General features: G+C 37.0%; 4 protein-coding genes, 1 long non-coding RNA gene and 1 pseudogene across 37 annotated transcripts, besides 1 other annotated feature; 4 read left to right on the forward strand and 2 right to left on the reverse strand.

The window, feature by feature from the left end:
• Nucleotides 1-65,818: 65,818 nt before the first annotated feature.
• Nucleotides 65,819-66,558, forward strand: UBE2DNL (ubiquitin conjugating enzyme E2 D N-terminal like (pseudogene); annotated as a pseudogene). Its single transcript, NR_024062.1, has one exon. The product of NR_024062.1 is annotated as a ubiquitin conjugating enzyme E2 D N-terminal like (pseudogene) (transcript).
• Nucleotides 135,545-224,983, forward strand: APOOL (apolipoprotein O like). Of its 2 annotated transcripts, none has more exons than XM_017029272.2 (9): nucleotides 135,545-135,595; nucleotides 178,114-178,218; nucleotides 183,057-183,176; nucleotides 186,012-186,066; nucleotides 187,495-187,593; nucleotides 198,795-198,886; nucleotides 205,666-205,779; nucleotides 205,942-206,068; nucleotides 219,258-224,983. In XM_017029272.2, the coding sequence occupies exons 1-9, from the start codon at nucleotides 135,581-135,583 to the stop codon at nucleotides 219,344-219,346; spliced, it is 816 nt and encodes a 271-aa protein (XP_016884761.1). In that variant the 5' UTR covers nucleotides 135,545-135,580; the 3' UTR covers nucleotides 219,347-224,983. The 2 variants fall into 2 exon arrangements, with proteins under 2 accessions (XP_016884761.1, NP_940852.3); NM_198450.6 differs by having other exon boundaries at nucleotides 205,942-206,059.
• SATL1 (spermidine/spermine N1-acetyl transferase like 1) lies at nucleotides 223,952-375,447 on the reverse strand. 4 transcript variants are annotated; one of them, NM_001367858.2, is made up of 12 exons: nucleotides 375,256-375,447; nucleotides 355,873-355,994; nucleotides 274,509-274,686; nucleotides 250,006-250,123; nucleotides 249,159-249,216; nucleotides 247,776-247,882; nucleotides 238,996-240,948; nucleotides 235,532-235,583; nucleotides 226,584-226,664; nucleotides 225,796-225,897; nucleotides 224,853-224,893; nucleotides 223,952-224,172 (listed from the first exon to the last, which is right to left on the reverse strand). In NM_001367858.2, the coding sequence occupies exons 7-12, from the start codon at nucleotides 240,634-240,636 to the stop codon at nucleotides 224,059-224,061; spliced, it is 2,031 nt and encodes a 676-aa protein (NP_001354787.1). In that variant the 5' UTR covers nucleotides 240,637-240,948; nucleotides 247,776-247,882; nucleotides 249,159-249,216; nucleotides 250,006-250,123; nucleotides 274,509-274,686; nucleotides 355,873-355,994; nucleotides 375,256-375,447; the 3' UTR covers nucleotides 223,952-224,058. The 4 variants fall into 4 exon arrangements, with proteins under 4 accessions (NP_001354787.1, NP_001354786.1, NP_001012998.2 ...); NM_001367857.2 differs by lacking the exons at nucleotides 247,776-247,882; nucleotides 249,159-249,216; nucleotides 250,006-250,123; nucleotides 274,509-274,686 and having other exon boundaries at nucleotides 223,952-224,229; XM_047442081.1 differs by lacking the exons at nucleotides 249,159-249,216; nucleotides 250,006-250,123; nucleotides 274,509-274,686; nucleotides 355,873-355,994; nucleotides 375,256-375,447 and having other exon boundaries at nucleotides 224,059-224,229; nucleotides 247,776-247,859.
• Nucleotides 342,374-350,957, forward strand: LOC101928128 (uncharacterized). Its single transcript, NR_110651.1, has 4 exons — nucleotides 342,374-342,579; nucleotides 343,679-343,761; nucleotides 344,350-344,546; nucleotides 350,718-350,957. It is a non-coding gene; the product is annotated as an uncharacterized LOC101928128 (long non-coding RNA).
• On the forward strand, nucleotides 375,659-405,025 carry ZNF711 (zinc finger protein 711). Of its 26 annotated transcripts, none has more exons than XM_011531021.2 (11): nucleotides 375,659-375,859; nucleotides 377,571-377,690; nucleotides 378,598-378,856; nucleotides 379,215-379,319; nucleotides 386,915-387,469; nucleotides 395,943-396,098; nucleotides 396,786-396,923; nucleotides 398,946-399,083; nucleotides 399,962-400,009; nucleotides 401,671-401,814; nucleotides 402,319-405,025. In XM_011531021.2, exons 4-11 carry the CDS (start codon nucleotides 379,241-379,243, stop codon nucleotides 403,494-403,496), a joined length of 2,436 nt encoding a protein of 811 aa, XP_011529323.1. In that variant the 5' UTR covers nucleotides 375,659-375,859; nucleotides 377,571-377,690; nucleotides 378,598-378,856; nucleotides 379,215-379,240; the 3' UTR covers nucleotides 403,497-405,025. The 26 variants fall into 26 exon arrangements, with proteins under 26 accessions (XP_011529323.1, NP_001317503.1, XP_011529322.1 ...); NM_001330574.2 differs by having other exon boundaries at nucleotides 386,927-387,469; XM_011531020.2 differs by having other exon boundaries at nucleotides 378,598-378,851.
• On the reverse strand, nucleotides 409,064-511,333 carry POF1B (POF1B actin binding protein). Of its 3 annotated transcripts, none has more exons than XM_005262203.5 (17): nucleotides 511,307-511,333; nucleotides 510,841-511,163; nucleotides 499,360-499,434; nucleotides 491,218-491,298; nucleotides 483,018-483,119; nucleotides 477,528-477,665; nucleotides 462,617-462,747; nucleotides 447,375-447,402; nucleotides 446,100-446,174; nucleotides 439,792-439,884; nucleotides 438,831-438,944; nucleotides 437,849-438,001; nucleotides 437,459-437,578; nucleotides 436,011-436,139; nucleotides 435,074-435,156; nucleotides 413,871-413,985; nucleotides 409,064-411,094 (listed from the first exon to the last, which is right to left on the reverse strand). In XM_005262203.5, exons 2-17 carry the CDS (start codon nucleotides 511,120-511,122, stop codon nucleotides 411,089-411,091), a joined length of 1,725 nt encoding a protein of 574 aa, XP_005262260.1. In that variant the 5' UTR covers nucleotides 511,123-511,163; nucleotides 511,307-511,333; the 3' UTR covers nucleotides 409,064-411,088. The 3 variants fall into 3 exon arrangements, with proteins under 3 accessions (XP_005262260.1, NP_079197.3, NP_001294869.1); NM_024921.4 differs by having other exon boundaries at nucleotides 477,528-477,710; NM_001307940.2 differs by lacking the exon at nucleotides 409,064-411,094 and having other exon boundaries at nucleotides 413,783-413,985; nucleotides 477,528-477,710.
• Nucleotides 558,681-559,233: an enhancer, noted in NCBI's record as "NANOG-H3K27ac-H3K4me1 hESC enhancer chrX:84682018-84682570 (GRCh37/hg19 assembly coordinates)". NCBI's record gives its function as "activates a minimal SCP1, AML or CMV promoter by ChIP-STARR-seq in naive H9 embryonic stem cells {active_cell/tissue: H9 hESC(naive)}" and the evidence as "EXISTENCE:reporter gene assay evidence [ECO:0000049][PMID:30033119]".

The following is a 576,716-nucleotide window of genomic DNA, read 5'->3' on the forward strand; positions in this document are numbered from 1 at the left end:
CTTTCACATTTAAGTCTGTGGTCCACTTTAAATAATTTTTATATAAAGGTTGTGGTTTTTGACAAGGTTCATATTTTTTGTTTATAGATGTGCAATTGTTCCAGCACTATTTGTTGAAAGGCTTTAATTCCTCTATTGAATTGCTCTTGGATATGTTTGTATGGGTCTTTTTATGGATTTTTTTATGGGCTTGATATTAAGTACTGAAGTGGGAGAGTTCCCTGACCCCCTCACAGGACTTGTGTCAGAGGTGTGGCTCACTTGCTTGGTTGCCTCAGGTTCAAACCTTTCATGGGAGGGGAAGCACACGGATGGGCAGATGCAGGAGCCAGGGAAAGTGTGTTTGGGTCTTGGCAGAAGCAAACTCCATGAAGGCCCCATGGCAGCATCTGGGGGCGGAGGTTGCCTGGAACTCCCAAAGACCCAGTGGGCATGTTACAGTGCTCTTTTAGCTCTGCTGTCTGTGAATGGCTGAGTGTTAAACCAGCTCAGTGGAGAGTCAGTGTGGCAGCTTTTTTATTCTCTGCCCTTTTGGTACCCAGGTTCTTCTCTGGCATCCAGGAAGAATCAGGTCACTTGGACATGAAGAATGCTGAATGTGGGGATTTTATTGAGTGATGGAAATGGCTCTCAGTGGGAGAAAGAACAAAGCTGGAGGCATCACGCTACCTGACTTCAAACTATACTACAAGGCCACAGTAACCAAAACAGCATGGTACTGATACCAAAACAGAGATATAGACCAATGGAACAGAACATAGCTCTCAGAAATAATACCACTGCTCTACAATCATCTGATCTTTGACAAACCTGACAAAAACAAGCAATAGAGAAAGGATTCCCTATGAATAAATGGTGCTGGGAAAACTGGCTAGCCATATGTAGAAAGCTGAAACTGGATCCCTTCCTTACACCATATACAAAACTAATTCAAGATGGATTAAAGATTTAAATGTTAGACCTAAAACTATAAAAACCCTAGAAGAAAACCTAGGCAATACCATTCAGGACATAGGCATGGTCAAGGACTTCATTACTAAAACACCAAAAGCAATGGCAACAAAAAGCCAAAATTGACAAATGGGATCTAATTAAACTAAAGAGCTTCTGCACAGTAAAAGAAACTACCATCAGAGTGACACATGCACACGTATGTTTATTGTGGCACTTTTCACAATAGCAAAGACTTGGAACCAACCCAAATGTCCATCAATGATAGATTGGATTAAGAAAATGTGGCACATATACACCATGGAATACTATGCAGCCATAAAAAAGGATGAGTTCATGTCCTTTGTAGGGACATGGATGAAGCTGGAAACCATCATTCTCAGCAAACTATCGCAAGGACAGAAAACCAAACACTGCGTGTTCTCACTCATAGGTGGGAATTGAACAATGAGAACACCTGGACACAGGGTGGGGAGCATCACATACTGGGGCCTGTCGTGGGGTGGGCGGAGGGGGAGAGATACCATTAGGAGATACACCTAACGTAAATGATGAGTTAATGGGTGCAGCACACCAACGTGGCACATGTATACATATGTAACAAACCTGCATGTTGTGTACATGTACCATAGAACATAAAGTATAATAAAAAAATAAAATAAATAACAATATATCCAAAAAAAGGAAACTAGGTTTTTCCTCTAGTTAAAAAACTAGTTAAGGGTTGCTTTAAAATAAAGAAAAAATTAGACAAAAGCAAACAAAACAAATAAACAACAACAACAAAGAAAAAAACTAAGCCAGGACAACAACAGTTAATTCTGAGCTCTGTGATTACCAAGAAAATAGTTGATATGGGGAAAGGGTAAAACCCATTAACCATTAAAAACCAGAGGGTATAATGTAATGGGGAAAGGATTCCCTATTTAATAAATGGTGCTGGGAAAACTGGCTAGCCATATGTAGAAAGCTGAAACTGGATTCCTTCCTTATACCTTATACAAAGATTAATTCAAGATGGATTAAAGACTTAAATGTTAGACCTAAAACCATAAAAACCCTAGAAGAAAACCTAGGCAATACCATTCAGCACATAGGCATGGGCAAGAACTTCATGACTAAAACACCAAAAGCAATGGCAACAAAAGCCAAAATAGACAAATGGGATCTAATTAAACTAAAATGTGGCACATATACACCATGGAATACTATGCAGCCATAAAAAAGGATGAGGTCATGTCCTTTGTAGGGACATGGATGAAGCTGGAAACCATCATTCTCAGCAAACTGTCCCAAGGACAGAAAACCAAACACCACATGTTCTCCCTCATAGGTGGGAATTGAACATTGAGAACACTTGGACACAGGGTGGGGAACATCACACGCTGGGGCCTGTCACAGGGTGGGGGTAGGGGGTAGAGATAGCATTAGGAGATATACCTAATGTAAATGACGAGTTAATGGGTGCAGCACAACAACATGGCACATGTATTCATATGTAACAAACCTGCATGTTGTGCACTTGTACTCTAGAACTAAAAGTATAATTTAAAAAAAACCCAGATGATATAATGTAAAGGAATTGTTCTGTTTCACAGACTGGTATCCTAAGAGAATGATCAGCCAAGTAAACTGGATAAATGCCACTGTAAGGTCCATTTGCCCTGAGAAGGGGACTGCCCAACTCTCCCTATGAAATAACAACTGAAGCACACCAGATGAAGCAGTTAATATGCTACATATGCAAGCCAGATCAGACTGCCTTTGTGATAACTGGAATATCCTCCCACCAAATATGCCTGTTACCCAGGTCATAGTACATTTGGGGGCTAAGGGGGCCCCTTTCAGAGGAGTGCCCCTCCTACAGAATCATAGGACTGTTTAAGAAGCCTTACCAAATTTGCTGTCCCTCATAGGTTTTACAGATGCAACTCCCTACTGGGACCCCAAACCCTTTCACCAGAAAAGGTAAAATGATCTGGGGGTAAGAAAGGGTCCCTGGGACCAGAACATATAAACATACAGGTTAATAGAATTATAAAATGTAAGATGTTGAAACAAGCTTTATGTAAGCTAGTTTTAACTCCTTTACTTAAATATCTTATGAAAAGAGCTACTGCATCTGACTGGGGATATTTCCTCTTTCTAGTACTATGAAACTGAGGGCATGTAATTCTGCTCTTTTAGGAAATGTTAATTGGACATGCTAAATGGGAACTAGTAAAATCGCCTCAGCCCACAAAGTATAGGGTAGAAGCTGGAGTGCTAATCAGGACAGATCCTCCACTGCACAGTCCTTTGTGTGGAGCATTTATCAGGGATAATGGCAAAAAAACGGTGAGTACTTTTCAATGACAATGACTGAACTAGAGAACTTCCACTACAAGGAGCATTTACTGCCTTGTGATGGAATGTGAACGGAAGCTACCCCTAGGCTAATGAAATAATGTTTCCCAAAAGAGTTTCATGATAAAATAAAAATGGTTTACATAAAATCTTGCTACCTGATAAGCAGAGAGCCTCTTTTCTAGGACTAATTATGAGGAGCTTCTAAATTCTACAGTACCTGATAGTGCTCATGAGCTGTTTAGTTTGTAAATGGTATTTCCAAGGTAAACAAACATCTTGTTTAATAGCCGCTGGTCTGGTTAAAGAAGGGTCAAGAATATCTTTTTCTTTTAAGTTTTTTTGCGTAAAGCATGTATTTGTAAGCAAATTTGCCTTTCTGAGTTCTCCAAAATTCAGACAGTAATTTTTTGACAATATAACTGTTTGCATAAGTTCAATAAGAGTTTTAAAACAAACAATTGGAGGCCCTAGTTGCTTTAACAAGACTTAATCTAAAATAGTGTATTTTTAGGTAAAGTTCCAGCAAGGTCAACTTAAAAGGAGTCTGTGTGGCCAATCAATTCTTGCTGCATTTTATGCAAATAATCAGACTTGCCGTAATTTCTCTTTAATGGAAAAAAAGCAGCTAGAGAGATTGTTTCAAAGGAAAAGTGTGACACTTAATACTAGATTTCAGCCCTAACTTGTTTTGTATGAGTGCAGATTGAATCATTATTTCTTGGCTACAATAATCCTCCAGAGAGTACCAGATCATATTTTTCTTCATATTTTTAGTTGATGCTCTGATGGAATAGGTTTCTTTTTCTGTTCTGACACAAAAATTCCTCTTATAATTGCCAAATAATTGTCAAACATTTGTTATTTATCTCTCCTTGTTTCACTTCCAAGGAAACAAAAATCATGGCATTTTGAAGACCAGAGATATGAATCTCCGTCATCTGGCGTCCCACTGGGCTGGAATCCTTTTCACTGAGAAAGCTCTGCTTCTAAAACTATACAAGCACCCTCCCTCTAGGTTCAGGGACTGTTGCAGAGAAGGTGGGCCCATAAGATAATAAGGACCAGTTACGAGCGATAAAATTAGGTCAAGATCAAACCTCCAAATCAAGAAGGGGTACAAAGATGCCTAAACAACTGGTAAAGCACCTTTAGTTGCCTTCTAAATGATTATGTGTCACTTTTGCATCCACCCCAACTATAGAGTGTTTTCTGCTTACTGTAGAATTAAAGGAAAATATTTACTAACAGAATATAGATACCTTGTAACAAAGCCTCCTGGATATAATACTCCCAGTCATGAGTTGTGAAGATAAATATAGATATACAGAGATATATACACATATTTTAAATTATTTTTAGAGCAATGCTTTTGTTTTGTACAGCTAATTGCTATAAGTCTGTAACAAAAACCAAGCTTACAGCATCTCAACACATAGAAGTTAAAAATAAATCAGTCTTATAAATTTGCCTTTTTGTTTTGTTTGTTGGCTTTTTACTTAAAATAATAACTTGAAGAGGTAATGAATGCCTGTCCACATCTATTCCTATATGGCACAGAATAATTAATTGGCTATAAGTGTTTTGCCTCTTAAGGCCCTATGCCTCAGGGAGCCCCACCAAGGGACAGGATAGACCCAGGGCAAGCAGCTGTGCCACCCTGGCAATGCTATGAGACAAAACAAAAATTTGCTTGCCTTTGATGTTGTCTCTGGCAAATCTTGGCCAGAAAGGGGAAGACGTAAACCAAAAATAAAATTCTAAGCGCCCGCCCCCACCCCCAACCATGTTGATGGACTTCCTCCTCAGCCAGGGCTCTTAAAATTTGATCTGAGGGACTGTTTTAGGCCATCATGGGAAGTGGGAGTCAAACATGCCTCATTATGCCTCTCTGGCATGAAGATCAACACAGACTTTAAGTCTGATAAGAATTACTTTACAGCCTATTCTCTCTGAAGCCTGGTACCTGGAGGCTTCATCTGCAAGACAAAACTTTGGTCTCCACAAACCTTTTATTTTAACCTAGACATTTTCTTTTTATTGATACCAGGTCTTTAGGCAAACTCAGCCAATTGTCAACCAAAAAATGTTTAAATTTATCTATAGCCTGGAAGGCCCCCTGATTTGAGCTGCCCTGCCTTTCTGGACCAAACCAATGTATTTCTTAAATGTACTTGATTGATTTCTCGTGCCTCCCTAAAATATATAAAACCAAGCTTCACCCTGACCACCTAAGGCGTGTGTTCTCAGGACCTCCTGAGGGCTGTGTCATGGGCCATGGTCACTCATATTTGGTTCAGAATAAATCTCTTCAAATACTTTACACTTTGACTCTTTTCATCCACACAAGTGACAATAAAGCAATATAAGCATAAAAATGTTAAATACAACATAGATTAAGAATATTTCAATAACTGGAACATAAACAAAGGAGAATAGAAAATTTTAAATGCTAGGAACATTGGTGTCCAATTCTGAGTCATATAGAAGCATTCAAGCCTTATAAAGTGAAATCAATATTTTCTCAAATTGCTCTAACACGCAAAAACAATGTCCGGTTTCTTTAAGATCAATCTCCAGCCTATAAGCTGAATATGAGTTGAAAAGAATCTTGAGTAAATTTTTATTTTTTAATTATAAACATAAGTGTTAGAATTACTGAATATGAGCGAGAAAGAGTCTATGTTTGCAGGGTCAGAGATAATCTGAGCAAGGCCTGAAACTTCTTCAAATTTCTATAGATTCCTAGATAATGCTGTGGTTTTTTAAATTTTCTCTACTTGAACCCAAATAGTGCACTAAATTAGTATTCAGAATACCTTCACAAACAATACTCTGTCCAGTGCTTTCAGGATTATGAGAAAACTTGATTAACCAGTGAATATTTTAATTTTTATCTGCTATTGCTACTCTTAATCTGTTTTTTCAAGAGATGAAAGTCTTCGATTAGTTTGTATCTCAGAAAGCAAATATACATATGTTTATACATATATGTATATATGTATATATATATTTATATATTAAATATATATGTTATATAATATATAAATATATATGTTATATATATTTATATATTAAATATATATATTTCTATATATTTATATATTTATATATTTATATATATTTATATATAAATGTATATATTTATATATATTTATATATAAATGTATGTATTTATATATATTTATATATAAATGTATATATTTATATATATTTATATATAAATGTATATATTTATATATATTTATATATAAATGTATATATTTATATATAAATATATATAAATGTATATATTTATATATAAATATATATATTTATATATATTTATATATAAATGTATATATTTATATATAAATATATATATTTATATATTAAAATATATATTTATATATATTAAATATATATATTTATACACATATGTGTATATATGTGTGTGTGTGTGTATATATATATATAGAGAGAGAGAGAGAATGGAAGAAATTGTGTAGATTTCAACTGCAAACACAAAAGAAACTAAATGGAAGGGAAAAGCCCTCCAAAATGTTACATTTTGGAGATATTAAATAAGATGCAATGAGTAATTTTATGTAAGTGAAAAGTATTTGAGTGTTTCCATGGATAACGTGGTATTTCAAAAAGCTTTTTAGACTCCAAAATAGTCATAGAATAGATCATATTTATATATTAGAGTCTCACTGTAAACATTGTTTACTGGTATTCTCTATATTCTAGGCCATCAGGAATGCCATTTTGAGGAATGTAGGTAATAAAGTTATCAAAAGGACCTTATTATGAAGTAGTGTCCTCTATTTTTGTCAACTGAGGGCATGGATTCTAAGGACAGTAAAGCTCTAGTGGATTTGATTTTACATATGCTTTTAAAATGTCAGATGGTACCTTTAATCCGTGGTTTTGAATAGTCACATGCCTTCTTTATAATTTATAATTTTAAAAATACCAAAATAAAAATTTTACAAATATGTTAAAATATTTGCATATTTTCTCACTAGTTTGATCCATACCTGGATGACTGATATACCTCAAGCACTCCTAATTATTTATCAGCCTATCTAGAAATTGCATAGGAATATTTAAGGTATTTAAAAAGTATTCTAAATCCAAGATAATGTGGCATATTCCTTTCTCTCAAGGAGATTATAAAATGTAATTTCAATATGTTGGAAAGACTTATTTTAGAGCTGGAAAACTATGCACTTTTTCTTCCCAGTACCCCACACCCCTCTGGTGTTTACCCTTTATCACAGTTAATGTCCTCTTTGTCTCCAAGATATTTGCATTCAGGAAGCAATTAGAACTTTCTCTTCTGGCACAGAATTAGCACTATTTTTAAACTCCCAATTTCTTCAGTTCCATCCCTAATATACCACACCATTCATATCCCTACCATGACTTGGGCAACAAACACCATCCCTTACACTTTCATTCTAGCATTCGCACTGCACACTCAGACATTGTGTCAATTTCCTCTTTCTATATTTTCAATGGAAGTGTATGACATCATTGAAGTGAAAAAAAATATTACTTGTTTGGCCGGGCGCGGTGGCTCTCGCCTGTAATCCCAGCACTTTGGAAGGCCGAGGAGGGTGGATCACGAGGTCAGGAGATCGAGACCATCCTGGCTAACACGGTGAAACCCCGTCTCTACTAAAAATACAACAAATTCTCCGGGCGTGGTGGCGGGCGCCTGTTGTCCCAGCTACTCCGGAGGCTGAGGCAGGAGAATGTCGTGAACCCGGGAGGCGGAGCTTGCAGCGAGCCGAGATCGCAACACTGCACTCCAGCCTGGGTGACAGAGCGAGACTCCGTCTCAAAAAAAAAAAAAACATTACTTGTTTGCCTGAAGTTTCTTCCAAAACTTTCCTTAGTTGTGGATATTTTCAGTCTTAGTTTCAGGAAATGAAGTGATTTGTGAGAGACAATAAACCACTCAATCATTTATTAAAATTATTTTTATGCTTTACCATCTGTAAATTTGCCTAATTCCATTAAAAACAAATGAAGACAAAGCTGGGAAGCAAAAACAGAGGAAAAGAGTTTTCGTATACAAGTATATGTCGTAGATACACTAGGTTATTTGTGGACTTGCCTTGCTGGCAAAATAAAACTATCATTGTTTTATTCACATTGACTTTTGGCTCTTCCTGTGCCGCATTAACTTGAATAACCCAGGTAGTCTTCAAAGGAGGGATAGTTAGGTAAACTATACACTATTAGCGATTAGAGTAATACATCTTTAATATTTGCAAGCACTCCCTCTAATATTGCTTAGAAATTTTGAATTTTACACATTAGGGAAATTGATAGCTGGGAATACTTCTGAAAGTGCCTTTTGTTCTCAGCTATTTCTGTTCTGAATACAACACAAAACCCAATATGTTTTCTTGGTGATATCACATTCTACTTAATGCAAAACATCTGCCCTGCCAAAAGAACAACCTTGCCAGTGTTTGTCATAAGCCAGCAAATCACTGATCACTTTTCTACATTTATAAGAGGATCAGAATGGCTCTCCCAAACCAGTGTTATATTGGTCTTATATTTGAGGGCAATCAACTTTCTTCTGGTAAAGTGACTCTTTTATGTGCATTGTGCTAACATTGTTTCTTCAGCATCTATGGATTTCAGTTAACAGTTTATGAGAAATGCTAAAGGGATCCATTTCAAAGAATATCGAAAATATTTAAAAAACAAATGACTTCTGGTGGAGGAGCATTTAATTTTATCTGTTAGAACAAGTTTGAAACTAGTCCTGATGTTTTCTAGGCAAGAGATTGGAGTTGGGAGGTTTGAAAACTAATATAGGCATTTTTGTTTGTTTGTTTGTTTGTTTTGCTATCATCAATGCAGTTGGACTTGAGTGATGCTTGGTCATCTGTCCTTTTTTGTTTGTTTGTTTTGTTTTTTTGCACAGGGGTGGCTGGTGATGGGATGGAGTCTCACTCTGTCACCCAGGCTGGAGTGCAGTGACACGGTTTTGGCTCACTGCAACCTTCGCCGCCAGGGTTCAAGCAATTCTCCTGTCTCAGCCTCCAGAGTAACTGGGATTACAAACGTGCCACCATGCCTGGCTAATTTTTGTATTTTTAGTAGAGACGGGGTTTCGCCATTTTGGCCAGGCTGGTCTGGAACTGCTGACTTCAGGTGATCCACTGGCCTCGGCCTCCCAAAGTTCTGGGATTGCAGACATGAGCCACCATGGCCTGGCCTGTCATCTGCACTTTCTAAGCTTCTTAGTCGACTATATTTACATAACCAGTTAAAAATCTTGGCTCTAAAATATCTATGTAACAGGATTGTAGAAAGAAATGAAGACCACTGAAATGACAAGCCAAGGTTATTTTTATTCAGAGCTTGCTATAGCAAGGGAGTGAGCCACTGTCACTTACATTTGGAAGAGAGGCAGGAGAGTAGAAAGGCTCTATAGTGAAAAAGTGGAGCGACAAAGTATGCTATGATCATAGGTTGAAGGCATGGGGAAGCTAGAGGCAGGCTAGCTAGAAGCAGAACATTCTGTGTGATTGGTTTGAGAAACATATTTGGCTCTCTAAGGTTCGTTCTGAGTTGGAAAGGGGGACAAAAATTAGAGAAGTTGGCAGTTATTGACTAAGTCCTGACTCATCTGGACTGATTGCTGCAGAAGATGTGATTTTTCTTCCTGGACAGGTTGCTGCAGAGGTTGTGGATCAGAGTTCTGTTTTCATATATTGCCTGGCCATTGTTCATTGGCATATTAAGTCTTTCATGTTTCCAAACTAAAAATGACTGACTTTATATAGAGGACCCCCAAAATAACTTCCATATCGGTTTATTGATGCCAAGCTTCTGATTTTGAATTCAAAATTCATTCCTTTGGTTTGAAATTTTGTCTTTCAAGGAAATGCAAATCTAACTGGCAAATGGAATATATTAAATTTTGCCAGTTATGTGTGGTAAACCTATAATATTTACTCCTCGGATCTGGTTTTAATCGGTGCAAGAATGTATCATGAGTACTCTCGGTGTACATAAAGATGGTGAGAGATAAAGTTTCATCAAGGAATAAAATATTCCAATGCTTAAATATTAAATATAACCTTACTAACTTCCAAATTTCACTGAGAAAGGACCTGTATCAGAAAAAGCCAATGGTTTTCTCTTTAGTAAAACTTCTTCATTTTATTGGTAATTTTTCTTTTTTTTTTTTACTTTTATTTTAGGTTCGAGGTACATGCGAAGGTTTGTTACATAGGTAAAATCATGTCACAAGGAATTGTCATACAGATTATTTCATCACCCAGGAATTAAACCCAATAGTTACCTATTCTGTTCCTCTCCCTCTCATCCTCCACCTTCAAGCAGATGCCAATGTATGTTGTTTTCCTTCTTTGTGTTCATAAGTTCTTATCATTTAGCTCCCACTTATAAGTGAGAACATGCAGCATTTAGTGTCCTGTTTCTTGTTAGTTTGCTGAGGAAAATAGCCTCAAGCTCCATCCATGTTCCTGCAAAAGACATTATGTTGTTCTTTTTTTATGACTGTATAGTATTCCATGGTGAATATGTACCACATTTTCTTTATCCAATCTGTCATTGATGGGCATTTAGGTCCATTCCATGACCTACTATACTCCTTGAGAATAGTGCTGCAGTGAACATTCACGTGCATGTGTCTTTATGGTAGAAACATTTATATTCCTCTAGGTATATACCCAGTAATGCAAACGCTGGGTCAAATGGTAGTTCTGATTTTAGCTTTTTGAGGACTCTCCATACTGCTTTTCTCAATGGTTGAACTAATTTACACTTCCACCAAGGGTGTATAAGTGTTCCCTTTCCTCCACAACCTCACCAGCATCTGTTATTTTTTGACTTTTTAATAATAACCATTTGGACAGGTGTGAGATATTATCTCTCTGTGGTTTTGATTTGCATTTCTCTAATTATCAGGGATACTGAGTTTTTTCTCAAATGCTTGTTGGTCACTTGAATGTCTTCTTTAGAAAAGTTTCTGTTCATGTCTTTCATCCACTTTTTTATAGGGTCGCTTGTTTTTTCTTATAAATTTGTATAAGTTCCTTATAGATGTTGGAAATTAGACTTTTATCAGATGCATTGTTTGCAAAAACCTTCTCTCATTCTATAGGTTGTCAGTTTATTCTGTTGACAGTTTCCTTTGCTTTAGAGAGCTCTTACTTTTAATTAGATCCCACTTGTCAATTTTTGCTTTTGTTGTGATTGCTTTTGTTGTCTTTGTCATGAATAATTTGCCTGTTCCTATGTCCAGGATGGTATTGCCTAGGTTTTCTTTTAGGGTTTTTATGTAAGTGTTTGGTTTTACACTTAAGTCTTTCATCCATCTTGAGTTGATTTTTGTGTATGGTGTAAGGAAGGGGTCCAACTTCATTCTTCTGCATATGGTTAGCCAGTGATCCCAGCACCATTTATTCAATAGGGAGTCTTTTCCTCATTGCTTGATTTTGTCAGCCTTGTCAAAGATTAGGTGGTTGTAGGTGTGCAGCCTTATTTCTGGGCTCTCTATTCTGTTCTGTTGGTCTATGTGCCTGCTTTTGTGCTAGTGCCATGCTGTCTGCATTACTGTAGCCTTGTAGTATAGTTTGAAGTCAGGTACTATGATGCCTCCAGCTTTGTTTTCCTTTTCTTCCGATTGCCTTGGCTATTTGGGCTCTTTTTGGTTCCATATGAATTTTAAAATAGTTTTTTCTAGTTCTGTGAAGAATGTCATTGATAGTTTGATGGGAATAGCATTGAATCTTTAATTTCCTTTGGGCAGTATGGCCATTTCTTTGGGCAGTGTTTTGTAATTCTCTTTGTAGTGATCATTCACCTCCTTGGTTAGCTGTATTGTTAAGTATTTTATTCTTTTTGTGGCAATTGTGAATAGGATTTCCCTTCTAATTTGGCCCTTGACTTGGTTGTTGTTGGTGTATAGGACTGCTAGTGATTTTGGTACATTGATTTTGTGTTCTAGAAACTTTGCTGAAGTTGCTTATCAGCTGGAGAAGCTTTTGGGCCAAGACTTTGGGGTTTTCTAGATGTAGAATCATGTCATCTGCAAACAGAGACAGTTTGACTTCCTCCCTTCCTATTTGGATAACCATTATTTCTTTCTCCTGCCTGATTGCTCTGTCTAGGACTTCCAATACTATGCTGAAAAGGAGTGGCAATAGAAGACTTCCTTGTCTATTGGTAATGTATCATTCTAACAGACTTTTACTAGTTTTTCAAATATTATCCAACAGATGGCTCAAATTCTGCTCCTATTTTAACCTCTTTCAAGAAAAACTCCACACAAATAATCATCTTTAAATTCATTTGATGTAAAAGAAAAAATCCTCAACCTAATGAGTTTAATATTAGCAGAAATATTAGGTAATTCGCTTTTTAAACAAAAAAACCCCACAAAATCAAAATAAATACAGTTGCTTTGAAGTCAATTGTGTTGGATGTGTTTGACTGTCCATAAGCTGTTTTCACATTAGCCTATTCACTTTCCCTCTCAGCAGTAAATGGCCCTACAGTGATAGGCCAGAAAGCCTAAGGAAGAATGAAGTCAGTCAATATTTAAAGAAATTTCAAAAGCCAGAAATGAATTATAAACTTTAGAAACTAAATACTTGGTATTTTCCTCTCAAGTATAGAAAACCATCTACTTATGCAAAATTTTACTAATGTCTCTAGAAAATTTAGTCTTATTTTGACTAAATGGTCTGACTTCATTTTTCTTAAAACCTGATTGAATTTGTAAGTATAATGCAACAAAAATAAACTGCAATATATGAAGCTATTGTGAGTTAGAAAATGGTTGTTCTCTTTATATCAATTATCACCTTGATACCTAGGAAACTTAAGAAGCATCGTAGACAACTGGAAAACATTTAAATATTTTCATTTTTAATTATTAGGAATACATAATAGTTGCATACATTCATGAGGCTGACAAAAGATGGAAGTATATGTAGAATATTTTTCAAGAGTATAGTTGCATAAAAACTGACAAACTTTTTTTTTTTTTTCAGGGGAAAACATGCATGGATTTATTTTTAAGAATTCCCAATAATGGGGGGAAAATTCAACATCTTTAAAAATGTGTTTATTTTTTAAAAAATCACTTGTGTACAAAAGTGTTTCGTAGTTTTTAATTCTCAAGACAAATACCCCAACCCACAGCCCACGTTGCTTCAGTGGTATTTCTGATAACCCACCCATTTTCCCCTTACAGGAAGTTAACGGCTCAGAATAGACCCTCCTACAGAATTTATCATTACTGACAGATTGTTTAGAATAGAGATCTAGAGAAGGTACCAGGCAAGGTTCCCTATAATGGCAGTAGACTTCCAGCAGACACCACAACAAAGCACCATGAATTGCTGAAACCTAAAAAATAGATATTATTTTCAATAATATTTCATTTTCTATTGGAAAAGTTTTTAAAATTACATTAAATAAGTTTCTTTTCCCCCAAAGAAATAGTCTAGCTTTTATTATGATGCCTTTAAAAAGTAGGTAACAGCAAGCAGACAAGGATCGTTAACAGCACAGTGTAATGATTTCTATCCACTCACACCTGGAATCAAACTGACAAACTGTGCCACACCTGATTATATATAGCAGCATGGTTGAAATAACCAAGCAAAAGGTGACATATTCAAAACTTCCATTTAGGTGATCACAAGTTCATGAGGGTAGATTAGTCCAATAAAGCAGTAACAGAACAAATGGGACAAGGGAGACAGTAACATTCCCCTATCCCTATGCCACAAGATTTTTGATCTATATTGCAGCAGTGCCAATAGAACGTGTGACATAATATGTAGACACTGAAGAAAAGTCACACTTGAGAATAAAGGCAATTTAAAAAGCTGACAAACTTTCTAGATGACAGACCATAGGCCTCATATATTAACTGAGACATTATTCTGAACAAAAATGAAGGGTAGAAACCAGAAATAGTAAGTCAGTCATGTCTCCATCTTTCATGTTTACCCAACAGCCCCTGAGTAAGTGGTTTTTAAGGTGTGGATTTTGTATGTGCTCAAAGGTGAGCAAGAGATAAAATGAGGGATGAGGGAAAGGAGAGAGAAGGGACTTGCAGTATTTACTTATTTAGTGTTAAGACGCTAGATACTTTAAAATGTAATTCTGGAAGAGGTAACATACAAAGCCATTACTCATCATCAATAATGGAGTGTGAATTAGTAGATTATATTTTCTTTGTGCAATTGTGAGAGCAGAATTTGGAAAACTAGCTGCACATGGTACTTCTGATGGAATAGCATTTTGATTGTTGGTTATGAAAGAGTGAAGATACCACAGATAGTTTTAATAAGAGTATTCCTTACCATTAGAAAGTTCCTTACCATTTTCAATTTGAAGGCTATTAGCACCAGAGTGTCTAATTTAGGAAGCAGATCATCAGATTTAAAAAGTTAGCACACATCACTCCCTGAAATCATGTATTTATTTACATGCTTATTTTATCTTTATCTTTATATCTTTATCGTTATATCTTTATATATAAGTACTTGCTTATTGTGTCTTTCCTCCTTTAAAACAAATCTGAGAGCATAAGATCAGGGACTTTGCCTTGTTTGCCACTGCGTTCCCAGCACCTAGAGGAGTGTCTGCTACAGATATGAATTTGAAAAATATTTTTTGAGTGAATGAATTAAGTTAAATTATGGATCGATTACTCTTTTAATGCAAACTGCTTATAATGATATGGACAATGAAATCCAGGCTGAGTGGTCTCAGATGGAGAAGAGCAACTTGGTAACTGGAGCAAAGGTGACTCTCATTATGTTTTAGCAAAGAGACTGGCAGCATTTTGCCCTTGCCCAAAAGATTTCTGGAACTTTGTACTTGAGAGAGATTATTTAGGATATCTGTGGGAAGAAACTTCAAAGCATCAAAGCATTCAAGAGAAGACTTGAGTGCTGTTAAAGGGATTCCATTTTAAAAGGGAAACAGAGCATAAAAGTTTGGAAAATTTGCAGCCTGACAATGCTATAGAAAAGAAAATCCCATTTTCTGAGGAGAAATTCAAGTGGGCTACAGAAATCTGCATAAGTAACAAGGAGCCAAATGTTAATCCTCAAGACAATGTGGAAAATGTCTCCAGGGCATGTCAGAGGTCTTCACAGCAGCCCCTCCCATTACAGGCCTGGAGGCCTAGGAAGAAAAAGTGGTCTCCTGGGCTGGGCCCAGGGTCTCCCTGCTTGTGCAGCCTAGGGACTTGGTGCTGTGCATCACAGCTGCTCCAGCTGTGCCTGAAAGGAGCAAATGTAGAGCTTGGGTCATGGCTTCAGAGGGTGCAAGCCCCAAGCCTTGGCAGCTTCCATGTGGTGTAGAGCCTGCGAGTGCACAGAAGTCAAGAATTGTGGTTTGGGAACTTCTGTCTAGATTTCACAAGATGTATGGAAATGCCTGGCTGCCCAGGCAGAAGATTGCTGCAGGGGCAGGGCCCTCATGGAGAACCTCTGCTCTGACAGTGCGGAAGGGAAATGTGGGGTTGGAGTCCCCATACAGAGTCCCTACTGGAGTACTGCCTAGTGGAGCTGTGAGAAGAGGACCACCATCCTCCAGACCCCAGAATGGTAGATCCACTGACAGCTTGCACCATGTACCTGGAAGAGCCACAGACACTCAACGCCAGCCATGAAGGCAGCCAGAGGGAGGCTGTACCTTGCAAGGCCATGTGGGCAGAGATGCCCAAAACCATGGGAACCCACCTCTTGCATCAGCCTGAGAATGGACTAATACAATAATAATAATAATTTGTAAATGTAAGATAGCAGGTACTTACATAAGTAATCCAATTTTTACATGTATAAAATAAAGTATTAAAATTAGAAGACAATAAGAACTAAACAAGCAATTATCCCTTTAAAAAAAAAACTTCTTAGCAATAGAGATGGAATGAAAGCAAATCCAAATAACGATTCTGAGCCCAGATCACATTTAGGAGCTCTTAGAATTCTTGTTCTTTTGAGTGAAACCCACTCTGTCCACACAGAAGCTGCTCTGTATTTTGTTTTAATAATGCATAAAAGATATAATTTGACACCTTAAATGAGGCATTGTTTGACTTCCCTCAAGAATACTAATAATTTCTTTTAAAATTCATGCATACAATAATCATCGTTGTCCTTTTAGTGTTACTCTCTTGGGTAAGTAGTTACAATGTGCCAGTTCTAAAGCAGTCTTTCAAATAACTCACATGTATTTCTGAAATCTTAAATGGTCATTTCATTTTATAAATAAGAAATTCCAGTAATATGAAGCGCAGATCTTTTTAATGATTATCTCTCTTTCATCCAATCATTCAAGCTTCATAAAGCTTCCCCAATATCATATATTTTTTAGCAGAGATATAACTATGATGAATTTGAATAGTTATCAGATGAGGTTTTCTGAAAGCAGTTCTAACTTGCCTATCTAGATGCTAATTATTCTGTCAACTGATAAGACTCAAAGTCCGTTAAGATATCCCCTGAAAAAATTTATTAAAGGCTGGGTGCAGTGGCTCACTCCTGTAATCCCAGAACTTTGGGAGGCTGAGGTGGAAGGATCTCTTGGACCAGGAGTTCAAGACCAGCCTGGGCAAGATGACAAGACCCCATCTCTACAACAATTTTCATTTTTTAATTGGCCAAATGTTGTGGTGGCTTGCACCTGTGGTCCCAGCTACTGAGGAGGCTGAGGTGGGAAGATCACCTGCGCCTCAGGAGGTCGAGGCTGCAGTGAGCTATGATTGTGCCACTCCACTCCAGCCTTGGTGACAGAGTGAGACTCTCTCAAAAAGAAAAGGTATTAAAGACTTAAAGATGTGATGAAACTGAGGTGATACAGTGATAAATGTTATAAATAAAAAGTGATCTTAGTGATGATATCCCTAACAAATTTTTCACCATGCTCTGTCCACAATCACTAAATGTGCTGCTTCCCATTAGGTTTGTCAATGTGACTTTGATGAAGATGTACAAAAGAGATGAAAAACAGACATGAAAACACAGAGTATAACTTTGTATTTTCTCTTCTCAACCATGGTGGTCTTTTGTACTGTTCAAATTTAGGTGTTTTACAAATACCACTTATTTTAAATTATTAAACTAAAGATATCTTACTCTGTGGAGACATTTTTCCATAGACTGGGAGGAGGTAGAACATTGCGGGTGGAGTCAGACACATTCATATATTTTACAAAAATCCTGCATAAGCCCTCTTATAAACCCTCCTATAAATTTTTGCTCAAGTAAGCTACTGAATGACAGCTTGATACTTAATCTCAAGATAGGTCTTTAGATAAGGTGCAAAATATCTGGGGAAAATATGTCAGAGATACATGTCTACTTTTTTGTATCTAAGCCTAATATCAGGCAATAGCATGTAAGAGAAAGAAGACTGGCCAGGATTCAGGGTCACTGGTTCTAGACCTGGTTTTGTTGCTAACAATGTGTATTACCTTGGACACAGTATTGAATCTCTCTGAACCTCAATTTGCAAATAAATGAAATGAGGTGATAAAACTAAATTGTCTTAATTGTCTTAGACTTCCAAACATCTCAGACTTGGTGAATCTCAGTATAGTTATTGGTCAGATATTTTACAAGCCTTATAAGAGTCGGGACTCTGCCTTATTGGTCTTTGTAACCATTATAGTACTTGGCTATAGACAACCAATAACTATTAGTTGACAACTATTGAAGTGATCCCTTTTCTCAGACTGAGAAATTAACACTATTTTCTTTTTAAATTGATACATAATAATTGTACATATTTATGGGGTACATGGGGTACTTTAATACATGCATAAAATGTATACTGATCAAATCAGGGTACTTAGGATACCTATCACCTCAAACACACATCATTCCTTTGTAACACAATCTAGCCTTTCATGACTATGAATCCTCTCTCAAATAAATTCAATGCAAGAAACTTTGAGTGCCTACTATGTGCATTGAGAAAAAAATGTGTTTACTAGACTCTCCACGGGAGAGCCATTAGTGGAGGACAGGAGTGGAGATTGTCAATAAACCACTAATCTATGTTTAAAATCACACTAATCTTGTTTATATGAAATGGAATCCTATTAAATATCTATTTATTTAGGTAACAGAGCCATAAACTAGGTACTGCCATCTACTTATGGGCATAACAGAAAGAAACCTTCTCCAGGAGTTATATACTTAGAAATCCAGGCCTAGGCTGGGCGTGGTGGCTCACGCCTGTTATCCCAGCACTTTGGGAGGCTGAGGCAGGCGGATCACCTGAGGTCGGGAGTTCGAGACCAGCCTGACCAACATGGAGAAACCCCATCTCTACTAAAAATACAAAATTAGCTGGGCGTGGTGGCGCATGCCTGTTATCCCAGCTACTCGGGAGGCTGAGGCAGGAGAATCGCTTAAACCCGGGAGGCGGAGGTTGTGGTGAGCTGAGATTGCACCATTGCGCTCCAGCCTGGGCGACAAGAGTGAAACTCCATCTCAAAAAAAAAAAAAAAGAAGAGAAAAGAAATCCAGGCCTAAGGTGAAAGTGGATGCTACAGATAGCCATATAGATCCGATGCTGAAAAGGGCAAAAAGCAAACAAAAAAAAAACTGCTTTAATTGATTGGGGTAAGAAGTAATGGCTAGAAGGTTGACTCACTGCATTATAATCAGGGATCTCAGGAGGCACAGAGGTAGAAAAAAGCATGATATAATAGTGTTGGTGACAATAAGTAAACTCATGTGATGAGGCAGCTGGTTTTCCAAAGGGATTTAAAGGAAGCCAGGATTGGCTGGAGAAGGGCAAGATTATAGACTCTTAAGTATGACAGACCAAGGAAAATGGAGACATAATAAAAATTTTAGATACTATAGCATTTAACTTTTTCAAAAGCACTTTAAAATCAATTGAATCTCATTCTTATTGCCATGTCCAATCTATGAAGTAAAAAAAAAAATTAATTATCCTTAAAGCAGGTGTCTGTTTATGTAGTAGAATTCTAGTGGTGCCAAGAAGTCATCATGCCCTGACCTTAAAATACTACCACCAGAATTTGGGGGTTGCTGAAATTTCACAACTGGGGTTTGCAAAATGTCCCAACGTCTACCCCCAACTCAAGAATAGGGTTTAGAAAAGAGATGACTCCTAGGTCAGACGTAATTGAGTCATGTTAACTTTGAAAAAATGCCAGGGGAAACTATTACTCTGTGAGAAAGAACATGGATCAAAGGCACAGTGGCACTACAAACATGATGATGACATTTGAAGACATAGAAAAATAAAGATGTGGGACGATCAACAATGCAAATACAAGAAAGCGTGCTTGAAAGTGGAAGGGAAGCAAAGAATGGAAAGCTACTTCATGTTTTACATAGAACTAACCCTGAAAGTACATAAAGCTACTGTTTTCTGTCCTATTTTAGCAATTTTTCTACAACATTGCTTCAACAAACAATCTACTTCATCAGACATAATTCTAGGTATAGATACGATGATAAATAGAACTCACTCCTACAAATGAGCAACTTGCATGCAGCCTAAGAAGGTGATTAGATATACTGAAGCTCACACAGCAAGTTAGAAATAGTACTAGTACTAAAACCAGGATCTCCTAATTACTGGTGAAGCATAGTTTCTAAACTGCTGCTCTTAATATTACTAAATTAGCAACATTCAAAATATTATTTCTTACTTCTTTGAAGCCTGGGCTTTTATGGTACTGATGATTTTAGTCACAGAACCTACAAATCTTCATTAAATTATTTCTTTTTTATCATAATTGAGATTGTTGTAGAAATGTCATATATTTGATGAAGGATGAATATCCAAAGTGAAAATTTGAATGAAATTCTGTGTCTCTCGGCTCTAAAATGATAGTTCTTTAGTTTTTCACTGCCTTAGCATAATATATCTAGCCAGTTATATTATAATTTTTAAAACTATAGAGAAATGTGAATATAACTCCTAAAGTAACTTAATTAAATAATTTTTTTGACCAGGTTCATCTCAAACTCCCGAGCTTGAGCCATCCTCCCACCTTGGCCTCCCACAGTGCTGGGATTACAGGCCTGAGTCACCACACCTGGCCTAAATCATGTTTTGGTTAAAACTTTTTAAAAACATGTTTATAAAATGTCAGTGCTTTCCATTTTAATTTTTAACTGTAAATTAAAACTCTCTGGCTATCTTCTGAGGAAATTATTTTAAAATAAATAAAATATTTTGATAAAATAAATGGCTTACAGCTGTAAATGAGATTTCTCCATATTTTCTTTTTTTCTGTAATATTTCAATAGGAATTTCTGCATTCTAAATGTAGAAACTAAGATCAGTATTTCAGTCTTGCCTCTGAGGTATTTTGTCATTTCTCAGTTCTTTCCTGTATCTATAAGATGTCAAAACAGTCAACTCATATAATAAAAAATTCAATCAACCAATTGTTTTGATATCTCTTAGACACAGTCTACAATTTTGAGAGAGAAATATCCATGATACTTTTTAGTCAAGTAAACTCTACACATTCAAAACAGACTGATAGATTAAAATAGAGTACTGGACTTCTCACAGAATAGGGAGAAGAAATAAATGTCTTTATTTTAAACTAATTTTAAAATCGAAAGTGGCTATCATTTAGGGTTTGGGTATAGTTTGGCAGCTCTACCAATTCTGTTTTTTTCCTTGACAGTGCTTGACTGTTAGATTTTTCAACCTCAGCACTATTGCACATTTCAGACCTGATAATTATTTTTTGTAGGAGGGGCTGTCCTGTGCATTGTAGAGTGTCTTAGCTGCATCCTTGAACTTCACCTATGTGCCAGTAAGTATATCCCCAAATTATGATAACCAACCATGTCTCCAGACATTGCCAAATGTCTCCTGGGTGGGCAAAATTACCCCCACTGAGAACTGCCGGACTAGAGAATCTCGATGTACAGAAAAGAAAACTCAAGTGTGAAAAAAAAGGCACTATTTCATTAATAATGGGCAAGTCCTTAAAACATCTCCAGCTTCATATCTCTATTCTCCCTGGTAAACTGTGCTGGAGTTCTTGGCTTACGAAAGGAGGCCTAAACAAGGTTTTTCAGTTCCCTCTTCATGAAATGCTTACTGCACTGGAAGCAGAGGACAAAAGAGGTAAGTTGTAAACTTGCCGAGGTCTAGGACTTCTTTCAGCACCAATTTGACGGTAAAGAGGACGTAGAAGAAAGGAAAGACAGCATGGGTGTGTAACTTTAAATCTTTTCAATTGTTCAGCAATCATGATTTTTTATTTCCAAGAGTTCTTTCTTGATCCCTGGTTGTTTATTCCATAACAGGAAAAAAAATTGTTTAATGTTCTATGTTCCCTGAATATCGCTCTTTTCTCTGAGTCAATTTTTCTATTTATCTTGTTCTGTCTCTTCCATGTCATTTGTTTTGGCAGGTTTGCCTTCTCCTAAAAATAAAAAAAAGAGGCGGGGAAAAAAGCACGGGCATTTTCTATTTAAGACCAAGAAAATATGAATATTTACTTCGACTGTTTTGTCAATGGGTGGTTCTTGATAACTGGCAGGCTTTGTTTCAGGGCAAGAGTTCACAAACTGGGGTCCACAGATGCTCAAACATGCCATCATGAATAGAATTCAGGGGATCCCATGACCTTGGACAGTTAAAAAATACATCTTATATTCTTTTATATCTACCTGAAATTTAGTGTTTCTTTCCATTGTGAATGGATAAAGCAATAAACCAAAATAATACAATACTTGTGACTTTTTCTTACCAAAGTTACAAATATTTTCATATTATATTACAGTTACTGAAAACGCTTTAAAATATCATTTAGATTCACAGCTATTTCAAAATTACACTTATTAGGCTTGCTGGTAGATTTTGTTATTGGATTGCAATTTTTTTTAGTATTTTGATAACTATTTCAAGATAAATGATTTCCTTTGTAATCCCATGTATTTTATTTCATGCATTTAAAAATATTATTCTGAAAATGGGTTCATAAATTTTGCCAGACTGTGTGAAGAGTTCCATGGCCCAAAAACCTTGATTTAAGGCATTCAGGGAGAGATGAGGAGCTTCAACATAGTTTGGGAGCTCTCAAAATATCAGAATAATGGCATAATGAAATATTACATGTATATTGTTTAAAAACTTAATCATTTGAAGGATATATTATATCTTTCTAATCATTTGAAATATAAATTATATCATTGGGTTTTCCATCTTGATATATTTCTGTTTTGGCTTCTTTTTTTAACATTATCAACTGCTATAATTTTGAGTAATAATATTACTTGACATTATTTATTGAGTACCTGCTATGTGCCAGGCATAATATTAAGTGCATTATGAATATTGTTTCCCTTACTATGTTAACATGGAAAAATTACTGGACTAGGGATCAAAAAATATTGATAGGATAGCTTTTTCTGTTCTGCCACTAACTGTGATTTTAATTATTAATTAATTAATTTAATTAATTAATATAGTCTATGAAACAATGTAAAACAAACTAGTAATGTAATGTAAAAATCTAGTAATATAAAACAAACTAGTAATGGCCACTGAGCTGAATATCAATTGCTGTAAATGTTTAATGGTGGTTCATATAATTTTTAATCACCAGCTTGTCCATATATATGTGTGTATATATATATATATATATATATATATGTGTGTGTATATATATATATATATATGTGTGTATATATGAATATATAAACATGCACAAACACACTACTAGGAAGCAACCCAGAAATTTTATTGTAGTTATTATATGACACTGGAAAAAGTGTCTCATCATCCTCAAGTTGTTAAAATTTGTCATAGATTTGGTCTCTTTAATAATTCCATATTTCTTTTTTTGTGTGTGATGGAGTCTCACTCTATCACCCAGGCTGGAGTGCAATGGCGTGATCTTGGCTCACTGCAACCTCTGCCTCCTGGGTTCAAGCCATTCTCCTACCTCAGCCTCCCAAGTATCTGGGACTACAGGCATGTGCCAGCATGCCTTGCTAATTTTTGCATTTTTAGTAAAGACAGGACTTCATCATGTTGGCCAGGCTGGTCTTGAACGCCTGACCTTAAGTGATCTGCCTGCCTCAGCCTCCCAAAGTGCTGGGAGTACAGGCATGAGTCACTGTGCCCTGCCTATAATTCCATATTTCTTGAAGGTTTTATTTATTCTGTTTCATTCTTTTTTTCTATTCTTGTCTGCCTGTCTTATTTCAGAAAGTCAGTCTTCAAGCTCTGAGATTCTTTCCTCTGCTTGGTCTACTCGCTATTAATACTTGTGAATTTATTATGATATTCTTTTATTCTGTTTTACAGCTCTATCAGGTTGACTACATTCTTCTTTATACTGACTGTTTTTTCTGTCGGTTCCTGCAATGCTTTTTCATAACTTTTTGCTTCCTTGAATTGTGTTACAATGTGCTCCTTTAGCTGAGTGAACTTTGTTCCTGTCCATATTCTGAATTCTTCTTCTGTCTTGTCAACCATTTCCACTTCAGCCCAGTTCCAAGCTCTTGCTGGAGAGGTTATTTGGTCATTTCAAGGAAAAAGGGACCCATGGCTTTTTGAGATTTTAGCATTCTTGAGCTGATTATTTCTCATTTTTGTGGGCTTATCTACCTTCAATCTTTGAGGTTGCTGGTATATAAATCTTTATTTTTTTCTTTTAACATTCTGGCCGATTTTCTGTAGTGCTGCTACAGTATGTTGGGAGTCCACTCCAGTCCTTAGTTGCCTCATATTTCCCAGTACCTGTAGGTATCACCAATGAAGGCTGTTAAACAGCAAAGATGGCAGTGTGCCCTTCCTCTGGAAGCTCTGTCCCAAAGTGGTTATGGACCAGTTTCTGGCCTGAATGCCCCTGTAGGAGGTGGCTGGGTGTTGTGGGAAATCAGGGACCCTGAATGGAGAGACCTGCTGAAGCCCACAGCAGAAGAACATAAATTGTGAAGATTTCATGCACATTTATCACTTCTCCAATCAATACTCTTATTTATAATTTCCTATGCCTGTCTTTACTTTAATCTCTTAATCCTGTCATCTTCGTAAGCTGAGGATGTATGTCCCCTCAGGACCCTGTGATGATTGCATTATCTGTACAAATTGTTTGTAAAACATGTGTATTTGAATAATAGGAAATCTGGGCATCCTAAAAGAACAGGATAACAGCAATTTTCAGGGAACAAGGGAGATAACCATAAGGTCTGACTGCCTGCGGGGCCGGACAGAACAGAGTCATATTTCTCTTCTTACAAAAGCGAATAGGAGAAATATCACTGAATTCTTTTTCTCAGCAAGGAGTAGCCCTGGGAAAAGAATGCATTCCCAGGGGAAGTTCTCTAAAATGGCTGCTCTGGAAGTTTCTGCCTTATGCAGTTGAAAATAAGGGATGAAATACACCCTGGTCTCCTGCAGCACCCTCAGGCTTGCTAGGATTAGGAAATTCCAGCCTGGCGAATTCTAGTCAGATGGGTTCTCTGCTCTTGAATGCTGTTTCCTGTTAAGATGTTTATCAATGACAACGCATGCACAGTGAGACATGGAACCTCATTAGTAATTCTAATTTCACCCTGGCCTGTGATCTTGCTCTGCCCTTCTGCCTTGTGATCTTTTATTGACCTATGAAGCATATGATCTCTGTAACCCACTCCCTATTCATACACCCCTCCCCTTTTGAAATCGCTAATAAAAACTTGCCGGTTTTGCAGCTCAGGTGGGCATCATGGAACCTGCCAATATGTGATGTCACCCCCGGAGGCCCAGCTGTAAAATTTCTCTCTTTTGTACTCTTTCTCTTTATTTCTCAGACCGGCTGACACTTAGGGTAAAGAGAAAAGAACCTACGTTGAAATATTGGGGGCTGGTTCCCCTAATAGCTGGGGACCCAGGATGGGATTTCTCATCCAGTTAGGAGAACTGGAATCAGGGACCTGCTTAAAAAAGCAGTCTGGCCACGTTTTCCTAGAGCAGCTGTGCTGTGCTAGTAGTCTACTTCAGCTCCTGATTGCCTCAGATACTCCAAAGCCCAAAGGCTGGAACGGCTAAGTTTTCCAAACAGCAAAGATGGTGGCCCACCCCTCTTCCTGGGAGCTCTGTCCCAAAGAGCCCCAAAACCTCTTTCAGCCAGAGAACACCAGTGGGGTAGCCAGAAACCCTGGTTTGGAGGCACTACCTGGTGATGAGGAATAGGGTTGGGTACTAACTTGCAAAAGCAGTCTGGCCATGTTTTCATGGGGCTGCTGTGCTGTGTGGGATACTGTTTCCACCCCTGGTCCACTTGGGCTCTCCAAAGCCTGAAGGAAGGCTGGAACTGCTAAGTCACCAAAATGGCAAAGATGATGGCTTGCCCCTCCCTCTGGGAGTTCCATCCTAGAGAGTTTTTGAATATCTGTAGACAGTACAATACTGTTGGGTGTGGCTAGAGGCCCCAGTTGGGAGATTCCACTCAGTGAAGAGGAACGGGGGTGAGAGACCTGTGTAAAAATACAGTGTGTCCATGCATGCTTTCACAGAGTAGCTGTGCTCTGCTGGGGTACTGCTTCCACCTCAGTTGGTTTGGGCTCTTCAAAGCCCACCAGCTGGAAAGGCTAAGTCACCCAAACAGCAAAAATGGTGGCCTGCCCCTCCCTCTCGGGAGCTATGTTCCTGGGAGTTTTCAAATGGCTGTCTTCTGGAGAACATTGGCAGGGGTGAATGGAAGCCCCAGTTGGGAGGTTTCACCCAGAGAGGTGGAATAGGAGTGGGGAGCAGCTTAAAGAAGAAGTCTGGCCAGGCTTTAATATAGCAGCTGTGCTGTGCTGGTATACCTCTTCTGCTTCAGTCAGCTTGGGTTCTCCAAAACCTGCAGGCTGGAATGGCTAATTTACCCAAACAGGAAATATGGCAGCCCATCCCTCCCTTTGGAAGCTCTGTCACAGGGAGTTTTCAAATTACTGTTGGCCAGAAAACATTGGTGGCAGTGGTTGGAGGCCCCACTTGGGAGGTTCAGCCCAGTGAGGAGGAATGGATTGGGGACTCACTTAAAGAACCAGTCTGGCAAAATTTTGGTAGAGTAGCTGTGCTGTGCCTGGGGATCCCTTCCTCCCCCGGTCAATTTGGACTCTCCAAAGCCCACAGACTGGAATAGCTAAGTTGCCCAAACAGCAAAGATGGCAGTTCACCCCTCCCCGTAGGAGCTCTGTGCCAGGGAAGTGCAGCACTTCTACTGGTGGCTGGCTGGAATTCCAAGCCTGTGGGTGTTATCCTGTGAGGTGCCATGAAATTGGGGCCCTTAGACCATCAGTGCTTGACTTCTGGGTTCAGCCTTTTTCCTAGGGGCAGGTACATGAATTTAATCTCCCACTGTTGTATTCTCAACGCACCAAGATGTAGCAGTCTCTCACTGTCTGAGATAACACCCGGAGTTCTTTGCCTCACGTCCAAGATAATATAGGAGCACAGAGACAAGGCTGATTTAGTAAGCAAAAGCAGAAAGCTCTCTGCCAGCAGAGAGGGGAGCCCGAATGAGTTGCCCCCTATGAGGCTAGGGTCCATTGTTTTACGGATAGGGAAAAGGAAAGAATGTGCTTAGTTTGCAGGCTGTCTTGGAGAATACATGACTCGCCTTGGCCTGGGACCAATTAGAAAACTTGGCATGGGGCTTGACGGAGCAGCTCACGCCTGCAATCCCAGCACTTTGGGAGGCCAAGGCAGATCACAAGGTCAAGAGATTGAGACCATCCTGGCCAACATGGTGAAACCCCATCTCTACTAAAAATACAAAAATTAGCTGGGCATGGTGGCACACGCCTGTAGTCCCAGCTATTCAGGAGGCTGAGGCAGAGGTTGCAGTGAGCCGTTATCACGCCACTGCACTCCAGCCTGGTGACAGAGCAAGACTCTGTCTCAGGAAATAAAGAAAACTTGGCCCGGGACCAATCAAGGGCTGAAGGGATTATTCACAGAGGCTGCCCAGCTTGGCCCGGGACCTATCAGGAGCTGAAGTGAAAGCTTTGCCCGGGACCTTGACCCAGGACCAATCAGGAGCTGAAGTGATGATCCATAGAGGCTGGGCTCACAATCCAAAAAGGAAAGGAAAGTACCCACCAGAACCCAATGGAGCCCACTGTGTTCATGCCCACAAAAGGAGAAAAAACATTTTCCTGTAAGCCCACTGATTATACAAAGGACAAAGGCATTTCTATGTCAGGTCTTGTTCCCTTATGTGAGTGAGCTGGAGGTTGGTGCAAGTTTTTACCTGAATGGGCTGGAGGTTCTCCTATCTGTGCAGCTGTGAGCATGTTTCCAGGCACAACTCCTTGTGCTAGTTCTCTTATTAGTGCCTGCAGCTTGATTTTTTTCTCAGGCTGCTTTTTATGTTATGTGGGGATGAGGCACTGACCCATGAGTCAGGGGCTCTCCAGAGACCCTTGCCTTGTCTATCTAAGGCAAGCTAGCTAACTCCTGTCACCACTTTGCCAGAGTTGCAGTTACTTTTGCTGGGATGCCCAGAAAGCTAGAGAATCTAAAGCTCCCAGGATTCCATATGTGCCTGAGCAGCTGCTTGTCTGAGACGCTAGGTAGCTCTGTGTGTCAGACTGAAGGCCCTGGTGGAGTGGGTTCACAGGGTTATCTCTTGACCTTAGGCTTGCAAAGATCCATAGAAGAAGCATGGTTTCCCAAGGCTGCACATTTATTCACCACTTCACTGGGTTGTGGAGGTTCCATTAACTCCATGTCACTCCCAGGTGGGCCATCATCCTGCCTTGCTTTTATCTGTTCTGGTTGGGTTGAGTTGTTTCCTTGATTAGTACCAATGTGAGTACCTGGATGTTCCTGTTGAAGGTGTGTATTTACTCACCCCTTCCATTCCTCTCTGTGGAGAGCCATGCACCCCAGCTACTTCTATTTGGCCATCTTTACCACTCACCTTCCAGTAGTGTATTACAAGAACAAGACAGCATGCCTAAGTAGGATTTACTCCAGAAACTCAAGGTTAATTTAGAAGAAGCCTTATTAGTCTAATTCATTTAAGACTAAAAAAGGAAATCCATGTATTAACAACTCAATAGATACAGAAAAGTTATTCAATACTTTTAATAACAATTCTTGATATAAATAAAAATCTCTTCTATGCACTGTTTATTTTTTTACTGTGCTTATACATTACTTCTATAATTTCAAATGAAAGTTAAAGTACTATTGCCTAGTCTAACAGGAGAGCTAAAGCAAAACATTGACATTTGACTCTCCATCTCAAAAATGTTACAGAATATTTTAAGAGTGGTCAGGTAACCAGGTAGTTATTTATATGTGTATATGTCAAACGAAAATTTTCTGATAGCCATGGTTAATCCAAAGGAGTGCACACACTAGGGGTCTAAGAATTGAATATGACTCAAAACTTTACTTGAGTGTATATATTTTCCTTTTATCAGTCATTTTTAAAACTACCCCAGTTTCATAATGTAATTTTATTGGAATTAAAGTTGAACACTTTAAAATTGTATAAGCAGTTACTACCAGCTACAGCTATTAATCTATCCATATCTGCTATTATGTTTTTTTCCTAGGTTTAACCATCTATAGTGATAGCATGAGATAGATGGTTGGGCTTTACTGTTCTATGAATTCACGTGTGCCAGCTAATCAGATTATAAATTTGGGTAAATTATGTGAGACAGTAAATTAGGTTTTAAAAAATAAAGATGGGTAAAAATAATGTGACTGCTATTTAGTTTTGAAAGTCATCAAGTAGGGGAAGCATAAAAGATCTAACAGCTATATGTTAAATACTCAGGTATTTTTGTCATGATCTATTATTTTTCATCTTCCAGAAAACACAGAGGAATTGTTCACAAATAGAGACTCCACTTCATTTTCTCTTATTTAATTAAAAAGCGACCTTTTTTCAGATACTTGGGGATTTTTTTAACATCGTGATGGGATCATTTCTATAAGAAGCCCACCTTTGATGATTTCTAATATGTGCATAGATTTTCACTGTCATGATTTTACCCAATCTATTCTCAGTGAACAAGACCCACATTTCAAAATTGATGTTTTAATAAACCCTTATAACATTCATCCTTAATATAAAGCCAGTACAGATTCTTAAAATACAGGGATCCTAAGCAATTTCACCAGGGATTAATGGGCAAAGATAGGCAGGTGCTATAATTGGAGAACTGCGTTCTAGATCAAACTCTATCACCAACTAACAATAACATGACAAATATTACTTGGCCTTATTTCTCTATCTATAAAGCAAAGGATTGAGCTAGACGATCTTTAAAGTCTCTTCTAGCTCAACAATTCTGTGGTTCTAATGTGCTGAAAAAGAGTATATCTGGAAAAGCCCCCTTCTACAGTAGAAGGAAGTGGTAGTGGCCATAGTTTGAAGAAAAAATTTTGAAAAATTATTGCAATCTCAGATATCTCATCCTCCTCACACATTTATATATGTGTGAACTCACACAAAGTGACATACTGCATAAGCAATAGCATGGTTTTAGAAATCTAAGTTAAACTGTTATCTTCAGTAACAGGCTCTTAAAAGGTAGGAAAAATGTATAATTTGGTTTGGCTTTGTGAAGAGACCCATTCTCTGTGCATAAACTCTCCAAATTATAGTGACTTCAGTATTCAACTGAAACTTAAGGGAGAACTTTCTCATACTAGTATAACTGTGTGAGAGTCCAGAATAAAGCAACAGTAATTTGATAATTAGTATAACAGTTGTAAGCTGGACCCTGGAGTGATGAGATTTTTTTTGTTTGTTTTTTGTTTTGTTTTGTTTTGTTTTGTTTCGTTTTTGAGATGGAGTTTCGCTCATGCTGCCCAGGCTGGAGTACAATGGCATGATCTCGGCTCACTGCAACCTCCACCTCCTGGGTTCAAGTGATTCTCCTGCCTCACCCTCCTGAGTAGCTGGGATTACAGGCATGCACCATTACGCCCGGCTAATTTTGTATTTTTAGTAGAGACAGGGTTTCTCCATGTTGGTCTGGCTGGTTTCAAACTCCTCAGGTGATTCCCACCTCGGCCTCCCAAAGTGCTGGGATTACAGCCGTGAGCCACTGCGTCTGGCCAGAGTGATGAGTTTTTAAAAGTGCAACCACAAGTTACAATGGCATATAGTTGTAACAAAATTTTAATTAATATAATAATATACACTTAATTTTAAAAATAAAATAACTAATTTTATGAATAAATTTGCCTTGGGATTTCTAGGAAAAGCAATACATGCATTTAAGGAATTCAAATATGTTTTTCTTTCTTTCTTTTTTTTTTAAAAATTTTACTTTAAATTCCAGGATACACGTGCAGAACGTGCAGGTTTGTTACATAAGTATATGTGTGCCATGGTGGTTTGCTGCACCTATTGACCTGTCCTGTAAGTTCCCTCCCTTTGCCCCCCACCACCCAAAGAGGCCCTGGTGTGTGTTGTTTCCATCCCCGTGTCCATGTGTTCTCAATGTTCAACTCTCACTTATGAGTGAGAACATGTGATGTTTGGTTTTCTGACCCTCTGTTAGTTTGCTGAGGATGGTGGCTTCCAGCTTAATCCATATCCCTGCAAAGGACATGATCTCATTCCTTTTTATGGCTGCATAGTATTACACAGTGTATATGTACCAAATTTTCTTTATCCAGTCTATCACTGATGGGTATTTGGGTTGGTTCCATGGCTTTGCTATTGTACATGGTGCTGCAAAAAACACACGTGTGCATGTGTCTTTATACTAGAATACTTCATATGGGATTGCTGGGTCAAGTCGTATTTCTGGTTCTAGATCCTTGAGGAGTTGCCATACTGTCTTCCACAATGGTTGAACAAATTTACATTCCCACTAACAGTGTGAAAGTGTTTCTATTTCTCCACAGCCTCACCAGCATCTATTGTTTCTTGACTTTTTAATAATCACCGTTCTGACTGGCGTGAGATGATATCTCATTGTGGTCTTGATTTGCATTTCACTAACGATCAGTGATGTTGAGTTTTTTTTCATATGTTTGTTGGCTGCGTAAATGTCTTCTTCGGAGAAGTGTCTGTTCATATCCTTTGCCCACTTTTTGATGAGGTTGTTTGTTTTTTGTCCTGTAAATTTGTTTAAGTTCCTTATACATTCTGGATATTAGATGTTTCTCAGAGGGGTAGATTGCAAAAATGTTCTCCCTTTCTGTAGGTTGCCTGTTCACTCTGATGATAGTTTCTTTTGCTGTGCAGAAGCTCTTTAGTTTAATTAGATCCCATTTGTAATTTTGGCTTTTGTTGCAATTGCTTTTGGCATTTTTGTCATGAAGTCTTTGCCCATGCCTATGTCCTGAATGGTGTTGCCTAGGTTTTCTTCTAGGGTTTTTATGGTTTTGGTTTTTACATTTAAGTCTTTAATTCATCTTGAGTTAATTTTTGTATAAGGTATAAGGAAGGGGTCCAGTTTCAGTTTTCTGCATATGGCTAGCCAGTTTTCCCAGCACCTCTTATTAAATAGGAGATTCTTTCCAATTGCTTGTTTTTGTCAGGTTTGTTGACAATCAGATGGTTGCAGGTGTGTGGTGTTATTTCTGAGGCTGAGACTAAATTTTCATGTCTATTACACTGAGATGCTCTGAAGAGATAAAAGAGCCAACGTCTGATTTCAATCATGTTCTTAATGTTGTTTACCTTGGCCATAGGAAATGCAAGAGATGGCTCTGGAAGAAAAGACAGTCTAGAAGAATCCCCTTTTTTAAATGGAAAATATACTGGCTTATTGTGAAACAGTCAACTCTCTACTGGTTGCTTCACAATGTAAGTGTACCAGGAAGGAAAGTAAGTCTATCTATTATCACTGAATTACAGTGAAAAACAGTTAAGTGTTTATTTGTGCCAAATAACAGTTATTTTTGCTTAAACCATAACTTATTTAAATTTTAGTTAGAGCTGTACAGTTTTAGGCTCTCTATCTACACATAGAAAATGAGATCACAAATTGTTGGAATTACACCATTTGTGGCATCCATTATGTAACAATAAAATGATAGCCCGGAAATATACTTTTTTCCTAAAATTGCAACAAAAATGATAAAATACACAAGAATAAACAATATAAAATGTGTAAGATGTGTGAGAATAAAATGTAAAATTTTCATAGAGGAAATGATAGATAAATGTTGAGTTATATGGCCACATTTCTGGCTTAGAACAGTCAATATAGTAAATACGACAAATCTCAAATATTTCAAATTAACTTTAAATGTAATGCTACTTTAATCAAAATTTTGATGGGATTTTTTCAGAGGTTGACTCTAACTCTAAAAGTTCATCTGGGAGAATAAAAACTGTGAGAGAAATCCCAGATAAAAATACTAAGTTTAATTAGAAGGTAATCTACCCCAAAAAATTCTAAAATATACTCTAAATGTATAATAATTAATATACTGGCAAAAATAAAAATATATAAGTATTCTAGTGAAATGAATAAGAAAATCCAGAGACAGGATAAATATGTGAAAAATATGTGAAAAATATACTAAAGGCAATATTTCTTTTATTATTATTATTATACTTTCAGTTCTATGGTAAATGTGCACAATGTGCAGGTTTGTTATGTATGTATACATGTGCCATGTTAGTGTGCTACACCCATTAACTCGTCATTTACATTAGGTATATCTCCTAATGCTATCCCTCCCCCATCCTGCCACCCCATGACAGGCCCCAGTGTGTGATGTTCCCCTTCCTGTGTCCAAGTGTTCTCATTGTTCAATTCCCAACTATCAGTGAGAACATGTGGTGTTTGGTATTTTGTCCTTGTGATAGTTTGCTGAGAATGATGGTTTCCAGCTTCATCCATGTCCCTACAAAGGACATGAGCTCATCTTTTTTATGGCTGCATAGTATTCCGTGGTGTATATGTGCCACATTTTCTTAATCCAGTCTATCATTGACGGACATTTGGGTTGGTTCCAAGTCTTTGCTATTGTGAATAGTGCCACAATAAACATATGTGTGTATGTGTCTTTATAGCAGCATGATTTATCATCCTTTGGGTACATATCCAGTAATGGGATGGCTGGGTCAAATGGTATTTCTAGTTCTAGATCCTTGAGGAATGGCCACACTGTCTTCCACAATGGTTGAACTAGTTTACAGTCCCACCAACAGTGTAAAAGTGTTCCTATTTCTCCACATCCTCTCCAGCACCTGTTGTTTCCTGACTTTTTAATGATCACCATTCTAACTGGTATCAGATGGTATCTCATTGTGGTTTTGATTTGCGTTTCTCTAACAGCCAGTGATTATGCACATTTTTTCATGTGTCTGTTGGCTGCATAAATGTCTTCTTTTGGAAAGTGTCTATTCATATCCTTCGCCCACTTTTTGATGGGGTTGTTTGTTTTTTTCTTGTAAATTTGTTTGAGTTCATTATAGATTCTGGATATTAGCCCTTTGTCAGATGAGTAGATTGCAAAAATTTTCTCCCATTCTGTAGGTTGCCTGTTCACTCTGATGGTAGTTTCTTTTGCTGTGCAGAAGCTTTTTAGTTGAATTAGATCTCATTTGTCAATTTTGGCTTTTGTTGCCATTGCTTTTAGTGTTTTAGACATGAAGTCCTTGCCCATGCCTATGTCCTGAATGGTATTGCCTAAGTTTTCTTCTAGGGTTTTTATGGTTTTAGGTCTAACATGTAAGTCTTTAAGCCATCTTGAGTTAATTTTTGTATAAGGTGTAAGGAAGGGATCCAGTTTCAGCTTTCTACATATGGCTAGCCAGTTTTCCCAGCACCATTTATTAAATAGGGAATCCTTTCCCCATTGCTTGTTTTTCTCAGATTTGTCAAAGATCAGATGGTTGTAGATGTGTGGTGTTATTTCTGAGGCCTCTATTCTGTTCCGTTGGTCTATATCTCTGCTTTGGTACCAGTACCATGCTGTTTTGGTTACCGTAGCCTTGTAGTATAGTTTGAAGTCAGGTAGCATGATGCCTCCAGCTTCGTTCTTTTGGCTTAGGATTGTCTTGGCAATGCAGGCTCCTTTTTGGTTCCATATGAACTTTAAGCAGTTTTTTCGAATTCTGTGAAGAAAGTCATTGGTAGCTTGATGGGGATGGCATTGAATCTATAAATTACCTTGGGCAGTATAGCCATTTTCACAATATTGATTCTTCCTATCCATGAGCATGGAATGTTCTTCCATTTGTTTGTATCCTCTTTTATTTCATTGAGTAGTGGTTTGTAGTTCTTGAAGAGGTCCTTCACCTCCCTTGTAAGTTGGATTCCTAGGTATTTTATTCTCTTTGTAGCAATTGTGAATGGGAGTTCACTCATGATTTGGCTCTCTGTTTGTCTGTTATTGGTGTATAAGAATGCTTGTGATTTTTGCACATTGATTTTGTATCCTGTGACTTTGTTGAAGTTGCTTATCAGCTTAAGGGGACTTTGGGCTGAGACGATGGGGTTTTCTAAATATACAATCATGTCATCTGCAAACAGGGACAATTTGACTTCCTCTTTTCCTAATTGAATACCCTTTATTTCCTCCTCCTGCCTGATTGCCCTGGCCAGAACTTCCAACACTATGTTGAATAGGAGTGGTGAGAGAGGGCATCCCTCTCTTGTGCCAGTTTTCAAAGGGGATGCTTCCAGGTTTTGCCCATTCAGTATGATATTGGCTGTGGGTTTGTCATATCAATGGGGCAAAGATGGATTATTCAATGGATAGTTTTGGGTAACTTTCAAAAAATTTGGAAAAGAGAAATATACCTGGATCACTATATTATATAAATGGTATGGTTTGGCTGTGTCTCCATCCAAAATCTCATCTTGCATTGTCATAATCACCAAGTGTCAAGGGTGGGACCTGGTGGAGATAACTAAATCATAGGGGTGGTTTCCCCCATACTGTTCTTATGATAGTGAGTTTTCATGAGATCTAATGTTTTTTGTTTGTTTTTTGAGATGGAGTCTCACTCTGTTGCCCAGACTGGTCTCAAACTCCTGGCCTCAAGCTGTCTTTCCAGCTCCACCTCCCAAAGCACTAAAATTACAGGCCTGAGCCACTGTGCCCAGCCTGAACCCTTTCAATAGCCTCTGACCTGTCTCCCCATGTTCACTTTGGCCCCCCTCTAATCTGTTCTACCATTCTAATCAGAGAAACATTTTCTTAAAATATAAATGTGATCATATCACCACTCCTTCTCCTCACTCCACTTTTCCATCCATCCCCTTTATTTAAAGCTATCAATAACTTTTCATTATTTTTAGACTAAAAAAAATCCGTAAAAAGAATTACCAGGCATTGCATGGATTCTATACCTCTCGAGTCACATCTTATACCATGCACCACTGTGGTTTTTACATTCCAGCCATGTTGGCCTTCTTTTAGTTTCTCTAATGTGTTAAGTTCCATCCACCTACAGAACCTCTGCATATGTTTTCCATTTTTCCTATAATACTCCATGACCTGGGTAACTCCTAGTCTTCCTTGAGAGCTCACTTTAATATATGATTCTTTTAGGAAAGCCTTCCCTAATCCCTCCCTGCCCACCAACTTGATCACTTATTAGCTCTCATAGCATTATGTACCTCTACTTCACAGCATTTAGCACACTCGTAATTTTACTTTTGTTTTGTGACTCTTGTACCAATGTCTGTCTTCTGCTTTCACAAGTACTACCTCTCTGTTCCCAGAACTTCTAACCCCAACAGTTCACATGCCTCAATATGTGGCACAATGTATGTTGCTCAATTGATATTAACTAAATTAATGAACAGTTGTGATGATTCAATGAATTAATGCATGTAAATTACCTTTGCATAGCGTCTATCACATAATAAGTCATCAGTAAATATCACTCCTCATCATATTATTCTATTCCCTCTTCTCCAACCAATGTGAAAAATCTTCTATTTCAAATGTGAAAATTTTTAAGACCAGTTATGAAATATCAAATCATTTTATATTGTATTAATAACCTGATGAATATCATTCATCTTATTCTTTTCCAAATTAAACAGAAAAAATACTAAATTGTATTCACCATGTTTTCATTTCACTGACAGAACATTCTTACAATTAATTATCTTAATACAAGCTAAATCAAAGTTCCAGTGCCTTTTTTAATGGATCGGCTTTGTGAGCATTTTTTTCCATGTGGCCTTTTGTCAGATTATTATTAAATGTATGAGATTTTGATTTTTTAATTCAGTGATTGCTAGGTTTATATTTTTATATAACTTTAATAGAATCTTTCCCTTGGGAATTGTAATGCATGTTACAAACATCACAGCATATCAATAGTTGGTTCCCCTTTTTTATTCTTGAAGAAATTGTGACTCAAAAAGAATAAGTGACTTGGTAAGCATTGGTATAATTATAACAACCAGATCTTAGTAACCTCTATAAATAAGTTGAGTGATGTCCAACCTTTTGCCATTTCATGACAATTTCTTAGAAAAATTATGGGTTGCTTGTAATACCAGAGAGAGGGAGAGAAAATGGTATATTAAAAAGACCACATTTCAAATACTGCTCTGTGATGCCCATATGCTAAACAATTTCATGCTTGGCAACTTCATTTTTAGATATTTTTAAAGAGTTTTCAAAATAAAAATAATTGATGTATGTAATAACCATCCTATATTAGGAAACTTAAGGTTTAGAAATACGTTAAATGTTACTATCACCACCCTTTTCTGGCCTTTTGGGATATATTTTTTCTTCTGTATGTATCTACATGTATGTATTTCTTCTGTTCATGCCCTATTGATGTTGAGAACTATTTGTGTATTTTGAAGTAATTCTGTGTAGTCATTAACTTAAGAGTATGCTGTTACCATAGCTGGTTTACTAAATTCATGGTCCATTCACTTTGCAGAAAGCTATTAATATTAGGTTGATGCAAAAGTAATAGTGGTTTTTGCCATTACTTTTTCACCAACCTAATATCTCAAATGCATGGTAAGCAAACTGCATTCTTTCTTTAATAAACAGTCTACAAAACTGTTGTTCATTATCACTCTGGTGACCTGGCTCTTGGCTCTTCATTTCAATGGCTAACACACTCTATTCAGTTTTTTCTTTACATCCTTTTTTTCTTTCCCTTTTCCATTTCTTTTGTAGAATATCAAGGCTGAGATGATTTTATATATCCACCTGAATTCCAAATTGACTTGGCTCCATGTTGCAGAAGAAACCAACAAATACATCCTTAAGTTCAAAGTCCAGATCAGCACTGTACAATAGAAATATAATGTAAGGTACATATATAATTTTAAATTTTCAAATAGTTTGTCCAGAATACCGGTGTTCCAGCATTATGCTGTGACTGGAATTTATGAATAATAGATTCTATAAGATTAACACAATAGTTCTATTACTTTCAAATTAGCTTACCACTTTAGTTCATTTTTCACCTTTCTTCATTTTATCTGCAAAATATTAAAATTACCAGTTACCTTTCTTTGGGGGAAGAGTCATAGGATTTATATATTTTTATCAAGTCTTTTTCTAACTTACTATATTACAATACCTACTAATTTACAATGTTCTTCAAATGATATGCTGCCCATCCTATAGCCAGATTCCTATAATTAAAGAATGTGTGCATAAAATCATCAGCAAGCTTGGGAGAAGAATCAATCAGCATCAAATTGTTCTTTTCCCTTTTGTTGACTTAATAAAACCACATACATTAACTTAGTTCTACAACCAAGGACCTATAGGAAATCAGGCAATGGATCAAAAAGAAATAGAATGACTTCTGCTTCTGCTCTGGGCTAATATTCTAGAATATGTATGATAAATTATGTTAATGGTTGTAACAAATTTTGAAGAAACTCAGTCGAAGAACTTGGAAAAAATCTACCACCATCAAAATAGCAGAAAAAAGCTTTGGAAGCCAAAGTCATCCATTTAGTTTATTATATAAGTGCTAAAATTAAGATGTTTGGAGAATACCAGTATAGTACTAGGAGATATTGAAGAGATAAGTATCTATAAGTTACTAGATGTCATACTTTCTCTATTAGGTTATATTCTTACTATTATATATCTTAGTATATAATATATAATTATATATAATATATAAGAAATACAATAATATATGATATACATTACATATAAGTCATAGCATATAGTTTATATAGCTTCAGAACAGATGAAATGAAACTTGGGATGATTCAGGGAAGAGAAATAAATCCTAATCACAGGGATATAAAAATAGATTCCATGAAGAAAAGTTAAATAAATCAGTGTGTTTTAGTGGTAGAGTTACATAATTATTACAACTTAGTATTTTTAAAAAATTATACAAAAAGGCAGTTGAAAATTAAAAATAAAATTGCAAAAATACGTGTTTAAGTTGAAGCTGGAGAGCTTGAATTATCTATAAAATAAAATATATGACCAGAATTGGCTATTGAGGAAAGTGATATAGTTTCCACCTTTTAATATCTTAAACTGTGTCCTGGAGGCTTAAGTATTCAAGCCTGAAGTAAGAAGTAGAAACAAATTGCTTTTTTTAAGTAGCTTTCCAACTATAAGATTGCATAATTTTTCATTAATGTGGACTAGAGAGTATGTCTAGACAGTACTTACCTGTGTGTAAGATATTGCCCTGAAAGAGCTTGTAACTTTTACATTTGTCCCGTGATGTGGAGGAGTGATTTATCTACCAGTGAAGGAGATGAGGAAGGGCAAAAGAAACCCATTCTTATTTTCAAAGTGGAAGAGATTTAGCTACTCAAAAGCCCAGGTCATTTGACACTAGGGGTAATTCACTAAATGGTAAAAAGAATAAACAGTCGTATTAATCACATCTCTAACAATTTACCCTCAAATTCATGTATATTGTTAACAGATAGCTCCCTGGACTGAAAACTTTGGGTATTCTAGAATGGAAATTCCTAGGAATAAAAGTTGGCCCCTGCCATCTAGTGGACACCATAAGATTATTTTCTTTCTAATATTTACCTATATTTTGGTTTTGGAAAACAGAAACCAAATTAATACAGGACTTGGTGAATCATTGTCAGTACTATATTTCTTTATTTTGCTCAGAACTATACCTTTCCTTTTTAATCAGTGTTTCATATGTTGGTCACGCCACAGAGGTGGAATGAATCCCCCACCCTCAACCTCAACTTTGGTTAAGAGGTCAAGACACCACATACACACCAGGACACTATGAAAATGTTTATTATTTGCATAATGATGCTTTCCGGGGAGAGCAAGACAGGCATTCCTGCCGATCCAAAAATAACTTGAGGTCAGGGTGTGGTGGCTCAGGCCTGTAATCCCAGCACTTCGGGAGGCTCAGACAGGAGGATCTCTTGACCCCAGGAGTTCAAGACCAGTCTGCACAACATAAGGAAAACCTGTCTGCATAAAAAACTAAAAAATTAGTAGGGCATGGTGGCAGGCATCTGTGGTCCCAGCTACTTGGTAGGCTGAGGTAGGAGGATCGCTTGAGCCCAGGAGGTCGAAGCTTCAGTAAGCCATGATTGCACCACTGCACTCCAGCCTGGGTGACAGAGTGAGACTCTGTCTCAAAAAAAAAAAAAAAAAAAAAAAAAAAAAGCTTAGTTTTTCTAATATTTAGGAGCTGAGGCTGGGATTAAGTTTCTAGCATATGAGGGAGAGGGAGGAGGGTAGAGCTTGAAAACTATCAGCAATCAAATATCTAAAGTGGAGTCAGATTATTTATTACCCTTCTTAAGGGATATTTTGCCCTATTAGACTAAATTTAAGTCTATATAAGGAAAATGAACTACATAATTTACATTGACTATCCTAGTAGACTAAGTGGGTTATTCTGCTAGATTATATAAAGATACTATTGCTGATTCTGTGATACCAATATTATGGAATTGCAGAGAAGAAATATTTCTATTCAAGTTTATAATGTTTTCTAATGTATAAATACTTAACAGACTGAAAATTTCAATTTTAAAGCAGATAAATTAATAATTGATAACTCACATTATAAAATAATCACATTACAAAGTAACCTTTACTTAATAACTGACTTTTTTTAAAGTAGTGAGATTTTTTTAGACTAATGATACTTTGCCTATAAGGTAACCATTTTTCAGTGAGAATATATGATTTAGAAACAAATAGGAATGACACGCATCTCTTGTGAATACATTTATTGCAAGGATCATGGTATATTTTTAGTTTACTACTTGCACAAACAATGAGGAATATCCCCATTTTTTATTGTTGCTGCTATTATGTTCGACTTCAATTCCTTTTTAGGTATAACCTACACTTTTAACCTAGACTATGTTGAATTATTTATTTTTTAACATCATAATTCCCTTTGCCTTTTGGAAACAACCTAAGTGCCTTAAGCTATAAGAGTAACTTTGAATTTCCACTGCTGGATTATCACTCAATTGCTGAATTTCTTAATTTTAATAAGAATTGTGTTTGGATAAACCTTTTGTCAATTGCAGTAGATTTATACTTACTATAAAAAACAACAACAGCACAGAAATATAGTGGCTTTAAAATACTTAAAATTAGGGAACAGGAACACTGACACATTGAAGGATCTGACTATGAAAAATGTTGAAACATTGATATATAGAGAAAGAACATTCACTGAATTTGATTTAAATACAGAGTAAAAACAAAAGACTTGAAGTCTGAGCAGGGCATATCCTTACTTGAGTTTGACTATTTTAGTTTCAGTAGTAGTATACTCAAACAGAATCATACCAAGGATAATGGATATTGTGCATCAAATGTTGACTTACTGGCAGAGATTGCATAAGAAGAAAATTAATGAGTAATAAAGGTCAGCTGTTGTTGATGCAGCAAACTTTTTTTAAAAAAAATTCCAGATCTAGGTAAATTATGGGAGAAAGTGTTCATGTAGTGACCCAATATACGAGAAGCAAGATTGTTAAGGACATTATTGTTTAATTGTACATTTGCACATAAGATAGCCTTTTACAGTATTAATGATATTGTTTTGTTCTATATAAATCTTTTTGTGTTTTATGCTGTTTTTAATGGATATCACACAGCCTTAATTGAAAGTGTTTGGTCCTTAGGATAAGGCACATTTTAGAAAAGAAAATTTTAAGTTGTGGGAAATGGGCACTTATTTATTTTTCTTCTCATTTGGATTAAGCACGTACATAAGAGCCTGTTAGAGGCTAGAATGGTGGGAATGAAACAAAACAAGTGGATATATACAAGATACCTTTAGGAAGTAAAATCAACAACTTGGCTACAGGAATTGAGGGAGATAATGTGTCAAGGATGACTTCTAGGCTTCTGGCTTATATAACAAGATGGATTTCATTGTAATTTTCAATGAGATATGGAACACTGGAAGAGGACCAGAATTTTAAGGACGAGACTAAGAGTTTGGTCTGTGGACGTGTAGAGTTAGAGGTATCTGTGAGACATCCTAGGGAGTTTCACATAGTTTCCTCTTAGCCTGGAGCTCAGAGAAGAGGACTAAACTGGAGATAATTTGTGAGTTATCTGCATTGAAATGGTGTTTGAAGCCATAGGCATAGATAGGTGAGAACAGCTAGGACAGTGGTTCTCAAACATGAACATCCATCAAAATAAACTGGAGGGATTATTAAAACACAGATTGCTGGGGCCCATTCCTGAAGTTTCTGACTCAGTAAGTCTAGTGTGCGGGCTGAGAATTCACCTATCTAACAAGCTCCTGGGTAATGACCACGCTGGTGATCCCAGGTCTCTGAGAACCACTGGCCTAAGGAAAGAGTTTAAAAGTGATAAGAAGACCCTGCAGAAAACCAACATTTAATGGCTGAGTAGATCCTGCAAAGTAAACTGAAAGAATGTCCATAAAGGTGAGCAGAATTGCACTAACACTATAGCATCATTATTTAATATGTTCCTAGGATTCTATAGCAGAGATCTATAAGCACAGACAACACGCAGTACTTTGTTCTTAAGGAGCAAAAGCTGTTGAACTTTCTAAATCAGGGGTTGTTGTTACACATACAATTTAGCTGTATATAAGGTGTTTGCTTCAGAGATAAGAATATTTGTAGAGGTAAGAATATGTGTTGACTAATGTCATCAATGAAACTTTGACTATAACAGGTTCTTATGTTCATGTTTAATCTAAATGAGAAGAAAAATAAGTAATTGCCCATTTCCCAAAACTTAAAATTTTCTTTTATAAAATGTGCCTTATCCTAAGGACCAAACAATTTTTTTTTTTTTTTTTTTTTTTGAGGCAGAGTCTCACTCTGTCACCCAAGCTGGATTGCAGTGGTGCGATCTCGGCTCACTGCAACCTCCGCCTCCTGGGTTCAAGCAATTCTCCTGCCTCAGCCTCCCGAGTAGCTGGGACTACAGGCGCGTGCCACCACGCCAGGCTAATTTTTTGTATTTTTAGTACAGATGGGGTTTCACCATGTTGGCCAGGCTGCTCTCTATCTCCTGACCTCGTGATCCATCCGCCTCGGCATCCCAAACTGCTGAGATTACAGGCGTGAGCCACCGCGCCCAGCCATGGACCAAACACTTTCAATTAAGGCTGTGTGATATCCATTTTGTTGTGTTTCTCAATGTAAAACTAAGAACTGGGATAACTTTGAAACCTGACACAATGAATCTACTCAGCATTCATCAATAGCCACTATGCTTTCACTGATATTTAAGATTATAGAATGAACAAGAAGATATTCTATTTACCAGTGTTCTGTGTTGTTGGAAAGCATTAGGAAATCATTGAAACTAACTGCCTTGATTGAAGTGAATGGTAAACTGCTTTGTACAGGCTGATATTGCTTACCATAATGATTGAACATATTTTTTTTGTTAGTTTTATGTACATTTACTTGAATTTTAAAAGAATGTGCAATAAAACTTACAAATTGTTTCTTGCTTATCTTGATTATTCTACGGTCTATAAGCTGACTACAGCACAGTGCCACAAGTTAGTTTAAAGCTTATCATTCTTTCAAATAGATCATGCTTGATCTGCTTGTATATTAAGCATGATCCCTATGGAAGTCGATAGATGGAGTTCTCCTTTTGTAACAAAAATACCCCATGTGAGTAAAATATGCCCTATAAGGCATTAATTCCAATTAGGGAAAACAATACATTATTGATATTTTAAACTACATCCTACAGATTTTAAAGTGTGTTGACTAATGTCATCAATGAACCTTTGACTATAACAGGCTATTACATTCATGTTTAAGCTAAATGAGAAGAAAAATAAATTATCTATAATTTCAAAAGGGAAGTTGTTTACATTTGTAGTAAACATGCGAGAAGGAAGGGTTGTTCTTCCCTTAGTGAGTTTATTCAGCCCACTCTCAATTTTAATCATGCTGAATTTAATCCTGTCACATTGCTAGTGGCTATAATTTATGCCTCTGAGACCCAAGCACAACAACATTCTGTCTTGAGAAAAAAAATAATTTCTGTCTTGACAACACTTAAGTAATAACTCATTATAAAAAGAAAAAAATCTGACAATATCAGAGAGGCTGTCAGATTATTCCCAGAAAAGGGCATAGTGATAAGTGTAGCTAAAAGTCCCCTGGAAAGACTCTGAAGAATATCCTGACATAGAAACAATAAATGTTTTCTATTCTGTCAAGAAGTGTAGTAGGAAGATTGTTTGGCATCTGGGAGAAAAATCAAGATTAAAGGTAGAGTATTGTTTTAAATAAAGAAAAATATATGAAATGTGTTTATATCCTAAAAGGAAAGAATCAATTTAAAAAGGACGAGATGAAAGATACGTCACTAAAAGAAATGGCTGAGGAAGCAAATGAGGAAAGAGAGGATGAGATCAAAGACATATATGGGGAATTAGGTTGTGAAAATGAATAAATAACTGAGGATAGGTAGGTATGCAGGCAAGGTTGAAATATGTCATTACACACAAAGTAAATAATACACTAAGCCTGAGACATTTGACTGTTTGTATTAAATAACATCAAAACAGTGTGAATGTTTTAAAGCAAAAGTGATTTAGCCCAGACTTTTCATAGAGATACCTCCTTCTTAACTTTCAAATTGTCAGCAAACCCTAAGGGAATGCATTCCATAGTCAGCAAAGCAGTAGCAAAACTATGATAGATTCAAAGAATCTTGATGTCTGCTTTGTTCTCTCCATCAACATTATTTTTTAATCAGAGAAATGTTAGAATTTTTCTATGATAAACCTTTGTTGGTTGAACTTGAAATATTTAAGTTATTATATTAAAATATAAATGAAGACCTAAAACATTTCTTATTACCCTTTTCCAGTAATTTTATGTAATTTAAAAATTTATCAGGTATCATCTAGTTAGAAACAGGTAGCTATAGTCTGTCATTCTTTTTCTCTGAAAAAGTTGCATGTCTGGTGATGATTTTATTAGAAAAATGAAAGAAGAGGAATATATAATTGTTTTAACTAAAATAAATCTTTGTCTACATAGAAATATCATAATTGATTATAAATATACAACTAGAAATGAAAATAAAATCATTGAGAATAGATTGGTTTGTGTTACATGATGTTACATGCTGTTTTTTCTTTTGAAAGTGAGTGAAGGATATTGAATAATTTGAAAACAGTAATAATTGATAAATAAAACTATAGTAAGTTTAAAAGATTATGACTAAAATGTCATCTAAATGCAGTTTCTATGATCTAAGTGGTTATGAAATAATATCTAATAGGAAAATGCTCATAAAGTAAATTTGATTTTACTTTAATTTTAAATTACATACAATATAATTTTCTCTTAAAGAAAATTTAACATATATTCAGATAAAACTTTTCAAAGACTATGCTCCTCTTTATTTTAATAAATGTGAAATCTGAGACACTGATTGAATTCAATTTTGTGCCCCAGATCTGGAAATATCTATTAGAATAGTTAAGACTTTGTATAACCCTGATTCTCCACTCTATGTATAAAAGTATTTCTTAATAAAGCGATGCATAATATTTTGGCAAAATATTGTTTTTTACTTTATACCTTATGTAATCCAAAATTATTTCTCTTATCAACATATTTATACAAGGCCATTTACTCTTAAACTGAAGAATCAATGCTCTGCATAGAGTTGACAGGGTTGTAGGTTTGTTTGTGTTTTAATTCCATTAGCTATATGGAAGAGAAAAGAGATCCACACATATAACAACATGGATTGTCATGTTCATATGTTAATGGTTAGGATGTCTGAAGAAACTTTGTTATTTATCTCACAAATCTAAGTAAATGTTGCATGAAAAGAGAGCAACAGAATTATGTTGTATAATCAAATCAGAAGTACTTGATCTTCTGTATAGCTTTACTTATAAAGACTCAGCAATTGTAGCAGCCCAGTTCAGTCATTACAGAAAGTATGCACGCCCTTTGTGTCTGTTTGAAAAGTCAATCATCATTTTCCTCTCAGTAAAATAGAAAATAGAAAGATACGGAACTCCAGATACAAGCTACTTTCACCTGTGAGCAAAGTTTGTTTGGCCAGTGAGATACCCTAAAAACAACTCAGAAAATTCTTCTTACAGGTTTATAAGAAAGAAAGTGGAAGATAATAGAATCTTCTTTGATTTTTGGTTTTTAATACAGGATTATAAATATTCTGGGCAATAAAATAAAAAGCCAGATATGGTAGAGCACAATAGTTTAAAATTAAAGTATTTGCTTCACCTACTAACTAGAATATAAAACAGAGTGCCAAAGTTAAGGAGACAGAGTACCTCAAGGTACAAAATCACAAAATAAACACCATAGATATTTGTCTAAAGAAAAACATGAATGCACAGCCACTAAAATTTATGTTTCAGAATTAAATAAAATCTTTGATACACTAAGTATGTCTGTCTTAGAACCAAAAATATTTATATTGGTCTCTATCAATATGTTGTCCAATTTATTTAAATGCACATATCTATTCAAAGTTTATCTGTATGTATTTATATTTCTTAAGTAGGCCTCATTCAACTGTAATCCTTATGAACCTCAACAACTTGACTTTCTAGTGAGTTTAAAATTTCAGTTCCTATATTTATATAGAAACTTTTCAAGTTTAGCCTATTTTGATCTCATTTTACATCCTATCTCCACAAGTATTATATCTGTAACTAAAGCAATATGAACAATTTCAAAGATATTTTTGCTTGATTTCTATATAAAAAGCAAATAGATATAAATTTCACTTCTAACTAATATAGAATAATAAATATGATTTACCATCTTAAAATATTTTAAAATCTGAACAACATATATAAAAAAAGGATTTTCAAGACATTGAAGATCAATCAATGAAGGACAGTAGTCCCAGAGAATCTGGAAATAAAGGAGTTGGATCATTACGCCTACTTATATTTTTCAGCACACAGAAAAGGGAAGGAGAACCTAGGTGGAACAAGGCAGACTCCCTGAGTTGAGGAAACAAAGTTAAGCATCTGCAGAGACCAAGGGGGCTAAAGTTTATAGAGAAAAATCCCAGAGAGTGGAAGACTATGCAAAGAGTGAGCTCTGTAGATCTGTACAGGTTCCCATCCAGTATTCAGTAGAGCACTGTTTAGGTCATGTCTGGAAGAAAAGTCCTCAATGCTGGTAAAAGAACCACATGAAATGATTAGAGAAAATATATCCAGAGCTCACAATAAGCTTGAAATAGTTCCTATTCCCAGAAACCATACTGAAAAACTGTGTAATTTATGGAGCATTGATAAGAGGGTCTTGCTTCTGTAGAAGGTAATAATTTAGAAAATATTATTCTTCATTTTTTGAGACAGAGTCACACTCTGTTGCCCAAGCTGAAGTGCAGTGGCAGGCAGGATCTCCCTTTTTTGCCCAGGCTGGTCTCAAATTCCTGGACCCAAGCAATCTTCCCACCACAGCCTCCCAATGCGCTGGGATTACAGGAATGAGACACCATGCTCAACCAACAAATATTATTCTGATTTCACCTAACATATTTTTTAAAAGACCCCAAAAGATCAAGCCATTTCAAAGTAACTTAATTGTGTCCCACAAAAAGCTCAAGAATATTTATAGAAAACAAAATATCTACCACCCAAATGAAGTAAAATGCACAATATCTGCCAACCCATCAAAAATTACAAAGCATGCAAAGAAACAGTAAAATGTGATTTTTACTAAAGACAAAAATCAATCAAACCCAACCCAGAATTCACACACTAGTATTAGTAGATCTAAATATACACTGCCTATGAGAAATTCCCTTTAAAGATAAAGACACACTTGGTTTAAACATAAATAAAAGGAGTAAGACATCATGCTCAAAAAATTAAAATAAAGTTCACATGGTCAATTTGTGGAAAATGGTCAATTCATAAGAAGGACATAACAGTCCCAAACCCTTATGACATTAATAACAAAACTTCAAAACACACAATATATACATTTTTTTCATGAGCACAAGGAACTTTTACAAAGATAGATGATATGTTGTGCAACAAAACTAATCTCAATAAATTTAAAAGAATTCAACTCAGACAAATGTTTGCTCACGATGGAATTAAATTAGAAATCAGTAACAAAGAGATATCTGGAAAATATCCAAATATTCAAAAACTGAATAACTTACTTCTAAATAGCCCATAGGCCAAAGGAAAAAAAAAGAAATTGGAAAGTATTTTGAAATAAATGAAATAAAAACAACATATCAAAATTTATAAGATGCCACTAAAGCAGTACTTAGGCAGAAACTGATAAATTCTTATATTGGAAAAGAAGAAATGTCTCAAATCAAAAACTTCAGCTTCCACAAAAAAAAGAAAAACTAAAAAGGAAAGAGCAAATGAAAACCCAAATTATGCAGAAGAGAGAAAATAATAAAGATAAGAAGAAAAAACAATGAAATAAAAACCAAAACAAAACAAAAACATACAATCAATGAAACAAAAACCTGGATCTTTGAGAAGATCAGCAAAATTAATCATCTTCTACACCAAATGATCAGGAAAAAAAACAGTGATGAAATCTCCCAAGATTGAATCAGGAAGAATTAAAACTTTGAACAGACCAATATCTAGTTATGAAATTGAATCAATAATTAACCTACCAACCAAAAAAAATCCCCTAACAAGATAAATTCACAGTTGAATTCTACCAGATATACGAAGAGCTGGTACCAACACTACTGAAACCATTGCAAAAAATCAAGGAGGGACTCCTCCCTAATTCATTCTATGAAAGCAACATCACCCTGATACCAAAACCTAAAAAAGAGACAATGGAAAAAAAGAAACTGGCCAATATCCCTGATGAACAAAGACACAAAAATCCTCATCAAAATACTAGCAAACCAAATCCAACAGCATATCAAAAAGTTAATTCATCACTTCAAGTAGGCTTTATTCCTGGGATGCAGGGTTGGTTCAACATATGCACATCAATAAATGTGATTCACCACATAAACAGAATTAAAAACAAAAACCATATGATTATCTAAATAGGTGCAGAAAAAAAACTTTCAATAAATCCAACACCCCTCATTTAAAACTCTCAACAAACTAGGCATTGAAGAAACATACCTCAAAATAATAAAAGTCATCTATGACAAACCCACAGAAAACATCACAGTGAATGAGCAAAAGCTGGAAGCATTCCCCTTGATAACTGGAATACAATAAGGATGCCCACTCTCATCATTACTATTCAACGTAATACTGGAAGTCCTAGCCAGAGCAATCAGACAAGAAAAATAAATAAAAGGCAATCAAATAGAAAAAGAAGTCAAACTGTCTCTCTTCACTGACAATATTATTCTATACTTAGAAAACCCTAAAGATCCCACCAAAAGCCAACTGGAATGGATAAATGACTTCAGTAAAGTTTCAAGATACAAAATCAATGTACAAAAATCAGTAGCATTTCTATACACCAATAATGTTCAAGCTGAAAGACAAATCAAGAATGAAATCTCATTTAAAATAACTACAAAAAAGTAAAAGTCCTACAAATACAGTAAACCAAGGAGGTGTAAGATCTCTACAGAAAAAAAACTACAGGCCAGGTGCAGTGGCTCACACATGTAATCCCAGCACTTTGGGAGGCCGAGGTGGGTGTATGACCTGAGGTCAGGAGTTCAAGACCAGCCTGGCCAACACAGTGAAACCCTGTCTCTACCAAAAATACAAAAAAATAGCTGGGCGTGGTGGCACATGCCTATAATTCTAGCTACTTGGGAGGCTGAGGCAGGAGAATTGCTTGAATCCAGGAGACGGAGGTTTCAGTGAACCACAATCACACCATTGCACTCCAGCCTGGGCAACAAGAGTGAAACTTTGTCTCAAAAAAAAGAAAAGAAAAGAAAAGAAAAGAAAAGAAAAGAAAAACTACAAAATACTGCTAACAGAAGTCACAGATGACACAACAAAATAGAAAAACATTCCATGCTCATGGATTGGAAGAATCAATATCACTAAATGGCTATACTGCCCAAACCAATCTACAGATTTAACACTATTCATATAAAACTACCAGCATCATTTTTCACAGAATTGGACAAAAGTATTCTACCATTCACATGGAACCAAAAAAGAGCCTGAATAGCCAAAGCAATTTTAAACAAAAAGAACAAAGCTGGAGACATTACATTACCGGACTTCAAACTATACTGCAAGGCTACACATTAACCAAAACAACATGTACCGGTACAAAAGCACACACATAGACCAAAGGAAGGGAATAGAGAACCCAAAAATAAAACTGCATACCTACAACCACGTGTTCTTTGAAAAAGTTGAAAAAAAATAGCAATAGAGGAAAGGATTCCTTATTCAATAAGTGGTGCTGGGATAGCTGTCTAGCCATATGCAGAAGAATAAAACTAGACTCCTACCTTTCACCATATAAAAAAATTAACTGAAGATGAATTAGAGATTAAAATGTAAAACCTCAAACTGTAAGAATCCTAGAAGAAAACCTAGAATAACCATTCTGGACATTGGCCTTAAGAAAAAATATATGACTAAGTCTTCAAAAGTAATTGCAACCAAAAAAAAATTGACAAGTAGGACTTAGATAAACAAAAGAGCTTCCGCACAGAAAAAAAAAAAACTATCAACAAAGTAAAGACAACCAAAAGAGAAAATATTTGTCAAATATGCATCTGCCAAAGGTCTAATTTGCAGAATCCTTGAGGAACTTAATTGAATAAGCAAAACTGAATTACCCCATTAAAAATGGGCAAAAAACATGAACAGACGTTTCTCAAAAGATGACATACAAGTATCCTACCAACATATGAAAAAATGCTCAATATCACTAATATTCAGAGGAATGAAAATCAAAATCACAATGAGATACCATCTCACACCAGTCGAAATGGTGATTATTAAAAAGAAAAAAAAAGATGCTGGTGAGGCTTCAGAGAAAAAGGAACACTTATACACTGATGGTGAAAAAGTAAATTAGCTCAGCCACTGTGGAAAGCAGTTCAGTGATTTCTCAAAGAACTACCATTTGATCCAGCAGTTTCTTTACTGGGTATATATCCAAAGGAAAATAAATCGTTCTACTAAAAAGACACATGCACTTGTATGTTTATTGCTGTGCTATTCACAATAACAAAGATATGGAATCATCATGGTGCCCATCAATGGTGGATTGGATAACGGAAATTTGGTTTATATATATCATGGAACACTATGCAGCCACAAAAAGAGTAAAATCATATCCTTTGCAGCAACGTAGATGCAGCTGAAAGCCATTATTCTAAGCAAATTTATGCAGGAAGAGAAAACCAAATATTGCATGTTCTCACTTATAAATGGGAGCTCAGCATTGAGCTGAGCATTGAGTACACATGAACATAAAGACAGCAACAACAGAGACTGGGGACTACTAGAAGAGGGAGGGAGGTGCAAATGTCAAAAAACTAACTGTTGTGTACTATGTTTAGTACCTGGGTTATGGGATCAATAATACTCCAAACTTCAGCATTACTCAGTATACTCAGGTAACAAACCTGCACATGTACCCCCGAATCTAAAATAAATGTCAAAGTTAAAAAATAAAAACTGAGATGGCACTAATTACCAATATCAAAAATGAAGGTTGATGCATGTTCTAAAGATATTTAGAACCTAATAATCGATATTTAAAACAACTTATGCTCATAAATTTGAAAACTTAAATGAAATGAAACACTTATTTGAAATATACAAACTACCAAAGGTAATTCAAGAAGAAAGAGAAAATCTGAATAAACTTACACCTGTTAAAGAATTGGAATTTGTAGCAAAAACCTTTACCACAATCAAGACTGCAAGTTTAGGTGGCTTCACTAGTGACTTCTACCAAACACTTAAATTAAAAAAAAAAAAAAGTACCCATTCTAAAGAAACTCGTCAAGAAAATGTTATGAGGTCAATATTTGCTTGATACCAAAACCACACAAAGTCATTACAAAAATTAAAACAACAGACCCATATTCATTATTAATAAAGATGCCAAAATTCTTTTTTAACTTTTATTTTAAGGTCAGTGGTACATGTGCAGGTTTGTTATATAGGTAAACATGTGTCATGGGGGTTTGTTGTACTGATTATTTCATCACCCAGGCATTAAGCCTAGTATCCATTATTATTTTTCCTGATCGTCTCCCTCCTCCCACCCTCCACCCTTCAATAGGCCACAGTGTGTATTGTTCCCTGACATGTGTCCATGTGTTCTAATCATTCAGCTCCCACTTATAAGTGAGAATATGCGGTATTTAGTTTTCTGTTCCTGCATTAGTTTACTAAGGATAATGCCCTCCTTCTCTATCCATTTCCCTGCAAAGGATATGATGTTTGTATTATTCCATTTTCACACTGCTACAGAGACTGGGTAATTTATAAACAAAGGTTTAATTGACTCAGTTCCATATGGCTGTGGAGGCCTCAGGAAACTCACAATCATGATGGAAAGCAAAGAAGAAGCAAGCATGTTTTACATGGCAGGCAGCAAGAGAGTGAAGAAAGCAAAGGTGGAAGAGCCCCTTATAAAACCATCAGATCTCCTGAGAACTCACTCACTATTATGAAACAGCATGGGGGCAACAGCCTTCATGATCCAATCACCTCCTACCAGGTCTCTCCCTCAACACCTGAGGATTACAATTGAAGATGAGATTTAGGTGAGGACACAAAGCCCAACCATATCAATGTCATTCTGTGTGTGTGTGTGTGTGTGTGTGTGTGTGTGTGTGTGTGTGTGTGTGTGTGTGTGTAGAGAGATGGAGTCTCACTCTTGTTGCGCAGGCTGGAGGGCAATGGCGTGATCTCAGTTCACTGCAACCTCCATCTCCCAGGTTCAAGCTATTCTCCTGCCTCAGCCTCCCAAGTAACTGGGATTACAGGGATGCACCACCGCACCCAGCTAATTTTGTATTTTTAGTAGAGAAGGGGTTTCTCCATGTTGCCCAGGCTGGTCTTGAACTCCTGACCTCAGGTGATCCACCTGCCTTGGCCTCCCAAAGTGCTGGGATAACAGGGGTGAGCCACCACACCCGGCCAATATCATTTTTTTTAATGGTTGCATAGTATCCCATGATGTATATGTATCACATTTTCTTTATGCAGTCTAAGTCTATCACTGATGGTCATTTGGGTAGATTCCATGTCTTTGCTATTGTGAATAGTGCTGCAATGAACATATGCATCTTTATAATAGAATGATTTATATTCCTTTTGGTATATCAGCAGTAGTGGGATTGCTGTGTCAAATGGGATTTCTGTTTTTAGGTCTTCGAAGAATTGCCACAGTCTTCCACAATGATTGAACTAATGTACATTCCCACCAACAGTGTATAAGTGTTCCTTTCTCTCCACAACTTCACCAGCATCTGTTATTTTATGACTTTAATAATAGCCATTCTGACTAGTGTGAGTTGGTATCTCATTGTGGTTTTGATTTGCATTTCTCTAATGATCAGTGATGTTGAGCTTTTTTTCGTATGCTTATTGGCTGCATATATGTCTCCTTCTGAGAAGTGTCCATTCATATCCTTTGGTTACTTTTTTATGGGGTTGTTTTTTCTTATAAATTTGTTTAAGTTCCTTATAGAGGTTGGATATCAGACCTTTGTCAGATGCATAGTTTGCAAAAATTTTCTCCCATTCTGTGAGTTGTCTGTGTAATCTGCTGATAGTTTATTTTGTTGTGCAGAAGCTCTTTAGTTTAATTAGATCCAACTTGTCAATTTTTGCTTTTGTTGCAATTGCTTTTGCATCTTCATCATGAAATCATTGCCCATTACTTAGTTCAGAATGGTATTGCGTAGGTTGTCTTCCGGGGATTTCATAGGTTCAGATTTTACATTTAAGTCTTTATCTTGAGTTAATTTTTGTGTATGGTCTAAGGAAGGGGTTCTACTTGTACCTTCTGCATATAGCTAACCAGTTATCCCAGGACCGTTTATTGAATAGGGAGTCTTTTCCCCATTGTTGTTTTGTCAGCTTTGTTGAAGATCAGATGGTCACAGATGTGTGGTCTTATTTCTGGGCTTTCTGTTTTATTTCATTGGTCTATGTGCCTGTTTTTGTACCACTACCATGCTGTTTGGGTTACTGTAGCCACGTAGTATAGTTTGAAGTTGAGTAAAGTGATGCTTCCAGCTTTGTTCTTTTTGCTTAGAATTGCCTTGGCTATTCAAGCTACTTTTTGGTTTCACATAAATTTTAAAATAGTTCATAATAGTTCTGTGAAGAATGTCATTGATATAATAGTTGGATAGAAATAGCATTGAATCTGTAAATTGCTTTGGGCAGTATAACCATTTCAGTGCTGTTGATTCTTCCTATCCGTAAGCATTGGATGTTTTTCCATTTGTTTGTTTCTTCTCTGATTTCTTTGAGCAATATTTTGTAGTTCTAATTTTAGAGATCTTACACCTGTATTGCTGGGTATTTTATTCTTTTGTAGCAATTGTGAATGAAATTGCCTTTCTGATTTGGCTCTCAGTTTGGCTGTTGTTGGTGTATAGGAAGGCTAATGATTTTTGTATATTGATTTTGTATCCTGCAACTTTGCTGAAGTTGTTTATCTGCTGGAGGAACTTTTAGGCACAAACCACGGTTTTTTGTAAATATAGAATCATGTCATCTGCAAACAGGGAGAGTTTGACTTTCTCTCTTCCTATTTGGATGTTCTTTATTTCTCTTGCCTGATTATACTGTCTAGAACTTCCAATACTATGTTGAATAGAAATGGTGATAGAGGGCATCCTCAGCTTGTGCTGGTTTTCAAGGGGAATGCATCCAGCTTTTGCCTATTTAGTATATAATGTTGGTTGTGAGTTTTTTATATATGGCTCATTATTTTGAGGTATATTCCTTCACCACCTACTTTTTTGAGAGTTTTTAACATGCAACACTGTTCAACATTATCAAAAGCCTTTTCTGCATCTATTGAGATAATTATGTGGTTTTTGTCTTTAGTTCTGTTAATGTGATGAATCACATTTATAGATTTGCCTACGTTGAACCATCCTTGCATCTTGAGGATGAAGCCTACTTAATCATGGCAGATTAACTTTTTGATGTGCTGCTGGATTTGATTGGCAAGTATTTTGTTAAGGATTTTTGTATCATTGTTCATCAAGAATATTGACCTGAAGTTTTCTTTTTTTGTTGTACCTCTGCCAGGTTTTTGTATCAAGATTACTCTGACCTCATAGAATGAGTCAGGGAGGAGACTCTCTGCCTCAGTTTCTTGGAATAGTTTATGTAGGAATGGTACCAGCTCTTCTTTGCATATCTGGAGGAGTTCGGCATGAGTCCATCATGTCCCAAGCCTTGTTTTGTTTCATAGGCTATTTATTACTGATTCAATCTCAGAGCTCATTATGGGTCTGTTCAGGGAATCAATTTCTTTCTGGCTTACTCTTGGGAAGGTGTATGTTTCCAAGAATTTATCCTCTTTTCTAGGTTTTCTAGCTTGTGTGCATAGTAGTGTTTTTAGTAGTTTCTGATGGTTGTTTTTTTCTATGGGGTCAGTGGTAACATTCCCGTCAGCATTTTTAATTGTGTTTATTAGGATCTTCTCTCTTTTATTCATTAGTCTAGGTAGTGGCCTATTTTATTAATTTTTTGTGGGAAAAAAAAGCTCCTGGATTCATTGATCTTTTGAAGGATTTTTCATGTATGAATTTCCTTCAGTTCAGCTCTGATTTTTGTTATTTCTCATCTTCTGCTAGATTTGGGGTCGATTTGTTCTTGCTTATTTAATTCTTTCAGCTGTGAAGTTAGGGTGTTAACTTGAGGTCTTTCTAAGTTTTTGATGTGGGTATTTAGTGCTATAATTTTTTTTTTTTTTTTTGAGAGGGAGTTTTGCTCTTGTCACCCAGGCTGGAGTGCAATGGCGCAATCTTGGCTCACTGCAACCTCGTCTCCTGGGTTCAAGCGATTCTCCTGCCTCAGCCTCCCAAGTAGCTGGAACTACAGGCACACATCACCATGCCTGGCTAATGTTTGTATTTTTACCTCCTGACCTCAAGTGATCTGCCCGCCTCAGCCTCCCAAAGTGCTGCGATAACAGGCATGAGCCATCATGCCCAGCCTGAATTTTCCTCTTAACACTGCCTTAGCTCTGTCTCAGAGATTCTGGTATGTTGTATCTTTGTTTTCATTAGTTTTAAAGAACTTCTTGATGTCTGTCTTAATTTCGTAATTTACCCCAAAGTCATTCAGGAGCATGTTGTTTAATTTCCATGTAATTGCATGGTCTTAGGCAATTTTCATAATCTTGACTTCTGTTTTTATTATGCTGTGGTTGAAAGTGTGTTTGGTATGATTTTGGTTCTTTTACATTTGTTGGGCATTGTTTTATGTCTAATTATGTGGTCAATGTTGGAGTATGTGCCATATGGCAATGAAAAGAATGTATATTCTGTTGTTTGGGTGTGCAGAATTCTATAAAGGTCTAAAATCCATTCGGTCCAATGTTGAGATTAGGCTTAAAATATTTTTGATAATTTTATTCTGCTTGATGATCTTTTCAATACTGTCAGTGGGGTGTTGAAGTCTCCCACTATTATTGTGTTGGAGTCTATGTCTCTTCATAGATCTCTAAGAACTTGATTAGTGAATCTGGGTGCTCCTGTATTGGGTGCATATATATCTAGGATAGTTAGGTGTTCTTGTTTAATTGAACCTTTTTCCATTAGGTAATGCCCTTCTTTGTCTCTTTTGATCTCTGTTTGCTTGAAATCTGTTCTGTCTGAAATTAGAATTGCAACACATGCTTTTTTGCTTTCCATTTGCTTAGTAGATTTTCCTCTGTCCTTTTATTTTGAGCCCATGATTGTCATTATGTGTGAGATGGGTCTCTCAAAGACAGTATACCACTGGGTCTTGCTTTTATTATCCAGCTTGCCACTCTGCACCTTTTAAGTGAGGCATTTAGCCCATTTACATTCAAGGTTACTTTGATACGTGTGGATTTGATCCTGTCATTGTGATGTTAGCTGGTTATAATGTTGGCTTGTTCTCATAGTTGCTTTACAGTGACACTGGTCTGTGTGTTAGTGTGTTTTTGTATTAGCTGGTAGCAGTCTTTCCTTTTGATATTTAGTGCTCCTTTCAAGATCTCTTGCAAGGCGGGTCTGGTGGTAAGAAATTTCCTCAACATTTGCCTATCTTAAAGTATCTTATTTTTCCTTCACTTAGGAAGTTTAGTTTGCCTGGATATAAAATTATTGGTTGAAGAGTTTTTTCTCTAAGAATGTTGAATATAGGTCCCCAATCTCTTCTGGCTTGTAGCGTTTTAGCTAAGAGGTGTGCCGTTAGCCTGATGGTGTTCCCTTTGCAATTAACCTGCCCTTTCTCTCTAGCTGCCTTTAACATTCTTTCTTTTTTGACCCTACGAATCAGACAATTATGTGTCTTGAGGATGATCTTCTTGTGTAGAATCTTGTAGGAGTGCTGTCTATTTCCTGAATTTGACTATTGGCCTCTCTAGCAAAGTTGGGGAAGTTTTCACAGATGATATCCTGAAATATATTTTCCAAGTTGTGTGCTTTCTCCGCCTCCATTTCAGGGATGCCAATGATTTGTAGATTTGGCCTCTTCACATAATCTCATACTTTTCAGAGGTTTTGTCCATTCCTTTTTATACTTTGTTCTTTATTTTTGTCTGTGTTATTTCAGAGAACCAGTCTTCAAGTTCTGAAATTATTTCCTTAGCATGGTTTATTCTGCTGTTAATACCTGTGACTGCATTGTGAAATTCTTGTGTTGTGTAATTCAGCTCTGTCAGATCTGTTAGGTTTTTTTTGTTTTGTTTTGTTTTTTTAACTTGCTATTTCAACCTTCAGTTCCAGTATTACTTTATTGTGATTCTTATTTTCCTTGGATTGGGTTTTGCCATCCTCCTGAATCTCAATGATCTTTCTTTCTAGCCATATTCTGAATTCTATTATGTCATTCCAGCCAGATCAGCCTTGTTAAGAACTCTTGTTTGAGAACTGGTGCAGTTGTTTGGATAACATAAGACAATCTGGCCATTCGAGTTACCAGATTTTTTGTGTTGGTTTTTCTCATCTATGCATGTGGGTGTTCCATTAACTGCATTGTAGATTGAGTACATTCAATAGACTTCTTTCCTGGATGTTTTCACCAGGCCAAGGCATTGTGTAGGGTCTTTACTTGAGGCTGACTTCTCATCTCTGGTTTTAGATGGGTGTATATTAGTGAAATATTTTTGGTGTTCACTCTATGCTGTGTGATCCAGCAGGTGGCACTTAGGCTTATTGGTCAATTGGTAGACTCTTGAATGGCTTTGTGGCTTCCTTATGTGTCCACACAGTTGCAGCTCTGTTCCCTTTCAATGCTCTGAAAGTGTGGGTTCATCTCCTGCTTGAGTGCTGGCTACAGATCTTGACTTGGTACTCCTGGGCTACCCATTGCAGCTCTGGGGCAATCTCATTGTTTATGTTTCTTCTCCAACTTGGAGGCAGCAGAGGAAGGGATCTTAGTAGTCATTGTGGCCAAGGGTCACTTATTTGTCTTCTGAGGGCTCCACCCCAGAGAGATGCAGATCAGCAATTGCTCAGTGCAATCATCCCAGGATGGAGAATCTATGCTGTGGGCCCAAGCCAAGGGTTCCCTGTCTGATGTGTGTGGGATCCATGGGAGATGGACTGGCCTCTTTATGGGTCAGCTGTAGCTTCTTGGAGGTACTTAGGGTCTTCGCTCCTTTGTTAGTCTGATGATGGCAAGGGCAGTTCCACTGCAGAGGCAGTGGCAGAGAGGCCTTCAGTTGCTCCTGGAGGCTCTGCACAGGGAGTTACCTGTGTCTTGATGGTTCTGGTGGAGGATGGCTGGAATCTGAAGCCTGGAGCACCTGCCTGGTGAGGAGATATGGGAATGGGCACCCACATAATAGTGTGACCACTTGTCCATAGGGCTGCTGTGGTATGGTTGGGGCCCACTCTAGTCCTCAGTTGCCTTGGATTTTCCAATACCTAGAGGTATCAGCCATGAAGGCTATAAAACAGCAAAGATGCCAACCTGTTCCTCCCTCTGGAAGCTTCATCTCAAGGAGTTACAGGCCTATTTCCAGCCAAAAGTCACCTGTAGAAGGTGTCTGGAGACTCTGGTTTGGAGGTCCCACCCAGTGAAGAGGAACTGTATCAGGGACATGCTTAAAAAATCAACCTGGCCATGTTTTGGTAGAGCAGCTGTGCTGTGGTGGGGGTCCACTTTAGCCCCTCGTTGCCTCAGACACTCCAAAGCCTGAAGGCTGAAATGGCTAAGTGGCCCAAACAGCAAAGATGGTGGCCTGCCCCTCCCTTTAGGAGCTCTGTCCCAGGGAGCTCTCTGTCCCAGGGAGCTCTCTGTCCCAGGGAGCTCTTACAAATCTCTGTTGGCCAAAGAACATGGACAGGGGTGGTTGGAAGCCCAGTTTGGGAGGTCACACCCAGTGAGTAGGAATGGGAATGGGGACCCACTTAAAGTAGTCTGGCCATGTTTTGGTAGGGTGGTTCTGCTGTGCTGGGAGATCCTTTCCACCCCAGTCGGCTCAGACTCTCCAATGCCCAAAGGCTGAAACAGCTAAGTTGCCCAAACAGCAAAGATGGTGGCCCACCCCTTCTTCTGGGAGCACCATCCCAGGGAGAATTCAACTCTCTGTTGGCTGGAGAACACCAGTGGTGGTGGCTGCAGCACCTGGTTGGGAGGTCCCACCCAGTGAAGAGGAGTGGGATCAGCGACCTACTTAAAGAAGTAGTCTGTCTGAAGGCTCTACTTCCACAGCACCTCATAAGATAAGACCCACTGGCTTGCTTAAAGAAGTAGTCTGGCTATGTTTTAGTAGAGCATCTGTGCTGTGCTGAGGGATCCCTTCCACCCCTGGTCAGCTCAGACTCTCCAAAGCCTAAAGGCTGGATCAGCTAAGTTGCCCAAACAGCAAAGATGGTGGCCCACCCCTCCCTCTAGGAGCACTGACGAAGGGGGGAATTCAAATCTCTGTCAGCTGCAGGATATGGGTGGAGGTGGCTAGAGGCCCCATTTGGGAGGTCCTGCCCAGTGAAGAAGAATGGAATCAGGCACCTGCTCAAAGAAGTCTGGCCATGTTTTGGTAGAGCAACTGTGCTGTGGCGCAGGATCCTTTATGCCCCCAGTCAGCTTGGACTCTCCAAAGCCTGAAGGGTGGAATGGTTAAGGTGCCCAAACAGCAAAGATGGTGGCCCACCCTTCCCCCTAGGAAGCTCCTTCTTAGGGAAGGGCAATGCCACTACCAGTGGCTGGCTGGAATTCCAAGCCAGTGGGTCTTATCTTGTGAGGTGCCACGGAAGTAGAGCCTTCAGGCTGTCACTGCTCAGCCCCCTGGATTCAGCCTCTTTCCTGGGGGTATGTATGGGGGTCTAACCTCCTATTTTGCTGGAGCTGCAGCTACTTTTGCCAGAAATCCCCAGTATCTAAGGTTCCAGGGTTTCCACGCATGCCTGAGCAGCTGCTCTGCCAAGACTCCACATAGCTCTGTGTGTCAGACTGAAGGCCCTAGCGGAGTGAGTTCACAAGGATATCTCCTGACCCAAGGGTTGCAAAGGTCCATGGGATAAGCATAGTTTTTCACTGTGGCACATTCACTCACTGCTTACCCAGGCAGGGAAGTTCCCCTGGCTCTGTGTGGCTCCTGGGTGCATCATTGTTCTGTCTTGCTTTTCTTCATTCTTCATGGGTCAAGTTGTTTCCTTGATTAGCCCCAATGTGAGTACCTGAAGGTTTCAGTTGAAGGTGTATTTACTCACCCCTTCCATTCCTCTCCTTGAGAGCCATGCATGCTAGCTGCTTCTAGTCAGCCATCTTGGCCACTCCCCCCATATACAAATGTTAACTCAAAATGGATCACAGACCAAAATTTAAAACCTAAAAGTAAAAAACTCCTAAAACAAAATATAGGAGAAACTCTTTGTGACCTTAGGTTAAGCAAAGATTTAATAGGTAAGATACCAAAATCCCAATCCACAAAAGAAAATATCAATAAATTGGGACTTCATCAAAATAAAATTTTCTGTTCTTTGAATGATAATGTTAAGAGAATGAAAAGGCAAGCAACAGAGGAGGAAAAAATATTTGCATGTCATATATATGATAATGGACTTGTATTCATAATAAAGAACTCTCGAAATTGAATAATTAAAAAAAGACAGTCCCAAAAATCTTTTTGACACAACAATCTCATTAAACTGATATTGGTTTTTTATTACTTTTGTGATAGAAACCAAAGAAAACTCCATAATTGTGTCAACTCCTGTTAAGGGCAAAGAGAGGAATATCAGCCATGGGAGAATAAAGAATCAGCTGCTGAGCTTCTATTTGTCTTAGATAACTAGAAGGGACATTTTAGCTACACAGGGTGATGGAAGATGAAAAACAGTTGATAGTTAATAATCTATTCCACCCCACACATTTTAAGTGAAATGCTAAAGTTTTGGCCAGGCCCGGTGGCTCATGCCTGTAATCCCAGCATTTTGGGAGGCCAAGGCAGGTGGATCACTTGAGGACAGGAGTTCGAGACCACCCTGGCCAACATGATGAAACCCCATCTCTACTAAAAATACAAAAATTAGCTGGGCTAATCCCAGCTACTCGGGAGGCTGAGGCAGGAGAATTGCTTGAACCCGGGAGGCAGAGGTTGAAGTGAGCCGGGATCGCACCACTGCACTCCAGCCTGGGTGACAGAGTGAGACTCCAACTCAAAAAAAAAAAAAAAAAAAGAAAAGAGAAAGAAATGCTGAAGTTTTGACTGACCTCTGATGAGTATGAACTGTGAAAAAGATAGTATGGAGCCAGCTTTGCCTTGACAGCCTTTGCCTTGGGCAATGAAATAAGGCTGACTCTTTGTGGAATTAAATATATGTTTCATTAAGATACCATATTGAAAAGATACTTATATCATTTTTATTCCTAAATTTTCACAGTTGATTATCTATAATAAAAGAGTAATAGTGACTGTATCTGAAGAAAGCAGTATTTCATTTTGGTTTAACTCTAAGCAGAGCAGTATATTATGCAGATAAAAGTTAAAGAGGGCTGGGCATGGTGGCTCACGCCTGTAATCCCAACACTTAGGGAGGCAGAGGCGGGTGAATCACCTGAGGCCAGGAGTTCGAGACCAACCTGGCCAACATGGTGAAACCCCGTCTCTACTCAAAATATAAAAATTAGCCAGGTGTGGTGGCACATGCCTCTAATTCCAGCTACTCGTGAGGCTGAGGCAGGAGAATGGCTTAAACCTGGGAGGCAGAGGTTGCAGTGAGCCGAGATTGTGCCACTGCACTCTAGCCTGGGTGACAGAGCAAGACCCTGTCTCAAAAAAAAAAAAAAAGAAAAAGTTAAAGTGGCTTTGAACTGTCGTTCAGGGCTTGTCAAATGAAGAACAATACAATGTATTCCCATTATATTGCTTTTTATTTTTATTGTGGTATAATATCTTGTGGCCTGTAATGTTTCTGACTTAAATTTTAGGTTAGGTGGAGAAATTTTATATCAATGACTGTGTATAAATTATATCATTCATCTCTTTTTTTTTTTTTTTTGAGACAGAGTCTTGCTCTGTCGCCGAGGCTGGAGTGCAATGGCACAATCTCGGCTCATTTCAACCTCTCCCTCCCAGGTTCAAGCAATTCTCCTGCCTCAGCCTCCCGAGTAGCTGGGACTACAGGCACATGCCACCACGCCTGGCTAATGTTTGTGTCTTTAGTAGAGATGGGGTTTCACCATGTTGGCCAGGCTGGTCTCAAACTCCTGACCTCAGGTGATCTGGCCGCCTCGGCCTCCCAAAGTACTGGGATTACAGGCTTGAGCCACTGCGCCCAGCCATCATTCATCTTTAATGAATGCATGCACTTATCCAGAAAGTATTGAGTACCTAATATATACTGGGCAGTAAGATACAAAAATGATCAAGGCCAATTTTCACATCAAAGAGCTATCAGACTGATTAAGAGGATGAACATTTAAAAAGATAGTGACAATGCAGTATAATACATGCTGTATTAGAGACACATAAAAGATTCTGTGTAGCTGAACAGAGAGAAGTTTAATTCTCCCTGGGGATGACTTAATTGGGCAGCCCTGAAATTTAGAATTTACCCTTCAGGTGATGGATGGCTATTGAAAGCTTTAAGTATGGATTATGATAGGAATTAATTTATGCTTTAGGGAGATAATTCTACATGGCAGTGCTGAAGGTGGATTTGAGAGTGGCAAGATTAACAGCACAGACACTTATTAAAAATATATTATTGTAGTCTGGTGACAAATGATTACATCCTAAATTAAGACAGCCACATTGAAGATTAAGTGCAGATGAATGTAAAAGGTATATTCCACAGGATTTTATCACAGAACAGATGTGGGGATCATGACTACACTTTTTCCCAACAGAGAACTTACACAAGATTACATGATCCTTATTCCCAACTCAATCAAAAAGGTTGGTGTTAATGGCATCCGGTCTTGCAAAATAATTTTCAAATCTCATCACAATGGAAAAAGAAAACTCTGGAAGCTTACTATATAACATTTTGCAATAATATGCTTCCTAAACAAATAGCTAAGCCTTGGTTTTCTTTTTGAATTTTCTGACAAAATGTTATTTTAATTGAAGGCTTTAAAGTTCGATATTTCATAATCAGCAGAGTAAACAGATAACCGACAGAATGGGAGAAAATATTTGCACACTAAGCATCCAGCAAAGGACTAGTATCCAGAATCTACAAGTAACTCAAATCACCAAAAAAAATATAATAATCACATTAGAAAGTGGGCAAAGGACATGAATAGACATTTCTCTAAAGAAGATATGCAAGGCCAGGCACGGTAGCTCACTCCTGTAATCCCAGGACGCTGAGGCAGGAGAACTGGTTGAACCCGGAGATGGAGGTTGCAGTGAGCGGAGATCGCGCCACTGCACTCCAGCCTGGGGACAGTGTGAGATTCTGTCTCAAAAAAAAGAAAAGAAAAAGATATACAAATGGCCAATAAACATATGAAAAGATGCTCAACATCACTAATCATCAGGGATATGCAAATTAAAACCATAATGAGGTATCACCTTACCCCAGCCAGGATGGCCATTATTTAAAAAGTCAAAAAACAGTAGTTTTTGGCATGGATGTGGAGAGAAGGGAACCCTTATGCACTACTAGTAGGAATGTAAATTAGTACAACCTCTATGGAAACCATCATGGAGATTCCTTAAAGAGCTGAAAGTAGAGCTATTCAATCCAGCAATCACACTACTGGGTATCTACCCAAAGGAAAATAAGTCACATCAAAAAGATACCTGCACTTGCATGTTTATTCCACCATAATTTGCAATTACAAAGATGTGGAATAAACCTAAGTGCCCATCAATTAATCAGTGGATAAAGAAAATGTGGCTTATATACACCATGGAATACTATCAGCCATTAAAAGGAATGAAATAATGCATTTTGCAGCAACTTGGATAGAGCTGGAGACCACTATTCTAAGTGACTTAACACAGGATTGGAAAACCAAAAACCATATGTTCTCACTTATAAGTAGGAGCTAAGATATGAATATGCAAAGATATACAGAGTGATATAATAAACTTTTGAGGTTCAAAAGTGGGAAGATGAGAGAGGGCCTAGGGCTAAAAAACTACACATCAGGTACAATGTACATGACTCAGGTGATGGATGCACTAAAATCTCAGAATTCACTACTATATAATTCTTCCAAGTGACAAAATACCACTTGTACTCCAAAAGCTATTGAAATAAAAAATATAAACTAAAACTACTGAAAATGTAATTTAAAATACTAGCACACATGTAGTTGCAGAGATTTGTTTTTAATTGATCTCTATCCCTTGTTATTCTCATTGGTCTCCCAGGAAGAATAAACTGTTGCACAAGAAAAATAAATAAACAAAAAGAAAATTTGGTATTTCACCACAGTAACAGGAATAACTCATTTGTTCAGAAGCACACAAACCCTGTTCTTCTGTGGTAATAGATAACCCAACAGATTTGGGAAAGTTCCTTTCAATTAGTTAGACATTTTAACCTACTGTTAGAAGATTCACTCTTCTATATCTACATTCTCACCTTTGTAAAGTACTGTCAAATAATTATCTTGCCTTCACAAGTTGGTTGAATAGGTATGTTAGTTAACTAATTTTGCAGCAAGAAATTTTCATAACTGAAGGATATCCAGTATCTTATAAATAAAACTATGACCTAGTTTATATACTGTAATTTCTTACCAAAACTTAAGAACTCCTTATTGAATTCTTACTTAATTCATGGAAAGGAATTGATATGGCTGACAGGCCAACCTATTTTAAAGGTACTTATTTGGCTTTACATTCCCACATATAAGCAAGTGAAGGTTTCATGTGAATCAGTATTAGTACTGCAAAGCCTCAAGAATGAGACATTCTGTTCCGCAGTTATGCTTGTTATTGGAACCATTATTTTTTTTTTAAAAAAAAGATCATTTTTATAAACAACAATAACTGAAGTGTTCATACATGCCAGAGGGACTACTGGTTTCCTTTCTTCCTGCCCTCCCTTTCTTCTTATTGTCAGGAGTCCCTCAACGATTGAAGTTGTTTTAGCTCCAAATTGAATTTTTTGAAGGCCTTAAACCTTGATTAAAAATAAATTTACCAAAACATTGTCAAAAGTTACTTTAAAAAGTATTATATTGATAGTAAATCTACTAAACTTATTTATACAAGAGAATGTCTCTGGAAATACACAAGTGGTGAGAGAAGGGGAGGGGAGGAGAAGGCCTCTGAGGTAAACTGTGAAGGGAAGTTGACTGTGGGTAAGGGGCAGAGAGGCATTCATTGAACTGCTATTTCTTGAGGTCACTCTGGGCGAAGGGCAGTGCCTGGGGTCCTACTTGCCGGCCCAGGCACAGGCACGGAGTCAGAACATCCTGCCCCGCCCCTTCCCCCCAACCTTTCACCTTCCTTTCCAGCCCCACCCCGCTCCCATGGCCCCGGACCTTGGCAACGCTGCGCAGCGCGTCAGTCAACGTCACAGGGCGTGGGGGTGGCTAGAGGCCCCAGTGGCCTCTGATCTCACAGAGCAGATCAGCGCGGGTGTCCAGCGCCCCGATGTGGGCAGTCGGGGCTAGCCGCTGGGGCAGGCTGCCCCCAGCAAGAGGAGCGGCCGCTCCAAACCACAAAATCTCCAACGCCGGACAGCGCGGCCTCGGTCACCATACGCTACAGGCATCCTGCAGGCCATCGCGTGTGGTGGAGCGTCCGGCGCTTATCGTGGTCAGTCCCCCTCTACGCCACCGTCCGATTCCCCCGACGCCCCCGCCGACCCCGGAGCTTGCCCTCAGCCCCTTCATCTGCCGAGGCATACCCTTGCTGCCCATCCCACCCAGGGATCGCCACCTCTGCCCTCTACCAGGCTCCGGGCCCGGTGCCGAGGACTGGCCGCCAAGGGTTGCGGACTATGGCCCTAAAGCTCATCCACAAGGAGTTCCTCGAACTGGCCCGCGACCCCCAGCCCCACTGCTCAGCAGGGCCAGTGTGGGACGATATGCTCCACTGGCAGGCCACCATAACGAGGCCCAACGACAGCTCCTACCTGGGAGGGGTCTTCTTCCTAAAGTTTCCCTCCGACTACCTATTCAAACCACCCAAGATCAAATTTACCAACGGAATTTACCATCAACGTTAACGGAAATACGCGACAGGAGGGAGTATGGCAGAATAGCTAAAGACTGGACTCAGTAGTGTACCATGTAATTTCAAAATATAATTCCATCGCCTTAATAATAAAGATGCAGAAAGTGGCAGTTCACTTAATTGGTTATGTTTTGATTACTTTCTATGAAGGGTAGTCTCCTCATTCTTCTGGGCACGCCTTACGCGCTTTTCTTAGCAGGCAATGAGTGGAGGCCATAGAAGTGGTGAGGTTCTGGGGGTTGGGGACAGGGGCCTGCACGGTTGGTGGAGGGTGTGGCCGAGTGGGAAGTGAGGGTGTGTGGGGAGTGTAAGACAAACAGGTCAGTTTTCATTTAGTTTTGACAAAAAGATTTATTTGTTGATTTAGGATTGTGAAACAAAGCAAGAACAAGGGGGTGGTGGCTTTAAGATTGAGAACAGTTCCACTGACTAGTGGGAATTTTATTTATTTATGTATTTATTTATTTGAGACTGGAGTCTCGCCCTGTAGCCCAGGCTGGAGTGCAATGGCATGATCTTGGCTCACTGCAACCTCCACCTCCCGGGATCAAACGATTCTCCTGCCTCAGCCTCCCGAGTAGCTGGGATTACAGGCGTGAGCCACCAGGCCCTGCTAATTTTTGTGTTTTTAGTAGAGACGGGGTTTCACCATGTTGACCAGGCTGGTGTTGAACTCCTGACCTCGTGATCCGCCTGCCTCAGCCTCCCAAAGTGCTGGGATTACAGGAGTGAGCCACGACCCTGGCTGGGAAAGTTTTTGATGTGCAGTCTGTTTTGAACTGACATCAGTTGGGAAAAGCAAGATGAAGATTAATAAAGCTCGTATTCATTTTATTCTGAAGAACCTGTGTCTTAAGTTGTTTTGATTTTGACCATGAATAATATTACCCATCCTCTACTTTGAGATTCAGATTTAACTGGCCCAAAATGAAATGGATTAGTTGTTACAATATAAAATGTATTTTGTTCCCAGTTTCCGACAGCCCCCACACCTTCATCTTCCACCTTTTTGCCCACTCTGCCTCTCTCCCACGCCCAGAGTTGGGTTGTTTGTGACTTCTCAGGACATACCTACTAGCTCTTACTTGTCATGTTTTCTCGAGAACCATGTAAGGTCTGAGATTCTACCCAGCCTGCAAGCTACAAGTTAGCTTGTCACAGTTTGGTGGAGGCTGGCAAAATGACAGAGAGTCCTGGGTTAGAGGCAGGAGTCATAGCACAGCAGGCAGCATGAGCTTCACTGACATCAGTTTCCCTTGCTCCCTCAAGTCCCAAGGAGGAGAGGTAGATCAGACCAGGTGAGTGGTGCACACACAGTGGGTTTGGGTCACAGTTGAGAGAACTTAAGTTTAGGAACCCCCAGTCTTTGAAAGGGGACTGCTAGCAAACCTGCCCACCCTTTGCCTAGAGAGAGAGGTTCTTATTAAGCTCATCAGGAAACAGGCAAATCTACCCTCTCCCCTGGAGGGACCTCTAACTTCCAAGGCTGTTGTATACAAGCATATGTCAATAAAACTATTTGAAAAGAAAAAAAAATACTTTCAATATGAAACTGAGTTTTCAATAATCCCCTTTTATTCACTTAAACGCAATTTTTACATTTTTTAGTTTTTGTTTACATTTTTACAAGGAAAATCAACTATTAAAGATTAGTATATCTGTAAGAAAATTTATATTTTTCTAAATATAAAAATATATATATTTGAAAGGACAGTCCAGGACAAATGTTGTCACAGGATGACTAGAATTATCATGAAGAATTGCACCCTGACAGTTTTAACTGGACTATCTGGTTGTACAGGTAAAAATTAATTTTATGAAAATACTTGTGTGTAAGGAAAAGCCCAATTCCTCCATTAGAACTTGTACATTCAGGGATGACCAATCAGTGTAATAAGCAGATTACTACCATCATCACATTTAATACGTTTTGTAATTTAATCAATTATCTAATCTTAGTAGGCTAAAAAAGTTTTAATTTTCTGAAGGTAAGTTTAATCCTTAACACTTCAAATAAAAGAGAACAAAAACTACTCAGCAGGAAAAATATATGCTTAGTGTTTTACTTTCATGCACGTTTAAAATAATTTATTTGGATGCTAACAATGTTATTGACATTACATTTTCAATACATGCCAAATTTTCTCTTACCTGGAGCACAGAAGAAAAAGAGACATAGAGAAACTTCTTCAGGCCTGGCACAGTTGCTCATGCCTCTAATCCCAGCACATTGGGAGGCCAAGGAGGGCAGATTGCTTGAGTTTAGGAGTTCGAGACCAGTTTTGGCAATATGGCAAAACCCCATCTCAACAAAAACAAAATTAAAAAAAAAAAAAAGCCAGACATAATGGTGCACACCTGTAGTCTCAGCTACTTAGGAGACTGAGGTGGGAGGATCCCTTGAGCCCGGGGAGGGGGGCTGGGTGTTGAGGCTGTGGCGAGCTGTGACTGAGCCACTGCAATTCGGCCTGGGTGTCAGAGTAAGACCGTGTCTCAAAAAAAAAAAAAAAGTCTTTGCATTTAAATATGTTAATTTGTAAATTACACTAAATCTCACTTGAGAAGACTTTATAAACTCTTTTTTGAAGTGTAAAAGTTAACTTTAGTATATTACCTATGATCTACTCTTGTTAAAGGGGAGATGGAGGGATGAAGGCAATACTGTCTAATAAAACTTTCTGCAATGGCGGAAACATCCTATATCTACACAATCCAAATACAGTAGCCGCTAGCCATGCGTGGCTATTGAACATCTGAAACAGAAAGAGAGGGAGAATTTTGTTTTTACCTAGTTTTTAGTAAAAGCTTTATTGCATGGTTTGCAAACCACTTTTTAACCTTTGTATTTTAGATTTTACATGCCTCCAAGAGATCTTTACAAAATGTTTACATTATGATATGTAACTATAAAAAAAAGAATAAAATTTCTGTCCATGTCACTAGAGATCATTGATTTAGTAGAGAGCTATGCTATGAATATGTTTGATATTTGTAGATTGTTGAAACATTACCACTTAAGAAATTTCTAATCAAGAAATTCAATATTATAGTCTGTTCCTAAGAAGCAAATAGAAACTTTTATGGTAGAGATTATGTATGTAGGTCATCAATAGTGATAGCTGGAATTTTCAGAATATTAATACAGTGATCTCACACTATTATGAGCTTTTCCTATTATGGTCCAATTCACAGTTACTAATTATATTGCCTTTATTATTTTGCTTCAAATATATTTTCACCATCAAAATCAAACCCACATAATAGTAAATATTTGGGGATAAACAATAAAATCTAAGCAGGACATTATGAGACAGTCAAAATGGCCATAGTAGGATGGCAATTCTATTTCTGATTAGAATATTTAAGGTTCTTTTTTATTCAAAATGGTTACTCCCATCTTGCTCTGTTAGTCCCTACCTACCAGTTCCTCGATTTCAGTGAAATCAATTATGAAATGTTAAAATTTGTATTTGGATTAGGGAGGGAAAGATGATTGTATTCTATTGTCAGTATTTTCAGAAGCAGAATAACTGAGCTGATTTGGGGAAAAGGTTCTATCCTAGGTATCAAAAAACATAGCTTTTGCCTCGTAAAACTGCTAACACATACCCTACACGTAAAATTGAGTACTTTCAGCTTACTAAATGTTTGGCATGATTTTTAATATCGTGTTTTATGTGTATTGGGGTAAGATATTATGACTTTGTCTTGCCTCTATAGATACCATCAGGGCAAGTCTAATTCAGCTTGAAAGTTAGGCCATGAACAAGGATAATCTGGCATATATTATTAGCATTTATAAAAATATTTAGCTAAAAATATTTAGCTTTCTCATGTTAGGTATATGAAAAGCATAGCAAATATCCAACCATCCATGGTACAGCTTTCTTTCATCTCATGATGAGAAAAAAGATTCTTATATAATTTATACTGGCCTCAAATCATGATCTTCACTTGTTTTGGGTTTATACTGTCAACAAAAAGAGTCAAACTCTGTAGAATATTTGAAGAGATTTGTTCTGAGCCAAATATGAGTGACCATGGCCCGTGACACAGCCCTTAGGAAGCTGGTCCTGAGAACATGTGTCCCAGGTGGTCAAGGTGCAGCTTGGTTTCATACATTTTTATAGAGCCATGAGATATCAATCAAATACATTTAAGAAACACATTGGTTTGGTTCAGAAAGGTGGGACAATTCAAAGTGGGGGCTTCCAGGCAATAGGTAAATTTAAACATTTTCTGGTTGACAATTTGTCCAGTTTGTCTAAAGACCTGGGATCAATAGAAAGGAAATGTTCCTGATAAAATAAAACATTGTGGAGACCAAGGTTCTTTTAAAATTTTACAGTGGCTGCCCTTAGAGACAATAGATGACAAATGTTTCCTATTCCAATTTTTAATGGTGGTAGACTCTTGCTTAATCTCTTTAGGATTGGAAGGGCCTGGAAGAAAAAGATCTAGCTATGTTAATAGAGATTGTTTACAGATGCAGATTTTCCACCGCAAAGGACAGCTTTGCAGGGCCATTTCAAGATATGGCAAAGAAACATGTTTTGAGGTAAAATATTTTGACTTTCTTATTTGTCACATAATGTTATGCCAGAGTCAGACTGGAAAGTAAGTCACAACATATAGGGTTAAATAAAACCCATCTGATGAGAATTTGTGGTTTTCAGGGCATGACTCTCCAGACCCCTCAGATAGGAATTTGGGCATGATAAAAAAAAAAAAAAAATCAGAGCTTAGTCCTCAGTGCCCCCCCTTGGACAAATGTTCAGGCCAACAAACAGCAGCAGGTCCCACAGTGCTAGGAAGGCTCATTCCTAGAGTTGTCTGGTTTGGCCATCTGGCAAGGTTTCCTGGCACTAGGAAGGCTCGTTCCTAGAGCTCTCTGATTTGATGGTAATACTTTTAAATATTAAGCTGGGTGTGGTGGCTTACACCTGTAATCCCAGTACTTTGGGAGGCCAAGGCATGTGGATCACAAGTTCAGGAGTTCAAGACCAGCCTGGCCAAGACAGTGAAACCCCGTCTCTAAAAAAAAAAAAAAAAAAAAAAAAGACAAAAAAATTAGCAGAGCGTGGTGGCATGCACCGGTAATCCCAGCTACTCGGGAGGCTGAGGCAGGAGAATCACTTGAACCTGGGAGGCGGAGGTTGCAGTGAGCCGAGATCGTGCCACTGCACTCCAGCCTGGGCAACAGATTGAGACTCTGTATGAAAAAATAGATAAGTAAATAAATAAATAAATAAATATTAGCTATTTGGATCACGGGGGAGGACATGGTCTGAACCAATATAATAGCCATTTGTTTAAGGGGTGAGATGGAGTCAGGCCTAGGGTTTAGTAAAAATAAACAAAAAAAATTCCCGGGCCAGATGTATTTTGCGAGCTATCATGATCCGGGTCCTTAATTGTACCTTTTCCTTTTGCTGTATCTGGCATAACATTTACAAGAGTTGTATAATGCTAATATAGTAAGAAATATAATAAAGATAGTGAAGATTGAGTGTCCAAGGTTATAGGTAGAATCAGAGGGCAGTAAACAACCCAATCTGCCAGAAAATCCCCTGTATGCATTATTATATTCTTGGATCAAACTCACAATGTGTTCAACCCCCTTGTTAAGGGTTATTTGAACTTTATGATAAATCTTATTTGAGGATAGTAGGAGTGACATTAAATCAGAATCCAATAAATTTAGTGTCTCTTCTAGCCAATTTATCTCTATAGGTATAACAACCTGAGGAGGGTATTAATCAATTGCAAGAAACACCCGGTCCTCAGTGTCTAAATTGTTATAGACTTGCTAACAGTAGAAAAATCTATTTTTCCCACCACTTTTGTATTGCACCATATACTGGTATTTGGGAGAGAAAAGAAGGCTTTGTCACAGGAGAAGTCATTCTACAGTGTCATTTCTTTTTGTCCCTCGGCAGGACTCCCTATGGCTGAGAGCCTTAAGAGTCAAAAGACTTATAGCCAATTAATTGTTCTAGGCCAGCTAGGAATGGATGTGGACAGGCATTTGTTACTTCTTAAAATTATTATTTTAAGTAAAAAAGCCAACAACAAAACCAAAAGGCAAAGTTACAAGACACTTATTTTTAACTTCTATGTGTTGAACTACTATAAGCTTGGTTTTTGTTACAGACTTTTAGCAATTAGCTATATAAAACATTAGCATTGTTCTGAAAAATAATTAAACATATCTATATCTATAGCTATATAGATATAGATATATTTATCTTCACAACTCATAATTGGGAGTGTTATACCCAGGAGGCTTTGTTACAAGGTATTTTTATCCGGTTATTTTACTAGTTAGTAAATATTTCCTTCTAATTCTATAGTAAGCAGAAAATTTTTATGGTCGTGGTGGATGCAAAAGTGACACATGATAGTTTAGAAGGCAATTAAACTTGTTTTACCAGATATTTAGGCATTTTTGTACCCCCTTTTAGATTTGGAGGGTTTGACCTTGACTTAGTCCCTCAAAACTGACCCTTACAATATTATGCACCCATCTCTTCCACGATAGTCCCTGGGCCTACAGCGAGGCAGCTTGTAAGGTTTTAGTAGCAGAGCATTAGCAGTGAAACAGATCTGGGCCCAGGGGGATGCCAAATGAGGGAGATTCATATCTCTGGTCTTTAGAATACCATGGCTTTGGTTTCCTTGGAAGTAAAACAAGGAGAGATAGATAACATTTATAGTTTGACAATTATAAGAGTCATTGAGGCCTGGCACCTGTAATCCCAGCACTTTGGGAGGCCGAGGCGGGTGGATCCCCTGAGGTCAGGAGTTCTGGACCAGCCTGGCCAACATGGTGAAGCCCCGTCTCTACTAAAAATACAAAAATTAGCCGGAAGTGGTGGCAGGCGCCTGTAATCCCAGTTACTCAGGGGGGCCGAGGCAGGAGAATTGCTTGAACCTGGAAGGTGGAGGTTGCAGTGAGCCGAGATCCTACCATCACACTCCAGCCTGGAGGACAAGAGCGAGGCTTCATCTCAAAAAAAAAAAAAAAAAAGAATAATTGCTATGTGAGAACAGAAAAGGAAACCTATTCAATTAGGGCACCAAATAAAAATATGAAGAAAAATTATAACGATTTAATCTGTACTCGAAAAAGTTAGGGCTGAAATCCAGTATTAAGTGTTACGTTTTTCCCTTGAAAGTATTTTTTTAGCTGCCTTTATTTAGTAAAGATAAAATTATAGCAAGGCCAATTTGTGTGCAAGGTAAGTTTTAGGCTTATTATGCTTGCCTGATTATTTGCATAAAATACATTGAGAATTGATTGACCATATAGACTCGTTTTAAGTTGGCTTTGCTGGAACTTTGCTTAAAAAGAGGCTATTTTAGTTTAAGTCTTGGTAAAATAACCAGTGTCTCCAATTGTTTTTTTTAGATAGAGTCTCGCACTGTCGCCCAGGCTGGAGTGCAGTGGTGCCATATCGGCTGACTGCAACCTCCATCTCCCGGGTTCAAGAGATTCTCCTGCCTCAGCCTCCTGAATAGCTGGGATTACAGGCGCATGCCACCACGCCCTGCTAATTTTTTGTATTTTTAGTAGAGACAGGGTTTCACTGTGTTAGCCAGGATGGTCTCGATCTCCTGACCTCGTGATCTGCCCGCCTCGGCCTCCCAAAGTGCTGGGATTACAGGCGTGAGCCACGTGCTCAGCCTGTGTTTGTGGTTTTTTTTGTTTTTTGCTTGTTTGTTTTTACTATTATTGAACTAATGCAGACAACTATAATGTCATAAAATTTCAATCTAAATTTTGGAGAGCTCAGAAAGGTAAATTTTCTTACAAAGACATACTGTACCCAAATAACTTAAAAGAAAAAGATTCTCTTGAGCTTTCTTTAACCAGAGTAGCAGCTTTTAAAACAAGATGTTTGTATACCTTTGAAATGCCATTTACAAACCAAACAGCTCCTGAGAGCTATTAGGCACTGTAGAATTTAGCAGCTCCTCACAATTAGTCCTAGGAAAGAGGCTCTCTGCTTATTAGGTAGCAAGATTTTATATAAACCATTTTTATTCTATCATGGCACTCTTTTGGGAAACATTATTTTCATTAGCATAGGGATAGCTTCAGTTAATATTTCATAGCAAGGCAGTAAATGCCCCATTAAGTAGAAATTCTCCAGTTCAGTCATTGTCATTGAAAGGTACTCACAGTTTTTGCCAACAGCCCTGATAAAAGCTCCACATAAAGGGCTATGCAGTGGAGGATTTGTCCCAACTAGCACTCCAGCTCTTACCCTATATTCTGTGCACTTAGGCACCTTACTAGTTTCCATTTAGCATGTGCAATTAAACATTTCTTAAAAGAACAGATTTATATGCCTTTAGTTTACACTGCTAGATGGGGAAACATCTAACCGTGTAAGTTTGATATAGTATCCATTTTTATAAGACTTTCAGTAAAGGGGTTACAACTACCTTATATAAAGCTTGTTTAAACATTTTAATTTTATAATTCTATGAGCCTGTATGTTTTTATGTTCCGGTCTCAGTAACCCTTTTTTTACCCCCAGACCATTTTACATTTTCTGGTGAAAAGGATTTCGGTTCCCACAGGGAGTTGCATTTGTAAGACTGATGAGGGACAGCATATTTGATAAGGCTTCTTAAACAGTCCTATTATTCTGTGGGAGGAGCTCCCATGTAAAATGGGCTCCCTTAACCCCAAAATTTACCATGACCTGGGTAATAGGCACATTTGGTGGGAAGATATCCCACTTATCATAAAGTTAGTCCAACATGGCTTGCATATGAAGCATATCAACTGCTTAATCTGGGGTGCTTCACTTAGTATTTTATAGGGAGAGTTGGGCAGTCCCCTTCTCAAGGCAAACAGACCTTACAATGGCATTATCTGGCCCACTAGGCTGATCACTTTCTTAGGAATAAACCCCTGTTAATTTGGAACAAATATACTCAGTGATGGTTAAGTGATGAGCTGTGGGTCCTGCATTAATCTAAACAAGGTCTTATATTCTGTAGCATTTAAAATTAAGAATTTTGTTCTTAAAGTGGTTATTTTTACAATCCACTATAGTAAAGATTTTTTTTAAAGAAGCTGGATGATACCAATCTACAAGATGGAACAATTCCTTTACATTACATACTTGGGTTTTAAATAGTTACTTTGTTTTACCCTTTCCCCATATGGACTATTGTCTTGGTAACCACAGGGCTCAGAGTTTTGTTGCCCTGGCTTTTTTTTTTTTTATTTATTTTGTTTTATCTGTATAATTTCCTTCATTATAAAGCAACTCTTAGTTTTTTTGTTTTTTTTTTTTTTGAGACGAAGTCTCGCTCTGTTGCCCAGGCTGGAGTGCAATGGTATGATCTCAGCTCACTGCAACCTCCACCTGGTTCAAGCAATTCCCCTGCCTCAGCCTCCCAAGTAGCTGGGATTACAGGCGCATGCCACCACGTCCAGCTAACTTTTTTGTATTTTTAGTGGAGATGGGGTTTCACCATGCTGGCCAAACTGGTCTTGACCTCCTGACCTCAGGCAATCCGCCCAACTCGGCCTCCCAAAGTACTGGGATTACAGGTGTGAGCCACCATGCCCGGCCTAACTCTTAGTTTCTTAACTGAAACAAAACTAACTTTTTTTGAAAATTGACATCCTTGTATTTATAAAATTTTTACCAAAGGCATATTTTATGCTTCTACTATTTTAACTTTTTAGTAACCCAAATTTCCAGTGGGAAAAAATCCTGAGGGTTTAATATGACTCAAAGACTTTTAAATTACAGGAGAGTTTTAGGATTAAATTTACCAAATTAATTTTACCAAAGATTACCAAGGTTATGTGAATTAAAAGGCACCTGAGCTAACTTCTACCAATATGATAAGCACTTACTTTTTTAAAAGTTACTTGATTGTAAGGGAGGAGACCACCCCTCATATTGTCTTATGCCCAATTTCTGCCTCCAAAGAAAGAAGAAGTAAAAACTAAAAGGTAGAAATGAAATCCACAGGCAGACAGCCCGGCACCGCACCCTGGGCCTGGTTAAAGATCCACCCCTGACTTAATCGGTTATGTTATCTATAGATTACAGACATTATATAGAAAGGCACTGTGAAAATCTCCATCCTGTTCTGTTCTGTTCTAATTACTGGTGCATGCAGCCCCCAGTCATGTACCCCTGCTTGCTCAATCAATCATGACCCTCTCACACGGACTCCCTTAGAGTTGTGAGCCCTTAAAAGGGACAGGAATTGCTCACTCGGGGAGCTCGGTTGTTGGAGACGTGAGTCTTGCCGAAGCTCCCGGGCAAATAAAGCACTTCCTTCTTTAACTCGGTGTCTGAGGGGTTTTGTCTGTGGCTTGTCCTGCTGCATTTCTTGGTTCCCTGACCAGGAAGTGAGGTGATTAATGGAAGGTCGAGGCAGCCTCTTAGGCAGCTTAGGCCTGCCCTGTGGAGCATCGCTGCAGGGGCCAGCTTGAGCAACACGGATCCTGAGAGTGCTCCCAGGTAGGCAATTGCCCCGGTGGAACGCCTCGCCACAGCAGCGCGTGGCAGGCCCCCGTGGAGGATCAACGCAGTGGCTGAACACCGGGAAGGAACTGGCACTTGGAGTCCAGACATCTGAAACTTGGTAAGACTAGTCTTTGGAACCTGCCCACTCCATTTGAGTGGAAGCGTGGCCTGATCACCCATGGTGTGCCTGTACCGGCACTTTGGTTTTTGTTTTTGACTTGACTTGGTTTGCTTGATACTTTGGTTTTGGTTTTGACCTGGCTTGGATTTCTGGATACTCTGATTTTGGTTTTGGTTTTTGTTTGATGTAAACTGTAAAAGTGTGTGTGTGCCCTTCTCACCCGTTCTTTGTTTTGTGGCATGCATGTGGTTGTGAGCCTGGTGTTTTGTCTCGAAGAAGCATGGGTCAGGCACAAAGTAAGCCCACTCCACTAGGAACTATGTTGAAAAATTTCAAGAAAGGATTTAAGGGAGATTATGATGTTACTATGACACCAGGAAAATTTAGAACTTTGTGTGAAATAGACTGGCCGGCATTAGAGGTGGGTTGGCCATCAGAAGGAAGGCTGGACAGGTCCCTTGTTTCAAAGGTATGGCACAAGGTAACCCATAAGCCAGGGTACCCAGACCAGTTCCCATACATAGACACTTGGTTACAGCTAGTTTTAGAACCCCCACACACACAGTGGTTGAGAGAACAGCAGCATCAGCGGCTGGCAGAGGCAAAGAAAGACCAGCAGAGAGACAGAGAGAGGAAAGAGACAGAGAGAAAAGGAGGCAAAGACAGAGAGGAAAAGACAGAGAGGAAGAGACAGAGAGACAAAGAGGGAGTCAAGAAGAGAGAGAGAGAGAGGCAGAGAGAGAGGAAGAGACAGAGGCAAAAGGAAAGTCAGAGAGAGACAGAAAGTCAAAGAGAGAAAGAAAGAGAGAAATATACAAGTAGTTAAGAAAAAAAACAGTGTACCCTATTCCTTTAAAAGCCAAGGTAAATTTAAAACCTATAATTGATAATTAGAGGTATTCTCCATAACCCTGTAACACTCTAATACCACTTTGTTGTCAGTGTAAACAAGGGCATATCCGAAAGCACTGAGACCTTCCTATCAAAAATCTTTAACCCAGTAACCTGCGGATGGCCCAGATGCATTCAATCTGTAGCGCCAACAGCTTTGCTAACAGAAGAAAGTAAAAAAAATAACTTTTAGAGGAAACCTCATTGTGAGCACACCTCACCAGTTCAGAAGTATCCTAAAAAAGAAAAGAAAAGAAAAGAAAAGGATGATTTAACATTAACCACTGAAAATTCTTTTAACCCAGCAGTTTTCCTAACAGGGGATCTAAATCTTAATTACCATACAAAGGTCCGACCAGACCTAGGAGGAACTCACTTCAGGACAGGATGATCTATGGTTCCTCCCGGGTAATTGAAGGGGGAAAAAAAGCCATCTATACCAATTCTAAGTTAATTTGGACTAAACAAGTTCTTATTAATAGCAAAGGATAATTGAAATCCCAAACTTACAAGTTTTCAACAAAAGTAAAGTTTGCTAAAAGTTAACAGTGTAACAAGTATTATAGTAACTTCTAATCTTGTGGCCTTAGACAGCCTAGTCCACAGACATAAAGGAAGTTCGCTTTGGAAAAGAATGGTTATCATCTTCGAAAAAAAAAGAGGGGGAAGAGGGGGTAGAATTTATGTAAAAAGAGTGTTATATGGTAAATTCTTGTCCTGAAATAAATTAACTGGTTGTTTAAAGAAAGAAATGTTTGTAATAAGTCAGAAAGTTAAGGTATGTCGAAGAATTGTCTGCGAAAGTCGTGAAAGAGAAAAAAGTTATAAAAAAAGTATGCAAGAAATGTTGTATAATTTAAAAGTAATAAGGCCTCCTGAGTAATATTGAAGAAACAGTTTATGTGCAAAGTGTATAAGGAAAGTAAAATATACCTTTGGTAAAAGGATTATAAGGAGGCATAAGAATGTGGATTTTTATCTACATTAAAAGGTTAAAAAATATTGTTTTGAAGGTTTAAGCAAGTTTTAAAATGTTAATTATAAAGGAAATTCTGTGTGTAAACATATTAGCTAAAGTTAAAGCAGTATCATCCAGTTTTTCTGTGAACTGGACATGAAAGTAAAAACACAACAGGTTTTTCTTAAAGCACTAACCTGCTCTTTAAAAAAGATTATAAAAGGTTAAAAAGAGTCTATAAAAATCTTACCTTATGGTCCAACATTAAAAATTGAATAAATATGTATACAAATTTTTTTAAAACTAAGTTTAACATTAATAGCACAGTAATATAAAGGTAAAATTTAGCTTATCTGGTATAAAAATCATACAAGAAGCATTGTCAAATATAAAATGGTGTTTGGCTTCTTTGGTCCAAAAACTAATAAAAAATAGGTGCTAAAGGAAATTTCTCAGTAGAAAGGCACCAAGGACTATAAAGTCCACTGCTGATGCTCCCACACTTAAAACAGAAAGTCAATTTCTTAAAAATTATATACTTGGTTTATCTTCCACTTTCCTTTCCCTCAAAACTAAAAGTCCTTTAGCACGTGTACCACCTCTAGAATTTCCAGTAAACCAGCACCAGCCTGAAGATCATGTTCTCATCAGAGGGTGAAAAGAAAGGAAACTCGAGCCAGCCTAGGAAGGACCCTACCTTGTGCTACTAAAGAGACTGCTGTTTGTACAGTGAAAAAAGGATAGACTCATCACAACCGAGTCAAGAAAGCACCATCCCCTCCAGTGTCCTGGGCCATAGTCCCAGGGGAAAACCGTACCAAACTAAAGCTAAGAAAAATTTAACTCTTTCATCTATTCTATTACTCTTTCTTCTCTCCTCGCTCTATTGCTGACCATCTAGTTATTAACATAATGAAGTCAATTTTGCCTCAAACTATTGCATTTAATGCTTGCCTGTTACACCCTGTGGGGACTTGCCAAGTCAAAGACAGCTCTCTACTTCAAAAAAGTACCTCTGTCCCTCCTGACTCTCCTCAGACTGGGCATTAGTAAATTAGGACCATTTAATCTGGGGAAATTTTGATAAAGACTCCAGTGTCAACCAGGAGTGAGTCTTGCCCCCCAATGTAGAGCTTTTATGCCATAGTTGGTCCAACGTTCTGTGGAGCACTAAAGAGCAAGGTTGGACTGCCCTAACTGGTTTTTATAATTTCCTAAAATCATACATTCATTTTACTGGAGGATCATAGAAGTTAAAGACTTAAAACAAACTTTGACAATAAAGAGAAGATGCCAAGTTTCAAATGCCTGGTTGGAATGGATCAAATATTCCATCCACACATTAAACAAAAGGAGCTGTTATGCTTGTGCGCACAGCAGGCTAGAGGCCTAGATTGTCCCCTTTCCACTAGGGTGGTCCTCCAGTTGACCAGGCGTGGGCTGCGTGGTAGCTCTTTTCCAGGATTCTACAGCCTGGAGTAACAAGTCATGCCAAGCTCTCTCTCTGCTATATCCCGAAGTCCAGCATCCTGTGGGTCAGCCCCCAAGGGCCATCCAGCTTCCGTCTCCCAACACTAAGTTCACTTCATGTCTCTCATGACAGGGAGGAAACTTAGAGTTCCTTGGAGACCTGAGGTCACGCAGTGAGCTTAAGAATTTTCTAGAGCTTATCAATCAGTCAGCCCCTGTTCATCCCCGAGTGGATGTGTGGTGGTATTGTGGTGGACCTTTACTGGACACTCTGCTGAATAACTGGAGTGGCACTTATACTTTAGTCCAATTGGCTATCTCTTTTACCCTGGCATTTCATCAACCAGAGGGAGGAAAAATAAGACATCATAAAGCGAGAGAAGCCCCTTATGGATCTTTTGACTCTCACGTCCACTTAGACACAATTGGAGTCCCATGGAGAATACCAGATCAATTTAAAGCTTGAAATCAAATAGCAGCAGGATTTTAGTCAATATTTTGGTGGGTGACAGTTAATAAAAATATAGACTGGATAATACATCTATTACAACCAACAGCAACAAGCTTTTCATGAGTTAAAAGAAAAACTCATGTTGGCCCCAGCCCTGGGGCTACCCGACCTGACAAAACCCTTTACACCCTATGTGTCAGAAAGAAAGAAAATGACAGTTGGAGTTTTAACCCAGACTGTGAGGCCCTGGCCAAGGCCAGTGGCCTATCTCTCAAAACAACTAGATGGGGTTTCCAAAGCCTGGCCCCCATGTCTAAGGGCCCTGGCAGCAAAGGCCCTGTTAGCACAAGAAGCAGATAAACTAACCCTTGGGCAAGACCTGAATATAAAGGCCTCCTATGCTGTGGTAATTTCAATGATTACCAAAGGACATCATTGGTTAACAAATGCTAGATTAACCAAGTACCAAAGCTTGCTATGTGAAAATCCCTGCATAACCATTGAAGTTTGCAACACCCTAAACCCTGCCACCTTGCTGCTGGTATCAGAGAGTCCAGTTGAACATAACTGTGTAGAGGTGTTGGACTCAGTTTATTCTAGCAGGCCCAACCTCCGAGACCATCGTTGAACTCAGTAGACTGTGAGCAGTACATGGACGGGAGCAGCTTCGCCAACCTCTGCAAAGTGACTCTGAAGAAGACAACAAGCCCTGCTCCAGTCACACCCAGAAGCTGATTGGTCCACGCATGGCCAAAGCATGAGAAAACTCATCACGGGACTCATTTTCCTTAAAATTTGAACTTTTTCAGTAAGGACTTCAACTGACCTTCTTCAGACTGAGGACTATTCCCAGTGTATACATCAAGTCACTGAGGTGGGACAAAAAGTTGCTATAGTCCTATTATTTTATGGTTATTATAAGTGTACTGGAACTCTAAAAAAAACTTGTTTGTATAATTTTATTCTATACAAGGTATGTAGCCCAGGAAATGACCAACCTGATGTGTGTTATGGCCTATCTGAGCCTCCCATGACCACAGTTTTTAAAATAAGATTAAGGACTGAGGACTGCTGGGGGCTCATAAATGATACGTGTAAAGTGTTAGCCAAAACAGAAGAAAAAGGGGTGCCCAAACCAGTCATCTTGAAATTTGATGCCTGTGCTGTTATTAATAGTAATAAGTTAGAAATAGGATATGGTTTTCTTAATTAAAAAAGAGGCTATATGGCAGAAAATAAGTACATTTGTCATGAATTAGGACTGTGTGGAAATAAATGTGGATACTGGTCTTGTGTCATTTAGGCTACTTGGATAAAAAATGAAAAGAATCCTGTCCACCTTCAGAAAGGGAAAAGTGGCCCTTCCTGTACCAGTGCTCAGTGTAACCCCTTAGAACTAGTAATAACCAACCCCCTTGATCCTCTCTGGAAAAAAGGGGAGCATGTAACCCTAGGAATCGATGGGGCTGGACTGGATCCTCGAGTAAATATCATGGTTTGAGGAGAAGTTTATAAATGCTCTCCTGAGCCAGTATTTCAAATCTTCTATGATAAACTGAATGTGCCAGTACCAGAAATTCCAGGAAACAAGAAATTTGTTTTTGCAATTAGCTGAGCATGTAGCCCAGTCTCTCAATGTCACTTCATGTTATGTATGTAGAGGAACTGTAATGGGAGATCAATGGCCATGGGAAGCCCAAAAATTAGTACCTACAGACCCAGTTCCTGGTGAATTCCTGGCTCAAAAGAATCACCCTGATTCTTTTGAGAATCTGGGTCCTAAAAGCCTCCATCATTAGACAATACTGTATAGCAAGAGTGGGAAAGGATTTCACCCTTCCTGTGGGAAGACTCACATGCCTTGGGCAAAAAACTGTATAATAATATTACAAAAACAGCCACCTAGTGGAGTTCAAACCATACTAAAAAAAATCCATTTAGTAAATTCCCAAAGTTGCAAACCATGTGGACCCACCCAGAGTCCCACCAGGACTGGACAGCCCCCACTGGATTGTACTGGATATGTGGGCATAGACCTTATGCCAAATTGCCCAACCAGTGGGCAGGTAGTTGTGTTATTGGCACTATTAAACCATCTTTCTTGCTACTGCCCATAAAGACAGGCGAACCCCTGGGCTTCCCTGTATGTGATTCCCATGAAAAGAGAAGCATAGCTACAAAAAATAGGAAAGATAATAAATGGCCCCCTGAGAGAATCATACAATATTATGGGCCTGCTACTTGGGCACAAGATGGCTCGTGGGGATACCCGACCCCCATTTACATGCTCAACCGAATCATATGGTTACAAGCTGTGTTAGAAATAATCACTAATAAGACCAGCAGAGCCTTGACTATTCTGGCCTGGTAAGAAACTCAGATGAGAAATGCTATCTATCAAAATAGATTGGCTCTTGACTACTTGCCAGCAGCTGAAGGAGGAGGTCTGTAGAAAATTTAACCTTACTAATTGCTGTCTACACATAGATGATCAAGGGCAAGTAGTTGAAGACATAGTTAGAAATATGACAAAACTGGCACATGTGCCCGTGCAAGTGCGGCATGGATTTGATCCTGGGGCCATGTTTTGAAAATGGTTCCCAGTGCTAAAAAGATTTAAAACTCTTATAATAGGAGTTATAATAGTAATAGAAACCTGCTTACTGCTCCCTTGTTTGCTACCTGTACTTCTTCAAATGATAAAAAGCTTCCCTACCTTAGTTCACCAAAATGCTTCAGCACAAGTGTACTGTATGACTCACTATCGATCTGTCTTGCAAGAAGACTTGGGTAGTAAGAATGAAAGTGAGAGCTCCCACAATTGAGTGAGATTCTCAAAGGTGGGGAATAAGGGAGGTGACCACCCCTCATACTGTCTTATGCCCAATTTCTGCCTCCAAAGAAAGAAGAAATAAAAACTAAAAGGCAGAAATGAAATCCACTATGACAAACCCACAGCCAATATCATACTGAATGGGCAAAAACTGGAAGCATTCCCTTTGAAAACTGGCACAAGACAGGGATGCCCTCTCTCACTACTCCTATTCAACATAGTGTTGGAAGTTTTGGCCAGGGCAATCAGGCAGGAGAAGGAAATAAAGGGCATTCAATTAGGAAAAGAGGAAGTCAAATTGTCCCTGTTTGCAGATGACATGATTGTATATTTAGAAAACCCCATCATCTCAGCCCAAAATCTCCTTAAGCTGATTAGCAACTTCAGCAAAGTCTCAGGATACAAAATCGATGTACAAAAATCACAAGCATTCTTATACATCAATAACAGACAAACAGAGAGCCAAATCATGAGTGAACTCCCATTCACAATTGCTACAAAGAGAATAAAATACCTAGGAATCCAACTTACAAGGGATGTGAAGGACCTCTTCAAGGAGAACTACAAACCACTGCTCAAGGAAATAAAAGAGGACACAAACAAATGGAAGAACATTCCATGCTCATGGGTAGGAAGAATCAATATCGTGAAAATGGCCATACTGCCCAAGGTAATTTATAGATTTAATGCCATCCCCATCAAGCTACCAATGACTTTCTTCACAGAATTGGAAAAAACTACTTTAAAGTTCATATGGAACCAAAAAAGAGCCCACATTGCCAAGTCAATCCTAAGCCAATAGAACAAAGCCAGAGGCATCATGCTACCTGACTTCAGACTATACTACAAGGCTACAGTAACCAAAACAGCATGATACTGGTACCAAAACAGAGATATAGACTAATGGAACAGAACAGAGCCCTCAGAAATAATGCCACATATCTACAACTATCTGATCTTTGACAAACCTGACAAAAACAAGCAATGGGGAAAGGATTCCCTATTTAATAAATGGTGCTGGGAAAACTGGCTAGCCATATGGAGAAAGCTGAAACTGGATCCCTTCCTTACACCTTATACAAAAATTAATTCAAGATGGATTAAAGACTTACATGTTAGACCTAAAACCATAAAAACCCTAGAAGAAAACCTAGGCAATACCATTCAGGACATAGGCATGGGCAAGGACTTCATGTCTCAAACACCAAAAGCAATGGCAACAAAAGCCAAAATTGACAAATGGGATCTAATTAAACTAAAGAGCTTCTGCACAGCAAAAGAAACTACCAACAGAGTAAACAGGCAACCTACAGAATGGGAGTAAATTTTTGCAACCTACTCATCTGACAAAGGGCTAATATCCAGAATCTACAATGAACTCAAACAAATTCACATGAAAAAAACAAACAGCCCCATCAAAAAGTGGGCAAAGGATATGAACAGACACTTCTCAAAAGAAATCATTTATGCAGCCAAAAAACACATAAAAAATGCTCATCATCACTGGCCATCAGAGAAATGCAAATCAAAACCACAATGAGATACCATCTCACACCAGTTAGAATGGCGATCATTAAAAAGTCAGGAAACAACAGGTGCTGGAGAGGATGTGGAGAAATAGGAACACTTTTACACTGTTGGTGGGACTGTAAACTAGTTCAACCATTGTGGAAGTCAGTGTGGCAATTCCTCAAGGATCTAGAACTAGAAATGCCATTTGACCCAGCCATCACATTACTGGGTATATACCCAAAGGATTATAGATCATGCTGCTATAAAGACACATGCACACATATGTTTATTGCAGCACTATTCATAATAGCAAAGTCTTGGAACCAACCCAAATGTCCAACAATGATAGACCAGATTAAGAAAATGTGGCACATATACACCATGGAATACTATGCAGCCATAAAAAATGATGAGTTCATGTCCTTTGTAGGGACATGGATGAAGCTGGAAACGATCATTCTCAGCAAACTATCGCAAGGACAACAAACCAAACACCGCATGTTCTTACTCATAGTTGGGAATTGAAAAATGAGAACACATGGACACAGGAAGGGGAACATCACACACCGGGGCCTGTTGTGGGGTGGGGTGGGAGGCATAGCATTAGGAGATATACCTAATGCTAAATGACGAGTTAATGGGTGCAGCACACCAACATGGCCCATGTATACATATATAACAAACCTGCACATTGTGCACATGTACCCTAAAACTTAAAGTATAATAATAATAAAATTAAATAATAATAATAATAACAAAAAAAAGAAATCCACAGGCAGACAGCCGGGCACCACACCCTGGGCCTGGTTAAAGATCCACCACTGTCCTAATTGGTTATGTTATCTATAGATTACAGACATTGTATAGAAAAGCACTGTGAAAATCCCTGTCCTGTTCTGTTCCATTCTAATTACTGGTGCATGCAGCCCCCAGTCACGTACCCCTGCTTGCTCAATCAATCACAACCCTCTCACGTGGACCCAGTTAGAATTGTGAGCCCTTAAAAGGGACAGGAATTGCTTACTCAGGGAGCTCGGTTGTTGGAGACATGAGTCTTGCCGAAGTTCCCGGCCAAATAAAGCCCTTCCTTCTTTAACTCTGTGTCTGAGGGGTTTTATCTGCAGCTTGTCCTGCTACAATTAGAGCTCTTTCATGTATTTTGGTAGTGAAATATCACATCCACAGGACACATGTAAAGATAGAGCTGTAAAAGGCATGTAGAATAAAAGCCATGTTCAAAAGATACTTTGCCTGTTTTCAAAAAAATGTTTCTCCCTTACTTTAGATAATTAGTAAAACTTATAGAAGCCAACAAAATTGAAGGAGAGAGCCATCATTCAAGGCCTTTTTAAAAGAGAAAGAGTGGCACTTTTAAGATATCAATCTGGACCAGGTGCGGTGGCTCTTGCTTGTAATCCCAGTAGTTTGGGAGGCCGAGACGGCCAGATCACCTGAGGTCAGGAGTTTGAGACCTGCCTGGCCAACTGGTGAAACCCCATCTCTACTAAAAATACAAAAAATTAGTCAGCCATGATGGTGCGTGCCTGTAATCCCAGCTACTTGGGAGTCTGAGGCAGAAGGATTGCTTGAACCTGAGAGGCAGAGGTTACAGTGAGCTGAGATAGTGCCATTGCACTCCAGCCTGGGCAACAGAGCAAGACTCCGTCTCAAAAAAAAAAAAAAAAAAATCAATCTGAAGAATGTTGAAGAGATAGATTAGAGAAGTTAAAAATTTAAAAATGTCTTGCATTAAAAGTAAGTCAATATTTGTAATAAAATCTTGTTTTAACCAATTATTTAGTTCTGTATTGGTGCATATTTTAATATTAAAGACCCATCTCTAGAAAGATTATTGTAATTTCCCTTTAATTATATCCAACTGAGTTATATAATCCCTTTAAAAATTCACTTTTATTAACCTTATTACAACTTTCATAGACCACTTATAACATAGTTAAACTTTCTGCTTTACCCTAAACATTACTCTTTCTTGAACAACCCAGTCATTGATTTCAGGGCAGAAATTCACCACACATGATTCTTTCTTATATAAAATCACTTTCCTTTTTACTTTCTTTACCAAAAATACCTCTTTATATCTTTAACTTTCTTTACATCTCTTATTTCCTGATTCCTTTACCTTGTTTTATAAATACCCTTAAATAAGATTTGAATTAGACAAAGATATTTCACCTTTAATAAGAACATTAAAAAAATTTTTCCTATAATTCTGAAATTGGAAATTACCAAGATAGTTAATATCAAATAATAACCTTAAATCCTAAATTATGACAAGTCTGTTTACAAGCATTTATTTCATTTCATTTATCTGATTAATAGTTTACGTATATTATTTACAAAAACCATGATAGTCAAATATTCAAAGTTATTTTTCTATTAATCATTTTTATACCTGTGAATTTCAGGTATTTACCTAAGTAATAAAATGTATGGTTAATTTTAAAGCTATTTATACCGATAACTTAGGATTTAGCTGTTTTCACTAGGCCAAAAATATTTCATAAGCATACACAAGCAAAGATTATCCTGTCTTGGGCTGGGTCTTACAGTTATAACCCTTATGGCAAATTTTATAGTATTCTGCAGGAATAAACGTGAAACAATTTGATTGAAAAAAATGCTAACAAAATGCTTACAATGTTTAAGACATTGCTAGTACTATTTTACCAATAATTTTAAAACCACCTTATTTATTAAAAATTATACTTAAGTGATGGGAACCTGAAAAAGCATTTAGTCTTTTAATTATCTGATTTAAGTGTTCTTATATATTTTCAATCCAATTAACTAGAGCTCTTTATATATTTTTAGTAGTAAAACTTTGCATACACAACACATAAATACACAGACGTATTTAGGCATGCTGATAAAAGTACATTTTATAGATTCAAACAGACTTCCTTTTTCCTTTTTTATTTTTTTTTTTCTATTTTAGACTTTCAAATTCTTGATAACATGTTGCATCACCCTAGGGAGTTGTCAGCTAACTAGCCCTAAATTTGCATATTAAAGGAAACAACTCAATTTGTAAGGATCAGATAGTAAAATTTACATCATATGGGGAGAAAAGTTTGGTGTGTTAGGGAAATTAAAATGAATTTAACTGCTAATAAAACATAAAATTATAGAATTTATAAAGGCCTTTTAAATATACACACACAAAGATCTATAGCATTACTTTAGTACTTTAGCCATGAGATAAGTTTAAATTCACCAGCTTACAAACAAAACATGTTAGCTCCAAATGGTGGTTTTTATCTCGGTAGAAAAGTGACAGCAGATTTCAAGCAGGAAGAAAAGAAAATTGTTAAAGAGAACTTAGGAACTCTATAGTTTCCAAGTCGACTTTAGGGCTCTTTTTCCTCAATGTAAATATGCACAAAGACCATAATTACTTCAATTTTCCATAAACTCTGGCAATTAAATGTGCCATAAAACTTACAGAGTGCTTGAAAGGGGGTCATTCTCCTTGTTTTCTCTTTATTCTTGATTGTTTCTTTCCCACATTTTCTTTTCTTAAAAGGAGGAACTGAGCTGTGGCCTAAGGTTTCTGTGTGGTGGATTGATATGTTTCCTGTATTAGCTATTCTTAAAATTAATTTTTGCTGGGAATTTCCCTGCAGGGCTGCTGCACGTAATGGGGGTCAACTCCCCAGGCACTCCTATGAGGCACCCCCTGTCACCCAGGAGCACTTTTTGGCTGAGAGGAGCAAATGCCCTTTCTCTTCAGAGCTGAAAAAAAAAATACTCAGTCTCTTATTTATCTATGAAAATGACAGCTCAGTTCCTCACGAAAATGCACACAGACAATCCAAATTGAAATTAATTCTGAGAGGAAAAGCAATAGAGAAAACCCTTTAGAATGCATCTCTGAACTAGAATTAGGACCCTTAAACAACAACTTCCTAGGAAAAAAAACCAGCTCAGAATAAATCAAAGACCTTCAACCAAAACAGGAGGTCCAGGGCTCAGGAGAACTTACCATTTTCACTGGAGGAGAATCTCGAACTCAGTCAGGCTTCAATGGACCCCAGCTGGTACCATAGCTCTGGTTTCAGGCAATTCCTTCTGGGTCCTGAGTCTTCTCTGAAGCCCTACGTTTTTGGGGCACCAAATTATTGTCAAGAAAAAGAGTCAAACTCTGTAAATATTTGAAGAGATTTATTCTGAGCCAAATATGAGTGACCATGGCCCATGACACAGCCCTCAGGAGGTCCTGAGAACACATGCCCAAGGTGGTCAGGGTGTGGCTTGGTTTTATACATTTTAGAGAAGCATGAGACATCAATCAAATACATTTAAGAAATACATTGGTTTGATCCAGAAAGGTGGGACAACTCAAAGTGGGGGCTTCCAGGCTACATTTAAACATTTTCTGGTTGACAGTTGGTTGAGTTTGTCTAAAGACCTGGGATCAATAGAAAGGAAATGTTCAGGTTAAGATAAAACATTGTGGAGAACAAGGTTCTTTGGAAGTCTTATGGTGGCTGACCTTAGAGACAATAGATGACAAATGTTTTCTATTCAGATCTTTAAAAGGTGGTAGGCTCTTAGTTAATCTCTTAAAAAGAAAAAGATCTAGCTATGTTAATAGAGATTTTTTACAGATGCAAATTTTCTCCCACAAAGGACAGCTTTGTGGGGCCATTTCAAGATATGGCAAAGAAACATGTTTTGAGGTAAAATATTTTGACTTTCTTCTTTGTCACATAATGTCATTCCACAGTCAGACTGGAGAGTAAGTCATGATATATAAGGTTAAATAAAACCTATTTGTCACACGTGTCCATGTGAAGAGACCATCAAACAGGCTTTGTGTGAGCAATAAAGGTTTTTAGTCACCTGGGTGCAGGCGGGCTGACTCCGAAAAGAGAGTCAGCGAAGGGAGATGGGGTGGGGCCATTTTATAGGATTTGGGTAGGTAGTGGAAAATTACAGTCAAAGGGGGTTGTTCTCTGGTGGGCAGGGGTGGGAGTCACAAGGTGTTCAGTGGGGGAGCTTCTGAGCCAGGAGAAGGAATTTCACAAGGTAATGTCATCAATTAAGGCAGGAACTGGCCATTTTCACTTCTTTTGTGATTCTTCACTTGCTTGAGGCCATCTGGATGTATATGTGCAGGCCTGCGCTCAGAGGCCTGACACTATCTGATGAGAATTTATGGTTTGTAGGGCCTGACTCTCTAGACCCCTTAGATAGGAATTTGGGCAAAATAAAATTTAAAAAAGAAAATCAGAGCTTAGTCCTCAAAACCATTACTCTTTTTTTTTTTTCTTTTAAGTTCACCGGTATGAGTGCAGGTTTGTTACATATGTAAATTTTTGTCATGGGGGTTTCTTGTACAGATTATTTCATCACCCAGGCATTAAGCTAATACCCGTTAGTTATTTTTTCTGATCCTCTCCCTCCTCTTCTCCTCCATCCTCCAAAGGCCCCAGTGTGTGTCTTTCCCATATATGTGTCCATGTGTTCTCATCATTTAGCTCCCACTTATAAGTAAGAACACATGAATTTGGTTTTTTGTTTCTGTGTTAATTTGCTAAGGATAATGGCCTCCACCTCCATCCATGTCCCTGCAAAGGACCTGATCTCATTTTTTTTATGGCTGCATAGTATTTTATGGTGTGTATTTACCACAGTTTCTTTATGTAAAAAGTAAAGTAGAGGTTCCTCTTCAAAGACTTTCCTCCCCATCTAAGTAGGAATAAATAGTAACTTCTCTTAGAAGCAAAATTTATTCAAAGACATGTGCTAACATTCTTAAATAACTGCCAGCCTTAATAAAGAAATCAATGTACGTTATGTTCTTAGCTCCCAAAATTTAGCCTAAATATTTGCCCTGGCAAACACTTATACTTGTCCAAGCAAGCATTAGGTCATAGCCTGTTCCTCTTCCTTATGTGAATGTATTTTTACCTTTCTCAGCATTCCACAAGTTACTTCCACCTTACTTTGTTCTCCTCTTCCTTTTCCTCTTTTAAAAAGTTCTAAGTTGCTAGCCAGTTGGGACAAATACAAAATGTGAGGTCCTGTTCCATCCAATGGAAATCAGACACAGCAGTAGGGTGGATTCCTAAGGTTATAAATGACCCTGTCTCCTTTGTTCGGTGTACTCTCATGACAAAACTGCTGGCGAGTGTACCCTTTCTGCAGAAAGTAAAAAAAAAAAAAAAAAAAAAAAAAAAAAAAAGGCCTTGCTGAGGAAATTAAATTTATGTTCAAGTGCTATTTCTTTATGGCACCAGGGAACAAGCATTTCAAACATTTATGTAGTCTATCACTGATGGGCATTTAGGTTGATTCCATGTCTTCGCTATTGTGAATAGTGCTTCAATGAACATATGTGTGCATGTGTGCTTGGATAACTGGCTAGCTATACGCAGAAGATGAAACTAGACCCCTTCTTTACACATATACAAAAATTAACTCAAGATGGATTAAAGATTTAAATGTAAAACACAAAACTATAAAAATCCTGGAAGACAACCTAGGCACTACCATTCTGGACACAGGCATGGGCAAAGATTTCATAATAAGATGACAAAAGCAATGGCAGCAAAAGCAAAAATTGACAAATGGGATCTAATTAAACTAAAGAGCTTCTGAACAGCAAAAGAAACTAACAGGTTAAACAGACAACCTACAGTACGGGAGAAAATTTTTACAAACTATGCGTCTGACAAAGGTCTAATATCAGCATTTATAAGGAATGTAAACAAATTTATAAAAGAAAAACAAACAACCTTATAAAAAAGTGGGCAAAGGACATAAAGAGACACTTTTCTTTTTTCTTTTCTTTCTTTTTTTTTTTTTTGAGACAGAGTTTCCTCTTGTCTCCCAGGCTGGAGTGCAGTAGTGCGATCTTGGCTCGCTGCAACCTCCACCTCCCAGGTTCAAGTGATTCTTCCACCTCAGCTTCCAAAGTAGCTGGGATTACAGGCATCTGCCATCATTCTCGGCTAATTTTTGTACTTTTGTAGAGACCGGGTTTCACCATGTTGGCCAGGCTGGTCTCCAACTCCTGACATCAGGTGATCCGCCCACCTTGGCCTCCCAAAGTGCTGGGGTTATAGGCATGAGTCACCGTGCCCAGCCGAAGAGACTCTTTTTAAAAGAAAACATATACGTGGCCAATGAGCATGTGACAAAAGCTCAATATCACTGATCGTCAGAGAAATGCAAATCAAAATGAGACACCATCTCACACCAGTCAGAATGTCAGAATGGCTATTTTTAAAAAGTCAAAAAACAGATACGGGTAAGGTTGTGGAGAAAAAGAAATGTTTATGCACCATTGGTGGTAGTATAAATTAGTTCAGCCATTGTGGGAGGCAGTGTGGTGATTCCTCAAAGACATAAAGACAGAAATACCATTCAATCCAGCAATCCCATTACTGGATATAAACCCAAAGGAGTATAAATCATTCTATTACTCTATTGTTAATTAAAAATTTCTCACCAAATAAAATTGTTTATGCAACTCTGTTGCATTTGTTATCAAGGTTACATTCGTTTTAATTTTAAGGTATCTCTAATGATAGCTAGAAGCCATATGTTATAGAGGTGAATATTGTGGGTTTAAGAGCACCAGTGCTTACTAGCTGTGTGAACTCAAGCATATTATTTAACATCTTGGAACCTTAGTTTTCTCATTGTTTATTAGGAATAATAATAGTTTATACCTCTTATGGTTGACAAGAGTATTCAGTGAGAAAGTCAATGATTATTGGCTGTTATTATTAACTGTTGCACTTTTTCTCCTTGGTACTTTTTTCAGTTGGGTTAGGCAAATGTTACAATTAGGATATGGTTTTTTCTTTGGAGATGCAGCTGCTAATGCAGGTATGGACTTCAAACTTCCAAAGATTTGTGCAGTTTTAAAAACCCAAAAACACGATTTAAATATAAGCTCATCATTAACACATGTTTCCATTGATGGTATCATTTAAACAGCACCAGAAGCTTTACTATAATGCATCTGATAAATACAAGATAATTACTTTTCAAATATACATTTCAGAATTCTTGAATTACATCAAAAGTGTTTAATTGGATTGAAACAGATATAGAAGTAAACTATTTTTATGTAATCTTTTGGAGAGATTGTTGATTTGTTACATGAGGAAGTATGTACTTTACAGATGCAGTACCCTTTTGTATGCTTATCACTTTGCTTCTTGACTCTCTCACCAGGTAACTCAAAACACAGACAATTTTCTGGCCTATTGATTAGAGACTACACAATCCTCAATATAGTAGATCGTATATCTATCTGCCCTTTTGTAATTCTGCATACAATAAATGTATTCTGTCTAGGTAGCAAATTCCTGAAGGGTAAAAGTCAGGATTAGCTTAGCCTAATTTAATCCCTAGAATTACTCAGTACCTTTAAAAAGCAACAAATATCAGTTGATCACTTCCAGTGATGGAACTATCATTTACAAAGTGATTTTGAAGCCAAGTAAACAAAAGTTTACTTGTCAAGAACATTCTCACGGATTCATTATTATTACCAATCATTTAAAAATCTTGCACATAAGCTGATCTAGAAAGTAAAAAAAAGACAATAAAGAATTTAAAAGCTTATGCAGAAATATTACATATAAATTTTTACTAATTTGCAAATTCATCAAAAAGCAAGCACACTTATAATTACCAAACTCCGATATTTACTTGTAAAATGTCGCAGTACAACAGCGAGCATACTTATAATTACCAAACTCCAACATTTACTTATAAAATGTCACAGTACAACTTTATTGCAGAGTTGGAGTATGTTACTGGGTATGAATAAATAAATTAATAAACAAAATTACTTAAAAGGAGCTATTCCCGGTAGCTAATTATTTACTGAAATATTCCTTAAACACACAGAGGCATACACATATGCAATATGAAGAGTGGGAAAGTGTAGTCTGTGAATACTACACTAGCCATTATTTCCTTAGTTGAGCTCAATTTCAATGATCTTAAAATTGGTAATTGATTAAATTTCTTTGACAGCAATATCTATATATGTTTGTTTAGTGAAATCCTAGATGCAGCAGTAGCACTAGCCACATAACCAAAATTTCCAGACTAGTGGAAAATGTGGCTACTGTCATCACTGTTATGTGTTAGAAGGGAAGAAAGGGCTAAAAAAGGTTTCCCTTGTTTCTCTCATTTTCCCTTTGTTGAAGCTTTGGAATACATTTCAGGCTATCACGAAGTTTTCCAACCTACAAGTTAACCTTGGGTAGACTCTTCAAACATAGATCCCTATATTTTCTTACAGAATACAGATGTATAGATGCAATGATTTATGCAATGTCTTTTGACCCTGAAGAGACAGTTTCCTGCAATTTGGTGTAACAACTGCTATGAAATGACTATTATAAATACTGTCATAATTTCAACATTGGTCAGCAGCAGCCAAATGTATGATACAAAACTCAAATTTTCCATTGTTTAAAAGTGTATTCATGTCACAATGCAGTTTCTGTATGAAAACTCTTAGTGTAAAATATGGATACCATTTTCAGATGACAGAATAGTAGAATCCATAAAGAAAAGCAACAGAAGGAGGAGGATAGTAATTTTCCTTCCTTTCCATTTGCTGCTCTGCTGAAGAAGTGATCAAGACTGGTATGACAGGTAGACATTTAACACATGCAGATTTTTCCTTCTTTGAACATTGACAGGGTGATATCAACATAAATTGGACTGAAAAAATGTAATTTCAAGAAATGAAATTATTATTTATATACTTTAATTTGTAAAATCATCTCAGGAACTTATTTACAGCTTCAGGGAGGTTTTTAAAGTTCCCTCTATATTTTTAAAGGGCATAAAATATAGATTTTTTAAAAAAGCTATAGTAAAATTCAAAACATCTGCTAAGTATTGCTAGCACTTAATCTTAAAGACTACTGTTTTTAATATTTTTTCTCTAGTTTTTATTATATTAACCTTATATAACCAGAACCAAAGAAAGCATTACTAAAGCAACAGCATCGCATTGAAAACTTCGGGCTAATATTTACCCATTACTTGCTGTTTTATCAAGTGGAAGATGAGTTTAGATCCTCACAAAACCATCTTCCAACTTTTTTGTTAGACATTTTTAGGAGACAAAGTGTGCTATTCAGTAGTACCCTATTTTTATTTTTTTATTTTTGGAATGACAATGTGAGGAGGAGGTCCTTGTCTATTTGATTAGAATAGACTTTGCCACAGAATGTTCCCATAAAATGTTCATAAGTGGTCTTATAAAAATTGCTATATTAAACTACATTTAAAAAAAGTAAGTTAAATACAATTTTTAAAGACTTATCAGGAATGTAAAATGGTACAACTGCTTTGGGAAATTGTCTGGCAATTCCTCAAATGGTTAATTATAGACTTACAATAGGACCCAGTAGTTCCATTCTGAGGCACATACCCAAGAGAAATGTAAACATATATTCACATGAATCAACCTAAATACTCATCAACAGTAGACTGGATAAAGAAAATTTGGTACTTATACACCATGGAATACTACACAGCCATAAAAAATAACAAGGTCATGTGCTTTGCAGGAACATGGTTGGAGCTAAGGGACATTATCCTAAGCAAACTAAAACAAGAACAGGAAATCATATACCACATATTCTCACTTACACATGGGAGCTAAGCATTGGAAACACATGGACACAAGAAGGGCAACAAAAGACACTAGGACCTACTTGAGGGTGGAGAATGGGAGGAGGGAGAGGATTAAAAAACTGCTATTGAGCACTATGCTTATTACCTGGGTAAGGAAATAATTTGTACACCTAACCCCTATGACACACAGTTTACATAAAACAAACCTGCACATGTACCCTTGAACCTAAAATAAAAATTTTAAAAAAGAAAACATATGTCCATACAAAGACTTAGACATGAATGTTCAGAGTGACACTATTGCTAAGAGCAAAAACGTGGAAACAACCTAAATGTCCTCAACCAATGAATAGATAAGCAAAATGTGACATACGCATACACTGGAATATTATTTGATCATAAGGAGGAATGAAGTAGCAATACAAGCTATAATATGGATGAATCTTTAAAACATTATGCCAAGTGAAAGAAACTAGGTAATGTATTGTACAATTTTATTTACATGAAGTGTCCAGAACAGGCAAATCCATTGAGACAGAAATTAGATTAGTGTTTGCCAGATAAGCCAATTAATGACAGTTCTGTGGGAATGAGTCTTTGAAGGACCTCCAACCCTGTTCTGCCTCCTCTGATGTCTGTCAGGTCCCTGGTCATCCCGGTGATTGCAGGATGTTGGTTTTCAAGGCTACTGTGGAAGTTCATAGGGGGATAATGGAAATAGGGCATATTAAATTGCAACAAAGCTCACTGTTCTCTCCAATATTCAGTTGATTTTCTTGAATAAGTGGCCACAAATTGCAGCAAGCATGTGGTTAATTGCTAGAGTTTTTGTTTGTTTGTTTTTTGTTTTGTTTTGTTTTTGGAGATAGAGTCCCACTCTGTCACCCTGGCTGGAGTGCAGTGGTGCAATCTCAGCTTACTGCAATCTCCGCCTCTCAAGTTCAAGCGATTCTCCTGCCTCAACCTCCCAAGTGGCTGGGATTACAGGCGACCACCACCACACCCAACAAATTTTTTGTATTTTTAGTAGAGATGGGGTTTCATTATATTGGCCAGGCTGGTCTCAAACTCCTGACCTCAGGCAATCCACCTGCCTCGGCCTCCTAAAGTGCTGGGATTACAGGCGTGAACCACCACGCCCGGCCTACAGTTTTTAAAATGGTTGATTCTGACACTTACTGCTAGTTTTCTCGTTGCTTTTATGGAGGAAATAATTTTTTTTTCTTCATTTCTTCTAACAAACAAAAAACGGGATACATGTGCAAAACGTTCAGGTTTGTTACATAGGTATACGTGTGCAATGGTGGTTTGCTGCACCTGTTGACCCATCTGCTAATTTCCCTCCCCTCACCCCTACCCCTCAACAGGCCCTGGTGTGTGTTTTTCCCCTCTCTGTGTCCATGGGTTCTCATTGTTCAACTCCCACTTATGAGTGAGAACATGCAGTATTTCGTTTTCTGTTCCTGTGTTAGTTTGCTGAGGATGATGGCTTCCAGCTTCAACCATGTCCTTGCAAAGGACATGATCTCATTCCTTTTTATGGCTGCATGGTATTCCATGGTGTATATGTACCACTTTCTTTATCCACTATGTCATTGATGGGAATTTGGGTTGGTTCCATGTCTTTGCTATTGTAAATAGTGCTGCAATAAACATACATGTGCATGTGTCTTTATATTAGAATGATTTATATTCCTTTCGGTATATACCCAGTAATGGGGTTGCTGGGTCAAATGGTATTTCTGGTTCTATATCCTTGAGGAATCACCATACTGTCTTTCACAATGGTTGAACTAATTACATTCGCACCAACAGTGTGAAAGCATTCCTATTTCTCCACAGCCTTGCCAGCAACTATTGTAACCTGACTTTTTAATAATCACCTTTCTGACTGGCATGAGATGGTATCTCATTGTGGTTTTGATTTGTGTTTCTCTGATGATCAGTGATGTTGAGCTTTTTTTCATATGTTTCTTGGCCACATAAATGTCTTCTTTTGAGAAGTGTCTGGTCATATCCTTTGCCCACTTTTAAATGGGGTTGTTTGTCTTTTTCTTGTAAATGTGTTTAAGTTCCTTGTAAATTCTGGATATTAGACGTTTGTCAGGTGGGTAGATTGCAAAAATTTTCTCCCATTCTGTAGGTTGCCTGTTCACTCTGATGATAGTTTTTTGTTTGTTTGTTTGTTTGTTTCTGTGCAGAAGCTCTTTAGTTTAATTTGGATCCCATTTGTCAATTTTGGTTTTTGTTGCAATTGCTTTTGGCATTTTCATCATGAAGTCTTTGCCATGCCTATATCCTGAATGGTATTGCCTAGGTTTTCTTCTAGGGTTTTTATGGTTTTGGTTTTACATTTAGGTCTTTAATCCATCTTGAGTTAATTTTTGTATAAGGTGTAAGGAAGGGGTCCAGTTTCAGTTGTCTGCAAATGGCTAGCCAGTTTTTCCAACACCATTTACTGAGTAGGAGATCCTTTCCCCATTCCTTGTTTTCGTTAGATTTGTCAAAGATCAGATGGTTGTAGATGTGTCATCCTATTTCTGAGGTCTCTGCTCTGCTCCATTGGTCTATATGTCTGTTTTAGTAGCAGCATCATGATGTTTTGGTTACTGTAGTCTTGTAGTATTTTTTGAAGTCAGGTAGCGTGATGCCTCCAGTTTTGTTGTTTTTGCTTAGGATTATCTTGGCTATACGGGGTCTTCTTTGATTCCATATGAAATTTAAAATAGTTTTTTTCTATTTCTGTGAAGAATGTCAATGGTAGTTTGATGGGAATAGCATTGAATCTATAAATTACTTTGGGCAGTATGGCCATTTTCACGATATTAATTCTTTCTATCCATGAGGATGGAATGTTTTTTCCATTTGTTTGTTTCCTCTCTGATTTCTTTGAGGAGTGGTTTGTAGTTCTCCTTGAAGAGGTCTCTCACATTCCTTGTTAGCTGTATTCCTAGGTATTTTATTCTCTTTGTAGCAGTTGTGAACGGGTGTTCCTTCATGATTTGACTCTTTGCTTGCCTATTGTTGCTGTAAAAAAATGCTTGTGATTTTTGCACATTGGTTTTGTATCCTGAGACTTTGCTGAAGTTGCTCATCAGTTCAAGGAGTTTTGGGACTGAGATGATGGGGTTTTCTAAATATAAGATCATGTCTCTGCAAACAGACAACTTAACTTCCTCTCTTCCTATTGGAATACCCTTTATTTCTTTCTCTTGCCTCATTGCCCTGGCCAGAACTTCCAATACTATGTTGAATAAGAGTGATGAGAGAGGGCATCCTTGTCTTGTACCAGTTTTCAAAGGGAATGCTTCCAGCTTTTGCCCATTCAGTATGATATTGGCTGTGGATTTGTCATAAATAGCTCTTACTATTTTGAGATACCTTCCATCAATACCTAGTTAATTGAGAGTTTTTAACATGAAGAGATGTTGAATTTTATTGAAGGCCTTTTCTGCATCTATTGAGGTAATCAGGTGGTTTTTTTCTTTGGTTCTGTTTATGTGATGGATTACGTTTATTGATTTGCATATGTTGAACCAGCCTTGCATCCCAGGGATGAAGCCCACTTGATCATGGTGGATAAGCTTTTTGATGTGCTGCTGGATTCAGTTTGCCAGTATTTTATTGAGGATTTTTGCATCAATGTTCATCAGGGATATTGGCCTGAAGTTTTCTTTTTCTGTTGTATCTGTGCCAGGTTTTGGTGTCAGCATGACGCTAGCTTCATAAAATGAGTTAGGGAGGAGTCCCTCCTTTTCAATTATTTGGAATAGTTTCAGAGGAAATGGTACCAGCTTTTCTTTGTATTTCTAGTAGAATTCGACTGTGAATTTGTCTGTCCTGGGCTTTTTTGGTTGGTAGGCTATTAACTACTACCTCAATTTCAGAGCTTGTTATTGGTCTATTCAGGGATTCTTCTTCCTGGTGTACTCTTAGTAGGGTGTATGCATCCAGGAATTCATCCATGTCTTCTAGATTTTCTAGTTTGTTTGCATAGAGGTGTTTATAGTATTCTCTGATGGTAATTTGTATTTCTTCGGGGTCGGTGGTGATATCTCCTTTATCACTTTTTATTGCATCTATTTTATTTTTCTCTCTCTTCTTCTTTATTAGTCTAGCTAGTGGTCTATCTATTTTGTTAAGTTTTTCCAAAAAAAACAGCTCTTGGATTTGTTGATTTTTTGGAGGGTTTTTCATGTCTCTATCTCCTTCAGTTCTTCTCTGATCTTAGTTATTTATTTTCTTCTGCTAGCTTTTGGATTAGTTTTCTCTCGCCCCACTAGCTCTTTTAATTGTGATGTTAGGGTGTTAATTTGAGATCATTCTAGCTATCTGATGTGGACATTTAGTGCTATAAATTTCCCTCTTAACACTGCTTTAGCCATGTCCCAGAGATTCTGGTATGTTGTCTCTTTGTTCTCATTGTTTTCAAAGAACTTCTTTATTTCTGCCTTAATTTCCTTATTTACCCATGAGTCATTAAGGAGCAGATTGTTCAACTTCATAAAATTGTGTGGTTTTAAGTTAGTTTCTTAATTCTGAGTTCTAATGTGATTGCACAGTGGTCTGAGAGACTGTTATGATTCAGTTCTTTTGCATTTGCTGAAGAGTGTTTTACTTCCAATTATATGGTCTATTTTAGAATAAGTGCCATGTGGCACTGAGAAGAATGTATCTTCTGTTGATTTGAGATCGAGAGTTCCTTTTTTTTTTTTTTTTGAGATGGAGTCTCACTCTGTCGCCCAGGCTGGTGTTGATCTCGGCTCACTGCAACCTCTGCCTCCCAGGTTAGAGAAATTCTCCTGCCTCAGCCTCCATAGTAGCTGGGATTACAGGCATGCACCCACATGCCCAGCTACTTTTTGTATTTTTAGTAGAGACAGGGTTTCACAATGTTGGTCAGACTGGTCTTGAACTCCTGACCTTGTGATCTGCCTGCCTCAGCCTCCCAAAGTGCTGGGATTACAGGCATGAGCCACTGTGCCTCGCTGGTAGAGAGTTCTTTAGACATCTCCTAGGCCACTTGCTCCAGAGCTGAGTTCAAGTCCTGAATATCCTTGTTAATTTTCTGTTTGTTGATCTGTCTAATACTGACAGTGGGGTGTTAAAGTCTCCCACTATTATTGTGTGGGAGTCTAAGTGTCTTTGTAAGTCTCTAAGAACTTGTTTTATGAATCTGGGTACTCCTAAATTGGGTTCATGTATATTCAAAGTAGTTAGCTCTTCTTGTTGAATTGTTTCTTTTATCATTATGTAATGCCCTTCTTTGTCTTTTGTTGGTTTAAACTCTGTTTTATCAGAGACTAGGATTGCAACCCCTGCTTTTTTTCACTTTCCATTTGCTTGGCACATTTTTCTCCATCCCTTTATTTTGAGTCTGTGTGTGTCTTTGCAGGTAAGATGGGTCTCCTGAATACAGCACACCAATGGTTCTTGACTCCTTATCCAATTTGCTAGTCTCTGTCTTTTAATTGGGGCATTTAACCCATTTACATTTAATGTTAGTATTGTTATGTGTGAATTTGATCCTGTTATCATGACACTATTTGGTTATCTTGCACACTTGTTTATGCAGTTTCTTTGTAGTGTCATTGGTCTTTATATTTTGGTGTGTTTTTGCAGCAGCTGGTACTAGTTTTTCCTTTCTATACTTAGTGCTTCTTTCAGGAGCCCTTGCAGGGCAGGCCTGCTGGTAAGTGAAATCCCTTAGCATTTGCTTGTCTGGAAAGGATTTTATTTCTCCTTCACTTATGAAGCTTAGTTTGGCTGGATATGAAATTCTGGATTGAAAATTCTTTTCTTTAAGAATGTTGAGTATTTGCCCCCAGTCTCTTCTGGCTTGTAGAGTTTCTGCTGAGAGGTCTGCTGTCAGTGTGATATGCTTCCCTTTGTAGTTTACCTGGCCTTTCTCTCTGGCTGCCCTTAACAGTTTTTCCTTCATTGCAACCTTGGAGAATCTGAGGATTATGTGTCTTGAGGTTGATCTTCTCGTGGAGTATCTTAATGGTGTTCTCTGCATTTCCTGAATTTGCATGTTGCCCTGTCTTGCTAGGTTGGGGAAGTTCTCCTGGATAATATCCTGAATTGTGTTTTCCAGCTTGTTTCCATTCTCCTCATCTCTTTCTGGTACTTCAATCAATCATAGGTTCTGTCTTTTTATGAAGTCCCATATTTCTAGGAGGCTTTGTTCATTCCTTTTTATTCTTTTTTCTCTATTCTTGTCTGCATGTCTTATTTCAGTAAGGTGGTCTTCAAACTCTGATATCCTTTCTTCTGCTTTGTCAATTCAGCTGTTGAACTTCATGAAGTTCTTGTTCTGTGCTTTTCAGCTCCATCAGGTTGTTTATGTTCCTCTCTAAACTGGATATTCTAGTTAGCAATTCCTCTAACATTTCTTCAAGGTTCTTAGCTTCTTTGCATTGGGTTAGAAAATGCTCCTTTAGCTCACTGTAGTTTTTTATTACCCATCTTCTGAAGCCTACTTCTGTCAATTCATCCATCTGATCCTCTGTCCAGTTCTGCGCCCTTGATGGAGAGATGTTGTGATCATTTGGAGGACAAGAGGCACTCTGGCCTTTTGGGTTTTCATCATTTTTTCATTGATTCTTTCTCATCTTCGTGAGTTTGTTTAGTTTCGGTCTTTGAGTATGATGACCCTTGGATGGGGTTTTTGTGGGGGCTTTTTCATTGTTGTTGTTGTTTGTGCTGTTGTTGCTTTCCTCTTGATTTTCTTTCAATAATTTGGTCCCTCTTCTGTAGGGCTGCTGCAGTTTGCTGGGGGTTCACTTCAGGCCCTATTCATCTGATTCGCTCCTGTGCCTGGAGATGTTATTCAAGGAGGCTGGAGAGCAGCAAAGCTGGGCGCCTGCTCCTTTTTCTGGGACCCCTGACCTCAAGGGGCACCAACCCGTTGCCAGCAGGATTGTTTCTTTATACGGTGTCTGACAACCCCTGTCAGAGGGTCTCACCCAGTTGGGTGGCATGGGGAGCAAGACCCGTTTAATGAAGCACTTTGTCCCTTGGTAGAGAGGGTGTGTTTCACTGGGCGTGGGGGGGAACCCACTGGTCTAGGCTGCCTGGATTCCTCAGAACTACCAGGAGGAGAGGCTAAGTCTGCTGGTCTGCAGAGACTATGGCCACCCTTCCCCATAGGGGCTCAGACCCAGGGAGATCTGAATTCTCTCCCTGAGCCTCTGGCTAGAGTTATTGGAGATCCTGCAGGGAAGCCCTGCCCACTGAGGAAGGATGGGTTGGGGTTAAGCCTGAAGAGGCACTCTGGCTGCAGACTGCCACAGCTGGTGTGTTGGGCTGTGTGGACAAGTCTTGGGACCAAGCCGTCCAGCCTCCCTGGCTCCAGCAGGGAAAAAGCATGGCTTGGAGCTATAGAAATTGGTGCCACCCTTCCCCTGCCCAGGGAGCTTAGCATGTTAGGTAATTGAGAGTCCCAATGCTGGCTGTTGACCCTCCCCCAAGGAGCTCAAGTGGCTTAGACAGCAGGCTGCTTCAGCAGGTGCTGGTCACCCCTCCTGCCAGGAGTTTGGTAGGCTTAGGCAGATTCCTGCTGGGAGGCTGTAAGCATCTGTGTGTTCTGGGGTTGGGATGCTAGGCCCTGGTGATGTGGGTTCATGAGTGGGATCTTCCGATCCATGGGTTGCACAGTTCTGTGGAAAAAGCACAGTTTCCTTGGCTGGGTAGTGCACTCACTCACCACCTCCCTTGGCTGGGAAGTAGGGGTTCCCCTTCCCCATGTGGCTCTCAGTTGGGCCCCACACCACACTGCTCTTCCTTCTCCCCGTGGGTCATACCAGCCTTGTAGTCAATTTTGATGAGAGAACCTGGATACCTTGGTTGCCCATGAAGGATTCACACGCTTATTATGGGTTTTTTTTTGGTGGGAGCCTCCAAACGCAGCTGCTTCTAGTTGGCCACCTTGGCCCCCTTCCATCAGGAAATAATTTTCATGGATCCTTACTGTGCTATTTTTGCTGGTGTCCTTGGACTTCTTTTTGGGGTGATGAAAATCTTCTGGAGTTAGATAGTAGTGATGGTTGTCAAACTCTGTAAATATGCTTAAAAATACTGAAGTACACATTTTAAAAGGATGACTATGGTATGTGAATGTTTTAATAAGTTTTATTATTTGTATTTGCTATTTATATATTATTATATATGTTAAGGCTAACAGACCAGGAGATGACTGCTATTGAGAAAAGTTTGTTGTTCACAGATCCAAATAGGAATGGGCATGCCATGTTACTGGAGGATAGAGTGTGGTACATGGAAAGCACCAAGGTCTTCGGATCTTCGTATGAGGCAGGGCAAACAAGTTTTGGATTGGTTAGTCAGAATAATTTCAATGGGCTCTAGGGTTTAGGGGCTGTACCTAGTTGTCTGGTACCTGGTCCTATGGTGATTATGGCAGGCAGACAGTGGTCTGAAGTGTCAGAGCCCAATAAAGGAAGTGGTTCGGATATTGGCTGTCGATTGGTTGATTTGCATTTGGAAGGTGCACTCACAGGCAAATTGTTTGCTATCTCTAGGAATTGTCTAACCCTAGGAGGGGTAGTGCCTCGAAGATTAGCAAGGTCCGAGATGTCAAAATATTAGAATACAGAAAATAAAAGACATGGTTAATATAGTTAATTGTATAGTTAATAATAGCTAATAATATAGTTAATTATATAGCAATAAATAAGACTTCTCAGAGCCTTTAATAGTATCCTATACTATGAAGCTCTAAGTAATAATTATATGTTATTTTCTCAATTATTGGCCATGGAATCATGTGTGTGAGGAGCGGGTGGAGCCTTTCATGAGACTAAGATCCTAGGAAATACACTTTGAGAAACACTAGACTAGAATATTCTGTCCCTTGAAGAAAGAAAGTAATTCTTTTGGGGATTCTTTACATTTATCAATGATTTGGAGGAATCTGAATATGTCTATAGTGTCTATTATAGTGCTATCCTAGACCTACAGATCTAAGATAGAATGTGTCAAACAGAAGGCAAGGGAATTAAGTGTGTTGATGTAATGTGATGAACAGTATCTCTGAACTTAAATTTTCTTTCAGATTGTTTCTGTGACTCCAAACTTTCAATACAAACATGCTCAAGATGTTTCTGAGGATTTCATCTATTTCTGCCCTATTGATGTGGAAGTTCAGGATAAGTCCAGAAGACAAAAACAACAGAAACCAAGTATGGCCCCCTGACAACACACTGAAGAATGTATCCATTAGAGGGCCTTGGGGATTATCAGTCCAGTGGTAATGGTTACCACCTCCCCACTAACTAAGGAGTTAGAAGGAATAGCCCTTATAAAACCAAAAACATTTTAGGGTTTCTTCACCTAGAGAAAATGACAGTTAAATCTCCAAGGATCCTAGAATCCCAACACATAGATGTTACAGAAATTGACAGTCCAGAGCAAAGGGGAAAGGATGCCACAATATTGTTGCTCTTGTACCTGGAAAGGAAGAGCTAGATAATACAGAAATTCCAACTTTGAAATTCACTGGGCTTATACACCTGGAAGCTTTAACAAATAATTGTTCAGTATCCTCTGGATAGAGTCACCCACAAACTCCAAAAAATCTGGAATCTCCAGAAAATGCAGAGTCCCCAGGAAGTGATGAACTGGAAGTAGCAAGAAGCATGTATTCTCTTTTTTTTTTTTTTTTTTTTTTTTTTAGATGGAGTCTCGCTCTGTCACTCAGGCTGGAGTGCAGTGGTGCGATCTTGGCTCACTGCAAGCTCCGCCTCCTGGGTTCACACCATTGTCCTTCCTTAGCCTCCTCAGTAGCTGGGACTACAGGTGCCCGCCACCACGTCTGACTAATTTTTTTCTGTATTTTTACTAGAGATGGGTTTCACCATGTTAGTCAGGATGGTCTCAATCACCTGACCTTGTGATCCCCCTGCCTCAGCCTCCCAAAGTGCTGGGATTACAGGCGTGAGCCACGTGCCCGGCGGAAGCATGTATTCTCTTAGAGAAAGACCATCTTTCGGCAGTTCCTGGGCAGAGCTCCTGGAAGCACTGCTGATTGGTGAAGGGATCCACATTCTCCAAACTATTCTGACAGAAGAGGAGAGAGAGATTGGCTACCTCCAGCTACCACCAGAAGAGGAGAATCAAGCAACTACCATACTCAAGGGTGACCATCTCCATGCTTTGGAAGGCCCTTTTCCATTGCTGCCCCCAGCATCTTAAGTTTCATTGGTGGCACAGTCACAGACTGCCAGGATACAGCGATGTCAGGAGCTGAAAACTAAATGCACCAAAGTTAAATGCAACAGAGTTAACATCCAGAAGAGAAATGCTTCTTCTTCTCAAATGATCATAATTTGTTCACAGAAGGTAAGATTTTCAAACTCGCTTCAACTACTTTTGTAAATTATGTATAATTTTCCAGACAAGCAGATTTTCATCAGTGAATTCATTTTCAAACTTACCACCTGGAAATCTGTTTCTTTATATCCCATAAGGTATCAGCTTTTTCTAAGAGAATTGGGGAGTTCCCTACAATTGTAAGCCTAATATTTGGTGATTACAGTATTGAGAGGTGACAATGTGCTAGCAGCCCTTGCTCACTCTCAGTGCCTCCTTGGCCTCGGCGTCCACTCTGGCCATGCTTCAAGAGCACTTCAGCCCGTGGCTGCACTGTGGGAGCCCCTCTCTGGGCTGGCCGAGGCCAGAGCCAGCTCCCTCTGCTTGCCGGGAGGTGTGGAGGGAGAGGCGAGGCGGGAACCGGGGCTGCACGTGGTGCTTGCGGGCCAGGGCAAGTTCCAGGTGGGCGTGGGCTCGGCAGGCCCTGCACTCTTGGAGTGGCCCTGGGCTGTGAGGGGCTTAGCACCTGGGCCAGCAGCTGCAGAGCGTGCATCAGGTCCCCCAGCACTGCCGGCCCGCCTGCACCTTGCTTGAATTCTCGCCGGGCCTCAGCCGCCTCCCCACGGGGCAGGGATCAAGACCTGTAGCCTGCCATGCCCAAGCCCCCCCCCCCCACCACCGTGGCCTCCCACTTGGCCCGAGCCTCCCTGATAGGTGCCACCCCCTGCTCCGCTAAAGAGTGCAGGCCCGTGGAGTGGGACTGGCGGGCAGCTCCACCTGTGGCCTCAGCGAGGGATCCATAAGGCAAAGCCAGCTGGGCTCCTGAGTAGGGTGGGGTCTTGGAGAATTTTTATGTCTGGCTGGAGGATTGTAAATGCACCAATCAGCACTCTGTGTCTAGCTCAGGTTTTGTGGATGCACCAATCAGCACTCTGTATCTAGCTAGTCTGGTGGGGACTTGGAGAACTTTTATGTCTAGCTAGAGGATTGTAACTGCACCAATCAGCACTTTGTGTCTAGCTCAAGGTTTGTAAAGGTACCAGTCAAAATGGACCAATCAGCTCTCTGTAAAATGGACCAATCAGCAGGATGTGGGTGGGGTCAGATAAGGGAATAAAAGCAGGCTGCCTGAGCCAGCAGCTGCAACCCCCTTGGGTCCTTTTCCACGCTGTGGAAGCTTTGTTCTTTCACTCTTCGTAATATATCTTGCTGCTGCTCACTCTGGGTCTGCGAAGTCTTTAAGAGCTGTAACACTCACCCTGAAGGTCTGCAGCTTCACTCCTGAAGCCAGCGAGACCATGAACCCACCGGTAGGTACGAACAACTCCAGATGTGCTGCCTTTATGAGCTGTAACACTCACCATGAAGGTCTGTGGCTTCACTCCTGAAGCCAGCGAGACCACGAACCCACCAGAAGGAAGAAACTCCAGACACGTCTGAACATCAGAAGGAACAAACTCCGGACACACCATCTTTAAGAACTGTAACACTCACCATGAGGGTCCACAGCTTCATTCTTGAAGTCAGTGAGACCAAGAACCCACCAATTCTGGACACAGTATGACTTTAAGTTGGATACTTTCAATGAGACCCCAGTTAATAATTATGAGAAAATAAACTCTTAAAATATACAAACTAGTTATGACTTTGGAAATTTGGAATAAATTTTCTCTTTTAAAAATAACTTTCAGTTAAGTGGGTAATCTTGAGAAAATGACTAGTCCTCATTCTATCACAGATTTTAACTGACAGAATGGCAACATTTACCCTCTAACACACCCATCCACCCAGTAACAACCCTGTTGGTTAAAACAGAAACACTCCACTCCATTTCCTCCTGCATGTGAGCACCATAGTGGCTAAAAAGTATTAATTGACAAATAAATGATTAATATTATAGCCTATACCTGAAGTAATATTAACAGAACTACTTATGATGTATTTATAATGTACATTAAAATCCTAGGCTGAAATCTGCACTTAACTGTAAGGTAACATTTTTGTTTTTATCATTAGAGCTATTTAAACATATATGAAAATAATACTATGAATACCAAATAGTACTAGGAATTTTTAATTCTAACTCATGTTAGAAACCGACCCCCATAACTTCATGAAAATGGTGTCATCAACTAGAAATCTTTCTTAGAAATAGCCCCACCAAACTACAGAAGGTAGTTCCAGAGAAGAATCTGGAATCTAACACAAACTTTGTATGCAAATCATAATTTGGTCATTCTGTAATTTGTTTCTTTTTCTACACACATTCAAGACTGATAAATTATTTATCAGGCACTAAAATTTAAGTATTCAAAATCAGCTTAGATCACTTTATCATTTGAAATGTTTATAAAATTGGCTCAACCCCAAAATCACATCCAACACCCTCCTCAAAATTCCTGCAAATTCCTAGAGGCTTCCGTTTTCATGGTTACCCCTCTCTCTGATTTCATAGTTCCACTGAACTCTTCATCTCATCCTTCATTTATCACCCCTCTGCAGCTCCTCTCTCATCACAATATTGTTCTTCCTCTCTCGGTTGTTCCTCCATTTTTCTACTTTCCACTGTCCACAAATTCCTGGTCATTGTGTGAAACCATTAACCACAACTTTGGATTTTTTTCTGTTCACCTTTTATACCCAAAACAGATATTAAGATATTTTGCTAAACAGAAGGTTACATACCGTGATGATAGTGCCATGTGATTTGGAACTGTTAGATGATTGGATTGGTATCAAATTTGGATATACTTATCTGTCATTCTTACAGTTTCTTCTCAAAACAGTAGTCAATCTTCCATCTTTTAAAAACAACTTCTGATTATGTGTTTTAGAAAATGCAAATGAAAGAGACAGCATTAAAGAAGCTTGGCAAAAGGCCATTTTGTCAGGTTCTGCAGACTATTTTCCTATCAATTCAAGCTTTTAGAATTCTTCTGAAATTTGGGGTAAAATTAGAATTCCTGAAGATAGTACTGGACTTCCCAGGAACAATGTTAGAATTCCCAGAAATAATGTCAGTATTCCTATGGTTAATGTTGGAATTCCCATGGATAATCCTGAAGTTCATGGAGGCAATGCTGAAGTTCCTCATAAGTTTAATATTGAGGTTCCTACAAATAATGCTGGGGTTCCCAGAGGCAATGCTGGAGCATTGCTGGAACTTCAATGTAATCTTGAAGTTCCTAGAGGCAATGGTAGTGTTCCCAAGGGCAGTGGTGTTGGGGTTCCCATGGGTAATGTTGAAACTCTCAGGCGCAATGTTGGAACTTCCAGCAGACATACTGTATCCTCTCCACCTCTTGAGCTCTCAGAGATAGGTGATCTCCAATTATAAAAGCTGACATCTTACAAAGTAGTCCTAATAGTTAAATAAACACATCACAACACTTAACATCTAAACAGCTACGTACCAAGTCTTACAACTCAAAATAGTAAATGTAATATTTAAATTCAAAATGAATAAATAAATATATAAATACACTGATGATTGTCTTTTTTGGCATTGGATTGGGTTTATTTGCTAGTTTATTCTGAATGGGAACCATCAATTATCTATGAGATAATTTGGTTAGGGGTTGAGTTGTGAAGGAGTAAGATGCTTAATTCCTTAAGCCTAGATTTCTACTTGCTAAAGAGATACAGTGTCTATATCACTAAACAAAATAGCAACTAACCTTCAAATAATATTGTGTATCTCATATTCCCAACAATGGCAGGTCTTCTTGGATATTTTGATGGGCAAATGAAAGCAATCTCATAGTTATTAACAGTTATCTATATGAGTCTAGCTTAATATCCAAGAAATTTATTGACTGAAAGCTAAGGAAACAGGAAATTTGGCAAAAGATTATTGAATACAGTGCTTCTCTGAAATGTCCAGATAGAACCTCTGCAGAAAGCTCATTAACAAGAGTACTTAAATATGTGTATTTATTTTTGTGAAACACATCTGAGAAAAGTATAAACACTTACTGGAATTCTTTCTCTTTTTTTTTTTTTTTTTTTGAGACGGAGTCTTGCTCTGTCACCCAGGCTGGAGTGCAATGGCAGGATCTCGGCTCACTGCAACCTCTGCCTCCCGGATTCAAGCGACTCTCCTGCCTCAGCCTCCTGAGTAGCTGGGATTATAGGCACCCGCCACCACGCCCAGCTAATTTTTGTATTTTTAGTAGAGACGGGGTTTCACCATGTTGGTCGGGCTGGTCTCGAACTCCTGACCTCGTGATCTGCCCTCCTCGATCTCCTAAAGTGCTGGGATTCCAGGCGTGAGCCACCGCGCCCGGCCCATTTACTGGAATTCTTAAAAATATTAGAAGAAAAACAACTGTAGAACTGTAAATATTATATGTAGTGTTAATGTAAATAATATAAATAAGACAACACTAACAACACTACAGGATGCCTAAAATATTGCATGTTAATACTTTTGTTTTGAAAATTAATTTAGTTTATTCCTCTCAACTACCAAATTAGTTTGGCATAAAAAGACACAGGGCATAAGGGGGAAATTATTGAAATATTTTACCAAATCACTGAGTAGAATGCCCTTCTCAGAGAGAAGAGGACCACTTTTTAATGGCCAGATGATCATCATGGTATTCAAATTACACAATCATAGTTACCTGTAAAATTTGGTTTTAAAAAACATTTATTTCAGCCAGGCGTCCCAGCACTTTGGGAGGCTGAGGCGGGTGGATCACCTGAGGTTGGGAGTTCGAGACCAGCCTGACCAATGTGGAGAAACCCTGTCTCTAATAAAAATACAAAGAATTAGCCGGGCATAGTGGCGTATACCTGTAAACCCAGCTACTCGGGAGGCTGAGGCAGGAGAATTGCTTGAACCCAGGAGGCGGAGGTTGCGGTGACCAAGATCGTGCCATTGTGCTCCAGCCTGGGCAACAAGAGCGAAACTCTCTCTCAAAACAAAAACAAAAACAAAAACAAAAACAAAAACAAAAAAAAACAAAACAAAAAAGCAAAAAAAAAAATTTATTTCACAAAAACCTTTAAGATAGGTAAGATATGACTGGAAGGTAATGAGGCTAGCTCATAAACTACAGGGGGGAAATAATCTCATTATATTCAAACATAATATATTTTTTTCCAAAGTTTCGGGGTGTATGGGCCATTATTCAATTTGTACATTTAAATTTTCAACTATGCTGAATAATGGTAGCTGTTGTTTTTACAAAACCAAGGGTAATTTAAATTTTAGGTTACCACCTAACCCCTAATTGTGTGTCTTACCACATAATGCAAGTGGTGGTAATCTGTAGTCTAATGGCAAACTCCTGCCCACTCACAGGATCCATTTGGTCTTTGAGGAAGAAGGTAAAGAGGATAGCCCTCTCTTCACTACCCCCTGGTTCAGTGTGTGCTTACTGAACCATGGCTTTGGCATCAGAAGAAAAGGACAAGTAGTGAGATTTCTTTCCCCTATTTCTTACCAGCCCAGAAGATAGCATACCATTTCAGACTTGAGTAACCTGAATTTCGTATAGGGTAGCAAGACCACAGAAGTAATGGAAGGATACAGGATGCCATACTTCAGTGACTGTCAATGCCTGACTCAGAAAAAAACAAACTGACAATTCACCTTGTTTAACAGAGAGTCTATATATACACGATGTTGTCACACTGACTTTGTGAAATAGAACTATTACATTTCTGATCTTCAAAGGGAACCACCTTATGGGTGCAAAAACAGTAAAATAAGATGGAAACTGAGAAATGGCTCACTAAGAACTAACATTTACTACAAAGCAAGTGAAAAAAAAGACAAACAAAATTGTGCTCAACCATATATAATACTGACATATAATTGAAAATGGTCACTAAAACACTACCACCATCAACAACAGCAGCAAAACCCTGCTATATCAGTGTTATTTCTCATCCTTTATGATTAATATATTTTTGGGGTACTGTATTTAGTGACTTTAAACATAAAAAATTATATGTGAAGTGGCCAGGTGCTTCTTTGCAAAATTTTAAGAAACTGAATGAAACTAAGGTAAAGAATCAAATGTGAAGATGGTCTAAGAAGATAATTCTGAATCTCGTAAAGAAAATTACTTCCAAATATTGTTAGTTCAGAACTGAGCAATGCAAAAGTTTCAATGACACATCACTATTTATCTTCCAAGATTGTCCCATGTCTTCTTAGGGCTCTCTACGTCAAGTAAATTATCTAAAGTCATTCAATAATCATCATAATTCTAGAGGAAAGAGAGAGTAAAGAACATGGAATATACGGAATAAGAAATTTTCCTCACAAATTTCACATAAATTGAACCTGAGGCCTTCATGGAAAAAAAAAATGTTAAAATTGAAAATCTAAAGGCATAGGATTGAAGAAGGAAAATGATGAGCCATTTCTAATTCTCTTACTTTTTCCAAATAAATGACAGATTAAAATTACCTACATGTAATATTTCTATATTTTAATATGCTCCTATAAAATAAGAAGAAAATTACTTGCTAAAATTGATGATAGCGTAGGATGGGAGAAAGAACTCTGAAAGTGTCCTGCATATTTTACTATGCAAGAAAGAACAGTTAATCAGAAAACAACAATAAATAGTTATTGGTTAACCACCATAATTAGCCATATTGTTTCCTTCTAAGGCTCTAGAAAAATGTAAAGTGTGCACTGCTCAGTGTGAGTAACAGATGAATTCTTCTAATTTTACAGATGTTTTACATACATTCCCCTAATTATACTAAAATAATTTTAATTTGTAAATTAAATTGTACAATGTGCATTCAGATAAGTTGAAATAATTTTTAATTCACAAGTTACTTAGCAGAAGAATGAAAGAGTTTTCTTTACTAAATAATATTTCTTTTATGTCTGTTTAAGTCTTCAAAAATTAAGCAAATGAAAAAATATTTTCCTCAAAGGTTAATATGATGGAACTAAGGAGAAAAATATTTGACACAAAAACACTTATCTAAGAACCAACAAAATGTAGTATTCAAATATCATAACTGCTACTTTCATTTCAATAAACACAGCGTTAGAAAAATATTTCTCAAACCATTTAATTCAATTCAAAATATTTTTGAAGCATTCTGAATAGGGAAATCATTCATACATAACCATGACCTGTACATTAGAACAAAGGGACTTCAACAGTTTGTAACATTAAAAAATATATATTTCAGATGGTCTGTTTGTCTATAATTAGAAGGTAAAATGAAGAATTGAGGCTTTACACATGTAGTGAAGCCTTAATTTATTTCAGAAAACCACAATATCAAGAATCATTATAAAATTACAACACACAACTATGAAGAAAATTTATCCAAAAAATCAAGCAAGGGCATTAATTTTGAACATTAAACTCATGGTAACTGAATGCACAACAGTATTTCTTTTTAAGAATGAGACAGTATAGACGGTGTGTATAATTTATATTAAAATCCATTAACTAGCAAGAAAGCTTCATTTATTGCATGTGGCGTTTCCATCTAATGATTAAGTATGTTTTAGAAGTGAAAACTCAAAATATTGCAAATTGCTTTTAGTAGATCATAGGGTATAAAGTGCATATGACTGTTCAATAAATCTTTTAAGAGCAAAGAGCCTCATTGATGTGTGATAATCTTGTAGAAAGTGGGGGGATAAAAGAAGAGCAAAACAGAAATTAGAATAAAACTGTAGCAAACCACCATGGCACACATTTACCTATATAACAAACCTACACGTCCTGAATATGTACCCCTGAACCTAAAACTTGAAAATCAAAAAAGAAACTTAGAAATTAATGATAAAATATTGTGAGCAGTCCCAGATCATATTTTAGCATTCTTTTGCCAAGTGAATGGAATGATTATGAAACAGATATCTCATTTGCCATTAGAAAAGGAATTAGTTGCATAATAATAGACGATTATATTGTTTGTCTCACTGTCTTCCCACTTTTCATGTGGGCAGCATCTCATTTTTTTTTTTTTTTTGTATCCTTTGCTGGTGTGCAAAATAGATTGATACATTAGTTTTAAAAAAGGAAAAAAATAAAATGATGTATTTTGAAGGTTTTTACGAACTTTTTTGCACGTTTGAACTTGTCATTTTACTTTTTATTAATATGAACAAATAAGCCTTACAATAATTAAACTTTAGCACTAACATCCCTAAAGTTTATGCTACCACTGGCCGGGTGCAGGGGCTCACACCTATAATTCCAGCACTTTGGGAGGCTGAGATGGGTGGATCATGAGGTCAAGAGATGGAGATCATCCTGGCCAACATGCTGAAACTCAGTATCTATTAAAAATACAAAAATTAGCCAGGAGTGGTGATGTGCGCCTGTAGTCCCAGCTACACAGGAGGCTGGGGCAGGAGAATCGCTTGAACCCGGGAGGCAGAGGTGCAGTGAGCCGAGATCATGCCACTGTACTCCAGCCTGGGTGACAGAGCAAGACTCCATCTCAAAAAAAAAAAAAAAAAAAAGTTTATGCTACCACCGATTTCCTAATTCTTATGATATACATCATCAATTTATGAATTTGCCTACAGCATATTTTTGCTATTAAAAAGTAATATTTAAGAGTTTATTTTTAAAGCTGACTTACCTCCAGTAGATTTGATTATCTTATGCGACTAGTATTTACCTACAAACTACATTTTCTATTCTTATACTAGAGTAAAATAAGAGATCATCTTCAAAATAAAACTTTAGAAATGCAGTGACATTCAAAATTATAGGTAATATAATATTAAATTGTGTTAGAATTATTAACAGTTAATATTGCTGATTTTCCCCAAAGCCCAACAATACTGAAGATCATCATGAAAATACTAATTTTCATAATTCTTCCATAAGTGTATCTAGTCATTCAAAAATAAATACACATACATTTCAGAATTTTAAAGCTGCAGAATAATAATGGACAAAGTTCATTCCTGAAACTTAACATTTCAATGCTATGTAACAAGTGCTAATGGCAACACATGTGCAGTACTCAGACGGATTAAAAAGTCTGTGAAGAAGAAAAGATCACAAAGATGTCGTATTGACTTGGAAATATCCATTATTGTCAAAATTCAGTAATAACACCTCTACACATTACACCTTCTCAAACCTTTAAGCCTGTCAAATTCTCAAACCAAGTGTTTGTTTGTTGTATCTGTGTGCAGTATGTTTCAAGTAAGTGACTTTATATTTCTTTTTCTACATTTATCACCAGTGACTAGAGAACAAATCTGTTTTAACTTAAAAAACAAAAAACAAACAAACAAACAAAACCCTTTCCTGATTCAAGAAAATGAGCAAGAGCTGATGCAGTGCTTAAAATTTTACTATTCATTATGAATTTAAATTTTCTACCTTTCGGAAATGAAAGATACAACTTGAATTTATTTTCAAAGAAAAGGACAGTGAGTAAAGTACACTGGTATTATGAAACACCTTCCATTTTTACACTGATACTGTATTCAATTTTTTAAAATGTGTATTGCCATTAATTGCTGGCCATTGTTGACTTCTGTCTTATGTATGAAGTGTCTACTTGGATAGGTTTAAACAGTGTAGCATTCAAGGTGATATTTTAATATATATGTGGCATGTATACCTTGGCCTCTATCGTATCTTTAAATAAAATGTGGTATAGATTGATGTGATAGGTTTTTTTTTTTTAATTCTGGGGTTGAATTATCACAACACCGGGATATTAAACTGTTGGTGCTCAATCTGTACAATTATCCTAATCTTGCAAAGCTTACAACAGGTATTTTAATATCTTACTAAGTTAAAATTCTAATAAAGAATATTGCAGAGGGGTTAAAACAATTTAAATGCAAAATTTTTACTAGATTAATCTTATTTTTGCAGCAAAATGTACCAATCATTTATTAGGATTGTTTGCAAAAATATACAAATAGGCTGGGTCCGGTGGCTCACATCTGTACTCCCAGCACTTTGGGAGGCCAAGGTGGGAGGATTGCTTGAAGCCCAGGAGTTCAAGACCAGCCTAGGCAACAAAGTGAGACCACCCCACCCCCTGCCATCTCTACAAAAAATAAAAAAAATTAGCCAGGCACGCTTGCAGTCCCTGATACTAGGGAAGCTGAGACAGGAGGATCACTTGAGTCCAGGAGTTCGAGGTTACAGGAAGCCATGATCATGTCACTGCACTCCAGCCAGGATGACAGAGTGAGACCCTGTCTCAAAAAATAAAATAAAATCGAAATCACTTCTACACCTACTGATGCAGCTGCTACCATGGTCTTTTGTCCAAGTGTCGTGGTATGATGTAGGCACTATCTTTTTTTATCTTTCTCTGTGAGTGTGTGTGTGCATGAATGCACATATATGTGAAACACACAGAAAGGAGGCTTGGAAATAAATATATACACCATCGTTTGCACTTGTGTTTAATCATTGATAGTTTTAACACAGTTACTTTCTTAAGCACCTTAAGATTATTTTATATTTTACTGTAGAAAGATTCCAATATCACTTCATTTGTACTGGTAACATACACCTGTGGTTCTTATACTTTGCCTTGCTAAGCTGGCAAGTAGAGAAATAGATATTTCAAATGTTACCTTTTGTGTCCGAAATTAGTAATTAAATATCATAAAAAAGTAGAAAAAATGTTATGATTAATTCTATGTAATAAAAAGAAGAGCTAACCTACTGACTTACACACTGAAAATCTTGGTTGGTTCTATGTTTCACATGTTTCATTTATATACAAAATCTCATTAAAAATTCAGTTTTCCTTTATTCAGAAAGTGAACTATTTTGTGAAATGCAAAAGATTAAGAAACATGAACTAAAACACTAGAAATGTTTGATGCTACAGGAATTAAAATTAACTCACTTCTGTCTTATATCTTAAAACTAAATTTCAACTCGTGGATAATGTTGTTTCTCTTAAATATTTTAAATTTTGTATTTGTAACATGCTGAGACTTGTACTCTAAGTTATGTAACCTATAAGTGTTAGCTGTTTATTTTCCTTCTTCTCATCAAGTAAATTATGAAACTTATTGTAATTGATGCCATTTTGCTATCAGATTTCTGCCAGATACCTTGTTAATATTTAGTGTGTGGTAAAATTTATTGATGGTGAGTGTCACTGTGCAGTCCTTATTAGGCATGTATTTTCCAATACATTACAATGATATGCAAGGTCCACTGCAAACATGTTTTAAAATGGTCTTTTTTCTAACATATTGATCTGCTGCAAATAATATATATTTGGCACAATAGTGAAAGGAACACATTTCTTCCTAAATTCAATTTTTTCCCCCTTTTTAATTTTTTTATTTTTTATTTACTTTAAGTTCTGGGATATATGTGCTGAACGTGCAGGTTTGTTACATAGGTATACATGTGCCATGGTGGTTTGCTACACCTATCAACCTGTCATTTAGGTTTTAAGCCCCGCATACATTAGGTATTTGTCCTAATGCTCTCCCTCTCCTTTCCCCCCGACCCCCCGACAGTCCCTGGTGTGTGATGTTCCCCTCCCTGTATCCATGTGTTCTCGTTGTTCAACTCCAACTTATGAGTGAGAATATGCAGTGTTTGGTTTTCTGTTCCTGTGTTAGTTTGCTGAGGATGATGGCTTCCAGTTTCATCTATGTCCCTGCGAAGGACATGATCTCATTCCCTTTTATCTCTGAATAGTATTCCATGGTGTATATGTACCACATTTTCTTTATCCAGTCTATCATTGATGGGCATTTGGGTTGGTTCCAAGTCTTTGCTTTTGTAAAGAGCGCTGCAAAAAGCATATATGTGCATGTGTCTTTATAGGAGAATGATTTATAATCCTTTGGGTATATACCCAGTAATGGGATTGCTGGGTCAAATGGTATTTCTGGTTCTAGATCCTTGAGGAATTGCCACTCCACAATGGTTGAACTAATTTACACTCCCACCAACAGTGTAAAAGTGTTTCTATTTCTCCACAGCCTTGCCAGCATCTGTTGTTTCCAGAGTTTTTAATGAATGCCATTCTAACTGATGTGAGATGGTATCTCATTGTGGTTTTGATTTGCATTTCTCTAATGACCTGTGATGATGAGCTTTTTCAAGAAAAAAAAATCCCATCAAAAAGTGGGTGAAGGATATGAACAGACACTTCTCAAAAGAAGACATTTATGTGCCCTAAATTCAAATTTATCTTTCGCTTAAAAACTTCATTTACAAATTTAGATTTCAATAAATGGTGTCACCTGCTCTCAAGTATTATATTTTTTCTTTTTATTTCTTTCAGATACAGTTTGCTTAGTGTTACAGTCATCCCTTGGTATTTGTGTGGGATTGGTTCCAGGACCCCTTCAGATAACAAAATCCACAGATACTTAAGATTTCTATATAAAATAGCGTAGTGTTTGTATATAACCTACACACATCCTCTCATATACTTTAAATCATCTCTAGATCACTTATAATACCTAATACGATGTAAATGCTATGTAGACAGTTGTTATACTGTATTGTTTAGGGAATAGTGACAAAAAAATCTGTGCATGTTTAGTACAGACACAATCACCCATTTTTTTCCCCAAATATTTTTGATCCACAGATAATTGAATCCATGGATGTGGAATCTGTGGATATGGAGGGCCAACTGTACAAACATCCCTAATTCAGATATGTTGAATCTCAATCAAATAATAATAGAGCTAATTATTTGAATGCTTGAAACCTCAAGCCATACCCCATAAAACAGTCCAGTAATTTAAAAAGCATTTGATGGTGCTACTTTAAATCTTGAGTGACTTATGGTTGAACCCAGTTGTGTGTAAACAAAACCTATTAAGCAATGTTAGAATTTGTGAGAAACACAAGCTTCCATCACATCCCAGGATTCTGACACACATGGGTCTCCACCTAGAACTTTGCTAAAGGCTTCTCTTCTCAGTTCACCAATCTCTCAATAATGTTACTGATGTGCCCCAGGTGTAGATGGGGTGACTTTTCACTTTGGGGACTTCAAGCATTTCAGGGGTCCGAATATGCTGAACATAACTTCAGAAGACACTATTACTCCTTTCCACTATATAGATGTGAGAAAATATGATATGTTTAATGAGTATATATATTCATTAATATATATGTATATGCTAATATGTATTGCACACATTAGAGTTTATTCTAACTACATTACATTGATGAGACAAAGATAATGAATAAGGCCAAACCAAATCAGCTATCGTTCTTTATTACCTGGTCCCAATTTTAATTTCTGGCTATTTTTATAACTTAAAAAGCTGGGGCTGGGCACGGTGGCTCACGCCTGTAATCCCAGCACTTTGGGAGGCCAAGGCGAGTAGATCACCCGAGGCCAGGAGTTTGAGACCAGCCTGGCCAACATGGCAAGACCCTGTCTCTGCTAAAAATACAAAGATCAGCTGGGCATTGTGGAGGGTGCCTGTAATCCCAGCTACTCAGGAGGCTGAGGCAGGAGAATCGCTTGAACCTGGGAGGCAGAGGTTGCAGTGAGCCGAGATCATGCCACTGCACTCCAGTCTGGGTGACAGAGTGGGACTCTGTCTCAGAAAAAAAAAATGAACATTTTATGTGGGATAAAATATTCTAACCAATGAATGAATGAACATCAGTATGCTAATAACAGTATTTCATTGAGAAGAGAATTACTGCAGAAAACTTGAGAAGAGAGAGCCATGGCATCCATTACTTTTATTCAACATACAGTTGAGCACCAACCCTATAACCTGTACTGAGCTAGGCACTAGGGAATATAATGTTGGAAAAAACAACCTCATTCATACATACACTCTGGAAACATACAAGCTCATTGGGGATACAGAGTAAATAATTAAGGTGGTCATAAAAGGCCACTTTGGCAACAACTGGTAATTACTTTCACTTCATTTTTATAGGAAATAACTCTTAAAACCAGCTACAAATAAAGTATTCATACAGACAAAAAGATGTGCTTCAGTCCTTACCACGTTTTTATAACATAAAATAGCCTTGGACAAATATTGAGTGGTATCCTATAAGAATTCCAGAAAAGTATTCTCTCTCTAAAAGTCAGCAAAGTCTTGGGCATGAAATCCTATAATAAGTCAACACAACCACAGCAAAGAAATCAACTCACAATTGTTACTCCTGTTTATCTTGTTGATAAGTTTTCTCCAATGCAATGACTCAGATTTGATGTGCATTGAAATGTCTTGGAGACGTAGTTACAAAGACCAATTTTGAAGCCAGATCTTAATACTAAATAAGAATCTTTGAAGATAGGACATAGGAACCTATATTTTTATTTTTGTTTTGAAACAATTGCATACTTAGAATAAAAGTATAAGTGCAGTAGAAAACATTTTTATTTCGGGACTGTTTCAGACTAAGTTGCTTACCTGATGCACCTCCACCCTCAAATAATTTAGCGTGTATTTCTACAAGTAAGGACACCATCTATGTAACCACAATATAATCATCAAAACAAGACAATTAACAGACCCTACTGGAATTTTACCAAGAGTCTCAATAATGTACATTATGGCAAAAGAATCCAGTTCAGTATCACATGTTGTATTTAGATGCCACGATTCTTTAGTCTCCTTCAACCTGGAGCAGTCCCTCAGTCTCTCCCAGAGTTTCATGACCTTGACTTTTTTTGAGGATTACAAGCTAGTAAGTTTTTGTGCATTTATTTGTTTGTTTGTTTAGAATGTTTATGAATTGGGTTTGTCTCATGCTTCGTCATCACTAGATTTAGGTTATGTATCTTCAGCAGGAATATCACAGTATGTTGTGATCTTATTGTGTCCTATTGGATGGCACACAATTTCAATTTGTCTTATTTAGCTATTCTGTTCTCCATCAAACTTTTGTCATTCATTTATTTATATCTGCAAGGACACACTAGTTTCTGATTTACTCAATGATTTATAATCTACTATTAATATTATTTTTATGCCCCAAATATCCTCCATTTAGTCAGTAGGATTTCCTTAAGACCTGACTTCTTATCCTTTCAACATGTCACCATTGTTCTTTTGTACTTCCTGGCTCTATGGCACAAGATGTCCCAGGTTCATCTAGTATTTTTCCTGTACCAGCCCAGGAATCACCATTTCTCCAAAGAACCATCATTCCTTTTAGTGGATATTGGTATTTAGAGGCCTAAATCTAGGTATTAAGTGTTCAATACTATAGGGGTGTGGTGGCTTTTAGGGTTCATGGTTAAACGAAAACCACAATGTGTATTCTCATTTTCTCCTTTTCCAAATTTGTAATGTCCTTCTCTGGCAGAGAAACCTGGCTTTAATTATACTTAATATACTTACTTCTTTGATTAAGAAACCAATCTCCCATTTATGCATCCACAACCCTCCCCCTTGCAGATACTGTCTTATCTCTGTTCTCACTCTGAGTCCCCATTCTGAGCCAAACATATCCCCCAGCCTACATGAATGCCCTCCTCATGCTACTTAAGATATGACTTCTTGAGCCAGGCCACCCCTCTGTAGATATGCCATCCTTACCTTGCTAAGGCTTGGACTCAATATCTTTAGAACTGAATTGTTCAGGAATAGAATAAAAGAGAAGAGAAAGGAAAAGAAGGGAAGGGAAGGGAAGGGGAAGGGGAAGGGGAAGGGGAAGGGGAAAGAGTGCCAGTCTGGGACCTCTGAGGAGTAAACCCTAAGATGCAGTTAAATGTACAAGATTTTTATTAGGGGAGACACCAGTGACAGAAAATGGGAAGGGAGCTGGGAAAGACTGCAAAAGTCATCAGACCTAAAATGAAGGAGTGAGGGAAGGAAAGTTGGGTAGAAGTGTTCTAGGCTACCTTGTGATTTCAGGAAGGTTTGTCAAGACTGTGGTGGAGTGCTCAAACCCATGACATTTGTCCAGAGGAGTTCCATGTCTCTTAGGAATTTGCCTGCCTTAATTTGCCTGCCATGCTCAATCATATGGCAGGAACAGTCCATGGGAGGCATGATTTTAGTCCAAATACAACAGTGAATTTTGGAGTACTGCACCTGAGGCCCTTGGTGAATTACACTTACTGTAGTTGGAAGCCTATAAGGAACTTTCTCAACGCGTCTACCTGAGAGAGAAAGGAAGGGATTAAAAAAGTAGAGAAGTGTACCCAACAGAGCATCTGGAAGTCATTGTGCTGTTTGTTGAATATTATAAAAAAGTATTTATGGGAGGAAAAGGACTTCCTGGAGGTGGAGCAAGATGGCAGAATAGAAGGCTTAACCGATCATAAAGGACACCAATTTAACAACTGTCTACATGAAAAAATAAAAAAAAAAAAAACACCTTCATAAGAACTGAAAATCAGGTGAGCCTTTGTAGTACCTGGTTTTAACTCTGTATCATTGAAAGAGGCACTGAAGAGATAGAAAAATCATGCCCTTGGAAATATGAAAAGAGTATGTAGAGATTTACATTGTGAACTTCTATCTAAGAAGGAACATAGGAGCTCAGGATAAAAGCAAAAGAAACTTTGGATCCTCTGAAAAATATGATAGATGGCAGACTGCATGGTGGGTGCAGCAGAAGACTGTGAGCAAAGCCTCAGTTCATGAGAGAGGTAGAGAAGGTTTCTATGATATACATTCCCACTGGGGAGTCAAGCAATCAAGGCTACCTGGGGGCTCCTTGAGCCCACCAAACACCGGATCTGATGTGGGGAGCAGTGGGGAGACCCTGGGAAGAAGTGTCAGCAGAAATTGCCCCATGCATGCTCCCAGTCCCTGGCAACAATAGAGGGAGGAGCAGTCACTGTTTTAAAGAGTGATTGCTGTCCATGATGTCACCAGAGTGGCCAGAGACACAGTTTCCTGACTGTGGATGGCGATCTATTCTCAAGTGGAGTGGTGAGTGTGGCATGTGTTCCAGCCACTGGCCTGGGAGTTGGGCACCCCCTCACTTTGCAAGACCAGACTGGAAAAGGTATGGCCTGGGAGCCATGGTTTTTCACCTAGGCAGAGTTCCTTAACCTAGGATAGGTTTGCAGTCTGAGGACAGACTGCTTGTAACGTGGCTGGCTGTTCTCGCTTGCTGTGGCCAGCTGTGGGCCACAGGAGGGAGTCCCAGTGGGCCAAGATCACAGGAGTGAGGTGGGTACCACTGCAGCCTGCTAGTCTGTGGAGCCTTAGCCACCCCTCTTTCTTCATGCTGGCTCTTTGGTGTGGCAGTGGTTGCTCCACTCCTCCCTGGAGAACTGGCCCAGTGACCTGAGAACTGTCTTCTGACCCCCATCAGGGTAAGCCCTTGTGTTAGCTCTTAGGGATCCCAAGCATGGGCTTTCCTGGCTCAGCCCTGCTTGGCTTGCCCCCTACACCTGTCTCAGAAGCAGAGCATGGGACAAGGACCTCTGGGAGTTCCACAGTCAAATTCATTGCCTAAGACATCTGACATCTCCTGGTTAAAAAAGTTGAAGCATACATGGAATACTATGCAGCCATAAAAAAGGATGAGTTCACGTCCTTTGTAGGGACATGGATGAAGCTGGAATCCATTATTCTGAGCAAACTATCGGAAGGACAGAAAACCAAACACCGCATGTTCTCACTCATAGGTGGGAATTGAACAATGAGAACACATGGACACAGGGTGGGAAACATCACACACCAGGGCTTGTCATGGGGTGCGGGGAGGGATAGCATTAGGAGATACGCCTAATGTAAATGACGAGTTAACGGGTGCAGCACACCACCATGGCACGTGTATACATATGTACAACCTGCACATTGTGCACGTGTACCATACAACTTTAACTATAATAAAAAAAAAAAGTTGAAGCATAAACTCTACTGTCACCACTGTGGCTGGCACTCACATGAAAGTACCACCTACTAGCTGGGAGGTCAACCTGCACAGACCATTACAGCATCTGCTGATACAATTGCACAGTGCTTAGGAAGGAGACAAATTTGTGTAACTGCTGCTACCACCATTGTGCACACCACCCTGGCTACTCAGAAGGCCCTGAGTCCATTCACTTGCCCAATACATTACTACTACAGCTGGCATTTGAGAAAGCCACCGCATTTAGGCTATTTATGACCCAGGAAATCATACAGAGACTATGCCACTGAATGCACCCATAATCAAAGCCAAATGACCCTACAAACCATACATCATAAACACATCTTGAAGAAAAAAAGACCTGCCCTAATAAAAGTAAACTCAAAAATGAGAAATGATTGTTACTTCAGATGCAAAGGAATAAGTGCAATAATACTAGAAGTTTAAAAAAGAGCCAAGACGCAATGACACCCTTGAAGGAACACAGTAATTCTCTAGCAATGGATCCTAAACAAAGAGAAATCTTCAAAATAGCAGATAACGAATTAAAAATACAGATTGTAAAGGTCAATGAGATACAAGAGAAATCTGAAAACCAATAAAAAAAATCAGAAAATCAACTCAGGATATGAATGAGAAATATATCAAAGAGATAGATTTTTTTTAAAGCCAACAGAACTTCTAGAAATGAAAAATTCATTGAAATAATTAAACATATAGTTGAAAGTTTCAACAATACACTTGACAAAGCAGAAGAAATCCTCTTGGAACTTGAAAACAGGTCTTTCAAATTAATCTGGTCAGACAAAAAGAAAAAAGAATTTAAAAAAATGAACAAAGCCTTTGAGAAGTATAGAATTATGCAAAATGACTGAACCTATGAATTAAAGATATTCACACAGAAGAAGAAAGAGCAAGAGCAAAAAGTTTGGAAAATTAATTTCAGGAAATAACTGAGGAAAGCTTCCTAGTCTAGCAAAAGATATAGATACCCTGATACAAGAAGCTCAGTAAATACATTGCAAGAAGGACCTCACCATGACATAGAGGCATCAGACTAAGATCATCAAGGAAAAAACCTAAAATCAGCAAAAGTGTCTAGTCATCTATAAATGATACCCCACTAGACTAATAGCAGACTTCTTAGCAGAAACTCTATGAGCCAGAATGGAGTGGGATTCTTTTATCAAAAGTGGTTAAATTAAAAAAAAAATGCCAAACTCAAATTTTGTATTCTCTGAGAAGATGGATAAATTCCTCGACACATACACTCTCCCAAGACTAAACCAGGAAGAAGTTGAATCTCTGAATAGACCAATAACAGGAGCTGAAATTGTGGCAATAATCAATAGCTTACCAACCAAAAAGAGTCCAGGACCAGATGGATTCACAGCCGAATTCTACCAGAGGTACAAGGAGGAAGTGGTACCATTCCTTCTGAAACTATTCCAATCAATAGAAAAAGGGGGAATCCTCCCTAACTCATTTTATGAGGCCAGCATCATCCTGATACCCAAGCCGGGCAGAGACACAACCAAAAAAGAGAATTTTAGACCAATATCCTTGATGAAGATTGATGCAAAAATCCTCAATAAAATACTGGCAAACCGAATCCAGCAGCACATCAAAAAGATTATCCACCATGACCAAGTGGGCTTCATCCCTGGGATGCAAGGCTGGTTCAATATACGCAAATCAATAAATGTAATCCGGCATATAAACAGAACCAAAGACAAAAACCACATGATTATCTCAATAGATGCAGAAAAGGCCTTTGACAAAATTCAACAACCCTTCATGCTAAAAACTCTCAATAAATTAGGTATTGATGGGACGTATCTCAAAATAATAAGAGCTATCTATGACAAACCCACAGCCAATATCATACTGAATGGACAAAAACTGGAAGCATTCCCTTTGAAAACTGGCACAAGACAGGGATGCCCTCTCTCACCACTCCTATTCAACATAGTGTTGGAAGTTCTGGCCAGGGCAATTAGGCAGGAGAAGGAAATAAAGGGTATTCAGTTAGGAAAAGAGGAAGTCAAATTGTCCCTGCTTGCAGACGACCTGATTGTATATCTAGAAAACCCCATTGTCTCAGCCCAAAATCTCCTTAAGCTGATAAGCAACTTCAGCAAAGTCTCAGGATACAAAATCAATGTACAAAAATCACAAGCATTCTTATACACCAATAACAGACAAACAGAGAGCCAAATCATGAGTGAACTCCCATTCACAATTGCTTCAAAGAGAATAAAATACCTAGGAATCCAACTTACAAGGGATGTGAAGGACCTCTTCAAGGAGAACTACAAACCACTGCTCAATGAAATAAAAGAGGATACAAAGAAATGGAAGGACATTCCACGCTCATGGGTAGGAAGAATCAATATCGTGAAAATGGTCATACTGCCCAAGGTAATTTACAGATTCAATGCCATCCCCATCAAGCTACCAATGACTTTCTTCACAGAATTGGAAAAAACTAAAGTTCATATGGAACGAAAAAAGAGCCAGCATTGCCAAGTCAATCCTAAGCCAAAAGAACAAAGCTGGAGGCATCACACTACCTGACTTCAAACTATACTACAAGGCTACAGTAACCAAAACAGCATGGTACTGGTACCAAAACAGAGATATAGATCAATGGAACAGAACAGAGCCCTCAGAAATAATGCCACATAGCTACAACTATCTGATCTTTGACAAACCTGAGCTTCATAAATTAAGGAAAAATAAAGTCTTTCTCAGTCAAGCAAACACTGACAGAATTTGACACCTTTAGACTGGTCCTAACAAAAATAGGCAAAGGAGTTCTAAACATGGAAACAAACGATCGATACTCACTATCCTAAAATCCCATGAACGTATAAAACTCACAGATTTTATAAAACAATCACAGAAATAAGAATGAGAAAGAAAGAAAATGGCAGCATGACAGAACTCCACCAAATCACAAAAAGACAGAGAAAAAAAGAAACAAAGAATCTACAAAGCAACTAGATAACAATATTATGACAGGAACAAAACCTCACATATCAATATTAACTTTTAAGAGAAATGGATTAAATGCTCCATTCAAATGATACAGATTTGCAGAATGGATAAAAAACACAGATTAACTATATGCTACTTACAAGAAACTCACTTTTAAAGACACATAGACTGAAGGTAAAAGGGTGGAAAAATGATATTCCATGGAAACAGAAACCATACAGCAAACAGGAGTCCAGGTGTGGTGGCTCATGCCTGTAATTCCAGCACTTTGGGAGGATGAGGCAGGTGGATCACTTAAGGTCAGGAGTTTGAGCCCAGCCTGGCCAACGTGGTGAAACCCTGTCTCTACTAAAAATACAAAAAAAAAAAAAATTATCCAGGCATGGTGGCACGTGCCTGTAATCCCAGCTACTCGGGAGGCTGAGGCAGGAGAATTACTTGAACCTGGGAGGTGAAGGTTGAGGTGAGCCAAGATTGTGCCACTGCACTCCAGCCTGGGTGACAGAGTGAGACTTCTTCTCCAAAGAAAAACAAAACACATACACACAAACAAGAGTAGCTATACTTATCTAAGATAAAATAGAATTTAAATCAACAGTAAAAAAAGTCAAAGAAAAGTGATTATATAATGATAAATGGATTCAACTAATAGGAAGATATAAAAATCCTGCATCTATCTGCACCCAATCCTGGAGCAGCCAGATTCATAACACAAATATTACTAGACCTACCAAAAAGACGGAAAGCAATATAAGAATAATGGGGGAATTGAACACTCCACTGACAGCACTATACAGATTATCAAGACAAGAAAACACTACTTAAATTGGACTTTAGACCAAATTGATCTAATAGATATTTATAAAACCTTCTAACCAATAACAACAGAATATACATTATTATCATCAGCACATAGACTGTGCTCCAAGACAAACCATGTATTAGGCCACAAAAGAAGTCTGAATACATTTTTAAAAACTGAAATCATATCAAGTATCTTCTTGGACAAAAGTAGAATAAAACTACAAATCAATTCCAAGAGGAACTCTTGAAAAAATACATAGAAATTAAACAACACACTACTGAATAATATTTGGATCAATGATGAAATTAAGATAAAAACTTTAAACATTTTGGAAACAAATGAAAATGGAGACACAACACACTAAAACCCCTAGGATACAATAAAAACACTGCTAAGAGGAAAGTTTGTCGTGCTAAATGCCTACATCAAAAAACTCAGAACACAAATTAACAACCTAATGTCACACCTCAAGGAACTAGAAAAGTAAGAACCAAACATAAAGCTAGCAAAAGAAAAGAAATAACAAAGATCTCAGAAGACCTAAATGAAATTGAGGTCAAAAAAATACAAAGAATCAATTAAACAAAAAATTGATTATTTCAAAAGGTAAACAAAATTGGAAAAATTTTGCAATCTATCCATCTGACAAAGGGCTAATATACAGGATCTACAAATAACTTAAACAAATTTACAAGAAAAAAAACAATCCCATCAAAAAGTGGGCAAAATATATGAACAGACACCTATGAAAAGAAGACATTTATGCAGCCAACAAACACATGAAAAAATGCTCATCATCACTGGTCATTACAGAAATGCAAATCAAAACCACAATGTGATACCACCTCACACCAGTTAGAATGGCAATCATTAAAAAGTCAGGAAACAACAGATGCTGGAGAGGATGTGAAAAAATAGGAACGCTTTTACAATGTTGGTGGGAGTGTAAATTAGTTCAACCATTGTGAAAGACAGTGTGGTGATTCCTCAAGGATCTGGAACTAGAAATACCATTTGATCCAGCAATCCCATTTCTGGGTATATACCCAATGGATTACAAATCGTTCTACTATAAAGACTCATGCACATGTATGTTTACTGTGGCACTGTTCACAATAGCAAAGACTTGGAACCAACCCAAGTGCCCATCAATGATAGACTGGATTAAGAAAATGTGGCACATATACACCATGGAATACTATGCAGCCATAAAAAAGGATGAGTTCATGTCCTTTGCAGGGACATGGATGAAGCGGGAAATCATCATTCTCAGCAAACTAACACAAGAACGGAAAACCAAACTCTGCAGGTTCTCACTCATAAGTGGGAGTTGAACAATGAGAACACATGGATACAGGGAGGGGAACATCACACACAGGGGCCTGTCAGGGGCTGGGGGACTAGGGGAGGGATAGCATTAGGAGAAATACCTAATGTTGATGATAGGTTGATGGGTGCAGCAAACCACCATGGCACATGTATACCTATGTAACAAACCTGTACATTCTGCACATGTACTCCAGAACTTAAAGTATAATACAAAATAAAAATAAAAAATAAAATAAAATAAAAGGCTGTTTATAAAAAAATACAAAGACTCTATTAAACAAAAAGTTTTTTATTTCAAAAGATAAAAAAAATTGAGGCCAAGTGCAGTGGCTCATGCTTATAATCCCAGCACTTTGGGAAGCTGAGGTGGGCAGATACTAATGATATTAATCATCCATAAAAAAGAACAAAATCATATCTTTTGCAGTAACATGGATGGAAGTGGAGGCTATTATCTTAAATGAAATAACTTAGAAAGTCAAATATCACATGATCTCACTTATAAATAGGAGCTAAATAATGTTTATACATGGACATAGAGTGTGGAATAATAAACATTGGAGACTCAGAGGTGTGGGAGGTGGGAGGGGTGTGAGGGATGAGAAAATGCTTAATGGATACAATGTATACTATTTGGGTGATAGTTATACCAAAAGCTCAGACTTCACCACTACACAATATATCCATGTATAAAAAATGCACTTGTACCCCTAAATTTATACAAATAAAAAATAATAAAATAACATAGCCACGATAGGGAAGAGGAGAATTAGCTGCCTAAGGTTAGGTATATTTATCCTGAATGTAGGGGTTTTTTCGAAGAGTAAAATGAAACTTTTCCAGTGAGACTGGGTAGATGAGTTTATTGGCAAAAAAGTGGTTGAAGAGATGTACCACAAGGTCTAGGCTGGTTAGAAAATAAAATGAGGCCAGAAGGGACTAACAGATAGTGAAAAAGGTGATGTGATGGTGGCTTTAAAATATGTATTTAAAGTCTTTGGTATTCCTCCATTTAAAGCTAGAGCCTACTAACTCTATGAGCTCTATGAGGACACTCAGTCAACCTTATGGAGTGATTCACATGGCATATCTGAAGGCTCCTATCAACAACCACCAAAGCAAATGAGCCATTTTGGAAGTGGATCCTTAAACCCCAATCAAGCCTTCTGATAACTGCAGCTCTGGCTGATATCTTGAGTACAACCTCATGAGAGATGAGTAGAATCATCCATCTAAACCACTTCAGAACTCTTGACCCACAGAAACTGTGAGACAATACATGCTTGTTTTTTATATTGCTAAATTTGGGGTAAAGTGTTGTGCATCCAAAGATAGCTAATATAGACATTAAGATCTAGAGAGCCCAAGGAAAACAATAAAATGTGTGGGTCAAAGAGCTCAAGGGAAAATAGTTGAAGTCTGAAAAAATAATGTTTGAATTTAAAATTTCAGAGGTAATGTAGTTTTCTTAGTGATAACAGAGTCAAAACTATGGCCATTTTTGCGGATAGCTGAGGTGAAGTGAAAATAAAAGTCAGTGGAGAGGAGGATTTCATGTGTCCACAAGAATACTTTGTTGCCCAGGATCACCAAATACCATTAAATAAGAGCCCTTACATGATCCTAGGGTGTCAGAGCTAGAAATAACATACCATTGTTAAATTATGTAGTCCGTATAAGTGGACTTGATTTGTTTCTCAATATGTGGCCCAAGGAATATCCATATTAGAAACACCTGGGGTACTCTTCAGACATGCCCCTACATCAGAACAAATAAATACCAATATCCAAGGGTGGGATCCAGGAATTCTCATTTTATCAAATTATGCAGGTGATTCCCAAATACACTAACTTTTGGAACATCTGGTCTGGCTCAGCTCCTTCAAGATTCTGCCTTTAGAGGCCAAGATTTTATTTTGATGCTAATACTTTCCATTATACAAAGCTGCCTTTTGTGCCCAAAGCAATTAGTGGCAATTGATAAACTTACAATAATAAATCAAGGAATATTTAAGAATAAATAACCTAAAAGAAAATCCAAATTCTTTATATAGATCTGGTTCCTGCCAGACTCTTCTATCACTTTCTGCCTTACTTATGGTGCTCCAGTAAGTTTATTCTCACCTCACGGTCTTTGCATTAGTTGTTCCTTCTGCTTGGAGTGCTCAAACATTAACATGAGTAGACTCACGTTTTACTCAAGACTGCTGAAACATCTGCTCCTTCAAGAGGTATTCCCAATCTAAAGTAACTTTCACCCCAAACCAGAGACTAAATACTATAGTCACTCTCTGTAGTATTTATCAGCATTTAAAATAATCTTAATTTATTTACTGTCTTAGTCAAAATATACTTAAGCTCCCTGGGACCAGGGATTGTGTCTGTGTTGTTCATTGCCTCAAGCCCAGTATATATTTTTTCTGACTTTTTAAATATTTCTGCCACTAATTGGGACATCACATAGACATATTCTGAGAATTACACTTCTTTTTATTCTCATACACAATAGTTCCATGTCCTATAGATCATTCTTACGTAAAGTCAAAGCATTTAGTTGACAAAAACATGCCAGTCATAAGCTTCCATATTTGTGGATAAGGTCATAAAAGCATTGAATGCATTCCATTGATTTATTCTTGATTGTTCATATAGGAAAAGATGAGTGTAAGGAAATTATGAATTTTTTTCTATTTTTGGATTGAAAAAGTTAATATTGTTTTTATTTATTTACTTTTTTAAAAACTTTTATTTTAGGTTCTTGGGTACATGTGCAGGTTTGTTATATAGGTAAAATTGTGTTATAGGGGTTTGTTGTACAGATTATTTCATCACCCAGGTACTAAGCCTAGCACCAAATAGTTATTTTTTCTGACCCTCTCCCTCCTCCCACCCTCTACCCTCAAGTGGGCCCCAATGTCTGTTGTTCCCCTCTTTATGTTCACATGCTCTCATCATTTGGCTCCCGCTTATAAGTGAGAGCATGTGATATTTGGTTTTCTGTTCCTGCATTAGTTTAAAATAAAGGCCTCCAGCTCCATCTATGTTGCTTCAAAGGACATGATATCATTCTTTTTTTGGCTGTGTAGTATTTCATGGCATATATGTACCACATTTTCTTTACCCAGTCTATAGTGATTGGGCATTTACGTTGATTCCATGTCTGTTATTGGGAATAGTGCTGCAATAAACATATGTGTGTATGTGTCTTCATGATAGAACCATTTACATTCTTTTGTGTATTTACTCGGTAATGGGATTGCTCAGTTGAATGGTATTTCTGTTTCTAGCTCTTTGAGGAATTGCCACACTGCTTTCTATAATCGTTGAACTAATTTACACTCCCACCAACAGTGTATTAGTGTTCCCTTTTCTCTGCAACCTCACCAGCATCTGTTATTTTTTTGACTTTTTAATAATAGCCATTCTGACTGGTGTGAGATGGTATCTCATTGTGATTTTGATTTACATTTCTCTAATGATCACTGATATTTAACTTTTTTTCATATGCTTGTTGGCCGCATGTATATCTCCTTTTGAGAAGTGTCTGTTCATGTCCTTTGCCCACTTTTTAATGGGGTTGTTTGATTTTCTTGTAAATTTGTTTAAATTCCTTACAGAAGCTGGATATTATTTTCTCCCATTCTGTAGGCTATCTGTTTATTGATGGTTTCTTTTGCTGTGCAGAAGCTCTTTAGTTTAATTAGATCCCATTTGTCAGTTTTTGCTTTTGTTGCAATGATTTTGGTGTCTTTGTCATGAAATCTTTGCTAGTTCCTGTGTCCAGAATGGCATTGCCTAGGTTGTCTTTCAGGGTTTTTATAGTTTTGAGTTTTACATTTAAGTCTTTAATCTATCTTGAGTTAATTTTTTATTATAGTATAAGGAAGGGGTCCAGTTTCAGTCTTCTGCCTATGGCTCACCAGTTTTCCCAGCACCATTTATTGAATAGGGAGTCCATTATTGGGTATATACCCAAAGGAATATAAGTCATTCTACTATAAAGACACATGCATGGGTCTGCTCATTACAGCACTATTCTCACTAGCAAAGACATTGACTCAACCTAAATGCCCATCAACAGTAGACTGGATAAAGAAAATGTGATACATATATACCATGGAATACTATGCAGCCATCAAAAACATAAAAAAGAATAAGATCATATCCTTGGCAGCACCATGGGTGGAGCTGGAAGCCATTATCCTCAGTGAACTAGTGCAGGAACAGAAAACCAAATACTGCAGGTTCTGACTTATAAGTGGGAACTAAATGGTGAGTATGCATAGACATAAAGATGGAAACAATAGACACTGGGGCCTACTTGACGGTGGAAGGTGGAAGGAATGTGAGGATTGAAAAACTACCTATCAAGTGCTATGCTTATTACCTGGGTGAGGAAATAATCTGTATGTCAAACCCACTTGACATGCAATTTTCCTGTATAACAAACCGGCACATGTACCCAAACCCAAAATAAAAGTTAAAGTTGGAAAAGAAGCAACAACAACAACTACAACAACAAAACATGGGTGTTATTGAAATTCCTGAAATTTTTGGGAAATAAGATTGTTATAAATTTATTCTAAGCTTATTCACAATTTTAAGACTTTTCTTATTTGCCTGTTGATTATTGTGAAATAAACCTGACTGATATTAAAATCAATAAAAAGTGTGCATCAATCAGTTATGAACAAAGTTAGCTTGACAAATCTAGGTATACCATTTATTTAATATGCAGAAATGTTAAATTTGGATGAAATTATTGACAAATACACAGAGGTTAAGGCTCAAAAACAGAAACTGTAATATTATTATTCATTCCTGTGGCAGACCACTATGTAGATATAAGTATTTTTCCTTTGAAAAATACATTAATGCAATTAAAACACCTTGATCCATTTTTTTCCTTTTTTGGTTCTGTACTATTTATTTTGCATTTTATTTTTATATTGGCATATATATGTATGTATATGTTTATATTAAGTTCAATAAAAGAAAATAGTCACTCAATGTTTCTTTTGTAGCCAGTATTATTAGTTTCATTTCATCATTATTTCTTAAAATAATTTTGTCATTTACAGGACAGTTCTGTTAAAAAGGATCTGTTTTGGGTATGAAATGTGATAGGTATCAACTAATGCCTAGTATATAGTTTGCACATAATAAATATTTGTTGATTGAATGAATGAATACATGAATTAATATTGGGACTGTTAATGGGCATATTATGAGCATCTTCTTTCCTCAGAATCCTTCAGGGAGGCCTACAGCAGACCTTGCTCCTGTTGTGAATATTGCAATATACCCTTAGTATATTCTCCTGATAGCACCAAAATCATCCTTTAAAAATGTAAATTAGATCACATCACACCTTTGCTCAAAATCCTCCAATGATTTCCCATCTTATTCAGCATAAAATCCAAATTTATTTTGGCGGCACGAAAGCCCCTACACTGTGTTACTTCGCTACCTCTGAAATTATTGCTCCAGCCTCACTGGACTTTTTCATTGCTGTTCCTTCCGTATGCAACCCTCTTCTCTAAATTCCTCCAGGACTTTTATCAAATGAGCTTATCAGAGTCTTTCTCTCATTGATATAAACCAGTAAACTCCCACCTCATTCCCATACTGTTTTATTTTCCTTCATAGCATTTGTCTCTTTTTTAAAATTTATTATTTATTTTTATTTATTTATTTATTTTTTTGAGACGGAGTCTCGCTCTGTCGCCCAGGCTGAAGTGCAGTGGCGCGATCTCCGCTTACTGCAAGCTCCGCCTCCCGGGTTCACGCCAGTCTCCTGCCTCAGCCTCCCGAGTAGCTGGGACTGCAGGCGCCCGCTACTACGCCCGGCTAATTTTTTTTGTACTTTTAGTAGAGACGGAGTTTCACCGTGTTAGCCAGGATGGTCTCGATCTCCTGACCTCGTGATCCGCCCGTCTCGGCCTCCCAAAGTGCCAGGATTACAGGCGTGAGCCACCGCGCCGGCCTCATTTGTCTCTTTTACTCCTGTAATCATAAGCTCTGTGAGGAAGCCACTATGTTTTGTCTATGCCCCGAACAACTGCCCGGCACAGAGTATGCTCTCCGTGACTTAGTTTTAGAATGAATGAACTTACCCATGTTTCGCAGAGGTAATAAGTTGTTTTTCTTACTATATAATTAATTATTAAAGCAGCTACATTTGGGTATTAAGTCCTTATCTGGACATATCACATATGCCCGAAACAAAATAATTAAAAGTTCTGCACCCAGGAAAATAACTCCCAACTGGACTATTGATAATGTTCTGGAAGGCTTTATCTGGGACCGGGAGGGTCAACCACAGGGGTGAACAGTTTCTCCAGAAGACAGCTGACCGAAACCGCAGCAGTTGCCAAGGCGGCTGGAGGAGGGCGGAGAAAAGGCGGTAACTGGCAGGCAAGGGGCGTAACGGGGTGGGGCTGTCCTAAGGGAAGCCTAGTCGAACTGATTTGTCCCTCTCTGCTCTCCGTCTGAAAACCTTGGCCGAAAGGGTTGTAGACATGGCGGCCATCAGGGTAAGCGAAAACCAACTTGCTTAATTTCTGTGGGTGCCGATAGCATCCCGGTAACTGTAAAAGGGATCCTACTAACTTCTGAAGGAGCCCTGAAACAAGGGGCAGGGTGGAGGTGGGTTTTGAGATAATTGCAATCTTTATCGTTTGAAGCCTCAAGACACCTGCCTTTCCCCATTAGGGTTTTATCAGCCTGGGACGCTGCTCCCTCAATCCCCTGTGGTTGTCGATTTACACAGTGGCACAGTACAAAACTGGGAAACGGCTGGGTGAAAATGGCTGGCCAGGCGACGAGCCGCAGTAGACGTTTCGGTCTTCAGCTGCAATAAAGAGAAAAATATATATATAAACTTGGCATTTGTCTCGGCGCACAGGGCAAGGCCACATGACCCTATGGAAGGACTTTGTTGAAACATTTGGGGTGAAACTGACCAGGATAGAGAGGTCCCATAGTCTTTCAGCAGTGCGCTGGTTTACACATAGTGTTGTTGCTTTCTGTGCTCGAATAACCTGTTCCTTTCGAGTTTTACGCTTGGGAAAGGTGCCTTTACTTGGGAGTCCGTGTACAGTGAGTGACTCAGCTGGCAGCTTGCTGCAGTTCCCTAAGTAGTGTTTAATAATGGTAGTCTACAGATATTTACGTAGCGGGTTTTAATTGTAAAATATTCTGTTAGGCTTGCAGGAGATACAGTATGAATAATTCAGTTCCGCTGAAGTTTTAAGTCGGCAGCGTCTACAGTTCTGGTTCTCATACTTCATCTGAGTTATTTGAACAACCTCCTACCTGAACTTGCCACCTCAAGCCTGGCTCTCATGTAATCTGTTTTCCTCTGTGTTGCCAGAGTACATCTACCAAAATGCAAATTTGATTTTTGCCTCCCCCCGCATTTAAAAAATTTTATGGGCATGTCATCATCTCCCCTCTGGGGTCAGGCCATACTCTTATGTCTAGAACATCTGATTTTACCTAGACTTTCCAGCCTCATCTCTTGTCACTCAGGAACCCTCCTCCTGTCGATACTGAGCTGCTTGCTTGACCCCGCCATGCTTTTTTACGTGCTCTTTCTCTGGGCCTAAAGTGCCTTTTCCCATGCTTATCTAGTTGTATTTATAGTTCATTCATTCATTCAGCAGCTATTTGTGTACAGCCTCCCCATATGCAAAACACAAAAATGCCTTGTTTAATAGTGTCCTTGATCTCCCCAGTCTATTTTATTTTATTTTATTTTTTATTTTTGAGACGGAGTCTCTCTCTGTCTCCCAGGCTTGAGTGCAGTGGCGCGATCTCAGCTCACTGCAACCTCCACCTCCCGGGTTCAGGCGATTCTCCTGCCTCAGTCTCCTGAGTAGCTGGGACTACAGGCGCATGCCAACCATGCCCGGCTAAATTTTTTTATTTTTATTTTTTAGTAGAGACGGGGTTTCACCATGTTGGTCACGCTGGTCTCGAACTCCTGACCTCGTGATTCACCCCCCCCCCCCCCCGGGCCTCCCAAAGTACTGGGATTACAGGCGTGAGCCACCACGCCCGGTCCTCGCCAGTCTATTTTAATAACTCTTGTTTGTGCTCCCAGAGGACTCTGGGCACACTCTTAACCAAGCATTTATTCCACTGCACATATAGACTACTTACTTGTCTGTTCTAGCTACCTAAACTATAAGCTCCTTGAAGACAGTAATTATATTAACCTTTGTATCCGTAGTACCTAGCACAGGTCTGATGTATATTAGGTAGTCAACATGTTCTACATGAATAAAGTGCCAGGCAATGAGGACAGAAGAGATTAAGTGGTGGAGATATAACACATATAACACAAATGACTGTGATTCAGAGTAAGGGGAGTTTCTTACCTGAAGAGAAGTACAAAGTGCTCTGACGCTCAAAAGGAGAGAGCTCACACTTGGTTTGAAGAGAGTAAAAAGAGGCTTCATGGAGAAGGTGCAGAGACAGAAGGAATGGTCAGTGGCAAAAAGCAAACCAGAATAGTGTGTTTTCATTGAGAAGAAGAGAGTTGAACAGTCCTTTGATTTCACCATTAATAAGTTGCTGCTGTTATCATTTATTAAGTGCTTACTCCAGGCCAGGCACTATGCTAAAACACGTTACATGTGTTAATTCACTAATTCTCAAGACAACTTTATGTGGTGGGTATTATTACCATTTTACACATGAAAATTAAGGTTTAGAGAAGTCAGATTATTCAAAACCATGCTAATAAGAGCTGAAGTGAGCTAAAGAGATAAATAGAGTGGTAGAGGAACAACCAAGATTGTATGGGGTTAAGAAAAGAATAAGGGATGGAGAACTGGCATTCATTTAGCACCCACTTTGGCCAGATGATTTACATATATTATTTTAGTTTAATCCTCTTGATGACCCTAAGAAATGGGTAATATATCCATTTTACAGATGGAAAAACGGAGGCTTAGAAAAACTGCTTGCTCCAGGTCATACAACCACTAAGTGGAAGAACTAGGTTCAAACAGTATATTTATCTCCAAAGTCTTTCCACTCCTCCTTGCTTCCTCTGGAAAGGAGTTATACATTACTCTTTAGAGAAGTTTGGTGGTGAAAAGAAGGAACAAAATCTTGGAATGAGGGTAGCAAATTCCAGAAAAGGTGTCTTTTAATTAAAAAAAAAAAAAACTAAAAACAAAACAGGAGACAGAAGACTTGAGCTACTTTGGAGACAAGGGAAAATGTACCAGGAGGTATCTAGAGGGAAAGATAATAGTATTTACAGCTATTGTGTTATTGAATATTGACTACGTGCTAGGAATTTTGCTAAGCACTTTATGTGGATTCTCTCATTTATGTTTCACATTGGCCCTATGAGTAGGAATTTATATTAATCACTTTTTACAGGTAGGGAAACAGAAGCTTAAAAAGGTCAAGTAACTCCAAGGTCACACAGGAGTAAAGTGGTAGAGCTGGATCTGAAATCACATGGTATGAGTCCTGAACCTGGACTCTTAACCATACTTTGTAAGAAAGTGGTAAAATCAAGAGAACAAGTGGAGGGATTAACCTTGCAAAGAGGAGACACACTTTGCTTCAAAGGCCAGAGTTGGTCGAGATAGAAGGTGAAGATACCAAGTGATTTTGAAGAACGGAGGAGGTAGAGGAGGGAGCTCACATTGGAGGTCTGTATCTTCTGGGTGGAAGGTCATCTGCTGAGAGGAAAATATGCCTTTAGGAGTTTAAGAATGGGATAGGCTTGGAAAAGGTGCTTTAGGAAATTCAGTAAAGTATCAGTAGACATTGAATAAAATATTAATAATTGCTGAGAAGTGAGGGCCTGGCTAATGTTGGCTCTAGTAGTGACTTTCTCCAGCAGTGCTCACAGCATAGGAGGGGAAGAGGAGACAGTGGGGTTGCTCCAATGCTGAGTGTTGTCAAAGTGAGAATGATAGAAGATCTAGGGAATTTATCCAAATAGTCATCCACTGTGGATAAGGAGACAAAGAAGAAGATTGAAGTGATGGACTAGGGTACTAGAAGATTTATGGCCATAGTGAGAAAGAAGAACTAGTTCAAAAAGAGTAGGAGAGTTGAAAGAGCATTCTATTTTAATGAGGGAAATTTCAAGCATTTAGGATCTTGAAGGTGAAACGATTTCTAATAATTGCAAAGTAGGGTAACTGTGTTAGAAATGGCTAAGATTTGTGGAGATCATGGTGCTTGAGAAGCAAGGACTGTGCTGATCTCTCGGGTCTTCTGGAATCGGGGAATTCCTGGGGGTCTGGCCTTCAATTAAGTGGATTGGGAGGAATGTATAATAGTAGTGTCAAATAAAAGCCAAGTTTCATTTAATGCCAGAGGTTGAGAGTGAGTTTGAAGACAATTTGGGTATTGGCAGATAATTTGTTTTTAATGCATACTTAAAATCAAAATTTGTCTATGATTTATTGAGGACTTACTGTGTATCAGGTACTGCGCTAAGCTGTTGATACTCATTATTTCATTTAATTCTCACTAAAAGTCTTCTAAGGTAGGTAACTTTACCTGTAAGAACTGAAATAGATCAGTAAGGAAATCGAAACTGTAATGATAGGAGGTTGCACTCAGAGAAAAACTTGCTGAATTTATGATTTTAGCTATTAAGACGTTCTAGGGAATGGTAAATTCAAGATGTCCCCAGGGAATAGGTAGCTATAAGACCCTCTGGGTTTATGTATTTTTTTTTCTTTTTTTCCCCAGCTTTATTGAGGTATAACTGATAAATAAAATGGTTTGATTTTAAGGTGTGCAGTGTGATGATTTGATATACATATATTTTGTGGAATGATTACCAGAATCAAATTAGTTTATATGTATCACTTCACCATGCTGTGTATTATATCCCTTGAACTTACCTGTCATTGAAAGTTTGTGCCCTTTGGCCAACCTCCCAACCTCTCGCCTTTCCTTTACCTTTGCCTGTGGGAACCAGCATTCTATTCTCTAGTTCAGTGAGTTCAACTTCTCAAAATTCCACGTACAAATAAAATCAGGCAGTTTGTCTTTCTCTGTCTGACTTACTTCACTCAGCATAATACCCTTGAGGGTTATCCATGTTGTTGTAAATGACAGGATTTCTTTCTTTTTTTTATGGTTGAATGATAACCCGTTGTGTGTGTGTGTGTGTGTGTGTGTGTGTGTGTGTGTGTATACCACAGTTTCTTCATCCGTTGATCTGTTGGCAGACACTTCGATTAGACACTTAGGTTGTTTTCATGTTTTGGCTGTTGTGAATAATACTGCAGTGAATATGGGAGTGCAGATATCTTTGCAATTGCTGATTTCATTTGCTTTGGTTGTACACCTACTTTGGCTATTCAGAGTCTTTTGTGATTCCATACAAATTTTGCAATTGTTTATTTTTTCTATGTCTGTGAAAAATGCCACTAGAATTGAATCTGTGGATTGCTTTGGGTAGTATGGATATTTTAACAACATTAATTCTTCCAATTCATGAACATAGGATATCTTGCCATTCATTTGTATCTTCAATTTTTTCCATTATGGTTTGATAGTTTTCAATATACAGCTCTTTGACCTCTTGGGTTAAGTTTATTCTTAAGTGTTTTATTCTTTCTGATGCTATTTTAAATGGGATTGCTTTCTTTCTTTCTTTTTTGGGTAGATCATCTTCGATAGTGTATAGAAATGTAACTGCTTTTTTGTATGTTGACTTTGTATGCTGCAGTTCCCTGAGTTTATTTATTAGTTCTAACAGTTTTTTGGTGGCGTATTTAAGATCTTCTATGTATAATATCATGTAATCTGGGAGAAGAGACAATTTTACTTCTTCTTTTCCAATTTGTATGTCTTTCATTTCTTTCTCTTGCCTGATTGCTTTGACTAGAACTTCCAGTGCTATGTTAAATAAAAGTGGCAAGAGACTTGTTCCTGATCTTAGAGGAAAAGCTTTTAGCTTTTCACCATTGGGTATGATATTAGTTGTGGCCTTATCATATATGGCTTTTATTATGTTGAGGTACATATCTTGGATAATTAATTTGTTGAGAGTTTTTATCACAAAAGGATGTTGAATTTTGCCAAATGCTTTTTCCACATTCATTGAAATGATCATGTTGTTTTTGTCTTTCATTCTATTAATGTGGTGTATCATGTTTATTGATTTGGATATGTTGAACCATCCTTGCATCTCTGGGATAAAACTTACTGATCATGGTGAATGAGCCTTTTACTTTTATTTATTTATTTACTTTTTTTTTCAACTTCTATTTTAGGTTCAGGTGTACATGTGAAGATTTGTTACACAGGTAAACTCGTATCATGGGCATTTGTTGTGCAGATTATTTCATCACCCAGCTGTTAAGCTCATTACCCAGTAGTTGTCTTTTCTGCTCCTCTCCTTGCTCCCACCCATTACCCTCAGGTGTCTGTGGTTTCCTTCTTTGTGTTTGTAAGTTCTCATCATTTAAGTTCTCATCATTTAGCTCCCACTTATAAGTAAGAACATGTGGTATTTGGTTTTCTGTTCCTGCGTTTACTTGCTAAGGATAATAGCCTACAGCTCCATCCATGTTCATGCAAAAGACATGATCTCATTTCTTTTTATGGCTGCATAGTATTCCATGGTGTATATGTACCAATTTTTTTAATCCAATCTGTTATTGGTGAACATTTGGGTTGATTCCATATCTTTGCTATTGTGAATAGTGCTGTCAAGCTACCCTTCTAAGTGGCTGTATCATTTTGCATTCCTACTAGCAATGAATGAGACTTCCTGTTTCTCCATGTTCTCCCCAGCATTTACCGTCGTCAATGTTTCAGATTTTCACCCTGCTAGTAGGTATACAGTGGTATATCATTGTTGTTTTAATTTGTAATTCTCCAATGATATGCTGTTAAGCATCTTTTCATACGCTTATTTGTCATCTGTGTATCTTTGATGAAGTATCTGTTCAGATATTTTGCCCATTTAAAAAAAATTTTAATAGATTTTCAGGAACAGGTGGTTTTAGGTTAAATGGGTGAGTTCTTTAGTGGTGATTTCTGAGATTTTGGTGCACCTGTCACCTGAGCAGTTTACACTGTCTCCAGTGTGCAGTATTTTGTCCCTTACCCCCTCCCAGTATTCCCAAGTCCCCAAAGTGCATTATCTTAATTTTATGCCTTTGCATCCTGATAGCTTAGCCCCCACTTATTAGTGAAAACATGATAGTTGGTTTTCAATACCTGAGTTACTTCACTTGGAATAATGTTCTCCAACTTCATCTGGGTTGCTGCAAATGCCATTATTTTCTTCCTTTTTATGTCTGAGTACTATTCCATGTTGTATACATACCACATTTTCTTGATCCACTCATTGGTTGATGGGCATTTGGGTTGGTTACATATTTTCACAATTGTAAATTGTGCTGCTGTAAACATGCATGTGCAAGTGACTTTTTTATATAATGACTTTTTTTCTTTGGGTAAATACCCAGTAGTGGGGTTGCTGGATCAAATAGTAGTTCTACTTTTAGTTCTTTAATGAATCTCCATACTGTTTTCCATAGTGGTTGTACTAGCTTACATTCTCACCAGCAGTGTAAAAGTGTTCCCTTTTCACCACATCCACACCAACATCTATTATTTTTTTATTTTTAATTATGGCCATTCTTGCAGGAGTGAGATGGTATCGTATTGTGGTTTTAATTTCCATTTCCCAGATAATTAGTGATGTTAAGCATTTTTTCATATGTTTGTTGGACATTTGCATATTTTGAGAATTGTCTATTCATGACCTTCACCTACTTTTTGATGCAAATTATTTGTTCTTTTCTTGATTTGTTTGAGTTCCTTGTAGATACTGGATATTAGTCCTTTGTCAGATGCATAGTTTATGAGTATTTTCTCCCACTCTGTTGGTTGTCTGTTTTCTCTGCTATTTTGTTTGCTGTGTAGAAACTTTTTAGTTTAATTAAGTCCCATCTATTTATTTTTGTTTTTGTTGAATTTGCTTTTGGGTTCTTGGTCATGAACTACTCTTTGCCTAAGCCAATGTCTAGAAGAGTTTTTCTGATGTTATCTTCTGGAATTTTTATGGTTTCAGGTCTTAGATTTAAGTCTTTGATCCATGTTGAGTTGATTTTTGTATAAGGTGAGAGATAAGGATCCAGTTTAATTCTTCTACATGTGGCTTGCCAGTTATTCCAACATGATTTGTTGAACAGGGTGTGTGTGCTTTTCCCACTCTGTTTTTATTTGCTTTGCCTAAGATCAATTGGCTGTAAGTATTTGGCTTTATTTCTTGGTTCTCTACTGTGTTCCATTGGTCTACGTGCCTACTTTTATACCAGTACCATGTTTTGGTAACTGTAGCCTAGTTTGTAGTATAGTTTGAAGTTGGGTAATACGATGCCTTCAGATTTGTTCTTTTTGCTTAGTATTACTTCAGCTATGTGGGCTCTTTTTTGGTTCCATATGAATTTAAGGATTGTTTTCTTCTAGTTCTGTGGAGAATGATGATGATATTTTGATGTGAATTGTATTGAATCCGTAGATCACTTTTGGCAGTATGGTCATTTTCACAATATTGATTGTACCCATCCATGAGCATGGGATATGATTCCATTTGTTTGTGTCATCTATAATTTCTTTCAGTAGTGTTTTATAGTTTTCTTGTAGAGATCTTCCACCTCCTGAAGTTTTTTTGTTTGTTTATTTTTTTGTTTCTGTTTTGCAGCTGTCGTAAAAGGGATTGAATTATTGATTTGATTCTCAGCTTGATCGTTGTTGGTGTATAGCAGTCCTACTGATTTGTGTACATTGATTTTGTAACCTGAGACTTTACTGAATCATTTGTTAGATCTAGGAGCTTTTTGGATGAGTTCTTAGACTTTTCTAGGTATACTATCATATCATTGGTGAACAGCAGTGGTTTGACTTCCTCTTTTCTGATTTGGGTGCCCTTTATTTCTTTCTCTTGTCTGATTTCTTTGGCTAGGACTTCCAGTATCATGTTGAATAGAAGTGGTGACAGTGGTTATCCTTGTGTTGTTTCAGGTCTCATTGGAATGCTTTCAGTTTTTCCCCATTTAGTATGGTATTGGCTGTGGGTTTGTCATAAATGGCTTTTATTACCTTGAGATCTGTCCCTTCTATGCCAGTTTTGCAGAAGGTTTTTATCATGAAGGGAGCCAGGAGTTTTTCAAATGCTTTTTCTGCTTCTGTTGAGGTGATCTTATGATCTTATGATTTTTAGTTTTAATTCCGTTTATGTGATGTATCACGTTTATTGACCTGTGTATGTTAAACCATCCCTGCCTCCCTGGTATGAAACCCACTTGCTCATCTTTTTGATATGCTGTTTGGATTCAGTTAGCTAGTATTTTGTTGAGGATTTTTGCATCTGTGTTCATCAGGGATATTGGTCTGTAGTTTTCTTTTTTTTGTATGTCCTTTCCTGGTTTTGGTATTTGGGTAATACTGGCTTCATAGAATGATCTAGGGAGGACTCCCTCTTTCTTTATTTTTTGTAATAGTTTCAGTAGGATTGGTACCAATTCTTCTTTGAGTGTCTGATACAGCTTAGCTGTGAATCCATCTGGTCCTGGAATCTGTTTTTGTTGGCAATTTTTAAATTACTGTTTCGATTTCGCTATTGGTCTGTTCAGTTTCTGTTTCTTCCTTATTTAATCTAGGAGGATTGTGTATTTCTGGGAATGTATCCATCTATGCTAGGTTTTCTAGTTTGTGTGCACAAAGGTGTTCTTAGTAGCCTTCAATGATCTTTTGCATTTCTATGGTATCAGTTGTAATATCTCCCTTTTCATTTCTACGTGAGCTGATTTGGATATTCTCTCTTCTTTAATCTCTCTAATGGTCAATCAGTTTTCTTAATCGTTTCAAATAAACAGATCCTTGTTTTATTTATCTCTTGTATTTTTTTGTTTCAATTTTATTTGGTCCTGCTCTGATTTTGTTATTTCTTTTCTTCTAGCTTTAGGTTTAGTTTGACCTTGTTTCTCCAGTTCCTAGAGGTGTGATATTTGATTGTCAATATTTGGGCTCTTTCACACTTCTTGATGTAGGCATTTAATACCATGAACTTTCCTCTTAGCACTACTTTTGCTGTATCCCAGAGGTTTTGATAAGTTGTGTTACTGTTATTCAGGTCAAAGACTTTTTAAATTTCCATCTTAATTTCATTGTTGGCCCAAAGATCATTCATTAGTAGATTATTTAATTTACATGTATTTGTATAGTTTTGAGGGTTCCCTTTGGAGTTATTTCAGTTTTATTCTACAGTGGTCTGAAAAGATGCTTAATATGATTTTGATTTTCTTAAATTTATTCAGAAGTGTTTTGTGTCCTATCATGTGGTCTGTCTTGGAGAATGTTCCATGTCCTGATGAAAAGAATGTATATTCTGCAGTTTTGGGGTAATAAGTTCTATAAATATCTAAGTCCATTTGTTCTAGGATGTAGTTTAAATCCATTGTTTCTTTGTTGACTTTCTGTCTTGATGACCTGTCTAGTGCTGTCAGTGTAGTATTGAAGTCCCCTACCCTACTATTATTGTGTTGCTGTCTATCTCATTTCTTAGGTCTAGTAGGAATTGTTTTATGAATTTTGGAGCTCCCGTGTTAGGTACATATGTGTTTAAGACTGTGATATTTTCCTGTTGGGGTAGTCCTCTTATCACTATATAATATCCCTCTTTGTCTTTTTAAACTGTTGTTATTTTAAAGTGTGTTTTGTCTGATATAAGAGTAGCTACTCCTGCTCACTTTTGGTGTCCATCTGCATGGACTATCTTTTTCTACCCCTTTACCTTAAGTATATGTGAGTCCTTATGTGTTAAGTGAGTCTCAGCAATTACTTGGTTGGTGGATTTTTATTCATTCTGCCATTCTTTATGTTTTAAGTGGAGCATTTAGGCCATTTACTATCAGCGTTAGTATTGAGATGTGAGGTACTGTTCTATTTATCATGCTAGTTGTTGCCTGAATACCTTTTTTTTAAATTGCATTATTGTTTTATAGGCCTTGTGAGATTTATGCTTTTAGTTGGTTGTATTTTGGTGTATTTTGAGGTTTTCTTTCAAGATTTAGAACTGCTTTTAGCAGTTCTTGTAGTGCTGGCTTGGTAGTGGCAAATTCTCAGCATTTTTTTTTTTTTGTCTGAAAACGACTTTATCTCTCCTTTATTTATGAAGTTTAGGTTTGCTGGAAACAAAATTACTGGCTGACAATTATTTTATTTAAGGAGGTTAAAGATAGGACCCCAATTCCTTCTGGCTGTAAAGTTTCTGCTAGGAAATTTGCTGTTAGTCTGATAGGTTTTTCTTTATAGTTTACCTGATGCTTTTGTCTCACAGCTCTTAAGATTCTTTCCTTCACCTTGAGTTTAGATAACCCGATGACTGTGTGTCTCGGTGATGATCTTTTTTGTGATGAATTTCCCAGAAGTTCTTTGAGCTTCTTTTAGTTGGATGTTTAGATCTCTAGCAAGACCAGGGAATTTTTTCTCAATTATTCCTTCAAACGAGTTTTCCAAACTTTGAGATTTCTCTTCTTCCTCAGGAACACCAATTATTATTAGATTTGACCATTTAACATAATCCTCAGTTTATTGGAAGCTTTGTTCATTTTTTTAGATTGCTTTTTCCTTGTCTTTTTCTGATTGGGTTAATTCGAAAGCCTTGTCTTCGAGCTCTGAAATTCTTTCTTCTACTGGTTCTAGTCTATTTTTGAAAATTTCCACTGCATTTTATATTTCACTAAGCATGTCTTTCATTTCCAGAAGTTGTGATTGGTTTTTCTTTATGATACCTATTTCTATGGAAAAGGTTTCATTCATATCCTGTATTTTTTAAAAAAATTATCTAAGGTCTTTTTCACCTTTCTGTGGTATCTCCTTGAGTAGTTTAATAATCAGCCTTCTAAATTCTTTATCTGGCAATTCAGAGATTTCTTCTTGGTTTGGATCCACTGCTTGGGGAGCTCGTGTGATTATTTGGGGGTGTTATAGAACCCTGTATTGTCATTACCAGAATTACTTTTCTGGTTTCTTCTCATTTGTGTAGACTATTTCTTAAAATTGTTCTTGAATCTTTTTTTGATTGGACTTCTTTTTTATTTTAAATTTCTTTTTTTCCTTCTTAAGGATCGGACTTTAATATTTATTTATTTATTTATTTATTTATTTATTTATTTATTTATGAGATGGGATTTCACTCTTGTGGCCCAGGCTGGAGTGCAATGGCGTGATCTCTGTTCACTGCAACCTCCGCCTCCCGGGTGTAAGTGATTCTCCTGCCTCAGCCTCCCGAGTACCTGGGATTATAGGTGTGTGCCACCACGCACGGCTAATTTTGTATTTTTATTAGAGATGGGGTTTCACCATGTTGGCCAGGCTGGTCTCAAACTCCTGACCTCAGGTGATCCACCCGCCTCGGCCTCCCAAAGTGCTGGGATTACCGGCATGAGCCACCATGCCCGGCCCAGACTTTAATATTTATTTTAGCCTAATTTGGTTCTTTGTGCTTGTAGGGGTGAAGACTCTGTATGAGATCCTTAGTTATAAAGAGAGCCTTTGTGTGCTGGCTTTCCCTGATGCTGGTTGTGGTAGTTATATTTGTGGTGTGTGGGTGAGTTCACTGTCTCCTATGGAGTTGGAATGGCAGGGATCTTTTGAAGGTTATCTCATTCTCTCATGGCATACAATTTATTTATTTACTTTATTTTTTCCATTGTTTTATTTACTAAATTGATGATTCAGTCTTCAGTCTAATAAGGAAAGTATCCCTGGATAGTCACCAGTTGTGGCTAAGATAGGGTTGGTACAAAAGGAATTGAGGTTTTTGCCATTGATGGCAAAAACCTCAATTCCTTTTGTACCAACCTAATAATGCCCAACTGTGGGCCAAGGTCCCAACCTTGATGAGGGTTGCTGGGGGAGCTCTCAGTGAGATCTGCTGAGGTTTTATCAGAGTGAAGAGTGGGAGCTACCTCAGCTCCCCTGCCAGGTCAGCAGGAAAGTTATTCACGTCATAGCCTCACTCCTGTCTTTGTGTTTCAGCTACTTGGATCATACAGGCACATCTTTTCATGTATAGGAATGTTGATCTTCCAGGTAGCGGGGAATTGTGACTCTGCCTCTCATGCTGGCCTGAACCTGGAGTGTACTCCTCTTACGGGGATACACTCACCCTGGATTGTTCCAGCAAGCCTGTCTATACATTCCTCTAGGCTGCGTTCCTGTTGGGGAAGCCCCTGCTGTGTCTTCAGTGGAGTGCCGGGGGGTACAAGGTCCCCTTCTCCAAGACGTTTTATGATCACAGAGGCTGCCTGCCTGTTGGGGTATAGGTGTAGACTTTCTCTACTGTGCCCAGCATTGCAATTGTGTCTCTGCTGTGAGAAACTACCCACCAGCAGAAAGATCCAGAACTCAAGTCCTGCTGTTCAGATTCTTTTATCCCATGGGGCAATCACCTGACGTGGTGCTCTCCCTCTTCTTAGGAGCAGGGTTATTCTGTCATGAGTTGCTGTAATGGCCTGAGATAATTGGCCTCCAGTCAGGAGGTAACACATTCAAGATAACACCAGCTGTGGTAGCAGTAGTGGGATATAAGCTTGCCCTAAGTTTGCCAGAGGAAGTATTCTGTTTTCTCAGGTAATGGGCAGGGCCATAAAGCTCCCAAGAGTTCACGTCTTTTGTACTTGGTTACCAGGGCAGGTTGGAAAATACCACCACGTGGGGGCAGGGTTATTAAGTGGATCTGAGCTTAGACTCTTCTTGCACGGGGCTTGCATAGGCCTGTGTGGGGGTTGAGGGAGGTGGTTCTCAGGCCAATGGGGTTATGTTCCAGAGGGGATTATGGCTGCCTCTGCTGTGCAGTATAGTTCTCCAGGGATTTGGAGTATAGCCAGTAGTGAAAGGACTCACCCAGCTCCCATGCATTTGGCGAGGCCGATCTTGATTCTGCAGTGCCCTGCTAACAGTTTAGATCCAGGCAGCCTGTGCACAGAGCTCAGACCTGCCCTGGGCCATAAGTTGCCTTGCTAAGAACACAAGCGCGGCTTTCAGGCCCTCTTCCCTCTCTGTGTGCTCACAGTGTCAGTGATTCCTATGCTCGTATTTGCAGCAGTTCCCGTTCACACCCCCTATATTCTGCTCAAGAATGTTTGTGCCCAGTCAAAATTATTACAAAATTCAGTTGGAAGTTTCTTTCACCCTTTGACCGCTCCCTAATTCTGCTGGCTGTCTTCTCTGAGGGCCCCTGTGAGATATAGTTAGGGATGGCTTCCCTGGGCTTGAGCTGGAGACTCTGAGTGCCTACGAGGTCCTTCCCCACTGCTGCTTTTAACTTTATATTTCATGCGGCTCCTGAAATCTATTCCAGCTCTAGGCAAGGTTAAATCCTTCTCCCATGATCTGGATTTTTAGATTCCCCAGTGGAATGTGTGTTTGGAGGCAGGTTTTCACCCTCTCTCACTTTGGGAACTCACCCATCTCATGGAATTTGCAGCAGCGCTCCACTACCATCAAAGGATCTGTGAATTCTTTTGGTTTTCCTGGTATGTTCCTGCAGTGGTTCTTGGAACAAAAGTTCATGGTATGAGTCTCCACACACTGTTCTGTCTGTCCAAGTGGGAGATGCTTGTTAGCCCTGCTTCCTATTTGCTATTTTCCTCCCATCCATGAATGAGTCTTTTAATGTGCTGTTGAATTTAGATTGCTAGTATTTTGTTGAGGACTTTAGCATCTATGTTGCATTAGACCATTTTTGCATTGCTATAAAGGAATACCTGAAGCTAGCTAATTTGTGAAAAGAGGTTTTATTTTTGGCTTACAGTACTGCAGGCTGTACAGGAAGCATGGTGCTGACATGTTTATGGTGAGAGCCTCAGGAAGCTAACTATCATGCCAGAAGACAATGAGGAGCCAGTATGTCATATGGTGAGAGTGGCAGCAAGAAAGTAAGTGGGGAGGTGCTACAAAATTTTAAACAACCAGATCTTGCAAAAACTCACTCACTATTATGAGGACAGCACCAAGTTATTTATGAGGGACTGCTCCCATGATCCAGTAACCTCCCACCGGGCCCCACCTTCAAATTTGAGATGACATTTCAACATGAGATTTGGAGGGGACAAACATCCAAATGTGATCGGTGATTCAGTTGATGGGTTTTCTTCACTATTTTTCATTCTTTTTTTTTTTATCTTCTCAATGGATAATTTCATAAGATCTGCCTTCAAGTTTGCAGATTCTTTCTTCTGTTTGATCATGTCTGCTGTTTGAAGCTCTCTTTTACATTTTTATTTCATTCATTATATTCTTCAGTTCTAAAATTTTTGTTTGCTTCTTTTTGATAATTTCTGTTTCTTTGTTGAACTTGTTTTGTTTATTACTCTCCTGAGTTCATTGAGCTGTATGTGTTCTCTTGTATCTCACTGATCTTCCTTAAAATAATTATTTTTAATTCTTTTTCAGATAACATAGATCTCTGTTTCTTTGAGATCACTTACTGCATAGTTACTGTGTTTCTTTAGTGGTATCATATTTCCTTGATGTTTTCATTTTTCTGGCAGCCTTACGTTTATATGTGTGCAGTCTGTGGTGGCTATAGTGGCTAGGGCTCTTGTGGTCTTTGGTCGTGGTGGCTGCTGGGTTCCTCCTGCACTCCTTTTCTCTCATGGGGGGATATTCTAGCCAAGGTTATTCCTCTTGGCACTGGTTGTGGCATGCTGGCATTCACACAACCGCAGCTGTGGTGATGCTGGGATTGGGGCAGATGCATGATCAGTGGCTGCTATGGTTTGAATGTGGGTGTTCCCTTCAATTTTATATGTTGGAAACTAATACCGTATGTGACAGTTTTAATAAGTGAGGCCTATCTGAAAGATATTGAGTCATGAGGGCTCTGCCCTCACAAATGGGATTAGTGCCCCCATAATAGAGATTGAAGGGAATGTACTTACTTCTTCTGCCATGTAAGGATGCTGGAAGAAGTTACCATCTTTGAAACACAGAGCCAGCCCTCATTAGAGACTGTTAATCTTCTGTTGCCTTGATATGTGACTTTCCAGCCTCCAGAACTGTAAGCAATACATTTCTATAATTTATAAATAATCCAGCTTAAGTCATTTTGTTATAGCAGCCCAAAGAGGCTAAGACAGTGATGGTGGTACCAGTGCTTAAGGCACAGGTATTTGGAGTAGCAGCTGACGTGAGGATCTGTGGTTAGGTGTGCACGGAACTGCTGTGGCATTTGGGGACTGGGGCACAGACGTACTTGCTGGGGTAGTAGTGCCAGTGATTAAGACATGGTCTTGTGCAGATCATCTACAGAGTTCAGGGTGGGTCTCTAGGACATTCCACAATGACTTGACCTCATGGGGAAGGGATATAACAGTAACACAGATCCAGCAGTGACAGGACCAAGAAGAGGACTGGGCTGTGGGTCTGTGGTGCAACTAGTGTGGCCCAAGGGGTAGCTGGTTGTAGCCAAAATTCAGGCCCCAGGGAGTGGGGCAAACAGCAGTGATAGCTGTGACTTAAGCCCCAGAGTGTAGAGTCTAGAGCAGTGGCAGCATAACCCCAGTGATGGTTATCAAAGCCCTGGCTCAAGACCCATGGGCTAGGGCACAGAATAGTGGGAATGCATCCTCAGTAAGGACATGTGAAAGCCCTGATTCAAGACCTATGGGTGGGGTGCTGAACAGAGGCATTGTCAGCAGGATCGGTGATGATGATATGACTGGTCAAAACCCTGACTCAGAGAAAAGCATCAGCAAGATGGCAGAGTAGGATGCTCCAGCAGTCATTCCCTTGCAGAAACATCAATTCGAAGATCCCTCCATATACGAAATGACCTTTATAGGAGCTAAGGAAACCAAGTGAGAAATTACAGCTCCTGAGTGTAGCACAGAATTATGAAAAGATGCATTGATGAGGGCAGGAGGGACGGTCAGTTTTACATTGCCTATGTCACCCCTCCCCCAACACCAGGCAGTGTAGTGTGGAGAGAAAGAGGGCAATGGACACTGGACTTTGCCTTGGACACCAGCAACAGGCTTGTCTCAGTAAAACACAATGCAGGGTAGGCCCCCACAGCTCCAGACTCCAGGTCAGTATCTATGGACTAAGCCTCTAAGCCCACCTGTTCTAGCACCAGGCTGCATCCCACAGACCCGGGCTCCAGACTTATGCAGCAGACTTGGTCTCCAGGCTGCTTTACTGTCAGGACAACCTCAGGACCCTCAGGTTCTGGACTGTCCTCAATGTTGAGCTGACCTCAGTGGTCTTAAGCTCTCGGCTACCCCCAGCACCAGGCTGGCTCTTGCAGCCTTAGTCATCAGGCTACCATGTGTGGATACAGGTTCCAGGTCTGCTCAGTACCAGGCTAGCCCCTTTACCCCAGGTTCAAGTTAATACCTGCAGATACAGCCTGAAAGCCCACCCTGGTATCAGGCAGGACCCTCTAGCCCCAAGCTCCAGGCCTCCCTAGTGCTAGGCCAACATCAGTAGCTCCAGGCTCTAGACTATCCCCAGCCCCAGACAGGTCCTTGCAGTTTTAGGCTCCAGAGCCACCCCAGGGCAAGGCCACCCCTAGTGACACTAGGATCAGGATTGTCCCCAGCAATGGGCCAGTTCTCATGGCCATAGGCTTGGGGTCCACTCCTTAGCACCCTTAGCCTTTGACACTAGGCAGGAACTCAGAGACACAGGCTCTAGGCCTGCCCAGTGTTAGGCCAGTCCCTGTGGCCCCATGCCCCAGCAGACCCAGGGTCCAGGCCTGTCCCAGTAGACACCGCTAGTGGATTGACCTCAATGGACCCAGGCTCCAGGAACACCCATGTATACCCAGGACCCAGGCTGGCCCCAGAACCCAGGCCAGTCCTTTCAGACTTAGCCTCTAGACAAGCACCTATATAGTCAGCCTCCAGCCAACACCAGCAGACACAGGCTCCAGGCCTGTCTCCACAGCGCTAGGATCCTGGCCATTTCCAGTGGCTTCAGGTAACAGGCCAGTGCCATAATCCTAGGCTTCAGACCAGCCCCTACAGCACCAAGCTCCATGCTGGCCCCAGGCTCTAGAGAACCCGGAGTTCAGGCCCACTCCAGCAGACCCAGGGTCCATTCTCACCCCAATACTGGGACAGAGCCTATGGACTGAGATGCTAAGACAACCCAGACCCAGGTTCCAGGCCCATCCCAGTGGTCCCAGGTGCCAAGCCTCTCTCAGCACCAGGCCAGTTCCTGTGGATTTAGGCTCCAGGTTCCAAATATAAAACCTAATGTTACACCTCAAGAAGCTAGGAAAAACAAACAAACAAACAAAAACTAAGCCCAAAGTTAGCAGAAAGAAGGAAATAATAAAGATCAGAGCACAAATAAATGAAATAGAAACCAGAAAAACAATATAAAAGATCAGTGAAAGTAAGAGTTGATTTTTGCGAAAAGATAACATAGATAAACCTTTAGCTAGACTCAGTTCTAAAAAAGAGAGAAGACAAATCAGAAATGAGGGAAGAGACATTACGAATGATACCACAGAAATACTAAAATTCGTGAGACTACTGTGAACAATTATATGCCAACAAACTGGATAACCTAGAAAAAAACTGATAAATTGCTAGACACATACAACTTACCAAGACTGAATTACAAAGAAATAGAAAATCTGAACAGAGCGCTAATGAATAAGGAGATTGAGTCACTTGTAAAAAGTCTGTCAAAGAAAAGCCGAGGACACGATGGCTTCACTGCTGAATTCTACCAAACATTTAAAAAAGGAGTAATACCAGTTCTTCTCAAACTCTTCAAAAACTGAACAGCAGACAATACTTTCAAATGTATTTTACAAGGCCAGCATTACCATGATACAAAAGCCAGACAAGGATACAACAAGAAAAGAAAATTACAGGTCAGTATTCCTGATGAACTTAGATGCAAAAGTCTTCAACAAAATACTAGTAAACTGAACTCAACAGCACATTAAAATAATCGTTTACCCTGATCAGTGGGATTTATCCAAGGGATGGAAGGATGGTTCAAAATATGCAGATCAATAAATGTGACATATGACATTAACAAAAGGAAGGACAAAAGCCATATGATCATGTCAATAGATGCAGAAAAGGCATTTGACAAAATTCAACATCCTTTCATGATAAAAACTTCAAGAAATTAGTTATACAAGGAATATACCTAAACATGGTAAAGGCCATGTATAAGAATCCTACATTTAACATCATACTCAATGGTGAAAAGCTAAAGCTAAAAGCTTTTCCTCTAAGACCAAGCACAAGACAAGGATGCCCACTCTTGCCATTTCTATTTAATATAGTACTGGAAGTCCTACCTAGAGCAATTAGGCAAGAGAAAGAAATAAAAGATATCTCAATTGAGAAGGAAGAAGTTCAATTGTCCTTATGCTATAATCTGGATGTATTTTTCCCCAAACCTCATATTGAAATTTGTTTCCCAATGTTGGAGGTGGGTCCTCATGGTAGATGTTTGGGTCACAGGGCCAGATCCCCCATGAATGGTTTGGTGCAGTCCTTACTATAATGAGTGAGTTTACACTCCATATTTCCTGCAAGAGTTGGTGGTTACAAAGAGCCTGGCACCTCCACTCTCTCTCTTGCTTCCTCTCTTGCCATGTATCTAGCCTTCCAGCCAGCTGAATCATGAGCCAAATAAACCTTTTTTCTTTATAAATTACCCAGTCTCAGATATTCCTTCATAACAACACAAAAGGACTAAGACCCTGTTTGAAACAACATGATCTTTATATACAGAAAACCCTAGACTACACAAAAATCTTTTAAAAGTAATAAATAAATTTAGTAAAGTTGAAGAATACAAAACCAGCATACAAAATCAGTGTTTCTATACACTAACAGTGAACTATCCAAAAAAATCAAGAAAATTATTTCTTTTAAAATAGCTACTATAAAAAATACTTAGAAATAAATTTAGCCAAGTAAGTGAAAGATCTTCACACTGAAAACTTTAAAACAGGGATGAAATGGAAGACAGAAATTGAAAGCTATCCCATGGTTATGAATTGAGAGAATTCATATTATTAAAATGTCCGTACTACCCAAAACAGTCTACATATTCAGTGCAATCCCTATCAAAATTTCAATGACACTTTCCCCAGAAACAGAAAAACAATCCTAAAATCCATATGCAACCAGAAGAGACTCCGAACAGCCAGAACAATATTGGCAAAAAGAAGAAAGCCAGAGGCATCACATTGCATGATTTGAAAATCTATTCCAACGCTATAATAATAAAAAAGCTTGGCACTGGCATTAATACATACACACAGATTAAGGCAACAGAGTAGAGTCCAGAGTAAGTCCACCAGACAAAATAGCTTTCAAGACAGAAATATAAGAAGAAAGAGAATATCACTGCATCCATCTGGATTTTCTCTAAGATAATTTCTATTGGGTCAAAACTTCCCGTTTATTTGCATGTTTTATATTTTTGTGTTGTAAATGGGACATTTTAGATAATATATTGTAGCAACTCTGGTTTCCAATAGCACCCTTCATCCCACCCCAGGCTTCTTGTTGTTGTTGTTTGTTCCCTTATTTGTTTAGTGACTTTCTTGGACTTACTCGGTGAAGTCTATTTGTAACATGGTATGAAGTCTCAGATATCCCTGCCTAGATACTTTTTTTCTGTTTTTATCTTTAGGCCTAGATTTCTAGGGATTGCCTCTGTGTCAGCATGCTTAGTGATCAGTGGTTGGCCAGAGGTTGTGATTAAGCATTTTAAACCAGCAAGGTGTTTACCCTTTACTGTTGATTCTGTTGGTAGCTTGGAGAGTGCTTTCACAGTTCAAGGAGCTTGAGGTTGCCTCATATTCAGCCAAGAACTAGATAATCATTTTTCTCTTCAAGCATTCCTCGGAGTATGCAGCCTTGGGTATGTGCCTAGTATTCTGGGCCACTAGTGATGACTAGTATTTGTGGAGTTCTCTTTGTCTCTTTTTCTGATCTCCCCAATAACGGCTCTTGGCTTCTATTTATATCATACCAAACTTTTAGTCTCCACTGATTGCTGTTAGTTCTGTTGTTTTTGATAACAATCCGGAGCATAAATTGCCCTGCAGTTTTATCCAGATAAAGTCTAGTTGCTTGGCAAAGTTAGAGTGTTGCCAGTTTTCACGCTTGATCCAGTTTTCCCCTGGGAAGAACCCCTGCCATATCTAACTGGGATACCACTTTTGCACCATAAAGTTGAGAGATATGCAAGATTCCACATGGGTGTTTTAACTCCTAGACCAGCTCTTCAGTCACACAGAGCTATGAGGGACTAGGGAACTGGACTTTTCGCCAGCAGCCGTCTTTTCTGAATCCTCTCTATGGGGCAGAAGCTTTGGCTGAGAAAGCAGCATATTTCCCAGTTTTCACCATCTGCCAAATCCATCTGGAATATCTCTTTTAGCTCGGGGAATTGGGAAAGATGAGAGTTGCCAGTCTGCTGGTGAGCTCTTTGAAATAGCTCTTTCAAAACAGAGCTCTGAATGGGTATGGGTACAGACCATTGTTGTAAACTGAACTGTGTTAGGCCATTTGTGCATTGCTATAAAGAAATACCTGAGACTGGGTAATTTATAAGCAAAAGAGGTTTAATTGGCTCACGATTGTTTAGGCTTTACAGGAAGCATGGTGGCATCTGCTTCTGGGGAGGCCTCACAAAGCCTCCAATCATGGCAGACTACAAAAGGAGGAGCAGGCATCTCCCATGACAAGAGAAAGGGCAAGAGAGAGAGACAGAGAGTATGTGGGGAGGGGAGGTTCCACACAGTTTTAAATGACCAGGTCTCGCAACAGCTCACTCACTGTCATGAAGACAACACCAAGCCATAAGGGATCTGCCCCCATAATGCAAACACCTCCCACTAGGTCTCGCATTCAGCATTGGGGATTGTGATTCAACATGAGATTTGGGCAGGGACAAATATCCAAATTACATCATTCCACCTCTGGCGCCTCCTAAATCTCATGTCCTTCCCACATTGCAAAATACAATCGTACTTTCCCAACAGTCCCCAAAAGTCTTAACTCCTTCCAGTGTTAACTCAAAATTGCAAAGTCCAAAGTCTTATCTGAGACAAGGCAAGTCCCTTCCACCTATAAGCCTGTCAAATAAAAGACAGGTTTTTTATTTGTTGGGTATAGGCATTAGGTAAACATTCTCTTTCCAAAAGGGAGAAATCAGCTAAAATAAATGGGCTACATGCCCCATGTACATTCAACACCCAGCAGGGCAGTCATTAAATCTTAAAGCTCCAAAATAATCTCTTTTGACTCTACGTTCCATATCCAGGGCACACTGCTGCAAAGGGTGGGCTTCCAAGGCCTTGGGCAGCTCCACCCCTGTGTCTTTGCAGGATTCATCCCCCAGGGCTGCTCTTATGGATTGGATTTGAATGACTGTAGCGTTTCTAGGTGCAGGGTGCAAGCAGCTGGTGAATCTACCATTCTGGGGTCTGGAGGTTGGTATCCCCTTTCTCACAGCTCCACTAGGCAGTGCTCTATTGGGGACCAACCCTTGGCACTGCCATAGTGTGTGGGGGCTCCAACCCTTGGCACTGCCATAGTAGAGGTTCTCTGTGAGGGCTCCACCTCTGCAGTAGGCTCCTGCCTCAGTACAGAGGCTTTCTCATATATCCTCAGTATCCTCATATATCCTCAGGGAAGAGGCTGCCAAGTATTTATCACTGCTGGATTCTGCACCTGTACAGGCTGAACACTACAGAGAAGCTACCAAGACTTATGTCTTGCATTCTCCAGAGTGGTAGCCTGAACTCAACCAGGGCCCCTTTGGGCCATGGCTGGAGCTAGAGTGGCTGGTATATGGGAAACAGTGTTCTGAGGCTGTGCAGGGCTATGGGGCCCTGAGCCTGGCCTACAAAACCCTTTATTCTCCTGGGCCCCTGGGCCTGTGATGGGAGGGGCTGCTGCAAAAGTGTCTGAAATACCTTCAAGGCCTTTTCCCCATTGTCTTGGATATTAGCCCTTGGCTCCCTTTTAGTTATATGACTATCTCTAGCAGGTGGTTGCTCAGCAGCCTGTTTGAAAAAGCTTTTTCTTTGTCTGCCACATGGCCAGGCTGCAAATATTTCAAGCTTTTATGCTCTGCCTTCTGTTTAAATGTAATTTCTAACTTTAAGTCATTTATTAGTTCTTGCATCTCAGTGTAGGCTGTTACAAGCAGCCACATCACTTCTTGAATGCTTTGCTACTTAGAATTTTTTTTTCTACCAGATAGGCTAGGTCATCAGATCCCTAGGACATGGACACAATGTAGCCAAGTTCTTTACTAAGGCATAGCAAGGCTGACCTTCGCTCCAGTTCCCAAAATACCCTCATTTCCATCTCAGACCTCAGCAGCCTAGAGTTCATTGTCCATATCACTGTCAGCATTTTGGTCAAAACCATTTAACCAGTCTCTAAGAAGTTCCAGACTTCCCCTCATCTTCCTATTTTCTGAGCCCTCCACACTTTTCCAACCTCTGTCCATTACCCAGTTGCAGAGTCACTTTCAAATTTTCAGGTATCTTTATAGCAATGCCCCACTCCTGATACCAATTTTCTGTGTTAGGCATTCTGGCACTGCTATAAGGAAATACCTGACACTGGGTAATTTATAAAGAAAAGAGGTTTAATTGGCTCACAGTTTTGCAGGCTTTACAGGAAGCATGGTAGCATCTGCTTCTGTGAAGATTCTCAGGAAGCTTCGAATTATGGTGGAAAGTGAAGCTGGAACAAGCATCTTACATGGCAGAAGCAAGAGAAGTCGGGGGAGGGAAGGAGAAAGGGAGAAGGGAAGGTACCACAGACTTTTAAACAACAAGATTTCACGAACTCACTGTCGTGAAGACAGCACCAAGCCATGAGGGATCTGCTGCCATGACCCAAACACCTCCCACTGCCAGCCCCCACTTCCTATATTGGGGATTAATATTCAACATGTGATTTGGGAAGGGATAAATATCCAAACTATATAACGGACGTTTTAGATAATATATTGGAGCAACTCTGGTTTCTGATAACACTTCACAACCCCACTTCACGCTTGTTATTGGTGTTGCATGTTTGTTCACTTATTTGTTTGGTGGCTTTCCTGGACTAACTGTGATGTCTCTTTCCCATATAGCATGAAGTCTCAGCTATCTGATATATATTCCGGATACTAATGCTCTGTTAGATGAATAGTTTGGGTCAGTATTTTTCATCCACTCTGCCAATATCTGCCTTAATTAGTATATTTAAACAATTTACATGTAATTCAGTTATTGATATGTTAGGGTTTAAGTCGCCATGAATGCCATTGCCTCCCACGCTTCTTACCAAGTTCTATAGATTTTGTTGAATAAATGCATATCAATTTGTTGTAAGTGATTTGATCAATATTCAGAGAATTTGCTAATTTTTACTAGTTTGATAGGTGTCTCACTGAGGGAGAAGTTTCATCAAGCTTTTCATACTGCCATTCAAGAACCAAGTGAATGTTTCCAGTTTGGGCTGTTGCAAATAAAGCTGCTACAAACAATTGTGTACAGGATTTTTTGTGGATATAAATTTCATTTTACTGGTATAAATGCCCAGCAGTATGATTGCTGAGTCCTATGGTAATTACGTTTAGTTGTTTTAAAAAATGATTCTTGGTGGTTTGACACTTCTATTAAGTTTTTATAGCTGCTGTAACAGATTACCACAGCCTCAGTGGCCAAAAACAACAAAAATTTGTTTCCTCACAGTTCTGGAGGTCATAAGTCTAAAACAAGGTGTTGGCAGGCATGTGTTCCTTCTGGGAGTTTTAGGGGAGAATCCATTTCTTTGCCTTTTGTATTTGCTAGAGACCATCAGCATTCCTAGTCTCATGATGACTTCTTCCATTTTGAAAGCCAATAATGGCTATGCAAATCCTACACATTCTGCCTCACTATGATACTCTTCTGTAATCAAATCTCTCTCTTTTATTTTCATGTTTTTTAAAAGTTTTGTAGGTACATAGTACATGTATATATTTATGGGACACATGAGATATTTTGACGTAGGCATGCAATGTGAAATAAGTACATTATGGAGAATGGGGTATCCATTCCCTCAAGCATTTATCCTCTGAGTTACAAGGAGTCCAGTTGCACTCCTTAAGTTCTTTTAAAATGAACAATTAAGTTATTATTGACTCTAGTCGCACTATTGTGCTACCAAATAGTAGGTCTGATTGATTTTTTTTTTTTTTGTAATAACTAACCATTCCCACATCTCCCCTTACCCCTATCACTATCCTTCCCAGCCTCTGGTAATCATCCTTCTACTCCCTATGTCCATGAATTCAATGGTTTTGATTTTTAGATCTCACAAGTAAGTGAGAACATACGATCTTTGTCTTTCTGTGCCTGACTTATTTCACTTAACATAATGACCTCCAGTTTCATCCTTGTTGAAAATACTGGATCTCACACTTTTTTGTGGCTGAATAGTACTTAATCTTGTATAGATACCCCATTTTCTTTATTCATTGATCTGTTGGTGGACACTTAGGTTGTTTCCAAATCTTAGCTATTGTGAACATTGCTGCAACAAACAGAGTGCAGATATCTGTTGGCTATACTGATTTCCTTTCTTCTGGGTATATATCCAGCAGTGGGATTGCTGGATTATATGGTAGCTCAATTTTTAGTTTTTTTGAGGAACCTCCAAAGTGTTCTCCATAGTAATTGTACTAACTTACATTCCCAGAAACAATATACAAGGGTTCCCTTTTCTTCACATCCTTGCCAGCATTTATTACTGCCTGTCTTTTGGATATAAGCCATTTTAACTGGACTCACATGAGAATTTCCCTGCCCTATCATATAAAAGCTATATAACTTTGGGCAGATCACATAAATGATCTAAGTGTGTTTTCTTATCTGAGTAATTAAAATAAGAATTGTACTTGTTTCCCAGGGTTTTTATACTGGAAAATACTAAATTGGTAATAGGTAATGTGCACAACACTATGCTAGGGCTATTTCAAATGTTCAATAATTGCTAGCTTCTGCTGTTATTTTGTTTTAGAAGAATTCTTTTTTTTCCCAGTACCTAGTGTAGTGCAATATTTCTTCTGATCTTCAGATCTCAGTTTAATTCTCACTTTCTTCATGCCAGTGGACTAATAACCTGTTTCTCGTCACAGTGAACATCAAAAGTCTCAAGCAATTATAATGGAAATTTGTTGTGTAGTATTATCAAACAGAATCTATAAGGAACTCAAATCACCAAGAAAAACAAATAATCCCATCAAAAAGTGGGCAAAGAACATAAATAGACATTTCTCAAAAGATGTACAGTCATCAAACATATTACAAAATTCTCAACATCACTAATCATCAGGGAAATACAAATTAAATCCACAATGAGCTACCACTTACTTCTGCAAGAATGGCCATAATTAAAAAGCCAAAAAGCAGTAGCTGTTCATGTGGATGTGGTGAAAAGGGAACACTTTTACACTGCTGGAGTGTAAATTAGTACAACCACTATGGAAAACAGTATGGGGATTCCTTAAATAACTAAAAGTATGTCTACCACTTGATCCAGCAGTCCCACTACTGGGTGTCTACCCAAAGGAGAAGAAGTCATGATATGAAAAAGACATGCACATGCATGTTTATAGCAGCACAACTCACAATTGCAAAAACATGGAACCAACCTAAATGCCCATCAACCAATGAATAGATCAAGAAAATGTGGTATATATACAGCATGGAATACTACTCAGCCATTAAAAGAAATGAAATAATGTCTTTTGTGGCATCTTGGATGGAGCTGGCAGTCATTATTCTAAGTGAAGTAACACAGGAGTGGAAAACCAAAAACCATATGTTCTCACTTATAAGTAGGAGCTAAGCTATGAGTACACAGAGGCATGCAGAGTGATATAATGGACTTTAGAGAGTCAGAATGGGTATACTGGGAGGTGGGTCAGGGATTAAAAAAAAACACTACACCTTAGGTATAATGTTCACTGCTCAGGTGACAGGTGCACTAAAATTTCTACTACATAATTCATCCATGTGACCAAAAACCACTTGTACCCCAAAAGCTATTGAATTAAAAATAAATAAGTAGATAAATAAATACAATGTAGTGTTGTGTATACACCACGGAATACTACTCATCCACAAATAACAGTGAAAGAATGTCTTTTGTAGCAACTTGGATGGGACTGGCAGCCATTCTTCTAAATGAAGTAACTCAGGAATGGAAAGCCAAATACCCTCTGTTCTCACTTATAAGTGGGAGTTAAGCTATAGGTATGCAAAGACTTACAGAGTAGTGTAATGGAATTTGGAGACTCCGAAGGGGCAGAGTGGAAGGAGGACTCAAGATGAAAAAGTACATATTAGGTTAAAATGTATACTGTTTGGGTTATGGGTGCACTAAAATCTCATAGTTTACCTCTATACAATTCACCCATGTACACAAAAACCACTTGTACTCCAAAAACTATTGAAATAGTAGATACATAGAAATTAAAAATAATAAAATAATTTTTCAGAGTTCACCAGAATTGTATTTGATTCTTAGAGCAATCCTGAGGGAATTTTGTATCTGCATATCAGGATAAAATGTACTTGTGATAAATTTCATTTGTGTTGGAGCCAGATTGATTGGGTCCTCAAATGCCTCAGAGTGTGTTGGCCTGCAAGCATATGCAAAAATTTCAGAGTAAGTACATGTTGAGCTAAGATAGTTAATAACTTTCATTAGATTTTCAAAAAGTTAAGATTGCTGAATCAGTCTTACAATTTCAGTTTCGCTTTAGGGCCTTTAGTTGTTTGCCTCCACAAATGCTTGGTATATAGGCATCTCATAAATGTTATTACGTAAAATGACTTAGATTCTCTGTGTGTACTGCCCTATTTAAACCTGCGTATCATTTTATTATTTAGTTTTAAGGTCCTTAGTCGTGCAAAGTCTTTTGGATATGAGAGGTCTAAGACTACTCACAGGAGTCTATATTTAATAGAAAAATAGGCTGCATATATTTCAAAAAGATAAATAATAATATAATGTTATATTTGTTAAACACCGGATTAGTGCCTCACAAAAATATGAACTGTATGAATTCAGAGAGATGTCTTTGAGTGAACTAGTGGGAATTGAGCCAGTCCTTCAGTGAAGGGCAGGGTTTTGGTAAGTGTATTCATTCAATAATTATTTTTTTGAGTACCTGCTGTGTGCCAAGTACTGTTAGGTACAGGAGAGGAGAGGGCATTCTAGTACAACACATGCAGCATGTGAAGGCACTGAGGGAGGAATGTGCTTGACATGTTTGGGGCCTAGGAAGATTAATTTGGCTAGGGCCAGAGGAAGGCGGTAAAGGTTGTTTGTAGAGCTGAGAGAACAAACAGTATTTTAGAAAGATCAGTTCAGCATTTCTGTATAGCTTATTTAATCCTGTTTTGAAATTTTGTAACGTCTGAATTCTAAACTGACAACAACTTTAAAATCATCTTTTATTGGAGTGCTACAATCTTTTCAAGTAAATAGAATGCTCTCAATATTCCTCTCCCACGTTTCCACCAGGGAGATACAGCCTAATTTTTTTCCCCAGATATAGCATATGTGTATATATGTGTGTGTCAAAGGAGGCTGTTAGGTGTTTTTCAAAATCTGATTACTGAGTTTGGCAATATTCGGTATTTGTCAATGTACTGATTAAAATGTCTAAAAAAATACTCATAAAATACTTTAGCCTGATTAACAAACTGGCTAAAGTGGAATTTTGCTGATCTGTTGTGCCATTTCTGGAGGATTTTTAAGATGTTTAGTTGTGGCTGGGCGCGGTGGCTCATGCCTGTAATCCCAGCACTTTGGGAGGCCAAGGCGGGCCGATCAACTGAGGTCGGGAGTTCAAGACTAGCCTGACCAACATGGAGAAACCCGGTCTCTACTAAAAATACAAAATTAGCCGGGCGTGGTGGCACATGCCTGTAATCCCAGCTACCTGGGAGGCTGAGGCAGGAGAATCACTTGAACCTGGGTGGCGGAGGTTGCAGTGAGCCGAGATCGCGCCATTGCACTCCAGCCTGGGCAACAAGAGTGGAATTCCTTCTCAAAAAAAAAAAAAAAGTTTTAAAAAAGATGTTTAATTGTGTAAATATACTCCCTGTGTATGTTTTTATTTTTAATTTTCTAGTTAGATTTTTATTGATCTAAGATAAAATTTTGATACTTTCAAATATTACCCAGTAATAATTGCACCACAATTATTGAATGATTAATATGTTCAGAAATTTCAGAATAATTCTTTCATACATCATAATTAAAGTAACTTAGTTCTTGAAATGCTTTACCATTAATATTGTATAATTTCATAATACAACCACACTGATCTAGACACTTATTTGTTGTAGGAAACTTAAGATTGGTCTTTTAAGTGCTAGAGCTCTAATTTTGATGAACGTTATATCTTGAATGTACTACGTAACTCCCACCTATGTTAAACCCGACAGTTGAACCCTTTCTTCGTAACTCAGTATCTTTAGTTTTTAACTTTGCCAATTGTAATATGTTGTGTTTGTTATCTAAGTGAAGGTATAGATAGTGGACCTGAATGGGTATTGAGCCCGGAAATAGTCTTAGAAAGTGCTATATTGAAAAAGTTGCTGGTGTCATTTGCTTTTTCTTCCATAATTGTGAATTGAAATATATACAACTTCTTGGCTTTGTGGGCAGGGTGACATGCTCAGTGAATCAAAGGCAGCCTTTTTCCAAGTGTTTTTCTGTTCTCCAAAGGCCACTGCTGGTATTTGTGTTCTTTACTTGTATCCAAATACTTTCTGGTGCATAGTAGGCGTTCAGCAAATGTTAATTACCCCTTTTCCATTGCTATTATATTAGACCACAGGTGTTATTTTGTCAGCACATTCATCTTCAGAGTATTTGACTTTTAGAGCTGTGTTACAGGTCACTCCTTTCTCTTAGTATTCTTAATATTTAGTTTTCAAGAAAACACCAGATGCTATGCATCATTTTAAATGGCACTTTGATGTGGGCAACAGCGAAAAATGGAAGAACCTGGATTCTCAGTAAGCTAGTGAATTAACCAATCCTTATGTCTGCCTGCTCCTAGACTTTGTTATATGGAGAATAAGTTTTTTTCATTGTTGAAGCCAGTTTAAGTTGGAGATTCCAGAATTTTAGCCAAAAGCATCTTAAATAAGACCCACTATATTGGATTATTGTGAAGATTAAAAAGACTAGATCTGTATAAAGCACCTGGCACATAGTATGCACTCCTTAAATACAGAACAAACACATTGTCATCAGAGATCTCTTTTCTTTTCAGGGACATTATAATGAGGTGTGGCACAGGTACCATAACACTACCAGACTGTAGAGCTTTTCCATCATGCATTTGTAGCTTTGTTGCTGGTTCTTTTCCTTTGCCAGCCATACTGTGCCTCTGGTACTTTTATTCTCTTTTTATTATTTCTTAACTCTTCTATTCCTTGTTACTTCTCCCATTTTGTGACTTTTGGTATGTATAATCTTAACTTTTATAATCAGAAGTGGCCAACTGGAGTAACCTTACCTCTAACACTCAGCTCTTGGTTTTTCTCCCTTTGTGTTGGTCACTGGATGTTCCAGGACAGGTTTTTGGCCACAAGAGATTTTGAAAATGTCTTGTTTCTTTTCCCCCTTTGCTGGTTGAGGAACTCCTCTAGAAGCTGAAAAGTTCTAGATAGCTGAGTCACACAATATATATTTTCTAAATAAAAAAAAAATACCATTAGTCAAGATAGGTGTTATTGGGGAAAAGTATATTTTCTTGCAGAATGACTTTTTTTCTCCTCTTTTATTTTAGAATCAGGTTGTATTTGATCATGTTTCCCCATAATGTTGTTAGACTAGAAGTAATAAAACCGATTATTGAAATGTTTTATAAATATTATTTTACAAAAATGCTACATGATAGAGAATAATTATAGAAATCAGCCTTATGTTTTTAGTAAAAATAATAGGCTTCATAATTAAATTCTAGTTGGCACCTGTTTGTTTTTTTTTTAATAATTTCAACTTTTATTCTAGGTTTAGGGGTACATGTGCAGGTTTGTTACAAGAGTATATTGAATGATGCTGATGTATGGGGTTTGATCCCATCACCCAGGTAGTGAGCATATTACCCAATAGTTTTTCAATTCTTTTCTCCCTCCCTCCCCCATCTACTAGTCCTCGGTGTCTGTTGTTCCCATCTATATGTCCGTGTGTACCAAATGTTTAGTTTCCACTTATAAGTGAGAACATGCAGTATTTGATTTTCTGTTCCTGCATTAATTCAGTTAGGATAATGACTTCCAGCTGCATCCATGTTGCTGTAAAGGACATGCTTTCTTCTTTTTTATGGATGCATAGTATTCCATGGTGTATATGTATCTCATTTTCTATATTCAGTACAACACTGATGGGCACCTAGGTTTATTCCATGTATTTGGTATCGTGAATAGTGCTGTGATGAACACATGAGTGCATGTATATATGGTAAAATAATTTATATTCCTTTGGATATATACCCAGTAGTGGGATTGCTGAGTCAAATGATAGTTCTGTTTTAATTTCTCTGAGAAATATCCAAACTGCTTTCCACAGTGGCTGAACTAATCTGTATTCCCACCATCAGTGTATAATGTTCCCTTTTCTCAGCAGCCTCACCAGCATCTGCTGTTTTTTGATTTTTTATAATAGCCATTCTGACTGGTGTGAGATGGTATCTCACTGTGGTTTTGATTTGCATTTCTCTGATAATTAGTGCTGTTGAGCTTATTTTCATGTATTTGTTGGCCACTTGTATGTTATCTTTTGTCAAGTGTCTGTTCAGATCTTTTCCCCATTTTTTAATGGGGTAAATTGTTTTCTGCTTGTTCGATTGTCTAAGTTTTGCGTAGATTCTGGATATGAGACCTTTTTAGATGCATAGTTTGTGAATATTTCCTCATATTCAGTAAGTTATCTGTTTAATAGTTTCTTTTGCTGTGCACATGTTCTTTAGTTTAATTAGGTTCCATTTGTCAATTTTTGCTTTTGTTGGAATTGCTTTTGGTGTCTTTGCTGGGAAACCTTTGCCAGGGCTGATGTCCAGAATGGTATTTTCTAGCTTTTCTTCAGGGTTTTTATTTTTTTAGGCTTTACATTTAAGTCTTTAATCCATCTTGAGTTGATTTTCGTGTATGGTGAAAGGCAGAAGTTTAGTTTTAATCTTCTGCATAGGGCCCACCAGTTATCCCAGCACCACTTGTTGAATAGGGAATTCTTTACCCATTACTTGTTTTTGTTGAGTTTGTCAGAGATCAGATGGTTACAGTTGTGTGGCTTTATTTCTGGGTTCTCCAACATCTGACCTGGGTTCTCTAACCTCTAACCTGTTACATTGGTCTATGTGTCTGTTTTTGTACCAGTACTATGCTGTGTTGGTTACTATAGCCTTGTACTGTAGTTTGAAGTCAGGAAGTGTGATGACACCAGCTTTGTTCTTTTTACTTAGAATAGTTTTGGCTATTTGGGCTTGTTTTTGATTCCATATTAATTTTAGAATAGTTGTTTCTACTTCTGTGACAAATGTCGTTGGTAGTTTGATAGGAATAACTTGAATCTGTAAATTGCTTTGGGCAGTGTGACCATTTAAAAAATATTGATTCTTCCTATCCATGAGCATGGAATGTTTTCCCATTTGTTTGTGTCATCTCTGATTTCTTTCAGCAGTGTTTTATAGTTCTGATTGTAGAGATCTTTCACCTCTGTGGTTAGCTGTATTCCCAGGTATTTTATTCTATTCATGGCTATTGTGAATGGGATTGTATTCTTAAGTTGGCTCTCTACCTGGATGTTGATAATTTATAGAAATGCTCCTGATTTTTCAAATATTTATTTTGTATCCCAAAACTTCGCTGGAGTTGTTTATTAGAACCACAACCTATTGGACAGAGACTATGGGGTTTTCTAGGTATAAGATCATATCTTCTTTGAAGAGACTTTGTCTTTTCATATTTGGATCAATTTTATATATTTCTTTTGCCTGACTCCTGGCTAGGACTTCCAGTACTATATTGACTAGGCATGAAAAGAGTGCACATCCTTGTCTTATTATAGTTGTCAAAGGGAATGCTTCCAGATTTTGCCCATTCAGTTAGATGTTGGCTATGAGTTTGTCATAGATGGCTATTATTATTTTGAGGTATGTTCCTTTGATGCCTAATTTGTTGAGGGTTTTTTAAATGAAGGGTTGTTGAATTTTATTTTATTTTTAAAATTTTATTTCAATAGTTTTGGGGGAGCAAGTGGTTTTTGGTTACATGGATAAGTTCTTTAGTAGTGATTTCTGAGATTTGGTGTACACGTCACCTGAGCAGTGTACACTGTACCCAGTATGTAGTCTTTTTTCCCTTGCATCCCTCTCATCCTTCCCCTGGAGTCCCCAAAGCCCATTATATTGTTATTATGTCTTGCATCCTCATGTATTAGCTCTCCTCAAGCTTAGCTCTCATGTATAAGTGAAAACATACAATATTTGGTTTTCCATTCCTTAGTTACATCACTTAGACTAATGGCCTCCAACTCCATCCAAGTTGCTGCAGAGGCCATTATTTCATTCTGTTTTATGGCTGAGTAGTATTCTATGGTGTATATATCACACATTTTCTTTATCCACTCCTTGGATGATGGTTATTTTGGTTGGATCCATATTTTTGCAATTGCAAAAGATGCTGCTATAAACGTGTGTGTATGTGTCTTTTTCAAATCTGGAGGCATCACATTACCTGATGATATGGGTTGGCTGTGTTCCCACCCAAATCTCATCTTGAATTGTAGCTCCCATAATTTGCTCATGTTGTGGGAGATAATTGAGTCATCAGGGCGGTTTCCCCCATACTGTTCTCTTTGTAGTGAGTAAGTCTCATGAGATCTGATGGTTTTATAAGGAGAAACCCCTTTTGCTTTGCTGTCATTCTTCTCTTGTCTGCTGCCATATGAGACGTGCCTTTCACCTTCTGCCATGATTTTGAGGCCTCCCTAGCCATGTGGAACTGTGAGTCCATTAAACCTCTTTCTTTGGTAAATTGCCCAGTCTTGGATATGTCTTTATCAGCAGTGTGAAAACAGACTAGTACACCTGACTTCAAACTGTACTATAAGGCTATAGTTACCAAAGCAGCATGGTACTGGTGTAAAACTAGGCACATAGACCAATGGAACAGAATAGAGAACCCAGAAATAAAGCCAAATACAGCCAACTGATCTTCGACAAAGCATACAAAAACATAAAGTAGGGAAAGGATACCCTATTGAACAAGTGGTGCTGGGATAACTGGTAAGCCGCACATAGAAGAATGAAAATGGATCCCTATCTGTCACCATATACAAACGTCAACTCAAGATTGATCAAAGCCTTAAATATAAGGCTTGAAACTATAAAAATTCTAGAAGACAACATTGTAAAAACTCTTGTAGACATCAGTCTAGGCAAAGAATTCATGACTAAGACCCCCAAAACAAATACAACAAAAACAAAAATAAACAAATGGCACCTAATTAAACTAAAAAGCTTCTGCACAGCAAAAGAAATCATCAGCAGACAAAACACAACCTACAGAGTGGGAGAAAATATTCGCAAACTATGCATTTGACAAAGGTTGTTGAATTTTACTGAAATCCTTTTTTGCGTCTATTAAGAGGATCATAGGGTCTTGTTTTTAGTTCTGTTTATGTGATTAATTACATTTCTTAATTTGCATCCATTAAACCACCCTTGCATCCCAGGTTTAAAGCCTTCTTGGTCGTGGTGTTTTCCTAGATTTGGCTTTCTAGTATTTCCTAGATGTTTTCCTAGATTTGGCTTTCTAGTATTTTGTTTAGAATTTTTACATCTATGTTTATCAGAGTATTGGCCAGAAGTTTTCCTCTTTTGTTGTGTTTCTGTGGGGTTTTGGTATTACAATGATGCTAGCCTCATAGAATGAGTTAGGGAGGAGTCCCTCCTCCTCAATTTTTGGAATACTTTTAGTAGGATTGGTACCAGCTCTTCTTTATACATCTGGTAGAACTAAGCTGTGAATCTATCTGGTACAAGTTTTTTTTTTTTTTTTTTTTTTTTTTCTGGTTGGTAGGCTTTTTATTACTGATTAAATTTCTGAACTCATTATTTCTGTGTTCCGAGTTTTAATTTCTTCATGGTTCAATCTTGGGTGGTATATATTTCTAGGAATTTATTTGTTTCTTCCAGGTTTTCTAGCTTGTGTTCATAGAGGATTTCATAATAGTTTCTGGGGGTTGTTTGTATTTCCATGTAGTTGGTGGTAATGTTCCATTTGTCATTTCTGATTGTGTTTATTTGGATCTTCTTTTTTTCACTATTAGTCTAGCTAGTTGTCTCTCAGTCTTATTTATTTCTTCAAAAAACCAACTTTTTTTTATCTTTTGTGTCGTTTTTCACATCTCTATTATATTGAGTTGCTCTATGATTTTGGTTATTATTTTTCTTCTGCTACCTTTTTGGTTGGTTGGTTCTTGTTTTTCAAATTCCTCTAGGTGTGATGTTAGGTGATGTTAATTTGAGATCTGTCAAGCTTTTTGATGTGGATTTTCAGTGCTATAAACTTTCCTCTTAATAGTGCTTTAGCTGTGTCCCAGGGGTTCTGGTATGTTGTATCTTTGTTTTCATTAGTTTCAAATCATTTTTTGGTTTCTGCCCTAATTTCATTGTGTACCCAAAAGTAATTCAGGAGCATATTGTTTAATTTCCATGTAATTGTATGGTTTTGAGAGATTTTGGTATCGACTTTTTTTTTTTTAATTGCACGTGGTCTGAGAATGTGATTGGCATGATTTCAGTTTTTTTTGTGTGTGTATTTTTTGAGAACTGCTTTAGGGCTGATTGTGTGGTCAATTTTAGAGTATGTGCCATGTGCAGATGAGATTAATGTATATTCTGTTTTTGTTGGGTGGAGTGTTATGTAGATGTCTGTTAGATCCATATGGTCATGTGTCAAGTTCAGGTCCTGGTATCTTTGTTAGTTTTCTGTGTTGATATTTCTAGTACTGCCAGTGGGGTGTTGAGGTTTCCCACTGTTATTGTCTATTTATGTAAATCTCCTTGTAGGTATCTAAGAACTAGAACTTACTTTATGAATCTGGGCACTCCAGTATTGGGTGCATATATATTTAGTATTGTTAAGTCTTCTTGAACTCCTTATTATATAATGTCCTTCTTTGTCCTTTTTTGATCATTGGTTTAAAGTCTTTTTTGTGTGAAATTAGATTAGCATCCCCTGCCCTTTTTCATATTGTGTTTCCTTGGTGAATTTTTCTCCATCCATTTAATTTGAGCCTGTGGATGTCACTGCATGTGAGATGGGTCTCTTGAAGGCAGCATACAATTGGTTTTTACTTCTTTATCTAACTTGCCACTGCATGCCTTTCAAATGGGGCATTTAGCCTGTTTACATTCAAGTTTAACATTGATATGTGCAGATTTGGTCCTGTCATCATGTTGTTAGCGGGTTAATATGCAGATTTGATTGTGTGGTTGCTTTGTAGTATCAGTAGTCTATGTACTTAAGGGGATTTTTGTGGTGCCACTGACAGTCTTTCATTTCCATGTTTAGCCCTCCTTTAAGGACCTCTCGTAAGGCAGATCTGGTGGTAACAAATTTCCTTAGCATTTGTTTGTCTGACAAGAATCTTATTTCTCATTAGCTTATGAAGCATATTTTGGCTGGATATGATATTCTTGCTTGGAATTTGTTTTATTTAAGAATGCTGCATATAGGCCCCAAATCTCTTCTGGCTTATAGCATTTCTGCTGGAAGGCCACTCTTAGCCTGATGGAACTCCCTTTACAGATGACCTTCTTCTTCTCTCTAGCTGCCTTTAATATTTTTTCACATTGACCCTGAAGAATATGATGAGTATGTGTCTTGGGGATGGTCATCTTATATACTGTCTCACATGGCTTCTATTCATTTCTTGAATTTGAATGTTGACCTTTCTAGTGAGGTTGGGGACGTTTTCATGGACAATATTCTCAAATATGTTTTCCAAGTTACTGTATCTTTCTCTCTGTGTTTTAGGGATGCCAGTGAGTCATTGGTTTGGTCTCTTTACATAATTCCACATTTCCAGAGGTTTTGTTCCTTTTTTATTCTCTTTGTTTTTGTCTAACTGAGTTGATTGGAAGAACTGATCTTCAAGCTCAGATTCTTCCCTCAGGTTGGTCTTTTCTGCTGTTAGTACTTCTGATTATATTATGAAATTTTTACAGTACATTTTTTCGGTTCTTTCTATTGGTTTTGGTTCTTAAAATAGCAATTTTATCTTTCAACTCTTGTATTGTTTTATTTAATTCTTTAAATACTTTGGATTTGGTTCAACTTTCTTCTGAATCTTGATGTTCTTCATTCCTATCTATATTCTAAACCTTTTGTCTTTCATTTCCACCACTTTAGTCTGGTTGAGTACCATTGCTGTGGAGGTAGTGCTGTTGTTTGGAGGTAAGAAGACACTGGCTTTTCCAGTTGCCCGAGTTCTTGCACTCATTCTTTTTCATGTGTGGGCTGACGTTCCTTTAATGTTTGATGTTGCTGTCCTTTAGATTTGTTGTTGTTTTGTTTTGCTGCAGTAATTGTAAAAGTGGTGTGTCTCTTGATTACTTCTGGGAGCTCCATCTCAGGGAAATGCAGAGCTGCTGCCAGCCCAAGTGCTCAGGTTGGGGTAGGGTGGCTGTACTGGGGACCCTGGTAGGGAAGCTCTGCTCAGTGAGGAGTAGCACTGGCAGAGACCTGCATGGAAAATAATCTGGCCACTTTTCTGTAAGGCTGCTGCAGTGTGCTGGAGGCCAGCAATATTTTGGGCTCTTCTCTCCCTTCTCAGCCTGAGTGTAGTAGAGGTGGGGGCTGAGGCATTGGCAAAAATGTCAGTCCTGTCAGTTACTTCTGGGAGGTTTATCCCAGAAGAATTGCAGAGCTGCTATTGGCCTGAATTCTTAGGTGGGGTTGGTGTGGTTGTGTTAGGATCCCAGGCCAGTGGGCTTTGCCTAGACAGGTATAGCAGAGGCAAAGCCTGCAGTCCGTCCATTCCTCAGCACCATGAATATGGTCCCTATCCTGGGGGCATGTGAGAGAGTCTGGCCTCCCTTGTTGGTGGAGCTATGTAGCTGGTGCAAGAGTGCTCAGGAGTCCAAGGCCCTTGGGCATCCTTATGTGCCTGAGTGGCAACTCTGCCCACCCAGAAAACTCCAGGCAACCTGTGTCAGTCTGGAGGCCTTGGGAATAGAGGGTCTATGGGGATCTCCTGTGTCCAGGACTGCAAAGGTTCATGGCATAAGTGTGAGTGTCTGGGGGCTTTTGCTGACTTACCATTTCCCTGTGGTGAGGAGCCCCCCCTTGTCTTCCTGCCAGTCCTGGGTGGGCAGCTGTCCTGTCTTGCACTTTTCTGCTCTCTGTGGGTCATGGTGCTCCCTTGATGAATTCCAGCATGTCCTCCTGGATGATTCAGTGGAAGAGCTTGTGTTCACTGGCTACTGTGTATCTTCTCCTTGAGAGCAGCATACACTGGCTGCTTCTAATCAGCCATCTTCACACCTCCCAAAACAAAAATTCTTAATAGCAAGAGCTAACCAAATACAAAATCAGTAGAAGAAAAGAAATAATAAAGATCAGAACAGAAATAAATGAAATTGAAATGAAGAAAATAATACAAAAGATCAATGAAACAAAACGTTGGTTGTTTTAAAAGATGAAATTTACAAACCTTTAGCTAGACTAACAAAACAAAAGAGAGAGAACACCCAAATAAATAAAATCAGAGATGAAAAAGGAGACATTCAACCAATACTGCAGACATTCAAAGGATCATTAGTGGCTGCTGTGATCAACTATATGCCAATAAGTTGGAAAATCTAGAAGAAATGGATAAATTCCCAGACACACACAACCTACCAACATTGAACCATGAAGAAATCCAAAATCTGAACAGACAGATAACAATGAGATGGAAGATGTAGTAAAAATCTCCCCAGAAGGAAAAGCCTGGGACTTGATGGCTTCACTGCTGGATTTTACCAAATATTTAAAGAAGAAATACCAGTTCTACTGAAACTATTCTGAAAAACAGAGAAGAGGGGAATACTTCCAAACTCATTCTACAAGGCTAATATTACCCTGATATTACAGCACATCAATAAAGAAAACTATAGACCAATATCCCTGATGAATATTGATGCAAAAATCCTCAACAAAATACCAGCAAATCAAATTCCAAAACACATTCAAAAGATCATTCATCATGACCAAGTAGGATTTATCCTAGCGATGCAAGGATGGTTCAGCATATGCAGATCAGTTAGTGTGGTACATCATATCAACAGAATGAAGGATTAAAATCATAATAATCATTTCAACTGATGGTGAAAAAGCATTTGATAAAATTCAACATCAGTTCATGATAAAAAACCTTCAAAAAACTTGCTATCACAGGAAGCTCGCCCTGTATTTTTCCCTGGAGAAATGGTACAGTATTCTGTAAATCAGTATTCACAGCTACTTTATAGAATATAACTGCTGGAAATAACAAGAATCAGCTATATTTTTATTGCAGGCACAGTTGGAGGGGGTGAGTCTTACGGGTAAGTTACCTCATGCTCATATTTTAGCCCTGCTGTTTGTAAATTTCCATGTGAGAGATATCTGTTTTAGGACCTGTTATATTTTGTAGAGAGCCAGTATTTAATCTCTCATTGATTTTAAATAAGTCGTAATTTTGACTTGACGAGTTATTATTTCGAGTTACAAATAGTTTTAAGTTAAGGTCTTTCCTCTCGTGAAAACTCGATTATCTCTGCTCACTTTTAATGCTGTTTGATTAATGACAGCCTCATGAGGCTGTAAGTTTTTTATAACACCCCAAACTCTAATAACTTTTTGAATATCTTATTTGGTTTTCTAAATTGGAGGCTGGCAATTTTTTTTTTTTTTGTAAATGGCCACATGGTAAATGTTTTAGGCTTTGCAGCATGCATAAGATTTCTTGTCATATATTCTTCTTTGTTTTTACAAATCTTTAAATATGTTTTTTAAAAACATTTTAAACTTAGAGTCCAGGCCAGATTTAGCCCAGAGTTGTAGCTTGCCAGTCTTTTTTCAGAAATTTTCAATGTGCTGTACCATTAGCTTTCCCTCTTTAAGATAGTGACATGTACTTCACCAGTATAACTTAGACTTGTAGATACCCTAGTGTGCCAGTCTTCCTGATTTCTTTTGACAAAAATTGCAACCTTTTTTTGTTTGGAGGTAATAAATATGTTGGATAGATTTTATTGTTATCACTGTTCTCACTAGAGCCTGATTAGCATGAAATACATGTGCAAAGAAAAATGAGGAATAAGCAGAGCCACTTAATTTTTTTATTCAGCAAACAGAAGGAATGGGAAACTAAACTTAATTGCCTATGTACCAAGTGTAAGCCATTTTAATATAACTCCTTATTTAATCCTTGTGATAATCAACAGGATGGCATACACATTTTTTCAGATATTTAACCTAATAATAGTTAACCTAATTAAGACATTTTCTAGAATTTTCTGCAATGATGGGCTTGTTTTATATCTGTGCTCTACATTATGGCTGTTGAGCACTTGAAATGGAACTAATGTGACTGAAGTTTTTATTTATTAATAATTTTAATTTCAATTTAAATAACCACATGTGGCTAGTAGTAACCATACTGGGCAGCACAACTTGAAGAGCTTCAATAATTGATTCAAGTTTAGACAGTAAGTTCCGTGTAACTCCTAAGCTCATATTTATGTGTGTGTGTGTGTGTATATATATATATATGTATTTTTTTGTTGAGACAGAGTTTTGCTCTTGTTGCCCAGGCTGGAGTGCAGTGGTGCTATTTCGGCTCGCTGCAACCTCCACCTCCTGGGTTCAAGTGATTCTCCTGCCTCAGCCTCTCAAGTAGCTGGGATTACAGGCATGCACCACCACACTCAGCTAATTTTGTATTTTCAGTAGAGACAGGGTTTCACCATGTTGGTCAGGCTGGTCTTGAACTCCTGACCTCAGGTGATCCACCCGCCTCGGCCTTCCAAAGTGCTGGGATTACAGGCATGAGCCACCACTCCCGGCCCTAAGCTCATATTTTTTTTCCATTGTGCCATACTGCCTCCTCAATAAAAGTCAAGGAATCTATGAAGACAGTAGGAAAGAATGGGTGGACCTTTATTACCTTACAGAGTAAAAAATGTGGAGAAAGTACTTAGGCAATTTTCAAGGTATATTAACTTTTAGGCCATGAGCTCAATTAGTAAATCCATAATCTGGAATATTAGATCATAATTATCAGCAATATCTATGAAATTCTTTTATAGTCTACATATTATTATTACATTATATGAAGTAACATGAGTATACTCTGTGATCATTAGTGTGTTGAAAAAATTCAGCATACTTTGAAAGTATTTGTCTTATATCCAGGGAGTAGTCTCTTAAGAAGAAGTAAAGTCTAGTCAGGTATTTCAAAAAAAGCTTTTCAATGTTATAAAATTTTACATCCTTCCTATAATATAGAGATTTTATTAACAAAATTTCCCTGGTTCATGGGGACCATACTTGCTGGCATCAGTTTTAATATACATTTAAATTATACCTAACATAGGTATGGTGTGGAAATCTTGTTATTTCATTAATGAATACCAACTGGGTATAAGAAATAAAAAAATTGATGTCTTTAAGGGATGCATGTGCAGATAAATCATTCTGTGATGCTGTTTCCTGTACTAGAAGGAGGCATGGGGGAGGAGAATAAAAAAAAATTTATCTTCTTAGTGTTGACTCTTAATTTTACCCTGTATTTTTACAGCCCCAATCTAAATCAGAGTCCTGCCCAGTTTAAACAGGAAATTACTTAACTGATTGATGCCTGAGTAGCTTCCCTTGCTCTTCTCAGAAAATATTAAAAACAGTGTCAGAAATGAAGTATAGGTACTATCACTGTCATTGGAGAACATTTAGAATCCTTTAGCCAGTGATTCTTCCAGGTGTTGCACAATTTTATTTGTGTGTAAAACAAGGAGACTGCTTCCCTCATAATGTCCTTTGTCAAATTCAGGAAGCTTCTTTCCCATCTAAAGAATCAGAGTGTTAAAATATTTGTACCTTGGAAAGCTTTACAGTTGGCCTTGTTGAATGGATAATCTTTGGGAATTATTTTGGTACCTGAATAACACTAGAAGACTTTATTCTTAGAGCCAGTACTTTTCCTCATTCTTAATTCAAATCAAGTTATAGCTAAAACAAAGATCACTTTTTGCTTTAGATTTAGCAAGAAACAGGTAAAAGGGAATGCATTGGGAAAATCAGGGGCAAAGGATTTATAATAGAAAGAATTCATTTTTTATGGATAATGTTAATATAAATTGTATTTCAAGATGCAGCCTGCATCACTCAGTACTCCAGACCACTCTTATCCTTTACTTTCTCCAGAGCATTTATCAACTTATAATATAACATATAGTTTATTGTGTTTATTGCCTGCCTCCTCTCTACTGGAATGTCATTTGTATGAGAACAGGAATCTTTGTTTTGTTCACTGATATATTCTAAGCACTAAGACCAGAGTCTGGCACATAGTAGGTGTTCAATTGATGTTTGTGGACTGAATGAATATCAAGACCAATCCCACTCCATTCCTCAGATTTTAGTAATTATTACATTGCTATATTATTACATAATAATATTCCAGATAAATATTATATTGCTATATTTCTTATGAAGTAGTTAACAAACAGGTAAAAATAGTGCTCTGCCATCCAGTATGAGAAGATAATTTTATGAACTATGTCTTAAAAATGTCTGAGGTAATTTGGAGTGTTTGAGTATTTAATATATTAAAGTGAAACCAATAGATTTCCTGAGATTCCTCCAGTATTTATTAGGAAATGGAAGATGGAAAGCTTTTCAACTAAAAAGATGTTTTTGATATATCTTTCTTAGATGGGAAAACTGACAACCATGCCTGCAGGTCTGATATATGCATCTGTAAGTGTACATGCAGCCAAACAAGAGGAATCCAAAAAGCAGCTAGTGAAACCAGAGCAGGTAATTTGCCTACAAAGGTTTATGAACTTTGTATAATATCAAGATGACACAAAAGCTATATTTTTTAAAATTATCTTTGCCCATCAAAAATGTCTTAGAAGTCTTTGTTAGGTAGATATTAAAAGTTGAGAGAAATAGTTATGAAGTATCTCAAAAGACAATATGTAACTCAAACATCTAAAATTCTAACTCCAGTGAAAAACAACTAGTGATTTTTCTTAATGAATAATCAATAAGTAGTGGAGGGTGTTAGACGTTCTAGGCAGTCTGATTTTTCTTTCTTGAAAAACTTACACAGGTACATTCAGTATTAGGAAACTTCAGTTTAACAAATTCATTAAGATCTCAGTTTTGGAAGTGACCTTAGATGTTTTCTAGATCAACCTTCTGTATGGTACTGTAATTCCCTCTATAGTAGGCACATTTAGTGGCCATATATCTTCTACATGAATAAAACTCTAGGTAAAGGAGCCTAAGGAGCCCATTCCGTTTTCTAAATCCTCTCATTTAACTTAAGGTCCTTTCTTATATCAGACAGAAATTTGTCTCATAATAACTTCTACCTGTTGGTACTGTATCTCTTGCATTGGTGCCATACAGAAAACTCTCTTTCAAAAAACAAGCCTTTAAATATCAGTTATACTTTAAGTAATTTTGCTTCCAGGATAAACATTTTAAAGCGTTTAGTAGCTTCAACTATTTCTCATACATCACAGCTTTGAGTTCCTCACTATCATGATCAGCCTCTGCCAAGCATGTTCAGGATAGTGTTTTCTTCAGGTGTAAGTAGTTTGTTTTTCTTTTTAAAAAACATTTTGGTTTTTGGTGCCATGACTTGGATGTATGAACCACGGTGTTTTGACTGCTACAGGATAGAGTCAGTCTCTGACTTTTCCTCTTCTAGATGTTATATTTCTATTAATGCTGCCTAAGATCACATTAGTTTTTATATTTGAGTGCTCAAAATCAACCATGCTCATAAGCAGCCTTTGACCATGACATAGTAAGCATGTGGTTCTCTAAAATTCATTAAGCCTTTTTACATGGACTACTGGTAAGGTATGCCTCATCCCAGTCTGTACTTAGGCATTTGAACTTTTTGGACTCTGTTGAAGGTATGTTTATACCTGTTTAAATTTTACCTTGTTGATCTGGCTTATCATGCCAGCCTGTTGAGCTGTAATTGTGGTTACTAATTCTATTCATCATTGTGCTTTTTATCTCTTCCCGCTTTAAGTCAACCTTAAGATTTATCCACACACTTAATAATATGTTTTTGAATCAGGCCTGAATTTGAATCCTGATTCCACGACTGACTAGTTAGATGACATTGGCCAGAATTCTTAATGGTGTCATAAGTATTCTGCTGTATGAATGTACTACCATCAAATAAATGTAAAATTTTCATAAATTTTTGGAAATGTAGACTATTTCCAGCTATTGCTATTGTAATCAGTACTTGTTGAACCACTTTGTATTGAATCTATATATACATCTATAACCATTTCCTTAGAATGAATTTCTATAAGCCGAAGTGTAGGTCAAAAGGCATAAAACATTGATAATATTGCCAAACTAACATGCATAAAGGTAATATTCATAAATTCAACCAAAAATATTTTCTAAGCTCCTCTTATATATTTGTGAGGCACTGTTCTAATTACTAGATAAAGTTTATTTTCATTAATGGTCTGGGGTAGACTCATTTCCCTACCCGCTAACTGATTCTAAGTATTTTTTTATTTTTTCTGTTTATTAATCTTAGGAGGATGTTGATTTTAAGGCTTCCTTGACACTCCCATATCTGGACAGCTCAAATCTAGGTAGGAAGATAAATCCCTAATGGCTGAATTTAATTTTTGAAATTTTAAAATAAAGTAGTGCTGCTTATTATGGAATATGCAGTATTCCTTGGTATTTATTGTATTCCCCAAGTACATTTTAAATATCATTTAATTGAATTACTTATCAAACAAAGTTTGTTGCCAGCTATGTGCTAGGAACTATACACAAAGTCAGGATCTAGTCCTTGAGGAATGTAGAATTTCTGAAGGGATTAAAATGTGATTTATGCGCAACATTTCTAGCTACTTTTATTGTGTAAAGTGAGCTATACTTCTGTTTAAATCTGTAATAACACTTCTACTAAACCAGAATACTTTATGAATGAAGTGTTCTGGTTATTTGGTTGTTTGAATCTTTTGGTAAACTTGCAGCTAAACAGAAAATCTGTTTTAGTTCAACTCTTCTCACTAAACATCTTTTTAAATATTCTCAATATATTCCTGCCTTATATGCCATCTAGTGAACATAATTAAATCTCCCTTTAATAGAAAACTCTGTAGCACCATGAGACAATCATTTTTTTTAACCATGAAATCTGTAGTATTCAGATCAGTAAAATGACTGGCAATTGGAATGCATGTATACAGCCAGCCCTAGACATCCCTGGACATTTCTTTTTAAAATCCCTCTATGAGATGAATTATACTTATTTTCTTGCCATTTGCTTGTTGTCACTGAGAAATAACAGAAAAATACTGATTTGAGAGTTTTAGTTACTTTGGTTCAATTTAATTTTAAATGTGGTTTTATAGCTTACTCAATGTAATCATAATTTCTAAATGAGAACATACAAGTTCTATCTATACAATAAGTGGCATTTAAGCCCCAAGGTCTCTAAAATTTGTAGTGAGAATGCTTTTCTCAATGGAGGCTATAGTAACATGCTACTGGCTAGCTCTTAAAATTCTTAAAGTAGAGCTGAAATCCTATCATCATAAACGTTTCAACTATGCCTATGCCTTAGAAGGAAAATACTTTAAAACACTGGTTCTTAACCATTCTGACCCCTTTGAGAGTCTGATAAAAACTTTGAATGCTCTTCCTAGAAAACTACATATACAAAATTTTGTTTATAATAGGCAACAAACAGATAAAGAACCTGAACCCGTGAGGCGCAGTGCCTCATGCTTGTAATCCCAGCACTTTAGGATGCCAAGGCGGGCGGATTGCTTGAGCTCAAGAATTGGAGACCAGTCTGGGCAACAGGGTGAAACCCCATCTCTACAAAAAAAATACAAAAATTAGCCGGGTTTGTTGGGGGTGTGCCTGTAGTCCCAGCTACTCGGGATGCTGAGGTGAGAGGATTGCTTGAGCCCGGGAGGTTGAGGCTACAGTGAGCTGTGTTCATGCCACTGTACTCTAGACTGGATGACAAAACAAGACCGTCTCAAAAAACAAACAAACAAACAAAAAACAACTTAATCAGCAGGTTTTGATGGGGACAGAGGAGAGAGAATAAGAACAATGAGTGTAATAAAGTTTGGAATTGGGATGTGTAAATAATAAAGAGGATAGAAACATGATGGACAAACATGTAAGTAAATAACGTTGCCCACTCTGACACCAGTACATCCACATATACCTCTCCTTTCTAGGGGAGAGAGGAAACTTGCCTATTTGCAGTGCACCTGCTTTTTATATATAAAACGCATCTTTAATAAGATATGCATCTCTCACCTTCCTAATTATACATAGTTGCCAATGTGGTGAATTTAAGCATTAGTCCAGAAAGATAAAACACTAACTCTTTAATCCTGGTATGGGTAGTAAAGAGTCATTTAATGGTAAAACAAGACTTTTCTGACTTACTACTGGAAAAGCTTTACCAAACTCACACTGTCTTATGTTTTATTTATTTTTTAACTTTAGATAAAAAAACTGACATAAAATTGTATGCATTTACCTTGTACAGCATGATGCTTTGAAGTATATATACATTGTGGAATGACTAAATCTGTCTAATTTACATATGTATTACCTTGAATAGTTATCATTTTTGTGTTGAGGACATTTTATACCCACTCTTAGCATTTTTCAAGAAAACAATATAGTGTTAACTATAGTTTCATGTTTGTTGTTGGTAGAGGAGCAAATCCAAAGTCATTAATCATCTAGTTCCCTTGATGTTGATTTGTAAACTTGATTCTTCCCAGTTCTATCTTCCTCAAACACCAGGCTTCATAGGAGGATTTATACCCTAAATATAAAAGCAAAAAAAAAAAAAAAATTTTTTTTTAAAGGAAGTAAGTCCCTACCTGGTTAAGTTTTTCATTGTTCTTTTGTGTATGTTTGTTTTTATTAAATACTAATTAGAATCAAAAGGCTGTTCAAAATATGAAAGGTATGAATAATAATATGATGATGATAATGATGTACAACCGTATACCTAGCACCCAATTTAAAGGAAAACAAAATCCTCTGTGTTTCCATTTCATTCCATTCAGAGGTTACCATTACCCTGAATTTTTACTATTATTCCCCTCCTTTACTTTTTAATTTTACCTTATATGTCTGTATTGCTAAGCAATGTTTTTTTTAAGTAACCTTATATTCCTGAAATTCATCCAAATTTTTCCATGTTGCTGTAATTTTTATATTTACCCCCTAATTTCTAATATTTCTTTGTACGAATATACCCCAAAGGATCCATTTTACTGTGGATGGACATTGGGTTGGTTGTAATTAAAATGTTGCTGTGAACGTTATTATACTAACTCTGGGTGTGCAAAGACAGTAGTTTCTCTAAATATACATAGGAGTAGAACCATTGGATTATATTATATTTGGCATCTTTTAATTTCTGGGTTTTAAACGGTCTTTATAAACAGTTTACCACATCATTCCTGTATTTAAGATGGTTTTTTAAAAGTATTTTATCAGCATTTTTAGTTGTTTTTAGAAAGAAGGCTGATGAGGATTCCTGTTCTGCCATACCGCTGTTATGGACAGTCCAGCTATTTTATGTTTTTGACATGAACATTTTTTGCCTGTAGCTCCCCATATATACTGCACCACCGCTCCAGTCTAAATATGTTGAAGAGCAGCCTGGTCATTTACAAATGGGCTTTGCTTCCATCCGCACTGCAACTGGTTGTTACATTGGCTGGTGCAAGGTAAGTCAATTCTGATAGTGGTTTAATATCAGAGATTTCTGATTAATTGTTCCAGTTACCTACTGATGTGTAGAAAACTAATCCAAAACTTAATGGCTTAAAACCACAACCATTATATTACATCTTATGATTTTGTAAGTCATGAATTTGATCTGAGTTCAGACAGGTGATTTGTCTGTTGCATGTGGCATTGACAGAGGTGGCCCAGTGGGGTTCATCTGGCAAATGAGCTGATCTAGACAGTCCAAGACAGCTTTATTTGCATCTCTGGCACCTTGTTAAGGATGGCTGGATGACTGGGTTCAGCTGGGATTATTGACTAGAACACCTACACGTGGCCTCTCAAGCATGGTGATCTCAAATAGGTCAGATATAACTTACTTGGGTAATTCAGGGCTCCTAAAGACAATGTTACAAGTGGCCCTAGGCAGAATTTGCCAGGCTTTTTGCCTATCATCAGATATCCAAGAAAGTCACTTCTACAGCATTCTATTGTTAAGTCACTAAGGCCAGCTCAGTTTTAAAGGGAAGGGAATTAGATGCCAACTCTCAGTAGAAGTAGCAGCAAATAATTTGTGGCTATATTGAACCTACTCTACCACTACTGCATAGATTAAAGTAGTTCAGCAAGGATTTATGTCACCTAGCATGTACACAGTGTCACTCACTTTTTATGTGAAGTTCTGAGATTACTTCTGAATATTTTCTTCTTTGGCTAAGTAAAGTGTTATTTACTTGTTGGCGTTAGCTCATAAGACCATTCTAACTACAGTAAGCTATTGGGCAAAGTAGAATACACGTGACTTTAATGCTTAGCCTTCAATCAGCAATATCCATCAGCAGAGTGGTGGAGTAAGCTGATGCAACACTAATGTTTCATTATCATCACATAAACATCATTGTGTTAGCATCTCCAGTGTCAGTATCTTAATGTTGGTACCAGTGTTTTCATCATTCTAACCTAGTAACCATGCGACTTTTCCCCAAATATAGCCTGATGGTGAATCATTGTTCTTTTTAGTTTCTATCCATTATCTTTAAAAAGAAATCTAATGAACTTATGAAAAATAATTTGTGCTTAGGTGAAATACCAAATCAATGAACTCTGGTAATTCCAGATAATATTTCAAATATCTGATAAGTACATGATGTTATTTTTGAAAACTTGTGTTTGTCATACAATTCTTATGGTACTAGTTGTACTACACACTATTAATAGTTTGATCTAAGAGGGAAATACCTTAACCAATTATGGTCTGAATCATGCCCCTATGACTATGTGCCAATAGCTAGATGATTCAGACTTAAGCCTCCTGAGATGTAATTTTCCATAATGTTCTGAAATTTTTCTTCAGTGAGATAAAATGTTCCTGAGAGGTCTTTAAATTGCTATTGTAACTGTCATCCAATTTAAGATTCAAAAGAATGTTTTATTCCATTAATATGCTCAAACAAATAGGTTGAAGAAAGGCAATTTCCAGTGCATTTTGTCCTAAATGTAAACAATTTTTTTTCCTAATTTTCCCCTAAAAATGTAATCCATTCTTTAAAAATTATGTCTGACTCAAATTCGTTCCACATTAAAGCTTGAATCATGTAGAGCAAATTCAATTTCTACTCCTGCTAGCTTAGTGTTTTGAAATTTAGGTAGCACTGACCCCATGTGGTAAAAATGAATTCCTTAGCAGAGCTAAGAAAAATTTTTTTTGAAAGATGACTAATTTTCTTCCTTAATGGTTAAATGATTCCCAATCGACTGGTCAATAGGTATTTTAACTTTGAAGGTGAAATATTCTCAAGACAGTCCCTACAGAAAAGTAGTTCAATAGCAGTTAGCGTTTATGCTGATTTGTACAATTTTAAACCAAGATGAACCTCTGCATCTCTCTGATAACCATTAAAATATGTAAGACAAAATTACAAAACCAAGCTATCTCTATAACAAAAACTTATTTCTTCCCTGTCCAATATAATAATATCTGTTTTCTCTGCTTTGAAAGTCTCTTTTGTTCTTGTTTTTATCCCATGGTTTCATAGCAGCTAGTTCAGAGAAGGATTGTGTTTTCTGGTTCCATCAACAGAGTACAATATGACCACGAGTAAATCATTTTGTGACTTCCTTTTTTTTCTTATCTAAGTGAGGTAATACCTAGCACTCAATAAATATATTTAACACTCTTTTGCACTAAAATAAATCAGTTAGAAACAGGTAAAGTTAAAGATTTGCTTTAAAACTTTAATTCCTCTGATGTATTAACATAGTTTTGATTTCTAGAGAATTTATGTTCCGATTTAAAAACAGGATAAACACTGGTCTATGTAGGATGATTTCTGTCCTGAGGTAATTTAGATTTTTTTCTCATTCTAATGCACACTAAGAAAAGGGAGGAAGATGAAGCCCTTTGCTTTAGGCTTTTTGCTCTTTTTTTCCCTCCACAAATCATTATGTTGTTGCTATTGCAACTTTATTAATCAGATGTTGCTTCTAAACTGAAATATACCTCCCTTCTTCTTTATTTAAATTCCATTTATTTTTCTAGGTCATTATAAAATAAGATGATAAATATTTTTTTCAGTATCATTTCTGCTCTGATTATTTCATAGGCACATTATCCATTTATATGAGAAAAATGATATAAATGTTATCCATGTTAAATAGAATGAAAAGCAGGAAATGAAAACAAGCTGGTAGTGAATACATAGGAAAGCTGGATTTAGATTTGGGCATAATGTTAAGTCAACCTTTTAATATAATCTCAGAGATGCAGGCAATTTTATCTCATTATCAACAGCTTCAAAAATGCAGATGTCTTCCCCCCCTTTTTTTTTGCTTAGGGTGTTTATGTCTTTGTGAAAAATGGGATAATGGATACAGTACAATTTGGAAAAGGTAGGTGAGTAGATAATTAGAAATGTTTTATTGTGTTTTTAAATTGCATTGTTTAAATGTGAGAAAAATAAACTTGGTATGTTACCCATTATCATGCATTTACCAACTCAGAAGGTACTCTCTATAGCAATTTATTGATTAATTTATTGATTATTTGTTGATTATTGATTAATAGCAAAGCAGTAATATTCATTATTCAGCAGTTATTATTGGCTAAGGTGTTGTACTTAGCATTTTACATAATTTTTGTCACAATTATGTTAGTATTGGTATTATAATTATTCCCATTTTACAGATGAGGGCAACTGAGGTTTAGGAAGGTTAAGTAGGTTATCGAGCTTACGTAACTGTAAGTGGTAGTGCCAGGATACAAACTGAGGTCTGTTTTAACTACAAAGTCTATATTATATATCATAAAGCATAAATTAAAAACATGTCTCCATTGTTGCTAATTAGTTTAAGTGCTACTTGCTGTTAAAATACATTGTATTTTGCTGTCAATTGCTAGGAAATGTTATAGCAATCACTAACCCTGGAATATTTAAGCTAATGGTTAAAAAGCAATTATACTTGACTCTTTAGCTTGTTAATGGTGTTTGGCAACAGATATAGCTTTGTAATATTCTTGGCTTATGCCAGTTGTCATAATAAATATGTATAGGAGATAGAAAGATGAGCTAAAATGTTGAATGTTTCCATGAAGTTGATGACCTGTATTTGAATTGTCATTATTTAATGTATTAGGAATAAATTCAAAATTATATTCCTCATCAATCATGAGGAATAGGATTAAATATGTGATTGCCATTAAATAATTAACTATGATAGAAAAGTGTACTTTTGGAACCAGAAACAAATTCAACATATAGAAAGCCAAGAACTACTCTTCATCTACTTTTTGTCTAGGCTCACTGATGATTGACTTTAACCAACAGCAGTGGCTGTCCTGAGGTTATTAGGGAGTAGTGGCAAGCAAGGTCTAGTAGCTGTGTATATCCTTAAACTATTATTCAAAACTCCTTAATAAAGTATCTATTTCATTTCTTATTGGAGGCTACCAGTGTTTGAACAGATAAGGGCAGAAGTTCATCATAGAGATATAATACATACGCAGTCAGAAATTTACCTTATAGTAACCCATATTAAGATGTGCCCTCTAGCATTACATTTCTTTATAGTAATAACCGTCAGTATCATTAGGAAAAGAAATATTAAATCAGCTACGGAAGGAAAATTTTATTTTGTAACAAGTAAATATATCTAGTTTTTTAGCTTGCTACTCATATTGTCATTATATGTAGCTCTTTTGAAGAATATTTAAACCTCATTATTATCTTAGCAAATCTCTTTAACCTTCCTGCATTATAACTGTATAGAATATCCAGTAGAATTCAGTTATTCATGTTAATTTTTAACTGATTTCTTGAGATGCTTATGTCTATCTGAAGAATCCTCCTCGAGATTTTCTTCCGAAAATGGGAGTTATTACAGTTTCAGGATTGGCGGGCTTGGTTTCAGCGAGAAAAGGTAGGGTTTTAAAAAATATATTCTCTCTTAATGCCATGATATTAGTTTCTGAATTTTGTGGTCATGAGAAAACCTCATATGCTTTATTGAATATTATCTGGATAGGCTACTGTAAAGATTTTTAGATTCTGTATTACAGCATGCTTACTTTTATAAGGACTTTGTGTTTTCAAAACTATAGCTATTCCAAAGGCTGTTCAACGTCATTAGTCATTAGGGAAATGCAGATGAAAACTAGAATGAGATACCATGTCAGTCCCAACAACATTCTTTAGGATGAGACCAAGAGAAAATCAAATTTTGTCTCATATATCAGTATCTCTGTCTCAAATCTTTAAAGTAGCTGCCAGAATATGGGGGTCATGACTGAGAAAAGTAGTTTGAGTGATTAGTATATATTTTTACATTAAGATAAAACTCTCAAGAAATTTTTTCAGTAGTTAGTGACTCTTAAGATCTTAAAAAAAAGTTACCTAGAAAACAAAATGACAAATTATAATTTTAATAGAAATAGCTATATGTTTAAAAAAATTTTTGGCCGGGCACAGTGGCTCACGCCTATAATCCCAGCACTTTGGGAGGCTGAGGTGGGTGGATCACCTGAGGTCGGGAGTTTGAGACCAGCCTGACCAACATGGAGAAACCCTGTCTCTACTAAAAATACAAAATTAGCCGGGCTTGGTGGCACATGCCTGTAATCCCAGCTACTCGGGAGGCTGAGGCAGGAGAATCACTTGAACCCGGGAGGCAGAGGTTGTGATGAGCCAAGATCATGCCATTACACTTCAGCCTGGGCAACAAGAGCGAAACTCCATCTCAAAAAAAAAATATTTTAAAATTATCACACAGTAAATTCATACAATTCTATCAGTTTTAATATATACATAGAGTCATGTAACCATCACCACAACCAGGATACAGAACAGTTATATCATTCCCAAAAAGTACCTCATGCTGTCTGTCTGCAGTCAGACCTTCTTCCCACTTCTAACTCCCAGAAACACTGATCTGTTCTCTGTCACTATAGCTCTGTCTTTTTGAGAATGCCATCTAAATGGAATCATACATAGACTGGCTTCTTTCACTTAGATTATCAAGATTGTTGCATGTGTCAATAGCTTGTTCCTTTTTGTTACTAAGTAGTATTCCTTCATATGGATGTGCCACGGTTTACTTTATCACTTAACCTGTTGGACATTTGGGTTGTTTCCAGCTTTTGGTGATTAGGAATAGAGCTACTATGAAAATTTATATACAGATTTTTCATTTCTCCAAGCCCTTACTAAGCTGGTGTAGTTCTGTAGTCACTAGCCATTTTGGTCACCTTTCATCCATCCTTTGTCCACATTCCAGTTGCCAGACATTGTCCCCAAACTAAATTACTTATATTGGAAGGCACAGCTCTGAGCCGGTCTGGAATCTGATGTCAGGTACTTTGTAGTTTGTTTTTCCAGCTATAGTCCTAAAAGCCTCAAATCAAGGCATAATTAGGTACAAAACTGCTGTGCAATTATAAGAACATTCTAGTATCCTAACTCATATATATATATAAAACATATATATAATATAGATATATAACATATATATAATATATATATATGAGAGGATGCTAGAATGTTCTTATTGTGTATATATATATATCTCATCTGAATGGATGATATATATATATGTCATCTGAATGGATGATATACATATATCTCATCTGAATGGATGATATATATCTCATCTGAATGGATGATATATATATCTCATCTGAATGGATGATATATATATATATCTCCCTATAGCTAATATTAATGCTTCCCTATATCCTATTTCTTATTATAGTAGGTAAGCAACTTCTAATTGAATAAGTATTATAAATTATTCAGTAAGAAATAATTACAAACCAAGATCACCATATAAAACAATAAGACTCAAAGAATTAAATTTTGAAGGAAATTGTCCAAAACATATTACTCAATTTCTCAGTAAAAAACTTATACCATTCTTGTAAGAGAAAATGTTCCTTAGGTCATTCACCGTGTTTTCAAATGTCAGAGCTAGAATAATCTAAGCCAGTGTTTTTCAAATTGGAGATCTTAACCTATTAGTAGGTAGTGACATAAATATAATGAATCTCAGGAGACATTTTACCTTTTTTTAAAAAATTATATTTTAAGTTCCAGGGTACATGTACAGCATGTTTAGATTTGTTACATAGGTAAATGTGTGCCATGATGGTTTTGTGCACCTATCAACTCATCACCTAGGTATAAGCCCAACATGCATCAGCTATTTTTCCTGATGTTCTTCCGCCCCCACCCTCCCACAACAGGCCCCAGTGTGTGTTGTTCCCCTCCCTGTGTCCATGTCTTCTCATTGTTGAGCTCCCACTTATAAGTGAGAATGTGCAGTGTTTGGTTTTCTGTTCCTGTGTTGGTTTGCTGAGGATAATGGCTTTCCAGCTTCATCCATGTCCCTGCAAAGGACATGATCTCATTCCTTTTTATGGCTACATAGTATTCCATGGTGTATATGTACCACATTTTCTTTATCCAGTCTATCATTGATGGACATTTGGGTTGATTTCAAGTCTTTGCTATTGTGAATAGTGCTGCAATGAACATATGCACGCATGTATCTTTATAATAGAATGATTTATGTTCCTTTGGGTATATACCTAGTAATGGGATTGCTGGGTCAAATGGTATTTCCGGTTCTAAATCTTTGAGGAATCGCCACATTATCTTCCACAATGGTTGAACTAATTTACATCCCCACCAACAGTGTAAAAGTGTTCGTTTCTCTCCACAACTTCACCAACATCTGTTATTTTATGACTTTAGTAATAGCCGTTCTGACTGGTGTGAGAGATTATCTCATTGTGGTTTTGATTTGCATTTCTCTGATGATCAGTGATGTTGAGCTTTTTTTCATGTTTATTGGCCACATGTATGTCTTCTTTTTTTTAATTTTATTATTATTATACTTTAAGTTTTAGGATACATGTGCACAACGTGCAGGTTTGTTACATATGTATACATGTGCCATGTTGGTGTGCTGCACCCATTAACTCGTCATTTAGCATTAGCTATATCTCCTAATGCTATCCCTCCCCCCGCCCCCCACCCCACAACAGTCCCCAGAGTTTGATGTTCCCCTTCCTGTGTCCATGTGTTCTCATTGTTCAATTCCCACCTATGAGTGAGAACATGCGGTGTTTGGTTTTTTGTCCTTGTGATAGTTTGCTGAGAATGACGGTTTCCAGTTTCATCCATGTCCCTACAAAGGACATGAACTCATCATTTTTTATGGCTGCATATTATTCCATGGTATGTATGTGCCACATTTTCTTAATCCAGTCTATCGTTGTTGGACATTTAGGTTGGTTCCAAGTCTTTGCTATTGTGAATAGTGCCGCAATAAACATACGTGTGCATGTGTCTTTATAGCAGCATGATTTATAATCCTTTGGGTATATACCCAGTAATGGGATGGCTGGGTCAAATGGTATTTCTAGTTCTGTATCCCTGAGGAATCGCCACACTGACTTCCACAATCGTTGAACTAGTTTACAGTCCCACCAACAGTGTAAAAGTGTTCCTATTTCTCCACATCCTCTCCAGCACCTGTTGTTTCCTGACTTTTTAATGATTGCCATTCTAACTGGTGTGAGATGGTATCTCATCGTGGTTTTGATTTGCATTTCTCTGATGGCCAGTGATGATGAGCATTTTTTCATGTGTTTTTTGGCTGCATAAATGTCTTCTTTTGAGAAGTGTCTGTTCATATCCTTTGCCCACTTTTTGATGGGGTTGTTTGTTTTTTTCTTGTAAATTTGTTTGAGTTCATTGTAGAGTCTGGATATTAGCCCTTTGTCAGATGAGTAGGTTACAAAATTTTCTCCCATTCTGTAGGTTGCCTGTTCACTTTGATGGTAGTTTCTTTTGCTGTGCAGAAGCTCTTTAGTTTAATTAGATCCCATTTGTCAATTTTGGCTTTTGTTGCCATTGCTTTTGGTGTTTGAGACATGAAGTCCTTGCCCATGCCTATGTCCTGAATGGTATTGCCTAGGTTTTCTTCTAGGGTTTTTATGGTTTTAGGTCTAACATTTAAGTCTTTAATCCATCTTGAATTAATTTTTGTATAAGGTGTAAGAAAGGGATCCAGTTTCAGCTTTCTACATATGACTAGCCAGTTTTCCCAGCACCATTTATTAAATAGGGAATCCTTTCCCCATTGCTTGTTTTTCTCAGGTTTGTCAAAGATCAGATAGTTGTAGATATGTGGCATTATTTCTGAGGGCTCTGTTCTGTTCCATTGATCTATATCTCTGTTTTGGTACCAGTACCATGCTGTTTTGGTTACTGTAGCCTTGTAGTATAGTTTGAAGTCAGGTAGCGTGATGCCTCCAGCTTTGTTCTTTTGGCTTAGGATTGACTTGGCGATGCGGGCTCTTTTTTGGTTCCATATGAACTTTAAAGTAGTTTTTTTCCAATTCTGTGAAGAAAGTCATTGGTAGCTTGATGGGGATGGCATTGAATCTATAAACTACCTTGGGCAGTATGGCCATTTTCATGATATTGACTCTTCCTACCCATGAGCATGGAATGTTCTTCCATTTGTTTGTATCCTCTTTTATTTCATTGAGCAGTGGTTTGTAGTTTTCCTTGAAGAGGTCCTTCACATCCCTTGTAAGTTGGATTCCTAGGTATTTTATTCTCTTTGTAGCAACTGTGAATGGGAGTTCACTCATGATTTGGCTCTCTGTTTGTCTGTTATTGGTGTATAAGAATGCTTGTGATTTTTGTACATTGATTTTTCTATCCTGAGACTTTGCTGAAGTTGCGTATCAGCTTTAGGAGATTTTGGGCTGAGACGATGGGGTTTTCTAGATATACAATCATGTCATCTGTGAACAGGGACAATTTGACTTCCTCTTTTCCTAATTGAATACCCTTTATTTCCTTCTCCTGCCTGATTGCCCTGGCCGGAACTTCCAACACTGTGTTGAACAGGAGTGGTGAGAGGGGGCTTCCCTGTCTTGTGCCAGTTTTCAAAGGGAATGCTTCCAGTTTTTGCCCATTCAGTATGATACTGGCTGTGGGTTTGTCATAGATAGCTCTTATTATTTTGAGATACGTCCCATCAATACCTAATTTATTGAGAGTTTTTAGCATGAAGATTTGTTGAATTTTGTCAAAGGCCTTTTCTGCATCTATTGAGATAATCATGTGGTTTTTGTCTTTGGTTCTGTTTGTATGCCGGATTACATTTATTGATTTGGGTATGTTGAACCAGCCTTGCATCCCAGGGATGAAGCCCACTTGATCATGGTGGGTAAGCATTTTGATGTGCTGCTGGATTTGGTTTGCCAGTATTTTATTGAGGATTTTTGCATCAATGTTCATCAAGGATATTGGTCTAAAATTCTTGTTTTCCATTGTGTCTCTGCCCGGCTTTGGTATCAGGATGATGCTGGCCTCAGAAAATGAGTTAGGGAGGACTCCCTCTTTTTCTATTGATCGGAATAGTTTCAGAAGGAATGGTACCAGCTCCTCTTTGTACCTCTGGTAGAATTCGGCTGTGAATCCATCTGGTCCTGTACTTTTTTTGGTTGGTAGGCTATTGATTATTGCCTCAATTTCAGAGCCTATTATTGGTCTATTCAGAGATTCAGCTTCTTCCTGGTTTAGTCTTGGGAAGATGTATGGGTCGAGGAATTTATCCATTTCTCCTAGATTTTCTAGTTTATTTGCATAGAGGTGTTTATAGTATTCTCTGATGGTAGTTTGTATTTCTGTGGGATTGGTGGTGATATCCCCTTTATCATTTTTTATTGTGTCTATTTGATTCTTCTCTCTTTTCTTCTTTATTAGTCTTGCTAGCGGTCTATCAATTTTGTTGATCTTTTCAAAAAACCAGCTCCCGGATTCATTGATTTTTTGAAGGGTTTTTTGTATCTATTTCCTTCAGTTCTGCTCTGATCTTAGTTATTTCGTGCCTTCTGCTAGCTTTTGAATGTGTTTGCTCTTGCTTTTCTAGTTCTTTTAATTGTGATGTTAAGATGTCAATTTTAGATCTTTCCTGCTTTCTCTTGTGGGCATTTAGTACTATAAATTTCCATCTACACACTGCTTTGAATGTGTCCCAGAGATTCTGGTATGTTGTGTCTTTGTTCTCGTTGGTTTCAAAGAACATCTTTATTTCTGCCTTCATTTCATTATTTACCCAGTAATCATTCAGGAGCAGGTCTTCTTTTGAGAAGTGTTTGTTCATGTCCTTTGCCTATTTTTAAATGGGGTTCTTAGTTTTTTTTCTTATAAATCTGCTTAAATTCCTTGTAGATTCTGGATATTAGACCTTTGTCAGATGGATAGATTGCAAAAATTTTCTCCCATTCTGTACGTTGTCTGTTCACTCTGATGATGGTTCCTTTTGCTATGCAGAAGCTCTTTAGTTTAATTAGATCTCATTTGTCAATTTTTGCTTTTGTTGTGATTGGTTTTGGTGATTTCATGATAAAATCTTTGCCCATGCCTATGTCTGAATGGTATTGCCTATATTTTCTTCTAGGGTTTTTATAGTTTTGGGTTTTACATTTAAGTCATTAATCCATCATGAGTTACTTTTTGTATAAGGTGTAAGGAAGGGATCAAATTTCAGTTTTCCTGCATATGGCTAGCCAGTTTTCCCAGCACCATTTATTAAATAGTGAATCCTTTCCCCATTGCTTGTTTTTGTCAGGTTTGTCAAAGATCAGATGGTTGTAGATGTGCGGTTTTAGTTCTCTATTCTGCTCCATTGGTCTGTGTGCCCGTTTTTGTACCAATACCTTGCTGTTTTGGCTACTGTAGCCTTGTGGTATAGTTTGAAGTCAGGTAGCATGATGGCTCCAACTTTGTTCTTTTTTGCTTAGGGTTGTCCTGGCTATATGAGCTCTTTGTTGGTTCCATGTGAATTTTAAAATAGTTTTTTCTAATTCTGTGAAGAATGTCAATGATAACTGAATGGGAATAGCATTGAATCTTTAAATTCCATTGGGCAACATGGCCATTTTCACGATATTGTTTCTTCCTATCCATGAGCATGGAAAGTTTTTCCATTTGTTTGTGTCTTCTCTGATTTCCTCGAGCAATGGTTTGTAGTTCTCCTTGAAGAAGTCCGTAACTTCCCGTTAGCTGTATTCCTAGGTATTTTATTCTTTTGTGGCAATTGTGAATGGGAGTTCATTTATGATTTGGCTCTCTGCTTGCCTGTTGTTGGTGTATAGAAATGCTAGCAAATTTTGCACTTTGATTTTTGTATCTTGAGGCTTAGCTGAAGTTGCTTATCAGCTTAAGAAGCTTTTGGGCTGAGTTGAGGGGGTTTTCTAGATATAGGGATCATATCATCGGCAAACAAAGACTATTTGACTTCCTCTCTTGCTCTTTCAATACCCTTTATTTTTTTTATCTTGCCTAATTGCCCTGGCAAGAACTTCCAATACTATGTTTAATAAGAGTGGTGAGAGAGGGCATCCTTGTCTTGTGCCAGTTTTCAAGAGGAATGCTTCCAGCCTTTGCCCATTCATTATGATATTGGCTGTGGGTTTGTCATAAATGGCTCTTATTATTTTGAGACATGTTCCTTCGATACCTAGTTTATTGAGAGTTTTTAACATGAAGGGATGTTGAATTTTATCAAAGGCCTTTTCTGCGTCTATTCAGATAATCATGTGGTTTTTGTCTTTAGTTCTTTTTACGTGATGAATTACATTTATTGATTTTGCATATGTTGAACCAGCCTTTCATCCCAGGGATGAAGCCAACTTGATCATGGTGGATAAGATTTTTGATGTGCTTCTGGATTTGGTTTGCCAGTATTTTACTGAGGATTTTTGCATCGATGTTCATCAGGAATATTGGCCTGAAGTTTTCTTTTCTTTTCTTTTTTTGTTGTATCTCTGCCAGGCTTTGGTATCAGGATGATGCTGGCCTCATACAATGAGTTAGGGAGGAGTCACTCCTTTTCAGTTGTTTGGAGTAGTTTCAGAAGAAATGGTACCAGCTCCTCTTTCTATCTCTGGTAGAATTCAGCTGTAAATGCATCTGGTCCTGAGCTTTTTTTGGATAGTAGGCTATTCATTACTGCCTCAATTTCAGAATGTTTTTCTGGCCTATTCAGGGATTCAACTTCTTCCTGGTTCAGTCTTGGGAGGGTGTATGTGTCCAGAAATTTATTCATTTTTAGATTCTATAGTATATTTGCATAGAAGTGTTTATAGTATTCTCTGATGGTGTTTTGTATTTCTATGGGATCAGTCATGGTATCTTCCTTATCATTTCAGATTGTGTTTATTTGAATCTTCTCTCTTTTTTTCTTTATTAGTGTAGCTAGCAGTCTATTTTATTGTTGTTGTTTTTTGTTTTTTTCAAAAAAACAGCTCCTGGATTTTTTTTTTTTTTTTGAGGGGATTTTTGTGCCTTTGTCACCTTCAGCTCTGAAGCTTGGTTATTTCTTGTCTTCTGCTAGGTCTGCGGTTTGTTGGCTCTTGGTTCTCTAGTTATTTTAGTTGTCATGTTAGGATGTCAATGTGAGATCTTTCTAGCTTTTCGATGTGGGCATTTAGTGCTATAAATTTCCCTCTTAACGCCACTTTAGCTGTGTCGCAGAGATTCTGGCATGTTGTCTCTTTGTTCTCATTAGTTTCAAAGAACATCTTGATCTCTGCCTTAATTTCATTATTTACCCAGAAGTCATTCAAGAACAGCTTGTACAATTTCCATGTAGTCATGTGGTTTTGAGTGAATTTCTTAATCTTGAGTTTAATTTGGTTGTGCTGTGGTCTGAGAGACTATTATGATTTCAGTTTTTTTACATTTGCTGAGGAGTGTTTTCCTTCCAATTATGTGATCAATTTTAGAGTAAGTGCCACATGGCACTGAGAAAAATGTATATTCTGGTTTTTTTTGGAGGGGTGGAGAGTTCTATAGATATCTATCAGGTCCACTTGATCTAGAGCTGAGTTCAAGTCTGAGTATCTTTGGTAATTTTCTGTCTTGATGATCTTTCTGATATTGACAGTGGGATATTAAAGTCTCCCACTATTATTATGTGGAGGTGTGTGTCTCTTGGTAGGTCTTTAGTACTTGCTTTATGAATCTGGGTGTTCCTGTATTGAGTACATATATATTTAGGATAGTTAGCTCTTCTTGTTGAATTGAGCCCTTTACCATTATGTAATGACCTTCTTTGTGTTTTTTGACATCTGTTGGTTTAAAGTCTATTTTGTCAGACACTAGGATTGCAACCTCTGTTTTTTTCTGCTTTCCATTTGCTTGGTAAATTTTCCTCCATCCCTTTATTTTGAGCCTATGTGTGTCTTTGCACATGCGATGTGTCTCTTGAATACAGCACACCAATGGGTCTTGTCTTTTTGTCCAGCTTACCATCCTGTGTCTTTAATTAGGGCATTTAGTCCATTTTCATTTAAGGTTAATATTGTTATGTGTGAATTTGATCCTGTCATAATGATGCTGGCTAGTTAATTTGCAGACTTGTTAATGTAGTTGCTTCATAGTGTCATTGGTCTGTGTACTTTGGTGTGTTTTTGTAGTGGCTGGTAATGGTTTTTCCTTTCCATGTTTAGTGCACAGCGCAGGCGTGGTGGTGATGAAATCCCTCAGTATTTGCTTGTCAGGATGCATTTTGTTTAAAAATAGAGGAGAATAGCAAGTATCAGAGTAGTTTGTTCTTGCAGACTGGCCTTTCTTATCAGGTAAAGAGAGGATGACTATAAGTCTTTCTAATCTTTAAAATGACACATAAGGAAAAACTGCCACCTACTATGTTTAGGAGCAGCACAATTAGGGGAATTTGGTTAAGTCAAGGGAACTTACCTCAAGAGATACTAGGATTATAAAATAAGAAATTTAACTGTAGATAATGGAATAATAGCAAGCAGGGCTAGAGTAAAGGAGCAACTTAGGACATTTTAATATACTTAAACCCTCTTTCTGCATACCACAAAAGTCTAAATCTAAAGAAAAGCTAAACTAGTTTGAATCAGCCTGGCCACCCACCACCCGCCACCTCAGTCCATTCTAGACATGACTATAGAAAGCTCTCTTAATAATAGTTAAACCAGACCGAGATAGACCTCTTGTTTTTCCCTTCCCTAAACTGCAAATTTGCCTGCAAACATTCATTTTCATTTGTATAATATACCAGATAGGCTGTTCCCTTTTTAGATTAGGGATTGTATAAGCTGCTTCAGATCATAAAAGTACTTATCCCAATTAAAAAACCCATCATCCAGTTACCTGGATCATATATACAGTATAAGATACTCAGACAAGCGTTTAACTTACATATTATTTTGAACCAACAATCTGTTGGAACTAAGCTATGGCTTAAAGTGGTGGATTTCAAACTATTCTGTAGAACCCTTAGTTTCATGGAAGTGTTTAGTGGTGCTATCAGGATAAAGGAAAAGCCACACAGCTAGGGTTTGATACAGAGCTTCCCACCCCCAAGTTAGAGCAGCATCAAGTTTATAGGTTTTATATATTGAAGTTCCTAGGGAGATTCTATTTGAAAGATATTTTGAAAGGATTTTGTTATCAAAAAAAGATACGAAAATAACTCTTAAATGATGCATAGTTAAGGCACTTATTGATATGCATTACTTATGTCAGGTTACTTGCAATTATTATTCAGTATTCTAAGTCAGTGACATGAAGGAGTTATGTACCTGTTAAAGTCCTTAGTTGATGATTTAGTTGAGTCATTCACCTTTCCAAATACTTAATCAAAAAAGGACATGTAAGAGAGAGTCCATTTCACTTTTACATGGTGTCACACAGTAGTTAACTAATTATCTATATTATCATGCTTTATTAGATACTTGCAAAATTGTGGTTATAAATTTGGGTTTCGTAGGACATGAAAAATACCTAGCTTTCAAGCAGAAGAAAATCATCAATTCCTTTTGTGTAGGTAATTGTGAGTATTAGATTGAGAATACTTTTGTTAAATTGGACATGACAGCTAAGGGGCTATTGGCTTGAGATCCTTAAGGGCATTTTAGCTTCCATCTTGATTGGTATAATTACCTAAAAAGTAATTTAACAGAGGGTGATGGCTTACCAGGAGAGCAAAGAAAGCATTACGGTATAAGAACATCAAGTCTCTGGTGGTATATATTTGGAGTTTAATAATATATTTGCATTTTATAGGTTCCAAGTTTAAGAAAATTACTTATCCTCTGGGACTGGCCACTTTAGGAGCAACTGTTTGCTACCCAGTTCAGTCCGTAATAATTGCTAAGGTAAGTTCTTTTTAAATAATAGCAACATTTCAGTATTTGTTTAAACTCTCAATGTGACAATATTTAAATGTTACACAGCACCTGCAACATTTAATTTTAAGAGACATAGTTGGTATCAACTCTTATGTTGGCCAAATCACATTAGCATCTCAGTATGGTAAATGCCATTGTTAATAAGATGAATTTGTGTAAATATAATTCAACAATGTAAAGGCAGATTTGAGGATTACGTTCAGAGACACTGAATTAGAATTTATGGGGAGAAATACTGCTCCATTGTTGAGATATATAAACTTCAATTTTTATTTAAAAGAAGATTAAAATGCTAGCAGCTGTTTGGTTCAGCAGATTAACCTGACATAAGAAACAACCAGTTGATAGATTGGTTTCAGTGGTTTCTGAAGGTAAAACACACACACACACACACACACACACACACACACACACACGCACAGGAACTCAATATGGAAACCACTTAGAATTAAGAAACACCTGTATAAATGCTTGTTATAGTTCTGTCTTTTTCTTGTGAGCTTAAGTACAAATCCAGATTCTCTTAATGATTTGAACAGTTTTTTTCAGTGTTTTATTTTTAACACATGTTCAGATGGAGAAGGAAAACTTTGGGTTATGCATTTTTTCCCCTCTTTTCCTTCTCCTCTTAATTACCAACAGTTAGCATTTCCCCCTCATGCTTGAAACAATGTGTAGTGTTACCAGAAGGACTTTCTGTACTTGTATTCCCATTACTTCATCCCTTTAACTATTGATATAGAGAAAGTTGCCTATCAATATTTTGAGAATGTCGAGGATATGGTGTACTATGTAGTTTGTAATGTGATCAAACTATAAAAGCTCATAACAAAGGAAGAGAGCATTATTCATTAAGTCTACTTATACCTGAAATAATTGATAACATGGTAAACTTATTTTTAAAACTCTTTCTTAATAATTTACATAGGAATTAACCACTTAAATTAATAAAATGCTAGTATTGAAAGAAACTGTTAAGCTCATTTAATTCAACTTTGATCTTTTCTCATTTATCTATAGGGAAACAGTAGCTCAGAGGAGTTTCACAGTGACTGACTTGCCCAGCATCATACTGACCTTCAGATATTTTGGCCTCCATGTTCATTACTCCTCCCAGTGGATGATGCTTCCACTGATTCTTCTTCTTTTTTTTTTTTTTTCTTTTTTTTTTTGAGATGGGGTCTTTCTCTGTCACCCAGGCTGGAGTGCAATGGCCCAATCTTGGCTCACTGTAGCCTCTGCCTCCTGGGTTCAAGTGATTCTCCTGCCTCAGCCTCCTGAGTAGCTGGGATTACAGGCTCCCACCACCACGTCCAGCTAATTTTTGTATTTTTAGTAGAGATGGGGTTTCACCAGGCTGGCCAGGCTGGTCTCGAACTCCTGACCTCAGGTGATCCATCCGCCTCGGCCTCCCAAAGTGCTGGGATTACAGGCGTGAGCCACCGTGCCCGGCCCTGATTCTTCTTTTTTCTAAGAGTAATGACATCATGGTTGCTTTTAAAAATTATACCTGCTTATCTTTAGATAATCTAAATATTTCAGAAAAGTTTAGGAAAAAAACAACAACCCAAAATGCATCTATCCATACAAATATCCATGTCCACATTTGGATAGAATGTTCTTCTAGACATCTTCACATGCATACACAGAGATAGAAAAACTGATTATGAATAGGCAGATAAGAATGAGATCATAGTATGTGTCTTATTTTTATTTTTTAAAATAAAGTATTAAACTGAATTTTACTTTACAAAAGGAAAAACAAAATAATTGCTGAACTTCAAATAAAAATTTTTCTAATATAAGAGATTAATTTTTAAATGTTCTTCTAGGGTAAATAATAATTGTTACTTTAATTCTTAGAGTTGAAATCCTTGCTTTTCTTTTGACTATAATAATATCAAGTAATATTTTACAAATTCAAATATATGATTTTTTTTTAACCTGAGATCCATGATGGACTTTAGAGAGTCTATAGCACACCCTCCTATCCAAAACTTTATGAAAAGTCACGTATGTACAAGAAAAACCTTCTTATTTGACATAATCAGGACCAGTAGTTAACAATTAATCAAAAATGTTAAAGCAGCGAGTTGTAAAAATATATATAAAAATGTATACCCACAATTTTACTTGAAATTAAAACATAAATGTCTTTCTTCGGCATGACCAATGTGTTGAAACCCCGTCTCTAGTAAAAATACAAAAATTAGCCAGGCCTGGTGGCAGGCGCCTGCAATTCCATCTACTCAGGAGGCTGAGGCACGAGAATCACATGAACCCAGGTGGCGGAGATTGCAGTGAGCCGAGATTGCACCACTGCACTCCAGCCTGGGTGACAGAGTGAGACGCCATCTCTAAAAAAAAAAAAAAAAAAAAAAAAAAATCTTTCCTTTTTCTCTATTTTGAAGTAGGGCTTTTCTTTGAGTATTGGTCTCCTGGTTAAAGATCTATAACATCTTTCCAACAGTAAGCCATATCTGTAGTATGTCTTCTACAATTTCCAGATTAGGTTCTTTTAAAATAGAATGAACAGTTAAAAACATTAAAAAAAATTGAGTGCAGAATCCTTTTAGATGTTTATTTCTCCCAGCTGTTATAATTGTCTTGCTCACCTCTAATTTCATAGCAGTTATTTTTTTAGCCATTCACATTTGAGTCTTTACGAAGCATTTAACTTAATTTTCCTAGAAACAATAATTCTTTTTAAACTCATATTTTATCATATTAAGTTACATTTAGACTGTTTAATTATAAGTAAAACTGATGCAGCAACTTGGGGAAAAAAGGAACTTAATAAGCATACTAATCAACTTGTGAAAGATAGTACCTTAGCATATTGGAGAGCACCTGATAGGGATGAATATTCAACATTCTACAAACATCATTTATAATAAATTAAAAAAACATTTTATTAATCAGTCAAGTCTCCTAAAAGAATGTCAGGTGAGAGCTTTTTAGTGTATCTGTGTTTTTCTGAAGGAAAGGGCCTATAGCTTTTAAGAGCTTCTCCAAGGTATCTGTGATATTAAAAAGTTTAAGAAATGATAAGTCTAGAAGGTCCTTTGAAAAACAAAAGACTCACTCCAGTTACTCATCATTTTGAAAATAGACTTCAAGATGGAATTACTCTTCGCTTTTTATAATTTTCCTCACAATATTTTTATTATTAACTTATGTAAAGAGTAGCAAGTAGTCTGTCTTTGAAAGCTATGAAATATCTAGGAATAGACTTACCAAATAATGTTTTAACGCCTGTTTAAAAGAAAAATAAACTATCAAACTTTACTGAAGGGTATTTTTAAATTTTCACAATATTTAATTGATGAATAAAGATTGAATATATTCAAGGTGTACAACATGATGATTTGACATACATATACATTGTGTAATGATTATTACAATCAAATTAACATATCCATCACCACCCATGCAGCACATTATATACCCAGAACTTGTTCATCTTATGACTGAAAGTTTGTACCCTTTGACCAACATCTCATTTACCTCACTGCTATCCCCTGGCAACCTCCATTCTACTCTCTGCTTCTATTCTGCGTATATGTCCAAAAAAAAAAAAAATGAAATCAGTATCTTGAAGAGATATATGCACCTCCATGTTCATTGCAGCATTATTCACAATAGTCAAGATTAGAAACAACCTAAGTGTCTCTCAGTAGATAAAGGGATAAAGATAATTTGGTACATATATACTACAACAGACTGCTATTTAACCATTAAAAACGGAAATTCTGCCATTTGCAATGGCATGGATAACCCAGAGGACATTATACTCAGTGAAATAAGATAGACACAGAAAGACAAATACTGTTTGATCTCACTTATATGTGAAGGATATTTAACAAAAAATCTTGAATGTCTTTGGGCATATATCCTGTTTCTCGATGAAAGACTAAATGTTGAAATACGGCGAGTATTTCAAAGTCTAGAAATTTAATTCAGTTCTTACAAAAGCTCTGGATTTGAATGGAGTGTGACATTCATTCATCTAGTATTTGTTGTCTGTCTACTGTGTATTGGTTACTATAGTATACACAATAAAATAGATCAAGAGGACAAAAGAGAATATCCAAACAATTATATTGAGTATATTTTTGTACACATGAGGGTAGGGGATTGATACGTGGTACAGGTGGCATTTCAGATCAGTGTGTAATGGAAAGGATGGATTTTTTTTTTCCAAGAAATATGTTGGGATAATTGGCTGTTTGTAGAATTACTCAGACCTTTACCAACTATCATGGGAAAACTAATTCTAGGTGGAATACAGATCTAATCATAAACTAGAATACTATAAAAGGTATGAGAAGAAATAAGAGGAATACCTGTTTAATCTTGAGATAGGAACAGCTTTCTTAAGCAAAATACAATCTAGAAGCCATTAAAGAAAAAGTTGACATATTTGACTACATCAAAATTAATACATTTCTGTAGATTACAATATACCATACACAAAGTTAATGGATACATGAAAAACTTGGAAAACTATTTGTAACATATATGACAAAGTACTAATATCCTTCATGTATTAAGAACTCCTGGCCAGGCGTGGTGGCTCATGCCTGTAATCCCAGCACTTTGGGAAGCCGAGGCAGACGGATCACGAGGTCAGGAGATCGAGACCATCCTGGCTAACACGGTGAAACCCCGTCTCTACTAAAAATACAAAAAATTAGCCGGGCATGGTGGCGTGGGTATGGTGGCGTGCGCCTGTAGTCCCAGCTACTCGGGAAGCTGAGACAGGAGAATGGGCATGAATCTGGGAGGCGGAGCTTGCAGTGAGCTGAGATCACGCCACTGTACTCCAGCCTGGGTGACAGAGAGAGACTCCGTCTCAAAAAAAACAAACAAAAAAAAGAACTCCTATAAATCAATGAGCAAAAGATGAATGTGCCCTCTGGGAAAATGAAAAAAGCAGTCTACAAAATAAGAAACATAAATGGCCTAATATATGTAAGATACTTGATTTCATCAACAAATAAATGCAAATTTGAAAAATCATTTAGATATTGGTTTTTAGCCTTTAAATTTGACAAAGATTTAAAAGACTTATAATATCACTGCTGGTAAATAGGGTAGGAAAACAGACATATACTCTTGGTGGTAGTGTAAATTGCTGCAGTATATTGCTGACTTTCTGGAGAGCAACATGGTAATACTGTCAAAAATTAATATGTGTATACGCTTCAGTGCAGAAATTTCAGCTCTAGGAATTTATCCTGAGGAAATACTATAAGGGTTATGGTCCCAGTTGTATGTATAAGGATGCTAATTTCATCATTGCTTATACTTGCCATCTCCCTACCCCCAAAAAGGAAAACAGCCCATATGCTCACCAACGGGATTTGTTAAATCATCGTGCCTCAATAGGGAATTTGTTAAACAAATTGTGGTGCATACATTATAGAATGCTAAACTAAGCAGCAAATTTAAAAAGTAGATCTACGGTATATAAAGTAATATAGAACCGTGCCTTTGAAATACTGTCAAGCTTTTAAAAAAATCATATCTCAGAATAATATGTGTACTGTGATCTCAAGTATTTGAAAAGGAAAACAAACTAAATACATATGTAATTTATTTTAAAATTTAATTGAAAACATAATTGAGATTGTATTGTATAATCTATTCTGTAACTTTTTCAAATTAGTGGTTCATCATGGACTTCCATTCATGCCAGTACATATAGATCTACTTCATCTTTTTTGAAAGATCTGTAAATATTAATATTACATTTGTTTTAAAATTTGTGTATATATAATGTATAGATGAGTAAAAATTGAGGAAGGATATATGTATAACTGTTAACAAAGGTTATATTTGGGGAGGAAGAGGAATTTCTTTATATTAGTATATTACTTAACTTTTCAACTGTAGGTATATACTTAGTAAAAACAATAAAAATATTTCTATTTGAGGATGGAAACATAATTTTTAAAAAATTTATGTTTGTAGAAATTATAATCCTGAAAAATACCTCAAAACATCTTCAAAACTTGAAAAATCAATGGCTGTTGAAATTACTTTAACTAAAATGAACAAAAGCATTGGAGAAGAATAGGAAAAAGAAGAAATCAGAAGTAGATTTTCAAAGAGAAATAGAGATGAATGAAAATAACGGTAACTTTAGGAATTCAGCCAGCATCCTGGCCTCTGCTTGAGTATATTTATCAGTCATTGTTTATTTTACCTTTCTACCAAAAAAGAATATTATTCTTTGGAGGAATTAGTTGATGCCTTTTATTTCTTTATGAATGGAGAAAGCACCATCAAATTTTAAGCAAAAGCATTAACTTTGTAGCATGTTAAAAATCTCATTTTCTCAGTCAGCAGTTTATTATCTCAAACTATATTCCCCAAACTCCTGTTAATAGACACAGTTTTCACTTATATCAAATCACCGTGTTATATACCTTAAATAGATACAATTTTATATATGTCAATCTAATCTCACTAAAGCTGAAAAAAATTAAAAAAATAGACATAGTTTTAAATTTATGTTACAATGTGAATGCAGATTATACATTTCTTATAACCTTTGCATGACACAAAAAATTTTTCATATAAGATTTTAGAAATGGTGCTTTGTGTTATATGATTTAGAGATTTATATCTTTATTGATTCTGACTTGAGTGTTCATATAAAATACCTGACAAATCTAAAATACATTTTTAATTTTAACTTTTAAAAATATGTTATTTGACTTACTTTTTGTTTTAATTAGGTAACAGCAAAAAAGGTATATGCTACAAGCCAGCAAATTTTTGGAGCAGTTAAATCATTGTGGACAAAAAGCAGCAAAGAAGAGTCACTCCCTAAACCTAAAGAAAAAACTAAGGTAGAGTTTACATGGAGCAAGACGGTCAACATTGAGTTTTGTTTGGGTGGGTGTTGGCTTGTAATGAGGGTACTGGACAGAGGTCGAGGATAAAATGAGAAAGTAGATGAAGGAAATAGTAAAATGATTTACTTATGAAGGAAAAATCTGTTTGGTAAACAGCTAGGATCCTCTTCCGAAATAGAAGTACCTGCAAAAACAACTCACGTCTTGAAACACTCAGTGCCCTTGCCAACAGAACTCAGCTCTGAAGCAAAGACCAAATCAGAATCCACTTCAGGTTTGTTGGGTATAAGTCAATTTTGTTTTCATTCTTTTCTTAAATAATTTGATAGCATTATCATTAGTGGTTTGAACTTAAGATGTGTTCTCCCCATAAATATTTTGTCTTTCTCATATCTGTGGTTTCTGTTTCTTTTTAGGTTATGAGGTACTTAAGTATCTGCAATTGCTTTAAATTATCACATAGTTCATAATATAGATCTTTTAATGTGAGTATATAGAGTAACACTGACAGGTTGATTAGGTGAAGCATTTAATATAACTTTATAAATTTGAGCTATTAGGTGGGGGAAAATGGGCCTTTCTAGATTCTGTAATTTTAAAGGGATGAGTCACACCTACATAAAGAAATGTCAGCTTCCATTTTTTGTGCTATTTACCTATCAGTCTCCCTGTCAATCTTAAGACTTTTATTTTTATTAAGTTTAGTTTTACTAAGTTTAGGCACCAAAAGAACTTTCAGCATCAAATATTAGAAATATTATCCATTATAATACTTATAACATTGCTAGTATTCCATACTGGCAATAAACACTTTGTGGGACCAAGCAGTGACAATTATACTTTCTAAACAAATACTGCTGTGATTTTACTGTGATCAAAAAGAAGGTGACAAAGTGTTTAATACCATTTTGACAATGTATTCATATTGATTTGCATAGGTTTATCTATATAGATACCTATATAGATATCTATATAATTACAATGTGAATTATAAAACCCGCTAAGTTGTCTTATTGCAAAGGAAGGTGGCTAATTCAGCGGTTGGGGAATAATAATAATATGCACCCTTTATCGAGCACATACTGTGATGCAGAGAGCTAGAAGTATATTATGTTATTCAGCCCTTACCCACAAAGCAAAACAAAAACCTCTGCTGGATCGGTAATTATTCCCATTTTATGATGAAGAGACTGAGACTCAGGGAGCTAAAATAAGTTGCCCCAAATCATATAGCTTGTGAGTAGCAGAGTTCTGTTTATGGCCTAGATCTTCTTGACATCAAAGTCTAAGTTCTTTCCATTGTCTATAGATTATCTAATTTAAAACTGGAAGTTAGTCTCTAATTTCAGCCTCCTCCTCTCACTTAATCTTCATAAAAACTGTCATTGAATAACAAACATGATATGAGTTTTACTATTTTCCTCTGTCCTCTCTCTTTTCTAATCAAGAGGAGCTATACAGTTTTTAGACTCTGAATAATCTACCAGTGACCATATTCTCACAAGAATATAATGTATGGTCATTTTTCCACATGCCTTTTAATTCCAGAGTATCTTTATGAAGATGAAACATACTACAGCTTAACAGTGGGACCAAAACCTTTCCAAGCTAATGTCTTTTCCTCACACATCTAGATTCTGGAACCCTTTATTTGCCTGTCTTGGGTGATGTGGTATATGAAAAGCATTCTATGGAGACAATGCAGAGGGAGAAAGAGATGCCAGTGCTACTTACTCATTCTTATCATAGATGTCTTGGTCAGTTTGAGCTGCTGTAAAAAATACCATAGACTGGGTGGCTTATAAACAACAGAAATTTATTTCTCACAGTTCTAGAGACTGAAATTCTGAGATCAGGGTGCCAACATGGTCAGGTTCTGGTGAAGACCCTCTTCTGGCTTGTAGACAGCCTACTTCTCATTGTATTCTCACATGGCAGAGAAGAGAGGGAAGCAGGCTCTCTCAAGATTCATAAGGGCACTACTGATCCCATTCACAAAGGCTGTACCCTCATCACTTCCTCTAATTCTAACCACTTCCTAAAGCTCTCCATCTCCTAATACCATCACAATGGGGGAGATAGGGTCTCAACATGTGAATTTTGGGGGGACACCAACACGCAGTACATAACAATATATCATTTGGCGTTTATTATACAGTATAACCTTGGGATTCACCATTTCCACGTTTCATATGTAGAATAAAACATTTTTTTTTTTTTGGCCATGAGAAACAGTAGTGATTGTGAGCACAGGTTATAGAATAAGACTTGAATCGAAATCCCAGATCCAGCATTTACTAGTTCTGTTACCTGGGGCAAGTTATCAAACACCTCAAGCCTCAGTCTCCTCATTCAACAAAAAGGGGACAATAATAGTTCTCACATGGTTGTGAGGATTAAGTGAGATATTGCATGTAAAGCACTAACTGTAATGCCAGGGACATACTAAGGGGTATCAGTGGATATTAAAATATATCATTATTATTATTTGCCTAGAGCAGTTAGCCATTTTGATGAGAAACAGATTTTCATTGAGCATACTTAAAGAGCAAGTCACTTACCTAGTGAGCCTAGCCATGGCTATAACTTATCACCATACAGAACAGGTAGGGTGTACTGTCCAACTATATGTTGTGGCTCTGAATATGAGTTTGGTTGTTCTCTACCATCTCATGTACATTAATGGAGAAAATTGCTATTTTGGGAATCACAAATTTAGAATTTGGTGTCATAGACCTCTTCAAGAATCTGATGAAAGCAGAATGAAATCTCTCACAGTCTTGCAAGATTAATGTCCCTCTAAAGCAGAAGTTGACAAACTATGGCCTGTATGCCAACTCTGACTATGTTTTTTTTTAGGTGATAAATTTGCTAAACTTATATATATATATATATATATACGTATATATATGTATGTATATATATACGTATATGTATATACACGTATATATATATATACATATATATATATATATACACACACATATATATATATTTTTTTAATTATACTTTAAGTTCTAGGGTACATGTGCACAACATGCAGGTTTGTTACATAGGTATACATGTGCCATTGTTGGTTTGCTGCACCCATTAACTCATCATTTACGTGAGGTATTTCTCCTAATGCTATCCCTCCTCCTGCCCCCCACCCCACAACAGGCCCCTGTGTATGATGTTCCCCACCCTGTGTACAAGTGTTCTCATTGTTCAATTCCCACCTATGAGTGAGGATATACGGTGTTTGGTTTTCTGTCCTTTTGATAGTCTGCTCAGAATGATGGTTTCCAGCTTCATCCATGTCCCTGCAAAGGACATGAACTCATCCTTTTTTATGGCTGCATAGTATTCCATGGTGTATATGTGCCACATTTTCTTAATCCAGTCTATCATTGATGGACATTTGGGTTGGTTCCATGTTTTTGCTATTGTGAATAGTGCCACAATAAACATATGTGTACATGTGTGTTTATAGTAGCATGATTTATAATCCTTTGGGTATATACCCAGTAATGGGATGGCTGGGTCAAATGGTATTTCTAGCTCTAGATCCTTGAGGAATCGCCACACTCTCTTCCAGAATGGTTGAACTAATTTACACTCCCACCAACAGTGTAAAAGCATTCCTATTTCTCCACATCCTCTCCAGCATCTGTTTTTTCTTGACTTTTTAATGATCACCATTCTAACTGGTGTGAGATGGTATCTCATTGTGGTTTTGATTTGCAGTGATGATGAGCATTTTTTCATGTGTCTGTTGACTGCATAAATGTCTTCTTTTGAGAAGTGTCTGTTCATATCCTTTACCCACTTTTTGATGGGGTTGTTTTTTTCTTGTAAATTTGTTTAAGTTCTTTGTAGATTCTGGATATTAACCCTTTGTCAGATGGGTAGATTGCAAAAATTTTCTCCCATTCTGTAGGTTGCCTGTTCACTCTGATGGTAGTTTCTTTTGCTGTGAAGAAGCTCTTTAGTTTAATTAGATCCCATTTGTCAATTTTGGCTTTTGTTGCCATTGCTTTTGGTGTTTTAGTCATGAAGTCCTTGCCCATGCCTATGTCCTGAATGGTATTGCCTAAGTTTTATTCTAGGGTTTTTATGGTTTTAAGTCTAACATTTAAGTCTTTAATCCATCTTGAATTAATTTTTGTATAAGGTGTAAGGAAGGGATCCAGTTTCAGCTTTCTACATATGACTAGCCAGTTTTCCCAGCACCATTTATTAAATAGGGAATCCTTTCCCCATTTCTTGTTTTTGTCAGGTTTGTCAAAGATCAGATGGTTGTAGATGTGTGGTGTTACTTCTGAGGTGTCTGTTCTGTTCCATTGGTCTATCTCTCTGTTTTGGTACCAGTACCATGCTGTTTTGGTTAGTGTAGCCTTGTAGTATAGTTTGAAGTCAGGTAGCGTGATGCCTCCAGCTTTGTTCTTTTGGCTTAGGATTGACTTGGCGATGCGGGCTCTTTTTTGGTTCCATATGAACTTTAAAGTAGTTTTTTTCCAATTCTGTGAAGAAAGTCATTGGTAGCTTGATGGGGATGGCATTGAATCTATAAATTACCTTGGGCAGTATGGCCATTTTCACAATATTGATTGTTCCTATCCATGATCATGGACTGTTCTTCCATTTATTTGTGTCCTCTTTTATTTTGTTGAGCAGTGGTTTATAGTTCTGTTGAAGAGGTCCTTCACATCCCTTGTAAGTTGAATTCCTAGGTATTTTATTCTCTTTGTAGCAATTGTGAATGGGAATTCACTCATGATTTGGCTCTCTGTTTGTCTGTTAATGGTGTATAAGAATGCTTGTGATTTTTGCACATTGATTTTGTATCCTGAGACTTTGCTGAAATTGCTTCTCAGCTTAAGGAGATTTTGGGCCGAGACGATGGGGTTTTCTAAATATACAATCATGTCATCTGCAAACAGGGACAATTTGACTTCCTCTTTTCCTAATTGAATACCCTTTATTTCTTTCTCTTGCCTGATTGCCCTGGCCAGAACTTCCAACACCATGTTGAATGGGAGTGGTGAGAGAGGGCACCCCTGTCTTGTGCCTGTTTTCAAAGGGAATGCTTCCAGTTTTTGCCCATTCAGTATGACACTGGCTGTGGGTTTGTCATAAATAGCTTTTATTATATTTAGATATGTTCCATCAATGTCTAGTTTATTGAGAGTTTTTAACAGGAAGGGCAGTTGAATTTTGTCGAAGGGTTTTCTGCATCTATTGAGATAATCATGTGGTTTTTGTCGTTGGTTCTGTTTATATGCTGGATTACATTTATTGATTTGTGTATGTTGAACCAGCCTTGCATCCCAGGGAGGAAGCCGACTTAATTGTGGTGGATAAGCTTTTTGATGTGCTTGTTGATTCGGTTTGCCAGTATTTTATTGAGGATTTTCACATCGATGTTCATCAGGAATATTGGTCTAAAATTCTCTTTTTTTGTTGTGTCTCTGCCAGGGTTTGGTATCAGGATGATGCTGGCCTCAGAAAATGAGTTAGTGAGAATTCCCTCTTTTTCTATTGATTGGAATAGTTTCAGAAGGAATGGTACCAGCTCCTCTTTGTATCTCTGGTAGATTTCGGCTGTGAAACTGTCTGGTCCTGTACTTTTTTTGGTTGGTAGGCTATTAATTATTGCCTCAATTTCAGAGCCTGTTATTGGTCTCTTCAGAGATTCAGCTTCTTCCTGGTTTAGTCTTGGGAGGGTGTATGTGTCCAGGAATTTATCCATTTCTTCTAGATTTTCTAGTTTATTTGCGTAGAGGTGTTCATAGTATTCTCTGATGGTAGTTTGTATTTCTGTGGGATTGGTGGTGATATCCCCTTTATCATTTTTTATTGCATCTATTTGATTCTTCTCTCTTTTCTTCTTTATTAGTCTTGCCAGCAGTCTATCAATTTTGTTGATCTTTTCAAATAATCAGCTCCTGGATTCATTGATTTTTTGAAGGGTTTTTTGTGTCTCTATCTTTTTCAGTTTTGCTCTGATCTTAGTTATTTCTTGCCTTCTGCTAGCTTTTGAATGTGTTTGCTCTTGCTTCTCTAGTTCTTTTAATTGTGATGTTAGGGTGTCAATTTTAGATCTTTCCTGCTTTCTCTTGTGGGCATTTAGTGCTATAAATTTCCTTCTACACACTGCTTTAAATGTGTCCCAGAGATTCTGGTACGTTGTGTCTTTGTTTTCGTTGGTTTGAAAGAACATCTTTATTTCTGCCTTCATTTCGTTATGTACCCAGTAGTCATTCAGGAGCAGGTTATTCAGTTTCCATGTAGTTGTGCGGTTTTGAGTGAGTTTCTTAATCCTGAGTTCTAATTTGATTGCACTGTGGTCTGAGAGACAGTTTGTTGTGATTTCTGTTCTTTTACATTTGCTGAGGAGTGCTTTACTTCCAACTCTGTGGTCAATTTTGGAATAAGTATAATGTGGTGCTGAGAAGAATGTATATTCTGTTGATTTGGGGTGGAGAGTTCTGTAGATGTCTATTAGATCTGCTTGGTGCAGAGCTGAGTTCAAGTCCTGGATATCCTTGTTAACCTTCTGTGTCATTGATCTGTCTAATATTGACAGTGGGGTGTTAAAGTCTCCCATTATTATTGTGTGGGAGTCTAAAGTCTCTTTGTAGGTCATTAAGGACTTGCTTTATGAATCTGGGTGCTCCTGTATTGGGTGCATATATATTTAGGATAGTTAGCACTTCTTGTTGAATTGTTCCCTTTACCATTATGTAATGGCCTTCTTTGTCTCTTTTGATGTTTGTTGGTTAAAAGTCTGTTTTATTGGAGACTAGGATTGCAACCCCTGCTTTTTTTTGCTTTCCATCTGCTTGTTAGATCTTCCACCTTCCCTTTATTTTGAGCCTATGTGTGTCTCTGCATGTGAGATCAGTCTCCTGAATCCAGCACACTGATGGGTCTTGACTCTTTATCCAATTTGCCAGTCTGTGTCTTTTAATTGGGGCATTTAGCCCATTTACATTTAAGGTTAATATTGTTATGTGTGAATTTGATCCTGTCGTTATGATGTTAGCTGGTTATTTTGCCCATTAGTTGATGCAGTTTTTTCCTAGCATCGATGGTCTTTACAATTTGGCATGTTTTTGCAGTGGTACCGGTTGTTCCTTTCCATGTTTAGTGCTTCCTTCAGGAGCTCTTTTAAGACAGGCCTGATGTTGACAAAATCTCTCAGCATTTGCTTGTTTGTAAAGGATTTTATTTCTCCTTCACTTATAAAGCTTAGTTTGGCTGGATATGAAATTCTGGGTTGGAAATTCTTTTCTTTAAGAATGTTGAATATCGGCCCCCACTCTCTTCTGGCTTGTAGAGTTTCTGCTGAGAAATCCGCTGTTAGTCTGATAGGCTTCCCTTTGTGGGTAACCTGACCTTTCTCTCTGGCTGCCCTTAACATTTTTTCCTTCATTTCAACTTAGGTGAATCTGACAGTTATGTGTCTTGGGGTTGCTATTCTCGATTAGTATCTTTGTGGTGTTCTCTGTATTTCCTGAATTTGAATGTTGGCCTGCCTTGCTAGGTTGGGGAAGTTCTCCTAGATAATATCCTGCAGAGTGTTTTCCAACTTGGTTCCATTCTCCCCGTCACTTTCAGGTACACCCATCAAACGTAGATTTGGTCTTTTCTCATAGTCCCATATTTCTTGGAGGCTTTCTTCATTTCTTTTTACTCTTTTGTCTCTAAACTTCTCTTCTCACTTTATTTCATTAATTTTTCATTAATTCAGTCACTGATACCCTTTCTTCACTTGATCAAATCAACTGTTGAAGCTTGTGCATGAGTCATGTAGCTCTCGTGCCATGATTTTCAGCTCCATCAGGTCATTTAAGGTCTTCTCTACACTGTTCTAGTTAGCCATTCATCTAATCTGTTTTCAAGGTTTTTAACTTCCTTGCGGTGGGTTCGAACATTCTCCTTTAGCTTGGAGAAGTTTGTTATTACCGACCTTCTGAAGCCTACTTCTGTCAGTTCGTCAAAGTCATTCTCCATCCAGCTTTGTTCCATTGATGGCGAGGAGCTGTGATCCTTTGGAGGAGAAGAGGTGCTCTGGTTTTTAGAATTTTCAGATTTTCTACTCTGGTTTCTCCCCATCTTTGTGGTTTTATCTACCTTTGGTCTTTGATGCTGGTGATCTAGAGATGGGGTTTTGGTGTGGATGTCGTTTTTGTTGATGTTGATGCTATTCCTTTCTGTTTGTTAGTTTTCCTTCTAACACTCAGGACCCTCAGCTGCAGGTATGTTGGAATTTGCTAAAGGTCCACTCCAGACCGTGTTTGCTTGGGTATACCGAGCGGAGGCTGCAGAACAGCAAATATTGCAGAACAGAAAATATTGCTGCCTGATCCTTCTTCTGGAAGCTTTGTCCCAGAGGGGCACCCACATGTATGAGGTGTCCTGACTCACTATTTTTGTATATTCTGCAAGCTAACAGTGACGGTTGAAAAAAAATCAAAGGGATAATATTTCATAGCAAGTGAAAATGACATGAAATTCAGATCTCAATGTCCAGAAATAATGTTTTATTAGAACATACCCACACACATTGATCTATGTATTGTCTACGGCTGCTTTTAAACTACAATGGCAGAGTCGAGCACTTGTGACAGAGACCATATGGTTCACCAAGTCAAAAATATTTACTACTGACCTTTTGCAGAAAAGTTTGCCAATTCCTCTTCTAGAGAGAGGGCATGTGCCACATATGCATGATTCATGTCCCCCTCATGGTAGTTGCCAGATTTTTTGTGGATTCGGAGACTAAATAGCCAAACTCAAAACCTCTTAAGGGCAAAATCGAATTTCCTACAGTTTTTTGGTGCTGTGGAGAGAGAAACTAGTCAGTCTGTCAGTCAGAAGCTTGGGAGTGCCATAGGTGAACTGGGAGGAACCAGAGGTTAACTGACTCTTACTAAAATTAGAACGCAGCCCAGACCCAGCTCAATGCCTGACTAGATTGAGATGATAAGTGTTTCACCCTTTGTAAAGAGAGCAAGGGCACCCCTGTCTGGTGCCCTTTATCTTCTGGAGCTTCTACCTTTCTTTTATACATAATGTCCAGTATACAAACAAACAAAATACTAGTTATGCAAAAAGGCAGGAAGATGTGACTGACAGTCAAAAGAAAAAATACATAAATATAACAATAACAGCAGACCCACAGATGACCTAAATATTGAAGTTAACTGAAAAGGACTTTACAATAACTATAATTAATATATTAAATAGAAAAAAAGATGGACAAAATGGATGAAAAGATGGAGAATGTCACAGGGACTTGGACTCTGTTAAAAAATTCTAGTGGATATTCTAGAAGTGAAAAATACAGTACCCGAAATTAAGAACTCATTGTATGGGTTTAACAGCAGACTATTTACCAGAAAGCACAGAATTAATGAATTCAAAGACAAGTCAATAAAAAATAGCCAAACTGAAGCACACAGAGAAAAAAGGAATGGAAAAGTTTGAGAAAGTACTTTATAGTGACTAGTGTCTTTAAGTATTTGAGTTGCTAAGAAGCTGAATGCTGAATGTCATCCTGATTTTATATACAAGAAACCAAAAGAAAATTTGTAACAATCCTAACTTCACTCAGCAATTTATTAGTTATCTGTCCTTTTTTTTGTAACTAACTTGCTTAAAATATCAATGAGATAACATGTGAACTAAATTATCAGTTATGTGATATTATCAGATATCACATAAGGGCTATTTGAGACTATAATTCATTGCTGTCTTATAACTTTAAACATATTTCTTTCCTATTTGTAATAACACCAACTTTTTGAATAGTCTGCTAAAAAGCTTTAAGCAGAAAATGTTCTTATTAGAGAGCAAACGTATAAAATTGCAAAGGAATGCATCATGATGATTAGGGCATTCAGATTCAAGAAGAGTTTTATGACAGCTTATTCTTTGGGAGTGTAAGAGAGCCCTTAATCCATTCAAGAGATGAAGAAATTTCTTAGAAAGATATAATTCTTAGTTGCTTATAAGAGCATGAGATGAAGCTTTTTTTTTTTTTTTTTTTGAGATGGAGTCTCGCTCTGTCACCCAGGCTGGAGTGCAGTGGTGCGATCTTGGCTCACTGTAACCTCTGCCTCCCGGGTTCAAGCGATTCTCCTGTCTCAGCCTCCCAAGTAACTGAGACTACAGGCACCTGCCACCAAACCCAGCTAATTTTTTGTATTTTTGGTAGAGACGGGCTTTCACTGTGTTAGCCAGGATGGTCTTGATCTCCTAACCTTGTGATCCTCCCACCTCGGCCTCCCAAAGTGCTGGGATTACATGCTTGAGCTACCACGCCTGGCCTTTGAGATGAAGCTTTTCAAAAAGATGAATCAAATGACAGGCTAAGTGGTTCTAAACCAGAGAGATCCATATCACAATTACTTGAGGGTTTTTTTTTTTCTCAAAATCCATAGGTCCAGACTCTACCAAGAATTATAAATCTGAATCTCCAGAGCTGAGGCCTCTAAGCAGGTGGATTTTAGGAAGAGCTTTACAGGGGATTCTGATACATATTACTCTTGCTAATAATCTCTGTTTTAAGTTGTGAATAAATTAAAATCTTGAAGACTTTTAAGAAATTTTGAGGGGTGATCTAAAGGCAAAAGATTCTTTCTAATTCAGGAAATTGGGGTAAGCTGAATCTTTCACCAAACTTTGAACAAGAATATAAATTAAGGAAGTATTTAGAAGTGCTAGAGAACTTAGTCAGTTGATGGACATTGTTAAGCAAATTTGACACACTGAGATTTACGTAAAATAATTATTTGTCACATGCCTACTATATAGTGTTTTCTGCTTGATAAAACTTGTTGCACACTTTTCACTTGTACTGAGCAATGGTTCCCACCAGATGGCAGTAGAGATACAGCAGAACCACCAGTGGATTCCTAACCATTTTTTGTGCTACAGCCTCTTCTCAGAATAATGTTTTCAAATGCAGAAAATAAAATACATAGTAATGTATGAACTTCCTTAAGTGTATTAAACAACAATATCTAACAATAGGTCTAATAACTTTTAATTTTTAAGTAGTGGCGAGTGTGAATATTTTGAGATAATCTGCAACTATAATGTAATAAGATATCTGTGATTTCTGTTGGTGACAAAGAAATCTAAGGTACTGCTGATACTACTGTGTTTTGTTGCCTGTATACATTATTGAAGACAATGTCCATTTAAGTCAGAGGTAAGTGAAAATAATGACAAATTTTCCTCATCCAAGTTAATAGATCACATGAGTTCTATAACATACCCCCAGAGACACGAAGTTAAGAATTTATTCTATGGAGAGCTGCATTACCTGTACCATCATGAATACTAATTACTTATGAATCTGGTTGTTTTGTTAATATATGTGGTGATGAAGTTACACATAGGTGTGTCACACTGTAAAATACGTTTCAGAAAAGATAGGTATAAGATAAATCATTGTATTCCAATTTCTCTCCTTTGTTTTCATTATAAAACTGGAAATTAAATTCTTTTATGCAGAAAAGGTATGGTTCCCAAATGTAATAAAATTAATTTTAAAATGAATCCGATTTTGAACATATTTAAAATAAAAACAAATTTCTGAAAAAATGTTTGTAGTATTATGTCACAAAGTAAATATAAAATAGTTGTCTCTTGCCTACTTACCATGCACAAGGTATTTATATGCATCAGTTTGTGTGCATTATCATGTTTAGTACTAAAACTAGTTGTATGAGATTTTTACTGCTATAAATATCATTTTAAAGAAGAGCCTGGGTTGTTATGTTGTGGTCAGACAAATGTGGATTCATTCCTGGCTCCACCACTTACCAGCTGAATGACTTTGGTCAAGTTAGTTAACCTCTCCAAATTAAAATTTTCTTATCTGTAAAATAAGGACAATGTAAAAATAGTATCTGCTTCATGGTGGGATTATGAGATAATGCATGAAAATAACTTAGCTACTTGCTGGGGACACAGGAAGCTTGTCAAGATCACCAGTGATCCACACATTGCCAAATCCAGGAGTTGATTCTCAATCTCCATCTTATGCAATCCATCAGTAACCTTTGACACAGGTTAAATTCCTTCCTCCTTCAATCTCTTCACTTGGCCTGTGGGATATCTCTTGCTCTTGGTTCTCTTACCTCATTCACTGGCTTTCCACCTTAATCTTCTTTCCTACATTCTCCTAACCCTCTTAACATCTTCTAATCTTAACCCAAAAGACTCATTTGTACTCAGATGTTTAGTAAGCAATTCAAATTTAACACATCCAACACTTAATGATTCGTTTGTTTTCCCCTAAACCTGCTTCTCCCACATTTTCCCCTATCTCAATAAATGTCACCTCCATTCTTCCAGTTTCTCAAGTTGAAGAGTCTCTCTCACAAGACATAGTCAGTCCATTTAGGAAATCTTGTCTATTCTACCTTCAACATTATCCAGAATCTGGTACCTTTTCACCACTTCTACTTCCACCATCCTAACTAAAGCCCTCAGCATGTCTTCTGGAGTATTGTAATTGCTTTCTAACTGGTCTCCCTGCTTCTATCCCTTGTTTCCCTATAGTTTCTTTTCCCCATAGCCAAGAGTGATTTTTTTTTTTTTGAGACGGAGTCTCGCTGTGTCTCCCAGGTTGGAGTGCAGTGGCGCGATCTCGGCTCACTGCAAGCTCCGCTTCCCGGGTTCACGCCATTCTCCTGCCTCAGCCTCCCAAGTAGCTGGGACTACAGGCGCCCGCCAACACGCCCGGCTAATTTTTTGTATTTTTAGTAGAAACGGGGTTTCACCGTGTTAGCCAAGATGGTCTTGATCTCCTGACCTCGTGATCCGCCCGTCTCGGCCTCCCAAAGTGCTAGGATTACAGGCGTGAGCCACCGCGCCCGGCCGAGTGATCTTTTTAAAAACATAGCATCATTCACTCCTCTACTCAAAATTGTCCAGTAGCTTCTCATCTCACTTAAAGCCAAAATCTTTACCATGGCCCTGTGTGACCTAGCTTTCCATTGTCTTTTTGATCACATCTCCTATCATCTCACTGCCTTGCCGCCACCCCTACATACACCACATTTGTCTACTGTGTTTCAACCATATTGGTTCCTCAGACATACCTCAGGTCCATTACACTTGCCGTCTGCTCATCCTGGAAGGCATTGCCTGCTGGTATCTATAGGGTGCACACCCTCACCTCCTTCAGTTCTCGGCTCATGTATCACCTTTCCAGAAGGCTTTCCCTGGCTGCCCTATTTAAAATTACAAATCACCTAAGCACTCCATATATCCTTCCTTGTTTCATTTTTTCACATAGCACTTAACCACCATCTGATATATATTTAATTAGTTTGTCTGTCTCACCTAACTCAAATGTTAGGTCTGTGTCACTAGAGATTTTTATCTGGTTTGTTCGCTGCTGTCTTCCCAGTATCAAAAATAAATTTGTTAAGTGACTAATTTTTCTTTTCATTTTAATACTTTATCAGGTGCAACCCAGTTTATGCCTGACCCCAAGCTCATGGATCACGGGCAGTCCCACCCAGAAGATATAGATATGTACAGCACTAGAAGCTGAAGTAGACTGCATGCAGAGACTACACAGAAAACTACAAGATGTGTGGCGTTGCAAATAATGATGAAAATAAATCATGTAATGGGTAACTGATACATAGAGTATTACCTAAACCAAGTTTCTCCCTTACATTTCCAAATATGCCATTTGATAAATTACATAAGTGGTTAACACACAAACTGTGAATGCAGTGTAAACAATATTAAATGATTGATGAGGAGACTTAGGTAGAAGTATTAGCTTGCATTTGATGACCTTTAAGGGCACTTAAAAAAAAATGAAGACATGAATTCTAGTGAGATTAAAATCTAAAAATACATATATATATATGTATGTATAAATACATACATATTTATACATGTATAAATACGTATTTATACATATATGTATAAATACATATACATATATGTATAAATACATATACATATTTATACATATATGTATAAATACATACATATTTATACATATATGTATAAATACATACATATTTATACATATATGTATAAATACATACATATTTATACATATATATGTATAAATACATACATATTTATACATATAAACATATATTTCTGCTCTAGCTTTCCCAGATTAATGCTAGTTAAATTAGAATGGTGTATGGAAAGGTGTGTTTCCCTCTGTTTTTTTTTTTTTTTTTTTTTTTTTTTTTCCCATTTCCTAGAGCTGGAATAAAATATCCATGTTTTATGGGACTTGAGCTTGGCTTTGTCCCTTGGTTTTGTTAATGTTAATTCCTCTTAAATATCTAAAAACATCTCTACCTATTTGAGAGGGCCATATGCTACACAGGCTTCCTAATACTGCTTAGCAATCCTTCTACTGGTTCCTAAGTGGTTTACTATTGTGTTCCCTGGAAGAGGTATTACAAACGTTTTATTCTTCTCAAGCCTCTTAGAACTGTCAAAGTTGACTGTGCCTCCTATTTCATAGAGAAAAAACTAAATTATTAGATATGACCATTCCCAAAACTTCTTCCCATCTACCTTCAAGACTTACCTCTTTTCAGCCATGCATCCCCCTTTTCTAAGACATGCTTCTCTTTGTGTTCTTGACCTCATTCCTTCCCATCTAAGACCATATTCCACCCTGTTTAATTTCTAGTCTTCGGTTTCTCTTTTTACAGTGAGCAAATTAGAAGAATAGGTTAGAAGAATAGGGTAGTAGATACTGTAGTTTCTTTCCTCCACCTCTACATAGCTGCAGGTCTTCTCTGTCTTAAATCAACAATAACAAAACAAGACAAAAACCTTTCCTTAACTTGGCCTCTTCCCTTGAACTATTTTTTCTCTCTCCTTCCTATAATTGTTATACTTCTTTAAAAAGTAATTGTTACTTTTTGACAAAAGTAAATATTGTCCCTTTTTTCCCTACTTTCAAGTCCTCTCTGTCTTGTGACATTCTGGCCTCCATACCTGCTTAATTTTTTTTGAGATGGGGTCTTGCTCTGTTGCCCAGGCTGGAGTGCAGTGGCACAAACACAGCTCACTGCAACCTCCACCTCCCAGGATCAAGCAATCCTCCCATCTCACCCTCCCAAGTAGCTGGGACTATAGGCACCCGCCACCATGCCTAATTTTTTGTATTTTTGGTAGTGACAGGGTTTCACCATGTTGTCCAGGCTGGTCTCGAACTCCTGAGCTCAAGCATCTGTCCGACTCAGCCTACCACAGTGTTGGGATTACAGGCGTGAGCCACCGCACCCAGCCCCTACTTGAATTTTTATGTCATTATTGACTCTTCACCACTCTCTCCTTGAGACTCACTTATCCCTTTGCTCTCTATTTTTCCTGCTTTTGTTATTCTTCATTTTTCTTCTCTTGCTCTGAATCCCTTAAATGCTGAGGCTGCTCAAGTTTCATCCCTAGTCCTATTTTCTCATTCTATATGCACACTCATTTTTCATTTAACAGACTTCACTGGCTTCAGGCACCATTTGTTTTATTATTCATATTTTCAACCCCCATATCTCTCTAGTGCTGTAGACCTTTATTTCTACTTACTAGTTATATTCACCTAACATCCCATAGATATGCCAATGTCAATGTGCCTAAAACAAAATTGTCTCTACCTCCCGCTCCTTCAAATCTATTCTGTCTTCTCTAATCCTATAATTACTCTCCCTCAAGTCATCATCATCACTTTTCTGGGTTACTGTAATAGCCTTCAGGCTAATTTGCTCACTGTCAATCTTGCTGTCTCTCATTTCAGAATATGTTCTGCTTGCAGGTGACAGTAAACTAGTTAAACAAATATTTAATATTAGCTTAAGCAAAAAAAAAAAAAAAGGCCTATCCTATTTATAGCCTAGAATTAGGCAGTATAGGGTTGGGACAGTGGCTCATTGGTGCTATCAAGGACGTAGACTTTTTCTCTTTCCACTCTGTCCTCTACAGCATGCTGGTTTGTCACCTCATGGTCACAAGATGTCTGCTGTACCTCCAGGGAGCAGATACACATTCAAAGTAGGAAATAGCAGATAAAAATGTACACAAGATGCGTCTGACTCCCTTTTACCAGAAAAGTAAATGCTTTCTTAGAATCTCCTCAGAAGACCTCTGTGTATATCTCAACCAGTACTTGTCATATAGCCACACACTTAGCTCAAGGAAGATAGGGAATAGGGAAATCATGTTTCTTTTCCCCTGTGGTGAGGAAGGCAAGGGGTAAGGGGTTGGGAACAGGTGCTGAATTAAAGCTAACATACAGTATCTACTACCCTATTCTTCTAACCCATTTGTCTATTATGATATAGTTGTCTTGACAACTATAATGAATAGCTGTCTTTCTGAAATCTTTAGTGGCTCATCATTGCCTGCAGAATCAAAACTCCTTAGTCTGATATACAAGGCCCTTCATATCTGATTCCAGCTTACCTTCTAATCCTATCTTCCCTCTCCTTACCCACCCTACTGCTAATGTGTATTATATTGTCTTTATGACATACCATTTGTTTCTTGAACATGCTTTGCTCATTATTGCCTCTTTCTCTGCCTGTGCTAGTGTGTCCTCTTAGAATGTTCTTCCATCTTATCCTGCTCTACATTCTAACTTCTACCCATCCTACAAGTCCAATTCCAGTGTCATGTTCCCTTTCTCAATCCTCCAGGGTAGAATTTAGATGTTCTGTCTTTTAGAGATAGGTATTGCTATGTTGCCCAGGCTGGTCTCAAACTCATGGCCTCAAGCGATCCTCCCACCTCAGCCAACCAGACATGAGTGACTGTGCTCAGCCTTTTTTAAAAAAATGAAGGTATTTGGTATGGCCGGGTATGGTGGCTCACACCTATAATCCCAGCACTTTGGGAGGCCAAGGTGGGTGAATCACCTGAGGTCAGGAGTTTGAGACCAGCCTGACCAACATAGTGAAACCCTGTCTCTACTAAAAACACGCAAAAAGTGCAAAATTAGCTAGGCGTGGTGGCTCATGCCTGTAATTCCAGCTACTTGGGAGGCTGAGGCAGGAGAATCACTTGAATCCGGGAGGTGGAGGCTGCAGTGAGCCGAGATCGTGCCATTGCACTTCAGCCTGGGCACAAGAACAAAACTCAGTCTCAAAAAATAAATAATAAAAAATAAAGGTATATAATATGTCTTAGATTTGATGAAATATGAGTGTGTTTGAGATCTGATCCAAGGTTTTAAAAAATTCATTTCAAATCCTGGAGATAAATTCTGAGGAGCTTACTTATGAAAAACTAGCAAGTGATAGCTGGTATTTACAGATATGGTACTTTACACAATTTATGTAATTAATATTTTCTCACAGACAAGGTTCCTTGTGGATATCACTGAATAATTTTTGTGTAGTTTCTATGCCCATGAAGTGCCTGGTAGGTAGTAGGAACTCACACGTTCTGCTATGCTGGTTGCAGCACAGGACACAAAAGTTAGAATTATTTCAAAGGACTTATACTCTACTAGGAAAGAGAGAAACATAGAAATATAGTGTTGTATGTGGTATCTTCCCTAAGATAAGTACAACCAAAGAGCTATGGATGTTCAGAGATAGAATGTAGTACTGGGATGATGTCAAGGAGGCAGTGGTACTTAAGCTGCTCAAGGTAGGGAAGCAGTTTACTTGCTAGTTTTTCATAAGTAAGCTCTTCAGAATTTATCTCCAGTATTTGAAATGAATTTTTTTAAACCTCAGATCTGAATATATTCAAACACCCATATTTCATCAAATCTAAGGCATATCATATACCTTTAATTTAAAAAAAAATGCTGAGCAGAGTTGCTTATGTCTGGGAGGCTGAAGTGGGAGGATTGCTTGAGGCCAAAAGTTTGAGACCAGCCTGAGCAACATAGCAAGATCCTGCCTCTAAAAACAAACAAACAAAAAATGCTGCCAGTTGATCATTACATTTATCCCGACATCAGATATGTCAAATTGTGAAAAGCACCTTAATTTTGATGAAATATGATAGGTAAAAAATAGCGCAAAGCTAAGTATAAGTGACTTTTAAATTATCTGCTCTTTTGGATTATCACTACTGCTACTAGCCGTTAGAATATTGGTTTGGATAATGGAAAGTTGACTAGAGCTACAAAATCTGTTTCAAAATAAAAGATCTGCTCAAACAAGAATGTGATGATCACTTGCTGTATTGTACAACAAAGTCAAACTGCTGTTAGACTCAGGTGACAGTCAAATGTTGGAGGCTGTGTTGGGATGAGTTGTTACAAAGCCTCTTTCATTCTTCCCATGCCATGTCCAGGAGTTCTTCTCTGTTAAACCTGAAGAGATGCCAGCCCTCCTCAGAGGAAAGGTCTAAAGCCCCTCGACTAGTATAGTAGTTGATAGAAGCCTGGTTCCAAATGACGACAAGAAAGTGCATGCAGTTACATTGAGTTGTGATGGCTATCTGTTTAAAAACAAACAAGCAAATATTACTTTCATTTGAAAGTATAATCTTCGTTAACACATATATTTTATTGAAGGTCTACTCTATGCAAGACACTATGTGTGAATAATACTTCCAAATATAGTAGTTACCTTTTGAACTTTTCTATAGCTGTAAAAAGAAAAAAGTCTCACTGTTCTGAGCTTTAAAGCCCTCTTTAAAATCTCAAAACTGATTTGCAAAGCCTTTATCATACAGAAAAGGTGTACCTAAAAGAACACATGTTCTCATATGTTTCCAAAATACAAGAAGATCTTGCTTTTATAGTCTTGTAATATTCATACTGTGAGCCTGTGTTTTTGAATAAAAATGCTTTCTAATCTCCCTCCTTCTTACTTTCCCTTGATAGCAAAAAGGGTGTATAGTGTGGTTGTGGATTATATATAAATCAATTTTAATTGACTATAATTCATATACTGTATATGATCATCTGATTTGAAAATCCAGTTTAATTTGGGTAGAAATTTGAAGTATATGTTGGGGTTATGTTCAAATGGTGAGATTAATGATTTAATTTATGCCCTGTGAATATTTATTAAGAAAAGGTTAATGTATAGAATATCAATACTAATTGTAATACATACCTGACTTAGCCTCTTCAGCATTTCAGCTCCAATACCTAGGCCTTTTAAATAGACAATGCAAAGTGAAAACTGCAAATTTCACTTAACTTGTTATTTGCTTTAGTTTAAAATAAATAATATCTAAAACTCTGTATCTGTTTTTTGTATATTATTAATAGCTTCTGGAAACACAACTCGTGAATGCTTTCATATCCCTTTTTCCTAATTGGAATGACGTACCAAAGGTCATAGAAGAGTTTGGGTTTATTTTAAAGATCAGTGAAGAAGTGAGTCTCTGCCACTATTGTCTTATAACGGTATATTTCTTAGCTGTTTTTACTGAAAACCACCTAAAATGTGAAAGCATTTTTTAAAGATAAAAGTATAGCTGTGTGGCCTATACTCACACGATGGCTCACACATGTGATGGCACGATGGCTCACACCTGTAATCCCAGCACTTTGGGAGGCCAAGGCAGGAGGATCACTTGAGCCCAGGAGTTTGAGACCAGCCTGGGCAACACAGACCCTGTTTCTCCAAAAAATAAAGAATTAGCTGGGTGCTGTGGCACATGCCTGTAGCCCCAGCTACTTGGGAGGCTGAGGTGGGAGGATTGCTTGAGTGTAGGAGGTTGAGGTTACAATGAGTCGTGATCACACCACTGCATTCTAGCCTGGGTGACAGAAAACCCTGTCTCAAAAACAAAATAAAAAAATATATAGCCATGTGATAGCTTGGCTTATTCAAACCTTGAGAGGAACTAATAAAATGTTTTTCTAATCTGTGACTGAGTCTTCACAATCACAGATTAGATCAAACTCATTAGGATAGTGATCAAACTCATTAAGTAGCAATAAGTTACATTAACTAAAACACCGTATGTATAGTAAAGCCCTATCTCCTTAAAATATGTCACTTTAATTTTTAAAGTATTTAAAAGTAATATCATAAATTTTAGTTTTACCTTGGTAAGCTTGTGTGACATAAAAGTCCTCTAGGTAAAGTACCTTGCCAGTCCATGAGTCGTATGTAAAGTAGTACATGGCAAATCCAACAGTCAGTTTGCCTAGGAAGGGAGAAGAAAGGGTGTAGAAAGGTTGGTTGAATCTTAGCCAGTTCTTTACCCCCAAATTGAATGTCTTTTGGCGTTTGTTTAACTATTAAAGTAATAAATGCTCACTGGAAAAAAATAACAATACAAAAACATATAGTGTAGAGGACTTAAGTCCCTTAAAATACAACCTTTAAGATATAAGCCCTCCTTTTATAGTGTGGTGTACGATCTTCCAAAAAATTTTAGCTGGGCGCAGTGGCTCATGGCTGTAATCCCTGTGCTTTGGGAGGCCAAGGCGGGAGGGTCGCTTGAGCTCAGGAGTTTGAGACCAGTCTGGGCAACATAGTGACACCCTGTCTCTACAAAAAATAATTTTAAATTAGTTGGACATAGTGGCACATGTCTGTAGTCCCAGCTACTTGGGAGGCTGAGACACTTGAGCACAGGAGTTTAGTTGGAGGCTGCAGTGAGTCATGATCATGCCACTGCACTCCAGCCTGGGTGACAGAGCGAGACCCTGTCTCTTAATAATAATGTTTATACAAACATAAGTACATACCATGCATTTTCTTTAAAAAAACTGGGTTTATACACATTCTCTTCTGCTTAATAGTAATTATATGCTACAAAACTGTACTATTTTTCAGCATGGAAAAAATATACTCCAGATTGAACTGGAGAAGAAAGGTTTACTCTACCTGATGGTTTTTGTTGATCGTTTACTTCTGCAATCAGGCAGTAGAAAAGGGGATTGTCCCCAAAGCCATCTCTGAGTAAATCTGAAATATCAATTCATATATAGGATGTCAGAAAGTTTATAGCAGAGAGAAGGAGATGGTGGATAGGAAGCACTAGGAATTTCTCTCTCCACCTGGATAGCAATTGTATTGGCGGAAACTGAAGTGAATATTTTGGAACTCTGGAGTTTATCTGAACATTTGCAACTTACAGGAGACAGCCTGGCTGGTCAACTGCAGTTAATTTGGATCAAATTCAGCCATCAGTGAGGTGGCAGCTACCCAACACTCAGCACCCTCTACTCCATGGGAACAGCAACCTGTATTTCTGTAGCAGCTTGCTGGAGCAAGGGTGACCAATAAACCTCTTGTCCTCAAAATACTGAAGTTCTGTGTTTTGACTGTGTGTTGTTACTCTGATCACTGAGGTGACGACTTGGAGGTTAACTGCCATTGTTCCAACCCCCACGAGCTGAAGTGGCTTCCAGGAGATTTAAAGGAGCTGCCCTGTTTTGTGAGACATTTGGGAATTAAAAACATATATACAGGGGAATTTAGAAAGTTACCATGTGTGACTAGATAAAGATGGAGGCCGGGCGCGGTGGCTCACGCCTGTAATCCCAGCACTTTGGGAGGCCGAGGCGGGCGGATCACGAGGTCAGGAGATCGAGACCATCCCGGCTAAAACGGTGAAACCCCGTCTCTACTAAAAATACAAAAAATTAGCCGGGCGTAGTGGCGCGCGCCTGTAGTCCCAGCTACTTGGGAGGCTGAGGCAGGAGAATGGCGTGAACCCGGGAGGCGGAGCTTGCAGTGAGCCGAGATCCCGCCACTGCACTCCAGCCTGGGCGACAGAGCGAGACTCCGTCTCAAAAAAAAAAAAAAAAAAAAAAAAAAAAGATGGAGAGGGGACCTGAGAACACATTAAGCTTTCAACTCAGGCTGATCCCTGACACAGAGAACGCCCTGTAATGCTTTAAAACAAACTCCCATCAAATCCTGGGGAAAAAGGAGAATCTGATTTCCAGAGTTACCATAGTATAAGTTTCAAATGTCTAGCTTTCAACAAAAATCACAAGAAATGATGGTCATTCAAAGGAATAAAATACATTAACAAAAAACATAGCTGATGAAAGCCAGATGTTTGACTTACTAAACAACTTAAAACATCTGTCTTAAAGATGCCCAGAGAGATAAGACATGCACAAATACAGGAAAAATATATGTAAACAAAATAATATAGATATAAATTTTAAAAAATCCTCCCCCTAACATTCTGAAGCTTAAAAGTTCAATAACTGAAATGAAAAAAAAATGCACTGTACTGGAGGGGTTCAAAGGCACATTTGAATAAGTTGAAGAAAGAGTCTGTGAACTTGAAACTAGGCCAGGTGAAATTATTGAGTCTGAGAAACAGAAAAGGGATGAGGAAAAGTGAACAAAGCCAAAAGTGTCTGTGGAACATCATCATCATCAGGTGGAACAGGATATATCTTGTGGGACTTAACAGGAGAGAGGGAGAGAGAGAATTTGAAAAAATAGCTGCTGAAAACCAAATTTGACATAAAACATGAATCTACAAATACAAGAAGCTCAACAAACTCTAACTAGGATACACCCAAAGAAATCCACACCAAGACACATTATAATGAAAGTCTCAAAACCAAAGACACAGAATCTTACACAGCAAGAGAAGCAATTTGTCATATATGAGGGATCCTCAATTAGATTACCATCTGCTTTCCCATCAGAAACCTTGGAAGCCAAAAAGCAGTGGATTGATATTTAAAGTCTGGGGGGCAGGGGGAGCAGGGACTGTCAACTAAGAATTTTATATCCACCAAAACTGTCCTTCAAAATGAGGGATAAATTAAGACATTCCCAAACACCCCCCACCCCAGCCCCCTCAAAAAAAAAAAAGAAAGAAACTGAAGGAATTCATTACCATTAGACCTGCCCAGCAAGAAATGCCAAAAGGAGTCTTTCAGGTTGAAATGAAAGTAATCTAAACAGTAACTCAAAGTTGTATGAATAAAGATTTCTGGTAAAGACAGATACATGAGCAATTATAAGAGGTAGTATTGTAATTATGTTTATACAGTCGACCCTTGAACAACATGGGGTGGAACTGTGCAAGTACACTTACACGTGGATTTTTTTCAAACACAGATCAAAAACGATATTCATTGGAGGAGAAACCCACATATACAGAGGACTGACTTTTCATATATGTGAGTTCAGTAAGACTCGCTGTGGGACTTGAGTAGGCATGGATTTGGGTATATGCAGTGGGTCCTGGAACCAATCTCCTGCATATACTGAGAGATGACCCTAACTCCACGTTTTGTTTTCTACATTGTCTAAAAGACAAATGGATAAAAATAATTATTACTTTTTATTTTTTTGAGACAGAGTCTTGCTCACCCAGGTTGGAGTGCAGTGGCATGATCTTAGCTCACTGCAACCTCTGCCTCCTGGGTTCAGGTAGTTCTCATGCCTCAGCCTCCCATGTAGCTGGGACTACAGGCACCTGCCATCATGCCCAGCTAATTTTTTAAGGTATTTTTAGTAGAGATGGGGTTTTGCCATGTTGGCCAGGCTAGTCTCGAACTCCTGGCCTCAAGTGATCCACCCACCTCAGCCTTCCAAAGTGCTGGGGTTACAGGCGTGAGCCACCATGCCCAGCCTAATGTACGTTATTGGGCACACAATGTATAAAGATGTAATCCCTGACATCAATAACAGAAGAGGGGGACAGAGATATATATATAAGAAGAATTTTGTATGCTATTGAAGTTAAGTTGGTTTAAATCAAAATTAGATTGTTATAACCATCAAATATAATCCCCATGGTAAACACAAAATATCTATAAAATACACACATAAGGAAATGAGAAGGAATCAAAATGTTTCACTACAAAAATAAAACACACGAAAAGGACTAATGGAGGAAAGTAGGAACAACCAAAAGCTTTAAGGCGTATGGAAGACAGTTAAATAGTACAGGTGAGTCCTTCCTCATCAGTAATTAAATGTAAATGGATTAAAGACTCCTGCCAAAACACAGAGATAGGCAGAATAGATTAAGGAAAACAAACAAAAACATGATCCAAGTATATACTGTCTACAAGAGACATACTGTAGATCCAGTCACAAATATGTTGAAAATGAAATGATGGAAAAAGGTATTTCATGCAAATAGTAACTGAAAGAGAGCTAGGGTGGCTATACTAGTATCAGACAAAATAGACTTTAAGTCAAAAACACTTACAAGAAACAAAGTACATTATGAAATGATAAAGGGGTTAATTCACCAAGAACATAGCATTTATAAATATACATGCATTGAACATCACAGCTCCAAAATATATGAAGCAAACACTGACAGAACTGAGAGAACTACACAGCAAGACAATAATAGGAGATTCAGTACCCCACTTTCAGTAATATATAGGACAACCAGACAGAAAAGTAGATGACTTGAACACTGTAGACCAATTGTATCTAACAGACATATACAGAAACCTCTATCCAACTACAACAGAATACACATTTTTTTCCCTCAAGTACACATGGAACTTTCTTTAGGATAGATACATTAGGTCACATACCAAGTCTTAATAAATTTTAAAATATGAAAATCACACACAGTATTTTTTCTAATGACAATACAATGATACTAGAAATCAGTGGGAAAAAAACTTGAGAAATTTACAAATATGTGGAAATTAAACAACGCACCGTACACAACCAATGGGTCAAAGAGGAAAGTATAAGGGAAATAGGAAAACACTTAGAGATATGAACGAAAATGAAAACACAACAAACAAAAGCTTACAAGATGAAGTGAAAGTAGTGCTCAGAGGGAAAATTATAGCTGTAAATGCCATTTAAAAAATTATCTAAAACAATAATCTAACTTTATGCCTTAAGGAACTAGAAAAAGAAGAGCAAACTAAGCCCAGAGCTTGCAGAAGTAAGGTAATAATAAAAATTGGATAGAGATAAAATAGAGGATAGAAAAACATGGAGAAAATCAATGAAGGTTGATTATTTGAAAAGATCAACAAAATTGACAGCTAGACTGACAAAGAGGATGCAAATAATTAAAATCAGAAATGAAAATAAGGACATTACTGCCAACACTACAACATTAAAAGGGGGTATAGAAATATTATGATTTATATAACAACAAATTAGATAACCTAGAAGAAATGGACACATTCCTTCAAACATGCAAATTACCTAAACCTACTTAAGAAACAGAAAATCTCAACAGACCTGCAAAAGTTTGAATCAGTAATCAAAGATCTCCCAACAAAAAAAAGGAAGGAACCAAATGGCCTCATCACTGGTGAATTCTACCAAACATTTACAGAAGAATTAATACCAGTCGTTCTCTAACTCTTCCCAAAAAATGAAGAGACGGGAACACTTTGTAATTAATTCCGTGAGGTCAGCATTACTCTGATTCCAAAGGCAGTCAAAGATATTAGAAGAAAGTTACAGGCCAATATTCCTTAATAATATAGGTTAAAAAATTCTCCACAAAATTGGAAATTGAACTCAACAGCATATTAAAGGGATTATTCACCATAATCAAGTGTGATTTATCCTAGGAACGTAAGGGTGCACCAACATAAGAATATCAATTTAATACATCATATTAATGAAACAAAGGGGGAAAAACCCACATAATCAAATCAATGAATGCCGAAAAAGGTGTTTGACTAAAGCACAACACTTTCATGATAAAAGCTTTTATAAAACTAGGAATAGAGGGACATTCCTCAACATGATACAGCGTACTTATGAAAACGACATTATACTCAATGGTGAATGACTGAAAACATTCCCCTAAGATTAGGAAGAAGACAAAGATTCCCACTTTCACCACTGGTATTCAACATTGTACTGGAAGTTATGGCCAGAGCTATTAGACAAGAAAAATAAATAAAAACCATCCATAGGCCAGGCCCAGTGTCTTACGCCTGTAATCCCAACACTTTGGGAGGCCAAGGCAGGTGGATCACCTGACGTCAGGAGTTTGTGACCAGTCTGGCCAACATGGTGAAACCCCATCTCTACTAAAAATACAAAAATTAGCCAGGTGTGGTGGCATGTGCCTGTAATCCCAGCTACTCGGGAGGCAGAGGCAGGAGAATTGCTTTAACCTGGGACATGGAGGTTGCAGTGAGCCAAGATCGTGCCAATGCACAACAGAGCAAGACTCTGTCTCAAAACAAAACAAAACGAAACAAAAAAACAAAAAAAATCCATAGTAGAAAGGAAAAGGTAAAACTATCTATTTGCAGATCACACAATTCTATATAGAGAAAATTCCAAAGAATCTAAGAGAAAGCTTCTAGAGCTGTAAACAAATTCAGCAAAGTTGCAGGGTACAAGATCAACAAACAAAAATAAGTTGTGTTTCTATATAGCAGCAAAAAACAAACCAAAAAATAAATTAAGAAAGCAGTACCACTTACAATAACCCCTAAAATAATTGAATACCTAGGAATAAATCTAATCAAGGAGGTTAAAAACTTGTATACTGAAAGCTATAAAACATTGCTCAAAGAAACTGGAAAATATCCAAAGAAATTAAAAAAGAAAAACAACAACAACCCTGTGTATGCATAGGAATACAACATCGGTAGGATGCCAATACTATTCAAAATGATCTACATATTTAATGCAGTCCCTATTAGAATTCCAACAGCCTTTTTCACAGAAATAGAAAAGCTGATCCTCACATTCATATGGAATTCCAAGGGGCCCCAAATAGCCAAAACAATCTTGAAAACAAAGAATAATATTGGAGGACTCACACTTCCTGACTTTGAAACTTATTAGAAAGCTACAGCAGTTAATACTGTAGGGTAGTGACAAAAGGACAGACATATAGACCAAGGGAACAGAATAGAGACCTCAGAAACAAACCCTCACATATCTGACCCATTGATACAAGGGTTCTATGACCATTCATGGGGAAAAGGACCGTCTTTTCAACAAACAGTACTAGGGAAACTGAATATCCATATGCAAAATAATGAAGTTGGACCCTTAACTTCACATCATGTACAAAATGTAACTCAAAATAGATCAAATACCTCAACATAAGTGCTAAACCTATAAAACTCTTAGAAGAAACATGGGAAATCTTCAAGACATTGAATTTGGCAATGATTTCTTGGATATAACACCAAAAGCACAAGTGACAAAAGAATGAATAAATTGGACTTTATCAAAAATAAAATCTTTTGTATGTGAAAGGGCAATATCAAGAGTAAAAAGGCAACCCATGGAATGGGAGAAAGTATTTGGAAATAACATCTGATAAGGGATTAATATCCAGACTATATAAAGGACTCCTACAACTCAACAACAAAAAACCAACTCAATTCCAAAATGTGTAAATATCATAAATAGACACTTCTCAAAGAAGATATACAATGGGTCAATAAGCACATGAAAAGGTGTTCAACATCACTAATCATTAGTGCAATGCACATCAAAACACAATGAGATATCACTTCATACCGACTAGGATGGGTATTACAAAAAAACAAAAATAAGTGTTGGTGAGGATGTGGAGAAATTAGAACCCTTGTGCTTTGCTAATGAGAATGTAAAATGATGCAGCTGTTGTGGAAAACAGTATGGAAGCTCCTCAGAAAAACCCCCAAATTATCATATGATCCAGCTATTCCACTTTTAGGTACGTGCCCAAAATAATGAAAGCAGCAACTCAGACAGATACTTGTACACCAATGTTTCACAGCAGCATTATTCACAATAGCCAAAATTTGGAAACAGTCAAAATAAACAAAATGATATATATATCTCACATTATATATATACACAATGGAATGTTATTCAGCTTTGAAAAGGAAAGAAATTCAGATACAGGCTACAACTTGGATGAAACTTGAAACATTATGCTAAGTGAAATAAGGCAGACACACAAGGACAAATATATATTTCCAGTCATATGAGGTACCTAGAATAGACAAATTTGTAGAGATAGAAAGTAGAATAGTAGTTATGAGAGCCTAGGGGGAGGGAGGTCGGCAATGGGGATTTATTTTTTTTAATTTATTTTTTTAATTTTTAAATTTTATTTATTTATTTTCTTATTATTATACTTTAAGTTTTAGGGTACATGTGCACAATGTGCAGGTTTGTTACATATGTACACATGTGCCATGTTGGTGTACTGCACCCATTAACTCGTCATTTAGCATTAGGCATATCTCCTAATGCTATCCTTCCCCCCTCCCCCCACCCCACAACAGTCCCCGGAGTGTGATGTTCCCCTTCCTGTGTCCATGTGTTCTCATTGTTCAATTCCCACCTATGGATTTATTGTTTAATGATTACAGAGTTTCAGCTGGGTGATGAAAATGTCTGGAGATGGATAGTGGTGCTGGTTGCACAACAATGGATGTATTGAATGTCACTGAATTATACAGTTACAAATAGTTAAAATGATATGTGTATTTAATCACATTTTTTAAAAGTTTGTGACAATAGGTAAGAGTAAACAAAAATCAAATATCTCACCGGCCTCTATACAAGTACATAAGGACATTTTAAGATAAAAACAGGACTGAGGACATTATGAAATTACTGCAATTTAAATATATACTGAAATCCTAAGGCAGGATGCTGGAGTATACAAAGTATTTTGTTGTTTGTTGTTTATGATTGTTACATATTATCCTGAGCAGTATTTTTCTAACTACAATGAAATAGTGTAGGGGCATTATCTCAACATAGTACAGATTGAGTATCTCTTATCCAAAATTCTTGGGACAAGAAGTGTTTTGAATGTCTGATTTTTTTTGATTTTTAAAATATGTCATTATATACTCAACAGTTGAGCATCCCTAATCTGAAATCTGAAATGTTCCAATGAACATTTCCTTTGAGTGTAATGCCAGTGCTCAAAAAGTTTCTGATTTTGGAGCATTTCAGATTTCAGATTATCAGGTTAGGGATGCTCATTTTGTTATGCTGTTTCAGTTTGAGTACTGCTTTCATAGAGTGTACATTACTTTCAACTTTGTATTTCTTACTATTTCTTTTAAGCCAACAAAATTACTATTTAGTTAACATTCTAGTGGTGTTAATTACCAAGTATAAGAACATAAGTATCATCACATAAGACAACTGATCCATGATCTATGCAGTTCAGAATTCTATTTCTGACCAAGGCACTAAGACTAGTTTGTTAGGGCATGGCGCAAAAGACTCCACAAAACATCCCATAACTTCCTTCTGAATCTGTCACCCAGTATTATAGTGAAACCATTTATCTCCTTGGTAGAATGTTCTCAGTTTATTACATGCATTCTGAAGTATTCAACTTCAAGGAGTTATCCTTCATCAATTCTTCTAGATTTTGATAACTGTCTTCACCTAGTCTTTGCCATTTGTAATTTTATATACATCAATAATCTTTTCATCTTCATATTTACTGCCTAAAATGTTCCAATTCAGAAATCACTAGCCTATCCTATTAATCTTGATGACTATCAAAATGTAGTAAATACTTTGAAAATATTTTAAATCATTTTGCTTTTATCAATTTCCTTGTATCAAGTTACTACCAACATACTGGGTGTTAAATTATACTTTTTTGACCAGTAACACTCCTCATTTTACATTCTGAAAACCAGCTGAAGTCTATTGGAGCTGTAAAGGTGTAAGAGCTCTTAAGTATCATTTTTGTACTAAAAATAAGGAAAATAAAATAGTGGAGCACTGACAAAGCTATCAAATTTATGTCCTGCACATGTTAGTAATGGTGTCATCTTTATGTACCAAGAACAATAGCTTCCACATATCTAAGTAGTACTGTGTGTTTCTTTTTCTTGCTCTGAAAATACCACAAAACACCTTACCAGCTGCTGTTAACTCCATTGCATCTAGCATGTTTTCACAGGCAGCCAATTCCTGTCAAAGTAGATAAAACCTTCAGTTTATGATTTAGCAATAAATTATTAAGATGATAATCATCATAAAATTTGTATTAAACATTTATTGACATGTGACGTCCTGGGCAGTGTTAAAAGTGAGTCAGACTTAATCCCAGTCATCTAGAAACAAAATCTACAACAGTAATGCAACGAAAGGATGTATAAATATTATTAAAGAGAGAGATTAACTATGTTTATACCTCACACATATGAATGTTAATTATCCAGATTAGTAACCTTGAATGCAGCCAGAAACTGAGAAGTAAGGCAAAAAAAGTTACTGAGCATTCAAGGCAGCTGTCATAAAGTTTATGTATTATGAAGCTCATAGGCTTTACAGAGAAGTCTCTCAGGTGTTTGCCTATGAAATGTTTTTGCCAGTTTAACCTGAGGCTTTTTTATTGTGGCTTTTTACTATATCATTTTATTTTACATACTCAGGTTCTTTCCTTCATGGTTTATATCTCAAGCTTGAAAAGCAAAAAATATTCACTCGTTTTCTTTTTAAGATCATAATATTAATAATTGATTTGTTCAACTTTTTTTGGTGTAAGAAGTTAGGTACAATTTCACCTTTATCTTTTCCTCCCAATAGTCCCAACAGCACTTACTGAATAACCCATCTTGGCTGACTTGACATGTCCCTTTTATCATATACTACATCCTCATTTACAGTCATCCCTTTGTATCCATGGGAGATTAGTTTCAGGACCTGCTCCCTCAGCCCCAGGATACCAAAATCTGAGAGTGTTCAAGCCCCTTATATAGCAGAGTATTTGCATGTACCCTATGTACATCCTCTCATATATTTTAAATCATCTCTGGATTACTTACAATATCTAATACAATGTAAATATTATGTAAATAGTTATACTGTATTGTATAGGGAATAATGACAAGAAAAAAGTCTGTACATGTTCAGTACGGTTGCAATTTTTACAAATATTTTCAATCCATGGTTGTTTGAATCTACAGATGCAGAAGCCATGGATACAGAAGGCTGACTGCATACTTAAGAGAACTTCTGGACTCTCCATTCTGTCCCATTGATCTATCTTTCCACTAGTTACCATAGTATTTTAATTACTTACAGTTTTATAATATCTGGTATAGATCATCTCCCCTCATTACTCTTCTTTTTTGAATTTTTAAAATGTTTCTATGTGAAAATTTGGAGATTTTGACTGGAATTGCATTAAACTTTTAATGGAAAAAAGCTTTTAAAATACAGGAGAACCCCAAGGGCCAGATTACATAGAGCATTAGTAAGAAGTTTGGATTTTATTCTCAAGGCAACCAGAAGCTCAATGGAGTTTTAAGCATTTTGGCTGCTGTGTAGAGAATGGATTGGTCAGGGAGGACAATATTTATGTCGATACCTCCTCTAAGACACTGTAAGCTCCTTGAGGGTAGAGAGAGACTGTAATCCAAGAATCCTTATATCTTTTATACTACTTGGTATATAATCTTCCCCTAATATGCATTCAATGTTTGTATAATGAACAAAAATAAAATATTAATATGACCCAGCACCATCTGTGGTTCACCAATGGTCCAAAACCACACTTTAAGGACCACCACAATAAAAAGCTTTAGAAATTCTGGTAAGCAAGAAGTATGGCTGCCTGGCAATGAAATGACTAGGCTCCCAAATAATGCTGTGATGTGCTGATTGAGAATAGTATAAAATGAGTTCATACAGAGGATACTTGGAATGGGACAGTCAATAAAACCTGTAATATATTCAGCTAAGCAATTACTGTGATTGCAAACTCTAATAAACTCCTCTGCAAGGAGAGAATGTTTTGCAAACTTAGCAATGAACAGGAGTTAGGACAAATGGACATAAAATATTAAGAAGAACATAAAACTCAAAGCCAATTAGTCACTATATACATGTATGTGAGAGAGTAATTTAGCTTTTCTATTATTTTTCCACAATGAATACTCATTAAAATTACTCCCAATAAACATCTTATGTATTATCAGATACATGTGGCAAATTAAAAAGTAAATGTGGCCAGAAACCCTTCAGATAGTTTCATTGAAATGGGGTAATCTAGTGATGTATTATTCCCTTGGTGATGACAATGGGCATTGCTTGGAAAGCTAGGAAAAGTGCATTTGTCCAGGTAAAGAGATTAATTGTCATTCAACAATAAATTTATTAATTGCCGACCGAGTGTCAGATGCTAGAACTACAAAAAACTCTTTAAAAAATGTTTTCTACCACCTGGAAGAATGTGGATCTGTAATAATCTCTTGGGCATAGTATTTTGATAGGTTATCTAATCATTCAGATTAATGCCAGTTAGAGAAATGATGTGAGAATTTGTGGAAATGGAATAGAATGTAAGCCATAAAAGGATAGGTAACCCAATTCTTACAGATCTGTAACCAGGCCTAGAATCACTTCAACAGGTGGATTTCACTAGAAAACTATGGGTATTTTATTTTGGCCATTAAAACACACTCTCCAAAGGGAACACAAACTTGGCCTGATTTAGATAAGATTTAAATATATTAGTGAGGATATTATTAAAACATTTTCATTACAAAACACTTATGAGGGCTGCGTATCTACAATCTATGCCTTGCTCCAGCCACATATTTACTCCATAAAGAACATGGTTTACAGCTTTATATGGAATTCTGTAGGTTGTCCATCACATAAATGAGTGCTTTCAGCACCACAGAACTTCAGCACAGTAACTGTGACTACTAGATAGCTTGTCCCTTTAATTAACTGGAATGATTTCCAAGGGAGCCATTAAAATAAACATTTAAATGAGAAATATGTAACCCAGCTCCTTGGCTCCTGGGGGCTGTCTGTGGATGGGCTTCAGTGATCAATGAACTGTCTGAAAATGTATGGAAAATTTGTTGCATGTGAATATTGTTTTTTAGGTAGCTGATCATCAGTTTCTACAAGTAGGTGTGGCCTTAGAAGCAATGCGACTCCCTACCGCAAAATCCTAGCCACTAAAATATGAAATTCTATCATCGGTGGGTCATTTGTTTAAGGTAAGCATTTCTTTTCTCTAAGACACTCTTTTAAAGTTAAAATTTCCCCAGGAAAGAGAACACATTCAGTCCCTAAAATTTCCAGGAATTGGTTCCCCTATAACTTTTTGAGCCCCTTACTATATGCCAAGCAATTTATATGTAATCATTTTATGTTATTGTTTCATAACAACAATCTTTTGAGATATATATTGTTATAATCTTGATTTTAGATGCAGAAAATGAAGAGTAAAGAGGTTAAGTAACTACCAGAGGTTATGAACACATAACTAGCAGAGGCAGAATTCGAACCCCAACTATGCCTCCCTTACTCTTTCAGCCCTACACCAATGCCATGAGGCTCCATGTAATAAAAATAGGCTTACTTTAATCAGTCGCAAAATTTCTGGGCAGTCTCCAGCCTCTGCATGTCTTATTTGAAAGTAATCCATGCTTGTTTGCCTCATGCCCATTTGGCTCACACTTGGTTGGCTCCTGCCTGGTTGACTCAGGCCTGGTTGGCTCAGCACTAATTGGTTCAGGTCTTGTTGGCTCAGGCCTGGCTGACTCGGCCCCGGTTCCCATATGCCTGGTTGGCCCCTGCCTGGATGGCTCATGCCTGTTTGGTTCTTACTTGATTGGCTAGTGCCTGGTTGTCTCATGCCTAGTTGGCTGGGGACTTGCTGGCTCATGCCTGGTTGCCACATGCCTCGTTGCCACATGCCTGGTGGACTCTTGTTTGGTTGCCTCGGGACTGGTTGGCTCAGGCCTGTTTGCCATGTGCCTGGTTGGCTCATGCCTATTTGGCTTGTGCCTGATTGGCTGGTGCCTACTTGTCTCATGCTTGGTTGGCTCCCACCTGACTGTCTCATGTCTAGTTGCCACATCACTGGTTGGCTTATACCTGATTGGTTTGTGCCTGCTTGGCTCGTGCTTGATTGTCTGGGGCCTGATTGGCTTGGGGCTCGTTGCGGTGGACCTGGTTGGCTTATGCTTGCTTCACTCAGGACTAGTTCGCTCAGGCTTTGTGGCCACATGCCTGGTTGGCTCCTACCTAATTGCCATGTGCCTGGTTGTTTCATGCCAGGTTGGTTTATGTCTGGTAGGTTTGTACCTGATTGCCTCATGCCAGCTTGGCTCATGCTTGGTTGTTTCATGTCCACTTGGTTCATTTCATATAGGCTTGCACTCCATTGGTTCATGTCCATTTGGTTCATACCAAGTAAGCTTGGGCTTGGCTGGATTATACCTGTTTGGTTGGAATCTGATAAACTTGATTGGTTTGCGTCTGGTTGGCTCATGTCTGTTTGGTTCTTACATGATTGGCTAGTGTCTGGTTGCCTTATGCCTGGTTGGCTGGGGACTTGCTGGCTCATGCCTGGTTGACTCATGTCTGGGTGGCTTGGGACTTGCTGGCTGATGCCTGGTTGTTGCACGCCTGGTTGCCACATGCCTGGTGGACTCATGTTTGGTTGCCTCAGGACTGGTTGGCTCAGTCCTGTTTGCCATGTGCCTGGTTGGCTCATGCCTATTTGGCTTGTGCCTAATTGGCTGGTGCCTACTTGTCTCATGCTTGGTTGGCTCCCACCTGACTGGCTGTCTAGTTGCTGCATCACTGGTTGGCTCATACCTGATTGGTTCGTGCCTATTTGCCTCATGCGTGATTGGCTGGGGCCTGATTGGCTTGGGCCTGGTTGCGATGGGTCTGGTTGGCTTATGCCTGCTTTGCTCAGGACTAGTTGGCTCAGTTCTTGTTGCAGCATGCCTGGTTGGCTCCTACCTAATTGCCATGTGTCTGGTTGTTTCATGTCGGGTTGGTTTATGTCTGGTAGGTTTGTACCTGATTGCCTCATGCCAGCTTGGCTCATGCTTGGTTGTTTCATGTCCACTTGGTTCATTTCATATAGGCTTGCACTCCCTTGGTTCATGTCCATTTGGTTCATACCAAGTGAGTTTGTGCTTGGCTGGTTTATGCCTGCTTGGTTCGAGTCTGATAAACTTGATTGGTTCGTGCCTGATTGGTTCATGCCCAGTTGATTCCTGCTTTGTTGACTAAGGATGGGGTGGCAGATGATGGGTTGGCAGACAACTGATTGGCTGATGGCTGTCTTGATGGAACAGAATCCCTTAACTGTGCTGTGGTGGGAGGTTGTTGGCTGTTCCCAGTTCTTCTCAATTTGATTCGCCCACTTTGAGATACCCCTCTATCAAGGTGGGAATTGGAAAAAGAGAGGAGCACCTCAGGAAGATTATTAATGCCTCCGGTTTGCTGGAGTTGACTTCACCAGCGACCACAGCTGCAAGCTTGGCTGAGTTTCAGGTTGTCATCTGGCCTTTCCCTGCCAAAAGGGGGGAAGTAAAGGGAAGACGAAAATGATCCTGGAGGAGTATAACCACCAGCCCGCCCCTGCATGGTCACTGCATCATAATGGCGGTCACAATGCAGGTATCAAAGTGCCTACGTGCTCCCCCGTGTGGTGAGGGTGGGGCAAAGCAGGGCTCGCTTGACCACTTTATTTCATCCTCTCTTAAGAGCTTAAAATGGTGAAGCAAGAGGCTATAATGAGTCTCAGAGCTTATGCTTGGCACTCCCAAGAGTCCCTGCTGTTTTAGCCAATTCAAAGAAACTTGCCGCAACTCCCCTCCCTTTCCCTTCATCCCATTATTCAAATAATTCAATTCCTATTTCCGTCCTCATTTTTCACTTACACTGGAAACTAGTTGTCCCGATGAAGTGCTCAAGTCTCGAATGCAGATACTACGTCTTTAAAAATAATAATAGCTGCGCTGGACGTGGTGACTCACGCCTGTAATCCCAGCACTTTGGAAAGCCGTGGCGGGTGGATGGCCTGGGGTCAGGAGTTCGAGACCAGCCTGGCCAATATAATGAAACCTCATGTCTACTAAAAATACAAAAAATTAGCTGGGCATGGTGGTGGGCACCTGTAATCCCAGCTACTCGGGAGGCTGAGGCAGGAGAATCGCTTGAACCCAGGAGGTGGAGGTTGCAGTGAGCTGAGATCGCACTATTGCACTCCAGCCTGGGCAACAAGAGTGAAACTCCGTCTCAAAAATAATAGTAATTATAATAGCTACAGCCAACATTTACTGAGTTCCTTTATGGCCTAGGCTCAGTGGAATGTACGTTTCATTTTCTTATTCAATCCACATCAACACTATTATCCCCAATTCTGAGAAAACTGACTCAAAAGATTTGGTTACCTCCCCAAGGCTTCGTAAAAGTTGGTGGAGAGCCTGAATTCAGACCCAGATCTATCTTTCCAGGCTTTTTATTATTATTCGGTCCAGCCTCTTAAACACATTCCACTCGTTCTCCATCCTCATATCTGTGAGGTCAGGCATTTTGTCCTTTTACCTCTCCCCTCTGCAGGATTCATTCTCCCATCATTTTAACTGCTGGCTTACTTCCTCAACAATGTATATTATATAACTGGTTCTAATATTGTTTCAGATGGAATATTATTTATTTTTTAAATATACCAGAGAACTTTGGATGAGGCTGTTCTAAGTCTCACGCTGTGATAAGGGCTTTACATATGTATTATCTCACTTAATCATCAAAATAACCCTGTGATGCATGTACCGTTGTTCCCCATTTTATCAATAAACTGGAAGTCAAGTTAACTCAGTTCCCCAAGTGTAGTAAACGGAGGAATGGGGATGGGTATCCAAGGCCCATCCCATAGATAGAAGCTTTCAATTTAAATTAGAGACCCCAATCACTATTAGGCCTATGCTAGCTCTAAATTGTACCTAGAGAGCCCATCTTAGCATGACAAGCAAATCAAGTCACATCGCGGAACTATGTCAAGCCTAATACAAATTAGATGTATGTGTGTTGCTGCTTTCCATCTACCTTATAATAAAAACAAGAGCTAATATTTAGTGAATTATTTCTGTGGTGTCAGGCATGGTTCTAAGGAACACTTGTATTAACCCAATCCTCATAACAATCCAATGAGGTAGGAGATAGTCTTATCCCCATTTTTCAAGTAAAGAAACAGATTGAGAGAGGTTAAGTAACTTGACATAGGTCACACAGCTAAAAGTCCAGACAAAACAAGGAAAACCCAGTTATTTTGTTTTCTTCTGAAATGCAGGCAAAGAGATGAGATAATTTTGCTGTTTACTTTACAAAATCAAACAATTTGCATAATTTGTTGTGAGAATGGATGAAGTTTGTCTTTTACTTTCTTAGAGGAAGAGGCAAGTAATAGGTTTCTGGTTGATGTCTTTAATAAGTAAAGTTAGAAAAATGCAGTTTCATAATCTAGAATTGGTTAATGAGTTTATTTTGCATTTTCTTTACATGAGTTGAAGACTATTTAGATATTTGTTTTTTGTTATTTTTAAATAATATTGGGTTTGAACATAATGCATTTGTGTTTTTAACGGAACATACAAAAAATACATTTTTGCTTAAAGTTACTTATTAGAACAATTTGTCTCATCTTGGAAACTCAGAATAAGACTGGCTCCATCAAACATTCAAAAATCCACTTTAATTGGTACACCATCAGGGAAAACATAGTTTTTAATAGACTATTTTTTAAAAAGCTTCAGTAGTCAGTCTTTGCCACAAGGCGGCAGTGTTATCCAGTTTAGGAACCAAAAATCTAAGAAATATTGTAAGCTTGTTTATTTTAATTTGAAGTTTTCTTTTATTCCAGGTATTAACAGAAAATTTATAAAAGCCTAATTTTAGTTTTAACATACTATTTTATTAAAGATCTAGTTTAGGTAGTGAGGTTTGTAGGCCAAGACTTCCCAAATTCTTTTTCTAAAACTTCAAAATGTACATGCATTGTCTGCTCTACCAAAATGTTTTGAATTAATGTAACATATGAAGCCACCCCTCAGAGATCTATAATACATACAATCCCCTTTTTCTGTAGGTGCTAAGTAAAATCCAGACACTTTTAGTAGCAGAATGTATCCAAATCATGAGACAACGAAGTATGTTACCTGCAGCAAATTTGTAAGGGTCTGTAGCAACCTCAATTCTGGCTTCCCCAGAAGAAAGAATTAGACTGAGGGGCATAAGGTGGAAGAAGAGACCAAGGCAAGTTTTAGAGCAGGAGTGGAAGTTTATTAAAAAGTTTTAGAGGCCAGGTGTGGTGGCTCAGGCCTGTAATCCCAGCACTTTGGGAGGCTGAAGTGCGTGGATCAGTTGAGGTCAGGAGTTTGAGACCAGCTTGGCCAACATGGTGAAACCCTGTCTGTATTAAAAATACAAAAAATTAGCCAGGCTTGGTGGTGGGTGCCTGTAATCCCAGCTACTCAGGAGGCTGAGGCAAGAGAATCGCTTAAACCTGGGAGGTGGAGGTTGCAGTGAGCTGAGATCGTGCCACTGCACTCCAGCCTGGGTAACAGAATCAGACTCTGTCTCAAAAAAACAGCTTTAGAGCAGGAAGAAAAGGAAGTAAAGTACACTTGGAAGAGCGCCAAGCAGGTGACTTGCGGGATGAAGCGCACGGTTTGACCTTTGACTTAGGTCTATATATGTTGACTTACTTCCGGGGTCTTATGTTCCTTTTCCACCAATTCTTCCCTTGGGCGGGGCTGTCTACATGCACAGTGGCCTGCTACCGCTTGGGAGGGGCTGCATGTGCAGTGTGTTTACTGGAGTTGTATGCATGCTCACTTGAGGCATTCTTCCCTTACCAGACGAATAATCCTAGAGGGTCATATACCAGTTAGACTCAGACTCTGCCATTTTGCCTTTTAATGCGCATGCTTGAGTCCACTCACCCAACTCCTGAGATCTTATTGGGAAGATGCTGACCACCAGTTTCAGGTTTTTATATCTATAGGGAGACTGCCTTTCCTGGTGCCAGCTGTGACCAATTATTATGTTAGCAAAACAGTTAACAACTGCCTGACCATCACCTGATGGTCGCCTGACATTCCTGGTCAGGAGGGCTCTCCTGCCCTGCTCATGTCTGCCTGACTAACTACTGTAACATTTTCCCCATCAAGAGTTCAAGACCCTAATTCTTTGGGGAAAATGAATGAAAGTAAGTCTTCTGTAACTGCTTCCTTTTTCCTTCTGACAGCGCGGGGCTGGTGGTGGTGGTTCTGTGGGTCTTGGACTCTTGCTACCTGTCAGGGCAGGGTGGCTCCATGGGTTAGTGAAAGTGGTATCTAGCTAGGTCCAAGGGAGTCAGGGGCAGAATTATGCCTCTGTTGTGTCCCACTGATGGGTAGTCTAGGGTTTCTTTGTAAAAGGGTGACTCTTGAATATTGAGAGGATGATATCCCTCACTGAGGATCATTTGGAGCGTGATGGCGTGAAGGCAAGAGGAGACAAATCAGGTTATTTTTTAGAAGAATGTCAAACCAGAATAATAGGCTGCAGATAGCTCAAAAAAATCCTGAGGCTACCGACATGCTGCAGTAATGCCTGCTAAGAGTTAGGTGCATGGGGTTGCTAGCTGATTTCAATATGTGCCCAGAATTAGAGTGTTGATCCACATTTTTGCATTATCCAACCCTTTTGTTTCCTCTGAGCTGCAGGGAGAGATCACTAGTTGGTTCAGAGGAAAAAGCAGGGTTAGTCTACATTGCAGACAAAAACTCAGAAACAACTGATGAGTCTAGAGCCTAATAACACGTATACTATATTTTTTAAACATAATTTTTCTGTCTCCAGTCCTCATTTGTATTAAAAACAAATCATGATAAGACTGACTTGTTTTGCAAAATAAGCTTTAGTTTTATTATACTTGGCTTGATTATTTGCATAAAGCACAGCAAGAATAATTATTTGCCATATAAGCTCCTTTTAAAATTGGCTTTGATGGAACTTTGTTCCATAAGAAATCTCAGATAAGACTTTTTAAAACCTTAAGCCCAGCCATAGGTGGGTGCCATCAAATACCATATGAGTTGTGTAAATTCCTCTCCTCTTGAGATCCTAAGATAACTTGGGATCCCTGGGCCCGTCAGAAAGTGACATTCTTTACTTACCACAGGTTAGTAACCATGTACAGGGACTGTGTATACAGGGTATGAGGCCGGTTTTCACAAGAGACTTTTATTGGCTCTCTAAGTTACATTTGATTCCTTAAAAGAAAGTATGCTGTTCCAGTCAAAGATTTGGTAAAATTACTAGTGGCTCTAATTTTGTCCCATTACAAAAGAAAACAGATTTTTATTGCACTTATAAAAATAACTGTATTGTTATAAGTTAAGAATATTCACAAACAGTTTCCAAATTACTGAGAAACCAGGTAGAGAGGAACCAATATGCTCCAAATTTTATTTATAAGAGTATACTGTACTCAATTGTTAAAAGCTCTAAATAGCTCAAAAGAAATGTTTTCTTGACTCTGAAAAAAAGGATCAGCAACATTTTAAGCAAAAAGTCATTAAAGGATTATTTCAGTCCTCTATTTGTTCACTGCATGCAGTCCTGCTCTGCTTGATATTCATGAACGTTTTAGCTCTCCATGAGAGTTCTGAAAGCGTTTTCCTCTATTCTAATGTCACAATCTCCAAAGTTATCAGAAACCTGCTTTTGAGAGCAACCGTTAAAGTTCTATAGCTGATTATAAAACCACATTTTTAAGAGGATTAAAACAAGACAACAATTGTCTGTGGATAACAAAAAGTCTTAGGGCAGTGAGAGTCAAAGACAAAATTGAAAAGGAAATGTGTTACCTCTGTGGGACACAATAATTTAACACAACATATACTAAGTTATATCAGAATTACAGAAGGTTTGCATAACTTTGAAACGCATACCAATAACACATTTATAGAAATACAGTCTAAAGAAAGCCAGATTTTACCTTTGCGTTAGTGTACTATTGATGTCAAACCCAGTTCTTAATAAAATCTTATAGACAAATCTATACAATCTTAATCAGTTTGACCATAAGGTAGGATTCTTATAAAACTTTTATAACCCTTTACAATTTTCTGTCAAAGAGCAGAATTATCTCTTTTGTCTGATTCCCATATCTTATGATCTTTAAGGAGATGAGTAGCCTATTTTTTAAATAACTGCCACAAGGGGGCTGGACTTCCTTCCCTTTGAATATGAACTTGAAGGTCTTGATGCATACTGGGAAGGGGTTGGAAGTGATTAGAGAAATGGAGGCTACAGGAGGAAGTGGAAGGAAGTGAGAGGAATATTCATGGAAAGCCTTCAAATGCTTGAAAAAACAGCAGCCCTTGGATTCCAGAGGGTAAAGTTTATTTGCCCTCTTGACCTAATGGAGGGAAATTTGCAGTACTTGGGGCTTGAGGTAAGAACTTGCAAATGGCAAAGGAAGGATTTCTCCTCCTCCCAAAGGAGGGCTAACTCAAAAAAAGCAAATAGGTGAGTTCCTCAAAGGGCAACAGAGTGAGGCCCTATGCAGGCAGACAAACTGCTTCAAAAGCCACTGGAATACTTGGCCCTGTGGCATAACAGGAATGAAAAGTATATGGTAAGTCATAAACAGCTGGGACAGCTGGGGTTCCAATTAGTGTCTGTCCTGGCAATGTGCCAGAAGACAGGAGAAGGGTTGGAGGTCATCTGAGCTGGTAGGTTAAAAACAGGTATAAATCTCAGGGGATATCCACAGAGGAGCCCATGTTTTTGCTGCCAAGAAAACGTGGCAAGAGCTCTGGGTGCAAAAATAACAGGGAATGTGTGTTTAAGAAGTCACATGGCATGTGAAGTGTAACTAGAGAAAAGGCAGACTTGCCCCCAAGGTGTACATTCTGGCAGGTGCACAAGGCCATTTCAAAACACACACAGAGAGAACAGGAAAATAGGCAGCGTGGGTTCTTTGGAAAGAGCCGATTTTAGTTGAACAAGCTGAAGAAACCCCAGACATTGCACAGTTTTAGGCTTTCGCTCTGCCACTCTCATGAGCGTCCTGTCCAGGAGGGCCATTAATGTTTCAGTTCTAATCAGTGTGGACCCCAGGATCCTTCCCACCACCCCTGAAAGCCACACATCAGGGTGAGCTGAGATCAGCCAGGGGGAGCAGAGCCATTTGTGGCTGAGAGGAATCATTCTAGTGGTTGGTTAGTAGGCAGGAGAGTGAATAGGGAGAAGAAAACTGCATATGGGGGTTGAACACCTCTAGCCAAAGAATGAAAAGTATAGAGGTTACATGCCTCTATAAAGTGAAGTGGAGAGGTGTCTTACCACTGGGAAATGTATCCAAGTCACATGACACCAAAGTATGTTAGCAGCAGATTATATCCCAGTCGCATGGCATCAACGTATGCTACTGGTGGTGAATCCATGTGGGTCTGCAGAACAAAGAATTGAGAGGCATAAGGCAGAAGGAGAGACTGAGGCAAATTTTAGAGCAGCAATGAAAGTTTATTAAAAAGCTTTAGCACAGGAACAAAAGGAATTAATGTACACTTGGAAGAGGGCCAAGCAGGCAACTTGAGAGATCAAGTACAGGGTTTGACTTTTGACTTGGGGTTTTATATGTTGGCATACTTCTGAGGTCTTGTGACCCTTCTCCCATGACTCTTCCCTTAGGGTGGGCTCTCTGCATGTGCAGTGGCCTTTTAGCACTCGGGAGGGGCTGCATGTGCAGTGGAATCCTATGCATGCTCACTTGAGCCATTTCTTCCCTTACCAGCCAAATGTTACTAGAAGGTCATATACCAGTTAGACTCCACCATTTTGCCTTATAATGTGTATGCTTGAGCCCACTCACTCAACTTCTGAGAGACAGGAGAGACAGTATTTCAGAGAAACAGTTAACAACCAACTGACCATCACCTGATGGTCGCCTGACATTCCTGGAGGGCTGGGGGGTCTCTACTGCCCTGCTCATGTCTGTCTACCTACCTACTCCAATAATAGGTAGTCTCTAAAACAATAATTGGTCACAGCCAGCACCAGGGAAAGGCAGTCTCCCAATAGATAGAAAAACCCAAAACTGATGATCAGCAGCTTCCCAATAAGATCTCAGGAGTTGGGCATGTGGGCTCAAGCATGTGCACTAAGAGGCAAAATAGTAGTGTCTAACTGGCATATGACCTTCCAGGAACATTTGGTTGGTAAGGGAAGAATGCCTCAAGTGAGCATGCGTATAACTCTAGTAAACATACTGCATGTGCTCCCTTCCCAACCGCTAGTAGGCCACTGCACATGCGGGCAGCCCAGCCCATGGGAAGAATCAGGGGATAAGGGACACAAGGCCCCAGAAGTATGCCAACATATAAAACCCTAAGTCAAAGGTCAAACCGTGTGCTTTATCTTTCAAGTTGCCCACTTGGCCATCTTCCAGGTGTACTTTACTTTCTTTCATTCTCACGTTAAAGCTTTATAATAAACTTTCCCTCCTGTTCTAAAACTTGCCTCAGTCTCTCCTTCTGCCTTATTTCCCTCAGTCAAATTATTTCTTCTGAGGAGGCAAGAATTGAGGTTGTTGCAGACCCACATGTATTTGCCACTGGTAACAACTCCGGCTTGGTTTCATCTAAATAAATACTTGTGATTAAGAAAGGCATTTGTAGAATCTTCATCTAGAGCAAGCAGAGTTTAAATTTGTAAGAATCTTCTTACCTCAGAGCCAATATTGTTTTTTCTCTCCCTTTTAAGTTCATAGGCTTTTTTGGTACCCCTGTAAGATTCAAACAGGAAGGAAGAGAGAGAGAAAGGGAGAGAAAAGGAAAGGTTAGGGGAAGGAGACCTTAAAGCAAGGAGCCAGACTGGAACAGAGCTGACAAGTGGGATAGGTTCTGAAATAAGAACTTGAAGTGCTTTAGAGATATTCATCCATAAGCAACAATTACTTTTTAAAGTAATATTTACTGTATTATATTTTATTAAAGAATGCATGTTCATTGTAGAAAATATCTATGACAGGTAGACAGAAAATTACCTCTAGAGTTTGTTGTAATTGGAAAAAAGCACACTCAAGAATTTGAATTTTCTTCTTTTCCAGATATCATCAGCAAATTTTCAATTAAGGGAAAATCTCTCTCTTTGTTTTTGCTGTCTCTTTGCTTAGCTAAGGGTGGAGATCAGGGACAAAAGACTTTTTTTGTTTATAAAAGTTATCCAGCAGTAACCTTTTGTGAAACGCAAGATGGATCTGGGGGCTAGTCTGGGATAGGGGCTGATAATGAAACTGTTTTGCAAATAAAAAAAGAACTTAGCTTTTTTTTTTTTTTTTCCAGAGTGCAGTCTAGAGAAAGAGGCTGAGAAGAGGGGTTAAATGTAAGGTCAGAGCTCTTGGCATGAGGAGCAGAACCTGGCAAAACGGGTAGTAGGCTGAGGCCTAGGGCACAAAACAGCCAGTAAAAGGTTATCTTTAAGATGTCAATATTCAGTTTTAAATGTTTTCCTATTTGGTGCTATCTGGAAATATGTCTACCTTTTCCCCAATACTTTAGTTAAAGTTGCTTACCACACACCAGTCTTGTATTTGCGGTAGTGCATTTGGGGGCATGAAAGTGAAGGGATGAGGAGCCTGGACTGAGTCATGAACAGGTTTATAAGAAGAAGGTAACCCTGGAGAAGGAAGGCTGAGTAAAGAGAATAAATCTTGTTACCTGGGATGGAAACTCAAGACATTTTGTTATTACAAAAATAAGTGACTCCAGAAGATTGGAAGACATTTAGGTCACTTACAAAACACATAAAATAGAAATGAAAAATTGCTTAGAATCCTATCTGGAGATAACCACTAGTTACATTTCAGTGACTATCCTTCTACTCTTTTCTTTTTAAATACATAGAATGAATTTTTAAATAAAATTGAAGTCATAGTTGCTTTTTTTCACTGAAAAATATATTGTATTCTTGAAAATCACTGGGAGTAGATTTTAAGTGTTCTTATCACAAAAATGATAAGTATCTGAGGTAATACATATGTTAATTAGCTTGATTTAGCCATTTCACAATGGATACATACTTCAACACAGCATGTTGTACACGATAAATATATACAAGTTTTGTCAACTAAAGTTAATTAAATACATTTTTATAAGCAAACAAATATTGGCATATATATATCATTAGTCTTCCACAGATCCATAGCATTACATATAATATTTCAAAAAATTATTATCATTCAACAAATACTTATTAAACATTAAGTATGTGCCAAGCTGTTTGAGGCAATGCCAAACATTAATCAAGTGCCAGGTACTATGGCAAATGCTTTTTATACATAATCCCATTTATTCATCACAATGAGTTAGGCATAAGGACCCCAATTTCACAGATAAATAAACTGAGGCTTAGAGAAGCTACAGTCCCTGGGTTCAGCTCCTGTCACTGTTGTCCTCTTTCAGCACCTCTGCTCACATGTGATCCTCATCCCTTCACTTTCATGCCCCCAAATGCACTACCGCAAATACAAGACTGGTGTGTGGTAAGCAACTTTAACTAAAGTATTGCGGAAAAAGTAGACATCATGTGCCCACGATTATAAACCTTTAAAATGATTGAGCCAGGTTCCAGATTCAGAGCTAGTATGACTCCAGAGCCCACTGCTCTCCATCAGATGCTGTCACTTCACCGCTTAAGTATATGTTTTCATTTATTTAACCAATCTCATATTTGATGTGCATTTTAATTGTTTCCCATTTTGTGGCATTAAACAATGTTCCAGGAAACATATTTGTATAATACATTTTAAAATAAATATCGCTTTAAATATTTCTTGGAAACTCTGGAGGCTTTTTGTAAAAATATCAGTTGACAATGCCTAGAAAAAGGCCCTATTTAAGATGCTTAAATACCTTGCATTTGATATGTAAGTCAGGGAATGCCAAGTTAGAGCCTACTTTTTATGTTAAAAAAATCTGGTTTTACTTTAGCTCCTCAAATACTTTAAGGAGAATCAGAGGAAATTGGTGGAGAAAAACTATCCTTAAGAGGGATTTTGGATACCATTAGTAACAATTAATGATACTTAAAATATCTAGGTATTTTTATTTTAATAACCAAGAATAAAATGAAGTTTAGTGTCTTCTTAAATTAAGCGAATAAAAGGCTAAAATAAAAAAATGTTCAAGTACTAGAATAGGATAATTCAGCATATATTTATGAAGTAACTTGTTCTCACTTTGAGTCTTAATTATGAAGAACTTTAATTTAAATCCCGCTTTTTCTCCTTCAAATAGTCCTCCTTTTAAACTGCCTAGTAACCCAACAAAATATTACTGTAATCTTGTTGTTTTAGTCTCTTCAAATATCCCTGTTCCTGTGCTAGTACTTTGAGAAAGCTTGTCTCTCCACAGTATGGTTGAGGTGAAATGGGGCAGATACTACAGCTGTGACCCCAGAGAAATTTTTATATTCCCTTTATTTGTACTCACAAATCTTACTAACCTTTGACTATTTACTTACTGTCTTTCTGGAATGTCCCCGGTTTAGAAGGAAATCCCAGCTCCAAAAGAGGAAAAATACCAGTCTTTCTGTACTTCCAATGAAGAAGTGATATTTGTGGAAAAATTGAGAGGTAAATTTAAAAACTGTTCAGAGGAACGTAATTTTGGGATGAAAGGGACCAAAAAGAGCTAACAAGTTTGATGAAATTGAGAAATTGGTTTACTTTGGGATTATTGGGAAACATCCAACATAGCAGGAAACAAAGTTAGAGGAACTGCATTTCCAGAAATTGAGTTTATGTTAATGGTGGTTGATGAGAGAATCCTGCTTCATTTAAACTTTGGAACTTGAAAAATCATAGCCATAAACTATCTTATGTAATATCTTGAAACATTATCAAAAAGGTTTTTACAAGAAATATTGTGCTTAGTTAATAAGTACTCATTAGATGCTAGTGATTTAGCAACGTATACTTGAAGACATTTCTTTTCATCTATGAGCCTTTCTATTACAAAAAATATTTAGAGTTGTCTGTCATAGCAAGGCGTGAAAGACAAATGGGGTCCTGCTTAAATTGACCTGAGACCTTTTGAATCATCACCTATGGTGATGATACTCCCAACATTGTAATGGCCTTCAGTTGGCTGGAGTATATAAAATCTTGGAGGATAATCTCAGAATACAAGATGCCGTCAAATATGGAAAGAGGTAGTAGAAGAACAATGAACTGGGCAAAAGCAAAATAAAAAGCAAAACATAACAAACATAAAAAATTGTAAAGAATTAGCTCTGTGCTTCTTAGTAACTTTGAGACCTTAAGAACCTTAACCTCCATGAGCTCAGATGTTTTATCTGTAAAATGGAAATGATAACACTTGCCCAACCTACCTCATAGATTTTTTGTGGGGATCCATTCAGATGAAAAAATGTATAAGAAAGTGCAAATGTAAGGGATTGTTATATGATTTATTTTATTTTTATTTTTTGTGGGTACACAGTAGATGAATTATTATATTTAGAGAGAGAATAATATGTATATATAAATATATGTATGTATATAAATATATAAATATATACTATATAAAAATATATGTATGTATATAAATATATAAATATATACTATATATAAATATATATATTTCTTGTTATTAGCTATTTCTTGTTAGTATATAGTATATATATAAATATATATGCTATATTTATATAGTATATCTATTTCTTGTTAGTATATAGTATATATACTAACAAGAAATAGCTAATGGACCAAGAATATGACAGAAAATGATTGAATGGTCCTTCTTAATCTTCTTGACCTCCTTCTCCTCCACACCTCCCTTAAGTCTTATTGATCCCTATGGTACCAGTGTTGGTTACCATCTTGAACTATCCTCTTCATGGGGGGTGTCTTGTCGACCACTCTCCTGCCCCCTACCCACCTTAAATTCTATGTGGGGGTGGGGAATGGGGAGTTGTTTAAAGGGTAAAAAGTTTTGGTTAGACAGGAGGAATAAGTTCTGGTGATCTAATGTACAGCATACTAACTATAAATAATAATAATGTATAATATACTTGAAAATTGCTAAGAGAGTAGATTTTAAATGTCCTCACCACAAAAAATAAGAAGGATATAAGATGCTGGATATGTTAATTAGCATGATTTAATCATTCCAATGTATACATATATCAGAACATCGTGTTGTACACCATAGATACATACAAATTGTCATTTGTCAGTTTAAAAATAACTAAATAGGTAAAAAAAAAAAAACCCTCAACTCTTTAGACATATTGAACTTCTTTCACTTTCTTAGTGCAGGCATTCTCTCTCGCTCTCATATTCAGGCAAGTCTTTCTTCTTGTTATGCTCTTATTTACCTCCCAACCCCCAACTTTCAACTGTCTAGTTAATTCTTACTCATTGTTCATCTCAATTTAGATGTAACTTTTTGCAGACGTCTTCCCTGACATCCTTTAAACAAAGCTGCCCACCATACACTTTCCTTTGCACCCTTGTTCTTCTATAAACTGCCAAAAGAAAACATCCAAATTAGAACCACCTATGGAGCTTATTAAAATGTAGATTCCTGGGATCCACCCTCCAGGTATTCTGATTCAATGGATTTGGTGTAGGGCCAGTCTGCAAATTTAACATGCATCCCAACACTCTGAAGTTTAAGAATCACATTCTGTCATACTACTTATCACCATGAGTTAAAATTGTATACTTCTGTCTTCCCTCTAACCTATAATGAGAGCTGGGACCCTGCCTGTGTTGCTTACCACTGTATTCCCAGAGCCTGGCATATTGTAAGCACTCGATTCATATTGGAACAAATAAATAAGTGTACAAAAAAAAAGAAAAGAAGAAGAAATAAACTTTTCTTTTTCCTTACAACTTTTATTTTAGGTTTGTGGGAGTACCTGTGCAGGTTTGTTACATGGGTAAGCTGTATGTTCAGGAGTTGGGTGTACAAACTATTTTGTCACCCAGGTGATAAGCATAGTACTTGATAGGTAGTTTTTTAATCCTCACCCACTCCCCACACTTTGCCCTCAAGTAGGCCCCAGTGTCTATTGTTTTCTTGTTTGTGCTTGTTTGTATTCAATGTTTAGCCCCCACTGATAAGTGAGAACATGAGGTATTTGGTTTTCTGTTCCTGCATTAATTTGCTTAGGATAATGGCCTCCAGCTACATCCATGTTGCTGTAGAGGGCATGATTCCATTGTTTTTTATGACTGCACAGAATTCTGTGATGCGTATATATCACATTTTCTTTATCCAGTCCACCATTGATGGGCATTTAGGTTGATTCCATGCCTTTGCTATTGTGAATAGTGCTACAATGAACATATGTGTGCACATGTCTTTATAGTAGAATAATTTATATTATTATTTTTTGGGTATATACCCAATAATGGGATTGCTGGATCAAATAGAAATTCTGTTTTAAAATCTTTGAGAAATCTCAAAACTGCTTTCTACAGTGGCTAAGCTAACTTACATTCCCACCAGGAATGTGTGTTTCCTTTCCCCCACAACCTCACCAGTGTCTGTTATTTTTTGATTTTTTAATTATAGCCATTCTGACTGGTGTGAGATGGTATCTCATTTTGGTTTTGATTTGTATTTTTCTAATGATCAGTGATATCAAGCATGTTTTCATATGCTTGTTGCCCATATGTATGTCTTCTTTTGAAAAGTGTCTGTTCATGTCCTTTGCCCACTTTTTAACGGGGGTGTTGTTTGTTTTTTAGTTGTTAATTTGTTTAAGTTCCTTATGGATTCTGGATGTTAGACCTTTGCTGGATGCATAGTTTGCAAATATTTTCTCCCATTCTGTAGGTTGTCTGTTTACTCTGTTGATAATTTCTTTTGCTGTGCAGAAACTCTTTAAGAAACAGTCTTCTAAAGTTGGAAGGACCACATGAACTCTGCATGACCCTTTGAACCCTGAATATCAATGATTACAAAGAAACATCCTCTAAGAACACAAACACTAAACGAAAACATTTACCTACTCCTGGTTTCCCTGTCATAGTAATTGCCAACTATGATTTCATATCAGTCTTTTAATAAAAACAGCTGATGATTTTTCAGAAACAATAAAAGCATGGACACAACACAGCAAACTGTTAACTCTGGTTACCACTGAAGAGTAGGATGGTGGGAGGGTAAATGATTTGGGGTTTTACTTTATATACTTCTGTATTTTTTAAGTTGGAAGTATATATTACATTAAATTTTTTTAATTATGAAAAATAAAATAATTGTTTTAAAAAGTCAAGGACTGTGTTATTGACTCCATGATTTATAAATATGCTAGCCTACAAAATACATTTGGATAGTTGTTTACAATCCAACTTTGTGATAATTAGATATTAGAAATTGATGTGGAGCTATTTAGCTTTGAATATTTGCTTCATTCCTTTGTTTTGTCACTTTTTAATATTACCCCCAGGCATATCTTTTACATTATAGATTCAATGGAGAAGTTACATTAAGCAGATATTGAAACTATGGAGTAGAGTGAAGAGCATTAGCTTTGAAGTCAAACAGTCCTCAGTTTGAATTCTGGCATTGCTGTTTAATAATTCTGTGACATTAGAAATGTTACTTAATCTTTCTGAATTTCAGTTTCCTCATCTTTAAAATGATGGTAATAATACCTTCCTCACAGAACTATTGTGAAGAATAAATGTGAGTTTACATATAAAGTGTTTAGCATGGAGCTAGGTGATCAATAAATGCTAGCTTTCCTCTCCATTTTGTTCATTAAACAAATATGTACTTAGCACCCATATGTTGTGAAGCAGGTTCACTAATAAGTAACCCTAAGAGAAGACTCCCACTGTGTGGAGGGTAGCAAAGATCATCACTATGCCAACCATAAGGAATAGGGGTCCAAATCTTTCTGCCCACTGCATTTTGGGCTGCAGCTTTATTTATTGCCTGAGTTCAATGAGAGAACACACATAAAACAAGTTATATGAAGCAGATTTATTACTTATAGATAGTAAGCAAGGGACAAGAGAAGTCTTTGGATCCATTGTGAGCTGGTGCCCCAAGGCTCAATAAATCTACCCAGGGTGGATGGAGTCTTGACTGCACGTGCCCCATTTGTACCACAGCTGAGGGACCCCTAAAGGATGTCTACTCTGGGTTTTATACCTCAGGAGTAATATGAATCATTGAGAAAGGTTTTTAAGGACACTGCTTCCAGAGGTGAAAGGAACCAAAGCCAGACTGTCCCGGGCAGTTTCTCTCTCACTCAAGGAGAGACAGGAATAAGACCCAGGCTGTTTCAGGCAGTTCTTCCTTATCTTAGGATATTGCATACCCAGGGTACTTTATAGTTATTTTGAGAACTATAGGCAAGAAAAAGAATAGACTGGGTTGGCCAAGGCTACCCAGGGACCATTCAGCTCATGCCAGACATCATTTTATGCATTGGAGATACATGGTACACAGACATTAAATTATATATACCTATCTATTTAGTGAAAAAGTACAATAAGTACCATGAAGAGGAACCACAGGATGGTATGAGAGAGTATAACAAAGATATCTAATTGATTTTTGTTTTAGTTTTAACGTGGAAATGTGGGTACCTTCCTTGGGAAGTGACAATTACACTGAGTAGTACTGGGCCAGGCAAAATGTGCAATCAAAAGCAAAAAGAACACTGTATTGCTTTAATCTTAAGTATGTCCTTTTTTTTCTTCCACTTGAAGGTAAAAACACATAGGAAAGTGTGTGTGTGTGTGTGTGTGTGTGTGTAAGAGACAGAGAAGAATGATAGAATTGTCCATTGCCTTATGTAAATGGTGTAAATGGTAGATACAACTTATAAACTCTGAACACATGAGAACATATCTCAAGTCAATCTATGATGAGCCCATAGGAATTTGCTTAAACAAACATCTACAGCACCATACTATTCACTGTATAGATATCAGATGAAAAAAATTTTTAAATATATATATATATAGCCAATCCATTATTGAATCATTCAATTAAAATCCTTACCAAATATGTGATCCATTGCAAGCAGTGTCTTAAATTTCCACATTTAATTCTTTATGAATTATGATCTGTCTTCTAAGAGTACTTAGTCAATCTCAGGGTAAAGAATTCCCTGGCCAGTGATGGATGCCAGGGGATTCAAGTTATGCTTTACTCATTGTAATCCTATGTTACCCTTGATCCAGAAGATCTCTTTAGGGCCAAAAAGGATTTCAGGTCTTTTTCATTACAGGCCCAGCAAACCCTAAATGATCTTGAAGATCCCAGAATTGACCTACCCTCACAAGAGTTAATCTGAGGATAAATGCAAACCACAATACATTTCAGGCTCTTCCTCCCCTTCTGTATCTCCAATCTGCTTCCAAAGGAGCCCATCTTTCCTTTGAGCTTTTTATCTTTTACATCTTCCCTATCATCCATCACCCCAGCTTAGATTACTGCAACAGCTTCTCATTTGGTCTCCCTAGCTTCAGCCTTTCCTACTTTGTCAGTCCTTCCTGTGGATCTAGATTATTAATCATTTTATGTATGTTTTACTCACATGTAAAGCATTGGGTACTTGGAATTTTTCTAAACATTACAAACATATTAATTCATTTAATCCTACCAATAATCCTATAATATTGGTGAGGAACCTGAGGCACAGGAGAGGTTAAAGTAAGTTGCCTAAGACCACATAGTAAGTAGTAAAAATCAAATTGAAATTAGACAATCTAGCACCAGAGTTTGTGCATTTTACCACTACTGCCGCTTTCGGTATAATGAGACAATCTCTAGCTACTCTAGCCCTACTGATCTTCTTTTATGTGGATTATAAACTGCACCACTTTAGTATTTTTTGTATAATTTTTTATGCCTATTGATTTGGACAGTCCAACCAGGGTGTAAAATTCTCAAGGAGCAGCAACCACATCTTATCAAAATTTTGTAGCCCTCAGAACCCCTAGCACAAATTAGGTACCTAGTAAATTGCCCAGGACTTGAACCAGCCTCCAGGGGTTGGAGTACCAAACGATGGCCTTTATTCCTTTCATCACAAGTTTTACCCCCCCCACCACACCCCTCCCACCCCATTTTGGGTAAGCTGATATATACCATTATAGGAAATGTATTCACTGTAGTTAGAATGACTCATGTATCAAAATTCAAAGTTACTTTGAAACACTGGTAAACTGACTCAGGGAATATTTTAATTTATCAACTCAACTTCCTTGAAGTCGGCCATCATATAATTTTAATGTATTATTTTGCAAAAAGGAAAGAATAAAATTAAACAGTTAAATTCTTGTCACTAACTTGCTGATTCAGAGTCCTATGCAATATACTGTGATCTAGTGTACAATTTATAGTCAAAAGACTTGAATACTATTCCCTACTCAATATTTTACTAGTTATATGTTTTTAAGAGGTTACTTAATCTCTCTGAGCCTGATCCTCTACCGCCTCACTTCACCCCACTCCTGTTTTCTCATCTATAAGGCAGGGATAATATTTGCCTTACCTCAAAGATAACTTTGAGGATCAAAGAAGACAATGTTTCTGAAAGTCCTTTTTAAACTCTAAAGCACTATATAAATGTAGGTTGTATTATTATTCATAGTATCAGATCCAAGAACCAAGGAATGTTAGTTTAGATTTAGTTTTGTCTCTATTCCATGCCATGTGATCTGGATGAAGGCATTAACTTCCCTGTACCTCATTCTTTCCATTTGTAAAACGAAACAGCTTACAATTTTAATCCTTTGTGATCTAATTCTCTTAACTTGCTCCATATCCTGTTGGCAAATAACACAAAATCTGTTTTGTTACTGGACTTTTTCAATCCAAATGACTACCAATGCATGAAGTGAATTATTATTATTTTTATTATACTTTAAGTTCTAGGTTACATATGCACAACATGCAGGTGTGTTACTTATGTATACATGTGCCATGTTGGTGTGCTGCACCCATTAACTCATCATTTACATTAGGTATTTCTCCTAATGCTATCCCTCCCCAGTTCCCCCACCCCACGACAGGCCCCAGTGTGTGATGTTCCCTGCCCTATGTCCAAGTGTTCTCATTGTTCAATTCCCACCTATGAGTGAGAACATGCAGTGTTCGGTTTTCTGTCCTTGTGATAATCTGCTCAGAATTATGGTTTCCAGTTTCATCCATGGCGCTACAAAGGACAAGAACTTATCCTTTTTTTATGGCTGCATAGTATTCCATGGTGTATATGTGCCACGTTTTCTTAATCCAGTCTATCATTGATGGACATTAGGGTTGGTTCCAAGTCTTTGCTATTGTGAATAGTGCCACAATAAACATATGTGTGCATGTGTCTTTATAGTAGCATGATTTATAATCCTTTGGGTATATACCCAGTAATGGGATAGCTGGGTCAAATGGTATTTCTAGTTCTAGATCCTTGAGGAATCGCCACACTGTCTCCCACAATGGTTGAACTAATTTACACTCCCACCAACAGTGTAAAAGCCTTCCTATTTCTCCACATCCTCTCCAGCACCTGTTGTTTCCTGACTTTTTAATGATCACCATTCTAACTGGCGTGAGATGGTATCTCATTGTGGTTTTGATTTGCATTTCTCTGATGACCAGTGATGATGAGCATTTTTTCATGTGTCTGTTGGCTGCATAAGTGTCTTCTTTTGAAAAGTGTCTGTTCATATCCTTTACCCACTTTTTGATATGGTTGTTTGATTTTTTCTTGTAAATTTGTTTAAGTTCTTTGTAGATTCTGGATATTAGCCCTTTGTCAGATGAGTAGATTGCAAAAATTTTCTCCCATTCTTTAGATTGCCTGTTCACTCTGATGGTAGTTTCTTTTGCTGTGCAGAAGCTCTTTAGTTTCATTAGATCCCATTTGTCTATTTCGGCTTTTGTTGCCATTGCTTTTGGGGTTTTAGTCATGAAGTCCTTGCCCATGCCTATGCCTGAATGGTATTGCCTAGGTTTTCTTCTAGGGTTTTTATGGTTTTAGGTCTAACATTTAAGTCCTTAATCCATCTCGAATTAATTTTTGTATAAGGTGTAAGGAAGGGATCCAGTTTCAGCTTTCTACATATGACTAGCCAGTTTTCCCAGCACCATTTATTAAAAAGGGAATCCTTTCCCCATTTCTTATTTTTGTCAGGTTGGTCAAAGATCAGATAGTTGTAGATGTGTGGTGTTATTTCTGAGGGCTCTGTTCTGTTCCATTGGTCTATCTCTCTATTTTGGTACCAGTGCCATGCTGTTTTGGTTACTGTAGCCTTGTAGTATAGCTTGAAGTCAGGTAGCGTGATGCCTCCAGCTTTGCTCTTTTGGCTTAGGATTCTCTTGGCAATGCAGGCTCTTTTTTGGTTCTACATGAACTTTAAAGTAGTTTTTTCCAATTCTGTGAAGAAAGTTATTGGTAGCTTGATGGGGATGGCATTGAATCTATAAATTACCTTGGGCAGAATGGCCATTTTCATGATATTGACTGTTCCTATCCATGAGCATGGAATGTTCTTCCATTTGTTTGTGTCCTCTTTTATTTTGTTGAGTAGTGGTTTGTAGTTCTCTTGAAGAGGTCCTTCACATCCCTTGTAAGTTGGATTCCTAGGTATTTTATTCTCTTTGTAGCAATTGTGAATGGGAGTTCACTCATGATTTGGCTCTCTGTTTGTCTGTTATTGGTGTATAAGAATGCTTGTGATTTTTACACAGTGATTTTGTATCCTGAGACTTTGCTGAAATTGCTTCTCAGCTTAAGGAGATTTTGGGCTGAGACGATGGGGTTTTTTAAATATACAATCATGTCTTCTGCAAACAGGGACAATTTGACTTCCTCTTTTCCTAATTGAATATCCTTTATTTCTTTCTCTTGCCTGATTGCCCTGGCCAGAACTTCCAACACTGTGTTGAATAGGAGTCGTGAGAGAGGGCATCCCTCTCTTGTGCCAGTTTTCAAAGGGAATGCTTCCAGTTTTTGCCCATTCAGTATGATATTAGCTGTGCGTTTGGCATAAATAGCTCTTATTATTTTGAGATGCGTTCCATCAGTACCTAGTTTATTGAGAGTTTTTAGCATGAAGGTCTGTTGAATTTTGTCAAAGGCCTTTTCTGCATCTATTGAGATAATCATGTGGTTTTTGTCTTTGGTTCTGTTTATGTGATGGATTATGTTTATTTATTTGTGTATGTTGAACAGGCGTGCATCCTAGGGTTGAAGCCAACTTGTTCATGGTGGATAAGCTTTTTGATGTGCTGCTGAATTCGTTTTGCCAGCATTTTATTGAGAATTTTCACATCGATGTTCATCAGGGATATTCATCTAAAATTCTCTTTTTTTGTTGTATCTCTGCCAGGCTTTGGAATCAGGATAATGCTGGCCTCATAAAATGAGTTAAGGAGGATTCCCTCTTTTTCTATTGATTGGAATAGTTTCAGAAGGAATGGTGCCAGCTCCTCTTTGTACATCTGGTAGAATTCGGCTGTGAATCCATCTGGTCCTGGACTTTTTTTGGTTAATAGGCTATTAATTATCACCTCAATTTCAGAGCCTGTTATTGGTCTATTCAGAGATTCACCTTCTTCCTGGTTTAGTCTTGGGAGAGTGTATGTGTCCAGGAATTTATCCATTTCTTCTAGATTTTCGAGTGTATTTGCATAGAGGTGTTTATAGTATTCTCTGATGGTAGTTTGTATTTCTGTGGGATCGGTGGTGATATCTCCTTTATCATTTTTTATTGCATCTATTTGATTCTTCTCCCTTTTATTCTTTATTAGTCTTGCTAGCAGTCTATCAATTTTGTTGATGTTTTCAAAAAACCAGCTCCTAGATTCATTGATTTTTTGAAGGTTTTTTTGTGTCTCTATCTCCTTCTGTTCTGCTCTGATCTTAGTTATTTCTTGCCTTCTGCTAGCTTTTGAATTTGTTTGCTCTTGCGTCTCTAGTTCTTTTAATTGTAATGTTAGGGTGTCAATTTTAGATCTTTCCTGCCTTCTCTTGTGGGCATTTAGTACTGTAAATTTCCCTCTACACACTGCTTTAAATGTGTCCCAGAGATTCTGCTACATTATGTCTTTGTTCTCATTGGTTTCATAGAACATCTTTATTTCTGCCTTCATTTTGTTATTTACCCAGTAGTCATTTAGGAGCAGGTTGTTCAGTTTCCATGTAGTTGTGCGGTTTTGATTGAGTTTCTTAATCCTGAGTTCTAATTTGATTGCACTGTGGTCTGAGAGACAGTTTGTTGTGATTCCTTTTCTTTTACATTTGCTGAGGAGTGCTTTACTTCCAACTATGTGGTCAATTTTGGAATAAGTGTGATGTGGTGCTGAGAAGAATGTATATTTTGTTGATTTGGGATAGAGAGTTCTGTAGATGTCTATTCGGTCTGCTTGGTGCAGAGCTGAGTTCAATTCCTGGATATCCTTGTTAACTTTTTGTCTAGTTGATCTGTCTAATGTTGACAGTGGGGTGTTAAAGTCTTCTACTATTATTGTATGGGGGTCTAAGTCTCTTCGTAAGTCTCTAAGAACTTGCTTTATGAATCTGGGTGCTCCTGTATTGGGTACATATATATTTAGGATAGTTAGCTCTTCTTGTTGAATTGATCCCTTTACCATTATGTAATGGCCTTCTTTGTCTCTTTTGGTCTTTGCTGGTTTAAAGTCTCTTTTATCAGAGACTAGGATTGCAACCTCTGCTTTTTTTTTTCTTTCCATTTGCTTGGTAGATCTTCCTCCATCCTTTTATTTTGAGCCTATGTGTGTCTCTGCACGTGAGATGGGTCTCCTGAATACAGCACACTGAAGGGTATTGACTCTTTATCCAATTTGCCAGTCTGTGTCTTTTAATTGGAGCATTTAGCCCATTTACATTTAAGGTTAATATTGTTATGTGTGAATTTGATCCTGTCATTATGATGTCAGCTGGTTATTTTGCCCATTAGTTGATGCAGTTTTTTCCTAGCATCAATGGTCTTTACAATTTGGCATGTTTTTGCAGTGGCTGGTACCAGTTGTTCCTTTCCATGTTTAGTGCTTCCTTCAGGAGCTCTTGTAAGGCAGGCCTGATGGTGACAAAATCTCTCAGCATTTGCTTGTCTGTAAAGTATTTTATTTCTTCTTCACTTATGAAGCTTAGTTTGGCTGGATATGAAATTCTGGGTTGAAAATTCTTTTCTTTAAGAATACTGAATACTGGCCCCCAGTCTCTTCTGGCTTGTAAGGTTTCTACCGAGAGATCTGCTGTTAGTCTGATAGGCTTCCCTTTGTGGGTAACCTGACTTTTCTCTCTGGCTGCCCTTGACATTTTTTCCTTCATTTCAACCTTGGTGTATCTGACAATTATGTGTTTTGGAGTTGCTCTTCTTGAGGTGTATCTTTGTGGCATTCTTTGTGTTTCCTGAATTTGAATGTTGGCCTGCCTTGCTAGGTTGGGGAAGTTCTCCTGGATAATATCCTGAAGAGTGTTTTCCAGCTTAGTTCCATTCTCCTCGTCACTTTCAGGTACACCAATCAAATGTAGATTTGGTCTTTTCAATAGTCCCATATTTTTTGGAGGCTTTGTTCATTTCTTTTTACTCTTTTTTTTTCTAAACTTCTCTTATCGCTTCATTTCATTAATTTGATCTTCAATCACCGGTACCCTTTCTTCCTCTTGATTGAATTGGCTATTGAAGCTTGTGCATGTGTCACATATTTCTCATGCTGTGATTTTCAGCTCCATCAGGTCATTTAAGGTCTTTTCTACACTGTTTATTCTAGTTAGCCATTCATCTAATCTTTTTTCAAGGTTTTTAGCTTGCTTGCAATGGTTTCAAACGTCCTCCTTTAGCTCAGAGAAGTTTGTTATTACTGACCTTCTGAAGCCTACTTCTGTCAACTTGTCAAAGTCATTCTCCATCCAGCTTTGTTCTGTTGCTGGCATGGAGCTGCTATCCTTTGGAGGAGAAGGGGCACTCTCGTTTTTAGAGTTTTCAGCTTTTCTGCTCTGGTTTCTCCTCATCTTTGTGGTTTTATCTATGTTTGCGCTTTGATGATGGTGACCTACAGATGGAGTTTTGGTGTGGATGTCCTTTTTGTTGATGTTGATGCTATTCCTTTCTGTTTGTTAGTTTTCCTTCTAACAGTCGGGTCCCTCAGCTGCAGGTCTGTTGGAGTTTGCTGGAGGTCCACTCCAGACCCTGTTTGCCTGGGTGTCACCAGCAGAGGCTGCAGAACAGCAAATATTGCTGCCTGATCCTTCCTCTGGAAGCTTCATCTCAGAGGGGCACCCAGCTGTATGAGGTGTCAGTTGGCCCCTACAGGGAGTTGTCTCCAAGTTAGGCTACATGAGGGTCAGGGACCCACTTGAGGAGGCAGTCTGTCCATTCTCAGAGCTCAAACACCATGCTGGGAGAACCACTACGCTCTTCAGAGCTGTCAGACAGGACATTTAAGTTGGCAGAAGTTTCTGCTGCCTTTTGTTCAGCTATGCCGTGCCTCCAGAGGTGGGGTCTACAGAGGCAGGTGGGCCTCGTTGAGCTGCGGTGGGCTCCACCCAGTTCGAGCTTCCTGTCCGCTTTGTATACCTACTCAAGCCTCAGCAATGGTGGACACCCCTCCCCCAGCCAGGCTTGCCACCTCACAGTTCGATCTTGGACTAGCAGTGAGCAAGGCTCCATGGGTGTGGGACCCGCTGAGCCATGCGCAGGATATAATCTCCTGGTGTGCCATTTGCTAAGACCATTGGAAAAGCGCAGTGTTTAGGTGGCAGTGTCCTGATTTTCCCAGTACAGTCTGTCACAGCTTCCCTTGGCTAGGAAAGGGAAATCCCCTGACCCCTCATGCCTCCCGGCTGAGGCAATGCCCCACCCTGCTTCATCTTGCCTTCTGTGGGCTGCACCCACTGTCCGACCAGTCCCAATGAGATGAACCAGGTACCTCATTTGGAAATGCAGAAATCACCCGTCTTCTGTGTCAATCATGCTGGGAACTGCAGACCAGAGCTGTTCCTATTTGGCCATCTTGGACCAATCCTCTGAAGTGAATTATTTTATATTATTGCCTTATATTGCCACTTAGAATTTACATAAATCTTTTGCTTGATTAAATTATTTTAATGTCTCCTGTTTTATATAATTATCAATTATGATATAGAAAATGCTATATTCACATTGTTTTACATAGAAAATATTAAATTTCTTTCTTTTCATTGTTCAAAAAGAAACTGAAAGAAATACACATTTTAGAGTGCTCTTGAAGAAAATAAGTGAATTTTGCACCAGGAAGAAGAACATTTCTTCCCTGCTCAGAATTAAAGCTTCAAAAGCATATGTGAACTCCTAATTAATGAGTGTTTCAATAATAACATAAAGCATCTACAAATATATATGTATGTGTGTATGTATATATATGTGTGTGTGTGTGTATAGTGTGTGTGTGTGTATAGTGTGTGTGTTTGTGTGTGTGTATACTATTAAGTTTATTGTTAATGGAAAGCTTCAAGATGGAAGTATTTAAAAAGAGACATTAAACCTAAAATGAGAAATGTCTGACTCATGAGAAAGGGAAGGTATGAAAGGAGGAGAATGTACAACCTTGCAGATTAAATTGAAGGTAGAGGTGAAGCTCTCATTTACTTAACCATTCATTCAAAAAATTTGATTACCTTCTATGTGCCAGGTAGGTATAATGCTAGGCACTAGGGAGACAAGAAAATGAATAGACAAATCTCTGTTTTCAAGAGTCTCAGTATTGTTGGAGAGGCAGTCCTATATATAGATATAAGTCAATGTAAGTGCTGTGCTAGAGATATGCAGAGGGTGCCAAAGGAGCAACAGAAAGAATATCTATCTCAAAGTAAAGATCAAGTAAAGCTTCCTGGAAGAAGCTTCCTGAGCTGAGTTTTAGTTGGGAAATAGAAGTTATTCATGTTAAATGAGAATGGTATGTATTCCAGGTAGTAAAAGAAGCTTTTATGAAAGTCTGAAGATAACAAAATGCGAGGAGGATGCCAGGGGTCTGTAAGGTTTTCAATGCTTAGAGTATGAGGAAGGAGTAGCAACAGATAAAGCTGAAGAGGTAGGTGGTAGCTAGATCTTGAAAGGACTTGGTATGCCATGCTAAAATGTTTGGATTTATCCTGAAGGCAACTGAGAATCATCAAAATAATTTAAAAGTAACAGTGACATGATAAGTTTTATCTTTTAGAGAGATAACCCATGGAATACTATGCAGCCACAAAAAAGAACAAGATCATGTCCTTTGCAGGGACATGGATGGAGCTGGGAGCTGTTATCCTCAGCAAACTAATGCAGGAAGAGAAAACCAAATGCTGCATGTTCTCACTTACAAGTGGGAGCTGAACAATGAGAGCACATGGACACATGGCAGGAAACAACACACACTGGGGCCTGTCGGTGGGGGACGGGGGTAGGGAGAGCACCAGGAAGAATAGCTAATGAATGCTGGGCTTAATTCCTGGCTGATGGGTTGATCTGTGAAGCAAACAACCATGGCACATGTTTACCTATGTAACAAACCTGCACATCCTGCACATGTACCCCGGAACTTAAAAGTTGAAGAAAAAAAAACTTCAAATATTTTCTAAGTGATAGTCTTGTGCTGCAGAAGTGAAATGTGAAATAATGGGTGTGTTATACTGCCTTACAATTTTGTTGGGAAAATTACAACAAAAATCAATACTTGATTCACTCTCCTTGGTTCTGAGAAGTACTGCATTTAATTATAAATTATATTTTGTTACTTATAAAATAAAATGCATTTGCTTTCATTAAAAAAAAAAGAGTGAGATAAATCTTGTGTGTGTGTGTGTGAGACAGGGCCTCACTCTGTCACCCAGGCTGGAGTGCAGTGGCATGATCTCGGCTCACTACTGCCTCGACCTCCCAGACTCAAGCGATCCTCCCCCCTCAACCCCCGCACCTGAAGTAGCTGAGACTATAGGCACTCACCACCGTGCTCGAGTAATTTTTTTGTACTTTTCATAGAGATGGGGTTTCACCATGTTGCTCAGGCTGGTCTCAAACTCCTGAGCTCAAGCGTTCCATCTGCCTTGGCCTAGCAAAATGCTAGGATTATAGGCATGAGCTACTGTGCCCAGCCTAGAGAGATAAATCTAATGAAAAAAGGAAAGAGCCAAAACCGGTTAGGAGTTGTTGTTTTAATCTAGGTAAATTATAGCAATAATAATAATGAGTTCCTGAAATAAAGCAGTAGAGGTAGGGAAGAAAAAGGACACAATTCAAGAGTTATTTAGGAGGTAGAAGTGAGGAGAGTTGGTGACCAACTATTAATACATGTGAGGATGAGGGGGATCGTAGGGCAGAGGAAGACCCCTGGATTTTGGGCTTTCATGAATAGTTGAGAGTGCAATTTAATGAAACATGGCATATAGGAGAAAGAATAGATAGGGAGACAAGATTATGAGTTCAGCTTCAGTCATATAAAATTTTAGGTGTCTTTGAAATTTCCAAGCAGAGATGTTCATTAAGCAGTTGGATATCTACACTGGAGATAGATTTGAGAATATTTTTATAGAGTATAGATGAAGACATAATCACAGTGAGATTACTCAACAAAGAGTACAAAAACTTAGATCAGAACCCCAATGATATAATCCTAAGAAGTCCCAATGTTTATGGAATAAATGGAAGAAGAAGAGCACCTGAAGAAGACTGAAAATATTGTCTATAGAGGTATGGGGAAAGTCTGGAAGACAGTAATGTCACAGAATCTAAGGGAGCAGAGAGTTTCCAGAAGGGAGTTGTCACCAGTGTCAAAGGCTGCAAATGTTCACAGAAGATCAGGTTGGAAAAGTGCCTGCTGGATTTAGCAACTAGTAAGTTATATATAACCTTGGTGTATACAGTTTCAATTTCAGTGGCCTGAAGGGAATGGAATAAAAATGCAGTAGGCTGAGGAGTAGTAAGAAGTGAGGAAGCCCAAGGACATTTTCTTTGGTAGCCCCACAAATATTTTCTTTTGGGAGCTCATAGCAAATAGTAAAGTGTACCTGCCTTCTCATTATATATAATTTCTCCCTGTAGCATTTATTAAAAGATTTTCAGCAAAAATAAGTGAGCATAGGCAATGAGTGATTATTACTCTTCCAACAGGCTGTGCTATAAAGAAAAGGCAATAAATAGTGATAACTCTCCCCTCTCCCCATCTCTGTCTGTCGCTCTGTCACTGAAAATACTTGAACATGTTTAAATACTACTGGGAAGGAGCCAACAGAAAGGAAGAGGTTGAGGATTCAGAAAAGAGGGGAATAATCGATGGAAAAGGAACCACAAAGAGGCAGAAAAGCGTGGGCTCAGGAACACATATGGAAGAATGGGATTCGTTAGGATTGGGAAACACCTCTTCCATTGAGATGGGAATGGAAGAGTTAAGGATGAACGCCAATGCAGAGAAGTTTATAGTTGGGGGCTGAATGGTAAGGACCAGGGAGTGGAACAGTTCTTACATCATAACCCCAATTTTACCCCATGAAAATTTTTATTTGGAGTAGTGAAAGTCTGAAATAGTAGGTGAACGTAATAATTGAAAGAGATGACTAAGATAAAGTGATGCTAGGGGGCAATGAATATTTCATGCTCTTCATCTCTATTCTTATATCCCATTTCCAATCCATCAGGAAATTCTACAACTTTATCTTCAAAATATACCCCAAATCCAGCCACTTTTCTCCACCTACACTGCCACCACCCTAGTTTGAACTATCACCGTCTCTCTTTGATTACTGTAATAGCTTTTCCCACTCCACTCCACCCCACCTCTACCCCACTCTGGCTTCTTTCAAGATTTTCTCTTTGTCTTTGATTTTCAGCAGTTTAAATTATATATCTAGGTATAGCGTTTTTGGTATTTATCCTGCTTAGTATTCTCTGAGATTCCTGGATCTGTGGTTTGGTGTCTGCTATTAACTTCAGAAAATTATCAGCCATTATCACTTCAAATATTTCTTCTGTTCTTTTCTTTCTTTCTTCTCCTTCTGGTATTCCCATTATGCATATGTCATAGCTTTTTAATTGTCCGACAGTTCTTAGGTATTCTACTTTTTTAATTCTTTTTTTCTCTTTGCATTTCAGTTTGGGAAGTTTCTACTGAGATATTTTTCAGCTCAGATTCTTTCCTCAGCCATGTTCAGTCTACTAATAAGCGCATCAAAAACATTCTTCACTTCTGTCACAGTGTTTTGATTTCTAGCATTTCATTTTGATTCTTTCTTAGGGTTTCCATCTCTCTGCTAACATTACCTATCTATTCCTGTATATTGTCCACTTTTTCCATTAAAATCTTTAGCATATTAATCATGCTTATTTTAAATTTCCTGTCTGAAAATTCCAAAGTCTCTGCCACATTTGAGTCTGGTTCTGGTGCTTTGTCTCTTCAGACTATTTTCCCTGCCTTTTGGCATGCTTTGTAATTTTTTACATGATGTATCAGATAAAAGGAGTGTGAGGTTTTATGTTTATCTGGCTAGGAGTTAGGTGCTTAGTGTCTGCTGTAGTTGTGGTACCGACAACTAAAATTTTCCCTAGTGACCTTGGTTTTGTCTCCCCTGTTGGGAGTTTTCCTGGAGCCTCCTTAAATAGAGTCTGAGTCTTGCAGCTCTCACAGTTGTGATCCACTATTATTATACTGCAGCCCTGTTGATTTGGTAGTAAGGTATTGAAAGTGTGAGAGTCCCCCTAAGAATGTGACTCGGGAGTTTTTTTTGTTTTTGTTTTTGTTTTTAACTCCCAAGCAGGTCCATTCTCAGCTTATAGCAATTTGTCAATCACCATTTAGGTGTTCCTACCAGTTATTGACTCCAGTGGTTTCTGCTCCAGCTAAATTAATCTGGGCTTTTATTTCTTTGCATAACAGGAGCAGATTGGTAACGAAAAAGTTTGACTGAAGTGGGTTCAAGATAGAATAGGGAAGAAATATTGGAAACAGCATTTCTTTTGAGGAGTTTTGCTGTGAATGGGAGTAGAGAAAAGAAAAATAGCTGAAGGAAGATATGGGGCAAATATTTTTTGTTTTGGAGATTAAGGAAATCAGAGCATATTTATTGATGAGAATGATCCAATGGAAAGCTGAAAATTCTAATGCAGGAGAGAAATGAAGATTTTCTGCAGCAAAGTCCTTAAGTAGGCAAGAAGAAATGAGATGGGAGCCAATGTACAAGTTATTATTATCATTGAAAATATTATTATTACTTTTTTACTATTATTCCTTTCAGTACAAATGTTCAAATGATCTTTGGCTTGCCTGATTCATGTGAATCTGTTTCTACTGTTCTATGCAGAATTTTCTAGCCGTTTGCTGACCACCATCATAAGGAGACTTTCACTTCAATAAATCACAATTTGGAGGCCAGGATGGAGCCTTAATCCTACCAGAGTCCCTCAACATTTGGGATAAAGTATTTAAATGGAGAGGAGCCTAGAATCTATAATAACAGCTAATACTTTTATAGCATCTATGTGCCAAGCACTGTGGTAAATACACACATGTATATATGTATATGTATTTATCATATACGTAAATTGGGTACATATCTATACACAACCTCATTGGGTTATTGTGATAAAAATATGAGTTGATATATAGAACTCATATTATTATCACAGTAACCCACTGAGGTACATGCTCTGTTATTCTCATTTTACAGATGGAGAAACTGAAATATACAGCTAGTAAATGGGGGAGTCAAGAGATATGAACCCAAAGTCTTGGGCTCTGGAGTCTACATACTTAACCCTACCATAAATCTTTTCCTTTTCTGAGCAAGAATTCATTTAAGGCCATGATGATAATGTCAAGGTTCACTGAGCTTAGTTCAGTCTCTGAAGAGAGGAACACAAGCTTAGTTCCTCATTACACTGTCCTGAGAAATCTTCGTAAATCTCAGAAAGAGCCCTCAGATTAATCTCATTTTCTTATGGCTCATTATTTATGAATTTGTCTTTGTCCATAAACAGGTAAAGTATACTATGCCTTTTTCAAGATAAGAATCTGACTTTATTTTACAGTAGATTTACACTATTTCTATGAACACCCCAACCTGCCTTTTAAAAATATTTTTACTAAAGTATTACATTCAGAAAAGTATCATAAATGCACAGTTAGATAAATCTTCACACAGTGAGCAAGCCCATGTAACTAGTACCTAGATCAAGAACCAGAACATTATTAGCACCCCAGTGTCCCCTTCTTGCCAACTCTCAGTCACTATCCTCCTAAATGTAACTGCTATTAGCTTGTTATGTTTTTGAACTGAAATCCAAACTATTAGATTGGTATATTAATGGCAAAAACAGCAATTACATTTGAACCAATCTAATACTTTTAAATTAACCCCTACTTCCATTAACAATCTACACATTTCTTGCCTGATTTTTTCCAACTCATTCAAGGATGAAAGCTAAAATTGTGTCATGTCCTGCTCACCTAAATGACCACATTTTGTTCTGAGTTTTTATTTGAACTATGTTTATGTGATAAAATAATAAATAATAATAGTAACCACACTTACTGAGCACTTACTATGTGCCAGGTAAATGTTTTACTTGTCTAATCCCCATAACAACCCTAAGAGGGTGGTATTATATTTTAATTTCTACTTTTCAAAAGAGGAAACTGAAGCACAGAGAGATTAGGTAACCTTCCCAAGGCCACACAGTTAGCAAGTGGCAGAATTAAGGTAATTTTTTTCTCCCTTTGAAATATGTTTGGCCATATGTAGATCAGACAAATATATCCTAGTTCATCTGGATGGACTCTTGTTATTATAAGATTAGTTTTAATGAATTATTTAAATACACTTATCTATTATATCTGATTATACTTTAATTGCAGTCCACACTGAATTCCCCCTTATACAATCAATTCAAAATTTAGAATCCATTGTTAACCTTCTTGGATTTAATTGTGTCCTGTTTCATGCATCAGATTAACAGGTTGCTAGCTACTGTTCCCAATGTGTACAATACAGAATATTTACGTTATATCCCTAGAATTTTTTTCAAAGGCATTTTGGTTGTTCCATATTATTGTCCCTTTAATTAACATGGTTTGTCAGAATACTTTTGGCTGCAAGTAAGAGAACACCCAACTAAACATATTTTAAACAGCAAAGATTTATTAATAAATCTCACATAACAAGAAGTCTTAAGTTAGGCAGTCCCAGGCTTGATTCATTAGTTCACTGAGGTTATCAAGGACCCTATTTTTTTCCCCATCTTTCCGCTCTGGAACCTCCAGTTTATTGGGATGATTCTTCTCAGAGTTGCAAGATGACTGCAGCCATTCCAAGCATCACATCATGACACAGCTGTATGCAAAGCAGGCAGAAAGGGGCTGCAAGGGAAGGCTGCCCTTTCCTTTTTTACTGAAGAAACTTTCTGAGAAACCCCAGCAAACTTCCCCTTATGTCTCATTGGCTAGAATTGTTCCATGTGGCCACTCCTAGCTGCAAGACAGGCTGAGATAACAGTAATTAACACTCCCAGCCTCTGTTGGGAGAAGAAAGGTGTTTATTGGGCAATATGTTGTTAGATAGGTAACCACCATTATGTGCTTCACATAGATAATTTACAGCTAACCTTAATGTCTTAGAAAGGATATAGATGAAGAAAGGCAATATTAACTACACCCATAGTATATTGGATGTGTAAGCTGAAATGTTGCCTTCCTATGACTTGTCAGTCTGATAGTCTTGATGCTACTGTATTTCTGAAGTCTCACCATATGGTAGGACTTTCTAAGTGTGTCACAGTGAATTTGCTCCATATTGGCTGGAAGTTTCAGGAAAATAGAATTTGGTTTAATAGAAAGAAGTATATTTCTGACAGAGCTGGTTGTTTCCAGAAGGTTTGAAACACATATCACCAAAATGTTTAAGTAGAGTGCTTCAGTTTACAATAACAACAATAATAATTACAATAATAACATATAAATTCTGAATCAAGAGATACTCAGCCTCCTGTCAAAAACCAATGGATTTTTGTAGAGGGAATTCATGTGGAGCTTAGATAAAGAATTAGAGTCTATCTATGATTTATAACCTTTTGTATCTTATTTCTTACTAAAAACTCAAATAATTATTTGTCTCTTACCATAATGAAAACAAATAAACAAAAATGCCTGTTTTCCAAAAATGTGCATGTATATTTTCATAATATTGTACTAATATTAGGTTGGTGCCAAAGTAATTGCTGTTTTGCCATTAAAAATAATTGCAAAAACTGCAATTACTTTGGCACCAACCTAATAATATTAAGTACATACTTTATTGCTATGATATTATAAAACAAGGAGATCATTTTTTAGAAATTGAAGTAGAGGCCGGTCACGGTGGCTCACGCCTGTAATCCCAGCACTTTGGGAGGCTGAGGCGGGTGGAACACGAGGTTAGGAGATCGAGACCATCCTGGCTAACACGATGAAACCCCGTCTCTACTAAAAATACAAAAAATTAGCCAGGCGTGGTGGCGGGCACCTGTAGTCCCAGCTACTCAGGAGGCTGAGGCAGGAGAATGGCGTGAACCCGGGAGGAAGAGTTTGCAGTGAGCCGAGATCACACCACTGCACTCCAGCCTGGGTGACAGAGCGAGACTCCATCTCAAAAAAAAAAAAAAAAAAATTGAAGTAGAGTTGTTGAAAGCAAACAAATTATACCAGGTCAAGGTAAGCTGGGTAGATAAAAAATTATCTGTATTAACAGGTGGCATGAAAGTTCAACCTGAAGCTCTCATGAAACTGCAATTTTATTAGTGGCAAGAAAGGAAGAATGGTGAATAAAGTACAATAATAGATACATTCCAGCAGAAATACTTACATAAAAATAAATACACATGCCAGTAGGTGGGGAGAAGAGTGGATTCTGAGACACACATGGGCTACAAGGTTAATGATAGCTTGTCAAGGTGACTTAGATGGAAAATATATGGCAGATATGATTAGGTGAATTGGCGTCCTGACAAATGTGGATCTAAGGAGAAAAAGAGAGAAAATATCCTAATGAAAGCCTGGTATCCCAACTGGATTACATCTGTATTTGTTTCCTTACCAGATACTTCCTTCTCTGTCTTCTCTTTATTTTCTCCTCCTGAAAACTCTCCTAACTTTTGTTTATCTTTTTCTGCCCTCTTCCACTTTCATTTCTTTCTCTTATCTTTTCTTCATCTCTTCTCTTTGCCAGTGATACCCAATGATGTCCTCAGATGATTGTTCAGCACTCTTGGTGGCTGTAAGGTCAGAGATCTCTGGTTATGAGCAGGGTTGGAAAATGTATTAGTAGCAATATGTTTCAAGCAAAGGTTTAACTTTGGCAAATAATAAAACATGAACCTTAGTACAAAGATGAACAAATAGTTCTTGGAAATAATAAATGGCTATGACTGAACTCAAGTGGTATACAACTCATACACAATTCGTGCATGTTCCATATACAGGAAGTATAGATATGGGGATCTGACAAGTGTACAACCAAAAAGTTAACTGGTAATTTATACATGCTGTAAAGAACAAGTTCAAAATCCATGGTCCCTTATCTCCTATATAAACCATTCACAATCTCTGCTGATTGCCTCTCCTAATTGCAGCAGTCTTTAAATGTAGTTGTCAAGACTGCCTTCTTCTATCTTACTCTCATGATGGTGGATCGCTTGTTTATACTGTCTTGAATTCTGTTCATCTCTTGGTGTTTTCTGACTGTACGTTGTGAATAACGTAAGAAAAATTTTAGTTGCTTTATTTCTATAGGTTAAAGGTATAAATAATTAATTATGCTTTAATTAGAGAGGGAATCAATGCTTTGTAGTATCTAAGGCTAAGGAACTAGACAGTATTACAAGCAAAGGTTCTGTTGTTTAAAATTCACAAACCTGAAAGTATCTGTTTTTTTAAAAGGTGATTATTTTTAGAAGAGATAAATAATTATTTCCTCTTAAAGATAACATGTTTGTCTCTGATCTCTGAGATAAATATGAAAAATTCTATGGACCAGTAACTAAAATTTTTACTTGTGTCAATATTAGTAATTGTTTTAGGCTACTTATATTTAACACTGTTTCTTAGAATATATAAATGTTGTACCAGATTTTTAAGAAAATTTTCAATCGGCAATGTATTCAATACAAATATGTACTTACATGATATAATAAAAACCATGCGAATCCATGTAAAAGGAAAGAAATGGCCAAAGAAATAAGTGGTATAATCATACCTGTCTATGAAACAGCATAAAATCTTTGCCAAGCCAAGAAGTACAACTTTTTTTTTCTAAATATTGGCTATTGAAAACAGATGTGACTTAAATTTCTCTAAACAGCACCATTTGACATAGTAATTCTGGTGGGCACTTTTGGAATGTTGGGTAGTTGAATGTTCAGTGGAGCATTTTGGCCCAGTGAAGTTGTTTCCATATTTAAAGGTGTAAGTCAAACTTTTAAAGTACTGTACTATGTTTTTACCTAAAAACTGTGTTATATTTTCTGATGTTGCCTTTTCACTCCTTTTAGCAATATGTTTATGTAGTAGAATCAGTGTGTCATATTTTACATTAGGAAAAAAATACGCTCTACAAAGGGCAAACAGCTTCCTTTTGGATTCTATGTACCTAATCTCATCAAAGAAGCTTCCCCTTCTTGCCTATCACCTCCATCCCCAAACATACTCGGATACTCAGAGACCTGGGATTCAGACAATCTGAACTCTGACTCCATGGAATCTCTTCTTTGTGTTTAGGCTGGAGGAAGGTTAAAATAGTTTTCCTTTTCTTGGAATTGCAGTTTCTGTGCATGTTTATAGGTCCTGTGACTTGACTCGTAAGAAAGGTTCCTACTGAGTTTCAGACTTTAGAAAACTTTTTCTCAGTTCAGATCAGGGAGGAGACACTGCAGCTATATCCTGGGCAAAATGACTCTCCACAGTTTTCTTGAAATTATCAAAACATCATTAAGAGTTGGGGCTGTCTGGGTGCAGTGGCATATGCCTGTAATCCCAGCTACTCAGGAGGCTGAGACGGCTGGGTCTCTTGAGCTCAGAAGTTCAAGACCAGCCTGGGCAACACAGTGAGACCCAGTCTCTTCAAAATATAAAATAATAAAAATAAAAGAGCCAAGTGTGGTGGTGCACAACTATAATCCCAGGTACTTGGGGGGCTGAAGTGGGAGGATTACTTGAGTCTGGGAGGTAGATGCTGCATGAGCCGTGATTGCACCATTGCAATCCAGCCTGGGTGACAGAGCTAGGCCCTGTCTCAAAAAAAAATAAAATAAATAAAATAAAATAAAAAAGAGAGCAAGAGATGTGGCTGAGCTGCCTGCTACCCTTAGTGGCCTACTAGTAGAGTGACTATTTAATCTATCTGTCTAAATTAGTGCACATTGGGAATGAAGAGAGCATTATTAATAATTATTCTGGGACAACAGGCATAAACTGGAAATGTCCTAGCAACCCAGTATTTATGTTGACCCTATCTTTGGGTACTGTGCATCTTGTCAAATTTACTAATTATGCTTATTTTTATGTCTGTCTTTCTCTTGTATATTGTAAGCTATTTAAAAACATAGATCTTTGTTTTAACCATGATTACCTATCAAATAACTGGAATAGTACTTGGCACATACTAGGTGCCCAATAAATCTTGTTGAATGAGTGAAATATTACTGTATAATAGGCCATTTTTTTGTGATTCATTCCTAGGCTAAATGAGAAATATACTCTTGTGAAAGTCCTTTTCCAGGAAGAAATCTATGAGTATGAATAAGATATATTTGAAAAATATACTTTGGCCTCCAATAAATGACAGTGTATTACATATTAAAAGCCACATCCTTTTAAGTAGAGTACCACCTATTTGAAGCTGGTAGACAGCTTCAAAATGTGGTAGACACATTTTCTTACAGAATCCTAGACAGTCATAGCTATGAAAGATTATAGTAATCACCTAACCGATCTTTTCATGTCAGCTATGACAGTATGCCATAATATAGTAGTCCCCCTTATTTGCAGTTTCACTTTCTGTGGTTTCAGTTACCTGTGGTACCACGATCTGAACATACTACATACAGTAAGATATTTTGTAAGAGACCACATTCACATAACATTTATTACAGTATATTCTTTTTTTTTTTTTTTGAGACAGAGTCTCGCTCTGTCGCCTGGGCTGGAGTGCAGTGGCACGATCTCGGCTCACTGCAAGCTCCGCCTCCCGGGTTCACACCATTCTCCTGCCTCAGCCTCCTGAGCAGTTGGGACTACAGGCGCCCGCCACCACGCCCGGCAATTTTTTTGTACTTTTAGTAGAGATGGGGTTTCACTGTGTGTTAGCCAGGCTGATCTCGTTCTCCTGACCTTGTGATCTGCCTGCCTCGGCCTCCCAAAGTGCTGGGATTACAGGCCTGAGCCACTGTGCCCGGCCTACAGTATATTCTTATAATTACTCTATTTTACCAATTGTTATTCTTGTTAATCTCTTACTATGTCCAATTTATAAATTAACAGGATGACTACAGCCAATGATAATTTATTGTCCATTTAAAAATAATTAAGAGTATAATTAGATTATTGGTAACACAAAGAAAGGATAAATGCTTGAGGTGATGGACACCCCATTTACCCTGATATGATGAATATGGATTGCATTCCTGTATCAGAATAGCTCATGTACTCTATAAATACATACACCTCCTATGTGCCCACAAAAATTAAAAATTTAAAAAAATAAACTTTATCATAGGTATGTATGTATAGGAAAAATCATAGTGCATATAGGGTTCAGTACTATCTGCAATTTCAAGTATCCACTGGGAGTCCTGGAATCTATCACCTGTGAATAAGTGGGGACTACTGTTTATTGGAATAACACATACTAGGAGTACCTTACTTAGGATCTGACATTTACTGTTCGATGGGGTAACCTGACAAAAATTCTGCAGGAGGCAATGAAGCACTCTCTAAAGATACTATATGAACAATTCTTGCCAGTAGTCACTCCCATTGGGGAATTTGGGAAAGTCATATTCTCCCTCTCCATAAATACATGGACATTTCTGGCTGGCAACCAAGATGGCCGAATAGGAACAACTCCGGTCTACAGCTCCCAGCATGAGTGACACAGAAGATGGGTGATTTCTGCATTTCCATCTGAGGTACCGGGTTCATCTCACTAGGGAGTACCAGACAGTGGGCGCAGGACAGTGGGTGCAGCGCACCGTGCGAGAGCCAAAGCAGAGCGAGGCATTGCCTCACTTGGGAAGCACAAGGGGTCAGGTAGTTCCCTTTCCTAGTCAAAGAAAGGGGTGATGGACGGCACCTGGAAAATCGGGTCACTCCCACCCTAATACTGTGCTTTTCCGACGGGCTTAAAAAATGGCACACCAGGAGATTATATCCCACACCTGGCTCAGAGGGTCCTACGCCCACGGAGTCTTGCTGATTGCTAGCACAGCAGTCTGAGATCAAACTGAAAGGCGACAGCAAGGCTGGGGGAGGGGTGCCCGCCATTGCCCAGGCTTGCTTAGGTAAACAAAGCAGCTGGGAAGCTCCAACTGGGTGGAGCCCACCACAGCTCAAGGAGGCCTGCCTGACTCTGTAGGCTCCACCTCTGGGGGCAGGGCACAGACAAACAAAAAGACAGCAGTAACCTCTGCAGACTTAAATGTCCCTGTCTGACAGCTTTGAAGAGAGCAGTGGTTCTCCCAGCATGCAGCTGGAGATCTGAGAATGGGCAGACTGCCTCCTCAAGTGGGTCCCTGACCCCTGACCCCCGAGCAGCCTAACTAGGAGGCACCCCCCAGTAGGGGCAGACTGACACCTCACACAGCCAGGTACTCCTCTGAGACAAAACTTCCAGAGGAACGATCAGACAGGAGCATTCGCGATTCACGAAAATCTGCTGTTCTGCAGCCACCGCTGCTGATACCCAGGGAAACAGGGTCTGGAGTGGACCTCTAGCAAACTCCAACAGACCTGCAGCTGAGGGTCCTGTCTGTTAGAAGGGAAACTAACAAACAGAAAGGACATCCACACCAAAAACCCATCTGTACATCACCATCATCAAAGACCAAAAGTAGATTAAAACCACAAAGATGGGGAAAAAACAGAGCAGAAAAACTGGAAACTCTAAAAAGCAGAGCACCTCTCCTCCTTCAAAGGAACGCAGATCCTCACCAGCAATGGAACAGAGTTGGACGGAGAATGACTTTGATGAGTTGAGAGAAGAAGGCTTCAGACGATCAAACTACTCCAAGCTACAGGAGGAAATTCAAACCAAAGGCAAAGAAGTTAAAAACTTTGAAAAAAATTTAGAAGAATGTATAACTAGAATAACCAATACAGAGAAGTGCTTAAAGGAGCTGATGGAGCTGAAAGCCAAGGCTCGAGAACTACGTGAAGAATGCAGAAGCCTCAGGAGCCAATGCAATCAACTGGAAGAAAGGGTATCAGTGATGGAAGATGAAATGAATGAAAGGAAGCCAGAAGGGAAGTTTAGAGAAAAAAGAAATGAACAAAGCCTCCAGGAAATATGGGACTATGTGAAAAGACCAAATCTACGTCTGAGTGGTGTACCTGAAAGTGACGGGGAGAATGGAACCAAGTTGGAAAACACTCTGCAGGATATTATCCAGGAGAACTTCCCCAATCTAGCAAGGCAGGCCAACATTCAGATTCAGGAAATACAGAGAATGCCACAAAGATATTCCTCGAGAAGAGCAACTCCAAGACACATAATTGTCAGATTCACCAAAGTTGAAATGAAGGAAAAAATGTTAAGGGCAGCCAGAGAGAAAGGTCGGGTTACCCACAAAGGGAAGCCCATCAGACTAACAGCGGATCTCTCGGCAAAAACTCTACAAGCCAGAAGAGAGTGGAGGCCAATATTCAACATTCTTAAAGAAAAGAATTTTCAACCCAGAATTTCATATGCAGCCAAACTAAGCTTCATAAGTGAAGGAGAAATAAAGTCCTTTACAGACAAGCAAATGCTGAGTGATTTTGTCACCACCAGGCCTGCCCTAAAAGAGCTCCTGAAGGAAGCACTAAACATGGAAAGGAACAACTGGTACCAGCCACTGCAAAATCATGCCAAATTGTAAAGGCCATCGAGACTAGGAAGAAACTGCATCAACTAACGAGCAAAATAACCAGCTAACATCATAATGACAGGATCAAATTCACACATAACAATATTAACTTTAAATGTAAATGGACTAAATGCTCCAATGAAAAGACACAGACTGGCAAATGGCATAAAGAGTCAAGACCCATCAGTGTGCTGTATTCAGGAAACCCATCTCACGTGCAGAGACACACATAGGCTCAAAATAAAAGGATGGAGGAGGATCTACCAAGCAAATGGAAAACAAAAAAGGGAGAGGTTGCAATCCTAGTCTCTGATAAAACAGACTTTAAACCAACAAAGATCAAAAGAGACAAAGAAGGCCATTACATAATGGTAAAGGGATCAATTCAACAAGAAGAACTAACTATCCTAAATATATATGCACCCAATACAGGAGCACCCAGATTCATAAAGCAAGTCCTGAGTGACCTACAAAGAGTCTTAGACTCCCATACAATAATAATGGGAGACTTTAACACCCCACTGTCAACATTAGACAGATCAATGAGACAGAAAGTTAACAAGGATATCCAGGAATTGAACTCAGCTCTGCATCAAGCGGACCTATTATACATCTACAGAACTCTTCACCCCAAATCAACAGAATATACATTTTTTCAACAACACACCACACCTATTCCAAAATTGACCACATAGTTGGAAGTAAAGCTCTCCTCAGCAAATGTAAAAGAACAGAAATTATAACAAACTGTCTCTCAGACCACAGTGCAATCAAATTAGAACTCAGGATTAAGAAACTCACTCAAAACCACTCAACTACATGGAAACTGAACAACCTGCTCCTGAATGACTACTGGGTACACAACGAAATGAAGGCAGAAATAAAGATGTTCTTTGAAACCAACGAGAACAAAGACACAACATACCAGAATCTCTGGGACACATTCAAAGCAGTATGTAGAGGGAAATTTATAGCACTAAATGCCCACAAGAGAAAGCAGGAAAGATCTAAAATTGACACCCTAACATCACAATTAAAAGAACTAGAAAAGCAAGAGCGAACACATTCAAAAGCTAGCAGAAGGCAAGAAATAACTAAAATCAGAGCAGAACTGAAAGAAATAGAAATACAAAAAACCCTTCAAAAAATTAATGAATCCAGGATCTGGTTTTTTGAAAGGATCAACAAAATTGATAGACTGCTGGCAAGACTAATAAAGAAGAAAAGAGAGAAGAATGAAATAGATGCAATAAAAAATGATAAAGGGGATATCACCACCGATCCCCCAGAAATACAAACTACCATCAGAGAATACTAAAAACACCTCTATGCAAATAAACTAGAAAATCTAGAAGAAATGGATAAATTCCTCGACACATACACTCTCCCAAGAATAAACCAGGAAGAAGCAGAATCTCTGAATAGATGAATAATAGGCTCTGAAATTGTGGCAATAATCAATAGCTTACCAACCAAAAAGAGTCCAGGACCAGATGGATTCACAGCCGAATTCTACCAGAGGTACAAGGAGGAACTGGTACCATTCCTTCTGAAACTATTCCAATCAATAGAAAAAGAGGGAATCCTCCCTAACTCATTTTATGAGGCCAGCATCATCCTGATACCAAAGCCGGGCAGAGACACAACCAAAAAAGAGAATTTTAGACCAATATCCTTGATGAACATTGATGCAAAAATCCTCAATAAAATACTGGCAAACTGAATCCAGCAGCTCATCAAGAAGCTTATCCACCATGATCAAGTGGGCTTCATCCCTGGGATGCAAGGCTGGTTCAACATATGAAAATCAATAAACATAATCCAGCATATAAACAGAACCAAAGACAAAAACCACATGATTATCTCAATAGATGCAGAAAAGGCGTTTGACAAAATTCAACAACCCTTCATGCTAAAAACTCTCAATAAATTAGGTATTGATGGGACGTATCTCAAAATAATAAGAGCTATCTATGACAAACCCACAGCCAATATCATACTGAATGGACAAATACTGGAAGCATTCCCTTTGAAAACTGGCACAAGACAGGGATGCCCTCTCTCACCGCTCCTATTCAACACAGTGTTGGAAGTTCCGGCCAGGGTAATCAGGCAGGAGAAGGAAATAAAGGGCATTCAATTAGGAAAAGAGGAAGTCAAATTGTCCCTGTTTGCAGATGACATGATTGTATATCTAGAAAACCCCATTGTCTCAGCCCAAAATCTCCTTAAGCTGATAAGCAACTTCAGCAAAGTCTCAGGATACAAAATCAATGTACAAAAATCACAAGCATTCTTATACACCAATAACAGACAAACGGAGAGCCAAATCATGAGTGAACTCCCATTCACAATTGCTTCAAAGAGAATAAAATACCTAGGAATCCAACTTACAAGGGATGTGAAGGACCTCTTCAAGGAGAACTACAAACCGGTGCTCAAGGAAATAAAAAAGGATACAAACAAATGGAAGAACATTCCATGCTCATGGGTAGGAAGAATCAATATCATGAAAATGGCCATACTGCCCAAGGTAATTTATAGGTTCAATGCCATTCCCATCAACCTACCAATGACTTTCTTCACCGAATTCAAAAAAACTACTTTAAAGTTCATATGGAACCAAAAAGGAGCCTGCATTGCCAAGTCAATCCTAAGCCAAAAGAACAAAGCTGGAGGCATCATGCTACCTGACTTCAAACTATACTACAAGGCTACAGTAACCAAAACAGCATGGTACCGGTACCAAAACAGAGATATAGACCAATGGAACAGAACAGAGCCCTCAGAAATAATGCCGCATATCTACAACCATCTGATCTTTGACAAACCTGAGAAAAACAAGCAATGGGGAAAGAATTCCCTATTTAATAAATGGTGCTGGGAAAACTGGCTAGCCATATGTAGAAAGCTGAAACTGGATCCCTTCCTTACACCTTATACAAAAATCAATTCAAGATGATTAAATACTTAAATGTTAGACCTAAAACCATAAAAACCCTAGAAGAAAACCTAGGCAATACCATTCAGGACATAGGCATGGGCAAGGACTTCAAGTATAAAACACCAAAAACAATGGCAACAAAAGCCAAAATTGACAAATGGGATCTAATTAAACTAAAGAGCTTCTGCACAGCAAAAGAAACTACCATCAGAGTGAACAGGCAACCTACAAAATGGGAGAAAATTTTCGCAACCTACTCATCTGACAAAGGGCTAATATCCAGAATCTACAATGAACTCAAACAAATTTACAAGAAAAAAACAAACAATCCCATCAAAATGTGGGCGAAGGATATGAACAGACACTTCTCAAAAGAAGACATTTATGCAGCCAAAAGACACATAAAAAAATGCTCACCATCACTGGCCATCAGAGAAATGCAAATCAAAACCACAATGAGATACCATCTCACACCAGTTAGAATGGCAATCATTAAAAAGTCAGGAAACAACAGGTGCTGGAGAGGATGTGGAGATATAGGAACACTTTTACACTGTTGGTGGGATTGTAAACTAGTTCAACCATTGTGGAAGTCAGTGTGGCGATTCCTCAGGGATCTAGAACTAGAAATACCATTTGACCCAGCCATCCCATTACTGGGTGTATACCCAAAGGACTATAAATCATGCTGCTTTAAAGACACATGCACACGTATGTTTATTGCGGCACTATTCACAATAGCAAAGACTTGGAACCAACCCAAATGTCCAACAATGATAGACTGGATTAAGAAAATGTGGCACATATACACCATGGAATACTATGCAGCCATAAAAAATGATGAGTTCATGTCCTTTCTAGGGGCATGGATGAAATTGGAAATCATCATTCTCAGTAAACTTTCACAAGGACAAAAAAGCAAACACCGCATGTTCTCACTCATAGGTGGGAATTGAACAATGAGAACACATGGACACAGGAAGGGGAATATCTCACTCTGGGGACTGTTGTGGGGTGGGGGTAGTGGGGAGGGATAGCATTAGGAGATATAGCTAATGCTAAATGATGAGTTAATGGGTGCAGCACACCAGCATGGCACATGTATACATATGTAACTAACCTGCACATTGTGCATATATACCCTAAAACTTAAAGTATAATAATAAAAATAAATAAAAATAAAATAAAAATTAAAAAAAAATACATCGACATTTCTATGTGATGTATGCCATCTCAGTTTTCAGTATATGCATCAGAGAACCACATTCATATTATTTGGCAGGGTCTCAAGGTTTTATAAAAACACTAGAAGTTCATATATGAGTCATTTATTTCTATAAAATATAGGAGGAAAATCTGGAATCGTGGGAAAGATGGGGGCAGGTAGATTTTGCTGGCAGTCTTTTCTCATCTTTTCATATTTCTTCTTGCATTTGCTACAGACTGGCCAAGTTAGTCTGTTAACCTACATTCATTGCTGTAGGAGTAGGTGCGAGGAAACACTCAGGTTGCAGGTATGGAACTGGAAGCCTAGGCCTCTTCAACCTCTTCAGAGCAGTGATAGAACTAGTGTAGCCAAAGTGAATACAGGTATAAGCCGTAGGCAAAATGCTGACAATTTAAAAAACAGTCTTGAGACAGCCCTTGTGGATGAGCCTTATTTTTCTTCATACGTGCCACATCTTCATTGCCTAATGATTGGGAAATCTTGTCAGCCTTCTGCATGCTGACTCAGTGTGTTAAAACCTGTAGGCTTTAGAGTGCTTGCTCAGGTGGGAAATGGGACAACATAAAACTCTTGAAGGTCTTAAGGAGAAATGTGATGGTTGAGTAACAATGAAATGTTTGATTCATTCAAGGGACACCATTTGTTTTTTCCTAATATGTGAGCTTTTTCTATTTCTCTCTATGTAGATGTCCAAATTTCAGAAGTCAGTGGAAAAATTATGGGTACATGGGGACCAAATGTGACCAACTCTGGAGTACTCTGGATCTGATTTTAGTAGTGTCATTGCTTGGAATACGATTGGCTTTAATAGTTGGTGTAACAATCCAGACTATGTACTGCTGTAAAAAGAAGTCAAAGAAGAATATAGCTGACCACTAGTAAGAAATTTCTAAATACCTTGAGAATGATGGCAAATCTCTTGTGAGATCAGCAAATGAATCCAGAAATAATGAATATAATTTATCATGCATATTACATACAGGTGGTATGTTCTCTTCCACATTCATCAACATCGTAATTAAATTCTAACAAAAGTCAGATTAACACTGCCACACCAGACATATTTTGTTCAGGATTTGGATAAAGTAAAAACTGGAAAGTCACTTCCCCAGACAGAAGCCAAGTGTAATTCACCAGATAACTGTCCTACTTCAGTGTTTTCCTTCCCACCAAGGGTCAGTATTTGTGTGCACCCCCATATACTGTCCTAATAGTGTGTGTTGGTTGGGGGTGGGAGACGGCGTACCATTACCTCCCACTCACTCCCTAATCCCAGCAACAATGCCAGATAAATGGAAAGAGGAATCCAATAGACTTGCTCTAATCTGAATCTGTCTTGGGTAAATCTCTTCACATCATTGGGCTTCATGTTCCTAATCTATAATATAGAAATTGTTATAATCAGATCTACCCACCTCACAGAGATGGTGGAATGATACTTAAAGCAGCAATCGTTTATTGAGAGTTTATTATGTGTGTCAGGCTGAATTATAAATGTTTCACACCTATCAACTCATTTAAGACTCACCACCCTATAAAGTCTTGATGAGATTACTGAGGCACAAAAAGATCAAATAACTTAGCCAAGGTTACAGGCCTAACTCTGAACCCAGGCAGTCTGGCCATCTGGCCACTAGACCTAAACTCTTAACTCCAGACTATATTAATGGAATCTAATGAGATAAAATAGTGCTTAGAAAGCTGTAAAGCCATGCTATATTCCCTTCACTTATTTGTTTAAAAGCAAACTGTTTCCTTTATACTTTGCACTGTCTCTGAATGAGAGGTATGAGGGGTAAATAACAGTATAGTAAAATCTCATAAATTTTATATTGGTAAATTCGAATTAGCATCTACATTAAATTATAATTCCCCAGTGACAAGATAATGTTACCCTCTATGCAGTATAAAGGTAGTTTGAAATATTACTTTAAAATTGGAAGAATGGGCTTATAAATTGTAATAAAATCAGCAATTTGAACAGCCTCAGATATTTGTCTCTGGGAGGAATGAGATAAACTCTCCAACCTTTTTGTCATTTCAAAATCCTAAATTTTGCACCATAATTCCGTATCCTTTCAAGCATCATGTGGTATACATGTATATATAGGCATAAAATCAATGCTAAACATTAATTTTTAAAAATTTAAATTACTGTGGAGAATTCCATATCACCATTTGACAGAGGTTGGAAACCCCCTGAGATGTTAAAGAAGCATTATGATTAGAAATCACACCTGTAAACATGTCACTTTTGAACTATTCTCCATAGCTTTCCTACTCCAAGGTTTTCTAGAACACTGGATTTGTATTCCAATCTTTCTCTTCCTCTAATTGGGTATAACTTTGAGGTGATCACTTAGCCCCTATTTCCTCCTTTAGAAGTAGGGAGAAGGATGATACATATCTTACTTCCCTATACTTGTGAGATTCAAATGAAATAATTAATGAAAAATTGTATTGAGAAGCAAAAGTAAAACGGAAAGATTTATAATAAATCTCAAGCACTTGGGGTTATTTACATGCTTTTTGGGTAAATAATTAAGCTGCTTTATTTTCTTCCAATTAAAATGCAGTTTAGTTTGAGCTCCATTTTATTCTCCCTCTGCCATTTCCTGATTTGTGAATTGACAAAGTAACTTTAAATATACTCTGGGAGATTCTTTAGTGTAGTGAAAAAAATAGGGGCCATGGTGCCAGACAGAATGAGACTCAATTCCCTGCCCCATAAATCACTGACTATGTGGCCTAGGGGCACTTTCTTAAAATTTCTTAGAGTTGGGCTTCTTATCCACAAAATGAAGTTAAAATTACCTACCTTGCAGGCTTTTTGTAAATATTTAAATAAAATAATGTAATATTTTTGTGAAATATACTGATGTCTGCAATTTACTTTTGGGTGTTTCAAAAAATAAGGTGTACTAATGGATAGATAAAGGAATGAATAGATGGACAGATATATATTAAAGAAAGTATATTAAAATTTTAATGGTATAATTAAGTTGGTAGATACATGGGCATTAACTGTAAAATTCTTTCAGCTTTGCTATAAGTTTTAGCGTTTTTATAATAAAATGTTGGATGAATCAGACAATCTTAAGTAAACCACTTTGAACATGGAAAACGTTAAAAAAGGTCACCATTCTTATTGCTTTCTCTTGGGTATAGTCTGAAAATGGGAGCATTCATTCCGTATTGTCGCAAAACAGTTTATCAAAGAAAAAGATTTATAACCAATTAAGCAAATGCTCTATCCTATGTCGTTGTTGTTTTTCAAATGTGCCAGAGAACAGAGGCGTTCATCAGGACTCCAACCTTAGCAGAATTCTGCATATGATTTTGATACTGATATGAGGCCTCCTCAACCTGATCAAGGCCGGGTAAACACTGGAACTCATTTGCCAGATAAACTAAGTTTACAGAAGGCACCATAAACAGAAATGCCTCGGAGAAACAAAAAGAACCTTGGGAGATCAAAGAAGTAGTCAGAGACAACAAAATGAGATGTAATCAGATCAAATTGCACAAATATGGGATGGTTGATGACAGGTAGAGTACAGGTTGATGATCAGTAGAGTACAGGCCAGGCCTGGGGCATTTACATTGGGAGTGCTGTCTACTATTCCTCCCCACCATTTGTTTCCAGGTAGCATCAAGTTAAAACACATACCTAAGGCAGCCTTGGGGAAAGTTAAAACATATCAAAGAGGCAAAGAGGTCCGCAAAAGAGGGCCAGAAAGATATGGATAACAGTACAAGGATTTGAACCATGTGGAGATTATATATATATATATATATATATATATATATATATATATATATATATATATATATAAAATATGTAAATCTCTTCTCATCCAATGTTCCTAGTAGCACAGATTCTCTAACAGAGACTTGTGGGAATCTCTTCAATTCATTTCATTGTACTTTAGGAGCAGCTCTGAATGAAGAGTAAGAGGGGTATGTGTGTCATATTAGGCCACAAGTATCAGAAACGGCAGCAATGCTTTTATTGTTTTAAATCGAACAAATCATATGTAAAACACTACAAAATCATCTTTTTGTTATGGCATACTAAGTCCTAGAATATGCCCAATTATGATCTCTATATTTAAGGAAGTAATTCTACATATGTTTCTGATATGGCTCTGTCTTAATAACATCAAGGCCAGTTAAATGCTGAAACTCATAAAAAGGTTAAATTAAAGGGTTGATGAATCAAGGAGAGTGGCAAGATACTTTCTAGTTGAAGTCAAAAAAATTAAATATTGAAACAAATTATAGTATGAAGGGTTTGTTGTAATCTATAGTATTTTTCAAAAAAGAAGGTTAAAGTACTCTAGGTGAATATCCTACTATGAATATTGTTGATGTCTCCAAAAGGCTAAACTCTAGAACTGTCAAATGATTTTGGTTGCCCATTTTTCCCAATTATTTTCTAGATAAACCCTAAAAGTTAGAGAACCGTGCAGGTAGGAGACACCTTTCTTTTTCTAAGGATTCACTTTTTCTTAGTCTCCCTAGTTACTTCTGTCACCCACCTATTTTTCAAATCTCCGAGTTGACATTCTCATCTTTTCTCCTCTGTAATAATCTCTCTTTTTAACTTAATGCTATACAAGCTCTAATTGTGGATAAAATTCATGAGGAAAGCCAAGTATAATGCCCATCACTTAGGCTATGTTCAATAAATGTCACTCTCCCTTTCCCTGTCTCAAATTTCCTATGGCTAAATCTCTGCTATAGTTCTTGTTAAATATGAATACTTATGGATACTTTTTATTTAATGCTTTAACCATTTCCTAAACTTTCCTTGTCTAGGAAAGCCACAAGCGAACTACCATACCTGTCCCAATCTACATATTCTTCTCTTTCAGATTGTTTCCCAAAGTCTGGGGAATTAGGAAGCAGAAATGGACTACAGGTTAACAACTTAATAGAAAACTAAGAGACTTTTAAACCAACTTAAACTATTTAGAAAGGTGTCCAGATGCACTTTGCTCTGAACGTACATTTGAAAGATTGACTTTTGCAAGTAATGACTTCTCAGAAGCTAAGACTTAGATGAAGTTTCCACAGAATTAATGCTTTTTCATGCAAATTCATCACTGTTTTTTTTTTTATTCAGCTAGCTCACACACACAACCAGGAACTAATAAGCAGAGGTTGAATTCATTCTTGAATTGTCTATGTTAACCTTTTCTAACTGATTTAGCAATTAGATTTGAGTAAGTTGACGTGAGACTACATATTTGCTACCTCTTCTTCACCCCATCCCCACCTCCACTTTTACGTTTAGCACAAAGTAGCTTATAGCTTTCAAAGTTGTTACAATTGTGGCATGAGCATATAATTAGAAATCCCAATACATTCTGTAAATCTTTGACAGAAAGGGGTGCTCCATAGTTTAGTCATGTGAAAAGAATTCACTGTTGCCTTTGTTGGTTATTTTCGTTGTTGTTCTCATCATAAATACCTTTTAAAAATTTATCTACCTTTAAAACAAAGCTTTTATAGTTCAGCCTTTTCCATAGGAAAGGAATATGCTTGAATTACTTTCACCTGGTGAAAATAAACAACAATTATATTGGGGGAATAAAAACTACATTTCCTAGAGATCCAGCTAATGGGCATATTCTTAAGAGTATAGAAATAAATACTGGTATGGCTTAACGAACATAAAAAGAATACCAAGCCATATAATAGAAGCAACAAATATGGATAAATGCTCACTGAAAAGGAAGAACACTGAATAATAATCCGATTTTCTAAATGTGGCAGTGATAATCACAAACTTACCATATTATTGACTTTATTATATTTTCAAATGGAATAAATTGAAAGTAGGAGGAGACAAGCTAAGCTTTAAATTATCAAGTTTTTAAATCCAGGAAATTATCCTTCCTAGATAATAATACAAAAATAATATCTAATTATTTAAAGTATTCTTTACATACCTGAGAGTATTATTATAACTTAATAATTTGTCATTTGAAGTTGTTCATACCATCATCAAATAGTTAAATATTATCAAGCACTCCACAACAGACAACACTGTACAAATTGTGATAATCTCCAGCCCTTCACTATAATTTCAATATGTAATATCACTGGATAAGTATAAGATTAACTCCACCCTATAAGTACCTGGTTAGTTACAGCTTTATGACTGTGCATATTTGCATGGTTAAATCACTATGTCATATCACTTATGTAATTCATGAAATGAATATTTTTAGACAACGAGTTATATACAACAGGGGTCCCCACCCTCCTGGCCATGGACCCATACTGAGGGGGCATTAACACCTAAGTTCCGCCTCCTCTCAGATTAGTGGCAGCATTAGATTCTCATAGGCATGCAAACCCTATTGTGAACTACACATGCAAGAGATTGAGGTTGCATGCTCCTTATGAGAATCTAATGCCTGATGATCTGAGGTGGAACAGTTTCATCCTAAAACAATCCCCACCTGACTGCCCTACCCCCAATAAATAGAAATATTGTCTTCCGGGAAACTGGTCCCTGGTGCCAAAAAGATTGGGGATCGCTGATCTGAAGTGTACTGGAAATAAGAAAGGTAGAAATAACATATTTTACCATGTTTTTTTTCAAAATAAATAGTACAACGTTTTGCTTTAAAAAATATTAGCCCTCATGGTAACACCACCATGAACACAACTGCATGCAGTTGCTGGAGGGTCCCCCTGACCAAGCCATGCTGCCTCTGTGAATGCCCACATGGAAGCCAGCAAACTGGCACCTGCTAGCATCCTGCTGTAGCTGATAAGCATGAACCCTGCCATGCTGCCACTGCTGCTGCTGCTGGGACATGTGAACAAGGATGGATCCTGCTGCCACCACCCTACGAAACACCTTGGCTGGCACCATCCATTGGCGTTCTGGGACCAGCAGGTCGGGAGCACATAGGCCCCCACCATCACAGTGTGTTCTTAAACTTAAAGAGCCAGAAAACAAAGTCGGGGCCCAATATCAGTCCCCCAGTGTTAGAGCATGCAGTTCAGGAGTTGTGAGCTGAGCCTTGGCCCCTTACAATCTTCCAGAAATGAAGTCAGCTGACTGAACCCACCTTACACCATAATCAAACTCTCAAGGTCATCAAATAGGAGAAAAGAAAAAAAAATCTAGAGGACAGCGACTTTAAAGATGGAAGGAATATCAGCCCATAAACATGAGAAAGAATCAGTGCAAGGTCTCTGACAACTCAAAAAGCCAGAGTGCCTTCTTTCCTCCAAACAACCACACTAGCTCTCCAGCAAGGGTTCTGACCTGGGATGAGATGGCTGAAATTACAGAAATAGAATTCAGAATATGGATAGGAACAAAGATCATCAAGGTGCAGCAGTAAATTGAAACCCAATCCAAGAAAACTAAGGATCACAGTAAAACGATACAGGAGCTGACAGAAAAAATAGCCAGTATAGAAATGAACGAAACTGACCTGATAGAGCTGAAAAACACACTACAAGAATGTCATAATGCAATCCCAAGTAGAATACCAGAATAGACCAAGCTGAAGAAAGAATTCCAGAGCTTGAAGACTGGCTTTCTAAGACAGTCAGAAAAGAATAGAGAAAAAAGAATGAAAAGGAAAAAATAAAACCTCCGAGAAATATGACATTATGTAAAGCGACCAAATCTATGACTCACTGGTGTCCCTGAAAGATGGCAAGAATGGAAGCAACTTGGAAAACATATTTCGGGTTGTCATACATGAGAACGTCCTCAACCTAGCAAGAGAGGCTAACATTGAAATTCAGGAAATGCAGAGAACTCCAGTAAGTTACTTCACAAGATCTACCTGAGACACACATCATCAGTTTCTCCAAGGTTGAAATGAAAGAAAAAAATCTTAAAGGCAGCTGGAGAGAAAGGTCAGGCCACGTACATCAGACTAACAGTGGAACTCTCAGCAGAAACCCTACAAGCCAGAAGAGATTGGGGGCCAATATTCAACATTCTTAAAGAAAAGTAATAACAACCAAAAATCTCATATACGGCCAAACTAAGCTTAATAAGCAAAGGAAAAATAAGATTCTTTTCAGATAAGCAAATACTGAGGAAATTTGTCACCACCAGACATTCCTTAAAAGAGTTCCTGAGGGAAGCAGTAAGTATAGAAAGGAAAGACCAGCCACTACAAAAACACACTGAAATACACAGACCAGTGACACTATAAAGGAACCACACGAACAAGTCTGCATAATAACATCTAACACATCATGATGACAGGATCAAATCCACACATATCAATACTAACCTTCAATGCAAATGGGCAAAATGCCCCAATTTAAAAGGCACAGAGTGGCAAGCTCAATAAAGAAGCAAGATCCAATGGTATGCCATCTTCCAGAGACCCATCTCACATGCAGTGACACACACAGGCTCAAAATAAAGCAATGGAAAAAATCTGCCAAGCAAATAAAAAAAAAAAAAAAACAGAAAAAGCAGGGGCTGCAATCCTAATTTCAGACAAAACAGACTTTAAACCAACAGAGATCAAAACAGACAAAGAAGGGAACTACATAACAGTAAAGGGTTCAATTCAACAAGAAGACCTAACTATCCTAAATATATATGCAGCCAATACAGAAGCATCCAGATTCATAAAGCAGGTTCTTAGAGACCTACAAAGAGACTTAAACTCCCACATAATAATAATGGGAGACTACAATACCTACTGACAGAATTAGACAGACAATTGAGGCAGAAAATTGGATATTCAGGACCTGAATTCAGCACTGGACCAAATAGACCTCACAGACATCTACAGACCTCTCCATCCAAAACTAACAGAATATATATTTTTCTAATTGCCGCATGTCACATTCTCTAAAATCGACCACACCATTGGACATAAAACAATCCTCAGCAAATGTAAAAGAACTGATATCGTACCAACCACTCTCTCAGACCACAGTATGATAAAATTAGAAATCGAGACTAAGAAAAATCACTTGAACCCATATAGTTATGTGGAAATTAAATAATCTCCTCCTGAATGGCTTTTGGGTTAATAATGAAATTAAGGCAAAAATCAAAAAGTTATTTGAAACTAATGAGAACAAAGACACAACATACCAGAATCTCTGAGATACAGCTAAGGCAAAGTTAAGAAAGAAATTATAGCAGTAAATGCCCACGATAAAAAGTTAGAAAGGTCTCATGTTAAAAACCTAACATCACATCTAAAAAGAGAACCAGGAGCAAACCAACCCCAAAGCTAGCAGAAAACAGGAAATAACCAAAACCAGAGATGAACTGAAGGAGACTGAGACAAGAAAACCATTCAAAAGATCAATCAGTGCCACTGATTTGTGTACATTGATTTTGTATCCTGAAACCTTACTGAATTCATTTATCATATCTAGGAGCTTTTTGGATGAGTCCTTAGAGTTTTGTAGGTATACTATCATATCACTGGTGAACAGCAACAGTTTGACTTCCTCATTTCCGATTTGGGTGCCCTTTATTTCTTTCTCTTGTCTGATTTCTCTGGCTAGGACTTTCAAGTACTATGTTGAATAGAAGTGGTGAAAGTGTTTATACTTGTCTTGTTTCAGTTCTCATTGGGAATGCTTTCAATTTTTCCCCATTTAGTATGATACTGGCTGTGGGTTTGTCATAAATGGCTTTTATTACCTTGAGGTCTGTTCCTTCTATGCCAATTTTGCTGAAGGTTTTTTATCATGAAGAGATCCAGGACTTTTTCAAATACTTTTTCTGCCCCCATTGAGATGATCATATGATTTTTAGTTTTAATTCTTTTTATGTGGTGTATCACATTTGCTGACTTGCATATGTTAAACCATTCCTGCATCCCTGGTATGAAACCCACTGGACCATGGTGTATTATCTTTTTGATACGCTGTTGGATTCAGTTAGCTTGTATTTTGTTGAGGATTTTTACATCTATATTCATCAGAGGTATCGGTCTGTAGTTTTCTTTTTTTTTTTTTATGTCCTTTCCTGGTTTTGGTATTTGGGTGATACTGGCTTCATAGAATGATTTAGGGAGGATTCCCTCTTTCTCTACCTTTTGGAACAGTTTCAGTAGGATTGGTACCAATTATTTTAATGTCTGATAGAATTCAGCTGTGAATCCATCTGGTCCTGGAGTTTTTGTTGTTGTTGTTGTTGTTGTTGTTGTTGTTGGCAATTTCTTAATTACTGTTTCAATCTTGCTACTTGTTATTGGTCTGTTCAGTCTTTCTGTTTCTTCCTGGTTTAATCTTTTCTTCTGCTGGGTTTGGGTGTAATTTATTCTTGTTTCCCTAATTCCTTGGCATGTGAGCTCAGATTTTCTATTTGTGCCCCTTCAGACTTTTTTATGTAGGCATTTAAGACTATGAACTTTTTTCTCAGCATGACTTTTTCTGTATCTCAGAGGTTTTGATAGGTTGTGTCATTATTATCGTGAAGTTCAATTAATTTTTAATTTCCATCTTTATTTCATTGTTGACCCAAAGTTCATTCAGAAGCAGATTATTTAATTTCCATGCATTTGTATAGTTTCGCGGGTTTCTTTGGAGTTAACTTCCAATTTTGTCCCACTCTGGTCTGAGAGAGTATTTCATATATTTTAGATTGTATTAAATTTATTGAGACTTGTTTTGTGGCCTACAATATGGTCTAGGAGAATGTTCCATGTGCTGATGAAAAGAATGCATATTCTGCAGTTGTTGGGTAGAATGTTCTGTAAATATATATTAAGTCCATTTGTTCTGGGGTATAGTTTAAGTCCATTGTTTCTTTGTTGACTTTCTGTCTTAATGACCTGTCTAATGCTGTCAGTGGAGTATTGAAGTCCCCCACTATTATTGTCTTGCGGTCTGTCGCATTTCTTAAGTCTAGTAGTAATCATTTTATAAATCTGGGACCTCCAGTGTTAGGTGGATATATATTTAGGACTGTGATATTTTCCTGTTGGACTAGTCCTTTTATCATTATATAATGTCCCTCTTTGTCTTTTTGAACTGTGGTTGTTTTAAAGTTTGTTTTGTCTGATATAAGAATCCTGTTTGCTTTTGGTGTACATGTGCATGGAATATTTTTTTCCATTCCCTTACCTTAAATTTATGTGAGTCCTTATGTGTTAAGTGAGTCTCAGCAAATACTTGGTTGGTGGATTTTTATCCATTCTGTATCTTTTACGTACAACATTTAGGCCATTTACATTCAACATTAGTATTGAGATGTGAGGTACTGTTCTATTCATTGTGCTAGTTGTTGCCTGATTACCTTGTTTTTTTATTGTGTTATTATTTTATAGGCCTTGTGAGATTTATGCTTTAAAGAGGTTGTATTTTAGTGTATTTTGAGGTTCTGTTTCAAGATTTAGAACTGCTTTTAGCAACTCTTGTAGTGCTGGCTTGGTAGTGGTGAATGCTCTTAGCATTTGTTTGTCTGAAAAAGACTTTATCTCTCATTCATTTATAAAGCCTAGTTTTGCTGGATACACAATTCTTGGTTGATAATTATTTTATTTAAGGAGGCTAAAGATAGGACCCCAATCTCTTCTAGCTTGTGGGGTTTCTGCTGAGAAATCTGCTGCTAATCTGATAGGGTTTTCTTTTTGGTTACCTGATGCTTTTCCTCACAGCTCTTAAGATTCTTTCCTTAATCTTGACTTTAGCTAACCTAATGACTATGTGCCTAGGTGATGAATTTTTTTTTTTTTTTTTTTAGATGGAGTTTCACTCTTGTTACACAGGCTGGAGTTCAATGGTGCGATTTCAGCTCACGGCAACCTCTGCCTCCCAGGTTCAAGCGATTCTCCTGCCTCAGCCTCCCGAGTAGCTGGGATTACAGGCACGCACCACCACACCCGACTAATTTTGTATTTTTAACAGAGACGGGCTTTCTCCATGTTGGTCAGGCTGGTCTTGAACTCCTGACCTCAGGTAATCTGCCCACCTCGGCCTCCCAAAGTGTTGGGATTGAAGGCGTGAGCCACTGCACCCGGCCTGATCTTTTTGTAATAAATTTCCTGGGTGTTCTTTGAGCGTCTCGTGTTTGGATGTCTAGATCTCTAACAAGGCCAGGGAAGTTTTCCTTGATTATTCCCTCAAATAAGTTTTCCAGACATTTAGATTTCTCCTCTCCCTCAGGAAAACTAATTATTCTTATGTTTAGTCATTTAACATAATCCTCAATTTCTTGGCGGCTTTGTTCATTATTTAAAATTCTTTTTTCCTTGTCTTGGTCGGATTAGGTTAATTTGACAGCCTTGTCTTCAAGCTCTGAAGTTCTTTCTTCTACTTGTTCTAGTCTATTGTTGGAACTTTCCAGTTAATTTTGTATTTCTCTAAGTGTGTCTTTCATTTCCAGAAGCTGTGATTTTTTTTTTCTTTATGATCTCTATTTCTCTGGAGACTTTTTCAGCCATATGCTGTATTTTTCTTTTTTTTTTCTTTAAGTTGATTTTCACCTTTCTCTGGTACCTAATTGAATAGCTTAATAATCAACCTTCTGAATTCTTTATCTGGCAATTTAGAGATTTCTGGTTGGTTTGGATCCATTGCTGAAGACCTAATGTAATCTTTGGGAGGTGTTAAGGACCTTGTTTTGTAATATTACCAGAATTTACTTTTCTGGTTTCTTCTCATTTGGGTAGACTGTTTCAGTGGAAATATCTGAAACTCAATGGCTGCTTTTCAGAATATTTTATCCCATGGGGTGATCCCTTGATATGGTGCTATCCCCCATTGAAAAAATAATTCTAAAATTCTTATGAAACCAAAAAAGAGCCCTCATAGCCAAAGCAAGACTAAACAAAAAGAACAAATCTAGAGGCATCACATTACCTGAGTTCAAACTGTACTACCAGCCTATAGTTACTAAAGCAGCATGGCACTGGTATAATAGTAAGCAAGTAGATCAATGGAACAGAATAGAAAACCAAAAAATAAAGCCAAATACCTATAGCCAACGGATCTTCAACAAGACATACAAAAACAAAAAGTGGGGAAAGGACACCCTATGTAATAAATGGTGCTGGGATAATTGGCAAGCCACATGTAGAAAAATGAAACTGGATCCTTATCTCTCACCTTGTTAAAAAATCAACTCAAGATGGATCAAAGACTTAAATCTAAGACCCCAAACCACAAAAATTCTAGAAGATAACACCAAAAAAGCTCTTCTGGACATTGTCTTAGGCAAAGAATTAATGACCAATAGCACAAAGGTACCTGCAACAACAACAAAAGAGATAAATAGCTGGGACTTAATTAAACTAAAAAGGGTCTGCACAGCAAGAGAAATAATCAGCAAACAGACAACCAACAGAGTGGGATAAAATTTTCACAATCTGTGCATCCAACAAAGGACTAATATCCAGAATCTACAAGGAACTCAAACAAATCATCAAGAAAAAATTCAAATAATTCCATCACAACTGAGCTAAGGACGTGAATAGACAGTTCTCAAAAGAAGATATACAAATGGCCAATGAATATATTAAAAAATGCCCCAAATCACTAATTATCAGAGAAATACAAATCAAAACCACAATGTGATACCACCTTACTCCTACAAGAAAGGCCATAACTAAAAAATCAAAAAATAATAAATGTTGGTGTGGATATGGTGAAAAGGGTACACTTTTACACTGCTGGTGGAAATGTAAACTAGTACAACCATTATGGAAAACAGTATGGAGACTCCTTAAAGAACTAAAAGTAGAGCTACGATTTGATCCAGCAATCCCGCTGCTGGGTATCTACCCAGAGGAAAAGAAGTCACTATATGAAAAAGATACCTGCACATGCATGTTTATACCAGCACAATCCACAATTGCAAAAATATGGAACCAGTCTAAGTAACCATCAACCAATAAGTGAATAAAGAAAATGGGGTATATATATATATATATATATGTGTATGTGTGTGTGTGTGTGTGTGTGTGTGTGTGTGTGTGTGTGTACATGGTATAAAGGTGTGTGTATATATGTGTGGTATATATGTGTGTGTGTATATACATATCTCATGGAATACTACTCAGCCATAAAAAGGAACAAAATAATGGCATTCTCAGCTACCTGGGTGGAGTTGGAGACCACTATTCTATATGAAGTAACTCAAGAATAGAAAACCAAACATCATATGTTCTCACTTGTAAGCCGGAGCTAAGCTGTGAGGACACAAAAGCATACGGATGATTGATATAATGAACTCTGGGGAATCAGAGAGATGGGGGGGGGGTTGATGAGGGACAAAAGACCACACATTGGGTACAGTGTACACTTGTTCAGTTGATGGGTGCACCAGAATCTCAGATATCACCCCTAAATAACTTATACATGTAACCAAACACCACTTGTTCCCCCAAAACTATTGAAATAATAATAATAAAATGGAAATAAAAATAAACATAATTAAAAATGACAAATGAGATATTACCACTGATGTCACAGATATACAAATAACCATCAGAAAATATTATGAACACATCTATGCACACAAACTAGAAAATTTAGAGGAAATGGATAAATTCCTGGACACATACATCCTCCCAAGACTGAACCAGGAAGAAATTGAATCCCCAAACAGACCAATAACGAGTTCTGAAATTGAGGCAGTAATAAATAGCTTAGCAACAACAAGAAAAAAGCCCAGGATCAGATGGATTCACACCCTAATTTTACCAGATGTACAAAGAAGAGCAGGTACCACTCCTATTGAAACTATTCCAAAAAATTGAGGAAGAGGGACTCATTCTATGAGGCTAGCATCATCCTGATACCAAAACTTGGCAGAGATACAACAAAACCAGAAAACTTCAGGCCTATATCCTTGAACATCAATGGAAAAATCCTCAACAAAATACTAGCAAGCCTAATTGAGCAGCACATCAAAGCCTACTTGTCCATCACGATCAAGTACGCTTTATCCCTGGGATGCAAGATTGGTTCAACATACACAAATCAATAAGTGTGATTAATCACTTAAATAGAACTAAGAACAAAAAAAAAAACACATGATTGTCTCAATAGATGCAGAAAGGCTTTTGATAAAATTCAACACCCTTTCATATTAAAAACTCTCAATAAACTAGCTATTGAAAGAATATACCTCAAAATAATAAGAGCCATATGTAACAAACCCATAGTTGACCTGATACTGAATGGGCAAAAGCTGGAAGTGTTCCCCTTGAAAAATCAGACAAGGATGCCCTCTCTCACCACTCCTATTCAACGTAGTATCAGAAGTCCTGGCCAGAGCAATAAGGCAAGAGAAGAAATAAAGGAGATTCAAATAGTAAGAGAGGAAGTCAAACTATCCCTGTTTGCACACGACATGATCCTATATCTATAAAGTTCCATAGTCTCAGCCAAAAAGCTCATTAAGCTGATAAACAACTTCAGCAAAGTCTAGGATACAAAATCAATGTACAAAAGTCGTTAGCATTCCTATACACCAAAAACGGTCAAGCTGAGAGCCAAATCAGGAATGAACTCCCATTTACAATTGCCACAAAAAGAATACGTAGGAATACAGCTAAGGAGGGAGGTGAAAGATTTCTACAATGAGAACTACAAAACACTGTTCAAAGAAATCAGAGATGACACAAAGAAGTGGAAAAACATTCCATGCTCATGGATATGAAAAATAAATATTGTTAAAATGGCCATACTTCCCAAAACAATTTATAGGTTCAATGCTATTTCTATCAACCTAGCAATTACTTTCCTCACAGAACTAGAAAAAAATATTTTAAAATTCAAATGGAACAAAAAATGAGCCCGAATAGCCACAACAATCCTAAGCAGAAAGAACAAAGCTGGAGCTATCACATTACCCAACTTCAAACTATATTACAGGGCTACAGTAACCGAAACAGCATACTACTTGTACAAAAACAGACTTATAGACCAATAGAACAGAATAGAGAGCCCATAAATAAGGCCATACACCTATAACCATCCGATCTTTGACAAAGATGACAAAAACAAGCAATGGGAAAAAGACTCCCTATTCAATAAATGGTGCTGGGTTAAGTGGCTAGCCACATGCAGAAGACTAACTGGATCCCACTCTTACACCATACACAAAAATAAACTCAAGATGGAGTAAAGACTTAAATGTAAAACCCAAAAGTATAAAAACCCTGGAAGACAGCCTAGGCAATACCATTTTGGACATAGGAATGGGCAAATATTTCATGACAAAGATGCCAGAACCAACTGCAACAAAAGCAAAAATTGACAAATAGGATGTAATTAAACTAAAGAGTTTCTGCACAGCAAAAGAAACTATCAACAAAGTAAGCAGATGACCTATAGAATGGGTAAAAATATTTGTAAGCTGCATCTGACAAAGGTCTAATATCCAGCATCTATAAGGAACTTTAACAAATTTACAAGAAAAAAAAACAAGCAATCCCATTAAAAAGTGGGCAAAAGACAAGAAAAGACACTTTTCAAAAGAAAACATACATGCAGCCAACAAAAACATGCAAAAAAGCTCAACATCATTGATCATTAGAGAAATGCAAATTAAAACCACAATGAGATACTATCTCACACCACTCAGAATGTCTATTATTAAAAAGTCAAAAAGTAACAGATGCTGGTGAGGTTGTGGAGAAAAAGGAATGCTTATACACTGTTGGTTGGAGGTAAATTAATTCAACAATTGTGGAAAGTAGTGTTGTGATTCCTCAAATAGCTGAAAACAGAACTACCATTAGATTCAGCAATCCCATTACTTGGTGTATACTTAAAGGAATATAAATTGTTCTATCATAAAGACATATGCACATGTATGTTCATTGTAGCACTATTCACAATGGCAAAGACATGAAATCAACCTAAATGCCCATCAATGGTAGACTGCATGAAGAAAATGTGATACATGTAAAGCATGGAATACTATGCAGCTATAAAAAAGAACAAGATTATCATCCAGGAATATGGATAGAGCTGGAGGTCATTATCCTTAGCAAACTAATGAAGAACAACAACAACAAAAAAACAAATACCACATGTTCTCACTTATGAGTGGGAGCTAAATGATGAGAACATATGGACATGTAGAGGGGAACAATAGATACTGGGGCCTACTTAAGAGTGGAGGTTGGGACAAGGGAGAGGATCAGAAAAAATAACTAACGGGTACTAGGCTTAATACCTGGGTGACAAAATAATCTGTACAACAAACCCCCATGAGACGAGTTTTCCTCTATAACAAACCTGCACATGTACCTGTGAACTTAAAATAAAAGTTTAAACTATAAGAAAAGTAACAAAAATATTTAGTTGTCCAGAAACACTAAAGGAATCTCAGTAATTGAACAGGAATATTTTTTCTGCGACATTTTATTTTGCCTTTCTCAGATCAACAGTGATATATGGAAAATATTAGTTTACTTGGTTTAAACTAATATTTAAATCTAAGATGATTCAAAGCAATCTATGTACCGATGAAAAGCAAACAGTATGTCTTACAATCTTAGGCTAATGTCCACAGCAGGAAAGAACAATTAGTAAAATCATGAATTATCCCTCTGTTTTTACTTTCACTTAAAAGTCTGTCTTTTGGTTTGTATACAGCCATGTTTCATGGCTTGAGAAAATCAGGAATTTCCATATAAATGTGTTAACTGAGTTTGGATTCCAGTGTAAAATGCAAAACCTGTGTAAGTCAAACATTGATTTGGATAAATGAAATGCAAATGCGCTTAAAACAATAGTAGTCTTTAATGAAGAAACAATATATGAGACAAAAAGAAAGAAGTTAGCTCTTTTGTTAGAGGTCTAGACAAAGGATCATTTGTGAATTTGATATTTTTCTTCCAGTTATTAACATTATCTGGTATAAGCATGGGACATACAACAGAAATTATATAAATGCTTGAACACATGAATTAATGCATGAATGAACAAATACTCTCATGAGTTTTATTTTACTGTGCGAATAAATTTTCATAAAATATCATGTGTGTCATATCTGGATGATCTGATCACTAAAAAGGTTACCTGTAGAGTCAAGAAAATCTTGCATAACTGGTAATTTAAAAGTAAGAAATACTAATAGAATAATATGGTCATAAGCCATAAATGTCAGCCACTGATTACAAGAGAGCACATATGAGAACCGGCATAAATCAGGGTAAACTTATTCTCATTCCTGTATTGTGATCACAAGGCAAAAGTCTGCTTTAGGCGCCCTAGTGATCTAGTTAGAACTAAATATTTCTTTTATTGTTGGTTGTTTACTTTTTGAGTCTCATAAGATTGAATCCATGGGAATATTAAAACTTAACTGTGAATATTTATTTTTGTAATAGCATCAACACTCTAAGAACTGTACTTTCTTGTATCGTTATTTCAATTATGTTATTGAAGTACGGTTAATGAATACATAATTGCAATCTGCAATATCATTCTAATGTTTTCATGTTTAGAAAATCTCTCCTTTTCTGTTTCTGTTCAAATTATGATAAGAAAATCTAGCTTTCTTTTCCTATTCACATAAGTGTAAATACCCTCAACCTGAAATGAGAAGATATAAAGTCTCTCTCACATTCAGGAACTTTGTCCTTGCTAAATACTCCTGAATCGAGTAGGTCATTAGAAAAGACATTACTCTTTTTCTAGTTTCTAAAAAATGGGGACAAAACTTACCCACCTTGTGGGAACTATATATAGCAACAAATCATTCACTATATGAGGCTATAGCTAGCATTCTTTAGTTTACAAAATGAAGAGTAAAGCCCTTGTAAGTATTTCTGCATACTCTGCTCAAAAGAGTATTGTATTAAGTGAACAAATCCTCTCTCATGTGTTTATGAGCATTAATGTCTAGATTGCAGGAATGATTTAAAGAGAATGCCAAGTTAAAGAAATTGTTCTACTAATGACAACGTCTAGTAGTGCCATGGCAGACTGACAGGAGATATAATTCAATACATAATTTGTTTGCCCCTGAAATCATATCACTCACACTGCTTTTGAAGTGATCACTGTGGCCACAATTTCCTGAATTCTTCACTAAGACATTAAAAAGCAAGAAAGGAAAATTATCAACCAATTATCTTATATCTTCTTTCCTTCAATTATCTTATATCTTCTTTCCTTCTCCTTCAAACCCTCTGGAACTTTTACTGGGAGAAAAAGGCAGTATTCATGTGGATATTTACCTAAAGAGGATATACGCATGTATGTGGGGAATGTCTGTAAAGTGTTTAACCATAACATTCATTTACATAGACATTTATTTAAAAATGTTTATTGAGTATCTACTACATGTTAGACACTCTATTTGATACTGGAGATGTAATGTCAAATAACACAAACAGTTTTGCCTATCATAGTGCTTCTAGTCTAGTAAAAAAGATGATTATACATGAAATATTCATACAAATAAATGTGAAATTGTTACTGTGAGAAGTGTTTAGAAGGAAGACAATGTGGTGCTTAGAGAGTTCAAATAGTATGAATACTAGACCAGAGGCAAAGGAAAGTGCTTTCCTTTATTCTATACTTCAAATGTCCTACCATTCTTTCATCTTTCCTTCTGTTCTCTATGCTTCTTTGACAGACTGTCTTAACTTAGGGCTCATATAGGCACGTCTTATGCAATAATAAATACATAAATACATGGATCAACAATTTAAAAAATAATTAAAATACAACTTTTAACCACTACCTTGTGTTAAACTACTGTTAATATATTGCCTAGATTGTATGACATCATAGATAACATGAATCCTAAAAGTCCTACTTACAAAGAAAACAAAAACAAACAAATAGAAACCTGGTTACAGGGTTATTAGCTGGTTTGGGAGCCATAAGATTAGATTAGTTTTGTACCTCTATAAGATGGGCATCTATATTAAAAAGAAAAGCCAAGAGAAAGAATGTTATATTTTGACTAAAGTCCTAAAATTTCTTAATTTTTATTCTGATTTTTCTTGCCATGTTAGTTAATATTATGATGCCCTCAAATTTTCTAGAATTATTTTTAAAATATGTTTTTATAAACAAATATCCACGCCATGAGAAAAAGCCACTAGATGAAATTCTCCATTTTTAAAAGTAGATGGTGATGGCAGTGATTAACTTTTATATCATTGTTCATGTTTTGCAAGTCTTTGAGCAGGAGCCTCTTCTGTGAAAACTCAAAATAATAAAACCTGTAGTTAAGGACCCAGGGCCAAATTATTTACTGGACTGTACAAGTAGTATCAGATTATGCTTATTTTCATAAAATTTTAAGTGATTTGCATTATACTAAAGGCATTTTAAAACAAGACTCCATCAAGTAAAAAATAGGAAAATATGAAACTGTAGATATTGAAGGATCAGTACTATCCTTTTTTCTAATGTATACATAAATTATAGATATACATTTACCAAAATATGGACTGCATTTTTCTTTATGGGTGAGACTACAGGTCTTTTTTTCCCCATTATTGAAATTTTTCCATGGTTTTCTTTTTTTTATGATATTAAATGTTTTATTTTCTAATATACATTTTTAAGTTGTTGATTAATATTGACAGATTTTCAAAGCCATTATAGTTTTGAAGTTTTTCCCCTTCTACCCATATACAACTTTCCAAATTAGGAGATATAACTTTTAGAGGAAAGCATTTCAAACACTTAAACACACACGTTAAAAAAAAATTGTAAGGTTTTAAGTGTAAACATGCATTTGATCTATATGTCCTATGTTTTCACAATCTTTTAAATTGCCTCCAGAAGTCTTTTTTTTTAATTATTATTATACTTTAAGTTCTAGGGTACATGTGTGCAACGTGCAGGTTTGTTACATATGTATACATGTGCCATGTTGGTTTGCTCCACCCATTAACTCGTCATTTACATTAGGTATATCTCCTAATGCTATCCCTCCCCCCTCCCCCATCCCCACGACAGGCCCTGGTGTGTGATGTTCCCCACCCTGTGTCCAAGTGTTCTCGTTGTTCAATTCCCACCTATGAGTGAGAACATGCGGTGTTTGGTTTTTCTGTCCTTGTGATAGTTTGCTCAGAATGATGGTTTCCAGCTTCATCAATGTCCCTACAAAGGACATGAACTCATCCTTTTTTATGGCTGCATAGTATTCCATGGTGTATATGTGCCACATTTTCTTAATCCATTCTATCATTGATAGGCATTTGGGTTGGTTCCAAGTCTTTGCTACTGTGAATAGTGCCGCAATAAACATACGTGTGCATGTTTCTTTATAGCAGCAATAAAAAGACCAAATACCTAAGCATATACTTAATAATAAAAGTATAAGACCTGTATGGATAAAACTTTTTTTTTTTTTTGAGATGGAGTCTCACTCTTGTTGCCCAGGCTGGAGTGCAATGGCATAATCTCGGCTCACTGCAACCTCCGCCTCCTGGGTTCAAGTGATTCTCCTGTTTCAGCCTCCCGAGTATTTGGGATTACAGGTGACCACCACCACACCTGGCTAATTTTTGTATTTTTAGTAGAGATGGAGTTTCACCATATTGATCAGGCTGGTCTCAAACTCCTGACCTCAGGTGATCTGCCCACCTCAGCCTCCCAAAGTGGTGGGATTACATGTGTAAGCCACTGCATCTAGCGGATAAAACTTTTAAACACCAGAAATCTAAGAGAATAACTTAACAGATGGGGAAAGACATACCATTTTCATGGACAATCAAAATCAAAATCAAATAGTGTAAATTTTCTCTCAACTAATAACATTCCCATGATTGCAATAAAAATATAATAGATTTGTAATATTTGTTTTAGCTAGATGAACTGATTGTAAATTTCATATGAAAATAAATAGAGAATGAAACTGAAAAAGACAATGAGAAGATACTAGTCTTATCAGATATTAAAATATAAGACTTTAATAACAAAACCTATATGGTACGGAGGCATTAATAAACAATCCAACAAAGCAAAAATGAATCTAGGCATTGACTAGACATCAGAATTTAGTACACTGTAAGTGTGAAGGAGAGTTGGAATAATTATCTAGTGTTGTGACAACCAGGAAGCAATTTAGAAAAAATTAATATTGGATCTATGCCTTACAGAAATGATTTTCAGTGTGGTTCAGACCAGTGCATCAGCATCAACCATGGAACTTGTTAGTAGTGAAATTTGTTGGGCCCCTCTCCAGACTTAGTGAATTAGAACCTCTAGGGCACACCCCAGCAATCTGTTTTAAAAAGTTCTCTAGGTGATTTGAATGCATGCTCAAGTTTTAGACTGCCTGCCTTACTCTATACACCAGAGTAATTCAAAATAAATCAAATATTTACCTATAAAGAATTGAAACCATATAACTACTAGAAGAAAATAGGAGAGAAATCTTTTATAACATTGGAGTAGGAAAGTTCTTTCCAACTATGACTCAAAATACAGCAACCATAAAAATTACTAATAAAATTTTACCACATTGGAAACAAAACAAAACACTTCTAAATTGACAAATCACCCTGAGAAAAGACATGAGGAAACTGTAATAAAACATTTGCAAATCATATTTTATTAACCAGAATCCCAGGAAGAAACAGATGGCACAGGAAATCAGATTAATTAAAGGACAGTTTAATAAAGGGACTATTTGGAAAGGTGTGGACAGATTAAATAAAGGAACCACAATAATGTAATACCCCAGAGCTGGAAATATTAAGGCTTTTGACGCCCCTTGGCTTAAAAAAAATGAGGAGAGGGAATGGTTACTGGAACCTGGGAGGAAAGAATTTTATGGAGAAGACCACTTTAGTCAAGGGGGGCAGTCATTGCAAGGCAACCTGGTAAAGAAGGAGCTGGAGGAATAAATACTTCAATCTTACTCTCCTCCCTCCCTCTTATCTCCTGATATTACTTCCTATTGACCAAACTCAATCAGAAGCCAGAGGCCAAGGAAGCCCATTGATAATTATATGGGTCAGCATTCTGAGGGCAGAGAGCAAAGATGGAGATTACATCTAAAGCACCAAACAAAAGATATCCAGGATAAATATTACAAAGGGCTAATTTTCCTTAATATATAAAGATATCTTCAAAATCTTGAAGTAAAGGATCAACAACTTATTTTTTAAAATGGGCAAATTAGATGAACAGTTACTGAAAAGGAAACTCAAATGGATCTTATACATATAAAAAGACTTCACTCATAATAAGAGAAATGTGACTATAATCACACTGAGGTACCATTTTTGTCTACCATTTTGGTAAAGATATGAAAGCGTGATAATATATTCTATTGGCAAGACTGCGAGGAAAATGGCTGGTGAAAAAGCAGTATGGCAATTACAAATGCATATATCATTTGACTCAGCTATATCACTTCTGGTAGTCTATCCTATAGAATATATTTCCACAGGTACAAACTGATGAATTCACACAACTTTTATTGCAGTATAAATTGCAGTAGAAAAGAACTGGAAACCAGACAAATGCCTACTAAGAGAGCCTGGTTAAATAAATCTATCGTACATCTATACAATGGAATGCTATGGAACTTTACAAAAGAAGAATAGTTATCTCTGTACTGATCTGAATAGCTCTCCAAGATATGCTAAGTGAACAAAACAATGCACAAGAGTGTGTATAATATGTTTGCTTTTCTGTATGAAAAGAGAGGAAATTAGAATATATGTACATATTTGTTTACATTTATATAAATAAATTCTACACAAGCAACCGTAAAATTGATTGCTGTTTAGGGGGTCAGAGGTTGGGAACTGAGTGGTTGGAGAAGATAAGTCGGAAAAAATTTTTCTCTATTTAAATTAGTACTCATTCAGAAATTTTTCAGTGTTTTGCTTTTAATAATGGAATAAATAAAAGTATGTTTTAAAAGCAATCTGGCAGACACCACCTTAACTATGTAAACCAAGGTTAACATTACTAGTAATAAGATATATCAACATCATGTAATCCCTAATAAGATGCACTATGAAGGGCAGGTCACTTCTGTGGTTTTCTTGCCAAAAATGAGTGGCCTCAATGTAATCATGAGAAAGCATCAAACTCATTGAAGGGACATTCTACAAAATAACTGACTAGCATTATTCAAGTGTGTCAAGGTCATATAAAACAAAGACTGGGTGTCTCTAAACAGAGTTGAAGAGACTAAGGAGAGAGAAGTACAATGTGGGATTCTGAATTAGATCCTAGACCAGGAAAATTATATTAGTGGGAAAACTGTTGAAATTCACATAAGATCTAGAGTTTAGTTAATATTGTTCCTTTGCTATTTTCCTGATTTTGATAATGTACTATGGTTACATAAGGTATGAGAACTAGGAGAAGCTGAGTCAAAGTAATATGAGAACTCACTGTACTATTTTTGCAACTTTTTTGTAGGTCAATTTATATCAAACTTAAAAAGTTATTTTAAAATAAACATTTGTTGCGAACCTCTCAGGTCCCCAGTCCTTTGCTGGGATGTGTGGGAATACAGACAAACATCATTATTCTTGATATTCGGGATATGACAAAAATCCATGAAACAATGGACAAGTCTAGGTCAAGTTCTTCTGTCATACACTCTTGTAGGAAGATGTTTCTCTCTTTTGTAACACATCTCACTGTGCAACTATATACCCAATTTGGGTGGTTATTTTTTAAATGTTTGCTTTCCTTCTAGACTCTAAGTGTAATAGGAGCAGGAAAAATATTCTGTACATATTGTACATGATTTATGTCATAAAGTATAGATAGGACATTTATGTGGAAGAGCAATTATACTAATTTTGCACAGTTCCAAAAGGCAGAACCAAAACTAATGGTGGAGATTACAGGGTGGGGGAAATTTCAGCTCAATGTAATGCATTTAGTTTCTAACAATTGGGTCAATAAATAATTAAATGGATTGTTCCAGTGAGGTGGTTCACACCTAAAAAAAATCCTTCAAAATTGGAAGCATTCCAGAAGACTAAGATGAGATAGAAGAAGCATCTTCAGATGGGAAAGCAGACTAGAGGTCAGCTAAGATTATATGATATTCCAGTGTAAGATTCTGTATCCTTTTCAGCATATCATATTTTAGATTTCCTTAAGCTTCCTTCATATTTGAAGAATCAAAGGAGGTTTTTTGGCCATCCTTTAACTCTGTGATCTCAGTATGTCATATGTCAAGGTTACCCTTTGAAGCCCATTTTCTAATAAATAACATTTAGCTCACAGAAGATTATCTGTTTCAGTTCTGCCTCTCATTCAGCCTTGGCAGATCCCTATGTAGATTATCCTCATCAATTTGACAGTTCATTCCCAAGAATGCCAACAGCAAATATTAGTCTAGAAGAAATTCTGGAGACCATCTATTTAATGACAGATGCTCTCTCTAGCTCCATGCTGACATAAATTTTAAAGGTCCTTTGGTATGGAAACCTGTCAAAGATTTTGTTTTTGTTTTTGTTTTTGTTTTAGAAACAGTCTCCCTATGTTTCCCAGGCAGGTCTTGAACTCTTGGGCCCAACTGATCCTCCTGCCTTAGCCTTCCAAGTAGCTGGAATTCTAGTAGTGCAACACAAGTGCCTGGCTTTTGTCAAAAGTTTTTGAAGGTCTAAATGAGTTATAACCACTTCAGCCCACACAAAATGCTCAAAAAAAAAAAAACAAAAACAAACAAACAAACAAACAAAAAAAAACAAAAAAACAAACCTCTAGCTGATTTAGTCAGTCGTAATTTTTCTTTACAGAAATCATGATTATTTTTACCTTTTAGGTTATGTTTTCTTAAGCATTTGATGATCTTTGTTAATCTACCACCTCACTCACCATGAAAGAACAAGAATTATTGGTCTATAGTTCTCATTATTCTATCTTTATGGAATGTAGTTAACATGGTGATCATTTGTAACAAAATGCAACACTTCTTGGTCATTTGTCCCACATTTCAACTTTTACTTCCAGACTCTTCAGGAGATGCTCTCTGGCCATTATGATTCTCCTATACTTAGTAAATTGATTAACTCTTGACCAATGATTTCAAATGGAACTTTCCGTGATGATGTAAATGTTCTATAAATCTGTGCTGTACAGGATGTTACCCACTAGGCACATGTGGCTATTGTGGACTTGAAATGTGGCAAGTATAACTAAGGAACAGATTTTTAGAATTTTCATTTTATTTTGTTAAATTCAAATTTGTATGTAAATAGCCACATGTGGCTAGTGGCTACTATATTGGACAGAACAGATATAGACCATTCTACACATTTAAAATAATTTACACAATACCTCTGACATTTGATTTACTAAACCTTTTGAGACAAGTGCTATTCTTAATATTTTTCTCAGTAAAAACCAATGAAAATAATTCATGTAGTCTGTTATCTAATTTAAAAAAAATATCAGAATAGTTTTTGTTTCTGTTTCCTCATTTTCCACTTTGGGTTAGAGTGTACTAAGCTCCGAGTTTGGAAGCATGTGATCAGCATCTGAGAAATCGTTCAGTGATCTTGATCTTTTCACTTACTTGATTTATTTAATCAGAACCTATTGAATCACAGTAATCGAGTAGTTCTAATGTTTTCTTTTTCTTTTCCCAATCAACTGTCCATTCAATATTCATTAGCCTTTACTGTGAGCTAGGTACTCTGGGATGCAATAGGAATAAGGTAATGGAGTAGAGAAGAACTAACATATATTGAGCATCTACCATATGCCATATTTTCCTATATATAGGATATCTATAAAATAGGACTTCTGTTTTAATTTTCAACACTGCCCTGCATAGTCTTACTACCTCTATTTTTACAAACAAGGAAATCAAGGGCAAGAAACGTTAAGAGACTGCACAGGGCCATGGGACTAAGCAACAGAACCAGGATTCAAAACCAGGTCTTTGAACTAGAAGTTCAATCTTCTTTCTACTAAACCACAGCTGACTCCTGAATAATTAAAAAAAAAACACACACACACAATAATACCTAGCATAGTTTGAGTATTCATGTGCCAGGATGTATGCTGGGTACTTTATATACATTACCATTTAATCCTCACAATATCCTCAAAACTCATTTAATCCTCACAACATCCTCAAAACTCATAGGAATGAGTTTTACAGATAAGAAACTATAAAACACAGGTTAAATAACTTTAAGTTAGCAGGGTCAAATGCTTTAGCGAGGTCAAAAAGGATTTAAATAGTCAGCTTTTCTACCACGTTCAAAGCACTCTATTAGGTTGGGACAGAGTAGGCAGATCACTGTCTTCAAAAGTCTTTTCCTCTTCCATTCTCTTCAGTATTCCTTCCCTCCCCTGTTCACTGTCTATATGAAGTCAGGCAGTGGAGGAATGTTCTGAGAATGCACCATTAGGCACTTCTGTTATTATGAGAACATCATAGAGTGTACTTACACAAACCTAGATGATATAGCCTACTACATACCTAGGTTATATGGTATAGCCTATTGTTCCTAGGCTACACACATGTACAGTATGTAACTGTACCGAACACTGTAGGCAACCAACACAATGGTATGTGTGTATCTAAACATATTGTTTATATTGTGTTATAATCTTATGGAACAAGCATCATATATGCCATCTGTCATTGACAGAAATGTCCTTATGTGGCAAATTACTATAATTTATCAAAGTATATTCAATCTGAAAATCAAGTTAATGATACATAATTTTCATTTATTGCAAATTTGATTCCTGTTACAAATTGTATTCCAATTATATTGGAGTAGGCAGATCCAGGGTGGAATGTGCTTAAAATTAAGACTGGACTCAAAGTTAACAGCAGAGCAGCTGCTTCTAGTTTATAAGCTCCTGATTCAATTTTCTCCATCTTGTTTCATGACTTAGCTATTCTACCTTGTCTCACACATTTCAGATTTTGACTTTTTTATAACATTCAAAAATGTTATATATATTTTCAAGATGCATATAGTTAATTTCCTTATTCTCCTTATTTTAATTTCTCTTCTTTGCTTCAGGAGACATTAAGTACAATCTAAGTGGAAAGATGAGAACTGCTGCTGGCCAAGATTATAAAAATCGTTTAACAAGAGAAAAATGTGTCATTTGATAAAAAACCTCAACCTGAAAAACGTAAGTGAAAAACAGCTGAATGTAATGTGTGTGTGTGTGTGTGTGTATATACGTGTGTGACAGAGTATATACACATACTCATACACACAGACAGATATATATATATGTGTGTGTGTATATATATATATATACACATATATATATATATTCTTTTCCCTCCTGGAACCAAATATTGAGAAAAATTCATCTAAGTGAATGCCCATGGAAATACTGCTTTCCTCTCTTTCTTTTTGGTAGTCCATTTCTGATTCAATCTAAGGAGGAACCAGAGGATTATCTAAAGTCTAGAGCAATTCAAGATGCCTACTCCAAGAGACGTGAGGCAGTTCCCAGATTAACCTAGTATTTCAGTTTTATTTTGAGAGGAACTGGGGATTCAGTATGGATCAAAATCTCTGGGAGCATTCCAGACTACCTCAGAGCAGACTCAAATCCAACTTGCCTGTGGGGTGTAGATGGGTAGGAGTCAGATTTTTCTGAGTGTTAGTCACCAGTCCCTCTCCTTTAACTCTGAAAGCAAAACCTGAATGCAATCTGCAAAATCATACTCAAATTATTTCAAAGGTCCTTATCTCTCAGAAAGAGCATACATCTATGGGTTTGGCTAGTGCTCACAGTCAAATCACAGCTCTTTATATTTGTTTTCTCACCTCTAAAAAAGAAGGAAAAATTGGAATGTGAGCCATCTCTGTCTTGCAGGACTGTTTTAACTACTTAAAGGTAAAGTGCTTCAAATATCAAAATTGTAATACAAACTAGTAGATTATTATAGGGAAAGATGCAAATTCTTTTTAGCATGAAGCACTAAAACAATGTGTACATTTTTCTGGATTTTTTTGTACATTTGAAACATATACCTCTTAAAGCAAGTTTTCTTTAATTAAAAAAATTTTAACTGGACACATAATAATTACACATATTTATGGAGTACACAGTGATATTGTTATGCATATAATGTATATTAATCAGATCAGGGTAATTAGCATATCCATCATATCAAACATTTATCATTTCTTTGTATTGAAAATTTTTGATATCCTCTTTTATCTATTTGAAACTATATATTGTTGTTAACTATAGTCATCCTACAGTGGTACAGAACACTGGAAATTAATCCTTCTATCTAGCTGTAATTTTGTATCCTTTAACAAATATTTCCCTATCCTCTCCTTTCCCCTACCCTTCCCAATCCCTAATAACCATAATTCTTCTCTCTACTTTTATGAGGTCACCTTACTCTGCTCCCAAATATAAGTGAGAACATGCACTATCTATATTTCTATTCCTGGCTTATTTCATTAACATAATGTTCTCCAGTTACATCCATGTTGCCAGGAATGACAGGATTTCATTCTGTTTTATGGCTGAATAGTATTCCATTGTGTATACATACCACATTTTCTTTATCCATTCATCTGTTGTTTGACACCTTGGTTGTTTCTATATCGTAGCTACCGTGAATAGTGCTTCAGTAAACATGGTGGTGCAGATACCTCTTTGATATCCTTTGATTTCTTTTCCTTGCATGGTAGTAGAATTGCTAAATCATATGTTAGTTCTATTTTTAGTTTTTTGAGGAACTTCCATACTGTTTCTCCATAGTGGCTGCACTAATTTACATTTCCACCAACAGTGTGTAAGAATATCTTTTCTCCACCTCCTCACCAGCATTTGTTATTTTTTTTGTCTTATTGATAATATGCATCTTAACCAGGGTGAGAGGATACCTCATTGTGGTTTTGATATCAATTTCCCTGATGATTAGTGATGTTGAGCATTTTTTCATGTATTTGTTGGCCATTTGTATGTCTTCTTTTCAAAAATATCTGTTTAGACCAACTGACCATTTTTAAATTGGACTGCTTGTTTTTTGTTGAGATGCTTGAGTTCCTTGTGCATTTTGGATATTAATCTCTTGTTAGATGAATACTTTGCAAAAATTTCTCCTATTCTTCATGTTGTTTTTATTCTATTGATTGTTTCCTTTGCTGTGCAGAAGGTTTTCAGTTTGATCCCATTTGTTTATTTTTGCTTTTGTTGCATATGCTTTTGAGGTCGTAATCATAAAGTCTTTTCCCAGATCAATGTCTTGAAGGATTTCCCTTATTTTTTTAACTAGTATTTTTATAGTTTCGGGTTCTATATTTAGGTCTCTCTTCCATTTTGAGTTGATTTTTGTATAGGTTGAGAGGTGAGGATCTACTTTCATTCTTGTGTATATGAATATCCAGTTTCCCCAACACCTTCATTGAAGAGACTGTCCTTTCCCCAATGTTCTCGGTGCCTTTGTCAAAAATCAGTTGGTTGTAGATATATGGATTAATTTCTGGGCTCTCTTTTCTATACCATTGGCCTATGTATCTGTGTTTATACTTGTACTATGCTCTTCTGGTTACTAAGGCTTTGTAGTATATTTTGAATTTGGTAGTATGATACCTGAAAGCTCTGTTCTTTTTGCTCAGAACTGCTTTGGCTACTTGGGGTCTTTTGTGCCACCATACAAATTATAAGATATAAAAAAATTATGTGAAGAATGTCATGAGTATTTTGTTTTTTGTTTAGTTTTCCTTTTTTAAAAGAAGTTTTGTGGCACACAGTAGGAGTGTATATTTATGGAGTACAATAGATATTTTGATACAGGCACACAATGCATAATAATCACAACAGAATAAATCAGGTTATCCATCACCTCAATTATTGATCCTTTCTCTGTGATAAACAATCCAATTATATCTTTTTGTTATTTAAAAATATCTGATAAGTTATTGTTGACTGTAGCCATCCTGCTATGCTATCAAATACTAGATCTTATTCATTCTATCTAAGTATATTTTTAAATTCATTGGTCATCTCCTCTTTCCCCACCCCACTACCTTTCCCAGGCTCCAGTAACCGTCATTCTGCTCTCTATCATCATGAGTTCAGCTATTTTAATTTTTAGCTTTCACAAATAAGTGAGAACATGTGAAGTTTGTCTTTCTGTTCCTGGCTTATTTCACTTAATGCCCTTCAGTTCCATCTATATTGTTGCAGATGACAGTATCTCATTCTTTTTATGGCTGAATAGTTTTCCATTGAGTATAGGTGCCACATTTAATTTCTCCATTCATCTGCTGATGGACACTTAGGTTGCATCCAAACCTATAAGGTTTCCACCGAAAAGTTTGCTACTTTTAGGATCTTTTATTTTTACTTGACCTTTAGGGGCTTGATCACTATGTTTCTTGGGATAGCCTTATTTTGAGTTAAATCTTGGTATGCTATGGTCTTCTTGTACTTGAATATTGATATCTTTCTCTAGGTTTGGGAAGTTCTTTGTTATTATCCTTTTGAATAAACTTTCTACCCCTATCTCTCTCTCTACCTCCTCTTTAAGGCTAGTAACTCTTAGATTTGTCCTTTTGAGACTATTTTCTAGATGTGTAGGTGTGCTTCATTCTTTTCTATTCATTTTTTATCTCCTCTGACTACATATTTTCAAATAGTCTGTATTCAAGCTCAATTCTTTTTTTGCTGAATCAATTCTGAAGTTAAGAGACTCTGATGCATTCTTCAGTGTGTCAATTGCATTTTTCAGATCCAGAATGTCTGCTTGATTCTTTTAAATTATTTCGATCACTTTGTTCATCTTATCTGATAGGAATATGAATTCCATCTCTGTGTTATTTTGAATTTCTTTGTGTTTCCTCAACATGGATATTTTGAATTCTCTGTCTGAAAGGTGACGTATTTCTAACTTCCCATAATTGGTCACTGGTGCCTTATGTAGTTCATCTGGTGAAGTCTTGTTTACCTGAATGGTCTCTGCATGTGTATGTTTGTTGGTGTCTGGGTATTGAAAAGTTAGGTATTTATTGCAATATTCACAGTCTGGGCTTGTTTGTACCCATCCTTTTTGGCAAGATTTTCCAGGTATTTGAAGGGACTTAGATGTTTTGATCTAAGCCTTTGGTCACTGCACCTATATCTGCATTAGGGGTCAGCCCAAGCCCATAACATTGTGGATCTTGCAGCCCCATAGTGGTACCACCTTGTTGGTCTTGGGTAAAATCCAGGAGATTTCCCTGGATTACCAGGCAGACACTCTTTTCTCTCTCCTCTTACATTTCCCTCAGTCTCTCTCTGTGTGTGGAACTGCCTGGAGCTAGGGGACGGGTGACACAAGCACCCCTGTGGCCACCATCACTGGTAATCTGCAGGGTCAGACCTGAAGCCAGCACTGTATTTCACTCAAGGCTCATGGTGACCACCACCTGGCAAGTGCGTATTTTCACTCAGGTACCTACGGCTCTACAATTAGCAGGTGGCGAAGCCAGCCAGCTTGTGTCCTTACCTTCAGGAGAGTGAGTTCTCCCTGGCCCCTGTGGGTCCAGAGATGCCATCCAATAGCCAGGGCCTGAGGTAGGGAATCTTAGGAATCTACCTGGTGATCTATTCTACTGTAGCTGATCTGCCACCCAAGCCACAAGACAAAGTCCTTCCTACATTCCCTCACTTTTCCTCAAGCAGAGCAGTCTCTCCCTATGGCTATCACTACCCCAGGCCTGTGGCAAGCACTGCCTGGCTACCACTGATGTTCCCTCAAGTCTTAAGGGCTCTTCAGTCAGCTTTTAGTAAACGCTGTCAAGCCTGAGTCTTTCCCTTTATGGTAATGGGCTCCCTTCTGGTCCAGGGCAGGACCAGAAATTCTATCCAGGAGCCAAGGTCTTGAATCATGGATGCCAGGAGCCCACTTGGTGCTCTACCCCCCTGTGGCCAAAGTGGTACCTAAGTTGCAAGACAAAGTCCCCTTTACTCTTCCCTCTCCTCTCCTCAAGCAGGAATCTCTTCTCATGACCATCACAGCTGGGCATGTGCTGGGTCACACCTGAAGCTAGCCTAGTTCTGGGTCTCACCCAAGGCCCACGGCGAGTACCACCTGGTTACCACTGCTGGTTAAAAGGATTCTTTAGTTAGCAGGTGATAAATTCTGCCAGGACTGGGTCCTTTCCTTCAAGGCAGCAGTTTCACTTCTGGCCCTGGGCATGCCTGGAAATGTCATCCCAGAGCTGGGGCTTGAAATGGGGGCCCCTCAGGACTCTGCCTGGTGCCCTTAATCTACTGAGGCTGAGCTGGTATCCAAGTTGCAAGACAAAGTCCTCTTTACTCTACCCTGTCCTCTCCACTCTACCCTGTCCTCTCCTCAAGCAGAAGGAAGGAGTCTCTCTCAGACCTGTGCACTGAGCTGCCTGGTGTTGGGGAAGGGGTGATGCAAACACTCCCTTGGCTGCCCCAGCTGTTGTCTCACTAGGACATGTGCACCCCAAGTCTAAAGGCTCCAAGCCCAGCCTAGCACCAGGATTTGACCAGCAATTTCAGTCCTTTTGGCCTAGACTGCCTTTCAAGTTTATTTAGGCCCCCAGAGCACTTTGGCACATGGTGGTATGGCTTGCTGGAACTCAGGCTTTTACGTGACTGGGATGGACAATTCACCTCTGTCTAGGGCTGGTCTAAATGCTCCCTCTGTGGACACAGTGGTGCTTTCTGCTGTGACAGTGCAATACTAAATTTCAATAGGAAGTCCCACAGTCACTGTGGTCTCTTTCCCCTAAGTACACAGATTTTCTTTCTTCAGCATATGGTAGCTGCTGCAGGAATCCTGGATGGGTGGTGTAGGTTATTCAAGACTGTCCTTCTTACCCTCTTTAGTGCCTCTTTCCTTAATATGATGTTAAAACCAGGTAGTGTGATTGTTCACCTGATTTCTGGGTGTTATGAAGGTGCTTTTTGTGTTTGTGGATAGTTGTTCAATTTGGTGTTCTGGTGTGTATCTATTCAGCCATCTTGCTCCACCTTTTTCTGTCACATGTAGTTTGATATAGATTGCTTTGATTATATAGATTTTCTTGGGTAATATGGTCATTTTAACAATAGTAAGTTTTCTCATCCATGGGCATGGGCTATTTTTCCATTTGTTTGTATCCTCTTCAGTTTCTTTCATCAGCGTTTTGTAGTTTTGATTTATTCCTAAATATTTTTTGTAACTATTGTAAATGGGACTGAATTGATTTCTTTTTCAGATAGTTCATTGTTTGTGAACAGAAACATTAATAATTTTTTGAGTTTTGATTTTGGATACTGCTACTTTACTGTATAATTTTACTCATTCTAACATTTTTTGGTGTATTCTTTAGGTTTCTCTCTATATAAAAGACCATGTCATCTGCAAATAGGGACTTTCCAATTTGGATGCCCTTTATTTATTTTTTTCTCTTGCCTAAAATTGCTCTGGTTAGAACTTCCAGTATTATGTAGAGTAAGAGTGGTGAGAGTGGGCATCCTTACCTTGTTCTAGTTCTTAGAGAAAAATATTTCAGTTTTTCACCATTCTGAGCAGTGTGTTTATCATATATAACCTTTATTGTGTTGAGGTACTTTCTTTCTATAACCAATTTATTGAGAGTTTTTGTCACAAAAGGATGTTGATCTTTATCAAATGCCTTTTCTGCAGCTATTGAGATGATCGTATGGTTTTTGTCCTTAATTCTGTTAATGTAATATATCACATTTATTGATTTCCGTATCTTGAACCATCCTCACACTCCTGGGATAAATTCCATTTGATCATGGTGTATTACCTTTTTGATATGTTGTTGGTTTTCATTTGTTAGTATTTTCTTGAGGACTTTTGCATCTATGTTCATCAGAAATATTGGCCTGTAGTTTTGTTGTTATTGTTGTTGTGTCCTTGTCTGGTTTGGTATCAGAGTTATGCTGGCCTTGTTAAATCAGTTAGGAAGAGTTCTTGCCTTTTAAAAAATGTTTGGGGAATAGTTTGAGAAGAATTTTCATTAATTTCTCTTTAATGTTTTTTTTTTAAGTTCTAAACCTTTTAAATTCTCCTAGAAGCCTCTCATCCCTCCTCTATAATTGTAAAAAGGAAACAAATTAGCACAGAAGTCAAAAAGTTTCTAATTGTTCATCTAAAAATTACTATGATTCTGTGAAATTATCGGGTACATTTTTAGCATATTCTACCATTCATTATCTCTTTGCAAATAAATTTTTACCTTCCTTGCATGCAAAGAAATGCTGTACATAAAAAGATAATTGGCCATAGCATACAAATGAAAATTCAAAAAATATATGTTAGCTGGGTGGAAATATGTTACCCTGTTTCTTTCTACTTTCCATGAAAATAATTAACTGCTAACTTTCAAGCTAATATGGGGTTTAAGGGTCCTTTTAGATATGAATGAGTGAGGTGAGATGTGCAGACATGTGGGGACTTAAAAAAGTTGGGAAGAGGTGTGTGGTGTGTATGTGTGTTAAGTTATGGTAAGAAGTAAAAATAAACCTATAAAAGGAAATCTCTAGATAAAAATAATTGTAATATCAATTAGCTACAACCGTTTTATGCAGAGATAGGTTTCTCAAAAATGTTTGCACCTGGGCGCAGTGGCTTCTATCTGTAGTCCCAGCTACTTGGGAGGCTGAGGTGAGAGGATCACTTGAGCCCAGGTGTCTGAGGCTATAGTGAGCTGTGATTGCACCACTGCACTCCAGTCTGGGCAACAGAGCAAGACTTCATCTCTCTAAAAAAAAAATTGCATACCCAAAACTATACTTTTGAAAAAAGAGATCTAAAATATTTGCAAAAAATATCTTCATTACTTTTCTATGTGGATTGCAAATTTCTTAACAATCAGGATACATTCATCTTGATATTTCTTCATACTTGTATGAGTGCTATGCACCTTGTGAATGCTCAATTAATATTATTGAATGTTGATAAAGAGCAATAGTATCTAGTAAACAGTGCTTCTTTTCCCTTCTCACTTCTAGTTCTCATACTGAATTAAAGACAAAGCATTATCTACATTGATATGTGGCTGCCAAATTGGCCACAATATTCTTGGATTTTGTATTTCAGTGAATAAAGTAAATTTTTGATCACAGAATTAGCTCACCCATACAGAAGTATAATTTAGCCATTAAAGTGATCAACTGATACTAAATTCTTTCATGCTGCAGATTTTTAGTTATATATGCCAAACACAGGAACTGTGAAGTTTTGTTTGTTAAATTTGCTGGAATGTTCTCTTAAAATTTTCTTCTACCCCTGGTTATTTTATTTTTGTTTTAAGAGATGGGTTTCTCACTATGTTGCCATAGCAACAGTCAAACTCCTGGGCTCAATTGATCCTCCTACCTCATCCTCCCCAGTAGCTGAGACTACAGGTATGTGCCACTGTGCCATGCTATCCCTGGTTATATGAGCATGACTCCCAAAAAACTTGTTGTAGAGAAAGTCCCTGTTTGAAGCAGACAAAATTTTGATGCGGCAATATGGTTGTATCAAAAAGTCTACATCCGTGTTCCAGCATTGTAAAGTGGTGAATTCTGGGTATGTGTGGAACAGTTTTGGGCTTCCCCACAGTTAAAGACTTAAACGTAATCACATAAGATTTCCTAACAGCTACGTGGCATCCCAAAAGGTAGCTACTTTGTGAATCTACTATTTTAAAACCTCCCCTCTCAGATAAAAATTCTCTGTGAAATTTATGCTAATATCCACTTGAATAATATATGGAGTTTTCAGAATCAGGCATAGCAAGACATCTGTAACACAAGACTATGAATACAACTTGGCAAGATTTGATATTCAATTGGTATTCATTGCTCTAATATGGATATTTCACAATTGGAGCGAGACAACTGCTATCAATACAGCATGGTCAGAATGGCTAATAGGAGCATTCAATAAGTAAATGCACAGAAAAGAAACTTCTTGTCTCTTCTTTAGTCATTTCTTTGCTAGTTAGTTCTAATTTATTCCAATACCAATCTGTTACTAAATTGAAAAATGATTGCCAAGCTCCTTTTTAGAAATATAAAAGCTTAAAAGTTTGAGCATTAATTCATGCTTAAACATATTCTTTTATAATGTACTTTCTCAGTCTGTACAGTTATTGCAGTTTGATATTTAATGAAATTATTTCAAAGTGTATTTATTGAATTTATGGTTATAACACAGCTACATTTGACCCATACTGCCTACATTTGTTATAATAAGCTAAGGACAAAATAATGTAGGCTATAGGATACACACAATTTGAAAAACTAGAAATAAAAATCAGTATATCAAAAACGTTTTTCCTCTAATAAAATTAGAAAGTTTTATTCTAATAAATAATGTCCTTATCCAATAGGATCTATCCTGTTTGAATAAGATAAAGTCAATCATCTGACATAAAAATAAAATAGCAATAGTAATAGTGCTAGAATCTCATGATTATCTACAGATGGTTAATCCACACACTTTGGCATCTAACTCAGCTAGATAAAGGCTATGGTCCTATTTTTCAAGGAACTCAATCTCACTTTCTTTTTTCCCACTAATAGGCAAAATAACTGTGTTAAGATTAATCACTGGCAAATGTGCTATCAACAAACTATCAACATCGAAGGCAGAATATCTTAGATAATACCCACTAAAAGATATACTAGATGTTAAAACAACTATTCTTCTACTTAATAAAATAGGACTTATTCAGCTAGCAGTTTTACTTGTGTTGTCACCAGACCTGTCAATCATTCAAAAGATAAGGAAATACACAGTTCTATAAAATAACGAGGCCAATTCTTATAAGGTAAACAAAAAATTAGCCTCATTATGTTATTATCACAGTCCTATTGTGACTATGGTAAAGAGTTGATGCAAATAGTGTTATAACAAAAAAGGATGAGTTCATGTCCTTTGCAGGGACATGGATGAAACTGGAAACCATCATTCTCAGCAAACTACAGCAAGGACAGAAAACCAAACACCGCATGCTCTCACTCATAGGTGGGAATTGAACAATGAGAACACTTGGACACAGGATGGGGAACATCAGACACCGTGGGGCCTGTCGTGGTGTAGGGGGAGGGGGGAGGGATAGCATTAGGAGATATACCTAATGTAAATGATGAGTTAACGGGTGCAGCACACCAACATGGCACATGTATACATATGTAACAAACCTGCATGTTGTGCACAAGTACCCTAGAACTTAAAGTATAATAATAATAATAATAAAAAATGATACCCATTATTTATGCAATTGTGTAATATCATGCATTCTAGAAGGCAATACTTCTACACACATAATATTTAAATCATTCTGACATTATTTTCTCAAAGTTTTATTTCATTTTAAATTGACACATAATAATTGTGCATATTTATTGGATACATTTTGATATTTTGATACATGTATACACTGTATATGATCAAATCAGGGTACTTAGCTTATCCATCACATCAAACTATTATCATTTCTTTTTTTTCCTTGTTCCCACACTACACAGATGTAACAATGATCATTTCTTTGTGATGAGAACATTCAAAATCCTCTTTTCTAGCTACAGTTGACCCTTGAACAACGTGGGGGTTAGGAGCACTGACACCATGTGCAATAGAAAATCCGTGTATAACTTTTGATTCCTCAAAAACTTAACTACTAATAGCTTACTGTTGACTAGAAGCCTTACTGATAACATAAACAGTTGATTAACACATATTCCATGTTATATGTATTATATACTGTATTCTTACAGTAAACTAAGCTAGAGAAAAAATGTTATTAAGAACATCATAAGGAAGATAAAATGTATTTACTATTCATTAAGTGGAAATGGATCATCATAAAGGTCTTCATCTTTGTTGTCTTCATGTTGAGTAGGCTGAGGAGGAGGAAGAAAAAAGGTTGGTCTTGCTGTCTCAGAGATGGCAGAGGTGGAAGAAAATCTGTGTAAAAGTGGACATGCACAGTTCAAACCTGCATTGTTCAAGGTTCAACTGTATATTTACTATAAATACTTAACAGTGTAATCCACTGAAACCTAATCTGTCTCAGTAAAAGAGACCATTACTCACCCAAGTTATACAAGACAGAAACATAGACTTGATCCTTGAGTATTCTCTGTTCCTCACTTGGTGTATCAATTATCACATCCCATCTGTTAGCTCTTCATATTTCTTAAATCCATCAATTGTCTCCATCTCTATGGCTACTGTCATAGTTCAACCACCCTTCATCTTTTACCTTGTCTGTTACCATAGCCTTTTAGGTGGACTATAAGTTTCTATTTTTGCCCTGTCTCAACTTTCACCATTCATTCTCCATGGTGGATCCAGCATGACCTTTCCAAAACATAAATATAATCTTGTTACTTCCATAAGTAAAAGCTTTTTAACTGTGCTCAGTAACCTACAGGATGAAAACTCTATTTTTTGGCATGTCTCATAAAGCCTTTCCTGGTTGCCCCCTGCCTTCTTTGCCAACCTCATTTTCCATGCCTTCTCTTCCCCTCCATTGTCCTGTATTCTAACCATTTCAAGGTACTTGGAGTTCCACAAACACTACCTACATTTTCACACTTTCCACATTTTACACATGTTCTTTTTTCTGGCTTTATGTCCTCACTTTTCTTTGTCCCCTACTCCCACATACCTGAAAAACTCATACTTGTTCTTCCAAGCTTACATTAAAAAAACACATTCTTTGTAGAATACTTCACTGATGAAGTCAAGCAGTCATTTGTTTTGTCCACCTGCTTCCACAGCACCTCATATATACTCCCCCCATAGTGCATACTACATTGAATTATAAAAATATGTCAATCCATATTCCGCATTAGTTTTTGAGCTATTTAAAGGCAGAAACTGTGTCATATTCTTTTTTTATCCCTAGTATTTAGCAGACTGCCTAGTACCTAATAAGGTATCAAAAATCATACATTATTTGACTACTTAGAGATGACATTTGGTAAATGAATTACAGATAATATACTAGAAATAAAACATTTATATGTATTTTAAAAATCACATACAGAAGTTTTAATCTTAAGTGTTTAACTTCACTCTACTCTACTCTTGATTCTTGCACTCTAAAAGTGGAAAAATCAAAGCTAGAAATACTACAACAGTTTTAGTTAAATGAAAGTTGTGGTTGTGTCTATAATGGGAGTTAAGTACTTTTACGATATGCAAATGTCAGGGAATAATGGTACTATATATTCCATATCATTCATTCAACAGATATTGATTACCTAATTGATTCCTGTTACTGTACAAATTGCTAGAGATAAAACATATATGATTATATCACAGTACTCAAACTCACAGTCTAATGGGGAGGAAAAATGATGATGGTACAATGTGTTTAATACTGTAAGAGGGTAACTCACAAGATTCTATGTGAATTCATACATGCCTAACCCAGGAAATGTTAAGGAAGGCTTTTCAAATATAAGTAGCAGCTACCCAGGCGAAGAAGAAGGATAGATAATCCAGGCAATGGCAAGAGTCTGAAAAGCCATTAAAGTGAGTGCAAGTGTGTCTTATTTGAAGAGCTGCCCACTATATACATTCATGTTTCAACATATCTAGAGCATAGGGGGCACAGTCCAGTCAAATACTTTTTTTAGCTTATATTTTAGGTTCAGAGGTACCTGTGAAGGTTTGTTACATAGGTGAACTTGTGTCATGATGGATTGTTGTACAGATTATTTCATCACTCAGGTACTAAGCCCAGCATTCAATAGTTACCTTTTCTGCTCCTCTCTGTCCTCCCAGCCTCCACCCTTAACTAGACTTCAGTATCTGTTGTTCCCTTCTTTGTGTTCATAGGTTATCATCATTTAGCTCCCACTTATAAGTGAGAACATCTGGTATTTGGCTTTCTGTTCCTGCATTAGTTTGCTAAGAATAATGGCCTTCAGCTCCATCCATGTTCCCACAAAAGACAAATCTCAATCTTTTTATGACTGCATAGTATTCCATGGTGTATATATGCCACACTTTCTTTATACAATTTGTCGTTGGTGGGCATTTAGGTTGACTCTATGTCTTTGCTATTGTGAACAGTGCTGCAATAAACGTTTGTGTGCATGGGTCTTTATGGTAGAATGATTTATATTCCTCTGGGTATATACCCAGAAATGGGACTGGTAGGTCAAATGGTAGTTCTGCTTTTAGCTCTTTGAGGAATAAACATAGTACTTTCCACAATGGTTGAACTAATTTACACTTCTACCAACAGTATATAAGTGTTGCTTTTCTCTACAACCTTGCCAGCATCTGTTATTTCAAAGACTTTTCTAAGCCATGGTAAGAAATTTTATTCTGAAGACAGTGGCAGGTGGTAGGCAGTTGGAGAGGAGAATTGAAGGATTTTAAAAAGAAGAGTGCTGTGATCAGATCTGCATTTTAGAAATATCACTGGTTACTTTGTACAAAATGTATGGGAGTGGAGGAAACAGTTGTCAAGATTGGAGACACAGACACCAGTTACGGTCAAAGTAAGATGTGATCGTGGCCTAGTAGTAATAACTTAGTAGTAACAGAGGTGAAAAAAATATATTTAAAATATAGAATTGACAGGTATGAGAGACTGTGTAAAGGGGTGCCCAGAATACAGTCTTAGTTCTCTGATTTGGATTACTGGGTGTTTGGTAATACCACTCACTATGTCTGGGCATAATAAAAGGACAGTATTCACAATAGCAAAGACTTGGAACCAACCCAAATGTCCATCAGTGATAGACTGGATAAAGAAGATGTGGCACATATACACCATGGAATACCATACAGCCATAAAAAAGGATGAGTTCATGTCCTTTGCAGGGACATGGATGAAGCTGGAAACCATCATTCTCAGCAAACTATCACAAGAACAGAAAACCAAGCACTTCATATTCTCACTCATAAGTGGGAGTTGAACAATGAGAACACATGGACACAGGAAGGGGAACATCACACACTGGGGTCTATCGGGGGGTGGGAGGGTAGGGGAGGGATAGCATTAGGAGAAATACCTAATGTAGTTGATGAGTTGCTGGGTGCAGCAAACCCCCATGGCATGTGTATACCTATGTAACAAAACTGCACATTCTGCACATGTACCCCAGGACTTAAAGTGTATATATATATATATATACATAAAAAGACAACAGTTTTGACCCTGTTTGGAGAACCTGTGTGTCATAAGGATGGAGAAATACAGTATGTAGGTGGAGACATACAGTAGGTCTGCAGCTTAGGAAAAAGGCCTTAGCTATAAATACTGACCTAGAAGATATCATCATAGAAATGGTAGTTAAAACTATGGGAGTAAATAACTCTCAAATCTCTGCTTTTGGCCAAGACTTTTTTTCTGGGCTCTAGACTAAGAATGAGCACATATTTTCAGTGGAGTGGTGGAGGACAGAAAGCAGACAGTGGTAGACTGGGAAGAGAGTGAGTGGTAAAAAACTGGAAGTAGTGTAGTCCACATTTTTAGAAGATTGAGTGTTAAGAGTCTCCAAAATAGTGTTATTCATGGAGAAAATTTATGATCAAACAGTTGATGAGGGGAGTTGGGACTCAAAAAGAAGGACACATTTTGGATTAGAACTGGAAACAAACAATGAAGAATTAATCTGGATAAAAATAGGCTGGGCGCAGTGGCTCACGCCTGTAATCACAGCACTTTGGGAGGCTGAGGTGGGTGGATCACCTGAGGTCAGGAGTTCAAGACCAGCCTGGCCAACGTGGTGAAACCTTGTCTCTACTGAAAATACAAAAATTAGCTGGGCGGGTGGCAGGGGCCTGTAATCCCAGCTACTTGGGAGGCTGAGGCAGGAGAATTGCTTGAACCCAGGAGGTGGAGGTTGCAGTGAGCCAAAATTGCCTGGGCGACAAGAGCAAGACTCCGTCTTAAATAATAATAATAATAATAATAATATTAGTAATAATAGTTTTGTCTGTGGGGGTTCAAAACGTTGAGAGCACGTTCAGAACTGCATTTGACAAAAGATCACTATGAGAACATGTGACAATTGAATTGGAGGTTGAATTAATTCATAAGTGTGTGCATTCTTCAAGGCTGGGGGGAAATCCCAAGGTTTCAGCTCTTAATGGAAGAAACAGAGCACACCAAAACACATTCCTACAAACCCATACCAGCCATGGAGTTGAATGTAACCTCAGGTTATACTGAGCCTGTGGTTGAAATTGAGCCGGATACAAGATCAATATACAAAAATAAATTTTATTTCTATACACTAACAATGAAGAATCCTGAAATGAAATTTAAAAATAGATTCATTTACAATGGTATCAAAATGAATTAACTACTTAGAAATAAATTTAACAAAAAAGCACAAAGCTACAAAGTAGAAAACATTGAAATAAATTAAGGAAAAAATAAAGTAAAATAAAATTGTTGAAATAAAGAAGACCTTAATAAATGAAAAGACATCCCATGTTTATGGATTAAAAGACTTAGTATTGTTAAGATGACAATACTACCCAAATTGACATACAGATACAATATGCAAGCCCTATGAAAATCCCCACTGCATTTTTTTGCAGTACACTGTGATGCTAAAATTCATATGCAAATGCCAGAGTGCCAGAACAGCCAAAACAATCTTGAAAAAGAGGAACAAAAATGGAGGATGTATACATCACTACAAAGGATGTAATTAAGACAGCGAAGTACTTCAAAGCATGAGGTAGGCTGATTTCAAAAAAAGACAGTGAGGTGCTGATATAAGAATAGACATATTGATCAATGGAGTAGAACTGAGAGTTCAAAAATAAACCCTCACATTTATTGTCAAGTGATTTTTTTACAAGGGTGCCAATAAAATCCAATGGGAACAAGATTTGTCTTCTCAAAAAAATCATCCTGGGACAACTGGATATCCATATACAAAATAATGAAACTGGACATCTACTTCACACAACATATAAAATTAACTAAAAACAGATCAAAAACCTAAATGTAAGGAGCTAAAACTATACAACTCTTAGAAGAAAACAAGTGCAAATCTTTGTGACCTTGGGATAAGCAATGGTTTCTTAGATATGACACAAAAGGCATAACTGATAAAAGGAAAAATAAGTAGACTGGAAATGATCAAACTTTAAAATTTTGTGTTCAAAGGACATCACCAAGCAAGTAAAAAGAGAGTAAGAGAGTGAGAGAAAATGTTGGTAAGTCATATGTCTGCTAAAGGACTTGTATCGAGAATATATTGAAGAGCTCCTACAACTCAAAAGTAAAAGGACAAATAACCCAATTAAATATTTGGCAAAGTATACGAATAGACATTTCTCTCATTTTAATTTTTTTAATTTTAATTTTTAATTTTTCTGGGTACATAGTAGGTGTATATATGTATGGAGTATATGAGCTATTTTGATACATGCATGCAATGCATAATAATCACATCAATGTAAATGGGGTATACATCACTTCAAGAATTTACCTTTCTTTGTGTTACAAAAAAATCCTTTTAGTTATTAATACCCTTTTAGTTATTTTTAAAAGTACAATAAATGATTGTTGGCTGTAGTCACTCTGTTATGCTACCAAATACTAGATCTTTATTTATTTATTTATTTATTTATTTTACTTTATTATTATTGTACTTTAAGTTTTAGGGTACATGTGCACAATGTGCAGGTTAGTTACATATGTATACATGTGCCATGCTGGTGTACTGCACCCATTAACTAGTCATTTAGCATTAGGTACATCTCCTAATGCTATCCCTCCCCCCTCCCCACACCCCACAACAGTCCCCAGAGTGTGATGTTCCCCTTCCTGTGTCCATGTGTTCTCATTGTTCAATTCCCACCTATGAGTGAGAACATGCGGTGTTTGGTTTTTTGTCCTTGCGATAGTTTACTGAGAATGATGATTTCCAATTTCATCCATGTCCCTACAAAGGATATGAGCTCATCATTTTTTATGGCTGCATAGTATTCCATGGTGTATATGTGCCACATTTTCTTAATCCAGTCTATCATTGTTGGACACCAAATACTAGATCTTATTCATTCTATCTAATTATATTTTTGAACCCAATAAAAATCCCCACCCCTTGCCCCTGCCACTACTCTTCTCAGCCTCTGGTAGCCATCATTCTACTTTATATTACCATGAGTTCAAGTGTTTTAATTTTTAGCTCCCACAAATAAGTGAGAACATGTAAAATCTGGCTTTATGTGCCTGGCTTATTTTACTTAACATAATGTCCTCCGGTTTCGTCTGTGTTTTTGTGCATGACTGAATCTCATTCTTTTTAATGGCTAAATAGTATTCCATTGTGCATATGTACTATATTTTCTTTCTCTATTCTGTTGATGGACATTTAGGTTGCTTCCAAATCTTGGTTATTGTGAATATTGCTGCAATAGACTTGAGAATGCAGACGACTCTTGGATATCTTGATTTCCTTACTTTTGGGTATATAGCTAGCAGGGAGATGGCTGGATCCTATAGTACTTCTATTTTTAGTTTCTTGAGGAATCTCCAAACTGTTCTCCATAGTGGTTGTACTAATTTACATTCCCACTAACAGTGTAGAGGGTTCCCTTTTCTCCATATCTTCGTCAGCATTTGCCTGTCTTTTGAACTAAAAAGCCATTTTAACTTGGGTGAGATGCTATAACATTGTAGTTATGATATACATTTCTCTGATGGTCAATGATGTTGAGTACCTTTAAATTTTTTTATTTTAATTTTTGTGGGTACATAATAGGTATATATATTTATGGGGCATCAAATGTTTTGATACAGGCATGGAATATGTAATAATCACATCATGTAAAAATGGGGTATCCATCCCCTCAAGCATGTATCCTTTGTATTACAAACAATTCAATAATACTCTTTTAGTTATTTTAAAAAGTACAATTAAATTATTACTGACTATAATCACCCTGTTGTCCTATCAAATACTAGATCTTATTCATTCTTTTTTTTTTGAGATGGAGTCTTGCTCTGTCGCCAGGCTGGAGCGCAGTGACACAATCTCGGTTCACTGCAACCTCCGCCTCCCTGGTTCAAGTGATTCCTCTGCCTCAGCCTCCAAGTAGCTAGGACTACAGGCGCACTCCACCATGCCCAGCTAATTTTTTTGTAATTTTTAGTAGAGATGGGGTTTCACCATGTTGGCCAGCATGGTCTCGATCTCCTGACCTCGACATTAGCCCGCCTCAGCCTCCCAAAGTGCTAGGATTACAGGCTTATTCATTCTTTCTATATTTTTGTACCCATTAACCATCCCTACCTCCCCACACTCCCCCCACTACCCTTAGCAGTGTCTTGTAACCATTCCTCTGCTCTCTGCCTCCATGAGTTCAATTCTTTTGATTTTCAGGTCCCACAAATTAGTAAACACATATTAAATTTGCTAGCAAGGATGCGGAGAAAAGGGAACCCTCATACACTGTTGGTGGGAACGTAAATTAGTATATCACTACGGAGAACGCTTTGGAAGCTCCTCAAAAGACTGAAAGTAGAGCTACCATATGATCCAGCAATCCCACTGCTGGGTATATACCCTAAAGAAAGAAAAGCAGTATATGGAAGGGATAGCTGCATTCCCACATTTATTGTAGCAGTGTTTACAGTAGCCAAGATTTGGAAGCAACATAAGTGTCGGTCAACAGATGGAGAAAGCAAGTGTGGTACCTATACACAATGAAGTACGATTCAGCCATAAAAAGAATGAAATCCTGTCATTTGCAACAACATGCATGGAACTGGATATCATTATGTTAAGTGAAATAAACCAGGCACAGAAAGACAAACTTCACATGTTCTCATTCATTCATGAGAGCTAAAAATTAAAACACTTGAACTCATGGAGATAGAGTGTAGAATAAGGTTGCCAGAGGCTGAGTGTAGAATAAGGTTGCCAGAGGCTGTGAAGGGTAGTGGTTGGGGGATTGGACATGACTAATGGGTGTACAATTTAGTTAGACATATTGAATAAGATCTAATATTTGATAGCACAACACGGTGACTACAGTCAACAATAATTTATTGTGTATTTTAAAATAATTAAAAGATTATAACTTGAATGTTTGTAACACAAAGAAAGGATAAATGCTTGAGGTGATGGATACCCCATTTACCCTGATGTGATTATTACACGTTGTATGCCTGTATCAAAATATATCACTTACCCCATAAATATATACACCTACTATGTACCTACAGAAATTAAAAATTAAAAATGAATAAGTATAAATGACCAGAAATCCCTCACTTTTTTTCACACCTCATTTTTAAAGTAATTCATATGTGTCCTCTCACTTGTTCCTCTCATCATTCTTTAGAGACAAAGGCTATTTACTTGTCTGTCTTCCCTTCCCCCAGAACTATAACATCTATGTCTTTTGTATCTCTGTGTCCAGATTCTTAACACATAGAAAGTGCTCAATAAAAAATGACATAAATAATTGAAGAAGTGACATCCCTTTATTGACATACAATGAGCAGATATAACTTGCCAATCACTGGACTGAGCACTTCATACATATTATCTCATTTAGCATTCGTAACAGAAAACTATGAGGCAGACATTGTTATTATTAGTTCCACTTAAAAACTAAGGAACCTAAGGCTCCAATAGGTTAAAAAGTGTGAAGCTGGTACTGAAAACCTGTCGGTATATGTGATCACCCAAGGAGAGCACATGGATATAAATTAAAGGGACTGATGCTAGAAACTTGACCATGATCCCCAGTCTTATTCCACTAAATTTTGTGTTCACTTACTCATCACTAATTCACAAAGGAATTTCTTTAAAATAAGAGGTGATACATGTATAGTAATTATATTTTCTGGTCTAAAAATTAGGACATGTGGTATAAAAAAGTTTTTTTTAAATCTATTTATTTACATTAAAAGTTTTACACAGGCATAACATATCCAGGTAATACCATTAGCAATTTATTATATATAATATTATATAATTAACATTTATTGAAAAAATGTTACATAAAATCAGTGCTGTCCCTATAAAAACTTAAAACATATGGTCTTTATTAGGTGTAGTGCCAATGAAGAAATCTGTGAGGAACATGAGTCAGATTCTCTCAGGATTTAAATTCTCTGTAGTTGTAAAATGTGCACCTTTAGCAGATGCGTTCACTCTTTCTTGTCTACAGTACCTCAGGGTACTATTTAATGGTGTTAAATAGAACTCAAGGAAGGTGACTGCATTTTAATGCAGCTTCCAGCACGTTCACATAAATGTATACTTGTGTGTGCTTTTGTGCATGTGTGTGTGCACTCATGCCTGTGTGTGGGGGTGACTTAGATCAGAAGTAGGGAAATGTTTTACTTAGAGATTTAAAATACTTAATTTCATTACATTTCTATGCTTCTGGCAATAGAGAATTTAAACATAGTATAGGGGACTGTTAATTAACAATAATTTTAATTAATAGAGATTCTGGCTCTATTTTGCTGGCTTTTAAGGCCCAATTTTAAGATTGTATCGTGTGCCACTGTATACCCTGATCTATTGTAAGTTATGCTTTCAATGAGTTATTTTAACTCCATTTATATATACTTTCTTTTTTGAATTTTAATTTTAGGTTTAGGGGTACATGTGAAGGTTGGTTACATAGATAAATATGTGTCACGGGAGTTTGTTGTACATATTATTACATCACCCAGGTATTAAACTCAGTACCCAAGAGTTATTTTTTCTGCTCCTCTCCCTCCTTCCACCCTCCCTTCTCAAGTAGATCCCAGTGTCTTCTGCTTCCTTCTTTGTGTTCATAAATTTTTATCATTGAACTCCCACTTATAAGTGAGAACATGCGGTATTTGGTTTTCTGTTCCTGTGTTAAGTTTGCTAAGGATGATAGCCTCCAGCTCCATCCATGTTCCACAAAAGAAATGACCTCGTTCTTTTATGGCTGTATAATATTCCATGGTGTATATGTACCACATTTTCTTTATCCAGTCTGTCATTGATGGGCATTTAGGTTGATTCCATGTCTTCGCTATTGTGAACAGTGCTGCAATGAACATTTATGTACATGTGTCTTTATGGTAGAATGCTTTATATTCCTTTGGCTATACACCCAGTAATGACATTGATGGGTTGAATGGTACTTCTGCTTTTAGCTTGTTGGGGAATCGCCACTACTTTCCACAATGGTTGAACTAATTTGCACTCCCACCACAGTGTATAAGGGTTCCCTTTTCTCCACAACCTCACCAGCATGTTATTTTTTGACTTTTTAATAATAGCTATTCTGACTGGTGTGAGATGGTATCTCTTTTAATTTAAGTTCCCTATAGATGCTGGATATTAGACCTTTGTCAGATACATAGTTTGCAAATATTTTCTCCCATTCTGTAGGCTTACTCTGTTGATAGTTTATTTTGCTGTGCAGAAGCTTCAAAGTTTAATTATATCCCATTTGCCAATTTTTGCTTTTGTTGAAGTTGCTCTTGGTGTCTTTGAACGGTATTTCTGTCTTTACGTCTTTGGTAGAGTTTTGCTTGGTTATATGGCTTCCCTGTGTTTCCTCACAGTTGCAGCTCTGTTCCCTCTCAGTGCTCTGAAAGTGTGGGTTCCTCTCCCTCTTGAGTGCTGGCTATAGTTTGTGACTTGGCACTCCAATGCTAGGCACTGCAGCTCTGGGGCAATCTCAGTGTTTATGCTCCTTCCCCAGCTTAGAGGCAGCAGAGAAAGAAATCCTAGTGGGGATTGTGGCCAAGGGTCCTTCGCTTATTCCTAGAGGCTTCAATCCATAGCGATGCAGGTCAGCAATCACTTAGTGCAGTCAGCCCAAGATGGAGGGTTTGTGCTGTGGGCCCAAGCCAGGCATTCCCTTTCTGGTGATGAGCCATGGAGGGTATGCGGGGCCTAAGGGAGATGGACTGGCCTCCTCTCCTTGGGTCAACTGCAGCTTGTTGGAGGGGTGGATAGGGCACTTAAGGTCTTTGCTCGTTCATTAGTCCAAGGGTGGCAAGGGCAGTTCCACTGTAGAGGCAGTGACCAAGTGGCTGTCAGTTGCCCCTGGGGCCTCTGTCCAGAGAGTTACTGATTTGGTACTGGCTCAGTAGCTCTGGTGGGGGGTGGCTGCAGGTCCAGGCCTGCAGGACCTGCCCAGTGAGGAGATACGGGAATGGGCACCCACGTAACAGTCTGGCCACCTTTCCATAGGGCTGCTGCGGTATGCTTGGGGCCTGTTCCAGTCCCTAGTCACCTCGGATTTTCCAGAACCTGGAGGTGTGTCACCAGTGAAGCCTGCAAAATAGCAAAGATGGCAGCCCGTCCTTCCCTGTGGGAGCTTTGTCCCAGGGAGGTATGGACCTGTTGCTGGACCAAAGGCACCTTCAGGAAGCGGCTGGAGACCCCAGTTGAGAGGTCCCACCCAGTGAGGAAGAATGGGAAAGGCACCCACTTAAAAAAGCAGTCTGGCCACGTTTTGGTAGAGCAGCCATGCTGTGCTAGGGGTCCACTTCAGCCTCCTGTCACCTCACAGACTATGAAGGCCAAAGGCTGGAATGGCTAAGTCACCCAAAGAGCAAAGCACTTTGAAGGCCAAAGGCTGGAATGGCTAAGTCATCCAAACAGCAAAGATGGCATCCCACCCCTCTCTCTGGGAGTACCATCCCAGGGAGAATTCAGATCTCTGTCAGCTAGACAGCTCTAGTGGGGAAGGCTGGAGACCCCAGTTGGGAGATTCTGCCCAGCGAGGAGGATCAGGACCAGGTACCTGCTTAAAGCAGCAGTCTGGCCACATTTTGGTAGAGCAGCTGTGCTGTGCTGGAGGATCCCTTCTGCCCCGGGTCAGCTCAAACTCTCCAAAGCCTGAAGGCTGGAATGGCTAAGGTACCTGAACAGCAAAGATGGCGGCCCGCCCCTTTCCACGGGAGCTCCTTCTTAGTGAGGTGCAATGCCGCCACTGGTAGCTGGCTGGAATTCCAAGCCAGTGGGTCTTATCTTGCGTAGTGCCGTGGAAGTGAGGCTTGTGGGCTGTTGCTGCTCAACCCCAAGGATTCAGCCTTTTTCCTAGGAGTATGTACAGGAGTGTAACTTTTCACTTTGCCAAAGCTGCAGCTACTTTTGCTGGAATGCCTGAGTATCTAAGTCTTCAAAGGCCTCCATGCATGCCCGAGCAGCTGCTTTGCCAGGACTCCATGTAGCTCTGTCTGTCAGACTGAAGACTGAAGGCTCTGGTGGAGTGGGTTTGCAAGGAGATCTCCTGACTTAAGGGTTGCAAAGATCTGTGGGAGAAGTGTAGTTTCCCAGGGTCGTTCATTCACTTACTGCTTCCCTCAGTGGGGGAGGATCCCCTGGCTCCCTGTTGCTCCCAGGTGGGTTGTTGTCCTGTCTTGCTTTTCTTCATTCTCTGTGCGTCAAGTTGTTTCCTTGATTAATCCCAATGTCAGTACCTGGATGTTTCAGTTGAAGGTGTTATATTTATCACTGCTTCTGTTCCTCTCCATGATAGCCACGCACACTAGCTGCTTCTAGTCAGCCATCTTGGCCACTCCTCCCATTTATATATACTTGCTATACATTTATGGCTTTTTTTAAAAATCCTGGATGTGAAACTTTTCTTTTCATTTCACAAGCCTATCTGGCATGCATTAAAGAGCATTGAGAAAGTTAAAATTCACTTCACAGCTGATCCAGAAGAGCTCATAGGGTTCTGTGAGTCACTATGTTTTTGGATAAGGCTATTATTTGGAGCAAAGACAGGAAAAGAAACAATTCCTCTCTAATTGTTGGAGTAATCCTAGAGTAGGGGGTTGAAGACTAATTACCTCTTTGACTTTCTTTTATTTCCTTGACTCACTTATCCCCTGTGAATACGCACAGGGGTTATGTGACCACTATTCATTCGCCAGATCTTAAATACCCAATGCTTAATTATCTTTAGTTCTGATCAAGAAGTGAGACTAAAGGAAATATGTATGTATTAAATCTTCAAACAAAAAAAGTAATCCAATTTCCTTTTAGAACATTTTCTTCTACCAACCTTGGACTAAAGCTGATAATAGAAGCCAAATTGATTAGTTTGAGTAACAAATTGTGTTTCTTGTTCTTATTCTTCTTATGAGGGCACAAAGATAACAAAAGGCAGTTAGCCAGAAGGATGGAAAATTAAAGGATCCTGGATAGTGGATTGGTTCTGATTGAGAGTTCACTTTGCCTCATTTATTGCTGAGATTACTCATCATCTGTGCTTAGCATTATCTTGGATATTTCAAGAGACCATTAAAGTATAGGGTCACAGCATTGAGATTACAGACTCTATAGGAGAAGGAACCAATGTTATTCCTTTTGGTCTTTAGCATAAAAATGCACTCATCACTGTTCAGTAGATATCATTCATTGATTCATTCAACAAAATTTATTGAATGCCTACTATATGCCTAAAACCGTTCTATACATTGGTGAAAGAGTGGTATCTCATATTGAGTCTTGTCCTCATAGTATTTACATTCAAGAAGGGAGAGAAGGAAGACAATAAACAAATAAGCAAGTAAATAAAATAATTTCAGATTGTGATAAATTCTATAAATAAAATAAAACAGGATGATGTAATAGTGACTTGGGAGTGGATAACATTAATTGGAAAAGTTAGGCAAGAGTTTGAAGAGATATTTGAATTGAGAATAAAGACTGAGGAAAACCCTTCTATATAAAAAGGGAAACAACTTTCTAAATAGAGAGAAGAACTACTACAAAAATCCTTAGGAAAAAATGGGCTTGATGTTTTCAAAGAAAGAAATTCAACATGGCTGAAATGTTGATAAGGTAGATGTGTCATGCTGGGCTTTGTAGGATACAGTAAGATATTTGGTTTTGTTGTCAGTTCAGTGGAAAGTCATACAGGAGCACTGCCTCTATGGTAATAATTCTAAATGTTGTAAAGAGGATGGTTTGGAAGGGGCCATGACTATAAGCAGGAAGAAGAGTCCAGAATCTGATAGAAGTCTAAGAAAGAGATGATGCCTTGAACTACAGTGGTGACAATGGAGATAGAGAGAAGTGGGCTTCGAGGTCTGTTTTATAAATAGAACAAACAAAACTTGCTGACTGGCTGAACACGGGGCATGAAGGAAAGACAGAAATCAAGCATGACCATAAATATTTTGGTTTGAGTAACTAGATGGGTAAGGAACATGGGAGGCAGAGCAGGTTTGAGGCTGGTGGTGAGAAAGGATAAAAAATTTTGGTTTTGACATGTTTAACTGGAGATGCCTATCAGAAATCCAAGTGGAAATAGTGAATAGACAGTTGGATATGTGAATATAGATCTCAGGAGACAAGCATGGGCTGAAAAATATAAACTTGTTATCAGGATATGGGTGCTATTTAAAGTCATGTTAATGGACTTACGGCCAGAGTATAGATTCAGAGGAAAAAAGAGCTTAGTAACAAGCCCTTAGATACTTCAACACTTAGAGGTCAGGTAGTGAAAAAGTAGCTGGGTTGGTAAAAGGAATTAGGGTAAATCAGAAATAGCAATAAGAGAAAAACCCAGAGAGTGTGGTGGCATACCAGAAAAGAGAAAGAAGAAAGTATTTCAAGAAATACAGAAAGGTCTACTGTATTAAGAAGTGCTACTGAGGGATCAAATCAGAGGAGGACAGAGCAATTACTATTAGATTTGGCAACATGGAGGTGGTTGATAACCTTGACAAAAGCACTTTCAGCAAAGAGGTGGGAACAGAAGCAAGCCTGAAATAAATTGAAAACTGAAAGAGTGGTGAAGGAGTGTTGAAAATTAGGGTAGACAACTTTCTTTGAGATGTTTTATAATGATAGGCAGCAGAAAAATGAGGCAGTGGCTAAGAGAAAATGTGGAATTAATGGTTTTTATGGAATTCACATCTATATGTTAATAGAAATGATCCAATAGAAAAGAATAAAGTGTAAATGTAGGACAAAACGGAAATTATTGCATGAGTAAAGGCTCTGGGGAGGCAAGAAGAGGAGGAATCCTGAGAACATTTGGAAGGCTGTGTCTTTTATACAAGCAGAGAAAGTTTATTCACAGCAGAGTGTATTAATACAGAGGCAGATAGGTTGGTAAATTTGGTGGTGAGAAGATGAAATAGTTCTCTTCTGATTGTTTCTACTTTATTTGTGAAATAAGAAGTGAGGTTATCTGGGAATAAACAACATGCAGAAGCTGGAGGTTTTAAGGGAGAGAAGATAGTGAAATATTTGTCTCAGAGAGTAGAAAAATAATTAATTAGGGAATTGTAGGATAGGCTGAGCAGTGCTGTTGAACTTCTGGAAATTCTTTATCATAAATTTTAAAGCCTTCAATTCATCTGAGAAACCCAGATCTAGCCTTCCATTGTTCAGTGTACTCCTTGTTCTGAGCATTGCTTCCCTAGATACAGTCTTTATTCTGTAACAATTGGAAAAACTTCATTGGCATTAGGGAGGAGAATGAATAGTGCAACTCCTTTGCCTGTTACTTCAAATACACAGGGCTCCTACTCAGGCTGTTCCACATAGATTAGACGTACCTTCATATCTTCTTGTGCACAACATTTCTGATCTTTGGAATGTTATCAGTGAGTCCCACAAACTTCTCTTCATTTAGTTACTTTTCCCAGCCTGCAGATGATGTTTTGCAATTTGATCATAAATTTAAATGGGAATCTGCTCACTTTCCTACACTTATGTCCTAATGAGCCCCCTTCACATGACTTCATATTTATACTTTGAAATTTGCAAGCTGAACCATGGCTTAATGGTGCATTGGACACAACTGTCCCAGATTCTCACAGCATCCCCCTCACTGTGGCTGTGGAAAAATGGAATCCCTGATTGTGCCTATACAATACTCAAAAGGGTGTGTCAAAGGTTTTTGAAATAAGACATGGAAGTTAAATTTCTTTTGATGAAGAAAGTGGAAGTCACATTGACTATGTTTCTGGAGAACATGGGGAGGCTCAGCTTTGGGTCCGCCAATTGTGACTTCAAAGTAGGGTGACCAGGACAGTCCCAGTATCTGTCTGTTATTATTAATTTTTTAAATTATACTTTAAGTTCTAGGGTACATGTGCACAACGTGCAGGTTTGATACATAGGTATACATGTGCCATGTTGGTTTGCAGCACGCATCAACTCATCATTTACATTAGGTGTTTCTCCTAATGCTATCCCTCCCCCAGCTTCCAACCCCCTAACAGGCCCCAGTGTGTGATGTTCCCTGCCCTGTGTCCAAGTGATCTCATTGTTCAATTCCCACCTATGAGTGGGAACATGTGGTGTTTGGTTTTCTGTCCTTGTGATAGTCTGCTCAGAATGTTGGTTTCCAGCTGCATCTATGTCCCTGCAAAGGACATGAACTCATCCTTTTTTATGGCTGCATAGTATTCCATGGTGTATATGTGCCATATTTTCTTAATTCAGTCTATCACTGATGGACATTTGGATTGGTTCCAAGTCTTTGCTATTGTGAATAGTGCCGCAATAAACATACGTGTGCATGTCTTTGTAGCAGCATGATTTATAATCCTTTGGGTATATACCCAGTAATAGGGTTGCCGGGCCAAACGGTAATTCTAGTTCTAGATCCTTGAGGGATCGCCACACTGTCTTCCACAATGGTTGAACTAATTTACACTCCCACCAACAGTGTAAAAGCATTCCTATTTCTCCGCATCCTCTCCAGCATATGTTGTTTCCTGACTTTTTAATGATTGCCATTCTAACTGGTGTGAAATGGTATCTCATTGAGGTTTTGATTTGCATTTCTCTGATGACCAGTGATGATGAGCATCTTTTCTTCTGTCTGCTGGCTGCATAGATGTCTTCTTTTGAGAAGTGTCTGTTCATATCCTTTGCCCACTTTTTGACGGGGTTGTTTTTTTCTTGTAAATTTGTTTGAGTTCTTTGTAGATTCTGGATATTAGCCCTTTGTCACATGTGTAGATTGTAAAATTTTTCTCCCATTCTGTAGGTTGCCTGTTCACTCTGATGGTAATTCCTTTTGCTGTGCAGAAGCTCTTTAGTTGAATTAGATCCCATTTGTCAATTTTGGCTTTTGTTGCCATTGCTATTGGTGTTTTAGTCATGAAGTCCTTGCCCATGCCTATGTCCTGAATGGTACTGCCTAGGTTTTCTTCTAGGGTTTTTATGGTTTTAGGTCTAACATTTAATCCATCTTGAATTAATTTTTGTATAAGGTGTAAGGAAGGGATCCAGTTTCAGCTTTCTGCATATGGCTAGCCAGTTTTCCCAGCAACATTTATTAAAAAGGGAATCCTTTCCCCATTGCTTGTTTTTGTCAGGTTTGTCAAAGATCAGATGGTTGTCGATGTGTGGTGTTATTTCTGTTCCATTGGTCTATCTCTCTGTTTTGGTACCAGTACCATGCTGTTTTGGTTACTGAAGCCTTGTAGTATAGCTTGAAGTCAGGTAGTGTGATGCCTCCAGCTTTGTTCTTTTGGCTTAGGATTGTCTTGGCAATGCAGGCTCTTTTTTGGTTCCATATGAACTTTAAAGTAGCTTTTTCCAATTCTGTGAAGAAAGTCATTGGTAGCTTGATGGGGATGGCATTGAATCTATAAATTACCTTGGGCAGTATGACCATTTTCACAATATTGATTCTTCCTATCCATGAGCATGGAATATTCTTCCATTTGTTTGCGTCCTCTTTTATTTCTTTGAGCAGTGGTTTGTAGTTCTCCTTGAAGAGGTCCTTCACATCCCTTGTAAGTTGGATTCCTAGGTATTTTATTCTCTTTGTAGCAATCGTGAATGGGAATTCACTCATGATTTGGCTCTCTGTTTGTCTGTTCTTCATCATTTTTTATTGTGTCTATTTGATTCTTCTCCCTTTTCTTCTTTACTAGTCTTGTTAGCGGTCTACCAATTTTGTTGATCTTTTCAAAAAACCAGCTCCTGGATTCACTGGTGTTTTGAAGGTTTTTTTGTGTCTCCATCTCCTTCAGTTCTGCTTGATCTTAGTTATTTCTTGCCGTGTGCTAGCTTTTGAATGTGTTTGCTCTTGCTTCTCTAGTTCTTTTAATTGTAATGTCAGGGTGTCAATTTTAGATCTTTCCTGCTTTCTCTTGTGGACATTTAGTGCTATAAATGTCCCTTTACACACTTCTGCCTGTTATTTTAATGTAAACGTTAACTGCTGCCACTGCCACTCTCATAAGTGTTCTGGTTTGGACAAGAAATTATATGGTCGCCCTACCTCCCGAGTTTGAGATGGTCACTACTTCCAGAGAAACCTGCCTTCACTAACTAGCTGCTGGTTTTTTTTTTCTGTACCCTCATGTGCACATATGAGTGGAGTGCCACACTCTTATAGCCACTACCATCGCCACTCTTTCTGAGACCGGATCTCAAAAATAATCTCACCATTGCCGTTACTCTTTGGCCCTGCCATCTACTTTATAATTTTCTACTCTTTAAGTTTTGCTTAGAACAATTTTCTATATCTACCTAGTTGGATCAAGGACTGGGTTTGGATTAATAAGTTTAAATTCGGTCCAAACTGGTAAAAAAAAAAAAAAAAAAAAAAAAAAGGAGGCACACAGCCATCCCTCTACATTTGGAGACCCTTACTGCTTCCAAAGGAATCCTCCCTAACACATCCACACTGCTGAAGCTAAAGAGTCTGTGTTTAGGTCCCCCAAATCCAAATTTTATATAGGCCTTGTTTCATCCCAACAGATATACTACTCTTTCTTGCCTGATAAGAGAAAGAAGCCTAGACCAATGAAATTAAGTCCACCATGGAAGGAAAGGTGGCCCCTTTAAGAACATGGAATGGTCTGGAACCCTTGATTCTGCCCACTATGACAACAGGAAGCAAAGGTCAGAGGGACTGGCCGTAGGCACATGTGAAGCTTTCTTGCCAATCTTCATTGAACTCACACTTCAAAAGTCATGGTTTTCTCTTTGTTTTATTGTAATTTTCTGTTTTATTATAAAGAAGATTGCAGAAAAGAGGCAGAATAGGAGAGCTGAAAGACAAAAAAAGAGTATCTAAACAACAGAGGACACATACTGGGTCTGTCTTTTTTTTCCTGTTTGTATCGGTTTGTCTTTTCATATAATACTTAACCTCTATCTTACCCTTGATATCATTACCAATCTAAGAATCTCTACCCCTCAAGGGTGGTTGTGGGCATTAGATGAAACTTAGGAGTAGTTCATGGTATATAATTTCACAAACTATTTAATCTTTTTAAATCAAAGGGCAATGAATTATTTTATAGACTGCATCAAATTTCCTCATGGAAAAATAACTGTTATCAAAGTGGCTACGTAAAAATACATTTGATTTCAAAATCAATCAATCAAAATGATCATGTCATAATATGTATATACATAGACATACATACAATACATATTGTATATGTACATACTCTTAACTGGTGTGGCTACAAGAATAGGTTCTGTGTAGATCTTGTTTGGATCCAATATTATATGCCTAATGTCTGTTTTAAATGCCAAATTCTTGCTTCAATGCCCATATTCTTGCAATTTAGTCTTTACTTATGTATTGACTCAGAGTATGGTCTTTAAGTACCAAGTCTTTATCAGTTGATTTGTATGGATTAGTTTCCCTCCAAAACCCTCTAGAATATGTTGTGGCTATTTGATGTTGCAGGTCTCTGTATTCAACCTAAGTATTTGCTGCCTGAGTTATTTTTGTCTTCTGTGTTTCCTCTAGAGATACGTGTTTTTCAAACTATGACAATGGGAAGGGGGATTTAAGTTTAACCCTTTTGGATGGAAAGGTCACTTACTGCTTAGAGTGGTGACTGAAACGTATCTTCAATTTGCACTTACTCTTCAGTGGGCCATTCGATATCCCTATATAGATAGATGATGATGGTGATGAAGACGACAGATAGATAGATAGGCAAACAATAGACAGATAGATAGAAATAGAAAGAGACTTGCTATGTGGTCAATATAATATATAAACATTTTCCCTTTAGCAATTACCTTTATTTGTCATTTCCAAAGATTAGTCCTGGAGCTATCTTGATATTTAAAGATTAGAATGTAGAATTAATGTGAGCTATTATATATTATATTTCAAACTTCCCTAAAATCATGGCTAACCATTTCTTCTCTTCCCTCAAAAAATCAATGTGCAGAATCTCTGGAGCTCATCCCTTCAGAGGGCCCTTCCCAGAAGAACTGTATCTCCACTTCCTCGGTTCTCTGGAATAAATTACAAGTAAGTTACCTTAAAAGAGATGTTAAAGCATGTAAATACTAAAAAGAGAGAAAGCAGAATGTTATTTGGGAATAATTTTAGTAGATAGTTTTATGTACTTATCTTTTGGTAGAAGGTAGGGTTTCAGGGAACAGAACATAGAGATAACAATGTTTCTTACTGTGAATATCTACATAATTGTGATTATATTAGAGCAGAAGATAGCTCTTTTACACATTTCCTGAGAAAAAAGTCAGTACTGACTAAAATTAATCTGTAAGATTTTAAAAATTGTACTTCATTTATTTAAGTATCATAGTAATTTATCAGACATCCTGAGAAAGAACACAGAAAATATTCCTTAACAAGAACCCTAGTTTGAGTGAGAAATAGAATAAAAAGAGAACTGTTTCATTATTTCAGTTTTATGAGAATGCCATTATTTTGTTATGTCTGCTATGTCAATCTAATGTAACTTCTGAATGACTTCATTTATTCGTTTCCCACAGAATATAGTCATAACATTCGATTTCATAACACGTAACACTTTATGATTGAGTTTTTAAAGTATCCTATAATATTTATTTTATTTTTTTTCATTTAAAATAGCCTTATGACTCATGAGTCCAAACAGGACAGTCTTTACGTCTACCCATCTTATGACTGATGTGGCTCTCAAGGAACAATAAAACCTAAGCAAATTATGGGAACAAGCATTTATCAACCACGCAAATGAAGCCATTCTTTGTATGTATTATGCATCTCAATCTCCATATATGGTTATCAACGTAATAATTCAAGTAAAGGTAATATAATAAATACTAAGACCTCACTATAGCAAAATGATATGATAGAATTAGACAAATTATGTCAGGCAGAATTAGACAAACTTCAAGACAAATGTTCAGGAAGTTTAGTTTATATGACTCACTGTCATTACTATTTTATTTTGTAAAATGGGATTAGGAAATATGAACCAAATGTATAGTATATATAATACTTAATACGTATTAACATACCTATATATAAGTATTCATAATGTATATTTAAATTTGAATCTTTAGAAGGAGATTTCAGATCAAATGAAAACTGATTAAATGCCATTAGACTGGTTAACCCAGAGATGAGAAAGGTCTTATGTTTTTGAAGTCATTAAATTACCATAATTTAGCAAGGCAACTGCCATTTTGTGTTTCAGTCCACTTAAATAATACATTAAATAGTACATTGCTCAAGGTAATGTTGAACACTAGCTAATTACTGATCACTAGCTATAAGACATGTTAACAAATAACATAGAATGCAAAGTATTTCCTTGTAGAAGTGTTTAAAAATATCAATCAGAGAAAACAGCAAAACAGATTATCAGCAGAAAGTTATCTTTATGAATTTTCTTGATAAGTGCAATGAATTATAGAAAAATGGAGCTAGTTCACCAAAAATGGATAACTGGTATTTGTTAACATAATAAGTTGTGGTTCTTTTGAGAGGGGGACATTTTTGGTTGACCGCATAGCAAAATAACATTCCTCCAAAAAACCGCACTGTGAATTAATGAGTGACCTCACAGTGATAAATTAAGGAAACACAGATTTGTAGTTTTAAGGATTTTGATTATGCAGTAAGACAAAATGCCAGCTGTGTGATTGAATAAAAACAGGTTTTTCTAATGTACTTAGCATATATTAGGAAAGATATATCATCTATGAGGACAAGTGATGAAAGATAGAACTGAAAAAAAAGAACTTTCATGAGACATGTAAAATCATTAAGAGAATTAAATAAGAGAGAATGGCACTGAACTCATTTTGGGTCAATACATGTGGAAACTCAAAAAGAGAAAACCTCAGTAAGAAAAGAGGAAAGGGTAATATTGAGAATATAGAGGGGAAGCTGGCCGGTCTTAAATGTAGGTGGCTTCAGAATCAGTTTTGATCTGTGTATTAGTTCCCTATTGCTGCATAACAAATTATCAGACTTGTCAACTTATAAAAACACATACTTATTATCTCACAGTTTCTGTGTGTCTTAGTCCATTTTGTGTTACTATAAAAAACCCTGGGGCTGAGTAATTTATAAAAATGAAAAGTTTATTTGTCTCATGGTTCTGCAGGCTGTACAAGAAACATGGCACCAACATCTATTTCTGGTGAGGGCTTTAGGCTGCTTCCACTCATGGTAGAAGGCAAAAAGGAGCTGGCATGTGCAGAGATCACGTAGCAAGAGAGGATACAAGGAGATTTCCAGGCTCTTTTTAACAGTCAGCTCTCATGAGAAGTAATAGAGGAAGAAGTCACTTACTACTGAGAGAGTGGCTCCAAGCCATTCATAAGGAATCAACCACCATGACACACTAGGCCTCACCTCCAAAACTGGGAATCACATTTCAACATGAGATTTGGAAGGGTCAAATATCCAAACTATAGCATTCTACCCCTGAACGCCTAAGTATCATGTCCTTCTCACAAGCAAAATACAATAATTTTATCCCAATAGTTCCCGAAAACTTTAACTTGTTCCAGCATCGACTCAGAAATCTAAAGTTCAAAGTCCTATCTGAGACTCAAGGCAATTTACTTACAACTGTGAGCCTGTATAATTAAAAAACAAGTTATTTAACTCCAAGGCACAATGGTGGTACAGGCATTCAGTAAATATTCCCATTCCAAAAGGGAGAAATTAGCCAAAAGAAAGGGGGAATAAGCCCTACACAATTCCAAAACCCAGCAGAGCAGACATCAAATCTTAAAGCTCCAAGATAATCTACTTTGACTCCATGTCTTGCATCCTGGGCACACTGGTAGGCAGGGTGGGCTGTGAAGACCTCAAGAAGCTCCACTCCCATGGTTCTGCTAGGTGCACCCACGTGGCTGCTCTCATGGGTTGCAGTCCAATGCTTACAGTTTTACGAGGCTGCAGTCGCACACTTCCAGGGGCTCTATAATTCTGGAGTCTGGAGGGTGGTAGCACTGCCCTAGTAGGCACCAGTTGTGGGGACTCCAACCCCTATTGCATTCTGAGCACCTGTGGATATAACACCATATGCATGCCACCAAGGCTTACAGCTTGCGTCCTCTGGAGCAGTAGCTTGAGCAGTACCTGGGGCCCTTTGAGCCACAGCTGGAGCCGAAGTGGTGGGGATGTAGGAAGGAACATCCTGAGACAGCACAGGACAGCAGAACCTGGGCCTGGCTCCCAAAACCATTCTGTCTTCTTAGGTCTCTGGGCCTGTGATTGGGCCTTTTACCCATAGTCTTGACTATTAGCGCCTGGCTTCCATTTAGTCATGGTAATCTCTTTAGCAAGTGGTAGTTCCACAACATCCTTGGATTCCTCTCCTGAAAACACTCTTTTCTTCTCTATCACATGGCCAGGCTGCAAATTTTCCAGACTTTTACACTCTGCTTCCTTTCTAATCATAAATTTCAACTTTAGGTCATCCCTTTACTCCCAGATAATATTGTAAGTTGTTAAAAGTAGTCATGCCACTCTTGAATGCCTTGCTACTTAGAAATTTCTTTCACCAGATACCCTAGGTCATCACTCTTAAGTTCAGCCTTCCACAAAGCCCTAGGGCATGGACACAATGCAGCCAAGTTCTTTGCTACAGTGTCACAATGACCTTTCTCCAGTTACCATTAAGTTGCTCATTTCCATTTGAGACCTCATCAGCATGGCCTTTACTGTCTATATTTCTATGAGCATTTTGCTCACAACCACAACGAATCTCTAAGAAGTTCCAAACTTTCACCTGTCTCCCAGTCTTCTTCTGAGTGCTCCAAACTTTTCTAACTTCTGCCCATTAGCCAGTTCCCAAGCTGCTTTCACATTTTCAGGTATCTTTATAGCAATGCCCCACCCTTGGTACCAACTTTCTGTCTTGGTCTGTTTTTGTTTTGCTATAAAGGAATACCTAATGCTAGGTAATATTAAGAAAAGAGGTTTACTTGGCTCATGATTCTGCAGGCTAGATGACCGGGAGTCTGGTGAAAGCCTCAATCTGTTTCCACTAATGGCAGAAAATGAAGGAAAGCTGGCATGTACATAAATCACATGGTGAGAAAGGAAGCAAGAGCAGGGAGGTGACAGGCTCTTTTTAACAGCCAGCCCTCATGGGAATTAATGGACTGAGAACTCACTACTGAGAGAATGGCACCAAATCATTCATGAGGAATCTGCCCCCATGACCCAAACACTTCCCACTAGGCCCCACCTCCAACACTGGAGATCAAATTTCAACATGAGATTTGGAGGGGTCAGTTATCCAAACTATAGCACCATGAATCAGGAGTCTGAATATGGCTTATCTGGGTCCTCCACTCAGGGTCTTTCAATGCTGTGATCAAGGTGTCAAGCAGACTGCATTCTCATCTGGAGTTTGGGTCCTCTCCCAAGCTCATGCATTTGTTGGGAGAATCCACTTCCTTGCAACTATAGAACTTCATTCTCTTTCCTACCCTTTTCCTTGCTAGCTGTCATCTAAAGGCCACTGTCAGCTCCTAGAAGCCACTTGCAGTTGCTACAGGGCCCTCTGATAGACCCTCTCACAATATTGCAGTTTATCTCTTCAAGGCCAGCAGAAGAATGGCTAGCTCCATTCTGCTAGGATGGAGTCCTAAATAACAATGTATTCAAGAGAGTAACTATTGTATTGATATTCCCTATCATTTTCTCCATATTGGCCAGATGCAAGTCACAGGTTCTTCCTATGCTCCAGAGAAGGGGTTTATGCAATCGATGTAGCTCATTGAGGGCGTCATTCAATGTGTGTGTCCACATAATCAACAATTTACCCTTTAAAGAGGACTAAAATTGAATAGCTCAGCTTTTTCCTAGAAGACTAGGTGAACAGGGGAAAAATGGTGACCCTTAAAGGTTATAGAAAGCCTGGGTCAGATAATCTTTTAAAACTGAATGAAACTAATTGAGGAATGTAACTTTTTCATTCATTCAACCAATTCGTTAAACCTACTGGTGCCTAGTATGTGCCAAGACCTGTGGTATTTAAACAATGATGAAAAACGTTATTGTCTTGACCTATGGAACTATACTATAGTGTAGGGAAACATACATTAAACAGGTGAATATGTATATAATTAAAAATTGTGATAAGTACTACAAAATAAAAGCTCAGAGGGTAGTGAGAGAGAATGACAAGGGTGATGCAATCACCTGTGGTGCAGTGTGTGTATCAGTATTACCCTTAATTATAGCCACCAAAAGCAAAGCAATATTGGTACAAGAGGTGGATAAGAGACTCAAAAAAGAAGTGAGTCAGAGCTGTTTTTTGTAGCTACCTCAGTCAAAAAGTAGTGGTAGTAATTTCCAAGAAGTAGGGGCAGGATTGGAGGTGGAAGAGGCAAAATAAGACAAAAAGTTGAAGTGACATGGATATTGATAAGGGAAAGATAGTGCCCAAGACAAGAAAGAATGTGCCTAAAGTTCCTTAGGAAAAGCCGTGGAAAAGGTTCATCTCAGTCTCTGCTAACAAATTAAACTTTTCCCCAACAAAGCTCTCACTGTACTTTTATTTCAAGGATACATGGTAACCAAGCTCAGCATTCTGTTAAAGCACATTGTTAAAGTTGCTCTCACTGAGTGTCCCAGTAATATGTTAGATATCAAATCCAAAAGCCTATTTTAAGACTTCACCTTATCTGATCTCTCTATAGATATTTGATACTTAATGTTTCCTGAACACTTTCAGGCTAATACTCTCCTAGTGGTCTGCCTATCTCTCTGACTATAATTCCCCAAACTCCTTCTGAAACACCTTCTAATCTCTAATCAGAGGCAGTGCCTGCCACAAAATGGTGGGCAACAAATATATATATTTTAAAGTTTTGAACCATTCTTGTATGAATGGAGAAGATAGCCAGTATAATGTTTTTCAGTAAATATAAAAAATTCTCACCATTATCCTAAGCAAACTAATGCAGGAATATAAAAACAAATACTGCATGTTCTCACTTATAAGTGGGAAGTAAACAATGAGACCTCATGGACACAAGGAGGGGAACAACAGACACTGGGGATCACTTTAGAGTGGAGAGTAGAAGGGAGAAGATAAAAAAAAAACCCCACCAATTGGGTACTATGCTTATTACCTGGGTGACAAAATAATCTGTACACCAAATCGCTGTAACACACAGTTTACCTATATAACAAACCTTCACATATAACCCTGAACTTAAAATAAAACTTAAAAAAATAAAATATTCCATTCAGTTAAAAAAAAATCTTAAAATAAAGGCCTACAGATTCATACTTTCTCAGATCTGTTTTAAAATGACATTTTTAAATGTTCAGGGACATGTTTCCTTATGGTCCCTGGAATAGAAAAGTAAATTTATGAATGGAGATTTTTAATTGCCAAAAAGTAACATGTTATGCTGGGGAAATTAAGTTTTAGCATGAACCTCTATCATAAAACAATTCTATGCCGAGACGAAACTCTGCTTATGTGACATAAATAATGTTATGATAACATATGCTGTGAAAACAATTAGTCATGTATTTTAAAATGTGTGCATATGATCATACAAAAAAGACAAATGGAATATTTCATAAAAGCAACAAATTTAATTTTGTGTTAGTACAGTACTAACATTCACAATTGTGCAATACTAGAGTATGGACCTTGGTACTATAGTATGATAAAAAAAAGAAATACTTGCTTTTCTTATGTAAATTTTCTCCTGTAATGTTTGCTTTTTACTTTAGTATGGAAACTGGATTGCCCAATATCTAAACCAGTATGAAGGAACTATTTTACAAGTATTTAATGGTTATTTGAAAGCAGCCAGGAATTATTTTACTAAAATAAGATATTTTCATGTGTTGTTTTAAATCACTACAGATTTCTGAGAGTGATTAAATAGATTTCTAAAATAACTAAACATAAGCATATCTGAATGAGAATAAAAATTGTATTAAATGCCATTTAATTACATTCGATATTTTTCACTTATTTGCAGAGTTTTTCTACACCAGGAGTTCCAAAATCAAGCTACATTCAAAGAGAGAAACAACACATTGGATACTCAAGTTATGAACCGTGAGAAGAGTCAGAAATTCCTTATAGGATAGAACATGTGCAATTGAAATCTAATATTAAGTTTTCTGTGGAAAAACACATATATGTGTACTATATGGCTATCTGATCATTTTAAAAACATACTCAGAATACTTTAATAAAACACTGTGAGTATGAATTATCTATGCTTTAAACACTTTACTTCTCTTTCTGCATTTATGCCATCACTTCTTATCTCTTCATACCTTGAACTTTTTCTTTTCCCCCTCTCTCACTCTATGACTCCTGAACAAAACTGTCATTTCCAATATCTAACTTCATTAACTAAGTAGGGATGGCAGATGTTTATTATCACCAAAATGCAGCATAACATTTGCAAACTGGTTTATGACATGCATCTTTATAAAGTGCTCAGTGAAATGCATAAACGATTGATTGAAAATTGGTCAAAGAGAATATTGAGTACTTTATTAGTTACTGGCTAAAGCTAAGGAGTTACAGAAAAGCATCATATCTAAATAAGGAGTTTTATTTGAAATATGTAATTTCATTATGAATAAATTCCATAAAATAAACTAAGAATTGCTAAATGATTTCTGTAAACTGATTGGTGCTGTAGAATGATCCCATAACCTGGGCCCCTGACTCCTTCTTTCCTTTCTTCCTTCATTCCTTCTTCTCTTCCTTTATCCCTCCTTTATTTAAAGGGTACTCAGAGTGGAGCAAGATGGTGGAATAGAAGGCTCCACCAATCGCTGCACATTACCCCCAGCAAGGACACCAATTTAACAACTATCTACACAGAAAAAAACACCCATATAAGAACCGAAATTCAGGTGAGCCCTCATAGTACCTGGTTTTTAACTCCATGTTACTGAAAGAAATACTGAAGAGATAGAAAAAAAAAAAAAAACACCTTGAATCACTGACACTACCTCTCCCCAACTCCCCAGCAGCAGTGTGGAGTGGAGCATCTCTGGGCATTGGGGAAGGGACAGCACAACAATTGTGAGGCATCAAACTCAGTGCTGTCCTGTTAAAGCAGAAAGGAAAACAGAATAAAACTCAGCTGACACCCACCCACAGAGGGAGCATTTAAACCAGTCCTAGCCAGAGGGGAATCTTGTATCCCAATGGGTGGAACTTGAGTTCGTGCAGACCTTGCCACCCAGGGCCAAAGTGCTCTGGATTTCAAAGCAAACTTGATAGGCAGTCTAGGCCACAGGGACTACAACTCTTAAGTCCTAGTGCTGAACTGGGCCCAGAAACAGTGGTCTGAGGGCGCATATGACCTGCTGAGACATCAGTGGGAGCAGCTAAGGGAGTGCTGGCATCATCCCTCCCCTAAACTCTCCGCTGTACAGCTTGTGGCTCCAAAAGAGACCCCTTTCTTCCTCTTGAGGTGAAGAGAGGGAAGAATGTAGAGGACTTTGTCTTGCATTTTGGATACCAGCTCAGCCACAGCAGCATAGGGCACCGATCAGAGTCATAAGGACCCTGTTCCAGGCCCTAGCTCCCAGGCAGCACTTCTGTGTTAAAAAAAAAAAAAAAAAAAAAAAAAAAAAAAAAAAAAAAAAAACTCTCCTGGATCTAAGATGCATCACACAGTGTCCTACATGATCTGTCAACTATTGGTCCTGTTCTTCAGTCATCTCTCCTTAATTCCCTGGGGTGGAGAAGGGGAAATTAGGAAAAGAAAAAAGAGAAAAAGAAATTAAGTGAGAGAAAAAGAAATTAAGTGCTCACCAGTCACTGTCCCTTCTACTTCCTAAATAGATCTCAAATATGTCCCCTCTCCTACCATTATCTCTATTCATTCTGACACTATCATCGTCTGAAATACCACCACCTTTTCCCTGGACAATTGTAACTGACACCCAGTTGGTCCCCCCATATCTTACACTTGCCTCAGTCCAATCCTATTGCCACAGTACAGCTACGGTAATATTTTAATATACATGCCTAGTCTTGTTATATTTCTCCTTAAACCTCTTCAATAGCTTCCAATTACCTTAGAATAAAATTGCAAGTTCTCACCATGGATCACAAGGCACTCTAAGACCCCAAGATATCGGGTCTCTGTCACTCTGTCTTTCTGTCTCTATCTATATTTACATCCATATCTACATCTATATCATGTATGTGTTTGTGTGTTACTGTGTGATATTCATAAGAATACTTACTATGATGTAAGCACACAATACTTTACATGCAATCTTATGCCATCCTCCCATCACTATGAGGTAGGTACTGTTATTTTTCCCATGTACAAATGAGGAAATCGAGGCTTTAGGTAGTTTAGTAACTTGTGCAAAGCCCCATAATTAGTGTCAGAGCCCAGGATTCAAACACAATCAGCCTGATTCAAAACTCTGTAACTAGGAACAGTATATTTTTTTCCAATTTCTTCACTTACTTCACTTACCACTCTCCATCTTGCTATGTGCTCTAGTCATACTTGACTTTTGGTTTCTCTTTTAGAGCCTTCCTGCATGTCATTTCTCTCTGCCTGGATAACCTGATTATAAATAAGTCTTTGGAATTCAGACACTTCTATGGAAGATGTGGCTATCCCAGAAAAAAACCTCTAAGTTAGGCTGCCCATGAAAGAGTTCCTGGTTGGTTGAAAGTTTTCTGTGAATGTCACATAGTCCAGAATAGAAACAAGCTTCCAGTTGTTGAAAGACTCCTTTATTTATACTGAGAATCATGTAGGGCCAGACCCTGGGTGGTAGGACTTCTGTAGGTGTTTAATACAACACAAGACCAAGCTCTAACTGGCTCCTATCAGTCTAAGCAGGAATAGACATTGAGTGTTCAGAGTTTTAGCCTCTTGATGCTGAGGCTGGCCTAAGAACAGGGTCTGGGTGGTTAGAGATTTTGTCTGTATGCACTGAAAACTTCATAAATTGTCAGAGGCTGCTATTGTAAGTTCTAGAGTCAGAGTAGGAGAAGACCAAGGATGGTCAAAGGCATAGTTATATATAGGAGATAATCTAGCACAGTGGTTAACAGCTTAAACAACTCTGTAGTGAGCCTGCTGCATTGAAATTCCAGATTCCACACTTCCTAGCTGTGGGACATTGGGCAAATGACTTATCCTTTATCTCTGTTTCATCTTCTCTAAAGTGAGAATAACAGTCTGTACTCCATAGGGCTGTTATGAGGATTAAATAAGACATGTAAAACACTTGAGACAGTGCCCAGCAAATAGTGATTAGTCAAGAAATCATAACTATTATCTGCTATAGCCTAGTACAGGAATAAGGCTAAAGTGGACAAAGGTTTCTTCCGTAGGTGCTCTCTGCACTCCAGGGAACAAATCTTATGTTTGAACTTATAGTCTATGTTTGAATATACCTGTCTTACCTGACTTTTCCAAACTTTGCCCAATATACATATATATTTGAAATATATATATTTTGAGAAAGAGAGAGAAAGAATTTATTCTTTCCAATCCTGTCTACTCTGATGTATGCCACCTGGACTGCCTGATCTAACCACCTAATTACAATCAGGTCTGTTTGTTGATTCCTACATCTATCTCATAGTGACAAAGGTAATTTTGATTTTAATTGCTTCCTGCTAAGCTCAAAGATGTGTTTGGTTTGCCTTTCTGACACTGCCAAGCAACAATCATAAGTCCTTACATCCTTTGCTTCTTACAAGTAGAGGAGAGTGACAAAAGGTAGTAGCAAAGATAACAATATGCTAAGATGGTAGGTACTCCCATAAATAGGTTCTTCTCCACTAGGAGAGAATCTTTTTACTGAATTCTTAAAAAATGAAATATTCCACTTGGTATTACTCTTCTAACTAGAAGTCTCTAGTAGCTAAGATTATACGTTTATACACAGTAACTTTTCTTTTAGAATGGCCTTGATATAACTACAATGTTATAGTCTTATACACAAAGTTGTTCGAGCTGTTTTCTGAAGGAATATTCATCCCTTCTGAGATTTTTAACAGTTTCAGAGGAATTTTCCCTCTTTCTTCTATGGCTAAGCTTTTATTTTAATAGATGTTTTCAGCATATTGTATATTTAGTTATGACTGGCCTAGTAGTATGTGTCCAAAGTTTGTGCTTTTATATCATCTGGTTGAGATACTGTCACAGTAAGAATGTTTTGTTAGGAATTATCCCATTTCCTTTATCACAAAGTTTTTGCTACTGACACTTGTAATTTAGAGACTTGGTAGTGTTGGGTAAGTGCCTGGCTGCGAATTTCATTAGACTGGAAAAAGGATATGAGTATGGCAGAATTTTTTTTCTCATATGACCTCAAAAAAGATATTAGTTAAGGCCAAGAGAAGACAGAAGATATGATAGAGCCAAGAAGAAAGATGAAGTCAAGTTTTCAGTTTCTGTCTCTAAAGTGAAGGGGTTAGATTAGATGACCTCTTGGTTCCCTTCCAGAAATGATATTGCATCATCCGAATCCTGGATGATGAGCCAAGATAAGAAGCCTAGGTCCAGAAAGTGGGTCAGATCTAGGAGGACAATTAGCAGAGACCAGAAACCCAGGCTTGCTGACTGGGAACAAAAATCCTAGACCAAAGTCAAGGCCACAAAAGGTTGCTATGTAATTATGGGATCCGTGTGATAGGCATAGGGATCAGCAGCAAGAGAGAAGCCTGGTACTGTGCCAAACTCCTTTACAGGCAGGAGCTTTCCACAGGTTTCCTGCCCAGAGTAACTCAGAATAGTTTTCAACATGTGTGCAAGGCTTGAACCTATAGAGACAAAAATAGGAGTGACTGAAGTAATGGACTAGGGGAGCAGGGAAAAAAATACTTCTAGATAATGACCATCAGAGCAATTATTTTTGTCAGGAGTTGAGGAGGAGATCAAAAGGAACACTCCTAGTTCCGATAAGTGGCAAAGGAAGACCTTGAATTCAGATCTGACTCTAATGTCAGTGCTCTTAACTATTGTATTAGTTTCCTGTGGCTGCCATAACAAATTACCACAAATTGGGTTACATAAAACAGCAGCTATTTATTCTCTCACGGTTCTGGAGGCCAGAAGTTTTAAATCAAGGTGTCAGCAGGGTCACGCTCCCTCCAGAGGCTCTAGGGGAAAATCCATTCCTTACCTCTTCCAACTTCTGATGGCTTCGGTATTTCTTGGCTTGTAGCCACACCACTGTGATCTCTGCCTCCCTTTTCACATCATCTTCTCCTCTGTGTGTGTCTATGTCTCCTCTTCTGCCTGTATCTTAACAGATAAGCAAGATCTTTATTTAACTTAATCACATATTTTGTCACATAAGTAATGTTTACAGATCCCAGGAATTAGAGCATGGACATATCTTTTTGAGGACCACCATTCAGCCTACTATTATTCCTATGATAAAATTTTTTTCTATTCAGCTTCTTTCATTCTGAGACATTGACATTTTAGCAGGCACTATTAATTTCATCACAAATATCCCTTTAATCTTTACTAACAGAATTCAAATTTTGTTTGAAATATCTAAGCTTGTTCCTTTTTTACAGACTCCATTGCCACTAGTTCTGGTCAATGAGATTGAAGGGGAAGTGTGATAGTGAGAGGATTTCAGGAAAGTTTTTGCCTTTCTGATAAGAGGAGATGGACTTACCCTTTAAGTCCCTGGTCCTTCCACTATATTCAGCAATTCCACTCATGAGTATATATCAAAAAAAAAAAAAAAAAAGAGGAAAACTTACATTCCCACAAAAACCTGCACTGTATACAAATAGAAGATTTCTTTGTAACAGCCAAAAACTGGAAAGGAGACACTTTTCCTTCAACTAGTGAATGAATAAACAAACCATGAAACATCCATACAATGTAACACTGCTCAACAATAAAAAGAATGAGCTATACATACATACAACAACCTGAATGGATCCCCAAAGATTATGCTAAGTGAAAAAAAGACAATCCCCAAAGGTTCCATACTGTAACTCCATTTTTATAATACTTTGAAATGACTAAATTTTAGACAAAGAGGACAGATTAGTGGTTGTCAGAGATTGAGTTAGGGGGGTGGGAGAAAAGTAGGTGTGGTTACAAAAGGACAACAAAACGGATCCTTGCAGTGATGAAATTGTTCTGTATCTTGACTGTGGTAGTGGATACATGAACTTACACATATAACATTTTATAGAACAAATACACACACACAACTACAGATAAAACTAGGGAAATTGGAATAACATGGGTGAATTGTGTCAATGTCAATCTTACTGTAATACTGAATTAAAGTTCTACAAGATGTTCCATTGGGGGAAACCGGGTAAATGGTACATGGAATATTTCTGTATCATGTCTTACAACTGCATGTGAATCCACACTATCCCAGTAAAAATTCAACAAAAATTAAATGTCAAGATGATGATATATTTATGGAGTACTAAGGAATACAACAGGAGGAAGTCCCTAAATTTTCCTTAAATATGCAAAGGCAGAAAGACTGCATGGAAGAGATACTTAAGCTAAGTCGTGAAGAATGAGTAGAAGCATTCTGGATAGATGGGGGATGGATGGGAGATAAACCAGGAAGAGGGATCAGCAGGCAAAGAGATATAAGAGAACATGGTGTACTGAGGGAACTTCAAGTAATTCAAGTATGGCTGAAGCACAAAGTTCATATGCAAGAAATATCTCTTTTTCTCTGACGTTCTCCTTTAGTGGTAGTCAAAAGAGATTTCTGGCATTCAACCCTATGATACACAGGAATCAAAAAGGAATCCAGAGCCCCTTGTGCTCCAGGAATTAGGAGGGAGCTATCCCCTGTTCCCTGGTCTTGATCTTTTTATTACATGAATGAAGAACTGGCCTCATAGCTTTCTGCATTCCTTGCAGGACCCTCATCTCTCTCTCCCCCAACCCCCACACTCATAGTCTCACAACCATTACCTGCTTTGATATTACTAGAATTATATAATTATGTCCTTTATCTCTGTTTACTTCAGTCAACTAAAGAAGTCCAGAAATCCCAAATCCCTACACTTTATTCCCCATGCAACTCTGCACATTATTTTTTGACCCTATTTCCCACCCTTCCCCATTTCCTGAAACTCTCCTGCAGTGTCTACTAGAACTTACAGTCCATCACCAGAAAAAATATTTATATCCTTAACCTCTTTTCCAAATATTCCTTTCACCTACTTGCTCTAAGAACTCTAGCTTTCCAATGAAGACACTGCTTCCCCTAAAGCCCAAATGGCAACTGCTTTCTTTCCCGTATTCCTCAAATCAATGGTCCTAAAGTTGGGTTAGATGTCCTATTTGCACCTCATTACCACTTCCAGGCCATTATCCTTCTGTCTTCCTTAAACGCCCCCTAGCTTTGAATTTCAAGTCATTCAGTCATTTAGTTGTTCATTCATAAAGCAATCATGTACTGAACACTCTACTATATGCCAGTTATTATTCTAAGGGTTAGGGATACAATGATAAAACTGGACAAAATTCCCTGTCCACATGGAGCTTATATTTTACTGTTCCTTCTTATTGAGTTATACTACTCATTACTTGAGGAGTTTAGGTTCTGGCCTAGTGACTGTCATAATACTTGGTGATCAATATATATTAATAAATGTTCAGATTTATTGGGTTCTCATTTCCTTGATCTCCTCTCTTCCAGAGAGCTATCCACCACTTTTCCTCAGCCACTCTTATATTCATTCCCTGTCTATAATCTCAATTTTAAACATTCCACTATCTAATCAGCACCTTTCATCTCTCCAGCACACTCCTTTTAGCACCCTGGCTTTTATAATTCTTCAACCTTTATAAGATATGCATTCTTTGGACCCTATCAGCTTTTTACAGTAACTTATCATTCTCATGTCCACTTTCCCCTCTACCTACTGCAGATTCCATAATCACTCCCTTGTATATGTCCTGAATATTCTTGCCTTTTTCTTGCTTGAGTTCAGCTGCCAAAACCAAAGCCTGCTTAAAGCCAGTCCTTTCCCTACTTTAACCTACCTCCATACAGGTGAAGGTGATTTTTAAAAAGCATACAACCACACTTATTGGTCTTAGTTAAATTCTTGACCACGAACCTCATCTGTGCTCTTATTGCTACCTAGCAATCATACTGAATCTCTCTAGTCCAATCATGTTGCCTCTCATTTAGATGTCTATTTCACACCTTCTCTTCCTAAAATCTCTAATATTTCCTATCTCTCTTCATTCTACCTGATACCCTTACTTACTACTTCACTGAGAAAATTAAAGCAATCCAAACAAAACTTTGAACTGCACAAAAGTATAACTTAAAAGAAGAGAGGAAATGCTTCTCTTTTTACAAATATTCCTGCTAATTCCAGAAACACCCAATCAATTAATAGATCTAAACAAAAATTATCAATGGCTGCTAACATCCCAACAAGGGAAACAACTGGACATTATGTGCCTCTTGATAGAAGTATACACCACCATTTATAAAGTATTCTTGCAAACGTTATATCCAGATCTCATCAAACCTCTGAATGAGGAATTACAGAGAACAGAAGAACATGTTGAAAGTCACCAAGGGGATGCAATCGCAAAATACAGACTGTGGGGGACTCTACAGGACAAATGGTTCGGTTTTATCAAGAAATAAACTGGGTAATGTAGATGAAAAGAGCATCTATAGATTAAAAGTGACATAAGAGACACATCAATCAATCACAATACATGGTCTTTATGTGGGCTACAATTCAAACAAACATAAAAAGACAACTGGGGAATTTGGAACATGGTCTGGACATATAATAATATTAAGGAATTATTGTTAATATTTTAGGTATGGTGATGTGGTTATATTTTTTAAAGCACCATCTTTTAGAGGCATATAATAAAATACTTAGAGTTGTAATAATATGATACATGGGATTTACTTCAAAATAATCTGGGGAGGGGAAAGAGTGTAGAGGGGGCTATAGAACAAAATATAGGTCATGAACAGATAATTGTTAAAGTTGGGTGATGAGAGCATGGACGTTCATTAATCTATTAGGTTCATTAATCTATTCTCTACTTTCATAAATTTTTGGAACTTCCATAATGATGAATTTCTTAAAGGAGAGATTTTCTACAAGCATCAGAAGATAACTTCCAACTGACCTAACTGCAAGAATGCACGCATATCCTGCCTCTGCTCTTGTCATTATCCATACTCCTAAGTAAGGCAGACTCCTTCATTTGTGTACTAGAACACATACCTTCTCCCTATTCAAAGATGTCATTCCAGTAATTTTTTTCTTATCTGCCCTATTAATTTCCCCTTCTCTACTGGATCAGTTCCAATCAGCATAGAAATGTGCTATAATTTCTCACATTTAAAAAAAATGTCTATTGATGTCCCTGTAGCCCCCTCTAGCTATTGCCCAATTTCTCTGCCTCCTTTAGAAGAAAATCCCTCAAAGGAGTTTTCTTGATTTCTAGTTTCCAATTCCATTCATCCCATTCTTTATAGAACTCATTACAACTAGGCTTTCACACCTACCACTCCACTGAAATTGCTCTTGTCAAGGTCACCAATGACCTCAATGTTGCAAAATCCAATGGTCAATTCTCAGTCCCCATCTTCTTTGAACTATCAGTACATTCCATGCAACTGGTCACTTCTTTAGGCTTCCAAAACATCATACTCTCCTAGTTTTCCTCCTGCCTTGTTGTTCTCTTCTTCTCAGTGTTATTTGCTGGTTTATTCTCATTTTTATGATTTCTAACAATTCTCCAGAGTTCAGTCCTTCTCTTCTAAATATACACTCTTTCTTGATGATCTCCAAATTTTGTATTTCAATCCTGGACTTCTCCCCTGAAATCCAACTCAACTTGAATATTTAACAAACATCGTGAACTTAGATCCACAGCTGAACTCACTAAAAATTTGCTCCACTTTTATAGACTTCCCCATTTCAGATGGCAGCAACTCCATCCTTCCTCTTGCTCAGGCTGAAAACTTTGGAGTCATCTTTGACTTTTCTCTTTATCTCTACTCCACATCCAATCTACCAGTGAAATGCTAAATAGAATTTTTCAAGTCACAATGAAAAGGCACTAAACTGAAACAGGAAAGACACTGGATCATTAATAAACTACTCCCAGCAAAGAGAAGTCCAGGACCAAATGCCTTCACTGGTGAATTCTACCAAACATCTAAAAAAAGAATTAACACCAATCCTTCTCATACTTTCAAAAAACAGAAGAGGAGGAAATACTTCCAAATTCATGTTATGAGGCTAGCATTACCCTGATACCAGAGACATACAAAGATACTCTGAGAAAAGAAAACTGAAGAGCAATTAATCCTTGATTAACAAAGAGGCAAAAATTCTCAACAAAATACTAGCAAACCAAATTCAATAGCATATTAAAAGTATCATACACCACAACTAAGTGGGATTCATCCCTCATATGCAAGGATGGTTAATATATGCAAATCTCTTAATGTAATATAACACATTAACATAAGTATAAAAACCACATTATAATCTCAATAGAAGCAGGAAAAGCATTTGACAGAATTCAACACCCATTCAGAATTAAAAAAAAAGTCTCAACAGATCAGTTATAGAAGAAATTTACCTTGACATAATCTCATATCTAGAAAACTGTAAAGACTCCACAAAACAATTGTTTGAACTAATAAACTGATTCAGTAAAGTTGTGGGATACAGATTTAACATACAAAAACTGTTGTGTTTATATACAGTAACAATGAACTATTAGAAAAGGAAATAATTCCAATTACAATAGCGTCTAAAAGAATAAAATACTTGAATACAAACTTAAAGTAGGCGAAAGACTTCTAAACTGAAAACTTCAAAACACTGATGAAAAAATTAAAGACACAAATATATAGAAAGGCATCCTATGTTCATGAGTTGGAAAACTTAATATTGTTAAAATGTTCATACTACCCAAAGAGATCTATGGATTCAATGCAATCCCTATCAAAATCCCAATGACATTTTTTACACAAATAAAAAATACAATCCTAAATTCATATGGAACCACAAAAAGAACCCAAAAAGCCAAAGCAATCTTGAGAAACAACAAAGCTGGAGGCATCACATTTCCTGATTTCAATATATATTACAAAGCTATAGTAATAAAAACAATATGCACTGGCATAAAATCAGACATATAGACCAATGGAACAGAATAGATATCGTAGAAATAAAACCATGCATATACAACCAATTGATCTTCAATAAGGATGCCAAGAATACACAATGAGAACATGATAATCTCTTCAAGAAGAAGTGTTGGGAAAACTAGATATACACATGCAAAATAATGAAATTGGTCATTTCTTTATTTTATGTCATACACAAAAATCAACTATAAATGAATTAAATATTTAAACATAAGACCTAAAACTGTAAAATGCCTATGAGAAAAGCTTTATGATATTTGTCTTGGCATTTATTTCTTGGATATGAGACAAAAAGCAGAAGCAACAACAAAAACCAAGATAGACAAGTGGGACTACATCAAACTAAAAAGCTTCTACACAGCAAAGGAAACAGTCCACAGAGTGAAATGACAAACTATGGAATGAGAGAAAATATTTCTAAATCTGATAAGGGTTTAATATCCAAAATACATAACAAACTCTTACAAATAAAAAGCAAACAAAACAAAGCAAAAGAACCAAATAACCCAATTAAAAAATAGGCAAAAGAGTTGAATAGACATTTCTCCACAGAGGACATACATATGGCCAATAAATATATGAAATGATGCTCAATATCCTTAGTTATCAGGAAATGCATATCAAAACCACAGTAAGAAGTAACATCACATCTGTTAGAATGGCTATTATTAAAAAATAAAAACACAACAAATGTTGGCAAGTCTTGTACATTGCTGGTGGGAATGTATATTGGTATGGCCATTATGGAAAAAGTATGGAAGTTCCTTTAAAAACTAAAAATAGAGCTACCATATGATGCAGCAACCCCACTTCTGGGTATATATCCAAAAGAATTGAAATAAGGATCTGAAAGAGATACCTGCACTCCCATGTTCACTGAAACATTATTCATAGTAGCCAAGAGATGGAAACAAGCTAAATTTATACCCACAAATGAACGGATAAAGAAAATGTGGTATATGCATACAAAAGAATACTATTCAACCTTGAATATAAAGGACATCCTGCCACTTGGATTAATATGGATGAAGCTGGAGGACATTATGCTAAAAGGAATAAACTAGTCACAGAAGGATAAATTTTGCATGATTCCACTTAAAGGCAGTATCTAAAATACTCAAACTCAGTGGGAGGTGGAATAAGATGGCCAAATAGAAGATTCCAGTAATCATCCTCCCTGTGGGAACACCAAATTGAACAACTATCCACACAAAAAGCTACCTTCATTAGAACAAAAAAATCAGGTAAGGGATCACAGTACTAGATTTAACTTCATATCACTGAAAGAGGCACTGAAGAAGGTAGGAAAAACAGTCTTCAATTCCCAATGCCACCACTCCTCCATGCCAGGGCAGTGGCAGAGTGGTGCAAAGAGAGAACTTGTGTGCTTGGGGGAGGCAGAGTGCAAGGACTGTGAGACTTTGCATTAGAACTCAGTGCTCTCCTGCCACAGTGAAAAGCGACATGGGGCAGAACTCAGCTGGTGCCCACAGAGGGAATATTTAGACCAGCTCTAGCCAGAAGGCCATCCCAGTACTTGGAACCTGGGTTCCAGAAAGCCTTGCCACTGTGGGCTAAAGTGCTCTGGGGATCTAAATAAACTTGAAAGGCAGTCTAGGTCATAAGGACTGCAATTCCTATGCAAGTACTCCTGCTGTGCTGGGCTCAGAGTTAGTGGACTTGGGGGACATGCAACCTAATGAGACACTAGCTGGGGCAGCCAAGGGAGTGCTTGCACCACCACTCCCTCAACTCCAGGCACACAGCTCACAGCTCTGAAAGAAACTCCTTTCTTCTGCTTGAAGAGAGGAGAGGAAGAGTAAAGAAGACGTTGTCTTGCAACTTGGATACCAGCTCACCCACCTTAGGAGAGAGCACTGAGCCAAGTTGTGAGGCCCCATTACAAGCCCTGGCTCCCAGACAAAAATCTAGACACAACCTGGGCCAGAACAGAACCCACAAGCTTAAAGGGAAGAACCCAGTCCTGGCAAGATGAATCATCTGCTGAATAAACAGCGCTTGGGTCCTGAATGGTGCCCAGGCAACACTCAGTGTGGGTTTTGGGTGATACTCAGAGATGTGCTGGCTTAAGGTGGCGAGTGCTGGCTTAATCCAGCACATTCCCAGCTGGTGTGGCTATGGAGAGAGATTTGTTTTGTTTGAGAAAAGAAGAGGAATGTGTAAAGGGGACTTTGCCTCACAGCATGGCTACCAGTTCAGCCACAGTGAACAAGAGCACCAAGTAAGCTCTTGGGATCCCTGAATCCAGGCCTTGGCTCTTGGATGTCATTTCTAGACTTATATTGGGCTAGAGAAAAGCCCACTATCCTGTAGGGAGAGTCCCAGGCCTGGCAGCATTCACCACAACAGGCTGAATAGCCCTTGGGCCTTGAGCGAACATTGGTGGTGTCTAGGCAGTACTCGCCATGGCTCTGGGATGTTGGTGGCCACAGGAAGCAACTCCTTTGCCTGTGAAAAGAAAAGGGAAAAGTGTATATGACTTTGACTTGTGGCTTGGGTCCCAGCTCAGCCACACTAGAATAGAGCACCAGGTACATTTCTAAGGTTTCTAACTCCAGGGCCTGGCTCCTGGATGACATCTCTGGACCTGCCTGTGGACAGGGGAAACTTGCCATCCTGAAGGGAAAAACACAAACCTGGCTGGCTTCACAACATCCAGATTGTAGAGCCGTAGGGCCTTGAGTAAATATAGGCAGTAATCAGGTAGTGGTTACCGCAGGCCTTAAGTGAGACCCCCTTAACCTATTGGCTTTAGGTTTGATCCAGCACAGTGTCAGTGGTGGTGGCCACAGGGTTGCTTGTGTCAGCCTTCCCTCAGCTCCAGGCAGCTCAGCACAGAGAGACAGATTCCATTTATTTGGGAGAAAGTAAGGGAAGAGAAAAAGAGTCTCTGCTGGTAATCCAGAGAATTCTTCCAGATCTTAACCAAGACAACCAAGTCAGTAGAACCACAGTGTTAGTGGTCTTGGGGTGTCTCCTAATGAAGATATGGCTGCAGTGAACAAAAACTTAGAACACTGAAGTCCCTTCAAATACCCGGAAAGCCTTCCAAGAAGAAAGGCTCCAAACAAGCCCAGACTCTGAAGATTACAAGAAATACTTAACTCTTCAGTGACCACACACCAATGAACATTCACAAACATCCACCTAGGAAAACATGACCTCACCAAACAAACTAAATAAGGCACGAGTGACCAATTCCTGAGTGACAGAGGTATGTGACCTTTCAGACAGATAATTCAAAATAGCTGTGTTGAGGAAACCCAAAGAAATTGAAGATAACACAAAGAAGGAATTTGGAATCCTATCAGATAAATTTAACAAAGAGGTTGAAATAATTAAAAAGAACGAAGCAGAAGCTCTGGAATCCAAAAATGTGATGGACATACAGAAGAATGCATCAGTCTCTTAACTGCATAATTGATCAAACAGAGAAAAGAATTATTGAGCTTTGAGATAGATTATTTGAAAATACACGGTGAGAAGAGACAAAAACAAAAAGAATAAAATGAATAAAACATGCATACAAGACCTAGAAAATAGCCTCAATAAGGGCAAATCTAAGAATTATTGGTCTTAAAGAGGAGGCAGAAAGATAGAGATCAGGATAGACAGCTTGTTCAAAGGGATAATAACAGAGAATGTCCCAAACCTAGAGAAAGATGGCAATATTCAAGTACGAGGAGGTTATAAAACACCAAGCAAATGTAACCTAAATGAGACTACCTTAAGATATCTAATAATCAAATTTCCAAAGGTCACAGATAAAGAAAGGATACTAAACACAGCAAGATAAAAGAAATGAACATGCAAAAACACTCCAATACATCTGTCAGAAGACTTTTCAGTGGAAACTTTACAGGCCAGGAGAGAGTGGCATGACATATTTAAAGTGCTGAAGGAAAAAAAAAACTTTTACCCTGGAATAGCATACCCAGTAATATTATACTTTGAACATGAAAGAAAAATAAAGACTTTCCAGACCAACAAAAGCTGAGGGATTTCAGCAATGCCAGGTCTGTCCTACAAGAAATGCTAAAAGGAGTTCATCAGTCTGAAAGAAAAGAGTGTTAATGAGTAATAAGAAATCACCTGAAGGTACAAAATTCACTGGTAGTGGTAAATACACAGAAAAGCACAGAATATCATAGCACTGTAATTATGAATGTGTAAACTACTCATATCTTAAATAGAAAGACTAAAAGATAAATTGATCAAAAATAATAACTACAACTTTTCAACACATAAGACAGTACATTAGGACATAAATAGAAATGACAAAAAGTTAAAATGGGGACACAAAGCTAAAGTGTAGTTTTCATTAGTTTTCTTTTTTGCTTATTAGTTTGTTTATGCAATTAGTATTAGGCTGCCTTCAGTTTAAAGTAATGGATTACAAGATATTCTTTGTAAGCCTCATGTTAACCTCAAATCAAAAAACAACTACAGATTTACAAAAAATAAAAAGCAAGAAACTAAATCATGCTACCACAGGCAATCACTTCCACTACAAGGAATACAGGAAGGGAGGAAAGAAGGACGAGAAGACCACAAAACAACCAGAAAACAAAAAACAAAATGGCAGGAGTAAATCCTTACATATCAATAATGACACTGAATGTAAATGGACTTAACTCTCTAATCAAAAGACATAGAATGGCTGAATGGTTTTAAAAAAAACAATAACAAGACCCAACAATCTGCTGCTTATAAGAATCAAACTGCACCCATAAAGACACACATAGACTGAAAATAAAGGGATGAAAAAATATGTTCCATGCAAATAGAAACCGAAAAAGAGCAAGAGTAAGTATACTTATTTGAGACAAAATAGATTTTAAGACAAAAACTATAAAAAGAAACAAAGAACGTTTCTTAATGATAAAAGTGTCAATTCAGAAAGAGGTTATAACAATTATATGTGCAACCAACACTACAGCACCCAGATACATAAAGCAAATATTATTATTGCTAAGAGAGAGATACACCCCAATAAAATAATAGATGGAGACCTCCCATTTTAGCATGAGACAGATCATCCGTACAAAAAATCAACAAAGAAACATTGTACTTAATCTGCACTATAGACCAAATGAACCTAATAGATATTTACAGAACACTTCATCCAAAAGCTACAGAAGACACATTCTTCTCCTTAGCACATGAATTATTCTCCAAGATAGGACAATATAAGTCTTAAGAAATTCAAAAAAAATTATATCAAGTATCTTTTCTGACCACAATAGAATAAAACTAGAAATTAATTACAAAAAGAATTTTGGAAACTATACAAACACACAGAAATGAAACAACATGCTTCTGAATGATCAGTGGGGCAACAAAGAAATGAAGAAGGAAACTGAAAAATTTATTGAAACAAATGAAAATGGAAACACGATATACCAAAATCTGTGAGATATAGCCAAAGCAGTACTAAAAGGAAATTGTATAGCTATAAGCACCTACATCAAAAAAGTAGAAAAACTTTAAATAAACAACCTAATGATGCATCTTAAAGAACTACTAAAGCAAAAACAAACCAAACCTGAAAATAGTAGAAAAAATAATAATAAAGATCAGAGCAGAAATAAGTGAAATTTAAACAAAAATGCAATAAAAAGATTGATGAAATAAAAAGTTGGTTTTTAAAACAGATTTTAAAAATAGACCAACTTTTAACCAGACTAATCAAGATAAAAAGAGAGAAGACACAAGTAAATAAAATTATAGAGATGAAAAAGAAGACATCACTACTAATTCCACAGAAATTAAAATAATCATTAGAGACTACTATGGGCAACCATATACCAATAAACTGGAAAACCTAGAAGAAATTGATAAATTCCTACACATGTACAACCTACGAAGATTGAACCATGAAGAAATTCAAAAGCTGAACAAACCAATAACAAGTAACGAGACTCAAGCTGTAATAAAGTCTCCAGTAACAAAAATCCTGGGACCCTATGGCTTCACTGCTGAACTTTACCAAACATTTAAAGAATTAATACCAATCCTATTCAAGCTATTCTGAAAAATAGAGGAAGAGGAGGGAATGAATACTTCTGAACTCATTCTATGAAACCAGTATTACCATGATGCAAAAACCAAAGACATATCAAAAAAGTAAGGGTACAAGTTAATAAGTTAATATTCCTAATGAAAATTGATGCAAAAATCCTCAAAATTCTAGTAAACTGAATTCAACAACACATTAAAAATATTATTCTTCATGAACCAAGTGAGGTTATCCCAGAATGTAATTATGGTTCAACATATAAAAATCAATCGATGTGATACATCATACTAACAGAATGTAGGACAAAAAACATATGATCATTTCAATTGATGCTGAACAGGCATTTGATAAAGTTCAACAATCCTTCATGATAAAAACCCTCAAAAAACTGGTAATAGAAGGAATGTGCCACAACACAGTAAAAGTCACACATGACAGACTCACAGCTAGTATCATAATGAATGGGGAAATACTGAAAGCCTTTCCTTTAAGATATGGAACATGACAAGGATGCCCACTTTCATGAGTATCATTCAACATAGTACTGGAAGTCCTACTTAGACCAATCAGACAAAATAAATAAAGGGCATCTGAATTTAAAAGGAAGAAGTCAAATTATCCTTGTTTGCAGATGCTATGATCTTATATTTGGAAAACTATAAGAACTGGTAAACAAATTCAGTAACATTACGGGATACGAAATCAGTAGCATTTCTATAAGCCAACAGTGAACAATCTGAAAAAGAAATTTTTTAAAATCCCGTTTAAAATATCCACACATAAAATTAAGTACCTAGGAATTAATGAACTAAATTAAAGGTCTCTATAATTAAAACTATAAAACACTGATGAAATAGATTGAATAGGACAAAACAATGAAAAGATAATCCATGCTTGTTAGGATTGCTACAAGCAGCAATCCTAAAATTTATACAGAACCACAAAAGATGCAGAATAGCTAAAGCCATCTTAAGCAAAAAGAACAAAACTGGAGGAATCACATTACCTGACTTCAAATTATACTACAGAGCTACAGTAAACAAAGCAGCATGGTCTTGGCATTAAAATAGACACATAAATTAATGGAACAGAATAGAGAACCAATTCTGAATGAATATCCAGAAACAAATCCACACACCTACACTGAATTCATTTTCAACAAAGGTGCCAAGAACATACACTGGAGTAAAGACAGTCTCTTCAATAAATGGTGCTGGGAAAACTGGATTTGTATATGCAGAGAATGAAACTAGATCCCTATTCCTCACCATATACAAAAAGCAAATCCAAATAGATTAACTACTCAAATATAAGACTTCAAGCTAATAAACTACTAATAGAAAACATTGGGGGAAACTCTCCAGTACATTTATCTGGGCAAAGATTTCTTAAGTAATACCCCAGAAGCACAGGACCAAAGAAAAAATGGACAAATAGGATCATATCAAGTTAAACAGCTTATGCACAGCAAAGGAAATAATCAACAAAGTGTACAGACAATTCACAAAATGGGAGAATATATTTGCAAACTACCCATCTGACAAGGGATTAATAACCAGAATATATACAGAGCTCAAACAATAGGAAAAAATCTAGTAATTCAATTTAAAAATGGGTCAAATATCTGAGTAGACATTTCTCAATAGAAGGCATACAAATTGCAAACAGGTGTATAAAAACATGCTCAACATAATTGATAATCAGAGAAATGCAAATCAAAACTATAGTGAGGTATTATCTCACCCCAGAAAAAATGGATTTTATCCAAAAGACAGGCAATAACAAATGCTGGTGAGTATGTGGAGGAAACAGAACTCTTGTACACTGTTGGTGGGAATGTAAATTAGTACAACCACTATAAAGAACACTTTGGAGGTTCCTCAAAAAACTAAAAGTAGAGCTACCATATAATCTAGCAATCTCACTGCTATATATATACCCCAAAGAAAGGAATTCAGTATATTGAAGAGGTATCTGCATTCCCATGTTTGCTGCAGTACTGCTCACAATAGCCAAGATTTGGAAGCAACCTAAGTGTCCATCAACAAATGAATAGATAAAGAAAATGTGGTACATATACACAATGGAGTACTACTCAGCCATAGAAAAGAATGGCATCCTGTCATTTGCAACAACATGGATGGAACTGGAGGTCATTATGTTAAGTGAAATAAGCCAGGCACAGAAACAAACTTTCCATGCTCTCACTTATTTGTTGGAGCTAAAAATTAAAACAATTGAACTCATGAAAATAGAGACCAGAATGATGGTTACTAGAGTCTGGGACAGGTAGTGGGAGGTTGGGGGAAATGGGGATAGTGAATGGGTACAAAAAATACAGTTCAATAGAATGAAAAAGAGCTGGTGTCTGGTAGCACAGCAGTGTGACTACAGTCAACAATAACTTATTGCACATTTAGAAATAACTAAAAGAATATAATTGGAGTGTCACACAAAGAAATGATAAATGCTTGAGATGAGAGATACTCCATTTTCCCTGAGATGTGTTTATTACACATTGTATGCCTGTATTAAACTATCTCCTGTATCCCACAAATATATACATCTACTATGTACCCATAAATATTAAATACAAAAAAATACAATAAAATTGTCAAACTCATAGAATGAAAGAGTAAAGTGGTGATTCTTAGGGGCTGGGGGACTGGGAAATGTGCAGTTGTTTTTAATTTGTATAAAGTTTCAGTACTCAAGATGATTAATATCTACAAATATGCTGTACAATATTGTGCCTTTAGTTAACAATACTGCATTGTACAACTAAATATTTGTTGAAAGGGTTGATCTCATGTTAAGTGTTCTTACCACGATTAATAAAATAAAATAAAATGAAATAAAATAAAATAAAATAAGCTGAGTGAACCCTAAAGAGGATAAACACAAAAAAGTCCAAGCCCAGACATATTATATTCAAACTGCTTATAACTAAATACAGAGAAAAATTTGAAACTGCAATTTTAAAAATGCCATTTACAATAGCTCCTAAAACTGAAAATGTTTGGTACAAACCTAACAAAGCATGCACAGAATGTATATACTGAAAATGACAAAACACTGATGAAACATATCCAAGAAGACCTAAACAAATGGACATACTGTGTTCATGAATAGAAGAATCATTATAGTAATGATGTCAATTCTCCCTCAAAGAGATCTATAGATTAACACAATATCAACCAAAATCCCAGCAGAAATTTGTATATAGACATGCTAATATTCAAATTTACATGTAAAGACACAAGAACTAGAATAGCTCATTACATTTTGACAAAAACAAAGAGGAATCACACTACTTAATTTTAGAAGTTACTATAAAGCTAAAGTAATCAAGTCAGAGCAGTGTTTGTAAAGGGATAGATACACAAGTCCACAAGTCAATGGAACCTAAACAATAGGACAGATATGCACCTACATGAATATGGCCATTTGATATTTTTACAAAGATACACAGGCAATTCAGTGGAGAAAAGGTTGTCTTTTGAACAAATATTGCTGGAACCTTTGAAAATGAACCTTAACCTGAATTTCACACCTTATATAAAGACCAACTCAAAATAATTAATATATGTAAATGCAAAAACTAAAATGTTAAACTTTTAGGGGAAAAAAAACCTTAAAACTGACACCAAAGCACAACACATGCAAGAAAAAAAAAATGACAAATTTGACTTCATCAAATTTGAAAACATTTTTTCTGCCCAAGGCACTGTAAAGTGAATGAAAAGACCCAGTAATGATGTACAGAAAATATTTTCAAATCACGTATCTGATAAAGGACTAGTATCCAGAAAATGTATTTTTTTTAAACTCTGAAAACTCAATAGTAAGGAAACAACCACATTAAAAGATGGGCAAAGAACTTAAATGGACGCTTCATCAGAGAAGTTACGGCAAATAAGGACACAAACAGGTGTTAATTATTAGCTATTAGACAAATTATTAGCTGTCAGACAATGAGATATCACTATACAACTATCTGATCAGCTGAAATAAAGAATAATGACAATACCAAATGTTGTCAATGATAAAATTATTACAGGGTTCAGGTGACGACGGCCTGAACTCCTTAATAAACTTTTTCATCTCATATTTCACCCACTGATGATCCTTGCCTGGATCTGTTACATCATTGGAGGTTGTAAAATAGTGATTTTCTACATTTACTTCTGGATTTTTTCCTACATTTACTAACTGTATTTCTTGCAAAAAGAACTTTCTCTTATCAAACTAGGGCTTTCTTGTTGTTCTGAAAGTTTGTACAAAAAAAGCAGAATAAGATACTGATTTTTTTTTTCTTTTGACTGCTAATTGTCAGAATAAGGAGTCAATGTTCTATTTACCTTAAATGGTATTCAATGAGGTTTCATTCTTTGGGAGTAGGGGGATCCCTCTCTATCGGTATCATTAATCAACTCATGAATTTTTATATAGTCAATGTGTTTTCATCATTCAAAGTTACTATTATTGTTTGAAGCTCCTATGTACTTTTTTTTTTTTTTGTATTTTTAATAGAGACGGGGTTTCACCGTGTTAGCCAGGATGGTCTCGATCTCCTGACCTCGTGATCCGCCCGCCTCGGCCTCCCAAAGTGCTGGGATTACAGGCGTGAGCCACCGCACCTGGCCTCCTGTGTACTTTTGACATTAGACTTTGATGGTACCCCTGCTCTCTGACACAATATGTCACAATCTCATCTTATTTGTTTTTTTTTATCTCAAACTTGGAATTAGCTATTCCCCCCAAGGAGTCCTGGTACCTTTTACGTGGGATAGTATTTACGGACTTTTTGAGTGTCATTTTGTATTTTTTATTAGACTATTTTAAAGGAAAAATTGTACTCCCAATGTTCATTTAAATTATGGTAGTTTTATTATAATGTTACTTAAATATGAACAACAGTAGAGCCATATATATATGAATGCTTTATTTGGGTACACATGGACATAAAGATGGATACAGACACTGAGGACTACTGGAGAGGAGAGAGAAGGAGGGCGGGCAAGTGCTAAAAAACTACCTGTTGGGTACTATGTTCACTACCTGAGTGATGGGATCATTCATACACCAAACTTCAGCATCACTCAATATACCCAGTTAACAAGCCTCCACATGTATCTCCTGAATGTAAAACAAAAGTTGAAATTTTAAAATAAAATAGAAAAAAATGAATGCTTTGGGCTTATGATGCCTATATAATTATAAATACAATACTATTTTCCAAAATAGCATAAACAGCCAGCTCTAACAGTTTTTTTTCCCATTTATTAGTCAGTTTCTTCCTTTAAATAAGTATTGGCCAAATATCTAAAGGACATATGTTGAATGGTCTCCCCATTGTTCCCTAGCCAGGATTACCAAAACTCTCTTTTTGTACTTGTCTGGGTGTTATCCTAGACTTCTAGTGGAAACTGATAGCAATGTTTAAGCAGGGGAGTAAGATAATCAGTTTTGTTTGTTTTGTTATGCAAGTGAATTCAGTGATGATGTAGACTCTACACTGTAAAAGATATCAAGTGGAGCAGAGAAATAAGTCAGGAGACTATTACTACTGTCCCATTGGTGAGGGCCTCAACTGAAGTGAAAATGGAATGGGGAGAATCGATTTGATATATTTTTCTGATTTTGTCATTTTTGATTTGGGAATTTGGTGAGTAAATGGACACAGAGGAACTAGTTAGCAAGGGGTTGCAATAATCCAGTTAAGAAGGCATGTGAACCTGAACAAGGTAATGATGTTAGGTAAAAGGGGGATTAATTCCACGGATATTAAAGAGGAAGAATTCTCAGGATATTTTCATTGACTAGATGTTTGGAGAAAGAGGGAAGAGCAGGATGGCCTTCAGGTTTTAAAAATTATCTCCCACAGTGTACCATTCACAAAGGTGATTGATGTAAAAACCCCACATCTTTCTCAGCTTTCTTCTTTGAGTGTCCTGTTGGAATTGCCATGGGACAAGACCATAAGTAGTATTTGCCAGACTATCCAACATAGAAAAATGTCATGTATGAGGACACACTCATAAAAATATCTTTCTTCTTCTAGAATGGAAAATAAAAGCTTAAGTAAATGAAACCTACAGAGGTGGGCAAACTATGGCCCACAAGCCAAATCTGGACTGCTGCCTGTTATTCTATGGCCTATGACTAAGAGTGATTTTTACATTTTTAATTGTTGAAAAAATTCAAAGAAGAATAATTTTTCACTGCGCATTAAGATGAAATAAAATTCAAATGTCAGCGTTCATAAATAAAGTTCTACTGGAACACAGCCATGCTCACTTATCTCTCCCTGGAACTCAAAAGTAAGGAAAACAAATATTTTACCATCATTACACATGCACATACACACACACATCACATGCGCGCACACGAGCATGCTCCTTCTCTGTGCCCACTGTGTACGGGCTTTGCAGAAATTGCATTTCTTGCAGAGAAACTTTGAACCTCACAATGGAAGGTAATTTACCAATCTCTTATCTATCTATTTATCATACTTCACGTTTTAGTAATAACTGAATTTCACCCTTTTCAAGCTTGGAAATTATATCTCCTCATTCTGCTGAACGTGTCTATGGCCACTTTGGGGCTACAATGGCAGAGCAGAGTAGTTGTGACAGAGACGCTATAGCCCTCAAAAAATATTTTGCTTACTACTATTTATTTACAAAAATAAAATATTTACTATCCGGCCCTTCATAGGGAAAGTTTGCCGACTCCTGGTCTACTATGAGCCAGGTACTGTGCTAGGACTTTCACATCTTCTATAATTCTATCAAAAACTTTAGTGGTATATTAGGTTATAGAGACCTGAAGAATGTATCTAGAATCTAGAATAATAACATGCTTTATTTGTAAATATTCAAATGATTTGCAAAGATAAAGAGTTACTTTCTTTAGGATCCTATCCTTTCCCTGCTTAAACACTGTTATTGATTCCAAATGCTTATAGAATTAAAGCTAAAATAGGCAAAACATAAGACTCTTTGCTTACGCAATCTAGTCCCCACCTACCTTTCATCACATCTCATCACTCTTTTCCCCATCCCTCACCCAATGAATTTCTCACTGTCCTCCCACTTTTTGCAGACAGAAGCTGAAAGTGACACATTCATGAGATATTTAGTGTCCACTTCATTGAGGTCCCTTGTTCACCTTTTCCTTTCTATACCTTTCTTCACTCTCCTTCACTTTCTTCATCGAATTGTCTACCATTACAAAATAGAAAAGAAATGAAGGGAGGGAGGAAGGGAAACTGCAACACACACAGGTTTTATTGGGGTGAGGCATACCTCTTATTACTCTGGTCAGTCTAATTTGTCAAATCCTCGAGGGTAGGGCCGATACATTTTTTTTTTAACGTCGTCCAACATCTATTAGAGGTTCAGTCATTGATTATCCTCCTCCCTTTCTTCGTTTCCCTTGGGAAACCTGGAAAACAGAAAATCTTCCCACAGAAACTCCTCAGGGGCGCGCCGAGATCTGGGCTTGCGCACTTGGACTTGGCCGGCGCTCAGCCCCCGCCTCAAGCCGGCGGGGTCTCGCACTAACCTAGCGCGGGCGCCTCGATCTCCCGCGCGCGCGCGTGCGCGAGACCCCCCTTTGGCCCCCTACCCTGCAGCAAGGGTAGCGTGACGTAATGCAACCTCAGCATGTCAGCAGCAATATAAAGGAGAATGAGGCGGCGCGCCTCCCAGACGCAGAGTAGATTGTGATTGGCTCGGGCTGCGGAACCTCGGAAACCCGAATGTGAGGACCTTAAGGGATCCACAGCTGCCGCCCCCCGCAGCCATCCAGAGCGCGGTCACAGTCCGACTGGCGGCACGGAGGCGGCGGCGGCGGCGGCGGCGGCAGCGGCGGCGGCAGCGGCGGCGGCAGCTGTAGCTGCAGCAGCAGGTAAGGAGACTCCTGACGAGAAACTAGAGGGACGTGGATCCACCGCGTTCAGTGTTTCTTGTCTGAGGGGAGGAGAGGCTCACACCCAGCGTGTAGCGTAGGGCGAAGGGAACAATGGAAGTGGCGTCCAGTCCCTGAGCTTTCCTCCCGCCTCGGGCGGAGTTTTCCTCTTCAGCCGCAGCCGGGGGCTGGAGGAATTGAGGGAAGTAAGGGTTTTCCCCCTTAGCCAACCTCCTCTTTCCCTAGGCCAGAGCCCCAGGGAGCTAGAGCCGTCGTTGAGACCGTCGGTGGTTTAGGGTGACGGTAAAATGGCGGAAAACAAAACGGTGAAGTGAAGAATGCAGCGTCCCCCTGGCAGTTTCTCTCAGCTCTCCCTCCACCCCATATTCTTTTCACTGGCGCCCCAGTCGCCTCGCCCCCGCCCCCTGACCGAGCTAATAGTAACCTTTGGAATGCGCGAGGGATGGCGGCGTGTGCGAGGAAGTGGCACCGAATCGGCATTTTAGGGGATTGGGAGCCGTCAGAGCCTGGGAGTTGGGGGGAGGGGGGGGGCGTGTGCGACAACTGTCGCCTACACTAAAACACCACCATTTTGGTTCCCAACCGTCTCCCACGTAGCGGGGCAGAGGAAGCTGGAGGAGGCTGAGGGGCTGGGCAGCACGGCGTGGGTAGCAGCGGTGGCGACCGCTGCACCAAGTGAGAGGAGGGAGGAGGGGAAAGGGTATTCTTGTCTCATCGGTCTCTTCCTTTCTGCTGCGAAGGTTCTCTTGTTAGGTTTAAGATCTAGTCAGATGGGTAATACCTCAGAGGGCACGTGTGTGCATTCTGCTCGAAATGATTGAAACTTGGCATGGTCGTGGGAAAAGGAGACTTATGCGGGAAGAGGGCTGCGTCCAAAGCTGCAATACTGCTACTTGCCAGGGCTCCTTTGTCTCCCATCTCTGCAAATACTACTTTCGCATTCTCTTGTTCTGCCGCCTTACCATTTCTCATCTATCCGTCACCCTATTGACATCACTAAGAAGCTAGGTCCTGAATGAGCTATGTTAGAAGAGACAGATTTTCTTTTTGTGATTTCTACTCCCCATGCATTAATGGAAAGATGTTTACTTGAGACGTACTTGGTGGGTTATCTCCATTCAATAAGGATGTGAGATACACTTAGAGAAGACCAAGAAGCCTAGCTATCTCTAATGGTTATTAAATACTTAACACACTGCTGTTTTCATACCTCATTTATTATTGATTTTATTGAAACTTCCTATGTGGGGAAAGATACTCCGGTTTATTTATTTGGTATTCACACAGTGTAATACTTTTATAATAGTTGCACTATGTGTTGTAATTTTTACACTTCATTGAGTGCTAGTGCAGACTTTTCAGTATGGATTTGGCAAGGATAAAGCTTGCCCTTGATTCTCTTTCACTTTCTAAAATAAGGTGTTGTTTGTGATTTTTAAGATGTGCTTTAGAGAAGATTTTGGTTTAATCAAGTGGTAGCATTCTAAGTATAATAACGTTGCTAATGTAGTGAGTAGTTGTTTTTGTTGGAATCCGTTGGGTTGCTTTTAACATTACTACAGATTTGAGCATATGAACCCTTCCCAGCCTCACTATGCAAGTTCAGGTGTAAAGAAAAATATTAAGTTGTGTAAGAAACTTAGTTTAAAATATTTTAAAGTATCTGATTTTGAATGTATTTTTATAATAGGTAAAGAGAGCGTTTTCCCAAAGAAAATAACATAGCACAGAAGGAAAAATAAAAAGAAATTGCTGCAGATTTTACTTTATGTGAGAAAATCTACAATTTCTTCGAGACACTCATATAAAGGTGACTAACAAATTACTTATTGTTTTATCTTATTTAACAGTTAAATAAAATTAAGTTTTTAAAAACATTTTCAGACATTTGTAGTTGTTCTATTAGTTATGTGGTAAAGAAAGTAATTACTCTAATTAAAATCCAAATAGTACACTGTTTTAAATGTTAAGAACATGTCCCTTTCAGATTTATTTTGTTAACACACAGGTAGTTTATTGTGAACTCTCTTGGCCTTGGACCTCATTTTGCATAATAGCAAAGCAGAAAACAATGGCATTTGAAAAAAGATACACAACTAAGAATTTCTAAAATTGTGAAGTTTGCTCATACATAAAGTAATTCTGTCTGAATCGTTTGTTATACAGAAATGTCACCTACTTCTGTAGCATATTTATGTATATACCTGAAATGGTGATAGGGGTTCCTCTGAGACTCTCCTGCCTCCTGAATACCAATTTAGCCATCCTCCTTTATTTAAGAATATATTAAGTTGTATTACGTGTCACCTTTCTGAAACTTTCATTAAGGTTGCAGCTTTATCTGTTGTGCAATATGGTACAATTTATTAAGCAGTCCTACGTGAAAAGGAGATAAGTGCCTTATAAAATTGACAGGTTTTTGTTGATTTACTTAGAATCTTATGTTTGAAGAGAAAATGCACATATATGTGTCTAAGAAATACATTGAGTGACAGCATCTGACTTTATGTTCCATACTATCAAATGGTCGTAAATATAGGATAAGTCATTTGAAATGAAATAGATTGAGCCCTTGCTTTCAAAACCACCTTGAAGCTAGCATAATTTTATTAATCACTAATAAAAAGTCAGTTGTACAATTACAAGTAAATGAAATGCTGAGATAAATAATTTGCTAAATGTTTGTATGTGATCGATCTTATTTTTACCATATTTAGGAAGCAGTCATGTTTCATGAGTCCTCAAAACTGAGACAAGAGAATGTAGTAGAGTGAGGCCAGAAGTCCTTACTGGTTCAAAGAACTCCGGGGAAACTGGGATAGAACATTTTACATTATAAGTAGAACCCTGGGAGCCAGAGGTGAATACAAGTTTATCTGCAGAGCTCCGCTGCAGGGCTGATCTGGGTCTGGAAGAAATGGATGAGAGCCAGTGGATGAAATTCACTAATACTAGACATCTGAGTCCTCTAGTAATGTATAAATATCCTAACTATTGTTTGTTGTCATCTCGTTCTTCTTTTATAACCTATGTTTTAACTGGAACTTTTAGCACTGCAGTTTTGTTGTTTTGCTTTCTTCTACCACTTCCCTATGGCTCATCAGCTTGACTGTGCCTTTGTCTCCATTATTTTTGGTTTACTTCCACTTGGCACTTCTTTTATTTATGGTTGTCACATAAAGCATCTAACCATGGTTTTTCTTTGTTTTGCTTTCTTTTGTAATAAGCTTTCCACACTTGGTTGAAAGGCATATTGTCAATTGCATTTTTTTCTCAAAACAACTAACTTTGGACTAAATATATTAAACTATTTTAAAAGCCATTTCTTTTGCAGATATTGGTGAATGAACTTTGCTAAGTATGGATTCAGGCGGTGGAAGTCTTGGATTGCACACGCCAGACTCTAGAATGGCCCATACCATGATTATGCAAGATTTTGGTAAAGCATTTTCTTTGTTGTATTTTTTTCTTTTTTAGAAGTAAGGGGATAATAAAAATCAAAAATAAGTTGAGGAAGGGGAGAATTACAATGAAAACTTGTTCTTTTACTAGGAAAATATATTTGTAGAGCTTATTCTCATAAAGCTGTGTGTCAGTGGTCTACTTAACATCACTTTTACAATTTAGGGGAAGGTTGTGTTAGGGACACTTGAAATATGGTGGTAATATGTTACTGGAAATGAAAAACTCAATTTACATAAATAACTGCATAATTATATCACATTCTGTTCTGATAGTATATATCAGCTCTCACGTGTAGGAAATGTTAAACTGACTTTCTAAAACACATTTTAAGTTGCATTGTTAATAAAATTGGAAAAAGAAGTGCTTACATCAACTAAAAAAAAGATGCTTATATAGTGATATGCAGAATCATGCACTAGGTGATTATTATTGTGATGCTATTTCCTCAGAAAGTTGTTACCATTAGAATACATTTTTCTTTCTCTTTTTTTTTTTTAAAAAAAAAAAAGAGGCCGGGCTTCGTGGCTCATGCCTGTAATCCCAGCACTTTGGGAGGCAAAGGCGGGCGGATCACGAGGTCAAGAGATTGAAATCATTCTGGCCAGCATGGTGAAACCCCGTCTCTACTAAAAGTACAAAAGATTAGCTGAGCGTGGTGGAGCACGCCTGTAGTCCCAGCTACTCAGGAGGCTGAGGCAGGAGAATTGCTTGAGCCCATGAGGCGGAGGTTGCAACGAGCTGAGCTGAGATGGTGCCACTGCACTCCAGCCTGGTGACAGAATGAGACTCAGTCTCAAAAAAAAAAAAAAAAAAAAAAAAAGACTCCTTACTCTTGTGGCCAGGTTTGTAAGTAGCCTCTTGACAGTAGTCATTTTGATGAGGATGCCAAGACTCCATTGACATTCAACAAATAAACTGAATTTGGCCAGGGATGATCTGAATTACAGAGGAGATAGAGCTATTTGAAGTATAAAAGGCAGGGATGAGATCAAAAGAATTGAAGATAAGATTGGAGTGAAAGCAGAAAAGACAAATGGTGAACTGCGATAAAAGAACAGGGAACGAGGTAATATGGAATTGTTGAAGCTGAAATTAGTGATGAGGGAATAGAACTGTGATACTTTGCTAAGTTAAGAAAATGCTACTATTGTTCGTTGATAATATGGTTGAATGTATCATTTGGTCCCCTGTAGTAAATCCCACAGTAACGGAAGTCAGTAAAGCCGTATTCTAGTCATGGCAGTGCTGTTAACTAGCTGTGTAAACTTGGATAAATTACTGAATTCCCTTTTATAATGATTGCACTAGATAACATTTAAGGTCCTCTCCAGTTATAGAATTCTTTGACGTTTCTTTCTGATGAATAAAGTTGAGTAGTACAATATTGGATGTGAGTTAATTGATGAAATATAAAGAAATCGTGGATGTATTCTTCTGAAAGCTAAGTGAATTGTGTTGACTATGGATGATTTAGAAATGACTTTGGGTGAAAAAAACTCATCAATAAATTCTAGAGGAAGGATAATAGGGCCAAAGAGTAAGAGATTAAAGATATTCCCATGAATTCTTTAGTAGAGAGTTGATAGTTTTTAGAATAATGGAACACTGGAATTTCAGTATGGTAAATAAATTTTGGTTGAAATGTCAACTTTAATTTTTTACCTTTTAAAATAAGATATTTTTAAAATGGAAGTATTATAGTAGTTTCTCCATTTAATACAAAATATTACCTCTCCTATAGCATTTGATAAAGTGCCAAAACTCACTTCATTCCTGAAGAGGTTGGCTATTAGCTAGTAAAGTGTGATTCCTTTCAAAAGATGAAAAAAAAATCTGATTGGTGCTGGTGAATATTTACATAATGTTCCTTTTAACCTTCCTTTCCATTGTTTATCCTCAATGTCTTTAGAATTAATTACTCCTTTATTACATCTACTACTTTTTTTCTTTTAGTTGTTAGGGGAATAGAATATGCATATTGAAATATTTAACATATATGTTTTTTCTTCTTTACTTTTTATTCAGATACATTCACATACCATTCCATTCATCCATTTTTATAAAGTATACAATTCAATGGTTTTTAGCATATTCACAAAATTGTATAACCATCACTAGTACCTAGTTTTAGAACATTTTCATATCCTAAAAAAAGACACCTCATACCCATTAGCAGTCATTCCCCATTCTGCCTCTCCCCACCAGCCCTAGGCAGCCACTAATCTTTGTCTGTGGATTTAATTATTCTGAACATTTTATATAAGTGGAATCATATATGGTCGTTGTGTCTGGCTTCTTTCACTTAGCATGTTTTTAAGTGTCATCCATGTTATAGCATGTATCAGTACATACTTCATTCGTTTTCACTGCCAATGATATTCCATTGTATGAGTACACCACATTTGGTTTATTTGTTTATCAGTTGATAGATATTTGGGTTGTTGAAATATTTTTAATCCACTAGAAATATTATGTGTTTGACAAAATAAGCTTTGCATCTTAGATTGAAGTATGAGTGCCTTTGGAGGCGTGTGACAGTATGCCAAGGCATACCTGAAACCACAGAATAAATAGCAGAGCCTCTTGGAATTTTTTTTTCATTTGAATTGAGGAGAATATATATACACACATATACCTATACACAATTATAGCTGCATAAATATGTAGAAAGTAAGATTTTCGTTCACTATCCCCTCCCTTTTTAGAAATAATAAAATTGAAAGGTTTGTGAACTACTTCTAATTTTTAATTAGTATTTTCATATTATCATTTAAAGCCCTCTCTAAAATGAATTTAATTGAGTAAACTGATTTGTATCAGAAAAATGTTTAAAGGCACTTATTGTTGTTTTTGTTGTTATATACCTGTTTATGATTTAACTGGTAGTATTTTGAGTTAGTGGTTTTTTCAAATGATGCATTCTTTTTAAATTTCATTTTTATGCTCTCTTAAATCAAGGTATATAAATCAATGGCAGTTAAATTACTTTTGCATTTTTGGTGAGACTGTTTTTCTGAATTTGCTATTAGATCAAGAGTAACTAATATGGGTAATGCTCACTCATTTGTGCCTAGGGATAATGTTGACTTGAAATATGTTAAGTTTCCATTTGTCCTTGGTAAATTCTGAACTCGTAAAAGGCAGTAACTCACTCTATTTTTGATATGCAGTTCCCAGCACAATTTCATTTATAGGCATTTTCATTTTTGTATGATATTTTGTGAAATGCAAAGGTTGTCAAACAGACCTAAACCTAAAAAGACCTTTATTAGGGGACTTCTGGAAATTTTAGCCCTGATAACTTAGATTTCTTCTGAAAGCAGCCCCCCCATGCTTATTTTACCTCCCTGTTAAAATTTCTAAATTCTAAAATTTCATTAGAAATTAGATACATTCTCTTTAAATTCTGTTAGCGTCAAAACTTAGATATTTGCAGCCCCATAAATTATTGACATTTGTGAAACTTAGAGTTTAACATACACAGAGCTAACCAAATAAGAACACTGTGGCACAAGATCTCCAAATTCTGTAAGGTTCTTGGTTGATACAATACAGAAAATCTGAAACATTAATTTAATGCATAATTCATTGGACCAATTTATTTTGAAGAATATTTGAGACTTAGAAATTTACAACTTTGTTCAATAACCTTGCTGGTGTCTCAGTATAATAGCTGTCCTTGAAGTATGAGATTGAATTTAATAGTTGTTTAAGATTTTAATGCTACAAAAAGTCTGTGTTGTTTTAGGATATAAATAGCAAAACACCCTTAGATAGTGGCCCAAGACAGACCTGACACGTAACAGATTTTATGCTGTCATTCTGGTGATGTTCCAAGTATTCATATTTAAATGGAATAACTTTAATAAAATGGGAAATACTGGAAATCAGGACATGTTTCTTACTGTTGCCTGATTATTTAATTTTATACTTTTTAAATGATTTTTTCTTATTGTTTATAATTTTCTAAGCTAGTAAGATGAATTATTAACGCAATTTAATGCTGTTTACGAAATGATTTAAAATTTAAATGAGCTACCACGTGATAGGCCATTTTACTGTTTATCTCAAGCTGTTCCTCTAGCTGTGCCTCACTTAGTTAATCTTACACCTCTCTTTAAAAAACAGTATCTAGGGTAAATATACTCTAACCTCTTCCCAGGCAAGTAGAAAAAAGGCAGTCTGGAGTCAAACAGTGAGTTCAGTTTCCAGCTAGGACCTTGTGGCAACCTTATATAACATCTGTAAACCATAGTTCCTCCTTATTTAAAATGAGGATAATCGCACTCACCTTATACAGTTGTTCTGAGGATTAAATGAGATGATACTTGTATTAGCAGGTTGCTTGTTGGATAGTCAGTGCTTAATAAATATAGCTAATCTATAGCTAAGTGACTTTGTTTAGAAAGTCAGTGGAATCTAACAGATGAACTGGTAAGAAGAACAAGCAAAATTTAATAAGAGATATCTTGGATCTTGGTCTAAGTAATCTGCTGCTACCCTGTGAGGGACTTACCAATTCTTGGTCTAGGATCCTTGAGAGCATTTGGTTCAGGATAAACAAACATATTTGGATTTATTTATTTAGTTTTTTAGATCTGATCTATTTTGACTTGTAAGTTCCTGCTAGAGGCTAAGTGAACTAGCACTGTTCCTTCAGTCTATCCTCTTAGAATCCACCCAACCAGGTTGATCTGAAACCAAGTCCCCACTAGCATTATTCTACCCTTCTTTCCTTCCCTATGGTCTACTTTCAAGAACCAGACTAATCTTCAGCAGTGTTCTAAAATAAATGGAATTTCCCATATTTTAAATCTTTGGTTTGTGAAAAGATTTTTGTGAATTAGTAATTTTATTGTTTAGATATATAGAATTCCAGTACAGTTAATTTTACAGGATTAATATTTTAATTTTTTCCTTGCTAAAAAACCACATTTCTAGTCTGATTAAATGCTAAATTTGAACCCCCACCTCCTCCCCATTTCTGAAATGCCCAGTGGAGTAACAACTGAATTAAAAATACTTGTTTTATACATACTCCCTTCGTGTACCAGACTTCCAGGATTGTGGCTGTGTCCTTTTGGGGTAATTTAGTGGTTTGGGTGAGAGTTTGAGCGGTGAGAAGGATTTAAAAGGGTTGAAAGTAAAGTATCCCAAAAACGCTGTTGAAAGCTCAGCTTTCCCTTTTCACCTTGTTCTTTGATGTGTTAGTGTCCATTGGTCTCCATCCTAACTTGGTAACTAACTTCCATAATGAATTGATTAAAAATAATGAACACTATGTGACAAATAACACTCTTTCAGGTACTACTTTATAGAAAGTGATCAAAAGGTTTTGTACTGGATGATTTCTTGTAGATAATTTATTATAACCAGATCCACAAGCCCTCTTAATTTGTTTTTGTACCACCTCAGGGAGCAGAACTTAGCAGAATTCCTCATGAAGGGATTTTACACTTGTACAATATTTACAGGGCAGGTAGGAGTTGGTGTTTACCATGCCGCTCAAGAAAAACATTAAAGCTTTATTCCTACAGATTTACTATTATCAAACCAAATATTAGTCTAAGATGAGTACAGAGTTTTTCCCCCTAAATCAGGTGTTGAAAGATGCCTTCCAATTTTGGATACAGTAATTATTATAAGTTAAAGAAGTTCAGACACTTTCATGTTCATGATGTATATTTTATAATAGAATATTTTATTAACTCACTTAACATATTAGTATCCTTTTACGTTTTTGTGCCTTTTTATTTTAATTTTTTGAAACAATTATAGACTCACAAGCAATAGAGCAAAGGAGTACATACAGTCCATGTACCCTTTACTTACCTTCCTGTGATGGTGGCATCTTACATAACTGTAGTATAATACAAAAACCAGGAAATTGACATTCACACATTACTGTTAACTAGACTACAGACCTAATTCAGTTTTCACCATTTTTAACATATATTCGTGTGTGTGTATGTGAATGTATATATTCTATGCAGTTTTATCCCACATATAGATTTGTGTAAATACCACCACAATGAAGATGCAGAGCTGTTCTATCACTATATATATGCTATCCCTGTGTGTTCACAGACACACACACACACACACACACACACACACACACACAGACACCCTTGGCAACCAATAATCTGTTCTCCATCTCTATAGTTTTATTGTTTTGAGATAATATAAATTACTCCATTTATACATTATACAGTATCATAACCTTTGGTGATTGTCTTTTTTTCCCTCAGCAAAATTTTCTGGAGGAAATTCAGGTTGTTGAATATATCAACAGTGTGTTCATTTTTATTGCTGGGTAGTATTCCATAGTAGGGATGTGCCAGAGTTGGTGGAACCAACCATTCACCTGCTAAAGGACACTTGGGTTGTGTCTAATTTTTTGCTACTATGAGTAATAGCTACTATGAGCTGTTAGGAATATTTCTGTACAGTGTTTGGTATAAACATATATTTTCATTTTTCTGGGGAAAAATGCCCGAGATTGCAATGGTTGGATTGTATAGTAAGTGCATATTTAGTTTTGTAAGAAATCGCCAAACTACGGGTGGATCACGAGGTCAGGAGATCGAGACCATCCTGGCGAACACGGTGAAACCCCATCTCTACTAAAAATACAAAAAATTAGGCCGGGCGCGGTGGCTCACGCCTGTAATCCCAGCACTTTGGGAGGCCGAGGCGGGTGGATCATGAGGTCAGGAGATCGAGACCATCCTGGCTAACAAGGTGAAACCCCGTCTCTACTAAAAAAAATACAAAAAATTAGCCGGGCGCGGTGGCGGGCGCCTGTAGTCCCAGCTACTCGGGAGGCTGAGGCAGGAGAATGGCGTGAACCCGGGAAGCGGAGCTTGCAGTGAGCCGAGATTGCGCCACTGCAGTCCGCAGTCCGGCCTGGGCGACAGAGCGAGACTCCGTCTCAAAAAAAAAAAAAAAAAAAAAAAAAAAAAAAAAAAAAAATTAGCCGGGCGCAGTGGCGGGCGCCTGTAGTCCCAGCTACTCAGGAGGCTGAGGCAGAAGAATGGCGTGAACCCGGGAGGTGGAGTTTGCAGTGAGCCGAGATCGCGCCACCGCACTCCAGCCCGGGCGATAGAGCGAGACTCCGTCTCAAAAAAAAAAAAAAAAAAGAAAAAGAAAAAAAGAAATCGCCAAACTATTTTCGAGAGTGGCTGCTACTATTTTACGTTTGCACCAATAACGTTTGAGAAATCCAGTTTCTCCACATCCTCACCAGCCTATGGTGCTATCACTGTTTTTTGTGTTAACTGTTTTAATTGGAATGTAGTGATATCTCATTATGGCTTTTATGTTTTACTTGAAAATAAAGTATATTATTTTAAGGTCTTCATGTAGATTTTACTAACATCGTTTTCACCCAACTCTAACCCAATTCCTGGTTGTTGGTGATTTTAATTGCAGTTAAATTGTCAATGATTTTAAAAAATGATTTATTTGGCCAAGATTACTTAATATTTAAGAAATATTTATAGCATTTGATTTATTAAATACAGTACTCTAAATTAATAAAATAACTTTACCTTTTTTGGATAATTGTTTGTATTATAGTGGCTGGAATGGCTGGTACTGCACATATCGATGGAGACCATATTGTTGTTTCAGTTCCTGAAGCTGTTTTAGTTTCTGATGTTGTCACAGATGATGGGATAACTCTTGATCATGGCCTTGCAGCTGAAGTTGTCCATGGACCTGATATCATCACAGAGACTGATGTAGTAACAGAAGGTGTGATTGTTCCTGAAGCGGTACTTGAAGCTGATGTTGCCATTGAAGAGGATTTAGAGGAAGATGATGGTGATCACATCTTGACTTCTGAACTAATTACAGAAACCGTTAGGGTACCAGAGCAGGTTTTCGTGGCTGACCTTGTTACTGGTCCTAATGGACACTTAGAACATGTGGTCCAAGATTGTGTTTCAGGAGTCGACTCTCCCACAATGGTATCAGAGGAGGTTCTTGTAACTAATTCAGATACAGAAACTGTGATTCAAGCAGCTGGAGGTGTTCCTGGTTCTACAGTTACTATAAAAACCGAAGATGATGATGATGATGATGTCAAGAGCACTTCTGAAGACTACTTAATGATATCTTGTAAGTGAAACATAAAGCCCATAATTACTCAGGAGATTGATTTATATAATCTGGAAAAGTTTTCTGGGATGAGGGATATATTCAATAAAAGTTATAGGGGAATCTTTTTGAAAAATAATTTTTTGAAGCAGTGTCATTAAGATGCTGTTTTGAGTTTACTGATGTTTTTAATTTATTCAATGAAAATTCATACCTGAAATGAAGTAAAATAATGCAGTTTATTAGTATCTTAAAATAGAGGTATAGATTTGGCAACAACAAGAACATTAACTGATACAAAATTTTAATGATAAATATATATATTTCAACATGGGAACTTTCTTATGTAGCCACTGCTTTTTTTTAATATGACAGGCACTGAAATTGTCAATTAAGTTTTTCTTAGGAACTTAAGCAGAATATGTTAAGAAATGTATTGATTTTTAAATTAAATACTTGAAAAGTAAATCATAAACTCAGATAATGTCCTACAGTTCTCCCTGTGTTTATATTGCTTATGCCTAAATATGTGTGTGTATATTTTATGCAAAGCTATTTAACATGTTTATTTTAGACTGCTTTGCAAGATTCTTAAAACATTCTATCCGAAGCGGGAAGATAGAAATATTTTGTTCTCATTTTAAATGATGGGTTTATGAGAGCAGCAACAAAAATAAAAAATATCTTGATAAGTTATTGATGGAGCTTAAAGAAGTAGGTATATTAGTTATTAAATTTGAAGGGATCATGCTACAAGTAGTTAAGATTAGACAATTTTTTTTGACTTATCCAGGGAAGATTTTTATTCTTTTTAAAATACAAAAATGGTTGACTGGGAAGTTTATCACCAGGTAGAGTGTGTGTGTGTATGTGTGTATAAAGTGATCGTATGTATATGTGTATTAGTGAATTTAAAACTGAAAATAAACTAAATTTATTTAATTTGTGAATTTAATTGTAAAGTTTAGCATAACTTTTTTCTTCTATAAGCACTTTTGAAGGTGAATTTTTACATTGTTTTTAAGAAAATAATGTAAGCCACTAAAAGACTGCAAATATTGTTACCTATTTTTAAATAGATATAGATTACTAAAGCAACTCCATATTTACATCTTAACGTGGCATTTTTTAAAAGATCTATAGTATGGTTATCATGTAAAATGATGTGGCAAAAGTTGGTAGTCTACACTAAAATTCAGTATGTCTTCAAAAGAGTATTCATTAATTTAAACTGATATTAAAGTAGTGCAAAATTTAGATGTCATGTATTGTGAACAGTCATACCTTGTGTTATCTTCTATGATTTAATTCTGCAAAAGTTTTTTAAAAAAGTTTCTGGAATATTCTAAGTTAGAATAATTATTTTGATAACTACCTCATATATCAAATACAAGGACTCCTTTGAGGAATATAATTTTATTTTTTGTTGATTTGTTTGGTTTCAACTTTTATTTTAGGATTTGTACGGGTATGAATGATCCCATCTCCTAGGTACTGAGCATAGTACCCAACAGTTAGTTTTTTGGTCCTCGCCCCACTCCCTCCCTCCCACCTCTAGTAATCCCCAATGTCTGTTGTTGCCATCTTTATGTCCATGAGGACCCCATGTTTAGACTTCTCTTATAAGTGAGAACATGCAGTATTTGGTTTTCTGTTCTTGCATTAATTTGCTTAGAATAATGACCCACAGCAGCATCCATATTACTACAAAGGACGTGATTTCTTCTTTTCTTACGGCTGTGTAGTATTCTGTGGTGTATATGTACCACATTTCCTTTATCCAGTCCACTGTTGATGGGCACCTAGGTTGATTCCCTGTCTTTGCTATTGTAAATAATGCTGTGATGAACACACAACTGTGTGTGTCTTCATGGTAGAATGATTGTTTTCCATTGGATGTATACCCAGAGTGGGACTGCTGAGTTGAATGGTAGTTCTGTTTTAAATTCTCTGATAAATTTCCAAACTGCTTTCCACAGTGGCTGAACTAATTTACATCCCACCAACAGTGTTTAAGTGTCCCCTTTTCTCCACAGCCTCACCAACATCTGTTGTTTTTTTGACATTTTAGTAATGGCCATTCTGGCCATAATAAAAAAATAGTAGATGTTGGCATGGATGCAGTGAAAAGGGAACACTTTTACACTGTTGGTGGGAATGTAAACTAGTACAACCACTATGGAAAACAGTGTGGAGATCCCTTAAGGAACTAAAACTAGATCTACTGTTTGATCCAGCAATCCCACTACTAGGTATCTACCCAGAGGAAAATAAGTCATTATACAAAAAAGATACTTTCACATGCATGTTCATAGCAGCACAATTTGCAATTGCAAAAAAATATGGAACCAGCCGGAATGCCCATCAATCAACGAGTGGATAAAGAAAATGTGGTACACTATGGAATACTACTCAGCCATAAAAAGGAATGAAATAATGGCATTGCAGCAACCTAGATGGAATTGGAGACTGTTATTCTAAGTGAAGTAACTCAGGAACAGAAAACCAAATATATGTTTTCTCTCATATATGGGAGCTAAGCTATGAGGATGCAAAGCATAAGAATGATACATTAGACTTTGGGGACTCGGGAGAAAGGGTTGTGGGTGGTGAAGGATACAAGAGTAAACATTGGGTACAGTGTACGCTGCTCAGGTTATGGGTGCACTAAAATCTCATAAATCACCGCTAAAGAACTTATTCATGTAACCAAACACTACCTATTCCCCAAAAAGCTATTGAAATAAAAACATTTTAAAAAATAGCTTGTCAGTATGAACAAGCAAAATAATAATAATAATAATAATAATGATAATGGTCATTCTCACTGGTGTGAGGTGATGTCTCTGTGGTTTTGATTTGCATTTCTCTGATGATTAGTGATGTGGAACATTTTTTTCCTATGTTTGTTGACCACTTGTATGTTTTCTTTTGAGAAGTGTCTGTTCATGCCTTTTCCCCGTTTTTATTGGAGTTACTTGTTTTCTGCTTGCTGATTTAAGTTCTTTGTAGATTCTGGATATTATACCTTTGTCCGATGCATAGTTTGTGAATATTTTTCTCCCATTCTGTAGGTTGTCTGTTTACTCCGTTGATAGTTTCTTTTGCTGTGCAGAAGCTCTTTAGTTTAATTAGTTCTGACTTGTCAATTTTTGCTTTTGTTGCAATTGGTTTTGGGGACTTAGTCATAAATTCTTTCCCGAGGCCAATGTCCAGAATAGTGTTTACTAGGTTTTCTTCTAGGATTCTTATGTCTAGAGGTTTTATCTTTAAACTTTGGTCCATCTTGGCTAAATTTTGTATGGTGAAACATAGGGGTCCAGTTTCATTCTTCTGGATATGGCTTCCCAGCTATCCCAGCACCATTTATTGAATAGGGAGTCCTTTCCCATTGCTTACTTCTGTTGATTTTGCCAAAGATTAGATGGTTGTAGTTATGTGGCTTTGTTTATGGGTTCTCTTTTCTGTTCCTTTGGTCTATGTGTTTGTTTTTGTACTAGTAACATGCTGTTTATGTTACTGTAGCCTTGTAGTGTAGTTTCAAGTTGGATAATTGATGTCTCTGGCTTTGTTCTTTTTGCTTAGGGTTATTTTGGCTATTTCTTTCTTGGTTCCTTATGAATTTTAGTGTAGTTTTTTCCAATTCTGTGAAAATGACGTTAGTAGTTTGATAGGAATAGCATTGAATCTGTAGATTGCTTTGGGCAGTATGTCCATTTTAATGATATTGATTCTTCCAATCCTTGAGCATGGAATGTTTTTCCATTTGTTTGTGTCATCTGTGATTTCATTTATTAGTGTTTTATAGTACTCCTCGTAGAGGTTTTTCACCTCCTTGGTTAAATATATTCCTGGGTATTTTTTTGAGGCTGTTGTACATGTAATTGCATTCTTGATTTGGCTCTCAGCTTGGATGTTGTTGGTGTGTAGAAATGCTACTGATTTTTGTACATTGATTTTGTATCCTGAAGCCTTAATAAAATTGTTTATCAGTTCTAATAGCCTTTGGCAGAGTCCTTAGGGTTTTCTAAGTATAGAATCATATCATCAGCAAAGAGAGATAGTTTGACTTATTTTACTGTTTGGATGTCTTTTATTTCTTTCTCTTGCCTGATTGCTCTGGTTAGGATTTCCAGTACTATGCTGAATAGGAGTGATGAGAGTAGGCATCCTTGTCTTATTCCAGTTCTCAAGAAGAATGCTTCCAGTTTTTGCTCATTCAGTTCGATATTGGCTTTGGGTTTGTCATAAATGGCTGTTATTATTTTGAGATATGTTCCTTTGATGCCTAGTTTCTTGAGGGTTTTTATCATGAAGGGCTAATACATTCTGATTTTATCAAAAGCTTTTCCCATATCTACTGCAATGATCACATGGTTTTTGCTTGTAATTCTGTTTATGTGGTGAATCACATTTATTGATATGCATATGTTGAACCACCCTTTCATCCTTGGAATGAAACCTAGTTGATCATGGTGTTTTAACTTTTTGATGTGCTGTTGAATTTAGTTTACTAGTATTTTCTTGAGGATTCTTGCTTAAGGAACATAATTTTGTATAAAGCAAAATATCTTGTTAACATCATGATGGGAGATCTCATTCAAACCTCCCTAATTTCAGGGGTAAAAAAAGTTAACACCTTTATAATTTTAAAAACTATAATGACTTTTTTGAGATATAATTTACACATCCTTTTATTTACCCATCTGAAGTGTGCAAATAAGTGGTTTTTCATATATTCACAGGGTTGTACAACCATCACCACAATCAATTTTAGAACTTTTTCATCACCACAAAAAGAAACCCTATACCCTTTAGCTGTTAGCCCCCCCCCCATCCACTCTGAGGCAACCATGCCTGTATAGATTTGCCTATCCTGGATATTTCATATAAATGGAGTTATACAATATGTGGCATTTTATGTCTGGCTTTTTTTACTTCACATAATGTTTTCAAGGGTCATTCATGTCATAGCATATATCAGTACATTTGACCCTTGAACAATGCAGGGGTTAAGGGTGCTGAACCCCGCCCCCCCTGCTGACATACACACAGTTGAAAAGCCATATGTAACTTTCAGCTTACCAAAAACATAACTACTAACAGCCTACTGTTGACCAGAAGTCTTACCAATAACAGTCAATTAACATGTTTTGTATGTTATATGTATCATATTCTGTATTCTTACAATAAAGTAAACTGGAGGAAAGAAAATGTTAAAATCATAAGGAAAATAAAATATATTTACTATTCATTAAGTGGAAGTGGGTCATCATAAAGGTCCTCATCCTTATTGTCCTCACATTGAGTAGGCTGAAGAAGGAGAGGAAGAAGGGTTGGTCATGCTGTCTCAGAGGTAGCAGAGCAGAAGAAAATTCATGGATAAGTGGACCTGCACAATTCAAACCTATGTTATTCAAGGGTCAACTGTACTTCATTCAGTATTACTAATAACATTCCATTATATGGGTATTATCACATTTTGTTTATCCATTCATCCATCAGTTAATGGACATTTAGGTTGTTTCCACTTTTTGGCTATTATGAATAATGCTCCATGAACATTTATGTACAAGTTTTTATGTGAGTGTATATTTTTAGTTTTCTTGGGTATATACCTGGGAGTGGCATAACTCTGAAATCTAAAGGTGACTATCTTGTTGTTCACTTTTTCACTCTATTGTGAAATACAGATTCTTTGTATATTGCCTAATCCCATCACTGTGGTATATCAGTATACTGTATAGTTTTTATACCATACTCACCATATAATTTTGGTAGATGTAAGTAACATGCAACAGGTAAAATAAAAAGCCTACCTAACTTTTAAAAAGGAATGTTATATTGTACATTTGACTAAAATGAAATTTTAATTAAATTGTGTGAGTGGGCCATAAAATAATATTGAATGTTACCAAACTTTACAGTGTTGGCAAACAATGCACTTCACTTTCTTATATTATATTTAGTGCCAGAAGAATTCTGTGGTGGTTATTTTATTACTTATTGCTGGATTGAGAAACAACACTATTGGACTTGAATATTGCATACCTTACAACAAGCAAAACATTTAAGCTTGAATTTAAGGTATTTTGAGTATTATCTGCATTTAGAAGGGCCTTTGGAGATTTATTTCTAAAGTCAGTTGATTGCCTATTAAGTCTTTGTTAATTTCGTACTTTCCATAACGAAGGATATAGAATAAATCTTGGTCAAGTTGATGGTTTACCTCTTAAAACTGCGTGCCAATATCTTTAATAATTTTATCATTTTCTGTGAACTTAAAATACAGAATAAGTTCAGTTAGTACATTTCAAAATTGCTCATTCTGAGGAATCTAAGTAAAAATTAATGGATGCATTAAATTTAAAAGTATGAACCTTAAGAAAAGGTAGAAATGGAATCAGAGAGAATAGTATTAGTAATTTCATACTTATTGCTAAAATTATGGTACAAAACTATTAAGAAGTGGTGAAAAAAATGTGACTTTCATTTCATGAACTTTAATTTTGTGAATTATAGTTTTAACTCAGCTTATCCCAGAAGGAACTGTGATCGCTTTAAACTATTCATGTATAATAAAGTAGAATTTATAAAATGAGAGTATTTTTATTATTTTATTAATTTACCATAAGTTATTTCAGCCTAAAAGTTTGTATTTTGGACACTTTTTGAAGTTTTTTTATATTCTGTTTTTAATTAATGAGAATATAGTTTTTTTCTAAAAACTTACTCATGATTTTTTCTATGTCATTTTTATTCAACATTATTTTATAAGAGAAGCTATTAAGCCAGTAATATCAAATACTTAATCTTTTTTTATTTTAATTTGTACCATTGTCAAAAATGTTGCCAAAAGTTTAGTAATATAATTAGGAGCTCTGATGGAATGAAAATATGTAGACTTTATTTTGATCATTTGGATGCTATCTTTCATAGACAGTAAGCTATTAAAATTTGGAAGTAGGATAGAATCATTTGTATTTAATCACAAAGTTAAAGTAGCTCTGCAATGTAAAAATAATTTTTAATATGTGTTGTTTTCCACTATTTTGAAAGGCCTAAGGAATATTTTTCAAGTTGTATGTATCAAGTTTGAAACTAAAGTAAGGAAAATCTAGACTTTGACCCATTTAGATCTTGCTAAAATTGTTTTTAGGAGTGCTGAATTAATAGCTTTTTAATGTCACTTTATTCTGTTTTTAATGGTTCTAGAATTGTTAGATGTATGTAGGGGCTTCAAAATTTGATGTTTCATATTTAGTACTGTTACATATATATAATAAGGAGGAGTAGATTTTCAATTTAGATTACATTTGTGTTTTTATAGGAACAGCATTAAAAGAATAAATTATAGGCATATAATATTTAGGAGGCATATATTGTTTGAATATTATTTATGGTCAGAGGACAGAGTTTATTAATCTATTCATTGCATAGTTCATGCATAGTATTCATGTGAACTTAAATGTTATCCTAAAAGACTATACAGTGGAGAATCAAAAATTTTAAGTGTATTTAAAATGTAAGCAATAGGTCCAAATACTGTTGCCTTATCTTTATATATGATTTTCTTTTAATAAGGAAAAAGAGGGGGAAATACCCATTTATTTCCCTTACATATAATTTTGAAATAAAGCATACATTGCAAAATCTAGATATATACAAAATTCATGGCTTGAAGTTGTCTTCCATTGACCCTGCAGAAATTAGAGTATTTACTAAGATTTTATTTCCATGATGTATGAAAACCTGTTTTTATAGTCACTTAGGTGTTCTCTGTGTTTCTTTTTTTAATCCTAGATCTTGTATGCTAATTTGTTTTAGAAACAACCACTATTTAATTTGGGAACTGTAGTTTATGTGAACTCATTTTATGAGTAATATATGTTTTATGTTCTTAATTTTTCTGTTATTAAATTTAGTGTTAGGATTTACCTTAAAATATTGAAAGTGATAGAATTTGAAGCCGTTTTAATTAAAGCTATATGGTTAAGTATTTTGTATCTATTAATTGAAATCTGTAAATAGATTTTTATATAATTGCGATTATGTAATATAACTGATCTTGTGTACTGTTTTTCCATGAACCTTGATGCTTTTTTAAATTTTAAAAATAATTTTATTGTTGCAGATTTATGTTGCACAGGTACAGGTTTATTACATGGATGTAATATTGTGTAGTGGTGGGGTTTGGGCTTCTAGTGTACCTATCACCTGAATAGTGAACATTGTATCCAATAGATAAATTTTCAAACCTCATAATCTCCTCTCCCCCCACCTTTTTGAAGTCCCTAATGTCTATTATTCATGAATCATAACACTTTTAATGGCTTCATAATAGGTTATTAAGTGAATACAGTGGGTAGGTGGTTAACATTATTTCACGTTACACTTCAGCTTAACACCCACTAAATAGTGGTAATTTTTCTTGTTTTGTTGTTTTTTGTCAATGGTATTTTTTGACTGAAATAATTTTGTTTATATTTTATAGTGGATGATGTTGGAGAAAAATTAGAGCATATGGGGAATACACCATTAAAAATTGGCAGTGATGGTTCACAAGAAGATGCTAAAGAAGATGGGTTTGGTTCTGAAGTTATAAAAGTGTATATATTTAAAGCGGAGGCTGAAGATGATGTTGAAATAGGTACAAACACTAATTTTAATTTATTGCTCCAATAGGAGTTATAATTTATTATATTTTCTGGGGACTAGTCTAAAAATGTTCTCAAAGCATGGGTTTTTTTAATACGTTTTCTTTGGGAATAGTCTACTTTTAAAAATTGTATATGAATATAAAGCAGGAATGCAGAATATGTCATTCTTTGATTCTTTCAAGCATGAGTAGAATACTGCAGCAGAAAATATCAAAACAAATGATTGGAGAGGATTTGGTTTAGATTAAGAAACTATAATGAGTGTTTACAAGCATGGATTCTAGAGGCAGGCTGCTTGGGTTTTAAATAGGTCCTGTCACTTAGCTGAGTGACCTTTGATAAATTACTTAACCCCCTTCTGTCTGTTTCCTCATCCATAAAATTCTCATAATAATAAAAGCTACCTATAGGGCTGTTGTGAGGGTTAAAGGGGTAAATATGTATAAAAGACTTATATACTGCTTGGCATATAAGCTTGATGTAAGGATTAACAATTGTCATTTCTCAGTGATAGCTGAAAATTTAAAGTATAATTTATATGAAAATGTTCTTGGCACTTTGAAATTTATTTTGGAATTTATTTTTTTTCTAAGAAATATTTCTATATATTCTTCTTATTAATTTAGGTGGTTATTCCATGATACTTCTCTATTTTAATGCGTGTTTTAATTTTTAAGGTGGAACAGAAATTGTCACAGAGAGTGAGTACACCAGTGGACATTCAGTAGCTGGAGTGCTTGACCAGAGCCGAATGCAGCGGGAGAAGATGGTTTACATGGCAGTTAAAGATTCTTCTCAAGAAGAAGATGATATCAGTAAGAAAATAAGGGCACTGTAGTGACTTATCAGTAGCCATCATGCATTATTTTTAAAAAATCTCAGAGATACAAGCACTGTATAGGAACAAAGTTCAATAAAATAAGCCTGATCCTTTGACCCTTTGCTGTAAATAATTTAAAAGTGAAGGGTCCTTTTGACCATTCATTTGTACATGTATTGTTCAAATCACCAAACATTAAATAATATATCTTAGTATACTATACTAGAAATACAGAGATGAACAACATACAGCTCCTGACATCAGTGAAGCTCAAAAATATGTAATTACTGAGTACCTACTTTCTGTGCGTTACTGAATATGTTGCAAGATACTATCTCATTTAATTCTTACAACTCATATCTGAGGTAGGTGGTATTTTTCCTGTCTTATGGAAGGAAAAAAAAAGATTCAGGGAAAATAATTTATCCAAGATCATTCCAATATTAAGTGTGAAGGGCAGGATTTTAATGGTTATCTAACTCCACTGCCAATGTTCTTTCCACATGGCAGTGGGCACTGTTGGCTTCTCTCTGGATTTAGCAATTGAAGGGCTGATGGTTTGTTCTCCTGTCACTAAAGGGTTATCTTATGTAAGTATTCTTCCAAGCCAAGCTGCCAGGAGTTTGATTTCCTATGCTGTTGATGGTCTCCAAGCAGTTGCTGCTTAAGGTTTTGTGGGGCTAAGTACCACAGGACGATCAAACCTCCTCAGGTTTCCTTTCCTGCCATACCGCAGGTTTCCTTATGAAGACATTTTGCTCTCTGCCTACTTTCTCCTCACCTCAGTATAGGAATGCAGCCCTTTCCTAAGGCTATTCCTGTCTTCTTACTATGCTGAGAAAAACACAATATTGCCTTGCCCTAGAAGGCTAAGAGCCTCCATTTCACTGCATTAACTTGACAATATTGGGCTTTACCTGTGCTGCACTCTGATACCTACTCCAAGTTTCCTTCCCTAGAAGTTGTAGGGTGCTGAATTCCACCCCCAAACAGCTGAAAATATCAAAACAAATGAGTGGAGAAGATTCTGATGGATAGGAAAAGAGTTTAATCAAATAATTTCTATTTGATCTCTAAATTCTTTATTTTTTTATTTATTGGTAAGGAAAGGGGCACAGTAGGAAATGGAAGATTGAGGTTTAAGTTAACTTATGCCAGAATTCTATGGGAATGTGGGAAACTTAGACCAGTGTCTCTTTTTGGTTAATAGAGAGAAGACAAACTTGGGAGAAGAGGGATACTTTTTTCCCATGTTTTTCCCCACATTTCTTCTGTAGTCATCCAGGATCCCAGTATGTGAATCAAAGGAAAAGCAAAAATTCAAGACAATTTTCTATTTAACAAGTTAAATGTAAACAGATTATTTTATATAAAGTATATTGTGGCTCTCTAGGTTTAAATATTTTTTTTTTCTTACCGCAATATTGTTTTGTTCAATGAAGCTCATTTAATGCTTTCTCTCCTCAGTAGAATCTCTTAAAATCTGGCCTATTGAAGAGTGTCCACATATTCTTGATCACTAGCATTATATACATATATAATTTTTATTTTTATTTTAAATTTTTTTCAATTACAAGTATTTTTGGTGATTTTTATTACATGTATAGTACTGCATTTCATTTATAATACAGTATACGAGATAGTATGGACCACTTTCTAGTATTATTTCTATGAGAAATATTTTCTGAGTCCCAAAAGACTGTCAGGCAAATAAATGTATAATGCCTGATAGAATGTAAGATCATTCAGTATATTTCAAGCGCACATGTTTTTATAAAATTTTTAAAAGCCATTTCCATAGAACTTGGTTCTAAGAGGAGAATAAGAGTTTTGGTAAATGATTGTCTCCTAGTGGCACTAGCCTCCAAAAGTGCCTAATATAAATTGAAATTAAATTTATAAATTTTTAAATTAACCAAACTGAAATTTGAAAGTTGAAAGATTTACATTGTTTGGAATTTTTACCCACTTATTAAATATTTGGGGTTATAAACAAGCAATTATTTCTAAAATTTAGGTTGCGCTGAAATAGCAGATGAAGTTTACATGGAAGTCATTGTAGGGGAAGAGGAAGGAACTTCTCTCCCTGAGATTCAGCTTGAGGACTCTGATGTTAATAAAACAGTTGTCCCTGTTGTCTGGGCTGCGGCATATGGTAGGATACTGGCATTTTTTCACCTGATAAGTACATAATATGTATTTACTCAGCCTTTAGGCCATTAAATAAGCTTTGTGAATGCCACCATGAATTGGCTAATATAATAAAATGTTTTACACTGTGGACTGATTCATCTCTAGTTACTTTAGATGATTTTTCTACCACATACCTTGTACTATTTAAAATGAACCTTGCTTAATGCATTATGTTTTTCAGTATGATCTATTTTAAATCCTACCTGTATAAGTGAGTGCCATAAAAAATTTTATTTTTCTAAAATAGGAATATCCTTTGAAAATCGATCCTTCCTCTTTTGGAAAAACTTATTTCATTTATTAACTCTACAGATGATAAAGTTTTGGGGTTTTGAAAAAGAAACAGAAACCCAGGTATGCTCTTTTAGAAAGCATATAATGAAAGGTAAATTTATCAACTTATTTTTCCCTTTCAGTCTTATTTTATTTCATTCCTATGTAACGTACAAGATGGTCCAGGTATACTCTTTACTTTGAAAAATTTTGATGTTCAAATGCATTAATTTATCTAAACTTGGTTCTTCCAAAGGTTCATTCATTCAGTTATTTATTGAGCATCTTCAAAGTTAGGGGTACACTGCAGAAATATCTACCCAGTTTTCATTTAAAAAGTAAAATTGTTCTAGATGTTAACAATTCCAAGGATGCTGAACAGCAGCCCTTATTTTCAGTATGTGACATTATCTAACCTATAGGAGTGGAAGAACACAACAATTTTTTTTAACCCAAGGAATGGTGGGCAAAGTAAGATTTTGTAGATTAAGATGTGATCCACTAGTAGTCATTATAATTAGCATATCAGTTTGTAATTGGTCTTTTTTTTTTTTTTTTTTTTTTTAGGAGATGAAAGAAGAGTTTCCCGAAGGTATGAAGATTGTCAAGCATCAGGTAAGAGAGCATTGTATATGAGATGTGAGTTAAAGTTCTGGCTTTATTTTATTTTACTGCTTGGTAAGTAACAAGTTTGTGTCTACAGACACATTTGTTGGACTCTTACTTGCTTAGTCATACCTAATCTAGTTAGTTAGGAGTTTCTTCTTTGAGGAATTAATTTATGTGTGGACATAATGTGTGTTAATCTGTAAATGCAGTTCCATTTAGATTTCCCTCAAACTTTAAGCATCAGGCAGTTTATCAAATGGACCATAACAGGTTGCTATGGAAAAAATGAAATAAGAAATTATTTGGACAGAAAAGTAAAAATTATTCATGATATCAACCCCTTGTTAATGTTCTTTTTGGGGCAGAACTGTTTTCTTAATTTCTATGGCAACCAGTGCATTTATATATAACTGTTATATAAAACCCATGTGTCAGCTTAATTTTTTTTAGTTTTAATACACTCTATATGGTGTTGTTCTCTAGTTGATCTTCTTGTTAAGTTTTCTTAAGCAAGGAGATATTTTCTTATGATAATGTGTCATTGTTCTGTTTCTACCCTTGGGAAGTATTTGACTCTCTAAACTTAGGTGTTGATTTCGAGAAATTGATGAGAAGTATAGATCACAGCATGTAAGTTAACCTGACAGTTTTGTAGGTCTACATTTTTTAGCTAAATTGCATAAAACCACAATGGATTTTTGATAACTAGGATTTTATTAAGTACTTTTTAATGTATGCACTGATCACACTGAAATTGCAATAAATTGCCTACCATATGTTAACCCGTAAAATCAATCTTAATATGTAGTACTCTTTATATCAAGTACACTATTCTGAAGCATATCTGCAAGAGATCTGTTTCGTTTTTTATGCATTACACTTAGTCACCATAACTATAATGGTTCAGTAATATGTCTACATTTCTTTTTCAATTAATTTCATCAGCCTTCATTGGTAAAAAAAAATTGGTCTGATGCCAAGATTTTGTTTCAAATTCAGTTTCTTTTCTTTCTTTTTTTTCTTTTTCTTTCTTTCTTTCTTTTTTCTTTTTTTTTTTCAAGAGACAGGGTCTTCTTGCTCTGTTACCGAGACTGGTGTGCAGTAGCACAATCATAGCTCACTGCAACCTTGAACTCCTGGGCTCAAGCAATCCTCCCATCTCAGGCTCCTGAGTAGCTGGGACTACAGGTGCATGCCACCATGCCTGACCAATTTGTTTTTTGTAGAGACAGGATCTTATTATGTTGCCTAGGGTGGACTGAAACTCCTGACCTCAAGCAGTCCTGCCTCAGCCTCCCAAAGTGCTGGGATTACAGGTGTGGGCCATCATGCCCACCCCAAATCCACTTTCTTATATTACATTCATCTTATCAGTTTATTCCTGATAAAATAGAGATATTTTAAATTTAATTGATGATCAAATTGAGATATTTTAAAGTTAATTTCACATGATATCCTATTCAAAGTATTTACAAATACATGTCTTTACTTGTGAGTGAGAGAGAACAAGAGTGAGAGAGAGAAAGAGAATCATAAGATGGATATACTTTGTGAAATTTACTACCAGAGTGGTAACTTGGTGTCATGTCATCTGTAGTAACTCATTCAACAGAACCAAAAAAGTATAAATGTATGTGATTTAATGATGTTTCAATTTTTTTTTCCAGGAAATACTTTGGACTCAGCATTAGAAAGCAGAAGTAGTACAGCAGCACAGTACCTTCAAATTTGTGACGGCATTAATACAAATAAAGTACTTAAACAAAAAGCCAAAAAGAGGAGAAGGGGAGAAACCAGGCAGTGGCAAACAGGTAAATACTTTGCTTTATGAATATTATAATTATTTGAGATGTGGAAGTATTTTTTGTCACCAAAGAAAAATATCGATGGTTTACTTGGCAGTTCTACTCTCCATGTACCTGTTTGTGTATGCTATAGATAATTGTTTTTTTTTTTTTTTACTTTGTGTGACTGGTACTTAATAAAACTATGCTTGTTTGCTCTTTATTCCAAAGATACTTTTACAGAGAATTTTCAGGTTGGTTTAACAATAAAGGGTACCTGTTTTTGGTATTCAAAGTATATATGATATTGCATTTTGGCATGTGAGTGGTTCATAGTAGAGTGCTGCTCATTACTTTTTAGTGAGCTACTTTGCCATAAATTGCTTTTATTATGTATTTTTTATATTACAGGATTTCATTCAACTAGTATTGTTTTCACATAGTGAATGCCAACTAGTTTTGGCACCTTTGTTATAAAATCCTTTAAAACAGTCTGACCAAATGTCACAACTTTCTCTTTTCTTTATCTAGCTGTTATAATAGGTCCTGATGGACAGCCCCTCACAGTGTACCCTTGCCATATTTGCACAAAAAAGTTTAAATCCAGGGGATTCTTAAAAAGACACATGAAGAATCATCCTGATCATTTAATGAGAAAAAAATATCAGTGTACAGATTGTGACTTTACAACTAACAAGAAAGTGAGTTTCCATAACCACTTAGAAAGCCATAAGCTCATAAACAAAGTCGACAAAACCCATGAATTTACAGAATACACACGAAGATACAGAGAGGCTAGTCCACTGAGTTCCAATAAACTTATTTTAAGAGACAAGGAGCCGAAGATGCACAAGTGCAAATACTGTGACTATGAAACTGCAGAACAAGGACTGTTAAACAGGCATTTGTTGGCCGTTCACAGCAAGAATTTTCCTCATGTTTGTGTTGAGTGTGGGAAGGGTTTTCGACATCCTTCTGAACTCAAGAAACATATGAGAACCCATACTGGTGAGAAGCCATATCAGTGTCAGTATTGTATTTTCAGGTGTGCAGATCAATCAAATCTGAAAACTCACATTAAGTCTAAACATGGTAACAATTTGCCATATAAATGTGAGCATTGTCCCCAAGCATTTGGTGATGAGAGGGAGCTTCAACGCCATCTGGATTTGTTTCAAGGACATAAGACACACCAGTGTCCTCATTGTGACCATAAGAGCACCAATTCAAGTGACCTTAAGCGGCACATCATATCTGTCCATACTAAGGATTTTCCTCACAAATGTGAGGTCTGTGATAAAGGTTTTCATCGTCCTTCTGAGCTCAAAAAGCATAGTGATATCCATAAGGGTAGGAAGATTCATCAGTGCAGGCACTGTGACTTTAAAACATCCGATCCATTTATTCTTAGTGGCCATATCCTTTCAGTTCATACTAAAGATCAGCCATTGAAATGTAAAAGGTGCAAGAGAGGATTCAGACAACAAAATGAGCTAAAAAAACATATGAAGACCCATACTGGAAGGAAGATTTACCAATGTGAGTATTGTGAATACAGCACTACAGATGCATCTGGCTTTAAACGACATGTGATATCAATACATACAAAAGACTATCCACACAGGTGTGAATTCTGCAAGAAGGGATTCCGAAGACCATCAGAAAAAAATCAGCATATTATGAGGCACCACAAAGAGGCTCTTATGTAATAAGATCAATATAAAGAAAGAAGCTATTTAGGAGATATGATATGCTACTTGGGAGAAAACTCTCACTAACTGTCTCACCGGGTTTCAAAGCTTGATACTAAACCATGACTTTACATTCTTTGTATTAAAGATCTTAAAATATTTGAATTCACAGGGGATCCCATAGCCCTTTGAAAATTACTTAAAGAATTTAAGAAGCACTATAGAATGGTTACAGAAAAACTTCTTAAGTATCTGTGTAATAGTATTATATGCATACTTAAACTACAGAGGGGAAAAGCAAAGACAAATACTTTATTTGGCTGATTATGTTAGATACAAATGTTTCTGAGAAGAGAATACATAATTGAGTTTAGTGATGCTTTGCTATAGCAAGCAAACCCACTTTTATGCAATTTTAGAAATGGGGCAGGGAAACAAAATGTGGTCATTCATCAGTCACTTAGTCATTGAGCCTTTTATATTGTACCTGGAAATTAAATTCCAGCAATGACAAAAGTTTTGTGTATTCATTAAAAGAAAACTAACTGGAAAACAGGTTAGATTAATTCAGTACTATTAAAAAAGAATTCAGAGCTGTTAATATTTTATCACAGGATAGGATACTTAAAATATAGCATTCTGTGCTGAGATCTAAGGTGAAGTCTATAAAGATTAAAGTTCCCTTTTTTCTGATGTTCAAGTTGATTGTTGTTCAGTATGGCATATATGACAAAAGTATATTTGAGTCAAATGTGGCTTTCTAAAATGGATGCAACATTAGCGTTGCAAACAAAATCAGCACTATATTTCTTAATGATCTAAAGATTAATTTGAGAGAACACAGTTTTCTTAAATATTATAATGTCTAGAGTTTTTTTAGGACAGTCTTAGCAAGTATGATTGTTCTAGTCTTACTTGCTCTAATGTTTAAAGGTGCAATTTTATGCCATTATTGAAATTGATTTTTAAAATCTATATACCATATGATTAACATGCATTTTCAATATGAGGCAGTGTTTATGCAGTATTTAACAGAGCAATCTGCTGCCAATAGAGTTTGGAGGTGGATATTTAGTTTACAGTGTATAAACTTAAAATATGCATCCCTTTAACAACGCTTTGTGTTAGCATGCTGCAAATCAAAATGGCACTTAATATTAAAAGCTGGTTTAGGGAAATTTTATGAAAATCCTGTTCATAAATGTAATGCATATGATATGTACTTTTAAGTTTTAGTTGCTTCATGTTTACATTCAGCTGTTCAACATAATTAAAATGTAATTTTACTTCATGCTATATTGTGGCTTTGTGTTTCAAATAATGTTCACCTTTCTGTTTTTGCACCAGATAAGAATCAGTTCCTTGAGAATAAATTTTTTATCTTTCTTAACTTCAGAATATTAAATTTGGAATATCTACTAAAATTGTGTGTTATGTGGCTGTAAATGATGTACACGCTGTAAAATAAGATCGCTACTGTTATGTGGGATTATTATTTCTAAATGTTACTCATTGAAATGAGCATACAATAAAAAGCATTTATTGCACTTAATGGTTTTATAAGTTTATTTAAAGTTTCCATATTTTTTATTAAAAGACTTCACTTCAGAGTTACTTAGGCAGATTGGTCCTTTCTTTAATGTCTTGTTGAATTTTGTTCATGAACAACAACATGAACTAGGAATTTAAACAGTTACGATGACTATGTAATGCATATTTCTTAAGAATGTATGTTATTTGCTAAAATCATAATGAAATACTATAAATAAAAGTGTCCATTTTAAGATCTTAGATTTCATATTAGAGAGAAAACTAAAAGTTCTTAACTTGCTTAAATGACACAATCCTGAGCAGTGAATACATCTAATTATGTTCCCAATATACATTCAAAAGGAAAAGTATTGTTGTGTGTATTTGGCAAAGATTTCTGCAAATGAGCATAAAAATAACTTTCTATGTTCAAACCAGTGAGCATTTCATATAATTCTATATATATGGCACTGTTAGTTAAGACTCTTTGTCAGTTGAATTATTAATTATTAATTAATCACTAGCAGAAAAGGAAAATATCAGCCTCACATGTTAGACCAGTGCTTCTTAAATCTAAAGTCTGTAGAGGCTCACCTAGGGAACTTGCTGAAATGCATATTCTGATTCAATAGATTTGGGGTGGGGCCTACAATTCTGCATTCCTATTAAGTTCCCATGTGTTGCCACCATATGAGTAATAAGGTGGTAGACAAAAGCACCTGCTGTAATTCTGCCACATGTTAATTACTTTGCTTAAACAGATAGTTGTGGGTGAGTGGACAGAGGGAATTCTTACTGAGGACATGACATTAGAGCTGAGATATGAGTCGCAAGAAGGAGCTAGCCATATGAAGGTCTTGTGGAAGAGCAAGGCAGAGAAACCTGCAGGTGCAAACAACCTGAGATGCAACAAGCTTTGGCTGGACAATGGTTAGCAAGTGGGAGTGATAAGAGACGGTTGCAGTGATCCGAGATCGCGCCATCGCACTCCAGCCTGGGTGACAAGAGTGAAACTCCGTTTCAAAAAAAAAAAAAAAAAGAGATGAGACCTATGAGAAGTTTGAAACGGGAAGTCCTTGGGAAAAGTTAAGGAAAACAGTGCTGTTACATGTTTTGAAAATCACTCTGGAGGCTCTAAGAAATGTAGAGGAGCTGAACGATGCAGCCATGTTAAGTGGTTACTCTAGTTGTCATGGTTACAGTGGGGCTGGAGAAAAGTATATGGATTTTCTTCTACTTGTATATTGGGCTTAGAAAATGCCAGCCCAGGTAGAGCAGACATGAACTTCCTGGCATAAGGCTTTCCTACATACCAGGACAGATTCCACCTAGAATGTAGATCTATAAGTCAAAGTACCTTCACAAGACAAAGAAAAAATTGGGAATTACTGAAAAATCATTTTTCCAGAACAGTTCAGGGTCATATGTGTAGATGGATTTATCCAATTGTCACTTTTAAATTGCTTATGCCATGATGGAGAAGATAGTATTTGGGAACTCTTACACAGATAGGGCCCTTAAGTTCAACTGCTCCTGTCTCTTACATGACAACCACAAGTTTAGTTTGAACCTTGAACTTCTCTTAAAGATATATATCCCTTTAATTGCAGAAAACCGTGTACAAAAATAGAAAAATATAATGAACCTCTATATAGCCATCACCCAGCTTCAACAATTATCACTTTATGGCTAATCTTGTTTCGTTTGTATTCTTCCTCACTTATCCCTTCATCCACTTACACCTGATTAGCTTATTTTGATGCATCCTTCCCCTACTAGTTTAATTTGTAGCAAATCCCAGACATATTTGCAACAATTTTTGAAGGATATAGCACAATTCTTGACATGCCTACTTCCAAGGGGGAAATGACTCGTCCTCTATGAAGGCAGAGGAACAAAATAATCATCTCATTTAACTCTTTCAACTTCCCCTTGTGAGAACCAAGAAAAAGCTGACTAGGCTTGGAATTATATACAGTACGATTTTTTTGAACTAATAAGGCTTTAGAGAAGCTGCAGGGCTAGATTAGAACCCTAGAATATAATTGGTTTGAGACCATTCCCAATCTCCCAACTTTGTTCAGCTCCACCCTGTCTTTCCAAAAGAATTATAACTTGTAAATTTGGAACTGATTGAGAAAGATCTCTTAGAGTCTTGGATCCTGGATAAGAACTGGATATTGTTATGAGGGGTCTTTAGATTCCTAAAGGTCCTGCAGAAGAAATTGGCCAATTTGTAACTTCAAGGGTATAGCACTAGATGTCTTAAACTAAAAATGTGTCGCTTGCCTGTTTCAGTTATGCCTTTCTCTTTGAGCATTACCCAAGTAACTACCCCAAAGGGAACTCTCCTCCATTTTAAAATCTGGACCAATTGACAATATTGACACTATCTCATTTAACCTATAATGTAAGTCCTAGTCACTCCCATCTGATTCCAAAACCCTCTTATCCTAGATTCCAGCACCATTCACCCATCATGACAAGGCTGGCTCATCAGACCCTTTTAGGGAACTAGAACAAAAAGCCTATATTTTCTCCCATTTAAAGAAATTCATCTGTCTTATTGGATCTTGGTACATATGATTTATAAGTATTCAACACTGTTAGCAAACAAACTACAGAATCAAAGCATTACATTGGAAGCACTGTTCCTTAACATAAAGGATCTCTGGAACATATACTTCAATTTGAAAAAGAATTTTTTTAATGTGGTAGGATGGGAAACCAAACATAAAGGCTATGAACTTAACAACATCTCATTGTCTGTGTCAGGCCAATCTAAGATTACCAAGACTGCCTAGCTATCTAATTTTCTCATAAAACAATTCTGAGGTATGTCTTCTTCAGGACTAAATATTGTTAAATGTTTTATTAAGAAAGATGCGCTTGTTTATTACTTCCTTTATTTAAATGTTTTCTATGTACTATTTCATATATCCTAAGTTGTGCATGAAATACTTTGTATTTTTTTAACTGGACAAAAAGTACTATGGAAATCCAGTCAATTTAGTTTTGGCATGTGGTGGGGAAGATGTACCTCATAAGGAAACCTTTTCACAACATATTATTTACTTTCAAAATAATTATTTTCAAAAGAAACATGTCATCTTTGTAGATTGCAATAATGGGAAATGTGTGATGATGGCTTTTTGTTAAGGTGATCTAAATTGGGTAGTGAGATGGAAAGTTTTTTAAAGCTTTATTTTGTTCCTTTTGTACTGTCTATGTTAAGAAGGAGTAAGGCAACAAAAGCACCATTACAAGGATGGGAAGAATGCTTTATGGAACAAGTGAGTTATGGAACTTAGAAATCTAAGTTTGAAAGCAAAGAAATTCTAATTTAAAGAAGAAACTTGCTTCAACTGGAGGTTGAACTATGTTAAAGTAGTCCACATAAGGAAGTTTTCTGCTTTTGTTTTGTTTTTAATGAGAGTGATGCTTGTTAGCTCCAACATAAACATTCACATGATGATAATTTCCTGACAAAAATATACAGCTAAGCTAAAAATCCTTCTGCATATTTCCTACTTGGACTTTCACACAAACCATGTAAATACTTCACATATTTTATTTAGACACATAAACAGATTACTTTGCATGTCATTGCGCAGTCTCCATTTTATGTGACAAATCTAAAGTGAAAACATACTGGAATAGAAATTAGATAAATAGGCACTCCTCACCTGACAACTTTGAAGTTTTCAGAGATAAGCAGTGTGAAACTTATGAGAGGGAAATATATCACTACTACCTCTATTGATCTTAATCACAAATTGGAAAAGAAATACATATATTTAAATAGTCATTTAAATATATAGAACAGCTCTTTATATCATCACATTTTGTATTACAATTTAAAAAATTGTTAAGTATGATAAGGACGTTGTTATGACCCCAATTCACTATCCATGGATCAAGTGAGCCAATAAAGTGCTGGCTTCTTACTTTTTAAAATCTTTGTGGATATATAATAGGTGTATATATTTATGAGATACATGAGATATTTTGATACAGGCATGCAATGTGAAATAATCACATCATGGAGAATTGGGTATCCATCCACTCAAGTATTTATTTGTGTTACAAACAATCCAATTATACTCTTAGTTATTTGTACAATTAAGCTATTATTGACTATACTCACCCGGTTGTGCTATCAAATACTAGGTCTTATTTATACTTTCTAACTACATAGTTTTTGTACACATTAAGCATCCCCAGTTCCCCTCGCACACCCCTTTTCCCAGCCACTAGTAACCATCCTTCTACTCTCTATATCCATGAGTTCAATTGTTTTGACTTTTAGATCCCGCAAATAATTGAGAACATGCAATGTTTGTCTGTTTCTGGCTTATGTCACTTAATATAGTGACCTCTAGTTCCATCCATGACTCCTTAACTGCCCCTGAATTTTTGACACTATTATTTTTAAGTATTTTGGAAAACTCACACCTGTTCTCATTTTTAAACCTTAATAATAACAATTTCCTACTAAGCTAATAAAACTTCCCCTTATATTATTTGTAATGTGTGCATAACATAGTACACTTTTGTTACAGTTACATATATGAATAGTTAGCAGAGGAGAAACTCCTCCGTTGTTCCTACACCAAGGGAAAAAATGTAAGGACTGTATAGCTCATGAATAATATTAACATTTTTCTATCACAAAATATTGATAAAATTGGAATTGTATCAATTCATGTTATGGAGCTTAACATTTTAGCCGAAATATTAAGATAATATAAATAAGGCTTTTAGCTTCATATCAAGACCTATTTGAACACTTCTAGAAAAGAACATTAAAAGTTTTTTCCTCATTTATGGTTTGATTTAGTGTAGTGCCTCAACTGTTCTTAATGGTGTCTTAGTATAATGCATAATTATTAGAATATAATTATAAGGCATTACAGAATTTTATGTGGATACTTGCAAAGATATTTCAGTCCAAAACTTCAAATTACACACCCAAATATGTTTGTTGCCTTAATCTATACTTGGACAAAGGCAACATTTTAATTTTTGCTAAGTCTTAACTTTAGCCAGATGGGTTGAAATGTAAAATTTTCATCCTCATCTTGCATTGAAAAAATACTTGTGTTCAGTTATGTTCACTTTGTAAGGTCATTAAAGCCTAATTGCTAAATCAACTTCTAAGTATACTAAATACTCTGCTACAAAATATTTCTCCCAAGTAGGATAAATCTATCAAGTATTTGTTGCTGCTATTTTTATTCCCTAAGTCTTTATATCTATGTAATATTTCAATGATATGTTTGCATACCACTATGAAAAAACTTACCTTCCTTACACCTACTACTACCACATTGTGTTATATGTTTTTTAAGAAGTAGGTAGGCTCATTTGGGGAAGGTATGCTTTGAAAGAACAGATTTGCCAAGGGACTAATATGTACTTAGAACCAGAATAGCATACTGTATAATTTAGTGGACTTAGTTATTTCAAAAGATATTATTCCACTTCCCTGCTAAATGAAATTAATCATCACCTTTGACTTTCAAGAGGTGAAAATAGCGTGTAATAAAGCATATCTTTTAGTCATCAGGCCTACTGTGAAAAGCAAATACAGACTGTATATATTATATACTAGCTGTTATTTTTTGCTTCAATTGTATTTTATCTCTTTTGTTAAAAAAACATGATTTCATCTTGTAACTGAACTGCACATATAATATCAGAGAAAATCTTCTAATGGCATGACTTGTAAAATCTCTACCCCAACAAATTAGTTTGATATCTAGGAGTTACCTTATCTGAAACATAATGAGTTATGTTCTACAGTGTCTGCAATCAAACTTTAAACAATCAGGTCCCTCTTTCAGTTAGTATGTTGTTATACTGAATACATGAGTGTTATGGAAAAGATTTAGGTCTCATAAATGGGTGAAGAAATTGTCATCTACAGAACTAATTCATTCCATTAGATTTCTTGGGTAGCAGCATGGTTCCAAATTCTGATTGGCCTTTAGTGATGGAAAAATAACAAAGTACTAATGCAGAGACACACACACAAAAAAAAAACGGCTTTGAGTTGTAATACTTTAAAGTGGATCCATTCATGGCTAGAAAAGAAAAAAAAAGGTTATCTTACAACTGGTTCATAATTAAAGTCATTGTTACTATATGCAAAGTTATGGAAAATTATTTAAATTGGTATGTATAAAACCAAAGGACATGTATTGCACTTTTGTGGCACTCTTTTATATATATATATTCAATGAAACAATGATTTGTCTTTCTTACTTTACTCATGGTATGTTTCAAATGACTTTAAGCAAGAGTGAAGGACAATTAAGTAGATTTCCTTCTTAGTAATATTTAGAGTTTAAATATGTCCAATTGTCTCTTAATAAATATGGATTTTCATCTGTGAATGCATTTAAATATATTCTGACCTTGCTATCAGTATCTATAGATTCTTCAAATATCAATTTTGATTTTTACTGCTGCACATTTTTAATGGAGAGAGAAGTAGTGGCTACTATTCTGTAGAAACTTTATTTGGCAGGTCTTCATATTGCCACCTCTGGGATACATGTGGTTAGGGTTAGTGGCAGCAATTGCTTCTCAGTCTTAACTTTGGGCATCAAATTATCTTTGAGTGGCCAATTTTAAATTCTATGGGTTAATAATTAGTAGTAAGTAATTTTCAGCTAACTAATGACCTAACAAAAACAACATTTCAGAGTTTAAATGCAGTTATTTTTACTTTGGGATTACTAAACATTGGTTGTTTTCATTGATGATAACAACCATACTTAAAAGATTGATGGCTGGATTGTAGTTAAAGAAGGGCTTCAGCTCTAAAGAAACTTTTTGAATTTTTTTGTTGACTCAAATATTTGAGCTTGTTCAACCAAAAGATGTTTCTAGAAGTTATTTAACAGATGTTTAGATGTTTAATTTTATTAACTATACATCTGAAGCATAATTTTTAAATATTTTTCAAAAGGTTCTGCAGAATACTGGATTGATATTTGTATATTTGTCTATTGCTCACCACGGTACACTTAAGCATTTTAAGGCTTTTACTGAAGTACAATAAACATGTAGAAAGAAATGGACATATTATAAGTATTCAAATAAATGAATTTTCCCAAACCGAACATGCATATGTAACCATCTCCCAGATAAAGAAACAGAACATTATTAAGACCTTGAATCTCTCCTTATGCTTCCTTTTAATCAGTATCCATCCCACAAGGATAACCATTTCTTCATTTAATAGCCATAGATTTAGTTTTGCCTACTTTTATACCTCAGTAGTTTGACAGGTAGATAATTTTATCATAAGAAGTCAAAGGCTGTCATTTTCACAATGTTTTAAGTCAGATCTGTATGATTTGAGAACTAGAATCCTCAAACATTTCTCTGTTCATTTCACCAGAAGGATATCACACATTCCTATGATCCCTACCAGTGGCTTACTATTAGAATCTCTTGCACCAGTGTAGGAGTATATAATTAGGAAAAAAACCCAAGAGCATTCTGTTAGCAGAGTTTTTCAACCTCAACACTACTTATTAGGGGCTGGATAATTCTTTGTTATGGGAGACTGTCCTGCACATCGTAGTATGTTCAGAAGCATCCTAGTTCTCTAACCACTAGATGCCAATAACACCCACCCCTCTGGTTGTGAAAACCAAAAATGTCTCTAGACATTGCTAAATGTCCCGTAAGGTACAAAATTGTTGCTGTAGAGAGCAACTGTGCTAGGGAATATATAGTTGGCCCTTGGTATTCATGGGTTCCCCACCAATGATGGGTTGAAAATATTCAGGAAAAAAATCATTTCTGTACTGAACATGTACAGACTTTTTTTTTTTTTTACTGTTATTACCTCCTAAACAAGACGGTATGACACGTACTTAGAATTTACATTGAATTAGTTATTGTAAGCTAGAAATGACTTAAAGTATACAGTAAGATGTGCATAGGTTATATGCAAATATTATGCCGATAAGGGACTTGAGCATCTACAGATTTTGATATCTGTAGGGGATCCTGGAACCAATCTCTCATGGATATTGAGGGACAACTATATATCCCCTATTTGATGATCATTACTTTAAAAGTTAATAGAGCAATATGTAAAAGTTTTAGGGAAGTAGCTCTCAGTCCTTTATAAGAAGGTTTCAATAATCAGTCCCCTTAGCAATGGATTGGACCACTTAGAAAGATGCTAAGGTCCATGTCACCTGGCCATTTTGGAGGATGTTGTAGAAGGTAGAGTAAATATTGGAGTATATGATGTTTAAAGTACTCTTCAGCAACCTCACTATAACTGTGGGATTTAAGGCTGGAGGATGTTACAGTCTAGTGAGGAAGCTAGAAACATCTCTTCTTTCTAAATCCTAATATATATAATATATATATATATAAAATCCACAGGAATAAGTACCACATGCAAGATTGCAAGACAAATTCTATTGAAACATGCCTCTTCTCCATTTTCCAGTTGCCTTCATAATTGTCTATGATATTTGCTACCTGCTTTAGAAAAAGGGAAACTGTTTTGGAAAATTTTAATGGAACCCATTCAATAACTACCGAGCTAGGCAAGAAAATAAATAAAATTAGCATATCACTAATGTTAATCTTCTTCCTTTTGAGGGGCAAAAATTATATTTATATTATAGCTTAAATAATCAATTATATTGCCACATGTATGAATCTTTCCAAAATTTGTTAATTCCCACTGTATATCAATAATGGAAACAGAAAATCTCAAAAGAAAAAAATACTCAAAGTTTTTAGTTCATTTGATATTTTACCTCAATTTTAAAAGGCTGTACATATATCGTCAAAATAGGGCTAAAAATGCCCAAGTGAACTTACACAAGTGTATTTGTCTTCTGTTTTCTCAATCACAATAGTCTGTGTTTCACTACCTGGTGGTATATATTCGTAGTCATCATATAGGAGGCCTAGGATTGGATATTGTGTCCTGTACCTGTTGGCAAGAAAAGAGTTAGTTTACAGGCTGCATGAGAAAATAACTTTCATTCCTTTTTAGTCACTCCTAGTTTGATTGCCCTAATTAAGCCAATTCGGCTCTGAATGACTTTTTAACTGTTACTGAAAAAACAAAAAAATAAAAAAACCCTATTTCAATGGACAGAGATGTACAACCATTATTTTCAAGAAAATAAAATAGAGGGACTTCTGTTTCTGGCCATGATGGACGACTGGCAGCACAGGACAGTGACCCCAGAAAAGGGAAGCAAATGATATGGGCCCTACAAGTGCCTAGCTCACTGCCTGGAGAGATTTTCTTGGTCACGGGATAAGTAAAAGGAAGCTAAACAGATCCCAGCAGTCTCACCAAGATAAGGTGATAAAGTTTAGAGTAAATATAGGCAAAGGCACCCAGAGTTTGTGGGGCAGAGTATCAGACAGAAGAGAGCTACATAGATAGAGAGAGGTCAGGACAGCTGTAGAGGTTTTCCCAAAAGCCTTTGGGTGAAAACTGATCAGTGTGCCTGTATGTGAAGAAGCTACCAAGACTTAGGAAATAATGACTAGAAAGGAGCAGGCTGGCAATTTTGGGAGCTCTCATAGGGATGGTAATGTTTTGTGTTCCACTAACAAAACCAGAGTGAAAAGCTCTCCTGATATAGAGGCCATCAGATAGATACTGCAGAATATTGCCTTAGTAGTGGGATAAAATTAGCCTCAAAGTACAGGTTATTCTCAAAGAGTTTAAAAGCAAGGCTTGGATGTATTAAATTGTTTCCAAATAATTTCATCTCAGAACAAAACTCCAAATATTTTAAGTAATACCCTAGCGAAAATCTAAAACTCAACAATATAAAATCACAATTCATGGCATTCAACGAAAAATGAATAGTCATGCAATGGACGATACGACTAATAATGAAGAGAAATATAAATTAGTAGAAACAGACCAAGAGACAACACTGATAAAAAAATTAGTAGGTAAATGTGCATCTATTAGAAACATATAAAATATACAAGGTATATTCAAGAAGTTAGAGGAAAGCATGAACACAGGAGAGAAATAGATAATATAAAAAAGATCCACATTGGACTACTAAACATTAAAAAAATTAGGTGGAGTTAACAGCAGATTAGGCACTGCATTACAAAAAGACCGATAAATTTTAATACATCAAAATAAATAATTTAAAATAAAACATAAAAGAAAACGGAAAAAAATGAATGCAGCATGAAATAACTGTGGAAAATATCAAATGTCCTCATATATATATAATTAAAGTCCTGCAGGATTGGTGGTGGAAAAAAATAATTGACATAATGACCAAATTATTTCCAAGCATGATGTAAAGCTATAAACACACGTATCCAAGAAGCTCAGTGAACGTGAAAAAAAGAAACATGAAGAAAACTACAGAGAGGCACATCATTATCAAATTCTTGAAAACCAGTGAAAGAGAATCTTAAAAACAGCCTCAGAGAAGAAAGGACATTATTCAAAGAACAAAAATCATAAGATTAACAAAAAACTTCTCAGTCACAATGAAAGTCAGAAGACAGAAGAGCAATATTGTTAAAGTACTTTTTTAAAAAAAATGTAAAAAATCTCCTTAAGCTGATAAGCAACTTCAGCAAAGTCTCAGGATACAAAATCAATGTGCAAAAATCACAAGCATTCCTATACACCAATAACAGACAAACAGAGAGCCAAATCACGAGTGAACTCCCATTCACAATTGCTTCAAAGAGAATAAAATACCTAGGAATCCAACTTACAAGAGATGTGAAGGACCTCTTCAAGAACTACAAACAACTGCTCAAGGAAATAAAAGAGAACACAAACAAATGGAAGAACAGTCCATGCTCATGGGTAGGAAGAATCAATATCGTGAAAATGGCCATACTGCCCAAGGTAATTTATAGATTCAATGCCATCCCCATCAAGCTACCAATGACTTTTTTCACAGAATTGGAAAAAATTACTTTAAAGTTCATATGGAACCAAAAAAGAGCCCACATTACCAAGAAAAACCTAAGCCAAAAGAAAAAAGCCGGAGGCATCACGCTACCTGACTTCAAACTATACTACAATGCTACAGTAACCAAAACAGCATGGTACTGGTACCAAAACAGAAATATAGACCAATGGAACAGAACAGAGCCCTCAGAAATAATACCACACATCTACAATCACCTGATCTTTGACAAATCTGACAAAAACAATAAATGGGGAAAGGATTCCCTTTTTAATAAATGGTGCTGGGAAAACTGGCTAGCCATATGTAGAAAGCTGAAACTGGATCCCTTCCTTACACCTTATACAAAAATTAATTCAAGATGGATTAAAGACTTAAATGTTAGACCTAAAACCATAAAAACCCTAGAAGAAAACCTAGGCAATACCATTCAGGACATAGGCGTGGGCAAAGACTTCATGACTAAAACACCAAAAGCAATGGCAACAAAAGCCAAAATTGACAGATGGGATCTAATTAAACTCAAGAGCTTCTGCACAGCAAAAGAAACTACTATCAGAGTGAACAGGCAACCTACAGAATGGGAGAAAATTTTTACAATCTACCCATCTGACAAAGGGCTAATATACAGAATCTACAAAGAACTCAAACAAATTTACAAGAAAAAATCAAACATCCCCATCAAAAAGTGGGCAAAGGATATGAACAGACACTTCTCAAAAGAAGACATTTATGCAGCCAACAGACACATGAAAAAAATGCTCACCATCACTGGCCATCAGAGAAATGCAAATTAAAACCACAGTGATCTCAGGCCACTTAGAATGGCGATCATTAAAAAGTCAGGAAACAACAGGTGCTGGAGAGGATGTGGAGAAATAGGAATACTTTTACACCGTTGGCAGGACTGTAAACTAGTTCAGCCATTGTGGAAGACAGTGTGGCGATCCCTCAAGGATCTAGAACTAGAAATACCATTTGACCCAGCCATCCCATTACTGGGTATATACCCAACGGATTATAAATCATGCTGCTATAAAGACGTATGCACACGTATGTTTATTGTGGCACTATTCACAACAGCAAAGACTTGGAACCAACCCAAATGTCCATCAATGATAGACTGGATTAAGAAAATGTGGCACATATACACCATGGAATACTATGCAGCCATAAAAAAGGATGAGTTCACGTCCTTTGTAGGGACATGGATGAAGCTGGAAACCATAATTCTGAGCAAACTACCGCAAGGACAGAAAACCAAACACCACATGTTCTCACTCATAGGTGGGAATTGAACAATGAGAACACTTGGACACAGGTTGGGGAAGATCACACACTGGGGCCTGTCGTGGGGTGGGGGGAGGGGGAAGGGATAGCATTAGGAGATATACCTAATACAAATGATGAGTTAATGGGTGCAGCACACCAACATGGCACATGTATACATATGTAACAATCCTGCACATTGTGCACATGTACCCTAGAAGTTAAAGTATAATAAAAAATTTTTAAAAATGACCAGCTTACTCGTCTATACACAACAAAAATACTTTTGAATAATGAAGAATTGATAAAGACTGTTTTTAGACTTAAAAGGCCAAAAGAAGTCTTCACCAGAGAAGCATGATAAAAAATGTTAAAAGAAGTTTTTAAGGCAAAGGGAAAATGATACAAGATAGAAATTTGAATTTGATCAAAGTAATACATAGCACCAGAAAAGATAAATATGTAGGTAAATTTACAACATTGTTTTTCTTATTGTTAACATTTCTTTAAAAGATAGTTGGCTGTTGAAAACAAAAACAATAATGTATTTAGGGGCTAATAATATATGTGAAAGAAGTTTATATGATAAAAATAGTAGAAGTCATATTAGTCATATGAAGGAAATGGAAGTTGATTATTACAGAGTTGTTATGCTACATGTGATGGGATATAATATTATTGGAAGTCGGCAGTGATCACTTGAAGAATATTATGAACCCTACAGCAAACAAAAGAAAGAAGTATACCTAATAAGCTAATAAAATAGGTTAAATGAAACATGAAGAAATAATTCATCCAAAAGAAGAGAGGAAAAGAGAAAGAAAGAAAATGTGAGGTAAATAGAAAACAAATAGCAAGATAGTAAATTTAAATCTATCCATATAGATATGTATTGCCTAAACACTCAATTAAAAAGCAAAGATTGTTAAATTTGATAAAAACTCAAGACCCAACTACACATGCTATTTACAAAAACCATACAATCCTTAACACTTTAAATACAAACAAACTAATAGATTAGAGTAAAAGGATGGAAACATATGTACCATGCAATTTCTAATCAAAAGAAAGTTGGAGTAGTTATATAAATATCAGATGAAGTAGCCTTCAGAATAAGAAGCATTAGTGCAGATAAAGGGTGATTTTATAATGATAAAGGTGTCAATTCATCAACAAAATGTAGCAGTCCTAAATGTTCATTTATCAATAAAACATAACAATCCTAAATGTTTATGTACCCTCCCAGCAGAAATTCAAAATATATGAAGCAAATACTGATAGAACTGAAAGGAGAAATAAACAAATCCACAATCAGAGTTGGAGATTTTGGCACGCCTTTCAAGGTAATTGATATAAGTAGAAAGAAAATTAGTAAATATATAGATGAAATCCCCAAATATGTGGAAACCAAAAAATTTAAATCTAAAAAACCTGTAGATCCAAGTACAAATTAAAAGGGAAATTAGAAAATATTTTGAACTGAATGCAAATGAAAATATAACTTATCAAAATTGTGGGATGCAGGTAAAATAGTGCTTAAGTAGAAATTTATAGCATTCAAATTTTATATTACGAAAGAAGAATGGTCTAAAATCAATGACCTATGTTTCCATGTTTTGAAACTGGAAAAGAAACAGAAAAGTAAGTGGAAAATAACATAAGAAAAAACAAAAATAGGAGAAGAAATTAGTGAAATAGGAAAGAGAGAAACAGTATAGGAAAATCAATTAAATTGAAAGCTGGTTCTTCAAGTATATCACTAAAATTGACACAACTCTAGTCAGACTGGTTAGCAAAGAAAGAGAACATACAGTTTACCAATATCAAGAAAGAAAGAAGGGATATCCCTATAGGTCCTATAGTCTTTGAAAGAATAATAAAGAAATATTATGGCAATTTTATGCCAAAAACTTGGCAATTTAGATGAAATGCACAAATTCTTCAAGAGACACAAACTACAAAAACTCACTCAAGAAGCAATAGATAATCTGAATAAGTATGGGTCAATTTTTAAAATTGAATTTACAATTAGATGCTTTCACACAAAGTCAACTCCAGTCCAGGATGACTTTACTAGTTAACTCTACCAAAAAATTAACAAATAAATAATATCAATCTTACATAAACTCTTCCAAAATATAAAATAGTAGGGCATACTTCTCAACTCATTCTATGAGGTCAGCATTACTCTGGTGAAAAAGCAGTCAGAGGCATCATGAGAAAAGAAATGTATAGGCTAATATCACTAGTAGAATACAGGTGTCAGATCCTTAACAAAATTTTAGCAAATTGGATCTAGCAATATATAAAAAGGATACTACATTAATCCAGCACAATTTATCCCAGTAACAAAAGTTTGGTTTAATATTCAAAAATCAACAATTCATCATTGTAACAGATCAAACAAACAATAGAAACTTATGTTCGGGTTTGGGATTTTAAGAATGGAGAAGTAAGGAGTTTGACAGACACTCTCTACAATAAAACAATGATTCAATGATTTCACTGGTGAAAATTACATATTTTTTAAAAATTAATCATTTAAAGTCTCTGGAACTCATTTAAGGGAGGACAGCAAGTAGAAAAATATTCAAGAAAAACTACTAAACCTTGTTAAGAACATTGAAAGTCTGTGATATTTGAGCCATGACCTGCTTCATCCAACTACCTCCTGCCCCTCAGTTCCTGTTTCGGGCAAGAGTGGTTGAGAAGTCGTACTCTCTTCCTCTACCCTGTCCCCCACTTGTAGAATGGAAACTCTATACCAGACATGGCAGGCTGAAAATATTGGGTTCCTGATCAACTCCATCCAACATACTCCTTGGTCAGAGAATCTACAATGAGAGGAGCAAGCCAAGGAGATCATAGACTGCCACCTCCCCTCAGTGCCCACTGACAGAACAGAGATTGTCACTGGAAAAAGTGGGTACCTGCCCCAGTTCTGGTGCAGTGGCACAGGGATTCTTCCCAGGTTGAAAGGCAGTGATATGGTTTGGCTGTCTCCCCACCAAAATCTCAACTTGAATTGTATCTCCCAGAATTCCCACGTGTTGTGGGAGAGAACCAGGGGGAGGTAATCAAATCATGGGGGCTGGTCTTTCCCATGCTATTTTCTTGATAGTGAGTAAATCTCATGAAATCTTATGGGTTTATCAGGGGTTTCCGTTTTTGCATCTTTCTCATTTTCTCTTGCCACTGCCATGTTAAGAAGTGCCTTTCACCTCCCGCCATAATTCTGAGGCCTCCCCAGCTATGTGGAACTGTTAAGTTCAATTAAACCTCTTTTTGTTCTCAGTTTCAGATATGTGTTTATCAGCAGCGTGAAAACAAACTAATACAGGCAGTCTATAAGTACAAATGCTATGCAGCTCTGTGTGATGGGACTGACTTCATTTGAAACAGATAATGTAAAAATCCACATCTAAGAATGTTGCTGAAAATAATGGTGGACTTGGTGGAGAGCAATTAAGAGGAGGCTGGAGGCTCTAGAATACAAGCAAAATGGCAGAACAGCCTGAAGATAAATAGGGAAAGAGATGGCTAAAAAGAGTCCTCCTGGGACTCTTTATGGGAGTCAAGAAAGCTATGCATATGTGCTAGGCCACAACCACTCAGGCGCATGCAGAACAGAAAGTGGGGGAAGAAATGAAAGCATATCACAAGCTGGACAGACCATCAACACAGGTCACATGACTCACTGGCGCAAGGGGCTTAAATGTAACCTCTAACAAATTGTTGAACAAAAAGTTGCTCTGGTCCAGGGGCAATTCCTAGGAAACCAAGCTAAAAATAAAATCAGGTTCATACATGGCAGTCTGGACAACCGTGTGCATGCCCAAGGCTGCACGCTCTCATGTGCAATCACGGAGGGAGTTTCCAATACACTAGTCTCTGGCTGAATGTGGGTCAAAGAAATGCAAATATCCTGAACTGCGATGGCAGCTCCCAAGCCACACATATATCCAATAGTGTAAAAATATAACTGGGTAAGGTGTCATAAGCACAAGTTTTTACCACTAGGTGGCTTATTCAAGCCCGGGGGCATCCCAGTTCAGTCAGAAGGGAAAAAACAAACAAACAAAAAAACCAAAACCAAAACAAAAAACCAAGATAAAAAAATCTGAACAGGGACATTAGAAGATAAACAATTTGGAGAAAACAAAAGACTTTGAAGAATTAGTTTAGGGAAAGTACTAAGTACATAATCAGGCAAACAACCCCTAGCAAGAGGTGGGGGTGTGGGAACAGGGATCGGTATCCAGAGTTGCTACAGCATATTATTCAAAATGTCTAATTTTCGACAGAAAATTATAAAACTTGCAAATAAAGAAGAAATGCTGACACATAAAGGGAGGGAGGAAAGCAGGCAATAGAAAATAATTTTTGTATTTTATTTATTTTTCAACTTAAATTTCAGAATAAGGGAGTACAAGCGCAGGTTTGTTACAAAGGTTTACACGATGCTGAGGTTTGTGGTATGAATGATCCTATCACCCAAGTAGTGAACATGGTACCCATAGTTTTTCAGCCCTTGCCTGCCGCCATCTCTCCACCCTTCAGTAGTCCCCAGTGTCTACTGTTCCAATCTTTATGCCCATGAGTATCCCATGTTTAGCTCCCACATTTAAGTGAGAAAATGCACTATCTGGTTTTCTGCTTCTGTTCGTTTTATATAGGATAATGGCCTCCAGCTACATCCATTTTGCTTCAAAAGACATGATTTTTTTTTTATGGCTGCACAGTATTACATGGTGTATATGTACCACATTTTCTTTTTCCAGTCCAACATTGATGGGCACGTGGGTTGATTCCATGTTTTTGCTATTTTGAAATAACGCTGCAATGAACATGCAGGTGCATGTGTCTTTGGGTAGAATGCTTTTTTTTACTTTGGGTATATACCCAGAAATGAGAATGCTGGGTCAAATGGTAAACTCGTAGTTCTTTGAGGAATCTCCAAACCGCTTTCCACAGTGGCTGAACTAATTTACATTCCTACCAACAGTGCATTAGCATTCCCTTTGATCTGCACCCTCACCAGCATCTGTTGTTTATCGACTTTTTAATAATAGCCATTCTAACTGGTGTGAAATGGTTATCTCATTGTGGTTTTAATTTTCATTTCTCTGATCACTAGTGATGATGAGCATTTTATTCATGTTTGGTGGTTGCTTGTATGTCTTCATTTGAGAAGTGTATGTTCATATCCATTGCCTACTTTTTAATGATTTTTTGCTTGTTGATTTAAGTTCCTTACAGATTCTGCATATTAGAACTTTGTCAGAGTTTGTGCATATTTTCTCCTATTTTGTAGGTTGTCTGTTTACTCCCTTGATATTTTCTCTTGCTCAGCAGAAGCTCTTTGGTTTAATTAGATATCATTTGTCAATTTTCGCTTTTGTTGCCGTTGCTTTTGACATCTTGGTCATTAAATCTTTGTCCATGCCTATGTCCTGAATGGTAATGCCTAGATTGTCTTCCAGGAATTTTATACTTTTGGAGTTTACATTTAAGTCTTTAGTTCATCTTTAGTTTATTTTTGCATATAGTGTAACGAGGGGTCCAATTTCAATCTTCTACATATGGCTAGGCAGTTATCCTGGCACCATTTATTGAATAGGGAATTCTTTCCCCATTACTTGTTTTTGAAAGCTTGGTCAAAGATCAGATTGTTATAGGTGTCTGGCCTTATTTCTGGGTTCTCTATTCTGTTCCATTGGTCTATGTATCTGTTCTTGTACCAGTACCATGCTGTTTTGGTTAGTGTAGCCCTGTAGTATAAATTAAAGTTGAGTAGTGTGATGCCCCCAAGCTTTGTTATTTTTGCTTTGTATTGCCTTGGCTATACAGGCTCTTTTTTCGTTCCATATGATTTTGAAAAGTTTTTCTGTAGTTCTGTGAAGAATGTCAAAGATAGTTAAATGGAAATAGCATTGAATCTGTAAATTGCTTTGTGCAGTATGGTCATTTTAACAATATTGATTCTTCCTATCCATAAGCATGGAATCATTTTCCATTTCTTTGTGTCATCTCTGATTTTTTTTGAGCAGTGTTTTGTAGTTCTACTTGTAGAAATCTTTCACCTCCCTAATTAGCTGTATTCCTTTTTGTGGCAATTGTGAATAGGAGGTCATTTCTGATTTCGCTCTCTGCTTGACTTTTGTTGGTGGATAGGAATGCTAGTGATTTTTGCATATTGATTTTGTATCCTGAGACTTTGCTGAAGTTGTTTATCAGCTTAAGAAACTTTTGGACTGAGATTGTGGAGTTTTCTAGATATAGGATCATGTCATCTGCAAACAGGGATAGTTTGACTTCCTCTCTTCCTATTTGGATGCCTTTATTTCTTTCTCTTGCCTGATTGCCCTGTTCAGTACTTGAATGTACCTAACATTCAATACTATGTTCAGTAGGAGTGATGAGAGAGGGCATCCTTTTCTTGTGCTGGTTTTCAATGGGAATGCTTCCAGCTTTTGCCCATTCAGTATGATGTTGGCTGTGGGTTTTTCACACATGGCTCTTATCATTTTGAGGTATGTTCCTTCCATACCTAGTTTATTGAGAGATTTTGACATAAATGGGTGTTGAATTTTATAGAAAGCCTTTTCTGCATCTATTGAGATAATCATGTGTTTTTTGTCTTTAGCTGTGTTTATGTGATAAATCACAGTTATTAATTTGTATATGTCTAACCAACCTTGCATTCCAGGGATGAAGCCTACTTGATTGTGGTGGATAAGCTTTTTGATGAGCTGCTGGATTTGGTTTGCCAGTATTTGTTGAGGATTTTTGCATTGATGTTCATCAAGGGTATTGACCTGAAGTTTTCATTTTTTGTTGTATCTCTGCCAGGTTTTGATATCAGGATGATGCTGGCCTCATAGAACGAGCTAGGGAGGAGTCCCTCTTCCTCTATCTTGTGGAATAGTTTCAGCAGGAATGGTCCCAGCTCCTCTTTGTACATTTGGTAGAATTCAGCTGCGAATCTGCCTAGTCCTGGCCTTTTTGTTGTTGTTGTTTGGCAGGCTATTTATTACTGCCTCAATTTCAAAACTCATTATTAGTCTGTTAAAGGATTAAATTTCTTCCTGGTTCACTCTTGGGAGGGTGTATGTGTCCAGGAATTAATCCTGGACACAGCAAAGGAAACTGTCAACAGAGTAAACAGACAACCTACAGAATGGACAAAATGTTTTTGCAAACTATGCATCTGACAAAGGTCTAATATCCAGCTTCTGTAAGGAACTTAACAAGTTTACAAGAAAAAAAACAACCCTGTAAAAAAAAAAAGTCAGCAAAGGACATGAACAGATACTTTTCAAAAGAAGACATATATGTGGCCAATAAGCATATGATAAAAAGCTCAACATCACTGATCATTAGAGAAATGCAAATGAAAACCACAATGAGATATCATCTCACACCAGTCAGATTGACTACTATTAAAAAGTCAAAAATGACAGATGCTGGTGAGGTTGTGGAGTAAAATGAACACTTATACACTGTTGGAGGTGTGTAAATTAGTTCAGCCATTATGAAAGTGTGGCAATTCCTCAAAGACCTAAAGACAGAGATACCATTCAACACAGCAATCTCATTACTGGGTATATACCTAAAGCAAAATAAATCATTCAATTGTAAAGATGCATTTATGCGTATGTTCACTGCAGCACTATTCTCAATAGCAGACATGGAATCAACCTAATGCCCATCAATGATAGACTGGATAAAGAAAATATGGTACATGTACACCATGGAATACTATGCACCCATAAAAAGAACAAGATCATATCCTTTTCAGGGACATGCATGGAGCTGGAGGCCATTATTCTTAGCAAACTAACACAGGACCAGAAAATCAAATACTGCATGTTCTCACTTATAAGTGGGAGATAAATGATGAGAACACATGGACATGTAGAGAGGAGCAACACACACTTGGCCTTTTAGAAGGTGGAAGGTGGGAGGAGGGAGAGGATCAGGAAGAATAACTAATGGATACTAAGCTTAGTACATGGGTGACAAAATAATCTGTACAACAAACCTCTGTGACTCGTTTACCTATGTAGCAAATCTGCACTTGTACCACTGAACATAAAATAAAAGTTAAAGAAGAAAAAAACAGGCCGGGCATGGTGGCTCATGTCTGTAATCCCAGCACTTTGGGAGGCCAAGGGGCAGATCACCCTGAGGTCAGGAGTTCAAGACCAGCCTGGCCAACATGGTGAAACCCTGTCTGTACTAAAAATACAAAAAATTAGCCGGGAGTGGTGGTGCATGCCTGTAATCCCAGCTACACTGGAGGCTGAGGCAGAAGAATCGCTTGAATGTGGGAATCAGTGGTTGCAGTGAGCCAGGATCATGCCACTGCACTCCAGTCTGGGTGACAGAGCAAGACTCTGTCAAAAAAAAAAAATAAATAAAGAAGAAGAAGAAGGAGAAGGAGGAGGAGAGGAACATTTAAAAAGAATTAAAGAAAATGCTACTGAATTTTTACATTAGTTTTGTATTCTGAAACTTTACTGAAATCATTTACTAGGTCTAGGAAGCTTTTGGTGGAGTCTTTAGTCTTTTCTAAGTATAGAATCCTATCAGCAAGGAGAGAGAGTTTGACTTCTTTTCTTAATTGGATGCCTTTTATTTCTTGCTCTTGTCTGATTGCTCTGGCTAGGACTTCCCATACTATGTTGAATGGGAGGGTTAGAGAGAACATCTTTGTCTTGTTCCAGTTCTGAAGAAGAATGTTTCCAGCTTTTGTGTTCAGCATGCTATTGGCTGTGGGTTTCTCATAGATGGCTATTATTATTTTGAGGTATGTTTCTTTGATGCCTAGTTTCTTGAGGGTTTTTATCATGAAGGGATGTTGGACTTTATTGATAGCTATTTCTGCATCACTTAAGATAATCACATGTTCTTTTGTTTTCAATTCTGCTTATGTGGTGAATCACATTTATTGATTTGCATAAGTTGAACCAACCTTGAATCCCAGGAATGAAGCCTACTTGAATGTGGTGAATTAACTTTTTGTTGTACTGCTGGATTGGGCTTGCAAGTATTTTGTTGATGATTTTTGTGTTTATGTTCATCATGGTTATTGGCACGAAATTTTCTTTTTTCATTGTGTCTATGCCAGATTTTGGTATCAGGATAATGCTGGCTTCATAGAATGAGTTAAGGAGGACTCCTTCCTCCTCTATTTTTGGAATAGCTATGGTAGGATTGATAGCAATTCTTCCTTGTATGTCTGGTAGTATTTACCTGTGAATCCTTCTGGTCCTGGGCTTTTTTTGTTGTTGTCTTGTAGGAGTTTTTTAATTACTAATTCAATTTTAGAATTCATTATTTGTCAGTTCAAGTTTTCACTTTCTTCCTGGTTCAATCTTGGAAGGGTATGTGTTTTTATGAATTTATCCATTTCCTCTAGATCTTCCAATTTGTGTTATAGAGGTTTTCATAATAGTCTGAGGACCTTTTGTATTTCTGTGGGATTGGTTGTAAAGCCATCTTTTTTATTTCTGATTATGCTTAGTTGAAACTTATCTTTTTCTTTGTTAATCTAGCTAGTGTTCAATTGGTCTTTTTTATTCTTTCGAAGTACCAACTTTTGGTTTCATTGATCTTTGGTATGAACTTTGCATCTCAATTTCATTCAGTTTTTTTCTAATTTTAGTTATTTATTTTCATCTGCTATCTTTGGATTTGGTTTGTTCTTGTTTTTCTAGTTCCATTAGGTGCAATGCAATATTAGATTGTTAACTTGAGATCTTTCTAACTTTTGTTGTAGGTGTTGAGTGATGTAAACTTCCTCTTAACACTGCTTTGGATGCATCCCAAAATATTTTGATATGTTATTTCTCTATTTTCATTAATTTCAAAGAAATTATTTTTTATTTCTTTCTTGATTTTGTTGTTCACCCAAAAGTCATTTGGGAGCAAGTTGTTTAATTTCCATGTAATTGTGCAGTTTTGAGATATCTTCTTGGTACTGATTTCTATTTTTATTGCACTGTGGTCTGAGCATATGCTTGGTATAATTTTGATTTTTTAAAATTTATTGAGGCTTACTTTATGGTCAAGCATATGCTCAATATTAGAATATGTTCTGTGTGCAGTGGAAGTCTGTTTTGTGGTTGTTGGGTGGATGATTCTGTTGATGTCTATTAGGTCCAGTTGGTTGAGTGTCAAATTTAAGCCCGAAATTCCTTTGTCAGTTTCCTGCCTCAGTGATCTCTCTTATGTTGTCAGTGGGGTGTTGCAGTCTCCCATTGTTATTTTGTGGTTGCCTAAGTCTTTTCATAGGTCCAAAAGAACTTCTTTTACAAATCTGTTTGTATGCAGATGTTATGCTCCAATGTTGGATGCATACATATTTAGGACAGTTAAGTTTTCTTGTTGAATTGAACCCATCATCATTATGTAATGCCCTTCTTTGTCTTTCTTGATTGTTGTGGATTTAAACTCTGTTTTATATGATATGAGAAGAGTAACCCCTGCTCTTTTTTTGTTTGCCATTTGCAAGATAGATCTTTCTCTATCCCTTTACTTTGAGTCTGTGGGTGTCACTGCCTGGGAGATGGGTCTCTTGAAGACAGCAGACAGTTGGGTCTTGTCTTTTTATTGAACTTACCACTCTATGTCTTTTAAGTGGGGCATTTTGACTTTTTTACATTCAAGGTTAGTTAGTATCGATACGTAAGATTTTGATCATGTCATCTTGTTGTTAGCTGTTTGTTGTGTAGCTTTGGTTGTGTAGTTGTTTCATAGTGTCTGTGGGATATGTGCTTAAGTGTGTTTTCATGGTAGAAGATATAATTATTTCATTTCCATGTTTATCATTTCCGTAAGAACCTCCTGTATAGCTGGTTTAGTGATAATAAATTCCCTTAGTGTTTTCTTGCTTTGGAAGTTTATTTCTCCTTTGCTTATGAAGCATAGCTTGGTGGGATATGAAATTCTTGGTTGGAATTTCTTTTCTTTAAGAATGCTGAATATAGAACCACAATCTTTTCTGGCTTGTAAGTTTTCTGACTAGAGGTCTTCTTCTAGCCTGATAGAGTTTCCTTTGTAAGTGACTAGAGCCTTCTCTCTTGTTGCCTTTAACAATTTTTTCTTTCACATTGACCTTCGTGAATCTGATGACTATGTGTCTTGGGAATGTTTGTCTTGTATAGTATCTCACATAGGTTCTGTATATTTCTTGAATTTGCATGTCAACCTCTCTAATGAGATTGAGGAAATTTTCATGGACCATATCCTCAAATATGTTTTCCAAGTTATTTCTTCTCTCTCCTGTCAGGAATATCAATTAGTTTTAGGTTAGTCTTGTTACATAATCCCATATTTCTCAGAGGTTTTGTCACAATTTAATTTTTTTTTTATTTTTGTCTAAGTTGATTATAAGATTCTGTCTTCAAGCTCCAAGATTCTTTCCTTGGCTTGGACTATTCTGTTGTTAATGCTTCAAAATGTATTAGGTAATTTTTGTAGTAATTTTTTCAATTCCAGAAGTTCCATTTGGTTCTTTCTTAAAGTGGCTATTTTGTCTTCTTTCTACTTTTGGATAGTTTTACTGGATACCTTGGATTGGGTTTCAACTTTTACCTGTATCTTGATCAGCTTCCTTGCCATCCAGATTCTGAACTTTATGGCTTTCATTTAAGTCATTTCAATTTGGTTAAGAACCATTGCAGAGGAGTTGCCTTGTTTGAAGATAAAGGGAAACTCTGACTTTTTGAATTGCCAGAGTTCTAGCACTGATTCTTTCTCATCTGAGCAGGCATGTGCTCCTTTGTGTTTTGGATTTGCTGTAATTTCTATGAGGCTTTTTGTTTTGATATTCTTTATTTCCCTTTAGGGTTTAACTGTTGTGCAAGTTGAGTATAGTTAATTAGCTTTGTTTCTAGGTGCTTCCAGAGGGCCAAGGCTCTGTATGGGATCTTTATTTGTGGCTAGATTCTTACCTTGGGTTTCACAGGCAATGTGTATTGGCAGAATACTTTTGGTATTGTAATTTGGGCAGTGATCGAGTAGATGAGTAATGGTTGGCAGAGAGTATTACTCTGCTCTGTGGCTTTTTTATATTTCTGCACATTTGCAGTGGTACTCTGTGGGGACCAGGGGAGAGAGATGACACCCTAGCCAGGTCCATTCCCAGGCCTTAGGGTAGCCCCACTTGATCACTGGCACTGCATCCACATTTCATTTGTTAGATGTTCTAGGCCATGGGGCTCTCTCAGGCAGAGATTTTGTCTAGCAGACAGGCCTCACCCTTCCTGGACAGGCCCTGGAGACAGAGGTGTGCCCTGCTTCTGCACTGGCCTATGAACTCACACCTAACACTCAGTGTATTGAGACTGGGGGCTCCTCCCCAGATTGAGTTCTGGCAAAAATCTCAACTCAGAACTCCTGAGTGTGTGCTGCAACCTTGGGGCATTGGAACCATGCCTGTGGCTTTGTCCTCTACCTCCTTGGGATCAGGCACCTGTTGTGCTAGGAGAGCTGAAGTGTTCCCAGGCTGTGGGGAAAGCACTCCAGCAGGGCCACTGGCAAGACTGTCAGGCCAATCAGTGGAGGCTGTGCTGTGTGAACACAGTTGCAGAATCAGCCAGGCAAGAGCCTTGTAGGGATTGTGGACAGGAAGACATGCAGAACAGATGTGTCCAGAGAGCCTTGGGGGAATGGGTGCCTATGGCCACATTTTGTTGCAGCTGTTCCACATGTAAAACCCCCTGGGGTCCTTGCAGGCTAGAGCTCTGTCTTTGTCTATTCTTTGGGCAGATCCTCCTGACAATTGAAATGACTGCAAGAGTCGTGAGATCTCTTGTAGCTAGGATGCCAGAGGTACATGGTGAAAGTGGGTTGCCCTGCTGTCACTTCACTCACCCATTCCTTAGGAGGTGTTCAGGACCAGGAACTAATCCTGGTGCTTGGCACACCAATGCAGTTTTCCCAGCTTTCTCCCTATTCAGCCTTAGTATCTGTGTTACCTATCAAATCTCAGTGTTTTCTCTCCAAAGATCTGTTTGAAGTACAAACAGATAGTGGAGAATTTGCTGGTTTGTTTATTAGATATTTTGGTCTTTTGTGGTGGGAGAAGTACTTCCTGGATGTGTCTACTTGGCCATCTTGTCCCTCTCTCCAGAAACTACTTTCAAAGAGGACCAGATGGTGTATTTAGAAGATAAAGACTTCAAAGTAGCTATAATAAATATGTTTATAGGGCTGGGCTCAGTGGCTCATGCCTGTAACCCCAACACTTTGAGAGGTCATCATGGGATGATTGCTTGAGACCAGGAATTTGAGGCCAGCCTGGGCAACATAGTGAGAATACAAAGAACTAAAAAAAAAACCATGCTTAAGGAAGCAATGGAAGACGATGTCAGTGAAAATATACAACAACCTCCAGAAATGCTCTATGCCATAAAAGAAAAAGGAAATCTGGCCAAAAAAAATCAAAATTAACTTTATCAGGACTCTCAAAATTAATAAACTTTTACAGCCATCAGAGAGCATTTATTTAGGAAAAACAGCTAAATCAGCAAGATTTGTGGCATTTGAAATTGTTCTATTCTCATCTCTGTCTCTCCAACTATGCAATAGAATTTTAAAACAATCTTTTTTTTTCTTTTTTTTTTTTTTTTTTGAGACGGAGTCTTGCTCAGTCACCCAGGCTGTAGTGCAGTGGTGCGATCTTGGCTCACTGCAAGCTCCACCTCCTGTTTTCTTTTTTTTTTTTTTTTGAGACGGAGTCTCGCTCTGTCGCCCAGGCTGGAGTGCAGTGGCTCGATCTCGGCTCACTGCAAGCTCCGCCTCCCGGGTTCACGCCATTCTCCTGCCTCAGCCTCCCGAGTAGCTGGGACTACAGGCGCCCGCTACCACGCCTGGCTAATTTTTTGTATTTTTAGTAGAGACCGGGTTTCACCGTGTTAGCCAGGATGGTCTCGATCTCCTGACCTCGTGATCCGCCCGCCTCGGCCTCCCAAAGTGCTGGGATTACAGGCGTGAGCCACCGCGCCCAGCCTCCACCTCCTGTTTTCACACCATTCTCCTACCTCAGCCTCCCGAGTAGCTGGGACTACAGGTGCCCGCCACCACGCCTGGCTAATTTTTTTTTTGTATTTTTAGTAGAGACGGGGTTTCACCATGTTAGCCAGGATGGTCTCAATCTCCTGACCTCGTGATCCATCCACCTCGGCCTCCCAAAGTGCTGGGATTACAGGCGTGAGCCACCGCGCCCGACCCTTAAAACAATCTGGGTAAAACCCAGGAGCCTGGCAGCAACTAGAAGACAAAACAAGGTTAGAGCTCCTTCAAAGCCACATTGTCGTTATAATTGTCATTGTTTGATTTGTCTGTTGATTCTGTGGAAAACTCCACTTGCAAGGATGCCTTTTAAAACTTGACTCGTAGCTCAACCAATTTGCAAATCCTTTTTCCTGGGAACATTTGTCGAAAATAATGTGTGGAAATTGTTTAATATCACAACTACCTGAGGTGGCTATAATAGTTCAGGCAGACAAGAAATTGACCAAAAATGATAAAAGGAAAAACTGAGAAATAAATTGTCCATAGTGGGCTTTGAAAATTTGTTATATGTTCCTGGGAATCTAGAAAGCCACAGGCATGTGTAGGGCTTTGTACATGCCCAAGGCTGTACGCATGTGAAGGAAAGACCTGAGAAAATCCTGAGCCCTCAGTACTGGCTAACCTTAAAACTCTGTGTAAGCAGGAACTGGGGGCTAAGGACGAGCTATAAATTGCCTACCAGAACATTGAAGAGGTGTCCAAACACAGACAAAGAGCCTCTCAGTGAAAACTAGGAGACTTACTAGTTTCATGTTTGTAACGAAACCTCTGTTTAAATGTTAACTGACCACTAAGATAAATGAGCAGAGACTTCAGTGACCACATATGAAAAGAATACAGACTTTATAGAATTAAATCAGAAAAGCCACTAAGCAAAAGACAATAACATCAACAGCAAATAATAGCAACAATGAACACCTTGGCAGGAGGGAGTATCTAATTTCCAGAGTTACCACATTATATTATTTTCAATGTCACGTTTTCAATAAAAAATTATAAGACATGCAAAGAAACAAGAAAATATTGCCTATCATGGAAAAAATCACTTGAAACTATCCATTAAGAAGCCAGATGTTGCATTTACATAGCCTTTAAATTGGCTATTTTAAGTATGCTCAAAGAACTAAAGAACTAAAGGAAAGGATGAGAGTTGTGGCTTATGGAATAAAGAACATTATTAAAGAAAGAGAAATTACTTTTAAGAGAAACTACAGTAATTCTGAGGTAAAAAAGATAATAACTAGATTTAAATTTCTCAACAGCCGATGTAAGCAAATGGAAGAAAGAATCAACAAATTGCAAAGAAGGTCCGTTGAGTTTATCTATTCTGAGGAACAGAAAGAAAAAAGAATGAAGAAAAATAAACAGAGCCTCAGAACATTCTGTTCTGTTTATGGGGACTCCACAAGGAGAGGGAGGAAAGTGGCAGGAATGATAGCTGAAGAAATGTCTGAAAACTTCCCAGATTTGATTAAAAATATCAATCTGCACATCAAAGAAGCTCAGCAAATGCCAAATAGTGAAAAATAAGAGATCCAAACCTTGACACATAATAATCAAACAGTCAAGGGCCATAGAAAAAAATAATCTTGAAAGCAGTAAAAAAGAAACATGTCAGGGGGATCCTCAATTAAAAATTATCAACTGATTTCTCATCAGAAATTATAGAGGCCAGAAGGCAATGGGATGACATATTCCAAGTAACAAAAAAACACTGTCAGCTGAGAATTATTTTATCCAGCAAAACCATTCTTCAAAAATGAAGGAAAAGCAATATATTCCCATACAAGCAAAAACCCAAAGAATTTGTCACTGCAAAACCTGTTCTACAAGAAATACTAAAGGGAGTCCTACAAGAAATACTAAAGGAGTCCTTCAGGCTGAAATTTAAGGACTCTATACAGCATCCCAAATCCATTTGAAGAAATAAAGATCACCAGTAAAGGTAACTATACAGGTAAATATTAATTAAATTTCTGGGGGAAACCTAAGGGGAAAAACTCAGAAAATATAGTAAAAGTAACTAAAATGGAATTAAAATGTTACTGTAGAAAATATTTTACACAGAAGAAGGCAGGAATGGAGGAACAGAAGAACAAAAAACATAAGACATAGAAACAAATAGCAAAATAGCTAATGTAAATTCTAACTTATGAATTACATTAAATGTAAGTGCATTAAATATTCCAGCTAAAAGCAGAGATTGGCAGAATGTATAAAAAGATACAACCATGTGTGGTTTACAAGAGTCACAGTTTAGAATCAAATACACAAATAGGTCAAAAATGAAAGGACAGAAAAAGATATTTCATACAATTAGTAACCAGAAGACAGTTTATATTAATATAAGACAAAATACTTATGAATGTAAAATTTATGATCTTGGGTTAGTCAACAGTTTCTTGTATATAATACCAAAAGCACAAGCAAGAAAAAATATAGATGAATTGGATTTTTTTCTATATTAAATACTTATGCTGCATATTATACTCTCAAGATAGTGAAAAGACAACCCATGGAATTGATGAAAATATTTGCAAATCTTGTCTCTGATAAGGGACTTGTGAACATGTGAAAATCTCTTGCAATTCAACTATAAAAAGACAACTCACTTAAAAAATGGAAAAAAATTGAATGGACATTTCTTCAAACAAGATGTATAAATGGCCAATAAGCACATAAAAATTGCTAAAAAACATTAGTTATTAGGGAATACAAATCAAAACTCCAATTGGATACCACTTTCCACCACCTAGGATGGCCATAATCCAAGAGATGAACAATAACAAATGGCAACGAGGATGGGGAGAAAGTGGAACCGTCATACACTACTAGGAATGTATGATGGTGCTTTTGCTTTAGAAAACAGTATGGCAATTCCTTAAGCATAGAGTTATCATGTGACCTATCAATTCCACTCCTAGGTATATACTCAAAAGAAATGAATACATGTACCTTACACACTTGTACACAGACGTTCACAGCAGCATTATTCACAATAGCCAAAAATTGAAAACAACCCAAATGTCCAACTGATTAATCAATAAATAAAATGTATATCCATACAACTGGATATTATTTAGCAACCAAAAGGAATGAAGTCTTGACTCATGCTAAATCATGCTTGCATCCTGCAAACATTATGCAAAATGAAAAATCCAGACACAAAAGACTATATGTTGTATTATTTCATTTATATGAAATATCCAAAATAGACTTCTGCTGAAGCTATTCATAATTACTTTATATTTGGTTTTGCTAAATGGCTGGAATGTAATTTGTGGTCATATTGCTACCGTGAGGGTAGACCTTACCTGATTAAGATGTCTACACAGGAAAGAGCAGAGCCAAGATATAAAGAAAGACATATTTATAAAGGCATATTTTGAACACACAAATCCATCTGGATACCAAGTAACCCCATTTAAGTGAATTTAAAAAGTCCCAGTTTACATTGGGTCTCTTGTCACATGAAACAGAAAGAGTCCTAACTAATGTGGTTGGTTAAAAAAACAATTATTTGTTTTTCACTTCCAAGGTAATTAATATATTGTAAATTCAGGAAAGATGTGCTTCAGGATTTTTTTGACCACAATAGTGATGTCTTTTTGTGAATATTCATTCTTCAGTAGAATAACTGGCCAGCAGAAAACACCAAACTCTGTCTAGCTTGTATATACCAATTAAACATGAAATAACTTGGATTATATGATCATAATTTTTATATTCAAATTTCATTTAAAAATACATTACTTTTTAGTGGTAATAGTAGTCCTTCCACCAGTGGAGGGTTGGTTATGAGAGGAATATATTTCTTGCCGCAACTTGGAGAGTTCCTTACAAATAAAAGATAATATAATCATTTGATGGAAAGTAGAAACATGAGATAATAAATATATTTAATCATTTAGAAGGGTTACTAACAATGATTATACCCCCTCCCTTTTACCCCTTTTTAGCCTTGACGTAATAATGTTCTAATCCCACTTGTTGAATATCACCTAGTGTTGCTTCACAGTACCTAATAAGTTATATTATATGCCGGTGCAGGAACCTGCAACTGATACAGGATATCTAAATTTGGAGGATAACTTGAGATTGAATGGGCGTGGTTCTCAGGATGAGGATGTGAAAGTTTTTGCTCTGAAAAGCCTGAAAAGTATATCCATAGAAGAAAAGTATTGAAACTTCAATATATAAGCAGATATAGTTTCTTAAGAGAGAGTTTATCAATGAATGTTACTACAAGCACCATTTGCTCCATAACAGCAATACAATATTACCCATAATTTTTGACAATTCCTTCAGTACCTATTGAATGCCAGGTCATGGGCTACATGCTACAGATACAAGGAGGAATATAACACATGCTTTAATGAAGCAGCTCATAATGTAGTAAGGAGGTCACAGTCTACTGGGAATTTCACTGCTAATGAAATATAAAATCAATGTCTTAAAAATATTAAATGTATAACAGCACTTATTTTTTGCTTCAATTGTAACTTTCATTTGAATTGTGTCTCCTGAAATATGTATATTCTACTTCCTCACTTGCACCTACATTTTATTTCATTAAATAAAGTGACTCTTGGATATGTGTCCTTTTCTAGTCCATGGGAAGTATTTATCCTACAGTACTACAGTACTAAGTTGTATTACTTTTCTCCATCCCCACCCCTTCCTTTTATACCTCTGACTGACGCTTTATGAGGGAATCCTTCTCTTCCAGCAAGCTTGTCAGTTCATGAAGCTTAAATTGGAAGTCACTACAACTTCCTTCTCTCTTTGAAACATCTTTATGGTACTGGTTTAATTGGGACTAAGGATTTAAAAAGAAATAAATATTATTATAATCTTCATATAGAAAATGTGTAACTGAGTTCCAGGGAGGTTAAGTGACACAAACTCACACAGTTATGAAATGAAAGTAAAATACCAATAGTCATAAACGTTCGAAGAATTTCATGAGTATGTAATATGAAATGAAATGCCAATTACAAATTTCTCCTTTTTTTAAGGTGTCTTTGCTATGTAGGACTAAACATTATCTACGTAACAGTCTTAGGCCACAAAATTTAAAGTAAAGCTAAGAAAACAGGCACTTTAGAGTCCTTGAAATAATAATTAAGGAAATAGCAATAACAAATTACTACTATTATATTCTGATTTTCAGTTCACAAAATATTCCTCCTGCATGAATTATCTCAGTTCTCACAGCAGTCCCATGAAATAAGCATTATTATAATCTTCATTTACAAAACAGATAATGGGCTCCAGAGAGGTTAAATGACACAGTCACGCAGTAACATAGCTGCAACTCCAAAACAGGTCTTCTGACTACAAATCTTGTCCATTTCCCTCTTTACCTCATATGTGTGTAGCTTAGGTAGAAGTGCTGTTAGTAATGTTGGAATGGAAAAGAAATCAGTGGAGGAAATCTGCTAGAAGTATTGGTAGGTTTGGAAAACAAATTATATTTTGTTTCATTTTGATTTTTGGTAAAAATTATACAGTGATGTTTGGAGAGACAAATTTGTGATTATTTTGTTTATTAAAATATTTAAGTATATTTTACTACCTTTAGGAATCAGTAAAATAAGGGTTAGATTAAGTAAATTCAACCTAGAATTACAAGTTAAGGCAATATATACTTATAAATATCACCTTAATTTTGATGTCAACTATAGGTACCTAAAACTTAACACTGTTTTCCTCCTCATGCTTGACAAAGTCCTTGCTATTCATCATCCCTCGAAATTAAGTGAGAATTTTTACAAATCTAACTATGGCTCTGTTGAGTAATTTCATATATTGCTTTTGCCTACATAAGCATGCTTTAGGCAAGATCATGAAGAGTCCTCCATCTATCCCAAAAAATAAATTAATAAAAACCAAAACCAAACCACTGAAATGAATATCTTCTTTTACTTTCCTAGAAGAAATTAAGCTAAATTAGAAAATCATTTAACAGTTATATTTTAGATACAGTAATGTATTTAAAACAAATGAATACATGACATATTTCTAAAACTCTACCTTCAGCTAATTTTTTCTGGTAGCTTTAAACTTGAAGCCATCATTATCTTGCTAGAAAGTTTGTGCTGACCTGTGTATTTATGCAATGTAGGATCAACATACCCTCAGTCTGCAGATCTCTCTATCTTTCTCCATTCTCAAGTTTTTTACCATCTCCGTGTAGTGGTTGCCAATCTCATCCATTTTAGCCTGCAACATTGGGCCTGTGCAAGTCTCAGAAACCTACAGAAGGCAAAATAACTATCTGTAATTGGATTGTTTTGAAGAAAATACATGTTATGTTACAAGGATTGTTATTAGATGAAAACCACATGATTAAATAAGACATTGAAATAATGAAAGTGATTTTCAGGAACTGCATTATAAAGCTCAAATGTCAGTGATTAAGATCTAACAGTATGTGAGGGAAAGCAGTCCATATGTTTTCTAAATGCTAGGATTACAATGATGTAACTAAGGTAATACTGTATATTTAAAAGGAAGTTTTAATACCTGCATTCTAAGGTTTTGATTCTCTTGCTCTAAATTACGTTTACAATATTCCAGTTCTTTTAGTCTGTATTCCATGTCTGATAGTGTATGTCGAAGAGAGAGATTGTTTTCTTCCAATGCCTGGCATTTTGAACTTGAGTCTTGAAGTCCTTGCTGTAAAGAAGACACAAGTACATAAGACAAATGCATTTTGTTTTTGGTGAGGGAGTGTTCTTTTTATTGATTCATTCAATTGAATCAAGTAAATATTTTCCTATGCCCAGTTTTCTTATACTCTGGGTCTTAGATGGTACATTAAGTCACCCATGTAAGATATTATAGTGTTGCCTCTAGTCTCACTCATCTATTTTGTGAGAGAGGGAATCATGACTAGATGAATTTATAATGTCTCAATTTAACAATCAGACTCTTGCTACTCTGTGACAATACTGTACCCTGCTTTCTAGTAGGCACAGAAACGACCATATGCCTGATTATTTACATGACAACTAGTAACTGAGCAAGAATTTGGGACAGCCATAGGAGTAAAGATCAGGAAGAGGGTAATCCTTAGAGACTACTTACAATTTCCTAGGAATTCTCTCTGCTCAGACATCCAGAGAATTCATCTAGAGTTTTTTCAGTCATTTATTTATTGCACAAACATGTATTAAGGTCTACAACAGCTTTTCTCATTGACATGTTAGTACATTAAATAAATGCATGAACCTAGATTTTTAGTATTTCTACAATTCTGGTCACCCAACAAGACAAATAATTGTGTCCCATATGTACTTTATATCTAAAATAGATAAGATTATCTGTTTTTCTGAGAGGGCTTTCAGCCATTAGAAATACCCAAAGCCACTCAATTCTCATATGAACAAATTTTTCCATCATATTTAATTCTGTCTTGATTATATCTCATAACTCCAATGTGCCAGTAATTGTGCATATGAAAAGCTATCAATGTAGATTAACACCAATAAAAGCATCAGTTTACCTGCTGCTGGTGATTATTTGCTCTCACTGATGCCAAGAGTTCTTCGTACTCTTTTAATTGAGTGTCTTTGAATGATAAATCTTTCTCAAGTCTCATCTTGTCATTTTCCAGTGACTAGAAGCATAAATTATTTATTATGATTCAGAATTGCAAAAACTTAACAGTCACATAATACAAAGACTTGCTTACCTTGGAAGATTTAAATAAGCACTTGTTTCATTTGTACTTGCTTAATAAAGCAGAATTCTTAAAAGTTAAGAAAATACGGGATAGGAAATGATTGAAACTTCTAAAACCTTCATTGAAAGAGACATTTTGATGGACTAACTATACATGAAATGAAGCACAACCCTCTGAAATGTTTTAATGTTTTCCTCCAATCTACAAAGAGTCCTCGTTAATCCCAGCGAGTGGTAAATTTTTAAATTAGAGTCTAAATATGTTCATCATAACCCAGAAACAACAAAACTACTCCAAAGTCCTCAAGGCATTATTCAATGTGTGGAAAGCATTCTGAATGTATCTAGCTGATGGCACCAAGAACACCAATTAAAATAGAAAATGGAAAAAAATTAATTTTTTGGAGAAAAATGTTTTCAAGTTATTATATTTGAATGGAAATTCAGAGTATGCTTTATAATTATGAAAAAGGGGGAATTTACCTCCAATGAGTCAGATTATTTTAACTTTGCAGATGACTCTCTGGCTTTAAGCATTAAATTGCCTTAGTGGTAAACTAAATGATAAGTGCACATCCAACATTCTTTCATTTATACTTTGGATACCTCTTTTCTCCTCTCTCAATGCCAATTAACTGTTTGAAGAAAATAATTTAGCTTTGTCTGAATAAGCATAATATTGTGCTATATTAAATTTTAAAAACATATACTGGACATCTTTATTTCTGTATTAGGAAGCTAGTAACTAGAAAGGCTTTGGAAAAAATCAAAATAAATCTTACTGTCATATCATTTTGAAGATGTCCAAGCTCCTCCCGTATGTTGCTAAATGTGGACAGCACTAGTCGGAGTGACTTATCAGACATACCCCTCATCTGCAGGAAGAAAGGATTAATGGTTTAGTTTTATTAACATTTGAAAATAGGCAATATAAGTGAAAGTTTTTTTTTTCCTACTAGCAAACTTATTAATAATTTTACTTTGATATGGCAAATTAGAAAGGTGATATAAGGCATTTTGTCAATAGTGTGTTTAAGTAATCCAAATAATATTCCTGAAGATAGCATAGCTAGTATTTATAACAAATATTTATTATTTTTTCCATGATAAAGTATCATCTTTGTCACAAAGTAGAATTCTATCAGCAAAATTTAATTTTTACATTATTCTTTATTTAAAAGATTAGAAGAGATGAGACAGTCAATAATCAAATAATAAAATGAATCTCCCTAAGTGTATTGCCAACTGCCTGAATTTTGCCTGAGGTGAGAAGAATATAATTATAATTAAGTTTAACTTTAAAGTATAGAGCTATCTAAATATTTTTGGTTTTTTTTGTTTTGTTTTTGTTTTTTTACCAGAGTCTCACTCTGTCGCCTAGGCTGGAGTGTAGTGGCATGATCTCAGTTCACTGCAATCTCTGCCCCCTGGGTTCAAGCAATTCTTCCACCTCAGCCTCCCAAGTAGCTGGGACTACAGGTATGCACCAACACACCTGGTGAATTTTTGTATTTTGAGTAGAGAACGGATTTCACTGTGTTGGCCAGGCTGGTCTCGAACTCCTGACCTCAAGTGATCCACCAGCCTTGGCCTCCTAAAGTGCTGGGATTACAGGTGTGAGCCACTGCACCTGGCTTATCTCAAATTTTAAAGAGAGGGGAAACTCTTTTACTAGATTATTCTTATTTCTTTAAAGAAAAATGGTTTAAAAAACAGACAACTTCAGCTTCTGGGAAGATGGAGTAAAAATACTTTCCACAACCAATCAGACGTTGTTTAAGGTTTAACTTTGTAACTTCAGCCTCTGATTGGTCACTTTCTGCAACCAATCCGACTGATAACGGGCCACTACTTCATTTACATAGAGTGTACACCAAGTTACCAATGGGAAACCTCTAGAGGACATTTAAACCACATAAAATTATATAACTGTGCACTTGAGCCAATTGCTCAGCCCACTCCCACCCTGTGGAGTGTGCTTTCATTTTCAATAAATCTCTACTTTTGTTGCTTCACAAAAAAAAAAAAGAAAGAAAAAAGAAAAAAAATACTTTTCCCTAGCCTTCCTGTTAATTGCAGCTAAAAACCCTGGACATTATATATAAAACAAATATAAAAAGACCCAAATTGGTGAAAAGAGAAATGATTGGTTAGGAATCTTGGGACCTGAGAAATGACACAGCAGTGAGTTCCTGGATTTTCTTTTTGCTTCATATATTAGATCAGTGTTGGGCAAGCTGGTGATCTAGTTACATCAATGGACAACAAAAGTCCTGAGAAAAGCCTTCTCTCTCTAACCAAAGGACCATGAAAGGGTCAGCCTAGCAGGACAGAAAACTTTTAGATAGTAACCACTCTATCTTAGCCAAACACCACAGAAGAAATTGCAACTCTACTTCCACACGGACCACCAAAGGCCAAGAAGAGAGCTTAGACTGCCCCCTTGTCAGGCTCTAGGGAGGTACACAACACCATTCACTGGGATGGTGTCAGAAAAGACAGAGTGAAGAATGGTGCTTTCATTCCTACTGGCCAAAAATGAAATTCCATGCACTGTGATGTCAGTTGAGACTGTGAAGGGAGCTTGGGCTTTCACCCTATCGCATCAAGAGAAGCTGAGTGGGGGAACCTCAACTTCCACCACCAGCTGGCAGTAATAGGTAGTGCACACACTTTCTCTGATATTTGAATATTTGAATGAGACCCAGAGAGTCACAACATAAAAATGGCCAGGTCTCCCATCCAAGTACTAGCCAGGCTCAATCCTGCTTAGCTTCTGAGATCAAACAAGATCAGACATGTTCAGGGTCAATTGAAAATCACTCATAATTCCAAGAACAACAAAAATCTCAACCAATAAGAAAAAACACTTAATTGATGACAACATCAAGATAATAGAAATGTTAGAATTATCTGATAAAGTGTATAAAACAACCATCATAAATACTTCAACAAGAAGTTGCAAGGAGACTGTAAAAACACATTGTCTCAATGACAAAATAGAAAGTCTCAGCAAATAAATAGAAGACATAAAGAATACCTAAATGGAAATTTTAGAACTGAAAAGGACAGTAACAAGACAAAGAAACAAAAACCAAACCAAAACAACAAAGCTCTCAAGGAGTGGGCTAAAAAGCAGAATGGAGAGAACAGAGGAAAGAATTAATGAACTTAAAGATAGAATAAAATAAAGTATATAATCTGAATATCAGAAACAAATAGATTAGAAAAAATTAAACAGAGCTTAAGGGTTTGTGGGTGTACACCACATATCTAGCTTTCATGTTCAGAGTCCTGGAAGGAAAGGAGAAAGAGGATGGAGCTGAAAAAATATTCAAAAAAATTATGGCTGAGAAGTTTCCCAAATTAGTAAAACCTGGTAACATACATATTCAAGAAGCTGAGCATATCCCAAACAATATAAACCCAAAGAAATCCATTACCAGACAAATCAGAGTCAAACTTCTTAAAACTAAAGACAAACTAAAAATTTTCAAAGCAGCAAGAAAAACATTAATTATTGGGAATAACAATTCAAATGACAACAGATTTCTCATTACAAATCATGAAGCCCAGAAGGAACTAGGATACTATTTTTTAAGTACTAAAAGAAAATAATTGTCAACTGTAAATTCTATATGCAGTGAAATTATCCTTTAGGAATGGAGGGAAATTCACATTTTCAGATGAGGGAAAATGAAAATAATTTGTTACTAGCAGACCTACCCTTAAAGAATAGCTAAAAGAAGTTGTCTAAAGAGAAGAAAATCATAAAAGAAAGAATTTGGAATATTAAGAAGGAAGATATAGCATTGTAAGCAAAAATATGGTAAATACAATAAGTTTTCCTTCTTTTCTAGAGTTTTCTTTTTTTATTATACTTTAAGTTCTGGGATACATGTGCAGAACGTGCAGGTTTGTTACATAGGTATACACGTGCCATGGTGGTTTCCTGCACCCATCAACCTGTCATCTATCTACATTAGGTATTTCTCCTAATGCTATCCCTCCCCTAGCCCCCCACCCCCTGACAGGCCCCAGTGTGTGATGTTCCCATGTGTTCTCACTGTTCAACTCCCACTTATGAGTGAGAACATGAGGTGTGTGGTTTTCTGTTTCTGTGTCAGTTTGCTGCGAATGATGGTTTCCAGCTTCATCCATGTCCCTGCAAAGGACATGAACTCATCCTTTTTAATGGCTGCATAGTATTCCATGGTGCGTATGTCCCACATTATCTAGTCTATCATTGATGGGCAATTTGGGTTGGTTCCAAGTCTTTGCTATTGTGAATAGTGCTGCAATAAACATATGTGTGCATGTGTATTTATAGTAGAATGATTTATAATCTTTGGGTATATACCCAGTAATGGGATTGCTGAGTCAAATGGTATTTCTAGTTCTAGATCCTTGAGGAAGCGCCACACTGGTTGAACTAATTTACACTCCCACCAATAATCTAAAAGCGTTCCTATTTCTCCACATCCACTCCAGCATCTGTTTTTTCCTGACTTTTTGATGATCGCCATTCTAACTCACGTGAGATGGTATCTCATTGTGGTTTTGATTTGCATTTCTCTAATGACCAGTGATGATGAGCATTTTTTCATGTTTGTTGGCTGCATTAATGTCTTATTTTGAGAAATGTCTGTTCATACCCTTTGGCCACTTTTTGATGGGGTTGTTTGTTTGATTCTTGTAAATTTGTTTAAATTCTTTGTAGATTCTGGGTATTAGCCCTTTGTCAGATGGATAGATTGCAAACATTTTCTCCCATTCTGTAGGGTGCCTGTTCACTCTGATAATAGTTTCTTTTGCTGTGCAGAAGCTCTTTAGTTTAATTAGATCCCATTTGTCAATTTTTGCTTTTGTTGCTATTGCTTTTGGTGTTTTAGTCATGAAGTCTTCCCCATGCCTATGTCCTGAATGGTATTGCCTAGGTTTTCTTCTAGAGTTTTTATGGTTTTAGGTCTTACCTTTAAGTCTTTAATCCATCTTGAGTTAATTTTTGTATAAAGTGTAAGGAAGGGGTCCAGTTTCAGTTTTCAGCATATGGCTAGCCAGTTTTCCCAGCATTATTTATTAAACAGGGAATCTTTTCCCCATTGCTTGTTTTTGTAAGGTTTGTCAAAGATCCAATAGTTGTAAATGTGTGGCATTATTTCTGAGGCCTCTGTTCTGTTCCATTGGTCTATCTCTCTGTTTTGGTACCGGTACCATGCTGTTTTTGTTACTGAAGCCTTGTAGTATAGTTTGAAGTCAGGTAGCATGATGCCTCCAGCTTTGTTCTTTTGGCTTAGGATTGTCTTGGATATATGGGCTCTTTTTTTGGTTCCATATGTAATTTAAAGTATTTTTTCTAATTCTGTGAAGAAAGTCAATGGTAGCTTGATGGGGTTAGCACTGAATCTATAAATTATTTTCAGCTGTATGGCCATTTTCAAGATATCGATTCTTCCTATCCATAACAATGGAATGTTTTTCCATTTGTTTGTGTCCTCTCTTATTTCCTTGAACAGTGGTTTGTAGCTCTCCTTGAAGAAGTCCTTCACATCCCTTATAAGTTATATTCCTAGGTATTTTATTCTCTTTGTAGCAATTGTGAATGTGAGTTCACTCAAGATTTGGCCCTCTGTTTGTCTATTATTGATGTATAGGAATGTTTGTGACTTTTGCACATTGATTTTGTATCTTGAGACTTTGCTGAAGTTGCTTATCAGCTTAAGGAGATTTTGGGTTGAGACGATGGGGTTTTCTAAATATACAATCATGTCGTCTGCAAACAGAGACAATTTGACTTCCTCTCTTGCTATTTGAATCCCCTTTATTTCTTTCACTTGCCTTGTTGCCCTGGCCAGAACTTCCAATACTATGTTGAATAGGAGTAGTGAGAGAGGGCATCCTTGTCTTGTGCCGGTTTTCAAAGACAATGCTTCCAGCTTTTGTCCATTCAGTATGATATTGGCTGTTGGTTTGTCGTAAATAGCTCTTATTATTTTGAGATACATCCCATCAATACCTAGTTTATTGAGAGTTTTTAGCATGAAGCGGTGTTGAATTTTATCAAAGGCCTTTTCTGCCTTTATTGAGATAGTCATGTGGTTTTTGTCATTGATTCTGTTTATGTAATGGATTATGTTTATTGATTTGCATATGTTGAATCAGCCTTGCATTCCAGCGATGAAGCTGACTTGATCATGGTGGATAAGCTTTTTGATATGCTGCTGGATTCAGTTTGCTGTATTTTATTGAGGATTTTTGCATCGACGTTCATCAGGGATATTGGCCTGAAATTTTCCTTTTTTGTTCTGTCTCTGCCAGATTTTGGTATCAGGATGATGCTGGCCTCATAAAACGAGTTAGGGGGGAGTCTCTCTTTTACTATTGTTTGGGATAGTTTCAGAAGGAATGTTACCAGCTCCTCTTTGTACCCCTGGTAGAATTTGGCTGTGAATCCATCTGCTCCTGGGCTTTTTCTTTTCTTTTTTCTTTTTTTTTGGTTGGTAGGCTATTAATTACTGCCTCAATTTCAGAACTTGTTATTGGTCCTTTCAAGGATTCAACTTCTTCCTGGTTTAGCCTTGGGAGGGTGTATGTTTCTAGGAGTTTTTCCATTTCTTCTAGTTTTTCTGGTTTATTTGCGTAGATGTGTTTATAGTATTCTCTGATGGTAGTTTGTATTTCTGTGGGATCAGTGGTGACATCCCCTTTATCATTTTTTATTGTGTCTATTTGATTTTTCTCTCTTTTCTTCTTTATCAGTCTGGCTAGTGGTAGGGAAGAGGGTGGAATGGAGAAGAGGAAGGCAAAAACTATGAGATAGAGTCAGATTGTACTAAAGCGCTGAGGAGTGAATAAGGGCATTCTACAGAAGGGAATAATATTTCGAGAATGTTTTCCCAAATGCTAGTGATTCAATATAATTTTTGGTGATCTCACCAAACTGAAATATATCCCTTGTCTAACCAAAGAATCCTCAACTCTTAGGAAATAAGATTTTAATTTGGGACTTTCTGTTCTTAATTAAGGGAAGCAACCTAGGAAGCTGTTTGTTAGTGTTGATTTCACACATCCACTCTTGACCCCAACTCACCTGCAGAATGTAGCGTATTTGCTGTTTTGTAAACTCTGATAATCCTTTAGGAATCAATGATTCAATGTCTTCCGACTGTAAGAAAAAAAGGCTTATCCATGGAACAGATACATATCAATCTTAAGATCAGCAATCCACAGACTTTTGTGTAATGGGACATATTTTAGGAATATTAAAAGACTAATTCACTTTTTGAGAAACAGTTTCTATGAGTTTAATTTATAGCCTTATCAGTTCTTATTTTAAAAAAATCAATTATATTACAAACAGTATAAAAATAATCCTGAATTCCACGCATTTTAGGGAAAACCTTTGGGCAACCAATGAGAAGTTCCATTTCTATTTTTAAAAAGACGAAATTAAAAGCAAAATGGTCTATTAAATTCCTTTACACACTTTATTCATTGTATATTTTTTAAAACTGGAAGTTTTGTTGAGTGACAGATATGACATTCTAGAAGCTGATTTTTGAAATAAGGAAAACTTTGGGAAATAAAAATTAAGGGAGTTACAGGTTTTACTGAGAATTTACATAGAGCTGTGGTGACTTTTGGAAGATTATGATGTTGCCACCACAACACTGAAACAGCTTCAACTAATTTTAAGTGAGTAGCTGAAGTGAAGTATTTCTTAAAGGCAATTTAGGAATTACTGCATAATTGTAATGAATGCAGTATGCCAGTACACTGGAAAAAATGATTAAAAACACTAAAGAGGGAATTGTGCTTTTTATTGCATTGAAATAGGTTTTTCTCTATTTGATTATTCTATTAAAAGCAATTAAGATAATATGCATATGTAATAGATTAATACTTGAAAATATTTTTACTTTAAGTTGCTGACTGGCATGGCACATATAAGGTTTTGAAGCATATTAAAACTACATTTGCTATTTAATTAATCATATAGATTTCAGTTTTCTAAAGCAGAGAATATGTGGTCAGTGAAACATCTCTTGTACCCCATAAATAAATACACCTACTATGTACACACAAAAATTAAAAATAGAACATTTCAAATAAACATTGCAATAAGCATAGACAAATCATAAAGTGACAGCTGATAACAATTTTTTTGTGAATAATTACTAGTTTTATAGCTATTATAAATATGTAGTGTTTATATAATTTTAAAGGCAAAATGGCCATAAATTTTTTCACTTACCTGCATTTTCAGTCTAGTAAGGTACTTAACTGAAAGAATATTATTATTGCAAATATCAGAATCTACTTTGTTATTATACTATATTCGATTTTCAACTATCTTTGCACTTACCTCATCTGTAGACTCAAAGTCCTGTTTGCTGCAAGAACAAAAAAAAAGATACACAACTTTAGGAAAAGGTATTCACTGATCATATATAAATGCTAGTTTTCTATTAATTTTATCTTACTTTTTGAAATATAAGAGGACTTATTCAATTTATAAGCACAAGTGAAAATGTTAAAACTAAAATGGCACTTTTACTTAGTTTGACTAAATTTTTTTTTCTGGAATTAGCAAATCTATTAAAAAAGAACATCTGAATAACAAAATAATAAAATATGCAGAAGTGGTTAGTACCATCCGTTAGCACCAGTTTAATTGTGCCTAGATTAGAAGTCCTCAGTGCTTGGCAATAAATGCTTCTTGGGTGAATGAACAAGAAAAATAGCCTTTATCTCTCTATTTCCACCTTCATTTTCTCCTTGTATGTTTCAGTGCTGATTCCATCTTCTCTCCACAGTGTTTTCAAGTTCTTCATACCCTCTTTAACAAAATCAAAGCTTGCAAGACAAGCCTGAATAACTCATTTAATCTATAGTAGAGTATATTTGGTAATGACTGGCTTGAAGGATATTTGAATCTTTACATAGGGACAAAGCATTAAGCAAAATGATCAAAATTCTAGTGGGGTAATAGAATTTCCAGCATCATAATGAGGATTTGGTCACAGGGGTCGAAAGACCCTTTGTGGAGCCGTGATAGGTAGGAAAATGCTGAAGGAGAATTGTTACTGGTTATACCAGACTGGCACTTACTCCTTTGGGAACGTTGAAAACTGGAAAGGATACATTGATAGTGTTGTCTGGGGCAAGACATAGGCCTTCATTTTTGCCAACTTGTTCCCGCTCCACTTGATGGAAGAATTAGGCCCAAAATATATATGGTAAACATACTTCTCAAACAAACAAATGAAGAAAAAACAGTAAACATGGGTTCTGACAGCAAGACAGAATATTTATTTTATTTAAAGTAATTAACTTGACTTTATCATGAAAACATTCCAAGATTGATTTGTCTATTCATTTTTTTTAACTTTTATTTTAGGTTGAGGGGTACATGTACAGGTTTGTTATATAGGTAAATTGCATTTTGTGGTGGTTTGGTGTACAAATGATTTCATCAATGAGGTAATAAGCACAGTAACCAATAGGTAGTTTTTTGATCCTCATCCTCCTCCCACCCTCCACCCTCAAGTAGGCCCCAGAGTCTGTTGTTCCCTTCTTTGTGTCTATATGTACTCAATGTTTAGCTCCCACTTATAAGTAATAACATGCAGTATTTGGCTTTCTGTTCCTACATTAGTTTGCTAAGAATAACAGCCTCCAGCTCCGTCCATGTCCCTGCAAAGAACATGATCTCATTCTTTTATATGGCTATATACTATTCCATGGTGTAGATGTACCACATTTCCTTTATCCAGTCTATCATCAGTGGGCATTTAGGTTCATTCCATGTCGTTGCTATTGTGAATAGTGCTGCAATGAACATAGGTGTGCAAGTGTCTGTATGGTAGAATGATTTATATTCCTTTGGGTATTGTTGAAAACAGTTTGGCAATTAGTCCAAGAACTTAAAACATAATCAGCATTTGATTCAATGGAATTGCTGGGTCAAATGCTGATTCTGTTTTAAGTTCTTGGACAAATTGGCCAAACTGCTTTTCACAATGGCTGAACTAGTTTAGATTCCCACCACCAGTGCATAAGCATTACCTTTTCTCCACAACCATACCAGAATCTGTCATTTTTTGACTTTTTAATAACAACCATTCTGACTGGTGTGAGAAGGTATTTCATTGTGGTTTTGATTTGCATTTCTCTAATGTTCAGTGATGTTGAGGTTTTTTCATATGCTTGTCAGCCACATCTATGTCTTCTTTTGAAAAGTGTCTGTTCATGTCATTTGCCCACTTTTTAATGAGGTTGTTTGTTTTTTGCTTGTAAATTGTCAAAAAGAAGTGTGGCAATTTTTCAAAGATCTAAAGACAGAGATACCATTTGACCCAGCAAACCCATTACTGTGTATATACCCAAAAGAATATAAATAATTCTACTGTAAAGACACATGCTTGTGTAAGTTCATTGCAGCACTATTCACAATAGCAAAGACATGGAATCAACCTAAATGCCCGTCAGTGATAGACTGGATAAAGAAAATGTGGTATATATACACCATGGAATACTACGTACCCATAAAAAACAACAAGATCATGCCCTTTGCAGGGACATGGATGGAGCTGGAGGCCATGATTCTTAGCAAACTAACACAGGAACAGAAAACCAAATACTGCATGTTCTCACTTACAAGTGGGAGCTAAATGATGAGAACATATGGACACATAGAGGGGGAACAACACATACTGGGGCCTATTAAAAGGTAGAGGGTGGGAGGAGGAAGAGGATCAGGAAAAATAACTAATGGGTACTGAGCTTAATACCTGGGTGATGAAATAATCTGTACAACAAACCCCCATGACACAAGTTTACCTATGTAACAAGCCTGTACTTGTAATCCCGAACTTTAAAAAAATGTTTAAATTCCTTGTAGATTCTGGATATTAGACCTGTGTTGGATGTATAGTTTGCAAATATTTTCTTCTCTTATTCTGTAGATTGTCTTTTAAGTCTGTTAAGTCTGTTGATAGTTTATTTTGCTGTGCAGAAGTTCTTTAGTTCAATTAGGTCCCATTTGTCCATTTTTGTTTTTGTTGTAATTGCTTTTGGCATCTTTGTCATGAAGTCTTTGTCAGGTCTTATGTCTAGAATGATATTTCCTAGGTTATCTTCTAGAGTTTTTATAGATTTTGGTTTCAGGTTTAAGACTTTAATCCAACTTGAGTTAATTTTTGTATATCGTATAAGGAGGGTTCCACTTTCAATATTCTGCATATGGCTAACCAGTTATCCCAGCACCATCTATTGAATAGGGAATCCTTTCCCCATTGCTTATTTTTGTAGATTTTGTCAAAGGTCAGATAGTTGTAGGTGTTTGGCATTATTTCTGGGATCTCTATTCTGTTCTATGGGTCTGTGTGTCTGTTTTTGTAGAAATACCATGCTGTTTTGGTTATTGTTGCCTTGTAGTAGAGTTTTAAGTTGGGTAATTTTATGCCTTCCACTTTGTTCTTTTTGCTTAGGATTGTCTTGCTATTCCAGTCTTTTATGGTTCCATATGAATTTCAAAATAGTTTTCTTTAATTCTGTGAAGAATGACATTGCTAGTTTGATAGGAATAGCATCGAATCTGTAAATGGCTTTGGGCAGTATTGCCATTTTGATAATACTGATTATTCCTATCCATTAGCATGGGATGTTTTTCCATTTGTTGGTGTCGTCTCTGATTTCTTTGAGCAGTGTTTTCTAATTCGTATTGTAAAGGTCTTTTACTTCCTGGGTTAGCTGTATTCCTAAGTATTTTACTCTTTTTGTGGCAATTGTGAATGGGATTGTGTTTCTGATTTGGCTCTCAGCTTGGATATTGTTGGTGTATCGAAATGTAGCTGATTTTTGTACATTGATTTCATATCCTAAAACTTTGTTTAAGTGGTGTATCAAATCAAGGAGCTTTTGGGCAGAGACTATGGAGTTTTCTAGGTATAGAATCATATTGTCTGCAAACAGGGATAGTTTGACTTCCTTTCTTCCTGCTTGAATGCCCTTTATTTCTTTCTCTTGCCAGATAGCTCTGGCTGGGACTTCCAGTGCTATGTTGCATAGAAGTGGTGAGAGAGAGCATTCTTATCTTGTTCCGGTTTCAAGAAGAATGCTTCTATCTTTTGCCCATTTAGTATGATGTTGCCTAAGGGCTTGTAAGAGATGGCTCTTATTATTCTGAAGTATGTTTCTCCAATTCCTAGTTTCTTGAGAGTTTTTAACATAAAGGGATCTTACATTTCATCAAAAAACCTTTTCCGTATCTATCGAGTGATCATGTGATTTTTGTTTTCAGTTCTGTACATATGGTAAGTAGCATTTATTGATTTGCATATGTTAAACCAATCTTGCCCCCCAGAAATAAAGCCTACTTGACTGTGGTGTGGATTAGCTTTTCGATGTGCTGCTTAATTTGGTTTGCTAGTATTTTATTGGGGATTTTTGCATCAATGTTCATCAAGGATATTGGCCTTAAGTTTTATTTTTTGTTGCATCCATGCCAGGTTTTGGTATCAGGATGATGCTGGTCTTATAGAATGAGTTAGAAAGGAGTACCTCTTTCTTATTTTTTCAGAAGAGTTTCAGCAGAAATGATACCAACTCTTCCTTATACATTTGGTAGAATTTCGTTGTGAATGCATCTATCTGGTTTTGGGCTTTTTCTATTTGCTAGGCTCTTTATTACTGACTCAGTTTCAGAACTCATTATTGTTCTGTTCAGGGATTCAGTCTCTTCCTGGTTCCATCTTCAGAAGTTGTATGTTTTCAGAAATGTATTTCTTTTAGGTTTTCTACCTTGTGTGCATAAGGGTGTTTGTAATAGTCTCTGAGGGATTTTTGTATTTCTATCCCCTTTTCATTTCTGATTGCATTTATTCGTATCTTCTCACTTTTCCTCTTTATTATTTATCAAACTAGAACTCAGGATTAAGAAACTCACTCAAAACCGCACAACTACATGGAAACTGAACAACCTGCTCCTGAATGACTACTGGGTACATAACGAAATGAAGGCAGAAATAAAGATGTTCTTTGAAACCAACGAGAACAAAGACACAACATACCAGAATCTCTGGGACACATTGAAAACAGTGTGTAGAGGGAAATTTATAGCACTAAATGCCCACAAGAGAAAGCAGGAAAGATCCAAAATTGACACCGTAACATCACAATTAAAAGAACTAAAAAAGCAAGAGCAAACACATTCAAAAGCTAGCAGAAGGCAAGAAATAACTAAAATCAGAGCAGAACTGAAGGAAATAGAGACACAAAAAACCCTTCAAAAATTAATGAATCCAGGAGCTGATTTTTTTGAAAGGATCAGCAAAATTGATAGACCGCTAGCAAGACTAATAAAGAAGAAAAGAGAGAAGAATCAAACAGACACAATAAAAAATGATAAAGGGGATATTGCCACCAATCCCACAGAAATACAAACTACCATCAGAGAATATTACAAACACCTCTACACAAATAAACTAGAAAATCTAGAAGAAATGGATAAATTCCTCGACACATACACTCTCCCAAGACTAAACCAGGAAGAAGTTGAATCTCTGAATAGACCAATAACAGGATCTGAAATTGTGGCAATAATCAATAGCTTACCAACCAAAAAGAGTCCAGGACCAGATGGATTCACAGCCGAATTCTACCAGAGGTACAAGGAGGAGCTGGTACCATTCCTTCTGAAGCTATTCCAATCAATAGAAAAAGAGGGAATCTTCCCTAATTCATTTTATGAGGCCAACATCATCCTGATACCAAAGCCGGGAAGAGACACAACCAAAAAAGAGAATTTTAGACCAATATCCTTGATGAATATTAATGCAAAAATCCTCAATAAAATACTGGCAAACCGAATCCAGCAGCACATCAAAAAGCTTATCCACCATGATCAAGTGGGCTTCATCCCTGGGATGCAAGGCTGGTTCAATATATGGAAATCAATAAATGTAATACAGCATATAAACAGAACCAAAGACCAAAACCACATGATTATCTCAATAGATGCAGAAAAGCCCTTTGACAAAATTCAACAACACTTCATGCTAAACACTCTCAATAAATTAGGTATTGATGGGACGTATCTCAAAATAATAAGAGCTATCTATGACAAACCCACAGCCAATATCATACTGAATGGGCAAAAACTGGAAGCATTCCCTTTGAAAACTGGCACAAGACAGGGATGCCCTCTCTCACTACTCCTATTCAACATAGTGTGGGAAGTTCTGGCCAGGGCAATTAGGCAGGAGAAGGAAATAAAGGGTATTCAATTAGGAAAAGAGGAAGTCAAATTGTCCCTGTTTGCAGACGACATGATTGTATATCTAGAAAACCCCACTGTCTCAGCCCAAAATCTCCTTAAGCTGATAAGCAACTTCAGCAAAGTCTCAGGATACAAAATCAATGTACAAAAATCACAAGCATTCTTGTACACCAACAACAGACAAACAGAGAGCCAAATCATGAGTGAACTCCCATTCACAATTGCTTAAAAGAGAATAAAATACCTAGGAATCCAACTTACAAGGGATGTGAAGGACCTCTTCAAGGAGAACCACAAACCACTGCTCAATGAAATAAAAGAGGATACAAACAAATGGAAGAACATTCCATGTTCATGGGTAGGAAGAATCAATATCGTGAAAATGGCCATACTGCCCAAGGTAATTTATAGATTCAATGCCATCCCCATCAAGCTACCAATGACTTTCTTCACAGAACTGGAAAAAACTACTTTAAAGTTCATAGGGAACCAAAAAAGAGCCCGCATCGCCAAGTCAATCCTAAGCCAAAAGAACAAGGCTGGAGGTATCATGCTACCTGACTTCAAACTATACTACAAGGCTACAGTAACCAAAACAGCATGGTACCGGTACCAAAAGAGAGATATAGATCAATGGAACAGAACAGAGCCCTCAGAAATAATGCCACATATCTACAACTATCTGATCTTTGACAAACCTGAGAAAAACAAGCAATGGGGAAAGGATTCCCTATTTAATAAATGGTGCTGGGAAAACTGGCTAGTCATATGTAGAAAGCTGAAACTGGATCCCTTCCTTACATCTTATACAAAAATTAATTCAAGATAGATTAAAGACTTAAACATTAGACCTAAAACCATAAAAACCCTACAAGAAAACCTAGGCATTACCATTCAGGACCTAGGCATGGGCAAGGACTTCATGTCTAAAACACCAAAAACAATGGCAACAAAAGCCAAAATTGACAAATGGGATCTAATTAAACTAAAGAGCTTCTGCACAGCAAAGGAAACCACCATCAGAGTGAACAGGCAACCTACAGAATGGGAGAAAATTTTTGCAATCTACTCATCTGACAAAGGGCTAATATCCAGAATCTACAATGAACTCAAACAAATTTACAAGAAGAAAACAAACAACCCCATCAAAAGGTGGGCGAAGGACATGAACAGACACTTCTCAAAAGAAGACACTTATGCAGCCACAAAACACATGAAAAAATGCTCACCATCACTGGCCATCAGAGAAATGCAAATCAAAACCACAATGAGATACCATCTCACACCAGTTAGAATGGCAATCATTAAAAAGTCAGGAAACAACAGGTGCTGGAGAGGATGTGGAGAAATAGGAACACTTTTACACTGTTGGTGGGACTGTAAACTAGTTCAACCATTGTGGAAGTCAGTGTGGCGATTCCTCCGGGATCTAGAACTAGAAATACCACTTGACCCAGCCATCCCATTACTGGGTGTATACCCAAAGGACTATAAATCATGCTGCTATAAAGACACATGCACACGTACATTTATTGCGGCACTATTCACAATAGCAAAGGCTTGGAACCAAGCCAAATGTCCAACAATGATAGATTGGATTAAGAAAATGTGGCACATATACACCGTGGAATACTATGCAGCCATAAAAAATGATGAGTTCATGTCTTTTGTAGGGACATGGATGAAATTGGAAATCATCATTCTCAGTAAACTATCACAAGGACAAAAAACCAAGCACCGCATGTTCTCACTGGTAGGTAGGAATTGAACAATGAGAACACACGGACACAGGAAGGGGAACATCACACTCTGGGGACTGTTGTGGGGTGGGGGGAAGGGGGAGGGATAGCATTAGGAGATATACCTAATGCTAAATGACGAGTTAATGGGTGCAGCACACCAGCATGGCACATGTATACATATGTAACTAACCTGCACATTGTGCACATGTACCCTAAAACTTAAAGTATAATAATAATAAAATAAAAAATAAAAAAATAAAAAAAAATGTCTATCTTTCTCATTCATTCTTTCAAGGAGCCACCTTCTGGATTCATTGCTCTTTTGTATGGTTTTTTATGTCTCAATTTCCTTCAGTTCAGCTTGAATTTGGTTATTTCTTGTCTTCTACTGTCTGTGGGGTTAGTTTTCTCTTGTTTCTATAGTTCCTCTAGATGTGGTTTTGGGTTGTTAATTTGAGATCTTTCTAACTTTTTGATATGGGAGGTTAGTACTATAAACTTCCCTTATAACATTGCTTTGTCTATATCCCAGAGGTTCTGATATGTTGTATGTTTGTTGTCATTCGTTTCAAAGAATTTCTTGATTTCTGGCTTAATTTCATTATTTACCCAGAAGTCATTCAGGAGCAGGTTGTTTCATTTCCATTTAATTATATGGTTTTGAGTGAGTTTCTTAGCATCAATTTCTATTTTTATTGCACTGTGGTTCAAGATTGTAGTTGTTGTTATTTCATGTTTTTTGTATTTGCTGATGATTGCTTTATGCTCAATTTTTGGGTCAATTTTGGAATATGTGCCATGTGCAGATGAGAAGAATGTATAGTCTGTTGTTTTGAGGTGGAGAGTTCTGTAGCTATCTGTTAGGTCCATTTTGTCAAGTGTTGATTTAAGGTTCCGAATATCTTTGTTAGTTTTCTGTCTTGCTGATATGTCTAATACTCTCAGTGGAGTGTAGCAGTCTCCCACTGTTATTGTGTTGTTATCTAAATCTCTTCATAGCTCTCTATGAACTTTCTTTATGTATCTTGGTGTGCCTGTGTTGGGTGCATATGTATGTAGGATTGTTAGGTCTTGAATTGAGCCCTTTACCATTATGTAATGCCCTTTGTCTTATTTGATTTTTGTTAGTTTAAAATCTGTTTTTTTCTGAAATTAGGGTTATAACCCCTGCTTTTTTTCTGTTTTCCATTTGCTTGGTCGATTTTTCTCCATCTCTTTATTTTGAGCCTATGGGTGTCATTTTATGTCACATGAGTCTCTTGAAGATAGGATACCTTTGAGTTTTGCTTCTTTATCCAACTTGCCACCCTGTGCCTTTTTATTGGGGCATTTAGCTCATTTGTATTCAAGGTTGGTATTGATCCTGTCATCATGTTGTTAGCTGAGTATTATGTAGAATTGTTGATGTGGTTGCTTTATAGTATCACTGGCCTATGTACTTGTGTGTTTTTATGGTGTTTAATAAAGGTCTTCCTTTCCATATTTAGCAATTCCTTTAGGACTTCTTGTAAGGTATGTTTGGTGGTACCAAATTCCCTAAGCATTTGCTTCTCTGAAAAGGATCTTATTTCTCCTTTGCTTGTAAAGCTTAGTTTGGCCAGATGTGAAATTCTTGGTTGAAAATTATTTTCTTTAAGAGTGCTGAATACAGGCCCCCATTCTCTTTTGGCTTGTAGGATTTCTACTGACAGGTCTGCTGCTGGCCCAATGAGATTCCCTTTGTAGGTGACCTGCCCTTTCTGTCTAGTTGACTTTTACATTTTTTCTTTCATTTCGAGAATCTGATGACGATGTGTCTTGGGTGATCTTCTTGTGTAGTATTTTGCAGGGGTTCTCTGCATTTCCTGAATTTGAATATTGGCCTCTCTAGTGAGGTTGGGGCAATTTTCATGGACGAGATCCTGAAATATGTTTTCCAAGTTGCTTCATTTTTCTGTCTCTCAGGCATGCCCGGGAGTCATAGATTGGGTCTCTTTACAAAATCCCTTATTTCTCAGATGTTTTGTTCATCCTTCTTTATTGTTTGTTCTTTTTCTCTGAGTTATTTTGGTGAGCCAGTCTTCAAGCTCTGAGATTTTTTGCCCACCTTTATCAATTCTGCTGTTAAAACTTGCAATTACATTATGAAATTCTTATAGCGTGTTTTTCAGCTCTATTAAATCAGTTTGGTTCTTTCTTATAATAGCCATTTTGTCTATCAGCTCCTGCATTGTTTTATTGTAATCCTTAAATTCCTTGGATTGGGTTTCAACTTTCTCCTTCATGTCGATGATCTTTGTTCCTATCCATAGTCTGAATTCTATTTCTGTCATTTCAGCCATCTCATCCTGGTTAGGAACCATTGCTGGGGCACTAGTGCAATCCTTTTGAGGTAGGAAGGCACTCTGGCTTTTTGAGTTGCCAGAGTTCTTGCACTGGTTATCTCTAATCTTTGTGGGCTGATGTTCCTTCAATCTTTGAAGTTGCTGACCTTTGGTTGGTTATTTTTTTTCTTTTATCCTGTTTGGTGTCCTTGGAGGTTTGGTTGTAGTATAAGGTGAGTACAGTCGATTGGCTTCATTTCTGGAGGATTTTAGGGGGCCAAGACTCAGCTAAGGACTCCTGAAGTGCATGCTCTAATTCTGGGGAGTCGTATTGGGCCAGGCTTTGATATGTGGCCCCTGAATGTTAGGAACTTGCCACACTGGAGAGGCCGAATTCTTCCTGGACCGCTGGTCACAACACTCCTATGGGTGGTGCCAGCCACCATACTCCGTAGAGTGGTGGCAGTGTGATCCACCCTCGTTTGCACATGTCAACAGCAGTGGCAGTATGGTGGGGTGCACATTCATTGGCTGCAACATGGAGATTGCAGGTGCAGGCGTGCCGGCCTCTGTGGTGGTGTTCACAGTGGCAGCGGTGGCAGCATGGTGGTGGCGGGGGAGGTATCAGGCTCCGCCAGTGTCCCTGCATGCGTTTGCCCGGCAGTGGTGTTAGCACAGGGGTGGGGCACTGGTAGCACTGGACTGTGCGCGCCCTTTGTGTGCGGATTCACACAGGCGGCAGCTACTGCTGGGGGGTGGGGGCGGGTCCACTGGTCTCCCCACATATTTTCACACAGGCAGCAGTGTCAGTGCAAGTGCGGGGCGCTGGTGGGTGCTAGACTAGTGGTCTCTGAGCCGGCGAATGCTCTGATGACAATGGCGGCACAGCAGGGGATTGGGGGGCGGGATGCACGGACGCTGGCAGCTGTGGCACAGGAAGATGCATGCGCACATTCATGCTAGTGGGAAAGGGGAGGCAAGGCCCTTCTGCACACACGCACTGTCAAAACGATGTGACGGGTTGGGGGTGGCCATGGGAGAGTGCGTGCAAGCAAAGTGGCACGAGGGAGGCTGTTGTGGGGAGGACACGGGCAGACTGGTGCATGCCCACGGGGGCTGCTTCCCCTCCCACTTGAGCTCTTCACTGATCAAGTACTGTCTGCCAGTGGAGGAGGTATAATGAGGGCTCCCAGGAGGCACCCCACCTGGGCATCTGAGGCTGCACTACAAGCAGGCAGAGCCAGTCTGGGGCCGCGGGAGAAGGCAGTAGACTGAGGGGTGTTCTGGCCTCTTCTCATGGGCAAGACTACCCTGCAACGTTTAGGTCCAACAGTTTCCCTAGGGCTAAAGTGTCCTAGGGATGGGCATCCTTGGCCATGCTCCACCACAGAGGCTCCCACACCAACCCTCTGGGCTCCGCACTGACTGGAGTTCTGCCCCTACCACTTCTCTAAGCATCTCTCCCTGCCAACTCACATGTTCATGGGAGTTGTGGAGTCTCCTGCTGGCAGGTTTCCAGAGGCCCAGGGCAAGTGCAGGTTGCTCTTTACTTGCTCAACTCACTCCTTCCCGAGGAGTTGTTGGGGCCTAGAAAGGAGCCCCAGTGTGTGGTAGCCCCTTTCAGGGTTCCCAGATTCTTCCCTCTTCAGCCCCCATAATATTTATTTTAAAGTAAAATAGTTGTAGTGTGTTAACTCCTACCTCTACCTTCTTTGTAATTGCTTATGAGTAATACATTGCCTACAGAGACAAGAGGGTCACTTACTGTGCAAAACCTCTTACACACACTTATAAAACTATATGAACTAGTGAGTAGAAAGAGAACTGAAGGTTCCCTTTTCCAAGGCATGAGTACATACGTGCAATTGTCTGCATGTATCTATGTGGTATTTCCTGTGTTGCCCAAAATAGAATTTATAGGGAGGGCCTAGCAAAAGTAGAAATATCTTCTTGTTTTTTAATGCTTTACTAAAGTAACTACATGTATAGATGCAAAGTTGAAGCAAGTTAAAAATGTGAATCACAATGCAGTTTTTGTAGCTTTGCATTACTCTTAACTGGAATTATGATAGTATTAATAGACATTTTGCATTTAAAAGATACTAATCCTTACTTCTTCCAATTCAAATGCCAACCTGGTATACATGTCCCTAGTCACTTTTCTTTCTATAAATAAGAAAACAAAACAAAGAAACAAAACAAGGAACAATAAATAGCACTTAATATCAGAATTTTAAAAAGTAACCAGAATGGTTTCATGTGACAAACTTCCTTAATTTTTACCTTGCAGCCCACTAATTGCTGAATTGCATTTTGGAAGAATATGAAAAGTGGATACAAAAGGGGAGGGAGAGATGGAGAACGTGGAAACAAAGACAGTAGATTAGGGAGGTGGAAAGGTCAGCGTGGAGTATATCTCTATTCAACACTGGAAGATGGTGGCTAGAATTACATTGGGCAGAAAAAGGAACAGAGTGACACTCCCTGTATACAATATCTTTTTTATTTATTTATTTATTTATTTATTTATTTATTTATTTATTTATTTATTTTTTGAGATGGAGTCTGGCTCTGTCGCCCAGACTGGAGTGCAGTGGCGCGATCTCGGCTCACTGCAAGCTCCGCCTCCCGGGTTCACGTCATTCTCCTGCTTTAGCCTCCTGAGTAGCTGGGACTACAGGCGCCCGCCACTAGGCCCGGCTAATTTTTTGTATTTTTAGTAGAGACGGGGTTTCACCATGTTAGCCAGGATGGTCTCAATCTCCTGACCTCGGGATCCGCCCGCCTTGGCCTCCCAAAGTGCTGGGATTACAGGCGTGAGCCACTACAAAATCTTAAACAATTTGCCTGATATTACACATCTAGTGTTGAAAGGTTAAGTGATTTTCCTAAGGAAAATTGGTTCTCAGAGTGTGGGTTCTAGTCCCAGATTTTGCCACTTTTGCAACTTTAGTTTAGTGGTTCTCAAACTTGATCATGTATCAGAATCCTCTGAAGAGCGTGTTGCTGAGCCCTCCCCACAGAATTTCTAATTCTTTAGGTCTATTTCTAAATGTTCACATGATGCGGATGCCACTTGTAACTACATGTCTTAACTCATTTATTGCTTTAACAAATGAATGAGAGAAGTATTTTTACTTGCCTGATACTATACATTTAGTATGTAAAAAAAAAAAACAAAACAAACAAACAAAAAAAAAAACTGTGACATGAACCCAGGATATGAACTCTGGATCTAGAATAAGGGTACTTAAGACTATGTCCTATATACTTCTGAATTTTACAATGTGATACTTTGATAGAAATATTCACAGGGCATGGTTAATGCACCGAAGTAGAGCACCTAGGACAAACTGAAGATTTAGGGAAGGCTTTGCAGAAAAGTTCATAGATTATAGGTAAAGCAGTACTCAAAAATGTCTGAATCCATCTCAGGCACTTAGTAGCTGTGTGATCTTAATAACTTATTTTCTTTGGGTCTTCATCTGAAAGTTTGTAAGGTTATCATGCAAATTAGGTAATATAGATAATGCCTGGCACATGGTGGATGCTTAACATATAGCTGATTATTACATTAAGGGAAATATTTTAAAATAATGAACATGTGTAAAGAGATGAAATAGTTGTTTGGGTAATGGGAAACAGGGAGACTTGTTTGTGTAATGGGTAATGGAGATGGTGTTGATTAGGATAAAACTATGATGAAGGCCAAGTTGAAGATAGAAATCATGCATTTATAATGGCACCGGTTCAAATAAATGGCTCTGCTTTTCTCTAGCAGTGATCAGCTCCATGGGCATAACAGTAATGAAGGCATTTGTTCATTCAGCAACTATCTATTGAGCACCACAGTAAACCAGCCACCACACTATGCACCAAGGACATCAGGGTAAATAAAGCAGCCCTCATGGAGCCCTCTGCATTCTAAAGATAGTGGGTGTTGGATGAAGGAGGTGGTGGTCGTTTTTTTTTTTTTTAAAAAAAGAGAATAAGGCAGAGAGTTAGAGTAATCCAGAGTTGGGGTTTTGCTAAGTGGGAAGGGCAGTTCAATAAGGAGGCAAAGCAGTTGAGGGTGACAGTAAGATAATGGTTGTTGTCATTAATATGAAAGCAAGAAAAATCAAGTGGGAGGGAGCTAATAGATGGAGAAAAGACAAGATATACAAGAGATTAAGAGAGAATACATTACAGACACCAAAATATTGACATGGAAAAATATATACTATATATATTTGAGTGAGAAAACGTACAAAATAGTATATATGGTGTCATCCCATTTACATTAACCTATATATTATATAAAATTATATATTATTTAAAATCTAAGAATTAGAAGAATCTAGTTAGTGAAAAGTCTGAATTAGAAAATATTCTATTGACTTTCCTTTATCTTCCAAATTATTTTGAATTTGTGGAGCTTTCCTAGATTTTGCCTGACAGATGGCCACAGATATGCTGTAATTATATAGTAGAAGGCACCTTTTGGGGTGTAGCTTATAGAATTCATTTCATGACAAAATATGGTCTCATCTACACATGAACAGTTGATAAATTTTTAATGAATATCTATTTAAATCTATATAATTTTATATTGTGTTATATAAAATTATGTTTATGTTTATATCTATTGGTATATTTTTAATTTAATGTAATAGATAATAATATACAAAGTTTATATATAATATGTGACATATCAAATATATTTTAAACTCTGGCCTACATATGTTGAAATCACATAAGTGGAAGACAAACAGTGGTGTGTTGGCAGTAGGACGGTACCTAATATCATCAGTTTAATATCTTAAAACAAGTTATAGTATGCCATGCATTTTTGAGCTCCTTGCCCAAGATGTTGCTTGTGCCATGAAAGTACATCACAAAGGAAGATACATGGAATTCTTTACTAATCCTAAAAGGGCTTGTGTTTTTTGTTTTTTGTCTGATGATTTTCATAATCTACATTAACTCTTAAAATGAGACATTTGCTCATATCTGCCCTGTTACCTGGGGGGAGGGAGGAGGGATAGCATTAGGAGATAGACCTAATGTAAATGACGAGTTAATGGGTGCAGCACACCAACATGGCGCATGTATACATATGTAACAAACCTGCACGTTGTGCACATGTACTCTAGAACTTAAAGTATAATTAAAAAAAATAAAATAGAAAGTACTAGAGTTTTTGCTGTGAACCTAAAACTGAAGTCTATTTTTAAAGTACTAGAATGTTGTAAAATGTTTGGTAGCTACAACATCAAGGCAAATAATATGTTTACAGTACCTTCCTCCAATTCTCTGCAAATGTTCTAATAAGCAGTGATATAGATCCGTATTCTTACGGCTCAGATCAGCAAGCAACTCTCCAAAATATCTGGGGTCCAATTTTTCAGGGCCATCATCCTGAATTATCACCTGAAGCAAACATCAATCACAATTGTAAGCAATATTAAGTTTTTCTAAGTTCATAGATATTTTTATGTGAAGCGAAAGAAAGATAACCTACTAAAGTCATCACATAAATCAAGCCATTTTTTTCAGGGATACATTTTTTAATGTGGGAGAAATTTAAAGAAAAATCAACATTGCAATGGCAATTTCAACTTCATTTCACTCGATTCTAAGTGTTCAAATGAAAGCAAAATTTGCATAGCATAAACATTCTTGAATATAGGCACTTAAATAAAACAGCAAAATGAGTAAATTAAATCACATGGCTTATTCATATGTCTCCTGTGGAAAAAGAAAATGTGAATTATATTTTTTATTAATTTTTAAAATTAAAAATTAATTGAAACATAATAAAAGTACATATTTATGAGTTTTACTGTGCTACTTCAATACCTGCATACAATCTGTAATAATCAAATCAGGATAATAGCATATCCATCACCTCAAACAATAATCATTTCTTCATGGTGAGAACATTTAAAATCCTCTCTGCTAGATATTTGAAAATATAGAGTAAATTTCTGTTAGCTATAGTCTCCCCACAGTGTTATAGAACACTGGAACTTATTTTTTTCTACATAGTGGTAGTTTTGGATTTGTTAACCAATCTCTTCCTATATTTTCTTCCCCCTCCCTTCTAAGCCTCTTGCTACCACTATTCTACTTTCTACTTGCATGACATCAATATATTTATATATTTAGCTCCCCCATATAAGTGAGAACATGTGATATTTATCTTTCTGTGCTCTGCTTATTTCAGTTTACATAATGTCCTCCAGGCTTATCAATGTTGCCTCAAATGACAGGATTTTATTCCTTTTTATGGCTGAATATACTCCATTGTGTACATTGTGTATACACATGCCATATTTTCTTTATCCACTTATCCATTGATGGACACTTAGGTTGATTTCATATCTTGGATATTGTTAATAGTGCTGCAATCAACATGGAAGTGCAGATATATCTTTGACATACTGATTTTTGAATTATACTGACTATAGAGGAATTACTTCCAGTTGGACGCACATATTCTAAGTGAAAGTCAGCCTGATTTGTTAGTATATCTTAAAGGTAGATAAACCTACTCAATTCAATGTGTTTTAACGTATTTCTTGTTTGACTTCCCCCGTTTATTATTTAAAGCCAATATTTAGTCAATCTCACATGGGAAAGAGTAGCTCAGGGCCAACTGTAGAGAACTCATAGACTTCAGAGACATTTGAAATCCTAGACGCAAATTACTATGAACAGTGTCCTAAATAAGACACATTCTGTTGGCTTCCTATTCTTGGGTATCAATCTTTTCAATATTATTGGGCACTGTGGCTCCCATCCCCAAAACGCACTGCCTGGAGGATAATAACTTAGGTTACACTCCATACTACTTTCAACATTGCATGTAAAACCAAGTGCCCTAAAAACACATTTATTCTTAAGCATATAGATGGTAAATGGATTTGAATTTGACTACTGATACTTCCTTTTCAACCTCTCCTCTGAATTCAGACCTTAAAAAACTGTACATTCTAAGGCAAATGGAAGAATTGCAAAGTAAGCAAAGATAAGTTTTCATAATTACATTTGTGACACAAAAATCAGTTTATAAAATATTGGTCAGTTAAAAAAAGTGAGACACAAAAAAAGTGTAGTATCATCACATTTTTGTTCAGTCTAGATGAATATACCACAATGTTAGTTATCTTGTCCATGTACCCTTTGGAGTTGCTTCCCTGAGTAAATAATGATTATTTCTTAAAAAGAATAAACTCTCATATGTGAAGGCATGAGTAGATGGGTAAACCTGTAAAGTCAATATCATCACATAGTATGTTTAAATATCATAGAATTAACAAGTAGTGCATATATAGAGATGTAGATAACATATGAAAATAGATATATATTCATATGTCTATATCTACATATTCTATATAAAACCTTTAAATACTTAGATATACATAATTTTATTTTTTTCCCAGTACGTTCTCTCCTTCAGCCACAGTAGATTTCACTCTTTGGGGCACACACCATACATTCCTGCCTCTAGGATTTTACTCACATTGTTTTCTGCTTAAATACCCTCTGTCCTTCTTGTTGTGTATCCAAATCTTACCCATCCTTTGAAACTCATCTCAAAATCTACCATATCCGTGAAAACTAAAACTATGCCAGCCAACAAGCTAATTCAATTCAGCTCTTTGTGCTCAATTATTTTTAATTGTTTTATTTTATTATACAGATGTAAGTCTTGTTTTCTCAGCACCCTCTTTTTACCACAAAAGAAATAAACAAGAATGAGTCATACTTTTTGGTATATTTGATAGTATCTAATACAATACTGATTAAATACTCTACAGCTGCTCACTAAAACTTGTTGCATTGAAAGAAATCATCTACCTGATTAGAAATGCCCCCAAGTGCTAGTAATTCTGGAAAGAATTTTTTTACAGGTTTCTCTCTTAAAGCCTCCAACAACAACAACAACAAATGGTTAACAAAGTCAGCAAAAGTACAGGCAGCCCTTCCTTAGGAATATCATGGTGATCCCTTGTACCTTCCTTACTAGGAAGAGTCAGTGTCATCACACAGTCTAATTGGAGCAACTAAACTGAACTCCTTATAGAGTTGGAGGCTGGTATTTGAATTCTACATAGACTTCTGAATAATGTCCATCAGATTCTCAGTGATTGACTCCTCTCAGGAAATGAAAGTCAAAAGCAGGTAAGTCGTTATTCACAATTATGTCTCATTTAAACAGTCAATGTGTTTAAGAAAATCATAAGATAAGGACCAAACTAGCCCTTTTGGAATCCATAATCCATTTGGGTTCAAATTTGGGAGGGGGGAGGGCTGAGGGAATTAAAATTCTCATCTATTGTTAAGTCAGGACTATTACTCAAGACCAAGGTGAAATTTCCTAACCATAAACTGTGTTGTGCTAGTTAGCAATATTTTCCATTACTAAATCACAGCTCTTTGGAGCTTCTTAATTTTAATGGAACTATTTGTGGGTGTGTTTCGACATAGCTTTTAGAGTTGGCTCAAAGCTATCTTTTTTGTTGCCTTGAGAAAGCCAAGATAGAAGTCGTCCCAAGGATACATGAGTGCCTTGGGCCAGAATAATGGTAGCAGTAATGGATAGAAGTTTTCTCCCTGTTACAATACTGACTTGAAATATAGCTGCACCTCATATATACTCATCTGCCTGATGAATGAGAGCTATCTCAAATGTTAATCTTTGATAATTAATTTAGTTGTTTATCTATAATCAAGGAAGGAATACAGGCTGTGCTGAAGAATATAAACATATACGGATACACAAAACATGATAATTTTCTAAAAAACTACAAAAATTGTTAGATTCATGAGCATGCATCAATGAAGTACGTTTAATCGGATCACTATTTGACTATAATAATTGCCAAACAGTCTAATTCCTTGTCTCTAATTATAGATGAGAAGCCCATGATGATAATAGCTCCAGTAAACTCAAGGCAAAGCAACAATGCTTAAGTGTGCAACCAGAGGCAAATTAGTGTCCATTTTCTGGGAAAATCTGTAGAAAGGAAGTAATTTCAAAAGGAAGTCATTTCTAAAGAGAAATTACAGACCTCACCTCACTACTGCCTTGGAAGTTCTTGACCTGGCTCCAATTTGGGGTGTTGTTTCATATTTGTGATCTATGAGTAGTAGGTGGACTTTTCTTGCTAGCCTCCACACTTTATAAACTTTCATATTCAAAGACAACACACTTAACCAACCATATTTACATCGTTCAGTGGTAGTGATTATAAGGCACAATCAATAGTTGCTGATTTCAGCTGAGCTATCTATATTCTCTTGCCTGGTTTCCCTTCAGCTTAAGAACAAACATTTGTGAGAATGCTTCTCAGGGGTAGGGATAGTTTGTAGTCAAGGAACAAATGACAATCCAGTAGAACAGTCTTGGCTTAATTAAATTTATTCCTACTAGGTAACTGGCTTAAATGTGTGCATGTTTCACCTATTTAGAAGGGTCGTTTAGAGATTATAAAGCGCTTAAAATGCCATGTTATGTAAAAGCAATTATATCTAAGTAACTAAACTCCTAAAAGGTCATGAAAATATTAAGTAATAAGATCTGCTGTATTAAGATCCAACTGGGTAGTAAGTTTTGAACTGCTGCATGGCAATGGAAAACCTCACTATTAGTAAAAGGTTATAACGTATAGATTATACATATATGTCCAGCAAAGATTATAAGGATGTGGTGACAGTTTTGGATGTATAAGATTACTACTTGATTTTGCTTTGATTTGGAACATTTAATATCTGTTAGACTGATTCAAACATAGTTAATCCAGTGGGCATTAATCCCTGACAAAATTAAATGCATTTCAGATACAATGTCATTTGGCTAATGAGGTAAAAATAAATAATTGGTCTCCTTATTTTATACCAGGAGTAGCAATTCTAACAAGAGAAAAAGTAAAAGAATTTTAGGTTCTGAAAATCCTCACTATTATTTTAATCTATGTAGATATTTTAATAAAGAAATGATGCTACCTAGTGCATATTAGATTATCTTTTATATTTTTTTCTTTTTCTTTAATTTTTAAATTTTGTCTGTATATAGTAGATGTACATATTTATGGGATGTTTGAGATATTTTCATACAGGCATGCAATATGTAATAATCACATCAGGGTAAATGGGGTATCAATCACCTTAAGTATTTATGCTTTCTCTGTGTTACAAACAATTCATAATGCTCTTTTAGTTATTTTTAAATGTACAATTAAATTATTGTTGATTATAGTTACACTGTTTTTCTATCAAATACTAGATCTTATTCTTTCTAATTCTTTTTTGTGCCCATTAACAATCCCTAATACTCTCTCACCCCCGCCCCACTAACCTTCTCAACCTCTGGTAACCATACTCTACTCTCTATCTCCATGAGTTCTAATGTTTTGTATTTTAGTTTCCACAAATAAGTGAAAACATGTAATATTTGTTTTTCTGTGCCTGGCTTATTTCACTTACTATAATGTCCTCCTTTTCCACCCATGTTATTGTAACTGACAGGATATCATTCTTTTTATGGCTGAATAGTACTTCATTGTGTATATGTACCAAATTTTCTTTATCCATTAGACTGTTGGATAAAGAAAATTTTTAGATTCCTTCCAAATGTTGGTTATTTCCTTTCTTTTATGTATATACCCAGCAGTGGAATTGCTGGATCATATGGTAGCTCTATTTTTAGTTTTTTGAGGAACCTCCAAACTGTTCTCCATAGTAGTTGCACTAATTTACATTCCCACCAACAGTGTACTATGGTTCCCTTTTCTCCATATACTCACCAGCATGTGTTATTGCCTGTCTTTTAGATAAAATCCATTTTAAGTAGGGTGAGATAATCTCTCACTGTAGTTTTGATTTGCATTTCTCTGATGATCAATGATGTTGAGCACATTTTTACACCTCCCGTTTGCCATTTGTACACCTTCTATTGAGAAATCTCTACTCAGATATTTGGCCCATTTTAAAAAATTAAATTATTAGATTTTTTTCCTATTGTTTGAGCTCCTCATATATTCTGGTTATTACCTCCTTGTCAGATGGGCAGTATGCAAATATTTTCTTTCACTCTGTGGGTTGTCTCTTCACAAGTTAAAAGCTGTACAGAAGATTTTAACTTGATGTAATCCCATTTGTTCATTTTTGCTTCGGTTGTTTGTGCTTCTGGGTTATTACTCAAGAAATCTTTGCCCAGTCCAATGTCCTGAATAGCTTCCTCAATGTTTTCTTGTAGTAGTTTCATAGTTTGAGGCATTAGATTTATGTCTTTAGTCCATTTTGATTTTATTCTTGTATATGGTGAGAGATAGAGGTTTAATTTCATCCTTTGCGTATGGATACCCAGTTTTCCCAGCACAGTTTGTGGAAGAGACTGTCCTTTTCCCAATGCGTGTTCATAGCACCTTGGTTGAAAATGAGTTCACTATAGATACATGAATTTGTTTCTGGGTTCTCTATTCTATTCCATTCATCTATGTGTTTGTTTTATGCCATTACCAGGCTATTTTACCAGGTTACTGTAGCTCTGCAGTATAATTTGAAGTCAGTTGAGTTCTGCCCAATTTTGACAGCACTGATTTCCAATGCAAAGTCCCACACTCACCTTGCTCTCCCTCCCTCAAGCACACAGATTCTCTCTCCCTGCCACACAGCCTCTGTCAGGTTATGAGGGATGGGTGGCATCAGCAATTCAAGACTGTTTTTCCTATCCTCATCAGTGCCTCTTTCAGTGATACGAAGTTACATTCAGGTACTGTGATCACTCACCTAATTTTTGGTTCTTATGAAGAAGCTTTTTTTTGTATGTAGCTAGTTGTTAATTTTGGTGTTCCTGCAGGGAGGACAATCGGTGGAAGCTTCTCTTTGGTGGAAGCTTCTCTTTGTCCATCTCGCCCCACCTCCTGGTTCATATTAGATTTTCAACACATGTTGTCACTGAATTGAATGTACTGTACAATAGTCACAATTCTAAAATGAAGACTTCTTTATAACAGTTCTGTACTTGAAATAAAGAACTAATTTAACTTTCTGTGTGAAAAAACATAGATAGCAAAGTGTTGCAATGAAAAAAGAATTGAATTTGAGAACAAATGTGGAGCTTCCATTTCCCATTTGTGAGTTAAGTAAATTGCTTAACTTCTCTGTGCCTGTATTTCTCAACTGTATTATGTAGGCAATTTAGTACTTATTTTATAAAATTGCAGAAGGCATCAAATAAAATTAAATGGGGGGGAAGTGCTCAGTAAATTGTTAAACAATTGTGCAAATAATTTTCTTTAATTTAAGGCATATGTACAGTTTGCTACTGAAATGACAGAATAAATGAAAGACAATTGCCTCATTTTCTATAAGACTCTCAGCTGCCTGGGAGTACAGATACTGTTGTTTTTTAAGTTCTAGTGCCCAGCATGGTGCCTGAATATAATAAGTCCTAAGTAAACATTTGTTGGATAAAAATATTTTTATCACCATAAAAATAATAATAATGCTGATTCTGCATCAACTCATCTTGTTCATCAAAAGAAATATTAAGGACATCCCTTTTAATAGCCTAATCTTTCAAGGTAAGTAAGTAGTGAGAAAGTTGATTATAACAAAGGATAAAATTGCAGCTACATATTAAGCAGAACAGAGGGAAAAGCACTGGTTGTAAGAGGTGCTTTAACAAATCACACTGAAATGGATTTAGTGAAACTTATTCAAAGCTATTCTCACTTCCTTTTGGTGTGTGAGTGTGTGTTTCCAGTTTGACATTCTTCTTTTCCAAACCAATTAAAAACAATGTAGGTGGTTTGAGTTGTAATTTTATAATGAGTATAAGTAACTGAATAATAACATTTGTAACAGCGTAAATTATTCTTTCTCATGGGAAAATAAAATGTATGATCTTTTCTTGTACTACAAAGTGAGTATCAAGAATTTGCAAACCTTTTTCTCATAAACAATGGGAATTCTGCAACAAGGGCCTAACGAGAGCTACAGATCAAATGCTAAGAGTTCCAAGAAGAAAACTTAACTTTCAGCTGTATGAGAGAGGTTGTATGAAGAAAGAATCATCAAACTATGACAACTAATTAGGTGTGGAGTGGCAAAGCAGACAGAGCAGTTAAAAAAATGATGTTAAATATTAAGACTAGTAAATAAAGCACTGGATATATCATTGATAGATGAGAGAAAGTGAAAAGCGGATATGATTCGTTTGAGATGACTGTGGGACAGTCAAGTAGAGATGTCAAGTAGGCAATTAAAAATGATGCATTGGAGCTGAGAAAGTTTTGGGTATTGTCCATACAAAAGTAGTAGCAAAAGTCAAGATTTTATATCATGTTGTCAAGGGATAGAGGGTAGAGAAAAAGAAGGGGGGCTGTTCTCATGCTGCTGATAAAGACATACTTGAGAATGGACAATTTATAAAAGGAAGAGGTTTAATGGACTTACAGTTCCACATGGCTTGGGAGGCCTCACAATCATGGTGGGAGATAGGGAAGACCAAGCCATGTCTTACATGGATGGCAGCAGGCAAAAAGAGAGAGCTTGTGCGGGGAAACTCCCTCTTATAAAACCACCAGATCTCATGAGACTTACTCACTATCACAAGAATAGCATGGGAAAGACCTGTCCCCATGATACAGTTACCTCCCACTGGGTCCCTCCCACAACACATGATCATTCAAGATGAGATTTTGGTGGGTACACAGCCAAACTATATCAGGGGCCAAGAATGGGTCCTTGGAGAAGAGGTCCAGATGAAAGAAGGAAGAAGTGCCTGAGAAGAAGTCATAGAAGCTGCAGTATAGTATAATGGAAAGAAAGATATCAAGAATAGAATAGATTAGCAGTGCTAAATGCAGTAGAACTGAAACAAAATGAGGGTCAAGAAAAGTAAGTGGGATTCAACAACTTGGAGGTCAATAAAAGCAGTTTCAGGAACATAGTGAAGCTAGAATCTGGTTTGCAGTGTTGAGGAATGTGTGAGTAGTGAGAATATAGCATCTGAGAGTATGTCTCCCTCCTTTGGAAATTTTTCAGATGAAGGGAACAAAAGAGATGAGATTATAAGTCAATAGAATGGTAGGGTCACAAAGGGAGTCACCCTGATCACAAAGTTAGAGTCTTAATTCTTGAAGATCAAAAGAATCAGAAGTTTGCTGAAGGTATAGAAAAAATTTTCAGTAAAGTGGAGCATTGAAGGAATTTATGTGGTGAACCAAAATCGTGGTCCCTGGGCCAGTAAAGTAGCATTGGGATAACCAGGGAACTTGAAAATGCAGATTATCAGGCCCCAGCAATCTCTCCTTAAATAATTCTTCCAATTGATTCTGGTGCCCACTAAAGTTTGAGTTCCACCATCCATTGTTAGTAGAAGGCAAGGCTACCTGCAGAGAGGGAGACATCAGCAGTGAGACTTGGAGTATGAGCAGGGTGGGATAGATAAGAATTAGACATTGAAGACTGGTAATGAGTTGATTAGAATCAATTAAAAAGGCTGTTTAACAATGGTGGGAGTCCAGAAAGACCGAGACAATCTGTACTAGACTAAATTGGTTTAGTCTGAAGACTCTCTAGTATACAAAGAAGTCAAAATCTAGGGGCACAGAAGGTGGATGGCAGTCTACACAAAGCAAAGGATCAGCAAAGTGATGCCAGTAAAAGGAGAAGGGCTTCTAGCAAGATCATTGCTGAACTGGCTGACAATGGAAACCAGTGTGGCTTAGAATTGAGGGATGGAGAGTTTGGTGAAGGTGACATTAAACAGAAATGAGAGAGTAAGAGATAAAACAAGAATGTGATGGCAAGAGAAAGAGACATTCAGAATCCCAGGTTAAACAGTTTCAAGTGAAGATATAAATTCAAGGACTGGCTGAAAGCTATGTGAACTGAAGATGTAGAAATGAAGAAATTGAGAGTGAGGAAGAACCATGAAGACAGTGTGGGAAAGGGTACTGATGTGGTTGGTGAAGTTCTTATAGATGATTCTAGATTCAGTAGGAAGTGGAGAGAAGATTGTAAGTTGGCTGATGAAACTGTTGAAGGACAGAGAGAGTGACCAAAATGTCAGTAGAGAGTGATAATTCAAACCAAGGCAGGTGGTGTATAAGGATTACAGAGTTTCAAGGAGAGTAGAAAGCTGATAAGGGATAATTGATCAATAGGAACCAGAACATTTGTGTATTGAGAAAAGAATTAACAATAGATACACAAAAACCAAGCAAATGAAAAAAATTAGAGAATTATTAACACCAGCAAAAAGTTGTGCGAATAAAAGAAGCAAAATAATACACAATTTGGTTCAGCAGTAAATGATATTTTATAGCAATAATAATATAAACACTGAACACTGATTTACCAAAAATAAATGGAGATTTAACTATATTGGGATGATGGAAGGGATGAAAACAGTTAGATGAGAGATGAATAGAATTAAACCTGTGTGTCAGAATTATCAACAGATAATATGTAACACTGATAAATCAAGACATAGCAGCATAAGTATACCCATACTATAAGTTTATGCATACTGAAAATACATGCATGCCATTTAGCTTTATATATAGCTATTTAGCTAAATGCAAGTAAATATCACAAGACGAAGCTAACAATTGAAAATGATTGCCTCTGGGGATCAGCTCTGGGTGGTGAAGAGGGTAGGGACAGGGAATTGCTGTTTGTTATATGCCTTTTACTACTATTTGGCCTTTTAAACTATATACATATATTACTTTAACTAAAAAAACTAATTTATAAAAAAGCAAATAAGTAACAATGTGTTAAAAATAAAGTTGAGTTTGCCATAAAACAATAGTTCTAAAAGGTTTCATAGTAAGAGGTTGCAGAGGTTGCAGAAGACAGATAAGGTAGTGTTGGGAAAAGATAGGCCCCAAATGGACACTAATTAAATTTGTGGGAGCAACAGCAGGGGATACAAGTTTACATAAAAGGCACTCATTTTCAATAATGGGATTGAAGAGGGCAATAAACATGGAGAGGAAGTTGAGCCACCTGTTAATGAGCGAGGGGATAGACAGAACTGCTGAGTTCATTGAACTAACCAGCCCTGAAATTCTATCATTGGTGAATGACATGTTAAATAAACATTATAGTGAGCTTCACAGAGACCTGCCAGAAAAAGCACCTGACACTAAGATCTGATGTTTTCTGTCAATTCATTGAAGGCATCACATCACAAATTGGAGTATTTTTCATTGGCAATAGCACTATCCAGGTGATCAGGACTGTTCCCTTTACATCTTCCCATGACTACAAAAGACTTCCCTGAATCCTTAAGCCAAGTGGAAGAGAGTTGCACACACACTATATACACTTATTTGAATATTTCTTACAAATGCCACCTATATGACAACTTGTAAAATGACTTCAGCTGAGCTGTTCCCTGTCATCAACAGGTGTAAAATTATCTGTTCCTTGCTAATGACAGGAAAATGATCACAGCAAGTTATCCTTAATTTCTTCAGGGAAGTATATGTAACTTGTAATATTTTGAATTTGAAATCAAAAGGGTGATATTAGTAGGGAGGACCATGGAAAATGCACATAAATTAATTTTATAAAAATATTTTAAAGTCACAGTTTTAGATATCTGATTTTGAAAAATATTTTTAATGCCTTTCACTTTGGGGAAAGTACTTTAAAGGTGATCTAGTTTCATCTAAAAATAGTCTTACAATGAAACTAATTTCTTATATTGGTGATTTGAAACATTTGCGACCCAGAGTTGGGGCAAGAAGATCAATAATCAAACATTAATTTCAGCATCTGCTATGTACTTGACACTAAGATAGGTGCTTTACATATTTTATCTCATTTAATCCTCTTGTAGGATATATTGTACATTAAAGTATGATTCTTCCCCTTTTAGAGATGTAGAAACTGAGGTTCCGTCCAGCTAAGTCTATTGCTGAAGGTCATGCAGCTCAGCAGGATCAGGTTTTATAAATTCAGATAATTAAATTGAATGCCTGTGTTCTATTCCTCTTTACCACGCTCCTTCCAAATTACAGTTTAACTCTAAACACAAACCATGAAAATGGGTCCTACTTTAGTTTTAAAAGAGCCTAATCTATGTCTGCGCATCACTCTTTAAAGATACTCTTCTACCCACATATCACTACAGGGGACATGTAAACACCAAGGTGCCTAGGTGGGAGAACTCCCTCCTTTGTCCATGGGATCTGCACAAGCAGGTTACCCTGTCATCACTCTGAGCAGGAATGGACCCAATCCAAAGTAATCTATACAAGTGAAATTACTAACTCTAAGCTTCCTGTAGAGTGGTGCTTCCAAGGGCCTATTCTATTTTCAGCAGCACTTCAACTTTATCCTTATAAAATATTGAAAAAGCTGGGGGTGGGGGGCTGGGGAGGGATAGCATTGAGAGAAATACCTAATGTAGATGACAGGTTGATGGGTGCAGCAAACCATCATGGCACGTGTATACCTATATAAGCAAACCTGCACGTTCTGTACATGTATCCGAGAACTTAAAGTATAATAAAAAAAGAGATTATCTAAAATGGAAAAAAAGCGGAATTTAATAAAATTAAAGAAAAAAATCCTCCAGCCTTTACAGAAGCTACATAGAAATCTCAAACTACAGTATGAATAATAAAAAAGTGATACATTAGTTACCCAACTTTGCCCCTTTACTGAGTAGACAACATGTAATCTAGTCAAATGTATTATTAGATGTACTAAGCTGGGGAAAGAATATTATAACATTACTGTTGCCACTGGACAAAACTCTTAATCCTGTCATACAGTTCCCATCTCTGATCATTGTCCCTTCTACCATTTCTATTGTCATTATTCTACTTTGTTTTACACCTAGACTATTGAAATAGCTTCTAATAATCTTTCATTTGCAAAGTTTTCTCCATTGATTTTTTCAAGTTGTAGACTTTGTAGTTTATAAAAAATTTCCAGCACATATTTTTATTTAGTATTTTATGGATGAGGATGTTGCTGAGAGATTTTGTATTACTAAGAACACATAGCTTGAGAGGAACAGAGTTAAGACAAGAACCCAGGTCCCCATACACTGAAACTAGTCTGCTTTCTATCACCAATACCTTCCCTGTGGCAGACTCTTCTTAACCAAGTGCTTTCTTTATGTTTATACTATTGCTCAAGGACTCTCCACATAAGTGACCCAAATTCAAGGAGGAACTATCAATGGGCTCTGGAGTCAGCCTACATATGTATAAATCTTGGCTTTACTGCATGCTGGCTGTATAAGCCTTTGCAAATAATTTAAACTCTTTGAAACTCGGTTACCTTATATGAGCAATAAGGACAACAATAGCACCTTCCTAATCTGATCATTGTAAGAAGAAAATTAATCAATATGCTAGCCATATCTATTAGTATTTTCCTACTCAGCAACCTTCACTCACCCTCCATTGCCTACTAAAGAAAGCCCAAAGTTTTTAAATTAACACTTGAGAATCTCATGACCTGGCCTTAATGTATCATATTAACACTACACCATAATACTCCTTGTCACATGTCTTTCATGCCATACAAATCAAACCCCTAACTTTTTCTGAAACCCAGAATTTACTTTCCCAAATCTATAACTTTGTTTATGTGATTCTCTCTTCCTAGGATATTATTTCCATGCAATATCACAATACCATATATAGAAATTCTGCCCATTTTTCAAAGCCCAGGTTAATTAATTCCTCAACATAGCCTTCCTTGATCTCTCAGCCAAAATTAATTTCTTCAGTCTTTTGTTCCCAAAGTGTGTTGTTTTTTCCTCTTTTATGACTGAAAACACTTTGGTTTGTATTATGCTTTTTTATGTGCCTGCCACTTTCCCCTATTAGAAGAAACTAAGGCAAAGCAAAGTTAAGCATTAGGTTGAACTGTATAAAATTGTTGCTATTATACCAGTTTCAACCTACAAAAATGACAATTTCAAATGATCTAATCTAATAAAATGGCTCTTTTATGGTTATATCTAATACACTTAAGGTAAATATTCAATACCTTCTGGATTGTATTCTATGAGTTATTCTAGAGGCCAATGTTTCTGTGCAGATATACAGAAGAAAGACAATTTTAGGCTTTTCTTTAAAATTAGAAAATTTAAAAAAATGTAGAGATAAGGGTCTCACTATGTTGCTCAGGCTTGTCTTGAACTGCTGGCTTCAAGAGATCCTCCAGCCTTGGCCTACCAAAGTGCTGGAAATGCAGATGTGAGTCACCGAACCTGGCTCTAGGCTTTTCTTAGATTGAAAAAACATGGATTTTAAATCTTTTGTTGTTCTTTTTGATTAATGTGGCCAAAATGTATATTTCAAAATTTCAGTTCTTAGAAATAATCTCATGTATACTTAATATAAAATAATCAAATTCTTATGTGGGCTGGCTCCTTCTTTATTTTTTTCTTGTTTTCTTTTGTCTTTTAGTAAGAGGTGCCTATGAAAGAGGTCAATTGGAGATCTAGAAAAATACAAGTGATGGTTGATTCCCCATTGTTCCAGTTATTAATATTAGTTTTACCAACATACAAGAAAATCTTTTTTCCTTCAACACTTGTATAGCAGATGTTTATAAGATTCCAAAATTTTCATAACATAAATTAATTACCAAGAATTGTATTACATGAGATTTCTCCTTAGCAACTAAGTTCTAGTTTCTATTTTGTCAATGTGATACATAATAAAATCTATACATATTTTGACTTGATTCTCAAGACAAATAATATATTCTCAAAGAAGACATACAGAAAATATGTATATATTCTCAAAGAAGACATACAGGAAGTAAATACCAGTTTGTGAAATGTGACCATTAAAATCATCTTAGATAATATAACTTCCAATTTATTGTTCATTTAAATACCATACCTCGTGAAAATATTTAACATTGCACAACTGTTGGGCCCATTTTAGAACTGAAGATCAGCTACAAATTAGGTATTCATTAACCAGTTCATAACTAACCTCATAGATTTAATGTCTTAATCGACCTAAATTGTTTTGTCTTCTGAGAGAAGATGGGAAGATTTGTTCTAAAAATGCTGACAAGGCACAAATACCAGTGATATAACTTCTCAGTATTTTGATGAAAATTTAATGGGAGCACCTGCATAGTGGTATGAGAAGAGTTCAAGAACATTATTTCAGTTTGTTAAGGAATCAGCTGATTGATCTTACCTGCTCACAAATCTGGCTTGATCCACTATGGCACAGTTCATTTCCAATATGTGTAGAAATTGGATTATTTCCTGTGATGGCTTGGATTTGCTGGCTAGAATCAGGTTGTTGCCAGTGTGCAGAGTGGATGACCTGGGGCTGTTGGATAATGTGATGATGGCATTGAGCCTGAGGATGGCACCCCTAAGACACATACACATGCCAAAAACAGCCACTTAGGATAAACATTACTAATCAAGAAAAACAACTGAAACCATTTTTTTAAACTTAATGTTTTCTTTCACTATAATTCAAACCCTAGGATTTATAGATTTAACTAGTGATATTTTTTCAATTTTTTTCATTGGGAAAATTTGTATTGAATTCTGTTTTTATTTGATCAGGTTGTCGTGACCATCCGAATACTTATGTAGATTGGCCAAGGCATTGCATGTTCTAATTAAATTAATATTCCAGCTATACTTAACACTAAAACCATAATGAATATTAATATTAATATTACTTTGATGATTCAGTAGGCACTTCAGAATCTAATTACATAAAACACTATAATACCGAAGATATAGGTAAATTTAAAATTAAAAAATAATATAGTGATTTTCAATGTCAGGAAGCATATTAGAATCACAGTGGGTGAGGAGCAAAGTTCTTATCCTTATGAAACTTAAGGATAAATTTCTTAAAAAGATTAAAAAAACCAGCGACTGAAACTTTAGACCTAGAAAACATGGATTCTAACTCTGATTTTATCACTAACTCTGATCTTGAGAAACTGTATATGCAACCTTTATGAGCCTCCATTTTTCCCATTTATAAAAGTGAAGATGGTACATATTCCATAGGGGTGCTATGAGGAGTAAATAAGCTAATGTCTATAAGTTGATTACTACAAAGTAGGTGAGTAACAAACATTATTATTATGATCACATCATCATCATTGTCATAGTCATCATCAACTTTATCATCATTTACCCTACTAATTTTGCAGATGAAAGAAAAAAACTCTGAGGTCTAGAAAAGTAAGATAATTTGCTCATAGTAATGCAGCTAATTAATGACAAACTTGGGACTGGAACCCATGATTTCCAGCTTAGACTTCTTTTAGGATATTAGGCTGAATTTGCACTGACTTCAAGATATTCTGGAATTTGTTGTTTTTAAACTAAATCTTTGTTATTTGCTTATTTGTCATGGCTTTTTTCTGGTAAGTATAGAGCACAGACTAAGAAAAGATATCCAGTTATTTTAGTTTGGGGGATTTCAGGCATACTTGAATTTGCTTTCTTATCTTGTGATTATTCTACTTCGATAAGAGACATCTGGAAGCCTGTTTTCAAAAGAAACATACTGTATTTTGAATCACAGTGCTACATGTATGCACATACAATTAATTTTGAAAGTAAAAATGCAATGCACTATATCCTTTTGACTATGGAAAGTTGGCCTATATTAATACAGTAAAACACTTCATATTTTACATTTTTATATGAAACAATTTTCAAGCTGTATTAAATGAAAAAAGTACAAAAGAATGAAATAGTATACTCTTTCTGCTGTAACATGTTTTAAAAGTGACGTATACATTTACAAACATATATAACTGCTTTGATATGCATAGACCAAAATAGTTTTAAGAGTAGCTGCTTCTGGGAAGAGAAACTGGGGACAAAAGTGTCTGGATAAGGAGGTTTATTTGTCACTGTATACCTTTTAATGCTCTTTTTATTCCTTTCAATGTTTTTTATACTTTAAAATTTTTCCATGTATAAAAATTACCTTTTCATGTATACAAAAATATTTTGAAAAATGAAATATATATAAATAAACACATTTTACAAATAGAAGTTGCCTTGGTAGATATAGAGATAATAAAGGTCATAGAATAAGTTCCTGCTATCATTTTCTCTAGACTCTTTTCAAATAGCACACTTTGTACATACACTAGCACTAAAATCTTTACAGTTTAGGAATTTTGGGGGTGAATGTATGTTACATTACTATTATCTTTTATGTTACAAAATATCTTCATATACTGGAATGAGGTAAAATTACACTGATAGTCTGAGATGACTATCACTCATTGGAGAGCTTGTAGGCTATTGAAATAGAAGCTCTCCTGAAGGAATAAAACAAAACAAAACAGTATGTTCCTCACAAAGCAAGTTAGGAAACTCTTGGAAAGCACACATCACTAGAGGGCAATAAAGAAATCAAAAACTGTTTCTTAAAAATCTCCCTTTGTTAATGTATCAGTTGTCTCTTGAATAGAACACTGACATTCCCATAATCTGGGGTGCCTTGCAGTCTACCTGAGCCCATTTGGCCTGTCAACAATTTACTGGTACCACTGAGGTCTTAGCAGGTTTTCAGTTTTCAATTCTTACACTAAAGTTCTTTTTCTAAAGCAAAATGTTCATATATTCATCATATTTTTAAAATATATAGTAAGCTGAATTTTTAAAGTACAGACAGATCAAACATTTCTGATTTGTCATATTGTTTTTCCTTTTTGATAGAGTAAAAAGAATTATGATGAGTACAAATCATATGAATTGGATAGTTATCTTGCACCTGGCACCACTTTACCACCCTTCCAACACAAAGATCTCTTTTTTCTTGAACATTTCTCATCTCCTAAGAGCTAGTCCTATTTGATTCGGTCACATGTTACGGTAAACAGGTTCATCCAGACTCTGGCTTTACTCAGATTGTCCTAGTTTATCTCCACCAATGAGGAAACTAGTAGGACAATGCAATTGCAGTTTGCTCTATCTGCATGGTTCCTTTTACACTGGGCAGCTTTCGTGGTGGTTCCCAAACTCCGAAACTGTTTAAGTAATTAATAAGATAAAGTGGGCATAAACAAGTAAATATTCGAGTTAACAGTAAATAGCAGCAGTATTCTCTTAAAGGAGCTAGTCTTTAGTTGTTCCAGCTGCACAGCAACAATGTACAAGATATTCAATCTTTTACTCCAGAGTCCAAGAATTAGAAACACTATTTGTTCTCTTTAAAACAAGAAGCTAGAAGCAGCATGAAATGATTTGCCTCTAACATTCCTTACTATTTAAAACGTGTCAAACTTATTTTTTGTAGCCCAGTTGGATAAAGGACAGATGTTATAATTTGATTTCTTATAAAGGAAAACACTCCTTGAGGAATAGGTACATTTCATGAAATTTTTTCTGCTTGGTATCATAATGTCCAGAAATATTCTGCTGCTCCTCTGTAAGATGAGTATTCAATACATACCATAGCAAACCCTTCAGACTATATCCCAGCTTTCCAAGCAAACCAAAATGTTAAAGATTTGCATGTTTATGATTCTGAAAGTTTGCTTCATTTTAACTGGACACAAATAAGTAATAATGCATTAGTTCCTATGAATCTGGTAACAAATGTCCACAAGTGCTCATAAAAAATAAAATGAGTTCTTATGCCAAAAAGTTCAAAAAGGAAAAGCTAGAATTTTTTAGTCCGTTTGATTTGCATATGAAAAAAATGATTTTGTCATCGCAACTGATTTGATAGTGTTTAACTGCCTATTATGGGTCGAATTGTACCCTCTCATACCCAAGATATGGTGAAGTCCTAACCCCAGTAACTCAGAATGTGACCCTATTTAGAGACAGAGTCTTTATAGAGATAATCAAGTCATTAGGATGGCCCTAATAAAATATGACTGGTGTCCTTATAAAAATGCAAAATTGGACACAGAAACAAACATGCACAGAGGGAAGATGATGTGAAGACACACAGGAAAGTTTCCATATGAAGATAAATTATTGGAGTGATGCATCTACAAGCCAAGGAATGTCTGAGGCTACCAAAAGCAAGGAGACAGGAATGAAAGAGTTCCTTCTCTGGCAGCTTCAGAGAGAACATAGCCCTGCCAACATAGTAATTTCAGACTTCTGGCCTCCAGAACTGTGAGACAATAAATTTCTGTTGTTTTAAACCATACAGTCTGTGGCACTTTGTTGCAGCAGCCCTAAGAAACTAATACAGTGCCCTAGTTCAAGAATGTCCAACAGACAAGTCCTGGACATTGGGCTGGACATGCTTATATGAACTGAGAAGAGCAATATGAAACCTCTGTTGGTTATAGTAACAACTCTGCATGAAGGACTTGCGGCTCTAGATGCCATGGAATTACTGTGGCCTTGCTGCAGTTTTTTTTATTATTATTATACTTTAAGTTTTAGGGTACATGTGCACAATGTGCAAGTTAGTTACATATGTATACATGTGCCATGCTGGTGTGCTGCACCCACTAACTCGTCATTTAGCATTAAGTATATCTCCTAAAGCTATCCCTCCCCCGTCCCCCCACCCCACAACAGTCCCCAGAGTGTGATGTTCCCCTTCTTGTGTCCATGTGTTCTCATTGCTCAATTCCCACCTATGAGTGAGAATATGCGGTGTTTGGTTTTTTGTTCTTGCGATAGTTTACTGAGAATGATGATTTCCAATTTCATCCATGTCCCTACAAAGGACATGAACTCATCATTTTTATGGCTGCATAGTATTCCACGGTGTATATGTGCCACATTTTCTTAATCCAGTCTATCATTGTTGGACATTTGGGTTGGTTCCAAGTCTTTGCTATTGTGAATAGTGCTGCAATAAACATACGTGTGCATGTGTCTTTATAGCAGCATGATTTATAGTCCTTTGGGTATATACCCAGTAATGGGATGGCTGGGTCAAATGGTATTTCTAGTTCTAGATCCCTGAGGAATCACCACATTGACTTCCACAATGGTTGAACTAGTTTACAGTCCCACCAACAGTGTAAAAGTGTTCCTATTTCTCCACATCCTGAACAGACACTTCTCAAAAGAAGACATTTATGCAGCCAAAAACACATGAAAAAATGCTCACCATCACTGGCCATCAGAGAAATGCAAATCAAAACCACAATGAGGTACCATCTCACACCAGTTAGAATGGCAATGATTAAAAAGTCAGGAAACAACAGGTGCTGCAGTTTTATACTTGGTCTGTCGATTTGAGCTTAACAGAATTTTTTAAATGTACTAGAAGCTTTAGTTTTCTAGATCTTTTACAGTATATGGTATTTCACATATCTGTTCGTATGTATTGTACATTTAAAATTCGTTCTATATTAAAAGAATTAGAACAAAATTATAATGTTTTAAATTATGATTTTTGTTGGACCAGTTTAAAGGAAAACATACAAGGCATTAGGATATCTTTATTAAGTTCAGATTCTGCCATTAATTTTCTATGTGACTTCACATATCCTGGTTTCAATTTTCTTTCAGTAAAATGAGGACAATAATACTTCACATGAAAAATGGGTATGAAAGTATTAAGGATGGTATGAAGGGCTGTAGATATCATAGCATATTATAACTCATGGTGGTCTTGCCTTGCACTTCAGAGTTGAATGTCACTTGAGCTCTATTAAAATACAATTCAAAATTATACACTTAAAAACAAGTTTTAAAACAAAATATTACTTACCTGATCAGTATTTAGCTTCTCCACTTTTCTTATTGTTTTTTCATAAATAACATTGTTTCCTGGGAAGAAATGGCTTCCTCTTAGGAATTGAGACAGTGGTTCCTAAAATGATAGTAAATTATATGTTTTGTTTTGAAAGTTGTCTTTTCAGAGTAACCTTAAATTAGGCAAATATCCAGTGTCGAATAGGCTCTGAAGTACTGGCTGACCTTAGGAAGAGAGAGGAATGACATCCCAATAATGTTGGTAGATGCAAGGAAATAATAATAAAGGTAGTTCCCTTTATCAAAAAGAACAATCTGGATTTCTCCTATTACATTTTACTAAGCCTAATAACGTCTTTTGTGGAGATTGGTGGAGAGTGGGAAAGATAATTTTCTCTCTGTTCCTAAAGCAAGATATGATGAGTTTCCTTTGAGGTAGGCAAGCATGAGGTCAATCTCATTTAAACTGGGTTCACTGGAAGATTTCTTTCTATGCAAAAATATTGTTGGAGAAATGCAAAATAAAAATATTTCAGCACGACTAGGCCACAAAGTAGGTAGAACTATATTAAAGATTTTTTTTTTCTGCAACTCAATTTGAGTGCCCTTGAATTGTACAATTCTTAATTGTAATTATAATCAAGGCTAAGACTCTCAGAACAACATACGTTTTGAATATTAAGAGCAGAGTAGAGGCTTTAAGAGCCACTTTATCTCCACATATTCAACTAAATTGCTGTAAGATTAGCTGAGTGCCTAGAAGATGTCAGCCAATGAAATATAGGCTGGTGACATGTCCAAAATCTGAAAGAAACTGGGGACGAGCTAATAAGAATCAGACCAGGAGTCTAAAATAAATGTCATGTGTACCATGTTCTTTTCCCTTCCTTTGGTTTTCATTTGAAGTCTACTTGGGTAGGGAGATCTGGAGTTGTTTTGTTTGTTGTTTTTCTACAAAACAAAATTTGCATTCATTTATTTTGTGATATAGGGGAATACTATAGAAGACCATATAGGCAAGTCTGTTACTGGTTAATGTATTTAAGAACATTTCACAATCAACAAAATGTACTAGGATTTTTGTAGTCTGCTATTATAAATACCCATAGAGCAGCTGGACCAAAACACTGATTGTTTAAAAGGCAAGATGCTCTTGAATCAAAAGTTATATACTTATTGTATTCAAGTTTGAGCAAAAGGTGTTTCAACCAAATGTTCCTTGGGGACTTTGGTAAAACAAATATATAAGTGACCAAATCTGACTAGGTGATGAAGTATTAAATCTAAAGCTGGATATATTTAGAAAGACTTCCCTAGAAGATATTTTGTGTTTGTTTGTTTGTTTTTGCAAAAGAGCCCCTATGGTAGTTATGTGCAATCATGGAACACATGCTTAAGTGCTTGCTATGCACAGTGTACTTTGCTACATGCTTTGAGGCATAAAAATATAAGTCTGACTTATTTTATTACCAGGAGCATTTAATATTGATCAAGATTCATCAAACTATGGTAGATAGCCTGTTTTTATTCTGTCCTCAAGCTAAAAATGGTAGTTAGATTTTAAAGGACTATAAATAAAAAACAAAGGCCAAGAACCTATGTGGCCAGCAAAACCTAAAATATTTGTTATCTGTTTCTTTACAGAAAAATTATGCCAATCCCTGATCTAGATAATATATGAACATAAACATATATGCAAAGTAGAAAGAGACAAATGCCTTTACACGTACAGAGAAAGAACTTATGGGATGGAGTTCAGAGGAAAAAAACTGAGTTCCATCTGGCTGTGCTCTAGTAGAGTACCTGGATTAGGTGGCATTTGAAAGAAAGTTAAAGTGGTCTTTGGATATGAGAAAATTGAAGAAAATGGTATTCCAAGTGAAGGAAACAAGACAATTAAAGTCACCAAGTTTGGAAAAGTGTAAGTTATATGTATGGGACATACTTAGCAGATAGAGCTTGGTTCTTCAAGCAGTGAGAAGTCCTTACATGCTTTTAAACAGGGGTATGAGGTGAAGTTTACTTCAGGGAGATTAATTACAAGAAGAGTACAGATGAGGAGACTGGTAAGATTATCCCAATAATCAAAAACAGTACTGTTCAAAGATGACTCTGAGATCTTGAACCTGAGGAGTCTACTACACGGTACCAAAAATGAAAATGTTGAGACATTTTACGTGCTCCTAATAACAATCTAGGTCTGATTATGTTTTTATTCCCCAGAACACTCAGCAAACTACACAGTGCATAGTAATCCCTTTAACATGTCACAAATGATTGCAAATAGCTCCCAAAGAGACTCTTTTACAAAAAAATGTCTGGGTAGACACTCAGATGTAGACGTTCAATGCATAGGTGAAAACACAGGTCTGGAACTAAGTGGTGAGTGCAAGGCTACAGATCTATTACATATATCAAGACCACCTGCTCACTAGTGCTAGGTTAAACTAGCAATTGCTGAGTAGTCAAATGAAGAGCAAATACAGAACTAGACATGTCTCAAGAGGTCTTAGAAGAGAAAATATTGTAATTTAAAGGAAGAGTAATTTTCAAGAAGCAGTAGGAAGTCAAAGGTAAAAATGTTTCAGAGTGCCCAACAGATGAGAATTATAAAGTGGATTGGATTTGGATTACTACAAATCCATTGGGTTTGACTACTAAAATCAGTGGAAGAAAGTATAATGGGAAAAAAATTATGCAGTCATAAAACCTATATTTCAGTTCTTCCTTCTCCTATGTGCTGCAGAAAAGCAGGTAGGCCATTAACCTTATTGGAGGCTCAGTTTTCTTAGCATAGGGAGGGTAATGCAGAATATCAGGTAAGATCATGTGTTTTAAAGTACCCTTAATCTATAATTTTAATGTAAAAATGACACTTGTTTTAAATAATATTGTAATATAATATTTAAAATCCATACTGTGTTTTAAATAATATTGATAATTCCCTTATAACTTTTGTAGAATATCAAGTATAAAAATACACACAAGTAGGCTTACTGAGGGCAGGGACTTTGACGATCTTGAGTACCACATAGTGAAGGAACTGATGATTGAGTGAGAAGGAATGATATGAACCTTCATCTTAGGAATGTAATCATCCTCTAAGAGAGGGAAAACAAATTTAGCAAAAGCATGAAATTTTTTTTCTGTGAAATGAAGTTCACTATAAATGATGAACGGTCATTCCCTGTTTGCAGATGACATGATTGTATATCTAGAAAACCCCATCATCTCAGCCCAAAATCTCCTTAAGCTGATAAGCAACTTCGGCAAAGTCTCAGGATACAAAATCAATGTACAAAAATCACAAGCATTCTTATACAGCAATAACAGACAAACAGAGAGCCAAATCATGAGTGAACTCCCATTCACAATTGCTTCAAAGAGAATAAAATACCTAGGAATCCAACTTACAAGGGACGTGAAGGACCTCTTCAAGGAGAACTACAAACCACTGCTCAACGAAATAAAAGAGGACACAAACAAATGGAAGAACAGTCCATGATCATGGATAGGAACAATCAATAACGTGAAAATGGCCATACTGCCCAAGGTAGTTTATAGATTCAATGCCATCCCCATCAAGCTACCAATGACTTTCTTCACGGAATTGGAAAAAGCTACTTTAAGGTTCATATGGAACCAAAAAAGAGCCCACATTGCCAAGAGAATCCTAAGCCAAAAGAACAAAGCTGGAGGCATCACACTACCTGACTTCAAACTATACTACAAGGCTACAGTAACCAAAACAGCATGGTACTGGTACCAAAACAGAGAGATAGACCAATGGAACAGAACAGAGCCCTCAGAAATAATACCACACATCTACAATCACCTGATCTTTGACAAACCTGACAAAAACAAGCAATGGGGAAAGGATTCCCTACTTAATAAATGGTGCTGGGAAAACTGGCTAGCCATATGTAGAAAGCTGAAACTGGATCCCTTCCTTACACCTTATACAAAAATTAATTCAAGAAGGATTAAAGACTTACTTGTTAGACCTAAAACCATAAAAACCCTAGAAGAAAACCTAGGCATTACCATTCAGGACATAGGCTTGGGCAAGGACTTCATGTCTAAAACACCAAAAGCAATGGTAACAAAAGCCAAAATTGACAAATGGCATCTAATTAAACTCAAGAGCTTCTGCACAGCAAAAGAAACTACCATCAGAGTGAAAAGGCAACCTACAGAATGGGAGAAAATTTTTGCAATCTATTCATCTGACAAAGGGCTAATATCCAGAATCTACAAAGAACTCAAACAAATTTACAAGAAAAAAACAAACAACCCCATCGAAAAGTGGGCAAAGGATATGAACAGACACTTCTCAAAAGAAGACATTTATGCAGCCAAAAAACACATGAAAAAATGCTCATCGTCACTGGCCATCAGAGAAACACAAATCAAAACCACAATGAGATACCATCTCATGCCAGTTAGAATGGCAATCATTAAAAAGTCAGGAAACAACAGGTGCTGGAGAGGATGTGGAGAAATAGGAACACGTTTACACTGTTGGTGGGACTGTAAACTAGTTCAACCATTGTGGAAGACAGTGTGGTGATTCCTCAGGGATCTAGAACTAGAAATACCATTTGACCCAGCCATCCCATTACTGGGTATATACCCAAAGGATTATAAATCATGTTGCTATAAAGACACATGCACACATATGTTTATTGCGGCACTATTCACAATAGCAAAGACTTGGAACCAACCCAAATGTCCATCAATGATAGACTGGATTAAGAAAATGTGGCACATATACACCATAGAATACTATGCAGCCATAAAAAACGATGAGTTCATGTCCTTTGTAGGGACATGGATGAAGCCGGAAACCATCATTCTCAGTAAACTATTGCAAGGACAAAAAACCAAACACCGCATGTTCTCACTCATAGGTGGGAATTGAACAATGAGAACGCTTGGACACAAGAAGGGGGGCATCACACACTGGGGCCTGTTGTGGGGTGGAGGGAGGGGGGGATAGCATTAGGAGATATACCTAATGTTAAATGACGAGTTAATGTGTGCAGCACACCAACATGGCACATGTATACATATGTAACAAACCTGCACATTGTGCACATGTACCCTAGAACTTAAAGTATAATAAAAAAAGAAAAAAAAAGAAAAAAGATTGTCTAGGCACTAACGATGTTGATTCTGTCTGGAATATTTTCGCCATATTACTTGAAATGTCTTACTGAAAAAAAAAACCTCCAAATTTAGAGGACAATTACTTTCCCCAAATCTGTAAGGAAGTAAATCAAAAATTGATTTAAATAAACAATTCTGTCAAAATAAGTCAACAAAATAAATTTAATCAGACGTTTTAGATGTCTCAACAAATGAGCTGCTAGACAATTCTACTATTTTGGCACCTTCTTTTTCTCAACCTGTCCATTTGAATTGGTGCCAGATCCACCCTAAAAATTAATAGGTGTTTTCAAAGTGGCAGATCTTATAATGTTAATTGTAACAGCTAGAACCTCTGGTAGTAATTCTCACATCTAACAAAGTATATAATCCCCAACATCTACTTTACGGTTCCCAGGCCCCAAAATCTTGGTGGAAGAAACTTTTTTAAAAAAGATTTGCTGATTTGGCTCATTAGAGTTTGAAGATATCCAACTTGAAGTAGACCCTTCAACCTTTGTGGTTACATTTGTATTCATCAAATTCTTTACTACGTTGCTTACAAATATTTTCATTTTCCTCAACTCCTGTGCTTATACTCCCTCTTTCTCCTCCTATTTACAGAGACAACCAAGATAATCTATCCAGTGAGATCTCTCTATTTTCCTGCACATCTCAAAAATCCCTCTTTTCTGCTCCTTCCATCCACTTAAGGAAAAAGATACATTCTCTCTCTTTGTTTTTCCTGAAGTCATTTCTCCATCTGTATCTGGAATCCCATTCCTTCTTATCTCTTCCAGAATATTATCCCATTTGTCTCCTTTCTCTGTTGCATCTTTAGCCTTCCTTATTACTGGTTCTTTCTATCTACAAGTTTCCCAGGTTCACAAGATTCTCATTTCTCCTTTAGCGACCATCCATCTCTCCTTTCTTTGACCAATACCCTTCCAGAAGAGTAATCTTCACTCATTTTTTTCAATTCATCTCATCTTCTCACCCATTAACTTCTTGCATCTGGATTTTGCCTCCATAAGTATACCAAAACTGCTCTATCAATGTCACTATCACTTTCTTAATGGTCAAACCCTATTCTCAAACCTCATCTTCTTATGCCTTTTGGTCATTTGAGACGGTTGACCACCCCATGTTTGCATTTGCCTCTGTTATGGTGTGTTCACATCCCTCTCTGATAACCCCTCTGTCTGTGAAAGTGGTTCCTTCCTTCTATTCACTTAAAGTAGACATTTCTCAAGGTTCTGACCCAACCTTCTCCATTACCTCTTAGTGATCTCACTCATTCCCATAGCTTCAATGATACCTTTAAGAGGAATGATTCCCACATCTCTGTTAAATGTGACCTTTCTTTGAGTCGTTTTTTAACTGCCTGTTAGTTAAAAATGCACCTAAAATGCTACTGGTTCAAATAAAACTCAAAATTTCACCCTTTTCTAAATCTACTTCTCCTCCCACTCACTTTTCAATCACTCTAAGTGGGTCACCTTACTCTCAGTGTCTCAAGCTAAAAAGCTTAGGGTCATGTTGACTTTTCCCCATATCCAGTAAGTCATCGAATCTTGTTAAAGCTACCATCTAAAATAGCTTCCAGAAAAGATAGAGAGTGATGAATTAGCATCAGAAGACCTGAGCAAGTTACGCTTATTCAAACTTTCATTTCCTTAGTAGTAAAACAATGCTAATATCAAGGTTAATCATACTAATACCTTAAACACCACAATAAATCCTTCCCTGATTTCCCTCAAACAAATGTATTATCTCCGACATCTGAACTCCAATAATAATTTATCTGTGGTCCTTTCACGGCATCTATCCTACATCTCACCATGTATTCTACATAGCTATTTGTGGACCTGTCTTATCTCTTTCCTTGAGAAGAGCTGTATGCTCCTTTAATTGGGGAAACATGCCTTATTTCCCTGTTTCTATTGAGAGACTGTATAGTGTCTTCCCCATAGCAGGAGCTCCACAACTGGAAAATTAATGAAATTGATTAGTACTAATTGGATTATGTCCACTAATGGAACAAAGGTATTTCCTTCATTTCTGGATCAAATGTTAACCAGAATGCATAAATCCTTAGATTAAATGATGACAAATGGAGACTAAGGAAGATCAGGAACAACAAAAAGATAAAAAGGCTTAACAGAGATAGAAAAAAATCATAATGCAACAATTGGACTGAGATTATTTTAATGACAGGAAAAAGAAATAAAGATTAGACAAGCTGGGAGGTGAAAGAGGATGAAATTGCTATTTAGAAGGCTCAGCTTATTATAAATATTGTAATTAAACTAGAATCTTCTCCTGAGGGGATTTAAAAGAGCAAACAAAAAAGGAATCTACTTAGATAAATTAAATGGGGAGTATAGCTAAACAGGATTTTCAAGCTGCTTTGTAAAACAAGTTAGATTACTTTTCGTTTACAAAGCATCATGAAACTTGAAATTTGTTTCATTCTTCAATAATGGAAAGAGGCTTATTAAGGTGGAATCTTAGTTTGTGAAATGTAAGGATTTATATCTCAGTAAAAAAATGTAATTTTCTAAAAAACTCATTGCTGGGTACAAAAGTTCACACACCACAGGCAATAAAGGCATAGGGACACTTTTTAACCTTTGACCTTTAATTTTCATCTTCCTAGTCCATATCTCCATGGCAAAGGTAAATAGCCTGAAAACTCCAACCCCTGGTGCAGCAGTTGACAGAGCTTTTATGTGAAGCTTGTAAAAGAACTTTGTCCCTTTTTTCTTTCGTTCAAAGTGCATAAAAGTCTTTTGTAGCATAAGGGTGGGGCTATAGAAGAGGAAAATCTTTACAACCCAAGAATTTCCAACCTGCTTGGAAGTATTGCATCTCTGAGTCAGAATATATAGACTCATGGTTGTTTGGCATTAAAGATGGCATTTATTGATACTGATAATCAGCAATTTACTTTGTAACTGTAAGAAAGTCCAACAATCTGATCTTAAGGATCTGGTAACTGATTAAGCCTTTTTGTTTAAGCAATTAACTTCTAAAGAATTATATGTTGGTAAAAGTTGGTGTCTTACCTGTTCAGGATTTTGTACTACATATTTCCTAATAGTGGTCTGTGGATATGTAGTAAGTTTCACTGTTGGAGAATGAAGTTCCTGTGAAGAAAAGACAAAAGCTGGATATAATCATAGTTATTTAATGAGCTTGGAGCTATCAATAATAATAGGGAACAATTTCCAGGGTTAAATTTTTAGTTATTTGCATGAATGATAATGTATGATTTTATGATTTAGTTAATTTTAATTTCAGAAACATGTATAAAAGCATGTGTTCTGTGCCCAACATTTTACTGGGTACTCGTATTATACTCATTTCATGGTATTTCATCCACATTCCAAACTATATTTGACAAGCATTTTAAAATGCTTCTTTCATTGTAAATGATTACAAGAAAATAATACCTCAATAGTTGATGAATTAAACCTCTGGTTTGGAAAAGACATGTTAAAAAAAATGAAAAGAGACATAAAGAGAAAAACGTGTATGTGTGTGTAGTTAAACATATAAATCCTCAGTGTGCTGGAAAGAGAGGACCATAGATATCACTGTAAAATGTTGATGGGAAAAGAGTTTTTTTGGGGGGTTCATGTAGATTTATTTATTATTTATTTATTTATTATTATTTTTAACTTTTGTTAGAGGTTCAGGAGAACATATGCAGGTTTGTTATATAGGTAAATTCACGTCACAGGGGTTTGTTGTACAGATTATGTCATCACCCATGGACTAAGCCTAGTACCCAGTAGTTATTTTTACTAATCCTCTCCCTCCCCCAACCCTGCATTCTTAAGTGTGGGCCAGTGTGTATTGTTCCCCTTTTTGTGTCCATGATTTCTCATTATTTAGCTCCCACTTATAAGTGAGAACATGCGGTATTTGGTTTTCTGTTCCTGTGTAAGTCTGCTAAGTTTAATAGCCTACAACTCCATCCATGTTCCCACAAAAGACATGATCTCATTCTATTTTATGGCTGCCTAGTATTCCATGGTATGTATATATATATATATATATATATATATATATACATATATACACATTTTCTTTATCCAATCTGTCATTATTGGGCATAGTGATTTCATATCTTTGCCTTTGTGAACAGTGTTGCAATGAACATTCATGTACATGTGTCTTTATGGTAGAATGATTTATATTCCTTAGGATATATACCCAGTAATGGGATTGCTGGGTTGTATACCCAGTAAGGGGATTGCTGGTAAAAGGGTAGTTCTATTTTTGGCCCTTTGAGGAATTGCCACACTGCTTTTCACAATGGTTGAGCTAATTTACACTCCCACCAACAATGTATAAGCTTTCCCTTTTCTCCACAGCCTCACCAGCATCTGTTAGGTTTTATTTTCTTCTGGCTTGTTAATAATAGTCATTCTGACTGTTACGAGGTGGAATCTCATTGTGGTTTTGACTTGCATTTCTCTAATGATCAGTGATATTGAGTTTCTTTTCATATGCTTGTTGGTTACATGTATGGCTTCTTTTGAGAAGTGTCTGTTCATGTCCTTTGCCTACTTTTTAATCGGGTTGTTTGCTTTTCTCTTGTAAATTTGTGCAAGTTCCTTATAGATGCTGGATATTAGACTTGTCAAATGTGTAGTTGACAAATATTTTATCCCATTCTATAGGTTTTCGTTTCACTCTGTTGATAGTTTCCTTTAACGTGCAGAAGCTCTTTAGTTAAGTTAGATTTTATTTGTCAATTTTGCTTTTGTTGGGATTGCTTTTGACATTTTGTTTCTATGTCCAGAATGGTATTGCTTAGGTTGTCTTCCAGGGTTTTTAGAGTTTGGGGTTTTACATTTAAGACTGTAATCAGTCAATCTTGAGTTGATTTTTGTATATGGTGTAAGGAAGGGGTCCAGTTTCAATCTTCTGCATATGGCTAGCCAGTTATCCCAGCTCCATTTATTGAATAGGGAGTCCTTTCCCCATTGCTTGTTTTTGACAGCTTGGTCAAAGATCTGATAGTTGTAGGTGTGCGGCCTTTTTTCTGCGCTCTCTATTCTGTTCCCTTGGTCTATGTGTCTGTTCTTGTACCAGTACCATGCTGTTTTGGTTACTGTAGCCCTGTAGTAGTTTGAAGTTGGGTAGCGTGATGTCTCCAGCTTTGTTCTTTTTGCTTATGATTGCCTTGGCTATTTGGCCTCTTTTTCTTGTTCCATATGAATTTTAAAATAGTTTTATTTCAAGTTCTGTGAAGAATATCCTTGGTAGTTTAATAGGAATAGCATTGAATCTATAAATTGCTTTGGGCAGTATGGTGATTTTAACAATATTGATTCTTCCTATCCATGAGCATGGAATGTTTCTCCATGTTTGTGTCATCTCTGATTTCTTTGAGCAGTGTTTTGTAATTCTCATTGTAGAGATCTTTCACCTCACTAGTTAGCTGTATCCCTAGGTATTTCGTGTGTGTGTGTGTGTGTGTGTGTGTGTGTGTGTATGTGTGTGTGTGGCAATTGTGAAAGGGACTGCATTCCTGATTTTGCTCTTGGCATAATTGTTGTCCGTGTATAAGAATGTTAGTGATTTTGCACATTGATTTGGTATCCTGAAATTTGGCTGAAGTTGTTGATCAGCTTAAGGTAGTTTTTGGCCAAGACTATGGGAGTTTCTAGATATAGAATCATGTCAACTGCAAACAGGGATAGTTTGACTTCCTCTGTTTCTATTTTAAAGTTCTTTATTTCTTTCTCTTACCTGTTTGCTCTGACCAGGACTCCCAATACTATGTTGAATAGGAGTGGGGAGAGAGGGCATCCTTGTCTTATGCCAGTTTTCAAGCGGAATGCTTCCAGCTTTTTCCCTTTCACTATGATGTTGGCTATAGGTTTGTCACATATGGCTCTTATTATTTTAAAGTATGTTCCTTCAATACCTAGTTTATTGAGACTTTTTAACATGAAGCAATGTTAAATTTTATCAAAAGCCTTTCTGCATTTATTGAGATAATCATGTGGTTTTGTCTTTAGTTCTGTTTATGTGATGCATAGCATTTATTGATTTGTGAATGCTGAACCAGTGTTGCATCCCAGAAGTGAAACCTATCTGACGGTGGTGGATTGGTTTTTTGATGTGCTGCTGGATTAAGTTTGCAAGTATTTGGTGGAGGATTTTTGCATCAATGCTCATCAAGGATATTGGCCTGAAGCTTTCTCTTTTTTTTGTTGTGTCTCTGCCAGGTTTTGGTATCAGGATGATGCTGGCCTCATAAAATGATTTGGGGAGGAGTCCCACCTCTTCAATTTTTTGTAGTACTTTCAATATGAATGGTACCATCTCTTCTTTGTACATCTGGTAGAATTTGGCTGTGAATCCATCTGGTCCTGGGCTTTTTTTGGTTGTTAGGCTATTTATTACTGATTCAATTTTGGAGCTCATTATTGGTCTGCTCAGAGATTCAATTTTTTTCCTGCTTCAGTCTTGGGAGGAAAAATGTGTCCAGGAATTCACCCATCTCTACTAGGTTTTTCAGTTTGTATGCATAGAGGTGTTTGTAGCAGTTTCTAATGGTAATTTTTATTTCTCTGAGGTCAGTGGTAACATCCCCTTTGTCATTTCTAAGTGTGTTTATTTGGATCTTCTCTCTTTTCTTCTTTATTAGTCTAGCCAGCAGCATATCTGCCTTATTAATTTTTTGAGAAAACGAACTCCTGGATTTGTAGATCTTTTGAATTTTTTTTTGCATCTCAATTTCCTTGAGTTCAGCAATGATTTGGTTATTTCTTGTCTTCTGCTAGCTTTGGGTTTGGTTTGCTCTTCATTGTCTAATTCTTTCTGTTGTGATGTTAGGTTGTTAATTTGAGGTCTTTCTAACTTCTGGTTGTGGGTGTTTAATGCTATAAATTTCCCTCTTAACACTGCCTTAGCTGCATCCCAGAGATTCTGGTATGTTGTATCTTTGTTCTCATTAGTTTCAAAGAACTTCTTGATTTCTGCCTTAATGTCATTATTTACCCAAAAGTCACTCAAGAGCATGTTGTTTAATTTCCATGTAATTGCATGGTTTTCAGCGATTTTTAAAACTTTGACTTCTATTTTTATTGTGCTTTGGTCCAAGAAGGTGTTTGGTATGATTTCAGTTCTCTTGCAGTTCCTGAAGATTGTTTTATATCTGATTGTTTGGTGGATTTTAGAGTATGTGCTACGTGATGATGAGAAGAATGTATATTATGCTGTTTTGGAGAGGAGAGTTCCGTAGAGGTCTATCTGATATATTTGGTCAAATCTTGAGTTCAGGACCTGAGTATCTTTGTTAATTTTCTGCCTTGATGAGCTGTCTGATCCTTTCAGTGGAGTGTTGATGTCTCCCACTATTATCGCATGGGAGTCTGCATCTCTTTGTAGGTCTCTAAGAACTTGCTTTATGAATCTTGGTACACCTGTGATGGGTGCATATATATTTAGGACAGTTAAGTCTTCCTGTTAAATTGAAATCTTTACTATTATGTAATGCCCTTCTTTGTCTTTTTAAAAATCTTTCTTAAAGTCTGTTTTGTCTGAAATTATAATTGCAACCCATGCTTTTTTCTTTTTTTCATTTTCTTGGTAGATTTTTCTCCATCCCTTTACTTTTAGCCTATGGGTGTCATTGTAAGTGAGATGGGTCTCTTGAAGACAGCATTTTTTAGGGGGAGTCTTGGTTCTTCATCCAGCTTGCCATTCTGTGCCTTTTAACTGAGGTGTTTAGTCCATTTACATTCAACTTTGGTATTGAAATGTGTGCATTTGATTCTGTTATTATTTTGTTGACTGGTTATTATGCCGGCTTGTTTGTGTGGCTGCTTTATAATGTAACTGATCTGTGCACTTAAGTATGTTTTTCTATTGACTGGTAATGATCTTTACTTTCCATGTTTAGTGCTCCTTTCAAGATCTCTTGCAAGGCAGGTCTGATGGTAACAAACTCCCTTAGCATTTGCTTATCTGAAAATAATCTTATTTCTCCTTTGCATAAGAAGCTTAGTTTGGCTGGATATGAAATCCTTGTTTGATGATTTTTTTTCTTTAATAATGTTGAATATAGGCCTCTACTCTCTCCTGGCTTGCAGGGTTTCTGCTGAGAGGTCCACTGTTAGCCTGATGGGCTTTCCTTTATAAGTGACCTGCCCTTTCTCTCTAGCTGCTGTCAACATTCTTTCTTTCATTTCAACCTTGGAAAATCTGCTGATTATGTGTCTTGAGGATGATCTTCTTGTGTAGAATCTTGCATGGTTCTCTGTATTTTCTAAATTTGACTGTTAGCCTCTCTAGCAAGGCTAGGGAAGTTTTCATGGACCATATCCTCAAATGTGTTTTCCAAAATTTTGCTTTCTCCCTGTCCCTTTCAGAGTTGCCAATATTTCATAGATTTAGCTTGTTTACATAATCCCATATTCCTCAGAGATTTTGTTCATTCCTTTTCATTCTTTTTTTTCTTTATTTTTGTCTGACTGTCTTATTTCAGAGAGCCAGTCTTCAGTTCCTGAGATTCTTTCCTTGGCTTGATGTATTCTCCTTTTAATACTTGTGATTGCATTGTGAAATTCTTCTAGTGTGTTTTTTCAGCTCTATCAGATCAGTTAGGTTCTTTTTTTTACTAGCTGTTCCATGTATTGGTTTTTGTATCATTTTATTGTGATTATTAGTTTTCTCAGATTGGGTTTTGCCATTCTCCTAAATCTCAATGATCTTTATTTCTATCCATATTCTGAATTCTATTTCTGTTATTTCAGCCAGTTCAGGCTGGTTAAGAACCCTTGTTGAAGAACAAGTGTGATCATTTGGAGGACATAAGCCACTCTGGCCTTTTGAGTTGCCAGAGTTCTTGCATTGGTTCTTTCTTATCTCTGTGTGTGGGTGTTCCTTTAACTGCAGTGTAGGTTGACTACAGTCAATAGACTTCTTTTTTGTATGTCTTCACAGGGCTGAGGTTTTGTGCAGGGTCTAAATAGCTGACTTCTTGTCTTTGGTTTCACAGGGGGCTATGTTAGTGAGGTATTGTTGTTGAAGCTTTGGGTTGTGATCCAATAGGTGGCGCTTAGACATAGTGGTCTGTTGGTAGGCTCTTGCTCTGTCCTGTTGCTCCTCTGTTATTTCCTCACAGTTGCAGCTATGCTCCCTCTCAATGCCCTGAAAGTGTGGGCTCCTCTCCCACTTGAGTGCTGGCTGTAGACTGTGGCTTGGCACTCCAGGGATGTCCATTACAGCTCTATGGCGATATCAGTGTTTGTTTTCTCCTCAACTTGGAGGCAGCAGAGAGGACCTTAGCAGTGGTTGTGGCCAAAGGTCTTTTACTTGTCTCCTGGGAGCTCCACCCAGGGAGATACAGGTCAGCAGTCACTCAGTGCTATCAGCCCGGGATGGGGGTTCTGTGCTGTAGGCCTAAGTCGGGGGTTCCCTGCCTGGTAATGAGCAGGTGAGGGGTTCCATGGCAGGGAAAAGAGTTCATATCATCCATATAAAGAGAGTTCTTATATATCAATGAGAACAAAATCACACTTATAGAAAAATGAGCAAATGACATGAACAATTTATAAAAAATAAAAGCAAATGGTTAATAAACTTAACAAAAAGTGTTCAGCCAAACTAGGAATCAAACATAGCAGAAGAATGCCATATTTTTACTGGAAAATTTGAAAAATAATGCTGATGAAGGTTCAGCAGGGCAGGTATTCTCTTATGGAGAGGGGGAAGATTGAATAATCATCCATAGGCTGGAATATGTAGCCATTAAATAATGATCTTGAATAATACAAATTTATATTAAAAGCTCATAATATCATATAAGTGAGAAAATGGGGATATAAAACTGTATATATGGTATAAACTCAATTTTGTATTTGAATGGAAGAAAACACAACAAAATATAAAGAGTAGTAATCTCTAGGTGGGGGAAGGAATCATGAGTGATTTTTGTTTTTGCTTCTTTATATTTTTTAATAGTTCTAAAATTTACTACAACAAACACATATTTTCATTATCAGAAATAATATGTACAGTAAACCCAATTTTAAAACCCTTAATTATGAAAAATAAAATAGATAATACAATTTTTTGACTGGATTTGACTGTAGTCAACACCCCTGTGATTTAAGTGAATCAATCTCACTTTGTTGGTCCTATAGGGCTGCATTTCTAAGTCAATTATAACCTTTATCCCACTGTCCAATGGTTTGTTATGTATGTGGCCCATGCTAGTCTGTGAGCTCCTTGAAAATAGTGATTGTGTCTAATTTACCTTTGTGCAATATGTGGCACATACTTGGTGTTCGGCAAATGTAAGCTGAGTAAGTGCATTACTCTAATTGACCTAACTCTAATCTAGACCAAACTGAGAAGTGGTAGGGAAACTTTTCTTTGATAATCTTCTTATTTTTCTGCATAATATCATATTTTCCTTGCTATGCTCAAGGACTAAAGACCAGTTTTTGTTCATTTGTCTCCTCACTGTCCAAGTTCACATCCTGACCCCGCATCTGGGTCAGATTGTTTTTTTAAACAGCATCTCCCGCCTTCCTACCCTTTAAATCCCATAACCCCTTTACTCCTCTTTCGTGTAACAACAAACTTAGCGTGCTTTATGTTTTTCTTTCTTCGAATTTACTTTTTGATATATGGCAATTACTTAATGAAACACATATTTCAATATGTGTTTATTATTATAGCTACCTTTTGGATACACAATGCCTAGATTCAAGAATAAACCTAAAAGTGGGACTATTAGGCCATAAAGGCTAAGGAAATAGATCCTTGTGTGTCTTTCAAATCATACACCTATAAGAAGAGTTAGTTATGACCCTATAAGTTATTCTCTCTGAATATGAACTCATAATACTATCACTCATAAAGCCAAGTCTTCAATCAATCTGAGATCTAGCTATTTCATCCATACTCACTTGGCTAAATTAAACTGCACTCAAACTAAAAGCAGTCAGATTGAACAGGCAATGAAACAGAAGAAGCTGATTCATAGCACTTGTTTCACATTACTTTTATGGGCTGAGGTGATACTCATATGTGAGAATCCTCTTTCATATTTTATGATCCTCACATGGTGTGAATGTGTAAAGTCTTATGGGGGTCTAAAGATTGCTTACATACATGAAGAAGACTTCCATATAAAAAAGAGGAACAAATCTAATGTAATTCACAACTTCTTTTACCTGTTCAGTATTTTGGGTTATATGTAGAGTACTTGGGGCACATGTAGATATTTTTAAAGTTGGAGAATGGAGTTCCTGTTAAGAGAAACAAAAGGGAGTTCAGAAATTATTTGAAAGTCTTAAGTTCTCATGGTATTTTTTCTTTATTTTTATAATAATGTGGTTAGTCAGAAATAAGAGCATTATTTAGTGCTTTCTTAGATAATATCCATCTTTCCAAAGAACTAAATTACTTTGTTGTCTTCTCACATAACCCAATGATAAAAGAGTTTCTAGAGTGCTTTCATAGCAATACATTCTACTTGTACTGTTAGGTTGCATTCTTTTTGTTTCTGCTTCAAGAACTCTGCATTCATATACACCCCAATGTTATTATATGTTTGCAATTAGCAAGATATAATATTTTACAAACAAAACTTTTCTTTCAGTATTTGTTCTATTTCTTTTTTAAAATTCTTATAAATTTAAGGAGTACAAGTGCAGTTTTGTTACATGGATATTTTGCATAGTGGTGAAGTCTGGGCTCTTAGAGTAACCATCAACCGAACAGTGTACATTGTACTCATTAAATAATTTCTCATAAAATGATGTAAAATTTAATAATTATCAAACCAAGAGATAGACATCCCATTCTTCATGATGTGCTTATTTCACGTTGCATGCCTGTATCAGAACATCTTATGCACCCCATAAATATACACATTTACTATGTGCCCAAAATTTTAAAAATAAAATAAAACTTAGAAAAAATAATTCTCAAACCAATATAAGAAACTACCTTTGAAAACTCAACTAAGAGTAATTTTAAGAGTAAATTTTAAAGTACCTTTGAAGAAGGTAGTTTGAAGAGTAAATTTAAGAGTAAATTTCAAACTACCTTTGAAAATGCAACTAAGAGTAATTAATTTTAAATCACTTCAAGCTAACTCTTAATTATGCTTTGTCTATTCTGCTTCTAGTCTAATTTCAGAGTAGGCTCTGTTGTTAAAATAATCTGTAAAAGTGAAAGAATATAATTTTTTAAAATGGTCCAATAAAATGATCAATCTGTCCATCATGCTGGCATTGTTTACATATTTCCTCAAAACCAACAAAACTGCAATCACTTCATTAGTGTGCAAAGAAATGATGGCGTTACTCAATCTCCCCATACCTTACCATAATTTACAATCAATTGGCACGACTCCATTATATCTTCCTACAAAGGTATAAATATTTTTTCTGTAGAACAAGGGAACTATTAAAAATCAGAATCATTAATTTACAAGGGAAACACTGACAGACTCATACAGAACTATAGCTATAATGTAGGTGTTACATGTATTCTTAAAACAGGACTATGCATTTACTCAAACTGCCAAATGTTCTGAATTCTTTCTTGTTGTTGCTGTTGTTGAACTTGTAACATTTTCATCCTCCACCACCCTTTATATCAACAGCAATACTGCAGGCTCAGTATTTCTAGGAATCTTTTGCATATATTCTCAGATTTTCTGCTAATAATTGAGAAGACTTGCTCAGACAAATGCAGAGAATTACAGATTATAGACAAAACAGGTACACATTATCCAGTTTAGGAAAATGGTTATAAATACAACCATGTGCAGGCAGGTTTGGCCCACAGACCCAAGAGGAGCAGATTCAAGAAGACAAGAAAAAAGAGGGGTGCTCTTTAGTTATGGAATAACACATGAACACATTCTTAATATAAACATTTATATAGATAAGGTTAAAGACCTTCTCTTGACCATCTTTCCTCCATTCACTTACCCAGAAGTGACTATTGTTGTCAGTTAAGATGTCTTTACATATATACCTATGTATAAATAGTAATATTATTGCTTTCATTGTTCTACAACTTAAACCAAACAGTATCTCTTGTATTATGTACTAGATACATGTTTTAACTCATTATTTTCAATTAATAGTATTCCAAAATGCTTGCTTTATAGCTTGTTTTTATGTTTTCCTGCTGATTAACATTTATATTGTTTCCAGGTTTCCACTGTGCTGCAATGAGCATCCTTGTGCAACATGTTTCTTTAGAATCCCACACAGAATTGGGATTGCTGGGGCATGGAGTATGTGTGTTATTCATTTGAACAGATACTGCCCAACTAATTTCCCAAATTTGACTATGATAATTATACATCCACCAGCAGTGTGTGAAGGTATTCATGTCTAGAGGATGTTTGGTCTGTTTAGGCTGGGGCTAATAATATTATACTAGTATCATTCTGAGAAGACAACTATACACATGGTTAGTATCTGGTAGCTGTTGTAGAAATGATAGCTCTGTCCTTCTTGTAACCAATTCAAATATGATGGCATTAGCAAATGAAACATAGCAAATCTTACTAGCCAACTGGACTAGCTTTTAAGATACAAAAGCGTACTAAGAAGTTTTATAAATCTGCAGAAATTTAAACAAATAGGAATACACACACATCACACATCACAGATAAAGACATTTATTTATGCTAGTATAAGCAGTATTACTTTATTCAGATGTTAAGATAATAGATGTTTAAATGGCAAACAGTTGTATTTGAGCAAAGACTAGTCTTGCCCTAAAATGAAGGAATTCTTTAATCTTCTTATATGTGGAAAGCTGGAACATTAAGTCCATAGATTATAATGTACTCAATTATTTTTAGCCCTACTTCAGCCTTCATTATTAAAATTGATCATCTAGACAAATGTGGCTTTCCCACGCAACCCTCATGGAAACATTAGAGAACAAATATAATAGGTTCAAAAATTACAACATTAAGATGTAGCTTAATATGAGTCAAAGATATTTAGACATATGGTGTTGAACAGCATGAATTTAAATTGCATCAGTATGGATTTAGGCTGATCATAAGGGGGAAAACCTCTCTGAAAATAGGTTTATTAATTCCAGAAATACTTGCTAAAGAAAACCCCTTTTCCCTGGAAGTCTACAAAATTAAGTAAGATGGTGTGAGTAAATGTCCAGAATGAACAAAACCTTGATGTTGAAAGGTACTTTCAATGGCATCAAGATCTAGGCAAGATTGCAGCAAGTCATCCCATAAATAGCCATTGACCATTCCATAGAAAGTGATCCAAAATATTTTTGAAAGAATGAATGAAAAGGAGATCTTAGTTTTAAAAGCACTCCAGGAATAACAATCCAAATCTCCCTCTTAATAACCTGTATCAGTCAGTGTTTAATTTTGTTACTCATCTGTGTATAGCTTACCTAAATCCTTCATGTTGAAACTATTAAATTCAATGAACAGTCAATGTTTTTGTTTTTATGCCTTTTGTGCCACAGCCCCACATTCCTGATGACCAAATAATTGAAGGCGATAATGGGGTGGTGGTGGTTATCATGACATAGTGGAAAAAGTGCTAGACTTGGAGTCAGCAGACCTGGATTTTATTCCCATTTATACTACTAGCCACTTTTGTAATACTGGTCAACTCATGTTCTCTCTCTGAGATTTGTTTCCTCATGTGAGAAATGAGAAATGGGATATGGGTGTGGGCGAGTGTGGATTAGAGGATCTTTAAGTTTGTTTCTGACGTTCTGTGAATATAAGAGACCATTCCCAACTTATTTTTCCATACAAACAAAACAATTTCAAATTTTTTAAACTTGTCAGTATTGTTTTCCTTTTGATGATGATTATAATGATGACTAACACCTATTAATAGCTTTCTGTGCCAAACATGTTACATAGATCATTCTCTTTAACACTCAAAATAACCCCATAAAGAAGATACTATTATAACCCCATTACATAAACAAGTGAAGTTAGACAGAGGTAGGATAGGTAACCAGATGGAGATTACACAGCTAATGCTAAGGTGCTGGAATTCCAACTCAGCATGACTCCAGAACTCATGCTCTTAATCACCATATTTTGCCACGTTTATTGCTTGCTTCATTATATTTTCTGTTTTTCAAGTTGTGTAACCTAATTATATGGTTAAGTTTGACTAGTCCTTATAACAGAAGGTCAAATACTGGGACTTTTAAAATTATTCAGTGTCAAAAGCAACTTTGGAGGCCTGAAAATAAGACACCCACCCACAAGTAGCTGTGTGAGAGAACAGCCTTGATTAGATAATTTAAGTTTCCATAAACTCAATAGAATTTGTAAAACGCGTGGTACATTTACAGAGTGTACTCACAAGCCTCTAAAACTCAATAAACCATTGAATTTTTGTTTAATGCTCATATCATCTAATCTCTTCAATTTTGCAGGAAGACCTTACTTTTTCTGATAAAATATTCAGCATTTTGTTGAGTCGTTTATTCCTGTGGGTCAGACTTGCTATATACACAAACATTATACTTTATTGGCAACTTTAAGTAGAGTCTGGTGAAAAAGAATTTGGGGCCGGGCGTGGTGGCTCACGCCTGTAATCCCAGCACTTTGGGAGGCTGAGGTGGGCGGATCACGAGGTCAGGAAATCGAGACCATCCTGGCTAACATGGTGAAAACCCGTCTCTACTAAAAATACAAAAAAATAGCCGGGTGTGGTGGCGGGCGCCTATATTCCCAGCTACTCAGGAGGCTGAGGCAGGAGAATGGCGTGAACCTGGGAGGCAGAGCTTGCCGTGAGCCGAGATCGTGCCACTGTGCTCCAGGCTGGGCGACAGAGCGAGACTCTGTCTCAAAAAAAAAAAAAAAAGAAATGAAAAAGAATTTGGTTTATAATTATGTGGGCTTGGGGATAATTTCATTACATCACTTGAGATAATTGTCCATACCTTTGTACACACTAAATCTGAGCTAGGAAACTCTGGTTTCCCTAGAGAATTCATTATTCATAAAAGTATATCTTATTTCCACCTATTTGTTAAAAAAGCTGTTTTCAGGGGAACATCACACACAGGGGCCTGTCAGAAGATGGGGACCTAGGGGACGGATAACATTAGGAGAAATACCTAATGTAGGTGACGGGTTGATGGGTGCAGCAAACCACCATTGCCCGTTTATACCTATGTAACAAAACTGCCCTTTCTGCACATGTACCCCAGAACTTAAAGTATATATATATATAAATATATTTTATTCATATTTATATATATTATATTATATATACTATATATATATATACTTTAAGTTCTGGGGTACATGTGCAGAAAGGGCAGTTTTATATATAAGCTGTTTTCAGAGTTAAATCAGATGATGTGCAAATGGCCTAAATGTCTCAGTTATTTACTTTAGTGAAAATGCTTTTGAGTAGCTCAGTGCAGTAAAGAAAGAAGGGAAGGCAGAAGCTCAAAAGGTGTTATTCTCCTTTGAAAGAAAGAAAACCTTAAAAACTTAATATATACCCTGAATTCTAGGATTATTTCTGAGCAAGACCTTGAAAACTAGAGGGAAAACTATTTTTGTCCTCTAATGTATTTTTGATATTTTCCATTCTGATAATGGAACATTAGAATGGGAAAATATACAGTAAGGGTAATCATCAAATGTTTTGTTGAAATAAAAAATGTGAACTAATTTAAACTGAAATCATGAATATCGAAAGTTAATTAAGGGAGATAGCTGATGTAATGAAAATATCAGGAGCTGGTTTTTAAACTCAGGGCATTCACTAACCAGCTGTACTAAATAGGCAAGTTATTTTGAGCTATTCGAGTCTCAATTTCCTTATTTGTTTAACAGATAAATAATACACAATGAATATTGTCTTTATTTGTACATCGTACAATTTGTACAATAAACATAATAATGCATGTTTTATCTAATTGTTGAGGTTCTATCAAGTTGTTTACTAGATAATCATATACATGGAAGAGTTGTGAAAAACAAAAAACCCATGTATTAATATGAAATATTATTTTCACTGGATTGATTATATATGTGACTAAGTTACTAACTTGCAGTTTCTTTACTACTTATTGTGTAGTGGCATTGAAAGAGATACAAATGATGTTAGAATATAATCTCTACCCTCTCATGGTTATAATCATGTAGGGCATAAACACTATGAGTACAAATAGGAATTAAGTAGACTATCATAAGACCTATAAGAAGCTCACTAGGTAAGTTTTGAGGGCTAAGAGATAACTTCAACCTGGGACAATCAGAGGATCAGAAGGTTACACTTGAGGAAAGGCTTGAAAAATTTGTATAATTTCAGGGTGTCTAGATTGGTGAGGGTGAGGAGCAGGAGCAGTTCAGATGTAAGAGCAATGGAGTGAAAGACATAGCTGTGGAAAATTGGGGACTTTATTTAGAGAACAATCATTTACACTTAGCTAAAACATAGGACACCAGAAGGAGAGTTCCAGGAAGTTCCACAGGAGCCCTAACATGGAGGGCCTTGAAAGTCAGACTAAGCAATTTATAGATACTTAGTGTCATTGAAGGTTTTTGCAGCAGAGGAGTGATATGGGATGTGTATAGGGAATTTAAGCAACTTTTCTAGAGAACATATTCTTAGGTGTAATTAAAGTTGTGGAGATTTTAAAATTAATATTCCTAGGGACTCCAACTAGACTGCTTCATAGTTCTATTCTGCCAAAGTTCACCTCATGATTGCATATTTATTTACAGCTCTTCCTGAGACATTCCACATAGACCTTTTTGGGCATTTTCTTCATACAATTTTCTCTGCAATTGGTCTTTAGACTGCAAAATCTGAACCTCTTCAGTCAAGACCTGTTGGCTTCATTTTCCTGTTGATAGCTGTGGTCAAAGAGCTCAAAAGCCTGGTGTAAGACATACAAGAAAGACTGAAGGTAATGAGAATTAAATCATAGAGAATATTACATACGTAGTGCAGGCTTTGTTTCTAAATATTTGGAAACTTGCTAACATGAAAGTATAACTCTTTATGTTGTCTAATTTGAATTTTAAAACTTTACATAAAGACTAATATACAGTATAATATTCCATGAAGGAAAACCATGGAAGGTTTGTGTATGCTCCTGTTACTCCCAATGACTATGAGAATCACTGAAGGTAATAATGGTGAGTTACAAATACTCTAGGCTGAACAGTTTCAAAAGAAGCAATATCTTTAAAAACCACCTGACATTTATGCTGACAGAATTTGCCAAGGCAAACCTCCATTTGAATAAATTCCCTGAATAGTATGGGAGATGTTTTTGTTAGGATCTTTCAAAGCCATGTAACATAGTTAAACACCTGTCTGAGGTTATTGTTGAGATGTTATACTCAACTTATATAGCAAGAAACATGTTATTTATAATAATCTCTCTTTAGATGAAATAAACACTTCTTTGATTTAGGATAAAATCTGTGTTTCTGTTGTCATACAAAGAAAGCAACCGAATGTATAATAGAACTACTTCCTGTTCCTCCTTCTCTCCAACCCAAATCCCTCATTTAAGAGGTCCATATTGGGTTCTTTCTCTTCTTTTTCTGAAGAAAACTAGGAGACAGAGAGAAAATAAAATACACAGTCTTTTTTGCAGTGCATGCTTTCTGTCTTTAAAAATTATGAGTATATATACTTTATTGAAAATCAAAAAATGACCTCTACTGGGATAGCCCCTGGTCTGAAGAAAAAGTTGGCTGAAATATATTTATTAATAAAAGTTTTAACTTTTAAATAGGGCTTAAGAGCATGGCAAATTTCCCAATTGTTTTGTCATGAATTGTCAAGAAAATAAACTTGAAAGGACAGTTTCCCTCTCTTCCACTTGCCACCCTCATATCTTGCCACACACACACCGTGACAGCTTATGAGTGCCTTTGACTGAAAACAGGCCCAGCAATTTATCAGACCTCCGTTAAACAAGATACAATTGCCATGGGCATTTTCACTCAGCAATTAGTTGCACTCTCCAATTTCTATAGCTTCATTTAATTGTAAGCACAAAAGAGGAGACCAAAGCTGAAAATGCAACCCCTTTATCCTATGACCTCATTCTTTTTTCAGGCAGCGCACTTCCTTGAACAATCATTCACTTTAGTGACTACGCCCTTGAACAACAATTTATCAAAGCAGCACACCCCTCCCCACAGAACGGGAAACTTTTCTGATAGTGGAAGAGAAGAGTTATCCACAATCTTTGCAACCAAAGAAAAAGCACAAAAAAATCATATAAACAAAGGTAAGCCCCAGCTGAATAATTGTTGAGAACAGAGGTCATTCGTAAACACACATTTTCCCCCAGGCTGCTCTCTAGAGTTTCTTTGCAAGTTTCAAATTCAAAAGAATGGCAACCCTTATAACATATACACTAAAATAATCCTTCTCTCACAAAAGCATGTTTTACTTGATAAAATGCTGATGGTCACAACACAAAATACTCCTTTAAAATGAAATATAGATAGACACATGGGACACCTACAGACCAGGCTCTGTATGTCTGTCCTAAAAATGAACTCTCCCTGGACAGGTTAATGGTATTTATCCAGAAAATCACAGTGTTTGCTAAAAAATAGGCACTTAATAAACATGTATTCAGTGAATGACTGGTATTTAAAAATATTTTATTTTAATCCATTTTTTCTCTCTCACATTTTTTCTCTCTCATGTATACAGCTGCTCTGTATGCATGAAAAATACCTCGAACTTCATGAAAACCTTAATTAGTGGAAGGAAAGAATGTTAGCCCAATGAGTAATTCATATCAATGTTGCTCATTTAAGGCATTTCATTTTGAGTTAATGATGGTAGGTTAACAGCTAAGCTTTGTAAAAGATTGAACTAAGAATTTTTGTTTTACTTTAAGCTTCTAGAACTCTATTTATTTGCAAGACCACATTCAGTTCTAAAATGCATCTGAGACCTTGATTATATCTGTGTTTGACTATACGTGTTCATGCAGATAAACCCAGTAATTTTAATTCTACCATTAATTTAGAAAATTTCACCAGCAACTGGTTTCTACACTTAATTTTCTCTGAGAAACACTCTATCAATCAAACAAAATAATAACCAAAAAACATAAAATATATGTTTAATTAAAGAAACAAAGTAACATTATATATCTAGATAAATTTAAAATATGTTTATATCCATAAACACCATTTTAGTGCACAAGAGGTTAAGAGAATAAAAGCATGTACTCAAAAGCTAGAAATGGAAAATAAAGTGCTACAGAAAACATTTGATTAAATCGAAAATGCCTACTACATGACCTAAAATTATGATTCAGGAAGCAAAGCAGAGTAGCATCAATTTTGGTTTCTCAAAGGCAACATATTTTACTACTGGTAATATTTATTTTAAAATCTCATTAATTCCCTGAATGTCTTCCAAAAACCAAAAGGCAAAAAACAAAACAAAACAAAACAAAAACAAAGACAAAGTAAAAGTTTAACTGAATTCATGATGATCAACCATTGATTGTAAAATCAATTTTTCTTGCTGCCATGGTCACAAACTCTGGTATTAGGCTAATTGCTACACATCAACTCATCTGAAACGTGGTTTATTAAGGATAGACTTTATTGAAACATAAAGTGAATTAAGGGTTTTTGAGTAATATGTACTGCTTGCTCATGCCTGTCATGGTACATTATACATACCATCACATTATACTCATTTCGTTAGCATAAAGGTAATTTCAGATCAAATCTAGGTCCTACTTTACATGATGCCACAATGCCATTCCATCAATAAACAGGGAGAAAGGAAAATAAAATAGAAGAGTTTCCTCATCATATTCTTTGTGACAGCTATCTAAAAGCTGTCTTGCCAAGTTCTCTTTTAGTGGATTTGTGAATGCCCTTTGATATCCAACTCAGTTTGAAAATTTATAGTCAAATATTCTTTCTTCTTGTTTCACTAAGGAATTAATACTTCTTTTTTTCCCTTTACCACATAGCTTAACTTTCACTTTTCTCATTTTCTAACAGCACTTACTTTTCTTCCTTTTCAATAATAAATAACTTCAGACTTCACAGAGCCCTCCATTCTAATCTTTTATCCCAGTTTCTGCAGCTGCACTTTCTAGCCCTAAGTTGTTTATAAACTCCTGTGTGGCGAGCTACATTTTAGGAAGGAGATAGTCCATTTTTAAGGATCACTTTGGCAAATGCCAGGTAAAATAAGGAAAATCTTGTAAAAAGCTCAACCAACTTGATCCTGAGTTATTGAAAGGGGAAGCTGAACCAAGGAGTAAATAATAAAACATACTCCTAAAAATTGTCCGGTAGCCAATATTTATAATTTGTCAAATTTCAGCTTTTAAATATCTATTTATGTTTCTTTTACTAGCAAGTTGACAAAAAAGGGGTCTAAATATGTTTAAATAGCTATGGCAGATAGGATGATTTTAGGATTCCTAAGATAATAGTAATTGTTTTTAATCTGCACATCATTGTTTTTGAGCTACAATAAAACAAAGGTGGCATTCATTTTGTTCTGCATTAGCATCTCAATATGAATATTGGAGTGCACATTTGCATTATTTTTATCACTAATGCAAACTGGTATTTATGACCTTTATATTTTTCTTCTCCTTGACCTCAGTATAAGTGGAGTTTTTCTCAACCAGTTGAGAAATGTTACTTTATATTCTACTCAAATTTGTGGGTTTTGGAAAAATAATATGTATTACTCCTGATTGGTAATAATAATGTAACATAGCATCATATCCCAATGACTGCTTTTTGAGATTTTTGTATCTTAAAAACATAATTTCAGTTTGGACAGAATTTTCCAGAAAGCTTAAAACATGCAAATTTAATGTAAAAGGAGTCAGAGGATAAAATACACATAAAGCTGTTAATTTTATACAGTCTTGCAGGGTTACCTTGTATTTATTGGGAAGGTTATTAACACAGGTATTGGTGCTAAGAATAACTCTTAAGAAACAAACGTATTTCATTTTATGGGATGTCTTAGAGTTCCATCTTTTGTAGCTTTCATGTAACAATTGCTTACATCTTGCCTTCCTCAATCCTATATCAACTCTTCCAGTACTCTTTCTACAAGTATTCCATAAATTATTCACCTAGGCTGTACGATAAAAAGTGTGTCATTCTTGGAAGATGAAACACATATGACAATTCAGACATCTGCACCTCTCACTTATCCTGGAGCAGCTATACTATTTGCTGAGCACAAATAATTGCTTATCACTCAGACATGCCACAGTACCTGTATCACCATATTTGATACCAAAAAAAACCTGTTTGCTTCTGATATGAAATTAATCAGTAGGAACTTGTTCTAATAAAAATCTACTGTACTCAAGTTGAGAACTGCTTTGCAGTAGGGGCAAAGGGATTCCTTGGATCAGATCTTTCAGTCAGATCAAACAGAAAATGAGCCTTCCTATACTATGGTTAGATTATGAAAATCAGTGAAACCCGGAAACAAACAACCACAGACACTAGTAAGTGAAATAACAGCCAAGAGATGAATTTGGGTGACTATCCAAGGCATATATAACTGCAATCCACCAAAAGATATCCTGTGGAATAGAGGCAAAGAAGCAGAAAGGAAGAGAAATCAGGTTGAAGATTGCCTTTCTCCACTAGTCTGGCATAGCTTTCTTTGTTGTACCTGAGAATGGTCGCTCCAAACCAAATTTTGGTAGGAGGAGGTGGTTTTGAGAGGGGAGAGCACTTCCCGTGAGTTGAAGGGGTCCAAGGCCTGCACCACCTTGTTCATGGGCCCACTGTAGGTCCTCACTCGCTCATACACTACATTTTTTTCTGGAGGCTGCTGGGCTTGGCTTGACTGATGGTAGCAGTGGTAATGCTGGGGCTGGCACTGCAGCACCTCTGGGAGCTGCTGGGTTCCACAGCTGCTGCTGCTCGTCTCACTCCAATAGCTCGAGCTCATCTTCTTCCAGTGGTCAGCAAGGGACCTCCCAGATGTTCTACCTAAGGAACAAACAGAGAAATATAATGGAAAAAAAAGACAGGCAAGCAGGCAGTCAGGCAGGCAGACAGACACACGACACACGTGTGGAAACCGCTTATCAAAACCTCTGCCAATAGTGGTGCCGGGAAGAGAAGAAAGCTACCTGAGCAGCAGCAAGAGCAGGTCTGGCAGCTACAGAGGAAGCAGCAAAATATTTGAGCTCAAATGGAAAATGGAGCCACCCTGTGACATTGCTCCAGGAAATGGTACTGACACGCCCTTAGGGGCGGATTCACTTAGCAGGTTTACATGCCAGGAGAGGCCCTGCCTTGCCACGGAGATAGCTACAAGGCTGCCCAGCAGGTAAAGGAGTCTGTGAAGAGCAGAAATGTAGAATGTCAGGGATGAAGCCAGAGTTTCCAAGCACATGGGCTTAAAAATTCACAAAGACATGAAAATGCAAAAAACTTGCTAGAGAAAAAAAGTCACACATGTTATATGAAAGTGTCTTTTTATGGTTCTTAAGTTTAGCAAAGGTAGTTACCAGCATAAGTATTATTATTCCAGATTCCCAGACTAAAATAATGAGTATTAGTCTAGGAATACACCAATTTTCACAGATAAATTTGCATTCTTTGCAAAACCCATCTGATAATTGCAGTTAAGGAAGATTACTAAGGGGTCTCTTTCTAGTGACTCTGTCTAATATATGGACTTGTTTATCTTACTCAAAGCCTCGTATTCTTTTCTATCATTTGTTGAAGGAAATTTGTCTAAATGATTGAATTGCTGTATAGAAAGGTGGATGGTCAAGAAAAACCTAAAGATTCCACAAATGCTTTGCATTTTGGCATTCACATTTGTTGTTTTTCATTTATGCAAGGGAATTTCTCCTGCCCTTATATGTGCCCTAGGAAACACTGAGTTTGATTGACTTTTTAATATCTAGTTATTAAGGGAGCTGCAAGTCCTGAAAGATGCCTTAACTGACATAATGAGATTTAAATGTGTTTACAACTTACATTTATTACTACTTGAAATTTTGATCATAATGCCTACTTACCCTCAGATTTTGCTATGCAATATACTTCAGCACCACTTAAATCCAGAATACTCTCATTCAAAGTGACTTTAGTAAAAAGTATCTTCCTAATGTGTATATGTGCAATAGGACCTAGTATACTACCACCATTCTAGAGAGGAAGAGAATGTTATCCAGGGGGCTAGCAGCATTTTTTTTCTGCCCAGTGAACAAAGTGTTATGATTTACTATTCACTCTGTGTCAGGTACTGTTCAAGGGGTTTTATGTGGATTATAATTATTTCATCATTGAAGTGACTTTATGAGGTTTATAGGTGAGAAACTGAGGCACAGACATGGAGAGTTTGAAAAACTTTCCAAAGTTAAATAACCTGTAAATGGTGGGCCTGGCATTTTAACATATGGAGATTCATATTAGAGTCTAAGCTCTTATCTGGTATATTATACAGCTAGATAAATTCTCAAATTGTTCCATTTTACAGCTACATAAATTCTCATATTGTTCTGTATCCTGCCATCTAATAAATCTTCTAGATGTCAACATCAAAAAACACTTCAGAAATGCTAGCCATGAGAGACTTTAAAGGAATCTTTAGATTTTCTTTTATGGCTGAGGAGTGTGCAAAAAGCTGAAAATTACCCTTAAAAACTTTTAAGTTAGTTATTACATATTTACATTTATATTTGTGTGTTGAGTGCAGACCTGTCAAATCTGATCCTTGCTCATTTTAATGATATTCCTCAAGAATCAATTAAAATTTTATTAGAAATATGTGACATGTTAAACAGCCTGGTAAAATATCAGATCAATAACTTACTAATATCATTAGCAGTATCACTTTGAATAAACTTTATGTGTGAACAGAGAATAGGGGTTAAGTGGGATCATCCAGTCAGCTTTGATTCATGATAAAAATATAAATTAAACACACACACACACACACACAAACACACATTCATGTGAGCACACAGAATACTGTAAATATCTGCTGCAGCCAAGAAGTGACCTATTAAATAAAGCAAGAGATTGAGATGAAGAAAAAAATTTCCTTTATCCATAAACTGGTGACCATACCTGCCCTTCACATATCTTGGATATATAGTGTTTTGAGCCAACTTCCTTGATACAGTTTGGCTACAATTTGTGTGTAAAGCTGATACCTTCACCCAATATCTGAGCCTCATTCATCACTGTTCTCCATCTCTGGGTATGAGGGACAGAGAGCTTGAAGCTTAGGCATAGTATATTAGAAATGAGATTAAGCACTATCTGGCACGCAAATCACATCTAACTATGAAGCAGGTGTTGACCACAATTGTTCATTTCGGAAAGGCTTATTAATCATTGTCACCAAAATTTCTACTTCTCTGACAACTCACTTGTGCATCACATGATCGGTTTCTCTAATTGGTTTTTCTCCTTTATGAGGATGATGTTCATACTAACACATTTTTGATTAAGAAATAAATATAAATATGTCTTTATGGTAGTAATAACACTTGCCCTATTTTACACTTGAAAATCCAAGGGATTGACATTCTGTATTCTGCATCCTTCATGATTATACCACCCTTCTAACATTAGTGAATGGAGTAGTAAGAGTTGATTCCTTATTCTTAACTCCAGATTTTTTCAGGTAATCTTTAATTAAATTTCCAACAGTTCTTTTGTTTCACACAGTAATGGAGATATTTTATGCTTACCACTGAAAAAGCCTCATTTACAATGACAGATTTGGGGGACACAATTGGTAACCCTTTACAAGTTAATTCAGTTCTAACAGACTTAAGAAGATCTTTATTGCTTTTGATTACAAAAATAATTCATTTTTAAAATTTCAAATGAGTAAATACATGAACAAAGTAGAAAATTAAACTCATCATACTGATAATAGGAGTAAGGGATAGAGCAAGGAACAGAAATGTCTGCTGCACACTTTAATGGTAATTTTTAAAAAAACAATGATTTACATTTTGACTGAGTTGTCTTGAAGGTCATCCGAAAAAGTCCTGATTTGACCTACTGAGGTTGTTGGAAAAACACAGTTGCTTCTATACTCTCACAATACAGAACACTTCTGTGACCCCAGATGTGTGAGGGTTATTTCCCTACCCAACTAGTAAGTGATCAGTTCTACAGTGGACACCAGCTGTGTGTCCTCTAATTCAATCCTGACACTATCTACTTGGAGATAGCATTAAAACTCACAGGTTGAGGACTTTCAGTCCCACAAGACTGTCCCCATTCAGACACCAGTCGCAAGCCCCAGATCATTGTACCTGTGCTCCTGACCAACCAGCTATCAATCAGAGTTCATATGACCCCCCTCCTTGGATTTAATTAATTTGCCAGAGCGCTCACAGAACTCAGGGAAATACATACTTACATTTACTGGTTTATCATAAAGGATATTATAAACGATTCAAATGAACACCAAATGGAACAGATGCATAGGGCAAGGCACAGAGCCTCCATGTCCTCTCGTTATGCTCCATTCTCTAAGAACCTCCACATGTTCAGCCATCAGGAAGCTCTCTTTGAATCTAGTTATTTTGGAGTTTACATAAGCTTCATTATGTAGGCATGATTGATTAAATCATTAGTCATAGGCTATCAATTTCAACTTCTCTCCCCTAAAGAAAGGTGGGGCTTAAAGTCCCAACCCTCTAATCCTGCCTTGGTCTTTCCAGTGACCAGCTCCCCTCCTGAAGCTACCTAGGGGATGCCAACCCTCAGTCAATTCATTTGCATATGAAAATATATTTATCACTTTAGAAATTTCAAATATTTTAAGCGTTGTATGCCAGAAAACAGGGAAGAAGACCAAATATCTATTTCACAATATCACACCTACTTCATAAAATTGTTATTAGAATCAAATGTGAAAGTGTTTGCTGATTTTAATATAGTACCCAGGCATATGATTTTAAAATATGTTATTCACAGATAATGTGTTATAATTTTTGTCAAATAGTAGGCTTTGAAAAGAAAATATGAATGCCAGAGGAGGCTATAGGCCTGGTTTATAAAAAGCTTAGCTACCTGAAACTGTTAAGGTAAAACAAATAGGTAATTAATTTATCAAAAATGATATATATATATATATAACTATCTTAAACATTAAATCATAAAGGTAATTATAAACTTATCATCAAATATATTTCATCAGCATCAGTAGTTTTCATGTGTATAACTAATCCTGCACTCCACCTTCTATTTTATGGGGATGATGCTCAAGTCTATCTCTAGCCCAGCCTCACCCCCGGGGCTAATGATACAATGGCAAAAGATAGTTAAAGCAAAGTTACTCAAGTCTTTTTACTTCTGCGTTCTCTATGATCAAGGAGAAGTATGTACACACTGGAAAGGATCAATAACCATTGGTCCATTCAGAGGAAACTGAAGCCCCAAAGTAGATGAGATGACTGTATGAAATCACTTACGTTTTACTAAATGAGTCCAATTCATTTGATTCTGCAGAACTACATTCCAGCCTTCTGACAAAGTTGAGCTTGTTTAACTGCTGTTGAGAAACTTTAGACTGGGAAGTGTTTCAGATTATAATATATGAAAAAACATCTGTCTTGATTTGGAAAAAAATGAATGGCAGAGTTTACAAAGTGAGTATGTCTGACATCAGTGCAAGTCAAAATTCTATATCAGACTATAAAGTGTATGATGATACATATGCCAAGAATAGAGATAGGTGATCCCCGAAAAACTTTTGGTATCTCTGCTTCATGGTCTCTGAATATCTACTCTTAAAGTCAATTTTACCAGTGGCACAGTTTTGTTCAGAACTAACTGATCCCAGTGTTCCAAAAACCATAGTAGATAAAATTATATTTTGATTCTAGACAAAATAAATAAATCCTCAGTGTGATTTGAATGAAGTGGAACCAAGCCTCTATGATCCTGGAAAATCCCCAGGGATGACTGACCTCTCCTGTAAAAAAAGATTAATTTAAAGCAGCATTTCTCAAAGCTTGTCCTGAATAACACTAGTTCTACAGGGTCCTATACCTGGGAAAAAATGTTTGTGATCAAATGAGTTTAAGAAATATTTGGAAATACTTGGTTAAATATAATTTGTGAATAGTTTTATTGCTATAATACTTCTATCCTTTCCTAAGCTGATGTGCACCATGATCTTCTAAATGGATCAATCGTATGCAGTGTTTTTCAAGTTTTGTTGGTGATAAAATATATTTTGTGTGTCATATTTTGTGTTTTTCTGATTTTTTTTTCTTTTTTATGATTTTTTTCTTCTGCATGCTTTTGGCTAGACTCATATAGTAAGAATTCATATCTAGTTTGTAATTCTACTTATATAATAAAAACATACCAAAGACCATTTGATCAGCCACATTACTATACTAGTGATACTCAAGTGAGATCCATGAACCTCATTGGGAAAATTTTTAGAATTGCAAATTCTCAGGCCCCACCCCAGACCTACTGTGTAAGAAATCCTGGGGGTGAGGACCAAGGATCTGTTTTAAAAAGCTCTCCTGGTGATTCTGATGTACACTAAGGTTTGGATATCCCTGAACTATACCAATATATTGGAGGCAGGCTTCAACAAAAGAGGACGATGGTAGTGGCACGAAGATGAGACTTCCTATTAGGGAAGAAATTGTAAGCAGCTCAAGAATAGGTGACTAGAAGTCTGCATGCAAGTAGAAGTGAGCTATGACTCTGGATAAGAGTCAACACGTTCTACATATATGGAGAAGTTAAAATGGGCCTGAACTATAGTGTAGTACATTAATTATAGCTACATAAGGTATTCTGGCAATAAAAATAAAAGAGGATAATATTAGAGTATACCAGAAAGCTGCACACTATAGCGTTAATTAATGTAGTTTTGCGGTCAGATAGGCCGGGATTTACATTCTGGTTCTACCATGAACTAGCTCTATGGCCTAACAAACTATGTTACTTTCCTGACCTTCTGTTGCTTTTCAATGAAATGGACGATAGCCCCTAACAAAGAATTTGGTGTGTCCATTAGATAAAATGCATGTGAAGTGTTTAGCATGGTGTGTGGTACCTAGTAGCTGAACAACAAATGGAAATTCTTAACATTATGCTCTAGATCTGACTTGAAGGAAAGGAAGAAAGGGCTTGCCATGACTTTGCAGATAGAAATATGTCTGTAGCAGAACATATCACGTAAGAAGGCCTTACTTGTGAAAAGGGAAGACAAACGGAGGTAGGGAAATGACCAACGGCATAGTCACAGAAAAGGCTCAATCAATTTACCAAAAAGGAAAAAGTAGAATGAAGCTTGAGTGAAAAGCAAAGGCAGTCATTTATAATTTAAAATGCTTGGCTATGATGGAAGACTTTAGTTGGAGGTAAAGTCCTGTGATATCTCTTCTAGGTGTCTGTTTTGTAATGTACAAAAATTGTAAAGAGTAACTTAAATGTTAATTCATTGATTTAGAATATATGTACAAAAGTACTCTTAGCAAGCAAGAAGAAAGGAAGTAATAAAAATAAGAGCTGAAATAATTGAGATTGAGAACAGAAAAGTGGTAGAGAAAATAAATAAAACCAAAAGATGGTTCTTTTAAAAAAAATTAGTAAAATTGATAATCCTCTGACAAGATAGACCAAAAAAGAGAGAAAATACATATAACGAAATCATGAATGAAAGAAGGACTCCACAGACATTAAAATAATAATGGAGTATCTTATAAACAATTTTATGCACACACATCCTACAACTTAGATGAAAAGGACAAATTCCATTTTCATTAGGAAATGAACCAATTCATAGTGAGAAATAGACGAACTACCACAACTCACCCAAGAAGAAATAGATAAACTTAATAACCGTATATAAATAGAAGAGATTGAATTCACAGTTATAAACTTTCCAAGAAGAAAAATGCTGAATTCCACCAAATATTTAAGGAAAAACAATGCATTTTCTTTTTAAAATGTGTATTGAAGAGGTACAGGTGCAGTTTTGTTACATGCACAGTGGCGAAATCTGGGCTTTTAGTGTAACCATCACCCAAATAATGTACATTGTATCCATTAAGTAATTTCTCATCCCTTACCTCCCTCCTACTCTCCCACCCTTCCAAGTCTCCAATATCTATGTCCATGTATATACATTATTTAGTTCCATTTATAAGTGGAAAACATGGGGCATTTGACTTTCTGTTTCTTTGTTGTTCACTACAGAACTCTACATCCAAAAACAATCGAATATAAATTCTTCTCATTGCCACATAGTACACACTCTAAAACTGATCACATAATCCGAAGTAAAACACTCCTCAGTAAATGCAAATTAACTGAAATCATAACAAACAATCTCTTGAACCACTGTACAATCAAATTAGAAATCAAGACTAAGAAATTCACTCAAAACCTTACAATTACATGGAACTTGAATAATCTTCTTCTGAATTACTTTTGGGTAAATAATGAAATTAAGGTGGAAATCAAGGAGATATTTGAAACTAATGAGAGGAAGCAGACAACATGGCAGAATTTCTAGGACACATCTAAGGCAGTGATAAGTGGAAAATTTATAGCCCTAAATGCACACATCAAAATGTAGAAAGATCTCGAGTTAACAACCAAACATCACAACTAAAAGTGCTAGAGAACCAAGGCCAAACAAATCCCAATGCTAGCAGAAGACAAGAAATAACCAAAACCAGAGTTGAACTGAAGGAGATTGAGAAACAAAAAAGCATTAAAAAGATCAACGAATCCAGGAGCTGGGTTTTTTTTTTAAATTAATAAAATAGATCGCTAGCTAGACTAATGAAGAAAAGAAAGAAGATTCAAATAAACACAATCAGAAATGACAAGGGAGATATTACCGCAGATGCCACAGAATAAAAATAACCATCAGAGAATATTATAAACAACAACCACTATGCACATAAACTAGAAAATCTAGAAGAAATGGATTATTTCCTGGACACATTTACCTTCCCAAGATTAAAGCAGGAAGAAATTGAATCCCTGAACAGACCAATAAAGAACTTTGAAATTGAGTTAGTAATAAATAGACTACAACCAAAAAACGCCCATGACCAGATGGATTCACAGCTGATTTCTACCAGATGTATAAAGAAGAGCTGGTAATATTCCAGCTGAAACTATATCAAAAATAGTTCCAACTCATTCTATGAGGCCAACATCATCCTCATACCAAAACCTGGCAGAGACACAACAAGGAAAGAAAACTTCAGGCCAATATCCTAGGTGAACATTGATGCAAAAATATTCAACACAATACTGGCAAACCAAAAACAGCGGCACATCAAAAACCTTATTCATCATAACCAAATAGGATTTATCCCTGGAATACAAGTTTGGTTCAACATAAGCAAATCAATAAATGGGATTCATCAGATAAACAGAACTGAAGACAAAAACCACATGATTATCTCAAGAGCTGCAGAAAAGGCTTTTGATAGAATTCAACACTTTTTCATGTTGAAAACTCTTAATAAATTAGGTATTGAAGGAACATACTTGAAAATAATAAGAGCTGTCTATGACAAGCCCACAGCCAGAATTATGCAGAATGGGCAAGAGCTGAAAGCATTTTCTTTGAAAACAGGCATAAGACAAGGATGCCCTGTCTCACCACTCCTATTCAACACAGTTTGGGAAGTTCTGGACAGGGCAATCAGGCAAGAGAAAGAAATAAAGAGCATTCAAATACTACAGGGGAAGTCAAACCATCTTTGTTTGGGGATAGCATAACCTTACATCTAGAAAACCTCATAGTCTCAGCCCCAAAGTTCCTTAAGCTGATAAACAACTTCAGCAAAGTCTCAGGATACAAAATCAATGTGCAAAAATCACTAACATTTCTATACACCAACAACAGTCAAGTCAAGAGCCAAATCAGGAACACAATCCTATTCATAATTGCCACACACACACACACAAAACCCTAGGGATACAGCTAACCAGGGAGGTGAAAAATCTCTACAAGTAGATCTACAAAACACTGCTCAAAGAAGTCAGAGATGACATGAAAAAATGGAAAAACATTCCATACTCATGGATAGGAAGAATCAATATTGTTAAAATGGCCATACTGCCGAAAGCAATTTATAGATTCAATGCTATTCCCATTAAACTAACATTGACATTCTTCACAGAACTAAAAAAAAAAACTATTTTAACATTCATATGAAACCAAAAATGAGCTGAATAGCCAAAGAAATCATAAGCAAAAAGAACAAAGCTTGGAGGCATCACACTACTAGACTTCAGCCTATACTACAAGGCTACACTAACCAAAACAGCATGGTACTGGTACAACAACAGACACAAAGACTAATGGAACAGAACAGAGAGCCCAGAAATAAGGCCGCACACCTATAACTATCTGATCTTTGACCAAGTTTTCAAAAGCAATCAATGGGGAAAGGACTTCCTATTCAATAAATGGTGCTGGGATAACTGGCTAGCCATATGCATAAGATTGAAACTGGCGCACTCCTTATGCTATATGCAAAAATCAACTCAAGATGGATTAAAGACTTATATGTAAAACACAAAAGTATAAAAATCTTTGGAGACAACCTAGGCCATACCATTGTGAACACAGGAATAGGCAAAAATTTAACGAGGAAGATGCCAAACGCAATTGCAACAAAAACAAAAATTTGGCAAATGGGATCTAATTAAGCTAAAGAGCTTCTGCACAGCAAGGGAAACTATCAACAGAGTGAACAGGCAACCTACAGAATGGGAGAAAATTTTTTCAAACTATGCATTCAACAAAAATCTAATATGCAGCATCTATAAGGAAATTAAACAAATTTCAAAAGAAAAGCCATTAAAAAGTGGGCAAAGAACATGAACAGACCCTTTTCAAAAGAAGACTTACAGGCAGATAAAAAGCATATGAAAAATGCTTGTATTACTGTTCATCAGAGAAATGCAAATCAAAATCATAGTGAGATAACATCTCAGGATGGCTATTATTAACACATTTATGCTTAGCGTTCCATTATTGGAACGCTAAGCATGTGGGAGTTATTTATATCCAACTGCTCAAGTCATCGTCAAGGTCTGACTGCAAAAATTCAAAAAATTGCAACCTCAGGCATAAATGGGTTAAAAGTTAAAAAATAACAGATGCTGGTGAGGTTGTGGAGAAAAAGGAACACTTATAGACTGTTGGTGGGAGTGTAAATTAGTTCAGCCATTGTGGAAGACAGTGTGGCAATTCCTCAAAGACCTAGAGGCAGAAATACCATTCGACTCAGCAATCCCATTACTAAGTATATAGCCAATGGAATATAAATCATTCTATTATAGACACATGTACACATATGTTTATCACAGCACTATTCACAATATCAAAGACACGTAATCAACCTAAATGCCCATCAGTGGTAGACTGAATAAAGAAAACGTGATACACATACACCATGAAATATTATGTAGCCATAAAAAAGAATGAGATCATGTTCTTTGTAGGAACATGGATGGAGCTGGAAGCCATTGTTCTTAGCAAACTAACTCAGGAACAGAAAACCAAATACCAAAATACCACATGTTTTCACTTATAAGTGGCAGCTAAATGACGAGGACACATAGACGGGAACAAAACACACTGGGGTCTATCAGAGGGTGGAGGGTGGGAGGAGGTAGAGGATCAGGAAAAATAACTAATGAGTACTAGGTTTAATATCCTGCTGATGAAATAATCTGTACAACAAACCCCCATGACACTAGTTTACTTACATAACAAACCTGCACATGTACTTAAAATAAAAGTTTTAAACTGATCTTGAACTTAAGTCTTTAAAAAAGTAAGATAGATACACAATTTTTTTAAAAAAATTTAAAACAGCAGATGGATAGTTAAAGAAAATATGCTAAATATTCACAATGGAGTACTATTCAGTCAGAGAAAAGAATGAAATTCTATCATTCACAACAATATGGAAGGAACTGGAGGACTTTATGTTAAGTGAAATAAGCCAGGCACTAAAAAACAAGTATAGTATGCTCTCACTCATATATGGAGGCTAATAAAATTGATCTCACGGAGATAGTGAACAGAATGGTGGTTACCAGAGACTGGGAATGTTAGGGGATCGGAGAATAACAAAGGGTTGGTTAATGGATCCATACATATAGTTAGATAGAAGGAATAAGTTCTAGTGTATGATAGAACAATAAGGTGACTATAGTTAGCAATAATTTATTGTATATTTAAAAATAGCCAGAAGAGATTTGGAAAGTTCCCAACACAAAGACATGATAAATGTTTGAGGTGATACATATCCCAATTACCCAGATTTGATAATTACACATTGTATGCTTGTGTCAAACTATTACATCTTCAGGGAAAGAGAAAAGCAATATAGCAAACTTGTAGAAGAACAAAATAGAGCTCTAAAAAAAAGCAAATGAGATTAAAAGTTTAGTGGATGACTTTAATAGCAGATTGGACACAGCTCAAGAGGGAACTAATAATCTAGGGTATATACAAGAAAATATTGCTCAGAACACATCAGAAACAGACACAAATATGAAAAATATGGACAAAAGATTAAGTAATATGGTGGACAATGTGAGACATTTTAATCAACTTCTACTCTGAGTCCAAGAAGGAGAAGAGAGAATGGAATAGGAGTAATATTAAAAAGATAATGACTTAGCATTCTCCAAACCTGATTTAAGGCATAAATCTACTGCATCAAAACACCTAGTGAATTTCATAGAAAAAAATAAATACTGAGACATAAAGTGAAAGTGAGGAAAACCTAAGAGACAGAACAATTAAAATCACTCAGAGAAAAGACAGAACCACATAAAAGATCAACAGTTAGAATGACAGCTGACTTCTGTACAGCCACATAATAAAAGGAAAATGTCAGATACCTTTTCAATGTGCTCAGAGAAAATAACTGTCAACCTGAAGTTTTATTCCCAGTGAAAATGCCTTTCATGAATGAAAGATACTTGGTTTAATTGCTTACTGATGTGTAACAAATTGCCTCAAAATTTTAGGACTTAAAATACCAATCATTTTATTATCTCTCACAGTTTCTGTAAGATGAACTTGGAGTATTTCTGTGTTGAGATTTCTCATGCAGTTGCAGAGTGGCTGGAACTGGAACAACGAGAGGTGGGAGCAGGTCAGAGCTGGCTCTGCATCTCTCTTCATGAAGTGTCAGGACCTCTACATGGGGTTTTTTCACATAGGCCAGCTTGTGCTTATTTATAGCAAAGAAGTTTCAGGGAAGTCAGACTGCTTCCCTAATGGCTGAGAGCTTCAAGAGCAAGAGTTATAGGGAACAAAATAAAGCTTCACCAAATTTTATCACTTAGCCTCAGAAATCACATAATATCACTTCTACCATATTCCTTAGATCTGTAAATTTAAGATAAAACTGCCTCCTTACATATGTTAAGTTTGGCGTAAAGACTTCTCCATAGAATGAACTATAACCTAACTGGATATGTAAACAGACTATAACCTGCTCTTGTAGCCAATCACATGCAGCCAACTATTAAAACCCTGTTCAAACAAGGCAAATGCCAAGCTATAACCAGTCCAGCTGTTTCTATACCTTATTTCTATTTCTGTATATCACTTTCCTTTTTCTGTTCATAAATATTGTCTGACCATGTGGCAGCCCCAGAGTCACTCTGAACCTATTGCAGTTCTGCGGGCTGCCTGAGTCATAAATTGTTCTTTGCTCCATTAAACTATTAAATTTAATTTGTCTAAAGTTTTTATTTTAATAGGTCACGTAAAAGCCATCCAATGTTAAGGGGGAAGAAAAGTAGACTTTAATCTACGGGAAGAGTGTCAAAATCACACTTTAACAGCAGAACGTGGGATGAGACATATTGTTGCATCCATCTTTGAAAAATACAACCTGTGTAGCCACATTTTCAGACAAAAACAGGTCATTGCCAACTAATAATAAACTATAATCTAAAGGAGGTGATGCCTGATGCAAGGAAAGAAGAGCAAATCAAGTAGGTATTTGATGTTAATTTAAATGAACATTATATAAAGTAATGATAATGTCTAGCAGAGTTAATGAGTAATATATAAATATAATTAAATACACGACAATAGTAATGTATATTTCAGAAGGCAGAAATGAGTTCTCAAATATCTTACTGCCTAGGATAAGGGTAAATGTACCTATTAATTTTAAATTTTGACATGTTGCCTGTGAATGCTGCAATTTCAAGAATAACCACAAAATGAATAGAAACACAGTAGTAGAGTGAAATAAGCTAGTAGAGGGAAAAATGAAGTCATAAAAATAATCTCAATACAAAGAAGGAAATAAAATGAGATAAAACGTAGAATAGTTAGAACATGTAAAAATTATAAAATAAGATGGTGGATTTAACCACAAAATATGGCAGTAATCATATTAAATGCAAATGTATCAAAATGTAGTTAAAAAGACAGCTTTTCTAAAAGAATTTTTTTTTAAATCCAAGAATACGCTGTATACAAAAGAATTTATTAAACATGAGGATAGAGAAAGGTTACAAATACAAATCAGAAGAAAGCTGAAGTAATTATATTAATATAAGACAAAATTGATTTTTAAGATAAAAAGCATTGCTAGAGACCCAGTGATCACTACATGATGATAAAACTTCACAAAGTAGATAGACAATTTTAAATTTATATGCATTTAATACTGTTTAAAATTATATAAAGCAAAAATTGATTAAGGCAAAATGGCATGGTCAAATACAAACTCATATTGCAAGATACTTAAAACATCTCTCTGAATAACAGATATAGGAGGAAGAAATCAGCACAGACATAGATTATTTGAACAACACAATTAATAAACGTGATGTCTTAACCTATTTTGTGTTACTATAAAATACTACATGAGGCCAGGTAGTTTATAAAGAAAAGAGATTTAGCTCACAGTTCTGTGGGCTGTACAAGAAGCATGGTGGAGAAAGTCAAAGGGGAAGTGGGCACCTGCAAGGAGAGGGACAAATGAGGAACATCCTGGTTTTATAACAACGCACTCCAATGGGAACTAAGCTGATTCCACAAGAGTCAATCCAGCCTCCAGTTTCATGAGAAAAAGAACTCACTACTTCTAGAACAGCACCAAGCCACTCATAAGGAATCTGCCCCATAACCCAAACACCTCCCAGTAGGCCTCACATTCTAACACTGTCACAATGATAACCAAATTTTAACTTGAGCTTTGATGGGGACAAACAAATCATATCAAAACCCTAGCACCTGCCTAGTGCACATATTCAGAATACCACACTCCTAAAAGGCAGTAGATACATTATTTTAAGGGACATACATAATTTTAAAAATTTACTGTATATTGGGTCATAAAGAAAATAGCAATTATTTTTAAAAGTTGAAATAATTTAGGCTCTGTCCTGTGGCTAACATATGATTAGAAATCAGTGCAAAAAAGATGAATAAATGTCCACATATACCTGGAAATCAAGAAAAACACTGATAAATAATCTTTGAATCAAAACAATCATATTAGGAAATAAAAAATTTGACCCAAATGATAACAAAATAAGTCTCTTCACAGCACAACTTATGATTTGCACTTAAAATATTACTCAGAGGGATTATTTTTCAAATCAGAAAGATTGAAATAGAATTTCTGTATAGTAAAACACATGTGTTGTGGTGTGTACTTATATGGAACTTGACAAAGGCATTGACTTGTGCATCTGCCACTACAGTTATGATGCTGAAGTGTACCACCACTCCAAAGATTCCCCATGTTGCTCCTTTATAATCACTACTCCTCTCACTTTTAACCACTAAACTGTTTATATCTCTACAGTTTAGTCTCTTCCAAAATGTCATATGCATAAAATGACACATTATGTAGCTTTTTGAGTTTTGAGTCTGGCTTCTTTTATTTAGTAAAGTTCATTTAAAGTTTATTTATGTTGTTACATATGAATATAAATAAATTCAATCCTTTTCACTGCTGAGTAGGATTCCACTTTACAGTTGAAGGGCATCTGGGCCATTTCCAAATTTTGGCAATTATGACTTAAGCTACAATAAATATTTGAATGCAGGCTTTTGAGTGAACATATGTTTTTATTTCTCCAGTATAAATATCTAGAAGTGTGTTTGATGGGCTGCATGGTAGGTATGTGTTTAATTTTTTTTTTTTTTTTTTTTTGAAATGGAGTCTCGTTCTTGTCGCCTGGGCTGGAGTGCAGTGGCGCCATCTCAGCACACTGCAACCTCCGTCTCCTGGGTTCAAGCGATTCTCCTGCCTCAGCCTCCTGAGTAGCTGGGATTGCAGGCACCTGCCACCACACCCGGCTAAGTTTTTGTACTTTTAGTAGAGATGTGATTTCACCATATTGGCCAGGCTGGTCTCTAACTCCTGACATCAGGTGATCTGCCCCACTCGGCTTCCCAAAGTGCTGGGATTACAGGCGTGAGCCACCGCGCCCGGCTGTGTTTAACTTTTTAAAACGCTGCCAAATTGTTTTCCAAAGTCACTATACTCACAGTTAGCATTTCCACTGGCAATAATAGAGAGTTCCAGTTGCTCCTCTGCTGGCCAGCATTTGGTAGTGTCAGGTTTTTATTGCTATTTATTTACACCCTAATAGGTGTTTAATGGTATCTCATTGTGGCTTTAATTTGAATTTCCCTAAAGAATCATGATGCTGAGCATCTTTCATATGCTTACTTTCCATCCATTTTTCTTCTTTGGACAACTATCTGTTGAAATCCTTTTTTTTTTCTTTTTTTAATTGTTGAGGCTTGAGGATTTTTTAAAAATGTTTTCTGGGTATGTCTTTTATGAGATGTACATTTTGCAAATATTTCCCCCCATCATTGGCTTGTATTTTCACTTTCTTAACAATGACTTTTGACCGGGCATGGTGGCTTACGTCTGTAATCCCAGCACTTTGGGAGGCTGAGGTGGGTGGATCACCTGAGGTCAGGGGTTTGAGATCAGCTTGGCCAACATGGTGAAACCCTGTCTCTACTAAAAATACAAAAATTAGCTGGGCGTGGTGGCAGCAACCTGTAATCCCAGCTACTCGGGAGGCTGAGGCAGGAGAATCGCTTGAACCCGGGAGGCGGAGGTTTCAGTGAGCTGAGATCGCGCCATTGCACTCCAGCCTGGGAAACAAGAGCGAGACTTCATCTCAAAAAAAAAAAAAAAAAACAACAAAAACAAACAAACAAACAAAAAAATGACTTTCAAAGTACAGAAGATTTTAATTTTAACAAAGACCAATTTATTCTTATTTTCTTTTTTATATATTGTGCTTTTGGTGTCATATATGTATATATAATATTTGTCTAACCCAATGTTGTAAGAATTTTATATTTTCTTCTAATTAATTTTGTAGTTTTTAGTTCTATGTGTAGGTCCATAATCAATGATGAATTCATTTACTGTAACTTGTAAGAGGTCCATGTCAAGATTCTTTTTTTTTCTTTTTTCTTTTTTTTGCACGTGGAAGTACAGTTGCCCTAGAATATTTGAAGAAAATTCCATTCTTCTCCGTTTAATTGCTTTTTCACCACTTTTGAATTCCAATTGACTATGTATGTGTGTGCCTATTTCTGGGTTCTCAATTCCATTTTATTTTTCTGTATCCAATAGATATAGAACACGCTTTTCCAACAGAACATTGTCTTGATTACTATAGCTTTATAGTAAATGTTCAAATCAGATAGTCTGAAGTAGAGATAAATTAACTTTAAACATAAATGATAGGAAAGAAGAATGGCTGAAAGTCAATGACTGCCTTTCTAGCTGTCAGAAAAAGAACAGCATTAAAAACAAAGAAAGGTAATAAAGAATAAAAATTACTGAAATAGAAAACAAAGTTCAGTAGAGAAGATCAACAATGCCAAAATTGAAAAGAGTAGAGCAAATAGTAACCAAGTAAAACAGTGTGAAGCCACAGAAGTATCATATCACAAAAGAAAAACCCAAAATGAATATGTATATATTGCATCAATATGAAGATAATTCATGTTAAAAATAATTATTTTACATTATAAATATTTTAATAAGAGATATGAACTTGAAGAATAAATAACAAGTTTTTAATACATTAAACTTTTTTATATTTATATTTTTAATTTTTGTGGGTAGAAGTAAGTGTATATATTTATGGGGTATATGAGATGTTTTTGATACAGGCATGCAAAGGGAAATAAGCACATCATGAAGAATGAGGTATCCATACCCTCAAGCATTTATTTTTTGAGTTGCAAACAATCCAATTACACTCTTTTAGTTATTTTAAAATGTGCAATTAAGTTATTATTGCCAGGCACGGTGGCTCACACCTGTAATCCCAGCACTTTAGGAGGCAAAGGCAGGTGAATCACTTGATTTCAAGAGCTTGAGACCAGCCTGGCCAGCATGGTGAAACCCAATCTCTACCAAAAAGTACAAAAATTAGCCAGGTTGAGGCAGGAGAATTGCTTAAACTCAGGAGGCAGAGGTTGCAGTGAGCCAAGATTGCACCACTGCACTCTAGCCTGGGTGACAGAGTAAGAACTTGTTTCAGAAAAAAAAAAAGTTATTATTGACTATAGTCACCCTGGTGTGCTGCCAAACACAGCATTCTTTCTACTTGTTTTTGTAAACATTAACCATCCCCACCTCTCCTCTACCCCCTCCTATAACTATATGCCATTTTAACTGGGGTGAGATGATATCTCATTGTAGTTGTGATTTACCTTTCTCTGATAATCAGTGATGTTGAGCACATATGCCTGTTTGCAATTTTTATGCCTTCTTTTGAGAAATGTCTACTCAGAATGTTTGGCCCATTTTTTGATGGGATTATTACATTTTTTCCTATAGAGTTGTTTGAGTTCCTTATATATTCTTATTATTAATTCCTTGTCAGATGGATAGTTTCAAAATGTTTTCTTCCATTCTCTGGGTTGTTTCTTCACTTTGTTGATTGTACCCTTTGCTGTGCAGAAGCTTTTTAACTTGATATGATCCCATTTGTCCATTTTTGCTTTGGTTGCCTGTGCTTGTGGGGTATTGCCTAAGACATTTTTGCCCAGACCAATGTCCTGGAGACATTTTCCGATGTTTTCTTATAGTAGTTTCATAGTTTGAGGTTTAGACTTAACTCTTTAATCAATTTTGATTGGATTTTTTTATATGGTGAGAGATAGTGGTCTAGTTTATTTCTTGCCTGTGGATATTCCGTTTTCCCAGCACTGTTTATTCAAGAGACTGTCTTTTCCCCAGTGTATGTTCTTGGCAGCTTTGTTGAAAGTAAGTTCACTGTGGGTGTGTGGACTTGTTTCTTGCTGCTCTATTCAGCTCCTTTGGTCTATGTGCCTGTTTTTATGCCAGTATCATGTTGTTTTGGTTATTAAAGCTCTGTAATATAATTTTACATTAGGTAACGTGATTCCTCCAGTTTTGTTCTTTTTGCTTAGGATAGCTTAGGCTATCCTGGGTCTTTCATGGTTCCATATAAATTTTAGGATTCTTTGTCTATTTCTGTGAAGAATGTCATTGGTATTTTGACAAAAATTGCATTGAATCTGAAGATTGCTTTGGGTAGTATGGACATTTTAACAATATTGATTCTTACAATTCATCAACATAGAATTTTTTAAATTTATTGGTGTTCTCGATTTCTTTCACCAGTGTTGCATAGTTTTTATTATAAAGATTTTTCACTTATTTTGTTAAGTCGAATCCCACTTATAAATTCACTTATTTAGTTAAGTCGAATAAGTATTTAATTTTAGGTGTGGGTATTGTAAATGGAATTACTTTTTAAATTTCTTTTTCAGCTTGCTCACAGTTGGCATGTAGAAATGCAACTGAATTTTGCCAGGCACATTGGCTCCCACCTGTAATCTCAGCACTTTTGGAGGCTGAGGTGGGCGGATCACTTGAGGCCAGGAGTCCGAGACCAGCCTGGCCAACATGGTGAAACCCCGTCTCTACCCAAAATACAAAAATTAGCCAGACTTGGTGGCACACACCTGTAATCCCAGCTACTAGGGTGGCTGAGGTAGGAGAATCGCTTGAACTGAGGAGGCGGAGGTTGCAGTGAGCTGAGATAGCGCCACGGCACTCCATCCTGGGTGACAGAGTGAGACTCCGTCTCAAAAAAAAAAAAAAAAAAAAAAAGAAAAAGAAATGCAACTGAATTTTATATGTTGGTTTTCTATTCTACAACTTTACTGAATTTGTTTACCCATTCTAATAGTTTTCTTGTGAAGTCTTAATGTTTTTCCAAATATAAGATCATAGCATCTGCAACAAGGATAATTTGACTTCTTCCTTCCCAATCTGGATGTCCATTATATCTTTTTCTTGTCTGATTGCCCTAGCTAGGACCTCCAGTACTATGTTGAATAACAGTAGTGACAGTGGGCATTCTTATCTTGTTTCCAATCTCAGAGGAAAGGCTTTCAGTTATTTTCCATTCAGTATGATACTAGCTGTTGGTCTGTCACATATGGCTTTTGTTATGTTGAGGTAGGTTCCTTCTATTCTTGGTTTTTTAAGGGTTTTCATCTTAAGGGGATGTTGAATTTATCAAATACATTTTCAGCATCAATTGAAATGATCATATGATTTTTATCTTTCATTCTGTTGATATGATGTATCACATTGATTGAATGCATATGTTGAACCATCCTGACATCCCTGGTATAAATCCCACTTGGTCAAGATGAATTATCTTTGTAATGTATTGTTGAATTCTGTTTGCTAGTATTTTGTTGAAAAATTTTACATCACTATTCATCAGAGCTATTGGTCTGTGGTTTTCTTTTCTTTCTTTCTTTTTTTTTATGTGCCTTTGTCTGGTTTTTAGTATCAGGGTAATACTGGCCTCATAGAATGTGTTTGAAAATATTTCTTCCTTCTCTGTTTTTTGGAATAGTTTGAGTAGGATTGACATTAGTTCTTTAAATGCTTAGTAGAATTCAGCAGTGAAGTCTTCAGGTCCTGGGCTTTCCTTTACTGGGGCGGGGGGGGGGAGATTTTTTATTACAGTGTTGATATCATTACTTGTTATTGGTCTGTTCAGGTTTCGGACTTCTTCCTGATTCAATCTTGGTAGCTTGCAGTGTGAAGGAATTTGCTCATTTCTTCCAGATTTTCCAATTTATCGGCATACAGTTGCTTATAGTAGCCACTAATGATCCTTTGAAATTCTGCAGTATCTGCTGCAATGTCTCTTTTTTCATTTCTGGTTTTATTTATTTGTAACTTTTCTGATTTTTTCTTAGTGTGGCCAAAGGTTTGTCTATTTTATCTTTTCAAAAACCAAACTTTTTGTTTCATTGATTATTTTGTATTATTTTTCTTTGTTTTAATTTATCTTATTTCTGCTCTGATGCTTATTATTTCTTTTCTTCTACTAATTTTGGCTTTGATTTTCCCTTGCTCTTCTAGTTCCTTAAGTTGCATCATTAGATTATTTATTTGAAGTTTTTCCTCTTTATGATATAGACACTTATAGCTAATAACCTTCTCTCTTCATACTGCTTTGGCTGTACCCAATGGGTTATAATATGTTGTGCTTTCATTATCATTTGTGTCAAGAAATGTTTCAATTTCCTTCTGAATTTCTTCACTGACACACCAGTCATTCAAGAGTATGTTGTTTAATTTGCATGTGTTTGTATAGTTTCAAAATTTCCTCTTGTTATTGACTTATAGTTTTATTCCATTGTGGCCAGAGAAGATGCTTGATATCATTTTAATATTTTTGAATGCTTTAATAGTTGTTTTGTGGCCTAACATATGATCTATCCTTGAGAATAATTCATGTGCTGAGGAAAATAATGTGCATTCTGCAGCTGTTTGATAAAATGTTCTGTAATTATCTGTTAGAGCCATTTGGTCTCCCATGCAGATTAAGCCTGATGTTTCTTTGATCATTTTCTGTCTGAAAGATCTGTCTGGAAGACCTGCTCAGTGCTGAAAGCGGGTGTTGAAGTCTCCAGCTATTATTGTGTTGGGGCCTTTCTCTCTCTTTAGTTCTATGTCTTTTTTATATCTGGGTGTTACGGCATTGGGTGCATATATATTTAAAATTGTTATAGCCTCTTGATGAATTGACCCCTTTATCATTATTGAGTGAACTTATAGAGTCTCTTGTAGTTTTTGTCTTGAAATCTACTTGTCTGATATAAGTATAGTGACTTCTGCTCTTTCATGATTTCTGTTGGCTTGAAATATCTTTTTTTCATCCCTTAATTTTCAGTCTATGGGTGTCTTTATAGGTGAAGTGTGTTTCTTACATGCAACAGATAAATGGGTCCTGTCCTTTCATGCATTCAGCCAGTTTATATCTTGATTGGAGAGTTTATTCAATTTACATTAAATGTTGTTGATAAGTCAGCACTTACTCCTGTCATTTTGCTATTTGTTTTCTAGTTGTTTTGTGGTCTTCTCTTCCTTATTTCTTTTCTTCCTGTTTTCCTCTAGTGAAGGTGATTTTCTCTGGTGTATGATTTAGTTTCTTGCTTTTATTTTTTATGTAGCATGTTTTTTGGTTTAAGGTTACCATCAGGCTTGCAAATACTATGTTATATCCTGTTATTTTAACTGGTAAATAACTTAACACTGTTTGCATAAACAAACAAACAAAAAGAAAACTAATGTAAATTCTACACCTTAACTTCATCCCCTTGCTTTTTAACTTTTTGTTGTCTCTATTTCTATCTTATTGTATGGATTATGTCTTGAAAAGTTGTTGTAGTTATTATTTTTCATTGGTTTAATTTTTAGTCTTTCTACTTGGGATAAGAGTAGTTTACACACCACAGACACAGTGCTATAATATTCCGTGTTTTTCTGTGTACTTACTATTACCAGTGAGTTTTTTTTACCTGTAGGCAATTATTTATTGCTCATTAACATCCTTTTCTTTCAGACTGAAGGACTCCACTTAGCATTTCTTCTAGGACAGGTCTGGTGCTAATGAAATCCCTTAGCTTTTGTTTTTCCGGAAAAGTCTTTATTTCTCCATATTTGAAAGATATTTTCACTGGATACACTATCCTAGTGTAAAAGTTTCTTTTTTTCCTTTAGTACTTTAAATATGTCATACCACTCTCTCCAGGCCTATAAAGTTTGCACAGAAAAGTCTGCTGCCTGACATATGGAAGCTCTATTGTATGTTATTTGTTTCTTTTCTCTTACTGCATCTAAGATCCTTTTTCTATCCTTGAAATTTGGGAGTCTGATAATTAAATGCCTTGAGCCTTTTTTGGATTAAATCTCCTTGATGTTCTGTAACCTTCTTGTACTTGGATATTTATATCTTTCTCTAGATTTGGGAAGTTCTCTATTATTATCACTTCGAATAAACTTTCTACCCTTTTCTCTTTCTCTACCTCCTCTTTAAGGTCAATAACCTTAGATTTGCTCTTTTAAGGTTATATTTTTGATCCCGTAGGCATGCTTCATTGTTTTTATTATTTTTGTAGGGAAAACTCAGTTTATTTATTTATTTATATATTTTCATTTTTATACTTGAAGTTCTGGGACACATGTGCAGAACATGTAGGTTTGTTAGATAGGTATGCACATGCCATAGTGGTTTGCTACACCCATCAACCCGTCATCTACATTATGTATTTCTGCTAATGTTATCCCTCCCCTAGCACCCCACCCCCTGACAGGCCCTGGTTTGTGATGTTCCCCTCCCTGTGCCCATGTGTTCTCATTGTTCAACTCCCACTTATGAGTGAGAATATGTGATGTTTGGTTTTCTGTTCCTGTGTTAGTTTGCTGAGAATGATGGTTTCCAGCTTCATCCATGTGCCTGCAAAGGACATGAACTCATCCTTTTTTATGGCTGCATAGTATTCCATGGTGTATATGTGCCATATTTTCTTTATCTAGTCTATCATTGATGGGCATTTGGGTTGGTTCCAAGTCTTTGCTACTGTGAATAGTGCCACAGTAAAGATACGTGTACATATGTCTTTATAGTAGCGTGATTTATAATCATTTGGGCATATACCCACTAATGGGATTGCTGGGTCAAATGGTATTTCTTGTTCTAGATCCTTGAGGAATCGCCACACTGTCTTCCACAATAGTTGAACTAGTTTACACTCCCACCAACAATGTAAAAGCACTCCTATTTCTCCACATTCTCTCTAGCATCTATTGTTTCCTGACTTTTTAATGATCACCATTCTAACTGGCATGAGATGGTATCTCATCGTGGTTTTGATTTGCATTTCTCTGATGATCAGTGATATTGAGCTTTTTGTCATATGCTTGTTGTCCGCATAAATGTCTTTTTTTGAGAAGTGTCTATGCATATCCTTTGCCCACTTTTTCATGGAGTTGTTTGTTTTTTTCTTGTAAATGTGTTTAAGTTCTTTGTAGATTCTGGGTATTAGCCCTTTGTCAGATGGATAGATTGCAAAAATTTTCTCCCATTCTGTAGGATGCCTGTTCATTCTGAAGATACTTTCTTTTGCTGTGCAGAAGCTCTTTAGTTCAATTAGATCCCATTTGTCCATTTTTGCTTTTGTTGCTATTGCTTTTGGTGTTTTCATCATGAAGACTTTCTCCATGCCCATGTCCTGAATGGTATTGCCTAGGTTTTCTTCTAGGGTTTTTATGGTTTTAAGTCTTACGTTTAAGTCTTTAATCCATCTTAAGTTAATTTTTTATAAGATATAAGGAAGGGGTCCAGTTTCAGTTTTCTTCATATGGCTAGCCAGTTTTCCCAACACCATTTATTAAATAGGGAATCCTTTCCCCGTTGCTTGTTTTTGTCAGGTTTGTCAAAGACCAAATGGTTGTAGATGTGTGGTGTTATTTCTGAGGCCTCTGTTCTGTTGCATTGGTCTCATATCTGTTTTGGTAACAGTACCATGCTGTTTTGGTTACTGTAGCCTTGTAGTATTGCTTAAAGTCAGGTAGTGTGATCCCTCCAGCTTTGTTCTTTTTGCTTAGGATTGTCTTGGTTAAATGGCCTCTTTTTTGATTTCATATGAAATTTAAAGTAGTTTTTTTTTTTTTCTGTGAAGAAAGTCAATGGTAGCTTGATGGGGTTAGCACTGAATCTATAAATTACTTGGGACAGTACGACCGTTTTCACAATACTGGTTCTTCCTATTCATGAGCATGGAATGTTTCTCCATTTGTTTGTGTCCTCTCTTATTTCCTTGAGCAGTGGTTTGTAGCACTCCTTGAAGAGGTCTTTCACATCCCTTGTAAGTTGTATTACTAGGTATTTTATTTTCTTTGTAGCAATTGTGAATGGGAGTTTACTCATGATTTGGCTCTCTGTCTATTATTGGTGTATAGAAATGCTTGTGGTTTTTGCACATTGATTTCATATCCTGAGACTTTGCTGAAGTTGCTTATCAGCTTAAGGAGATTTTGGGCTGAGACAATGGGGTTTTCTAAATATACAATCATATCATCTGCAAACAGATAATTTGACTTCCTCTTTTCCTAATTGAATACGCTTTATTTGTTTTTGTTTTTTGTTTTGTTTGGTTTGTTTTTGTTTGTTTTTGACAGAGTCTCACTCTGTTGCCCAGGCTGGAGTGCAGTGGCGCGATCTCTGCTCACTGTAAGCTCCGCCTCCTGGGTTCACGCCATTCTCCTGCCTCAGCCTCCTGAATAGCTGGGAATACAGGCGCCTGCCACCATGGCTGGCTACTTTTTTGAATTTTTAGTAGAGACGGGATTTCACCGTGTTAGCCAGGATGGTCTCGATCTCCTGACCTCGTGATCCGCCTGCCTCAGCCTCCCAAAGTGCTGGGATTACAGGCGTGAGCCACCGCGCCCGGCCGAATACACTTTATTTCTATCTCTTGCGTGATTGCCCTTGCCAGACCTTCCAATACTATGTTGAATAGGAGTGGTGAGAGAGGGCATCCCTGTCTTGTGCCGGTTTTCAAAGAGAATGCTTCCAGCTTTTTCCCATTCAGTATGATATTGGCTGTGGGTTTGTCATAAATAGCTCTTATTATTTTGAGATACTTTCCATCAATACCTAGTTTATTGAGAGTTTTTAACATGAAGCGGTGTTGAATTTTATCGAAGTTCTTTTCTGCATCTATTGAGATAATCATGTGGATTTTGTCATTGGTTCTGTTTATGTGATGGATTATATTTAGTGATTTGTGTTTGTTGAACCAGCCTTGCATCCCAGGGATGAAGCTGACTTGATCATGGTGGATAAGCTTTTTGATGTGCTGCTGGATTCAGTTTGCCAGTATTTTATTGAGGATTTTCACATCGATGTTTATCAGGGATATTGGCCTGAAATTTTCTTTTTTTGTTGTGTCTCTGCCAGGTTTTTGGTATTAGGATGATGGTGGCCTCATAAAATGAGTTTGGGAGGAGTCCCTCTTTTTCTAATGTTTGGAATAGTTTCAGAAGAAATGGTACCAGTTCCTCTTTGTACCTCTGGTATAATTTGGCTGTGAATCCGTCTGGTCCTGGGCTTTTTTTGGTTGGTACACTATTAATTACTGCCTCAATTTCAGAACTTGTTATTGGTCTATTCAGAGATTCAACTTCTTCCTGGTTTAGTCTTGGGAGGGTGTGTGTGTCCAGGAATTTATCCATTTCTTCTAGATTTTCTAGTTTATTTGCGTAGACGTGTTTATAGTATTCTCTTATGGTAATTTGTATTTCTGTGGGACCAGTGGTGATATCACCTTTATCATTTTATATTGTGTCTGTTTGATTCTTCTCTCTTTTCTTCTTTATTAGTCTGGCTAGCAGTCTATCTAATTTTTTGATCTTAAAAAAAACCAGCTCTAGTATTCATTGATTTTTTGAAGAGTTTTTCATGTTTCTATCCCCTTCAGTTCTGCTCTGATCTTAGTTATTTCTTATCTTCTGCGAACTTTTGAATGTGTTTGCTCTTGCTTCTCTAGTTCTTTTCATTGTGATGTTAGGGAGTCCATTTTAGATATTTCCTGCTTTCTCTTGTGGGCCTTTAGTGCTATAAGTTTCCCTCTAAACACTGCTTTAGCTGTGTCCCAGAGATTCTGGTACGTTGTGTCTTTGTCAACTTAATGAAATAAAGTGTGAAGACAAGATTAGAGAAAAAAGAATAAAAAGAAAGGAACAAAGCCTCCAAGAAATATGGGACTATGTGAAAAGACCAAATCTACATTTGACTGGTGTACCTGAAAATAATGGGGAGAATGGAACCAAGTTGGAAAACAGTCTTCAGGATATTACCCAGGAGAATTTCCCCAACATAGCAAGACAGGCCAACATTCAAATTCAGGAAATACAGAGAACTCCACAAAGATACTCCTCAAGATGGGCAACCCCAAGACACATAATTGTCAGATTCACCAAGGTTGAAATGAAGGAAAAAATGTTAAGGGCAGTCAGAGAGAAAGGTTGGGTTACCCACAAAGGGAAGCCCATCAGACTAACAAACAGTGGATATCTCTGCAGAAAACCTGCAAGCCAAAAGAGAGTGGGGGCCAATATTTAACATTCTTAAGGAATTTTCAACCCAGAATTTCATATCCAGCCAAACTAAGCTTCATAAGCGAAGGAGAAATAAAATCCTTTACAGACAAGCAAATGCTGAGAGATTTTGTCACAACCAGGCCTGTCTTACAAGAGCTCCTGGAGGAAGCACTAAACATGGAAAGGAACAACCGGTACCAGCCACTGGAAAAACATACAAAATTGTAAAGACCATCGACACTATGAAGAAACTGCATCAACTAACAGGCAAAATAACCAGCTAGCATCATAATGACAGGATCAAATTCACACATAACAATATTAAACTTAAAAGTAAATGGGCTAAATGCCCCAATTAAAAGATGCAGACTGGCAAATTGGATAAAGAGTCAAGACCCATCAGTATGCTCTATTCAGGAGACCCATCTCACGTGCAAAGAAACACATAGGCTCAAAATAAAGGGATGGAGGAAGATTTACCAAGCAAATGGAAAGGAAAAAAAAGCAGGGGTTGCAATGCTAGTCTCTGATAAAACAGACTTTAAACCAACAAAGAAAAAAAAAAAAGACAAAGAAGGGCATTACATAATGGTAAAAGGATCAATGCAACAAGAAGAGCTAACTATCTGAAATATATTTTCACTCAATACAGGAGCACCCAGATTCATAAAGCAAGTTCTTAAAGACCTGCAAAGACACTTAGACTCCCACACAATAATAGTGGGAGACTTTAACACCCCAATGCCAATATTAGACAGATCAACGAGACAGAAAATTAACAAGGATATTCAGGACTTAAACTCAGCTCTGAACCAAGCGGACCTAATAGACATCTACAGAACTCTCCACACCAAATCAACAGAATGTACATTCTTCTCAGCACCACATCACACTTATTCTAAAATCGACCACACAATTGGAAGTAAAACACTCCTCAGCAAATGCAAAAGAACAGACATAATAAGAAACAGTCTTTCAGACCACAGTGCAATCAAATTAGAACTCAGGATTAAGGAACTCACTCAAAACCGCACAACTACATGGAAACTGAACAACCTGCTCCTGAGTGACTACTGGGTAAATAACGAAATCAAGGCAGAAATAAATAAGTTGTTTGAAACCAATGAGAAGATAGCTTTTTATTTTTTTGTCTCCTCTGACCGTGTAGTTTCAAATAGCCTGTCTTCAAGCTCATTCATTCTTTCTTCTGCTTGATCAATTCTGCTATTAAAGGATTCTGATGCATTCTTCAGTATGCCAGTTGCATTTTTCATCTCCAGAATTTCTGCTTGATTCTATTTAATTATTTCAATTTCTTTGCTAAATTTATTTGATAGAATTCTGAATTCTTTCTCTGTGTTATTTTGAATGTCTTTGAGTTGCCTCAACACAGCTAATTTGAATCTCTGTCTGAAAGGTCACATATCTTTGTTTCACCAGGATTGGTCCCTAGTGCCTTGGTTAGTTCATTTGGTGAGGTCATGTTTTCCTGGATGGTGTTGATGCTAGTAGACGTTCATCTGTGTCTGGGCATTGAAGAGTTAGATATTCATAGTAGTCTTCATTGTCTGGACTTATTTGTAGCAGTCCTTCTTGGGAAGGCTTTCTAGTTATTAGAACAGACATAGGTGTTGTGATCTAAGCTGTATCTGCTTCAGGGTGCATCCCAAGCCTAGTAATGCTGTGGTTCTTGCAGCCTCATACAAGTACCACCTTGATGGTCTCCGACCAGATCTGAGAGAATTCCCTGGATTAACAGGAAGATAATCTTGTTCTCTTCCCTTTCTTCCAAACAGAGAATCTCTCTCTGTTCTGAGACATGTAAAGCTGGGGGAAGAGTATCCACAAGCACCCCTGTGGATACCACCACTTTGACTGTACTAGATGAGACCTGAAGCCAGCACAGCACTACCTGTTGCCCAAGGCCTGCCCTAACCATTCTCTGGCTACTGCCTATATTCACACAAGGCCCTGCAGCTCTACAGTCAGCAGGTGGCAAAGCCAGCCAGGCCTATGTCCTTCCCTTCAGCATGGTGAGGTCCTTAGGCCCTGGATGGGTCCAAAGTTGTCATCCAGGATTCAGGGCTAGAGTTAAGAACCTTAGAAGTCTACCTGGTGTTCTATTGTACTGCAGCTGAGCTGGCACTCAAACCAAAAGTTGCAGTCCTTCCCATTCTTTTCTCTCCTTTCTGAATGTAGAGGAGCCTCGCCCCACGTCCGCCGCCACCCTAGGCCACAAGGCATACAGCCAAACTACTGCCAATGTTCCCTTAAGGTCCAAGCACTAAGTGAGCTTGTGGTGAATGCTGCCTGGCCTGGGAGTCAGCTTTCATGGCAGTGGTCTCCTCTCTGGCCCAGGGCAGGTCCAGAAATGACATCCAAGAGCCAAGTCCTCGAATCGAGGACCTCAAGAACCTGCTTGGTGCTCTACCCTGCCATGGCTGAGCTGGTACCTAAGGTGCAGGACGAAGTCCCCTTTACTTTTCCCTCCATTTTTTTTTTTTTCAAGCAGAAGGAGTCTTCCCCATAGCTACCATGGTTAGGAATGTGCTGAGTCTCACCTGAGACCAGCAAGTCTTAGCATCTCACCCAAGGCTCTTAACATAGCACCTGGATTTTGTTGCTGGTTATTCAGGGCCCAAGAGCTGTTCAGTTAGCAGGCGATGAATGCTGCCAGGACAGGCTCCTTCCCTTCAAGGCACTGGGTTCCTTTCTGGCCCAGTGTGTGTCTAAAAATGTAATCTGGGAACTAGGGCCTAAAACGGGGGCCTCATGACTCTGACCTCTGTCCTAGTCTACTGTGGCTGATCGGATATCCAAGATGCAAGACAAAGTCTTCCTCACTCTTCCCTCTCCTGCCCTCAAGCAGAAGGAAGGGGTCTCTTTTGGAGCTGCTAGCTATGCAGCCTGGAGTTAGGGGAGGGGTGGTGCCAGCAGCACCTTGTCTGCCCCAGCTGGTGCCTCAATATGTCACATGCCCTCCCCCTACCCAGTCCACTGTGTCTGGGCCCAGTTCAGCACTAGGACTCACCTAAGAATTACAGTCTTTATGGCCTAGACTGCCTTTCAAGTTTACTTAGAGACCAAAAGCACTTTGACCATTCGTAGCAAGGTTTGAGGAAACTCAAGTGTGGAACCCTGGGATCAGTGATTCCCCTCTGACTAGGGCTAGTTTAAATGCTCCCTCCATGGGCAGGTGTCAGCTGAGTTCGATCCAGTTTTTCTGTTTGCTCTAACAGAACAGCACTGAGTTCAATGCCTCACAATTGCTGTGTTCTCGCTTCTTCAGTGCCCAGAAATGCTCTCTGCACCATGCCACGTGCTGGGGAGGGGTGGTGTCGGTGATTCAAGACTGTTCTTTTTCTATTTTTCCAGTGCCTCTTTCAGGGATATGAAGTTACAGCGAGGTACTATGAGTGCTTGCCTGATTTTTGGTACTTATGAAGGTGTTTTTTTCTGTGTAGATAGTTAGTAACTTGATGTCCTTGCAGGAGGGATGATTGATAGAGGCTTCTATTCTGCCATCTTGATCCACCCCCTTCAACAACTTCTACTGACTCAAGAAAAAATGGAAAATTTGACCACTGAAGAATTTGATTCTGAATTTTTTATACAACATTATATCCACAAAAAAAATTTCAGGTCACAATAGTTTCAATAGCAAGTTCTACCAGACATCAAAAAAGACATAATTTAAATAATATGGAAGTTTTTTTTTTAGAAGATAGGAAGAGTATATCTTTTCAGCCACTCATTTTAAGAGAGTAAAATAACATAATTTAATAATCTGAAAAAGGCAGTATGGCAAAAAAAATCTTATAGGCCAAGTTCATACTTCCACATAGATAAAAAATCCTAAGTCAAAAATCAGAAATCTAAATGAAACTTTTTTTTTTTTTTTTTTGAGACAGGGTCTCACTTTGTCACCCAGGCTGGAGTGCAGTGGTGCGATCTCGGCTCACTGCAGCCTCGACTTCCTGGGCTCAAGCGACCCTTCCAGCACAGCCCCCCGAGTAGCTGGGACTATAGGTGCACACCAACAAATCAGGCTAATTTTTTGTGTTTTTGGTAGAGACAGGGTTTCACCATGTTGCCCAGGCTCATCTCAAACTCCTGAACTCAAAGATTACAGGCGTGAGCCACCATGCTTGGTCTAAATTAAACAGTTATAACAACATAATGCTTTATAACCAAGTTTGGTTAATCCCAGGAATGCAAGACTGATTTAACATTTTAAAAAGCAAGCAGTATAATTCATACATTGATCGATTCAAGCAGGATTTTGCAAACTGCAACTCATTGACCAAATCCAACCCATTATTTATTTTTACAAAATTGTACTAAAACACAGCCACACCCTTTAAATAATTTTTAATTGAAATATAATAACTAAACCTATTTATAGAGCACATTGTGATGTTTCAATACATGTATACGTTGTGCAATGATCAAATCAGGATAATTAGTATATCCATCACCTCAAACATTGTGCAATGATCCAATCAGGGTAATTAGTATATCCATCACCTCAAACATTTATCATTTATTTGTGATGAGAACATTTAAAATTCTCTCTTCTGGCTATTTTTAAATATACAGTACATTACTATGTATAGTCATTTTAGACTATAGTCACCCTATTGTGCAATAGGACACCAGAATGTATTCCTCTAAATGTAACTTATACCCCAGAACCAATACTCTTCATTGTCCCCTCCCTTTTGCCCTCCCCATTCTCTGGTAAGCACTGCTGCTATACTTTCTACTTCTACAAGATCAGCTTGTTTAGATTCCACATATGAGTGAGATCAGAGATCAGGTGTTATTTATATTTCTCTATTTCTCTGCCTGGCTTATTTCACTTAATATGATGTCCTCCAGGATTATCAATGTTGTCAAAATGACAGAATACTTTTTTTTGCCTGAATAGTATTCCTTTCTGTATGTATACCATTTTTTATCTATTGATCCGTTGATGGACATGAGGTTGATCCTATATCTTGACTAGTGTGAACAATGCTGCAATTAACATGATAGTGCAGATATCAACACACTGATTCCATTTTTTAAAAATATATACCCAATAGTGAGAATGATGGATCATGTGGTAGGCATATATTTTCACAGAGCCTCAACATTTTTATTGGCTATTTACAAAAAATATTGTGGGTACATAATAGGTGTATACGTTTATAGGGTATATGAGATATTTTGATACAAGCATACAATGTATAGTAATCATATTTCAAGGTACATGGGGTACCCATCACTTCAGGCATTTATCTTTTCTTTGTGTTACAAGCAATCTAATTATACTCTTCTAATTTTTTTACAGTGGACAATAAATTATTGTTGATTGTAGTCACCCTGTTGTACTAGATCTTATTCATTCTAACAATATTTTTCCACCCATTAACAATCCCTATTTCCTCAACCCCCGGACTATTTTCAGCCTCAGGTAAACATCTTTCTACTCACAGTCTCCGTAAGATTGGTAGTTTTACTTTCGGCTCCCACAAATAAGTGAAAACATGCAAAATTTGTCTTCCTTTGCCTGAATTATTTCATTTAACAAAATGTCCTCCAGTTCCATCTATGTTGTTTCAAATAAAGGGATCTAATTATTTCTATTACTTAATAGTACTTCAGTATGTATATGTACCACATTTTCTTTATACATTCATCTGTGGTGGACACGTAGGTTGCTTCCAAATCTTGGCTATTGTGAGCAGTGCTGCAATAAATGTGGAAGTGCAGATATCACTTCTATATACTGATTCCCTTTCTTCCAGATATAAATCTATCAATTTGATTACTCGTTCATGTGGTAGTTACATATGTAGTTTTGTGAAGAACCCCTAAACATTCTCCAAGGAGTTGTACTAATTTACATTGCCACTAAGAGTGTATGAGGGCTCCCTTATCCTTGCTGGCATTTGTTACTACCTGTCTTTTGGATATAAGCCATTCTGACTGGGGTGGGATAATAGTTCATTGTAGTTTTGATTTGCATTTCTCTGATGCTTATTAATGTTGAACACCTTTTCTTATACCTGTTTTGCCATTTGTATTTCTTCATTTTAGAAATGTCTATTAAGAACTATTTCCCATTTTTAAATCAGATTATTAGATTTATTCCTATTAAGTTGTTTGAGCTTCTTATATATTCTGGCTAGTAATCACTCATCATATGGATAGTTTGCAAATATTTTCTCCCATCCTGTGAGTTACGACTTCACTTTGTAGATTGTTTCCTTTGCTATGCAGAAGCTTTCTAACTTGATATAATTTCATTTGTCCATTTTGCTTTGATTGCCTGTGCTTCTGGGGTATTATTCAAGAAATATTTTCCCATATCAGTGCCCTGGAGAGTTCCCCCAATATTTTATTTTAGGAATATCATAGTTTGAAGTTTTAGATTTAAGTATTTAGTCCATTTTTATTTGACTTTTATATGGCTAGAGATAGGGGTCAAGTTTTATTTTTCTGCATATGGATATTCAGTTTCCTAGCATCATTTATTAAAGAGACTTTCCCCAATACATGTTCCTGGCACTTTTCTCAATAATGAGTTTACTGTAGATGTGTGGATTTATTTCTGGGTTCTCTATTCTATTCCTTTGGTCTATGTGTCTGTTTTTGTGCCAAGACCATGCTGTTTTGGTTACTATGGCTCCATAGTATAATTTGAAGTCAGGTAATGTGATTCCTCTGATTTTATTATGTTTGCTCAGGATAGCTTTGGTTATTTTATGCCTTCTGTGGTTCCATATACATTTTAGATTTTTTTTTTATTTCTGTGAAGACTGTCATTTGTATCATTTTGACAGAGATTACATTGACTCTGTAGATTGCTTTAAGTAGTATGGACATTTTAACAACATTGATTCTTCAATATTGTTGAATATCTTCCCATTCTTTGTGTCCTCTTCTATTTCTTACATGAATGTTCTATAGTTTTCATTGTAGAGATCTTTCAGTTCTTTGGTTAAGTTAATACCTTGGTATTTTATTTTCTTTGTAGCTATTGTGAATGGGATTACTTTTTCGATTTCCTTTTCAGATTGTTTAATGTTGGCATATAGAGATAGTACTGACTTTTGTATGTTGATTTTGTATCCTGCCACATTACTGAATTTGTCAGTTCTAACCGTTTTTAGTGGAGTCTTTAGGGTTGTTTTTATTTTCAAATATAAGAGCATCTGCAAACAAGGATAATTTGACTTCTTGCTTTCCAGTTTAGATGTATTTTCTTTCTCTTGTCTGATTGCTCTAGTTTAGACTTTCAGTATGATTTTCAATGACAGTAGTAAAATGGGGCATACATGTTATGTTCCAGATCTTAGAGGAAAATCTTCCATTTTTTCCCATTCAATATGATACTATCTGTGGGGCTGTTTATGGATTTAAGTGTGTTGAGGTATGTTCCTTCTGTACCCAGTTTCTTTGAGGGTTTTTATTATAAAGAGATGTTGAATTTTATCAAATTCTTTATCAGCATCAATTACAATAATCACATGGCTTTTGTCTTTCTTTCTGTTGAAATGATATATCACATTGATTCATTTGCATATGTTTGACCATCCTTATGTCCCTGGCATAAATCTTACTTGGTCATAATAAATTATCTCCCTAATATGTTGTTGAATCTGGTTTGCCAGTATTTTGTTGGGGAATTTTGCATTAATGTTCATTAGGGATTTTTGACATATAATTTTGTTTTGTTTTTTAAGGAGTCTTTGTTTTTTGGTATCAGGGTAATACTGGCCTCATAGAATGAATTTGGAAGTATACCCTCCTCTATTTTTTGGAATAGTTTGAGTAGGATTGGTATTAGTTCTTCTTTAAATGTTTGGTAAAATTCAGTAGTGAACCCATCAGGTCCTGGACTTTTCACTGGTGGGATACTTTTTTTTAATTAGTTTCATTTCATTACTTGCTATTGCTCTGGTCAGGTTTTTGATTTCTTCATGGTTCAATCTTGGTAAAGTGTATGTTTCTAAAAGTTTACTTCTTCTAGGCTTTTTATTTTTTGGCATAATTGCTCATAGTAGCCTTTAATGGTCCTTTGAATTTCTTTGGTATCAGTTGTAATGTGCCCTTTTTCATTTCTGATTATATTTATTTAGGTCTTCTGTTTCTTTTGTAGTTAGTCTGGCTAAAGATTTGTAGCTTTTGTTTATCATTTCAAAAACCCAACTTTTCATTTTGTTGCTCTTTCATATTGCTTTATTTCTTTCTATTTCATTTACTTTTGTTCTGATCTTTATTATTTGTTTTCTTCTACTAATTTGGGGTTTGGTTTTCTCTTGCTTTTCTAGTTTCTTAAGAGGTATCATTAGGTACTTATTTCAAGTTTTCCCATTTTTTTTTGTGTAGGTACTTATTGCTATGAATGTTCCTCTTAGTAATCCTTTTCTGTATCCCATAGGTTTTGTTTGTTGTGTTTTCATTTTCAAAGGTTTCAAGAAATTTTTAAATTTCTTTCTTAGTTTCTTCATTTCCTCACTGGTCATTTGGGAGCATACTGTTTTATATCTGTGTGTTTGTATAGTTTCCAATATTCCTCTTGTTATTGACTTCTAGATTTATCTCATTATGATCAGATAAGATACCTGCTATAAGTACATTTTTTTGAATTTTTAATTACTATTATACTTTAAGTTCTAGGGTACATGTGCATAACCTGCAGGTTTGTTACATAGATATACATGTGCCATGTTGGTTTGCTGCAACCATCAACTCATTTAAATTAGGTATTTCTCCCAATACTATCCCTCCCTTAGCACCCCACCCCCAAGAGGCCCCAGTGTGGGTTGTTCCCCTCCCTGTGTCCATGTGTTCTCATTGTTCAATTCCCACTTATGAGGGAGAATATGCGGTGTTTGGTTTTCTGTCCTTGTGATAGTTTGCTGAGAATGATGGTTTCCAGCTTCATTCATGTCCCTGCAAAGGACATAAACTCATCCACTTTATGGCTGCATAGTATTCCATGGTGTATATGTGCCACATTTTCTTTATCCAGTCTATTATGGATGGACATTTCGATTGGTTCCAAGTCTTTGCTATTGTGAATAGTGCTGCAATAAACATACATGTGCATGTGTCTTTATAGTAGCATGATTTATAATCCTTTGGGTATATACCCAGTAATGGGATGGCTGGGTCAAGTGGTATTTCTAGTTCTAGATCCTTGAGGAATCACCACACTGTCTTCCACGATGGTTGAATTAATTTACACTCCCACCAACAATGTAAAAGCATTCCTATTTCTCCACATCCTCTCCAGCATCTATTGTTCCCTGACTTTTTAATGATCGCCATTCTAACTGGCGTGAGATGGTATCTTATTGTGGTTTTGATTTGCATTTCTCTAATGACCAGCAATGATGAGCATTTTTGAATATGTCTGTTGGCTGAATAAATGTCTTCTTTTGAGAAGTGTCTGTTCACATCCTTTGCCCACTTTTTGATGGGGTTGTTTGTTTTTTCTTGTAAATTTGTTTAATTAAATTCTTTGTAGATTCTGAATATTAGCCCTTTGTCAGATGGCTAGATTGCAAAAATTTTCTCCCATTCTGTAGGTTGCCTTCTCACTCTGATGACAGTTTCTTTTGTTGTGCAGAAATTCTTTAGTTTAATTATATCCCATTTGTCAATTTTGGCTCTTGTTGCCATTGCTTTTGGTGTTTTAGACATGAAGTCTTTGCCCATGCCTATGTCCTGAATGGTAATGCCTAGGTTTTCTTCTACGGTTTTTATGGTTTTAGGTCTTACATTTAAGTCTTTAGTCCATCTTGAATCAATTTTTGTGTAAGGTGTAAGGAATTTTTAAAGACCTTCTTTGGGCCTAACATATGGTCAATCTTTGAGAATGATCCATATGTTGAGCATGTGTGTTCTGTAAATATCTATTAGGTTCACTTGGTCCATAGTGCAGAGTAAATACGATATTTCTTTCTTAATTTTTTTGTCTGTTGATCTGCCCCATGTTAAAAGTGGAACATTGAATTCTCCTGCTATTATCTTTTGGGTCTATCTCTCTCTTTAGCTGTAATAATATTTGCTTAATATAATTGGTTGCTACAATGTTGAGTGCATTTACATTTACAATTGTTATATCCTCTCCCAGAAGTGATCCCTTTGTCATTATATGACCTTTTTTGTCCATTTTCATAAATTTTATCTTAAAATCTATTTTGTTATAAGGTTAGCTACTGCACTTTTTTTTTTTTGCTTTCCATTGGCATGATACATCTTTTTCCCTTTTTAAAATTTCAGTCTATTTGTGTCTTTATAGTTGAAGTGTGTTTCTTGTAGGACACAGATCATTAGTTTTGTTTTTTATTTATTCAGCTATTGCATGTCTTTTGATGGGAGAGCATAGTCCATTTACATTTCATCTCACCATTGATAAGGACTTACTCTTGCCATTTTGTTGTTTTATATTTTTTGTCATCTTCTCTTTCTTCTTTTCTGTCTTCCTTTCAATGAAGGTGATATTCTCTCATTAAATGTTTTAATTTCTTGCTTTTTTTTGTGTGTATATGTTGCCTGATTTATTATTTTGGATTATCATGAGGCTTGCAAATACTATCTTGTAAACCACTGTTAAACAACTTAACACTGATTGCATAAACAAAACTAAAAACAAACTAAGATAAAACTAATAAAACTCTAGATTTTTTCTTCCCATTTTTAACCAATTGTTGTTTCTATTTATATCTTATTATATCATTTATGTCTTGAAAAGTTGGAGTTATTATTATTTGTCAGTTCATCTTTTAGTCTTTCTACTAAAGGTATGAGTAGTTTGCCCACCACAATTACAGTGTTCTGTAATTTTCTTTGTAGTTTCTATTGCCAGTAAATTTTGTACCATCAGATAATTTTGTTTTTGCTTTTTAGTGTCATTTTCTTTTAGATTGAAAAACTCCCTTCAGCATTTCTCGTGGGACAGGTTTCATAATGACGAACTCCCTCAGCTTTTGTTTCTCTGGGAAAATATTTCTCCTTTATGTTTGATGCATACTTTTGCTGGATATACTATTCTAGGATAGAAGTTAAATTCCTTCAGCCCTTTAAATATGTCATGTCACTCTCTCCTGGACTTTCAGGTTTCCACTGAAAAGTCTGCTGCCAGACTTATTGGAGCTCCAATGTATTTTTTCTCTGATCTCTCTACTTCCTCTTTAAGGCCAATAACTCTTATATTTGCCATTTTGAGGTCATTTTCTACATCTTGTAGGCATGCCTCATTCTTTTATCTTTTGTCTCCTCTGTGTAGTTTCAAATAGACTGTGTTCAAGCTCACTAATTCTTTCTTCTGCCAGATCAATTCTGCTGTTAAGAGACTAATGCATTCTTTAGGTATGTCAGTTACATTTTTCAACTCCAGAATTTCTGCTTTATTCTTTTTAATCATTTCAATCTCTTTGTTAAATTTAGCTGATAGGGTTCTAAATTCCTTCTATGTGCTAATTTGAATTTAGAATGTGCTCCCTCAAAACAGCTATTTTGAATTATCTGTCTAAAATATCAGATATCTCTGGTTCCCTGGGATTGGTTTCTGATGCTTTATTTAGCTTGTTTGGTGAGGTCATGTTTTCCCGGATGGTCTGAATGGTTGCAGACATGCAACAGTTTCTGAGAATTGAAGTGTTAGCTATATATTGTAGTCTTCGCATTCTGGGCATTTGCAACCTTCCTTTTTGGGAAGGTTTTCTAGGTATTCAAAGGAACTTGGGTGATATGATTTAAGTCTGTGGTCACTGCAACCATATCTGCATTAGGGGCACCCCAAGCCCAGTAAAGCGGTGGCTCCTGGAGACTCACAGAATTACCATCTTGGTGGTCTTGTGTAAGATCCTGAAGGATTCTCTGGATTACCAGGCAGAGACTCTTGTTCTCTCTCCTGACTTTTCCCCATACTAACTGTGTGTGTGTGTGTGTGTGTGTGTGTGTGTGTGTGTGTGTGTGTGTGCTGGTATTCAGGGAGGAATGAAATAAGTACCCTCATAGCCTCCACCAGTGAGACTGTGCTGGATCAGACCCAAAGCCAGCAGCACAGCACTGGGTTGCACCCAAGGCCCTGCTGTTCACTGCCTGGCTACTACCTATATTCATTCAAGGCCCAAGGGCTCTACAACCATCAGGTGGTGAATTTAGCCAGACTTGTTTTCTTCCTTTCAGAGTGGTGAGTTCTCCCCAGTCCCAGGCTGGTCCAGAGATGCCATCCAGGAGTCAGTTTCTGAAGTTGGGGACCTTAGGAATCTACCTGGTGCTCTATTCTCCTACAGCTGAGCTGACATCTTGGCCACAAAACAAAGTATTTCCCACTCATCCCTCCCTGTCCTCGAGCAGAAGAGTTTCACCTTGCGGCTACCACTGGCCCCAGGCATTTGGTGAATACTGCCTGGCTACTACCAGTTTTCACTCTAGGCCCAAGGGCTCTTCAGTCAGCTTGCAGTGAATGCTGCCAGGCCTGGATTTCTCCCTTCAGGGTAGTAGGTTTCCCTCTGGCTCCAAGCAGTTCCAGAAATACCACCAAGGAACCAAGGCAGCCTGGAATCAGGGGCCCCAGGAACCTGCTTGGTGCTCTAGCCCACTGTTGCCAAACTGATACCCAAACTGCAAGACAAAGTCCCCCTTACTCTTCCCTCTTGTTTAATCAAACAGAAGAACTGACTCCTCATAGCCACCATAGCTGTGAATGTGCTCAGTCACCCCTATAGTCAGGATGACTCTGAATCTCACTCGAGGCCAAAAATGAGTATTGCCTGTCTATCACTGCTGATTATTTAGTATAGAAGGGCTCTTTAGTCAGATAATAAATCCTTCCAGGACTAAGTTCTTCCCTTCAAGGCAGTGTTTTCCTTTCTGGCCCAGAGTTTGTCTATACATTTTGCCCAGGAGCTATGGCCTGAAATGGGGGTCTCAGAACTCAGCCGGGTGCCCTATTCTACTGAGGCTGAAGTGGCATCCACTTCGCAAGACAAAGTGTTCTTTACTCTCCCCTCTCTTCTCTTCAAGCAGAAGGAAGGACTTTCTCCTGGAGTTGTGAGCTGTGATGCCTGGGATTGGAGAAGGGATAACATAAGCAGCCTCGTAGCAACCCTGGCTGGTGTCTCACAAGGTTGTATGCACCCCAAGTCCACTGGCTCCAAGCCCAGCATAGCACCAGGGCTTACCCAGAAATTGCAGTCCTTGTGGCCTAGACTGCCTTTCTAGTTTATTTAGGAACCCAGAGCAGTTTAGCCTGCAGTAGTGGGGCTTGCTGGAACTCAGATTACAAGTATTTGATGGATGATTTACCTCTGGCTAGGGATAGTATAAATGTTTCCTCCATGGACTCCAGTTGAGTTCTGCCTGATGTTGCTTTCTGCTGTAACAGGGTACCACTGAGTTTCAATGCAAAGTCTCAAAATAACTACACTGTCCTTCCTGCAAGTACACACATTCTCTCTCCTCTCCAGGTGGCTGCTGTCAGGATATGGAGGAGAGGTGGTGTGATTCATAACTCTTTCCTAACCTGTCCAGTGTCTCTTTCCTTAGGTATTATGATTACTCACCTGATTTTTTATTCTTATGAAGGCTTTTTTTTTGTGTAAATAGTTGTTCCATTTGGTGTTCCTGTTGCAGGGGGGAATCTCTGGAGGCTTCTATTTGGTCATCTTGCCCTGCCTCCTCAATAGTTCTATTTTTAATTTTTTGAGAAACCTCCAGGCTCTTTTCCAGAATGGCTATACTAATTTACATTCCCTCCAGGAGAGTGTAAGCATACCTTTTTCTTCACATTGTCACCATCATTTGTTATATTTTGTCATTCTAATAATAGCCATTCTAACTGAAGTGAGGTGATATTTCATTGCCTATTTCATTTACATTTACCTGATGATTAGGAAAGTTGAGCATTATTTTATAGACCCAGTGGCCATATGTTTGTGTTATTTTGAAAAATATCTATTAAGGTATTTTGCCCATTTTAAAAACAATCTTTTATTTCTTGTGTGTATTTTTTTTGCTATTGAGTTGCATTCCTTATATATTATGAATATTGACCCCTTGTCAGATGTATAGTTTGCAATTATTTTCCTCCATTCTGGAGATTTTCTCCACTGTTGATCCTTTCTTTTGATGTGCATACGTTTTCTAGTTTAATGCAATCCCACTTGCCTATTTTTGCTTTTGTGCTCTTACCTTCTTGCTCAGTACAATGCCATGAAGCATTTCCCCTATATTCTAGTAGCAACATAGTTTAGTTCTTACCTTTAAGTTTTTAATCCATTTTGAGTTGATTTTTGTATATGGTAAAAGATAGGGGTCTAACCTCATTCTTCTATGTGAGGATATACAGTTTTCTTTCAGCCCCAGTTATTGAAGTGCTCGTTCTTTCCCCTGGTATGTGTTCTTGGCCCCTTTGTGGAAAGTTACTTGGCTGTAGATGTATTTACTTCTGTGCTCTCAATTCTGTTTCTTGGTTTATGTGACCATTTTTATGCCAGTACTATGCCTTTTTTGTTACCAGAGAAATGTGGTATATTTTGAAGTCAAGTAGTATGATGCCTCCAGCTTTTTCTTATTGCTTAAGATTGATTTGGCTATTCAGAGTCTTTTGTAGGTCCATATGATTTTAAGGATTGTTTGTTGTATATCTGTGAAGAAAGACATTGGTATTTTGATAGGTGTTGCCTTGAATCTGTAGATTACTTTGAGTAGTATGAATATTTTAACAATAACAATTCTTCCAATCCACGGACAAAGGATATCTTTCCATTTATTTGTGTCCTTTTCAATTTCTTTTATCAATATTTTCAAGTTTTTATAGTTTTTAGTGTAGAGATTTTCACTTCCTTAAACTTATTCCAACTTATCTTATGTTTTCATAGCTATTGAAAATGGGGTTGTTTCCTATATTTTTTTCATACAGTTCACTACTGATATATAGAAACACTATTAATTTATGTTGATTTTGTGTCTTGGAACTGTGCTACATTTGTATACTAGTTCCAAGAGTTTTTTTGGTGACGTCTTTAGGGATTTCTAAATATGAGATTATATCACCCACAAACAGGGACAATTTGACATCCTCCTTTCCAATTTGGATGCCTTTTATTTCTTTCTCTTGCCTAATTTCTCTGGCAGGAATTTTCAGTATGATGTTGAATAAAAGTTGTGAAAATGGGTATCCTTGTCTTTTTCCAGATCTTAGGGAGAAAGCATTCAGCCTTTTTTCTATCTAATATAATGTTAGCTGTGGGTTTTTCATATACAGTATTGGGTTACGGTATATTTCTTTTATGCCTAATTTGTTGAGAGTCTTTATGATGAAGTGATGTCATATGTTGTCAAATGCTTTTTTTGTGTGTGTGTTTTTGAAATTATCATATGTTTTTGTCCTTTTTTCTCTTAATGTAAATTATCACATTTATTGATATGCATATGTTGAACCATTCTTGCATCTCTGGGATGAATCCCACTTGATCATAACAAATGTTCTTTTTAATGTACTGTTGAATTTGGTTTGCTAGGATTTTGTTGAGGATTTTTGTATCAATGTTCATCAAGGATATTGGTCTATGGTTTTCTTTTGTGTGTGTGTCCTTGTCTGGTTCTGGTATTATGCTGTTTATTAGAGGGTATTGCTATAAACTTCCCTCTTAGAAGTAATTTTTGTGTAGACCATAGGTTTTGGTATGTTGTTTTTCTTTTCATTTCCAGAAATTTTAAATTTTCTCTTTTTATTTCCTTATTGACCGATTGGTTATTCAGGAGCAAGTTTTTAATTTCTATGTGTTGGAGTTCCTTCTTTTACTGATGTCTAGTTTTATAGCATTGTGTTCAGAAAAGATACTTTTATTTATTTATTTATTATTATTATACTTTAAGTTTTAGGGTACATGTGCACAATGTGCAGATTAGTTACATATGTATACATGTGCCACCCTGGTGTGCTGCACCCACTAACTCGTCATCTAGCATTAGGTATATCTCCCAATGCTATCCCTCCCCCCTCCCCCCACCCCACCACAGTTCCCAGAGTGTGATGTTCCCCTTCCTGTGTCCATGTGTTCTCATTGTTCAATTCCCACCTATGAGTGAGAATATGCGGTGTTTGGTTTTTTGTTCTTGTGATAGTTTACTGAGAATGATGATTTCCAATTTCATCCATGTCCCTACAAAGGACATGAACTCATCATTTTTTATGGCTGCATAGTATTCCATGGTGTATATGTGCCACATTTTCTTAATCCAGTCTATCATTGTTGGACATTTGGGTTGGATCCAAGTCTTTGCTATTGTGAATAATGCCGCAATAAACATATGTGTGCATGTGTCTTTATAGCAGCATGATTTATAGTCCTTTGGGTATATATCCAGTAATGGGATGACTGGGTCAAATGGTATTTCCAGTTCTAGATCCCTGAGGAATCGCCACACTGACTTCCACAAGGGTTGAACTAGTTTACAGTCCCAACAACAGTGTAAAAGTGTTCCTATTTCTCCACATCCTCTCCAGCACCTGTTGTTTCCTGACTTTTTACTGATTGCCATTCTAACTGGTGTGAGATGGTATCTCATTGTGGTTTTGATTTGCATTTCTCTGATGGCCAGTGATGGTGAGCATTTTTTCATGTGTTTTGTGGCTGCATAAATGTCTTCTTTTGAGAAGTGTCTGTTCATGTCCTTCACCCACTTTTTGATGGGGTTGTTTGTTTTTTTCTTGTAAATTTGTTTGAGTTCATTGTAGATTCTGGATATTAGCCCTTTGTCAGATGAGTAGGTTGCGAAAATTTTCTCCCATTTTGTAGGTTGCCTGTTCACTCTGATGGTAGTTTCTTTTGCTGTGCAGAAGCTCTTCAGTTTAATTAGATCCCATTTGTCAATTTTGTCTTTTGTTGCCATTGCTTTTGGTGTTTTAGACATGAAGTCCTTGCCCATGCCTATGTCCTGAATGGTAATGCCTAGGTTTTCTTCTAGGGTTTTTATGGTTTTAGGTCTAACATGTAAGTCCTTAATCCATCCTGAATTGATTTTTGTATAAGGTGTAAGGAAGGGATCCAGTTTCAGCTTTCTACATATGGCTAGCCAGTTTTCCCAGCACCATTTATTAAATAGGGAATCCTTTCTCCATTGCTTCTTTTTGTCAGGTTTGTCAAAGATCAGATACTTGTAGATAAGTGGCATTATTTCTGAGGGCTCTGTTCTGTTCCATTGATCTATATCTCTGTTTTGGTAACAGTACCATGCTGTTTTGGTTACTGTAGCCTTGTAGTATAGTTTGAAGTCAGGTAGTGTGATGCCTCCGGCTTTGTTCTTTTGGTTTAGGATTGACTTGGCGATGCGGGCTCTTTTTTGGTTCCATATGAACTTTAAAGTAGTTTTTTCCAATTCTGTGAAGAAAGTCATTGGTAGCTTGATGGGGATGGCATTGAATCTGTAAATTACCTTGGGCAGTATGGCCATTTTCACGATATTGACTCTTCCTACCAATGAGCATGCAATATTCTTCCATTTGTTTGTATCCTCTTTTATTTCCTTGAGCAGTGGTTTGTAGTTCTCCTTGAAGAGGTCCTTCACATCCCTTGTAAGTTGGATTCCTAGGTATTTTATTTTCTTTGAAGCAATTATGAATGGGAGTTCACTCATAATTTGGCTCTCTGTTTGTCTGTTGTTGGTGTATAAGAATGCTTGTGATTTTTGTACATTGATTTTGTATCCTGAGACTTTGCTGAAGTTGCTTATCAGCTTAAGAAGATTTTGGGCTGAGACAATGGGGTTTTCTAGATATACAATCATGTCGTCTGCAAACAGGGACAATTTGACTTCCTCTTTTCCTAATCGAATGCCCTTTATTTCCTTCTCCTGCCTAATTGCCCCGGCCAGAACTTCCATCACTATGTTGAATAGGAGTGGTGAGAGAGGGCATCCCTGTCTTGTGCCAGTTTTCAAAGGGAATGCTTCCAGTTTTTGTCCATTCAGTATGATATTGGCTGTGGGTTTGTCATAGATAGCTCTTATTATTTTGAGATATGTCCTATCGATACCTAATTTATTGAGAGTTTTTAGCATGAAGGGTTGTTGAATTTTGTGAAAGGCCTTATCTGCATCTATTGAGATAATCATGTGATTTTGGTCTTTGGTTCTGTTTATATGCTGGATTACATTTATTGATTTGCATATATTGAACCAGCCTTGCATCCCAGGGATGAAGCCCACTTGATCATGGTGGATAAGCTTTTTGATGTGCTGCTGGATTGGGTTTGCCAGTATTTTATTGAGAATTTTTGCATCCATGTTCATCAAGGATATTGGTCTAAAATTCTCTTTTTTGTTGTGTCTCTGCCCGGCTTTGGTATCAGGATGATGCTGGCCTCATAAAATGAGTTAGGGAGGATTCCCTCTTTTTCTATTGATTGGAATAGTTTCAGAAGGAATGGTACCAGTTCCTCCTTGTACCTCTGGTGGAATTCAGCTGTGAATCCATCTAGTCCTGGACTCTTTTTGGTTGGTAAGCTATTGATTATTGCCACAATTTCAGATCTTGTTTATTGGTCTATTCAGAGATTCAACTTCTTCCTGGTTTAGTCTTGGGAGAGTGTATGTGTCGAAGAATTTATCCATTTCTTCTAGATTTTCTAGTTTATTTGCGTAGAGGTGTTTGTAGTATTCTCTGATGGTAATTTGTATTTCTGGGGGATCGGTGGTGATATCCCCTTTATCATTTTTTACTGCATCTATTTGATTCTTCTCTCGTTTTATCTTTATTAGTCTTGCTAGTGGTTTATCAATTTTGTTGATCCTTTCAAAAAACCAGCTCCTGGATTCATTAATTTTTTGAAGGGTTTTTTGTGTCTCTATTTCCTTCAGTTCTGCTCTGATTTTAGTTATTTCTTGCCTTCTGCTAGCTTTTGAATGTGTTTGCTCTTGCTTTTCTAGTTCTTTTAATTATGATGTTAGGGTGTCAATTTTGGATCTTTCCTGCTTTCTCTTGTGGGCATTTAGTGCTATAAATTTCCCTCTACACACTGCTTTGAATGCATGCCAGAGATTCTGGTATGTTGTGTCTTTGTTCTCGTTGGTTTCAAAGAACATCTTTATTTCTGCCTTCATTTCGTTATGTACCCAGTAGTCATTCAGGAGCAGGTTGTTCAGTTTCCATGTAGTTGAGCAGTTTTGAGTGAGATTCTTAATCCTGAGTTCTAGTTTGATTGCACTGTGGTCTGAGAGATAGTTTGTTATAATTTCTGTTCTTTTACATTTGCTGAGGTGAGCTTTACTTCCAAGTATGTGGTCAATTTTGGAATAGGTGTGGTGTGGTGCTGAAAAAAATGTATATTCTGTTGACTTGGGGTGGAGAGTTCTGTAGATGTCTATTAGGTCCGCTTGGTGCAGAGCTGAGTTCAATTCCTGGGTATCCTTGTTGACTTTCTGTCTCATTGATCTGTCTAATGTTGACAGTGGGGTGTTAAAGTCTCCCATTATTAATGTGTGGGAGTCTAAGTCTCTTTGTAGGTCACTCAGGACTTGCTTTATGAATCTGGGTGCTCCTGTATTGGGTGCATATATATTTAGGATAGTTAGCTCTTCTTGTTGAATTGATCCCTTTACCATTATGTAATGGCCTTCTTTGTCTCTTTTGATCTTTGTTGGTTTAAAGTCTGTTTTATCAGAGACTAGGATTGCAACCCCTGCCTTTTTTTGTTTTCCATTTGCTTGGTAGATCTTCCTCTATCCTTTTATTTTGAGCCTATGTGTGTCTCTGCATGTGAGATGGGTTTCCTGAATACAGCACACTGATGGGTCTTGATTCTTTATCCAATTTGCCAGTCTGTGTCTTTTAACTGGAGCATTTAGTCCATTTACATTTAAAGTTAATATTGTTATGTGTGAATTTGATCCTGTCATTATGATGTTAGCTGGTTATTTTGCTCGTTAGTTGATGCAGTTTCTTCCTAGTCTCGATGGTCTTTACATTTTGGCATGATTTTGCAGTGGCTGGTACCGGTTGTTCCTTTCCGTGTTTAGTGCTTCCTTCAGGAGCTCTTTTATGGCAGGCCTGGTGGTGACAAAATCTCTCAGCATTTGCTTGTCTGTAAAGTATTTTATTTCTCCTTCACTTATGAAGCTTCGTTTGGCTGGATATGAAATTCTGGCTTGAAAATTCTTTTCTTTGAGAATGTTGAATATTGGCCCCTACTCTCTTCTGGCTTGTAGAATTTCTGCCGAAAGATCTGCTGTTAGTCTGATGGGCTTCCCTTTGAGGGTAACCTGACCTTTCTCTCTGGCTGCCCTTAACATTTTTTCCTTCATTTCAACTTTGGTGAATCTGACAATTATGTGTCTTGGAGTTGCTCTTCTCGAGGAGTATCTTTGTGGCGTTCTCTGTATTTCCTGAATCTGAATGTTGGCCTGCCTTGCTAGATTGGGGAAGTTCTCCTGGATAATATCTTGCAGAGTGTTTTCCAACTTGGTTCCATTCTCCCCGTCACTTTCAGGTACACCAATCAGACGTAGATTTGGTCTTTTCACATAGTCCCATATTTCTTGAAGGCTTTGCTCATTTCTTTTTATTCTTTTTTCTCTAAACTTCCCTTCTCACTTCATTTCATTCATTTCATCTTCCATCGCTGATACCCTTTCTTCTAGTTGATCACATCAGCTCCTGAGGCTTCTGCATTCTTCATGTAGTTCTCGAGCCTTGGTTTTCAGCTCCATCAGCTCCTTTAAGCACTTCTCTGTATTGGTTATTCTAGTTATACATTCTTCTAAATTTTTTTCAAAGTTTTCAACTTCTTTGCCTTTGGTTTGAATGTCCTCCAGTAGCTCGGAGTAATTTGATCGTCTGAAGCCTTCTCTCCGCTCGTCAAAGTCATTCTCCATCCAGCTTTGTTCTGTTGCTGGTGAGGAACTGCGTTCCTTTGGAGGAGGAGAGGCGCTCTGCTTTTTACAGTTTCCAGTTTTTCTGCTCTGTTTTTTCCCCATCTTTGTGGTTTTATCTACTTTTGGTCTTTGATGATGGTGATGTACAGATGGGTTTTTGGTGTGGATGTCCTTTCTGTTTGTTAGTTTTCCTTCTAACAGACAGGACCCTCAGCTGCAGGTCTGCTGGAGTCCTGGGCCCTGTGAGGTGTCAGTCTGCCCCTGCTGAGGGGTGCCTCCCAGTTAGGCTACTCGGGGGTCAGGGGTCAGGGACCCACTTGAGGAGGCAGTCTGCCCATTCTCAGATCTCCAGCTGCGTGCTGGGAGAACCACTGCTCTCTTCAAAGCTGTCAGACAGGGACATTTAAGTCTGCAGAGGTTACTGCTGTCTTTTTGTTTGTCTGTGCCCTGCCCCCAGAGGTGAAGCCTATAGAGGCAGGCAGGCCTCCTTGAGCTGTGGTGGTCTCCACCCAGTTGGAGCTTCCCAGCTGCTTTGTTTACCTAAGCAAGCCTGGGCAATGGCGAGCGCCCCTCCCCCAGCCTCGCTGCTGCCTTGCAGTTTGATCTCAGACTGCTGTGCTAGCAATCAGCGAGATTCCGTGGGCGTAGGGCCCTCTGAGCCAGGTGCGGGATGTAATCTCCTGATGCGCAGTTTTTAAGCCCGTTGGAAAAGCGCAGTATTCGGGTGGGAGAGACCCGATTTTCCAGGTGCCGTCTGTCACCCCTTTCTTTGACTAGGAAAGGGAACTACCTGACCCCTTGTGCTTCCCGAGTGAGGCAATGCCTCGCCCTGCTTTGGCTCACGCATGGTGTGCACACCCACTGACCTGCACCCACTGTCTGGCACTCCCTAGTGAAATGAAGCCGGTACCTCAGATGGAAATGCAGAAATCACCCATCTTCTGCGTCGCTCACGCTGGGAGCTGTAGACGGGAGCTGTTCCTATTCAGCCATCTTGGCTCCTCCCCACTTTTTTCCAGAAAAGATACTTGATATAATCTCTATCTAATCTTCTTAAATTTGGTAAGACTTGTTTTGTAAGCTAGCATGTGATCTATACTGCAAAATGTTCTATATGCAGTAGGGGAGAATGTGTATTCTGCAGCTGTTTGATGGAATGTTTTGTAAAGGTCTGTTAGATCAATTTGGTCTAGAGTGCAGTTTATTTTTTACCTTGTTTTATTTTATTTTTTTTTTAGAGTGCAGTGTAAATCTGATGTTCCTTTGTTGATTTTCTGTCTGTATGATATGTCCGTTGTTGAAAGTGGGGTGTTGAAGCCCCCAGCTACTATTGTATTGCAGCCAATCTCTCCCTTTTGATCAAAAGCATTTGCCTTATGTAGTTAGGTTCTTCAGTTTTGGGTACATATATATATTCATAATTGTTATATTCTCTCATTGAATTGACTTCTTTATTATTATATAATGATATAAAGACTTTCATCTCTTTTTACAGTTTTTGACTTAAAGTCCATTTTATGTCGTGTAAGTATAGCTTCATTAGTTCTCTTTTGGCTTCTATTTCCATGGAATATCTTTGTCCATCCTTTTACTTTCAATCTCTTTGTGTCCCGTAACATGAGTCTTCTGTAGACAATATATAGTTGCATGTTTTGTTTTTTTTTAGTCCATTCAGCCACTCTATGTCTTTAGATTGCATTATTGAATCCATTTACATCAAAAATAATTATTAATAGGTAATGACTTACTACTGCCATTTTGTTCATTGTTTTCTAGTTATTTTGTTGATTCTTTCTTCCTTTTTTTCTTTTTTTCTGTCTCCTTTATGACTAGATATTCTTCATTGGTATGCTTTGATACCCTACTTTTTGTCTTTTGTGTATCTATTATAGATTTTTGCTTTGTGTTTGCCATGAAATATCTGATATTTGCATAAAATATCCTATAACAAGCTATATAAGGCTGATAACAAATTAACAATGATGGTATTTAAAAACTCTATACTTTTATTCCATCCTTCTCTGCTTTATGATATTGATATCAGCATTTACATCTTTTCATATTATGTATTTTTAACAAATTATTGTAACTATTGTTATTTTAATAATTTTGTTTTTAATCTTCATATAGGATATATATATGATTTATACACCAACATTACTGTATTAGAGTATTCTGAATTTAACTGTGTACTTACTTGTACTAGTGAGTTTTATACTTTCATGTGCTTTTGTGTTACCAATTAGGATATTTTTCTTTCAGTTGGAAGGACTTTCTTTAGCATTTCTTGTAGGTCAGATCTGCTGGTGATGAACTCCCACAGCTTTTGTTTGTCCAGTAGTCTTTATCCCTCCTTCATTTCTGAGGGATAGCTTTGCTGAGTAAAATATTCTTTGTTGGCAGGCTTTTTTTTTCTTTAGGATTTTGAATATGTCATCTCACTCTCTCCTCGACTATAAGGTTTCTACTGAGAAAAATTCTGCTAGCCTTATTAAATATCCTTTATATGTGATCTGCTTTTTTTCTACTGCTGCTTTCAGCATCCTCTCTTTGTCTTTGAATTTTTACAGTTTGGTTATAATATGCCTTGTAGTTTTGCTTGGATTGATCCTCATTGAAGACTTTTGACTTTCCTATGTCTGGATATTTGTATTTTCTCCCAGATTTGGAATGTTTTCAGCTTGCTATGGTAATGGCTACAGTGTTTCGGGTAGGGGTAGATTCAGTGAAGCTAAAGAGCCCAGGACTAGGTGGCAGCACTTGTGAGACAGCTGTGGTTTGAGGATTGGGGAAGATGTTCAGGGTTGGAAGAGGTAGAGGTTTCTTTCTTGAAACAGCTCAACAGCAGCTTCTTCTTGTGAGGGTGAGAGTGGTGTATAGCTGTGTCTCTGTCTCTGGATTTCTCCAAGTAAAATGGCTGTTGGTTATTTCAGTGGCAAAGGATGCCAGTGTCCACTGCAGAGCAGGCTGCTGGGGACCACAGTATTTCCTGCTGCATGTATGATACAGATAGCCTCTACCTTTCTTCTTTGTTCATAACCAATTCCTGGCATCTCAAGTATGCCAATCTTGCCAGCAATCATTTCTGTGTGGATATTCTCCATTCTTTTGATCCACTGTCATTACAGATTATTTATTTGGCTTTTGAGCAGTTTCAGGGTTATTTTGGTTTGTGGATAGCTGTCTATATTTGTTTTCTTGTTGGGGAAATGAAGGTGGTATCTTCTCTGCCATCTTGGTGACGTCCTTCCAGCTCAGACTTCTATGATTTTCTTTTGCAAAATTATTTTAAAATAGTACTTGATAAAAGTTTGATGGTTTATTGAGGATGAGACCTTTGTCATATTCTACTTCTGTATATATCCCCCTTAGCACTCCCTAGCAGAGTACTGGTAGGTAGGATAGTTAAATCCAAGTGTTGGAAAGGGACCTAGACATTACCTCATTTTATGTTGCCATGTTCATGAGGTTTTCAAAAGTTTGATACTTTGCGAATGTCATTGAATAAGTTTTTGGTTGACTAAGCTATTTACTATCTCCTAAATTGAGAAGCTAGTGATTAGATTTTCAAATATCCCCACATGATGTGGCGGTAACTGTGTTTCTCATTCCCTACCTTCTTCCCTCCCTCTTTTCTTCCTTCTTTTCTATTTCAATATTCACATATTAAACTACATACTTGCATAAAAGCTCAAACTTTAGTGTTTAATGTAAAAACCGAAATCTTCCAGACTCCCTCCCCATAGGTAAATAATGTTAGCAGTTTTCTGAGTACTCCCCTACATGTTTTTATATCTTTTTCTATCTATCTATCTATCTATCTATCTATCTATCTATCTATCTATCTACCTACCTACCTACCTATCATCTATCTATCATCTTTCTATTTTTACATAAACACACATATACAAATATTCTATAATGTGTTTTCACCACCAAACAATTCACCATGAGCAAATTTTAAATCAGCATATTGAAATTTCAATATATTGAGGCATTTAAATCAATCTCCACATTGATAAACTTTTAGAAACTTTCCCCCTATTTAAAGCAATGTTGCAACATATTTGCCAGTTATGGCTACATTTTTAATGTCTGTTATTATACTGAACATTTAAAAAATAAAATTATATGCATACAAGCCCTTGAAAGCAGTGAAGAAAATGGTTCTGAGGGATGCTTATAAAAAAAGCATAGAGCCTAAAAATATTTATTGGGTACTATTAAGATTCATGAATAAGGTTTCGTTTAAAATAGAAATATGAAAGAATAGAAGTAAAACTAAGTAAGTTAGGATCATTCAAAACAGGTATTACTGAACAGAAAATGACCCAGTTACTAAAGGACAAAGTGCACCATGAAACTATAGTGTGGAGTATTCAAATTGCATGGAAGTAATAAACAGTCTGCAACTTACTGATAAAAGCTAGGATAAATAATTATAACAGTATAATATAAATATAAAGGAGGAGATAGGAATACTGAAAAAATTTGCCAACATATCCAAAGAAAATAGATTGACAATGTTTTTGTACGTTTATAACAATAGTTAATATTCATCAAATGGCAATGTGCCCAGCATTGTCCAAAAGGAAATGTAATGCTAGGTACAATTATGTTGTAGAGACCAATTGTCTTAAAATATCCTTTTCAAAAACAACAACAACCACTATAACGGAAGGTTGCCTTGATGATATAAGTGGACTGGAAACTCCTTGAAGGTAGCAGCTATGTCTAATTACATTTCCAGTTTCCAGAGGTATGGTTGGAAGTAGGTCCTTTTTTTCTACCAATGAATGGAGATTTACCAAGAATGTATTGACACACAAGATACAGTTAAATTACAAGCAATTTTAAATGGTTGCCTTCTATTCTCTCTAGACCCAATAAAGGAAGAAAGGGAAGAATCCATAGTTCAGTTAAGGTTTATAGTCCTTACCTCTCCAGATTGGATATAGGACATCTTATATGAAAAACAATGGTGGAGGGATTTTTTTTTTCTGATAGCTGACAGTTTCCAAGGTGATTGAGCCCTTTCATATCCAGTTGGGAGAGAAATAGAACCTCCACTAGGGATATATAGCAGCCACAGTAGATTCATTAGCTATTGCCCCAAGTTGTCATAAAGCGATAAAAATTGAGCCCTTATATTTACAGGGTCACTGGGGGAAGTCTTGACTATTAGTGACTTTTAATGAGAGTGCCCAGGCAATAAGAGGCTTGGCTGCCAGAGTAAAATTACTTACTAACGTCTTAAGCCATATAGCTAGAAGTCAAGCACAAAGTTTGATCTCAAACTTAACATCAGTGCTTAAATTCAAACTTCTGTATTTAAAACAAGTTGCGTTAGTGAGCTTTATATCTAAGGACCATACCTTAAATTAACTCATGGAAGAGTCTGATGACTAAATAAGGAAAATGACATTATGAAGTAACATTTACTTCAGGAAGCACAGGGCCCATAAAAGAAGTCTCAGGGATACCTTACTAAGATGTAATTCAAAACTGTTAGTTGCCTTCTCATATCAAGCAAACCACGGAACACATGAGAGACCGGTGGAGATTCAACTTTCTTATCTTATTCCACTCTTAAGGGAAGTATTTAATTTGTATATCCCGGATCCAATAATTGGAGATATGGTCCAAGAGAATGGGAAGGAAATCAACATTCTTTGAAGGACTTACTGTGTGTTAAACTAGCCCTTTTCTAGCCAGGAAAAATATATTACCACTTTTTAAAATCTGCATGAATCCTGTTTTCACATGATCCTGAATTATTTCTCATAATAACCTTAAATTGATCTCTCTACTTCTAAGTTCTAAATTCATTTCTTCTTCACTCTTACCCCCTTACCCTCATTCTTACCAACCATCCATTGTACCAAAACCAAATTAATCTTCTGAAACACTGTGTTTCGTTGGCTAGGCCTCTATTCCAAACATTTTAGTGTCTCACCAATCTTTTGTGTAATTAAGTCTGACCTTCTTAGCATTAATTTCAAGTACTTTGTACTTTGAAATCTATCTCCATCTTTACCCCCATATACCCACTTTACCTCAAAGTGAGGTAGTTGGCCTTCTCCACATGCACCCATACCCATTGAACCTTCCACCCTGTGGATGCCTTATTAGAGCCATTGAATGTTATTTAAAAATCTCATTACTGATTTCTAACACAGAATAATAATTAACCCTATCTCTTTTAAAGAGATTACCTGCTAATCAAATGAGAATATAGTGTTATTTTATTATGTATTTTATAAAAACATTGAAGCTTCATTTTTTATAAAAGAGAAAAAAACTCACTTCTTTTGGTTTCATAGCCTTAATAACACCAAAATGCTGACATCCCCCAACTTTATATCTCCAGCCTATCCTTTCTTCTGAGTTCAAGATTTACATTTCTACTGCCTCCTTAGCATCTTCACTTGGATCTAATAAGTATCTCAAACTGAACACAACCAAAACAAGATTTTGAGTTTCCTGTAAAAAATTTTATACCTGTCCTAGTGTTCTATAACTCAGGAAATTCTACTGCCTTCATTACAATTGCTCAGGGCAGATTGTCCAGTCATTTATAACTTTACTCTTTCCTTCACAGCCCACATACATCCATTGGCAAGTCCTGTCAGCAATTTGTTAAAAAGATATCTTGAATTTATTTAATTTTCTCTATTTCCACCTCTATTGTCTTTGTTTAAGCACTATCATTTTTCATCTGAACCACTACAAAAATCTCCTAGTCTCTCAGTGTGTTATGATCTGAATTGTGTTCCCCCAAAATTCATACATTGAAATTCTAATGCCTAGCATCTCAAAATGTGACTGAATTTGGAGATAGGGTCTTTAAAGAGGTAAATGAAAATGAGGTCGTTAGGGTAGGTTAATGACTAATATCCTTATAAGAAGAGGAGATAAGGACACGCACACAGAGGGAGTATCATGTGATGACACAGGGAAAAGGTAGCCATTTACAAACCAAGGAGAAAGTTCTCAGAAGAAACCATTTTTGCCAAAACCTTAATCTCAGCTTCTAGCTTCCAGAATTTTGAGAAAATAACTTTATGTTGTTTAAACCACCCATTTTGTGGCACTTTGTTACAGCAGGCCTAACAAACTAATACACTATATTTTATATTGCTGTGTAACAAATTACCACAAAATTAGCATCTTAATGTAACACCCATTTATTAGCTCACAGGTCTGTAAGTCAGAAGTCTGGCATGGTGTGACTGGGTTCTATGCTCAGGATATCACTCTGCTCAGGGTGTCACAAAGGAAGAAATTTAATTGTCAGCTGGACTGAGTTCTAGGAACTTCCAAACCTCAGAAAATCAATTTTCAAGCTGATCGTTGTTGTGAGCAGAATTCAGTTCCTTGCAGTTGTAAGACTGAGGTCCCAATTACCTTGCTGGCTGTCCACTAGAAATGCTCTCAAATCCTAGAGGCCACCTACTTTTCTTGCTCTGTGCTCTCTCCATCTTCAGGCCAGCAATGGTGCCTAACCCATGTGCCTGATGCTTTGAATCTCTCTTTCTCTTTGGCTACCAGTAAGAGAAAACTCTCTTACTGTTAAAGAACTCACCTGATTAGATCATCTTCACCTATATAATCTCTTTATTTAAAGTCAACTGATATGGGACCTTAATACATCTGCAAAATCCCTTCACAAAATTAACTAGGTTTGTGTTTGATTGAATAACTGAGAGGAGGTGCATCTACACCAGAGGTCTGGTGGTCCCAGCAATCTTAGGAGACTGTCTTAGAATTCTGTCTAGCACATACTGCTTTTTTTCTTGCTTTTTTATGATCCATTCAGCACATTTGTCCCCTAAGATTTTTTTAAAATGTAAATCATGTAGTGCTCCCTTGTTTAAAACACTCAAACAGTTTTCTATTGCACTGGGAATAAAATTCACCTTTCCCTCAACTGGGCATGGATTTTTCTGTTAGTAAATGAACTCAGATGGAGTTCCTTGATTTGCATTTGTAACAACTGCTTGACATTGAGATGGATGCTTCTTTAGAATCATCCACTGTCACACCCTGTATCCAACAAACTGAGTCTCATTTTTATCTATGATTTGCATATTAGTGACTCCTAAATTTATATCTATAGCCCCAACCTCCCTTCTGATTTCCAGTTTAATATATTTAATTGTCAGCTTGACACACCTAGTTAGATGTCTAATAGGCACCTCAAATTGAAAACATTTAAAACAGAGCTCTTATTTCCACATACCTTGGTATAGTTTGGATGTTTTCCCTGAGCAAATCTCATGTTTAATTGTAATCTCCAGTGTTGGAGGTGGGGCCTTGTGGGAGGTGATTGGGTCATGGGGACAGATTCTTAATTGGTGGTTTAGTACCATCCCCTTGTCCTTGTGAAAATGAGTGAGTTCTCATGAGATCTGGTCATTTAAACGTGTGTGTCATCTCCCCCATCTCTCTTTTGCTCCTGATTTCACCGTGTGAAGTTCCTGTTCCTGTTTTCCTTTCCACCATGTGTAAAAGTTCCCTGAGGCCTCCCTAGAAGCAGATGCCATCATGCTTCCTGTACAGTCTGCAGAACCACAAGTCAATTAACTCTTTTCTAAATTACCCAGTCTCAGGTATTTCTTTATAGCAACGCAAGAACAGCCTAACACAGAAAATTGGTACTGAGACATGTAGCATTGCTGTAAAAATACCTGAAAATGTGGAAGCAGCTTTGGAACTAGGTAGTGAGAAGAGGTTGGAAGAGTTTGGAAGGCTCATAACAAGATAGGAATATGAGGGAAAGTATAGAACTTTTTAGAGATAGTTAAATGGTTGTGACCAAATGCTGGTAGTGATATGAACAGTGAAGATGAGGTCTCAGGTGGAAATAAGGAACTTATTGGAAACTGGAGGAAATATCATGTGTGCTATGCCTTAGCAAAGAGCTTGACTGAATTGTGTTGGTGTCCTAGGGATATGTGGAAGTTTGAAGTTGAGAGTGATGATATAGAGTATCTGGCAGAAGAAATTTCTATGCAGCAAAGTGTTCAAGATGTGGTTGCTTCTAACAGCCTATGCTCAGATGTGGGAACAAAGAAATGACTTAAAGTTGGAACTTATATTTAAATGGGAAGCAGAGCATAAAAGTTTGGAAAATTTGCAGCCTGGCCATGTGGCAGAGAAAGAAAAAGCTTTTTTTGGGAGAGAAGCTCAAGCAGGCTATTGAACAACCACTTGTTACAGATATTTGCATAACAAGAAGAATCCAAGTGCTGATAAATAAGATAATGGGAAAAACACCTCAAAGGCATTTCAGAGACCTTCATGAAAGTTTCTCCCATTACAGGCCCCAAGGCTTAGTAGGAGAGAAGAATAGTTTTGTGGGCCAGATTCAGGGCCCTGCTGCCCTGTGCAACCTTGGGACACTGCTCCCCACATCTGGGTCACTCTGGCTCCAGCCTCAGCTCAGAGGGCTCTATATACAGCTTCGGCTGCTGCTTCAGAGGATGCAAGCTGTAAGACTTTTCAGATATCATGTGATATTAAGCCTGTGGGTGAACAGAGTGCAAGAGTTGAGGCATAGGAGCCTCTGCCTAGATTTCAGAGGATGTATGGAAAAACCTGAGTGCTCAGGCAGAAGCCGGCTGGAGGGACAGAGCCCTCATTGAGAACCTCTACTAGGGTAGCTCAAAGGAAAAATGTGAGGTTGGAACTGCCACACAAGAGTTCCTACCGGAACACTGCCTAGTGGAACTGTGAGAGACAGTCACCATCCTCCAGACCCCAAAATGGTAAATCCATCAACACCCTGCACCCTGCACCTGGAAAAAATGAATGCAGTCAATGCCAGCCTGTGAGAGTAGCTGCAGAGGCTGAACCCTGCAAGGGCACAGACAGAGCTGCACAAGGTCTTGAGAGTCCATTCCTCACACCAGTATTCCCTGGATGTGGGGCATGGAGTCAAAGAAGATTATTTTGGACATTTAATATATAATGACTGCCCTTCTTAGTTTCAGACTTGCATGGAGCCTGTAGCTCTTTTCTTTTAGCTGATTTCTCCTTTTTGAAATAGGAATTTTTATACACTGCTGGTAATCCCACTGTATCTTGTGAGCAAATAATTTGTTTTGATTTTATAGGCTTATAAGCAGAAGGAAATCATCTCCAGGTGAGACTGGGGACTTGGGACTTTTGTGTTAATGCTGAAATATGATGAGACTTTGGGGGACTATTGTGAAGGGAGTATTGTATTTTGCAACGGGAGAACATGAGATTTGGTGGAGGCCAGGGGCAGAATAATATAGTTTGGATGTTGTCCCTGCCCAAATCTCAAGTTGTAATATAATCCCTAGTGTTGGAGGTGGAGCCTGGTTGGAGGTGATTGGATCATAGGAGCAGTTTCTTCTGAATGGTTTAGTACCATATCCTTGTGCTTGCAATAATGAGTGAGTTCTCATGAGATCTGGGTCATTTAAAGGTGTGTGGCACCTCCCCCAACTCTCCCTTGCTCCCAGTTTTGCCATGTGAAGTGCCTACTCCCACTTTGCCTTCTGCCATGAGTAAAGGTCACTGAATCCTCCCCAGAAACTTAAGCCACAATGCTGCCTGTACAGCCTGCAGAACTGTAAGCCAACTAAAATTCTTTTCATATAAATTACCCACTCTCAGGTATTTTTTTACAGCAAGGCAAGAAAGCTTAATACACACCTCAGTAAAAGAATCTGTACTTCCCCAACAATGTATAGCCTTCTTTTTTAAATTTCCAACTTTTATTTTGAGTTCATGGATACATGCACAGGATGTGCAGGTTTGTTTAATAAATTAATTGATTAATTTTCTGTCTTTTCTTCATTAGTCCAGATAGTAGTCTATCAATTTTATTAATTTATTTTTTAAAAAGCTCCTGGATTCACTGATTTTTTTGAAGGGTTTTTCATGCCTCTATTTTCTTCAGCTCAGCTCTGATTTTGGTTATTTCTTGTCTTCTGCTAGCTTTGGGGTTTGTTTGCTCCTGATTCTCTAGTTCTTTTAGTTGTGATGTTAGGTTGTTAACTTGAGATCTTTCTAGCTTTTTCATCTGGGCATTTAATGCTATAAATTTCCCTCTCAACACTGCATTAGTTGCATCCCAGAGATTCTGATACATTGTATTTTTGTTCTCATTAGTTTCAAAGAACTTCTTGATTTCTGCCTTCATTTCTTTATTTACCCAAAAGTCATTCAGGAGCAGATTGTTCAATTTCCATGTAGTACTATGATGTTGAGTAAATTTATTAATATTGTGCTCTAGTTTGATTGCATTGTGGTCTGAGTGACTGTTGATTATAATTTTAGTTGTTTTGCATTTGCTGAGGATTGTGTTACTTCTGATTATGTGATCAATTATAAAGTAAGTGCCACGTGCTGATGAGAAGAATGTATATTCTGTTGTTTTTGGGTGGAGAGTTCTGTCCATATGTATCAGGTCCACTTGATCCAGAGCTGAGTTCAGGTCCTGAATATCTTTGTTAAGTTTCTGTCTCAATGATCTGCCAAATGTCATCAGTGAGGTGTTCAAGTCTCCCAATATTATTGCATGTGAGTCCAAGTCTCTTTGAAGGTTTCTAAGAACTTGCTTTATGAATCTGGGTACTCCTGTACTGGGTGAATGTATATTTAGAACAGTTAGCTCTTCTTGTTGAATTGAAGCCTTTACCATTATGTAATGCCCTTCTTTGTCTTTTTTTTTTTTTTTTTATCTTTGTTGGTTTAAAGTCTGTTTTGTCAGAAAGTAGCATTGAAACCCCTGGGTTTTTTTTTTTTCTGCTTTTCATTTGTTTGGTAAATTTTCCTCCATCCCTTTCTTTTGAGCCTATTCATATCTTTGGTGTGAGATGAGTCTCTTAAAGAACAGCATACCAATGGGTCTTGGTTCTTTATCCAGCTTGCCATTCTATGTGTTTTAATTGGGCCATTTAGCCCATTTACCTTTAAGGTTAGTATTATTATGTGTTGATTTGATCCTGTCTTCATGATGCTACCTGGTTATTATGTGGACTTGTTTATGTAGTTGCTTTATAGTGTCACTGGTCTGTGTACTTCACTGTGTTTTTCTAGTGGCTGTTAACCATTTTTTCCTTTCTTTATTTAGGGGGTCCTTTTGGAGCTCTTGTATGGCAGGACTGGTGGTAACAAATTCCCTCAGTATTTGCTTGTTTTAAAAGGATCTTTTTTCACCTTCACTTATGAAGCTTAGTTTGTTTGGACATGAAATTCTGGGTTGAAAATTCTTTCCTTTAAGGATGTTGAATATGAGCCATCAATCTCTTCTGGCTTGTAGGGCTTTTGTGGAGAGTTGCGCTGTTAGTCTGGTGGGCTTCTCTATGTAGATTTCCTGGCCTTTCTTTCTAGCTGTACTTAACATTTTTTCTTTCATGCCCACCTTGGAACATCTGAAGATCATGTGTCTTGTGGATGGTCATCTCAGGGAGTGTCTTACTGGTGTTCTCTGCATTTTCTGAAATTGAATGTTGACCTATCTATATTGGGACAGTTCTCCTGGATGATACCCTGAAATATGTTTTCCAAATTGGTTCCCTTCTCCCCATCTCTTTCAGGTACCACAATCAGTAATAGATTTAGTCTCTTTACATAATTCCATATTTCTCAGACATTTTTTTCATTCCTTTTCATTATTTTTCCTGTATTCTTGTCTGCCTCTCTTATTTCAGAAGACAGTTTTCAAGCTCTGAAATTCTTTACTCTGCTTGGTCTGTTCTGCTATTAATACTCGTGATTGCATTGTGTAGTTCTTGTAGTGTGTTTTTTAGCTTTATCAGGTCAGTTATGTTGCTCTCTATATTGGCTATTTTGTCTGTCAGCTCCAGCATTGTTTTACCCTGATTCTTAGCTTCTTTACACTGGGTTACAACGTGTTCCTTTAGCTCAATAAAGTTCATTTTTATCCACGTTCTGAAGCCTACTTCTGTCATTTCAGACATCTCAGCCTCCACTGAGTTCTGTACCCTTGCTTGAGCGGTGTTGCAGTCATTTGGAGGAAAGTGGGCACTCAGGCTTTTTAAGTTTTCAGCATTTTTGCCCTGATTCTTTCTCATCGTTTGTGCTTACCTACCCTGGATCTTTGAGGTTGCTGACCTTTGGATCAGTTTTGTTGTTGTTGTTGTTTGTTTGTTTATTTGTTTATTTTAATAGTCTGGCCAGTCTTCCATAGGGCTGCTGTGGTTTGCTGGGGTTCCACTCCAGACAATTTTTGCCTTGGTTTTTCCAGTACCTAGAGGTACACCAATAAAGGCTGTGAAACAGCAAAGATGGCAGCCTTCTTCTTCCTCTGGAAGCTGTGTCTCAGGAGCTACTTACTTGTTTCCAGCTCAAATGCACCCATAGGAGATGGCTGGAGGCCTAGGTTGGCAGGTCTCACCCAGTCAGGCAGAATGGGATCAGGGATTCACTTAAAGAAGCAGTCTGGCTGCTTTTCGGTAGAACAGCTATGCTGTGTGGAGGATTCCTTCAACCCCTGATCAGTTTGGGCTCCCCAAAGCCCACAGGCTGGACCAGCCAAGATGCCCAAGTAGCCAAGTGCTGACCCATTCCCCAACCCAGAGGATATCCCACAGTTCATCTCAGGGATATGTTGGAACTCTGAAAGTCATAATACACGGGTGGGGCTTGCTGGAAAACCCAGCTGGAAGGACTCACCCAGCAAGGAGGAATGGATCTGGGTTCCATTTAAAGCGGTCTGGCCATGCCTCTACAAAACAGCCATATCATGCTGGGGAACTGCCTCTGTCTCAGTTGACTTGGACTCTCCAAAGCCCATAGACTGGAGCTGCTGAGTCATCCAAACAGCAAAGATGGCAGCCTGTCCCTCCCCTTGGGCACTCAGTCCCAGGGAGAAATCAGAACTCTGTAGAATATGAGTAGGGGTAGCCAGAAGCCTTGGTTCAGAGGACCTACCCCATGAGGAGGAGTGGTTTGGGATCCCCCTTAAGAAGCAGTCTGTCCACATTCTGGCAAAGCAGCTGTGCTGCTCTTGGGTGATCCTTCTTCATCCAGACCATTTTGACTCTCCAAAGCCCACAGGCTGGAATGGCTAAGTCAACAAAGCATCAGAGATGGCAGCCTACCTCTCCTTCTAAGGGCTCCATCCCATCTCAGACAGGCTCCACCCTGCTGCTGATGTCTGGCTGGAATTCCAAACCAGTGGGTCTTATCTTGTAAGGTGCCCTGGAAGTGGGGCCCACAGACTGACGCTGTTCAGCCCCATGGATTAGGCACCCTTCCTATGGATATATATGGACCTCCCACTTTGCCTGAGTTGCAGTCACCTTTGTCAGGGATTCTGGGGTTGGAGCATGTAAAGCTTATGGGTGTCTGTGCATGCCTGAGCAGCTGGTCTACTGAGATTCCACATGGCTCTGTGTGGCGGACCCAAGGCCCTGGTGGCATGGGCTTATAAAGGGATCTCTTGATATGAGGGTCACAAAGATCCATGGGAGAAGCATGGCTTCCTGGGGTCACACATTCACTCACCACTTCCTTTGGCTGGGAGTGGGGGCTCCCTTGGTTACATGTCACTCCAGGGTGGGTTGTTGCTCCCCCCCTTTTCTTCATTCTCCATGGGTTGTTTCCCTGATCAGTCCCAATGCAAGTACCTGGATTTTTCAGTTGAAGTTGCTGTATTCACTCACCTATTTCTTTCCAGTGTGTGAGTGCCATGGACCACAGCTGCATTTAATTGGCCATCTTGGCCCCATCCTGTGGCACTACACATGCTTCTATCTTCAATACAGTTGCCCAAGGTACAAATTTAAGTCATTTTTTTAATTCCTCTTTCTTTCATAGTCCAAGACAATCATCAAGTCTTGTCAGCAATATCTATGAATTGTATCCTGCATGCATTCACTTCCCTTTTTCTCTGCTTCCACTGGTCTTGTCCAAGGCACCAACTTTTATCTAGATTAGTGCAACATCTCTTTAACTGGTTTCCCTGATTCCACTCTTGTCCCTGTAAAACCTAATCTCTATACAGCCAAAGGGGTTTTGTAAATAAATTAAACCATTTCCTCTTCATGTAAAATTATTCGATGGGTTCCCATTTTACCAATAATAAAATTTAAACTACTTACCACGTCTCTCACAACTTTAAGTGATCTGTTTCCTCTCTGCTTACTTTTCTAATGTTCTAGCCACGTTGGCCAAATTTGCTCTCATCTCAGGGTTCTTGCATTTGTTTTTTCAGCCTAGATCTTCTCATGTCTCTCTCTTTCTTAACATTTAGGTCTCAGCTCAAATGTCCCCTTGATCTTCACATGTAAAGTAGCCACCTCAACCCCACCCCCAGTCCCATCCTCAGTCACTCTCTGTATTAGTTTGTCTTCACACTGCTGATAAAGACACACCTGAGACTGGGAAGAAAAAGAGGTTTAATTGAACTTACAGTTCCACATGACTGGGGGGCGTGGGCCTCAGAATCATGGCAGGTGGCAAAAGTCAATCCTTACATGGCAGCGGCAAGAGAAAATGAGGAAGAACAAAAGTGGAAACCCCTGATAAACCCATCATATTCTGTGAGACTTATTCACTATCATGAAAATAGCATGGGAAAGACTGGCACCCATGGTTCAATTACCTCCACCTGAGTCCCTCCCACAATATGTGGCAATTATGAGAGATATAATTCAAGTTGAGATTTGGGTGGGGACACAGCCAAACCATATAATTCTGCCCCAGCCCCTCCAAATCTCATGCCTTCACGTTTCAAAACCAATTATGCCTTTCCAACAGTACCCCAAAGTCTTAACTCATTTCAGCATTAACCTAAAAGTCCGCAATCTGAAGTCTCATCTAAGACAGAGCAAGTCCCTTCTGCCTATGAACCTGTAAAATCAAAAGAAAGCAAGTTACTTCCTAGATACAATGGGGTACAGGTATTGGGTAAATACAGCCATTCCAAATGGGATAAATTGGCCAAGACAAAGGGATTACAGGGCCCATGCAAGTTCAAAATTCATCGAGGTAGTCAAATTTTAAAGCTCCAAAATGATCTCCTTTGATGCCAAGTCTTACACCCAGGTCACACTGATGCAAAAGGTAGGTTCCCATGATCTTGGACTGCTCTGCCCCTTTGGCTTTGCAGGGTGCAGCCTCTCCCCAGGCTTCTTTCATGGGCTGGCCTTGTCTGTGGCTTTTCCAGGTGCACGGTGCAAGCTGTCAGTGGATCTGCCATTCTAGGGTCTGGGGGATGGTGTACCTTTTCTCACAGCTCCACTAGGCAGTGCCCCATTAGAGACTCTGTGTGGGGGCACTTCCTTTCTGCACTTCCTTAGAAGACATTCTCCATGAGGGCACTGCCCCTGTAGCAACCTTTTGCCTGGGCATCCAGGCATTTCCATACAACTTCTGAAATCTAGGTAGAGGCTCCCAAACCTCAATTCTTGACTTCTGTGCACCCACAGGCTCGACACCACATGGAAGCTGCCAAGGCTTGGGGCTTCCACCCTCTGAAGCCACAGCCCAAGCTGTACATTGGCCCCTTTCAGCCATGGCTGGAGCAGCTGGAACACAGGGCACCAAGTCCCTAGGCTGCACACAGAATGGGGACCCTGGGCCTGGCCCACGAGGTTACTTTATCCTCCTGGGCCTCCAGGCCTGTGATGGGAGGGGCTGCCATGAAGGTCTCTGACATGGCCTGGAGACATTTTCTCCACAGTCTTGGGGATTAACATTAAGCTCCTTGCTACTAATGCTAATTTCTGCAGGCAGCTTGAATTTCTCCCCAGAAAATGGGGTTTTCTTTTCTATTGCATAATCAGGCTGCAAATTTTCCAAACTTTTATGCTCTGCTTCCCTTATAAAACTGAATGTCTGTAACAGCACCCAAGTCACCTCTTGAATGCTTTGTTGCTTAGAAATTTTTTCTGCCAGAAACCCTAAATCATCTCTCTCAAGTTTGAGTTCCCACAAATCTCTAGGGCAAGGCCAAAATTCTCCCAGTCTCTTTGCTAAAACATAAAAAGAGTGAACTTTGCTCCAGTTCCCAAAAAGTCTCCATCTGAGACCATCTTAGCCTGGATTTCACTGTCCATATTGCTTTCAGCATTTTAGGCAAAGCCATTCAACAAGTCTCCAGAAAGTTCCAAATTTTCCTACATTTTCCTGTCTTCTTCTGAGCCGTTCAAACTGTTCCAATCTCTTCCTGTTTCCCAGTTCCAAAGTTGCTTCCACATTTTGGGGTATCTTTTCAGCAATGCCCCACTCTACAGGTACAAATTTACTGTATCAGTCCGTTTTCATGCTCTTGATAAAGACATACCCGAGACTGGGAAGAAAAAGAGGTTTAATGGAACTTAGAGTTCCACATGGCTGGGTAGGCCTCAGAATCATGGTGGGAAGTGAAAGGCACTTCTTACATGGCGGTGGCAAGAGAAAATGGGGAGGAAGCAAAAGCAGAAATCCCTGATAAACTCATGAGATCTTGTGAGACTTATTCACTATCACAAGAAGAGTACAGGAAAGACTGGCCCATATGATTCAATTACCTCCCTCTGAATCCCTCCTACAACATATGGGAATTGTGGGAGACACAATTCAAGCTGAGATTTGGGTGGGGACACAGCCAAGCCATATCACTCTCTATTATATTACTCTGTATCATTTCTTTGGTATTATTTATGGCTATTTGAAATGATCTTATCTACTTGTTTCATGTCTTTCTCCTCCCACTAAATTTATAAGCTCTATGAGAAGAAGAACTTTGGCTGTCTGGTTCACTGAAGTATTTCCAGCACTTGAAACAGTGCAGAGCACAGAGTAATCACTCAACAAATGTTTGTTTGCTGAAAAAATAAATGAATGATGATTTGAGAGGCAATTTATGTCTCCACATTCCTGGGACTTCGTGATTTGGACTGTGTCCCTCTCTAAAGGCCGCTAGTCATTTTGCCCTGATTCTTCCTCCAGTCTCCACCTTGGACTAGTGTCAAGTCCCATTAGTCTTTGCACCTTGCCTCCTCCAGAATGAGAACTTCTGACATGCCAAATGGTCAGGGCTGACACTTTTTATGGCATAGGCTTTTTATGAGCTTGGTTAAGTGGCTACATTAACCCAAACCAATAAGGCATTTATTATCAGTGCATTGGATAAGACAAGTCTGATGGTAGTTCCTGTTCTCAAACAGAAGTTTCAATGAAGGGGGCATTTTATTGTGGTATTAAA

This window comes from Homo sapiens, chromosome X (genome assembly GCF_000001405.40).
Source record: "Homo sapiens chromosome X, GRCh38.p14 Primary Assembly".
NCBI classification, from domain to species: domain Eukaryota; kingdom Metazoa; phylum Chordata; class Mammalia; order Primates; family Hominidae; genus Homo; species Homo sapiens.

What these genes read in the sequence shown, in the direction of transcription:
- APOOL (XM_017029272.2), top strand. An exon ending in AGTCCGTAATAATTGCTAAG is followed by an intron (nt 198,887 to 205,665) that starts GTAAGTTCTTTT and finishes TGTTTTAATTAG; the next exon opens with GTAACAGCAAAAAAGGTATA. An exon ending in AACCTAAAGAAAAAACTAAG is followed by an intron (nt 205,780 to 205,941) that starts GTAGAGTTTACA and finishes TTTGGTAAACAG; the next exon opens with CTAGGATCCTCTTCCGAAAT.
- SATL1 (NM_001367857.2), bottom strand. Translation starts at nt 240,636, where the DNA reads ATGAACCAATCAGGCACGAACCAATCAAGTTTATCAGACTCGAACCAA. An exon ending in AATGGAGTTAACAGCAGCTG is followed by an intron (nt 226,665 to 235,531) that starts GTAAGGTGTTTT and finishes TTGATATTTCAG; the next exon opens with ATTTACTCAGAGATGGCTTT. An exon ending in CGATCAACAAAAACCATCAG is followed by an intron (nt 225,898 to 226,583) that starts GTAGAGTAAACC and finishes CTCCCTTCCTAG; the next exon opens with GCAAACTGACTGTTGGATTT.
- ZNF711 (XM_011531019.2), top strand. Translation starts at nt 379,241, where the DNA reads ATGGATTCAGGCGGTGGAAGTCTTGGATTGCACACGCCAGACTCTAGA. An exon ending in AGACTACTTAATGATATCTT is followed by an intron (nt 387,470 to 395,942) that starts GTAAGTGAAACA and finishes TATATTTTATAG; the next exon opens with TGGATGATGTTGGAGAAAAA. An exon ending in TCAAGAAGAAGATGATATCA is followed by an intron (nt 396,924 to 398,945) that starts GTAAGAAAATAA and finishes TCTAAAATTTAG; the next exon opens with GTTGCGCTGAAATAGCAGAT.
- POF1B (NM_001307940.2), bottom strand. Translation starts at nt 511,122, where the DNA reads ATGAGCTCGAGCTATTGGAGTGAGACGAGCAGCAGCAGCTGTGGAACC. An exon ending in TAACCCAAAATACTGAACAG is followed by an intron (nt 491,299 to 499,359) that starts GTAAAAGAAGTT and finishes TTTTCTTCACAG; the next exon opens with GAACTTCATTCTCCAACAGT. An exon ending in AGAAGCTAAATACTGATCAG is followed by an intron (nt 477,711 to 483,017) that starts GTAAGTAATATT and finishes TATGTGTCTTAG; the next exon opens with GGGTGCCATCCTCAGGCTCA.